The sequence below is a fragment of the Phyllobates terribilis genome, unplaced genomic scaffold (assembly GCF_046119375.1).
Source record: "Phyllobates terribilis strain yellow unplaced genomic scaffold, ASM4611937v1 Scaffold_319__1_contigs__length_2182262, whole genome shotgun sequence".
Taxonomy (NCBI): Eukaryota; Metazoa; Chordata; class Amphibia; order Anura; family Dendrobatidae; genus Phyllobates; species Phyllobates terribilis.
The window spans coordinates 1,588,408-2,165,123 of NW_027363079.1; positions in this window are offsets into that span (position 1 = coordinate 1,588,408).

Consider the following 576,716-nt stretch of genomic DNA (forward strand, 5'->3'; position numbering starts at 1 on the left):
ACTGCAACCTCCACTACTCTTTCAAGGGGCATTTAAACCGTCTTGTTAAGCTACTGTGACCTACACTTCTCTTCTACGCGGCATTGATATTGTCTTTTTATTCCACTGCGACCTCCATCACACTTCCAATGGGCATTAAAACCACATTGTTAAGCTACTGTGTCCTCCACGTCTCTTCCACTGGGCATTGATAATGTCTTTTTATTCCACTGCGACCTCCACCACTGTTCCAAGGGGCATTAAAACCGTCTTGTTAAGCTACTCTGACCGCCACGTCTCTTCCACGGGGACATTCATATTGTCTTTTTATTCCACTGTAACCTCCACCACTCTTCCAAGGGGCATTAAAACCATCTTGTTAAGTTACTGTGACCTCCACGTCTATTCCAAGGGGCATTAAAAAAGAACTGTTAAACCACTCTGAACTCCACAGCTCTTCCAATGGGCATTAAAAAATTATTGCTAAGTTACTGTGACCTCCATGTCTCTTCCACGGGCATTGATATATATTTTTTTTTATTCCACTGCAACCTCCACCACTCTTTCAAGGGGCATTTAAACAGTCTTGTTAAGCTACTGTGACCTCCACGTTTCTTCCACGGGGCATTTATTTTGTCTTTTTATTCCACTGCGACCTCCACCACTCTTCCAAGGGGCATTAAAACCATCTTGTTAAGCTACTGTGACTTCCACGTCTCTTCCACGGGGCATTGATATTGTCTCTTTATTCCACTGCGACCTCCACCACTCTTCCTAGGGGCATTAAAACCGTCTTGTTAAGTTACTATGACCTCAAGGTCTCTTCCACGGGCAATGATAATGTCTTTTTATTCCACTGCAACCTCCACCACTCTTCTAAGGGGCAATAAAACTGTCTTGTTAAGCTACTGTGACCTCCACGTCTCTTCCACGGGGCATTGATATTGTCATTTTATGCCACTACGACCTCCACCGCTCTTCCACGGGGCATTGATATTGTCGATTTATTCCACTGCGACCTCCACCACACTTCCAAGGGGCATTAAAACCATCTTGCTAAGCTACTTTGACCTCCACGTCTCTTCCACGGGGCAATGATATTGTCATTTTATTCCACTGTGACCTCCACCACTCTTCCACGGGGCATTGATATTGTCGTTTTATTCCACAGCGACCTCCACCACACTTCCAAGGGGCATTAAAACCGTCTTTTTAAGCTACTGTGACCTCCATGTCTCTTCCAAAGGGCTTTAAAACCATCTTGTTAAAGCACTCTGAACTCCACAGATCTTTCAAGGGGCATTAAAAACGCATTTTAAGCTACTGTGTCCTCCACATCTCTTCCACGGGGCATTAATATTGTCTTTTTATTCCACAGTGACCTCCACCACTCTTCCAAGGGGCATTAAAACCATCTTGTTAAGCTACTGTGACCTCCACGTCTCTTGCACCGGGCATTGATATTGTCTTTTTATTCCACAGCGACCTCCACCACTCTTCCAATGGGCATTAAAACCGCATTGTTAAGCTACTGTGTCCTCCACGTCTCTTCCACTGGGCATTTATATTTTCTTTTTATTCCACTGCGACCTCCACCACTGTTCCAAGGGGCATTAAAACCATCTTGTTAAGCTACTCTGACCTCCACGTCTCTTCCACGGGCATTGATATTTTCTTTTTATTCCACTGCAACCTCCACCACTCTTCCAAGGGGCATTAAAACTGTATTGTTAAGCTCCTGTGACCTCCACGTCTCTTCCACTGTGCATTGATATTTTCTTTTTATTCCACTATATCCTCCACCACTCTTCCAATGGACATTAAAACCGTCTTGTAAAGATACTGTGACCTCAACGTCTCTTCCACGGGGCAATGAAATTGTCTTTTTATTCCACTGCGACCTCCATCTCTCTTCAAAGGGGCATTAAAACTGTATTGTTAAGCTCCTTTGACCTCCACGTCTCTTCCACGGGGGCATTGATATTGTCATTTTATTCCATTGCGACCTCCACCATTCTTCCAAGTGGCTTTGATATTGTCTTTTTATTTCAATGCGACCTCCATGACTCTTCCAAGGGGCATTGAAACCGTCTTGTTAATCTACTGTGATCTCCAAGTCCCTTCCACGGGGCATTGATATTGTCTTTTTATTCCACTACGACCTCCACCACTCTTCCAGTGGGCATTAAAACCGTCTTGTTAAGCTTCTCTGACCTCCATGTCTCTTCCACGGGGCATTGATATTGTCTTTTTATTCCACTGTGAACTCCACCACATTTCCAAGGGGCATTGATATTGTTTTTTTATTCCACTGCGACCTCCACCACTATTCCAAGGGGCATTTAAATTGTCTTGTTTAGCTAATGTTCTCTCCAAGTCTCTTCCACGGGGCATTGATATTGTCTTTTTATTCCACTGTGACCTCCACCACTATTCCAAGGGGCATTAAAACCATCTTGTTAAGCTACTGTGACCTCTACGTCTTTTCCACGGGGCATTGATATTGTCTTTTATTGCACTGCCACCTTCACCACTCTTCCAAGAGGCATTAAAACAGTCTTATTAAGCTACTGTGACCTCCACGTCTCTCCACGGGGCACTGATAATGTCTTTTTCTTCCAATGTAACCTCCACCACTTTTCCAAGGGGCACAAAAACCGTCTTGTTAAGCTACTGTGACCTCCACATCTCTTCCAAGGGACATTAAAACCATCTTTTTAGACCTCTCTGAACTTCACAGCTCTTCCAAGGGGCATTAAAGTCATCTTGTTAAGCTACTGTGACCTCCACGTCTCTTTCACAGGGCATTGATATTGTCTTTTTATTCCACTGCGACCTCCACCACTCCTCCAAGGGGCATTGATATTTTCTTTTTTTTCCACTTCAACCTCCACCACTCTAACAAGGGGCAATAAAACCGTCTTGTTAAGCTACTGTGACCTCCACGTCTCTTCCACAAGGCATTGATATTGTCTTTATATTCCACTGTAACCTCCACCACTTTTCCAAGGGGCATTAAAACCGTCTTGTTAAGCTACAATGACCTTCACGTCTCTTCCAAGGGGCATTAAATCTGTCTTGTTAAACCACTCTGAACTCCACAGCTCTGCCAAGGGGCATAAAAACCATCTGGTTAACCTAATGTGACCTCCACGTCTATTCCACGGGGCATTGATATTGTCTTTTTATTCCACTGCGTACCTCCACCTCTTTTCCAAGGGGCATTAAAACCGTCTTGTCACGCTAATGTGACCTCCACTTCTCTTACACTGGGCATTGATATTGTCTTTATATTCCACTGTAACCTCCACCACTCTTCCAAGGGGCATTAAAACCATCTTGTTAAGCTACTGTGACCTCCACGTCTCTTCCACTGGGCATTGATATTGTCTTTTTATTCCACAGCGACCTCCACCACTCTTCCAATGGGCATTAAAACCGCATTGTTAAGCTACTGTGTCCTCCACGTCTCTTCCATTGGGCATTTATATTTTCTTTTTATTCCACTGCGACCTCCACCACTGTTCCAAGGGGCATTAAAACCGTCTTGTTAAGCTACTCTGACCTCCACGTCTCTTCCACGGGCATTGATATTTTCTTTTTATTCCACTGCAACCTCCACCACTCTTCCAAGGGGCATTAAAACTGTATTGTTAAGCTCCTGTGACCTCCACGTCTCTTCCACTGGGCATTGATATTTTCTTTTTATTCCACTATATCCTCCATCACTCTTCCAATGGACATTAAAACCGTCTTGTAAAGGTACTGTGACCTCAACATCTCTTCCACCGGGCAATGAAATTGTCTTTTTATTCCACTGCGACCTCCATCGCTCTTCAAAGGGACATTAAAACTGTATTGTTAAGCTCCTGTGACCTCCACGTCTCTTCCACGGGGCATTGATATTTTCTTTTTATTCCACTATATCCTCCACCACTCTTCCAATGGACATTAAAGCCTTCTTGTAAAGGCACTGTGACCTCAACATCTCTTCCACGGGGCAATGAAATTGTCTTTTTATTCCACTGCGACCTCCATCCCTCTTCAAAGGGGCATTAAAACCGTATTGTTAAGCTGCTGTGACCACCACATCTCTTCCACGGGGCATTGATATTGTTTTTTTTCCACTGTGATCTCCACCATTCTTCCACAGGGCATTGATATTGTCTTTTTATTTCACTGCGAACTCCACCACATTTCCAAGGGGCATTGATATTGTTTTTTTATTCCACTGCGACCTCCACCACTATTCCAAGGGGCATTAAAACCATCTTGTTAAGCTACTGTGATCTCCAAGTCTCTTCCACGGGGCATTGATATTGTCTTTTTATTCCACTGCGACCTCCACCACTATTCCAAGGGGCATTAAAACCATCTTGTTAAGCTACTGTGACCTCTACGTTTTTTCCACGGGGCATTGATATTGTCTTTTATTGCACTGCGACCTTCACCACTCTTCCAAAAGGCATTAAAACAGTCTTGTTAAGCTACTGTGACCTCCACGTCTCTCCCACGGGGCACTGATAATGTCTTTGTATTCCAATGTAACCTCCACCTCTTTTCCAAGGGACACAAAAACCGTCTTTTTAAGCTACTGTGACCTCCACATCTCTTCCAAGGGACATTAAAACCATCTTTTTAGACCTCTCTGAACTCCACAGCTCTTCCAAGGGGCATTAAAACCATCTTGTTAAGCTACTGTGACCTCCACGTCTCTTTTACGGGCCATTGATATTGTCTTTTTATTACACTGCGACCTCCACCACTCTTCCAAGGGTCATTAACACCATCTTGTTAAGCTTCTCTGACCTCCACGTCTCTTCCACGGGGCATTGATATTGTCTTTTTATTCCACTGCGAACTCCACCACATTTCCAAGGGGCATTGATATTGTTTTTCTATTCCACTGCGACCTCCACCACTCTTCCAAGTGGCATTAAAATTGTCTTGTTAAGCTACTGTGACCTCTACGTCTCTTCCTCGGGGCATTTATATTGTCTTTTATTGCACTGCGACCTTCACCACTCTTCCAAGAGACATTAAAACTGTCTTGTTAAGCTACTGTGACCTCCACGTCTCTCCCACGGGGCACTGATAATGTCTTTTTACTCCAATGTAACCTCCACCACTTTTCCAAGGGGCACAAAAACCGTCTTGTTAAGCTTCTGTGACCTCCACATCTCTTCTAAGGGACATTAAAACCATCTTTTTAGACCTCTCTGAACTCCACAGCTCTTGCAAGGGGCATTAAAACCATCTTGTTAAGCTACTGTGACCTCCACGTCTCTTTTCCGGGCCACTGATATTGTCTTTTTATTCCACTGCGACCACCACCACTCTTCCAAAGGGCATTAAAACTGTTTGGTTAAGCTACTGTGACCTCCACGTCTCTTCCACGGGGCATTGATATTGTCTTTTTATTCCACTGCGACTTCCACCACTCTTCCAAGGGGCATTAAAACTGTCTTGTTAATCTACTGTGATCTCCACATCTCTTCCACGGGATATTGATATTGTCTTTTTATTCCACTGCAACCTCCACCAGTCTTCCAAGGGACATTGATATTGTCTTTTTATTCCACTACGACCTTCACCACTCTTCCAACGGGCATTAAAACCATCTTGTTAAACCACTCTGTACTCCACAGCTCTTCCAAGGGGCATTAAAACCATCTTGTTAAGATACTGTGCCCTCCACGTCTCTTCCACGGGGCATTTAAACCGTCTTGTTAAACCACTCTGAACTCCACAGCTCTTACAAGGGGCATTAATATCATCTTTTTAAGCTACTGTGATCTCCACGTCTCTTCCACGGGGCATTGATATTGTCTTTTTATTCCACTGTAACCTCCACCACTCTTCCAAGGGGCATTAAAACCATCTTGTTAAGCTACTGTGACTTTCACATTTCTTCCAAGGGGCATTAAAACCGTCTTGTTAAACCACTCCGAACTCCACAGTTCTGCCAAGGGGCATTAAAACCGTCTTGATAATCTACTGTGACCTCCACCTCTCTTCCACGCGGCAATGATATTGTCTTTTTATTTAACTGTGACTTCCACCACTCTTACAAGTGGGCAATAAAACCGTCTTGTTAAGCTACTGTGACCTCCACGTCTCTTCCACGGGGCATTGATATTGTCTTCTTATTCCACTGTAAACTCCACGACTCTTCCAAAGGGCTTTAAAACCGTCTTGTTACGCTACCATGACCTTCACGTCTCTTTCACGGGGCATTGATACTGTGTTTTTATTCCACTGCGACCTCCACTACTCCTCCAAGGGTGATTGCTAGTTTCTTTTTTTTCCATTGCGACCTCCACTACTCTTCCAAGGGGCAAAAAAAACATCTTGCTAAGCTACTGTGACCTCCACGTCTATTCCACAGGGCATTGATATTGTCTTTTTATTCCATTGTATCCTCCACCACTCTTCCAAGGGGCATTAAAACCGTCTTGTTAAGCTACAGTTACCTTCACATCTCTTCCAAGGGGCATTAAAACCGTCTTGTTAAGCCACTCTGAACACCACAGCTCTGCCCTCTGCCAAGGGGCATTAAAATTATCTGGTTAACCTAATGTGACCACCACGCCTCTTCCACTGGGCATTGATATAGTGTTTTTATTCCACTGTAACCTCCACCACTCTTCCAAGGGGCATTAAAATCGTCTTGTAAAGCTAATATGACCTTCACATCTCTTCCAAGGGACATTAAAATCGTCTTGTTAAACCACTCTGAACTCCACAGCTCTGCCAAGGTGCATTAAAACCGTCTTGATAATCTACTGTGACCTGAATGTCTCTTCCACACGGCAATGATATTGTCTTTTTATTCCACTGCGATCACAACCACTCTTCCAAGGTGCAATAAAACTGTCTTGTTAAGCCACTGTGACCTCCACGTCTCTTCCACGGGGCATTGATATTGTCTTTTTATTCCGCTGTAACCTCCACCACTCTTCCAAGGGGAATTAAAACCGTCTTGTTAAGCTACGGTGACCTTCACGTCTCATCCACTGGGCATTGATATTGTCTTTTTATTCCACTGCGACCTCCATCACTCTTCCAAGGGGCATTGATATTGTCATTTTATTATACTGCGAACCACCATCACTCTTCCAAGAGGCATTAAAATCGTCTTGTTACGCTACTGTGACCTCCTCTTCTCTTCCACTGGGCATTAATATTGTCTTTATATTCCACTGTAACCTCCACCACTCTTCCAAGGGGCATTAAACCTTCTTGTTAAGCTACTGTGACCTCCACGTCTCTTCCAAGGGGAATTAAAACCGTCTTGTTAAACCACTCTGAACTCCACAGCTCTTCCAAGGGGCATTAAAACCTTCTTATTAAGCTACTTTGACCTCCACGTCTCTTTTACGGGGAATTGATATTGTCTTTATATTCCACTGTAACATCCACCACTCTTCCAAGGGGCATTAAACCTTCTTGTTAAGCTACTGTGATCTCCACGTCTCTTCCACGGGGTATTGATATTGTCTTTTTATTTCACTGTGACCTCCACCAATCTTCCAAGGGGCATTGATAATGTCTTTTTATTCCACTAAGACCTCCACCACTCTTCCAAGGGGCATTAAAACCATCTTGTTAAGCTACTGTGACCTTCACCTCTTTTCCAAGGGGCATTAAAACCGTCTTGTTAAACCACTCTGAACTCCACAGTTCTGCCAAGGGGCATTAAATCCGTCTTGATAATCTACTGTGACCTCCACGTCTCTTCCACGCGGCAATGATATTGTATTTTTATTCCACTGCTACGTCCACAACTCTTACAAGGTGGAAATAAATCCGTCTTTTTAAGCTCCTGTGACCTCCATGTCTCTTCCATGGGGCACTGATAATGTCTTTTTATTCCAATGTAACCTCCACCACTTTTCCAAGGGGCAGAAAAACCGTCTTGTTAAGCTACTGTGACCTCCATGTCTCTTCCAAGGGACATTAAAACCATCTTTTTAAACCTCTCTGAACACAACAGCTCTTCCAAGGGGCATTAAAACCGTCTTATTATGCTACTGTTACCTTCATGTCTCTTCCACGGGAAATTGATATTGTCTTTTCATTCCACTGCGTCCTCCACCACTCTTCCAAGCGGCATTAAATTTGTCTTGTTAAGTTACTGTGACCTCCACGTCTCTTCCACGGGGCATGGATATTGTCTTTTTATTCCACTGTGACCTCCACAACTCTTCCAAGGGGCATTAAAACCATCATGTTAAGCTACTGTGACCTCCACTTCTCTGCGAAGGGGCATTAAAACTTTCTTGTTAAACCACTCTGTACTCCACCACATTTCCAAGGGGCATTACAACCGTCTTGTTAAGCTACTGTGACCTCCACGTCTTTTCCACGGGGCATTAATATTGTCTTTTTATTCCACTGCAACCTCCACCACTCTCCCAAGGGGCATTAAAACCGTCTTGTTAAGCTATTGTGACCTCCAAGTCTTTTCCACGGGGCATTGATATTGTCTTTTTATTCCACTGCGACCTCCACCACTCTTTCAAAGGGCATTAAAACTGTTTTGTTAAGCTACTGTGACCTCCACGTCTCTTCAACTGAGCATTGATATTGTCTTTTTTTTCCACTGCGACCTCCACCACTCTTCCAAGGGGCATTAAAACCGTCTTGTTAACCTACTGTGACATCCATGTCTCCTCCAAGGGGCATTAACACCGTCTTGTTAAACCACTCTGAATTCCACAGCTCTTCCAACGGGCTGTAAAACCATGTTATTAAGCTACTTTGACCTCGATGTCTCTTCCACGGGGCAATGATAATGTCTTTTTATTCCTCTTCGACCTCCATCACTCTTCAAAGGGGCATTAAAACCGTATTGTTAAGGTGCTGTGACCACCACGTCTCTTCCACGGGGCATTGATATTGTCTTTTTTCCACTGTGATCTCCACCACTCTTCCAAGGGGCATTGATATTATCTTTATATTCCATTTCAATCTCCACCACTCTTCCAAGGGACATTGAAACCGTCTTGTTAAGCTACTGTGATCTCCACGTCTCTTCCACGGGGCATTGATATTGTCTTTTTATTCCACTGTAACCTCCACCACTCTTCCAAGGGGCATTAAAACCATTTTGTAAAGCTACTGTGACCTCCATGTCTCTTCCACGGGGCATTGATATTGTCTTTTTATTCCACTGCTACATCCACCACTCTTCCAAGTGGCATTGATATTTTCTTTTTATTCCACTGCGACCACCACCACTCTTCGAAGGGGCATTAAAACCGTCTTGTTAAGCTACTGTGACCTCCACGTCTCTTCCACGGGGCATTGATATTGTCTTTTTATTCCACTGCGACCTCCACCACTCTTCCAAGGGGCATTAAAACCGCCTTGTTAAGCTACTGTGGCCTCCACGTCTCATCCAAGGGGCATTGATTTTGTCTTTTTATTCCACTGCTACCTCCATCACTTTTCCAATGGGCATTAAAACCATCTTCTTAAGCTACTGTGACCTCTACGTCTCTTCCATGTGCCATTGATATTGACATTTTATTCCACTGCGACCTCCACCACCCTTCCAAGGGGCATTGATATTGTCTTTTTATTCCACTGCGAACACCACCACTCTTCAAAGGGGCATTAAAACGGTCTTGTTAAGCTACTGTGACATCCACGTCTCTTCCACGGGGCATTGATATTGTCTTTTTTCCACTGTGATCTCCACCACTCTTCCAAGGGGCATTGATATTATCTTTATATTCCACTGCGATCTCCACCACTCTTCCAAGGGACATTGAAACCGTCTTGTTAAGCTACTGTGATCTCCACGTCTCTTCCACGGGGCATTGATATTGTCTTTTTATTCCACTGTAACCTCCACCACTCTTCCAAGGGGCATTAAAACCGTCTTGTAAAGCTACTGTGACCTCCACGTCTCTTCCACTTGGCATTGATAATGTCTTTTAATTCCACTGCGACCTCCACCACTCTTCCAAGGGGCATTGATATTGTCTTTTTATTCCACTGCGACCACCACCACTCTTCGAAGGGGCATTAAAACCGTTTTGTTAAGCTACTGTGACCTCCACGTCTCTTCCACGGGGCATTGATATTTTCTTTTTATTCCACTGCGACCTCCACCTCTCTTCCAAGGGTCATTAGAACCATCTTGTTAAGCTACTGTGGCCTCCACGTCTCATCCAAGGGGCATTGATTTTGTCTTTTTATTCCACTGCTACCTCCACCACTTTTCCAATGGGCATTAAAACCATCTTCTTAACTACTGTGACCTCTACGTCTCTTCCACGGGGCATTGATATTGTCTTTTTATCCCACTGCGACCTACACCACTCTTCCAAGGGGAATTGATATTGACTTTTTATTCCACTTCGACCACCACCACTCTTCGAAGGGGCATGAAAATCGTCTTGTTAAGCTACTGTGACCTCTATGTCTCTTCCACGGGGCATTCATATTGTCTTTTTATTCCACTGTAACCTCCACCACTCTTCCAAGGGGCATTAAAACCGTCTTGTTAAGCTACTCTGACCTAAACGTCTCTTCCACAGGGCATTGATTTTGTCTTTTTATTCCACTGCTACCTCCACCACTCTTCCAAGGGGCATGAAAACCATTTTGTTAAGCTTCTGTGACCTCCATGTCTCTTTCACGGGGAATTGATATTGTCTTTTTAGTCCAATACGACCTCCACCACTCTTCCAAGTGGCATTGATATTGTCTTTTTATTCCACTGCAACCTCCACCACTTTTCTAAGGGCCATTAAAACTATCTTGTTAAACTACTGTGACCTCCACGTCTCTTGCACGGGGCATTGATATTGTCTTTTTATTCCACTGCGAACTCCACCACTCTTCCAAAGGGCTTTAAAACCGTCTTGTTACGCTACTATGACCTTCACGTCTCTTCCACGGGGCATTGATATTGTGTTTTTATTCCACTGCGCCCTCCACCACTCCTCCAAGGGCGAATGATGTTTTCTTTTTTTTCCATTGCGACCTCCACTACTCTTCCAAGGGGTCATGAAAATCGTCTTGTTAAGCTACTGTGACCTCTATGTCTCTTCCACGGGGCATTCATATTGTCTTTTTATTCCACTGTAACCTCCACCACTCTTCCAAGGGGCATTAAAACTGTCTTTTTAAGCTACTGTGATCTTCACGTCTCTTCCAAGGGGCATTAAATCCTTCTTGTTAAACCACTCTGAATGACACAGCTCTGCCAAGGGGCATTAAAAAGTGTCTTGTTAAGCTACTGTGGCCTCCATGTCTCTTCCACAGGGCATTGATATTGTCTTTTTTTTTTCACTGTAGCCTCCAACACTCTTCCAAGAGGCATTAAAACTGTCTTGTTAAGCTACTGCTACCTCCACGTCTCTTCCAAGGGGCATTACAACCATCTTGTTAAACCACTCTGTACTCCACAGCTCTTCTAAGGGGCATTAAAACCATCTTGTTAAGATACTGTGAACTCCACTTCTCTTCCACGGGGCATTAATATTGTCTTTTTTTTCCACAGCGACCCCCACTACTCTTCCAATGGGCATTAAAACCGTCTTGTTAAGCTACTCTGACCTAAACGTCTCTTCCACAGGGCATTGATTTTGTCTTTTTATTCCACTGCTACCTCCACCACTCTTCCAAGGGGCATGAAAACCATTTTGTTAAGCTTCTGTGACCGCCATGTCTCTTTCACGGGGAATTGATATTGTCTTTTTAGTCCAATATGACCTCCACCACTCTTCCAAGTGGCATTGATATTGTCTTTTTATTCCACTGCAACGTCCACCACTTTTCTAAGGGCCATTAAAACTATCTTGTTAAGCTACTGTGACCTCCACGTCTCTTGCACGGGGCATTGATATTGTCTTTTTATTCCACTGCGAACTCCACCACTCTTCCAAAGGACTTTAAAACCGTCTTGTTACGCTACTATGACCTTCACGTCTCTTCAACGGGGCATTGATATTGTGTTTTTATTCCACTGCGCCCTCCACCACTCCTCCAAGGGCGATTGATGTTTTCTTTTTTTTCCATTGCGACCTCCACTACTCTTCCAAGGGGCAAAAAAAACATCTTGCTAAGCTACTGTGACCTCCACGTCTATTCCACGGCGCATTGATATTGTCTTTTTATTCCATTGTATCCTCCACCACTCTTCCAAGGGGCATTAAAACCGTCTTGTTAAGCTACAGTTACCTTCACGTCTCTTCCAAGGGGCATTAAACCGTCTTGCTAAGCCACTCTGAACTCCACAGCTCTGCTCTCTGCCAAGGGGCATTAAAATTATCTGGTTAACCTAATGTGACCTCCACGTCTCTTCCACTGGGCATTGATGTAGTGTTTTTATTACACTGCGACCTTCACCACTCTTCCAAGGGGCAATGAAACCATATTGCTAAGCTACTGTGACCTCCACGTCTCTTCCACGGGGCATTGATATTGTCTTTTTTTTCCACTGCAACCTCCACCAGTCTTCCAAGAGGCATTGATATTGTCTTTTTATTCCACTACGACCTCCACCACTCTTCCAAGGGGCATTAAAACCGTCTTGTTAAACGACTCTGTTCTCCACAGCTCTTCCAAGGGGCATTAAAACCGTCTTGTTAAGATACTGTGCCCTCCATGTCTCTTCCACGGGGCATTGATATTGTCTTTTTATTCCACTGAGACCTTCACCACTGTTCCAAGGAGTATTAAAATCATCTTTTTAAGCTACTGTGACATCCACGTCTCTTCCAAGGGGCATCTAAACTGTCTTGTTTAACCACTCTGAACTCCACTGCTCTTACAAGGGGCATTAAAACCATCTTATTAGGCTACAGTGACCTCCACATCTCTTCCAAGGGGCATTAAAACCATCTTGTTACACCACTTTGAACTCCAGAGCTCTTCCAAGGGGCTTTAAAACCGTCTTATTAAGCTACTTTGACCTCCACGTCCCTTCCACGGGGCATTGATATTGTCTTTTTCTTCCACTGCGACTTCCACCACTCTTCCAAGGGGCATTAAAACTGTCTTGTTAATCTACTGTGATCTCCACATCTCTTCCACGGGATATTGATATTGTCTTTTTATTCCACTGCAACCTCCACCAGTCTTCCAAGGGGCATTGATATTGTCTTTTTATTCCACTACGACCTCCACCACACTTCCAAGGGGCATTAAAACCATCTAGTTAAACCACTCTGTACTCCACAGCTCTTCCAAGGGGCATTAAAACCATCTTGTTAAGATACTGTGCCCTCCACGTCTCTTCTACGGGGCATTGATATTGTCTTTTTAATCCACTGAGACCTTCACCACTCTTCCAAGGAGTATTAAAATCATCTTTTTAACTACTGTGACATCCACGTCTCTTCCAAGGGGCATTTAAACCATCTTGTTAAACCACTCTGAACTCCACAGCTCTTACAAGGGGCATTAAAACCGTCTTGTTAAGATACTGTGCCCTCCACGTCTCTTCCACAGGGCATTGATATTGTCTTTTTATTCCACTGAGACCTTCACCACTCTTCCAAGGAGTATTAAAATCATCTTTTTAAGCTACTGTGTTCTCCACGTCTCTTCCACGGGGCATTGATATTGTCTTTTTATTCCACTGTAACCTTCACCACTCTTCCAAGGGGCATTAAAACCATCTTGTTAAGCTACTGTGACTTTCACCTTTCTTCCAAGGGGCATTAAAACCGTCTTGTTAAGATACTGTGCCCTCCACGTCCCTTCCAAGGGACATTTAAACCGTCTTGTTAAACCACTCTAAACTCCACTGCTCTTACAAGGGGCATTAAAGCTGTCTTGTTAGGCTACTGTGACCTCCACGTCTCTTCCAAGGGGCATTAAAACCGTCTTGTTACACCACTCTGAACTCCAAAGCTCTTCCTAGGGGCATTAAAACTGTCTTATTAAGCTACTTTGACCTCCACGTCCCTTCCACGGGGCATTGATATTGTCTTTTTATTCCACTGCGACTTCCACCACTCTTCCAAGGGGCAATAAAACTGTCTTGTTAATCTACTGTGATCTCCACATCTCTTCCACGGGATATTGATATTGTCTTTTTATTCCACTGCAACCTCCACCAGTCTTCCAAGGGACATTGATATTGTCTTTTTATTACACTACGACCTCCACCACTCTTCCAAGGGGCATTAAAACCGTCTTGTTAAACCACTCTGTTCTCCACAGCTCTTCCAAGGGGCATTAAAACCGTCTTGTTAAGATACTGTGCCCTCCATGTCTCTTCCACGGGGCATTGATATTGTCTTTTTATTCCACTGAGACCTTCACCACTGTTCCAAGCAGTATTAAAATCATCTTTTTAAGCTACTGTGACATCCACGTCTCTTCCAAGGGGCATTTAAACTGTCTTATTTAACCACTCTGAACTCCACTGCTCTTACAAGGGGCATTAAAACCGTCTTATTAGGCTACAGTGACCACCACGTCTCTTCCAAGGGGCATTAAAACCATCTTGTTACACCACTTTGAACTCCAGAGCTCTTCCAAGGGGCTTTAAAACCGTCTTATTAAGCTACTTTGACCTCCACGTCCCTTCCACGGGGCATTGATATTGTCTTTTTATTCCACTGCGACTTCCACCACTCTTCCAAGGGGCAATAAAACTGTCTTGTTAATCTACTGTGATCTCCACATCTCTTCCACGGGATATTGATATTGTCTTTTTATTCCACTGCAACCTCCACCAGTCTTCCAAGGGACATTGATATTGTCTTTTTATTACACTACGACCTCCACCACTCTTCCAAGGGGCATTAAAACCATATTGTTAAACCACTCTGTACTCCACAGCTCTTCCAAGGGGCATTAAAACCATCTTGTTAAGATACTGTGCCCTCCACGTCTCTTCTACGGGGCATTGATATTGTCTTTTTAATCCACTGAGACCTTCACCACTCTTCCAAGGAGTATTAAAATCATCTTTTTAACTACTGTGACATCCACGTGTCTTCCAAGGGGCATTTAAACCATCTTGTTAAACCACTCTAAACTCCACAGCTCTTACAAGGGGCATTAATATCATCTTTTTAAGCTACTGTGATCTCCACGTCTCTTCCACGGGGCATTGATATTGTCTTTTTATTCCACTGTAACCTCCACCACTCTTCCAAGGGGCATTAAAACCATCTTGTTAAGCTACTGTGAATTTCACATTTCTTCCAAGGGGCATTAAAACCGTCTTGTTAAACCACTCCGAACTCCACAGTTCTGCCAAGGGGCATTAAAACCGTCTTGATAATCTACTGTGACCTCCACCTCTCTTCCACGCGGCAATGATATTGTCTTTTTATTTAACTGTGACTTCCACCACTCTTACAAGTGGGCAATAAAACCGTCTTGTTAAGCTACTGTGACCTCAACCTCTCTTCCACGGGGCATTGATATTGTCTTCTTATTCCACTGTAAACTCCACGACTCTTCCAAAGGGCTTTAAAACCGTCTTGTTACGCTACCATGACCTTCACGTCTCTTCCACGGGGCACTGATATTGTGTTTTTATTCCACTGCGACCTCCACCACTCCTCCAAGGGTGATTGATAGTTTCTTTTTTTTTCCATTGCGACCTCCACTACTCTTCCAAGGGGCAAAAAAAACATCTTGCTAAGCTACTGTGACCTCCACGTCTATTCCACGGGTCATTGATATTGTCTTTTTATTCCATTGTATCCTCCACCACTCTTCCAAGGGGCATTAAAACCGTCTTGTTAAGCTACAGTTACCTTCACGTCTCTTCCAAGGGGCATTAAAACCGTCTTGTTAAGCCACTCTGAACACCACAGCTCTGCCCTCTGCCAAGGGGCATTAAAATTATCTGGTTAACCTAATGTGACCTCCACGCCTCTTCCACTGGGCATTGATATAGTGTTTTTATTCAACTGTAACCTCCACCACTCTTCCAAGGGGCATTAAAATCGTCTTGTAAAGCTACTATGACCTTCACATCTCTTCTAAGGGACATTAAAATCATCTTGTTAAACCACTCTGAACTCCACAGCTCTGCCAAGGTGCATTAAAACCGTCTTGATAATCTACTGTGACCTGAATGTCTCTTCCACACGGCAATGATATTGTCTTTTTATTCCACTGCGATCACAACCACTCTTCCAAGGTGCAATAAAACTGTCTTGTTAAGCCACTGTGACCTCCACGTCTCTTCCACGGGGCATTGATATTGTCTTTTTATTCCGCTGTAACCTCCACCCCTCTTCCAAGGGGAATTAAAACCGTCTTGTTAAGCTACTGTGACCTTCACGTCTCATCCACTGGGCATTGATATTGTCTTTTTATTCCACTGCGACCTCCATCACTCTTCCAAGCGGCATTGATATTGTCATTTTATTATACTGCGAACCACCACCACTCTTCCAAAAGGCATTAAAATCGTCTTGTTACGCTACTGTGACCTCCTCTTCTCTTCCACTGGGCATTAATATTGTCTTTATATTCCACTGTAACCTCCACCACTCTTCCAAGGGGCATTAAACCTTCTTGTTAAACTACTGTGCCCTCCAAGTCTCTTCCAGGGGGAATTAAAACCGTCTTGCTAAACCACTCTGAACTCCACAGCTCTTCCAAGGGGCATTAAAACCTTCTTATTAAGCTACTTTGACCTCCACGTCTCTTTTACGGGGAATTGATATTGTCTTTATATTCCACTGTAACCTCCACCACTCTTCCAAGGGGCATTAAAACCATCTTGTTAAATCACTCTGTACTCCACAGCTCTTCCAAGGGGCATTAAAACCATCTTGTTAAGCTACTGTGATCTCCACGTCTCTTCCACAGGGTATTGATATTGTCTTTTTATTCCACTGTGACCTCCACCAATCTTCCAAGGGGCATTGATAATGTCTTTTTCTTCCACTAAGACCTCCACCACTCTTCCAAGGGGCATTAAAACCATCTTGTTAAGCTACTGTGACCTTCACCTATTTTCCAAGGGGCATTAAAACCGTCTTGTTAAACCACTCTGAACTCCACAGTTCTGCCAAGGGGCATTAAATCCGTCTTGATAATCTTCTGTGACCTCCACGTCTCTTCCACGCGGCAATGATATTGTATTTTTATTCCACTGCTACGTCCACCACTCTTACAAGTTGGAAATAAAACCGTCTTTTTAAGCTCCTGTGACCTCCATGTCTCTTCCATGGGGCACTGATAATGTCTTTTTATTCCAATGTAACCTCCACCACTTTTCCAAGGGGCAGAAAAACCATCTTGTTAAGCTACTGTGACCTCCATGTCTCTTCCAAGGGACATTAAAACCATCTTTTTAAACCTCTCTGAACACAACAGCTCTTCCAAGGGGCATTAAAACCGTCTTATTATGCTACTGTTACCTTCATGTCTCTTCCACGGGAAATTAATATTGTCTTTTCATTCCACTGCGTCCTCCACCACTCTTCCAAGCGGCATTAAATTTGTCTTGTTAAGTTACTGTGACCTCCACGTCTCTTCCACGGGGCATGGATATTGTCCTTTTATTCCACTGCGACCTCCACAACTCTTCCAAGGGGCATTAAAACCATCATGTTAAGCTACTGTGACCTCAACTTCTCTGCGAAGGGGCATTAAAACTTTCTTGTTAAACCACTCTGTACTCCACCACATTTCCAAGGGGTATTACAACCGTCTTGTTAAGCTACTGTGACCTCCACGTCTTTTCCACGGGGCATTAATATTGTCTTTTTATTCCACTGCAACCTCCACCTCTCTTCCAAGGTGCATTAAAACCGTCTTGTTAAGCTATTGTGACCTCCAAGTCTTTTCCACGGGGCATTGATATTGTCTTTTTATTCCACTGCGACCTCCACCACTCTTTCAAAGGGCATTAAAACTGTTTTGTTAAGCTACTGTGACCTCCACGTCTCTTCAACTGGGCATTGATATTGTCTTTTTTTTCCACTGCGACCTCCACCACTCTTCCAAGGGGCATTAAAACCGTCTTGTTAACCTACTGTGACATCCATGTCTCCTCCAAGGGGCATTAACACCGTCTTGTTAAACCACTCTGAATTCCACAGCTCTTCCAAGGGGCTGTAAAACCATGGTATTAAGCTACTTTGACCTCGACGTCTCTTCCACGGGGCAATGATAATGTCTTTTTATTCCTCTTCGACCTCCATCACTCTTCAAAGGGGCATGAAAACCATATTGTTAAGGTGCTGTGACCACCACGTCTCTTCCACGGGGCATTGATATTGTCTTTTTTCCACTGTGATCTCCACCACTCTTCCAAGGGGCATTGATATTATCTTTATATTCCATTGCGATCTCCACCACTCTTCCAAGGGACATTGAAACCGTCTTGTTAAGCTACTGTGATCTCCACGTATCTTCCACGGGGCATTGATATTGTCTTTTTATTCCACTGTAACCTCCACCACTCTTCCAAGGGGCATTAAAACCATTTTGTAAAGCTACTGTGACCTCCATGTCTCTTCCACGGGGCATTGATATTGTCTTTTTATTCCACTGCTACATCCACCACTCTTCCAAGTGGCAGTGATATTTTATTTTTATTCCACTGCGACCACCACCACTCTTCGAAGGGGCATTAAAACCGTCTTGTTAAGCTACTGTGACCTCCACGTCTCTTCCACGGGGCATTGATATTGTCTTTTTATTCCACTGCGACCTCCACCACTCTTCCAAGGGGCATTAAAACCGCCTTGTTAAGCTACTGTGGCCTCCACGTCTCATCCAAGTGGCATTGATTTTGTCTCTTTATTCCACTGCTACCTCCACCACTTTTCCAATGGGCATTGACATTGTCTTTTTATTCCACTGCTACATCCACCACTCTTCCAAGGGGCATTAAAACCGCCTTGTTAAGCTACTGTGACCTCTACGTCTCTTTCATGGGCCATTGATATTGACATTTTATTCCACTGCGACCTCAACCACTCTTCCAAGGGGCATTGATATTGTCTTTTTATTCCACTGCGACCACCACCACTCTTCGAAGGGGCATTAAAACGGTCTTGTTAAGCTACTGTGACATCCACGTCTCTTCCACGGGGCATTGATATTGTCTTTTTATTCCACTGCGACCTCCATCACTCTTCAAAGGGGTATTAAAACCGTATTGTTAAGCTGCTGTGACCACCACATCTCTTCCACGGGGCATTGATATTGTCTTTTTTCCACTGTGATCTCCACCACTCTTCCAAGGGGCATTGATATTATCTTTATATTCCACTGCGATCTCCACCACTCTTCCAAGGGACATTGAAACCGTCTTGTTAAGCTACTGTGATCTCCACGTCTCTTCCACGGGGCATTGATATTGTCTTTTTATTCCACTGTAACCTCCACCACTCTTCCAAGGGGCATTAAAACCGTCTTGTAAAGCTACTGTGACCTCCACGTCTCTTCCACTTGGCATTGATATTGTCTTTTAATTCCACTGCGACCTCCACCACTCCTCCAAGGGTGATTGATATTTTCTTTTTTTTCCATTGCGACCTCCACTACTCTTCCAAGGGGCAAAAAAAACATCTTGCTAAGCTTCTGTGACCTCCACGTCTATTCCACGGGGCATTGATATTGTCTTTTTATTCCATTGTAACCTCCACCACTTTTCCAAGGGGCATTAAAACCGTCTTGTTAAGCTACAGTTACCTTCACGTCTCTTCCAGGGGGCATTAAAACCGTCTTGTTAAGCCACTCTGAACTCCACAGCTCTGTCCTCTGCCAAGGGGCATTAAAATTATCTGGTTAACCTAATGTGACCTCCACGTCTCTTCCACTACGCATTGATGTAGTGTTTTTATTCCACTGTAACCTCCACCACTCTTCCAAGGGGCATTAAAATCATCTTGTAAAGCTACTGTGACCTTCACATCTCTTCCAAGGGACATTAAAATCGTCGTGTTAAACCACTCTGAACTCCACAGCTCTGCCAAGGTGCATTAAAACCGTCTTGATAATCTACTGTGACCTCCATGTCTCTTCTACGTGGCAATGATATTTTCTTTTTATTCCACTGAGATCACAACCACTCTTCAAAGGGGCAATAAAACTGTCTTGTTAAGCCACTGTGACCTCCGCGTCTCTTCCTCGGGGCATTGATATTGTCTTTTTATTCCGCTGTAACCTCCACCACTCTTCCAAGGGGCATTAAAACCGTCTTGTTAAGTTAATGTGACCTTCACGTCTCTTCCACTGGGCATTGATATTGTCTTTTTATTCCACTGCGACCTTCACCACTTTTCCAAGGGGCATTGATATTGTCTTTTTATTCCACTGTGACCACCACCACTCATCGAAGGGGCATTAAAACCGTCTTGTTAAGCTACTGTGACATCCACGTCTCTTCCACGGGGCATTGACATTGTCTTTTTATTCCACTGTGACCTCCATCACTCTTCAAAGGGGTATTAAAACCGTATTGTTAAGCTGCTGTGACCACCACATTTCTTCCACGGGGCATTGATATTGTCTTTTTTCCATTGTGATCTCCACCACTCTTCCAAGGGGCATTCATATTATCTTTATATTCCACTGCGATCTCCACCACTCTTCCAAGGTACATTAAAACAGTCTTGTTAAGCTACTGTGACCTCCACGTCTCTTCCATGGGGCATTGATATTGTCTTTTTATTCCACTGTAACCTCCACGACTCTTCCAAAGGGCTTTAAAACCGTCTTGCTACGCTACTATGACCTTCACGTCTCTTCAACGGGACATTGATATTGTGTTTTTATTCCACTGCGACCTCCACCACTCCTCAAAGGGTGATTGATATTTTCTTTTTTTTCCATTGCGACCTCCACTACTCTTCCAAGCGGCAAAAAAAACATCTTGCTAAGCTACTGTGACCTCCACGTCTATTCCACGGGGCATTGATATTGTCTTTTTATTCCATTGTAACCTCCACCACTCTTCCAAGGGGCATTAAAACCGTCTTGTTAAGCTACAGTTACCTTCATGTCTCTTCCAAGGGGCATTAAAATCGTCTTGTTAAGCCACTCTGAACTCCACAGCTCTGCCCTCTGCCAAGGGGCATTAAAATTATCTGGTTAACCTATTGTGACCTCCACGTCTCTTCTACTGGGCATTGATGTAGTGTTTTTATTCCACTGTAACCTCCACCACTCTTCCAAGGGGCATTAAAATCGTCTTGTAAAGCTACTGTGACCTTAACATCTCTTCCAAGGGACATTAAAATCGTCTTGTTAAACCACTCTGAACTCCACAGCTCTGCCAAGGTGCATTAAAACCGTCTTGATAATCTACTGTGACCTCCATGTGTCTTCCACGCGGCAATGATATTGTCTTTATATTCCACTGCAATCACAACCACTCTTCCAAGGGGCAATAAAACTGTCTTGTTAAGCCACTGTGACCTCCTTGTCTCTTCCACGGGGCATTGATATTGTCTTTTTATTCCGCTGTAACCTCCACCACTCTTCCAAGGGGCATTAAAATCGTCTTGTTAAGCTACTGTGACCTTCACGTCTCTTCCACTGGGCATTGATATTGTCTTTTTATTCCACTACGACCTCCACCACTCTTCCAAGGGGCATTGATATTGTCATTTTATTTTACTGCGAACCACCACCACTCTTCCAAGAGGCATTAAAATCGTCTTGTTACGCTACTGTGACCTCCTCTTCTCTTCCACTGGGCATTAATATTGTCTTTATATTCCACTGTAACCTCCACCACTCTTCCAAGGGGCATTAAACCTTTCCTCTTAAGCTACTGTGACCTCCACGTCTCTTCCAAGGGGAATTAAAACCGTCTTGTTAAACCACTCTGAACTCCACAGCTCTTCCAAGGGGCATTAAATCCGTCTTATTAAGCTACTTTGACTTCCACGTCTCTTTTACGGGGAATTGATATTGTCTTTATATTCCACTGTAACCTCCACCACTCTCCCAAGGGGCATTAAACCTTCTTGTTAAGCTACTGTGATCTCCACGTCTCTTCCAAGGGGTATTGATATTGTCTTTTTATTCCACTGTGACCTCCACCAATCTTCCAAGGGGCATTGATAATGTCTTTTTATTCCACTAAGACCTCCACCACTCTTCCAAGGGGCATTAAAACCGTCTTGTTAAGCTACTGTGACCTTCACCTCTTTTCCAAGGGGCATTAAAACCGTCTTGTTAAACCACTCTGAACTCCACAGTTCTGCCAAGGGGCATTAAATCCGTCTTGATAATCTACTGTGACCTCCACGTCTCTTCCACGCGGCAATGATATTGTATTTTTATTCCACTGCGACGTCCACCACTCTTACAAGTTGGAAATAAAACCGTCTTGTTAAGCTACTGTGACCTCCATGTCTCTTCCATGGGGCACTGGTAATGTCTTTTTATTCCAATGTAACCTCCACCACTTTTCCAAGGGGCACGAAAACTGTCTTGTTAAGCTACTGTGACCTCCATGTCTCTTCCAAGGGACATTAAAGCCATCTTTTTAAACCTCTCTGAACTCCACAGCTCTTCCAAGGGGCATTAAAACCGTCTTTTTATGCTACTGTTACCTCCATGTCTCTTAAACGGGATATTGATATTGTCTTTTCATTCCACTGCGTCCTCCACCACTCTTCCAAGGGGCATTAAATTTGTCTGGTTAAGCTACTGTGACCTCCACGTCTCTTCCACGGGGCATTGATATTGTCTTTTTATTCCACTGCGACCTCCACCACTCTTCCAAGGGGCATTAAAACCATCTTGTTTAGCTGCTGCGACCTCCACTTCTCTGCCAAGGGGCATTAAAACTTTCTTTTTAAACCACTCTGTACTCCACCACATTTCCAAGGGGCATTAAAACCGTCTTGTTAAGCTACTGTGACCTCCATGTCTCTTCCACGGGGCATTAATATTGTCTTTTTATTCCACTGCAACCTCCACCACTCTTCCAAGGGGCATTAAAACCGTCTTGTTAAGCTGCTGTGACCCTCCAAGTCTTTTCCACGGGGCATTGATATTGTCTTTTTATTCCACTGCGACCTCCACCACTCTTTCAAAGGGCATTAAAACTGTTTTGTTAAGCTACTGTGACCTCCACGTCTCTTCAACTGGGCATTGATATTGTCTTTTTTTTCCACTGCGACTTACACCACTCATCCAAGGGACATTAAAACCGTCTTGTTAAGCTACTGTGACCTCCATGTCTCTTCCAAGGGGCATTACCACCATCTTGTTAAACCACTCTGAATTCCACACCTCTTCCAATGGGCAGTAAAGCCATGTTATTAAGCTACTTTGACCTCGACGTCTCTTCCACGGGGCAATGATAATGTCTTTTTATACCACTTCGACCTCCATCACTCTTCAAAGGGGCATTAAAACAGTATTGTTAAGTTGCTGTGACCACCACGTCTCTTCCACGGGGCATTGATATTGTCTTTTTTCCACTGTGATCTCCACCAGTCTTCCAAGGGGCATTGATATTATCTTTATATTCCACTGCGATCTCCACCACTCTTCCAAGGGACATTGAAATCATTTTGTTAAGCTACTGTGATCTACACTTCTCTTCCACGGGGACTTGATATTGTCTTTTTATTCCACTGTAACCTCCACCACTCTTCCAAGGGGCATTAAAACTGTTTTGTAAAGCTACTGTGACCTCCATGTCTCTTCCACGGGGCATAGATATTGTCTTTTTATTCCACTGCTACCTCCACCACTCTTCCAAGGGGTATTGATATTGTCTTTTTATTCCACTGCTACCACCACCACTCTTCGAAGGGGCATTAAAACCGTCTTGTTAAGCTACTGTGACCTCCACGTCTCTTCCACGGGGAATTGATATTGTATTTTTATTCCACTGCGACCTCCACCACTCTTCCAAGGGGCATTAGAACCGCCTTGTTAAGCTACTGTGGCCCCCACGTCTCATCCAAGGGGCATTGATTTTGTCTTTTTATTCCACTGCTACCTCCACCACTTTTCCAATGGGCATTAAAACCATCTTCTTAAGCTACTGTGACCTCTACGTCTCTTCCACGGGGCATTGATATTGTCATTTTATTCCACTGCGACCTCCACCACTCTTCCAAGGTGCATTGATATTGTCTTTTTATTCCACTGCGACCACCATAACTCTTCGAAGGGGCATTAAAACCGTCTTGTTAAGCTACTGTGACATCCAGGTCTCTTCCACGGGGCATTGATATTGTCTTTTTATTCCACTGCGACCTCCATCACTCTTCAAAGGGGTATTAAAACTGTATTGTTAAGCTGCTGTGACCACGACATCTCTTCCACGGGGCATTGATATTGTCTTTTTTCCACTGTGATCTCCACCACTCTTCCAAGGGGCATTCATATTATCTTTATATTCCACTGCGATCTCCACCACTCTTCCAAGGGGCATTGAAACCGTCTTGTTAAGCTACTGTGATCTCCACGTCTCTTCCACGGGGCATTGATATTGTCTTTTTATTACACTGTAACCTCCACCACTCTTCCAAGGGGCATTAAAACCATCTTGTAAAGCTACTGTGACCTCCACGTCTCTTCCAAGGGGCAATGATATTGTCTTTTTATTCCACTGCGACCACCACTACTCTTCGAAGGGGCATTAAAACCATTTTGTTAAGCTACTGTGATCTACACTTCTCTTCCACAGGGAATTGATATTGTCTTTTTATTCCACTGTAACCTCCACCACTCTTCCAAGGGGCATTAAAACTGTTTTGTAAAGCTACTGTGACCTCCATGTCTCTTCCACGGGGCATAGATATTGTCTTTTTATTCCACTGCTACCTCCACCACTCTTCCAAGGGGCATTGATATTGTCTTTTTATTCCACTGCGATCACCACCACTCTTCGAAGGGGCATTAAAACCGTCTTGTTAAGCTACTGTGACCTCCACGTCTCTTCCACGGGGCATTGATATTGTATTTTTATTCCACTGCGACCTCCACCACTCTTCCAAGGGGCATTAGAACCGCCTTGTTAAGCTACTGTGGCCCCCACGTCTCATCCAAGGGGCATTGATTTTGTCTTTTTATTCCACTGCTACCTCCACCACTTTTCCAATGGGCATTAAAACCATCTTCTTAAGCTACTGTGACCTCTACGTCTCTTCCACAGGGCATTGATATTGTCATTTTATTCCACTGCGACCTCCACCACTCTTCCAAGGGGCATTGATATTGTCTTTTTATTCCACTGCGACCACCATAACTCTTCGAAGGGGCATTAAAACCGTCTTGTTAAGCTACTGTGACATCCAGGTCTCTTCCACGGGGCATTGATATTGTCTTTTTATTCCACTGCGACCTCCATCACTCTTCAAAAGGGTATTAAAACTGTATTGTTAAGCTGCTGTGACCACGACATCTCTTCCACGGGGCATTGATATTGTCTTTTTTCCACTGTGATCTCCACCACTCTTCCAAGGGGCATTGATATTATCTTTATATTCCACTGCGATCTCCACCACTCTTCCAAGGGGCATTGAAACCGTTTTGTTAAGCTACTGTGATCTCCACGTCTCTTCCACGGGGCATTGATATTGTCTTTTTATTACACTGTAACCTCCACCACTCTTCCAAGGGGCATAAAAACCATCTTGTAAAGCTACTGTGACCTCCACGTCTCTTCCAAGGGGCATTGATATTGTCTTTTTATTCCACTGCGACCACCACTACTCTTCGAAGGGACATTAAAACCATTTTGTTAAGCTACTGTGACCTCCACGTCTCTTCCACGGGGCGTTGATATTGTCTTTTTATTCCACTGCGACCTCCACCACTCTTCCAAGGGGCATTGATATTGTCTTTTTATTCCACTGCGACCACCACCACTCTTCGAAGGTGCATTAAAACCGACTTGTTAAGCTACTGTGACCTCCACGTCTCTTCCACGGGGCATTGATATTGTCTTTTTATTCCACTGCGACCTCCACCACTCTTCCAAGGGGCATTAAAACCGTCTTGTTAAGCTACTGTGACCTCCACGTCTCTTCTACGGGGCACTGATATTGTCTTTTTATTCCCTGCGACCTACACCACTCTTCCAAGGGGCAATAAAATTTTCTTTTTAAGCAACTGTGACCTCCACGTTTCTTCCACGGGGCAGAGATATTTTCTTTTTATTCCACTGCGACATCCACCACTCTTCCAAGGTGCATTGATATTGTCTTTTTATTCCACTGCAACCTCCAACACTCTTCCAAGGGGCATTAAAACTGTCTTGATAAGCTACTGTGACCGCCACATCTCTTCCACGGGGCGTTGATATTATCTTTTTATTCCAATGTAACCTTCACCACCTTTCCAACGTGCATTAGAACTGCCTTGTTAAGCTACTGTGGCCTCCCCGTCTCATCCAAGGGGAATTAAAACCGTCTTGTTAAACCAATCTGAACTCCACAGCTCTTCCAAGGGGCATTAAAACCGTCTTGTTAAGCTACTGTGACCTCCACGTATATTCCACGGGGCATTTATATTGACTTTTTAATCCAATGCGATCTCCACCACTCTTCCAAGGGGCATTAAAACTGTGTTGTTAAGCTACTGTGACCTCGACATCTCTTCCACGGGGCATTGAAATTGTCTTTTTCTTCCACTGTAACCTCCACCACTTTTCCAATGGGCATTAAAACTCTCTTTTTAAGCTACTGTGACCGCCACGTCTCATCCAAGGATCATTAATACCGTCTTTATAAACCACTCTGAACTTCACAGCTCTTCCAAGGTATATTAAAACCATCTTGTTAAGCTACTTTGACCTCCACGTCTCTTCCACGGGGCATTAATATTGGCTTTTTATTCCACTGCGACCTCCACCACTCTTCCAAGGGGCATTAAAACCATCTTGTTAAGCTACTTCTACGTTCACGTCTCTTGCACGGGGCATTGATATTCTCTTTTTACTCCACTGCAACCTCCACCACTCTTCTAAGGGGCACTAAACCTGTATTGTTAAGCTACTGTGACCACAATGTCTCTTCCACAGGGCATTGATATTGTCTTTTTATTCCACTGCGACCTCCACCAATCTTCCAAGTGGCATTAAAACAGTCTTGTTAAGCTACTATTACCTCCACGTCTCTTCCACGGGGCATTGATATTGTCTTTTTATTCCACTGCGACCAACATCACTCTTCCAAGGAACATTGATATTGTCTTTTTATTCCACTGCGACCCCCACAGCTCTTCCAACGGGCATTAAAACCGTCTTGTTAAGCTACTGTGACTTCCACGTCTCTTCCAAGGGGCATTAAAACCGTCTTGTTAAACCTCTCTCAACTCCACAGCTCTTCCAAGGGGCATTAAAACAGTCTTATAAAGCTACTGTGACCTCCACGTTTCTTCCACTGGGCATTGATATTGTCTTTTTATTCCAATGTAACCTACACCACGATTCCAATTGGCACTAAAACCGTCTTGTTAAGCTACTGTGACCTCCATGCCTCTTCCAAGGGGCATTAAAACTGTCTTGTTAAACCTCTCTGAACTACACAGTTCTTCCAAGGGGCATTAAAACAGTCTTGTTATGCTACTGTGACCTTCATGTCTGTTCCACTGGGTATTGATATTGTCTTCTTATACCACTGCGACCTCCACCACTCTTCCAAGGGGCTTTAAAATAGCCTTGTTAAGATACTGTGACCTCCACGTCCCTTCTACGGGGCATTGATATTGTCTTTTTATTCCACTGTATCCTCCACCACTCTTCCAAAGGGCATTAAAACTGTCTTGTTAAGCTACTGTCATCTTCACGTCTCTTCCAAGGGGCATTAAATCCTTCTTGTTAAACCACTCTGAATGCCACAGCTCTGCCAAGGGGCATTAAAAAGTGTCTTGTTAAGCTACTGTGGCCTCCATGTCTTTTCCACAGGGCATTGATATTGTCTTTTTTTTTCACTGTAACCTCCACCACTCTTCCAAGAGGCATTAAAACTGTCTTGTTAAGCTACTGCTACCTCCACGTCTCTTCCAAGGGGCATTAAAACCATCTTGTTAAACCACTCTGTGCTCCACAGCTTTTCCAAGGGGCATTAAAACCATCTTGTTAAGCTACTGTGACCTCCACGTCTCTTCCACGGGGCATTGATATTGTCTTTTTATTCCACAGCGACCCCCACTACTCTTCCAATGGGCATTAAAACCGTCTTGTTAAGCGACTCTGACCTCCACGTCTCTTCCACGGGGCATTGATTTTGTCTTTTTATTCCACTGCTACCTCCACCACTCTTCCACGGGGCATGAAAACCATTTTGTTAAATTTCTGTGACCTCCATGTCTCTTCTACGGGGAATTGATATTGTCTTTTTAGTCCAATACGATCTCCACCACTCTTCCAAGGGGCATTGATATTGTCTTTTTATTCCACTGCAACCGCCACAACTTTTCTAAGGGCCATTAAAACCATCTTGTTAAGCTACTGTGACCTCCACGTCTCTTACACGGGGCATTGATATTGTTTTTTTATTCCACTGCGACATCCACCACTCTTCCAAGGGGCATTAAAACCGCTTTGTTAAACTACTGTGACCTCCACGTCTCTTCCACGGGGCATTGATATTGTATTTTTATTCCACAGCGACCTCCACGACTCTTCCAAGGGGCATTAAAACCGTCTTGTTAAGCTACTGTGACCTCCACGTCTTTTCCAAGGGGCATTGATATTGTCTTCTTATTCCACTGCGACCTCCACCCATCTTCCAAGCGGCCTTAAAACTGTCTTGTTAAGCTACTATTACCCCCACGTCTCTTCCACGGGGCATTGATATTGTCTTTTTATTCCACTGCAACCAACATCACTCTTCCAAGTAACATTGATATTGTCTTTTTATTCCACTGCGACCCCCACAACTCTTCCAACGGGCATTAAAACCATCTTGTTAAGCTACTGTGACTTCCACGTCTCTTCCAAGGGGCATTAAAACCGCCTTGTTAAACCTCTCTGAACTCCACAGCTCTTCCAAGGGGCATTAAAACTGTCTTGTTATGCTACTGTGACCTCCACATTTCTTCCAATGGGCATTGATATTGTCTTTTTATTCCAATGTAACCTACACCACGATTCCAATTGGCACTAAAACCGTCTTGTTAAGCTACTGTGACCTCCACGTCTCTTCCAAGTGGCATTAAAACTGTCTTGTTAAACCTCTCTGAACTCCACAGTTCTTCCAAGGGGCATTAAAACAGTCTTGTTATGCTACTGAGACCTTCATGGCTGTTCCACTGGGTATTGATATTGTCTTCTTATACCACTGCTACCTCCACCACTCTTCCAAGGGGCATTAAAATAGTCTTGTTACGCTACTGTGACCTCCACGTCCCTTCTACGGGGCATTGATATTGTCTTTTTATTCCACTGCAACCTCCACCACTCTTCCAAGGGGCATTGTTATTGTTTTTTTATTCCACTGCGACCTCCACTACTCTTCCAAGGGACTTTGATATTGTCTTTTTATTACTCTGCGACCTCCACCAAGGGGCAATAAAGCCATCTTTTTAAGCTACTGTGACCTCCAAGTCTCTTCCACGGGGCATTCATATTGTCTTTTTATTCCACTGTAACCTCCACCACTCTTCCAAGGGGCATTAAAACTGTCTTGTTAAGCTACTGTCATCTTCACGTCTCTTCAAAGGGGCATTAAATCCTTCTTGTTAAACCACTCTGAATGCCACAGCTCTGCCAAGGGGCATTAAAAAGTGTCTTGTTAAGCTACTGTGGCCTCCACGTCTTTTCCACAGGGCATTGATATTGTCTTTTTTTTTCACTGTAACCTCCACCACTCTTACAAGAGGCATGAAAACTGTCTTGTTAAGCTACTGCTACCTCCACGTCTCTTCCAAAGGGCTTTAAAACCATCTTGTTAAACCGCTCTGTACTCCACAGCTCTTCCAAGGTGCATTAAAACCATCTTGTTAAGCTACTGTAACCTCCACGTCTCTTCTACGGGGCATTGATTTTGTCTTTTTATTCCACTGCTACCTCCACCACTCTTCCACGGGGCATGAAAACCATTTTGTTAAGTTTCTGTGACCTCCATGTCTCTTCTACGGGGAATTGATATTGTCTTTTTAGTCCAATACGACCTCCACCACTCATCCAAGGGGCATTATTATTGTCTTTTTATTCCACTGCAACCGCCACAACTTTTCTAAGGGCCATTAAAACCATCTTGTTAAGCTACTGTGACCTCCACGTCTCTTACACGGGACATTGATATTGTTTTTTTATTCCACTGTGACCTCCACCACTCTTCCAAGGGGCATTAAAACCGCTTTGTTAAACTACTGTGACCTACACGTCTTTTCCACGGGGCATTGATATTGTATTTTTATTCCACAGCGACCTCCACTACTCTTCCAAGGGGCATTAAAACCGTCTTGTTAAGCTACTGTGACCTCCACGTCTTTTCCAAGGGGCATTGATTTTGTCTTTTTATTCGAATGCGACCTCCACCACTCTTCCAAGGAACATTGATATTGTCTTTTTATTCCACTGCGACCTCCACCCCTTTTCTAAGGGCCATTAAAACCAACTTGTTAAGCTACTGTGACCTCCACGTCTCTTGCACCGGGCATTGATATTGTATTTTTATTCCACTGCAAACTCCACCACTCTTTTAAGGGGCATTACAACTGTCTTTTTAAGCTATTTAGATCTCCACGTCTCTTCCCCGGGGCATTGATATTGTCTTTTTATTCCACTGTAACCTCCACCACTCTTCTAAGGTGCAGTAAAACCATCTTGTAATGCTAATGTGACCACCACGTCTCTTCCAAAAGGCATTAAAACCATCTTGTAAAATCAATCTGAACTCCACAGCTCTTCCAAGGGGCATTAAAACTGTACTGTTAAGGTAGTGTGACCTCCACGTCTCTTCCAAGGGGCATTGAAATTGTCTTTTTATTCCACAGCGACCTCCACCACTCTTCCAAGTAGTATTAAAATCGTCCTGTTAAGCTGCTGTGAAATCCACGTCTCTTCCACGGGGCATTGATTTTGTCTTTTTATTCCACTGTAACCTCCATCACTTTTCCAAGGGGCATTAAAACCATCTTGTAAAGCTAATGTGGCCTCCACGTCTCTTCCAAGGGTCAATAAAACCATCTTGTAAAACCACTCTGAACTCCACCACTTTTCCAAGAGACATTTAAACCGTCTTGTTAAGCTACTGTGATCTCCACGTCTCTTCGAAGGGGCATTGATATTGTCTTTTTATTCCACTGCGACCTCCAGCAATCTTCCAAGGGGTATTGATATTGTCTTTTTATTCCACTGCAACCTCTAGCACTCTTCCAAGGGGCCTTGATATTGTTGTTTTATTAAACTGCGAACTCCACCACTCCTCCAACGGGCATTAAAACCGTCTTGTTAAGTTACTGTGACCTCAACGTCTCTTCCACGGGGCATTGATATTGTCTTTTTATTTCACTGTAACCTCCACCACTCTTCCAAGGGGCATTAATACCGTTTTTTTAAGCTACTGTAACCTCCACGTCTCTTCCAAGGGGCTTTCAAACCGTCTTGTTAAACCACTCTGAACTCCACAGCTCTTCCAAGGGGGAGTAAATCTGACTTGTTAAGCTACTGTGACCTCCACGTTTCTTCTACGGGGCATTAATATTGTCTTTTTATTCCACTTCGAACTCCAACACTCTTCCAAAGGGCATTTAAACCGTCTTGTTTAGCTACTGTGACCTCCACGTCTCATCCAAGGTGCATTCATTTATTTTTTTTTATTCCACTGCGACCTCCACAACACTTCCAATGGACATTGATATTGTCATTTTATTCCATTGCGACCTCCACCACTCTTCCAAGGGGCCGTGATATTGTCTTTTCATTCCACTTCGAAATCCACCATTCTTCCAAGGGGCATTGATATTGTCTTTTCATTCCACTGCGAAATCCACCACTCTTTTAAGCGGCATTACAATTGTCTTTTTAAGCTATTTAGATCTCCACGTCTCTTCCCCGGGGCATTGATTTTGTCTTTTTATTCCACTGTAACCTCCATCACTCTTCCAGGGGGCTTTAAAACCATCTTGTAAAGCTAATGTAACCTCCACGTCTTTTCCAAGGGTCAATAAAACCATCTTGTAAAACCACTCTGAACTCCACCACTTTTCCAAGGAGCATTTAAACCATCTTGTTAAGCTACTGTGACCTCCACGTCTCTTCCAAGGGGCATTGATATTGTCTTTTTATTCCACTGCGACCTCTACCACTCTTCCAAGGGGCATTAAAACCGTCATTTTAAGATACTGTGACCTCCACGTCTCTTCCAAGGGGCATTCAAACCGTCTTGGTAAACCACTGTGAACTCCACCACTCTTCCAAGGGGAATTTAAACTGTCTTGTTAAGCTACTGTGACCTCCACGTCTCTTGCAAGGGGCATTGATATCGTCATTTTATTCCACTGTGAGCTCCACCACTCTACCAAGGGGCATTTATATTGTCTTTTTTTTCCACTGCGACCTCCACCACTCTTCCAAAGGGCCTTGATAATGTGTTTTTATTCCACTGCAAACTCCACAACTCTTCCAAAAGGCATTAAAACCATCTTGTTATGCTACTGTGACCTCCATGTCTCTTCCACGCGGCATTAATATTGTCTTTAAATTCCATTGTAACCTTTACCACTCTTCCAAAGGGCAATATAACCATATTGTTAAGCTACTTTGAGCTCCACGTCTCTTCCAAGGGGCATTGATATTGTCGTTTTATTCCCTGCGACCTCCACCACTCTTCCAAGGGGCAATAAAACCGTCTTTTTAAGGTATTGTGACCTCCACGTTTGTTCCTCGGGGCATTGATATTGTCTTTATATTCCACTGCGACATCCACCACTCTTCCAAGGGGCATTAAAACTGTCTTGTTAAGCTACTGTGACCTCCACGTCTCTTCCACGGGGCATTGATATTGTCTTTCTATTCCACTTTAACCTTCACCACCTTTCCAAGGGGCATTAGAACCACCTTGTTAAGCTACTGTGGCCTCCATGTCTCATCCAAGGGGCATAAAAACCATCTTGTTAAACCACTCTGAACTCCACAGCTCATCCAAGGGGCATTAAAAACGTCTTGTTAAGGTACTGTGACCTCCACGTCTATTCCATGGGGCATTGATATTGTCTTTTTATTCCACTGCGACCTCCACCACTCTTCCAAGGGGCATTGATATTGTCTTTTTATTCAAGTGCGATATCTACCACTCTTCCAAGGGGCATTAAAACTGTCTAATTAAGCTACTGTGTCCTCCACGTCTCTTCCAAGAGCCATTGATATCGTCTTTTTATTCCACTGCGACCTCCAACACTCTTCCAAGGGGCATTAAAACCGTCTTGTTAAGCTACTGTGACCTCCACGTCTCTTCCAAGGGGCATTGATATTGTCTTTTTATTCCACTGCGACCTCCAGCAATCTTCCACGGGGTATTGATATTGTCTTTTTATTCCACTGCAACCTCCACCACTCCTCCAAGGGGCCTTGATATTGTCGTTTTATTAAACTGCGAACTCCACCACTCCTTCAAAGGGCATTAAAACCGTCTTGTTAAGTTACTGTGACCTCCACGTCTCTTCCACGGGGCATTGATATCGTCTTTTTATTCCACTGCAACCTCCACCACTCTCCAAAGGGCATTGATATTTTCTTTTTATTCCACTGCAACCTCCAGCACTCTTCCAAGGGGCAAAAAAAACATTTTGTTAAGCTACTGTGACCTCCACTTCTCTTCGACGGGGCATTGATATTGTCTTTTTATTTCACTGTAACCTCCACCACTCTTCCAAGGGGCATTAATACCGTTTTTTTAAGCTACTGTGACCTCCACGTCTCTTCCAAGGGGCTTTCAAACCGTCTTGTTAAACCACTCTGAACTCCTCAGCTCTTCCAAGGGGGAGTAAAACTGACTTATTAAGCTACTGTCACCTCCACGTTTCTTCTACGGGGCATTAATATTGTCTTTTTATTCCACTTCGAACTCCAACACTCTTCCAAGGGGCATTTAAACCGTCTTGTTTCAAACTCCAACACTCTTCCAAGGGGTATTTAAACTGTCTTGTTAAGCTACTGTGACCTCCACGTCTCATCCAAGGGGCATTCATTTATTTTTTTTTATTCCATTGCGACCTCCACCACTCTTCCAAGGGGCCGTGATATTGTCTTTTTATTACACTGCGAACTCCACCATTCTTCCAAGGGGCATTAAAACCATCTTGTAAAGCTAAAATGACCTCCACGTCTCTTCCACGGGGAATTGATGTCTTTTTAATCCACTGCGACTTCCACCACTCTTACAAGGGGCATTAAAACCATCTTGTTATGCTTCTTTGACCTCCACGTCTCTTCCCCGAGGCATTGATATTGTCTTTTATTCCACTGCGACCTCCACCATTCTTCCAAGCGGCATTGATATTGTCTTTTTATTCCACTGCGACCTCTACCACTCTTCCAAGGGGCATTAAAACCGTCATTTTAAGATACTGTGACCTCCACGTCTCTTCCAAGGGGCATTCAAACCGTCTTGGTAAACCACTGTGAACTCCACCACTCTTCCAAGGGGAATTTAAACTGTCTTGTTAAGCTACTGTGACCTCCACGTCTCTTGCAAGGGGCATTGATATCGTCATTTTATTCCACTGTGAGCTCCACCACTCTACCAAGGGGCATTTATATTGTCTTTTTTTTCCACTGCGACCTCCACCACTCTTCCAAAGGGCCTTGATAATGTGTTTTTATTCCACTGCAAACTCCACAACTCTTCCAAAAGGCATTAAAACCATCTTGTTATGCTACTGTGACCTCCATGTCTCTTCCACGCGGCATTAATATTGTCTTTAAATTCCATTGTAACCTTTACCACTCTTCCAAAGGGCAATATAACCATATTGTTAAGCTACTTTGAGCTCCACGTCTCTTCCAAGGGGCATTGATATTGTCGTTTTATTCCCTGCGACCTCCACCACTCTTCCAAGGGGCAATAAAACCGTCTTTTTAAGGTATTGTGACCTCCACGTTTGTTCCTCGGGGCATTGATATTGTCTTTATATTCCACTGCGACATCCACCACTCTTCCAAGGGGCATTAAAACTGTCTTGTTAAGCTACTGTGACCTCCACGTGTCTTCCACGGGGCATTGATATTGTCTTTCTATTCCACTTTAACCTTCACCACCTTTCCAAGGGGCATTAGAACCACCTTGTTAAGCTACTGTGGCCTCCATGTCTCATCCAAGGGGCATAAAAACCATCTTGTTAAACCACTCTGAACTCCACAGCTCATCCAAGGGGCATTAAAAACGTCTTGTTAAGGTACTGTGACCTCCACGTCTATTCCATGGGGCATTGATATTGTCTTTTTATTCCACTGCGACCTCCACCACTCTTCCAAGGGGCATTGATATTGTCTTTTTATTCAAGTGCGATATCTACCACTCTTCCAAGGGGCATTAAAACTGTCTAATTAAGCTACTGTGTCCTCCACGTCTCTTCCAAGAGCCATTGATATCGTCTTTTTATTCCACTGCGACCTCCAACACTCTTCCAAGGGGCATTAAAACCGTCTTGTTAAGCTACAGTGACCTCCACGTCTCTTCCACAGGGCATTGATATTGTCTTTTTATTCCACTTTAACCTTCATCACCTTTCCAAGGGGCATGAGAACCTCGTTGTTAAGCTACTGTGGTCTCCACGTCTCATCCAAGGGGCATTAAAACCATCTTGTTAAACCACTCTCAACTCCACAGTTCTTCCAAGGGGCATTAAAACCGTCTTGTTAAGCTACTGTGACATCCACGTCTATTCCACGGAGCATTGATATTGTATTTTTATTCCACTGCGACCTCCACCACTCTTCCAAGGGGGATTGATATTGTCTTTTTATTCCACTGCGATCTCCACCACTCTTTCAAGGGGCATTAAAACTATCTTGTTAAGCTACTGTGTCCTCCACGTCTCTTCCAAGAACCATTGATATCATCTTTTTATTCCACTGCGACCTCCACCACTCTTCCAAGGGGCATTAAAACTGTCTTGTTAAGCTACTGTGACCTCCACGTCTCTCCACGGATCATTGATAGTGTCTATTTTTTCCACTGTAACCTCCACCACTCTTCCAAGGGGCAATAGAACCGTATTGTTAAGCTAATTTGACCTCCACGTCTCTTCCATGGGGCATTGATTTTGTCTATTTCTTCCCTGCGACCCCCAACACTCTTCCAAGGGCTATTGATATTGTCTTTTTATTCCACTGCAACCTTCACCACTCTTCCAAGAGGCTTTAAAACCATTTTGTTAAGCTACTGTGACCTCCACGTCTCTTCCACGGGGCAATGATATTGTCTTTTTATTTCACTGTAATCTCGCCCACTCCTCCAAGTGGCATTAATACCGTGTTTTTCAGCTACTGTGACCTCCATGTCTCTTCAAAGGGGCATTCAAACCTTCTTGTTAAATCACTCTGAACTCCACAGCTCTTCGAAGGGGCATTAAAACTTTCTTGTTAAGCTACTGTGACTTCCACGTCTCTTCTACAGGGCATTAACATTGTCTTTTTATTCCACTGCAAAATCCACCACTCTTACAAGGGGCATTTAAACCATCTTGTTAAGCTAATGTGACCTCCACGTCTCTTCCAAGTGGCATTGATATCGTCTTTTTATTCCACTGCGACCTCCACCACTCCTCCAAGGGGCATTGATATTGTCTTTTTATTCCACTGCGACCTCCACGACTCTTCCAAGGGGCATTGATGTTGTATTTTTATTCCACTCCAAACTCCACCACTCTAGCAAGCGGCATTAAAACCATCTTGTTAAGCTACTGTGATCTCCACATCTCTACCACGGGGCATTGATATTGTCTTTAATTTCCACTGTAACCTCCACCACTCTTCCAAGGGGAAATAAAACCGTATTGTTAAGCTACTTTGACCTCCACGGTTCATCCAAGGGGCATTGATATTGTCTTTTTATTGCCTGCGACCTCCAGCACTCTTCCAAGGGGCAATAAAACCATCTTTTTAAGCTAATGTGACTACCACGTTTCTTCCACATGGCAATGATATTGTCTTTTTATTCCACTGCGACATCCACCACTCTTCCAAAAGGCATTGATATTGTCTTTTTATTCCACTTTAACCTCCAACACTCTTCCAAGGGGCATTAAACTGTCTTGCTAAGCTACTGTGACCTCCACGTCTCTTCCACGGGGCATTGATATTGTCTTTTTATTCCAATGTAACCTTCACCACCTTTCCAAAGGGCATTAGAACTAAATTGTTAAGCTACTGTGGCCTCCAAGTCTCATCCAAGGGGCATTAAATCCGTCTTGTTAAACCACTGTGATCTCCACAGCTCTTCCAAGGGGCATTAGAACCGTCTTGTTAAGCTACTGTGACCTCCACGTCTATTCAATGGGGCATTGATACTGTCTTTTTATTCCAATGCGACCTCCTCCACTCTTCCAAGGGGCATTAAAACCGTCTTGTAAAGCTAATGTGACCACCGTGTCTCTTCCAAGGGGCATTAAAACCATCTTGAAAAACCACTCTGAACTCCACAGCTCTTCCAAGGGGCATTAATACCGTATTGTTAAGCTACTGTCACCTCCACGTCTCTTCCACGGGGCATTGATATTGTCTTTTTATTCCACAGTGATCTCCACCACTCTTCCATGTAGCATTAAAACCGTCTTGATAAGCTACTGTGACCTCAACGTCTCTTCCACGGGGCAGTGATTTTGTCTTTTTATTCCTCTGTAACCTCCAGCACTCTTCCAAGGGGCATTAAAACAGTCTTGTAAAGCTAATGTGACCTCCATGTCTCTTCCACGGGGCATTGATGTTGTCTTTTTATTCCACAGCGACCTCCACCACTCTTCCTAGTAGCATTAAAACTGTCTTGTTTTGCTATTGTGACCTCCACGTCTATTCCACAGGGGGAACTGATATTGTCTTTTTATTCCACTACGACCTCCACCACTCTTCCAAAGGGCATTGATATTGTCTTTTTATTCCACTGTAACCTCCTCCACTGTTCCAAGGAGCATTAAAACCATCTTGTTAAGCTACTGAGACCTCCACATCTCTATCAAGGGGCATTAAAACTGTCTTGTTAAACCACTCTGAACTCCACAGCTCTTCCAATGGGCATTTAAACCGTCTTGTTAAGCTACTGTGACCTCCATGTCTCTTACAGGGCATTGTTATTGTCTTTTTATTCCACTTAGACCTCCACCACTCTTCCAAGGGGCATTAAAACCATCTTGTTAAGCTACTGTGTCCTCCACGTCTCTTTCACGGGGCATTGACATTGTCTTTTTATTCCACTGCGACCTCCACCACTCTTCCAAGGGGCATTGATATTGTCTTTTTATTCCACTGTAACCTCCTCCACTGTTCCAAGGGGCATTAAAACCATCTTGTTAAGCTACTGAGACCTTCACATCTCTATCAAGGGGCATTAAAACCATCTTGTTAAACCACTCTGAACTCCACAGCCCTTCCAAGGGGCATTAAAACCGTCTTGTTAACCTACTGTAACCTCCACGTCTCTTTTACGGGGCATTGATATTGTCTTTTTATTCCACTGCGACCTCCACCACTCTCCCAAGGGGCATTAAAAGCGTCTTGATAAGCTACTGTGACCTCCACGTCCCTTCCACGGGGCATTAATATTGTCTTTTTATTCCACTGCGACCTCCACCACTCTACCAAGGGGCATTGATATTGTCTTTTTATTCCACTGCGAACTCCACCACTCTTCCAAGGGACATTGATATTGTCTTTTTATTCCACTGCGACCTTCACCTTTCTTTGTCACGCTGTCTCTGTGTACTGGAGGTAGGGGGCCTAAGCTGACCCTAAGCTGGGGCCCTGACTAATCCCTCTACCTGGAGGTACTGTTAAAGGTACAGAGGTCCAGGCCGCCAGCGTAACCCCTACCTCCTGAGGATCCCTGCACCTAAGTAATCTAGTCCTGAGAAGGACCCCTGATCACAACAAAAGGGGACAGGTAATAATATGCCCACACTCAGTACTTAGACGAACGAGACAGTACAACGGTAAAACCAAAACCACCTTGCATACAAAAACTACACAACTACAACAGAGGGAACACCAACGGGAAAGGAGATAAATGTTAAAGTGAGGAAGGGAAAAAAACACTCCAAATACACTTAGCTCTGAAACTCCAAATACCACGATCCGCTCTGTTAGTCTGCATGAAATGCTTTCACCGACACTTCCCTAACAGACCGGCAGGCATTTGAAGGAGTCCCACTACAGCAGCATTGATTGCAGCTGGGCGAGGCTGGACCTTGTCTAGCACAGAGAGAGAGTTAACTCCCTCACTGCCGAAAAACACAAAGCACCAAAAACTCAGCTGCGAGAAGTCAGGCTGTGTAATCGTGAGGATCTTCGTGGCGACACACCCGTGACAGTACCCCTCCTTCTACTAGGGGCCTCCGGACCCTCAGGGCCAGGTTTATCCGGGTGAGTCGTGTGGAAGGCCCGAACTAATCGGTCTGCGTTAATATCCGACGCAGGAACCCACATCCTCTCCTCAGGACCATACCCCTTCCAATGAACCAGGTACTGAAGGGACCGGCGATTAAAGCGTGAATCGATGACCCTCGATACCTGGAACTCCAAGTTACCATTGACCACCACTGGAGGGGGAGGTAAAGGTGACGGTACCACCGGCGCCACATACCTCTTAAGCAATGATCTGTGGAACACGTTGTGAATTTTAAACGTAGGGGGGAGGTCAAGACGGAATGCCACCGGATTAATTATAGAACTGATCCTGTACGGCCCGATGAACCTGGGACCCAGTTTCCAGGAGGGAACCTTAAGTTTTATATTCCTGGTAGACAACCATACCCGATCGTTCACACTTAGGTCCGGACCAGACACTCTCCTCCTATCAGCCATACGTTTGTATCGGTTCCCCATAGTATTCAGATTCTTCAGCACCCCTCTCCATACTGAAGCGAGTGATGAAGAAAATCGTTCCTCCTCAGGAACCCCCGAAGAGACCCCCTACTGAAAGTACAAAACTGGGGGTGAAAACCATATGCCCCAAAAAACGGGGACTTACCAGTGGACTCGCTCCGCCTATTATTAAGAGCAAACTCTGCCAGAGGTAAGAAAGAAGCCCAGTCCTCCTGGTTCTCTGACACAAAACACCGGAGATATGTCTCCAAGCTCTGGTTCATACGTTCTGTCTGACCATTGGTCTGAGGATGAAAAGCCGATGAGAACGATAAATGCATCCCCCGCCATGTACAAAACGCCTTCCAGAATTTGGACACAAACTGAGACCCCCGATCTGACACCACCTCGGAGGGTACCCCGTGAAGCCTCACAATCTCCCCAATGAACACCTGCGCAAGAGTTTTAGCATTAGGAAGAGCAGGAAGAGCGATAAAATGTGCCATCTTGCTGAACCTGTCCACTACAGCGAGTATGACCGTTTTACCTGAAGACGGAGGGAGGTCCGTAATAAAGTCCATAGACAGATGAGTCCAAGGACGCTCCGGGATCTTCAAAGGTAAGAGGGCCCCAGACGGACGGGTATGTGAGGTCTTAGAGCGCGCACAAACCCCACAGGACGCGACAAAAGTTACCACCTCCTTATGTAAGTTAGGCCACCAAAACCGACGCGAGAGGAGATCCACAGTTGCTTTACTCCCTGGGTGTCCTGCTAAAGCTGAGTTATGGTGTGCCTCGATCACCTTTTGTCGCAACTGATCTGGAACAAACAGTCTCCCCGGAGGTCCAACAGGGGCGTCCCCCTGAGCCTCCAATACCTCCTCCTCAAGCTCAGAGCATACTGCCGAAACCACCACCCCCTCCTGAAGGATAGGAATCGGGTCGTCCGTATTCCCGGCCCCAGGGAAACTACGAGATAAGGCATCCGCCTTTACATTTTTTGACCCAGGACGATATGTAACGACAAAATTAAACCTGGTAAAAAACAATGACCACCTAGCTTGTCTGGGATTCAGACGTTTCGCGGACTCCAGATAAAGCAGGTTCTTGTGATCGGTGATGACGGTGACCGGATGGACTGCCCCCTCTAAAAAATGGCGCCACTCCTCAAAAGCTAACTTAATGGCCAAGAGTTCCCTATTGCCGACATCGTAATTCCTCTCAGCGGACGACAATTTTTTAGAGAAAAAGGCGCACGGATGCCACTTACCAGGGGACGAACCTTGTGACAATACTGCTCCCACCCCTACCTCGGAAGCGTCTACCTCTACAATGAATGGCTGTGACGCATCAGGTTGAATGAGTATGGGTGCTGAGGAAAAACATTTTTTCAAGGAGGAGAATGCTTGACAAGCCTTGTCAGACCACCTAGAAAAATCCGTCCCCTTTTTAGTCATGTCTGTGAGAGGCTAAACCATGGACGAGAAATTACGCATGAACTTCCGGTAATAATTAGCAAACCCCAGGAAACGTTGTAGTGCCTTAAGATTCTCTGGCCGATCCCACTCAAGAACTGCCCGCACTTTCCCAGGGTCCATACGAAAACCGGACGCTGAAACCAGGAAGCCTAAAAACTGGAGTTCCTGTACGGCGAACACACACTTTTCCCATTTGGCATACAGTTTATTATCCCGCAAGATCTGTAACACCTGCCTAACGTGCTCCTGATGAGACACCAGATCCGGCGAGTAAATTAAGATATCATCCAGATATATGACAACAAACTGTCCCACCAGGCGGCGAAAAATGTCATTAACAAAGTGTTGGAACACCGCCGGGGCATTAGTCAGACCGAATGGCATGACAAGGTTCTCATAATGCCCCTCCGGAGTGTTAAACGCCGTCTTCCACTCATCCCCCTCCTTCATCCTAAGCAGATTGTACGCCCCCCTGAGATCCAACTTAGAGAACCATTTGGCGCCCACGATCTGATTAAAGAGATCGGGAATAAGTGGGAGCGGATACGGATCTCGGACCATAATCCGATTAAGTTCACGGAAATCCAGGCAAGGGCGTAGGCCTCCATCTTTCTTCTTAACAAAGAAGAACCCCGCGGCCACCGGTGAAGATGAAGGTCTAATATGCCCCTTAGCCAGACTTTCTGAAATATAATCCTTCATGGCCTGCCTCTCAGGACCAGAAAGGTTATACAACCTAGCTTTAGGTAACTTGGCCTCAGGGAGCAGTTTTACAGAACAGTCATACTCGCGATGAGGAGGTAGTTCCTGACACCCTTTCTCCGAGAATACATCCTCAAAGTCCGCCAGAAATGGAGGTAAGACCCTAGGAGTAACCGCACCGATGACCGTATTCATGCAGTTTTTATTACAGAATTTACTCCATTGGCTTATCTCTCCGGATTGCCAATTAATAACCGAGTTATGCTTAGTTAACCAAGGAAGGCCCAACACTATAGGAGTGGGAAGACCCTCCAACACGTAGCAAGACAACAGTTCTTTATGTATCGCCCCCACTTGAAGTTTTACGTTATGCACAGCTTGCAAAAAACTTCCCTAACCGAGAGGCCTGGCATCGATCGAGAATATGGGGATGGGTTTAGCCAACTCACTCAATCGCATACCTTGAACCCGGGCAAACCGAGCGTCCACCAGATTAGCCCCGGCCCCACTATCCAGAAGAACAGATATCCTCTCAGTTCTCGTACCCACCACCACCTCCGCCGGAACGAGAAACTGAGACGAACCTAGGGACGAAATACCTACTCCCAGATTGCCGTCCACCACACAACCTGGGATCAACAGTTTTCTGACGACTCTTCACTCTGCAAGGGACGGGATGGACACCCCCCAATAAAATGTCCCTTTCTCCCGCAGAAGAAACACCTTCCTGTCTTATGGCACACCACCAGTCCCCTCCCCCGAAATGATGTCCCTCCTAATTGCATAGGCTCCTCTGGACTGACCAGGGGAACCACCATATGAGGGGACCTTGTAGGAGGTGGAGTCATCACAGGGGGTGGAGTTATCCCGCACCTCTCCCGAAGCCATCTGTCAATGCGAATAGCAAGGGCCATAGCGGCTTCCAGTGACGCGGGAGAGTCATACTGTGCCAACACATCCTGTAATTTGTCGGATAAACCTTGACAAAACTGGCTCCTAAGAGCCGGGTCATTCCATTGGGTGTCAGTGGCCCACCTACGGAACTCCGAACAGAATTCCTCCGCCGGACGATCTTCCAGCTGGATCCTACGTAACTTAGATTCAGCAAGGGAGATCCGATCCGGGTCATCATATACAAGACCCAGAGCAGCAAAAAACCTATCCACTGACTGGAGAGCCGGGGAGCCCGGGGGAAGAGAGAACGCCCAAGATTGTGGGTCCCCTTGTAGGAGCGAGATGACAATTCCCACCCTTTGTTCTTCACTCCCCGATGACCGAGGCCGCAGCCGAAAGTACAACTTGCATGCCTCCCGGAAAACAAAAAACTTGTCCCGCCCCCCAGTGAACCTGTCAGGGAGAGCTACTTTAGGTTCTGGACCGGCTTGCTCCTGAGGATACAAAACCTTGGACCTAACGTCCGCCAGCTCCATGGACAAACTCTGCAACTGCCGAGCTAGACCGGCTACTGGATCCATGGTAGCTGGAGAAAATCTAAGTGGTCGGTGAAAATGTCACGCTGTCTCTGTGTACTGGAGGTAGGGGGCCTAAGCTGACCCTAAGCTGGGGCCCTGACTAATCCCTCTACCTGGAGGTACTGTTAAAGGTACAGAGGTCCAGGCCGCCAGCGTAACCCCTACCTCCTGAGGATCCCTGCACCTAAGTAATCTAGTCCTGAGAAGGACCCCTGATCACAACAAAAGGGGACAGGTATTAATATGCCCACACTCAGTACTTAGACGAACGAGACAGTACAAGGGTAAAACCAAAACCACCTTGCATACAAAAACTACACAACTACAACAGAGGGAACACCAACGGGAAAGGAGATAAATGATAAAGTGAGGAAGGGAAAAAAACACTCCAAATACACTTAGCTCTGAAACTCCAAATACCACGATCCGCTCTGTTAGTCTGCATGAAATGCTTTCACCGACACTTCCCTAACAGACCGGCAGGCATTTGAAGGAGTCCCACTACAGCAGCATTGATTGCAGCTGGGCGAGGCTGGACCTCGTCTAGCACAGAGAGAGAGAGAGTTAACTCCCTCACTGCCGAAAAACACAAAGCACCAAAAACTCAGCTGCGAGAAGTCAGGCTGTGTAATCGTGACGATCTTTGTGGCGACACACCCGTGACACTCTTCCAAGGGGCAATAAAACCATCTTGTTAAGCTACTGTGACCTCCACGCCATTTCCACGGGGCATTGATATTGTCTTTTTATCCCACAGTAACCTCCACCACTCTTCCAAGGGGCATTAAAACCATCTTCTTAAGCTACTGTGACTTCTACATCTCTTCCACGGGGCATTGATATTGTCTTTTTATTCCACTGCGACCTCCACCACTATTTCAAGGGGCATTGATATTGTATTTTTATTCCACTGCGACCACCACCACTCTTCGAAGGGGCATTAAAACCGACTTGTTAAGCTACTGTGACCTCCACGTCTCTTCCACGAGGCATTGATATTGTCTTTTTATTCAACTGCGACCTCCACCACTCTTCCAAGGGGCATTAAAACCATCTTGTTAAGCTACTGTGACCTCCATGTCTCTTCTACGGGGCATTGATATTGTCTTTTTATTCCCTGCGACCTACACCACTCTTCCAAGGGGCAATAAAATTTTCTTTTTAAGCAACTGTGACCTCCACGTTTCTTCCACGGGGCAGAGATATTTTCTTTTTATTCCACTGCGACATCCACCACTCTTCCAAGGTGCATTGATATTGTCTTTTTATTCCACTGCAACCTCCAACACTCTTCCAAGGGGCAGTAAAACTGTCTTGATAAGCTACTGTGACCTCCACATCTCTTCCACGGGGCGTTGATATTGTCTTTTTATTCCACTGTAACCTTCACCACCTTTCCAACGTGCATTAGAACTGCCTTGTTAAGTTACTGTGGCCTCCCCGTATCATCCAAGGGGAATTAAAACCATCTTGTTAAACCACTCTGAACTCCACAGCTCTTCCAAGGGGCATTAAAACCGTCTTGTTAAGCTACTGTGACCTCCACGTATATTCCACGGGGCATTTATATTGACTTTTTAATCCAATGCGATCTCCACCACTCTTCCAAGGGGCATTAAAACTGTGTTGTTAAGCTACTGTGACCTCGACATCTCTTCCACGGGGCATTGAAATTGTCTTTTTATTCCACTGTAACCTCCACCACTTTTCCAATGGGCATTAAAACTCTCTTTTTAAGCTACTGTGACCGCCACGTCTCATCCAAGGATCATTAATACCGTCTTTATAAACCACTCTGAACTTCACAGCTCTTCCAAGGTGTATTAAAACCGTCTTGTTAAGCTACTTTGACCTCCACGTCTCTTCCACGGGGCATTAATATTGGCTTTTTATTCCACTGCGACCTACACCACTCTTCCAAGGGGCATTAAAACCATTGTGTTAAGCTACTTCTACGTCCACGTCTCTTGCACGGGGCATTGATATTCTCTTTTTACTCCACTGCGACCTCCACCACTCTTCTAAGGAGCACTAAAACTGTATTGTTAAGCTACTGTGACCACAATGTCTCTTCCAAGGGGCATTAAAACTGTCTTGTTAAACCTCTCTGAACTACACAGTTCTTCCAAGGGGCCTTAAAACAGTCTTGTTTTGCTACTGTGACCTTCATGTCTGTTCCACTGGGTATTGATATTGTCTTCTTATACCACTGCGACCTCCACCACTCTTCCAAGGGGCTTTAAAATAGTCTTGTTAAGATACTGTGACCTCCACGTCCCTTCTACGGGGCATTGATATTGTCTTTTTATTCCACTGTATCCTCCACCACTCTTCCAAGGGGCATTAAAACTGTCTTGTTAAGCTACTGTCATCTTCACGTCTCTTCCAAGGGGCATTAAATCCTTCTTGTTAAACCACTCTGAATGCCACAGCTCTGCCAAGGGGCATTAAAAAGTGACTTCTTAAGCTACTGTGGCCTCCACGTCTTTTCCACAGGGCATTGATATTGTCTTTTTTTTTTCATTGTAACCTCCACCACTCTTCCAAGAGGCATTAAAACTGTCTTGTTAAGCTACTGCTACCTCCACGTCTCTTCCAAGGGGCATTAAAACCATCTTGTTAAACCACTCTGTGCTCCACAGCTCTTCCAAGGGGCATTAAAACCATCTTGTTAAGCTACTGTGACCTCCACGTCTCTTCCACGGGGCATTGATATTGTCTTTTTATTCCACAGCGACCCTCACTACTCTTCCAATGGGCATTAAAACCGTCTTGTTAAGCTACTCTGACCTCCACGTCTCTTCCACGGGGCATTGATTTTGTCTTTTTATTCCACTGCTACCTCCACCACTCTTCCACGGGGCATGAAAACCATTTTGTTAAATTTCTGTGACCTCCATGTCTCTTCTACGGGGAATTGATATTGTCTTTTTAGTCCAATACGACCTCCACCACTCTTCCAAGGGGCATTGATATTGTATTTTTATTCCACTGCAACCGCCACAACTTTTCTAAGGGCCATTAAAACCATCTTGTTAAGCTACTGTGACCTCCACGTCTCTTCCACGGGGCATTGATATTGTTTTTTTATTCCACTGCGACCTCCACCACTCTTCCAAGGGGCATTAAAACCGCTTTGTTAAACTACTGTGACCTCCACGTCTCTTCCACAGGGCATTGGTATTGTATTTTTATTCCACAGCGACCTCCACGACTCTTCCAAGGGGCATTAAAACCGTCTTGTTAAGCTACTGTGACTTCCACGTCTTTTCCAAGGGGCATTGATATTGTCTTTTTATTCCACTGCGACCTCCACCAATCTTCCAAGCGGCAATAAAACTGTCTTGTTAAGCTACTATTACCTCCACGTCTCTTCCACGGGGCATTGATATTGTCTTTTTATTCCACTGCGACCAACATCACTCTTCCAAGGAACATTGATATTGTCTTTTTATTCCAATGTAACCTACACCACGATTCCAATTGGCACTAAAACCGTCTTGTTAAGCTACTGTGACCTCCACGTCTCTTCCAAGGGGCATTAAAACTGTCTTGTTAAACCTCTCTGAACTCCACAGTTCTTCCAAGGGGCATTAAGACAGTCTTGTTATGCTACTGTGACCTTCACGTCTGTTCCACTGGGTATTGATATTGTCTTCTTATACCACTGCGACCTCCACCACTCTTCCAAGGGGCATTAAAATAGTCTTGTTACGCTACTGTGACCTCCACGTCCATTCTATGGGGCATTGATATTGTCTTTTTATTCCACTGCAACCTCCACCACTCTTCCAAGGGGCATTGTTATTGTCTTTTTATTCCACTGCGACCTCCACTACTCTTCCAAGGGACTTTGATATTGTCTTTTTATTACTCTGCGACCTCCACCAAGGGGCAATAAAGCCATCTTTTTAAGCTACTGTGACCTCTAAGTCTCTTCCACGGGGCATTCATATTGTCTTTTTATTCCACTGTAACCTCCACCACTCTTCCAATGGGCATTAAAACTGTCTTGTTAAGCTACTGTCATCTTCACGTCTCTTCCAAGGGGCATTAAATCCTTCTTGTTAAACTACTCTGAATGCCACAGCTCTGCCAAGGGGCATTAAAAAGTGTCTTGTTAAGCTACTGTGGCCTCCACGTCTTTTCCACAGGGCATTGATATTGTCTTTTTTTTTCACTGTAACCTCCACCACTCTTCCAAGAGGCATTAAAACTGTCTTGTTAAGCTACTGCTACCTCCACGTCTCTTCCAAGGGGCATTAAAACCATCTTGTTAAACCGCTCTGTACTCCACAGCTCTTCCAAGGGGCATTAAAACCATCTTGTTAAGCTACTGTGACCTCCACGTCTCTTCCACGGGGCATTGATTTTGTCTTTTTATTCCACTGCTACCTCCACCACTCTTCCACGGGGCATGAAAACCATTTTGTTAAGTTTCTGTGACCTCCATGTCTCTTCTACGGGGATACGGGGAATTAATATTGTCTTTTTAGTCCAATACGACCTCCACCACTCTTCCAAGGGGCATTAATATTGTCTTTTTATTCCACTGCAACCGCCACAACTTTTCTAAGGGCCATTAAAACCATCTTGTTAAGCTACTGTGACCTCCACGTCTCTTACACGGGGCATTGACATTGTTTTTTTATTCCACTGCGACCTCCACCATTCTTCCAAGGGGCATTAAAACCGCTTTGTTAAACTACTGTGACCTACACGTCTTTTCCACGGGGCATTGATATTGTATTTTTATTCCACAGCGACCTCCACTACTCTTCCAAGGGGCATTAAAACCGTCTTGTTAAGCTACTGTGACCTCCACGTCTTTTCCAAGGGGCATTGATTTTGTCTTTTTATTCCACCGCTACCTCCACCACTCTTCCACGGGGCATGAAAACCATTTTGTTAAGTTTCTGCGACCTCCATATCTCTTCCACGGGGCATTGATATTGTCTTTTTAGTCCAATGCGACCTCCACCACTCTTCCAAGGAACATTGATATTGTCTTTTTATTCCACTGCGACCTCCACCCCTTTTCTAAGGGCCATTAAAACCAACTTGTTAAGCTACTGTGACCTCCACGTCTCTTGCACCGGGCATTGATATTGTATTTTTATTCCACTGCAAACTCCACCACTCTTTTAAGGGGCATTACAACTGTCTTTTTAAGCTATTTAGATCTCCACGTCTCTTCCCCGGGGCATTGATATTGTCTTTTTATTCCACTATAACCTCCACCACTCCTCTAAGAAGCAGTAAAACCGTCTTGTAATGCTAATGTGACCACCACGTCTCTTCCAAAAGGCATTAAAACCATCTTGTAAAACCAATCTGAACTCCACAGCTCTTCCAAGGGGCATTAAAACTGTATTGTTAAGCTAGTGTGACCTCCACGTCTCTTCCAAGGGGCATTGAAATTGTCTTTTTATTCCACAGCGACCTCCATCACTCTTCCAAGTAGTATTAAAATCGTCCTGTTAAGCTGCTGTGAAATCCATGTCTCTTCCACGGGGCATTGATTTTGTCTTTTTATTCCACTGTAACCTCCATCACTCTTCCAAGGGGCATTAAAACCATCTTGTAAAGCTAATGTTACCTCCACGTCTCTTCCAAGGGTCAATAAAACCATCTTGTAAAACCATTCTGAACTCTACCACTTTTCCAAGAGACATTTAAACCATCTTGTTAAGCTACTGTGACCTCCACGTCTCTTCGAAAGGGCATTGATATTGTCTTTTTATTCCACTGCGACCTCCAGCAATCTTCCAAGGTGTATTGATATTGTCTTTTTATTCCACTGCAACCTCCACCACTCTTCCAAGGGGCCTTGATATTGTTGCTTTATTAAACTGCGAACTCCACCACTCCTCCAACGGGCATTAAAACCGTCTTGTTAAGTTACTGTGACCTCAACGTCTCTTCCACGGGGCATTGATATTGTCTTTTTATTTCACTGTAACCTCCACCACTCTTCCAAGGGCATTAATACCGTTTTTTTAAGCTACTGTAACCTCCACGTCTCTTCCAAGGGGCTTTCAAACCGTCTTGTTAAACCACTCTGAACTCCACAGCTCTTCCAAGGGGGAGTAAAACTGACTTGTTAAGCTACTGTGACCTCCACGTTTCTTCTACTGGGCATTAATATTGTCTTTTTATTCCACTTCGAACTCCAACACTCTTCCAAAGGGCATTTAAACCGTCTTGTTTAGCTACTGTGACCTCCACGTCTCATCCAAGGGGCATTCATTTATTTTTTTTTATTCCACTGCGACCTCCAAAACACTTCCAATGGGCATTGATATTGTCATTTTATTCCATTGCGACCTCCACCACTCTTCCAAGGGGCCGTGATATTGTCTTTTCATTCCACTTCGAAATCCACCATTCTTCCAAGGGGCATTGATATTGTCTTTTCATTCCACTGCGAAATCCACCATTCTTCCAAGGGGCATTAAAACCATGTTGTAAAGCTAAAATGACCTCCACGTCTCTTCCACTGGGAATTGATGTCTTTTTAATCCACTGCGAACTCCACCACTCTTTTAAGCGGCATTACAACTGTCTTTTTAAGCTATTTAGATCTCCACGTCTCTTCCCCGGGGCATTGATTTTGTCTTTTTATTCCACTGTAACCTCCATCACTCTCCAGGGGGCATTAAAACCATCTTGTAAAGCTAATGTGACCTCCACGTCTCTTCCAAGGGTCAATAAAACCATCTTGTAAAACCACTCTGAACTCCACCACTTTTCCAAGGGGCATTTAAGCCGTCTTGTTAAGCTACTGTGACCTCCACGTCTCTTCCAAGGGGCATTGATATTGTCTTTTTATTCCACTGCGACCTCCAGCAATCTTCCAAGGGGTATTGATATTGTCTTTTTATTCCACTGCAACCTCCACCACTCCTCCAAGGGGCCTTGATATTGTCGTTTTATTAAACTGCGAACTCCACCACTCCTTCAACGGGCATTAAAACCGTCTTGTTAAGTTACTGTGACCTCCACGTCTCTTCCACAGGGCATTGATATCGTCTTTTTATTCCACTGCAACCTCCACCACTCTTCCAAAGGGCATTGATATTTTCTTTTTATTCCACTGCAACCTCAAGCACTCTTCCAAGGGGCAAAAAAAACATTTCGTTAAGCTACTGTGACCTCCACTTCTCTTCGACGGGGCATTGATATTGTCTTTTTATTTCACTGTAACCTCCACCACTCTTCCAAGGGGCATTAATACCGTTTTTTTAAGCTACTGTGACCTCCACGTCTCTTCCAAGGGGCTTTCAAACCGTCTTGTTAAACCACTCTGAACTCCTCAGCTCTTACAAGGGGGAGTAAAACTGACTTATTAAGCTACTGTCACCTCCACGTTTCTTCTACGGGGCATTAATTTTGTCTTTTTATTCCACTTCGAACTCCAACACTCTTCCAAGGGGCATTTAAACCGTCTTGTTTCGAACTCCAACACTCTTCCAAGTGGCATTTAAACCGTCTTGTTAAGCTACTGTGACCTCCACGTCTCATCCAAGGGGCATTCATTTATTTTTTTTTATTCCTCTGCGACCTCCACAACTCTTCCAATGGGCATTGATATTGTCATTTTATTCCATTGCGACCTCCACCACTCTTCCAAGGCCCCGTGATATTGTCTTTTTATTACACTGCGAACTCCACCATTCTTCCAAGGGGCATTAAAACCATCTTGTAAAGCTAAAATGACCTCCACGTCTCTTCCACGGGGAATTGATGTCTTTTTAATCCACTGCGACTTCCACCACTCTTGCAAGGGGCATTAAAACCATCTTGTTATGCTTCTTTGACCTCCACGTCTCTTCCCCGAGGCATTGATATTGTCTTTTATTCCACTGCGAACTCCACCATTCTTCCAAGCGGCATTGATATTGTCTTTTTATTCCACTGCGACCTCTACCTCTTCCAAGGGGCATTAAAACCGTAGTTTTAAGATAGTGTGACCTCCACGTCTCTTCCAAGGGGCATTCAAACCGTCTTGGTAAACCACTGTGAACTCCACCACTCTTCCAAGGGGAATTTAATCTGTCTTGTTAAGCTACTGTGACCTCCACGTCTCTTGCAAGGGGCATTGATATCGTCATTTTATTCCACTGTGAGCTCCACCACTCTTCCAAGGGGCATTGATATTGTCTTTTTTTTCCACTGCGACCTCCACCACTCTTCCAAAGGGCCTTGATATTGTGTTTTTATTCCACTGCGAACACCACAACTCTTCCAAAAGGCATTAAAACCATCTTGTTATGCTACTGTGACCTCCATGTCTCTTCCACGCGGCATTAATATTGTCTTTAAATTCCATTGTAACCTTTACCACTCTTCCAAAGGGAAATATAACCATATTGTTAAGCTACTTTGAGCTCCACGTCTCTTCCAAGGGGCATTGATATTGTCGTTTTATTCCCTGCGACCTCCACCACTCTTCCAAGGGGCATTAAAACTGTCTTGTTAAGCTACTGTGACCTCCACGTCTCTTCCACGGGGCATTGATATTGTCTTTCTATTCCACTTTAACCTTCACCACCTTTCCAAGGGGCATTAGAACCACCTTGTTAAGCTACTGTGGCCTCCATGTCTCATCCAAGGGGCATAAAAACCGTCTTGTTAAACCACTCTGAACTCCACAGCTCATCCAAGGGACATTAAAAACGTCTTGTTAAGCTACTGTGACCTCCACGTCTATTCCACGGGGCATTGATATTGTCTTTTTATTCCACTGCGACCTCCACCACTCTTCCAAGGGGCATTGATATTGTCTTTTTATTCAAGTACGATATCTACCACTCTTCCAAGGGGCATTAAAACTGTCTAATTAAGCTACTGTGTCCTCCACGTCTCTTCCAAGAGCCATTGATATCGTCTTTTTATTCCATTGCAACCTCCAACACTCTTCCAAGGGGCATTAAAACCGTCTTGTTAAGCTACTGTGACCTCCACGTCTCTTCCACCGGGCATTGATATTGTCTTTTTATTCCACTTTAACCTTCACCACCTTTACAAGGGGCATTAGAACCTCGTTGTTAAGCTACTGTGGTCTCCACGTCTCATCCAAGGGGCATTAAAACCGTCTTGTTAAACCACTCTCAACTCCACAGTTCTTCCAAGGGGCATTAAAACCGTCTTGTTAAGCTGCTGTGACATCCACGTCTATTCCACGGGGCATTGATATTGTATTTTTATTCCACTGCGACCTCCACCACTCTTCCAAGGGGGATTGATATTGTCTTTTTATTCCACTTCGATCTCCACCACTCTTCCAAGGGGCATTAAAACTATCTTGTTAAGCTACTGTGTCCTCCACGTCTCTTCCAAGAACCATTGATATCGTCTTTTTATTCCACTGCGACCTCCACCACTCTTCCAAGGGGCATTAAAACTGTCTTGTTAAGCTACTGTGACCTCCACGTCTCTCCACGGATCATTGATAGTGTCTATTTTTTCCACTGTAACCTCCACCACTCTTCCAAGGGGCAATAAAACCGTATTGTTAAGCTAATTTGACCTCCACGTCTCTTCCACGGGGCATTGATTTTGTCTATTTCTTCCCTGCGACCCCCAACACTCTTCCAAGGGGCATTGATATTTAGTGTTGAGCCACCCCCTTAGTGTTCGGGTTCGGTTCGGTTCGTCGAACACCGGGATGTTCGAGGAACTGTTCGTCGGACTGCTCGTCGAACACCTTAGAACACCGTCGAACACCGTTAAAACCAATGGCAGGCAAACAAAAACACATAGGAACACATAGAAAACACCTTCAAAGGTGTCCAAAAGCTCACAAACTGCTCAGAAGACGCTTTCTTTAAAAAAGCCGGCCGGCAATTCAGCAGCGGCATACACCGGTACCCGACAATTTAGACATGAAGGAATAGAGCATCACACATAGATTAGATAGATAGAAACATGTCAGTCACATATATATGAAGTACAGTGACAGTGTTGCTTACTGTACATGTCATTTAGTGTAAAGGATTTATTAAAAAATATAATAGTGTTTTCATGCACCGTCTCTTTAAAAAAGCCGGCCGGCAATTCAGCAGCGGTACCCGACAATTTAGAACAGAAAGATAGAGCTTCACACATAGATTAGATACAGGGCCGGCTCCAGGTTTTTCTGGGCCCCGGGCGAAAGAGTCTCAGTGGGCCCCTTTAACACATACCACGATTCATGATGCAGAGATACGGCGGAGAAATATATATATATAGTACAATGCAAAGATTTCACTTCATGAGTGATATCTATTGTAAATTCCACAATAGCTCAGAAACCGGTGAATCGCTCCACACAGAATAGTGGCCCCCATATAAGGCTCCATACGGAATACTGGTCCCCATATAACGCCCATACGGAATACTGGCCCCCATATAACGCTTCATACGGAATACTGGTCCCCATATAAGGCCCCATACGGAATACTTGCCCCCATATAAGGCCCCATACGGAATACTGGCCCCCATATAAGGCCCCATACGGAATACTGGCCCCATATAAGACCCCATACGGAATACTGGCCCCCATATAAGACCCCATACGGAATACTGGCCCCCATATAAGGCCCCATATGGAATACTGGCCCCCATATGGAATACTGGCCCCCATATAAGGCCCCATACGGAATACTGGCCCCCATATGGAATACTGGCCCCCATATAAGACCCCATACGGAATACTGGCCCCCATATAAGACCCCATACGGAATACTGGCCCCCATATAAGACCCCATACGGAATACTGGCCCCCATATAAGACCCCATACGGAATACTGGCCCCCATATAAGGCCCCATACGGAATACTGGCCCCCATATAAGGCCCCATACGGAATACTGGCCCCCATATAAGGCTCCATGCGGAATACTGACCCCCATATAAGGCTCCATGCGGAATACTGACCCCCATATAAGGCTCCATGCGGAATACTGACCCCCATATAAGGCTCCATGCGGAATACTGGCCCCCATATAAGGCTCCATGCGGAATACTGGCCCCCATATAAGGCTCCATGCGGAATACTGGCCCCCATATAAGGCCCCATACGGAATACTGGCCCCCATATAAGGCTCCATACGGAATACTGGCCCCCATATAAGGCTCCATACGGAATACTGGCCCCCATATAAGGCTCCATACGGAATACTGGCCCCCATATAAGGCTCCATACGGAATACTGGCCCCCATATAAGGCTCCATACGGAATACTGGCCCCATATGGAATACTGGCCCTCATATAAGGCTCCATACGGAATACTGGCTTCCATATAAGGCTCCATACGGAATACTGGCCGCCATATAAGGCTCCATACAGAATACTGGCCCCCATATAACGCTCCATACAGGATACTGGCCCCCATATAACGCTCCATACAGGATACCGGTCCCCATATAATGCTGCATGCAGGCTGTTACCCCCCACATAATGCCCCATACAGGCTGTCCCCCCCTTATAATGCTCCATGCAGGCTGTTACCCCCCACATAATGCCCCATACAGGCCCCTCCCTTTTAATGCTCCATGCAGGCTGTTACCCCCCACATAATGCCCCATACAGGCTGCCCCCCCCTTATAATGCTCCATGCAGGCTGTTACCCCCCACATAATGCCCCATACAGGCCCCCCCTTTTAATGCTCCATGCAGGCTGTTACCCCCCACATAATGCCCCATACAGGCTGCCCCCCCCCCCTTATAATGCTCCATGCAGGCTGTTCCCCCCCACATAATGCCCCATACAGGCCCCCCCCCTTTTAATGCTCCATGCAGGCTGTTACCCCCCACATAATGCCCCATGCAGGCTGTCACCCCTCCTCTTTATACTGCCCCATGCAGGCTGTCACCCCTCCTCTTTATAATGCCCCATGCAGGCTGTCACCCCTCCTCTTTATAATGCTCCATGCAGGCTGTCACCCCTCCTCTTTATACTGCCCCATGCAGGCTGTCACCCCTCCTCATTATAATGCCCCAAGCAGGAATCCCCCCCTCTTTATAATGCCCCATGCAGGCTGTTCCCCACCTTATAATGCCCCATGCAGGATGCCCCATGCAGGATGCCCCCCCCCCTCCCCTCTTTATACTGCCTCATGCCTCCATACATTAAAAAAAAAAAAAAATCAAATACTCACCTCCCTTCTCCTCACCTGCTACCTGCTGCCCGCTGCCTGCTGCCTGCTGCCCGCTGCCTGCTGCCCGCTGCCTGGCTCCGAACTCCAGCGTTGTCGGCGTTGTCCCACTCAGCGCTCCCTGTGACGGCTCAGGGGAGGGCGCGGTGTAAAGACGTCACCGCGCCCTCTGACCTGAGACGTCACAGGGAGCGCAGAGCAGGAAGACAGCTGATCTGCGGAGGCACGGGGAGAGGTAAGTATCGGGCTGCCGGGGCCCTGAGCAAGCGGCGGAGAAGGGCGGGCGCAGACACCGCTCTCCTCCGCCCATAGCCCAGCGGGGTGCGCGACCGCCAGTGGGCCCCTCTGCCTGCTCAGGGCCCCGGCATTTGCCCGGGTGCGCCGGGTGCTGACGCCGGCCCTGATTAGATAGATAGAAACATGTCAGTGACATATATAATAAGTACAGTGACAGTGTTGCTTACTGTACTTGTCATTTACTGCAAAGGATTTATTAAAAAAAATAATAGTGTTTTCATGCACCGTCTCTTTAAAAAAGCCGGCCGGCAATTCAGCATCTGTACCCGACAATTTAGAATAGAAGGAATAGAGAATCACACATAGATTAGATAGATAGAAACATGTCAGCCACATATTTATGAAGTACAGTGACAGTGTTGCTTACTGTAATTGTCATTTAGTGTAAAGGATTTATCAAAAAAAATAATAGTGTTTTCATGCACCGTCTCTTTAAAAAAGCCGGCCGGCAATTCAGCATCTGTACCCGACAATTTATAACAGACAGAATAGAGCTTCACACATAGATTAGATAGATAGAAACATGTCAGTCACATATATAATAAGTACAGTGATAGTGTTGGTTACTGTACTTGTCATTTAGTATTAAAATAAAGGATTTATTATTAAAAAAAATTGGCGTGGGGTTCCCCATAATTTTAGTCTCTAGCGGAGGTTAAGCAGACAGCTGGGGCAGATGTTTGAAGCCTGGGAAGGGGGTAATACCCACGGAGCTTCCCAGGCTACTAATATCAGCCCCCAGCTGAATACCTAGCCTTTACTGGCTATTAAAATGGAGGACCCCCCCAAAAAAAATGACGTGGGGTCCCCCCTAATTTAATAGCTAGCAAAGGCTAGGCAGACAGCTGGGGGCTGATATTAATAGCCCAGGAAGGGAGCCATGAATATTGGCCCCCTCCCAGGCTAGAAACACCAGCCGTCAGCCGCCCCAGAAATGGCGCATCCATAGGATGCGCCAATTCTGGCACTTAGCCTCGCTCTTCCACGCTGCCCTGGTGCGGTGGCAGTGGGGTAATAGGGCTGGGGATGATGTCAGCTTATAATGCCAGCTGACATCAAGCCCAGGTTAGTAATGGAGAGGCGTCTATAAGACACCCCCATTACTAACCCCATAGTCAAAGTTAAAAAAAAAACACAAACACCCAGAATAAAGTCCTTTAATTGAAATAAACACACAATTCTTTATTGTTCTAAATTAAACCATACTTACCATCACGCCCATTCCAGCTGAAGCCAACGATCTCCTGCAATAAAAGAAAAATAATAAAGCAACATCATCCTTACCTTTCCATGGTTCCCACGACAGCTTCAGCTCTGCTACATCGAGATGACAGGCTGGACCGCAGCAGAAAGCTGCCATCCAGCCTGTCATCCCGCAGACACTGAGAAGAGTACGCATGCTTGCGCTCCTCAGTGTCTCGCTGTGACGGCATAAAGATGAGACAAGTTCATGTCCAATGAACTCGGCGCACCTCATGCACGTCACTGACAGCGTGGGAGAATTCTCCTGCACTCAGCACTTCAGCGTGAGAATTCTCCCACGCTGTCAGTGACGTACATGAGGTCAGCTGAGTTCATTGGACATGAATGAGCTCACCTCATGCACGTCACTGACAGCGTGGGAGAATTCTCCTGCACTCAGCGCTACAGCGTGAGAATTCTCCCACGCTGTCAGTGACGTGCATGAGGTGAGCTCATTCATGTCCAATGAACTCAGCTGACCTCATGTACGTCACTGACAGCGTGGGAGAATTCTCACGCTGAAGTGCTGAGTGCAGGAGAATTTTCCCACGCTGTCAGTGACTTGCATGAGGGGCGCCGAGTTCATTGGACATGACCTCAGCTCATCTGGATGCCGTCACAGCCAGACACTGCAGAGCGCAAGCATGCCTGCGCTTCTCAGTGTCTGCGGGATGACAGGCTTGATGGCAGCTTTCTGCTGCGGTCCAGCCTGTTATCTCGATGTAGCAGAGCTGAAGCTGTCGTGGGAACCATGGAAAGGTAAGGATTATGTTGCTTTATTATTTTTCTTTTATTGCAGGAGATCGTTGGCTTCAGCTGGAATGGGTGTGATGGTAAGTATGGTTTAATTTAGAACAATAAAGGAATGTGTCTTTATTTCAATTAAAGGACTTTATTCTGGGTGTTTGTGTTTTTTTTTTAACTTTCACTATGGGGTTAGTAATGGGGGTGTCTTATAGACGCCTCTCCATTACTAACCTGGGCTTTATGTCAGCTGGCATTATAAGCTGACATCAACCCCAACCCTATTACCCCACTGCCACCGCTACAGGGCAGTGGGAAGAGCGAGGCTAAGTGCCAGAATTGGCGCATCCTAAGGATGCGCCATTTCTGGGGCGGCTGACGGCTGGTGTTTCTAGCCTGGGAGGGGGCCAATATTCATGGAACCCTTCCTGGGCTATTAATATCAGCCCCCAGCTGTCTGCCTAGCCTTTGCTAGCTATTAAAATAGGGGGGACCCCACGTCATTTTTTGGGGGGGTCCCCATTTTAATAGCTAGTAAAGGCTAGGTATTCCGCTGGGGGCTGATATTAGTAGCCTGGGAAGCTCCGTGGGTATTACCCCCTTCTCAGGCTTCAAACATCTGCCCCAGCCGTCTGCTTAACCTCCGCTAGAGCCTATAATTATGGGGATCCCCACGCCAATTTTTTTTTAAATAAATCCTTTATTTTAACACTAAATGACAAGTACAGTAATCAACACTGTCACTGTACTTCATATATATGTGACTGACATGTTTCTATCTATCTAATCTATGTGTGATTCTCTATTCCTTCTATTCTAAATTGTCGGGTACAGATGCTGAATTGCCGGCCGGCTTTTTTAAAGAGACGGTGCACGAAAACACTAATATTTTTTTAAATAAATCCTTTACACTAAATGACAAGTACAGTAAGCAACACTGTCACTGTACTTCATATATATGTGACTGACATGTTTCTATCTATCTAATCTATGTGTGATTCTCTATTCCTTCTATTCTAAATTGTCGGGTACAGATGCTGAATTGCCGGCCGGCTTTTTTAAAGAGACAGTGCATGAAAACACTATTATTTTTTTTTAATAAATCCTTTACACTAAATGACAAGTACAGTAAGCAACACTGTCACTGTACTTCATATATATGTGACTGACATGTTTCTATCTACCTAATCTATGTGTGATTCTCTATTCCTTCTATTCTAAATTGTTGGGTACAGATGCTGAATTGCCGGCTGGCTTTTTTAAAGAGACGGTGCATGAAAACACTATTATTTTTTTTAATAAATCCTTTACACTAAATGACAAGTACAGTAATCAACACTGTCACTGTACTTCATATATATGTGACTGACATGTTTCTATCTATCTAATCTATGTGTGAAGCTCTATTCTGTCTGTTATAAATTGTCGGGTACAGATGCTGAATTGCCGGCCGGCTTTTTTAAAGAGACAGTGCATGAAAACACTATTATTTTTTTTAATAAATCCTTTACACTAAATGACAAGTACAGTAAGCAACACTGTCACTGTGCTTCTTATATGTGTGACTGACATGTTTCTATCTATCTAATCTATGTGTGAAGCTCTATTCTTTCGGTTCTAAATTGTCGGGTACCGGTGTATGCCGCTGATGAATTGCCGGCTTTTCATGTTTCACTGTGAGCACTGTTCCCATCGATTTGGGCAATCACTGTAATGCCACAACCACCATAGCTGTGGCATTACAGTGAGTGGCAGACAATCCCTGCATGATTGGTGCTCTAAATAGCGCCAGACATGCAGGACACGCTTTTAGTGCACGAACAGTTATCGAACATAACCTCGAACAGCCGAATTTTTTGCAAATCGTTCGGGTTCGTCGAACAACTCGAACACCGCCCAAAACAGCTCGAATTTGAGATTGGCGAACAGTTCTAGTCGAACACCGCTCATCTCTATTGATATTGTCTTTTTATTCCACTGCAACCTTCACCACTCTTCCAAGAGGCTTTAAAACCATTTTGTTAAGCTACTGTGACCTCCACGTCTCTTCCACGGGGCAATGATATTGTCTTTTTATTTCACTGTAATCTCGCCCACTCCTCCAAGTGGCATTAATACCGTCTTTTTCAGCTACTGTGACCTCCATGTTTCTTCAAAGGGGCATTCAAACCTTCTTGTTAAACCACTCTGAACTCCACAGCTCTTCGAAGGGGCATTAAAACTTTCTTGTTAAGCTACTGTGACTTCCACGTCTCTTCTACGGGGCATTAACATTGTCTTTTTATTCCACTGCGAAATCCACCACTCTTCCAAGGGGCATTTAAACCATCTTGTTAAGCTAATGTGACCTCCACGTCTCTTCCAAGTGGCATTGATATCGTCTTTTTATTCCACTGCGACCTCCACCACTCCTCCAAGGGGCATTGATATTGTCTTTTTATTCCACTGCGACCTCCACGACTCTTCCAAGGGGCATTGATGTTGTATTTTTATTCCACTCCAAACTCCACCACTCAACCAAGCGGCATTAAAACCATCTTGTTAAGCTACTGTGATCTCCACGTCTCCACCACGGGGCATTGATATTGTCTTTAATTTCCACTGTAACCTCCACCACTCTTCCAAGGGGAAATAAAACCGTATTGTTAAGCTACTTTGACCTCCACGGTTCATCCAAGGGGCATTGATATTGTCTTTTTATTGCCTGCGACCTCCAGCACTCTTCCAAGGGGCAATAAAACCATCTTTTTAAGCTAATGTGACCTCCACGTTTCTTCCACATGGCAATGATATTGTCTTTTTATTCCACTGCGACATCCACCACTCTTCCAAAAGGCATTGATATTGTCTTTTTATTCCACTGTAACCTCCAACACTCTTCCAAGGGGCATTAAACTGTCTTGTTAAGCTACTGTGACCTCCACGTCTCTTCCACGGGGCATTGATATTGTCTTTTTATTCCAATGTAACCTTCACCACCTTTCCAAGGGGCAATAGAACTGAATTGTTAAGCTACTGTTGCCTCCAAGTCTCATCCAAGGGGCATTAAATCCGTCTTGTTAAACCACTGTGATCTCAACAGCTCTTCCAAGGGGCATTAGAACCGTCTTGTTAAGCTACTGTGACCTCCACGTCTATTCCACTTGGCATTGATACTGTCTTTTTATTCCAATGCGACCTCCACCACTCTTCCAAGGGGCATTAAAACCGTCTTGTAAAGCTAATGTGACCACCACGTCTCTTCCAAGGGGCATTAAAACCATCTTGAAAAACCACTCTGAACGCCACAGTTCTTCCAAGGGGCATTAATATCGTAATGTTAAGCTACTGTCACCTCCACATCTCTTCCACGGGGCATTGATATTGTCTTTTTATTCCACAGTGATCTCCACCACTCTTCCAAGTAGCATTAAAACCGTCTTAATAAGCTACTGTGACGTCATAGTCTCTTCCACGGGGCAGTGATTTTTTCTTTTTATTCCTCTGTAAACTCCAGCAGTCTTCCAAGGGGCATTAAAACCGTCTTGTAAAGCTAATGTGAACTTCACGTCTCTTCCAAGGGGCATTAAAACCATCTTGTAAAACCACTCTAAACTCCACAGTTCTTCCAAGGGGCAATAAAATCGTATTGTTAAGCTAATGTGACCACCATGTCTCTTCCACGGGGCATTGATGTTGTCGTTTTATTCCACAGCGACCTCCACCACTCTTCCTAGTAGCATTAAAACCATCTTGTGAAGCTACTATGACTTCCACGTCTATTCCACGGGGCATTGATATTGTCTTTTTATTCCACTACGACCTCCACCACTCTTCCAAGGGCCATTGATATTGTCTTTTTATTCCACTGTTACCTCCTCCACTGTTCCAAGAAGCATTAAAACCATCTTGTTAAGCTACTGAGACCTCCACATCTCTATCAAGGGGCATTAAAACCGTCTTGATAAACCACTCTGAACTCCACAGCTCATCCAAGGGGCATTTAAACCGTCTTGTTAAGCTACTGTGACCTCCACGTCTCTTACAGGGCATTGTTATTGTCTTTTTATTCCACTGAGACCTCCACCACTCTTCCAAGGGGCTTTAAAACCATCTTGTTAAGCTACTGTGTCCTCTACGTCTCTTGCACGGGGCATTGACATTGTCTTTTTATTCCACTGCGACCTCCACCACTCTTCCAATGGGCATTGATATTATCTTTTTATTCCACTGTAACCTCCTCCACTGTTCCAAGGGGCATTAAAACCGTCTTGTTAAGCTACTGAGACCTCCACATCTCTTTCAAGGGGCATTAAAACTTGTTAAACCACTCTGAACTTCACAGCTCTTCCAAGGGGCATTAAAACCGTCTTGTTAAGCTACTGTGACCTCCAAGTCTCTTTTATGGGGCATTGATATTGTCTTTTTATTCCACTGCGACCTCCACCACTCTTCCAAGGGGCATTGATATTGTTTTTTTATTCCACTTCGACTTCCACCACTCTTCCAAGGGGCTTTAAAACCGTCTTGCTAAGCTACTGTGAATGCCACGTCTCTTTCATGGTTCATTGATATTGTCTATTTACTCCACTGTAACCTCCACCACTCTTCCAAGGGGCATTAAAACCGTCTTGTAAAGCTACTGTGACCTCCATGTCTCTTCTGAGGGGCATTAAAACCATTTTCTTAAACCACTCTGAACTGCACAGCTCTTCCAAGGGGTACAAAAAGCGTCAACTTAAGCTACTGTGTCCTCCACGTCTCATCCACGGGGCATTGATGTTGTTATTTTTTTCCACTGTTCCCTCCACCACTCTTCCAAGCGCCATTAAAACAGTCTCGTTAAGCTACTGTGACCTTCACAGCTCTTCCATGGGGCATTAAAACCGTCTTGTTAAGCTACTGTGACCTCCATGTCTCTTCCATGGGGCATTGATATTGTCTTTTTATGCCACTGCGACCTCCACCACTCTTCCAAGGTGCACTAAATCTGCCTTGTTAAGCTACTGTGACCTCCATGTCTCTACCACGGGGCAATGACATTGTCTTTTTATTCCACTGCAACCTCCACCACTCTTCCAAGGGGCAATAAAACCGTCTTGCAAATCCACTGTGACCTCCACGTCTCATCCAAGGGGCATTAAAACCGTCTTGTTAAACCACTCTGAAAACCACAGCTCTTCCAAGGGGCATTAAAACCGTCTTGTTAAGCTAATGTGACTTCCACGTCTCTTCCACAGGCCATTGATATTGTCTTTTTATTCCACTGAGACCTCCACCACTCTTCCAAGGGCATTAAAACCGTCTTGTTAAGCTACTGTGACCTCCACGTCTCTTCCAAGGGGCATTAAAACCATCTTGTTTAGCTACTGTGACCTCCACGTCTCTTCCACGGGGCATTGATATTTTCTTTTTATTCCACAGCGACCCCCACTACTCTTCCAATGGACATTAAAACCATCTTGTTAAGCTACCCTGACCTAAACGTTTCTTCCACAGGGCATTGATTTTGTCTTTTTATTCCACTGCTACCTCCACCACTCTTCCAAGGGGCATGAAAACCATTTTGTTAAGCTTCTGTGACCTCCATGTCTCTTCCACGGGGAATTGATATTGTATTTTTAGTCCAATACGACCTCCACCACTCTTCCAAGGGGCATTAATATTGTCTTTTTATTCCACTGCAACCTCCACCACTTTTCTAAGGGCCATTAAAACCATCTTGTTAAGCTACTGTGACCTCCACATCTCTTGCACGGGGCATTGATATTGTCATTTTATTCCACTGCGACTTCCACCACTCTTCCAAAGGGCATTAAAACCACTTTGTTAAGCTACTGTGACCTCCACGTCTCTTCCATGGGGCATTGATATTGTCTTTTTATGTCACTGTAACCTCCAGCACTCTTCCAAGGGGCATTAAAACCGTCTTTTTAAGCTACAATGACTTCCACGTCTCTTCCTAGGGGCACTCAAAATGTCTTGTTAAACCACTCTGAACTCCACAGCTCTTCCAAGGGGCATTAAAACTGTCTTGTTATGCTACTGTGACCTCAACGTCTCGTCTACGGGGCATTAGTATTGTCTTTTTATACCACTAAAAACTCCACCACTCTTCCAAGGGGCATTAAAACTGTCTTGTTAAGCTACTGTGACCTCCACGTCTCTTCCAAGGGGTATTAATACCGTCTTTTTAAGCTACTGTGAGCTCCACGACTCATCCAAGGGGCATTCAAACCATCTTGTTAAACCACTCTGAACTCCACAGCTCTTCCAAGGGGCATTAAAGCTGTCTTGTTAAGCTACTGTGACATCCACGTCTCTTCTGTGGGGCAATAATATTGTCTTTTTATTCCGCTGCGAACTCCACCACTCTTCCAAGGGGCACTAAGAACATCTTGTTAAGCGACTGTGAACACCATGTCTCTTCCAAGGGCATTAAAACCGTCTTGTTAAACCTCTCTGAACTCCACAGCTCTTCCAAGGGGCATTAAAACCGTCTTGTTATGCTACTGTGACCTCCACGTCTGTTCCACGGGGCATTGATATTGTCTTTTTATTCCACTGTAACCCACACCACGTTTCCAAGGGGCACTTAAATGGTCTAGTTAAGCTACTGTGACCTCCACGTCTCTTCCAAGGGGCATTAAAACCGTCTTGTTAAACTTCTCTGAACTCCACAGCTCTTCCAAGGGGCATTATAAAAGTCTTGTTATGGTACTCTAACCTCCACGTCTGGTCCACGGGGCATTGATATTGTCTTTTATTCCACTGCGACCTCCACCACTCTCCCAAGGGGCATTAACAGCGTCTTGATAAGCTACTGTGACCTCCACCACTCTACCGAGGGGCATTGATATTGTCTTTTTATTCCACTGCGAACTCCACCACTCTTCCAAGGGACATTGATATTGTCTTTTTATTCCACTGCGATCTTCACCACTCTTCCAAGGGGCAATAAAACCATCTTGTTAAGCTACTGTAACCTCCATGCCATTTTCATGGGGCATTGATATTGTATTTTTATCCCACAGTAACCTCCATCACTCTTCCAAGAGGCATTAAAACCATCTTCTTAAGCTACTGTGACCTCCACGTCTCTTCTACGGGGCATTGATATTTTCTTTTTATTCCCTGCGACCTACACCACTCTTCCAAGGGGCAATAAAATCTTCTTTTTAAGCAACTGTGACCTCCACGTTTCTTCCACGGGGCAGAGATATTTTCTTTTTATTCCACTGCGACATCCACCACTCTTCCAAGGTGCATTGATATTGACTTTTTATTCCACTGCAACCTCCAACACTCTTCCAAGAGGCATTAAAACTGTCTTGATAAGCTACTGTGACCTCCACATCTCTTCCACGGGGAATTGATATTGTCTTTTTCTTCCACTGTAACCCTCACCACCTTTCCAACGTGCATTACAACGACCTTGTTAAGTTACTGTGGCCTCCCCGTCTCATTCAAGGGGCATTAAAAACGTCTTGTTAAACCACTCTGAACTCCACAGCTCTTCCAAGGGGCATTAAAACCGTCTTGTTAAGCTACTTTGACCTCCACGTCTCTTCCACGGGGCATTGATATTGGCTTTTTATTCCACTGCGACCTCCACCACTCTTCCAAGGGGCATTAAAAGCATCTTGTTAAGCTACTTCTACGTCCACGTCTCTTCCACGGGGCATTGATATTGTCTTTTTACTCCACTGCGACCTCCACCACTCTTCTAAGGGGCACTAAACCTGTATTGTTAATCTACTGTGACCACAACGTCTCTTCCACAGTGCATTGATATTGTCTTTTTATTCCACTGCGACCTCCACCAATCTTCCAAGCGGCATTAAAACTGTCTTGTTAAGCTACTATTACCTCCACGTTTCTTCCACGGGGCATTGATATTCTCTTTTTATTCCACTGCGACCAACATCACTCTTCCAAGGAACATTGATATTGTCTTTTTATTCCACTGCGACCCCCACAACTCTTCCAACGGGCATTAAAACCGTCTTGTTAAGCTACTGTGACTTCCACGTCTCTTCCAAGGGTCATTAAAACCGTCTTGCTAAACCTCTCTGAACTCCACAGCTCTTCCAAGGGGCATTAAAACGTCTTGTTATGCTACTGTGACCTCCACGTTTCTTCCACTGGGCATTGATATTGTCTTTTTATCCCACTGTAACCTACACCACGTTTCCAATTGCCACTAAAACCGTCTTGTTAAGCTACTGTGACCTCCACGTCTCTTCCAAGGGGCATTGAAACTGTCTTGTTAAACCTCTCTGAACTCCACAGTTCTTCCAAGGGCATTTAAACAGTCTTGTTATGCTACTGTGACCTTCACGTCTGTTCCACGGGGTATTGATATTGTCTTTTTATACCACTGCGACCTCCACCACTCTTCCAAGGGGCATTAAAATAGTCTTGTTAAGCTACTGTGACCTCCACGTTCCTTCTACGGGGCATTGATATTGTCTTTTTATTCCACTGCAACCTCCACCACTCTTCCAAGGGGCATTGTTATTGTCTTTTTATTCCACTGCGACCTTCACTACTCTTCCAAGTGACTTTGATATTGTCTTTTTCTTACTCTGCGACTTCCACCAAGGGGCAGTAAAGCCATCTTTTTAAGCTACTGTGACCTCCAAGTCTCTTCCACGGGGCATTCATATTGTATTTTTATTCCACTGTAACCTCCACCACTCTTCCAAGGGGCATTAAAACTGTCTTTTTAAGCTACTGTCATCTTCACGTCTCTTCCAAGGGCATTAAATCCTTCTTGTTAAACCACTCTGAATGCCACAGGTCTGCCAAGGGGCATTAAAAAGTGTCTTGTTAAGCTACTGTGGCCTCCACGTCTCTTCCACAGGGCATTGATATTGTCTTTTTTTTCACTGTAACCTCCACCACTCTTCCAAGAGGCATTAAAACTGTCTTGTTAAGCTACTGCTACCTCCACGTCTCTTCCAAGGGGCATTAAAACCATCTGGTTAAACCACTCTGTACTCCACAGCTCTTCCAAGGGGCATTAAAACCATCTTGTTAAGCTACTGTGACCTCCACGTCTCTTCCACGGGGCATTGATATTGTCTTTTTATTCCACAGCGACCCCCACTACTCTTCCAATGGGCATTAAAACCGTCTTGTTAAGCTACTCTGACCTCCACGTCTCTTCCACGGGGCATTGATTTTGTCTTTTTATTCCACTGTAACCTCCATCACTCTTCCAAGGGGCATTAAAACCATCTTGTAAAGGTAATGTGACCTCCACGTCTCTTCCAAGGGTCAATAAAACCATCTTGTAAAACCACTCTGAACTCCACCACTTTTCCAAGGGGCATTTAAACCGTCTTGTTAAGCTACTGTGACCTCCACGCCTCTTCCAAGGGGCATTGATATTGTATTTTTATTCCACTGCGACCTCCAGCAATCTTTCAAGGGGTATTGATATTGTCTTTTTATTCCACTGCAACCTCCACCACTCTTCCAAGGGGCCTTGATATTGTAGTTTTATTAAACTGCGAACTCCACCACTCCTTCAACGGGCATTAAAACCGTCTTGTTAAGTTACTGTGACCTCCACGTCTCTTCCAAAAGGCATTGATATTTTCTTATTATTCCACTGCAACCTCCAGCACTCTTCCAAGAGGCAATAAAACCATTTTGTTAAGCTACTGTGACCTCCACTTCTCTTCGACGGGACATTGATATTGTCTTTTTATTTCACTGTAACCTCCACTACTCTTACAAGGGGCATTAATACCATTTTTTTAAGCTACTGTGACCTCCACGTCTCTTCCAAGGGTCTTTCAAACCGTCTTGATAAAACACTCTGAACTCCTCAGCTCTTCCAAGGGGGAGTAAAACTGACTTGTTAAGCTACTGTGACCTCCACGTTTCTTCTACAGGGCATTAATATTGTCTTTTTATTCCACTTCGAACTCCAAAACTCTTACAAGGGGCATTTAAACCGTCTTGTTAAGCTACTGTGACCTCCACGTCTCATGGAAGGGGCATTCATTTATTTTTTTTTATTCCACTGTGACCTCCACAACTCTTCCAATGGGCATTGATATTGTCATTTTATTCCATTGCGACCTCCACCACTCTTCTAAGGGGCCGTGATATTGTCTTTTTATTACACTGCGAACTCCATCATTCTTCCAAGGGGCATTAAAACCGTCTTGTAAAGCTAAAATGACCTCCACGTCTCTTCCACAGGGAATTGATGTCTTTTTAATCCACTGCGAGCTCCACCACTCTTACAAGGGGCATTAAAACCATCTTGTTATGCTTCTGTGACCTCCACGTCTCTTCCCCGGGGCATTGATATTGTCTTTTATTCCACTGCGACCTCCACCACTCTTCCAAGGGGCATTGATATTGTCTTTTTATTCCACTGCGACCTCTACCACTCTTCCAAGGGGCATTAAAACCTTCGTTTTAAGATACTGTGACCTCCACATCTCTTCCAAGGGGAATTCAAACCGTCTTGGTAAACCACTGTGTACTCCACCACTCTTCCAAGCATTTAAACTGTCTTGTTAAGCTACTGTGGCCTCCACGTCTCTTGCAAGTGGCATTGATATCATCATTTTATTCCATTGTGAGCTCCACCACTGTTCCAAGGGGCATTGATATTGTCTTTTTTTTCCACTGCGACCTCCACCACTCTTCCAAGGGGCCTTGATATTGTCTTTTTATTCCACTGCGAACTCCACAACTCTTCCAAAAGCATTAAAACCGTCTTGTTAAGCTACTGTGACCTCCACGTCTCTTCCACGCGGCATTGATATTGTCTTTAAATTCCACTGTAACCTTTACCACTCTTCCAAAGGGCAATATAACCATATTGTTAAGCTACTTTGATCTCCACGTCTCTTCCAAGGGGCATTGATATTGTTGTTTTATTCCCTGCGACCTCCACCACTCTTCCAAGGGGCAATAAAACCGTCTTTTTAAGGTACTGTGACCTCCACGTTTCTTCCAAGGGGCATTGATATTGTCTTTAAATTCCACTGCGACATCCACCACTCTTCCAAGGGGCATTAAAACTGTCTTGTTAAGCTACTGTGACCTCCATGTCTCTTCCACGTGGCATTGATATTGTCTTTCTATTCCAATTTAACCTTCACCACCTTTCCAAGGGGCATTAGAACCACCTTGTTAAGCTACTGTGGCCTCCATGTCTCATCCAAGGGGCATTAAAACCGTCTTGTTAAACCACTCTTTACTCCACAGCTCATCCAAGGGGCATTAAAAACGTCTTGTTAAGCTACTGTGACCTCCACGTCTATTTCACGGGGTATTGATATTGTCTTTTTTTTCCACTGCGACCTCCACCACTCTTCCAAGGGGCATTGATATTGTCTTTTTATTCCATTGCGATATCCACCACTCTTCCAAGGGGCATTAAAACTGTCTAATTAAGCTACTGTGTCCTCCACATCTCTTCCAAGAGCCATTGATATCGTCTTTTTATTCCACTGCGACCTCCAACACTCTTCCAAAGGGCATTAAAACAGTCTTGTTAAGCTACTGTGACCTCCACGTCTCTTCCACGGAGCATTGAGAGTGTCTTTTTTTTCCACTGTAAGCTCCACCACTCTTCCAAGGGGCAATAAAACCGTATTGTTATGCTAATTTGACCTTCACGTCTCTACCACGGGGCATTGATATTGTCTTTTTATTCCACTGTAACCTCCACCACTCTTCCAAGGGGCAATAAAACCGTATTGTTATGCTAATTTGACTTCCACGTCTCTACCACGGGGCATTGATATTGTCTTTTTATTCCACTTTAACCTTCACCACCTTTCCAAGGGGCATTAGAACCTCGTTGTTAAGATACTGTGTTCGCCACGTCTCATCCAAGGGTCATTAAAACCGTCTTGTTAAACCACTCTCAACTCCACAGTTCTTCCAAGGGGCATTAAAACCGTCTTGTTAAGCTACTGTGACATCCACGTCTATTCCACGGGGCATTGATATTGTCTTTTTATTCCACTGCGACCTCCACCACTCTTCCAAGGGGGATTGATATTGTCTTTTTATTCCACTGCGATCTCCACCACTCTTCCAAGGGGCATTAAAACCGTCTTGTTAAGCTACTGTGTCCTCCACGTCTCTTACAAGAGCCATTGATATCGTCTTCTTATTCCAATGCGACCTCCACCACTCTTCCAAGGGGCATTAAAACCGTCTTGTTAAGCTACTGTGACCTCCACGTCTCTTCCACGGAGCATTGAGGGTGTCTTTTTTTTCCACTGTAACCTCCACCACAACCGTATTGTTAAGCTAATTTGACCTCCACGTCTCTTCGACGGGGCATTGATTTTGTCTATTTCTTCCCTGCGACCTCCAACACTCTTCCAAGGGGCATTAAAACTATCTTGTTAAGCTACTGTGACCTCCAGGTCTCTTCCACGGTGCATTGATATTGGCTTTTTATTCCACTGCGACCTCCACCACTCTACCAAGGGGCATTGATATTGTCTTTTTATTCCACTGTCACCTCCACCACTCTTCCAAGGGGCATTGAAACCATCTTGTTAAGCTACTGTGATCTCCACGTCTCTTTCTTGGGGCATTGAAATTGTCTTTTTATTCCACTGTAACCTCCACCACTCTTCCAAAGGGCATTAAAACCGTCTTGTAAAGCTACTGTGACCTCCAAGTCTCTTCAGCGGGGCATTAATATTGTCTTTTTATTCCACAGCAACCTCCACCACTCTTACAAGGGGCATTAAAACCATCTTGTTATGCTACTGTGACCTCCACGTCTCTTTCACAGGGCATTGATATTGTCTTTTTATTCCACTACGACCTCCACCACTCTTCCAAGAGGCATTGATATTGTCTTTTTATTCCACTGCAACCTTCACCACTCTTCCAAGAGGCTTTAAAACCATTTTGTTAAGCTACTGTGACCTCCACGTCTCTTCCACGGGGCAATGATATTGTCTTTTTATTTCACTGTAATCACGCCCACTCTTCCAAGGGGCATTAATACCGTCTTTTTCAGCTTCTTTGAGATCCACGTCTCTTCCAAGGGGCATTCAAACCGTCTTGTTAAACCACTCTGAAGTCCACAGCTCTTCGAAGAGGCATTAAAACTGTCTTGTTAAGCTACTGTGACCTCCACGTCTCTTCTACGGGGCATTAATATTGTCTTTTTATTCCACTGCGAAATCCACCACTCTTCCAAGGGGCATTTAAACCGTCTTGTTAAGCTACTGTGACCTCCACATTTCTTCCAAGTGGCATTTATATCGTCTTTTTATTCCACTGCGACCTCCACCACACCTCCAAGGGGCATTGATATTGTCTATTTATTCCACTGCGACCTCCACGACTCTTTCAAGGGGCATTGATGTTGTATTTTTATTCCACTCCAAACTCCACCACTCTACCAAGCGGCATTGAAACCATCTTGTTAAGTTACTGTAACCTCCACTTCTCTACCACGGGGCATTGTTATTGTCTTTAAATTCCACTGTAACCTCCACCACTCTTCCAAGGGGAAATAAAACCGTATTGTTAAGCTACTTTGACCTCCACGGTTCATCCAAGGGGCATTGATATTGTCTTTTTATTGCCTGCGACCTCCACCAGTCTTCCAAGGGGCAATGAAACCATCTTTTTAAGCTAATGTGACCTCCACGTTTCTTCCACGTGGCAATGATATTGTCTTTTTATTCCACTGTGACATCCACCACTCTTCCAAAAGGCATTGATATTGTCTTTTTATTTCTCTGTAACCTCCAACACTCTTCCAAGGGGCATTAAACTGTCTTGTTAAGCTACTGTTACCTCCACGTCTCTTCCACAGGGCATTGATATTGTCTTTTTATTCCAATGTAACCTTCATCACCTTTCCAAGGGGCATTAGAACTAAATTGTTAAGCTATTGTGGCCTCTACGTCTCATCCAAGGGGCATTAAATCCGTCTTGTTAAACCACTGTGATCTGCACAGCTCTTCCAAGGGGCATTAGAACCGTCTTGTTAAGCTACTGTGACCTCCACGTCTATTCCACGGGGCATTGATACTGTCTTTTTATTCCAATGCGACCTCCACCACTCCTCCAAAGGGCATTAAAACAGTCTTGTAAAGCTAATGTGACCACCATGTCTCTTCCAAGGGGCATTAAAACCATCTTGAAAAACCATTCTGAACTCCACAGCTCTTCCAAGGGACTTTAATACCGTATTGTTAAGCTACTGTCACCTCCACGTCTCTTCCACGGGGCACTGATATTGTCTTTTTATTCCACAGTGATCTCCACCACTCTTCCAAGTAGCATTAAAACCATCTTGATAAGCTACTGTGACCTCAACGTCTCTTCCACGGGGCAGTGATTTTGTCTTGTTATTCCTCTGTAACCTCCAGCACTCTTCCAAGGGGCATTAAAACCGTCTTGTAAAGCTAATGTGACCTCCACAGCTCTTCCAAGGGGCAATAAAACCGTATTGTTAAGCTAATGTGACCACCATGTCTCTTCCACGGGGCATTGATGTTGTCTTTTTATTCCACAGCGACCTCCACCACTCTTCCTAGTAGCATTAAAACCATCTTGTTTTGCTACTGTGACCTCCACGTCTATTCCACTGGGGCACTGATATTGTCTTTTTATTCCACTACGACCTCCACCACTCTTCCAAGGGGCATTGATATTGTCTTTTTATTCCACTGTAACCTCCTCCACTGTTCCAATGAGCATTAAAACCATCTTGTTAAGCTACTGAGACCTCCATATCTCTATCAAGGGGCATTAAAACCGTCTTTTTAAACCACTCTGAACTCCACAGCTCTTCCAAGGGGCATTAAAACCGTCTTGTTAAGCTACTGTGACCTCCACGTCTCTTTTACGGGGCATTGATATTGTCTTTTTATTCCACTGCAACCTCCACCACTATTCCAAGGGGCATTGATATTGTCTTTTTATTCCACTGTAACCTCCTCCACTGTTCCAAGGGGCATTAAAACCATCTTGTTAAGCTACTGAGACCTCCACATCTCTATCAAGGGGCATTAAAACCGTCTTGTTAAACCACTCTGAACTCCACAGCTCTTCCAAGGGGCATTTAAACCGTCTTGTTAAGCTACTGTGACCTCCACGTCACTTACAGGGCATTGTTATTGTCTTTTTATTCCACTGAGACCTCCACCACTCTTCCAAGGGGCATTGAAACCATCTTTTTAAGCTACTGTGTCCTCCAAGTCTCTTTCACGGGGCATTGACATTGTCTTTTTATTCCACTGCGACCTCCACCACTCTTCCAAGGGGCATTAATATTGTGTTTTTATTCCACTGTAACCTCCTCCACTGTTCCAAGGGGCATTAAAACCATCTTGTTAAGCTACTGAGACCTTCACATCTCTATCAAGAGGCATTAAAAGCGTCTTGTTAAACCACTCTGAACTCCACAGCTCTTCCAAGGGGCATTAAAACCGTCTTGTTAAGCTACTGTGACCTCCACGTCTCTTTTACGGGGCATTGATATTGTCTTCTTATTCCACTGCGACCTCCACCACTCTTCCAAGGGGCATTGATATTGTCTTTTTATTGCCTTCGACCTCCACCACTCTTCTAAGGGGCAATAAAACCATCTTTTTAAGCTAATGTGACCTCCACGTTTCTTCCACGTGGCAATGATATTGTCTTTTTATTCCACTGCGACATCCACCACTCTTCCAAAAGGCATTGATATTGTCTTTTTATTCCACTGTAACCTCCAACACTCTTCCAAGGGGCATTAAACTGTCTTGTTAAGCTACTGTGACCTCCACGTCTCTTCCACGGGGCATTGATATTGTCTTTTTATTCCAATGTAACCTTCACCACCTTTCCAAGGGGCATTAGAACTAAATTGTTAAGCTACTGTGGACTCCAAGTCTCATCCAAGGGGCATTAAATCCGTCTTGTTAAACCACTGTGATCTTCACAGCTCTTCCATGGGGCATTAGAACCGTCTTGTTAAGCTACTGTGACCTCCACGTCTATTCCACGGGGCATTGATACTGTCTTTTTATTCCAATGCGACCTCCACCACTCTTCCAAAGGGCATTAAAACCGTCTTGTAAAGCTAATGTGACCACTATGTCTCTTCCAAGGGACTTTAAAACCAACTTGAAAAACCACTCTGAACTCCACAGCTCTTCCAAAGGGCATTAATACCGTATTGTTAAGCTGCTGTCACCTCCACGTCTCTTCCACGGGGCATTGATATTGTCTTTTCATTGCACAGTGATCTCCACCACTCTTCCAAAGGGCATTAAAACTGTCTTGATAAGCTACTGTGACCTCAACGTATCTTCCACGTAGCAGTGATTTTGTCTTTTTATTCCTCTGTAACCTCCAGCACTCTTCCAAGGGGCATTAAAACAGTCATGTAAAGCTAATGTGACCTCCACGTCTTTTCTAAGGGGCATTAAAACCATCTTGTAAAACCACTCTAAACTTCACAGCTATTCCAAGGGGCAATAAAACCGTATTGTTAAGCTAATATGACCACCATGTCTCTTCCACGGGGCATTGATGTTGTCTTTTTATTACACAGCGACCTCCACCACTCTTACTAGTAGCATTAAAACCGTCTTGTTTTGCTACTGTGACCTCCACGTCTATTCCACTAGGGCACTGATATTGTCTTTTTATTCCACTACGACCTCCACCACTCTTCCAAGGGGCATTGATATTGTCTTTTTATTCCACAGTGATCTCCACCACTCTTCCAAGTAGCATTAAAACCGTCTTAATAAGCTACTGTGACCTCAACGTCTCTTCCACGGGGCAGTGATTTTGTCTTTTTATTCCTCTGTAACCTCCAGCACTCTTCCAAGGGGCATTAAAAAAAGTCTTGTAAAGCTAATGTGACCTCCACGTCTCTTCCAAGGGGCATTAAAACCATCTTGTAAAACCACTCTAAACTCCACAGCTCTTCCAAGGGGCAATAAAATCGTATTGTTAAGCTAATGTGACCACCATGTCTCTTCCACGGGGCATTGATGTTGTCGTTTTATTCCACAGCGACCTCCACCACGCTACCTAGTAGCATTAAAACCGTCATGTTAAGCTACTGTGACCTCCACGTCTATTCCACGGGGCATTGATATTGTCTTTTTATTCCACTACGACCTCCACCACTCTTCCAAGGGGCATTGATATTGTCTTTTTATTCCACTGTAACCTCCTCCACTGTTCCAAGGAGCATTAAAACCATCTTGTTAAGCTACTGAGACCTCCACATCTCTATCAAGGGGCATTAAAACCGTCTTGTTAAACCACTCTGAACTCCACAGCTCTTCCAAGGGGCATTTAAACCATCTTGTTAAGCTACTGTGACCTCCACGTCTCTTACAGGGCATTGTTATTGTCTTTTTATTCCACTGAGACCTCCACCACTCTTCCAAGGGGCATTAAAACCATCTTGTTAAGCTACTGTGTCCTCCACGTCTCTTTCACGGGGCATTGACATTGTCTTTTTATTCCACTGCGACCTCCACCACTCTTCCAAGGGGCATTGATATTGTCTTTTTATTCCACTGTAACCTCCTCCACTGTTCCAAGGATCATTAAAACCATCTTGTTAAGCTACTGAGACCTCCACATCTCTATCAAGGGGCATTAAAACCATCTTGTTAAACCACTCTGAACTCCACGTCTCTTCCACGGGGCATTGATATTGTCTTTTTATACCACTATAACCTCCACCACTCTTCCAATTGGCATTAAAATCGTCTAGTTAGGCTACTGTGACCTCCACGTCCCTTTCACTGTACATTGATATTTTCTTTTTATTCCATTTCGACCTCCACCATTCTTCCAAGGGGCTTTGTTATTGTCTTTTAATTCCACTGAGACCTCCACTACTCTTCCATGGGCATTAAAGTCGTCTTGTTAAGCTACTGTGACCTCCACATCTCTTCCACGGGGCATTGATATTGTCTTTTTATTCCACTGCGACCTCCACCACTTTTCCAAGGGGCATTGATATTGTCTTTCAATTCCACTGTGACCTCCTCCACTCTTCCAATCAGCATTACAACCATCTTGTTAAGCTATTGTGATCTCCACATCTCTTCCCCAGGGCATTGATATTGTCTTTTCATTCCACTGTAACCTCCACCTCTCTTACAAGGGGCATTAAAACTGTCTTGTAAAGCTAATGTGATCTCCACATCTCTTCCCCAGGGCATTGATATTGTCTTTTTATTCCACTGTAACCTCAAACACTCTTCCAAGGGGCAGTAAAATAGTTTTCTTAAGCTAATGTGATCTCCACGTCTCTTCCTAAGGGCATTTAAACCACTCATAACTCTACAGCTCTTCCAAGGGGCATTAAAACCATCTTGTTAAGATACTGTGACCTCCACGTCTCTTTCACGGGGCATTGATATTGTATTTTTATTCCACTGAGACCTCCTCCACTCTTCCAAAGGGCATTAAATTCGTCTTTTTTAAGCTACTGTGACCTTCACGTCTCTTCGACGGTGAATTGATATTGTCTTTTTATTCCACTGTGACCTCCACCACTCTTACAATGGGCATTAAAACCATATTATTTAAGCTACTGTGACCTCCACGTCTCCTCCACGGTGCATTGATATTATTTTTTTATTCAACTACGATCTCCACCACTCTTACAATGCGCATTGGTATTGTCTTTTTATTCCACTGCGACCTCCACCTCTATTTCAAGGGGCTTTAAAACCGTCTTGTTAAGCTATGGTGAACTCCACTTCTTTTCCACGGGGCATTGATATTGTCTTTTTATTCCACTGTAACCTCCACCACTCTTCCAAGGAGCACTAAAGCCGTCTTGTAAAGCTACTGTGACCTCCACTTATCTTTCAAGGGGCATTAAATCCGTCTTGTTAACCCACTCTGAACACTACAGCTCTTCCAAGGGGCATTACAACTGTCTTGTTAAGCTACTGTGACTTCCATGTCTCTTCCACAGGGCAGTGATATTGTTTTTTTATTTCACTGCGACCTCCACCACTCTTCCAAGGGCATTAAAACCGTCTTGTTAAGCTACTGTGACCTCCAAGTCTCTTCCACGGGGCATTGATGTTATCTTTTTATTCCACTGCGACCTCCAACACACTTTTAAGGGGCATTACAACTGTCTTGTTAAGCTACTGTGAACTCCACGTCTCTTCCACGGGGCATTGATATTTTCTTTTTATTCCACTGTAACCTCCACCACTCTTCCAAGGGGCAATAAAACCATCTTGTAAAGATAATATGACCTCCACGTCTCTTCCAAGGGGCATTAAAACCATATTGTAAAATGACTCTGAACTCCACATCTCTTCCAAGATGCATTTAATCTGTATTGCTAAGCTACTGTGACCTCAACATCTCTTCCACGGGGCATTGATATTGTCTTTTTATTCCACAGCGACCTCTACCACTCTTCCAAGCATCATTAAAACCATCTTGGAAAGCTACTGTGACCTCCACTTCTCTTTCAAGGGGCATTAAATCCGTCTTGTTAACCCACTCTGAACACTACAGCTCTTCCAAGGGGCATTATAACTGCCTTGTTAAGCTACTGTGACCTCCATGTCTCTTCCACGGGGCAGTGATATTGATTTTTTATTCCACTGCGACCGCCGCCACTCTTACAAGGGCATTAAAACCTTGTTGTTAAGCTACTGTGACCTCCAAGTCTCTTCCACGGGGCATTGATATTGTCTTTTTATTCCACTGCGAGCTCCACCACTTTTCCAAGGGGCATTGATATTGTCTTTTTATTCCACTGCGACCTCCAACACACTTTTAAGGGGCATTATAACTGCCTTGTTAAGCTACTGTGACCTCCACATCTCTTCCACGGGGCATTGATATTGTCTCTTCATTCCACTGCGACATCCACCACTCTTCCAAGGGGCATTAAACCCGTCTTGTTAAGCTACTGTGACCTCCACGTCTCTTCCACGGGGCATTGATATTGTCTTTTTATTCCACTGTGACCTCCATCACTCTTCCAAGTTGTATTAAAACCGTCTTGTTAAGCTACTGTGACCTCCACGTCTCTTCCACGGGGCATTGATATTGTCTTTTTATTCCACTGCGACCACCACCACTCTTCCAAGGGGCATTAAATCGGTCTTGTTAAGCTACTATGACCTCCACGTCTCCTCCAAGGTTCATTGATATTGCCTTTTTATTCCACTGTGACCTCCACCACTCTTCCAAAGGTCATTGATATTGTGCTTTTATTCCACTGTGACCTCCACCTCTCTTCCAAGGGGCATTAATACCGTCTTTTTAAGCTACTGTGACCTCCCTCTCTCCTTCATGGGGTATTTATATTGTCTATTTATTCCACTGTAACCTCCACCACTCTTCCAAGGAGCATTAAAACCGTCTTGTTAAGGTACTGTGTCCTCCAAGTCTCTTCCAAAGGGCTTTAAAACCATCTTGTTAAACCACTCTGAACTTCACAGCTATTCCAAGGGGCATTAAAACCGTCTTGCTAAGCTACTGTGACCTCCACTTTTCTTCCACGGGGCATTGATATTGTCTTTTTATTCCACTGCGACCTCCATCACTCTTCCAAGGGGCATTAAGACAGTCTTGTAAAGCTACTCTGACCTCCACGTCTCTTCCACGGGGCATTGATATTGTCTATTTATTCCACTGTAACCTCCACCACTCTTCCAAGGGGCATTAAAATCGCCTTATTAAGCTACTGTGACCTCCAGATCTCTTCCAATTGGCATTTAAACCATCTTGTTAAACCACTCTGAACTATACAGCTCTCCCAAGGGGCATTAAAACCTTCTTGTTAAGCTACTGAGACCTCCACTTCTCTTCCACAGGGCATTGATATTGTCTTTTTATTCCATTGTGACCTCCACCACTCTTCCAAGGGGCATTAAATCCGTCTTGATAAGCTACTGTGACCTCAATGTCTCCTCCACGGGTTATTGATCTTGTCTTTTTATTCCTCTGTGACCTCCAAGTCTCTAACAAGGGGCATTAAAACCATCCTGTTAAACCACTCTGAACTCCACAGCTATTCCAAGGGGCATTAAAACAGTCTTGTCAAGCTACTGTGACCTCCACGTCTCTTCCACTGGACATTGATATTGTCTTTTTATTCCTCTGCTACCTCCACCACTTTTCCAAGGGGCATTGATATTGTCTTTTTATTCCACTTTGACCTCGACCACACTTCCAAGGGGCTTTAAAACCGTCTTCTTTAGCTACTGCGACCTCCATGTCTCTGCCACTGGGGCATTGATATTGTCTTTTTATTCCACTGTAACCTCCACCACTCTTCCAAAGGGCATTGGAACCATTTTATAAAGCTACTGTGACCTCCACATCTCTTCCAATGGACATTAAAACCATCTTGTTGTACCTTTCTGAACTCCGCAGCTCCTCCAGGGGGCTCTAAAACCATCTTGTTTAGCTACTGTGACCTTCACGTTTCTTAAAAGGGGCATTGATAATGTATTTTTTTTCCACTGTAACCTCCACCACTCTTCCAAGGGGAATTAAAACCGCCTTGTTAAGCTACTGTGACCTCCATGTCTCTCCAAGGGGCATTAAAACCATCTTGTTAAACCACGATGAACTCCACAGTTCTTCCAAGGGGCATTAAAACCGTCTTGTTAAGCTTACTGTGAACTCCACGTCTCTTCCACGGGGCATTTATATTCTCTTTTTTTTCCACTGCGACCTCCACAACTCTTCCACATAGCACTAAATCTGTCTTGTTAAGCTACTGTGACCTCCACGTCTCTTCCACGGGGAATTGATATTGTCTTTTTATTCCACTGCGACCTCCACCATTCTTCCAAGGGGCATTGATATTGTCTTTTTACTCGGCTGCGACCTCCACCACTCTTCCAAGGGGCATTAAAACCGTCTTGTTAAGCTACTGTGACCTCCACGTCTCTTCCAAGAGGCATTAAAACCTTGTTACTAAACCACTCTGAACTCCACAGCTTTTCCAAGGGCATTAAAACCGTCTTGATAAGCTAATGTGACCTCCACGTCTCTTACACTGGGCATTGATATTGTATTTTTATTAGACTGCGAACTCCACCACTCTTACAAGGGGCATTGATATTGTCTTTTTATTCCACTGCGACCTCCACCACTCTTCCAAAGGGCATTAAAACCGTCTTGTTAAGCTACTGTGACCTCCACGTCTCTTCCACGGGGCATTGATATAGTCTTTTTATTCCACTGTAACCTCCACCACTCTTCCAAGGGGCATTAAAGCCGTCTTGTAAAGCTACTGTGACCTCCAAGTCTCTATAAGGGGCATTTATATTGTCATTTTATTCCACTGCAACCTCCACCACTCTTCCAAGGGGCACTAAATCGGTCTTGAAAAAGCTACTGTGACCTCCAAGTCTCTTCCACGGAGCATTGATATTGTCTTTTTATTCCACTGTGAACTCCACCTCACTTCCAAGGGGCATTAAAACCGTCTTGTTAAGCTGCTGTCACCTCCACGTCTCTTTCACTGGACATTGAAATTGTCTTTTTAATCGACTGCGACCTCCACCACTCTTCCAAGGGGTATTAAAACTGTCTTGTAAAGCTACTGTGACCTCCAAGTTTCTTCCAAGGGGCATTATAACCGTCTTGTTAAACCACTCTAATCACCACAGCTCTTCCACGGGGCATTAAAACCGTCTTGTTAAGCTACTGTCACCTCCACGTCTCTTCCACGGGGAATTGATATTGTCATTTTATTCCGCTGCGAACTCCACCACTCTTCCAAGGGCATTAAAACCGCCTTGCAAAGCTACTGTGACCTCCACGTCTCTTCCAAGGGCCATTAAAGCCATCCTTTTAAACCACTCTAAACACCACAGCTCTTCCAAGGGGCATTAAAACCGTCTTGTTAAGCTACTGTGACCTCCACATCTCTTCCACCGGTCACTGAGATTGTCATTTTGTTCCACTGCGACCTCCACCACTATTCCAAGGGGCATTGATATTGTCTTTTTATTCCACTGCGACCTCCACCTCTCTTCCAACGGGCATTAAAACCATCTTATTAATCTACAATGACCTCTACGTCTCTTCCACGGGTCATTAAAACTGTCTTGTTAAACCACTCTGAACTCCACAGATTTTCCAAGGGGCATTAGAACCGTCTTGTTAAGCTACTGTGATCTCCACGTCTCTTCCACGAGGCATTGATATTGTCTTTTTATTCCATTGCGACCTCCACCACTCTACAAAAGGCATTAAAACCATCTTGACAATATCAATGCCCAGTGGAAGAGACTTGGAGGTCACAGTAGCTTAAAAAGATGGTTTTAATGTACCTTGGAAGAGTGGTGGAGGTCACATTGGAATAAAAAGACAACATTGATGCGCCTTGGAAGAGTGTTGGAGGTCGCTGTGGAAAAAAAAGACAATATCAATGCTAAGTGGAAGAGACGTTGAGGTCACAGTAGCTTAACAAATGATTATAATGCCCCTTGGAAATGATGTGAAGGTTTCAGTGGAATATAAAGACAATATCAATGCAATTTGGAAGATTTTTGGAGGTCACAATGGAATAAAAAGACAATATGAATGCCCCGTAGAAGAGACGTGGAGGTCATAGTAGCTTAACAAGATGGTTTTAATGACCCTTGGAGAAGTGGTGGAGGTCGCCGTGGAATAAAAAGACAATATCAATGCCCCTTGGAATAGATGTGGAGGTCACAGTAGCTTAACAATACAGTTTTAATGCCCCTTGGAAGAGCTGTGGAGTTCAGAGAGGTTTAACAAGATGGTTTTAATGACCCTTGGAAGACATGTGGAGGTCACAGTAGCTTAACAAGACAGTTTTAATGCCCCTTTTAAGAGTGGTGGAGGTTACAGTGGAATAAAAAGACAATATCAATGCCCCTTGGAAGAGATGTGGAGGTCACAGTAGCTTAACAAGATGTTTTTTTTGCCCCTTGGAGGAGTGGTGGAGATCGCTGTGGAATAAAAAGACAATATCAATGCCCCGTGGAAGAGACGTAGAGGTCACAGTAGCTTAACAAGACGGTTTTAATGCCTCTTGGAAGAGCTTTGGAGTTCGAAGTGGTTTAACAAGATGGTTTTAATGCCCCTTGGAAGAGACGTTTGTAGCATCAACGTCTCTGCCTCAATACCATGGCATCTTGCCCCGGACCACGGCTTTCTGCACCTCCTCGTTTCGGAGTTGACCCCGCTCAAACTCGGGGCTTCATAAACCAGTGCACCCTGCGCTTTGAACTCTTGGCTCATCAGTTTATCTCCGACCGGGCCAAAGTGGCATTCATCATGTCCCATCTCAATGGGAAGGCACTGGCATGGCTTAACCCCCTGTGGGAGAGAGGGGACCCCCTGGTTTCCGACCTGTCGTCTTTCCTCACTGATTTCCGGAGAGTCTTCGATGAACCGGGGCGTAAGACCTCATCAGCCTCCTCTCTGCTATGTCTCCGCAAGGGACTCTCACCGTGGGCCAATATGCCATATGGTTCCGCACCCTCGCTTCTGAGCTTGCCTGGGATAACAAAGCCCTGGTGTCCATCTTCTGGGAGGGTCTTTCCGCTCTGATTAAAGATGAGCTCGCCGGTCGGGACATTCCTACCACCCTCGATGACCTGGTGTCGCTGGCTACCCGGATTGACATCCGGTTTCAAGAACGCACCAAGGAGACCACCCGTGAGAGAAGGTTTCCCCGCCTCGCTCCTACTTTCCAGAGACCTGTCTCCTCTTCTGTCACTCCCCGGGTGCACTCACCCGAGCCCATGCAGATCGACCAGACCATGATGGTCAAATCTCGCCAAGAGTCACGCCGAGCCGAGGGGAGCTGCTTCTATTGTGGCAGTAAGGAGCACCTGATCCGTTCCTGCCCGGAGAGGCCGGGAAACTCCAGTGTCTAGGACCACTCGGAGAGGTCGCCCTACACAAAAGTAAGCCCTCTCCATCCCTGACTTAGTCTGTTTCTATCTCCTGGGGAGAGGACAGTCACTTTGAACTCGCCCACCTGGATTCTGGATCCGCTGGAAAACTCATCTCCCAGTCCCTGGTTGAGAAATACCATATTCCCACCAAGTCTCTGGCAGAACCATTGTCAGGCGCCTCCGTGGATGGAAGACTCCTTCCGGTGACCATCCTGCTCGTCACGGAACCCATAACCCTGCAGGTGGGAATGCTGCACTCTGAGGTAATCTCCTTCCATGTGCTACCCGGACTCTCCCACTCCCTATTGCTAGGCCTACCTTGGCTCCAGACACATGAACCCGTGTTGAACGGGCATTCCGGTGAAGTACTCCGGTGGGGGCCGCCCTGCCATAAGAGCTGACTGGTTCCGGTTCGTCCGGTTCGTCCACCACCTACCCCAGCTAATTTACCTGGTCTTCCGGCTCCTTACTGTCCCTATGCTGACATCTTCGGTAAAAAGGAAGCGGAGACATTGCCACCTCATAGGCCATATGATTGCCCGATCGACCTGGTACCTGGCGCCACTCCACCCCATGGGCATATTTATCCGTTGTCTGCAGCTGAAACCCGGGCCATGTCTGAGTACATAGAGGAAAATCTGGCTAGGGGATTCATCCGGAAGTCTACTTCCCCGGTTGGAGCCGGATTCTTCTTTGTCAAAAAAAAGGATGGCTCGCTACGCCCCTGTATTGACTATAGAGGACTCAATCAGATCACGGTTAAAAATAAATACCCCCTAACGCTCATCTCCGAGTTATTTGATCACCTTAAAGGTGCCAGAATCTTTTCCAAGCTAGATCTACGTGGAGCGTATAACCTGGTCCGTATCCGTCAAGGAGAAGAGTGGAAAACGGCATTTAATACCCGGAATGGACACTACGAGTACCATGTGATGCCCTTCGGCCTCTGCAATGCTCTTCCAAGTACTGGTCAATAACATCTTCCGTGATCTTCTTTACTCCTGCGTGGTGGTATACCTGGACGACATCTTGATCTTCTCTCCGGATCTTCCCACACACCGGAGGGATGTTCATCAGGTCCTGCTTAGGCTCAGGCAGAACCACCTCTATGCTAAATACGAGAAGTGCCTTTTTGAGCAGACCTCTCTTCTATTCCTGGGCTATGTTATCTCCCAGACAGGCTTGCGAATGGATCCCGAGAAGCTCTCTGCTGTCCTAAAGTGGCCCCGTCCGGAGGGGTTGAAGGCGATACAGCGATTCCTGGGCTTCGCTAATTACTATCGTCTCTTCATTCCACACTTCTCGTCTCGGACTGCTCCTATATCTGCGCTCACCTGTAAGGGAGCAAATCCCACGGTATGGCCACCCGAAGCTGAGGAGGCCTTCCTTTCCGTGAAGCAAGCCTTCTCCTCTGCCCCTATGCTGCACCGTCCGGACTGCAACAAACAGTTCTACCTGGAGGTTGATGCTTCCTCCTCTGGAGCCGGAGCGGTGCTCACCCAAAAGTCTTCATCCGGGAGAATGGTAACCTGCGGCTTTTTCTCCAAAATCTTCTCCTCCTCTGAGCGCAATTACTCCATAGGAGACCAAGAATTGCTAGCCGTCAAATTGGCACTGGAAGAGTGGCGCTATCTGCTTGAAGGGGCTCTATACCCGGTGATCATCTACACGGATCACAAAACTCTGGCATATCTCCAAAATGCCCAGAGACTTAATCCACGTCAGGCCCGGTGGTCTTTGTTTTTTGCCCGCTTCGATTTCATCCTTCATTTCCTCCCGGTGGACAAGAATGTCAAAGCTGATGCCTTGTCCCGATCCTTCCTGTCCTCCGACCAAGAGGAGGAGCCTATGCAAATTATCGACCCCTCCAAGGTGATGAATGTGGCCCCCTTGGATTTGACTCGTCTTCCACCCGGCAAGACGTTCGTGGCGGTTCCTGACCGTGAGAAGGTTTTTCCCTGGGGTCATTCTTCTAAACTAGCTGGCCATGCCGGCCAAAAGAAGACCTTCCTGCTCATTTCCCGGCATTACAGGTGGTCTACCTGCGTAAGGATGTGGTAGACTTCGTCTCTGCCTGTTCATCTTGTGGCCGCAACAAAGTTCCCAGACACTTACAAGCCGGTCATCTCCTGCCGCTTCCCATAACTGTTGCCCCATGGCAACACATCGCTATGGACTTCATTACCGATCTCCCTGTTTCTGCCGGGTGTACTGTCATTTGGGTGGTCGTGGACCGCTTTTCTAAAATGGCCCACTTCATTCCCCTGCCTGGTCTCCCGTCTGCACCTGAGCTGGCTAAGGACTTTATCCGCCATATCTTCCGTCTCCATGGCCTACCCCTCCACATCGTGTCGGATCGAGGGGTTCAGTTCACCTCACGCTTCTGGAGAGCCACATGTAAACTGCTGGATGTAACCCTGGATTTCTCCTCCGCTTACCACCCTCAGTCCAATGGTCAAGTGAAGCGGATCAATCAGATCCTTACCAGCTACCTCCGGCACTTTGTTAATGCCCATCATTCTGATTGGGTGGACCTACTTCCTTGGGCCGAATTCTCTTATAATAACCACGAGAGCGAATCCTCTTCCAAGTCCCTGTTCTTTTTTGTCTATGGCCAACATCCCCGGATTCCGTTTCCCGTCTCCGCTTCTGTGGACAACCCTGCCGCGGAGTCTCTTGTCAGCGAGTTTTCTACCGTTTGGGAGAGTACTAGGTCCGCACTTCTTCACTCCTTCGAGCGGATGAAGAGATATGCTGATAAGAGACGTCTGGATCCGCCTCAATTCCATCCGGGAGACAAGGTTTGGCTCTCCTCCAAACATGTGCGGCTCAAGATACCCTCCTACAAGTTAGGTCCTCGCTTCATCGGCACTTTCGAAATCCTCAAGCAAATTAATCCAATGGCCTACAAGTTAAAAATCCCGGCCACCTTACGGATTCCCAACTCCTTCCACGTATCTCTCCTCAAACCCGTTGTCTTAAACTCTTTTTCCAACAATCCAGGTACTCCCCCTGCTCCGGTTTTCGCTGAGGACGTCTTTGAGGTAGAGAGTATTCTGTCCACCAAGAGGGTAAGAGGAAAGACCTTTTTTCTGGTGGATTGGAAGGGGTTTGGTCCTGAGGAGAGAACTTGGGAACCCAGGGAGAACATCCACGCCCCGCTTCTCCTTGAAAAATTTCTTACAGGCCAAAAAAAGAGGGGGCCTAAAGGGGGGGGGTACTGTAGCATCGGCATCTCTGCCCCTTGCTAGGCAGAGATGCCATCCCTCTCACCTGCCCGCTCCTGGCGCGGTGTCCTCCAGCGCTTCTCCCCCCGCTGCTGCCGGCACGCGCTCCTTCCCCGGCAATGTGCTTAGGGGGCTCGCACGCGCGCTTCCCCTCTCTTAAAGGGACCACACACGTCGTCTTAAGGAGTCTCCGGCCGATTGCCGGAGGACCTCCCGTATATAAGGCACCTCCTGCAAAATGGAGGTGCCCGAGCAAGTTGTTGCACAGTTACTTATCTCTGCTTCAGCCCTCAGGTCCCGCTGCTAGCCTGACTCCTCGTCCTGTCTGCCAGCCTGTTATCTGCCCGTTACCTGCCGAGCCTGCCAGCCTGCTCACCTGGAGCGCTCACCTGTTACCTGCCTGTTACCTGCGCTGTCTGCCAGTCCGCTCACCTGGGAGCATCTGCCTGTAACCTGCCCTGTCTGCCAGTCCGCTCACCTGGGAGCATCCGTCTATTACCTGCAGAGTCCGTCAGCCCGCTCACCTGGGAGCGCTAACCTGTTACCTGCCTGTTTCCTGCCATGTCGATCTACCCGCTCACCTGGGAGTGCCCGCCTGTTTCCTACCAGCCTGTCTGGAGGCTCTGCCGTCACTTGCTGTGACCACCTTCCTGGTAAAACTAGAGACTACTACCTGCTCTGCCGTCACGTAACGTGACCACCTGTCAGCCACCAGAGATTTCTGCCTGCTTGCCATGTTCATCCGCCATACCGGTCAGTCCCAACCATCTGACCCGTGGGAGCCACCTGCTCTCTTACAAGGTCGTCCCCAGAGTAGCACCTGGTCCCTCAGACCGGATCCTCCCTGGTCACGGTGTCGTTAGCTGCTGTCCGACCAGGGTCGGTTCGGGTTGATACTTAGTCACGCCTCTCTGGGTCCCTCCTTGCACCTCGGCACAGAGGTTTCACCACACGGACCCGTAACAACGTTGAGGTCACAGTAGCTTAACAATACGGATTTAATGCCCCTTGGAAGTGTGGTGGAGGTCGCAGAGGAATAAAAAGACAATATCAATGCCCCGTGGAAGAGACGTGGAGGTCACAGTAGCTTAAAAAGACGGTTTTAATGCTCCTTGGAAGAGTGGTGGAGGTCGCAGTGGAATAAAAAGACAATATCAGTGCGCCGTGGAAGAGACGTGGAGGTCACAGTAGCCTAAAAAGATGGTTTTAATGCCCCTTGGAAGAGTGGTGGAGGTCGCAGTGGAATAAAAAGACAATATCAACGCTCCGTGGAAGAGACGTGGAGGTCACAGTAGCCTAAAAAGATGGTTTTAATGCCCCTTGGAAGAGTGGTGGAGGTCGCAGTGGAATAAAAAGACAATATCAACGCTCCGTGGAAGAGACGTGGAGGTCACAGTAGCTTAAGAAGACGGAATTAGTGCAACTTGAAGAGTGGTGGAGGTCGCTGTGGAATAAAAAGACAATATCAATGCTCCGTGGAAGAGATGTGGAGGTCACCGTAGCTTAACAAGCGGTTTTAATGCCCCTTGGAAGAGCTGTGGAGTTCAGAGTGGTTTAACAAGATGGTTTTAATGCCCCTTGGAAGAGAGGTGTAGGTCACAGAAGCTTTACAAGAAGGTATTAATGCCCCTTGGAAGAGTGGTGGAGGTTACAGTGGAAAAAAAATACAATATCAATGCCCAGTGGAAGAGTGGTGGAGGTCGCAATGGAATATAAAGACAATATTAATGCCCCCTGGAAGAGACATGGAGGTTACATTAGCTTAACAAGAAGTTTTAATGCCCCATGGAAGAGAGGTGGAGGTAGCAGTGGAAAAAAAAGACGATATCAATGTGCCGTGGAAGAGACATGGAGGTCACAGTAGCTTAACAAGACCATTTTAATGCCCCTTGGAAGAGTGGTGGAGGTCGCAGTGGAAAAAAAAGACAATATCAATGCCACTTGGAAGAGACGTGGAGGTCACAGCAGCATAACAAGACGCTTTTTTTTCCCCTTGGAAGAGTGGTGGTGATCGCGTGGAGGTCACAGTAGCTTGACAAGACGGTTTTAATGCCTCTTGGAAGAGCTTTGGAGTTCGAAGTGGTTTAACAAGATAGTTTTAATGCCCCTTGGAAGAAACGTTGAGGTCACAGTAGCTTAACAATGCGGATTTAATGCCCCTTGGAAGAGTGGTGGAGGTCGCAGTGGCATAAAAAAGACAATATCAATGCACAGTGGAAGAGACGTGGAGGTCAAAGTAGCATAACAAGACGTTTTTAATGCCCCTTGGAAGTGTGGTGGAGGTCGCAGTGGAATAAAAAGACAACATCAATGCCCCGTGGAAGAGGCGTGGAGGTCACAGTAGCTTAAAAAGACGGTTTTAATGCACCTTGGAAGAGTGGTGGAGGTCGCAGTGGAATAAAAAGACAATATCAATGCCCCGTGGAAGAGAAGTGGAGGTCACTGTAGCTTAACAAGACGGTTTTAATGCCCCTTGAAAGAGCTGTGGAGTTAAGAGTGGTTTAACAAGATGGTTTTAATGCCCCTTGGAAGAGAGGTGTAGGTCACAGTAGCTTTACAAGAAGGTATTAATGCCCCTTGGAAGAGTTTTGGAGGTTACAGTAGAAAGAAAATACAATATCAATGCCCCGTGGAAGAGTCGTGGAGGTTGCAATGGAATATAAAGACAATATTAATTCCCCCTAGTAGAGACGTGGAGGTCACATTAGCTTAACAAGAAGTTTTAATGCCCCATGGAAGAGAGGTGGAGGTCGCAGTGGAAAAAAAAGACAATATCAGTGTGCCGTGGAAGAGAGGTGGAGATCACAGTAGCTTAACAAGATGGTTTTAATGATCCTTGGAAGAGCTGTGGAGTACAGATTGGTTAAAGAAGATGGTTTTAATGCCCCTTGGTAGAGACGTGAAGGTCACAGTAGCTTAACAAGACGGTTTTAATGCCCCTTGGAAGAGTGGTGGAGGTTACAGTTGAATAAAAAGACAATATCAATGCCCCGTGGAAGAGACTTGGAGGTCACAGTAGCTTAATAAGACAGGTTTAATGCCCCTTGTAACAGTGCTGGAGGTCACAGTGGAATAAAAAGACAATATCAATGACCCCTTGGAAGAGTAGTGGAGGTCGCAGTAGTATAAAAAGACAATATCAATGCCCTATGAAAGAGTGGTGGAGATCGCAGTGGAATAAAAAGACAATATCAATGCCCCGTGGAAGTGACGTGAAGGTCACAGTAGCTTAACAAGTCCGTTTGAATGCCTGTTGGAAGAGTGGTGGAGGTCACAGTGGAATAAAAAGACAATATCAATGCCCCTTGGATGAGTGGTGGAGGTCGCAGTGGAATAAAAAAACAATTTCAATGCCCCGTGGAAGAGACATGGACGTCACAGTTGCCTAACAAGATGGTTTTAATGCCCATTGGAAGAGTGGTGGAGGTCGCAGTGGAATAAAAAGACAATATCAATGCCCCGTGGAAGAGACGTGCAGATCACAGTAACTTAACAAGACAGTTTTAATGCCTCTTGGAAGAGTGGTGGAGGTCGCAGTGGAATAAAAAGACAATATCAATGCCCCATGTAAAAGTGGTGGAGGTCGCAGTGGAATAAAAAGACAATACCAATGCCACTTGGAAGAGTGGTGAAGGTCGCAGTGGAATAAAAAGACAATATCAATGCCCCTTGGAAGAGAGGTGGAGGTCACAGTAGCCCAACAAGACAGTTTTAATACCCCTTGGAAGAGCTGAGGAATTCAGAGTGGGTTAACAACATAATTTTAATGCCCCTTGGAAGATAGGTGTAGGTCACAGTAGCTTAACAAGACGGTATTAATACCCCTTGGAAGAGTGGTGGAGGTAACAGTGGAATAAAAATAAAATATCAATGCCCCGTGGAAGAGACGTTGAGGTCACAGTAGCTTAACAATACGGATTTAATGCCCCTTGGAAGAGTGGAGAAGGTCGCAGTGGCATAAAAAAACAATATCAATGCCCCATGGAAGAGATGTGGAGGTCAAAGTAGCTTAACAAGACGTTTTTAATGCCCCTTGGAAGAGTGGTGGAGGTTGCAGTGGAAAAAAAAGACAATATCAATGCCCCGTGGAAGAGACGTGGAGATCACAGTAGCTTAACAAGATGGTTTTATTGCCCCTTGGAAGAGTGGTGGATGTCGCAGTGGAATAAAAAGACAATATCATTGCCCCTTGGAAGAGTGGTGGAGGTCGCAGTGGAATAAAAAGACAATATTAATGCCCCGTGGAAGAGACGTGGAGGTCACAGTAGCTTAGCAAGACGGTTTTAATGCCCCTTGGAAGAGTGGTGGAGGTTACAGTTGAATAAAAAGACAATATCAATGCCAAGTGGAAGAGACTTGGAGGTCACAGGAGCTTAACAAGATGGTTTTAATGCCCCTTGGAAGAGTGGTGGAGGTCGCAGTGGAATAAAAAGACAATATCAATGATCCCTTGGAAAAGTGATGGAGGAAGCAGTTGAATAAAAAGACAATATCAATGCCGAATGCAAGAGTGGTGGAGGTCGCAGTGTAATAAAAAGACAATATCAATGCCCCGTGGAAGAGACTTGGAGGTCACAGTAGCTTAACAACACCATTTTAATGCCCCTTGGAAGAGTGGTGGAGGTCGCGATGGAATAAAAAGACAGTATCAATGCCCCTTGAAAGAATGGTTGAGATTGCAGTGGAATAAATAGACAATATCAATGCCCTGTGGTAGAGATGTGGAGGTCACAGTAGCCTAACAAGATGGTTTTAATGCCCATTGGAAGAATGGTGGAGGTCGCAGTGGAATAAAAAGGCAATATCAATGCCCCGTGGAAGAGACCTGGAGGTCACAGGAGCTTAACAAGACGGTTTTTATGCCCCTTGGAAGAGTGGTGGAGATCTCTGTGGTATAAATAGACAATATCAATGCCTCTTGGAAGAGTGGTGGAGGTTACAGTGGAATAAAAAGTCAATATCAATGCCCCGTGGAAGAGACGTGGAGATAGTAGCTTAAAAAAACGTTTTTAATGCCCCTTGGAAGAGTGGTGAAGGTTACAGTGGAATAAAAAGACAAAACCAATGCCCCGTGGTATAGACGTGGAGATAGTAGCTTCACAAGACGGTTTTAATGCCCCTTGGAAGAGTGGTGGAGGTCGCATTGGAATAAAAAGACAATATCAATGCCCCTTGGAAGAGACGTGACGGTCACAGTAGCTTAACAAGATGGTTTTAATGGCCCATGGAAGAATGGTGGAGGTCGCAGTAGAAGAAAAGGGCAAAATCAATGCGCAGTGGAAGAGACTTGGGGTCACAATAGCTTAACAAGATGGTTTTAATGCCCCTTGGAACACTGGTGGAGGTCACAGTGGAATAAAAAGACAATATCATTGACCCCTTGGAAGAGAAGTGGAGGTCGCAGTTGAATAAAAAGACAATATCAATGCCCTATGGAAGAGTGGTGGAGAATGCAGTGGAATAAAAAAACAATTTCAATGCCCCGTGGAAGAGACATGGACGTCACAGTAGCCTAACAAGATGGTTTTAATGCCCATTGGAAGAGTGGTGGAGGTCGCAGTGGAATAAAAAGACAATATCAATGCCCCGTGGAAGAGACGTGCAGATCACAGTAACTTAACAAGACAGTTTTAATGCCTCTTGGAAGAGTGGTGGAGGTCGCAGTGGAATAAAAAGACAATATCAATGCCCCATGTAAAAGTGTTGGAGGTCGCAGTGGAATAAAAAGACAATACCAATGCCACTTGGAAGAGTGGTGAAGGTCGCAGTGGAATAAAAAGACAATATCAATGCCCCTTGGAAGAGAGGTGGAGGTCACAGTAGCCCAACAAGACAGTTTTAATGCCCCTTGGAAGAGCTGAGGAGTTCAGAGTGGGTTAACAACATAATTTTAATGCCCCTTGGAAGACAGGTGTAGGTCACAGTAGCTTACCAAGACGGTATTAATGCCCCTTGGAAGAGTGGTGGAGGTAACAGTGGAATAAAAATAAAATATCAATGCCCCGTGGAAGAGACGTTGAGGTCACAGTAGCTTAACAATACGGATTTAATGCCCCTTGGAAGAGTGGAGAAGGTCGCAGTGGCATAAAAAGACAATATCAATGCCCCATGGAAGAGATGTGGAGGTCAAAGTAGCTTAACAAGACGTTTTTAATGCCCCTTGGAAGAGTGGTGGAGGTCGCAGTGGAAAAAAAAGACAATATCAATGCCCCGTGGAAGAGACGTGGAGATCACAGTAGCTTAACAAGATGGTTTTATTGCCCCTTGGAAGAGTGGTGGATGTCGCAGTGGAATAAAAAGACAATATCATTGCCCCTTGGAAGAGAAGTGGAGGTCACCGTAGCTTAACAAGACGGTTTTAATGCCCCTTGAAAGAGCTGTGGAGCTAAGAGTGGTTTAACAAGATGGTTTTAATGCCCCTTGGAAGAGAGGTGTAGGTCACAGTAGCTTTACAAGAAGGTATTAATGCCCCTTGGAAGAGTTTTGGAGGTTACAGTAGAAAGAAAATACAATATCAATGCCCCGTGGAAGAGTCGTGGAGGTTGCAATGGAATATAAAGACAATATTAATTTCCCCTAGTAGAGACGTGGAGGTCACATTAGCTTAACAAGAAGTTTTAATGCCCCATGGAAGAGAGGTGGAGGTCGCAGTGGAAAAAAAAGACAATATCAGTGTGCCGTGGAAGAGAGGTGGAGATCACAGTAGCTTAACAAGATGGTTTTAATGATCCTTGGAAGAGCTGTGGAGTACAGATTGGTTAAAGAAGATGGTTTTAATGCCCCTTGGTAGAGACGTGAAGGTCACAGTAGCTTAACAAGACGGTTTTAATGCCCCTTGGAAGAGTGGTGGAGGTTACAGTTGAATAAAAAGACAATATCAATGCCCCGTGGAAGAGACTTGGAGGTCACAGTAGCTTAATAAGACAGCTTTAATGCCCCTTGTAACAGTGCTGGAGGTCACAGTGGAATAAAAAGACAATATCAATGACCCCTTGGAAGAGTAGTGGAGGTCGCAGTAGTATAAAAAGACAATATCAATGCCCTATGAAAGAGGGGTGGAGATCGCAGTGGAATAAAAAGACAATATCAATGCCCCGTGGAAGTGACGTGAAGGTCACAGTAGCTTAACAAGTCCGTTTGAATGCCTGTTGGAAGAGTGGTGGAGGTCACAGTGGAATAAAAAGACAATATCAATGCCCCTTGGATGAGTGGTGGAGGTCGCAGTGGAATAAAAAAACAATTTCAATGCCCCGTGGAAGAGACATGGACGTCACAGTTGCCTAACAAGATGGTTTTAATGCCCATTGGAAGAGTGGTGGAGGTCGCAGTGGAATAAAAAGACAATATCAATGCCCCGTGGAAGAGACGTGCAGATCACAGTAACTTAACAAGACAGTTTTAATGCCTCTTGGAAGAGTGGTGGAGGTCGCAGTGGAATAAAAAGACAATATCAATGCCCCATGTAAAAGTGGTGGAGGTCGCAGTGGAATAAAAAGACAATACCAATGCCACTTGGAAGAGTGGTGAAGGTCGCAGTGGAATAAAAAGACAATATCAATGCCCCTTGGAAGAGAGGTGGAGGTCACAGTAGCCCAACAAGACAGTTTTAATACCCCTTGGAAGAGCTGAGGAATTCAGAGTGGGTTAACAACATAATTTTAATGCCCCTTGGAAGATAGGTGTAGGTCACAGTAGCTTAACAAGACGGTATTAATGCCCCTTGGAAGAGTGGTGGAGGTAACAGTGGAATAAAAATAAAATATCAATGCCCCGTGGAAGAGACGTTGAGGTCACAGTAGCTTAACAATACGGATTTAATGCCCCTTGGAAGAGTGGAGAATGTCGCAGTGGCATAAAAAGACAATATCAATGCCCCATGGAAGAGATGTGGAGGTCAAAGTAGCTTAACAAGACGTTTTTAATGCCCCTTGGAAGAGTGGTGGAGGTCGCAGTGGAAAAAAAAGACAATATCAATGCCCCGTGGAAGAGACGTGGAGATCACAGTAGCTTAACAAGATGGTTTTATTGCCCCTTGGAAGAGTGGTGGATGTCGCAGTGGAATAAAAAGACAATATCATTGCCCCTTGGAAGAGTGGTGGAGGTCGCAGTGGAATAAAAAGACAATATTAATGCCCCGTGGAAGAGACGTGGAGGTCACAGTAGCTTAGCAAGACGGTTTTAATGCCCCTTGGAAGAGTGGTGGAGGTTACAGTTGAATAAAAAGACAATATCAATGCCAAGTGGAAAAGACTTGGAGGTCACAGGAGCTTAACAAGATGGTTTTAATGCCCCTTGGAAGAGTGGTGGAGGTCGCAGTGGAATAAAAAGACAATATCAATGATCCCTTGGAAAAGTGATGGAGGAAGCAGTTGAATAAAAAGACAATATCAATGCCGAATGCAAGAGTGGTGGAGGTCACAGTGTAATAAAAAGACAATATCAATGCCCCGTGGAAGAGACTTGGAGGTCACAGTAGCTTAACAACACCGTTTTAATGCCCCTTGGAAGAGTGGTGGAGGTCGCGATGGAATAAAAAGACAGTATCAATGCCCCTTGAAAGAGTGGTTGAGGTTGCAGTGGAATAAATAGACAATATCAATGCCCTGTGGTAGAGATGTGGAGGTCACAGTAGCCTAACAAGATGGTTTTAATGCCCATTGGAAGAATGGTGGAGGTCGCAGTGGAATAAAAAGACAATATCAATGCCCCGTGGAAGAGACCTTGAGGTCACAGGAGCTTAACAAGACGGTTTTTATGCCCCTTGGAAGAGTGGTGGAGATCTCTGTGGTATAAAAAGACAATATCAATGCCTCTTGGAAGAGTGGTGGAGGTTACAGTGGAATAAAAAGTCAATATCAATGCCCCGTGGAAGAGACGTGGAGATAGTAGCTTAAAAAAACGTTTTTAATGCCCCTTGGAAGAGTGGTGAAGGTTACAGTGGAATAAAAAGACAAAACCAATGCCCCGTGGTATAGACGTGGAGATAGTAGCTTCACAAGACGGTTTTAATGCCCCTTGGAAGAGTGGTGGAGGTCGCATTGGAATAAAAAGACAATATCAATGCCCCTTGGAAGAGTGGTGGAGGTCGCAATGGAATAAAAAGACAATATCAATGTCCCGTGGAAGAGACGTGACGGTCACAGTAGCTTAACAAGATGGTTTTAATGCCCCATGGAAGAAAGGTGGAGGCCGCAGTGGAATAAAAAGACAATATCAATGCCCCGTGGAAGAGACGTGAAGCTCACAGTAGCTTAACAAGATGGTTTTAATGGCCCATGGAAGAATGGTGGAGGTCGCAGTAGAAGAAAAGGACAAAATCAATGCGCAGTGGAAGAGACTTGGGGTCACAATAGCTTAACAAGATGGTTTTAATGCCCCTTGGAACACTGGTGGAGGTCACAGTGGAATAAAAAGACAATATCATTGACCCCTTGGAAGAGAAGTGGAGGTCGCAGTTGAATAAAAAGACAATATCAATTCCCTATGGAAGAGTGGTGGAGGTTGCAGTGGAAAAAAAAGACAATGTCAATGCCCCGTGGAAGAGATGTAGAGGTCACAGTAGCTTAACAAGACCGTTTTAATGTCCCTTGGAAGAGTAGTGGAGGTCACAGTGGAATAAAAAGACAATATCAATGCCCCTTGGAAGAGTGGTGGAGGTCGCAGTGGAATAAAAAGACAATATCAATGCCCCTTGGAAGAGTGGTGGAGGTCGCAGTGGAATAAAAAGACAAAAAGAGACAATATCAATGCCCCGTGGAAGAGACGTGGAGGTCGCAGTAGCCTAACAAGATGATTTTAATGCCCATTGGAAGAGTGGTGGAGGTCGCAGTGGAAAAAAAAGACAATATCAATGTCCCGTGGAAGAGACCTGGAGGTCACAGGAGCTTAAGAAGATGATTTTAATGGCTCTTGGAAGAATGGTGGAGGGCGCTCTGGAAAAAAAAAGACAATATCAATTCCCCCTGGTAGAGACGTGGAGGTCAGAGTAGCTTAACAAGATGGTTTTAATGCCCCTTGGTAGAGTGGTGGAGTTTACATTAGAATAAAAAGACAATATCAATGCCCCGTGGAAGAGACGTTCAGATCACAGTAGCTTAACAAGACGGTTTTAATGCCCCTTGGAAGAGTGGTTGAGGTCGCTGTGGAATAAAAAGACAATATCAATGCCCCTTGGTAGAGTGGTGGAGGTCGCAAAGGAATAAAAGGACAATATCAATGCCCCGAGGAAGAGACGTGGAGGTCACAGTAGCTTAACAAGTCGATATTAATGCCACTTGGAAGAGTGGTGGAGGTTACAGTGGAATAAAAATACAATATCAATGCCCCGTGGAAGAGACGTGGAGATCACAGTAGCTTAACAAGATGGTTTTAATGCCCCTTGGAAGAGTGGTGGTCTTCGAAGTGGAATAAAAAGACAGTATCAATGCCCCGTGGAAGAGAAGTGGAGATCACATTAGTTTAACAAGACGGTTTTAATGCCCCTTGGAAGAGCTGTGGAGTTCAGATTGGTTTAACAAGATGGTTTTAATGACCCTTGGAAGAGACGTGAAGGTCACAGTAGCATAACAAAACGGTTTTAATGCTCCTTGGTAGAGTGGTGGAGGTTACAGTTGAAAAAAAGAACATATCAATGCCCAGTTGAAGAGACTTGGAGTTTACAGTAGCTTAACAAGATGGTTTTAATGCCCCTCGGGAAAGTGGTGGAGGCCGCAGTGGAATAAAAAGACAATATCAATGACCTCTTGGAAGAGTGGTGGAGGTCGCAATTGAATAAAAAGACAGTATCAATGCCCCGTGGAAAAGACTTGGAGGTCACAGTAGCTTAACGGCACCGTTTTAATGCCCCTTGTAAGAGTGGTGGAGGTGGCAGTCAAATAAAAAGACAATATCAATGCCCCTTGTAAGAGTGGTGGAGGTCACAGTGGAATAAAAAGACAATATCAATGACCTGTGGAAGAGACGTGGAGGTCACAGTAGCCTAACAAGATGGTTTTAATGCCCATTGAAAGAGTGGTGGAGCTCGTAGTGGAATAAAAAGACAATATCAATGCCACGTGGAAGAGACCTAAAGGTCACAGTAGCCTAACAACATGGTTTTAATGACCCTTGGAAGAGTGGTGGAGGTCTCTGTGGAATAAAAAGACAATATCAATGCCCCGTGGAAGAGATGTGGAGGTCACAGTAGCTTAAAAAGATGGTTTTAATGCCCCTTGGAAGAGCTGTGGAGTACAGATTGGTTTAACAAGATGGTTTTAATGCCCCTTGGTAGAGAAGTGGAGGTCACAGTAGCTTAGCAAGACGATTTTAATTCCCCTTGGAAGAGTGGTGGAGGTTACAGATGAATAAAAAGACAATATCAATGCCCAGTGGAAGAGACTTCGAGGTCACAGGAGCTTAACAAGATTCTTTTAATGCCCCTTGGAAGAGTGGTGGAGGTCGCAGTGGAATAAAAAGACAACATCAATGCCCTATGCAAGAGTGGTGGAGGTCACAGTGGAATAAAAAGACAATATCAATGAGACGTGGAAGAGACTTGGAGGTCACAGTAGCTTAACAACACCGTTTTAATGCCCCTTAGAAGAGTGGTGGAGGTCGCGATGGAATAAAAAGACAGTATCAATGCCCCTTGAAAGAGTGGTTGAGGTTGCAGTGGAATAAAAAGACAATATCAATGCCCTGTGGTAGAGATGTGGAGATCACAGTAGCCTAACAAGTTGGTTTTAATGCCCATTAGAAGAGTAGTGGAGGTCGCAGTGGAATAAAAAGACAATATCAATGCCCCGTGGAAGAGACCTGGAGGTCACAGTAGCTTAACAAGACAGTTTTATTGCCCCTTGGAAGAGTGGTGGAGGTTACAGTGGAATAAAAAGTCAATATCAATGCCCCGTGGAAGAGACGTGGAGATAGTAGCTTACAAAAACGTTTTTAATGCCACTTGGAAGAGTGGTGGAGGTTACAGTGGAATAAAAAGACAAAATCAATGCCCCGTGGTAGAGACATGGAGATAGTAGCTTAACAAGACGGTTTTAATGCCCCTTGGAAGAGTGGTGGAGGTCGCAGTGGAATAAAAAACAATATCAATGCGCCGTGGAAGAGACTTGGAGGTCAAGTAGATTAGCAAGATGGTTTTAATGCTCCTTGTAACACTGGTGGAGGTCACAGTGGAAAAAAAGACAATATCAATGACCCATTGGAAGAGTAGTGGAGATAGTAGCTTAAAAAAATGTTTTTAATGCCCCTTGGAAGAGTGGTGGAGGTTACAGTGGAATAAAAAGACAAAATCAATGCCCCGTCATAGAGACGTGGAGATAGCAGCTTAACAAGACTGTTTTAATGCCCCTTGGAAGAGTGGTGGAGGTCGCATTGCAGTAAAAAGATAATATCAATGCCCCTTGGAAGAGACGTGAAGGTCACCGTAGGTTAGCAAGATGGTTTCAATGCCCCTTGTAACACTGGTGGAGGTCACAGTGGAAAAAAAAGACAATATCAATGACCCCTTGGAAGAGCAGTGGAGATAGTAGCTTAACAAGATGGTTTTAATCCCCATTGGAAAAGTGGTGGAGGTTACAGTGGAATAAAAAGACAAAATCAATGCCTCGTGGTAGAGACGTGGAGATAGGAGCTTAACAAGATGGTTTTAATGCCCCTTGGAAGAATGGTGGAGGTCGCATTGGTATAAAAAGACAATATCAATGCCCCTTGGAAGAGTGGTGGAGGTCGCAATGGAATAAAAAGACAATATCAATGTCCCGTGGAAGAGACGTGAAGGTCACAGTAGCTTAACATGATGGTTTTAATGCCCCATGGAAGAAAGGTGGAGGCCGCAGTGGAATAAAAAGACAATATCAATGCCCCGTGGAAGAGACGTGAAGGTCACAGTAGCTTAACAAGATGGTTTTAATGCCCCATGGAAGAATGGTGGAGTTCGCAGTCGAATAAAAAGACAATATCAATGCGCTGTGGAAGAGACTTGTAGGTCACAATAGCTTAACAAGATGGTTTTAATGCCCCTTGGAACACTGCTGGAGGTCACAGTGGAATAAAAAGACAATATCATTGACCCCTTGGAAGAGTGGTGGAGGTCGCAGTGGAAAAAAAAGACAATGTCAATGCCCCGTGGAAGAGATGTAGAGGTTACAGTAGCTTAACAAAACCGTTTTAATGCCCCTTGGAAGAGTGGTGGAGGTCGCTCTGGAAAAAAAAGACAATATCAATTCCCCGTGGTAGAGACGTGGAGGTCACAGTAGCTTAACAAGATGCTTTTAATGCCCCTTGGTAGAGTGGTGGAGGTCGCAGTGGAAAAAAAAGACAATGTCAATGCCCCGTGGAAGAGATGTAGAGGTCACAGTAGCTTAACAAAACCGTTTTAATGCCCCTTGGAAGAGTGGTGGAGGTCGCTCTGGAAAAAAAAGACAATATCAATTCCCCGTGGTAGAGACGTGGAGGTCACAGTAGCTTAACAAGATGCTTTTAATGCCCCTTGGAAGAGTGGTTGAGGTCGCAGTGGAATAAAAAGACAATATCAATGCCCCGTGGTAGAGTGGTGGAGGTCGCAAAGGAATAAAAGGACAATATCAATGCCCCGAGGAAGAGACGTAGAGGTCACAGTAGCTTAACAAGTCGATATTACTGCCACTTGGAAGAGTGGTGGAGGTTACAGTGGAATAAAAATACAATATCAATGCCCCGTGGAAGAGACGTGGAGATCACAGAAGCTTACCAAGATGGTTTTAATGCCCCTTGGAAGAGTGGTGGTCTTCGCAGTGGAATAAAAAGACAATATCAATGCTCCGTGGAAGAGAAGTGGAGATCACAGTTGTTTAACAAGACGGTTTTAATGCCCCTTGGAAGAGCTGTGGAATTCAGATTGGTTTAACAAGATGGTTTTAATGCCACTTGGAAGAGACGTGAAGGTCACAGTAGCATAACAAGACGGTTTTAATGCCCCTTGGAAGAGTGGTGGAGGTTACAGTTGAATAAAAGAACATATCAATGATCAGTTGAAGAGACTTGGAGTTCACAGTAGCTTAACAAGATGGTTTTAATGCCCCTTGGGAGAGTGGTGGAGACCGCAGTGGAATAAAAAGAAAATATCAATGACCTCTTGGAAGAGTGGTGAAAGTCGCAATTGAATAAAAAGACAGTATCAGTGCCCTATGGAAGAGTGGTGGAGTTCGCAGTGGATTAAAAAGACAATATCAATGCCCCGTGGAAGAGACTTGGAGGTCACAGTAGCTTAACGGCACCATTTTAATGCCCCTTGTAAGAGTGGTGGAGGTGGCAGACGAATAAAAAGACAATATCAATGCCCATTGTAAGAGTGGTTGAGGTCACAGTGGAATAAAAAGACAATATCAATGCCCTGTGGAAGAGACGTGGAGGTCACAGTAGCCTAACAAGATGCTTTTAATGCCCATTGAAAGAGTGGTGGAGCTCATAGTGGAATAAAACACAATATCAATGCCACGTGGAAGAGACGTGGAGATAGTAGCTTAACAAGACAATTTTAATGCCCTTGAAAGAGTGGTGGAGATCGCAGTGGAATCAAAATACAATATCAGTGCCCCTTGGAAGAGTTGTGGAGGTCGCAATGGAATAAAAAGACAATACCAATGCCCCATGGAAGAGACGTGAAGGTCACAGTAGCTTAACAAGATGGTTTTAATGCCCCATGGAAGAGTGGTGGAGGTCGCAGTGGAATAAAAAGACAATATCAATGCGCCGTGGAAGAGATGTGGAGGTCACAGTAGCTTAACAAGATGGTTTTAATGCCCCTTGGAACAGGGGTGGAGGTCGCAGTGGAAAAAAAAGACAATATCAATGCCCCTTGGAAGAGTAGTGGAGGTCGGAGTTGAATAAAAAGACAATATTAATGCCCTATGGAAGAGTGGTGGAGGTCACAGTGGAATAAAAAGACAATATCAATGCCCCATGGAAGAGTGGTGGAGGTCGCAGTGAAATAAAAAGACAATATCAATGCCCCTTGGAAGAGACGTGGAGGTCACAGTAGCCTAACAAGATGGTTTTAATGCCCATTGGAAGAGTGGAGGAGGTCGCAGCGGAATAAAAATACAAAATCAATGCCCCATGGAAGAGACCTGGAGGTCACAGTAGCTTAACAAGACGGTTTTAATGCCCCTTGGAAGAGTGGTGGAGGTCGCTGTGGAATAAAAAGACAATATCAATGCCCCTTGGAAGAGTGTTGGAGGTTGCTGTGGAAAAAAAGGACTAAATCAATGCACCATGGTAGAGACGTGAAGGTCACAGTAGCTAAACAAAACGGTTTTAATGCCCCTTGGAAGAGTGGTTTTGGTTACATTGGAATAAAAAGACAATATCAATGCCCCGTGGAAGAGACGGGCAGATCAAAGTGGCTTAACAAGACGGTTTTAATGCCCCTTAGAAGAGTGGTGGAGGTCGCAGTGGAATAAAAAGACAATATTAATGCCCCTTGGTAGAGCGGTGGAGGTCGCAATGGAATTAAAAAGACAATATCAATGCCCCGTGGAAGAGTGGTGGAGGTCGCAGTGAAATAAAAAGACAATATCAATGCCCCGTGGAAGAGACGTGGAGGTCACAGAAGCCTAACAAAATGGTTTTAATGCCCATTGGAAGAGTGGTGGAGGTCGCAGTGGAATAAAAAGACAATATCAATTCCCCTTGGAAGAGTGGTGGAGGTCGCAGTGAAATAAAGGACAATATCAATGCCCAGTGGAAGAGAAGTGGAGGCCACAGTAGCTTAACAAGATGGTTTTAATGCCCATTGGAAGAGTGGTGGAAGGATGCAGTGAAATAAAAAGACAATATCTATACCCTGTGGAAGAGACGTGGAGGTCACAGTAGCCTAACAAGATGGAAGAGTGGTGGAGGTCGCAGTAGAATAAAAAGACAAAATCAATGCCCCATGGAAGAGACCTTGAGGTCACGGTAGCTTAAAAAGATGGTTTTCATGCCCCTTGGAAGAGTGGTGGAGGTCGCTGTGGAATAAAAAGACAATATCAATGCCCCTTGGAAGAGTGGTGGAGGTCGCTGTGAAAAAAAACGACAAAATCAATGCCCCGTGGTAGAGACGTGAAGGTCACAGTAGCTAAACAAGAAGATTTTAATGCCCCTTGGAAGAGTGGTGGAGGTTACATTGGAATAAAAACACAATATCAATGCCCCGTGGAAGAGACGTGCAGATCACAGCAGCTTAACAAGACAGTTTTAATACCCCCTGGAAGAGTGGTGGAGGTCGCAGTGGAATAAAAAGACAATATCAATGCGCCGTGATAGAGATGTGGAGGTCACAGTAGCTAAACAAAACGGTTTTAATGCCCCTTGGAAGAGTGGTGGAGGTTACATTGGAATAAAAAGACAATATCAATGCCCCGTTGAAGAGACGGGCAGATCAAAGTGGCTTAACAAGACGGTTTTAATGCCCCTTAGAAGAGTGGTGGAGGTCGCAGTGGAATAAAAAGACAATATTAATGCCCCTTGGTAGAGCGGTGGAGGTCGCAATGGAATTAAAAAGACAATATCAATGGCCCGTGGCAGAGTGGTGGAGGTTGCAGTGAAATAAAAAGACAATATCAATGCCCCGTGGAAGAGACGTGGAGGTCGGAGTTGAATAAAAAGACAATATCAATGCCCATTGGTAGAGTGGTGGAGGTCGCAATGGAATTAAAAAGACAATATCAATGCCCCGTGGAAGAGTGGTGGAGGTCGCAGTGAAATAAAAAGACAATATCAATGCCCCGTGGAAGAGACGTGGAGGTCACAGTAGCCTAACAAGATGGTTTCAATGCCCATTCGAAGAGTGGTGGAGGTCGCAGTGGAATAAAAATACAATATTAATGCCCCTTGGTAGAGTGGTGGAGGTTGCAATGTAATTAAAAAGACAATATCAGTGCCCCGTGCAAAAGACATGGAGGTCACAGTAGCTTAACAACACAGTTTTACTGCCCCTTGGAAGAGCTGTGGAGTTCAGAGTCGTTTAACAAGATGGTTTTAATGCCCCGTGGTAGTGACTTGGAGGTCACAGTAGCTTAACAAGACAGTTTTAATGCCCCTTGTAAGAGTCGTGGAGGTCGCAGTGGAATAAAAAGACAATATCAATGTCCCTTGGAAGAGTGGTGGAGGTCGCAGTGGAATAAAAAAAAAAAATCAATGCCCCTTGGAAGAGTGGTGGAGGTGGCAGTGGATTAAAAAGACAATATCAATGTCTCGTGGAAGAGACATGGAGGTCACAGTAGCCTAACAAGATGGTTTTAATGCCCCTTGAAAGAGTGGTGGAGGGCGCAGTGGAATAAAAAGACAATATCAATGCCCAGTGGAAGAGACGTGGAGGTCACAGTAGCTTAACAAGACGTTTTTAATGCCCCTTGGAAGAGTGGTGGAGGTTGCTGTGGAATAAAAAGACAATATCAATGCCCCGTGGAAGAGATTTGGAGGTCACAGTAGCTTAACAAGACGGTTTTAATGCCCCTTGGAAGAGCTGTGGAGTTCAGCGTGGTTTAGCAAGATGGTTTTAATGCCTCTTGGAAGAGTGGTGGAGGTTACATTGGAATAAAAAGACAATATCAATGCCCCGAGGAAGAGACGTGCCGATCACAGTAGCTTAATAAGACGGTTTTAATGCCCCTTGGAAGAGTGGTGGAGGTCGCAGTGGAATAAAAAGACAATATTAATGCCCCTTGGTAGAGTGGTGGAGTTCGCAATGGAATTAGAAAGACAATATCCATGCCGCGTGGAAGAGTGGTGGAAGTCGCAGTGAAATAAAAAGACAATATCAATGCCCCATGGAAGAGACGTGCAGATCACAGTAGCCTAACAAGATAGTTTTAATGCCCATTGGAAGAGTGGTGGAGGTCGCAGTAGAATAAAAAGACAATATCAATACCCCTTTGAAGAGTGGTGGAGGATGCAGTGAAATAAAAAGATAATATCAATACCCCGTGGAAGAGAAGTGGAGGTCACAGTAGCCTAACAAGATGGAAGAGTGGTGGAGGTCGCAGTGGAAAAAAAAGACAAGAACCAATGCCCCATGGAAGAGACCTGGAGGTCACAGTAGCTTAAAAAGACGGTTTTAATGCCACTTGGAAGAGTGGTGGAGGTCGCTGTGGAATAAAAAGACAATATCAATGCCCCTTGGAAGAGTGGTGGAGGTCGCTTTGAAAAAAAAGGATAAAATCAATGCCCCGTGGTAGAGACGTGAAAGTCACAGTAGCTAAACAAGTCGGTTTTAATGCCCCTTGGAAGAGTGGTGGAGGTTACATAGGAATAAAAACACAAAATCAATGCCCCGTGGAAGAGACATGCAGATCACAGCAGCTTAACAAGACAGTTTTAATACCCCTTGGAAGAGTGGTGGAGGTCGCAGTGGAATAAAAAACAATATCAATGCGCCGTGATAGAGATGTGGAGGTCTCAGTAGCTTAACAAGATGGTTTTAATGCCCCTTGGAACAGTGGTGGAGGTCGCAGTGGAATAAAAAGACAATATCAATGCCCCTTGGAAGAGTAGTGGAGGTCGGAGTTGAATAAAAAGACAATATCAATGCCCTATGGAAGAGTGGTGGAGGTCGCAGTGGAATAAAAAGACAATATCAATGCCCCTTGGAAGAGTGGTGGAGGTCGCAGTGAAATAAAAAGACAATATCATTGCCCCGTGGAAAAGACGTGGTGGTCACAGTAGCCTAACATCATGGTTTTAATGCCCATTGAAAGAGTGGTGGAGGTCGCAGCGGAATAAAAAGACAAACTCAATGCCTCATGGAAGAGACCTGGAGGTCACAGTAGCTTAACAAGATGGTTTTAATGCCCCTTGGAAGGCTGGTGGAGGTCGCTGTGGAATAAAAAGACAATATCAATGCCCCTTGGAAGAGTGGTGGTGGTCGCTGTGGAAAATAAGGACAAAATCAATGCCCCGTGGTAGAGACGTTAATGTCACAGTAGCTAAACAACACGGTTTTAATGCCCCTTGGAAGAGTGGTGGAGGTGACATTGGAATAAAAAGACAATATCAATGCCCCGTGGAAGAGACATGCAGATCACAGTAGCTTAACAAGACGGATATAAAGCCCCTTGGAAGAATGGTGGAGGTCGCAGTGAAATAAAAAGACAATATCAGTGCCCCGTGGAAGAGACGTGGAGGTCACAGTGGCCTAACAAGTTGGTTTTAATGTCCATTGGAAGAGTGGTGGAGGTCGCAGCGGAATAAAAAGACAAAATCAATGCCCCATGGAAGAGACCTGGAGGTCAGAGTAGCTTCCCAAGATGGTTTTAATGCCCCTTGAAAGAGTGGTGGAGGTAGCTGTGGAAAAAAAGGACAAAATCAATGCCCCGTGGAAGAGAAGTGGAGGTCACGGTAGCCTAACAAGATGGAAGAGTGGTGGAGGTCGCAGTGGAAAAAAAACACAAAATCAATGCCCCATGGAAGAGACCTGGAGGTCACAGTAGCTTAAAAAGACGGTTTTAATGCCACTTGGAAGAGTGGTGGAGGTCGCTGTGGAATAAAAAGACAATATCAATGCCCCTTGGAAGAGTGGTGGAGATCACTTTGAAAAAAAAGGACAAAATCAATGCCCCGTGGTAGAGACGTGAAAGTCACATTAGCTAAACAAGTCGGTTTTAATGCCCCTTGGAAGAGTGGTGGAGGTTACATTGGAATAAAAACACAAAATCAATGCCCCGTGGAAGAGACATGCAGATCACAGCAGCTTAACAAGACAGTTTTAATACCCCTTGGAAGAGTGGTGGAGGTCGCACTGGAATAAAAAGACAATATTAATGCCCCTTGGTAGAGTGGTGGAGGTCGCAATAGAATTAAAAAGACAATATCAATGCCCCGTGGAAGAGTGGTAGAGTTCGCAGTGAAATAAAAAGGCAATATCAATGCCCCGTGAAGAGACGTGGAGGTCACAGTAGCCTAACAAGATGGTTTTAATGCCCATTCGAAGAGTGGTGGAGGTCGCAGTGGAATAAAAAGACAATATCAATGCCCCTTGGAAGAGTGGTGGAGGATGCAGTGAAATTAAAAGACAATATCAATACCCCGTGGAAGAGACGTGGAGGTCACAGTAGCCTAACAAGATGGTTTTAATGCCCATTGGAAGAGTGGTGGAGGTCGCTGTGGAATAAAAAGGCAATATCAATGCCCCTTGGAAGAGTGGTGGAGATCGCTTTGAAAAAAAAGGACAAAATCAATGCCCCGTGGTAGAGACGTGAAAGTCACATTAGCAAAACAAGTCGGTTTTAATGCCCCTTGGAAGAGTGGTGGAGGTTACATTGGAATAAAAACACAAAATCAATGCCCCGTGGAAGAGACATGCAGATCACAGCAGCTTAACAAGACAGTTTTAATAACCCTTGGAAGAGTGGTAGAGGTCGCAGTGGAATAAAAAACAATATCAATGCGCCGTGATAGAGATGTGGAGGTCTCAGTAGCTTAACAAGATGGTTTTAATGCCCCTTGGAACAGTGGTGGAGGTCGCTGTGGAATAAAAAGACAATATCAATGCCCCTTGGAAGAGTGGTGGTGGTCGCTGTGGAAAAAAAGGACAAAATCAATTCCCCGTGGTAGAGACGTGAATGTCACAGTAGCTAAACAAGACGGTTTTAATGCCCCTTGGAAGAGTGGTGGAGTTGACATTGGAATAAAAAGACAATATAAATGCCCCGTGGAAGAGACGTGCAGATCACAGTAGCTTAACAAGATGGATATAAAGCCCCGTGGAAGAGTGGTAGAGGTCGCAGTGAAATAAAAAGGCAATATCAATGCCCCGTGAAGAGACGTGGAGGTCACAGTAGCCTAACAAGATGGTTTTAATGCCCATTCGAAGAGTGGTGGAGGTCGCAGTGGAATAAAAAGACAATATCAATGCCCCTTGGAAGAGTGGTGGAGGATGCAGTGAAATAAAAAGACAATATCAATATCCCGAGGAAAAGACGTGGAGGTCACAGTAGCCTAACAAGATGGTTTTAATGCCCATAGGAAGAGTGGTGGAGGTCGCAGTGGAATAAAAGGACAAACGCAATGCCCCTTGGAAGAGTGGTGGAGGTCTCTGTGAAAAAAAAAGGACAAAATCAATGCCCCGTGTTAGAGACGTAAAGGTCACAGTAGCTAAACAAGACGGTTTTAATGCCCCTTGGAAGAGTGGTGGAGGTTACATTGGAATAAAAAGACAATATCAATGCCCCGTGGAAAAGACGTGCAGATCACAGTAGCTTAACAAGACAGTTTTAATGCCCCTTGGAAGAGTGGTGGAGGTCGCAGTGGAATAAAAAGACAATATAAATGCCCCTTGGTAGAGTGGTGGAGGTCGCAATGGAATTAGAAAGACACTATCATTGCCCCGTGGAAGAGACGTGGAGGTCACAGTAGATTAAGAAGACAGTTTTAATACCCTTTGGAAGAGTGGTGGAAGTCGCTGTGGAATAAAAAGACAATATCAATGTCCCGTGGAAGAGACATCGAAGTCATAGCAGCTTAACAACACAATTTTAATGCCCCTTGGAAGAGCTGTGGAGTTCAGAGTGGTTTAACAAGATGGTTTTAATGCCCCGTGGAAGAGACGTGGAGGTCACAGTAGCTTAACAAGACAGTTTTAATGCCCCTTGGTAGAGTTTTGGATGTCGCAATGGAATTAAAAAGACAATATCAATGCCCCGTGGAAGAGTGGTGGAGGTCGCAGTGAAATAAAAAGACAATATCAATGCCCCGTGGAAGAGACGTGGAGGTCACAGTAGCCTAACAAGATGGTTTTAATGCCCATACGAAGAGTGGTGGAGATCGCAGTGGAATAAAAAGACAATATCAATGCCCCTTGGAAGAGTGGTGGAGGATGCAGTGAAATAAAAAGACAATATCAATACCCCGTGGAAGAGACGTGGAGGTCACAGAAGCATAACAAGATGGTTTTAATGCCCATTGGAAGAGTGGTGGAGGTCGCAGTGGAATAAAAAGACAAAATCAATGCCCCAAGGAAGAGACCTGGAGGTCCCAGTAGCTTAAAAAGACGGTTTTAATGCCCTTTGGAAGAGTGGTGGAGGTCGCTTTGAATAAAAAAGGACAAAATCAATGCCCCGTGGTTGAGACGTAAAGGTCACAGTAGCTAAACAAGACGGTTTTAATGCCCCTTGGAAGAGTGGTGGAGGTTACATTGGAATAAAAACACAATATCAATGCCCTGTGGAAGAGACGTGCAGATCACAGTAGCTTAACAAGACAGTTTTAGCGCCCCTTGGAAGAGTGGTGGTAGTCCCTGTGGAATAAAAAGACAATATCAATGCCCCGTGGAAGAGACATGGAGGTCACAGTAGCTTAACAACACAGTTTTAATGCCCCTTGGAAGAGCTGTGGAGTTCAGAGTGGTTTAACAAGATGGTTTTAATGCCCCGTGGAAGAGACGTGGAGGTCACAGTAGCTTAACGAGATGGTTTTAATGCCCCTTGGAAGAGTGGTGGAGGTCGTAGTGGAATAAAAAGACAATATCAATGCCCCTTGGAAGAATGGTGGAGGTCGCAGTGGAATAAAAAAACAATATCAATGCCCCTTGGAAGAGTGGTGGAGGTGACAGTGGATTAAAAAAGACAATATCAATGCCTCGTGTTAGAGAAATGGAGGTCACAGTAGCCTAACAAGATGGTTTTAATGCCCCTTGAAAGAGTGGTGGAGGGCGCAGTGTGTGGGTCTGGGAGGCGGAACCTCTGAGCAACTATACAAGGGGGCGGTCCTTGTAAGGAAGCGGGTGGCGACCAGGGAAGATGGGCAGGTAGTCACAGCAGGTGACCGGGACAGTCTCTGGGTAAACGGGCAGGAGGTCACGGCAAGTGACCGGGACAGTCTCTGGGTGAACGGGCAGGGGGTCACAGCAAGTGACCGGGGCAGTCTCTGGGTGAACGGGCAGGAGGTCACGGCAAGTGACCGGGACAGTCTCTGGGTAAAGGGTAGGTACGACCTGTGACGGCTGAGCCTCCAGGTAGGCTAGCAGGCAGATGGCAGATGTGTGCTCCCAGGTGAGCAGGCGAGAGTCTCTGGATAAGCAGGTGGTAACAGCATGTGACGGCGGAGCCTCCAGGTAGGCTAACAGGCAGGTAGCAGATGAGCGCTCCCAGGTGAGCGGGCAAGAGTCTCTGGACTGGCAGGTGGTCACAGCACATGACGGCGGAGCCTCCAGGTAGGCCAACAGACAGGTAGCAGGTGAGCGCTCCCAGGTGAGCGGGCAAGAGTCTCTGGACAGGCAGGTGGTCACAGCACGTGACGGCGGAGCCTCCAGGTAGGCTAGCAGGCAGGTAGCAGGTGAGCGCTCCCAGGTAAGCGGGCAAGAGTCTCTGGACAGGCAGGTGGTCACAGCACGTGACGGCGGAGCCTCCAGGTAGGCTAGCAGGCAGGTAGCAGATGTGCGCTCCCAGGTGAGCGGGCAAGCTGGTCCATAGACAGACTGACAGGTGTCAGAAGGCAGACCGTCGGACCTCAGGCTAGCAAGCAGGTAAGCGGATTATCAGGCAGGAATCAGACAGCAAACTGGCAGGAAACTGGCAGGTAACTGGCAGGTAACTGGAGACGGGACCTGAGGGCTGAAGCAGAGTAGTGAACAGTGCAACAACATTGCTCGGGCACCTCCATTTTGGAGGAGGTGCCTTATATATGGTGAAGTCCTCCGGCCATTGGCCGGGGACTCCTTAGGACGGCGCGCGCGGCCCCTTTATGAGGGGGGGGGAGTGCGCACGCTCTAAGCACCGTGGCCGGGAAGGAGCGCGCGCTGCCAGCAGAGCGGGAGGAGGACGCCGGGCTCGGAGCGGAGAGGTGAGGGGAACAGCGTCCCTGCCTAGCAGAGGGCAGGGACGCCAACGCTACAGTACCCCCCCCTTTAGGCCCCCCTTTTTTAGGCCAGACAGAAATTTAGCAAGGATGAGAGGGGCATGGATGTTCTCCCGGGGCTCCCACGTTCTCTCTTCAGGACCAAACCCCTTCCAATCTACTAGAAAAAAGGTCTTTCCTCTTACCATTTTGGTGTCCAGAATGTTCTCTACCTCAAACTCGTTTTCAGCGGAAACCGGAGCAGGAGGCGTACCTGTAGACTTGGAAAAAGAGTTAAGTACCACGGGTTTGAGGAGAGATACATGGAAGGAGTTAGGGTTCCGCAAGTTGGCCGGGAGTTTCAATTTATAGGCCACCGGGTTGATCTGACTGATGACCTCCAGAGGACCGATGAACCGAGGCCCTAACTTATAGGAAGGAATCTTGAGCCGGACATACTTGGACGAGAGCCAGACCTTATCCCCTGGACAGAATTGAGGAGGATCCAGACGTTTTTTGTCAGCATGTCTTTTCATACGCTCGGACGACTGAAGGAGTGCGGACTGGGTACTCTCCCATATGGAGGAAAATTTGTTAACAAGAGATTCCGCAGCCGGATTATCCACTGAGGTGGAGACGGGAAATGGGATCCGAGGATGCTGACCGAAGACTACAAAAAACGGGGATTTGGAGGAAGATTCGCTCTCGTGATTGTTGTAAGAGAATTCGGCCCATGGCAGGAGATCCACCCAGTCAGAATGGTGGGCATTAACGAAGTGCCGGAGGTAACTGGTCAGGATCTGATTGATCCGCTCCACTTGACCATTAGACTGTGGGTGGTAAGCGGAGGAGAAGTCCAGGGTGACGTCTAGCAACTTACAAGTGGCTCTCCAGAAACGTGAGGTGAACTGTACCCCACGATCCGACACGATGTGGAGGGGCAGGCCATGAAGACGGAAGATGTGGCGGATAAAGTCTTTAGCCAGCTCGGGTGCAGACGGGAGGCCTGGCAGGGGAATGAAGTGAGCCATCTTGGAAAAGCGGTCAGCGACCACCCAAATGACCGTACAACCGGCAGAGACGGGGAGATCAGTTATGAAGTCCATAGCTATATGCTGCCAGGGGACAGCAGGTACAGGAAGCGGAAGGAGGCGACCGGCTGGCAGGTGTCTCGGAACTTTGTTGCGGGCGCAGGACACACAGGCAGAAACAAAGTCTATTACGTCCTTGTGCAGGGTAGGCCACCAGTAGTGCCGGGTAATAAGCTGGAGGGTCTTTTTCTGACCGGCGTGGCCAGCTAGTTTAGACGAATGACCCCAGTGTAGGATCTTCTCCCGATCAGGTACCGATACGAAAGTCTTACCGGGAGGGAAACGATTTAGACTCACGGGAGCCACCTGCATTACTCTGGCGTGATAGATGATATGTTTAGGTTCTTCCTCGAGATCAGACACCAGAAAGGATCGGGACAAGGCGTCCGCTTTGATGTTTTTGTCAGCCGGGCGAAAATGAAGAACAAAATCAAAGCGAGCAAAAAACAAGGACTACCGGGCTTGGCGCGGGTTAAGTCTCTGGGCATGCTGGAGGTAAGCCAAGTTCTTGTGGTCAGTGTAAATTATTACCGGGTGAAGAGCCCCCTCGAGTAGGTAACGCCACTCCTCCAATGCCAGCTTGATGGCCAATAACTCTCGGTCTCCTATGGAATAGTTGCGCTCAGAAGAGGAGAAGAGTTTGGAGAAGAAGCCGCAAGTTACCATTCTCCCGGAAGACGATTTTTGGGTAAGTACCGCTCCGGCTCCAGAGGAGGAGGCGTCAACTTCCAGGAAGAACTGCTTGTTGCCGTCCGGGCGATGCAGCACCGGGGCGGAAGAGAAGGCCTGTTTTAAGGAAAGAAAGGCCTCCTCTGCTTCGGGCGGCCACTTTCTGGGATTAGTGCCCTTACGGGTGAGCGTGGAAATTGGGGCAGTCCGGGAAGAGAAGTGCGGTATGAAGAGGCGGTAGTAGTTGGCGAAGCCCAGGAACCGCTGAATAACCTTCAACCACTCCGGTCGAGGCCATTTCTCGATGGCAGACAGTTTCTCTGGATCCATTCGTAGGCCGGTCTGAGAAATAATGTAGCCCAAAAACGGAAGCGAGGTCTGCTCAAAGAGGCACTTCTCATATTTAGCGAAGAAGTGATTCTGCCTGAGCCTGAGCAGGACCTGACGAACATCCCTCCGGTGAGTCTGGAGTTCCGGAGAGAAGACCAAGATGTCGTCCAGGTACACCACTACGCAGGAGTAGAGAAGGTCCCGGAAGATGTCATTGACCAACTCTTGAAAGACGGCAGGAGCGTTACAGAGACCAAAGGGCATTACCAGATATTCATAGTGGCCGTCCCGGGTGTTAAATGCAGTCTTCCATTCATCCCCCTGACGGATACGGACCAGGTTGTACGCCCCACGGAGGTCCAGTTTGGTGAAGATTCTAGCCCCCCTCAGACGATCAAATAATTCTGGAATGAGCGGAAGGGGGTACTTATTCTTCACCGTGATCTGGTTAAGGCCTCTATAGTCTATACAGGGACGGAGAGAGCCGTCCTTCTTTTTAACAAAAAAGAAGCCTGCTCCCGCCGGGGAGGTAGATTTCCAGATGAATCCCCGGGCCAGATTCTCCTCAATATATTCGGACATCGACCGGGTCTCAGCAGCGGACAATGGGTAAATACGCCCACGGGGAGGCGTAGTACCGGGTAACAGGTCGATAGGACAGTCGTATGGTCTATGAGGGGGTAATGTCTCTGCCTCCTTTTTATTAAAGACATCAGCAAATGACCAATAAGGAATCGGAAGTCCAGGTAGATTAGTTGGGGTAGGAGAAGGACGGACGGGATGAACGGGAACCGAACAAGTCTTATGGCAGTCCTGTCCCCAGCGAAGGACTTCTCCGGTCTGCCAGTCAAGCACGGGTGCATGTTTCTGGAGCCAAGGTAGGCCTAGTAAGAGGGCGTGAGAGAGTCCAGGCAGAACATGAAAAGAGATGCTCTCAGAATGCAGCATTCCCACCTGCAGAGTAATGGATTCGGTGATGAGTTGGATGGGACGTGGTAAGAGGCCCCCATCCACGGCAGCGACAGACAAGGGTACAGCCAGAGGTTTGGTGGGAATGCGGTATTTTTCTACCAGGGACTGTGAAATAAGATTCCCGGCTGCTCCAGAGTCAAGTTGGGCTAGTTCGAAATAACGGTTCTCCCCGCAGATAATTGAGACTGACAGCAGCAGAGATGGAGAGGATTTATTCTTGTCTAGGTCGACCTCTCTGAGCGAACCTAGACACAGGCGTTTCCCGACCTCTCCGGGCAGGTACGGATCCGGTGCTCCTTACTGCCACAGTAGAAGCAGCTCCCCTCGGCACGGCGTAAGTCCTGACGGGTTTTGACCATCTTGGTCTGGTCGACCTGCATAGGCTCAGGAGAGTGTACCTGGGGAGAAACGGAGGGAGTGACGGGTTTCTGGAAGGTAGGAGCTAGACGTGGAAACCTCCTCTCACGGGTGACCTCTTTGGCACGCTCCTGGAACCGTAGGTCAATCCGGGTGGCAAGAGTTATTAAGTCGTCGAGAGTGGTAGGAATGTCCCGACCGGCGAGTTCATCTTTAATACGGCCGGACAGACCCTCCCAGAAGACAGATACCAGAGCGTCGTTATCCCAGGCCAGCTCCGAGGCAAGGGTACGGAACCGTATGGCATATTGGCCCACGGTGAGACTTCCCTGACGGAGGCGTAGCAGAGACGATGCGGATGAGGTCTTCCGTCCGGGTTCGTCGAAGACTTTCCGGAAAGCCATGAGAAAGGCAGGCAAGTCAGACACCAGGGGGTCTCCTCTCTCCCATAGAGGATTTAGCCAAGCCAGAGCCTCCCCCGTGAGATGGGACATGATGAAGGCTACTTTGGCCCGGTCGGAGTTAAACTGGTGGGACAGGAGTTCAAAGTGCAGGGTGCACTGGTTTATGAAGCCCCGAGCCTGAGCGGAGTCGCCTCCGAAGCGAGGAGGTGCAGAAAGCCGGGGTCCGGAGCAGGATACCATGGTATTGGTGGGCAGCGGAGCTGCCGGGTTGCGAGTCATGACACTAGCAGTGGTTGCTGGTGGAGCAGTCAGAGTGTCCAGGCGAGAATTGACATTCCGCAGGTGACTCAGGATGGACTCCTGTTGGGACCTCTGACGGGACAGTTTATGACAAAGGTCCGAGAGCGAGGGAGCTTGGGTGCCACCGGGTTCCATGGCCCGAGCAAACTGTAATGGGTCTGGGAGGCGGAACCTCTGAGCAACTATACAAGGGGGCGGTCCTTGTAAGGAAGCGGGTGGCGACCAGGGAAGACGGGCAGGTGACCGGGACAGTCTCTGGGTAAACGGGCAGGAGGTCACGGCAAGTGACCGGGACAGTCTCTGGGTGAACGGGCAGGGGGTCACAGCAAGTGACCGGGGCAGTCTCTGGGTGAACGGGCAGGAGGTCACGGCAAGTGACCGGGACAGTCTCTGGGTAAAGGGTAGGTACGACCTGTGACGGCTGAGCCTCCAGGTAGGCTAGCAGGCAGATGGCAGATGTGTGCTCCCAGGTGAGCAGGCGAGAGTCTCTGGATAAGCAGGTGGTCACAGCATGTGACGGCGGAGCCTCCAGGTAGGCTAACAGGCAGGTAGCAGATGAGCGCTCCCAGGTGAGCGGGCAAGAGTCTCTGGACTGGCAGGTGGTCACAGCACGTGACGGCGGAGCCTCCAGGTAGGCCAACAGACAGGTAGCAGGTGAGCGCTCCCAGGTGAGCGGGCAAGAGTCTCTGGACAGGCAGGTGGTCACAGCACGTGACGGCGGAGCCTCCAGGTAGGCTAGCAGGCAGGTAGCAGGTGAGCGCTCCCAGGTGAGCGGGCAAGAGTCTCTGGACAGGCAGGTGGTCACAGCACGTGACGGCGGAGCCTCAAGGTAGGCTAGCAGGCAGGTAGCAGATGTGCGCTCCCAGGTGAGCGGGCAAGCTGATCCATAGACAGACTGACAGGTGTCGGAAGGCAGACCGTCGGACCTCAGGCTAGCAAGCAGGTAAGCGGATTATCAGGTAGGAATCAGACAGCAAACTGGCAGGAAACTGGCAGGTAACTGGCAGGTAACTGGAGACGGGACCTGAGGGCTGAAGCAGAGTAGTGAACAGTGCAACAACATTGCTCGGGCACCTCCATTTTCGAGGAGGTGCCTTATATATGGTGAACTCCTCCGGCCATTGGCCGAGGACTCCTTAGGACGGCGCGCGCGGCCCCTTTAAGAGGGGGGGAGCGCGCACGCGCGCGCCCTAAACACCGTGGCCAGGAAGGAGCACGCGCTGCCAGCAGAGCGGAAGGAGGAGGCCGGGCTCGGAGCGGAGAGGTGAGGGGAACAGCGTCCCTGCCTAGCAGAGGGCAGGGACGTCGACGCTACACAGTGGAATAAAAAGACAATATCAATGCCCCGTGGAAGAGACGTGGACATCACAGTAGCTTAACAAGACGTTTTTAATGACCCTTGGAAGAGTGGTGGAGGTCGCTGTGGAATAAAAGACAATATCAATGCCCCGTGGAAGAGATGTGGAGGTCACAGTATCTTAACAAGACGGTTTTAATGCCTCTTGGAAGAGCTGTGGAGTTCAGCGTGGTTTAACAAGATGGTTTTGATGCCTCTTGGAAAAGACATGGAGGTCACAGAAGCTTAACAAGATGGTTTTACTGCACCTTGGAAGAGTGGTGGAGGTCGCAGTGGAATAAAAAGACAATATCAATGCCCTGTGGAAGAAAAGTGGAGGTCACAGTCGCTATACAAGACGAATTTAATGCCCCTTGAAAGAGCTGTGGAGTTCAGAGTGATTTAACAAGACAGGTTTAATGCCCCTAAGAAGAGACGTGGAGGTCACAGTAACTTAACAAGACGGTTTTAATGCCCCTTGGAAGAGTGGTGGAGGTTGCAGTGGAATAAAAAGACAATATCAATGCCCCTTAGAAGAGTGGTGGAGGTCGCTGTGGAATAAAAAGACAATATCAGTGGCCCTTGGAAGAGTGGTGGAGGTAGGAGTTGAATAAAAAGACAATATCAATGTCCTATGGGAGAGTGGTGGAGGTCGCAGTGGAATAAACAAACAATATCAATGCCCCTTGGAAGAATGGTGGAGGTCGCAGTGAAATAAAAAGACAATATCAATGCCCCGTGGAAGAGACGTGGAGGTCACAGAAGCCTAACAAGATGGTTTTAATGCCCATTGGAAGAGTGGTGGAGGTCGCAGCGGAATAAAAAGACAAAATCAATGCCCCATGGAAGAGACCTGGAGGTCACAGTAGCTTAACAAGACGGTTTTAATGCCCCTTGGAAGAGTCGTGGATGTCGCTGTGGAATAAAAAGACAATATCAATGCCCCTTGCAAGAGTGGTGGAGGTCACTGTGGAAAAAAGGGACAAAATCAATGCCCCGTGGTAGAGACGTGAAGATCACAGTAGCTAAACAAGACGGTTTTAATGCCTCTTGGAAGAGTGGTGGAGGTTACATTGGAGTAAAAAGACAATATCAATGCCCCTTGGTAGAGTGGTGGAGGTCGCAATGCAATTAGAAAGTCAATATCAATGCCACGTGGAAGAGATGTGGAGTTCACTGTAGCTTAACAAGACGGTTTTAATGCCCCTTGGAAGAGCTGTGCAGTTCAGCGTGGTTTAACAAGATGGTTTTAATGCCTCTTTTTAAAGATATGGAGGTCACAGAAGCTTAACAAGATGGTTTTAATGCCCCTTGGAAGAGTGGTGGAGGTCGCAGTGGAATAAAAAGACAATATCAATGCCCTGTGGAAGAGTCGTGGATTTGACAGTAGCTATACAAGACGAATTTAATGCCCCTTGGAAGAGCTGTGGAGTTCAGAGTGATTTAACAAGACAGGTTTAATGCCCCTAAGAAGAGACGTGGAGGTCACAGTAACTTAATAAGACGGTTTTAATGCCCCTTGGAAGAGTGGTGGAGGTTAGAGTGGAATAAAAAGACAATATCAATGCCCCGTGGAAGAGATGTGGAGGTCACTGTAGCTTAACAAGACGGTTTTAATGCCCCTTGGAAGATCTATGGAGTTCAGCGTGGTTTAAAAAGATGGTTTTAATGCCTCTTGGTAAAGATATGGAGGTCACAGAAGCTTAACAAGATGGTTTTAATGCCACTTGGAAGAGTGGTGGAGGTCGCAGTGGAATAAAAAGACAATATCAATGCCCTGTGGAAGAGACATGGAGGTCACAGTAGCTATACAAGACGAATTTAATGCCCCTTGGAAGAGGTGTGGAGTTCAGAGTGATTTAACAAGACAGGTTTAATGACCCTAAGAAGAGACGTGGAGGTCACAGTAACTTAACAAGATGGTTTTAATGCCCCTTGGGGGAGTGGTGGAGGTCGCAGTGGAATAAAAAAACAATATCAGTGCCCCATGGAAAAGTGGTGGAGGTCGCAGTGGAATAAAAAGACAATATCAATGCCCCGTGGAAGAGAAGTGGAGGTCACCGTAGCTTAACAAGACAGATTTAATGTTCCTTGGAAGAGCTGTGGAGTTCAGAGTGGTTTAAGAAGACAGTATTAGTGCTCCTTGGAAGAGTGGTAGAGTTTACAGTGGAATAAAAATACAATAACAGTGCCCCATGGAAAAGACGTGGAGATCATAGTAGCTTAACAAGATGGTTTTAATGCCCCTTGGAAGAGTGGTGGAGGTCGCAGTGGAATAAAAAGACAATATCAATGCCCTTTGGAAAAGTGGTGGAGATCGCAATAAAATATAAAGACAATATTAATGCCCAGTGGAAGAGACGTGGAGGTCACAGTAGCTTAACAAGATGTTTTTAATGCCCCTTGGAAGGATGGTGAAGGTCGCAGTGGAATAAAAAGGCAATATCAAGGCCCCGTGGAAGAGAAGCGGAGGTCACAGTAGCTTAACAAGACGGTTTTAATGCCCCTTGGAAGAGCTGTGGAGTACAAATTGGTTTAACTAGATGGTTTTAATGCTCCTTGGAAGAGACGTGGAGGTCACAGTAGCTTAACAAGACGGTTTTAATGCCACTTGGAATAGTGCTGGAGGTTACAATTGATTAAAAAGACAATATCAAAGCCCCGTGGAAGAGACTTGGAGGTCAGAGTAGCTTCAGAAAATGGTTTTAATGCCCTTTGGAAGAGTGGTGGAGGTCGCAGTGGAATAAAAAGAGAATATCAATGCCCTGTGGAAGAGAATTGGACGTCTCAGTAGCTTAACGTCACTGTTTTAATGCCCCTTGGAAGAGTGGTGGAGGTCGCAGTGTAATAAAAAGACAATATCAATGCCCCGTGGAAGAGACGTGGAGGTCACAGTAGCCTAACAAGATGGTTTTAATGTCCATTGGAAGAGTGGTGGAGGTCACAGTGGAATATAAAGACAATATCATTGCCACGTGGAAGAGACCTGGAGGTCACAGTAGCTTAACAAGATGGTTTTACTGCCCATTGGAAAACTGGTGGAGGTCTCTGTGGAATAAAAAGACAATATCAATGCCCGTTTAAAGAGTGGTTGAGGTAGCTGTGGAAAAAAAAGGCAATATCAATGCCCCGTGGAAGAGATGTGGAGGTCACAGTAGCTTCACAAGATGGTTTTAATGCCCCATGGAAGAGTGGTGGAGGTCGCAGTGGAATAAAAAGGCAATATCAATGCCCCGTGGAAGAGACGTGAAGGTCACAGTTGCTTAACAAGATCGTTTTAATGCCCCTTGGTACAGTGGTGGAGGTCGCAGTGAAATAAAAAGACAATATCAATGCCCCTTGGAAAAGTAGTGGAGGTCGCAGTTGAATAAAAAGACAATATCAATGCCCCGTGGCAGAGACGTGCAGGTCACAGAAGCTTAACAAGATCGTTTTAATGCCCCTTGGAAGAGTGGTGGAGGTCGCAGTGGAATAAAAAGACAAAATCAATGACCAGTGGTAGAGACCTGGAGGTCACAGTACCTTAACGAGACGGTGCAATGCCCCTTGGAAGAGTGGTGGAGGTCGCTGTGGAATAAAAAGACAATATCAATGACCCTTGGAAGAGTGGTGGAGGTCGCTGTGGAATAAAAAGACAAAATCAATGCCCAGTGGTAGAGACGTGCAGATCACAGTAGCTTAACAAGACGGTTTTAATGCCCCTTGGAAGTGTGGTAGAGGTCGCAGTGGAATAAAAAAACAATATTAATGCCCCTTGGTAGAGTGGTGGAGGTCGCAATGGAATTAAAAAGACAATATCAATGCCCCGTGGAAGAGACGTGGAGGTCTCAGTAGCTTAACAGGGCAGTTTTAATGCCCCTTGGAAGAGTGGTGGAAGCTGCTGTGGAATAAAAAGACAATATCATTGCCTCGTGGAAGAGACATGGAGGTCACAGTAGCTTAACAAGACAGTTTTAAGGCCCCTTGGAAGAGCTGTGGAGTTCAGAGTGGTTTAACAAGATGGTTTCAATGCCCCGTGGAAGAGACGTGAAGGTCACAGTAGCTTAACAAGACGGTTTTAATGCCCCTTGGAAGAGTGGTGAAGGTCGCAGTGGAATAAAAAGACTTTATCAATGCCCCTTGGAAGAGTGGTGGAGGTCGCAGTGGAATTAAAAAAGAATATCGATGCCCCTTGTTAGAGTGGTGGAGGTAGCAGTGTATTAAAAATACAATATCAATGCCTCGTCGAAGAGACATGGAGGTGACAGTAGCCTAACAAGACGGTTTTAATACTCTTTGGAAGAGTGGTGGAGGTCGCTGTGGAATAAAAAGACAATAACAATGCCCCGTGGAAGAGACGTGGAGGTCACAGTAGCTTAACAAGACGGTTTTAATGCCCCTTGGAAAAGCTGTGGAGTTCAGCGTGGTTTAACAAGATGGTTTTTTTGCCCCTTGGTAAAGACGTGGAGGTCACAGAAGCTTAACAAGATGGTTTTAATGCCCTTTGGAAGAGTGGTGGAGGTCGCAGTGGAAAAAAAAGACAATATGAATGCCCTGTTGAAGAGACATGGAGGTTACAGTAGCTTAACAAGACGGTTTTAATGTCCCTTGGAAGAGTAGTGGAGGTCGCAGTGGAATAAAAAGACAATATCAATGCCCTGTGGAAGAGACGTGGAGGTCACAGGAGCTATACAAGACGAATTTAATGCCCCTTGGAAGAGCTGTGGAGTTCAGAGTGATTTAGCATGACAGGTTTAATGCCCATAAGAAGAGACGTGGAGGTCACAGAAGCTTAACAACACGGTTCTAATGCCCCTTGGGAGAGTGGTGGAGGTCACAGTGGAATAAAAAGACAATATCAATGACCCATGGAAAAGTGGTGGAGGTTGCAGTGGAATAAAAAGACAATATCAATGCCCCTTGGAAGAGTGGTGGAGGTCGCAATGGAATAAAAAGACAATATCAATGCCCCTTGGAAGAGACATGGAGGTCACCGTAGCTTAACAAGACAGTTTTAATGCCCCTTGGAAGCGCTGTGGAGTTCAGAGTGGTTTATCAACATAATTTTAATGCCCCTTGGAAGAGACGTGTAGGTCACAGTAGCTTAACTAGATGGTTTTAATGCCCCTTGGAATAGTGGTGGAGGTTACAGTGGAATAAAAATACCATATCAATGCCACGTGGAAGAGAGGGGGAGATCACAGTAGCTTAACAAGATGGTTTTAATGCCCCTTGGAAGAGTGGTGGATGTCGCAGTGGAATAAATTGCCAATATCAATGCCCCTTGGAAGAGTGATGGAGGTCGCAAAAAAATATAAAGACAATATTAATGCCCGGTGGAAGAGACGTGGAGGTCAAAGTAGCTTAACAAGATGTTTTTAATGCCCCTTGGAAGGGTGGTGAAGGTCGCAGTGGAATAAAAAGACAATATCAATGCCCCGTGGAAGAGAAGCGGAGGTCCCAGTAGCTTAACAAAATGGTTTTAATGCCGCTTGGAAGAGTGGTGGAAGTTGCAGTGGAATAAAAAGACAATATCAATGACCCCTTGGAAGAGTGGTGGAGGTCGCAGTCGCATAAAAAGATAATATCAATGCCCTATGGAAGAGTGGTGGAGGTCGCAGTGGAATAAAAAGACTATATCAATGCCCCGTAGAAGAGAATTGGAGGTCTCAGTAGCTTAATAACATCGTTTTAATGCCCCTTGGAAGAGTGGTGGACGTCGCAGTTGAATAAAAAGACAATATCAATGCCCCTTGAAAGAGTGATGGAGGTCACAGTGGAATAAAAAGACAATATCAATGCCCCGTGGAAGAGACTTGGAGGTCACAGTAGCTTAACAAGACGATTTTAATGCCCCTTGGAAGAACTGTGGAGGTCAGAGTGGTTTAATAAGATGGTTTTAATGCCTCTTGGAAGAGACGTGGAGGTCACAGTAGCTTAACAAGACTCTTTTAATTCCCCTTAGTAGTGTGGTGGAGGTCGCAGTGAAATAAAAAGACAATATCAATGCCCTGTGAAAGAGTTGTGGTGGTCACAGTAGCTTAACAAGACGATTTTAATGCCCCTTGGAAGAGGTGTGGAATTCAAATTGGTTTAAGAAGATGGTTTTAATGCCTCTTGGATGAGACGTGGAGGTCACAGTAGCTTAACAAGACGTTTTTAATGTCCCTTGGAAGAGTAGTGGAGGACGCTGTGGTATAAAAAGACAAAATCAATGCCCTGTGGAAGAGATGTGGAGGTCACAGTAGCTTAACAGAGACGAATTTAATGCCCCTTGGAAGAGCTGTGTTCAGAGAGGTTTAACAAGACAGGTTTAATGCCCCTTAGAAGAGACGTGGAGATCACAGTAACTTAAAAAGACGCTTTTAATGCCCCTTGAAGGAGTGGTGGAGTTCGCAGTGAAATAAAAAGACAATATCAATGCCTCATGGAAAAGTGGTGGAGGTCAAAGTGGAATAAAAAGACAATATCAATGCCCCGTGGAAGAGACGTGAAGGTCACAGTAGCTTAACAAGTTCGTTTTAATGCCCCTTTGTACAGTGGTGGAGGTCGCAGTGGAATAAAAAGACAATATCAATGCCCCGTGGAAGAGACGTGGAGGTCACAGAAGCCTAACAAGATGGTTTTAATGCCCATTGGAAGAGTGGTGGAGGTCGCAGTGGAATAAAAAGACAATATCAATGCCCTGTGGAAGAAAAGTGGAGGTCACAGTAGCTATACAAGACGAATTTAATGCCCCTTGAAAGAGCTGTGGAGTTCAGAGTGATTTAACAAGACAGGTATAATGCCCCTAAGAAGAGACGTGGAGGTCACAGTAACTTAAAAAGACGGTTTTAATGCCCCTTGGAAGAGTGGTGGAGGTTGCAGTGGAATAAAAAGACAATATCAATGCCCCTTAGAAGAGTGGTGGAGGTCGCTGTGGAATAAAAAGACAATATCAGTGGCCCTTGGAAGAGTGGTGGAGGTCGCAATGGAATAAAAAGACAATATCAATGCGCCGTGGAAGAGATGTGGAGGTCACAGTAGCTTCACAAGATGGTTTTAATGCCCCTTGGAACAGTGGTGGAGGTCGCAGTGGAATAAAAAGACAATATCAATGCCCCTTGGAAGAGTAGTGGAGGTATTAGTTGAATAAAAAGACAATATCAATGTCCTATGGGAGAGTGGTGGAGGTCGCAGTGGAATAAACAAACAATATCAATGCCCCTTGGAAGAATGGTGGAGGTCGCAGTGAAATAAAAAGACAATATCAATGCCCCATGGAAGAGACGTGGAGGTCACAGAAGCCTAACAAGATGGTTTTAATGCCCATTGGAAGAGTGGTGGAGGTCGCAGCGGAATAAAAAGACAAAATCAATGCCCCATGGAAGAGACCTGGAGGTCACAGTAGATTAACAAGACGGTTTTAATGCCCCTTGGAAGAGTCGTGGATGTCGCTGTGGAATAAAAAGACAATATCAATGCCCCTTGGAAGAGTGGTGGAGGTCACTGTGGAAAAAAAAGACAAAATCAATGCCCCGTGGTAGAGACGTGAAGATCACAGTAGCTAAACAAGACGGTTTTAATGCCTCTTGGAAGAGTGGTGGAGGATACATTGGAATAAAAAGACAATATCAATGCCCCTTGGTAGAGTGGTGGAGGTCGCAATGCAATTAGAAAGTCAATATCAATGCCACGTGGAAGAGATGTGGAGTTCACTGTAGCTTAACAAGACGGTTTAAATGCCCCTTGGAAGAGCTGTGGAGTTCAGCGTGGTTTAACAAGATGGTTTTAATGCCTCTTTTTAAAGATATGGAGGTCACAGAAGCTTAACAAGATGGTTTTAATGCCCCTTGGAAGAGTGGTGGAGGTCGCAGTGGAATAAAAAGACAATATCAATGCCCTGTGGAAGAGACGTGGATTTGACAGTAGCTATACAAGACGAATTTAATGCCCCTTGGAAGAGCTGTGGAGTTCAGAGTGATTTAACAAGACAGGTTTAATGCCCCTAAGAAGAGACGTGGAGGTCACAGTAACTTAATAAGACGGTTTTAATGCCCCTTGGAAGAGTGGTGGTGGTTAGAGTGGAATAAAAAGACAATATCAATGCCCCGTGGAAGAGACGTGGAGGTCACAGTAGCTTAACAAGACATTTTTAATGCCCCTTGGAAGAGTGGTGGAGGTCGCTGTGGAATAAAAAGTCAATATCAATGCCACGTGGAAGAGATGTGGAGGTCACTGTAGCTTAACAAGACGGTTTTAATGCCCCTTGGAAGATCTATGGAGTTCAGCGTGGTTTAAAAAGATGGTTTTAATGCCTCTTGGTAAAGATAAGGAGGTCACAGAAGCTTAACAAGATGGTTTTAATGCCACTTGGAAGAGTGGTGGAGGTCGCAGTGGAATAAAATGACAATATCAATGCCCTGTGGAAGAGACATGGAGGTCACAGTAGCTATACAAGACGAATTTAATGCCCCTTGGAAGAGGTGTGGAGTTCAGAGTGATTTAACAAGACAGGTTTAATGATCCTAAGAAGAGACGTGGAGGTCACAGTAACTTAACAAGATGGTTTTAATGCCCCTTGGGGGAGTGGTGGAGGTCGCAGTGGAATAAAAAAACAATATCAGTGCCCCATGGAAAAGTGGTGGAGGTCGCAGTGGAATAAAAAGACAATATCAATGCCCCGTGGAAGAGAAGTGGAGGTCACCGTAGCTTAATAAGACAGATTTAATGTTCCTTGGAAGAGCTGTGGAGTTCAGAGTGGTTTAAGAAGACAGTATTAGTGCTCCTTGGAAGAGTGGTAGAGTTTACAGTGGAATAAAAATACAATATCAGTGCCCCATGGAAAAGATGTGGAGATCATAGTAGCTTAACAAGATGGTTTTAATGCCCCTTGGAAGAGTGGTGGAGGTCGCAGTGGAATAAAAAGACAATATCAATGCCCTTTGGAAAAGTGGTGGAGATCGCAATAAAATATAAAGACAATATTAATGCCCAGTGGAAGGGACGTGGAGGTCACAGTAGCTTAACAAGATGTTTTTAATGCCCCTTGGAAGGATGGTGAAGGTCGCAGTGAAATAAAAAGGCAATATCAAGGCCCCGTGGAAGAGAAGCGGAGGTCACAGTAGCTTAACAAGACGGTTTTAATGCCCCTTGGAAGAGCTGTGGAGTACAAATTGGTTTAACTAGATGGTTTTAATGCTCCTTGGAAGAGACGTGGAGGTCACAGTAGCTTAACAAGACGGTTTTAATGCCACTTGGAATAGTGCTGGAGGTTACAATTGATTAAAAAGACAATATCAAAGCCCCGTGGAAGAGACTTGGAGGTCAGAGTAGCTTCAGAAAATGGTTTTAATGCCCTTTGGAAGAGTGGTGGAGGCCGCATTGGAATAAAAAGACAATATCAATGCCCCCTTGGAAGAGTGGTGGAGGTCGCAGTTGAAAAAAAAGAGAATATCAATGCCCTGTGGAAGAGAATTGGACGTCTCAGTAGCTTAACGACACTGTTTTAATGCCCCTTGGAAGAGTGGTGGAGGTCGCAGTGTAATAAAAAGACAATATCAATGCCCCGTGGAAGAGACGTGGAGGTCACAGTAGCCTAACAAGATGGTTTTAATGTCCATTGGAAGAGTGGTGGAGGTCACAGTGGAATATAAAGACAATATCAATGCCACGTGGAAGAGACCTGGAGGTCACAGTAGCTTAACAATATGGTTTTACTGCCCATTGGAAAACTGGTGGAGGTCTCTGTGGAATAAAAAGACAATATCAATGCCCGTTTAAAGAGTGGTTGAGGTAGCTGTGGAAAAAAAAGGCAATATCAATGCCCCGTGGAAGAGATGTGGAGGTCACAGTAGCTTCACAAGATGGTTTTAATGCCCCATGGAAGAGTGGTGGAGGTCGCAGTGGAATAAAAAGGCAATATCAATGCCCCGTGGAAGAGACGTGAAGGTCACAGTTGCTTAACAAGATCGTTTTAATGCCCCTTGGTACAGTGGTGGAGGTCGCAGTGGAATAAAAAGACAATATCAATGCCCCTTGGAAAAGTAGTGGAGGTCGGAGTTGAATAAAAAGACAATATCAATGCCCCATGGAAGAGTGGTGGAGGTCGCAGTTTAATAAAAATACAATATCAATGCCCCGTGGCAGAGACGTGCAGGTCACAGAAGCTTAACAAGATCATTTTAATGCCCCTTGGAAGAGTGGTGGAGGTCGCAGTGGAATAAAAAGACAAAATCAATGACCAGTGATAGAGACCTGGAGGTCACAGTACCTTAACGAGACGGTGCAATGCCCCTTGGAAGAGTGGTGGAGGTCGCTGTGGAATAAAAAGACAATATCAATGACCCTTGGAAGAGTGGTGGAGGTCGCTGTGGAATAAAAAGACAAAATCAATGCCCAGTGGTAGAGATGTGCAGATCACAGTAGCTTAACAAGACGGTTTTAATGCCCCTTGGAAGTGTGGTAGAGGTCGCAGTGGAATAAAAAAACAATATTAATGCCCCTTGGTAGAGTGGTGGAGGTCGCAATGGAATTAAAAAGACAATATCAATGCCCCGTGGAAGAGACGTGGAGGTCTCAGTAGCTTAACAGGGCAGTTTTAATGCCCCTTGGAAGAGTGGTGGAAGCTGCTGTGGAATAAAAAGACAATATCATTGCCTCGTGGAAGAGACATGGAGGTCACAGTAGCTTAACAAGACAGTTTTAAGGCCCCTTGGAAGAGCTGTGGAGTTCAGAGTGGTTTAACAAGATGGTTTCAATGCCCCATGGAAGAGACGTGAAGGTCACAGTAGCTTAACAAGACGGTTTTAATGCCCCTTGGAAGAGTGGTGAAGGTCGCAGTGGAATAAAAAGACTTTATCAATGCCCCTTGGAAGAGTGGTGGAGGTCGCAGTGGAATTAAAAAAGAATATCGATGCCCCTTGTTAGAGTGGTGGAGGTAGCAGTGTATTAAAAATACAATATCAATGCCTCGTCGAAGAGACATGGAGGTGACAGTAGCCTAACAAGACGGTTTTAATACTCCTTGGAAGAGTGGTGGAGGTCGCTGTGGAATAAAAAGACAATAACAATGCCCCGTGGAAGAGACGTGGAGGTCACAGTAGCTTAACAAGATGGTTTTAATGCCCCTTGGAAAAGCTGTGGAGTTCAGCGTGGTTTAACAAGATGGTTTTTTTGCCCCTTGGTAAAGACGTGGAGGTCACAGAAGCTTAACAAGATGGTTTTAATGCCCTTTGGAAGAGTGGTGGAGGTCGCAGTGGAAAAAAAAGACAATATGAATGCCCTGTTGAAGAGACATGGAGGTTACAGTAGCTTAACAAGACGAATTTAATGCCCCTTGGAAGAGCTGTGGAGTTCAGAGTGATTTAACAAGACAGGTTTAATGCCCCTAAGAAGAGACGTGGAGGTCACAGTAACTTAATAAGACGGTTTTAATGCCCCTTGGAAGAGTGGTGGAGGTTAGAGTGGAATAAAAAGACAATATCAATGCCCCGTGGAAGAGACGTGGAGGTCACAGTAGCTTAACAAGACATTTTTAATGCCCCTTGGAAGAGTGGTGGAGGTCGCTGTGGAATAAAAAGTCAATATCAATGCCACGTGGAAGAGATGTGGAGGTCACTGTAGCTTAACAAGACGGTTTTCATGCCCCTTGGAAGATCTATGGAGTTCAGCGTGGTTTAAAAAGATGGTTTTAATGCCTCTTGGTAAAGATATGGAGGTCACAGAAGCTTAACAAGATGGTTTTAATGCCACTTGGAAGAGTGGTGGAGGTCGCAATGGAATAAAAAGACAATATCAATGCGCCGTGGAAGAGATGTGGAGGTCACAGTAGCTTCACAAGATGGTTTTAATGCCCCTTGGAACAGTGGTGGAGGTCGCAGTGGAATAAAAAGACAATATCAATGCCCCTTGGAAGAGTAGTGGAGGTAGGAGTTGAATAAAAAGACAATATCAATGTCCTATGGGAGAGTGGTGGAGGTCGCAGTGGAATAAACAAACAATATCAATGCCCCTTGGAAGAATGGTGGAGGTCGCAGTGAAATAAAAAGACAATATCAATGCCCCATGGAAGAGACGTGGAGGTCACAGAAGCCTAACAAGATGGTTTTAATGCCCATTGGAAGAGTGGTGGAGGTCGCAGCGGAATAAAAAGACAAAATCAATGCCCCATGGAAGAGACCTGGAGGTCACAGTAGATTAACAAGACGGTTTTAATGCCCCTTGGAAGAGTCGTGGATGTCGCTGTGGAATAAAAAGACAATATCAATGCCCCTTGGAAGAGTGGTGGAGGTCACTGTGGAAAAAAAAGACAAAATCAATGCCCCGTGGTAGAGACGTGAAGATCACAGTAGCTAAACAAGACGGTTTTAATGCCTCTTGGAAGAGTGGTGGAGGATACATTGGAATAAAAAGACAATATCAATGCCCCTTGGTAGAGTGGTGGAGGTCGCAATGCAATTAGAAAGTCAATATCAATGCCACGTGGAAGAGATGTGGAGTTCACTGTAGCTTAACAAGACGGTTTAAATGCCCCTTGGAAGAGCTGTGGAGTTCAGCGTGGTTTAACAAGATGGTTTTAATGCCTCTTTTTAAAGATATGGAGGTCACAGAAGCTTAACAAGATGGTTTTAATGCCCCTTGGAAGAGTGGTGGAGGTCGCAGTGGAATAAAAAGACAATATCAATGCCCTGTGGAAGAGACGTGGATTTGACAGTAGCTATACAAGACGAATTTAATGCCCCTTGGAAGAGCTGTGGAGTTCAGAGTGATTTAACAAGACAGGTTTAATGCCCCTAAGAAGAGACGTGGAGGTCACAGTAACTTAATAAGACGGTTTTAATGCCCCTTGGAAGAGTGGTGGTGGTTAGAGTGGAATAAAAAGACAATATCAATGCCCCGTGGAAGAGACGTGGAGGTCACAGTAGCTTAACAAGACATTTTTAATGCCCCTTGGAAGAGTGGTGGAGGTCGCTGTGGAATAAAAAGTCAATATCAATGCCACGTGGAAGAGATGTGGAGGTCACTGTAGCTTAACAAGACGGTTTTAATGCCCCTTGGAAGATCTATGGAGTTCAGCGTGGTTTAAAAAGATGGTTTTAATGCCTCTTGGTAAAGATAAGGAGGTCACAGAAGCTTAACAAGATGGTTTTAATGCCACTTGGAAGAGTGGTGGAGGTCGCAGTGGAATAAAATGACAATATCAATGCCCTGTGGAAGAGACATGGAGGTCACAGTAGCTATACAAGACGAATTTAATGCCCCTTGGAAGAGGTGTGGAGTTCAGAGTGATTTAACAAGACAGGTTTAATGATCCTAAGAAGAGACGTGGAGGTCACAGTAACTTAACAAGATGGTTTTAATGCCCCTTGGGGGAGTGGTGGAGGTCGCAGTGGAATAAAAAAACAATATCAGTGCCCCATGGAAAAGTGGTGGAGGTCGCAGTGGAATAAAAAGACAATATCAATGCCCCGTGGAAGAGAAGTGGAGGTCACCGTAGCTTAATAAGACAGATTTAATGTTCCTTGGAAGAGCTGTGGAGTTCAGAGTGGTTTAAGAAGACAGTATTAGTGCTCCTTGGAAGAGTGGTAGAGTTTACAGTGGAATAAAAATACAATATCAGTGCCCCATGGAAAAGATGTGGAGATCATAGTAGCTTAACAAGATGGTTTTAATGCCCCTTGGAAGAGTGGTGGAGGTCGCAGTGGAATAAAAAGACAATATCAATGCCCTTTGGAAAAGTGGTGGAGATCGCAATAAAATATAAAGACAATATTAATGCCCAGTGGAAGGGACGTGGAGGTCACAGTAGCTTAACAAGATGTTTTTAATGCCCCTTGGAAGGATGGCGAAGGTCGCAGTGAAATAAAAAGGCAATATCAAGGCCCCGTGGAAGAGAAGCGGAGGTCACAGTAGCTTAACAAGACGGTTTTAATGCCCCTTGGAAGAGCTGTGGAGTACAAATTGGTTTAACTAGATGGTTTTAATGCTCCTTGGAAGAGACGTGGAGGTCACAGTAGCTTAACAAGACGGTTTTAATGCCACTTGGAATAGTGCTGGAGGTTACAATTGATTAAAAAGACAATATCAAAGCCCCGTGGAAGAGACTTGGAGGTCAGAGTAGCTTCAGAAAATGGTTTTAATGCCCTTTGGAAGAGTGGTGGAGGCCGCATTGGAATAAAAAGACAATATCAATGCCCCCTTGGAAGAGTGGTGGAGGTCGCAGTTGAAAAAAAAGAGAATATCAATGCCCTGTGGAAGAGAATTGGACGTCTCAGTAGCTTAACGACACTGTTTTAATGCCCCTTGGAAGAGTGGTGGAGGTCGCAGTGTAATAAAAAGACAATATCAATGCCCCGTGGAAGAGACGTGGAGGTCACAGTAGCCTAACAAGATGGTTTTAATGTCCATTGGAAGAGTGGTGGAGGTCACAGTGGAATATAAAGACAATATCAATGCCACGTGGAAGAGACCTGGAGGTCACAGTAGCTTAACAATATGGTTTTACTGCCCATTGGAAAACTGGTGGAGGTCTCTGTGGAATAAAAAGACAATATCAATGCCCGTTTAAAGAGTGGTTGAGGTAGCTGTGGAAAAAAAAGGCAATATCAATGCCCCGTGGAAGAGATGTGGAGGTCACAGTAGCTTCACAAGATGGTTTTAATGCCCCATGGAAGAGTGGTGGAGGTCGCAGTGGAATAAAAAGGCAATATCAATGCCCCGTGGAAGAGACGTGAAGGTCACAGTTGCTTAACAAGATCGTTTTAATGCCCCTTGGTACAGTGGTGGAGGTCGCAGTGGAATAAAAAGACAATATCAATGCCCCTTGGAAAAGTAGTGGAGGTCGGAGTTGAATAAAAAGACAATATCAATGCCCCATGGAAGAGTGGTGGAGGTCGCAGTTTAATAAAAATACAATATCAATGCCCCGTGGCAGAGACGTGCAGGTCACAGAAGCTTAACAAGATCATTTTAATGCCCCTTGGAAGAGTGGTGGAGGTCGCAGTGGAATAAAAAGACAAAATCAATGACCAGTGATAGAGACCTGGAGGTCACAGTACCTTAACGAGACGGTGCAATGCCCCTTGGAAGAGTGGTGGAGGTCGCTGTGGAATAAAAAGACAATATCAATGACCCTTGGAAGAGTGGTGGAGGTCGCTGTGGAATAAAAAGACAAAATCAATGCCCAGTGGTAGAGATGTGCAGATCACAGTAGCTTAACAAGACGGTTTTAATGCCCCTTGGAAGTGTGGTAGAGGTCGCAGTGGAATAAAAAAACAATATTAATGCCCCTTGGTAGAGTGGTGGAGGTCGCAATGGAATTAAAAAGACAATATCAATGCCCCGTGGAAGAGACGTGGAGGTCTCAGTAGCTTAACAGGGCAGTTTTAATGCCCCTTGGAAGAGTGGTGGAAGCTGCTGTGGAATAAAAAGACAATATCATTGCCTCGTGGAAGAGACATGGAGGTCACAGTAGCTTAACAAGACAGTTTTAAGGCCCCTTGGAAGAGCTGTGGAGTTCAGAGTGGTTTAACAAGATGGTTTCAATGCCCCGTGGAAGAGACGTGAAGGTCACAGTAGCTTAACAAGACGGTTTTAATGCCCCTTGGAAGAGTGGTGAAGGTCGCAGTGGAATAAAAAGACTTTATCAATGCCCCTTGGAAGAGTGGTGGAGGTCGCAGTGGAATTAAAAAAGAATATCGATGCCCCTTGTTAGAGTGGTGGAGGTAGCAGTGTATTAAAAATACAATATCAATGCCTCGTCGAAGAGACATGGAGGTGACAGTAGCCTAACAAGACGGTTTTAATACTCCTTGGAAGAGTGGTGGAGGTCGCTGTGGAATAAAAAGACAATAACAATGCCCCGTGGAAGAGACGTGGAGGTCACAGTAGCTTAACAAGATGGTTTTAATGCCCCTTGGAAAAGCTGTGGAGTTCAGCGTGGTTTAACAAGATGGTTTTTTTGCCCCTTGGTAAAGACGTGGAGGTCACAGAAGCTTAACAAGATGGTTTTAATGCCCTTTGGAAGAGTGGTGGAGGTCGCAGTGGAAAAAAAAGACAATATGAATGCCCTGTTGAAGAGACATGGAGGTTACAGTAGCTTAACAAGACGAATTTAATGCCCCTTGGAAGAGCTGTGGAGTTCAGAGTGATTTAACAAGACAGGTTTAATGCCCCTAAGAAGAGACGTGGAGGTCACAGTAACTTAATAAGACGGTTTTAATGCCCCTTGGAAGAGTGGTGGAGGTTAGAGTGGAATAAAAAGACAATATCAATGCCCCGTGGAAGAGACGTGGAGGTCACAGTAGCTTAACAAGACATTTTTAATGCCCCTTGGAAGAGTGGTGGAGGTCGCTGTGGAATAAAAAGTCAATATCAATGCCACGTGGAAGAGATGTGGAGGTCACTGTAGCTTAACAAGACGGTTTTCATGCCCCTTGGAAGATCTATGGAGTTCAGCGTGGTTTAAAAAGATGGTTTTAATGCCTCTTGGTAAAGATATGGAGGTCACAGAAGCTTAACAAGATGGTTTTAATGCCACTTGGAAGAGTGGTGGAGGTCGCAGTGGAATAAAAAGACAATATCAATGCCCTGTGGAAGAGACCTGGAGGTCACAGTACCTTAACGAGACGGTGCAATGCCCCTTGGAAGAGTGGTGGAGGTCGCTGTGGAATAAAAAGACAATATCAATGACCCTTGGAAGAGTGGTGGAGGTCGCTGTGGAATAAAAAGACAAAATCAATGCCCAGTGGTAGAGATGTGCAGATCACAGTAGCTTAACAAGACGGTTTTAATGCCCCTTGGAAGTGTGGTAGAGGTCGCAGTGGAATAAAAAAACAATATTAATGCCCCTTGGTAGAGTGGTGGAGGTCGCAATGGAATTAAAAAGACAATATCAATGCCCCGTGGAAGAGACGTGGAGGTCTCAGTAGCTTAACAGGGCAGTTTTAATGCCCCTTGGAAGAGTGGTGGAAGCTGCTGTGGAATAAAAAGACAATATCATTGCCTCGTGGAAGAGACATGGAGGTCACAGTAGCTTAACAAGACAGTTTTAAGGCCCCTTGGAAGAGCTGTGGAGTTCAGAGTGGTTTAACAAGATGGTTTCAATGCCCCGTGGAAGAGACGTGAAGGTCACAGTAGCTTAACAAGACGGTTTTAATGCCCCTTGGAAGAGTGGTGAAGGTCGCAGTGGAATAAAAAGACTTTATCAATGCCCCTTGGAAGAGTGGTGGAGGTCGCAGTGGAATTAAAAAAGAATATCGATGCCCCTTGTTAGAGTGGTGGAGGTAGCAGTGTATTAAAAATACAATATCAATGCCTCGTCGAAGAGACATGGAGGTGACAGTAGCCTAACAAGACGGTTTTAATACTCCTTGGAAGAGTGGTGGAGGTCGCTGTGGAATAAAAAGACAATAACAATGCCCCGTGGAAGAGACGTGGAGGTCACAGTAGCTTAACAAGATGGTTTTAATGCCCCTTGGAAAAGCTGTGGAGTTCAGCGTGGTTTAACAAGATGGTTTTTTTGCCCCTTGGTAAAGACGTGGAGGTCACAGAAGCTTAACAAGATGGTTTTAATGCCCTTTGGAAGAGTGGTGGAGGTCGCAGTGGAAAAAAAAGACAATATGAATGCCCTGTTGAAGAGACATGGAGGTTACAGTAGCTTAACAAGACGAATTTAATGCCCCTTGGAAGAGCTGTGGAGTTCAGAGTGATTTAACAAGACAGGTTTAATGCCCCTAAGAAGAGACGTGGAGGTCACAGTAACTTAATAAGACGGTTTTAATGCCCCTTGGAAGAGTGGTGGAGGTTAGAGTGGAATAAAAAGACAATATCAATGCCCCGTGGAAGAGACGTGGAGGTCACAGTAGCTTAACAAGACATTTTTAATGCCCCTTGGAAGAGTGGTGGAGGTCGCTGTGGAATAAAAAGTCAATATCAATGCCACGTGGAAGAGATGTGGAGGTCACTGTAGCTTAACAAGACGGTTTTCATGCCCCTTGGAAGATCTATGGAGTTCAGCGTGGTTTAAAAAGATGGTTTTAATGCCTCTTGGTAAAGATATGGAGGTCACAGAAGCTTAACAAGATGGTTTTAATGCCACTTGGAAGAGTGGTGGAGGTCGCAGTGGAATAAAAAGACAATATCAATGCCCTGTGGAAGAGACATGGAGGTCACAGTAGCTATACAAGACGAATTTAATGCCCCTTGGAAGAGGTGTGGAGTTCAGAGTGATTTAACAAGACAGGTTTAATGACCCTAAGAAGAGACGTGGAGGTCACAGTAACTTAACAAGATGGTTTTAATGCCCCTTGGGGGAGTGGTGGAGGTCGCAGTGGAATAAAAAAACAATATCAATGCCCCATGGAAAAGTGGTGGAGGTCGCAGTGGAATAAAAAGACAATATCAATGCCCCGTGGAAGAGAAGTGGAGGTCACCGTAGCTTAACAAGACAGATTTAATGTTCCTTGGAAGAGCTGTGGAGTTCAGAGTGGTTTAAGAAGACAGTATTAGTGCTCCTTGGAAGAGTGGTAGAGTTTACAGTGGAATAAAAATACAATATCAGTGCCCCATGTAAAAGACGTGGAGATCATAGTAGCTTAACAAGATGGTTTTAATGCCCCTTGGAAGAGTGGTGGAGGTCGCAGTGGAATAAAAAGACAATATCAATGCCCTTTGGAAAAGTGGTGGAGATCGCAATAAAATATAAAGACAATATTAATGCCCAGTGGAAGAGACGTGGAGGTCACAGTAGCTTAACAAGATGTTTTTAATGCCCCTTGGAAGGATGGTGAAAGTCGCAGTGGAATAAAAAGGCAATATCAAGGCCCCGTGGAAGAGAAGCGGAGGTCACAGTAGCTTAACAAGACAGTTTTAATGCCCCTTGGAAGAGCTGTGGAGTACAAATTGGTTTAACTAGATGGTTTTAATGCTCCTTGGAAGAGACGTGGAGGTCACAGTAGCTTAACAAGACGGTTTTAATGCCACTTCTAATAGTGCTGGAGGTTACAATTGATTAAAAAGACAATATCAAAGCCCCGTGGAAGAGACTTGGAGGTCAGAGTAGCTTCAGAAAATGGTTTTAATGCCCTTTGGAAGAGTGGTGGAGGTCGCAGTGGAATAAAAAGACAATATCAATGCCCCCTTGGAAGAGTGGTGGAGGTCGCAGTTGAATAAAAAGAGAATATCAATGCCCTGTGGAAGAGAATTGGACGTCTCAGTAGCTTAACGACACTGTTTTAATGCCCCTTGGAAGAGTGGTGGAGGTCGCAGTGTAATAAAAAGACAATATCAATGCCCCGTGGAAGAGACGTGGAGGTCACAGCAGCCTAACAAGATGGTTTTAATGTCCATTGGAAGAGTGGTGGAGGTCACAGTGGAATATAAAGACAATATCAATGCCACGTGGAAGAGACCTGGAGGTCACAGTAGCTTAACAAGATGGTTTTACTGCCCATTGGAAAACTGGTGGAGGTCTCTGTGGAATAAAAAGACAATATCAATGCCCGTTTAAAGAGTGGTTGAGGTAGCTGTGGAAAAAAAAGGCAATATCAATGCCCCGTGGAAGAGATGTGGAGGTCACAGTAGCTTCACAAGATGGTTTTAATGCCCCATGGAAGAGTGGTGGAGGTCGCAGTGGAATAAAAAGGCAATATCAATGCCCCGTGGAAGAGACGTGAAGGTCACAGTTGCTTAACAAGATCGTTTTAATGCCCCTTGGTACAGTGGTGGAGGTCGCAGTGGAATAAAAAGACAATATCAATGCCCCTTGGAAAAGTAGTGGAGGTCGGAGTTGAATAAAAAGACAATATCAATGCCCCATGGAAGAGTGGTGGAGGTCGCAGTTGAATAAAAAGACAATATCAATGCCCCGTGGCAGAGACGTGCAGGTCACAGAAGCTTAACAAGATCGTTTTAATGCCCCTTGGAAGAGTGGTGGAGGTCGCAGTGGAATAAAAAGACAAAATCAATGACCAGTGGTAGAGACCTGGAGGTCACAGTACCTTAACGAGACGGTGCAATGCCCCTTGGAAGAGTGGTGGAGGTCGCTGTGGAATAAAAAGACAATATCAATGACCCTTGGAAGAGTGGTGGAGGTCGCTGTGGAATAAAAAGACAAAATCAATGCCCAGTGGTAGAGACGTGCAGATCACAGTAGCTTAACAAGACGGTTTTAATGCCCCTTGGAAGTGTGGTAGAGGTCGCAGTGGAATAAAAAGACAATATTAATGCCCCTTGTTAGAGTGATGGAGGTCGCAATGGAATTAAAAAGACAATATCAATGCCCCGTGGAAGAGACGTGGAGGTCTCAGTAGCTTAACAAGACAGTTTTAATGCCCCTTGGAAGAGTGGTGGAAGCTGCTGTGGAATAAAAAGACAATATCATTGCCCCGTGTAAGAGACACGGAGGTCACAGTAGCTTAACAAGACAGTTTTAAGGCCCCTTGGAAGAGCTGTGGAATTCAGAGTGGTTTAACAAGATGGTTTCAATGCCCCGTGGAAGAGACGTGAAGGTCACAGTAGCTTAACAACACGGTTTTAATGTCCCTTGGAAGAGTGGTGGAGGTCGCAGTGGAATAAAAAGACTTTATCAATGCCCCTTGGAAGAGTGGTGGAGGTCGCAGTGAATAAAAAAAGAATATCGATGCCCCTTGGAAGAGTGGTGGAGGTAGCAGTGTATTTAAAATACAATATCAATGCCTCGTGGAAGAGACATGGAGGTGACAGTAGCCTAGCAAGACGGTTTAAATACTCCTTGGAAGAGTGGTGGAGGTCGCTGTGGAATAAAAAGACAATAACAATGCCCCGTGGAAGAGATGTGGAGGTCACAGTAGCTTAACAAGACGGTTTTAATGCCCCTTGGAAAAGCTGTGGAGTTCAGCGTGGTTTAACAAGATGGTTTTTTTGCCCCTTGGTAAAGACGTGGAGGTCACAGAAGCTTAACAAGATGGTTTTAATGCCCTTTGGAAGAGTGGTGGAGGTCGGAGTGGAAAAAAAAGACAATATGAATGCCCTGTTGAAGAGATATGGAGGTTACAGTAGCTTAACAAGACGGTTTTATTGTCCCTTGGAAGAGTAGTGGAGGTCGCAGTGGAATAAAAAGACAATATCAATGCCCTGTGGAAGAGACGTGGAGGTCACAGGAGCTATACAAGATGAATTTAATGCCCCTTGGAAGAGCTGTGTAGTTCAGAGTGATTTAGCATGACAGGTTTAATGCCCATAAGAAAAGACGTGGAGGTCACAGAAGCTTAACAACACGGTTCTAATGCCCCTTGGGAGAGTGGTGGAGGTCGCAGTGGAATAAAAAGACAATATCAATGACCCATGGAAAAGTGGTGGAGGTTGCAGTGGAATTAAAAGACAATATTAATGCCCCTTGGAAGAGTGGTGGAGGTCGCAGTGGAATAAAAAGACAATATCAATGCCCCTTGGAAGAGACATGGAGGTCACCGTAGTTTAACAAGACAGTTTTAATGCCCCTTGGAAGCGCTGTGGAGTTCAGAGTGGTTTATCAACATAATTTTAATGCCCCTTGGAAGAGACGTGTAGGTCACAGTAGCTTAACAAGATGGTTTTAGTGCCCCTTGGAATAGTGGTGGAGGTTACAGTGGAATAAAAATACCATATCAATGCCCCTTGGAAGAGGTGGAGATCACAGTAGCTTAACAAGATGGTTTTAATGCCCCTTGGAAGAGTGGTGGATGTCGCAGTGGAATAAAAAGCCAATATCAATGCCCCTTGGAAGAGTGATGGAGGTCGCAAAAAAATATAAAGACAATATTAATGCCCAGCGGAAGAGACGTGGAGGTCACAGTAGCTTAACAAGATGTTTTTAATGCCCCTTGGAAGGGTGGTGAAGGTCGCAGTGGAATAAAAAGACAATATCAATGCCCCGTGGAAGAGAAGCGGAGGTCCCAGTAGCTTAAGAAAATGGTTTCAATGCCCCTTGGAAGAGTGGTGAAGGTCGCAGTCGCATAAAAAGATAATATCAATGCCCTATGGAAGAGTGGTGGAGGTCGCAGTGGAATAAAAAGACAATATCGATGTCCTGTAGAAGAGAATTGGAGGTCTCAGTGGCTTAATAACACCGTTTTAATGCCCCTTGGAAGAGTTTGTGGAGGTCGCAGTTGAATAAAAAGACACTATCAATGCCCCTTGAAAGAGTGATGGAGGTCACAGTGGAATAAAAAGACAATATTAATGCCCCGTGGAAGAGAAGTGGAGATCACAGTAGCCTAACAAGATGGTTTTAATGCCCCTTGGAAGAGTGGTTGAGGTTGCAGTGCAATAAAAAGACAATATCAATGCCCTGTGGAAAATAAGTGGAGGTCACAGTAGCTTAAGAAGACGGCTTTAATGCCCCTTGGAAGTGACTTGGAGGTCACAGTAGCTTAACACGATGGTTTTAATGCCCCTTGTAAGAGTGGTGGAGGTCGCAGTGCAATAAAAAGGCAATATCAATGACCCCTTGGAAGAATGGTGGCGGTCGCAGTGGAATAAAAATACAATATCAATGCCCTATGGAAGAGTGTTGGAAGTCACAGTGGAATAAAAATACAATAATAATGCCCCTTGGAAGAGACTTGGAGTTCACAGTAGATTAGCAAGACCGTTTTAATGCCCCTTGGAAGAGTGGTGGAGGTCGCAGACAAATAAGAAGACAATATCAATGCCCCGTGGAAGAGACGTGGAGGTCACAGTTGCCTAACAAGATGGTTTTAGTGCCCATTGGAAGAGTGGTGGAGGTCTCTGTGGAATAAAAAGAGAATATCAATGCCCCTTGGAAGAGTGGTGAAGGTCGCTGTGGAAAAAAAAGACAATATCAATGCCCCGTGGAAGAGACGTGAAAGTCACAGTAGCTTAACAAGCCGGTTTTAATGCCCCTTGGAAGAGTGGTGGATGTTACAGTAGAAAAAAAAGACAATGTCATTGCCCCGTGGAAGAGACGTGGAGATAGTAGCTTAACAAGGCGGTTATAATGCCCCTTGGAAGAGTGGTGGAGGTTGCAGTGGATTAAAAAGAAAATATCAATGCCCCGTGGAAGAGATGTGGAGACAGTAGCTTAACAAGACGGTTTTAATGCCCCTTGGAGAAGTGGTGGAGGTCTCAGAGGAATAAAAAGACAATATCAATAGAGATGACCGGTGTTCGACTAGAAATGTTCGCCAATCTCAAATTCGAGCTGTTTTGGGCGGTGTTCGAGTCGTTCGACGAACGCGAACGATTTGCAAAAAATTCGCCTGTTCGAGGTTATGTTCGATAACTGTTTGTGCACCGAAAGCGTGTCCTGAATGTATGGCGCTATTTAGAGCACCAATCATGCAGGGATTGTCTGCCACTCACTGTAATGCCACAGCCATGGTGGTTGTGGCATTACAGTGGTTGCCCAAATCGATGGGAACAGTGATCACAGTGAAACACGAAAAGCCGGCAATTCAGCAGCGGCATACACCGGTACCAGACAATTTAGAACCGAAAGAATAGAGTATCACACATAGATTAGATAGATAGAAACATATCAGTCAAATATATAAGAAGTACAGTGACAGTGTTGGTTACTGTACTTGTCATTTAGTGTAAAGGATTTATTAAAAAAAATATTAGTGTTTTCATGCACCGTCTCTTTAAAAAAGCCGGCCGGCAATTCAGCTTTGGTACCCGACAATTTATAACAGAAAGAATAGAGCATTACACATAGATTAGATAGATAGAAACATGTCAGTCACATATATAAGAAGTACAGTGATAGTGTTGATTACTGTACTTGTCATTTAGTGTTAAAATAAAGGATTTATTAAGATTTATTAAAAAAAAAATTGGCGTGGGGTTCCGCGTAATTTTAGTCTCTAGCGGAGGTTAAGCAGACGGCTGGGGCAGATGTTTGAAGCCTGGGAAGGGGGTAATACCCGGCTCATCTGGATGCCGTCACAGCCAGACACTGCAGAGCGCAAGCATGCCTGCACTTCTCAGTGTATGCCGCATGGCAAGCTGGATGGCAGCATTCTGCTGCGGTCCAGCCTGTCATGTGAATGTAGCAGAGCTGAAGCTGTCGTGGGAACCATGGAAAGGTAAGGATGATGTTGCTTTATTATTTTACTTTTATTGCAGGAGATGTTTGGCTTCAGCTGGAATGGGCGTAATGGTAAGTATGGTTTAATTTAGAACAATAAAGAATTGTGTGTTTATTTCGATTAAAGGACTTTATTCTGGGTGTTTGTGTTTTTTTGTATCTTTGACTATGGGGTTAGTAATGGGGGTGTCTTATAGACGCCTCTCCATTACTAACCTGGGCTTGATGTCAGCTGGCATTATAAGCTGACATCAACCCCAACCCTATTACCCCACTGCCACCGCTACAGGGCAGTGGGAAGAGCGAGGCTAAGTGCCAGAATTGGCGCATTCTATGGATGCGCCATTTCTGGGGCGGCTGACGGCTGGTGTTTCTAGACTGGGAGGGGGCCAATATTCATGGCACCCTTCCTGGGCTATTAATATCATCCCCAGCAGTCTGCCTAGTCTTTGCTAGCTATTAAAATAGGGGGGACCCCACATAATTTTTTTTGGGGTCCCCCATTTTAATAGCTAGTAAAGGCTAGGTATTCAGCTGGGGGCTGATATTAGTAGCCTGGGAAGCTCCATGGGTATTACCCCCTTCCCAGGCTTCAAACATCTGCCCCAGCCGTCTGCTTAACCTCCGCTAGAGACTAAAATTACGGGGAACCCCACGCCAATTTTTTTTTTAATAAGTCCTTTATTTTAACACTAAATGACAAGTACAGTAATCAACACTATCACTGTACTTCTTATATATGTGACTGACATGTTTCTATCTATCTAATCTATGTGTGATGCTCTATTCTTTCTGTTATAAATTGTCGGGTACCGATGCTAAATTGCCGGCCGGCTTTTTTAAAGAGACGGTGCATGAAAACACTAATATTTTTTTTAATAAATCTTTTAACACTAAATGACAAGTACAGTAACCAACACTGTCACTGTACTTCTTATATATGTGACTGACATGTTTCTATCTATCTAATCTATGTGTGATGCTCTATTCCTTCTTGTTTAAATTGTCTGGTACCAGTGTATGCCACTGCTGAATTGCCGGCCGGCTTTTTTAAAGAGAGTTTCTTCTGAGCAGTTTGTAAGCTTTTGGACACCTTTGAAGGTGTTTTGTATGTGTTTCTATGTGTTTTTGTTTGCCTGCCATTAGTTTTAACGGTGTTCGACGGTATTCGACGAACAGTTCCTCGAACATCCCGGTGTTCGACGAACCGAACCGAACCCGAACACTACGGGAGTGGCTCAACAGTAAATATCAATTCCCTTTGGGAGAGTGGTGGACGTCGCAATGGAATAAAAAGACAATATCAATGCCCCGTGGAAGAGACGTGGAGGTCACAGTAGCTTAACGAGACGGTTTTCATGCCTCTTGGAAAAGTGGTGGAGGTCGCTGTGGAATAAAAAGACAATAACAATTACCCGTGGAAGAGACGTGGAGGTCATAGTAGCTTAACAAGACGGTTTTAATGCCCTTTGGAAGAGCTGTGGAGTAAAGATTGGTTTAAAAAGATGGTTTTAATGCCCCTTGGTAGAGACGTGGAGGTCACAGTAGCTTAACAAGACGGTTTTAATGCCCCTTGGAAGAGTGATGGAGGATACAGTTGAATAAAAAGACAATATCAATGCCCCGTGGAAGAGACTTGGAGGTCACAGTAGTTTGTCAAAATGGTTTTAATGCCCCTTGGAAGAGTGGTGGAGGTCGCAGTGGAATAAAAAGACAATATCAATGCCCTGTGGAAGAGAGGTGGAGGTCGCAGTGGAATAAAAAGACAATATCAATGCCCCGTAGAAGAGAATTGGAGGTCTCAGTAGCTTAACAACATTGTTTTAATGCCCATTGGAAAATGGTGGAGGTCTCTGTGGAATAAAAAGACAATATCAATGCCCCTTGGAAGAGTGGTTGAGGTCGCTGTGGAAAAAAAAGACAATATCAATGCCCCGTGGAAGAGACGTGGAGTTCACAGTAGCTTAAAAAGCCGGTTTTAATGCCCCTTGGAAGAATGGTGGAGGTTACAGTGGAATAAAAAGACAATAACAATGCCCCGTGGATAAGACGTGGAGATAGTAGCTTAACAAGATGGTTTTAATGCCCTTGGAGGAGTGGTGGAGGTCGATGTGGAATAAAAAGACAATATCAATGCCCCATGGAAGAGACGTGGAGGTCACAATAGCTTAACAAGACAGTTTTACTGCCCTTTGGAAGAGGTGTGGAGTTAAGAGTGGTTTAACAAGATGGTTTTAATGTCCCGTGGAAGAGAAGTGGAGGTCACAATAGCTTAACAAGTTGGTTTTAATGCCTCTTGGAAGAGTGGTGGAGGTTACAGTGGAATAAAAATACAATAACAATGCCCCGTGGAAGAGACGTGGTGGTCACAGTAACTTAACAAGACGGTTTTGATGCCCCTTTGAAGGGTGGTGGAGGTCACAGTGGAATAAAAAGACAATATCAATGCCCCTTGGAAGAGACGTGGAGGTCAAAGTTGCTTAACAAGACGGTTTAATGCCCCTTGGAAGAGTGGAGAATGTCGCTGTGGAATAAATTGACAATATCAATGCCCCGGGGAAGAGACGTGGAGTTTACAGTAGCTTAAAAAGATGGTTTTAATGCCACTTGGAAGAATGGTTGAGGTCGCATTGGTATAAATAGACAATATCAATGCCCCGTGAAAGAGACATGGATGTCACAGTAGCTTAAAAACACGGTGTTAATGCCCCTTGGAAGAGGGGTGGATGTCTTTGTGGAATAAATAGACAATATCATTGCCCCGTGGAAAAGACGTGGAGGTCACAGTGGCTTAACAAGACGGTTTTAATGCCCCTTGGAAGAGCTGTGGAGTTCACAGTGGTTTAACAAGATGGTTTTAATGCCCCTTAGAAGAGACGTGAAGGTCACAGTAGCTTAAAAAGACGATTTTAATGCCCCTTGGTAGAGTGGTGGAGGTCGCAGTGGAATAAAAAGACAATATCAATGCCCTGTGGAAGAGACGTGGTGGTCACAGTAGCTTAACAAGATGGTTTTTAATGCCCCTTCATAGAGTACTGGAGGTAGCTGTGGTATAAAAAGACAATATCAATGCCCTGTGGAAGAGACGTGGTGGTCACAGTAGCTTAACAAGACGGTTTTAATGCCCCTTGACGGAGTGGTGGAGTTCACAGTGAAATGAAGAGACAATATCAATGCCCGTTGGAAAAGAGGTGGAGGTCAAAGTGTAATAAAAAGACAATATCACTGCCGCTAGGAAGAGTGGTGGAGGACACAGTGGAATAAAAAGACAATATCAATGCCCCTTGGAAGAGTGGTGGAGGTCGCAGTGGAATTAAAAGACAATATCAATGCCCCGTGGAAGAGACGTGGCGTTCACAGTAGCGTAACAAGACGGTTTTAATGCCCCTTGAAGAGTGGCGGAAGTCGCTGTGGAATAAAAAGACAATATCAATGCACCATGGAAGATACGTGGAGGTCACCGTAGCTTAACAAGACGGTTTTAATGCCCCTTGGAAGAGCGGTGGAGTTCAGAGTGGTTTAACAAGACGGTTTTAATGCCCCTTGGGAGAGTGGTGGAGGTTACAGTGGAATAAAAAGACAAAATCAATGCCCCTTGGAAGAGTGGTGGAGGTCGCAATGGAATATAAAGAGAATATTAATGCCCCGTGGAAGAGACAAGAAGATCACAGTAACTTAACATTGTGGTTTTAATGCCCCTTGGAAGAGTGGTGGAGGTCGCAGTGGAATAAAAAGACAATATCAATGCCCCGTGGAAGAGACGTGGAGGTCACAGTAGCTTAACAAAACGGTTTTACTGCCCCTTGGAAGAGTGATGGAGGTCGCTGTGGAATAAAAAGACAATATCAATGCCCCGTGGAATAAACGTGGAGGTCACAGTAGCTTATCTAGAAAAATGTTATGCCCCTTGGAAGAGTTGTGGAGTTCAGAGTATTTTAACAAGACGGTTTTAATGCCGCTTGGAAGAGTGGTGGAGGTAGCAGTGGAATAAAGAGACAATATCAATGCCCCTTGGTAGAGTGGTGGAGGTCAAAGGGGAATAAAAAGATAATATCAATGCCGCTTGGAAGAGTGGTGGAGATCCCAGTGGAATAAAAAGACAATATCAATGCCCCGTGGAAGAGACGTGGAGGTCACAGTACCTTAACAAGACATTTTTAATGCCCCTTGGAAAAGTGGCGGAGGTTACAGTGAAATAAAAAGACAATATCAATGCCCCAAGGAAGAGATGAGGAGGTCAAAATAGCTTAACAAGGTGGTTTTAATGCCCATTGGAAGAGTGGTGGAGGTCGCAGTGGAATGAAAAGACAATATCAATGCCCCTTGGAAGAGATTTGGAGGTCACAGTAGCTTAGCAAGATGGTTTTAATGCCCCTTGGAAGTGTGGTGGAGGTCACTGTGGAATAAAAAGACAATATCATTGCCCCGGGGAAGAGACGTGGAGGTCACAGTAGCTTAACAAGATGGCTTTAATGCCCCTTTGAAGTGCTGTGGAGTTCAGAGTGGTCTAACAAGATGGTTTTAATGTCCCATGGAAGAGACGTGGAGCTCACAGGACCTTAACAAGACGGTTTTAATGCCCTTTGGAAGAGTGGTGGAGGTCACAGTGGAATAAAAAGACAATATGAATGCCACTTGGAAGAGTGTTGGAAGTTGCAGTGGAATAAAAAGACAATATCAATGCCCCGTGGTACAGACGTGGAGGTCACAGTAGCTTAACAAGATGGTTTTAATGTCCCTTGGAAGAGTGGGGGAGGTCACAGTGGTATAAAAAGACAATATCAATGCCCCGTGGAAGAGACGTGGAGGTCACAGTAGTTTAACAAGATGGTTTTAATGCCCCTTGGAAGAGTGGTGGAGATCGCTATGGAATAAAAAGACAATATCAATGCCCCGTGGAAGAGAAGTGGAGGTCACAGTAGTTTAACAAGACAGTTTAAATGCAACTTGAATAGTGATGGAGGTATGTTAAATAAAAATAAAATACCAATGCCCCGTGGAAGAGACGGGGAGGTCGCCATAGCTTACCAAGACGCTTTTAATGCACCTTGGAAAAGCTGTGGAGTTCAGAGTAGTTTAACAAGATGGTTTTAATGCCCCTTGGAAGAGACATGTAGGTCACAGTAGCTTAACAAGACGGTATTAATGCCACTTGGAAGAGTGGTGGAGGTTATAGTGGAATAAAAATACAATATCAATGCCCCGTGGAAGAGACGTGGAGATCACAGTAGCTTAAAAAGATGGTTTTAATGCCTGTTGGAAGAGTGGTGGAAGTCGCAGTGGAATAAAAAGACAATATCAATGCCCCTTGGAAGAGTGGTGGAGGTCTCAATGGAATATTAGGACAATATTAATGCCCCTTGGAAGAGACGTGGAGGTCACAATAGCTAAACAATATGGTTTTAATGCCCCTTGGAAGAGTGGTGGAAGTCTCAGTGGAATGAAAAGACAATATCAATGCCCTGTGGAAGCGACGTAGAGGTCACAGCAGCTTAACAAGACAGTTTTAATGCCCTTTGGGAGAATACTAGAGGTCGCTGTGGAATAAAAAGACAATATCAATACCCCGCGGAAGAGACGTGGAGGTAATAGTAGCTTAACAAGGCGGTTTTAATGCCCCTTGGAAGAGCTGTGGAGCTCAGAGTGGTTTAACAAGATGGTTTTAATGCACCTTAGTACAGACGTGGAGGTCACAGTAGCTTAACAAGATGGTTTTAATGCCCCTTGTTAGAGTGGTGGAGGTCGCAGTGGAATAAAAAGACAATATCAATGCCCCGTGGAATAGACGTGGAGGTCACAGTAGCTTAACTAGACAAATTTAATGCCCCGTGGAAGAGTTGTGGAGTTCAGAGTATTTTAACAAGACGGGTTTAATGCCCCTTGAAAGAGACGTGGAGGTCACAGTAACTTATTAAAACGGTTTTAATTCCCCTTGGAAGAGTGGTGGAGGTCGCAGTGGAATAAAGATACAATATCAATGCCCCTTGGTAGAGTGGTGGAGGTCAAAGGGGAATAAAAAGACAATATCAATGCCGCTTGGAAAAGTGGTGTAGATCCCAGTGGAATAAAAAGACAATATCAATGCCCCGTGGAAGAGACGTGGAGGTCACTGTACCTTAACAAGACGTTTTTAATGCCCCTTGGAAAAGTGGTGGAGGTTACAGTGGAATAAAAAGACAATATCAATGCCCCGTGGAAGAGACGAGGAGGTCAAAATAGCTTAACAAGGTGGTTTTAATGCCCATTTCGAAGAGTGGTGGAGGGCGCAGTGAAATAAAAAGACAATATCAATGCCCCATAGAAGAGACGTGGAGATCACAGTAGCTTAACATGTGTTATGATCTGCTACAGGAACTAAGGAAAGACAGGAGATCTGTCCCTACAATATAACTAAACTAGATCCCTACGATGTAACGGGGAACCTGATCCTGCGATCAGACCCGCTAAAGTCCTCGGCTAGTCTGTACGAAGACCTATAGATGTGAGGGAGGGATCCCTACAAGAACTAGGGACTGGGATAAGTTGGACACCTCCTAGCAGAAATAGTAGCAGTCAAAGACAAACACACAACAAAAAGCATAGAGGTCAGAAGACCTAGCAAAACTAACAGAGAACGGTAACAGAGCACCAAGCTAGCTCAAAAGTAGTAAATACAATGAAGTCCAGCAAGGTCAGGAGGGTGGAGCCGGATTAAATAGGCAAAAATGGTCATGTGCCTAGCAAACTAAAAAAAAACTAACAGGAGAGTTCTAACAGTACCCCCTCTTCTAAGAGGATCCTCCGGATCCCCTAGGCCCAGGCTTATCAGGAAACCTCCTGTGAAACGCTCTGAGAAGTCTGGAAGCAGAAACATCATCCGCCCTCACCCATGAGTTATCCTCAGGTCCGAAACCCTTCCAAGCGACGAGATACTGCAAACTCCCTCTATACCGTCTAGAATTTAGGATGCGGGAAATTTCATATTCCCCGTCCTCCACCACCGGAGGAACAGTGGCAGAGGCGTCATCATCCGACACGTCAGCTCTTTTCAACAGAGAAACATGAAACACCGGGTTAATCTTCCAGGAGGTAGGAACCTCCAGCCTAACAGCAGATTGGTTAACTATCTGAAGCACCTTAAAGGGCCCTACGAACTTGGGACCCAATTTTTTAGAAGGAATCCTCAATCGCAGATTCTTAGAGGACAACCAAACCATGTCACCAACAGCAAACAAAACCTCTTGCCGTTTCCTATCAAAGTACCTCTTAGATTTTTTGTTAGCCTCCTGAAGATTACCACGTACATCCGTCCAAACTCTCTCCAAATCACCGGAAAAACTCTCCTCCTCAGGCACAGCCGATACCAATTTGGAGAATGACCCAAAAGACGGATGTCTCCCAGAACAACAAAAAAAAGGCGAACACCCAGCAGAAGAGGATGTATGGTTGTTAAGAGCAAATTCAGCAAGTGGCAGAAACTCAGACCACCCCTCTTGATTGTCTGCCACAAAACAACGCAAGAACTGCTCAACATCCTGGTTCTTCCTTTCTGTCTGGCCATTAGACTCAGGATGATATCCGGATGAAAACGACAAATGAACTCCCAACCAGTCACAAAAGGCACGCCAAAAACGAGCCACGAACTGAGGTCCCCTATCAGAAACAATGTCAGTAGGAACACCATGTAGTCTGACAATTTCCTTGACAAAGGCCTTAGCGAGTGTCTTAGCGCAAGGCAGTTTGATGAAGGGAACCAAGTGACACATCTTGCTAAAACGGTCCACGACCACCCAGATGACCGTGAAACCTTCAGAGGGGGGAAGGTCAGTAATAAAGTCCATAGCCAGATGTGTCCAAGGTACACTAGGAACCTCCAGAGGGCAAAGCAACCCCGCAGCAGGAGCATGCGAAGACTTGGATCTAGCACACACAGTACATTGACGCACCCACTTAATGACTTCCTTCTGCCATCCAGGCCACCAAAAACTGCGACCCACAAGTCTCTTGGTCTCAGAAATTCCTGGATGACCTGCCAACCGAGACTCATGACACTCAACAAACAAATCTCTCCTAAAGGTCCTAGGCACAAACAACCTCCCATGGGGAGTGTTAGATGGGGCATTCTCCTGAGCTTTAAGAATCTCATCCTCCAAAACGGAGTCCAAAGCAGCAATCACAACACCTTCTTGTAAAATGCTCTCCTCTTCCTCCTCAGCACCGACCATGGGAGAAAAGCTGCGAGACAAAGCATCCGCTTTAACATTCTTGGTACCCGGGATGTAAGTAATGGAAAAATTAAACCGCGAGAAAAAAAGTGCCCACCTAGCCTGACGGGCATTCAAGCGCTTGGCAGCATCAAGATAGATCAGATTTTTATGATCAGTGAAAATTTGAATGGGAAATTCAGCACCTTCCAAGAGGTGACGCCAGTGTTCAAATGCGAGTTTAATAGCCAGCAATTCCTGATTACCAATATCGTAATTAAGTTCAGTCTCAGAAAATTTTTTTGAAAAAAAGGCACAGGGATGTATTTCATCCTTATTTTCCTGAGACAACACCGCACCGACCCCCACAGAGGAAGCATCAACCTCAACCAAAAACGGCTTAGTCACATCAGGCTGAATAAGGATGGGAGCAGAGGTGAACCTCTCCTTAAGAAGCACAAAAGCCTCAATGGCCTCAGAAGTCCACTGAACCGCATTAGCACCTTTCCTGGTGAGATCGGTCAGCGGTTTGACAATAATAGAATTTTTTTTATGAATTTTCTGTAATAATTGGCGAAACCCAAAAACCTCTGTATTGATTTCAAACCAATAGGCCTAGGCCATTCCTGCACAGCTTGAACTTTAACCGGATCCATCTCAAAACCTTCACTGGAGATAATGTAACCCAAAAAACTAATTCTCTGTACAGCGAACTCACATTTCTCTAGCTTAGCAAAAAGCGAATTGTCCATTAATAACTGTAAAACCTCACGTACGCTCTGCCAATGAGACTCCAGATCAGGCGAATAAATCAGAATGTCATCCAAATACACAACCACATTTTTGCCGATTAAAGGTCTAAGGATGTCATTAATAAGATTCTGAAAAAATGCTGGAGCATTGGTAAGACCAAAAGGCATAACCAGATTCTCAAAATGACCCACAGAAGTGTTAAAAGCAGTCTTCCATTCATCACCCTCCTTCATGCGCAACAAATTGTATGCCCCCCGGAGATCAATTTTAGAGAACCACTTGGCCCCCACTAACTGGTTAAATAAATCAGGAATCAATGGCAGTGGGTAAGGATTGCGTACAGTAATTTTATTAATCTCACGAAAGTCCAGACAAGGACGTAACCCGCCATCTTTTTTTTTAACAAAAAAAAATCCAACAGCCACAGGAGACTTGGAAGGCCTAATGTGACCGGCGGCCAAGCTTGTCTGTATGTATTCCTCCAAAGCCTTTCTCTCAGGAATAGTAAGATTAAATAAACAACTTTTAGGAAGAGTCGCTCCAGGGACAAATTCAATGGTACAATCATAGTCTCTATGGGGAGGTAAAATTTGTGACTCCTCCTCAGAAAAAACTCTCCAAAAATCCTGAATAGGTACAGGTAATTCCCCTTTATCCACAGCAGCAATGCGCCCGTTACAACACTTGTCATAACACTTAGGGCTTCAGGACTTAATTTCATTGGTAGACCAATCCAGTACAGGATTGTGCAATTTTAACCAGGGCAACCCCAATATTACTGGAGAAGGCAAATTATTTAATACTACCAAATCCAAATTCTCTTGATGAATACCATTAATAGTGAGGGGAAATTCACAGACCTTATGAGTAACACTCTTCAAGGGAGAGCCATCAACAGAAACCACAGTAATAGGGGATGACAAAGTTTTAGGTTTTAATTTAAGTTTTTCTAAGAATCCCCCAGCAATCACATTCAGAGTAGAACCGCAATCCACAAAAACCCGAAATTCAATTAATTCATCCTGAGCAGCAGTAGTAGCAGATAGGAATACTCCCTTAGAATTTAAACAGGCTATTCGTGCATGACTGACCATTTTTTTTTCTTTCTTCATACGAAGCACACAGTTCTTAATAAAATGACCAGAATTTCCGCAATAGAAGCACAAACCTTCAGAAAGCCTGCGGTCTTTTTCCTGAGAGCGGGCTGCCATCGCCCCAATCTCCATCGGCTCTCCTTTGTCAGCACAGACCCTCTCAGGACTCGGAGCTGACATAGCAGAGGATTTGCTCTCATTAACCCTTGCACGCAGTCTCCTGTCCACCCGTATAGCTAATTGCATTGCCTCCTGCAAGTTTCCAGGTGTGGGATAAGCAATCAGTAAATCATTAACCCTTTCACCAAGCCCTGCAAGAAACAAGCTTTTCAAAGCTGAATCGTTCCACCCCACCTGGGAAGACCACCGACGGAAGTGAGAACAATATTTTTCCACATTACCTGATCCCTGCCTCAGATGTCTCAATTCAGACTCAGCAGATGAGACACGATCAGGATCATCGTACAACAAACCCAAAGCAGAAAAAAAACTATCCACTGATCTAAAGCACAGATCACTAGGTTGGAGAGAGAAGGCCCATCCCTGAGGATCTTTGCGCAAAAGTGACATTATGAACCCTATGCGCTGTGATTCATCACCAGAGGATCCGGGTCTCAAACGAAAATACAATAAACAAGCATTTTTAAAAGAAAAAAAATCTTGTTGTTCGCCAAAAATTAGATCAGGCAGACGTACCTTTGGTTCCACAAAATGTGCTCCAGAACAGCTACTCACGTGTTGTTGGAGCTTGTCCACCTCCAGAGAGAGTCCCTGCAAGCGTTGAGCCAAATCTTGAACCGAGACCATGATAGAAAACTGGAGGTCTTTCCTTAGAAAAAATTATTTTTTTTTTTTAGGCTGGACTTACTGTTATGATCTGCTACAGGAACTAAGGAAAGACAGGAGATCTGTCCCTACAATATAACTAAACTAGATCCCTACGATGTAAGGGGAACCTGATCCTGCGATCAGACCCGCTAAAGTCCTCGGCTAGTCTGTACGAAGACCTATAGATGTGAGGGAGGGATCCCTACAAGAACTAGGGACTGGGATAAGTTGGACACCTCCTAGCAGAAATAGTAGCAGTCAAAGACAAACACACAACAAAAAGCATAGAGGTCAGAAGACCTAGCAAAACTAACAGAGAACGGTAACAGAGCACCAAGCTAGATCAAGAGTAGTAAATACAATGAAGTCCAGCAAGGCCAGGAGGGCGGAGCCGGATTAAATAGGCAAAAATGGTCATGTGACCAGCAAACTAAAAAAAAACTAACAGGAGAGTTCTAACAACATGGTGGTTTTAATGCCCCTTGGAAGAGTGGTGGAGGTTGCAGTGGAATAAAAAGACAATGTCAATGCCCCGTGGAAAAGATGTGGAGGTCACAGTGGCTTAACAAGACGGTTTTAATGCCCCTTGGAAGAGCTGTGGAGTTCAGAGTGGTTTAACAAGATGGTTTTAATGCCCCTTGGAAGAGACATGAAGGTCACAGTAGCTTGACAAGACGATTTTAATGTCCCTTGGTAGAGTGGTGGAGGTCGCAGTGGAATAAAAATACAATATCAATGCCCTGTGGAAGAGACGTAGTAGTCACAGTAGCTTAACAAGACGGTTTTTAATGCCCCTTGGAAGAGTACTGGAGGTCGCTGTGGTATAAAAAGACAATATCAATGCCCTGTGGAAAAGACGTGGAGGTCACAGTAGCTTAACAAGATGGTTTTAATGCCCCTTGATGGAGTGGTGGAGTTCACAGTGGAATAAAAAGACAATATCAATGACCCCTTGGAAGAGTGGTGGAGGTCGCAGTGTAATAAAAATACAATATTAATGCCCCTTGGAAGAGACGTGGAGGTCACAGTAGCTTAGCAAGACCGTTTTAATGCCCCTTGGGAGAGTGGTGGAGGTCGCATTCGAATAAAAAGACAATATCAATGCCCCTTGAAAGAGTGCAAACCTACAAAAGACAAAAAATATATCTCATACCCTACCATCATTATATATAAATGTAAAACAAAGTTGCATATGAAATATAGGGTACTTAGTGAACTATTTTTGATCAAAAATAGTATACAAGCTGTCCCACCAGCGACAAGGTGACCCTAAATTGGGACGGTCTTACACTGTCTATATTAAAAACCTTACTGTATATCAAAGTTGAAGTAATGCATATAAAAGGGTAGACAAATAGAACCAGGTCCCAATATCAGACCACCTAAGCCTGTGGTAAGCTGCATATATACTAACCAGCTCAACAAGGGGGATGCCACACCCCTAATTTGCACAGAATGCAAACAAGACAAAAAACCAAGCAATGTGAACTGAGGTCTAAGATGGTACACATGCAAGAAATAGGAGCATGTTCACACTAGCAAAAAGATGCAAAACCTACAAAAGACAAAAATTATATCTCATACCCTACCATCATTATATATAAATGTAAAGCAAAGTTCCATATGAAATATAGGGCACTTAGTGAACTATTTTTGATCAAAAAAAGTATACAAGCCGTCCCACCAGCGACAAGGTGACCCTAAATTGGGACGGTCCTACACTATCTATATTAAAAACCTTACTGTATATCAAAGTTGAAGTATGCATATAAAAGGGTAGACAAATAGAACCAGGTCCCAATATCAGCCCACCTAAGCCCGTGGTAAGCTACATATATACTAACCAGCTCAACCAGCTCAATAGTTCACTAAGTACCCTATATTTCAAATGCAACTTTGCTTTACATTTATATATAATGATGGTAGGGTATGAGATATATTTTTTGTCTTTTGTAGGTTTTGCATCTTTTTGCTAGTGTGAACATGCTCCTATTTCTTGCATGTGTACCATCTTAGACCTCAGTCCACATTGCTTGGTTTTTTGTCTTGTTTGCATTCTGTGCAAATTAAGGGTGTGGCATCCCCCTTGTTGAGCTGGTTAGTATATATGTAGCTTACCACGGGCTTAGGTGGTCTGATATTGGGACCTGGTTCTATTTGTCTACCCTTTTATATGCATTACTTCAACTTTGATATACAGTAAGGTTTTTAATATAGACAGTGTAGGACCATCCCAATTTAGGGTCACCTTGTCGCTGGTGGGATGGCTTGTATACTTTTTTTGATCAAAAATAGTTCACTAAGTACCCTATGTAATGCACACGCCCGGGCTGAGCGGCGTGTGCGTGTGATTCCACTGGACCGTGCCGGAGAGTGAATGCCTGGAGGGGCGTAACTAGGTATTCACCCGATCCGACCAGGGTCACACGACGGCATACAACGCCAGTGCACCAAGGAGGAACCGAGCAGAGGGACCAGGTGCTACTCCAGGATAGACCCCGGACATGGCTGTTGACCCACACAGGGGAATACAGGAACAGACTGGTTAGGCTGGCACACAGACTGGTGGGAATAGGCAGGCACGACTGGTATGCAGGCAGGCGGGTATGCAGGCAGGGGGGTACAGGCAAGCACGGCTAGAGTGCAGACAGGAAGGCACTAGCAGGTAGGAACACAGGCGGGATAGGACCCAGTACACACTGGGACTTTGGAACAGAACCACAGATGTGGCGGACAAACACAGCAGAGTGAGGCCGCCCAGAGAGGTGAGCGAGAGCAGGGCAGGATGAGACCGCCCAGAGCGGTGAGCAAGAGCAGGGCAGGACGAGACCGCCTGGAGCGGTGAGCAAGAGCAGAGCAGGACGAGACCGCCTGGAGCAAGAGCAGAGCAGGACGAGACCACCTGGAGCGGTGAGCAAGAGCAGAGCAGGACGAGACCGCCTGGAGCGGTGAGCAAGAGCAGAGCAGGACGAGACCGCCTGGAGCGGTGAGCAAGAGCAGAGCAGGACGAGACCGCCTGGAGCAGTGAGCAAGAGCAGAGCAGGACGAGACCGCCTGGAGCGGTGAGCAAGAGCAGAGCAGGACGAGACCGCCTGGAGCGGTGAGCAAGAGCAGAGCAGGACGAGACCGCCTGGAGCGGTGAGCAAGAGCAGAGCAGGACGAGACCGCCTGGAGCGGTGAGCAAGAGCAGAGCAGGACGAGACCGCCTGGAGCGGTGAGCAAGAGCAGAGCAGGACGAGACCGCCTGGAGCGGTGAGCAAGAGCAGAGCAGGACGAGACCGCCTGGAGCGGTGAGCAAGAGCAGAGCAGGACGAGACCGCCTGGAGCGGTGAGCAAGAGCAGAGCAGGACGAGACCGCCTGGAGCGGTGAGCAAGAGCAGAGCAGGACGAGACCGCCTGGAGCGGTGAGCAAGGGCAGAGCAGGACGAGACCACCTGGAGCGGTGAGCAAGAGTAGAGCAGGACGAGGCCGCCTGGAGCGGTGAGCAAAAGTAGAGCAGGACGAGGCCGCCTGGAGCGGTGAGCAAGAGTAGAGCAGGACTAGGCCGCCTGGAGCGGTGAGCAAGAGTAGAGCGAGACTGCCGGAGCAGTGAGCAAAAGGGTCAGAGCGGAGCAAGGCTGCCGGAGCAGCGAGCAAATGGGTCAGAGCGGAGCAAGGCTGCCGGAGCAGCGAGCAAAAGGGTCAGAGCGGAGCAAGGCTGCCGGAGCAGTGAGCAAGGCAGAGCAGGCTAGAACCGCCGGAGCAGTGAGCAAGGCAGAGCAGGGGGGACAGGGCTCTGTTCACACGGAACAGACAGGAAGGGAAAGGCAGAGCCAGATACCCACAGGGTACTTGCAGTGAAGTAGCGAGTGGACCACAAACTCACAAACGGGTGTACAGAGACAACAAGCAGGAGTTAGGTACGAGTTCAGACTCTGCAGAAAAAGGAAAGGAACGGACATAGAGAAAAAACAGGTAAAAGATAGGAGAGAGTTCAGACTGGAACTGAGTGTACGGAGGAGACCGACACTGCAGCGGAATACAGGAGCGTGTCTGGGAATACGGCCTCCAGAGAGGCGGGACGAACAGGCAAGGAGCGTGTTCAGACAGGACAGACAAGATACAGGAGCGGGTCTAGGTAATCGGCCCCTAGAAGGCGGGAGGAACAGACTAGGAGCGTGTTCAGACAGGCCTGGAAATACAGCCTCCAGGATAGGCAGACAAGAGAACACAGAACGGGACCTGGCACCTTCAGAGTGAAAGCACACACTGAATGAAACACAATGCTCAGGCATGGGTTAATTGGAGCAGCTGGTTTAAATACCAGGTGACAGACAGCAATAGGCTGAGGACGCACAAGGGGTGTGCCCACAGCAGGTACAAGAAGCAGGAAGTGATCGGGCGCCGCCCTTAAGCAGCAGCACACAGAAGCAAACAGACAGCATGGAGGGAAGCCAGAGAGACATTCTGGATTGGAGATCAAGTGCGCGCTCTTGCACAGTGGGAGATGGACCACTATGCAAGGACGCCGCCAGGTATGTTACACCCTATATTTCATATGCAACTTTGCTTTACATTTATATATAATGATGGTAGGGTATGAGATATATTTTTTGTTGGTTTTGCATCTTTTTGCTAGTGTGAACATGCTCCTATTTCTTGCATGTGTACCATCTTAGACATCAGTTCACATTGCTTGGTTTTTTGTCTTGTTTGCATTCTGTGCAAATTAGGGGTGTGGCATCCCCCTTGTTGAGCTGGTTAGTATATATGTAGCTTACCACGGGCTTAGGTGGTCTGATATTGGGACCTGGTACTATTTGTCTACCCTTTTATATGCATTACTTCAACTTTGATATACAGTAAGGTTTTTAATATAGACAGTGTAGGACCGTCCCAATTTAGGGTCACCTTGTCACTGGTGGGGCGGCTTTTATACTTTTTTTTTTTATCAAAAATAGTTCACTAAGTACCCTATATTTCATCTGCAACTTTACTTTACATTTATATATAATGATGGTAGGGTATGAGATAGATTTTTGTCTTTTGTAGGTTTTGCATCTTTTTGCTAGTGTGAACATGCTCCTATTTCTTGCATGTGTACCATCTTAGACCTCAGTTCACATTGCTTGGTTTTTAGTCTTGTTTGCATTCTGTGCAAATTAGGGGTGTGGCATCCCCCTTGTTGAGCTGGTTAGTATATATGTAGCTTACCACGTGCTTATGTGGTCTGATATTGGGACCTGGTTCTATTTGTCTACCCTTTTATATGCATTACTTCAACTTTGATATACAGTAAGATTTTTAATATAGACAGTGTAGGACCGTCCCAATTTAGGGTCACCTTGTCGCTGTTGGGACGGCTTGTATACTTTTTTTGATCAAAAATAGTTCACTAAGTACCCTATATTTCATATGCAACTTTGTTTTACCTTTATATATAATGATGGTAGGGTATGAGATATATTTTTTGTCTTTTGTAGGTTTTGCATCTTTTTGCTAGTGTGAACATGCTCCTATTTCTTGCATGTGTACCATCTTAGACCTCAGTTCACATTGCTTGGTTTTTTGTCTTGTTTGCATTCTGTGCAAATTAGGGGTGTGGCATCCCCCTTGTTGAGCTGTTTCCGTACCCACTGTAAATGTAGACATGGATGTCTGAATGTAGCATAAAGTGTATGAGCAGCTTAAGGCTTTCTTCAAATTATATGGAAACACGTAAGGTCTCAATGTATGCAACTATATGCCATAGAATTGCATACGTAGCTCACTGATGAAAGCAAATAGTTTACCACACAAAAACTGTATTTTACTTTCCAATACAATGACAAATGGTAAAGAATACCACAAACGTTAAAAAAAAAATCAAACCCATTACAGGCGATGGATACATTTGGTAAATACTGTGAACATAATCTTAGAGCACATTTACACTGGCCGATTGTTTTGGCCATTCGTTCAGTGATTGGCAGCTTGTTTAAGCAGGTTAATTATCTGCAAGGGTGGTTCCTAGAACGCTTGTTTTAGCATAATTAGCCTGTCTCAACAGGCTGCCAGTCGCCCAGTGAATAACCAAAACGCTCATTTGTAAGGTGAAATGATTTTGCGGCTTACTTAAAAAAAACCATCATTCTTGGCAACACATTGTCCTAAGTAAATAGAACATGTGCGGCCAACAACAATGGTATTATATGCTCACAGAATAACATATTAATGATTGTTCTGTGAGCTAGGGAAGCGTGGTCGGCCTGTCGAAACAGACTATTAAACAACAGCGATGGGCCAGTGTTAAAGAACCAGATCATTTTGAAGAAACTTACTCTCTAGATACATGTTTTTATTGCACAAGCTAAGAAGTAATATAACAATAACAATATATAACAATATAACAATCTCAGTTCACATTGCTTGGTCCCTTGAAAGAGTGGTGGAGGTCACAGTGGAATAAAAAGACAATATCAATGCCCTGTGGAAGAGACGTGGAGGTCACAGTAGCCTAACAAGATGGTTTTAATGGCCATTGGAAGAGTGCTGGAGGTCGCAGTGGAATAAAAAGACAATATCAATGCCCCGTGAAAGACAACTGGAGGTCACCGTAGCTTAACAAGATGGTTTTAATGCCCCTTGGAAGAGTGGTGGAGGTCTCTGTGGAATAAAAAGACAATATCAATGCCCCTTGGAAGAGTGGTGGAGGTCGCTGTGGAAAAAAAGGACAATATCAGTGCCCCGTGGAAGAGACGTGGAGGTCACAGTAGCTTAACAAGCTGGTTTCAATGCGCCTTGGAAGAGTGGTGGAGGTTACAGTGGAATAAAAAGACAATATCAATGCCACGTGGAAGAGACATAGAGATAGTAGCTTAAAAAGAGGGTTTTAATGCCCCTTGGAGGAGTGGTGGAGGTTACAGTGGAATAAAGACAATATCAATGATTCTTGGAAGAGACGTGGAGATAGAAGTTTAAAAAGACGGTTTTAATGCCCCTTGGAAGAGTGGTGGAGGTCGCAGAGGAATAAAAAGACAATTTCAATTCCCCTTGGGAGAGTGGTGGAGGTCGCAATGGAATAAAAAGACAATATCAATGACCCGTGGAAGAGACGTGGAGGTAACAGTAGCTTAACAAGACGGTTTTAATGCCACTTGGAAGAGTGGTGGAGGTCGATGTGGAATAAAAAGACAATATCATTGCCCCATGAAAGAGACGTGGAGGTCACAGTAGCTTAACAAGACAGTTTTAATTCCCCTTTGAAGAGCTGTGGAGTTCAGAGTGGTTTAACAAGATGGTTTTAATGCCCCGTGGAAGAGACGTGGAGGTCACAGTAGCTTAACAAGTTGGTTTTAATTCCCCTTCGAAGAGTGGTGGAGGTCGTAGTGGAATAAAAAGACAATATCAATGCCTCGTGTAAGAGACGTAAAGGTCACAGTTGCTTAACAAGACGGTTTTAATGCCCCTTGGAAGAGTGGTGGTTGTCGTTGTGGAATAAATAGACAATATCAATGCCCCATGGAAGATACGTGGAGGTCACAGTAGCTTAACAAGACGGTTTTAATGCCACTTGGAAGAATGGTTGGGGTCGCATTGGTATAAAAAGACAATATCAATGCCCCATGTAAGAGACATGGAGGTCACAGTTGCTTAACAAGATGGTTTTAATGCCCCTTGGAGGAGTGGTGGATGTCGCTGTGGAATATATTGACAATATCAATGCCCCGGGGAAGAGACGTGGAGGTCACAGTAGCTTAACAAGGCGGTTTTAATGCCACTTGGAAGAAAGGTTGGGGTCGCATTGGAATAAAAAGTCTATATCAATGCCCCGTGGAAGAGACATGGATGTCACAAAAGCTTAACAAGATGGTTTTAATGCCCCTTGGAAGAGTAGTGGATGTTGATGTGGAATAAAAAGACAATATCAATGCCACGTGGAAGAGACGTGGAGGTCACAGAAGCTTAACAAGACGGTTTTAATGCCCATTGGAAGAGCTGAGGAGTTCAGAGTGGTTTAACAAGATGGTTTTAATACCCCTTGGAAGTGTGTTGGAGGTCGCAGTTGAATAAAAAGACAATATCAATGCCCCGTTGAAGAGACGTGGAGGTCAGTGTAGCTTAACAAGACGGTTTTAATGCCCATTGGAAGAGTGGCGGAGGACGCAGTGGAAAAAATAGACAATATCACTGACCCGTGGAAGAGACGTGGAGGTCACAGTAGCTTAACAAGACGGTTTTAATTCCCCATGGAAGAGTGTTGGAGGTCGCAGTGGAATAAAAAGAAAATATCACTGCCCCGTGGAAGAGACGTGGAGGTCACAGTAGATTAACAAGACGGTTTTAATGCCCCTTGGAAGAGTGGTGGAGATCTTAGTGGAATAAAAAGACAATATCATTGCCCCGTGGAAAAGACGTGGAGGTCACTGTAGCTTAACACGACGGTTTTAATGCCCCGTGGAAGAGACGTGGAGGTCAGAGTAGCTTAATAAGACGGTTTAATGCTACTTGGAAGAGTGGTGGAGGTTACATTGGAATAAAAAAGAAAATATCAATGCCCCGTGGAAGAGACGTTGAGGTCACAGTAGTTTTAACAAGACGGTTTTAATGCCCCTTGGAAGAGTGGTGGAGGTCACAGTGGATTAAAAAGACAATATCAATGCCCCTTGGATGAGTTGTGGATGTCGCAGTGAAATAAAAAGACAATATTAATACCCCGTGGAAGAGAAGTGGAGGTCACAGTAGCTTATCAAGATGGTTTTAATGCCCCTTGGAAGAGTAGTGGAGGTCGCAGTGGAATAAAAAGACAATATTAATGCCCCGTGGAAGAGTTGTGGAGGTCACAGTAGCTTAACAAGATGGCTTTAATGCCCCTTGGAAGAGCTGTGGAGTTCAGAGTGGTTTAACAAGACGGTTTTTATGCCCCTTGGTAGAGATGTGGAGGTCACAGTAGCTTTATAAGACGGTTTTAATGCCCCTGGGAAGAGCTGTGGAGTGCAGAGTGGTTTAACAAGATGGTTTTAATGCCCCTTTGAATAGACGTGGAGGTCACAGTAGCTTAACAAGATGATTTCAATGCCTCTTGGAAGAGTGATGGAGATTACAGTGGAATTAAGAGACAATATCAATGCCCTGTGAAAGAGACGTGGAGTTCACAGTAGCTTAACAAGACGGTTTTAATGCCCCTTGGTAGAGTGGTGGAGGTTGCGCTGGAATAAAAAGACAATATCAATGCCCCTTGGAAGAGTGGTGGAGTTCGCAGTGGAATATAAAGACAATATCAATGCCCCGTGGAAGAGACGTGGAGGTCACAGTAGCTTAACAAGACGTTTTAATGCCACTTGGAAAAATGGTGGAGGATACAGTGGAATAAAAAGACAATATCAATGCCCCCGTGGAAGAGACGTGGAGTTCACAGTAGCTTAACAAGACAGTTTTAATGCTCTTGGAAGAGTGGTGGAGGTCGCAGTGGAATAAAAAGACAATATCAATGACTCTTGGAAGAGTGATGGAGGTCGCAGTGGAATAACAAGACAATATCAATGACCCGTTTAAGAGACATGGAGGTCACAGTATCTTCACATTTCGGTTTTAGTGCCCCGTGGAAGTGTGGTGGAGGTCGCAGTGGTATAAAATGACAATATCAATGCCCCGTGGAAGAGACGTGGAGGTCACAGTAGCTTAACAAGATGTTTTTTTTGCCCCTTGGAATAGTGGTGGTAGGGGCAGTGGAATAAAAAAACAATATCAATGCCCCGTGGAAGAGATGTGGAGGTCACAGCAGCTTAACAAGACTGTTTTAATGCCCGTTGGATGAGACGTGGAGGTCACATTAGCTTACATGACGTATTTAATGCCCCTTGGAAAAGTGGTGGATGTTACAATGGAATAAAAAGACTATATGAATGCCCCGTGGATGAGACGTGGAGGTCACAGTGTCTTATCGATATGGTTTTAATTCCCCTTCGAAGAGGGGTGGAGGACGCAGTGGAATAAAAAGACAATATCAATGCCCCGTGGAAGAGTTATGGAGGTCACAGTAGCTTAACAAGACGGTTTTAATGCCCCTTGGAAGAGCTGTGGAGTTCAGAGTGGTTTAACAAGATGGTTTTTATGCCCCTTGGAAGAGACGTGGAGGTCACAGTAGCTTAACAAGATGGTTTTAATGCCCCTTGGAAGAGTGGTGGAGCTTACAGTGGAAAAAAAAGACAATATCCATGCTCCGAGGAAGAGATGTGGAGGTAAGTGTAGCTTAACAAGACGTTTTAACGCCCCTTGGAAAAGCTGTGGAGTTTAGAGTTGTTTAACAAGACGGTTTTAATGCCCCTTTTAAGAGATGTGGAAGTCACAGTAGATTAACAAGATGGTTTTAATGCCCCTGGAAGAGACGTGGAGGTCACAGTAGCTTAACTATATGGTTTTAATTAATCTTAGAAGAGTGGTGGAGGTAACAGTTGAACAAAAAGAGAATATCAATGCCCAATGGAAGAGACGTGGAGGTTACAGTAGCTTAACAAGATGGTTTTAATGCCCTTGGCAGAGTAGTGGAAGTCGCAGTGGAATAAAAAGACAATATCAATGCCCCTTGGAATAGTGGTGGAGGTTGCAGTGGAGTAAAAAGACAATATCAATGCCCCTTGGAAGGGTAGTGGAGGTCGTAGTGGAATAAAAAGACAATATCAATGCCCCATGGAAGAGACGTGGAGGTCACAGTAGTTTTATCAAGACAGTTTTAATGCCCCTTAGAAGAGTGATGGAGGTCGCAGTAGAATAAAAAGACAATATCAATGCTCCTTTGAATAGTGGTGGAGGTTGCAGTGGAAAAAAAAGACAATATCAATGCCCCGAGTAAGATACGTGGAGGTCACTGAAGCTTTATAAGACGGTTTTAATGCCCTTTGGAATAGCTGTGGTGTACAGAGTGGTTTAACAAGACGGTTTTAATGCCCCTCGAAGAGTGGTGGAGGTCGGAGTGGAAATAAAAGACAATATCAATGCTCCGTGGAAGAGACGTGTAGGTCACAGGAGCTTAACAAGACAGTTTTAATGCAACTTGAAGAGTGGTGGAGGTCTGTTGAATAAAAATACAATACCAATGCCCCGTGGAAGAGACGGGGAGGTCACCATAGCTTACCAAGACGCTTGTAATGCCCCTTGGAAGAGCTGTGGATTTCAAAGTAGTTTAACAAGATGGTTTTAATGCCCCTTGGAAGAGACATGTAGGTCACAGTAGCTTAACAAGACGGTATTAATGCCAATTGGAAGAGTGGTGGAGGTTACAGTGGAATAAAAGTACAATATCAATGCCCCGTGGAAGAGACGTGGAGATCACAGTAGCTTAACAATGTGGTTTTAATGCCCCTTGGAAGATTGGTGAAGGTCGCAATGGAATAAAAAGACAATATCATTGACCCTTGGAAGAGTGATAGAGGTCGCAGTGGAATAACAAGACAATATCAATGCCCCGTTTAAGAGACGTGGAGGTCACAGTATCTTCACATTTCGGTTTTAGTGCCCCGTGGAAGTGTGGTGGAGGTCGCAGTGGAATAAAATGACAATATCAATGCCCCGTGGAAGAGACGTGGAGGTCACAGTAGGTTAACAAGACGGTTTTTTTACCCCTTGGAAGAGTGGTGGTAGGGGCAGTGGAATAAAAAAACAATATCAATGCCCCATGTAAGAGATATGGAGGTCACAGTAGCTTAACAAGACTGTTTAAGTGCCCCTTGGAAGAGTGGTGGAGGTGGCAGTGGAGTAAAAAGACAATATCAATGCCCTGTGGAAGAGATGTGGAGGTCACAGCAGCTTAACAAGACTGTTTTAATGCCCTTTGGATGAGACGTGGAGGTCACATTAGCTTACATGATGTATTTAATGCCCCTTGGAAAAGTGGTGGATGTTACAGTGGAATAAAAAGACTATATGAATGCCCCGTGGATGAGACGTGGAGGTCACAGTGTCTTATCAAGACAGTTTTAATGCCCCTTGGAAGAGTGATGGAGGTCGCTGTAGAATAAAAAGACAATATCAATGCCCCTTTGAATAGTGGTGGAGGTTGCAGTGGAAAAAAAAGACAATATCAATGCCCCGAGTAAGAGACGTGGAGGTCACAGAAGCTTTATAAGACGGTTTTAATGCCCCTTGGAATAGCTGTGGTGTACAGAGTGGTTTAACGAGACGGTTTTAATGCCCCTCGAAGAGTGGTGGAGGTCGGAGTGGAAATAAAAGACAATATCAATGGTCCGTGTAAGAGACGTGGAGGTCACAGTAGCTTAACAAGACAGTTTTAATGCAACTTGAAGAGTGGTGGAGGTCTGTTGAATAAAAATACAATACCAATGCCCCGTGGAAGAGACGGGGAGTTCACCATAGCTTTCCAATACGCTTTAATGCCCGTTGGAAGAGCTGTGGATTTCAAAGTAGTTTAACAAGATGGTTTTAATGCCCCATGGAAGAGATATGTAGGTCACAGTAGCTTAACAAGTGAAAAGAAAAGAAAGGGCGCATGTGTAGACTCACAGGGCTATTTATATAATTTAAAAAGTGCCACTGCACTCACCTGTAATGGTTGTGTACGTCTACACAACCAAGATTAAGCGTGTGATTAATGAGGCTCCGGGTCACCTCTATTTGTAGTACCACCCTGTCGGTGTTTGCCTCGCAACTCCGTGCTCCTCAAGTGGTCACACGATCCTGCTGGACCAGATACCACATCACCGCAGGTCCTCAGTAGTTTAACCCGGTGGCTGGATAACCGCAGGTCCTCAAACATCCAAATATGCCCGGCTGCTCCTGCCGCTTTAGCTCCGTATGGAGATATTTAACAAGTAAACAATGGTGCAGCGGTCTCAGGGAGCGCCAAATGAATACTGGACAATTTAATAGATGGCAACCAACTTTTATTCTTCCTCCAATACCACTGCCACAACGTGTTTCAACGGTCTAAGCCATCTCCACGTGATGAAGATGGCTTAGACCGTTGAAACGCGTTGTGGCAGTGGCATTGGAGGAAGAATAAAAGTCGGTTGCCATCTCTTAAATTGTCCAGTATTCCTTTGGCGCTCCCTGAGACCGCTGCACCATTGTTTACAGTAGCTTAACAAGACGGTATTAATGCCAATTGGAAGAGTGATGGAGGCTACAGTGGAATAAAAATACAATATCAATGCCCCGTGGAAGAGACGTGGAGATCACAGTAGCTTAACAAGATGGTTTTAATGCCCCTTCGAAGATTAGTGAAGGTCGCAATGGAATAAAAAGACAATATCAATGACCCTTGGAAGAGTGGTGGAGGTCGCAATGGAATATAAGGACAATATTAATGCCCATTGGAAGAGACGTGGAGGTCACAGTAGCTTAACAATCCGGTTTTAATGCCCCTTGGAAGAGTGGTGGAGGTTACAGTGGAATAAAAAGACAATATCTATGGCCCTTGGAAGAGACGTGGAGATCGAAGCTTAAAAAGACGGTTTTAATGCCCCTTGTAAGAATAATGGAGGTCGCAGAGGAATAAAAAGACAATATCAATACCCCTTGGGAGAGTGGTGGAGGTCGCAATGGAATAAAAAGACAATATCAATGCACCGTGGAAGAGACGTGGAGGTAACAGTAGCTTAACAAGACAGTTTTAATGCCCCTTGGAAGAGTGGTGGAGGTTACAGTGAAATAAAAAAACAATAACAATGCCCCGAGGAAGAGACGTGGAGGTCACAGTAGTCTAACAAGGTGGTTTTAATGCCTCTTCGAAGAGTGGTGGATGTCGCTGTGGAATAAATAGACAATATCAATGCCCCGTGGAAGATACGTGGAGGTCACAGTAGCTTAACAAGACGGTTTTAATGCCACTTGGAAGAATGGTTGGGGTCGCATTGGAATAAAAAGACAATATCAATGCCCCATGAAAGAGACGTGGTGGTCACAGTTGCTTAACAAGACAGTTTTAATGCCCCTTGGAGTAGTGGTGGATGTCGCTGTGGAATATATTGACAATATCAATGCCCCGGGGAAGAGACGTGTAGGTCACAGTAGCTTGACAAGTCAGTTTTAATGCCACTTGCAAGAATGGTTGGTTTCGCATTGGAATAAAATGACAATATCAATGCCCTGTGGAAGAGACATGGATGTCACAGAAGCTTAACAAGATGGTTTTAATGCCCCTTGGAAGAGTGGTGGATGTCGCTGTGGAATAAAAAGACAATATCAATGCCACGTGGAAGAGACGTGGAGGTCACTGCAGCTTAACAAGACGGTTTTAAAGCCCCTTGGAAGAGCTGAGGAGCTCAGAGTGGTTTAACAAGATGGTTTTAATGCCTCTTGGAAGTGTGTTGGAGGTCGCAGTGAAATAAAAAGACAATATCAATGCCCCGTTGAAGAGACGTGGAGGTAAGTGTAGCTTAACAAGACGTTTTTAATGCCCCTTGGAAGAGTGGTGGAGGTCGCAGTGGAATAAATAGACAATATCACTGCCCCGTGGAAGAGTCATGGAGGTCAGTGTAGCTTAACAAGACGGTTTTAATTCCCCATGGAAGAGTGTTGGAGGTCGCAGTGGAATAAAAAGAAAATATCACTGCCCCTTGGAAGAGACGTGGAGATCACAGTAGATTAACAAGACGGTTTTAATGCCCCTTGGAAGAGTGGTGAAGGTCTTATTGGAATAAAAAGACAATATCATTGCCCTGTGGAAAAGACGAGGAGGTCACTGTAGCTTAACAAGACGGTTTTAATGCCCCGTGGAAGAGACGTGGAGGTCAGAGTAGCTTAACAAGACGGTTTAATGCCCCTTGGAAGAGTGGTGGAGGTTACAGTGGAATAAAAAAAAAATATCAATGCCCCTTGGAAGAGTGGTGGTGTTCTCATTGGATTAAAAAGACAATATCAATGCTCCTTGGATGAGTTGTGGAGGTCGCAGTGAAATAAAAAGACAATATCAATACCCCGTGGAAGAGAAGTGGAGTTCACAGTAGCTTATCAAGATGGTTTTAATGCCCCTTGGAAGAGTAATGGAGGTAGCACTGGAATAAAAAGACAATATCAATGCCCCGTGGAAGAGAAGTTGAGGTCACAGTAGCTTTATAAGAAGAGCTGTGGAGTTCAGAGTGGGTAAACAAGATGTTTTAATGCCCCTTTGAATAGACGTGGAGGTCACAGTAGCTTAACAAGATGATTTCAATGCCTCTTGGAAGAGTGATGGAGATTACAGTGGAATTAAGAGACAATATCAATGCACCGTGAAAGAGACGTGGAGTTCACAGAAGCTTAACAAGACGGTTTTAATGCCCCTTGGTAGGGTGGTGAAGGTTGTGGTGGAATAAAAAGACAATATCAATGCCCCTTGGAAAAGTGGTGGATGTCGCAGTGGAATATAAAGACAATATCAATGCCCCGTGGAAGAGATGTGGAGGTCACAGTAGCTTAACAAGACGTTTTAATGCCACTTGGAAAAGTGGTGGAGGATACAGTGGAATAAAAAGACAATATCAATGCCCCGTGGAAGAGACGTGAAGGTCACAGTAGCTTAACAAGACATTTTAATGCCACTTGGAAAAGTGGTGGAGGATACAGTGGATTAAAAAGACAATATCAATGCCCCCGTGGAAGAGACTTGGAGGTCACAGTAGCTTAACAAGACAGTTTTATTGCCTCTTGGTAGAGTGGTGGAGTTCTGTGTGAAATAAAAAGACAATATGAATGCCCCGTGGAATAGACGGGGAGGTCACAGTAGTTTTATCAAGACAGTTTTAATGCCCCTTGGAAGAGTTGTGGAGGTCACAGTAGCTTAACAAGATGGTTTTTATGCCCCTTGGAAGAGCTGTGGAGTTCAGAGTGGTTTAACAAGATGGTTTTTATGCCCCTTGGAAGAGACGTGGAGGTCACAGTAGCTTAACAAGACGGTTTTAATGCCCCTTGGAAGATTGGTGGAGGTTAGAGTGGAATAAAAAGACAATATCCATGCTCTATGGAAGAGATGTGAAGGTTAGTGTAGCTTAACAATACGTTTTAATGCACCTTGGAAGAGCTGTGGAGTTCAGAGTTGTTTAGCAAGACGGTATTAATGCCCCTTTTAAGAAATGTGGAATTCACAGTAGATTAACAAGACGGTTTTAATGCCCCTTGGAAGAGACGTGGAGGTCACAGTAGCTTAACTAGATGGTTTTAATGCCCATTGGAAGAGTGGTGGAGGTAACAGTTGAACAAAAAGAGAATATCAATGCCCCATAGAAGAGACGTGGAGGTTACAGTAGCTTAACAAGATGGTTTTAATGCCCCGTGGCAGAGTAGTGGAAGTCGCAGTGGAATAAAAAGACAATATCAATGCCCCATGGAAGTGACATGGAGGTCACAGTAGTTTTATCAAGACAGTTTTAATGCCCCTTGGAAGAGTGGTGGAGGTCGCAGTGGAATAAAAAGACAATATCAATGCCCCTTGGAATAGTGGTGGAGGTTGCAGTGGAAATAAAAGACAATATCAATGCCCGGTGGAAGAGACGTGGAGGTCACAGTAGCTTAACAAGACGGTTTTAATGCCCCTTGGAAGAGCTGTGGAGTTCAGAGTGGTTTAATAAGATGATTTTAATGCCCCTTGGATGAGACGTAGAGGTCACAGTAGCTTAACAAGACGGATTCAATGCCCCTTCGAAAAGTGGTGGAGGTTACAGTCGAATAAAAAGACAATATGAATGCCCTGAGTAAGAGACGTGGAGGTCACAGTAGCTTAACAAGACGGTTTTAATGCCCCTTCGAAGAATGGTCGAGGTCGCAGAGTAATAATAAGATAATAAGAATGCAAAGTGCAAAAGACGTGATGGTCACAGTAGCTTAACAAGACAGTTTTATTGGCCCTTGGAAGAGTGGTGTAGGCCGCAGTGGAATAAAAAGACAATATCAATGCCCCATGGAAGAGATGTGGAGGTCACAGTAGCTTAACAAGATGGTTTTAATGCCCCTTGGAAGAGTGGTGGAGGTTACAGTGGAATAAAAAGACAATGTCAATGCCCCGTGGAAGAGACGTGGAGGTCACAGTATCTTAACAAGATGTTTTAATGCCCCTTGGAAGAGTGGTGGAGGTTACTGTGGAATAAATAGAAAATATCATTGCCCCGTGGAAGAGATGTGGAAATCAGAGTAGATTTACAAGACGGTTTTTATTCCCCTTGGAAGAGTGGTGGAGGTCGCAGTGAAATAAAAATCAATATAAATGCCCCTTGGTAGAGTGGTGGACGTCGCAGTGGAATAAAAATACCATATCACTGCCCCGTGGAAGAGACGTGGAGGACACAGTAGCTTAACAAGATGGTTTTATTGCCCCTTGGAAGGGTGTTGGAGGTTGCAGTGGAATTAAAAGACAATCTACATGCCCCTTGGAAGAGATGTGGAGGTCACAGTAGCTTAACAAGATTGTTTTAATGCCCCTTGGAAGAGTGGTGGAGGTTACAGTGGAATAAAAAGACAAAATCAATGCCCCATGTAAGAGACTTGGAGGTCACAATAGCTTAACAAGACAGTTTTAATGCCCCTTGGAAGAGTGCTGGAGGTCGCAGTGGAATAAAAAGACAATATCATGCCCCTTGAAAGAGTGGTGGAGGTTGCAGTGGAATAAAAAGACAATATCAATGACCATTGGAAGAGAAGTGGAGCTTAAAAAGACGGTTTTAATGATGATTAGAAAAGTGCTGGAGTTCAGAGTGGTTTAACAAGACTGTTTTAATGCCCCATGGAAGTAACGTGGAGGTCACAGTAGCTTAACAAGAGAGTTTTAATGCACTTGCAAGAGTGGTGGAGGTGGCAGTGGAATAAAAAGACAGTATCAATGCCCCAAGGAAGGGACGTGGAGGTCACAGAAGCTTAACAAGATGGTTTTAATTCCCCTTGGAAGAGTGGTGGAGGTCGCAGTGGAATAAAAAGTCAATTTCAATGGACCGTGGAAGAGACGTGGAGGTCACAGTAGCTTAACAAGACGGATTTAGTACCCCTTGGAAAAGTGGTGGAGGTTACAGTGGAATAAAAGGACTATATGAATGCCCTGTGGAAGAGATGTGGAGGTCACAGTAGCTTAACAAGATGGTTTTAATGCCCCTTCGAAGAGTGGTGGAGGTCGCAGTGTAATAAAAAGACAATATCAATGCACTGTGCAAGAGACGTGATGGTCACAGTAGCTTATCAAGACAGTTTTATGGCCCTTCGGAATAGTGGTGGAGGTCGCAGTGGAATAAAAAGACAATATCAATGCCCCATGGAAGAGATGTGGAGGTCACTGTAGCTTAACAAGATGGTTTTAATGCCCCTTGTAAGAGACATGGAGGTCACAGTAGCTTCATGACACTAGGAAGAGTGGTGGAGGTCGTAGTGGAATAAAAAGGCAATATCAATGCCCCGTGGAAGAGACGTGGAGGTCACAGAAGCTTAACAAGACAGTTTTAATGCCCCTCGGAAGAGTGGTGGAGGTCGCAGTGGAATAAAAAGACAATATCAATGCCCCGAAGAAGGGACGTGGAGGTCACAGTAGCTTAACAAGATGGTTTTAATGCCCCTTGGAAGAGTGGTGGAGGTCGCAGTGGAATAAAAAGACAATATCAATGACGAATGGAAGAGAAGTGGAGGTCACAGGAGCTTAACAAGACGGTTTTAACGCCCCTTGTAAGAGTGGTGGAGGTTGAAGTGGAATAAAAAGACAATATCAATGTCCCGAGGAAGAGACGTTGGGGTCACATTACCTTAAAAAGATGGTTTTAATTCCCCTTGGAAGAGTGGTGGAGATCGCAGTGGAATAAAAAGACAATATAAATGGAACAAGAAGAGACCTGGAGGTCATAGTAGTTAAGCAAGATGGTTTTAATGCACCTTGGAAGAGTGGTCTAGGTCGCAGTGGAATAAAAACACTATATCAATGCCCCGTGGAAGAGATGTGGAGGTCACAGTAGCTTAACAAGACGGTTTAAATGCCCTTTGGAAGAGCTGTGGAGTTCAGAGTGGTCTAACAAGACCGTTTCAATGCCACTTGGATGAGACGTGGAGGTCACAATAGCTTAACAAGACGGATTTAATGCCCTTTGGAAAAGTGGTGAAGGTTACAGTGGAATAAAAGACTATATGAATGCCCCGTGCAAGAGATGTGGACGTCACAGTAGCTTAACAAGAAGGTTTTATTGCCAATTGGAAGAGTGGTGGAGGTCGCAGTGGAATAAAAAGACAATATCAATGCCCCGTGGAAGAGACGTGGAGGTCACAGTGGCTTAACAAGACGCTTTAATGCCCCTTGGACGAGTGGTGGAGGCTACAGTGGAATAAAAAGAAAATATCAATGCACAGTGGAAGAGACGTGGAGATCACTGTAGAATAACAAGATGGTTTTTATGCCCCTTGGAAGAGTGGTGGAGGTCTCAGTGGAATAAAAAGAAAATATCAATGCACCGTGGAAGAGACGTAGAGGTCACAGTAGCTTAACGAAGATGGTTTTAATGCCCCTTTTAATGCCCCTTTGAAGAAACGTGGAGGTCACAGTAGCTTAACAAAACGTTTTTTTTGTCCCTTGGAAAAGTCATGGAGGTCGCAGGGAATAAAAAGGCAATATCAATGCCCCGTGGAAGAGATGTGGAGGTCACAGTAGCTTAACAAGAAGGTTTTATTGCCCCTTGGACGAATGGTGGAGTACAGAGTGGTTTAACGAGATGGTTTTAATGCCCCTTGGAAGAGTGGTGGAGGTTACAATGGATTAAAAAGACAATATCAATGCCCCATGGAAGAGACGTGGAGGTCACTGTATCTTAACAAGACTGATTTAATGCCCCTTGGTAGGGTGGTGAAGGTCGCAGTAGAATAAAAAAATATATCAATGCCCCGTGGAAGAGATGTGGAGGTCACAGTAGCTTAACAATACGGTTTTAATGCCCCTTGGAAGAGATTTGGAGTTCAGAGTGGTTTAACAAAACGGTTTTAATGCCCCTTGTTAAAGACATAGAGGTCACAGTAGCTTAACAAAATGGTTTTAATGCCCCTTGGAAGAGTGGTGGAGGTTACAGTGGAATAAAAAGAAAATATCAATGTCCCGTGGAAGAGACGTGGAGATCACAGTATATTAACAAGACAGTTTTATTTCCCCTTGGAAGAGATGTGGAGGTCACAGTGGAATAAAAAGACAATATCAATGCCCCTTGGAAGAGTGGTGGAGGTCGCAGTGTATTAAAAAGACAAAATCAATGCCCTGTGGAAGAGACGTGGAGATCACAGAAGTCTTAGCAAGACGGTTTTAATGCCCCATGGAAGAGACGTGGAGGTCAAAGTAGCTTAACAGGACTGTTTTAATGCCCCTTGGAAAAGTGGTGGAGGTTACAGTAGGTTAAGAAGATGGATTTAATGTCCCTTGGAAGAGCTGTCGAGTTCAGAGTGATATAACAAAACGGTTTTAATACCCCTTGGAAGAGACGTGGAGGTCACAGTAGCTTAACAAGATGGTTTTAATGCCCCTTGGAAGAGACGTGGAGGTCACAGTAGCTTAATTAGATGGTTTTAATGCCCCTTGGAATAGTGGTGGAGGTCGCAGTGGAATAAAAAGGCAATATCAATGCCCCAAGTAAGAGTGTTGTAGTTCGCAGTGGAATAAAAAGACAATATCAATGCCCCGTGGAAGAGACGTGGAGGTCACAGAAGCTTAACAAGACAGTTTTAATGTCCCTTGGAAGAGTGGTGGAGGTCGTAGAGGAATAAAAAGACAATATCAATGACCAATGGAGGATATGTTAAGGTCACAGGATCTTAACAAGACGGTTTTATTGCCCCTAGGAAGAGTGATGGAGGTCGCAGTGGAATAAAAAGGCAATATCAAGGCCCCGAGAAAGAGACATGGAGGTCACAGTAGCTTTATAAGACGGTTTTAATGCCCCTTGGAAGAGCTGTGGAGTTCAGAGTGGTTTAACAAGATGGTTTAAATGCCCCTTGGAAGAGACGTGGAGGTCACAGTAGATTAACAAGACGGTTTTAATGCCCCTTCGAAAAGTGGTGGAATTTACAGTGGAATAAAAAGACAATATTAATGCCCGGTGGAAGAGACGTGGAGGTCACAGTAGCTTAACAAGATGGTTTTTATGCCCCTTGGAAGAGTGGTAGAGGTCGGAGTGGAATAAAAAGACAATATCAATGCCCCTTGGAAGAGTGGGGGAGGTCGCAGTGGATTAAAAAGACAATATCATTGCCCCGTGGAACAGATGTGGAGGTCACAGTAGTCTTAACAAGATGGTTTTAATGACCCTTGGTAGAGTGGTGGAGTTCTCATTTTAATAAAAAGACAATTTCAATGCCCGTTTGAAGAGTGGCGGAGGTCGCAGTGAAAGAAAAACACAATATCAATACCCCGTGGAAGAGATGTGTAGGTCACAGTAACTTAACAAGACGGTTTTAATGCCTCTTGAAAGAGTGGTGGAGGTCGCAGTGGAATTAAAAGAAAATATCAATGCCCCGTGGAAGAGATGTGTACGTCACAATAGCTTTATAAGACGGTTTTATTGCCTCTTGCAAGAGCTGTAGATTTCAGAGTGGTTTAACAAGACGGTTTTAATGCCCCTTGGAAGAGATGTGGAGGTCACAGTAGATTAACAAGACGGTTTTAATGCCCCTTGGAAGAGTGTTGGAGGTTACAGTGGAATAAAAAGACAATATCAATGCCCCGTGGAAGAGATGTTGAAGTCACAGTAGCTTAACAATACAGTTTTAATGCCCCTTGAAAGAGGGGTGGAGATAGCGGTGGAAAAAAAAGACAATATCACTGCCAATTGGAAGAGTGGTGGAGGTCGCAGTGGAGTAAAAAGACAATATCAATGACCAATGGAAGTGACATGGAGGTCACATGAGCTTAAAGATATGGTTTTAATGCCCCTTGGAAGAGTGATGGAGTTCAGTTTGGTTTAACAACACTGTTTTAATGCCCCTTGGAAGAGACGTGGAGGTCATTGTAGCTTAACAAGACTGTTTTAATGTCCCTTGGAAGAGTGGTGGAGGTCGCACTGAAATAAAAAAACACTATCAATGCCCCGTGGAAGAGACGTGGAGGTCACAGTAGCTTAACAAGACGGGTTTCATGCCCCTTGGAAGAGTGGTGGAGGTCGCAGTGGAATAAAAAGACATTATCAATGCCCCGAGGTAGAGTCTTGGAGGTTACAGTAGCTTAACAAGATGATTTTAATTCCCCTTGTAAGAGTGGTGGAGGTCGCAGTGGAATAAAAAGACAATATCAATGGACCGTGGAAGAGACGTGGAGGTCATTGTAGCTTAACAGGACGGTTTTAATGCCCCTTGGAAAAGCTGTGGAGTTCAGAGTGGTTTAAAAATATGGTTTTAATGCCCCTTGGAAGAGACGTGGAGGTCACAGTAGCTTAACAAGATGGCTTTATTTCTCCTTGGAAAAGACGTGAAGGTCACAGTAGCTTACGTAGATGGATTTAATGCCACTTGGGAAAGTGGTGGAGGTAACAGTGGAATAAAAAGAAAATATCAATGCCCCGTGGAAGAGACGTGGAGATCACCGTAGATTAACAAGACACTTTTATTTCCCCTTGGAAGAGTTGTGGAGGTTGCAGTGGAATAAAAAGACAATTTCAAAGCCCCTTGGAATAGTGGTGGAGGTCACAGTGGATTAAAAAGACTATATGAATGCCCCGTGGAAGAGACGTGGAGTTCACAGTAGCTTAACTAGACGGTTTTCATGCCCATTCGTAGAGTGGTGGAAGTCGCAGTGGAATAAAAAGACAATATCAATTCACCGTGGAAGAGACGTGGAGGTCACAGTAGCTTAACAAGACGGTTTTATTGCCACTTGGAAGAGTGGTGGTGAACAGAGTGGTTTAACAAGAGGGTTTTAATGCCCCTTGGAAGAGTTGTGGAGGTTACAGTGGAATAAAAAGAAAATATCAATGCCCCGTGGAAGAGACGTGGAAATCACTGTAGATTAACAAGATGGTTTTTATGCCCCTTGGAAGAGTGGTGGAGGTTGCAGTGGAATAAAAAGACAATATCAATGCCCCGTGGAAGAGACGTGGAGGTTACAGTAGATTTATAGGACGGTTTTAATGCCCATTGGAAGAGCTGTGGAGTTCAGAGTGGTTTAACAAGATGGTTTTAATGCCCCTTTGAAGAGACGTGGATGTCACAGTAGATTATCAAGATGGTTTTAATGCCCCTTAGAAAAGTTGTGGAGTTTACAGTGGAATAAAAAGACAATATCAATGCCCGGTGGAAGAGACATGGAGGTCACAGTAGCTTAACAAGAAGGTTTTAATGCCCCATGGAAGAGTGGTGGAGGTCGCAGTGGTATAAAAAGACAATATCAATGCCCCGTGGAAGAGATGTGGAAGTCACAGTAGCTTAACAAGAAGGTTTTAATACCCCTTGGACGAACGGTGGAGTACAGAGTGGTTTAACGAGATGGTTTTTATGCCCCTTGAAAGAGACGTTGAGGTCACAGTAGCTTAACAAGATGGTTTTAATGTCCCTTGGAAGAGTGATGGAGGTAATAGTGGAATAAAAAGACAATATCAATGCCCCGTGGAAGAGACGTGGAGGTCACAGCAGCTTAACAAGACGGTTTAATGCCCGTTGGAAGAGTGGTGGAGGTTACAGTGGAATAAAAAGAAAATATAAATGCCCCGTGGAAGAGACGTTGAGATCACAGTAGATTAACAAAACGGTTTTTATGCCCCTTGGAAGAGTGGTGGAGGTCGCAGTGGAATAAAAAAACAATATCAATACCCCGTGGAAGAGAAGTGGAGGTCACAGTAGCTAAACAAAATGGTTTTAATGCCCCATGGAAGAGTGGTGGAGGTCGCAGTAGAATTTAAAGACAATATCACTGCCCAGTGGAAGAGACGTGGAGGTTACAGTAGCTTAACAGGACGGATTTTTTGCCCCTTGAAAAAGTCTTGGAGGTCGCTGTTGAATAAAAAGCCAATACCAATGCCCCTTGGAAGAGACGTGGAGGTCACAATAGATTAACAAGAAAGTTTTAATGCCCCTTGGAAGAGTGGTGGAGGTCGCAGTGGAATAAAAAGACAATATCAATGCCCCTTGGAAGAGTGGTAAAGGTGACAGTGGAATAAAAAGACAATATCAATGCCCCGTGAAAGAGACGTGAAGGTCACAGTAGCTTAAAAAGACGGTTTATTAACCCTTGGAAAAGTGGTGGAGGTCGCTGCAGAATAAAAAGACAATATCAATGCCCCTTGGAAGAGTGGGGGAGGTCGCAGTGGATAAAAAAGACAATATAAATGCCCCATGGAACAGACGTGGAGGTCACAGTAGTCTTAACAAGACAGTTTTAATGACGCTTGGTAGAGTGGTGGAGGTCTCATTTTAATAAAAAGATAATTTCAATGCCCCTTTAAAGAGTGGTGGAGGTCGCAGTGGAATAAAAAGGCAATGTCAATGCCCCGTGGTAGAGACGTGGAGGTCACAGTAGGTTTATAAGACGGTTTTAATGCCCCTTGCAAGAGCTGTAGAGTTCAGAGTGGTTTAACAAGACGGTTTTAATGCCCCTTGGAAGAGATGTGGAGGTCACAGTAGATTAACAAGACGGTTTTAATGTCACTTGGAAGCGTGGTGGAGGTTACAGTGGAATAAAAAGACAATATCAATGACCCGTGGAAGAGACTTTGAAGGCACAGTAGCTTAACAAGACAGTTTTAATGCCCATTGGAAGAGTGGTGGATATAGCAGTGGACTAAAAAGACAATATCATTGCCCCTTGGAAGAGTGGTGGAGGTCGCAGTGGAAAAAAAAGACAATATCAATGTCCCGTGGAAGAGACGAGCAGGTCACAGTAGCTTAAAAACATGGTTTTAATGCCCCTTGGAAGAGTGGTGGAGGTCGCAGTACAATAAAAATTCAATATCAATGCCCATTGAAAGAGTGGTGAAGGTCGCAGTGGAATAAAAAGACTATATCAATGCGCCGTGGAAGAGTCATGGAGGTCATAGTAGCTTAAAAAGACGGCTTAATGCCTCTTCGAAGAGTGGTGGAGGTTGCAGTGGAAAAAAAAGAAAATATCAATGCCCCGTGGAAGAGATGTGGAGATCACAGTAGATTAACAAGATGGTTTTTATGCCGCTTGGAAGAGTGGTGGAGGTCGCAGTGGAATAAAAAGACAATATCAATGCCCCTTGGAAAAGTGGTGGAGGTTGCAGTGAAATAAAGACACAATATCACCACCACGTGGAAGAGACGTGGAGGTCACAGTATCTTAACAAGACGGTTTTAATGCTCCTTGGAAGAGTGCTGGAGGTCGCAGTGGAATAAAAAGGTAATATAAAAGCCCCGTGGAAGAGACGTGGAGGTCACAGTAGCTTTATAAGACGGTTTTTATTCCCCATGGAAGAGCTGTGAAGTTCTGAGTGGTTTAACAAGATGGTTTTAATGCCCCTTAGAAGAGATGTGGAGGTTACAGAAGCTTAACAAGATGTTTTTATTGCCCCTTGGAAGACTCTGGAAGGTCACAGTGGAATAATGAGACAATATCAATGCCCCTTGGAAGAGACGTGGAGGTCACAGTAGCTTAACAAGATGGTTTTAATGCCCCATGGAAGAGTGGTGGAGGTCACAGTAGAATTTAATGACAATATCACTGCCCCGTGGAAGAGACGTGGAGGTTATAGTTGCTTAAAAGGACGGTTTTATTGCCCCTTGGAAAAGTCTTAGAGGTCGCAGTAGAATAAAAAGACAATATCAATGCCCCGTGGAAGAGACGTGGAGGTAACAGTAGCTTAACAAGAAGGTTTTATTGCCCCTTGGAAGAGTGGTGGAGGTCGCAGTGGAATAAAAAGACAGTATCAGTGCCCCGTGAAAGAGACGTGAAGGTCACAGTAGCTTAAAAAGACGGTTTATTAACCCTTGGAAGAGTGGTGGAGGTCGCTGTAGAATAAAAAGGCAATATCAATGCCCCGTGTAACAGACGTGGAGGTCACAGTAGTCTTAACAAGACGGTTTTAATGACCCTTGGTAGAGTGGTGGAGGTCTCATTTTAATAAAAAGATAACTTCAATGCTCCTTGGAAGAGTGTTGGAGGTCGCAGTGAAATAAAAACACAATATCAATACCCCGTGGAAGAGATTTGGAGGTCACAGTAGCTTAACAAGACGGTTTTAATGCAGCTTGAAAGAGCTGTAGAGTTCAGAGTAGTTTTTACAAGACGGTTTTAATGCCCCTTGGAAGAGATGTGGAGGTCACAGTAGATTAACAAGACGGTTTTAATGCCCCTTGGAAGAGTGGTGGAGGTTACAATGGAAAAAAAAGTCAATATCAATGCCCCGTGGAAGAGACGTGGAGGTCACAGTAGCTTTATAAAACAGTTTTAATGCCCGTTGCAAGAGCTGTAGATTTCAGAGTATTTTTTACAAGACGATTTTAATGCACCTTGGAAGAGATGTTGAAGTCACAGTAGCTTAACAAGACAGTTTTAATGCCCGTTGGAAGAGTGGTGGAGAAGGCAGTGGAGTAAAAAGACAATATCATTGCCCCTTGGAAGAGTGGTGGAGGTCGCAGTGGAATAAAAAGACAATATCAATGCCCCGTGGAAGAGACGAGGAGGTCACAGTTGCTTAAAAATATGGCTTTAATGCCCCTTGGAAGAGTGGTGGAGGTCGCAGTACAATAAAAATTCAATATCAATGCCCATTGAAACAGTGGAGAAGGTCGCAGTGGAATAAAAAGACAATATCAATGCCCCGTGGAAGAGTCGTGGAGGTCATAGTGGCTCAAAAAGACGGTTTAATGCCACTTTGAAGAGTGGTGGAGGTTTTAGTGGAAAAAAAAGAAAATATCAATGCCCCGTGGAAGAGATGTGGAGATCACAGTAGATTAAGAAGATGTGTTTTATGCCCCTTGGAAGAGTGGTGGAGGTCGCAGTGGAATAAAAAGACAATATCAATGCCCCTTGGAAAAGTGGTGGAGGTTGTAGTGAAATAAACACACAATATCAACACCACGTGGAAGAGACGTGGAGGTCACAGTAGCTTAACAAGACGGTTTTAATGCTCATTAGAAGAGTGCTGGAGGTCGCAGTGGAATAAAAAGGCAATATCAATGCCCCATGGAAGAGACGTGGAGGTCACAGTAGCTTTATAAGACGGTTTTAATGCCCCATGGAAGAGCTGTGAAGTTCTGAGTGCTTTAACAAGATGGTTTTAATGCCCCTTAGAAGAGATGTGGAGTTTACAGTAGCTTAAAAAGATGGTTTTATTGTCCATTGGAAGACTCGGGAAGGTCACAGTGGAATAATGAGACAATATCAATGCCCCTTGGAAGAGACGTGGAGGTCACAGTAGATTAACAAGAAAGTTTTAATGCCCCTTGGAAGAGTGGTGGAGGTCGCAGTGGAATAAAAAGACAATATCAATGCCCCTTGGAAGAGTGGGGGAGGTCGCAGTGGATGAAAAAGACAATATCAATGCCCCGTAGAACAGACGTGGAGGTCACAGTAGTCTTAACAAGACGGTTTTATTGACGCTTGGTAGAGTGGTGGTCTCATTTTAATAAATTGATCATTTCAATGCCCCTTGGAAGAGTGGTGGAGGTCGCAGTGAAATAAAAACACAATATCAATACCCCGTGGAAGAGATGTGGAGGTCACAGTAGCTTAACAAGACGGTTTTAATGCCCCTTGAAAGAGTGGTGGAGGTCGCAGTGGAATAAAAAGGCAATTTCAATGCCCCGTGGAAGAGACGTGGAGGTCACAGTAGCTTTATGAGATGGTTTTAATGCCTCTTGCAAGAGCTGTAGAGTTCAGAGTGGTTTAGCAAGACAGTTTTAATGCCTCTTGGAAGAGATGTGGAGGTCACAGTAGTTTAAAAAGACGGTTTTAATGCCACTTGTAAGACTGGTGGAGGTTACAGTGCAATAAAAAGACAATATCAATGACCCGTGGTAGAGACGTTGAAGGCACAGTAGCTTAACAAGACAGTTTTAATGCCCATTGGAAGAGTGGTGGATATAGCAGTGGAGTAAAAAGACAATATCATTGCCCCTTGGAAGAGTGGTGGAGGTCGCAGTTGAAAAAAAAGACAATATCAATGTCCCGTGGAAGAGACGAGGAGGTCACAGTAGCTTAAAAATATGGTTTTAATGCCCCTTGGAAGAGTGGTGGAGGTCGCAGTACAATAAAAATTCAGTATCAATGCCTATTGAAAGAGTGGTGAAGGTCGCAGTGCAATAAAAAGACTATATCATTGCCCCGTGGAAGAGTCGTGGAGGTCATAGTAGCTTAAAAAGACAGTTTAATGCCTCTTCGAAGAGTGGTGGAGGTTGCAGTGAAAAAAAAAGAAAATATCAATGCCCCGTGGAAGAGATGTGGAGATCACAGTAGATTAACAAGATGGTTTTTATGCCCCTTGGAAGAGTGGTGGAGGTCGCAGTGGAATAAAAAGACAATATAATTTCCCCTTGGAAGAGTGGTGGAGGTCGCAGTGGAATAAAAAGACAATATCAATGCCCCGTGGAAGAGACGAGGAGGTCACAGTAGCTTAAAAATATGGTTTTATTGCCCCTTGGAAGAGTGGTGGAGGTCGCAGTACAATAAAAATTCAATATCAATGCCCATTGAAATAGTGGAGAAGGTCGCAGTGGAATAAAAAGACAATATCAATGCCCCGTGGAAGAGTCATGGAGGTCATATTAGCTTAAAAAGACGGTTTAATGCCACTTTGAAGAGTGTTGGAGGTTGCAGTGGAAAAAAAAGAAAATATCAATGCCCCGTGGAAGAGATGTGGAGATCACAGTAGATTAACAAGATGGTTTTTATGCCCCTTGGAAGAGTGGTGGAGGTCGCAGTGGAATAAAAAGACATTATCAATGCCCCTTGGAAAAGTGGTGGAGGTTGCAGTGAAATAAAGACACAATATCAATACCACGTGGAAGAGACGTGGAGGTCACAGTAGCTTAACAAGAAGGTTTTAATGCTCCTTGGAAGAGTGCTAGAGGTCGCAGTGGAATAAAAAGGCAATATCAATGTTCCTTGGAAGAGACGTGGAGGTCACAGTAGCTTTATAAGACGGTTTTAATGCCCCAAGGAAGAGCTGTGAAGTTCTGAGTGGTTTAACAAGATGGTTTTAATGCCCCTTTGAAGAGACGTGGATGTCACAGCAGATTATCAAGACGGTTTTAATGCCCCTTAGAAAAGTTGTGGAGTTTACAGTGGAATAAAAAGACAATATCAATGCCCCGTGGAAGAGATGTGGAAGTCACAGTAGCTTAACAAGAAGGTTTTAATACCCCTTGGACGAAGGGTGGAGTACAGAGTGGTTTAACGAGATGGTTTTTATGCCCCTTGAAAGAGACGTTGAGGTCACAGTAGCTTAACAAGATGGTTTTAATGCCCCTTGGAAGAGTGTTGGAGGTAATAGTGGAATAAAAAGACAATATGAATGCCCCGTGGAAGAGACGTGGAGGTCACAGCAGCTTAACAAGAGGGTTTAATGCCCGTTGGAAGAGTGGTGGAGGTTACAGTGGAATAAAAAGAAAATATAAATGCCCCGTGGAAGAGACGTTGAGATCACAGTAGATTAACAAAACGGTTTTTATGCCCCTTGGAAGAGTGGTGGAGGTCGCAGTGGAATAAAAAAACAATATCAGTACCCCTTGGAAGAGAAGTGGAGGTCACAGTAGCTTAACAAGATGGTTTTAATGCCCCATGAAAGAGTGGTGGAGGTCGCAGTAGAATTTTAAGACAATATCACTGCCCTGTGGAAGAGACGTGGAGGTTACAGTAGCTTAACAGGACGTTTTTTTTGCCCCTTGAAAAAGTCTTGGAGGTCGCTGTAGAATAAAAAGCCAATATCAATGCCCTTGGAAGAGACGTGGAGGTCACAGTAGCTTAACAAGATGGTTTTTATGCCCCTTGGAAGAGTGGTAGAGGTCGGAGTGGAATAAAAAGACAATATCAATGCCCCTTGGAAGAGTGGGGGAGGTCGCAGTGGATTAAAAAGACAATATCATTGCCCCGTGGAACAGATGTGGAGGTCACAGTAGTCTTAACAAGATGGTTTTAATGACCCTTGGTAGAGTGGTGGAGTTCTCATTTTAATAAAAAGACAATTTCAATGCCCGTTTGAAGAGTGGCGGAGGTCGCAGTGAAAGAAAAACACAATATCAATACCCCGTGGAAGAGATGTGTTGGTCACAGTAGCTTAACAAGACGGTTTGAATGCCTCTTGAAAGAGTGGTGGAGGTCGCAGTGGAATTAAAAGAAAATATCAATGCCCCGTGGAAGAGATGTGTACGTCACAATAGCTTTATAAGACGGTTTTATTGCTTCTTGCAAGAGCTGTAGATTTCAGAGTGGTTTAACAAGACGGTTTTAATGCCCCTTGGAAGAGATGTGGAGGTCACAGTAGATTAACAAGACGGTTTTAATGCCCCTTGGAAGAGTGTTGGAGGTTACAGTGGAATAAAAAGACAATATCAATGCCCCGTGGAAGAGATGTTGAAGTCACAGTAGCTTAACAATACAGTTTTAATGCCCCTTGAAAGAGGGGTGGAGATAGCAGTGGAAAAAAAAGACAATATCACTGCCAATTGGAAGAGTGGTGGAGGTCGCAGTGGAGTAAAAAGACAATATCAATGACCAATGGAAGTGACATGGAGGTCACATGAGCTTAAAGATATGGTTTTAATGCCCCTTGGAAGAGTGATGGAGTTCAGTTTGGTTTAATAACACTGTTTTAATGCCCCTTGGAAGAGACGTGGAGGTCATTGTAGCTTAACAAGACTGTTTTAATGTCCCTTGGAAGAGTGGTGGAGGTCGCACTGAAATAAAAAAACACTATCAATGCCCCGTGGAAGAGACGTGGAGGTCACAGTAGCTTAACAAGACGGGTTTCATGCCCCTTGGAAGAGTGGTGGAGGTCGCAGTGGAATAAAAAGACATTATCAATGCCCCGAGGTAGAGTCTTGGAGGTTACAGTAGCTTAACAAGATGATTTTAATTCCCCTTGTAAGAGTGGTGGAGGTCGCAGTGGAATAAAAAGACAATATCAATGGACCGTGGAAGAGACGTGGAGGTCATTGTAGCTTAACAGGACGGTTTTAATGCCCCTTGGAAAAGCTGTGGAGTTCAGAGTGGTTTAAAAATATGGTTTTAATGCCCCTTGGAAGAGACGTGGAGGTCACAGTAGCTTAACAAGATGGCTTTATTTCTCCTTGGAAAAGACGTGAAGGTCACAGTAGCTTACGTAGATGGATTTAATGCCACTTGGGAAAGTGGTGGAGGTAACAGTGGAATAAAAAGAAAATATCAATGCCCCGTGGAAGAGACGTGGAGATCACCGTAGATTAACAAGACACTTTTATTTCCCCTTGGAAGAGTTGTGGAGGTTGCAGTGGAATAAAAAGACAATTTCAAAGCCCCTTGGAATAGTGGTGGAGGTCACAGTGGATTAAAAAGACTATATGAATGCCCCGTGGAAGAGACGTGGAGTTCACAGTAGCTTAACTAGACGGTTTTCATGCCCATTCGTAGAGTGGTGGAAGTCGCAGTGGAATAAAAAGACAATATCAATGCACCGTGGAAGAGACGTGGAGGTCACAGTAGCTTAACAAGACGGTTTTATTGCCACTTGGAAGAGTGGTGGTGAACAGAGTGGTTTAACAAGAGGGTTTTAATGCCCCTTGGAAGAGTTGTGGAGGTTACAGTGGAATAAAAAGAAAATATCAATGCCCCGTGGAAGAGACGTGGAAATCACTGTAGATTAACAAGATGGTTTTTATGCCCCTTGGAAGAGTGGTGGAGGTTGCAGTGGAATAAAAAGACAATATCAATGCCCCGTGGAAGAGACGTGGAGGTTACAGTAGATTTATAGGACGGTTTTAATGCCCATTGGAAGAGCTGTGGAGTTCAGAGTGGTTTAACAAGATGGTTTTAATGCCCCTTTGAAGAGACGTGGATGTCACAGTAGATTATCAAGATGGTTTTAATGCCCCTTAGAAAAGTTGTGGAGTTTACAGTGGAATAAAAAGACAATATCAATGCCCGGTGGAAGAGACATGGAGGTCACAGTAGCTTAACAAGAAGGTTTTAATGCCCCATGGAAGAGTGGTGGAGGTCGCAGTGGTATAAAAAGACAATATCAATGCCCCGTGGAAGAGATGTGGAAGTCACAGTAGCTTAACAAGAAGGTTTTAATATCCCTTGGACGAACGGTGGAGTACAGAGTGGTTTAACGAGATGGTTTTTATGCCCCTTGAAAGAGACGTTGAGGTCACAGTAGCTTAACAAGATGGTTTTAATGTCCCTTGGAAGAGTGATGGAGGTAATAGTGGAATAAAAAGACAATATCAATGCCCCGTGGAAGAGACGTGGAGGTCACAGCAGCTTAACAAGACGGTTTAATGCCCGTTGGAAGAGTGGTGGAGGTTACAGTGGAATAAAAAGAAAATATAAATGCCCCGTGGAAGAGACGTTGAGATCACAGTAGATTAACAAAACGGTTTTTATGCCCTTTGGAAGAGTGGTGGAGGTCGCAGTGGAATAAAAAAACAATATCAATACCCCGTGGAAGAGAAGTGGAGGTCACAGTAGCTTAACAAAATGGTTTTAATGCCCCATGGAAGAGTGGTGGAGGTCGCAGTAGAATTTAAAGACAATATCACTGCCCAGTGGAAGAGACGTGGAGGTTACAGTAGCTTAACAGGACGGATTTTTTGCCCCTTGAAAAAGTCTTGGAGGTCGCTGTTGAATAAAAAGCCAATACCAATGCCCCTTGGAAGAGACGTGGAGGTCACAATAGATTAACAAGAAAGTTTTAATGCCCCTTGGAAGAGTGGTGGAGGTCGCAGTGGAATAAAAAGACAATATCAATGCCCCTTGGAAGAGTGGTAAAGGTGACATTGGAATAAAAAGACAATATCAATGCCCCGTGAAAGAGACGTGAAGGTCACAGTAGCTTAAAAAGACGGTTTATTAACCCTTGGAAAAGTGGTGGAGGTCGCTGCAGAATAAAAAGACAATATCAATGCCCCTTGGAAGAGTGGGGGAGGTCGCAGTGGATAAAAAAGACAATATCAATGCCCCATGGAACAGACGTGGAGGTCACAGTAGTCTTAACAAGACAGTTTTAATGACGCTTGGTAGAGTGGTGGAGGTCTCATTTTAATAAAAAGATAATTTCAATGCCCCTTTAAAGAGTGGTGGAGGTCGCAGTGGAATAAAAAGGCAATGTCAATGCCCCGTGGTAGAGACGTGGAGGTCACAGTAGGTTTATAAGACGGTTTTAATGCCCCTTGCAAGAGCTGTAGAGTTCAGAGTGGTTTAACAAGACGGTTTTAATGCCCCTTGGAAGAGATGTGGAGGTCACAGTAGATTAACAAGACGGTTTTAATGCCACTTGGAAGAGTGGTGGAGGTTACAGTGGAATAAAAAGACAATATCAATGACCCGTGGAAGAGACTTTGAAGGCACAGTAGCTTAACAAGACAGTTTTAATGCCCATTGGAAGAGTGGTGGATATAGCAGTGGACTAAAAAGACAATATCATTGCCCCTTGGAAGAGTGGTGGAGGTCGCAGTGGAAAAAAAAGACAATATCAATGTCCCGTGGAAGAGACGAGCAGGTCACAGTAGCTTAAAAACATGGTTTTAATGCCCCTTGGAAGAGTGGTGGAGGTCGCAGTACAATAAAAATTCAATATCAATGCCCATTGAAAGAGTGGTGAAGGTCGCAGTGGAATAAAAAGACTATATCAATGCGCCGTGGAAGAGTCATGGAGGTCATAGTAGCTTAAAAAGACAGCTTAATGCCTCTTCGAAGAGTGGTGGAGGTTGCAGTGGAAAAAAAAGAAAATATCAATGCCCCGTGGAAGAGATGTGGAGATCATAGTAGATTAACAAGATGGTTTTTATGCCGCTTGGAAGAGTGGTGGAGGTCGCATTGGAATAAAAAGACAATATCAATGCCCCTTGGAAAAGTGGTGGAGGTTGCAGTGAAATAAAGACACAATATCACCACCACGTGGAAGAGACGTGGAGGTCACAGTATCTTAACAAGACGGTTTTAATGCTCCTTGGAAGAGTGCTGGAGGTCGCAGTGGAATAAAAAGGTAATATAAAAGCCCCGTGGAAGAGACGTGGAGGTCACAGTAGCTTTATAAGACGGTTTTTATTCCCCATGGAAGAGCTGTGAAGTTCTGAGTGGTTTAACAAGATGGTTTTAATGCCCCTTAGAAGAGATGTGGAGGTTACAGAAGCTTAACAAGATGTTTTTATTGCCCCTTGGAAGACTCTGGAAGGTCACAGTGGAATAATGAGACAATATCAATGCCCCTTGGAAGAGACGTGGAGGTCACAGTAGCTTAACAAGATGGTTTTAATGCCCCATGGAAGAGTGGTGGAGGTCACAGTAGAATTTAATGACAATATCACTGCTCCGTGGAAGAGACGTGGAGGTTATAGTTGCTTAAAAGGACGGTTTTATTGCCCCTTGGAAAAGTCTTAGAGGTCGCAGTAGAATAAAAAGACAATATCAATGCCCCGTGGAAGAGACGTGGAGGTAACAGTAGCTTAACAAGAAGGTTTTATTGCCCCTTGGAAGAGTGGTGGAGGTCGCAGTGGAATAAAAAGACAGTATCAGTGCCCCGTGAAAGAGACGTGAAGGTCACAGTAGCTTAAAAAGACGGTTTATTAACCCTTGGAAGAGTGGTGGAGGTCGCTGTAGAATAAAAAGGCAATATCAATGCCCCGTGTAACAGACGTGGAGGTCACAGTAGTCTTAACAAGACGGTTTTAATGACCCTTGGTAGAGTGGTGGAGGTCTCATTTTAATAAAAAGATAACTTCAATGCTCCTTGGAAGAGTGTTGGAGGTCGCAGTGAAATAAAAACACAATATCAATACCCCGTGGAAGAGATTTGGAGGTCACAGTAGCTTAACAAGACGGTTTTAATGCAGCTTGAAAGAGCTGTAGAGTTCAGAGTAGTTTTTACAAGACGGTTTTAATGCCCCTTGGAAGAGATGTGGAGGTCACAGTAGATTAACAAGACGGTTTTAATGCCCCTTGGAAGAGTGGTGGAGGTTACAATGGAAAAAAAAGTCAATATCAATGCCCCGTGGAAGAGACGTGGAGGTCACAGTAGCTTTATAAAACAGTTTTAATGCCCGTTGCAAGAGCTGTAGATTTCAGAGTATTTTTTACAAGACGATTTTAATGCACCTTGGAAGAGATGTTGAAGTCACAGTAGCTTAACAAGACAGTTTTAATGCCCGTTGGAAGAGTGGTGGAGAAGGCAGTGGAGTAAAAAGACAATATCATTGCCCCTTGGAAGAGTGGTGGAGGTCGCAGTGGAATAAAAAGACAATATCAATGCCCCGTGGAAGAGACGAGGAGGTCACAGTTGCTTAAAAATATGGCTTTAATGCCCCTTGGAAGAGTGGTGGAGGTCGCAGTACAATAAAAATTCAATATCAATGCCCATTGAAACAGTGGAGAAGGTCGCAGTGGAATAAAAAGACAATATCAATGCCCCGTGGAAGAGTCGTGGAGGTCATAGTGGCTCAAAAAGACGGTTTAATGCCACTTTGAAGAGTGGTGGAGGTTTTAGTGGAAAAAAAAGAAAATATCAATGCCCCGTGGAAGAGATGTGGAGATCACAGTAGATTAAGAAGATGTGTTTTATGCCCCTTGGAAGAGTGGTGGAGGTCGCAGTGGAATAAAAAGACAATATCAATGCCCCTTGGAAAAGTGGTGGAGGTTGTAGTGAAATAAACACACAATATCAACACCACGTGGAAGAGACGTGGAGGTCACAGTAGCTTAACAAGACGGTTTTAATGCTCATTAGAAGAGTGCTGGAGGTCGCAGTGGAATAAAAAGGCAATATCAATGCCCCATGGAAGAGACGTGGAGGTCACAGTAGCTTTATAAGACGGTTTTAATGCCCCATGGAAGAGCTGTGAAGTTCTGAGTGCTTTAACAAGATGGTTTTAATGCCCCTTAGAAGAGATGTGGAGTTTACAGTAGCTTAAAAAGATGGTTTTATTGTCCATTGGAAGACTCGGGAAGGTCACAGTGGAATAATGAGACAATATCAATGCCCCTTGGAAGAGACGTGGAGGTCACAGTAGATTAACAAGAAAGTTTTAATGCCCCTTGGAAGAGTGGTGGAGGTCGCAGTGGAATAAAAAGACAATATCAATGCCCCTTGGAAGAGTGGGGGAGGTCGCAGTGGATGAAAAAGACAATATCAATGCCCCGTAGAACAGACGTGGAGGTCACAGTAGTCTTAACAAGACGGTTTTATTGACGCTTGGTAGAGTGGTGGTCTCATTTTAATAAATTGATCATTTCAATGCCCCTTGGAAGAGTGGTGGAGGTCGCAGTGAAATAAAAACACAATATCAATACCCCGTGGAAGAGATGTGGAGGTCACAGTAGCTTAACAAGACGGTTTTAATGCCCCTTGAAAGAGTGGTGGAGGTCGCAGTGGAATAAAAAGGCAATTTCAATGCCCCGTGGAAGAGACGTGGAGGTCACAGTAGCTTTATGAGATGGTTTTAATGCCTCTTGCAAGAGCTGTAGAGTTCAGAGTGGTTAAGCAAGACAGTTTTAATGCCTCTTGGAAGAGATGTGGAGGTCACAGTAGATTAAAAAGACGGTTTTAATGCCACTTGTAAGACTGGTGGAGGTTACAGTGCAATAAAAAGACAATATCAATGACCCGTGGTAGAGACGTTGAAGGCACAGTAGCTTAACAAGACAGTTTTAATGCCCATTGGAAGAGTGGTGGATATAGCAGTGGAGTAAAAAGACAATATCATTGCCCCTTGGAAGAGTGGTGGAGGTCGCAGTTGAAAAAAAAGACAATATCAATGTCCCGTGGAAGAGACGAGGAGGTCACAGTAGCTTAAAAATATGGTTTTAATGCCCCTTGGAAGAGTGGTGGAGGTCGCAGTACAATAAAAATTCAGTATCAATGCCTATTGAAAGAGTGGTGAAGGTCGCAGTGCAATAAAAAGACTATATCATTGCCCCGTGGAAGAGTCGTGGAGGTCATAGTAGCTTAAAAAGACAGTTTAATGCCTCTTCGAAGAGTGGTGGAGGTTGCAGTGAAAAAAAAAGAAAATATCAATGCCCCGTGGAAGAGATGTGGAGATCACAGTAGATTAACAAGATGGTTTTTATGCCCCTTGGAAGAGTGGTGGAGGTCGCAGTGGAATAAAAAGACAATATAATTTCCCCTTGGAAGAGTGGTGGAGGTCGCAGTGGAATAAAAAGACAATATCAATGCCCCGTGGAAGAGACGAGGAGGTCACAGTAGCTTAAAAATATGGTTTTATTGCCCCTTGGAAGAGTGGTGGAGGTCGCAGTACAATAAAAATTCAATATCAATGCCCATTGAAATAGTGGAGAAGGTCGCAGTGGAATAAAAAGACAATATCAATGCCCCGTGGAAGAGTCGTGGAGGTCATATTAGCTTAAAAAGACGGTTTAATGCCACTTTGAAGAGTGTTGGAGGTTGCAGTGGAAAAAAAAGAAAATATCAATGCCCCGTGGAAGAGATGTGGAGATCACAGTAGATTAACAAGATGGTTTTTATGCCCCTTGGAAGAGTGGTGGAGGTCGCAGTGGAATAAAAAGACATTATCAATGCCCCTTGGAAAAGTGGTGGAGGTTGCAGTGAAATAAAGACACAATATCAATACCACGTGGAAGAGACGTGGAGGTCACAGTAGCTTAACAAGAAGGTTTTAATGCTCCTTGGAAGAGTGCTAGAGGTCGCAGTGGAATAAAAAGGCAATATCAATGTTCCTTGGAAGAGACGTGGAGGTCACAGTAGCTTTATAAGACGGTTTTAATGCCCCAAGGAAGAGCTGTGAAGTTCTGAGTGGTTTAACAAGATGGTTTTAATGCCCCTTTGAAGAGACGTGGATGTCACAGCAGATTATCAAGACGGTTTTAATGCCCCTTAGAAAAGTTGTGGAGTTTACAGTGGAATAAAAAGTCAATATCAATGCCCCGTGGAAGAGATGTGGAAGTCACAGTAGCTTAACAAGAAGGTTTTAATACCCCTTGGACGAAGGGTGGAGTACAGAGTGGTTTAACGAGATGGTTTTTATGCCCCTTGAAAGAGACGTTGAGGTCACAGTAGCTTAACAAGATGGTTTTAATGCCCCTTGGAAGAGTGTTGGAGGTAATAGTGGAATAAAAAGACAATATGAATGCCCCGTGGAAGAGACGTGGAGGTTACAGCAGCTTAACAAGAGGGTTTAATGCCCGTTGGAAGAGTGGTGGAGGTTACAGTGGAATAAAAAGAAAATATAAATGCCCCGTGGAAGAGACGTTGAGATCACAGTAGATTAACAAAACGGTTTTTATGCCCCTTGGAAGAGTGGTGGAGGTCGCAGTGGAATAAAAAAACAATATCAGTACCCCTTGGAAGAGAAGTGGAGGTCACAGTAGCTTAACAAGATGGTTTTAATGCCCCATGAAAGAGTGGTGGAGGTCGCAGTAGAATTTTAAGACAATATCACTGCCCTGTGGAAGAGACGTGGAGGTTACAGTAGCTTAACAGGACGTTTTTTTTGCCCCTTGAAAAAGTCTTGGAGGTCGCTGTAGAATAAAAAGCCAATATCAATGCCCTTGGAAGAGACGTGGAGGTCACAGTAGATTAACAAGAAAGTTTTAATGCCCCTTGGAAGAGTGGTGGAGGTCGCAGTGGAATAAAAATACAATATCAATGCCCCTTGGAAGAGTGGTGGAGGTGACAGTGGAATAAAAAGACAATATCAATGCCCCGTGAATGAGACGTGAAGGTCACAGTAGCTTAAAAAGACGGTTTATTAACCCTTGGAAAAGTGGTGGAGGTCGCTGCAGAATAAAAAGACAACATCAATGCCCCTTGGAAGAGTGGGGGAGGTCGCAGTGGATAAAAAAGACAATATCAATGCCCCATGGAACAGACGTGGAGGTCACAGTAGTCTTAACAAGACGGTTTTAATGACGCTTCGTAGAGTGGTGGAGGTCTTATTTTAATAAAAGGATAATTTCAATGCCCCTTGGAAAAGTGGTGGAGGTCGCAGTGAAATAAAAACACAATATCAATACCCCGTGGAAGAGATGTGGAGGTCACAGTAGCTTAACAAGACGGTTTTAATGCCCCTTTAAAGAGTGGTGGAGGTCGCAGTGGAATAAAAAGGCAATGTCAATGCCCCGTGGTAGAGACGTGGAGGTCATAGTAGCTTTATAAGACTGTTTTAATGCCCCTTGCAAGAGCTGAAGAGTTCAGAGTGGTTTAACAAGACGGTTTTAATGCCCCTTGGAAGAGATGTGGAGGTCACAGTAGAATAACAAGACGGTTTTAATGCCACTTGGAAGAGTGGTGGAGGTTACAGTGGAATAAAAAGACAATATCAATGACCCGTGGAAGAGACTTTGAAGGCACAGTAGCTTAACAAGACAGTTTTAATGCCCATTGGAAGAGTGGTGGATATAGCAGTGGAGTAAAAAGACAATATCATTGCCCCTTGGAAGAGTGGTGGAGGTCGCAGTGGAAAAAAAAGACAATATCAATGTCCCGTGGAAGAGACGAGGAGGTCACAGTAGCTTAAAAATATGGTTTTAATGCCCCTTGGAAGAGTGGTGGAGGTCGCAGTACAATAAAAATTCAATATCAATGCCCATTGAAAGAGTGGTGAAGGTCGCAGTGGAATAAAAAGACTATATCAATGCCCCGTGGAAGAGTCGTGGAGGTTATAGTAGCTTAAAAAGACGGTTTAATGCCTCTTCGAAGAGTGGTGGAGGTTGCAGTGGTAAAAAAAGAGAATATCAATGCCCCGTGGAAGAGATGTGGAGATCACAGTAGATTAACAAGATGGTTTTTATGCCGCTTGGAAGAGTGGTGGAGGTCGCAGTGGAATAAAAAGACAATATCAATGCCTCTTGGAAAAGTGGTGGAGGTTGCAGTGAAATAAAGACACAATATCAACAACACGTGGAAGAGACGTGGAGGTCACAGTAGCTTAACAAGACGGTTTTAATGCTCCTTGGAAAAGTGCTGGAGGTCGCAGTGGAATAAAAAGGCAATATAAATGCCCTGTGGAAGAGACGTGGAGGTCACAGTAGCTTTATAAGACGGTTTTTATGCCCCATGGAAGAGCTGTGAAATTCTGAGTGGTTTAACAAGATGGTTTTAATGCCCCTTAGAAGAGATGTGGAGGTTACAGAAGCTTAACAAGATGATTTTATTGCCCCTTGGAAGAGTGGCGGAGGTCACAGTAGAATTTAATGACAATATCACTGCCCCGTGGAAGAGACGTGGAGGTTATAGTTGCTTAAAAGGACGCTTTTATTGCCCCTTGGAAAAGTCTTAGAGGTCGCAGTAGAATAAAAAGACAATATTAATGCCCCGTGGAAGAGACGTGGAGGTAACAGTAGCTTAACAAGAAGGTTTTATTGCCCCTTGGAAGAGTGGTGGAGGTCGCAGTGGAATAAAAAGACAATATCAATGCCCCGTGTAACAGACGTGGAGGTCACAGTAGTCTTAACAAGACGGTTTTAATGACCCTTGGTAGAGTGGTGGAGGTCTCATTTTAATAAAAAGATAACTTCAATGCTCCTTGGAAGAGTGTTGGAGGTCGCAGTGAAATAAAAACACAATATCAATACCCCGTGAAAGAGATTTGGAGGTCACAGTAGCTTAACAAGACGGTTGTAATGCAGCTTGAAAGAGCTGTAGAGTTCAGAGTAGTTTTTACAAGACGGTTTTAATGCCCCTTGGAACAGATGTGGAGGTCACAGTAGATTAACGAGAAGGATTTAATGCCCCTTGGAAGAGTGGTGGAGGTTACAGTGGAATAAAAAGACAATATCAATGCAGCGTGGAAGAGTCGTGGAGGTCATATTAGCTTAAAAAGACGGTTTAATGCCACTTCGAAGAGTGTTGGAGGTTGCAGTGGAAAAAAAAGAAAATATCAATGCCCGGTGGAAGAGATGTGGAGATCACAGTAGATTAACAAGATGTTTTTTATGCCCCTTGGAAGAGTGGTGGAGGTCGCAGTGGAATAAAAAGACAATATCAATGCCCCTTGGAAAAGTGGTGGAGGTTGTAGTGAAATAAACACACAATATCAACACCACGTGGAAGAGACGTGGAGGTCACAGTAGCTTAACAAGATGGTTTTAATGCTCATTGGAAGAGTGCTGGAGGTCGCAGTGGAATAAAAAGGCAATATCAATGTTCCTTGGAAGAGACGTGGAGGTCACAGTAGCTTTATAAGACGGTTTTAATGCCCCATGGAAGAGCTGTGAAGTTCTGAGTGCTTTAACAAGATGGTTTTAATGCCCCTTAGAAGAGATGTGGAGTTTACAGTAGCTTAACAAGATGGTTAAATTGCCCATTGGAAGACTCGGGAAGGTCACAGTGGAATAATAAGACAATATCAATGCCCCTTGGAAGAGACGTGGAGGTCACAGTAGATTAACAAGAAAGTTTTAATGCCCCTTGGAAGAGTGGTGGAGGTCGCAGTGGATGAAAAAGACAATATCAATGCCCCGTAGAACAGACGTGGAGGTCAAAGTAGTCTTAACAAGACGGTTTTATTGACGCTTGGTAGAGTGGTGGTCTCATTTTAATAAATTGATCATTTCAATGCCCCTTGGAAGAGTGGTGGAGGTCGCAGTGAAATAAAAACACAATATCAATACCCCGTGGAAGAGATGTGGAGGTCACAGTAGCTTAACAAGACGGTTTTAATGCCCCTTGAAAGAGTGGTGGAGGTCGTAGTGAAATAAAAAGGCAATGTCAATGCCCGGGGAAGAGACGTGGAGGTCACAGTAGCTTTATGAGATGGTTTTAATGCCCCTTGCAAGAGCTGTAGAGTTCAGAGTGGTTTAACAAGACTGTTTTAATGCCCCTTGGAAGAGATGTGGAGGTCACAGTAGATTAAAAAGACGGTTTTAATGCCACTTGTAAGAGTGGTGGAGGTTTCAGTGCAATAAAAAGACAATATCAATGACCCGTGGAAGAGACGTTGAAGGCACAATAGCTTAACAAGACAGTTTTAATGCCCATTGGAAGAGTGGTGGATATAGCAGTGGAGTAAAAAGACAATATCACTGCCCCTTGGAAGAGTGGTGGAGGTCGCAGTTGAAAAAAAAGACAATATCAATGTCCCGTGGAAGAGACGAGGAGGTCACAGTAGCTTAAAAATATGGTTTTAATGCCCCTTGGAAGAGTGGTGGAGGTCGCAGTACAATAAAAATTCAGTATCAATGCCTATTGAAAGAGTGGTGAAGGTCGCAGTGCAATAAAAAGACTATATCATTGCCCCGTGGAAGAGTCGTGGAGGTCATAGTAGCTTAAAAAGACAGTTTAATGCCTCTTCGAAGAGTGGTGGAGGTTGCAGTGAAAAAAAAAGAAAATATCAATGCCCCGTGGAAGAGATGTGGAGATCACAGTAGATTAACAAGATGGTTTTTATGCCCCTTGGAAGAGTGGTGGAGGTCGCAGTGGAATAAAAAGACAATATCATTGCCCCTTGGAAGAGTGATGGAGGTCGCAGTGGAATAAAAGGACAATAACAATGCCCCGTGGAAGAGACGAGGAGGTCATAGTAGCTTAAAAAGACGGTTTAATGCCACTTCGAAGAGTGGTGGAGGTTGCAGTGGAAAAAAAAGAAAATATCAATGCCCCGTGGAAGAGATGTGGAGATCACAGTAGATTAACAAGATGGTTTTTATGCCCCTTGGAAGAGTGGTGGAGGTCGCAGTGGAATAAAAAGACAATATTAATGCCCCTTGGAAAAGTGGTGGAGGTTGCAGTGAAATAAAGACACAATATCAATACCACGTGGAAGAGACGTGGAGGTCACAGTAGCTTATCAAGACGGTTTTAATGCTCATTGGAAGAGTGCTGGAGGTCGCAGTGGAATAAAAAGGTAATATCAATGCCCCGTGGAAGAGACGTGGGGGTCACAGTTGCTTTATAAGACGGATTTAATGCCCCATGGAAGAGCTGTGAAGTTCTGAGTGGTTTAACAAGATGGTTTTAATGCCCCTTAGAAGAGATGTGGAGGTTACAGTAGCTTAACAAGATGGTTTTATTGCCCCTTGGAAGACTCTGGAAGGTCACAGTGGAATAATGAGACAATATCAATGCCCCGTGGAAGAGACGTGGAAGTAACAGTAGCTTAACAAGATGGTTTTAATGCCCCATGGAAGAGTGGTGGAGGTCGCAGTAGAATTTAAAGACAATATCACTGCCCCGTGGAAGAGACTTGGAGGTTACAGTAGCTTAACAGGACGGTTTTATTGCCCCTTGAAAAAGTCTTGGAGGTCGCAGTATAATAAAAAGCCAATATCAATGCCCCGTGTAAGAGACGTGGAGGTCACAGTGGCTTAACAAGAAGGTTTTATGGCCCCTTGGAAGAGTGGTGGAGGTCGCAGTGGAATAAAAAGACAATATCGATGCCCCGTAGAAGAGATGTGGACGTCAGTGTAGCTTAGCAAGATGGTATTAATGCCCCTTGGAAGAGCTGTGGAATTCAGAGTGGTTTAACAAGATGGTTTTTATGCCCCTTGGAAGAGATGTGGAGGTCACAGTAGCTTAACAAGATATTTTTAATGCCCCTTGGAAGAGTGTTGGAGGTCGCAGTGGAATAAAAAGACAATATCAATGCCCCTTGGAAGAGTGGTGGAGGTCGCAGTGGAATAAAAGACAATATCAATGCCCCATGGAAGAGACGTGAAGGTCACAGTAGCTTAAAAAGACGGTTTATTAACCCTTGGAAGAGTGGTGGAAGTCGCTGCAGAATAAAAAAACAATATCAATGCCCCTTGGAAGAGTGGGGAAGGTCACAGTGGATGAAAAAGTCAATATCAATGCCCCGTGGAACAGACGTTGAGGTCACAGTAGTCTGAACAAGACGGTTTTAATGACCCTTGGTAGAGTGGTGGAGGTCTCATTTTAATAAAAAGATAATTTCAATGCCCCTTGGAAGCGTGGTAGAGGTCGAAGTGAAATTAAAACACAATATCAATACCCCGTTGAAGAGATGTGGAGGTCACAGTAGCTTAACAAGATGGTTTTAATGCCCCTTGAAAGAGTGCTGGAGGTCGGAGTGGAATAAAAAGGCAATATCAATGCCCCGTGGAAGAGACGTGGAGGTCACAGTAGCTTTATAAGACTGTTTTAATGCCCCTTGCAAGAGCTGTAGAGTTCAGAGTGGTTTAACAAGACTGTTTTAATGCCCCTTGGAAGAGATGTGCAGGTCACAGTAGATTAACAAGACGGTTTTAATGGCCCTTGGAAGAGTGGTGGAGGTTAAAGTAGAATAAAAAGACAATATCAGTGACCCGTGGAAGAGAGGTTGAAGTCACAGTAGCTTAACAAGACAGTTTTAATGCCCGTTGGAAGATTGGTGGAGATAGCAGTGGAGTAAAAAGACAATATCATTTCCCCTTGGAAGAGACGAGGAGGTCACAGTAGCTTAAAAATATGGTTTGAATGCCCCTTGGAAGAGTGGTGGAGGTCGCAGTACAATAAAAATTCAATATCAATGCCCATTGAAAGAGTGGTGAAGGTCTCAGTGGAATAAAAAGACAATATCAATGCCCCGTGGAAGAGTCGTGGAGGTCATAGTAGCTTAAAAAGACGGCTTAATGCCTCTTTGAAGAGTGGTGGAGGTTGCAGTGGAAAAAAATGAAAATATCAATGCCCCGTGGAAGAGATGTGGAGATCACAGTAAATTAACAAGATGGTTTTTATGCCCCTTGGAAGAGTGGTGGAGGATGCAGTGGAATAAAAAGACAACATCAATGCCCCTTGGAAAAGTGGTGGAGGTTGCAGTGAAATAAAGACACAATATCAACACCACGTGGAAGAGACATGGAGGTCACAGTAGCTTAACAAGTTTTTAATGCTCCTTGGAAGAGTGCTAGAGGTCGCAGTGGAATAAAAAGGAAATATCAATGTTCCTTGGAAGAGACGTGGAGGTCACAGTAGCTTTATAAGGTGGTTTTAATGCCCCAAGGAAGAGCTGTGAAGTTCTGAGTGGTTTAACAAGATGGTTTTAATGCCCCTTAGAAGAGATGTGGAGGTTACAGTAGCTTAACAAGATGGTTTTATTGCCCCTTGGAAGACTCTGAAAGTTCACAGTGGAATAATGAGACAATATCAATGCCCCGTGGAAGAGACGTGGAGGTCACAGTAGCTTAACAAGAAGGTTTTATTGCCCCTTGGAAGAGTGGTGGAGGTCGCAGTGGAATAAAAAGACAATATCGATGCCCCGTGGAATAGACGTGGACGTCAGTGTAGCTTAACAAGACGGTTTTAATGCCCCTTGGAAGAGACGTGGAGGTCACAGTAGCTTAACAAGATAGCTTTAATGCCCCTTGGAAGAGTGGTGGAGGTCGCAGTGGAATAAAAAGACAATATCAATGCCCCGTGGAAGAGACGTGAAGGTCACAGTAGCTTAAAAAGACAGATTATTAACTCTTGGAAGAGTGGTGGAGGTCGCTGCAGAATAAAAAGACAATATCAGTGACCAATGTTAGAGACGTGGAGGTCACAGGAGCTTAAAAAGATGGTTTTAATGTCCCTTGGAAGAGTGGTGGAGGTCGCAGTGGAATAAAAACACTATATCAATGCCCCGTGGAAGAGACGTGGAGGTCACAGTAGCTTAGCAAGACGGTTTTAATGCCCCTTGGAAGAGCTGTGGAGTTCAGAGTGGTTTAACAAGACGGTTTTAATGTCTGTTGGATGAGACGTGGAGGTCACAGTAGCTTAACAAGATGGATTTAATGCCCCTTGGAAAAGTGGTGGAGGTTACAGTGGAATAAACAGACTATTTGAATGCCACATGGAAGAGACGTGGATGTCACAGTAGCTTAACAAAACGGTTTTAATGTCCCTTGGAAGAGCTGTGGAGTTCAGAGTGGTTTAACAAGGAGGTTTTAATGCCTCTTGGATGAAACATGGAGGTCACAGTAGCTTAGCAAGATGGATTTAATGCCCCTTGGAAAAGTGGTGGAGGTTACAGTGGAATAAACAGACTATATGAATGCCCCGTGGAAGAGACGTGGAGGTCACAGTAGCTTAACAAGACGGCTTTAATGCCCCTACGAAGAGTGGTGGAAGTCGCAGAGGAATAAAAAGACAATATTAATGCACTGTGGAAGAGACGTGAAGGTAACAGTGGCTTAACAATACCGTTTTAATGCCCCTTGGTAGAGTGGTGTGGGTCGCAGTGGAATAAAAAGACAATATCAATGCCCCATGAAAGAGATGTGGAGGTCACAGTAGATTAACAAGATGGTTTTATTGCCCGTTGGAAGAGTGGTGGAGTACAGAGTGGTTTAACGAGATGGCATTTATGCCCCATGAAAGAGATGTTGAGGTCACAGTAGCTTAACAAGACGGTTTTAATTCCCCTTGGAAGAGTGGTGGAGGATACAGTGGAATAAAAAGACAATATCAATTCCCCCATGGAAGAGACGTGGAGGTCACAGTAGCTTAATAAGATGGTTTTAATGCCCTTGGAAGAGTGGTGGAGGTCGCAGTGTAATAAAAAGACAATATCAATGCACCTTGGAAGAGTGGTGGATGTCGCAGTGGAATAAAAAGACTATATCAATGCCCCGAGGAAGAGATGTGGAGGTCACAGCAGCTTAACAAGACGGTTTTAATGCCCCTTGGATGAGACGTGGAGGTCACAGTAGCTTAACAAGACGGATTTAATATGCCTTGGAAAAGCTGTGGAGGTTACAGTGGAATAAAAAGACTATATGAATACCCTGTGGAAGAAAGATGGAGGTCACAGTATCTTAACAAGACGGTTTCAATGCCTCTTCGAAGAGTGGTGGAGGTCGGAGTGGAAAAAAAAACCAATATCATTGCACCGTGAAAGACACATGGAGGTCACAGTAGCTTAACAGGACGGTATTATTGCCCCTTGGAAGAGTGGTGGAGGTTGCAGTGGAATAAAAAAACAATATCATTGCCCGTAGAAGAGACGTGGAGGTCACAGTAGCTTAACTAGACAGTTTTAATGCCCCTTCAAAGAGTGGGGGAGGTCGCAATGGAATGAAAAGACAATATCAATGTGCCATGGAAGAGACGTGATGGTTACAGTAGTTTAACAAGATGGTTTTATTATCCCTTGGAAAAGTGGTGGAGGTCGCAGTGGAATAAAAAGACAATATCAATGCCCCGTGGAAGAGACGTGGAGGTGAGAGTAACTTAACAAGACGGTTTTAATGCCTCTTGGTAGGGTGGTGAAGGTCGCAGTGGAATAAAAAGACAATGCCCAGTGGCAAGACAGTTTTAATGCCCTTTGTAAGAGCTTTGGAGTTCAGAGTGGTTTAACAAGACGGTTGTTATAACCTTTGGAAGAGACATGGAGGTGACAGTAGCTAAACAAGATGGTTTTAATGCCCCTTGGGAGAGTGGAGTAGTTTACAGTGGAATTAAAAGAAAATATCAATGCACCGTAGATTAACAAGATGGTTTTTATACCCCTTGGAAGAGTGGTGGAGGTCGTAGTGGAATAAAGAGAAAATATCAATGCCCCTTGGAAGAGTGGTGGAGGTCGGAGTGGATTAAAAAGACAATATCAATGCCCCGTGGAAGAGACTTGGAGGTCACAGTAGTCTTAACAAGATGGTTTTAATACGCCATGGAAGAGACGTGGAGGTCACAGTAGCTTATCAAGATGGTTTTAATGCCTCTTCGAAATGTGGTGGAGATCACAGTGGAATAAAAAGACAATATCAATGCACCGTGGAAGAAAAGTGGAGTTCACAGTAGCTTAACAAGATGGTTTTATTGTCCTAGGAAGAGTGGTGGAGGTCGCAGTTTAATAAAAAGACAATATCAATGCCCCGTGGAAGAGACGTGGAGGTCACAGTAGCTTAACAAGACAGTTTTAATGCCCCTTGGTAGAGTGGTGAAGGTCGCAGTGGAATAAAAAGACAATATCAATGCACCTTGGAAGAGTGGGGTGGTCGCAGTGGATTAAAAAGACAATATCAATGCCCCGTGGAAGAGACGTCAAGGTCACAGTAGTCTAACCAAGACGCTTTTAATGACCAATGGAAGAGTGGTGGAGGTCACAGTGGAATAAAAAGACAATTTCAATACCCTTTGGATCAGACGTGGAGGTCACAGTAGCTTAACAAGATGGTTTAATGCCCCTTGGAAGAGTGGTGGAGGTCGCAGTGGAATAAAAAGACAATATCAATTGTAACGGGTCTGGGAGGTGGAACCTCTGAGCTACTATACAAAGGGGCAAGTCTTGTAAGGAAGCGGGTGGCTCCCAGGGAAAGTGGGCAGGCAGTCACGTCAAGTGACAGGGACAGTCTCTGGGTAGAAGGGCAGGAGGTCACGGAGAGTGACGAGAACAGTCTCTTGACAGGCGGGTGGTCACGGCAAGTGACAGCAGGATAAGAGTCTCTAGGCAGGCAGGGGGTCACGGCAAGTGACGGCAGAGCCTCCAGGAAGGCGAGCAGGCAGGTAGCAGGTGAGCGCTCCCAGGTGAGCGGACAAGAGTCTCTGGACAGGCAGGTGGTCAGAGCAAGTGACGGCAAAGCCTCCAGGTAGGCTAGCAGGCAGGTAGCAGGTGAGCGCTCCCAGGTGAGCGGGCAAGAGTCTCTGGATAGGCAGGTGGTCACATCAAGTGACGGCTAAGCCTCCAGGTAGGCTAGCATGCGGGTAGCAGGTGAGCGCTTCCAGGTAAGCGGGTAAGAGTCTCACGGCTGGCTGGCAGGTGGTCACGGCAAGTGACGGCATAGCCTCCAGGTAGGCTAGCAGGCAGGCAGCAGGTGAGCGCTCCCAGGTGAGCGGGTAAGAGTCTCACGGCTGGCTGGCAGGTGGTCACGGCAAGTGACGGCAGAGCCTCCAGGTAGGCTAGCAGGCAGGTAGCAGGAGAGCGCTCCCAGGTGAGCAGGCAGACTGATCCATAGACAGACTGGCAGGTGCTGATAGGCAGACTGTCAGACCACAGGAATGCAAGCAGATAGACAGGTATCAGGCAGGTGTCAAGCAGGAATCTGGCAGGTAACTGGCAGGTATCTGGTAACGGGACCTGAGGGCTGAAGCAGAGTTGACAGGCTTTGCAACAACACTGCTCGGGCACCTCCATTTTGGAGGAGGCGCCTTATATATGGTGAGGTCCTCCGGCCGTTGGTCGGGGACTCCTTAGGACGGCGCGCGCGGCCCCTTTAAGAGGAGGGGAGCGCACGCGCTCCCTAAGCGCAGTAGCCGGGAAGCAGCGGGCGCTGCCAGCAGAGTGGGAGGAAGACGCTGGGCACAGAGCGGAGAGGTGAGGGGAACGGCGTCCCTGCCTAGCAGGAGGCAGGGACGCCGACGCTACATCAATGCCCCGTGGAGGAGACATGGAGGTCACAGTAGCTTAACAAGACGAACTTTATGCCCCTTGGAAAAGTGATGGAGGTCGCAGTGGAATAAAAAGACAACATCAATGCATCGTGGAAGAGATGTGGAGGTCACAGTAGGTTAACAAGATGGTTTTAATGCCCGTTGGAAGAGCTATGGAGTTCAGAATGGTTTAACAAGACGGCTTTAGTACCCATTGCAAGAGACGTGGAGGTCACAGTAGCATAGCAAGATGGTTTTAATACCCATTGGTAGAGTGCTGGAAGTTACAGTAGAATAAATAGACAATATCAATGCCCCTTGGAAGAGTGCTGGAGGTCGCAGTGGAATAAAAAGTCAATATCAATGCCCCGTGGAGGAGACGTGAAGGTAACTGTAGTTAACAAGACAGTTTTATTGCCCCTTGGAAGAGTGGTGGAGGTCGCAGTGGAATAAAAAGACAATATCAATGCCCCGTAGAAAAGACGTGGTAGTCACAGTAGCTTAACAAGATGGTTTTAATGCCACTTGGAAAAGCTGTGGAGTTCAGAGAGGTTTTGCAAGACGCTTTTAATGCCAGTTGGAAGAGACGTGGACAACACTGTAGCTTTACCAGACGGTATTATTATTGCCCCTTGGAAAAGTGGTGGAGGTTACAGTGGAATAAAAAGACAATATAAATACCCCGTGGAAGAGATGTGGAGGTCACAGTAGCTCAACAATAAGGTTTTAATGCCCCTTGGAAAAGTGGTGGAGGTCGCAGTGGAATAAAAGGACAATTTCAATTCCCCTTGGAACAGTGGTGGAGGTCGCAGTGGAATAAAAAGACAATTTCAATACCCCGTGGAACAGACGTTGAGGTCACAGTAGTTTAACAAGACGGTTTTAAAGCCCCTTGGAAGAGTGATGGAGGTCGCAGTGGACTAAAAAGACAATATCAATGCCCCGTGGAAGAGACGTGGAGGTCACAGTAGATTAACAAGACGATTTTAATGACCCTTGTAAGAGTGGTGATGGTCCCAGTGGAATAAAAAGACAATATCAATGCCCCATGGAAGAGACGTGGAGGTCACAGTAGCTTAACAAGACGGTTTTAATGCCCCTTGGAAGAGCTGGGGAGTTCAGAGGGGTTTAACAAAACGGTTTTAATGCCCCTTGGAATAGACCTGGAGGTCACAGTAGCATAACAAGATGGTTTTAATACCCATTGGAAGAGTGGTGGAAGTTACAATGGAATAAAAAGACAATATCAATATCCTGTGGCAGTTACTGTTAGATGTCAGTCTGGTGCTGGGTTCGGAATGGGTCCAGGACCTTCTTTGGTCTCCCATTTCAGTCCAGCTGGGGCTGATGCTGCTCAGCATCACCATCAGCCCCAACGCCTAGCTGGCCCGCGAGCACTGTTTGTGTTCCAGGTAGTTGTGCCTTGCAATGTTAACCCTGGGTTGCAGAGGGAGACAGGGCTTGTGGAATCTAAGTCCAGGATTTGCCGCACTGAGCATGTCCGTGATCTGGCGGATCATGATTGGTGGGTTGGCACCCACCTGACCCGGTGACCTGGCACCGCCTGATTGGTCACGTGTGTCGTCACCAATGGTGCGACAGTGGGGCAGGGCTTAATCTTTAAAAGGCCCGCCCACAAACATGGCGGCGCGCTCAGATCATTTGAGCTAGCTGTGTGTGGTGTGCACGCTGACTCCGGGCTCAAAGAGCCATAGTTTCCGCTAGGCAGGTTTAGCTCCATAGAGGCAGGTTAGCTTCAAAGAGGCAGGTAGCTTCGCTTCGCTGACTGGCTCTAACCAGGGGGTTCGCCCTTACACCCCGAGCCGCCTGTGAATTAAATAGAGCGGGTCTGCTCAGTCCGGTGGCATGCCGGCTGAGTGCTCGAGTACCCGGCGGGAATCACCCGCACGCTAGCGCCGTCTCCCTGCGGTTCTTGGAGATTGTGCGTACCGTCTTACCCTTCCGTGTGCGTTAACACGAAGGGCTAAGATATTTGTTAGGTGCGTCGCCGCTATACCCTGTCCGGTGTGTAGTTAACACGGAGGGGTTATCTTTAAGTTGGTTACTTTACTTTCCACCCAGAAAGTGCTCGGCAGCAGTCCTCTTGGCTGCATCGCGGACCCCGGGGTCAGTTGCGTTCCATTTAATAAAGTTGTCTGCAACAGCTCCCCCTAATAGTATCTGAGTGCCAGGGTCTTGCCGAACATGGCCGACAACCAGCAGCTGCAGCGTTATATACAGCAACTGGAGACCAGACTCAGGTCTCTGGAACTGGCGGTCCCGGTTGCTGATACCACTGCAGTAGCTACCCAGGCGACTTCTCTAGCAGCCAACATGATAAACTCGGCTGCCACCACTGCAAGTGCCCCATTACCCCGGTTTGCTCTCCCGGAAAAATTTTCTGGGGATAGTAAACTCTGTAGGGGTTTTATAAATGTATGCTCCGTTCACTTGGAGATGATGGAGACACGGTTCCCCTCCGAAAGAGCCAAAGTGTGATATATCATCTCATTGCTGTCTCACAGGGCTCTGGAGTGGGCTACTCCTCTATGGGAGCGTAATGACCCAGTGGTAGTAAATACGGGTCTCTTCCTTAAGACCCTAAAAATTGTTTTCCTGGGCCCTCAGGTCATTCATGATACGGCTCTTAAGCTCCTTGCTTTGGTCCAGGGTTCGGCCACCGCCAGTCACTATGCTGTCCAGTTCAGAACCTTGGCGGCTGAACTGGATTGGTCTGAGCGGTCGCTTATCCCAGTGTTCTGGAAGGGTCTGGCTGGGCATATTAAAGATGCTTAATCTACCAGAGAGATTCCAACCTCCCTGGAGGAGTTAATATCTCTCGCTGACCGTATAGACTTACGTCATGCAGAACACAGGTTAGAGCTAGAGGTTGGCAGTCCCCAGTACCTGTTGGCACCAGGCGTCTTTAGACCCAAACCCAAGACACCCGACCCGGAGCCTAAGGTTACGGGTGTACCCCGGTCTAAGTCTAGTTCCTCTCGTTCCCATTCTGCACCTCTCTCAGAGCACCCCGTAAATAAGGGCTCCAAGCAGCCGGTAAAACGAGTAGGGCTTACCACCACTGGTGGGGGTACATTAAATTCTCGGTTCTCTTCCTCCAAGCTATCATATAAGGTGATCTTGTCCTTCGGTAGATCTGCAGTTGCTGCCAATGCGTGGGTGGACTCTGGTGCTGAGGGCAATTTTTTATCATCTACATTTGCCCAGAGACATGTCATCTCTACTGAGCCAATGGGTCACTCCTGGATATGCAAATCACTCATCGGTCGATCCCTCTCACCATGTCATTCCCTAAGGGCCACCGGGAGTTTCCGCTAGGCAGGTTTAGCTCCATAGAGGCAGGTTAGCTTCATAGAGGCAGGAAGCTTCGCTTCACTGACTGGCTCTAACCAGGGGGTTCGCCTTTACACCCCGGGCCGCCTGTGAATTAAATAGAGCGGGTTTGCTCAGTCCGGTGGCACGCCGGCTGAGTGCTCGAGTACCCGGCGGGAATCACCCGCACGCTAGCGCCGTATCCTATAGCATAGCACCTGTACCGAAGACAGGGCTACTGCTCATAGTCCGGTCACACGTCTCCCTGCGGTTCTTGGAGATTGTGTGAACCGCTTTAGCGCCAATCCCCATAGCGTAGCGCCTGTATCAAAGACAGGGATACTGCTGTTCCCACAGACGCACGTCTCCCTGCGGTTCTTGGAGATTGTGCGTACCGTCTTACCTTTCCGTGTGCGTTAACACGAAGAGCTAAGATATTTGTTAGGTGCGTTGCCGGTCACTCTCTCCTCCGTGCATTAAACGGAGATAGAGCATACCGCTATACCCTGTCCGGTGTGTAGTTAACACGGAGGGGTTATCTTTAAGTTTGTTACTTTACTTTCCACCCGGAAAGTGTTCGGCAGCAGTCCTCTTGGCTGCATCGCGGATCCCGGAGTCGGTTGCGTTCCATTTAATAAAGTTGTCTGCAACCGCCCTCCTAACAGGTTACAGTAGCTTAACAAGACGGTTTTAATGCCCCTTGGAAGAATGGTGGAGGTCGCAGTGGAATAAAAATACAATATCAATGCCCCTTGGAAGAGTGGTGGAGGTCGCAGTGGAATGAAAATACAATATCATTACCCCGTGGAAAAGACGTGGAGGTCACAGTAGCTTTTCAATACCCTTTTAATGCCCCTTGGAAGAGTGGTGGCGGTTGCAGTGGAATAAAAAGACAATATAAATGCCCCGTGGTAGAGACGCAGAGGTCACAGTAGCTTTACAAGACAATTTTAAGGCCCCTTGGAAGATCTGTGGAGTTCAGAGCGGTTTAACAAGACGGTTTTAAAGCCCCTTGGTAGAGAGATGGAGGTCACAATTGCTTAACAAGACGGGTTTAATGCCCCTTGGAAGAGTGGTGGAGGTCACAGTGGATTAAAAAGACAATATCAATGCCCCGTGAAGGAGACATGGAGGTCACAGTAGCTCAACTAGACAGTTTTAATGCCCCTTGGAAGAGTGGTGGAGGTCACAGTGGAATAAAAAGACAATACCAATGCCCCTTGGAAAAGACGTGGAGGTCACAGTAGCTTAACAAGACGGTTTTAATGCCCATTGGAAGACCTGTGGAGTTAAGAGTGGTTTAACAAGACGGTTGTAATGCCCCTTGGAAGAGACGTGGAAATCACAGTTGCTAAACAAGACGGTTTTAATGCCCCTTGGAGTAGTGGTGGAGGTCGCAGTGGAATAAAAAGACAAAATCAATGCCCCTTGGAAGAGTGGTGGAGGTTGCAGTGGAATAAATATCAATGCACCGTGGAATAGACATGGAGGTCACAGTAGCTTAACAAGATGGTTTTAATGCACCTTGGAAAAGTGGTGTAGGTTGAAGTGGAATAAAAAGACAATATCATTGCCCCATGGAAGAGACGTGTAGGTGACAGTAGCTTAACAAACGGTTTTAATGACACTTGGAAGAGTGGTGGAGGTCGCAGTGGAATAAAAAGACAATATCAATGCCCCTTGGAAGAGTGGTGGAGGTCGCAGTGGAATAAAAAGACATTATCACTACCCCGTGGAAGAGACGAGGAGGTCAGAGTAGCTTAACAAGACAGTTTTAATGCCTCTTCTAAGAGTTGTGGAGGTCGCAGTGGTATAAAAAGACAATATCAATGCCCCTTGGAAGAGTGGTGGAGGTCGCAGAGGAATAAAAAGACAATATCAATGCCCCGTGGAAGAGACGTGGAGGTCACAGTAGCTTAACAAGACGGTTTTAATGCCCCTTGGAAGAGTGGTGGAGGTTACAGTGGAATAGAAAGACAATATCAATGCCCCGTGGAAGAGACGTGGAGATCATAGTAGCTTAACAAGACGGTTTTAATGTCCCTTGGAAGAGTGGTGGCAGTCGCAGTGGAATATAAAGACAATATAAATGCCCCGTGTAAGAGACGCGGAGGTCACAGTAGCTTTACAAGACAATTTTAATGCCAATTGGAAGATCTATGAAGGTCAGAGCGGTTTATCTTGACGGTTTTAAAGCCCCTTGATATACAGGTGGAGGTCACAGTAGCTTAACAAGACGGGTTTAATGCCCTTAGAAGAGTGGTGGAGGTTACAGTGGAATAAAAAGACAATATCAATGCCCCGTGAAGGAGACGTGGAAATCACAGTAGCTTAATTAGAACGTTTTAATGCCCCTTGGAAGAGTGGTGGAGGTCGTAGTGGAATAAAAAGACAATATCAATGCCCTGTGGAAGAGACTTGGAGGTCACAGTAGCTTAACAAGATGGTTTTATTGCCCCTTCTAAGAGTTGTGGAGGTTGCAGTGGTATAAAAAGACAATATCAATGCCCCTTGGAAGAGTGGTGGAGGTCGCAGTGGAATAAAATGACAATATCAATGCCCCTTGGAAGAGTGGTGGAGGTTACAGTGGAATAAAAAGTCAATATCAATGCCCCGTGGAAGAGGCGTGGAGATCACAGTAGCTTAACAAGACGGTTTTAATGATGCTTGGAAGTGTGGTGGAGTTCGCAGTGGAATAAAAAGACAATATCAATGCCTTTTCTAAGAGTGGTGTAGGTCGCAGTGGATTAAAAAGACAATATCAATGCCCCGTGGAGGTCACAGTAGCTTAACATGACGGTTTCAATGCACCTTGGAGAAGATGTGGAGATCCCAGTAGCTAAACAAAACAGTTTTAATGCCCCTTGGAAGAGTGGTGGAGGTCGCAGTGTAATAAAAAGACATTATGAATACCCCTTGGAAGAGAGATGGAGGTTGCAGTGGAATAAAAAGACAATATCAATGCCCCTTGGAAGAGTGGTGGAGGTCGCAGTGGAATAAAAAGACAATATCAATGGGCCATGGAAAAGACTTGGAAGTCTCAGTAGCTTAACAAGACGGCTTTAACGCCCCTTGGAAAAGTGGTGTAGGTCACAGTGGAATAAAAAGATAATATCAATGCCACGTGGAAGAGACGTGGAGGTCACAGTAGCTTAAATAGATGGTTTTAATGCCCATTAGAAGAGCTGTGGAGTTCAGACTGGTTTAAAAAGACAGTTTTAATGCCCCTTGGAAGAGACGTGGAGGTCACAGTAGCTTAACAAAGCTGTTTTAATGCCCCTTGGAAGAGTGGTGGAGGTTACAGTGGAATAAAAAGACAATATCAATGCCCCGTGGAAGAGATGTGGAGGTCACAGTAGCTTAACAAGACGGTTTTAATGCCCCTTGTAAGTATGATCGTGGTCGCAGTGGTATAAAAATACAATGTCAATGCCCCTTGGAAGAGTGGTGGAGTTCGCAGTGGAATAAAAAGACAATATTAATTCCCCGTGGAAGAGACGTGGAGGTCAAAGTAGCATAACAAGAAGGTTTTAATGCCCCTTGGAAGAGTGGTGGAGGTCGCAGTGGAAGAAAAACGCAATATCAATGCCCCGTGGAAGAGATGTGGAGGTCACAGTAGCTTAACAAGATGGTTTTATTGCCCCTTGGAAGAATGGTGGAGTTCACAGTGGAATAAAAAACAATATCAATGGCACGAGGAACAGACGTGGAGGTCACAGTAGGTTAACAAGATGATTTTAATGCCCCTTGGAAGAGTGGTGGAGGTTACAGTGGAATAAAAAGACAATATCAAGGTCACGTGGAAAAGACGTGGAGATCACAGTAGCTTAACAAGATGGTTTTAATGCCCCTTGGAAGAGTGGTGAAATAAAAAGACAACATCAGTGCCCCGTGGAAGAGATGTGGAGGTCACAGTAGCTTAACAAGATGGTTTTAATGCCCCTTGTAAGTATGATCGTGGTCGCAGTGGTATAAAAAGACAATGTTAATGCCCCTTGGAAGAGTAGTGCAGGTCGCAGTGGAATAAAAAGACAATATCTATGCCCCGTGCAAGAGACGTGGAGGTCACAGTAGCTTATCAAGAAGGTTTTAATGCCCCTTGGAAGAGTGGTGGAGGTCGCAGTGGAAGAAAAAGACAATATCAATGCCCCGTGGAAGAGATGTAGAGGTCACAGTAGCTTAACAAGACGGTTTTATTGCCCCTTGGAAGAATGGTGGAGTTCGCAGTGGAATAAACAAACAATATCAATTGCCCATGGAACAGACGTGGAGGTCACAGTATCTTAACAAGATGGTTTTAATGCCCCTTGGAAGAGCTGTGGAGTTCAGAGTGGTTTAACAAGACAGTGTTAATGCCCCTTGGAGAAGACGTGGTGTTCCCAGTAGCTAAACAAGATGGTTTTAATTTCCCTTGGAAGAGTGGTGGAGGTCACAATGGAATAAAAAGACAATATCAATGCCCCTTGCAAGAGTGGTGGAGGTTACAGTGGAATAAAAATACAATATCAATGCCCCGTGGAAGAGACGTGGAGATCAAAGTAGATTAATAATACGGTTTTAATGCTCCTTGGAAGAGTGGTGGAGTTCGCAGAGGAATAAAAAGACAATATCAATGCCTTTTGGAAGAGTAGTGGAGGTCGCAGTGGAATAAAAAGACAATATCAATGCCCCGTGTAGGCCACAGTAGCTTAACAAGACGGTTTTAATGCCCCTGGGTAGAGTGGTGGAGGTCTCAGTGGAATAAAAAGACAATAAAATTGCCCCTTGGAAGAGACGTGGAGGTCACAGTAGCTTAACAAGATGGTTTTAATGACCATTGGAAGACCTGTGGAGTTAAGAGTGGTTTAACAAGACGGTTTTAATTCCCCTTGGAAGAGACGTGGAAATCACAGTAGCTAAACAAGACGGTTTTAATGCTCCTTGAAGTAGTGGTGGAGGTCGCAGTGGAATAAAAAGACAAAATCAATGCCCCTTGGAAGAGTGTTGGAGGTTGCAGTGGAATAAAAAGACAATATGAATGCCCCTTGGAAGAGTGATGGAGGTTGCAGTGGAATAAAAAGACAATATCATTGCCCCGTGGAAGAGTCGTGGAGGTGACAGTAGCTTAACAAGACGGTTTTAATGACCCTTGGAAGATTGGTGGAGGTCGCAGTAATATAAAAAGACAATATCAATGCCCCTTGGAAGAGTGGTGGAGGTCGCAGTGGAATAAAAATACAATATCATTACCCCGTGGAAGAGACGAGGAAGTCAGAGAAGCTTAACAAGCCACTTTTAATGTCCCTTGGAAGAGTAGTGGCGGTCGCAGTGGAATAAAAAGACAATATAAATGCCCTGTGAAAGAGACGCGGAGGTCACAGTAGCTTTACAAGACGATATTAATGCCACTTGGAAGATCTGTGGAGGTCAGAGCGGTTTAACTAGACGTTTTTAATGCCCCTTGATATAGAGGTGGAGGTCACAGTAGTTTAACAAGATGGTTTTAATGCCCCTTGGAAGAGCTGTGGAGTTCAGAGTGGTTTAACAAGACGGTTGTAATGCCCCTTGGAAGAGACGTGGAGGTCACAGAAGCTTAACAAGACGGTTTTAATGTCCCTTGGAAAAGTGGTGGAGGTCACAGTGGAATAAAAAGGCAATATCAATGCCCCTTGGAAGAGTGGTGGAGGTCGCAGTGGAATAAAAAGACAATATCAATGCCCCGTGGAAGAGACGTGGAGGTCACAGTAGCTTAACAAGACGGTTTTAATGCCCCTTGGAAGAGTGGTGGAGGTTACAGTGGAATAGAAAGACAATATCAATGCCCCGTGGAAGAGACGTGGAAATCATAGTAGCTTAACAAGACGGTTTTAATGCCCCTTGGAAGAGCTGTGGAGTTCAGAGTGGTTTAACAAGACAGTTTTAATGACCCTTGGAGTAGACGTGGAGATACCAGAAGCTAAACAAGACGGTTTTAATGCCCCTTGGTAGAGACATGGAGGTCACAGTAACATACATAGTTTTTAAGGTTGAAGGAAGACTAAGTACATCTAGTTCAACCCAGTAGTTTAACAAGATGGTTTTAATGCCCCTTGGAAGAGCTGTGGAGTTCAGAGTGGTTTAACAAGACGGCTTTAATGCCCCTTGGAAAAGTGGTGGAGGTCGCAGTGGAATAAAAAGACAATATCAATGCCCCTTGGAAGAGTGGTGGAGGTTACATTGGAATAAAAAGACAATATCAATGCCCTGTGGTAGAGGCGTGGAGATCACAGTAGCTTAACAAGACGGATTTAATGCTCCTTGGAAGTGTGGTGGAGTTCGCAGTAGAATAAAAAGACAATATCAATGCCTTTTGTAAGAGTGATGGAAGTCGCAGTGGATTAAAAAGACAATATCAATGCCCCGTGGAGGTCACAGCAGCTTAACATGACGATTTCAATGCCCCTTGGAGAAGACGTGGAGATCCCAGTAGCTAAACAAAACGGTTTTAATGCCCCTTGGAAGAGTGGTGGAGGTTGCAGTGGAATAAAAAGACAATATGAATGCCCCTTGAAAGAGTGATGGAGGTTGCAGTGGAATAAAAAGACAATATCTATGCCCCTTGGAAGAGTGGTGGAGGTCGCAGTGGAATAAAAAGACAATATCAATGCCCCGTGGAAAAGATGTGGAGGTCACAGTAGCTTAACAAGACGGTTTTAACGCCCCTTGGAAAAGTGGTGTAGGTCACAGTGGAAAAAAAAGACAGTATCAATGCCCCGTGGAAGAGACGTGGAGGTCACAGTAGCTTAACAAGAAGGTTTTAATGCCTCTTGGAAGAATGGTGGAGGTCGCAGTGGAATAAAAAAACAATATCAATTGCCCGTGGAACAGACGTGGAGGTCAAAGTATTTTAACAAGATGGTTTTAATGCTCCTTGGAAGAGTGGTGGAGGTTACAGTGGAATAAAAAGACAATATCAATGTAACGTGGAAGAGACGTGGAGATCACAGTAGCTTAACAAGATGGTTTTAATGCTCCTTGGAAGAGCTGTGGAGTTCAGAGTGGTTTAACAAGACAGTTTTAATGCCCCTTGGAGAAGATGTGGTGTTTCCAGTAGCCAAACAAGATGGTTTTAATTTCCCTTGGAAGAGTGGTGGAGTTCGCAGTGGAATTAAAAGACAATATCAATGCCCCCTGGAAGAGTGGTGGAGGTTACAGTGGAATAAAATTACAATATTAATGCCCCGTGGAAGAGACGTGGAGATCAAAGTAGCTTAACAATACGGTTTTAATGCTCCTTGGAAGAGTGGTGGAGTTCGCAGAGGAATAAAAAGACAATATCAATGCCTTTTGGAAGAGTGGTGGAGGTCGCAGTGGAATAAAAAGACAATATCAATGCCCCGTGTAGGTCACATTAGTTTAACAAGACGGTTTTAACGCCCCTTGTCAGAGTGGTGGAGGTCGCAGTGAATAAAAAGACAATAGCAATGCCCCATGGAAGAGACGTTGAGGTCACAGTAGCTTAAGAAGACGGTTTTAATGCCCCTTGGAAGAGCTATGGAGTTCAGAGTGGTTTAACAAGACGGTTTTAATGCCACTTTGAGAAGACGTGGAGATCCCAGTAGCTAAGCAAAACGGTTTAAATGCCCCTTGGAAGAGTGGTGGAGTTCGCAGTGGAATAAAAAGACAATACCAATGCCCCTTGGAAGAGTGGTGGAGGTCACAGTGGAATAAAAATATAATATCAATGCCCTTTGGAAGGGTCTTGGAGGTCGCAGTGGAATAAAAAGACGATATCAATGCCCCGTGGAAGAGACGTGGAGATCCCAGTAGCTAAACAAAACGTTTTTAACGCCCCTTGGAAGAGTGGAGGAGTTAGCAGAGGAATAAAAAGACAATATCAATGCCCCTTGGAAGGGTCTTGAAGGTCGCAGTGGAATAAAAAGACGATATCAATGCCCCGTGGAAGAGACGTGGAGGTCACAGTAGCTTAACAAGAAGGTTTTAATGCCCCTTGGAAGAGTGGTGGAGGTCGCAGTGGAATAAAAAGACAATATCAATGCCCCGTGGAAGAGATGTGGAGGTCACAGTAGCTTAACAAGATGGTTTTATTGCCCCTTGGAAGAGTGGTGGAGGTCGCAGTGGAATAAAAAGACAATATCAATGCCACATGCAAGAGACGTGGATATCACAGTACTTAACAAGACGGTTTTAATGCCCCTTGGAAGAGCTGTGGAGTTCAGAGTGGTTTAACAAGACAGGTTTAATGCCCCATGGAGAAGACGTGGAGATCCCATTAGCTAAACAAGACGGTTTTAATGCCCATTGGAAGAGTGGTGGAGGACGCTGTGGAATAAAAAGACAATATCAATGCCCCCTGGAAGAGTGGTGGAGGTTACAGTGGAATAAAAAGATAATATCAATGCCTTTTGGAAGAGTGGTGCAGGTCGCAGTGGAATAAAAAGACAATATCAATTCCCCTTGTAGGTCACAGTAGCTTAACACTACGGTTTTAACGCCCCTTGGAAGAGTGGTGGAGGTCGCAGTGGAATAAAAAGACAATAGTAATGCCCCGGGGAAGAGACCTTGAGGTCACAGTAGCTTAACAAGACGGTTTAATGCCCCTCGGAAGAGCTGTGGAGTTCAGAGTGGTTTAACAAGACGGTTTTAATGCCCCTTGGAGAAGACGTGGAGATCCCAGTAGCTAAACAAAATGATTTTAATGCCCCTTGGAACAGTGGTGGAGGTCGCAGTGGAATAAAAAGACAATATCAATGCCCCGTGGAAGAGACGTGGAGGTCTCAGTAGCTTAACAAAACGGTTTTAACTCCCCTTGGAAGCGTGGTGGAGGTCTCAGTGAAATAAAAAGACAATATCAATGCCCCGTGGAAGAGACATGGAGGTCACAGTAGTTTAACAAGACCGTTTTAATGCCCCTTGGAAAAGCTGTGGAGTTCAGAGTGGTTTAAGAAGACTGTTTTAATGCCCCTTGGAAGAGACGTGGAGGTCACAGTAGTTTAACAAGAGGGTATAATGCCTCTTGGAAAAGTGGTGGTTGTTACAGTGGAATAAAAAGACAATATCAATGCCCAATGTAAGAGACATAGAGGTCACAGTAGCTTAACAAGATGGTTTTAATGCCCCTTGGAAGAGTGGTGGAGTACGCAGTGGAATAAAAAGACAATATCAATGCCTTTTGGTAGAGTGGTGGAGGTCGCAGTGGAATAAAAAGACAATATCAATGCCCCGTGGAGGTCACAGTAGCTTAACAAGACTGTTTTAACTCCCCTTGGAAGAGTGGTGGAGGTCGCAGTGGAATAAAAAGACAATAGCAATGCCCCGTGGAAGAGATGTTGAGGTCAAAGTAGCTTAACAAGACAGTTTTAATGCCCCTTGGAAGAGCTGTGGAGTTCAGAGTGGTTAAACAAGACGTAGCTTAACAAGACAGTTTTAATGCCCCTTGGAAGAGCTGTGGAGTTTAGAGTGGTTAAACAAGACGGTTTTAATGCCCCTTGTAGAAGACGTGCAGATCCCAGTAGCTAAGCAAAATGGTTTTAATGCCCCTTGGAAGAGTGGTGGAGGTCGCAGTGGAATAAAAAGACAATATCAATGCCCCTTGGAAGAGTGGTGGAGGTCGCAGTGGAATAAAAAGACAATATCAATGCCCCGTGGAAGATACGTGGAGGTCACAGTAGCTTAACAAGACGGTTTTAATGCCCATTGGAAGAGCTGTGGAGTTCAGAGTGGTTTAACAAGACAGTTTTAATGTCCCTTGGAAGAGACGTGGAGGTCACAGTAGCTTAACAAGACGGTTTTAATGCCCTTTGGAAAAGTGGTGGAGGTTACAGTGGAATAAAAAGACAATATCAATGCACCATGGAAGAGACGTGGAGGTCACAGTAGCTTAACAAAACGGTTTTAACGCCCCTTGGAAGAGTGGTGAAGGTCGCAGTGGAATAAAAAAACAATATCAATGCCCCGTGGAAGATACGTGGATGTCACAGTAGTTTAGCAAGGCGGTTTTAATGCCCCTTGGGAGAGCTGTTGAGTTCAGAGTGGTTTAACAAGACAGTTTTAATGCCCCTTGGAAGAGACGTGGAGGTCACAGTAACTTAACAAGACGGTTTTAATGCCCTTTGCAAATGTGGTGGAGGTTACAGTGGAGTAAGAAGACAATATTAATGCCCCATGGAAGAGATGTGGAGGTCACAGTAGCTTAGCAAGATGGTTTTAATGCCCCTTGGAAGAGTGGTGGAGCTAACAAGAGCCCTACAGTACAGCATCTTAAAAATATTATTTCCATTATTGGGGAATGGGTCTCCCACAGTCTTTGCTTATGCCTTAAAAGCAAAAGCTGACAAAAATAAGGATGGAAGAACTTTCAATAATGGCAACACAGACCATGGTCACCCTGGTGGTATAGTGGTATAGGCTGAGGATAAGGAGAAGAACATAAAACTGCCGAAATGAAGAAGCGTATACCCATGTGTGGGTGTGAAGCGGTGCATGTGAATACACCTCCCGAAATAACACAGTAGATTTGACTTTGTTACTCTGCTGTCATTTGGTGGTGATGAGAAGTCTGGCCTAATCCAGCCCTTGTTCATTTTTATAAGGGTCAGCTTGTCAGCATTGTCAGTTGACAAGCGAGTGCGCTTATCAGTTATAATTTCCCAGCAGCACTAAAAACATGCTCTGATAACATGCTAGCGGCAGGGCAGGCCATGACCTCCAAGGCGTACAGAGCGAGTACACTCCAAGTGTCCAGCTTGGATACCCAATAATTAAAAGGCACAGAGGAATCACGGAGGACGCTGGACGGTCGGCAAGGTACTCCCTCACCATCTTTTGAAACTTTCCACTCCTTGTGAGAGTACCCCGCGCCTCAGGGTCTGTCCGAAGGGAGGATCTGAGAAAACTGTCCCAGAACGTTGACAGTGTTCCCCTGCCTCTGCTGGATTGGAGTTTCATCTCTCTCGCACGTACGCCTTGGTTGGGCAACGAACTGTGACCTCTGCTGCTAGCGTGTTCAGATGGGAATTTTTTTTAACAGTTCTGCAGCAAGGGCCTTCTGGTACTGCCCCATTTTTGTAGGCCTCTCCACCTCAGGAATAAGAGAGTGAAAGTTCTCCATGTAGCGGGGGTCTAAAAGTGTCACCAACCAGTAATGACTGTCACCCAACATTTTGACAACGCAAGGGTCACAGTTAAGGCAGCGTAACATAAAGTCAGCCATGCGTGCTAGACTGGTAATGGGCAAGACTTACGTGTCCTCACCAAGATGACGACTGACCATGCTCTCCTCCTCCCCCTCCTCCTCCTCCTCCCTGTCCTCAGGCCACCCACGCTGAGCCGACGGTATGACAGTTGTACAGATACTACCGTCTACAGCGCATAATACAAGCTCCTGTTCTTCCTCCTCCTCATCCTCCTCTTCTCCCTCATTGTCCCCCAATGCACGTTGGGATGAGATGAGGCTGGGCTGTGTGTAAACGACCGCTACGGCTTCTTGATCCATCTCATCATACTCTGGCTTCAATGCCTCCTCTTTAATTCTCTGCAGAGAGCATTGCAAAAGACAGACAAGTGAAATGCTGACAGTAATGATGGCATCATTGCCACTCACCATCTTGGTGGACTCCTCAAAGTTTGTCAAGATGGTACATATGTCAGACATCCAGGTCCACTCCTGAGTCTTATGTGTGGAGTCTGACCTGATTATCGACGGCCTTGTTGCAGCTGGTACTCCACAACTGCTCACAAATCCTTTGCAACATGTGGAGGAGGAGAGGTCCAATGTGTGGGGACAACATACACCAGTCGGTGTGACGGAAGCTGCAAACACTGCTGCAACACAGCAAGGGCGGGGGAGGCTGTAGCTAACTTGCGAAAATGAGCTGACAGGCGGCTTACTTTGACTAGCAGATCTGGCAACTCGGGGAATGATTTAAGAAACCGCTGAACCACGAGGTTAAGCACATGAGCCAGGCATGGTACTTGTGTGATCTTGCCTCGCCTCAGAGCCGCCACCAGGTTATGGCCATTGTCACACACGACCATGCCTGGATGTAGGTTCAGCAGTCTCAGCCACAGATCTGCTTGCTCGTTCACAGATGTCCACAACTCACAAGCAGTGTGAGGTTTCTCACTTAAGCTTATGAGTAGTGTTGAGCCACCCCCTTAGTGTTCGGGTTCGGTTCGGTTCGTCGAACACCAGGATGTTCGAGGAACTGTTCGTCGAACTGTTCGTCGAACACCTTAGAACACCGTTAAAACCAATGGCAGGCAAACAAAAACACATAGGAACACATAGAAAACACCTTCAAAGGTGTCCAAAAGCTCACAAACTGCTCAGAAGACACTTTCTTTAAAAAAGCCGGCCGGCAATTCAGCAGCGACATACACCGGTACCCGACAATTTAGACATGAAGGAATAGAGCATCACACATAGATTAGATAGATAGAAACATGTCAGTCACATATATATGAAGTACAGTGACAGTGTTGCTTACTGTACTTGTCATTTAGTGTAAAGGATTTATTAAAAAATATAATAGTGTTTTCATGCACCGTCTCTTTAAAAAAGCCGGCCGGCAATTCAGCAGCGGTACCCGACAATTTAGAACATAAAGATAGAGCTTCACACATAGATTAGATAGATAGAAACATGTCAGTGGCATATATAATAAGTACAGTGACAGTGTTGCTTACTGTACTTGTCATTTACTGCAAAGGATTTATTAAAAAAAATAATAGTGTTTTCATGCACCGTCTCTTTAAAAAAGCCGGCCGGCAATTCAGCATCTGTACCCGACAATTTAGAATAGAAGGAATAGAGAATCACACATAGATTAGATAGATAGAAACATGTCAGCCACATATATATGAAGTACAGTGACAGTGTTGCTTACTGTAATTGTCATTTAGTGTAAAGGATTTATCAAAAAACATAATAGTGTTTTCATGCACCGTCTCTTTAAAAAAGCCGGCCGGCAATTCAGCATCTGCACCCGACAATTTATAACAGACAGAATAGAGCTTCAAACATAGATTAGATAGATAGAAACATGTCAGTCACATATATAATATACAGTGATAGTGTTGGTTACTGTACTTGTCATTTAGTATTAAAATAAAGGATTTATTATTAAAAAAAATTGGCGTGGGGTTCCCCATAATTTTAGTCTCTAGCGGAGGTTAAGCAGACAGCTGGGGCAGATGTTTGAAGCCTGGGAAGGGGGTAATACCCACAGAGCTTCCCAGGCTACTAATATCAGCCCCCAGCTGAATACCTAGCCTTTACTGGCTATTAAAATGGAGGACCCCCCCAAAAAAAATGACGTGGGGTCCCCCCTAATTTAATAGCTAGCAAAGGCTAGGCAGACAGCTGGGGGCTGATATTAATAGCTCAGGAAGGGTGCCATGAATATTGGCCCCCTCCCAGGCTAGAAACACCAGCCGTCAGCCGCCCCAGAAATGGCGCATCCATAGGATGCGCCAATTCTGGAACTTAGCCTCGCTCTTCCACGCTGCCCTGGTGCGGTGACAGGGGGTAATAGGGTTGGGGTTGATGTCAGCTTATAATGCCAGCTGACATCAAGCCCAGGTTAGTAATGGAGAGGCGTCTATAAGACACCCCCATTACTAACCCCATAGTCAAAGTTAAAAAAAAAACACAAACACCCAGAATAAAGTCCTTTAATTGAAATAAAGACACAATTCTTTATTGTTCTAAATTAAACCATACTTACCATCACGCCCATTCCAGCTGAAGCCAACGATCTCCTGCAATAAAAGAAAAATAATAAAGCAACCTCATCCTTACCTTTCCATGGTTCCCAGGACAGCTTCAGCTCTGCTACATCGAGATGACAGGCTGGACCTGCAGAACGCTGCCATCCAGCCTGTCATCCCGCAGACACTGAGAAGCGCAGGCATGCTTGCGCTCCTCAGTGTCTGACTGTGACGGCATCCAGATGAGCCGACAATGAACTCGGCTCACCTCATGTACGTCACTGACAGCGTGGGAAAATTCTCCTGCACTCAGCGCTTCAGCGTGAGAATTTTCCCACGCTGTCAGTGACGTGCATGAAGTGCGCCGAGTTCATTGGACATGACCTCGGCTCATCTGGATGCCGTCACAGCCAGACACTGAGTAGCGCAAGCAAGCCTGCGCTTCTCAGTGTCTGCGGGATGACAGGCTGGATGGCAGCGTTCTGCTGCGGTCCAGCCTGTCATCTCGATGTAGCAGAGCTGAAGCTGTCGTGGGAGCCATGGAAAGGTAAGGATGATGTTGCTTTATTATTTTACTTTTATTGCAGGAGATCATTGGCTTCAGCTGGAATGGGCGTGATGGTAAGTATGGTTTAATTTAGAACAATAAAGAATTGTGTGTTTATTTCAATTAAAGGACTTTTTTCTGGGTGTTGTGTTTTTTTTAAATACTTTACTAGAAATTCATGGTGGTCATGTCTAATATTGGCGTGACCCCATGAATTTCGGGCTTAGGGCCAGCTGATAATGCCAAGCTGGCCTTAACCCCTTTATTACCCAGTGAGCCACCGCACCAGGGCCCTGGATGAGTTGGGTACAGCGCCAGAAGATGGCGCTTCTATGAACGCGCCATTTTCCGGGGCGGCTGCGGACTGCAATTTGCAGCGGGTGGGGCCCAGAAAGCTTGGGCCTCCCTGCGCTGCAGATTCCAGCCCCCAGCTGCCTAGTTGTACCTGGCTGGACACAAAAATAGGGCGAAGCTCCACGTATTTTTTTTTTTAATTCATGAAATTCATGGAATAATTAAGAAAAAAAGGGCTTCCCTATATTGTTGTGTCCGGCTAGGTACAAATAGGCAGCTGGTGGTTGGGAGCAGCCCGTCCCTGCCTGCTGTACCTGGCTGGACACAAATATAAGGCGAAGCCCCACATCAATTTTTTTTTCATTATTTCATGAATTTCCTGAAATAATTTAAAAAAAATTGACGTGGGGCTTCGCCCTATATTTGTGTCCAGTCAGGTACAGCAGGCAGGAACGGGCTGCCCCCAACCACCAGCTGCCTATTTGTACCTGGCCAGACACAACAATATAGGGAAGCCCTTTTTTAAAAAAATTATTTCATGAAATAATTTAAAAAAAATTGACGTGGGGCTTCGCACTATATTTGTGTCCAGCCAGGTACAGCAGGCAGGGACGGGCTGCCCCCAACCACCAGCTGCCTATTTGTACCTGGTTGGACACAACAATATAGGGAAGCCCTTTTTTTCTTAATTATTCCATGAATTTCATGAAATAATTAAAAAAAAAAATGCGTGGGGCTTCGCCCTATTTTTGTGCCCAGCCAGGTACAACTAGGCAGCTGGGAGCTGGAATCCGCAGCGCAGGGAGGCCCAAGCTTTCTGGGCCCCACCCGCTGCAAATTGCAGTCCGCAGCCGCCCCAGAAAATGGCGCGTTCATAGAAGCGCCATCTTCTGGCGCTGTACCCAACTCATCCAGGGCCCTGGTGCGGTGGCTCACTGGGTAATAAAGGGGTTAAGGCCAGCTTGGCATTATCAGCTGGCCCTAAGCCTGAAATTCATGGGGTCACGCCAATATTAGACATGACCACCATGAATTTCTAGTAAAGAATTTAAAAAAACACAACACCCAGAATAAAGTCCTTTAATTGAAATAAAGACACAATTCTTTATTGTTCTAAATTAAACCATACTTACCATCACGCCCATTCCAGCTGAAGCCAACGATCTCCTGCAATAAAAGAAAAATAATAAAGCAACATCATCCTTACCTTTCCATGGTTCCCACGACAGCTTCAGCTCTGCTACATCGAGATGACAGGCTGGACCGCAGCAGAAAGCTGCCATCCAGCCTGTCATCCCGCAGACACTGAGAAGAGTACGCATGCTTGCGCTCCTCAGTGTCTCGCTGTGACGGCATAAAGATGAGACAAGTTCATGTCCAATGAACTCGGCGCACCTCATGCACGTCACTGACAGCGTGGGAGAATTCTCCTGCACTCAGCGCTACAGCGTGAGAATTCTCCCACGCTGTCAGTGACGTGCATGAGGTGAGCTCATTCATGTCCAATGAACTCAGCTGACCTCATGTACGTCACTGACAGCGTGGGAGAATTCTCACGCTGAAGTGCTGAGTGCAGGAGAATTTTCCCACGCTGTCAGTGACTTGCATGAGGGGCGCCGAGTTCATTGGACATGACCTCGGCTCATCTGGATGCCGTCACAGCCAGACACTGCAGAGCGCAAGCATGCCTGCGCTTCTCAGTGTCTGCGGGATGACAGGCTTGATGGCAGCTTTCTGCTGCGGTCCAGCCTGTTATCTCGATGTAGCAGAGCTGAAGCTGTCGTGGGAACCATGGAAAGGTAAGGATTATGTTGCTTTATTATTTTTCTTTTATTGCAGGAGATCGTTGGCTTCAGCTGGAATGGGTGTGATGGTAAGTAGGGTTTAATTTAGAACAATAAAGGAATGTGTCTTTATTTCAATTAAAGGACTTTATTCTGGGTGTTTGTGGGTTTTTTTTAACTTTCACTATGGGGTTAGTAATGGGGGTGTCTTATAGACGCCTCTCCATTACTAACCTGGGCTTTATGTCAGCTGGCATTATAAGCTGACATCAACCCCAACCCTATTACCCCACTGCCACCGCTACAGGGCAGTGGGAAGAGCGAGGCTAAGTGCCAGAATTGGCGCATCCTAAGGATGCGCCATTTCTGGGGCGGCTGACGGCTGGTGTTTCTAGCCTGGGAGGGGGCCAATATTCATGGAACCCTTCCTGGGCTATTAATATCAGCCCCCAGCTGTCTGCCTAGCCTTTGCTAGCTATTAAAATAGGGGGGACCCCACGTCATTTTTTTGGGGGGTCCCCATTTTAATAGCTAGTAAAGGCTAGGTATTCCGCTGGGGGCTGATATTAGTAGCCTGGGAAGCTGCCCCCAACCACCAGCAGCCTATTTGTACCTGGTTGGACACAACAATATAGGGAAGCCCTTTTTTTCTTAATTATTCCATGAATTTCATGAAATAATTTAAAAAAAAAATGCGTGGGGCTTCGCCCTATTTTTGTGCCCAGCCAGGTACAACTAGGCAGCTGGGAGCTGGAATCCGCAGCGCAGGGAGCTTTCTGGGCCCCACCCGCTGCAAATTGCAGTCCGCAGCCGCCCCAGAAAATGGCGCGTTCATAGAAGCGCCATCTTCTGGCGCTGTACCCAACTCATCCAGGGCCCTGGTGCGGTGGCTCACTGGGTAATAAAGGGGTTAAGGCCAGCTTGGCATTATCAGCTGGCCCTAAGCCCGAAATTCATGGGGTCACGCCAATATTAGACATGACCACCATGAATTTCTAGTAAAGTATTTAGAAAAACACAACACCCAGAATAAAGTCCTTTAATTGAAATAAACACACAATTCTTTATTGTTCTAAATTAAACCATACTTACCATCACGCCCATTCCAGCTGAAGCCAATGTCTTCTGCAATAAAAGTAAAATAACTAAGCAACCTCATCCTTACCTTTCCATGGTTCCCACGACAGCTTCAGCTCTGCTACATCGAGATGACAGGCTGGACCGCAGCAGAAAGCTGCCATCCAGCCTGTCATCCCGCGGACACTGAGAAGCGCAGGCATGCTTGCGCTCCTCAGTGTCTGGCTGTGACGGCATAAAGATGAGACGAGTTCATGTCCAATGAACTCGGCGCACCTCATGCACGTCACTGACAGCGTGGGAGAATTCTCACGCTGTAGCGCTGAGTGCAGGAGAATTTTCCCACGCTGTCAGTGACGTGCATGAGGTGAGCTCATGTCCAATGAACTCAGCTCACCTCATGCACGTCACTGACACTGACAAATTCTCCTGCACTCAGCGCTACAGCGTGAGAATTCTCCCACGCTGTCAGTGACGTGCATGAGGTGCGCCGAGTTCATTGGACATGAACTCGTCTCATCTTTATGCCGTCACAGCCAGACACTGAGGAGCGCAAGCATGCCTGCGCTTCTCAGTGTCTGCGGGATGACAGGCTGGATGGCAGCGTTCTGCTGCGGTCCAGCCTGTTATCTCGATGTAGCAGAGCTGAAGCTGTCGTGGGAACCATGGAAAGGTAAGGATGAGGTTGCTTTATTATTTTTCTTTTATTGCAGGAGATCGTTGGCTTCAGCTGGAATGGGCGTGATGGTAAGTATGGTTTAATTTAGAACAATAAAGGAATGTGTCTTTATTTCAATTAAAGGACTTTATTCTGGGTGTTTGTGTTTTCTTTTAACTTTGACTATGGGGTTAGTAATGGGGGTGTCTTATAGACACCTCTCCATTACTAACCTGGGCTTGATGTCAGCTGGCATTATAAGCTGACATCAACCCCAGCCCTATTACCCCACTGCCACCGCTACAGGGCAGTGGGAAGAGCGAGGCTAAGTGCCAGAATTGGCGCATTCTAAGGATGCGCCATTTCTGGGGCGGCTGACGGCTGGTGTTTCTAGCCTGGGAGGGGGCCAATATTCATGGAACCCTTCCTGGGCTATTAATATCAGCCCCCAGCTGTCTGCCTAGCCTTTGCTAGCTATTAAAATAGGGTGGACCCCACGTCATTTTTTTGGGGGGTCCCCCATTTTAATAGCTAGTAAAGGCTAGGTATTCCGCTGGGGGCTGATATTAGTAGCCTGGGAAGCTCCATGGGTATTACCCCCTTCCCAGGCTTCAAACATCTGCCCCAGCCGTCTGCTTAACCTCCGCTAGAGACTAAAATTACAGGGAACCCCACGCCAATTTTTTTTTAAATAAATCCTTTATTTTAACACTAAATGACAAGTACAGTAATCAACACTGTCACTGTACTTCATATATATGTGACTGACATGTTTCTATCTATCTAATCTATGTGTGATTCTCTATTCCTTCTATTCTAAATTGTCGGGTACCGATGCTGAATTGCCGGCCGGCTTTTTTAAAGAGACAGTGCATGAAAACACTATTATTTTTTTTAATAAATCCTTTACACTAAATGACAAGTACAGTAATCAACACTGTCACTGTACTTCATATATATGTGACTGACATGTTTCTATCTATCTAATCTATGTGTGAAGCTCTATTCTGTCTGTTATAAATTGTCAGGTACCGCTGCTGAATTGCCGGCCGGCTTTTTTAAAGAGACGGTGCATGAAAACACTATTATTTTTTTTGATAAATCCTTTACACTAAATGACAAGTACAGTAAGCAACACTGTCACTGTGCTTCTTATATGTGTGACTGACATGTTTCTATCTATCTAATCTATGTGTGAAGCTCTATTCTGTCTGTTATAAATTGTCGGGTACCGCTGCTGAATTGCCGGCTGGCTTTTTTAAAGAGACGGTGCATGAAAACACTATTATTTTTTTTGATAAATCCTTTACACTAAATGACAAGTACAGTAAGCAACACTGTCACTGTGCTTCTTATATGTGTGACTGATATGTTTCTATCTATCTAATCTATGTGTGAAGCTCTATTCTTTCGGTTCTAAATTGTCGGGTATCGGTGTATGCCGCTGATGAATTGCCGGCTTTTCATGTTTCACTGTTGGCACTGTTCCCATCGATTTGGGCAATCACTGTAATGCCACAACCACCATGGCTGTGGCATTACAGTGAGTGGCAGACAATCTCTGCATGATTGGTGCTCTAAATAGCGCCAGACATGCAGGACACGCTTTTGGTGCACGAACAGTTATCGAACATAACCTCGAACAGCCGAATTTTTTGCAAATCATTCGGGTTCGTCGAACAACTCGAACACCGCCCAAAACAGCTCGAATTTGAGATTGGCGAACAGTTCTAGTCGAACAACGCTCATCTCTACTTATGAGTTACAGCACACCCTGTTGCCGCTTGGCGGAGGCAGTACTGCAGTGATTCCAGCTTGTAACTGATGTGGTGATATCTGAGAAGGAGGCTGAACATGAGGAGGAGGAGGAGGAGGATGATGCGCAAGAGCTGTACACTGTGGGGGCAACTCTGACTGACATTGGGCCAGCAATCCTCAGTGTGGGGCGGATGTGTTCCGTCCCAAGGTCCGACTGGGTCCCAGTTTCCACTATGTTTACCCAGTGTGCCGTCAGGGAGATGTACCGTCCCAGGCCACAAGCACTTGTCCACGTGTCCGTTGTCAGGTGGACTCTCCCAGTAACTGCATTGTTGAGGGCACGGCAGATGTTTTGGGACACGTGCTTGTGTAGTGCGGGGATGGCACACCGGGCAAAATAGTGTCGGCTGGGGACCGAGTACCGAGGGCCGGCCACCGCTATAAGGTTGCGGAAGGATTCCGTCTCCACCAGCCTAAAAGGCAGCATTTCCAACGGAAGCAGTCGTGAAATATGCGAATTTAGGACTGTGGCCTGTGGGGCGTTAGCTGCGAATTTCCGCTTTCGTTCAAAGGTCTGGGATATGGACAATTGAATGCTGCGGTGGGACGTGGACGTGGACGTTGATGCTGTTTCTTTAGAAACTGCCATAACAAGTGAAGACTGAGAGGAGGGGGCATCTTTGCATGCAGTATGGACAGGGGATTGCCTTGCACACACAACAGGGGGTTCTATTGCATGCACAACACCTGTAGAAGCAGTGGTGACACCTGCTGACACTGGTCTTGGAACCTGGGGTTCACCCCACAAAGTCGGGTGCTTTGCTGCCATGTGCCTGATCATGCTGGTGGTGGTCAGGCTGGTAGTTTTGTCACCCCTGCTGATTCTGGCATGGCAGGTGGTACAAATGGCCTCTTGGGGGTTATCAGCAGAGTCTTTAAAAAACTTCCAGACTCCGGAAGACCTACAGGTTGTACTTGCAACGTCCCTCGTGTTGGTGTTACGGGGAACTGTTGCCTGCCTTCTGTGTGCGGCCATCACACTGCTTCTTCCTGCCTGTTGGGGTACTCTGCCTCCCTCACCCTGTGTGCCACTGGCCTCGCTCTGCATGTCCTCCTGCCACGTTGGGTCAGTTACTAGATCATCCACCACCTCCTCCTCTTCCACTTGCACACCATGATCCTCCTCCTCACTTCCTGGCAATGGTGTCTCACCATTATCCCCCTCTTGTGACAAATTGCCAGCGTCGACTTCCTGTGGCTGTGGCAGTTCAAATATTTGGGCATCGCTACATGGGATCTCCTCTTCCACCACTTCAAGCGGAGCAGGCGAGGGGCACAAATCTGGAAATGGACCAGTGAACAGCTCTTCAGAGTGTCCAAGTGTGGGATCAGTTGCTGTCTGACGACACTCGGCATGGTGGGAGGAAGGAGCATCAGGGTGAGGAGGAGTATGCGGTGGAAACTCAAGGCTACTAAGATTTGACCGTGTGGAAGACAGACCGGAGGTGGTGGTGCCCAGATAACTGGAAGTATTATCTGCTATCCAATTAATAACCTGTTCACACTGATCAGTTCACAATACTGGTGTTGTTCTGTGCTTCCCTGGTAAATCGGTCAAGAAGTGGGAGTGAGAAGATGTGGCTGTTGGTTGTGGCACATTTTCACCTTGGCCACGGCCCCGTCCTCTGCACTCACAATCACCAGAACGTCCGGTTCCACGTCCCTTACCATGCGCCTTGCCCATTGTAAAGGAAATAAAATATCTTACACTCGCAATATCAATGGAAAAAGGGTAATAAAAAGTAGATTAGATCCGTGGAAGAGGAAAACCACAGTTCTATTTCTCTGGCCTACACCCGACTAATTTAAACAATCTAAACAATCAGGGAGAAACTATTACTGTTTTTCTTTATAAAAAAAAATACCAAAAGCTGAATAATACAGATTTTTTACCGTGGAATGGCAAAACCACAGTTATTGTTTACTGGGGTATAACAGACAATTTTAAATAGATGTATTTGCGGCTGAACAGTGAGAGCGACACACTCAAACTGTTTTTTTTAAGGCAAAAATGGCCCAAAGGTGGATAATACAGAGGATTGAACTGTGGAACTGCCAAACCACACTTCTATTTATCTGGCCTTCACCAGACTAATTTAAACAGATATATTTGTGTCTGAACAATCAGGAGCCACTATTACTGTTTTTCTTTACGGAAAAAATACCAAAAGCTGGATAATAGAGATTTTTTACTGTGGGAGGCAAAAACACAGTTATAATTTACTGGTGTATACCAGACTCTTTTAAACAGATATATTGGTGTCTGAACAATCAGGAGACACTATTACTGTTTTTCTTTACGGAAAAAATACCAAAAGCTGGATAATAGAGATTTTTTAATGTGGAACGGCAAAACCACAGTTATAATTTACTGGTGTATACCAGACTCTTTTAAACAGATATATTGGTGTCTGAACAATCAGGAGACAATATTACTGTTTTTCTTTATGGAAAAAATACTAAAAGCTGGATAATAGAGATTTTTTAATGTGGAACGGCAAAACTACAGTTTTAATTTACTAGTGTATACCATACTCTTTCAAACAGATATATTGGTGTCTGAACAATCAGGAGACACTATTACTGTTTTTCTTTACGGCAAAAAATGCCAAAAGCAGGATAATACAGAGATTTGACTGGTGGAACTGCAAAACCACACTTCTATATCTCTGGCCTGCACCAGACTATTTTCAACAGATATATTTGTGTCTGAACAATCAGGAGACACTATTACGGCTTTTCTGTACAGCAAAAAATGGCAAAAGCAGCACAATACAGAGATTTGACCCGTGGAACTGCAAAACCACACTTCTATTTCTTGGGCCTACACCAGACTATTTTCAATACATATATTTGTGTTTGAACAATAAGGGAGACACTATTACTGATTTTCTTTATGGCAAAAAATGGTAAAAGCAGGATAATACTGAGATTTGACCCGTGGAACTGCAAAACCACACTTCTATTTCTCGGGCCTACACCAGACTATTTTCAACAGATATCTTGGTGTCTGAACAATCAGGAGACACTATTACTGTTTTTCTTTATGGAAAAAATATCAAAAGCTGGATAATAGAGAGTTTTACCGTGGGAAGGCAAAACCACAGTTATAATGTACTGGTGTATACCAGACTCTTTTAAACAGATATATTAGTGTCTGAACAATCAGCAGACACTATTACTGTTTTTCTTTACGGCAAAAAATACCAAAAGCAGGATAATACAGAGATTTGACTCGTGGAACTGCAAAACCACACTTCTATATCTCGGGCCTACACCAGACTATTTTCAACAGATATATTTGTGTCTGAACAATCAGGAGACACTATTATGGTTTTTCTTTACGGCAAAAAATGGCAAAAGCAGAACAATACAGAAATTTGAGCCGTGGAACTACAAAACCACACTTCTATTTCTTGGACCTACACCAGACTATTTTCAACAGATATATTTGTGTCTGAACAATCAGGGAGACACTATTACAGTTTTTTTTACGGCAAAAAATGACAAAAGCAGGATAATAGAGATTTTTTACAGTGGCATGGCAAAACCACAATTTTAATTTACTGGTGTATACCAGACTCTTTTAAACAGATATTTTGGTGTCTGAACAATCAGGAGACACTATTACTGTTTTTCTTTATGGAAAAAATATCAAAAGCTGGACAATAGAGAGTTTTACCGTGGGAAGGCAAAACCACAGTTATAATGTACTGGTGTATACCAGACTCTTTTAAACAGATATATTAGTGTCTGAACAATCAGCAGACACTATTACTGTTTTACTTTACGGCAAAAAATACCAAAAGCAGGATAATACAGAGATTTGACTCGTGGAACTGCAAAATCACACTTCTATATCTCGGGCCTACACCAGACTAATTTCAACAGATATATTTGTGTCTGAACAATCAGGAGACACTATTACTGTTTTCATTTACGGCAAAAAATGGCAAAAGCAGGACAATACAGAGATTTGACCCGTGGAACTGCAACTGCAAAACAACACTTCTATTTCTCTGGCCTACACCAGACTATTTTCAACAGATATATTTGTGTCTGAACAATCAGGGAGACACGATTACAGGTTTTTTTTACAGCAAAAAATGACAAAAGCAGGATAATAGAGATTTTTTACCGTGGAAGGCAGAACCACAGTTATAATGTACTGGTGTATACCAGACTCTTTTAAACAGATATATTGGTGTCTGAACAATCAGGAGACACTATTACTGTTTTTCTTTACGGCAAAAAATGCCAAAAGCAGGATAATACAGAGATTTGACCCGTGGAACTGCAAAACCACACTTCTATTTCTCGGGCCTACAACAGACTATGTTCAACAGATTTATTTCTGTCTGAACAATCAGGAGAAACTATTACTGTTTTTCTTTATGGCAAAAAATGGCAAAAGCAGGATAATACAGAGATTTGACCCGTGGTACTGCAGAACCACACTTTTATTTCATGGGCCTACACCAGACTATTTTCAACAGATATATTTGTGTCTGAACAATAAGGGAGACACTATTACAGTTTTTTTTTACGGCAAAAAATGACAAAAGCAGGATAATAGAGATTTTTTACTGTGGAACTGCAAAACCACAGTTCTATTTCTCGGGCCTACACCAGACTATTTTCGACAGATATATTGGTGTCTGAACAATCAGGAGACACTATTACTGTTTTTCTTTATGGAAAAAATATCAAAAGCTGGATAATAGAGAGTTTTACCGTGGGAAGGCAAAACAACAGTTATAATGTACTGGTGTATACCAGACTCTTTTAAACAGATATATTAGTGTCTGAACAATCAGCAGACACTATTACTGATTTTCTTTATGGCAAAAAATACCAAAAGCAGGATAATACAGAGATTTGACTCATGGAACTGCAAAACCACACTTCTATATCTCGGGCCTACAAAAGACTATTTTCAACAGATATATTTGTATCTGAACAATCAGGACACACTATTACTGTTTTTCTTTATGGCAAAAAATGGCAAAAGCAGGATAATACAGAGATTTGACCCGTGGTACTGCAGAACAACACTTCTATTTCTCGGGCATACAATAGGCAATTTTGAACAGATATATTTGTGTCTGAACAATCAGGGACACACTATTACAGTTTTATTTTTACGGCAAAAAATGACAAAAGCAGGATAATAGAGATTTTTTACAGTGGAATGGCAAAACCACAGTTAAAATTTACTGGTGTATACCAGACTCTTTTAAACAGATATATTGGTGTCTGAACAATCAGGAGACACTATTACTGTTTTTCTTTACGGAAAAAATACCTAAAGCTAGATAATAGAGATTTTTTACTGTGGATGGCAAAACCACATTTATAATTTACTGGTGTATACCAGACTCTTTTAAACAGATATATTGGTGTCTGAACAATCAGGTGACACTATTACTGTATTTCTTTATGTCAAAAAATGCCAAAAGCAGAATAATACAGAGATTTGACCCATGGAACTGCAAAACCACAGTTCTATTTCTCGGGCCTGCACCAGACTTTTTTCAACAGATATATTTGTGTCTGAACAATCAGGGAGACACTATTACTGATTTTCTTTAAGGCAAAAAATGGCAAAAGCAGGATAATACTGAGATTTGACCCGTGGAACTGCAAAACCACACTTCTATTTCTCGGGCCTACACCAGATTATTTTAAAGAGATATATTGGTGTCTGAACAATCAGGAGACACCATTACTGTTTTTCTTTATGGAAAAAATATCAAAAGCTGGATAATAGAGAGTTTTACCGTGGGAAGGCAAAACCACAGTTATAATGTACTGGTGTATACCAGACTCTTTTAAACAGATATATTAGTGTCTGAACAATCAGTAGACACTATTACTGTTTTTCTTTACGGCAAAAAATACCAAAAGCAGGATAATACAGAGATTTGACTGGTGGAACTGCAAAACCACACTTCTATATCTCTGGCCTGCACCAGACTATTTTAAACAGATATATTTGTGTCTGAACAATCAGGAGACACTATTACGACTTTTCTTTACAGCAAAAAATGGCAAAAGCAGCACAATAGAGAGATTTGACCCGTGGTACTGCAAAACCACACTTCTATTTCTTGGGCCTACACCAGACTATTTTCAATACATATATTTGTGTCTGAACAATAAGGGAGACACTATTACTGATTTTCTTTATGGCAAAAAATGGCAAAAGCAGGATAATACTGAGATTTGACCCGTGGAACTGCAAAACCACACTTCTATTTCTCGGGCCTACACCAGACTATTTTCAACAGATATCGTGGTGTCTGAACAATCAGGAGACACTATTACTGTTTTTCTTTATGGAAAAAATATCAAAAGCTGGATAATAGAGAGTTTTACCGTGGGAAGGCAAAACCACAGTTATAATGTACTGGTGTATACCAGACTCTTTTAAACAGATATATTAGTGTCTGAACAATCAGCAGACACTATTACTGTTTTTCTTTACGGCAAAAAATACCAAAAGCAGGATAATACAGAGATTTGACTCGTGGAACTGCAAAACCACACTTCTATATCTCGGGCCTACACCAGACTATTTTCAACAGATATATTTGTGTCTGAACAATCAGGAGACACTATTACTGTTTTTATTTATGGCAAAAAATGGCAAAAGCAGGATAATACTGAGATTTGACCCCTGGAACTGCAAAACCACACTTCTATTTCTCGGGCCTACACCAGACTATTTTCAAGAGATATATTGGTGTCTGAACAATCAGGAGACACTATTACTGTTTTTCTTCATGGAAAAAATATCAAAAGCAGGATAATAGAGATTTTTTACCGTGGAACGGCAAAACCACAGTTACAATTTACTGGTGTATACCAGACTCTTTTAAACAGATATATTGGTGTCTGAACAATCAGGAGACACTATTACTGTTATTCTTTACGGCAAAAATGCCAAAAGCAGGATAATACAGAGATTTGACCCGTGGAACTGCAAAACCACACTTCTATTTCTCGGGCCTACACCAGACTATTTTCAACAGATATATTTGTATATGAACAATCAGGAGACATTACTACTGTTTTTCTCTACAGGAAAATATGGCAAAATTAGGATAATACAGAGATTTTTTACTGTGGACAGCAAAAACCACAGTTATAATTTACTGGTGTATACCAGACCTTTTTAAATGTATATATTTGCGGCTGAACAGTGAGCGACACACTCACACTGTTTTTTAGGTACAAATGGCCCAAAAGTGGATAATACAGAGGTTTGAAACGTGGAATTGCAAAATCGCACTTCTGTTTCTCTGGCCTACACAAGACTCATTTAAACAGATATATTTGTGTCTGAACAATCAGGGAGAGACTATTACTGTTTTTCTTTACGGAAAAAATACCAAAAGCTGGATAATAGAGATTTTTTAAGGTGGGACAGCAAAACCACAGTTATAATTTACTGGTGTATACCAGACTCTTTTAAACAGATATATTGTATGAACAATCAGGAGACACTATTACTGTTTTTCTTTACTGCAAAAAATACCAAAAGCAGGATAATACAGAAATTTGACCAGTGGAACTGCAAAACCACAGTTCTATTTCTCGATCATACACCAGACTATTTCAACAGATATATTTGTGTCTCAACAATCAGGGACACACTATTACAGTTTTTTTTTACGGCAAAAAATGACAAAACCAGGATAATAGAGATTTTTTACAGTGGAACGGCAAAACCACAGCTATAAATTACTAGTGTATACCAGACTCTTTTAAACAGATATATTGGTGTCTGAACAATCAGGAGACACTATTACTGTTTTTCTTTACGGAAAAAATACCAAAAGCTGGATAATAGAGATTTTTTACTGTGGGATGGCAAAACCACAGTTATAATTTACTGGTGTATACCAGACTCTTTCAAGCAGATATATTGGTGTCTGAACAATGAGGAGACACTTTTACTGTTTTTCTTTACGGCTAAAAATGGCAAAAGCAAGATAATACAGAGATTTTTTACGGTGGAACAACAAAACCACAGTTATAATTTACTGGTGTACCAGACTTTTTTAAACATATACATTTGCCGCTGAACAGTGAGCAACACACTCAAACTGGGTTTTTTTAGGTACAAATGGCCCAAAAGTGGATAATACAGAGGTTTGAACCGTGGAACTGCAAAACCACACTTCTGTTTCTCTGACCTACACCAGACTATTTTAAACAGATATATTTGTGTCTGAACAATCAGGAGACACTATTCCAGTTCTTTTTTTACGGCAAAAAATGCCAAAAGCAGGATAATAGAGATTTTTTACCGTGGAACAGCACAACCACAGTTATAATTTACTGGTGTATACCAGACTTTTTTCAATATATATATTTGCGGCTGAACAGTGAGCGACACACTCAAACTGTTTTTTTTTTAGGTATAAATTGCCCAAAAGTGGATAATACAGAGGTTTGGCCCGTGGAACTGTAAAACCACACTTCTCTTTCTCTGTCCTACACAAGACTATTTTAAACAGATATATGTGTGTCTGAACAATCAGGAGACACTATTACTGCTTTTCTTTACGACAAAAAATGGCAAAAGCAGGATAACAGAGGTTTGAATAGTGGAACTGCAAAACCACACTTCTGTTTCTCTGGCCTACACCAGACTATTTTAAACAGAAATATTTGTGTCTGAACAATCAGGTAGACACTATTACTGTTTTTCTTTACGGAAAAAATACCAAAAGCTGGATAGTAAAGATTTTTTACCTTGGGATGGGAAAACCACAGTTATAAATTACTAGTGTATACCAGACTCTTTTAAACAGATATATTGGTGTCTGAACAATCAGGAGACACTATTACTGTTTTTCTTTACGCAAAAAATACCAAAAGCTGGATAATAGAGATTTTTTACTGTGGGATGGCAAAACCACAGTTATAATTTACTGGTGTATACCAGACTCTTTCAACCAGATATATTGGTGTCTGAACAATGAGGAGACACTTTTACTGTTTTTCTTTACGGCTAAAAATGGCAAAAGCAAGATAATACAGAGATTTTTTACGGTGGAACAACAAAACCACAGTTATAATTTATTGGTGTATACCAGACTTTTTTAAACATATATATTTGCGGCTGAACAGTGAGCAACACACTCAAACTGTTTTTTTTTTAGGTACAAATGGCCCAAAAGTGGATAATACAGAGATTTGAACCGTGGAACTGCAAAACCACACTTCTGTTTCTCTGGCCTACACCAGACTATTTTAAACAGATATATTTGTGTCTGAACAATCAGGAGGCACTATTACTGCTTTTCTTTATGACAAAAAATGGCAAAAGCAGGATAACAGAGGTTTGAACAGTGGAACTCCAAAACAACACTTCTCTTTCTCTGGCCTACACCAGACTATTTTAAACAGAAATATTTGTGTCTGAACAATCAGGGAGACACTATTACTGTTTTTCTTTACAGAAAAAATGCCAAAAGCTGGATAGTAAAGATTTTTTACCATGGGACGGCAAAACCACAGTTATAATTTACTGGTGTATATCAGATTCTTTTAAACAGATATATTGGTGTCTGAACAATCAGGAGACACTATTACTGTTTTTCTTTATGGCTACGAATGGCAAAAGCAGGATAATACAGAGATTTGACCCGTGGAACAGCAAAACCACAGTTCTATTTCTCGGGCCTACACCAGACTATTTTCAACAGATATATTTGTGTCTGAACAATCAGGAGACATTATTACTGTTTTTCTTTACGGAAAAATATGGCAAAAGCAGGATAATACTAAGATTTTTTACTGTGGAACTGCAAAACCACAGTTATAATTTACTGGTGTATAGCAGACTTTTTTTAAGATATATATTTGCGGCTGAACAGTGAGCGACACACTCAAACTGGGTTTTTTTTAGGTATAAATGGCCCAAAAGTGGATAATACAGAGGTTTGAACCATGGAACTGCAAAACCACACTTCTGTTTCTCTGGCCTACACCAGACTATTTTAAACAGATATATTTGTGTCTGAACAATCAGGAGACACTATTCCAGTTCTTTTTTTACGGCAAAAAATGCCAAAAGCAGGATAATAGAGATTTTTTACCGTGGAACAGCACAACCATAGTTATAATTTACTGGTGTATACCAGACTTTTTTCAATATATATATTTGCGGCTGAACAGTGAGCGACACACTCAAACTGTTTTTTTTTTAGGTATAAATTGCCCAAAAGTGGAAAATACAGAGGTTTGGCCCGTGGAACTGTAAAACCACACTTCTCTTTCTCTGTCCTACACAAGACTAATTTAAACAGATATATGTGTGTCTGAACAATCAGGAGACACTATTACTGCTTTTCTTTACGACAAAAAATGGCCAAGCAGGATAACAGAGGTTTGAATAGTGGAACTGCAAAACCACACTTCTGTTTCTCTGGCCTACACCAGACTATTTTAAACAGAAATATTTGTGTCTGAACAATCAGGGAGACACTATTACTGTTTTTCTTTACGGAAAAAATACCAAAAGCTGGATAGTAAAGATTTTTTACCTTGGGATGGCAAAACCACAGTTATAATTTACTGGTGTATATCAGACTATTTTAAACAGATATATTGGTGTCTGAACAATCAGGAGATACTATTACTTTTTTTCTTTACGGAAAAAATACCAAAAGCTGGATAGTAAAGATTTTTTACATTGGGATGGCAAAACCACAGTTATAATTTACTGGTGTATACCAGACTCTTTTAAACAGATATATTGGTGTCTGAACAATCAGGAGACACTATTACTGTTTTTCTTTATGGCTACAAACGGCAAAAGCAGGATAATACAGAGATTTTTTACCGTGGAAAAGCACAACCACAGTTATAATTTACTGGTGTATACCAGACTTTTTTCAATATATATATTTGCGGATGAACAGTGAGCGAGACACTCAAACTTTTTTTTTTTAGGTATAAATGGCTCAAAAGTGGATAATACAGAGGTTTGAACCGTGGAACTGCAAAACCACACATCTCTTACTCTGTCCTACACAAGACTATTTTAAACAGATATATGTGTGTCTGAATAATCAGGAGACACTATTACTGTTTTTCTTTATGACAAAAAATGGCAAAAGCAGGATAAAAGAGGTTTGAACAGTGGAACTGCAAAACCCCACTTCTGTTTCTCTGGCCTACACCAGACTACTTTAAATAGAAATATTTGCGTCTGAACAATCAGGGAGACACTATTACTGTTTTTTGTATGGAAAAAATACCAAAAGCTGGATAGTAAAGATTTTTTACCGTGGATATGCAAAACCACACTTCTCTTTCTCTATCCTACACAAGACTATTTTAAACAGATATATTTGTGTCTGAACAATCAGGAGACACTATTACTGTTTTTCTTTATGGCAAAATATGGCAAAAGCAGGATAAAACAGAGATTTGACCCGTGGAACTGCTAAACCACACTTCTATTTCTCTGGCCTACACCAGACTATTTTAAACAGATATATTTGTGTCTGAACAATCAGTGAGACACTACTACTGTTTTTCTTTACGGAAAAAATACCAAAAGCTGGATAGTAAAGATTTTTTACCGTGGGACGGCAAAACCACAGTTATAATTTACTGGTGTATATCAGACTCTTTTAAACAGATGTATTAGTGTCTGAACAATCAGGAGATACTATTAGTTTTTTTCCTTTACGGAAAAAATAACAAAAGCTGGATAATAGAGATTTTTTACCGTGGAACGGCAAAACCACAGTTATAATTTACTGGTGTATACCAGACTCTTTAAACAGATATATTGGTGTCTGAACAATCAGGAGACACTATTACAGTTTTTCTTTACGACAAAAAATGGCAAAAGCAGGATAACAGAGGTTTGAACAGTGGAACTGCAAAACCACACTTCTGTTTCTCTGGCCTACACCAGACTATTTTAAACAGAAATATTTGTGTCTGAACAATCAGGGAGACACTATTACTGTTTTTCTTTACGGAAAAAATACCAAAAGCTGGATAGTAAAGATTTTTTACCGTGGAACTGCAAAACCCCACTTCTCTTTCTCTGTCCTATACAAGACTATTTTAAACAGATATATTTGTGTCTGAACAATCAGGAGACACTATTACTGTTTTTATTTATGGCAAAAAATGGCAAAAGCAGGATAATACTGAGATTTGACCCCTGGAACTGCAAAACCACACTTCTATTTCTCGGGCCTACACCAGACTATTTTCAAGAGATATATTGGTGTCTGAACAATCAGGAGACACTATTACTGTTTTTCTTCATGGAAAAAATATCAAAAGCAGGATAATAGAGATTTTTTACCGTGGAACGGCAAAACCACAGTTATAATTTACTGGTGTATACCAGACTCTTTTAAACAGATATATTGGTGTCTGAACAATCAGGAGACACTATTACTGTTATTCTTTACGGCAAAAATGCCAAAAGCAGGATAATACAGAGATTTGACCCGTGGAACTGCAAAACCACACTTCTATTTCTCGGGCCTACACCAGACTATTTTCAACAGATATATTTGTATATGAACAATCAGGAGACATTACTACTGTTTTTCTCTACAGGAAAATATGGCAAAATTAGGATAATACAGAGATTTTTTACTGTGGACAGCAAAAACCACAGTTATAATTTACTGGTGTATACCAGACCTTTTTAAATGTATATATTTGCGGCTGAACAGTGAGCGACACACTCACACTGTTTTTTAGGTACAAATGGCCCAAAAGTGGATAATACAGAGGTTTGAAACGTGGAATTGCAAAATCGCACTTCTGTTTCTCTGGCCTACACAAGACTCATTTAAACAGATATATTTGTGTCTGAACAATCAGGGAGAGACTATTACTGTTTTTCTTTACGGAAAAAATACCAAAAGCTGGATAATAGAGATTTTTTAAGGTGGGACAGCAAAACCACAGTTATAATTTACTGGTGTATACCAGACTCTTTTAAACAGATATATTGTATGAACAATCAGGAGACACTATTACTGTTTTTCTTTACTGCAAAAAATACCAAAAGCAGGATAATACAGAAATTTGACCAGTGGAACTGCAAAACCACAGTTCTATTTCTCGATCATACACCAGACTATTTCAACAGATATATTTGTGTCTCAACAATCAGGGACACACTATTACAGTTTTTTTTTACGGCAAAAAATGACAAAACCAGGATAATAGAGATTTTTTACAGTGGAACGGCAAAACCACAGCTATAAATTACTAGTGTATACCAGACTCTTTTAAACAGATATATTGGTGTCTGAACAATCAGGAGACACTATTACTGTTTTTCTTTACGGAAAAAATACCAAAAGCTGGATAATAGAGATTTTTTACTGTGGGATGGCAAAACCACAGTTATAATTTACTGGTGTATACCAGACTCTTTCAAGCAGATATATTGGTGTCTGAACAATGAGGAGACACTTTTACTGTTTTTCTTTACGGCTAAAAATGGCAAAAGCAAGATAATACAGAGATTTTTTACGGTGGAACAACAAAACCACAGTTATAATTTACTGGTGTACCAGACTTTTTTAAACATATACATTTGCCGCTGAACAGTGAGCAACACACTCAAACTGGGTTTTTTTAGGTACAAATGGCCCAAAAGTGGATAATACAGAGGTTTGAACCGTGGAACTGCAAAACCACACTTCTGTTTCTCTGACCTACACCAGACTATTTTAAACAGATATATTTGTGTCTGAACAATCAGGAGACACTATTCCAGTTCTTTTTTTACGGCAAAAAATGCCAAAAGCAGGATAATAGAGATTTTTTACCGTGGAACAGCACAACCACAGTTATAATTTACTGGTGTATACCAGACTTTTTTCAATATATATATTTGCGGCTGAACAGTGAGCGACACACTCAAACTGTTTTTTTTTTAGGTATAAATTGCCCAAAAGTGGATAATACAGAGGTTTGGCCCGTGGAACTGTAAAACCACACTTCTCTTTCTCTGTCCTACACAAGACTATTTTAAACAGATATATGTGTGTCTGAACAATCAGGAGACACTATTACTGCTTTTCTTTACGACAAAAAATGGCAAAAGCAGGATAACAGAGGTTTGAATAGTGGAACTGCAAAACCACACTTCTGTTTCTCTGGCCTACACCAGACTATTTTAAACAGAAATATTTGTGTCTGAACAATCAGGTAGACACTATTACTGTTTTTCTTTACGGAAAAAATACCAAAAGCTGGATAGTAAAGATTTTTTACCTTGGGATGGGAAAACCACAGTTATAAATTACTAGTGTATACCAGACTCTTTTAAACAGATATATTGGTGTCTGAACAATCAGGAGACACTATTACTGTTTTTCTTTACGCAAAAAATACCAAAAGCTGGATAATAGAGATTTTTTACTGTGGGATGGCAAAACCACAGTTATAATTTACTGGTGTATACCAGACTCTTTCAACCAGATATATTGGTGTCTGAACAATGAGGAGACACTTTTACTGTTTTTCTTTACGGCTAAAAATGGCAAAAGCAAGATAATACAGAGATTTTTTACGGTGGAACAACAAAACCACAGTTATAATTTATTGGTGTATACCAGACTTTTTTAAACATATATATTTGCGGCTGAACAGTGAGCAACACACTCAAACTGTTTTTTTTTTAGGTACAAATGGCCCAAAAGTGGATAATACAGAGATTTGAACCGTGGAACTGCAAAACCACACTTCTGTTTCTCTGGCCTACACCAGACTATTTTAAACAGATATATTTGTGTCTGAACAATCAGGAGGCACTATTACTGCTTTTCTTTATGACAAAAAATGGCAAAAGCAGGATAACAGAGGTTTGAACAGTGGAACTCCAAAACAACACTTCTCTTTCTCTGGCCTACACCAGACTATTTTAAACAGAAATATTTGTGTCTGAACAATCAGGGAGACACTATTACTGTTTTTCTTTACAGAAAAAATGCCAAAAGCTGGATAGTAAAGATTTTTTACCATGGGACGGCAAAACCACAGTTATAATTTACTGGTGTATATCAGATTCTTTTAAACAGATATATTGGTGTCTGAACAATCAGGAGACACTATTACTGTTTTTCTTTATGGCTCCGAATGGCAAAAGCAGGATAATACAGAGATTTGACCCGTGGAACAGCAAAACCACAGTTCTATTTCTCGGGCCTACACCAGACTATTTTCAACAGATATATTTGTGTCTGAACAATCAGGAGACATTATTACTGTTTTTCTTTACGGAAAAATATGGCAAAAGCAGGATAATACTAAGATTTTTTACTGTGGAACTGCAAAACCACAGTTATAATTTACTGGTGTATAGCAGACTTTTTTTAAGATATATATTTGCGGCTGAACAGTGAGCGACACACTCAAACTGGGTTTTTTTTAGGTATAAATGGCCCAAAAGTGGATAATACAGAGGTTTGAACCATGGAACTGCAAAACCACACTTCTGTTTCTCTGGCCTACACCAGACTATTTTAAACAGATATATTTGTGTCTGAACAATCAGGAGACACTATTCCAGTTCTTTTTTTACGGCAAAAAATGCCAAAAGCAGGATAATAGAGATTTTTTACCGTGGAACAGCACAACCATAGTTATAATTTACTGGTGTATACCAGACTTTTTTCAATATATATATTTGCGGCTGAACAGTGAGCGACACACTCAAACTGTTTTTTTTTTAGGTATAAATTGCCCAAAAGTGGAAAATACAGAGGTTTGGCCCGTGGAACTGTAAAACCACACTTCTCTTTCTCTGTCCTACACAAGACTAATTTAAACAGATATATGTGTGTCTGAACAATCAGGAGACACTATTACTGCTTTTCTTTACGACAAAAAATGGCCAAGCAGGATAACAGAGGTTTGAATAGTGGAACTGCAAAACCACACTTCTGTTTCTCTGGCCTACACCAGACTATTTTAAACAGAAATATTTGTGTTTGAACAATCAGGGAGACACTATTACTGTTTTTCTTTACGGAAAAAATACCAAAAGCTGGATAGTAAAGATTTTTTACCTTGGGATGGCAAAACCACAGTTATAATTTACTGGTGTATATCAGACTATTTTAAACAGATATATTGGTGTCTGAACAATCAGGAGACACTATTACTGTTTTTCTTTATGGCTACAAACGGCAAAAGCAGGATAATACAGAGATTTTTTACCGTGGAACAGCACAACCACAGTTATAATTTACTGGTGTATACCAGACTTTTTTCAATATATATATTTGCGGATGAACAGTGAGCGAGACACTCAAACTTTTTTTTTTTAGGTATAAATGGCTCAAAAGTGGATAATACAGAGGTTTGAACCGTGGAACTGCAAAACCACACATCTCTTACTCTGTCCTACACAAGACTATTTTAAACAGATATATGTGTGTCTGAATAATCAGGAGACACTATTACTGTTTTTCTTTATGACAAAAAATGGCAAAAGCAGGATAAAAGAGGTTTGAACAGTGGAACTGCAAAACCCCACTTCTGTTTCTCTGGCCTACACCAGACTACTTTAAATAGAAATATTTGTGTCTGAACAATCAGGGAGACACTATTACTGTTTTTTGTATGGAAAAAATACCAAAAGCTGGATAGTAAAGATTTTTTACCGTGGATCTGCAAAACCACACTTCTCTTTCTCTATCCTACACAAGACTATTTTAAACAGATATATTTGTGTCTGAACAATCAGGAGACACTATTACTGTTTTTCTTTATGGCAAAATATGGCAAAAGCAGGATAAAACAGAGATTTGACCCGTGGAACTGCTAAACCACACTTCTATTTCTCTGGCCTACACCAGACTATTTTAAACAGATATATTTGTGTCTGAACAATCAGTGAGACACTACTACTGTTTTTCTTTACGGAAAAAATACCAAAAGCTGGATAGTAAAGATTTTTTACCGTGGGACGGCAAAACCACAGTTATAATTTACTGGTGTATATCAGACTCTTTTAAACAGATGAATTAGTGTCTGAACAATCAGGAGATACTATTAGTTTTTTTCCTTTACGGAAAAAATAACAAAAGCTGGATAATAGAGATTTTTTACCGTGGAACGGCAAAACCACAGTTATAATTTACTGGTGTATACCAGACTCTTTAAACAGATATATTGGTGTCTGAACAATCAGGAGACACTATTACAGTTTTTCTTTACGACAAAAAATGGCAAAAGCAGGATAACAGAGGTTTGAACAGTGGAACTGCAAAACCACACTTCTGTTTCTCTGGCCTACACCAGACTATTTTAAACAGAAATATTTGTGTCTGAACAATCAGGGAGACACTATTACTGTTTTTCTTTACGGAAAAAATACCAAAAGCTGGATAGTAAAGATTTTTTACCGTGGAACTGCAAAACCCCACTTCTCTTTCTCTGTCCTATACAAGACTATTTTAAACAGATATATTTGTGTCTGAACAATCAGGAGACACTATTACTGTTTTTCTTTATGGCAAAATATGGCAAAAGCAGGATAATACAGAGATTTGACCCGTGGAACTGCTAAACCACACTTCTATTTCTCTGGCCTACACCAGACTATTTTAAACAGATATCTTTGTGTCTGAACAATCAGGAGACCCTATTACTGTTTTTCTTTACGGAAAAAATACCAAAAGCTGGATAATAAAGATTTTTTACCGTGGGACGGCAAAACCACAGTTATAATTTACTGGTGTATACCAGACTCTTTTAAACAGATATATTGGTGTCTGAACAAGCAGGAGACACTATTACTGTTTTTCTTTACGGCTAAAAATGGTAAAAGCAAGATAATACAGAGATTTTTTACGGTGGAACAACAAAACCACAGTTATAATTTACTGGTGTATACCAGACTTTTTTAAACATATATATTTGCGGCTGAACAGTGAGCAACACACTCAAACTGTTTTTTTTTTAGGTACAAATGGCCCAAAAGTGGATAATTCAGAGGTTTGGCCCGTGGAACTGCAAAACCACACTTCTGTTTCTCTGGCCTACACCAGACTATTTTAAACAGATATATTTGTGTCTGAACAATCAGGAGGCACTATTACTGCTTTTCCTTATGACAAAAAATGGCAAAAGCAGGATAACAGAGGTTTGAACAGTGGAACTCCAAAACAACACTTCTCTTTCTCTGGCCTACACCAGACTATTTTAAACAGAAATATTTGTGTCTGAACAATCAGGGAGACACTATTACTGTTTTTCTTTACAGAAAAAATGCCAAAAGCTGGATAGTAAAGATTTTTTACCATGGGACGGCAAAACCACAGTTATAATTTACTGGTGTATATCAGATTCTTTTAAACAGATATATTGGTGTCTGAACAATCAGGAGACACTATTACTGTTTTTCTTTATGGCTACGAATGGCAAAAGCAGGATAATACAGAGATTTGACCCGTGGAACAGCAAAACCACAGTTCTATTTCTCGGGCCTACACCAGACTATTTTCAACAGATATATTTGTGTCTGAACAATCAGGAGACATTATTACTGTTTTTCTTTACGGAAAAAAATGGCAAAAGCAGGATAATACTAAGATTTTTTACTGTGGAACTGCAAAACCACAGTTATAATTTACTGGTGTATACCAGACTTTTTTTAAGATATATATTTGCGGCTGAACAGTAAGCGACACACTGAAACAGTTTTTTTTTTAGGTATAAATGGCCCAAAAGTGGATAATACAGTGGTTTGAACCATGGAACTGCAAAACCACACTTCTGTTTCTCTGGCCTACACCAGACTATTTTAAACAGATATATTTGTGTCTGAACAATCAGGAGACACTTTTCCAGTTCTTTTTTTACGGTAAAAAATGCCAAAAGCAGGATAATAGAGATTTTTTACCGTGGAACAGCACAACCATAGTTATAATTTACTGGTGTATACCAGACTTTTTTCAATATATATATTTGCGGCTGAACAGTGAGCGACACACTCAAACTGTTTTTTTTTTAGGTATAAATTGCCCAAAAGTGGATAATACAGAGGTTTGGCCCGTGGAACTGTAAAACCACACTTCTCTTTCTCTGTCCTACACAAGACTAATTTAAACAGATATATGTGTGTCTGAACAATCAGGAGACACTATTACTGCTTTTCTTTACGACAAAAAATGGCAAAAGCAGGATAACAGAGGTTTGAATAGTGGAACTGCAAAACCACACTTCTGTTTCTCTGGCCTACACCAGACTATTTTAAACAGAAATATTTGTGTCTGAACAATCAGGGAGACCCTATTACTGTTTTTCTTTACGGAAAAAATACCAAAAGCTGGATAATAAAGATTTTTTACCGTGGGACGGCAAAACCACAGTTAAAATTTACTGGTGTATACCAGAATCTTTTAAACAGATATATTGGTGTCAGAACAATCAGGAGACACTATTAATGTTTTTCTTTATGGAAAAAATACCAAAAGCTGGATAATAGAGATTTTTTACCATGAAACAGCAAAGCCATGGTTATAATTTACTGGTGTATACCAGACTCTTTTAAACAGATACAGTTATATGAAAAAGTTTGGGCACCCCTATTAATCTTAAGCTTAATGTTTTATAAAAATTGGTGTTTTTGCAACAGCTATTTCAGTTTGATATATGTAATAACTGTTGGGCACAGTAATGTTTCTGCCTTGAAATGAGGTTTATTGTACTAACAGAAAATGTGCAATCTGCATTCAAACAAAATTTGACAGGTGCATAAGTATGGGCACCTCACCAGAAAAGTGACATTAATATTTAGTAGATCCTCCTTTTGCAAAAATAACAGCCTCTAGTCGCTTCCTGTAGCTTTTAATGAGTTCCTAGATCCTGGATGAAGGTATGTTTGACCATTCCTCTTTACAAAACAATTCCAGTTCAGTTAAGTTTGATGGTCGCCGAGCATGGACAGCCCTCTTCAAATGATCCCACAGATGTTCAATGATATTCAGGTCTGGGGACTGGGATGGCCATTCCATAACATTGTAATCGCTCCTCTGCATGAATGCCTGAGTAGATTTGGAGCGGTGTTTTGGATCATTGTCTTGCTGAAAGATCCATCCCCTGCTTAACTTCAACTTAATCACTGATTCTTGAACATTATTGTCAAGAATCTGCTGATACTGAGTGGAATCCATGCGCCCCTCAACTTTAACAAGATTCCCGGTGCCGGCATTGGCCACACAGCCCCAAAGCATGATGGAACCTCCACCAAATTTTACTGTGGGTAGCAAGTGTTTTTCTTGGAATGCTGTGTTTTTTTGCCGCCATGCATAACGCCTTTTTGTATGACCAAACAACTCAATCTTGGTTTCATCAGTCCACAGGACCTTCTTCCAAAAAGAAATTGGCTTCTCCAAATGTGCTTTTGCATACCTCAGCCGACTCTGTTTGTGGCGTGCTTGCAGAAACGGCTTCTTTCGCATCACTCTCCCATACAGCTTCTCCTTGTGCAAAGTGCGTTGTATAGTTGACCGATGCACAGTGACACCATCTGCAGCAAGTTGATGCTGCAGCTCTCTGGAGGTGGTCTGAGGATTGTGCTTGACTGATCTCACCATTCTACTTCTCTGCCTTTCTGATGTTTTTCTTGGCCTGCCACTTCTGGCCTTAGCAAGAACTGTCCCTGTGTTCTTCCATTTCCTTACTATGTTCCTCACAGTGGAAACTGACAGGTTAAATCTCTGAGACAGCTTTTTGTATCCTTCCCCTGAACAACTATGTTGAATAATCTTTGTTTTCAGATCATTTGACAGTTGTTTTGAGGAGCCCATGATGCCACTCTTCAGAGGAGATTCAAACAGGAGAACAACTTGCAAGTGGCCACTTTAAGTAGCTTTTTTCATGATTGCATACACCTGGCAATGAAGTTCAAAGCTCAATGAGGTTACAAAAACAAAAAGAGTGCTTTAGTAAGTCAGTAAAAAATAGGTAGGAGTATTTAAAACAAGAAAATGATAAGGGTGCCCATACTTATGCACCTGTCAAATTTTGTTTGAATGCAGATTGCACATTTTCTGTTAGTACAATAAACCTCATTTCAAGGCAGAAACATTACTGTGTGCAACAGTTATTACATATATCAAACTGAAATAGCTGTTGCAAAAACACCAAATTTTATAAAATACTAAGCTTAAGATTAATAGGGGTGCCCAAACTTTTTCATATAACTGTATATTGGTGTCTGAACAAGCAGGAGACACTATTACTGTTTTTCTTTACGGCTAAAAATGGCAAAAGCAGGATAATACAGAGATTTTTTACTCTGGAACAGCAAAACCACAGTTAAAATTTACTGGTGTATACAAGACTTTTTTAAATATATATATTTGCGACTGAACAGTGAGCGAGACACTCAAACTGCTTTTTTTAAGGTAAAAATGGCCCAAAATTGGATAATACAAAGGTTTGAACCGTGGAACTGCAAAACCACACTTCTGTTTCTCTGGCCTACACCAGACTATTTTAAACAGATATATTTGTGTCTGAACAATCAGGGAGACACTATTACAGTTTTTTTTACGGCAAAAAATGCCAAAAGCAGGATAATAGAGAATTTTTACAGTGGAACAGCACAACCACAGTTATAATTTACTGGTGTATAACAAACTTTTTTCAATATATATATTTGCGGCTGAACTGTGAGCGACACACTCAAACTGTTTTTTTTTTTAGGTACAAATAACCCAAAAGAGGATAATACAGAGGTTTGAACCGTGGAACTGCAAAACCACACTTCTGTTTCTCTGGCCTACACCAGACTATTTTAAACAGATATATTTGTGGCTGAACAATCAGGGAGACACTATTGCTGTTTTTCTTTAAGGAAAAAATACCAAAAGCTGGGTAATAGAGATTTTTAAACGTGGAATGGCAAAACCACAGTTATCATTTACTGTTGTATACCAGACTATTTTAAACAGATATATTTGTGTCTGAACAATCAGGAGACACTATTACTGTTTTTCTTTACGGCAAACAATGCCAAAAGCAGGATAATACAGAGATTTGACCCGTGGAACGGCAAAACCACAGTTCTATTTCTCGGGCCTACACCAGACTATTTTCAACAGATATATTTGTGTCTGAACAATCAGGAGACACTATTACTGTTTTTCTTTACGGCAAAAGATGGCAAAAGCAGGATAATAGTAAGATTTTTTACTGTGGAACAGCAAAACCACAGTTATAATTTCCTGGTGTATATCAGACTCTTTTAAACAGATATATTGGTGTCTGAACAATCAGGAGATACTATTACTTTTTGTCTTTATGGAAAAAATAACAAAAGCTGGATAATAGAGATCTTTTACCGTGGAACGGCAAAACCACAGTTATAATTTACTGGTGTATACCAGACTTTTTTAAATATATATATTTGCGGCTGAACAGTGAGGGACACACTCAAACTGGTTTTTTTTAGGTAGAAATGGCCCAAAAGTGGATAATACAGAGGTTTGGACCATGGAACTGTAAAACCACACTTCTGTATCTCTGGCCTACACCAGACTATTTTAAACAGATATATTTGTGTCTGAACAATCAGGAGACACTATTACTGTTTTTCTTTATGGCAAAATATGGCAAAAGCAGGATAATATAGAGATTTGACCCGTGGAACTGCAAAACCACACTTCTATTTCTCGGGCCTACATCAGACTATTTTAAACAGATATATTTGTGTCTGAACAATCAGGAGACACTATTACTGTTTTTCTTTACGGAAAAAATACCAAAAGCTGGATAATAAAGATTTTTTACCGTGGGACGGCAAAACCACAGTTATCATTTACTGGTGTATATCAGATTCTTTTAAACAGATATATTGGTGTCTGAACAATCAGGAGACACTATTACTGTTTTTCTTTACGGCTAAAAATGGCAAAAGCAGGATAATACAGAGATTTTTTACTCTGGAACAGCAAAGCCACCGTTAAAATTTACTAGTGTATACCAGACTTTTTTAAATATATATATTTGCGGCTGAACAGTGAGCAAGACACTCAAACTGCTTTTTTTTAAGGTAAAAATGGCCCAAAAGTGGATAACACAGAGGTTTGAACCGTAGAACTGCAAAACCACACTTCTATTTCTCTGGCCTACACCAGACTATTTTAAACAGATATATTTTTGTCTCAACAATCAGGGAGACACTATTACAGTTTTTTTTTACGGCAAAAAATGCCAAAAGCAGGATAATAGAGATTTTTTACCGTGGAACAGCACAACCACAGTAATAATTTACTGGTGTATAACAAACTTTTTTCAATATATATATTTGCGGCTTAACAGTGAGCGACACACTCAAACTGGTTTTTTTTTTAGGTACAAATAACCCAAAAGAGGATAATACAGAGGTTTGAACCGTGGAACTGTAAAACCACACTTCTATTTCTCGGGCCTACACCAGACTATTTTAAACAGATATATTGGTGTCTGAACAATCAGGAGAAACTATTACTGTTTTTCTTTACGGAAAAAATACCAAAAGCTGGATAATAAAGATTTTTTACCGTGGGACGGCAAAACCACAGTTATAATTTACTGGTGTATATCAGATTCTTTTAAACAGATATATTGGTGTCTGAACAATCAGGAGACACTATTACTGTTTTTCTTTACGGAAAAAATACCAAAAGCTGGATAATACAGAGATTTTTACGGTGGAACAGCAGAACCACAGTTATAATTTACTGGTGCATACCAGACTTTTTTAAACATATACAGTACAGACCAAAAGTTTGGACACAGCTTCTCATTTAAAGATTTTTCTGTATTTTCATGTCTATGAAAATTGTACATTCACACTGAAGGCATCAAAACTATGAATTAGCACATGTGGAATTATATACTTAACAAAAAATTGTGAAACAATTGAAAATATGTCTTATATTCTAGGTTCTTCAAAGTAGCCACCTTTTGCTTTGATGACTGCTTTGCACACTCTTGGCATTCTCTTGATGAGCTTCAAGAGGTAGTCACTGGAAATGGTCTTCCAACAATCTGGAAGGAGTTCCCAGAGATGCTTAGCACTTGTTGGCCCTTTTACCTTCATTCTGCGGTCCAGCTCACCCCAAACCATCTCGATTGGGTTCAGGTCTGGTGACTGTGGAGGCCAGGTCATGTGGCGTAGCACCCCATCACTCTCCTTCTTGGTCAAATAGCTCTTACACAGCTTGAAGGTGTGTTTGGGGTCATTGTCCTGATGAAAAATAAATGATGATCCAACTAAACGCAAACCGGATGGAATAGCATACCGCTGCAAGATGCTGTGGTAGCCATGCTGGTTCAGTATGACTTCAATTTTGAATAAATCCCCAACAGTGTCACCAGCAAAGCACCCCCACACCATCACACCATCACACCATCACACCTCCTCCTCCATGCTTTACGGTGGGAACCAGGCATGTAGAGTCCATCCGTTCACCTTTTCTGCATCGCACAAAGACACGGTGGTTGGAACCAAAGATCTCAAATTTGGACTCATCAGACCAAAGCACAGATTTCCACTGGTCTAATGTCCATTCCTTGTGTTCTTTAGCCCAAACAAATCTCTTCTGCTTGTTGAGTGTCCTTAGCAGTGGTTTCCTAGCAGCTATTTTACCATGAAGGCCTGCTGCACAAAGTCTCCTCTTAACAGTTGTTGTAGAGATGTGTCTGCTGCTAGAACTCTGTGTGGCATTGACCTGGTCTCTAATCTGAGCTGCTGTTAACCTGCCATTTCTGAGGCTGGTGACTCGGATAAACTTATACTCAGAAGCAGAGGTGACTCTTGGTCTTCCTTTCCTGGGGCGGTCGCCATGTGAGCCAGTTTCTTTGTAGCGCTTGATGGTTTTTGCAACTGCACTTGGGGACACTTTCAAAGTTTTCCCAATTTTTCGGACTGACTGACTTAATTTCTTAAAGTAATGATGGCCACTCGTTTTTCTTTACTTAGCTGCTTTTTTCTTGCCATAATACAAATTCTAACAGTCTATTCAGTAGGACTATCAGCTGTGTGTCCACCTGACGTCTACACAACACAACTGATGGTCCCAACCCCATTTATAAGGCAAGAAATCCCACTTATTAAACCTGACAGGGCACACCTGTGAAGTGAAGACCATTTCCGGTGACTAACTCTTGAAGCTCATCAAGAGAATGCCAAGAGTGTGCAAAGCAGTCATCAAAGCAAAAGGTGGCTACTTTGAAGAACCTAGAATATAAGACATATTTTCAATTGTTTCACACTTTTTTCTTAAGTATATAATTCCACATGTGTTAACTCATAGTTTTGATGCCTTCAGTGTGAATGTACAATTTTCATAGTCATGAAAATACAGAAAAATCTTTAAATGAGAAGGTGTGTCCAAACTTTTGTTCTGTACTGTATATTTGTGGCTGAACATTGAGCGACACACTCAAACTGTTTTTTTTTTAGGTACAAATGGCCCAAAAGTGGATAATACAGAGGTTTTAATTTTGGAACTGCAAAACCACACTTCTGTTTCTCTGGCCTACACCAGACTAATTTAAACAGATATATTTGTGTCTGAACAATCAGGGAGACACTATTACAGTTTTTTTTTACCCCAAAAAAATGCCAAAAGCAGGATGATAGAGATTTTTTACCGTGGAACAGCACAACCACAGTTATCATTTACTGGTGTATACCAGACTCTTTTAAACAGATATATTGGTGTCTGAACAATCAGGAGACTCTATTACTGATTTTCTTTACAGCAAAAAATGCCAAAAGCAGGATAATACAGAGATTTGACCCGTGGAACGGCAAAACCACAGTTCTACTTCTCGGGCCTACACCAGACTATTTTCAACACATATATTTGTGTCTGAAAAATCAGGAGACACTATTACTGTTTTTCTTTATGGCAAAATACAGCAAAAGCAGGATAATAGAGATTTTTTACTGTGGAATAGCAAAACCACAGTTATAATTTACTGGTGTATACCAAACTTTTTTTTAAAAAAAAAGGCTGCACAGTGAGCAACACACTCAAACTGATTTTTTTTAGGTTCAAATGGCCCAAAAGTGGATAATACAGAGGTTTGAACCGAAGAACTGCAAAACCACACTTCTCTTACTCTGTCCTACACAAGACTATTTAAAACAGATATATTTGTGTCTGAACAATTAGGGAGACACTATTACTGTTTTTTTTTACGGCAAAAAATGCCAAAAGCACAATCATAGAGATTTTTTAGCATGGAATAGCACAACCACAGTTATAAATTACTGGTGTATACCAGACTTTTTTCAATATATATATTTGCGGCTTAACAATGAGCGACATACTCAAACTGTTTTTTTTTAGGTACAAATGGCCCAAAAGTGGATAATACACAGGTTTGAACCGTGGAACTGCAAAATCACACTTCTATTTCTCGGGCCTACACCAGACTATTTTAAACAGATATATTTGTGTCTGAACAATCAGGGAGACACTATTACTGTTTTTCTTTAAGGAAAAAATACCAAAAGCTGAATAATAGAGATTTTTTAACGTGGAATGGCAAAACCACAGTTATAATTTACTTTTGTATATCAGACTCTTTTAAACAGATATATTGGTGTCTGAACAATGAGGAGATACTATTACTTTTTTTCTTTATGGAAAAAATACCAAAAGCTGGATAATAGAGATTTTTTAACGTGGAACGTGAAAACCACAGTTATAATTTACTGGTGTATACCAGACTCTTTTAAACAGATATATTGGTGTCTGAACAATCAGGAGACACTATTACTGTTTTTCTTTACGGCTACAAATGGCAAAAGCAGGATAATACAGAGATTTTTTTACCGTGGAACAGCACAACCAAAGTTATAATTTACTGGCATATACCAGACTTTTTTCAATATATATATTTGCGGCTGAACAGTGAGCGACACACTCAAACTGTTTTTTTTAGGTAAAAATGGCCCAAAAGTGGATAATATAGAGGTTTGAACCATGGACCTGCAAAACCACACTTTTGTTTCTCTGTCCTACACCAGACTATTTTAAACAGATATATTTGTGTCTGAACTGTCACAGACACACTTTTTTTTTTTTATTTTGAAGGAGGGGGACACTAAAAGGTTAATAAGACGGGTATTTGTACGGTGTGAAGGAGGGAAAAAAAAAAGAGGATTTAGATGAGAAAAAAAGGATTTTTCCTGGCCGCTAGGAACTGGAGCTGAGTCCAGAAATTTCAGCAACAGGAGCACACAGGACTGTAATGCAATGTTTTCTGCTTTAACCTTTGCGTCTCCTATACAGCCTGCCTGCCTGCCTGCCTGACATTTGGGATGGATATTAGTCCTGAGAAGGACTGTTTGTTTGATTTGGCAGCCTTTACAGACCCTAAACTAACTATTTCGCAGTATAAATCTCTCCCTAGCTCAGCAGTGCTTTCCCTACACTGGCTAATCCAGAGCGACTGTGTCCAAGATGGCGGAGCCCGGTTTTAAATACTCGAGGTGACGCTGTGCAGCCAGCCAATCAATGTAATGCCCGCAACCAACATGGCTGCGGCATTACAGTGACTGGCTGGCAATCCCTGCATGATCATTGGCTCTGTAAAGGTGCCAAACATGCAGGGCGGAGACCCAAGCTCCCGCCCGAGTAACCTGGAAATGCTCGGTGCTCGCCGAACATCCCGAGGGGTGTGTTGCTCGGGCGAGTACCGAGCAGTGTCGAGCATATTCGCTCAACACTACTACTGTGACCTCCACGTCTCTTCCACGGGGCATTTATATTGTCTTTTTATTCCAGTGCGACCTCCACCACTCTTCCAAGGGGCAAGAAAACCGTCTTGTTAAGCTACTGTGACCTACACGTCTCTTCCACGCAGCATTGATACTGTCTTTTTATTCCACTGCGACCTCCTCCACTCTTGCAAGGGGCATTGATATTGTCTTTTTATTCCACTGGAACCTCCACCACTCTTCCAAGGGGCATTAAAACCATCTTGTTAAGCTACTGTGGACTCCACGTCTCTTCCACGGGGCATTGATATTGTCTTTTTATACCACTGTAACCTCCACCACTTTTCCAAGGGGCATTAAAACCATTTTGTTAAGCTACTGTGACCTCACTTCTCTTCTAAGGGGCATTAAAACCATCTTGTTAAGCGATTCTGAAATCCACAGCTCTTCCAGATTGCATTGAAACCGTCTTCTCAAGCTACTGTGACCTCCACGTCTCTTCCACGGGGCATTGATATTGTCCATTTTATCCACTGCAACTTCAACCACTCTTCCAAGGGGCAATAAAACCATCTTGTTAAGCTACTGTGACCTCCACATCTCTTCCACGGAGCATTGATATTGTATTTTAATTCCACTGCGACCTCCTCCACTCTTCCAGGGGGCATTGATATTGTCTTTTGATTCCACTGCGATCTCCACCACTCTTCCAAGGGGCATTAAAACCATCTTGTTAAACCACTTTGAACTACACAGCTCTTCCAAGGGGCATTAAAAGCGTCTTGTTAAGCTACTGTGACCTCCACGTCTCTTCCACGGGGCAGTGATATTGTCTTTTTATTCCACTGCAACCTCCATCACTCTTCCAAGGGGCATTAAAACTGTCTTGATAAGCTACTGTAACCTCCACGTCTCTTCCACGGGACATTGATATTGTCTTTTTATTCCATTGCGACCTTCACCACTTTTCCAAGGGACATTGATATTATCTTTTTATTCCACTGCGACCTCCACCACTCTTCCAAAGGGCACTGATATTGTCTTTTTATTCCACTGCAACCTCCACCATTCTTTCAAGGGGCACTAAAACCATATTATTAAGCTACTGTGACCTCGACGTCTCTTCCACAGGGCATTGATATTGTCTTTTTATTTCACTGTAACCACCACATCTCTTCCACTGGGCATTAAAACCGTCTTGTTAAGCTAATTTGACCTACACGTCTCTTCCAAGGGGCATTAAAACCATCTTGTTAAACCACTCTGAACTCCACAGCTCTCCCTCAGGGCAATAAAACCGTCTTGTTAAGCTACTGTGATCTCCACATCTTTTCCATGGGGCATTGATATTGTCTTTTTATTCTACTGTAACCTCCACCGCTCTTCCAAGGGGCATTAAAAGCCACTTGTTAAGCTACTTTGACCTCCATATCTCTTCCAAGGGGCATTAAAACCATCTTGTTAAAACACTCTGAACTCCACAGCTCTTCCAAGGGGCATTAAAACCGCCTTGTTAAGCTACTGTTATCTCCACGTCTCTTCCACGGGGTATTGATATTGTTTTTTATTCCACTGCAACCTCCACCACTCTTCCAAGGGGCATTGATATTGTCTTTTTTTTTCCACTGCGACCTCAACCACTCTTCCATGGGGCATTGATATTGTCTTTTTATTCCACTGCGACCTCCACCACTCTTCCAATGGGCATTAAAACAATCTTGTTTAGCTACTGTGACCTCCACGTCTCTTCCACAGGGCATTGATATTGTCTTTTTATTCCACTCTAACCTCCAACACTGTTCCAAGGTGCATTAAAACCATCTTCTTAAACAACTCTGAACTCCACTGCTCTTCCAAGGGCATTGAAACCGTCTTGTTAACCTATTGGGACCTCCTCGTCTTTTCTACTGGGCATTGATATTGTCTTATTATTCCACTGCGACCTCCACCACTATTCCAAGGGGCATTAAAGCCTTCTTGCTAAGCTACTGTGACCTCCATGTCTCTTCCAAGGGGCATTGATATTTTCTTTTTATTCCACTGCGACCTCCAACACTCTTACAAGGGGCATTAATATTGTCTTTTTATTCCACTGCGACCTCCACCACTCTTCCAAGGGGCATCAAAACCGTCTGGTTTAGCTACTGTGTCCTCCATGTCTCTTTCACGGGGCATTGATATTGTCTGTTTGTTCAACTGTAACCTACACCACTCTTCCAAGGGGCATTAAAACCATCTTGTAAAGCTACTGTGACCTCCTCGTCTCTTCCAAGAGGCATTAAAACTGTCTTGTTAAACCACTCTGAACTCCACAGCTCTTCAAAGGGGCATTAAATCCATCTTGTTAAGCTACTGTGACCTCCACGTCTCTTTCGCGGGGCATTGAAATTGTCTTTTTGTTTCACTGCAACCTCCACTATTCTTACAAGGGGCATTAAAACTGTCTTCTTAAGCTTCTGGGACCTGCACGTCTCTTCAGCGGGGCATTGATATTGTCTTTTTATTTCACTGCGACCTCCACCTCTCTTCCAAGGACATTGATATTGTCTATTTATTCCACTGCGGCCTCCACCACTCTTTCAAGGGGAATTAAAACCATCTTGTAAAGCTACAGTGACCTCCACGTCTCTTCCACGGGGCATTGATATTGTCTCTTTAATCCTCTGTAGACTCCACCACTATTCCAAGGGGCATTAAAACCATTTGGATAAGCTACAGTGACCTCCATGTTTCTTCTAAGGGGCATTAAAACCGTCTTGTTAAGCTACTGTGACCTCCATGTCTCTTCCACGGGGCATTGATATAGTTTTTTTATTCCACTGCGACTTCCACCACTCTTCCAAGGGGCATTAAACCATATTGTTAAGTAACTGTGGCCTCCTCGTCTCTTCCACGGGGCATTGATATTGTTCTTTGATTCCACTTCGACCTCCACCACTCTTCCAAGGGGCAATAAAGCCGTCTTTTTAAGCTACTGTGACCTTCACGTCTCTTCCACGGGTCATTGATATTGTCCTGTTATTCCACGGGAAACTCCACCACTCTTTCAAAGGGCATTAAAACTGTCTTGTTAAGCTACTGTGAGCTCCACGTCTCTTCCAAGGGGCATTAAAACCATCCTGTTAAGCTACTGTGATCTCCAAGTCTCTTCCACGGGGCATTGATATTGTCTTTTTGTTCCACTGCGACCTGCACTACTCTTCCAAAGTGCAATAAAACGTCTTGTTAGGCTACTGTGACCTCCACGTCTCTTCGATGGGGAAATTGATATTGTATTTTTATTCCACTACGACCTCCACCACTCTACCACGGGGCATTAAAACAGTCTTGTTAAGCTACTGTGACCTCCACATCTCTTCAAGGGGCATTGTTATTGTCCTTTTATTCCACTGCGACCTCCACCACTATGCCAAGGGGCATATATATTGTTTTTTTATTCCACTGCGACCTCCACCACTCTTCCAAGTGGCAATAAGACCGTCTTGTTAAGCTACTGTGACCTCCACATCTCTTTCACGGGCCATTGATATTGTTTTTTTATTCCACTGCGACCTCCACCACTATTCCAAGGGGTATTAAAACCGTGTTGTTAAGCTACTGTGACCTCCAAGTCTCTTCCAGGGGCATTGTTATTGTATTTTTATTCCACTGCGACGTCCCCCACTATGCCAAGCGGCACAGATATTGTTTTTTGATTCCACTGCGACCTCCACCACTCTTCCAAGTGGCATTACGACCGTCTTGTTAAGCTGCTGTGACCTCCACATCTCTTTCACGGGCCATTGATATTGTTTTTTTATTCCACTGCGACCTCCACCACTAATCCAAGGGGCATAAAAACTGTCTTGTTAACCTACTGTGACCTCCACGTCTTATCCACAGGGCATTGATGTTGTCTTTTTATTGCACTGCGACTTCCACCACTCTTCCAAGGGGCATTGATATTGTAATTTTATTCCACTGCAACCTCCACCACTCTTCCAAGGGGCATTGATATTGTCTTTTTATTCCATTGCAAGCTGAACCACTCCTCCAAGGGGCACTAAAACCATCTTGTTAAGCTACTGTGACCTCCACGTCACTTCCACGGGGCATTAATATTGTCTTTTTATTCCACTGTAACCTCCACCACTCTTCGAAGGAGCATTAAAACCGTCTTACTAAGCTACCGTCACCTCCACGTCTCTTCTAAGGATCATTAAAACCATCTTGTTAAACCACTCTGAACTCCACAGCTCTTCCAATATGGCATTGATATTGTCTTTTTATTCCACAGCGACCTCCACCATTCTTCCAAGGGGCATTAAAACTATATTGTTAAGCTACTGTGACCTCCATGTCTCTTCCACGGGGCATTGATAGTCTTTTTATTCCACTGCGACCTCCACCACTCTTCCAAGGGGCATTAAAACAATATTGTTAAGCTACTGTGACCTCCACATCTATTCCACAGGTCATTGATATTGTCTTTTTATTCCTCTGTAACCTCCAACAGTCTTCCAAGTGGCATTAAAACCATATTGTTAAGCTACTGTGACCTCCACGTCTCTTCCAAGGGGCATTAAAACTGTCTTGTTAAGCTACTGTGACCTCCAATTGTCTTCCACGGGGCATTGATATGGTTCTTTTATTCCACTGCGACTTCCACCACTCTTCCAAGGGACATTAAACCGTTTTGTTAAGCTACTATGGCCTCCAGGTCTCTTCCACAGGGCATTGATATTGTCTTTTTATTCCACAGCGACCTTCACCTCTCTTCCAGGGGCAATAAAAACGTCTTGTTAAGCTAATGTGACCTCCAAGTGTCTTCCACAGGGCAATGATATTGTCTATTTATTCCACTGCGACCTTCACCACTCTTCCAAGGGGCATTGATATTGTCTTTTTATTCCACTGCGACCTCCAGCACTCTTCCAAATAGCAATAAAACCCTCTTGTTAAGCTACTGTAATTTCCATTTCTGTTCCACGGGGCATTGATATTGTCTTTTTATTCCACTGCAACCTCCATCACTCTTCCAAGGGGCATTAAAACTGTCTTGATAAGCTAATGTGACCTCCACGTCTCTTCCATGGGACATTGATATTGTCTTTTTATTCCACTGCGACCTCCACCACTTTTCCAAGGGACATTGATATTATCTTTTTATTCCACTGCGACCTCCACCACTCTTCCAAAGGGCACTGATATTGTCTTTTTATTCCACTGCAACCTCCACCATTCATTCAAGGGGCAGTAAAACCATATTATTAAGCTACTGTGACCTCGACGTCTCTTCCACAGGGCATTGATATTGTCTTTTTATTCCACTTTAACCACCACCTCTCTTCCACTGGGCATTAAAACAGTCTTGTTAAGCTAATGTGACCTACACGTCTCTTCCAAGGGGCATTAAAACCATCTTGTTAAACCACTCTGAACTCCACAGCTCTCCCATGGGGCAATAAAACCGTCTTGTTAAACTACTGTTACCTCCACGTCTCTACCACGGGGCATTGATATTGTCTTTTTTTTCCACTGCGACCTCCATCACTCTTACAAGGGCCATTAAAAACGTCTTGGTAAGCTACTGTGACCTCCAAATCTCTTCCACGGGGCATTGATATTGTCTTTTTATTCCACTGCGACCTCCACCACTCTTTCATGGGGCATTGATATTGTCTTTTTATTCCTCTGCGACCTCCACCACTCTTCCAAGGGGCATTAAAAATATGTTGTTAAGCTACTGTGATCTCCACATCTTTTCCATGGGGCATTGATATTGTCTTTTTATTCCACTGTAACCTCCACCACTCTTCCAAGGGGCATTAAAACCATCTTGTTAAGCTACTTTGACCTCCATGTCTCTTCCAAGGGTTATTAAAACCATCTTGTTAAAACACTCTGAACTCCACAGCTCTTACAAGGGGCAATAAAACCCTCTTGTTAAGCTACAGTGATCTCCACGTCTCTTCCACGGGGTATTGATATTGTTTTTTAACCCACTGCAACCTCCACCACTCTTCCAAGGGGCATTGATATTGGCTTTTTTTTTCCACTGCGACCTCAACCACTCTTCCATGGGGCATTGATATTGTCTTTTTATTCCACTGCAACCTCCACCACTGTTCCAAGGGGCATTAAAACCATTTTCTTAAACAACTCTAAACTCGACAGCTCTTCCAAGGGTATTGAAACCTTCTTGTTAACCTACCGGGACCTCCTAGTCTCTTCTACTGGGCATTGATATTGTCTTATTATTCCACTGCGACCTCCACCACTATTCCAAGGGGCATTAAAGCCTTCTTGCTAAGCTACTGTGACCTCCACGTCTCTTCCAAGCGGCATTGATATTTTCTTTTTATTCCACTGCGACCTCCACCACTCTTCCAAGGGGCATTGATATTGTCTTTTTATTCCACTGCGACCTCCACCACTCTTCCAAGGGGCATCAAAACAGTCTGGTTTAGCTCCTGTGTCCTCCATGTCTCTTTCACGGGGCATTGATATAGTCTGTTTATTCCACTGTAACATACACCTCTCTTCCAAGGGGCATTAAAACCATCTTGTTAAGTACTGTGTCCTCCACTTCTCTTCCAAGGGGCATTAAAACTGTCTTGTTAAACCACTCTGAATTCCACAGCTCTTCCAAGGGGCATTAAAACCATCTTGCAAAGCTACTGTGACCTCCACGTCTCTTCCTAGAGGCATGAAAACCGTCTTGTTAAACCACTCTGAACTCCACAGCTCTTCCAAGGGGCATTAAACCGTCTTGTTAAGCTACTGTGACCTCTAAGTCTTTAAAACGGGTCACTGATATTGTCTTTTTATTCCACTGCGACCTCCACCACTCTTCCAAGGGGCATTAAATCCATCTTGCTAAGCTACTGTGACCTCAATGTCTCTTTCGCGGGGCATTGGTATTATCTTTTTGTGTCACTGCAACCTCCACTACTCTTACAAGGGGCATTAAAACTGTCTTGTTAAGCTTCTGGGACCTGCACGTCTCTTCTTTGGGGCATTGATATTGTCTTTTTATTCCACTGCGACCTCCACCTCTCTTCCAAGGGCATTGATATTGTCTTTTTATTCCACTGCAACCTCCACCACTCTTTCAAGGGGCATTAAAACCGTTTGGATAAGCTACAGTGACCTCCATGTTTCTTCTAAGGGGCATTAAAACCGTCTTGTTAAGCTACTGTGACCTCCATGTCTCTTCTTCCACGGGGCATTGATATAGTTTTTTTTTTCCACTGTGACTTCCACCACTCTTCCAAGGGGCATTAAACCATCTTGTTAAGTTACTGTGGCCTCCTCGTCTCTTCCATGGGGCATTGATATTGTTCTTTTATTCCACTGCGACCTCCACCACTCTTCCACGGGGCAATAAAGCCGTCTTTTAAAGCCACCTTCACATTTCTTCCACGGGTTATTGATATTGTCCTGTTATTCCAAGGGAAACTCCACCCCTTTTCCAAAGGGCATTAAAACTGTCTTGTTAAGCTACTGTGACCTCCACGTCTCTTCCAAGGGTCATGAAAACCGTCTCGTTAAACCACTCTGAACTCCACAGCTTTTCTAAGGGGCATTTAAACCATCTTGTTAAGCTACTGTGATCTCCAAGTCTCTTCCACGGGGCATTAATATTGTCTTTTTATTCCACTGCGAGCTGCACTACTCTTCCAAAGTGCAATAAAACATCTTGTTAGGCTACTGTGACCTACACGTCTCTTCGACAGGGGAAATTTATATTGTCTTTTTATTCCACTACGACCTCCACCACTCTACCAAGGGGCATTAAAACCGTCTTGTTAAGCTACTGTGACCTCCACGTCTCTTCAAGGGGCATTGTTATTGTCCTTTTATTCCACTGCGAGCTCCACCACTATGCCAAGGGGCATATATATTGTTTTTTTATTCCACTGCGACCTCCACCACTCTTCCAAGTGTCATTAAGACCGTCTTGTTAAGCTACTGTGACCTCCACATCTCTTTCATGGGCCATTGATATTGTCTTTTTATTCCACTGCGACCTCCACCACTATTCCAAGGGGCATTAAAACCATCTTGTTAAGCTACTGTGACCTCCAAGTCTCTTCCAGGGGCATTGTTATTGTCTTTTTATTCCACTGCGACCTCCACCACTATGCCAAGGGGCAAAGATATTGTTTTTTGATTCCACTGCGACCTCCACCACTCTTCCAAGTGGCATTAAGACCGTCTTATTAAGCTACTGTGACCTCCACATCTCTTTCACGGGCCATTGATATTGTTTTTTTATTCCACTGCGACCTCCACCACTATTCCAAGGGGCATAAAAACTGTCTTGTTAAGCTACTCTGAACTCCACGTCTTATCCACAGGACATTGATATTGTCTTTTTATTGCACTGTGACCTACACCACTCTTCCAAGGGGCATTGATATTGTAATTTTATTCCACTGCGACCTCCACCACTCTTCCAAGGGGCATTGATATTGTCTTTTTATTCCACTGTGACCTGAACCACTCTTCCAAGGGGCACTAAAACCATCTTGTTAAGCTACTGTGATCTCCACGTCACTTCCACGGGGCATTAATATTGTCTTTTTATTCCACTCTAACCTCCACCACTCTTCGAAGGAGCATTAAAACCGTCTTATTAAGCTACCGTGACCTCCACATCTCTTCCAAGGGTCATTAAAACCATCTTGTTAAACCACTCTGAACTCCACAGCTCTTCCAATGGGCATTGATATTGTCTTTTTATTCCACTGCGACCTCCACCAGTCTTCCAAGTGGCATTAAAACCATATTGTTAAGCTACTGTGACCTCCACGTCACTTCCAAGGGGCATTAAAACTGTCTTGCTAAGCTACTGTGACCAATTGTCTTCCACGGCGCATTGATATGGCTTTTTTATTCCACTGTGACTTCCACCACTCTTCCAAGGGACATTAAACCATCTTGTTAAGCTACTGTGGCATCCAGGTCTCTTCCACAGGGCATTGATATTGTCTTTTTATTCCACAGCGACCTCCACCTCTCTTCCAGGGGCAATAAAAATGTCTTGTTAAGCTACTTTGACCTCCAAGTGTCTTCGAAGGGGCATTCATATTGTCGTTTTATTCCACTGCGACCTCCATCATTCTTCCAAGGCGCATTGATATAGTCTTTTTATTCCACTGTCATCTCCACCACTCTTCCAAGGGGCATTGATATTGTCTTTTTATTCCACTGCGACCTCCAGCACTCTTCCAAGGGGCATTAAAACCGTCTTGTTAAGATACTGTGATTTCCATTTCTGTTCCACGGAGCATTGATATTGTCTTTTTATTCCACAGCGACCTCCACCACACTTGCAAGGGACATTGACATTGTCTTTTTATTCCACTGCGACCTCCACCAATCTTCCAAGGGGCATTAAAACCATCTTCTTAAGCTACTGTGACCTCCACGTTTCTTCCTCGGGACATTGATATTGTCTTTTTATACCGCTGTAACCTCCAGCACTCTTCCAAGGGGCACTAAAACCGTCTTGTTAAGCTACTGTGACCTCCACGTCTCTTCAACGGGGCATTGATATTGTCTTTTTATTCCACTGTAACCTACACCACTCTTCCACGGGGCATTAAAACCGTCTTGTTAAGCTGCTGTGACCTCCACGTTTCTTCCAAGGAGCATTAAAGCCATCTTGTTAAAACACTCTGAACTCCACAGCTCTTCCAAGGGGCATTAAAGCCGTCTTTTTATGCTACTGTTACCTCCAAGTCTCTTTCACGGGGCATTGATATTGTCTTTTTATTCTACTGCGACCTCCACTACTCTTCCAAGGGCATTGATACTGTCTTTTTAATCCACTGTGACCTGCACCACTCTTCCAAGGGGCAGTAAACTGTCTAGTTGAGCTACTATGACCTCCACGTCTCTTCCAAGGGGCATTAAAACCGTCTTGTTAAACCACTCTGAACTCCACAGCTCTTCCAATAGGCATTAAAACCATCTTGTTAAGCTGCTGTTACCTCCAAGTCTCTTCCACGGAGCATTGATATTGTCTTTTTATTCTACTGCGACCTCCACCACTCTTCCAAGGGGCATTAAAAACGTCTTGTTAAGCTACTGTGACTTCCACATCTCTTCCACGGGGCATTGATATTGTCTTTTTATTCCACTGTGACCTCCACCACTCTTCTAAGGGGCATTATAACCATCTTGTCAAGCTACTGTGACCTTCACGTCTTTTCCAAGTGACAATTAAACCGTAATGTTAAACCACTGTGAACTGCAAAGCTCTTCCAAGGGGCATTAAAACCGTCTTGTTAAGCTACTTTGTCCTCTATATCTCATCGAAAGGACATTAAAACCGTCTTGTTAAACCACTCTGAACTCCACAGCTCTTCCAAGGGGCATTAAAACCGTCTTTTTAAGCTACTGTTACCTCCAAGTCTCTTTCACGGGGCATTGATATTGTCTTTTTATTCTACTGTGACCTCCACCACTCTTCCAAGGGCATTAATACTGTCTTTTTAATCCACTGTGACCTGCACCACTATTCCAAGGGGCAGTAAACTGTCTAGTTGAGCTACTATGACCTCCACGTCTCTTCCAAGGAGCATTAAAACCGTCTTGTTAAACCACTATGAACTCCAAAGTTCTTCCAAGGAGCATTAAAACTGTCTTGTAAAGCTACAGTGACCTCCACCTCTCTTCCAAGGGGCATTGATATTGTATTTTTATTCCACTGCAACCTCCACCACTCTTCCAAGGGCCATTAAAAACGTCTTGTTAAGCTGCAGTGAACTCCATGTCTCATCCAAGGGGAATTAAAACCGTCTTGTTAAACCACTCTGCACTCCACAGCTCTATCAAGGGGCATTAAAACAGTCTAGTTAAGCTACTGTGACCTCCACTTCTCTTTCAAGGGGCATTGATATTGTCTTTTTATTCCACTGCGACCTTCACCACTCTTCCAAAGGGCATTAAAACCGTCTTTTTAAGCTACTGTGAACTCCACGTCTCTTCCATGGGGCATTGATATTTTCTTCTTATTCCACTGTAACCTACACCATTCTTCCAAGGGGCATTAAAAACGTCTTGTTAAGCTACTGTGACCTACACTTCTCTTCCAAGGGGCATTAAAACCATCTTGATAAACTACTCTGAACTCCATAGCTCTTCCAAGGGGCATTAAAACCATCTTGTTAAGCTACTGTGACCTCCACGTCTCTTCCACTGGTCATTGATATTGTCTTTTTATTCCACTGCGAACTCCTCTCTTCCAAGGGGCATTAAAACCGTCTTGTTAAGCTACTGTGACCTCCACGTATTTTCCATGGGGGATTGATAATGTTTTATTCCACTGCGACCTCCACCACTCTTCCAAGGGGCAATAAAACAAACTTGTTAAGCTACTGTGACCTCCACGTCTCTTCCACCTGCTATTGATATTGTCTGTTTTTTCCAAAGCGACCTCCACCACTCTCCCAAGGGTCACTAAAACCGTTTTGTTAAGCTACTGTGACCCCCACGTCTATTCCACCGGGCATTGAAATTGCCTTTTTATTCCACTGCGACCTCCACCAGTCTATCAAGGGGCATTGATATTGTCTTTTTATTCCACTGCGACCTCCACCACTCTTCGAAGGGGCATTAAAACCGTCTTGTTAAGCTACTGTAATCTCCAAGCCTCTTCCATGGGGCATTGATATTGTATTTTTATTCCACTGTAACCTCCACCAATCTTCCAAGGGGCATTAAAACCGTTTTTTTAAGCCACTGTGACCTTAACGCCTCTTCCAAGGGGCATTAATCCCGTCTTGTTAAACCACTCTGAACTCCACAGCTCTTCCAAGGGGCATTAAAACCGTCTTCTTAAGCAACTGTGACCTCCACGTCTATTCCACGGGGAATTGGTATCGTCTTTTTATTTCATTGTGATCTCCACCACTCTCCCAAGGGGCATTAAAACCGTCTAGTAAAGCTGCTGTGACCTCCACGTCTCTTCCACGGGGCATTGATATTGTCTTTTTATTCCACTGCGACCTCCACCACTCTTCCAAGGGACATTGATGTAGTCTATTTATTCCACTGCAACCTCCACCACTCTTCTAAGGGGCATGAAAACCGTCTTGTTAAGCAACTGCGACCTCCACCACTCTTCCAAGGGGCATTGATATTTTCTTTTTATTCCACTGTAACCTACACCACTCTTCTAAGGGGCATGAAAAGCGGCTTCATAAGCTACTGTGACCTCCACATCTCTTCCACGAGGCATTAAAACCATCTTGTTAAACCACTCTGAACTCCACAGCTCTTCCAAGGGGCATTAAAACTGTCTTGTTAACCTACTGTGACCTCCACCTCTCTTTCAAGGGGCATTAAAACCGTCTTGTTAAGCAACTGCGACCTCCACCACTCTACCACGGGGCATTGATATTGTTTTTTTATTCCACTGCGACCTCCAGCACTCTTCCAAGGGGCATTAAAACCATCATGTTAAGCTACTGTGACCTCCACGTATATTCCACGGAGCATTGATATTGTCTATTTTTTCCACTGCGACCTCCACCACTCTTCCAAGGGGCACTAAAACCGTCTTGTTAAGCTACTGTGATCCCCACGTCACTTCCACAGGGCATTGATATTGTCTTTTTATTCCACTGTAACCTCCACCACTCTTCCAAAGGGGATTAAAACTGTCTTTTTGAGCTACTGTGACCACCACGTCTCTTCCACGGGACATTGATGTTGCCTTTTTATTCCACTGCGACCTCCACCAGTCTTCCAAGGGGCATTGATATTGTCTTTTTATTCCACTGCGACCTCCACCACTCTTCCAAGGGGCATTAAAACCGTCTTGTTTAGCTACTGTGACCTCCACGTCTCTTCCACGGGGCACTGATATTGTCTTTTTACTCCACTGTAATCTCCACCAATCTTCCAAGGGTCATTAAAGCCGTTTTGTTAAGCCAATGTGACCTTCACGCCTCTTCCAAGGGGCATTAATCCCGTCTTGTTAAACCACTCTGAACTCCTCAGCTTTTCCAAGGGGCATTAAAACCGTCTTGTGCAGCTACTATGACCTCCATTCCTTTTCCACGGGGCATTTTTATTGTCTTTTTATTCCACTGCGACCTCCACCAGTCTTCCAAGTGGCATTGATATTGTCTTTTTATTCCACTGCGACCTCCACCACTCTTCCAAGGGGCATTAAAACTGTCTTGTTAAGCTAATTTGACCTCCATGTCTCTTCCACGTGCATTTGAACCGTCTTGTTAAACCACTCTGTACTCCACAGCTCTTCCAAAGGGCATTAAAACAGTCTTGTTAAGCTACTGTGACCCCCACGTCTCTTCCAAGGGGCAATAAAACCGTTTTATTAAACCACTCTTCATTCCACAGCTCTTCCAAGGGGCATTAAAATTATCTTGTTAAGCTCCTGAAACCTCCACATCTCTTCCACGGGGCATTGATAATGTCTTATTATGCCACTGCGACCTCAATCACTCTTCCAAGGGGAAATAAGAGTCTTGTTAAGCTATTGTGACCACCACGTCTCTTCCACGGGTCATTGATATTGTCTTTTTATTCCACTGCAAACTCCACTATTCTTCCAAGGGGCATTGATATTGTCATTTTATTCCTCTGCGACCTCCACCACTTTTTCAAGGTTCATTAAAACTGTCTTGTTAAGCTACTGTGACCTCCACTTCTCATCCAGGGGGCATTAAGACCGTCTTGTTAAACCACTTTGCACTCCACACCTCTTCCAAGGGGCATTGAAGCAGTCTTGTTAAGCTACTGTGACCTTCACATATCATCCAAGGGCCATCAAAACAGACTTGTTAGACTACTCTGAACTTCACATCTCTTCCAAGGGGCATTAAATCCCTCTTGTTAAGCTTCTGTGAACTCCACGTTTCTTCCAAGGGGCATTAATATTGTCTTTTTATTGCACTGCGACCTCCACCACTCTTCCAAGGGGCATTAAAACCATCTTATTAAGCTACTGTGACCTCCACGTCTCTATCACGGGGCATTGATATTGTCTTTTTATTCCCTTGTAACCTCCACCACTCAACCAAGGGGCATTAAAACCGTCTTGTTAAGCTACTGTGACCTCGACGTCTCTCCCAAGGGGCATTGATAATGTCTTTTTATTCCACTGCGACCTCCACCACTCATCCATAGGGCATTAGAAGTGTCTTGTTAAGCTACTGTGACCTCCAGGTCTCTTCCACGGGGCATTGATATTGTCTTTTTTATATCACAGCAACCTCCACCACTCTTCCAAGGGTCATTAAAACCGTCTTGTAAAGCTACTGTGACCTTCACGTCTTCTCCCCGGGGCATTGATATTGTCTTTTTATTCCACTGCGTCCTCCACCACTCTTCCATGGGGCATTGATATTGTCTTTATATTCCACTGCGACCTCCACCACTCTTCCACGGGGCATTGGTATTGTCTTTTTATTCCACAGCTACCTCCAACACTCTTCCAAGGGGCATTAAAACCGACTTGTTAAGCTACTTTGACCTCCACGTATCTTCAACGGGGAAATTATATCATCTCTTTATTCCACTGCGACCTCCACCACTCTTCCAATGTTCATTGATATTGTCTTTTTATTCCACTCCGACCTTTACCACTCTTTCAATGGGCATTAAAACCGTCTTGTTAAGCTACTGTGACCTCCACTTCTCTCCCACGGGGCATTGATACGGTCCTTTTCTTCCACTGCAACCTTCATCACTCTTCCAAGGGGCATTAATATTGTCTTTTTATTCCACTGCGACCTCCACCACTCTTCCAAGGGGCACTAAAACCGTCTTGTTAAGCTACTGTGATCCCCACATCACTTGCAAAGGATATTGATATTGTCTTTTTATTCCACTGTAACCTCCACCACTCTTCCAAAGGGGATTAAAACTGTCTTGTAGAGCTACTGTGACCAACACGTCTCTTCCACGGGACATTGATGTAGCCTTTTTTTTCCACTGCGACCTCCACCAGTCTTCCAAGGGGCATTGATATTGTCTTTTTATTCCACTGCGACCTCCACCACTCTTCCAAGGGGCATTAAAACAGTCTTGTTTAGCTACTGTGACCTCCACGTCTCTTCCACGGGGCATTGATATTTTCTTTTTATTCCACTGTAACCTACACCACTCTTCTAAGGGGCATGAAAACCGGCTTCATAAGCTACTGTGACCTCCACATCTCTTCCACGAGGCATTAAAACCATCTTGTTAAACCACTCTGAACTCCACAGCTCTTCCAAGGGGCATTAACACCGTCTTGTTAACCTACTGTGACCTCCACCTCTCTTTCAAGGGGCATTAAAACCGTCTTGTTAAGCAACTGCGACCTCCACCACTCTACCACGGGGCATTGATATTGTTTTTTTATTCCACTGCGACCTCCAGCACTCTTCCAAGGGGCATTAAAACCATCTTGTTAAGCTACTGTGACCTCCACGTATATTCCACGGAGCATTGATATTGTCTATTTTTTCCACTGCGACCTCCACCACTCTTCCAAGGGGCACTAAAACCATCTTGTTAAGCTACTGTGATCCCCACGTCACTTCCACAGGGCATTGATATTGTCTTTTTATTCCACTGTAACCTCCACCACTCTTCTAAAGGGGATTAAAACTGTCTTTTTGAGCTACTGTGACCACCACGTCTCTTCCACGGGACATTGATGTTGCCTTTTTATTCCACTGCGACCTCCACCAGTCTTCCAAGGGGCATTGATATTGTCTTTTTATTCCACTGCGACCTCCACCACTCTTCCAAGGGGCATTAAAACCGTCTTGTTTAGCTACTGTGACCTCCACGTCTCTTCCACGGGGCACTGATATTGTCTTTTTATTCCACTGTAACCTCCACCAATCTTCCAAGGGTCATTAAAGCCGTTTTGTTAAGCCAATGTGACCTTCACGCCTCTTCCAAGGGGCATTAATCCCGTCTTGTTAAACCACTCTGAACTCCACAGCTTTTCCAAGGGGCATTAAAACCGTCTTGTGCAGCTACTATGACCTCCATTCCTTTTCCACGGGGCATTTTTATTGTCTTTTTATTCCACTGCGACCTCCACCAGTCTTCCAAGTGGCATTGATATTGTCTTTTTATTCCACTGCGACCTCCACCACTCTTCCAAGGGGCATTAAAACTGTCTTGTTAATCTAATTTGACCTCCACGTCTTTTCCACGTGCATTTGAACCGTCTTGTTAAACCACTCTGTACTCCACAGCTCTTCCAAAGGGCATTAAAACAGTCTTGTTAAGCTACTGTGACCCATACGTCTCTTCCAAGGGGCAATAAAACCGTTTTATTAAACCACTCTTCATTCCACAGCTCTTCCAAGGGGCATTAAAACCATCTTGTTAAGCTACTGTGACCTCCACGTATATTCCACGGAGCATTGATATTGTCTATTTTTTCCACTGCGACCTCCACCACTCTTCCAAGGGGCACTAAAACCATCTTGTTAAGCTACTGTGATCCCCACGTCACTTCCACAGGGCATTGATATTGTCTTTTTATTCCACTGTAACCTCCACCACTCTTCTAAAGGGGATTAAAACTGTCTTTTTGAGCTACTGTGACCACCACGTCTCTTCCACGGGACATTGATGTTGCCTTTTTATTCCACTGCGACCTCCACCAGTCTTCCAAGGGGCATTGATATTGTCTTTTTATTCCACTGCGACCTCCACCACTCTTCCAAGGGGCATTAAAACCGTCTTGTTTAGCTACTGTGACCTCCACGTCTCTTCCACGGGGCACTGATATTGTCTTTTTATTCCACTGTAACCTCCACCAATCTTCCAAGGGTCATTAAAGCCGTTTTGTTAAGCCAATGTGACCTTCACGCTTCTTCCAAGGGGCATTAATCCCGTCTTGTTAAACCACTCTGAACTCCACAGCTTTTCCAAGGGGCATTAAAACCGTCTTGTGCAGCTACTATGACCTCCATTCCTTTTCCACGGGGCATTTTTATTGTCTTTTTATTCCACTGCGACCTCCACCAGTCTTCCAAGTGGCATTGATATTGTCTTTTTATTCCACTGCGACCTCCACCACTCTTCCAAGGGGCATTAAAACTGTCTTGTTAAGCTAATTTGACTTCCACGTCTCTTCCACGTGCATTTGAACCGTCTTGTTAAACCACTCTGTACTCCACAGCTCTTCCAAAGGGCATTAAAACAGTCTTGTTAAGCTACTGTGACCCCCACGTCTCTTCCAAGGGGCAATAAAACCGTTTTATTAAACCACTCTTCATTCCACAGCTCTTCCAAGGGGCATTAAAACCGTCTTGTTAAGCTCCTGAGACCTCCACATCTCTTCCACGGGGCATTGATAATGTCTTATTATGCCACTGCGACCTCAACCACTCTTACAAGGGGAAATAAGAGTCTTGTTAAGCTATTGTGACCACCACGTCTCTTCCACGGGTCATTGATATTGTCTTTTTATTCCACTGCGAACTTCACTATTCTTCCAAGGGGCATTGATATTGTCATTTTATTCCTCTGCGACCTCCACCACTCTTCCAAGGGGCATTAAAAACGTCTTGTTTAGCTAATGTGAATTCCAAGTCTCTACCACGGGGCATTGATATTGTCTTTTTATTCCACTGTAACCTCCACCACTTTTTCAAGGTTCATTAAAACTGTCTTGTTAAGCTACTGTGACCTCCACTTCTCATCCAGGGGGCATTAAGACCGTCTTGTTAAACCACTTTGCACTCCACACCTCTTCCAAGGGGCATTGAAGCAGTCTTGTTAAGCTACTGTGACCTTCACATATCATCCAAGGGCCATCAAAACAGACTTGTTAGACTACTCTGAACTCCACACCTCTTCCAAGGGGCATTAAATCCCTCTTGTTAAGCTTCTGTGAACTCCACGTTTCTTCCAAGGGGCATTAATATTGTCTTTTTATTGCACTGCGACCTCCACCACTCTTCCAAGGGGCATTAAAACCATCTTATTAAGCTACTGTGACCTCCACGTCTCTATCACGGGGCATTGATATTGTCTTTTTATTCCCTTGTAACCTCCACCACTCAACCAAGGGGCATTAAAACCATCTTGTTAAGCTACTGTGACCTCGACGTCTCTCCCAAGGGGCATTGATAATGTCTTTTTATTCCACTGCGACCTCCACCACTCATCCATGGGGCATTAGAAGTGTCTTGTTAAGCTACTGTGACCTCCACGTCTCTTCCACGGGGCATTGATATTGTCTTTTTTATATCACAGCAACCTCCACCACTCTTCCAAGGGTCATTAAAACCGTCTTGTAAAGCTACTGTGACCTTCACGTCTTCTCCCCGGGGCATTGATATTGTCTTTTTATTCCACTGCGTCCTCCACCACTCTTCCATGGGGCATTGATATTGTCTTTATATTCCACTGCGACCTCCACCACTCTTCCACGGGACATTGGTATTGTCTTTTTATTCCACAGCTACCTCCAACACTCTTCCAAGGGGCATTAAAACCGACTTGTTAAGCTACTTTGACCTCCACGTATCTTCAACGGGGAAATTATATCATCTCTTTATTCCACTGCGACCTCCACCACTCTTCCAATGTTCATTGATATTGTCTTTTTATTCCACTCCGACCTCCACCACTCTTTCAATGGGCATTAAAACAGTCTTGTTAAGCTACTGTGACCTCCACTTCTCTCCCACGGGGCATTGATACGGTCCTTTTCTTCCACTGCGACCTTCATCACTCTTCCAAGGGGCATTATTTTGTCTTTTTATTCCACTGCGACCTCCACCACTCTTCCAAGGGGCACTAAAACCGTCTTGTTAAGCTACTGTGATCCCCACATCACTTGCAAAGGGTATTGATATTGTCTTTTTATTCCACTGTAACCTCCACCACTCTTCCAAAGGGGGTTAAAACTGTCTTGTTGAGCTACTGTGACCAACACGTCTCTTCCACGGGACATTGATGTTGCCTTTTTTTTCCACTGCGACCTCCACCAGTCTTCCAAGGGGCATTGATATTGTCTTTTTATTCCACTGCGACCTCCACCACTCTTCCAAGGGGCATTAAAACCGTCTTGTTTAGCTACTGTGACCTCCACGTCTCTTCCATGGGGCACTGATATTGTCTTTTTATTCCACTGTAACCTCCACCAATCTTGTCTAATAATGTCTTATTATGCCACTGCGACCTCCACCACTCTTCCAAGGGGAAATAAAAGAGTCTTGTTAAGCTACTGTGACCACCACGTCTCTTCCACGGGTCATTGATATTGTCTTTTTATTCCACTGCGAACTCCACTATTCTTCCAAGGGGCATTGATATTGTCTTTTTATTCCTCTGCGACCTCCACCACTCTTCCAAGGGGCATTAAAAACGTCTTGTTAAGCTAATGTGAATTCCAAGTCTCTACCATGGGGCATTGATATTGTCTTTTTATTCCACTGTAACCTCCACCACTTTTTCAAGGTTCATTAAAACCGTCTTGTTAAGCTACTGTGACCTCCACTTCTCATCCAGGGGGCATTAAAACCGTCTTGTTAAACCACTTTTCACTCCACACCTCTTCCAAGGGGCATTGAAGCAGTCTTGTTAAGCTACAGTGACCTTCACATCTCATTCAAGGGCCATCAAAACAGACTTGTTAGACTATTCTGAACTCCACACCTCTTCCAAGGGGCATTAAATCCCTCTTGTTAAGCTTCTGTGAACTCCATGTTTCTTCCAAGGGGCATTGATACTGTCCTTTTATTCCACTGCGACCTCTATCACTCTTCCAAGGAGCATTAATATTGTCTTTTTATTGCACTGCGACCTCCACCACTCAACCAAGGGGCATTAAAACCGTCTTGTTAAGCTACTGTGACCTCGACGTCTCTTCCAAGGGGCATTAAAATCATCTTATTAAACCACTCTGAACTCCATCACTCTTCCAAGGTTCATTAAAACCATTCTGTAAAGCTACTATGACCTCCATGTCTCTTCCAGGGGGCATTGATATTGTTTTTTTATTCCACTGCGACCTCCATCACTCTTCCAAGGGGCATTGATATTGTATTGTTATTGCACTGCGACCTCCACCACTTTTCCAAGGAGCATTAAAACCATCTTATTAAGCTACTGTTACCTCCAAGTCTCTTCCAAGGGACATTGATATTGTCTTTTTATTCCACTGCGACCTCCAACACTCTTCCAAGGGGCACTGATATTGCCTTTTTATTCCACTGCGTCCTCTACCACGCTTCCAAGAGGCATTAAAACCGGCTTGTTAACCTACTTTGACCTCCATGTCTCTTCCACTGTGCATTGATATTGTCTTTTTATTCCACTGTAACATCCACCACTCTTCCAAGGGGCATTAAATCCGTCTTGTTAAGCTACTGTGAACTCGTCTCTTCCAAGGGGCATTAAAACCATCTTGTTAAACCACTCTGAACTCCACAGCTCTTCCAAGGGGCATTAAAACCATCTTGTGCAGCTACTATGACCTCCACGCCTTTTCCACGGGGCATTTATATTGTCTTTTTATTCCACTGAGACCTCCACCACTCTTCCAAGGGGCATTGATATTGTCTTCTTATTCCACTGCGACGTCCACCACTCTTCCAAGGGGCAGTAAAACCGTCTTGTTGAGCTGCAGTGACAACCACGTCTCTACGATGGGGCATTGATATTGTCTTTTAATTCCACTGTGACATCCACCACTCTTCCAAGGGGAATTAAAACCATCTTCTTAAGCAGCTGTGACCTACAAGTTTCTTCCAAGAGGCAATGATATTTTCTTTTTATTCCACTGCGACCTCCAGCACTCTTCTAAGGGGCAATAAAACCGTCTTGTTAAGCTACGGTGACCTACACTTCTCTTCCAAGGCACATTAAAACCATCTTGATAATGCACTCTGAACTCCACAGATCTTCCAAGGGGCATTAAAACCATCAATTTAAGATACTGTGACCTCCACGTCTCTTCCACGGGGCATTGATATTGTCTTTTTATTCCACTGCGACCTCCAACCCTCTTCCATGGGGCATTAAAATCGTCTTTTTAAGATACTGTGACCTCCACGTCTCTTCCACGGGGCATTGATATTGTTTTTTTATTCCACTGCGACCTCCACCACTCTTCCAAGTCGCATTAAAACCATCTTGTTAAGCTACTGTCACCTACAAGTCTCTTCCAAGGGCATTAAAACCATCTTAATAAACCACTCTGAAATCCACAGCTCTTCCAAGGGGCATTAAAAGCATCTTGTTAATCTACTGTGACCTCCACTTCTCTCCCACAGGGCATTGATACTGTCCTTTTCTTCCACTGCGACCTCCACCACTCATCCATGGGGCATTAGAAGTGTCTTGTTAAGCTACTGTGACCTCCACGTCTCTTCCACGGGGCATTGATATTGTCTTTTTTATATCACAGCAACCTCCACCACTCTTCCAAGGGTCATTAAAACCGTCTTGTAAAGCTACTGTGACCTTCACGTCTTCTCCCCGGGGCATTGATATTGTCTTTTTATTCCACTGCGTCCTCCACCACTCTTCCATGGGGCATTGATATTGTCTTTATATTCCACTGCGACCTCCACCACTCTTCCACGGGACATTGGTATTGTCTTTTTATTCCACAGCTACCTCCAACACTCTTCCAAGGGGCATTAAAACCGACTTGTTAAGCTACTTTGACCTCCACGTATCTTCAACGGGGAAATTATATCATCTCTTTATTCCACTGCGACCTCCACCACTCTTCCAATGTTCATTGATATTGTCTTTTTATTCCACTCCGACCTCCACCACTCTTTCAATGGGCATTAAAACAGTCTTGTTAAGCTACTGTGACCTCCACTTCTCTCCCACGGGGCATTGATACGGTCCTTTTCTTCCACTGCGACCTTCATCACTCTTCCAAGGGGCATTATTTTGTCTTTTTATTCCACTGCGACCTCCACCACTCTTCCAAGGGGCACTAAAACCGTCTTGTTAAGCTACTGTGATCCCCACATCACTTGCAAAGGGTATTGATATTGTCTTTTTATTCCACTGTAACCTCCACCACTCTTCCAAAGGGGGTTAAAACTGTCTTGTTGAGCTACTGTGACCAACACGTCTCTTCCACGGGACATTGATGTTGCCTTTTTTTTCCACTGCGACCTCCACCAGTCTTCCAAGGGGCATTGATATTGTCTTTTTATTCCACTGCGACCTCCACCACTCTTCCAAGGGGCATTAAAACCGTCTTGTTTAGCTACTGTGACCTCCACGTCTCTTCCATGGGGCACTGATATTGTCTTTTTATTCCACTGTAACCTCCACCAATCTTGTCTAATAATGTCTTATTATGCCACTGCGACCTCCACCACTCTTCCAAGGGGAAATAAAAGAGTCTTGTTAAGCTACTGTGACCACCACGTCTCTTCCACGGGTCATTGATATTGTCTTTTTATTCCACTGCGAACTCCACTATTCTTCCAAGGGGCATTGATATTGTCTTTTTATTCCTCTGCGACCTCCACCACTCTTCCAAGGGGCATTAAAAACGTCTTGTTAAGCTAATGTGAATTCCAAGTCTCTACCATGGGGCATTGATATTGTCTTTTTATTCCACTGTAACCTCCACCACTTTTTCAAGGTTCATTAAAACCGTCTTGTTAAGCTACTGTGACCTCCACTTCTCATCCAGGGGGCATTAAAACCGTCTTGTTAAACCACTTTTCACTCCACACCTCTTCCAAGGGGCATTGAAGCAGTCTTGTTAAGCTACAGTGACCTTCACATCTCATTCAAGGGCCATCAAAACAGACTTGTTAGACTATTCTGAACTCCACACCTCTTCCAAGGGGCATTAAATCCCTCTTGTTAAGCTTCTGTGAACTCCATGTTTCTTCCAAGGGGCATTGATACTGTCCTTTTATTCCACTGCGACCTCTATCACTCTTCCAAGGAGCATTAATATTGTCTTTTTATTGCACTGCGACCTCCACCACTCAACCAAGGGGCATTAAAACCGTCTTGTTAAGCTACTGTGACCTCGACGTCTCTTCCAAGGGGCATTAAAATCATCTTATTAAACCACTCTGAACTCCATCACTCTTCCAAGGTTCATTAAAACCATTCTGTAAAGCTACTATGACCTCCATGTCTCTTCCAGGGGGCATTGATATTGTTTTTTTATTCCACTGCGACCTCCATCACTCTTCCAAGGGGCATTGATATTGTATTGTTATTGCACTGCGACCTCCACCACTTTTCCAAGGAGCATTAAAACCATCTTATTAAGCTACTGTTACCTCCAAGTCTCTTCCAAGGGACATTGATATTGTCTTTTTATTCCACTGCGACCTCCAACACTCTTCCAAGGGGCACTGATATTGCCTTTTTATTCCACTGCGTCCTCTACCACGCTTCCAAGAGGCATTAAAACCGGCTTGTTAACCTACTTTGACCTCCATGTCTCTTCCACTGTGCATTGATATTGTCTTTTTATTCCACTGTAACATCCACCACTCTTCCAAGGGGCATTAAATCCGTCTTGTTAAGCTACTGTGAACTCGTCTCTTCCAAGGGGCATTAAAACCATCTTGTTAAACCACTCTGAACTCCACAGCTCTTCCAAGGGGCATTAAAACCATCTTGTGCAGCTACTATGACCTCCACGCCTTTTCCACGGGGCATTTATATTGTCTTTTTATTCCACTGAGACCTCCACCACTCTTCCAAGGGGCATTGATATTGTCTTCTTATTCCACTGCGACGTCCACCACTCTTCCAAGGGGCAGTAAAACCGTCTTGTTGAGCTGCAGTGACAACCACGTCTCTACGATGGGGCATTGATATTGTCTTTTAATTCCACTGTGACATCCACCACTCTTCCAAGGGGAATTAAAACCATCTTCTTAAGCAGCTGTGACCTACAAGTTTCTTCCAAGAGGCAATGATATTTTCTTTTTATTCCACTGCGACCTCCAGCACTCTTCTAAGGGGCAATAAAACCGTCTTGTTAAGCTACGGTGACCTACACTTCTCTTCCAAGGCACATTAAAACCATCTTGATAATGCACTCTGAACTCCACAGATCTTCCAAGGGGCATTAAAACCATCAATTTAAGATACTGTGACCTCCACGTCTCTTCCACGGGGCATTGATATTGTCTTTTTATTCCACTGCGACCTCCAACCCTCTTCCATGGGGCATTAAAATCGTCTTTTTAAGATACTGTGACCTCCACGTCTCTTCCACGGGGCATTGATATTGTTTTTTTATTCCACTGCGACCTCCACCACTCTTCCAAGTCGCATTAAAACCATCTTGTTAAGCTACTGTCACCTACAAGTCTCTTCCAAGGGCATTAAAACCATCTTAATAAACCACTCTGAAATCCACAGCTCTTCCAAGGGGCATTAAAAGCATCTTGTTAATCTACTGTGACCTCCACTTCTCTCCCACAGGGCATTGATACTGTCCTTTTCTTCCACTGCGACCTTCATCACTCTTCCAAGGGGCATTAATATTGTCTTTTTATTCCACTGCGACCTCCACCATTCTTCCAAGGGGCATTAAAGCCATCTTCTTAAGCTACTGTGACCACCATGTCTCTTCCACGGGGCATTGATATTGTCTTTTTATTCCACTGTAACCTCCACCACTCTTCCAAGGGACATTAAAACCGTCTTGTAAGCTACTGTGACCTCGACGTCTCTTCAAAGGGGCATTGATATTGTATTTTTATTCCACATAACCTCCACCACTCATCCAAGGGGCATTAAAACCGTCTTGTTAAGCTACTGTGACCTCCACGTCTCTTCCAAGGTGCATAAATACCATCTTGTTAAACCACTCTGAACTCCACAGCTATTTCAAAGGGCATTAAAACCGTCTATTTAAACTACTGTGACCTCCACGTCTCTTCCATGGGGCATTGATACTGTCCTTTTATTCCACACCTACCTCCAACACTCTTCCAAAGGGCATTAAAACCGACTTGTTAAGCTATTGTGACCTCCACGTCTCTTCCACGGGGTATTGATATTGTCAGTTTATGCCACTGCGACCTCCACCACTCTTCCAAGGGGCATTAAAACCATCTTGTTAAGCTACTGTGACCTCCACGTCTCTTCAACGGGGAATTGATATCATCTTTTTATTCCACTGCGACCTCCACCGCTCTTCCAATGTTCATTGATATTGTCTTTTTATTCCACTCTGACCTCCACCACTCATCCAACGGGCATTAAAACCGTCTTGTTAAGCTACTGTGACCTCCACGTATCTTCCAACGGGCATTAAAACCGTCTTGCTAAGCTACTGTGATCTCCACGTCTCTCCCACGGGGCATTGATACTGTCCTTTTCTTCCACTGCGACCTTCATCACTCTTCCAAGGGGCACCAATATTGTCTTTTTATTCCACTGCGACCTCCACCACTCTTCCTAGGGGCATTAAAGCCATCTTGTTAAGCTACTGTGACGTCCATGTCTCTTCCACGGGGCATTGATATTGTCTTTTTATTCCACTGTAACCTCCACCACTCTTCCAAGGGACATTAAAACCGTCTTGTAAGCTACTGTGACCTCGACGTCTCTTCAAAGGGGCATTGATATTGTATTTTTATTCCACAAAACCTCCACCACTCATCCAAGGGGCATTAAAATCATCTTTTTAAGCTACTGTGACCTCCACGTCTCTTCCAAGGTGCATAAAAACCATCTTGTTAAACCACTCTGAACTCCACAGCTATTCCAATGGGCATTAAAACCGTCTATTTAAGTTACTGTGACCTCCACATCTCTTCCACGGGGCTTTGATAGTCTTTTTATTCCACAGCGACCTCCACCACCCTTCAAAGGGGCATCAAAACCATCTTGTTAAGCTGCTGTGACCTCCACATCTCTTCCACGGGGCTTTGATAGTCTTTTTATTCCACTGTAACCTCCACCACTCATCCAAGGGGCAATAAAACCGTCTTCTTCAGCTACTGTGAGCTCGACGTCTCTTCCAAGGGGCATAAAAACCGTCTTTTTAAACCACTCTGAACTCCACCACTCTTCCAAGGTGCATTAAAACCATCTTGTTTACCTACTATGACCTCCATATCTCTTCCACGGGGCATTAATATTGAGTTTTTATTCCACTGTATCCACCACCCCTCTTCCAAGGGGCATTGATATCATCTTTTTATTCCACTGCGACCTCCACCACTCTGCCTAGGGGCATTAAAACCATCTTGTTAAGCTACTATGACCTCCACGTCTCTTCCTCGGGACATTGATATTGTCTATTTATTCCACTGCGACCTCCACAACTCTTCCAAGCAGTGTTGATATTGTCTTTTTATTCCAATGCGACCTCCACCACTCTTCCAAGAGGCATTAAAACCATCTTGTTAAGCTACTGTGACCTCCACGTCTCTTCCAAGGGGCATTAAAACCATCTTGTTATACCAATAGGAACTCCACAGCTCTTCCAAGCCGCAATAAAACCAATTATTTAAGCTGCTGTGACCTCCCCGTCTCTTCCACGGAGCTTCAATATTGTCTTTTTATTCCACAGCGACCACCACCGCTATTCCAAGGGGCATTAAAACCGTCTTGTTAAGCTACTGTGACCTCCACGAGTCTTCCACGGGGCATTGATATTGTCTTTTTATTGCACTGTAACCACCACCCCTCTTCCACGGGGCATTGATATTGTCTTTTTATTCCACTGCGACCTCCACCACTCATCCAAGGGGCATTAAAACCGTATTGTTAAGCTGCTGAGAACTCCACGTCTCTTCCAAGGGGCATTAAAACCATCTTGTTTAACCACTCTGAACTCCACAGCTATTCCAAGGGGCATTAAAACCGTCTATTTAAGCTACTGTGACCTCAACGTCTCTTCCTCGGGGCATTGATAATGTCTTTTTATTCCACAGCGACCTCCACCAATTTTCCAAGGGGCATTAAAACCATCTTGTTAAGCTACAGTGACCTCCACTTCTCTTCCACAGGGCATTGATACTGTCCGTATATTACACTGTGACCTCCACGTTTCATGCGCGGGACATTGATATTGTCTTTTTATTCCACTGCGACCTCCACCACTTTTCCAAGGGGCATTGATATTGTCTTTTTATTCCACTGCGACCTCCACCACTTTTCCAAGGGGCATTGATATTGTCTTTTTATTCCACTGAGACCTCCACCACTCTTCCAAAGGGCATTAAAACTGCCTTGTTAAACTACTGTGACCTCCACGTCTCTTCCAAGGGTCATTGATATTGTCTATTTATTCCACTGTAGCCTCCACCACTCTTTCAAGGGGTATTAAAACCTCCTTGTTAATCTACTGGGTCCTCGACGTCTCTTCCAAGGGGCATTGATATTGTCTTTTTATTCCACTATAATCTCCACCACTCATCCAAGGGGCATTAAAACCGTCTTGTTACGCTGCTGTGACCTCCATGTCTCTTCCAAGGGGCATTAAAACAATCTTGTTAAACCAATCTGAAATCCACAGCTATTCCAAGGGGCATTAAAACCGTCTATTTAAACTACTGTGACCTCCACGTCTCTTCCACGGGGCTTTGATTTTCTCTTTTTATTCCACTAAAACCTCCACTACTCATCCAAGGGGCATTAAAACCGTCTTGTTAAGCTACTGTTAACTCCATGTCTCTTCCACGGGGCATTAATACTGTCCTTTTATTCAACTGCAACCTCCATCACTCTTCCAAGGGGCATTAATATTGTCCTTTTATTCCACTGCGACCTCCACCACTCTTCCAATGGGAATTGATATTGTCTTTTTATTCCACTGTGACCTCCACCACTCTTCCAAAGGGCATTAAAACCGTCTTGGTAAGGTACAGTTGCGTCAACGTCTCTTCCATGGGGCATTGATAATGTCTTTATATTCACTGTAACCTCCACCACTCTTCCAAGGGGCATTAAAACCATCTTGTTAAGCTACTGTGACTTCCACGTCTCTTCCAAGAGGCATTAAAACCATCTTGTTAAGCCACTATGAAATCCACATCTCTTCCAAGGAACAATAAAACCATTTATTTAAGCTACTGTGACCTCCATGTCTCTTCCACGGGGTTTTGTTATTATCTTTTTATTCCACAGCGACCTCCACCACTCTTCCAAGGGTCATTAAAACCATCTTGTCAAGCTACTGTGACCTCCACGTCTCTTCCACGGGACATTGATATTGTATTTTTATTCCACTGCGACCTCCACCACTCATCCAAGGGGCATTAAAACTGTCTTGTTAAGCTACTGTGACCTCCATGTCTCTTCCACGGGGCATTGATATTGTCTTTTTATTACACTGTAACCTCCACCACTCTTCCAAGGGACATTAAAACCGTCTTATAAGCTACTTTGACCTCGATGTCTCTTCGTAGGGGCATTGATATTGTCTTTTTATTCCACTGTAACCTCCACCACTCATCCAAGGGGCATTAAAACCGTCTTATTAAGCTACTGTGACCTCCAATTCTCTTCCAAGGTGCATAAAAACCATCTTGTTAAACCTCTCTGAGCTCCACAGCTATTCAAAGGGGCATTCAAACCGTCTATTTAAGCTACTGTGACCTCCACGTCTTTCCCACGGTGCTTTGAAATTGTCTTTTTATTCCACAGCGACCTCCACCACTCTTCCAAGGGGCATTAAAACCATCTTGTTAAGCTACTGTGACCTCCACGTTTCTTCCACGGGGCTTTGATACTGCCCTTTTATTCAACTGCGACCTCTATCACTCTTCCAAGGGGCATTCATATTGTGTTTTTATTCCACTGCGACCTCCACCACTCTTCCAAGGGGCATTAAAACCATCTTGTTAAGCTACTGTGACCTGCACATCTCTTACATGGGACATTGATATTGTCTTTTTATTCCACTGCGACCTCCACCACTCTTACAAGGGGTCATTGATATTGCTTTTTATTCCACTGCGACCTCCAATACTCTTCCAAGGGGCATTGATATTGTTTTTTCATTCCACTGCGACCTCCACCACTCTGCCTAGGGGCATTAAAACCATCTTTTAAAGCTACTGTGACCTCCACGTCTCTTCCAAGGAGCATTGATATTGTCTTTATTCCATTGCGACCGCCATCACTCTTCCAAGGGGCATTAATATTGTCTTTTTATTCCACTGCGACCTCAACCACTCTTCCAAGGGGCATTAAAACCATCTTGTTAAGCTACTGTGACCTGCACATCTCTTACATGGGACATTGATATTGTCTTTTTATTCCATTGCGACCTCCACCCTCTTACAAGGGGCATTGATATGGTCCTTTTATTCCACTGCGACCTCCAACACTCATCCAATGGGCATTAAAACTGTCTTGTTCAGCTACTATGACCTCCACGTCTCTTCCACGGGGCATTGATATTGTCTTTTTATTCCATTGTAACCACCACCCCTCTTCCAAGGGGCATTGACATTGTCTTTTTATTCCACTGCGACATCCACCACTCATCCAAGGGGCATTAAAACTGTCTTGTTAAGCTACTATGACTTCCACTTCTCTTCCAAGGTGCATAAAAACCATCTTGTTAAACTACTCTGATCTCCACAGCTATTCCAAGGGGCATTAAAACATAGTTACATAGTTACATAGTTACATAGTTTATAAGGCCGAAAAAAGACAAGCGTCCATCCAGTTCAGCCTATTTCTTGTGCACTGCAGCTATTCCGCAGCGTTGATCCAGGGGAACGCAAAAAAACACAAAACAAAACAAAAAAAAACATGCGGTATAGGCCAATTGACATCATTGAGGAAAAAATTCACTTCCCGACACCAATCTGGATTAATTAACTATCACTAAGCATAAGATGTAATTTTATTGTTCTCAAGAAAGGCGTCCAGGCCTCTCTTGAACTCATTAAGTGAGTTGGACATCACCACTTCCTCTCCCAGAGAGTTCCAGAGTCTCACGGCTCTGACCGTAAAGAATCCCCTTCTATGCTGGTGCAGGAACCTCCTTTCCTCCAGACGCATAGTGTGCCCCCTCGTCTTTGTCACCATCCTTGGTATAAACAGGTCATGGGAGAGATCTCTGTACTGCCCCCTGATGTATTTATACATGTTTATGAGGTCTCCCCTAAGCCTTCTCTTTTCCAACGTAAATAGGCCTAATTTTGACAACCTCTCTGGGTATTCTAGTCCCTCCATTCCCTTTATTACCTTAGTCGCCCTCCTTTGTACCCTCTCTAGCTCCAATATGTCTTTCCTGAGCCCCGGAGCCCAGAACTGTGCACAATATTCTAAGTGCGGCCTTACCAGCGCTTTATACAGAGGAAGAACAATGTTCTCATCATATGCCCCTATTCCTCTTCTGATGCATGCCATGACTCTATTTGCCTTCGCAGCTGCTGCCTGACACTGGGCACTCCAATTTAATTTGCTATTAACCAAGACGCCCAGGTCCTTCTCCATGTCAGATTTCCCCAACGGTTTCCCATTTAATATGTATGGGTGACTGCTGTTTTTCTTTCCCATGTGCATGACTTTACATTTATCGGCATTGAACCCCATTTGCCATTTTTTGGCCCAACTCCCCAATTTATCTAAATCCTCCTGTAGCTGTGCCCTATCCTCATCTGTGTTAACTACTTTACAAAGTTTAGTATCATCTGCAAATATTGCTATTTTACTATGCAACCCTTCCACTAGATCATTAATAAATATATTAAATAATATAGGGCCCAAGACAGACCCTTGAGGCACCCCGCTAGTAACCCTGACACACCCTGAGCTTACTCCATTGATAACCACCCTCTGCTTTCTATTACTCAGCCAGCTATTTACCCACTTACACACATTATCCCCCAGACCAAGCATTCTCATTTTATATACCAACCTTTTGTGTGGCACGGTATCAAACGCTTTGGAGAAGTCAAGGTATACAACATCCACTGACTCTCCCCGGTCCAGCTGTGAGCTCACCTCCTCGTAGAAGGCAATCAGGTTTGTTTGGCAGGAGCGATCTCTCATGAATCCATGTTGATATGGAGTTAGACAGTTATTATCATTAAGATATTCTACAATAGCATCTCTAAGAAATCCTTCAAACAATTTACCCACAACAGACGTTAAGCTGACTGGTCTATAGTTCCCAGGGTCACTTTTAGACCCCTTTTTGAATATTGGTACCACATTTGCTTGGCGCCAGTCTAGTGGGGCAGTCCCTGTCCATAAAGAGTGCTTGAATATAAGATACAGCGGTCTGTCTATCACATTACTTAATTCTTTTAGTACCCGGGGGTGTATGCCATCTGGGCCTGGTGACTTGTCTATTTTGATATTATTTAGGCGTTTCTGAACTTCCTCCTGGGTTAGGTGGGTGATATTTAGCGGAGGGTTTACTTTATTACTTTGCATTTCCTCCGATAAATTGTTTTCTTTTGTGAAAACAGTGGAGAAGAAGCTATTGAGTAGGTTTGCTTTACCCTCATCGCCCTCTATGATTTTACCCAGGTTATTTTTCAATGGGCCAACTCCATCAGTTTTAATCCTTTTACTGTTTATATAGTTAAAGAACAGTTTGGGATTCGTTTTACTTTCTTTGGCAATTAGTCTCTCTGTCTCCTCTTTTGCTATTCTTATTTGTTTCTTACAGATTTTGTTTTTTTCCCTATAAGTTATTAGCGCTTCCTCGCTGCCTTCTTGTTTAAGTTTACCGAAAGCCCTTTTTTTGTTTTTCATTGCCCTCTTGACTTCCTTATTTAGCCACATTGGCTTCCTCCTAAAAACCATCTATTTAAGCTACTGTGACCTCCACGTCTCTTACTCGGAGCTTTGATATTGTCTTTTTATTCCACAGTGACCTCCACCAATCATCCAAGGGGCATTAAACCGTCTTGTTAAGCTACTGTGGCCTCCACGTCTCTTCCTTTGGGCATTGATACTGTCCTTTTATTCCACAGCTACCTCCAACACTCTTCCAAGGGGCATTAAAACCGACTTGTTAAGCTACTGTGACCTCCACGTCTCTTCCACGGGGTATTGATATTGTCAGTTTATGCCACTGCGACCTCCACCTCTCTTCCAAGGGGCATTAAAACCATCTTGTTAAGCTACTGTTACCTATAAGTCTATTCAACGGGGAATTGATATCGTCTTTTTATTCCACTGCGACCTCCACCACTCTTCCAATGTTCATTGATATTGTCTTTTTATTCCACTCTGACCTCCACCACTCTTCCAACGGGCATTAAAACCGTCTTGTTAAGCTACTGTGACCTCCACGTATCTTCCAACGGGCATTAAAACCGTCTTGTTAAGCTACTGTGACCTCCACGTCTCTCCCACGAGGCATTGATACTGTCCTTTATTTCCACTACGACCTTCACCACTCTTACAAGGGGGATTAATATTGTCTTTTTATTCCACTGCAACCTCAACCACTTTTCCAAGGGGCATTAAAGCCATCTTGTTAAGCTACTGTGACCTCCATGTCTCTTCCACGGGGCATTGATATTGTCTTTTTATTCCACTGTAACCTCCACCACTCTTCCAAGGGACAGTAAAACCGTCTTGTAAGCTACTGTGACCTCGACGTCTCTTCAAAGGGGCATTGATAATGTATTTTTATTCCACATAACCTCCACCACTCATCCAAGGGACATTAAAACCATCTTGTTAAGCTACTGTGACCTCCACGTCTCTTCGAAGGTGCATAAAAACCATCTTGTTAAACCACTCTGAACTCCACAGCTATTCCAAAGGGCATTAAAACCATCTATTTAAGCTACTGTGACCTCAACGTCTCTTCCACGGGGCTTTGATAGTCTTTTTATTCTACAGTGACCTCCACCACTCTTCCAAGAGGCATTAAAACCATCTTGTTAAGCTGCTGTGACCTTCACGTCTCTTCCACGGGGCATTGATATCATCTTTTTATTCCACTGCGACCTCCACCACTCTTCCAAGGGGTCATTGATATTGTCTTTTTATTCCACTGTGAACTCCACCACTCTTCCAAGGGGCATTAATATTGTCTTTTTATTCCACTGCGACCTCCACCACTCTGCCTAGGGGCATTAAAACCATATTGTTAAGCTACTATGACCTCCACGTCTCTTCTTTGGGACATTGATATTGTCTTTTTATTCCACTGCGACCTCCACAACTCTTCCAAGCGGTGTTGATATTGTCTTTTTATTCCAATGCGACCTCCATCACTCTTCCAAGGGGCATTAAAACCATCTTGTTAAGCTACTGTGACCTCCACGTCTCCTCCAAGGGACATTAAAACCATCTTGTTAGGCTGCTGTGACCTTCACGTCTCTTCCACGGGGCATTGATACTGTTCTATTATTCAACCAAGGGGCATTAATATTGTGTTTTTATTCCACTATGACCTCCACCACTCCTCCAAGTGGTATTAAAACCGTCTTATTAAGCTACTGTGACCTCCACGTCACTTCCACGGGACATTGATATTATCTTTTTATTCCACTGCGACCTCCAACACTCTTCCAAGGGACATTAAAACGGTCTTGTTAAGCTATTGTGACCTCCATATCTCTTCCACGGGGAATTGATATTGTCTTTTTATTCCACTGTAACCTCCACCACTCATCCAAGGGGCAATAAAACCGTCTTCTTCAGCTACTGTGAGCTCGACGTCTCTTCCAAGGGGCATAAAAACCGTCTTATTAAACCACTCTGAACTCCACCACTCTTCCAAGGTGCATTAAAACCATCTTGTTCACCTACTATGACCTCCATGTCTCTTCCACGGGGCATTGATATTGAGTTTTTATTAAACTGAATCCACCACCCCTCTTCCAAGGGGCATTGATATCATCTTTTTATTCCACTGCGACCTCCACCACTCTTCCAAGGGGTCATTGATATTGTCTTTTTATTAAACTGTGACCTCCACCACTCTTCCAAGGGGCAGTGACATTGTCTTTTTATTCCGCTGCGACCTCCACCACTCTGCCTAGGGGCATTAAAACCATCTTGTTAAGATACTATGACCTCCACATCTCTTCCTTGGGCCATTGATATTGTCTTTTTATTCCACTGCGACCTCCACAACTCTTCCAACCGGTGTTGATATTGTCTTTTTATTCCAATGCGACCTCCACCACTCTTCCAAGGGGCATTAAAATCATCTTGTTAAGCTACTGTGACCTCCATGTCTCTTCCAAGGGGCATTAAAACCATCTTGTTAAGCTGCTGTGACCTACACGTCTCTTCCACGGGGCATTGATACTATCCTATTATTCAACTGCGATCTCTCTCACTCTTCCAAGGGGCATTAGTATTGTGTTTTTCTACCACTTTGAACTCCACCACTCTTCCAAGGTGCATTAAAACCATCTTGTTCACCTACTATGACCTCCATGTCTCTTCCACGGGGCATTGATTTTGAGTTTTTATTAAACTGTATCCACCACCCCTCTTCCAAGGGGCATTGATATCATCTTTTTATTCCACTGTGACCTCCACCACTCTTCCAAGGGGCATTGATATTGTCTTTTTATTCCACAGCGACCTCCACCGCTATTACAAGGGGCATTAAAACCATCTTGTTAAGCTACTGTGACCTCCACGAGTCTTCCACGGGGCATTGATATTGTCTTTTTATTGCACTGCGACCTCCACAACTCTTCCACGGGGCATTGATATTGTCTTTTTATTCCACTGCGACCTCCACCACTCATCCAAGGGGCATTAAAACAGTCTTGTTCGGCTGCTGAGAACTCCACGTCTCTTCCAAGGGGCATTAAAACCATCTTGTTAAACCACTCTGAACTCCACAGCTATTACAAGGGGCATTAAAACCGTCTATTTAATCTACTCTGACCTCAACGTCTCTTCCTCGGGGCATTGATTGTCTTTTTATTCCACAGCGACCTCCACCAATTTTCCAAGGGGCATTAAAACCACCTTGTTAAGCTACAGCGACCTCCACTTCTCTCCACGGGGCATTGATACTGTCCGTATATTACACTGTGACCTCCACGTTTCATGCACGAGACATTGATATTGTCTTTTTATTCCACTGTGACCTCCACCACTCTTCCAAGGGGCATTGATATTGTCGTTTTATTCCACTGAGACCTCCACCACTCTTCCAAGGGACATTAAAACTGCCTTGTTAAGCTACTGTGACCTCCACGTCTCTTCCAAGGGGCATTAAAACCTTCTAATTAATCTACTGGGACCTCGACGTCTCTTCCAAGGGGCATTGATATTGTATTTTTATTCCACTATAACCTCCACCACTCATCCAAGGGGCATTAAAACCGTCTTGTTATGCTGCTGTGACCTCCACCTCTCTTAAAAGGGGCATTAAAACAATCTTGTTAAACCACTCTGAAATCCACAGCTATTCCAAGGGGCTTTAAAACCGTCTATTTAAACTACTGTGACATCCACGTCTCTTCCACGGGGCATTGATATTGTCTTTTTATTCCACAGCGACCTCCACCACTCTTCCAAGGGGCATTAAAACCATCTTGTTAAGCTAATGTGACCTCCATGTCTCTTCCACGGGGCACTAATACTGTCCTTTTATTCAACTGCGACCTCCATCACTCTTCCAAGGGGCATTAATATTGTCCTTTTATTCCACTGCGACCTCCACCACTCTTCCAATGGGAATTGATATTGTCTTTTTATTTCACTGCGACCTGCACCACTCTTCCAAGGGGCATTAAAACCGTCTTGTTAAGCTACTGTGACCTACATGTCTCCTCCAAGGGGCATTAAAACCGTCTTATTAAAACACTCTGCACTCCACATCTCTTCCAAGGGAAATTTATATTGTCTTTTTATTCCACTGTGACCTCCACCACTCTTCCAAAGGGCATTAAAACCGTCTTGGTAAGCTACAGTTACGTCAACGTCTCTTCCACGGGGCATTGACATTGTCTTTTTATTCCACTGTAACCTCCACCACTCTTCCAAGGGGCATTAAAACCATCTTGTTAAGCTACTGTGACTTCCACGTCTCTTCCAAGAGGCATTAAAACCATCTTGTTAAAACACTATGAAATCCACATCTCTTCCAAGGAGCAATAAAACCATTTATTTAAGCTACTGTGACCTCCACGTCTCTTCCACGGGGTTTTGTTATTATCTTTTTATTCCACAGCGACCTCCACCACTCTTCCAAGGGTCATTAAAACCATCTTGTTAAGCTACTGTGACCTCCACGTCTCTTACACGGGACATTGATATTGTATTTTTATTCCACTGCTACCTCCACCACTCATCCAAGGGGAATTAAAACTGTTTTGTTAAGCTACTGTGACCTCCATGTCTCTTCCACGGGGCATTGATATTGTCTTTTTATACCACTGTAACCTCCACCACTCTTCCAAGGGACATTAAAACCGTCTTGTAAGCTACTTTTACCTCGATGTCTCTTCGTAGGGGCATTGATATTGTCTTTCTATTCCACTGTAACCTCCACCACTCATCCAAGGGGCATTAAAACCGTCTTGTTAAGCTACTGTAACCTCCAATTCTCTTCCAAGGTGCATAAAAACCATCTTGTTAAACCACTCTGAACTCCACAGCTATTCCAAGGGGCATTCAAATCGTCTATTTAAGCTACTGTGACCTCCACGTCTTTCCCACGGTGCTTTGATACTGCCCTTTTATTCAACTGCGACCTCTATCACTCTTCCAAGGCGCATTCATATTGTCTTTTTATTTCACTGCGACCTCCACCACTCTTCCAAGGGGCATTAAAACTGTCTTGTTCTGCTACTGTGACCTCGACGTCTCTTCCAAGCGGCATTAAAACCATCTTATTAAACCACTCTGAACTCCACCACTCTTCTAAGCGGCATTAAAACCATTTTGTTCAGCTACTATGACCTCCATGTCTCTTCCACGTGGCATTGATATTGAGTTTATATTTCACTGTAACCACCACCCCTCTTCCAAGGGACATTGATATCGTCTTTTTATTCCACTCCGACCTCCACCACTCTTCCAAGGGGTCTTTGATATTGCTTTTTATTCCACTTTGACCTCCAATACTCTTCCAAGGGGCATTGATATTGTCTTTTCATTCCACTGCGACCTCCACCACTCTGCCTAGGGGCAATAAAACCATCTTTTAAAGCTACTGTGACCTCCACGTCTTTTCCACGGGGCATTGATATTGTATTTTTATTCCACTGTAACGTCCACCACTCTTCCGAGTGGCATTAAAACCATCTTGTTAAGCTACTTTGAACTCTACGTCTCTTCCAAGGGGCATTGATATTGTCTTTTTATTCCACTGCGACCTCCGCCACTCTTACGAGGTGCATTCATATTGTCTTTTTATTACACTGCGACCTCCACCATTCTTCCAAGGTGCATTAAAAACGTCTTGTTAAGCTACTGTGACCTCCACGTCTCTTCCAAGGGGTATTGATATTCTCTTTATTCCATTGCGACCTCCATCACTCTTCCAAGGGGCATTAATATTGTCTTTTTATTCCACTGCGACCTCAACCACTCTTCCAAGGGGCATTAAAACCATCTTGTTAAGCTACTGTGACCTCCACATCTCTTACATGGGACATTGATATTGTCTTTTTATTCCACTGCGACCTCCACCAATCTTACAAGGGGCATTGATATGGTCTTTTTATTCCACTGCGTCCTCCACCACTCTTCCAAGGGGCATTAAAACCATCTTGTTAAGCTACTGTGACCTCCATGTTTCTTCCACAGTGCATTCATATTGTCTTTTTATTCCACTGTAAACTCCACCACTCATCCAAGGGGCATTAAAACCCTCTTGTTAAGCTACTGTGACCTCCACGTCTCTTCCAAGGGGCATTAAAACCATCTTGTTAAACCACTCTGAAATCCACAGCTATTCCAAGGGGCATTAAAACCGTCTTATTAAGCTACTGTGACCTCCACATCTCTTCCACGGGACATTGATATTGTATTTTTATTCCACTGCGACCTCCACCACTCTTCCAATGGGCATTGAAATTGTCTTTTTATTCCACTGCGATCTCCACCACTCTTCCAAGGGGCATTAAAACCATGTTGTTTAGTTACAGTGACCTCCACGTCTCTTCCAAGGTGCATTAAAACCACCTTGTTAAACCACTCTGAACTCCACCACTCTTCCAAGGGGCATCAAAACCGTCTTGTTCAGCTACTATGACCTCCCCGTCTCTTCCACGGGGCATTGATATTGTCTTTTTCTTCCACTGTTACCACCACCCCTCTTCCAAGGTGCATTGATATTGTCTTTTTATTAAACTGCGACATCCACCACTCATCCAAGGGGCATTAAAACTGTCTTGTTAAGCTACTGTGACCTCCACTTCTCTTCCAAGGTGCATAAAAACCATCTTGTTAAACTACTCTGAACTCAACAGCTATTCCAAGGTGCATTAAAACCATCTATTTAAGCTACTGTGACCTCCACGTCTCTTCCTCGGAGCTTTGATATTGTCTTTTTATTCCACAGTGACCTCCACCAATCATCCAAGGGGCATTAAACCGTCTTGTTAGGCTACTGTGACCTCCATGTCTCTTCCACGGGGCATTGATATTGTCTTTTTATTCCACTGTAACCACCACCCCTCTTCCAAGGGGCATTGATATTGTCTTTTTATTCCACTGCGACATCCACCACTCATCCAAGGGACATTAAAACCGTCTTGTTCAGCTACTATGACCTCCACGTATCTTCCACGGGGCATTGATATTGTCTTTTTATTCCACTGTAACCACCACCCCTCTTCCAAGGGGCATTGATATTGTCTTTTTATTCCACTGCGACATCCACCAGTCATCCAAGGGGCATTAAAACTGTCTTGTTAAGCTACTTTGACCTCCATGTCTCTTCCATGGGGCATTGATATTGTCTTTTTATTCCACTGTAACCTCCACCACTCTTCCAAGGGACATTAAAACCGTCTTGTAAGCTACTGTGACCTCGACGTCTCTTCGTAGGGGCATTGATATAGTCTTTTTATTCCACTGTAACCTCCACCACTCATCCAAGGGGCATTAAAACTGTCTTGTTAAGCTACTGTGACCTCCAATTCTCTTCCAAGGTGCATAAAAACCATCTTGTTAAACCACTCTGAACTCCACAGCTATTCCAAGGGGCATTCAAACTGTATATTTAAGCTACTGTGACCTCCACGTCTTTTCCACGGTGCCTTGATATTGTCTTTTTATTCCACAGCGACCTCCACCACTCTTCCAAGGGGCATTAAAACCATCTTTTTAAGCTACTGTGACCTCAAAGTCTCTTCCATGGGGCTTTGATATTGTCTTTTTATTACACTGTAACCTCCACCACTCTTCTAAGGGGCATTAAAACTGTCTTGTTCTGCTACTGTGACCTCGACGTCTCTACCAAGCGGCTTTAAAACCGTCTTATTAAACCACTCTGTACTCCACCACTCTTCCAAGGGGCATTAAAACCATTTTGTTCAGCTACTATGACCTCCATGTCTCTTCCACGGGGCATTGATATTGAGTTTTTATTCCACTGTAACTACCACCCCTCTTCCACGGGGCTTTGATATTGTCTTTTTATTCCACTGCGATCTCCACCACTCTTCCAAGGGGTCATTGATATTGTCTTTTTATTCCACTGCAACATCCAACACTCTTCCAAGGGGCATTGATATTGTCTTTTTATTACACTGCGACCTCCACCACTCTGCCTAGGGGCATTAAAACCATCTTTTAACCCCTTAAGCCCAGGAGCATTTTCCGTTTTTGCATTTTCGTTTTTGCTCCCCTTGTTCCCAGAGCAATAGCGTTTTTATTTTTTGGTCAATATGGCCATGTGAGGGCTTATTTTTTGCGAGACGAGTTGTACTTTTCAACGCCATTACTAGTTTTACCATATCCTGTACTGGAAAACGGTAAAAAAATTCCAAGTGCGGTAAAATTGCAAAAAAAGTGCAATACCACAGTTGTTTTTTTTTTTTTTTTTTTTACCACGTTCACTGAATGCTAAAACTGACCTGCCCTTCTTATTCTACAGGTCATTACGAGTTCATAGACACCAAACATGCATAGGTTCTTTTATATTTAAGTGGTGAAAAAAAATTCCAAAATTTGGTAAAAAAATAAATAAAAAAATAGCGCCATTTTCTAAGACCTGTAGCGTCTCCATTTTTCGTGATCTGGGGCTGGTTTATGGCTTATTTTTTGCGAACCGGGCTGTCGTTTTTATTGATAACATTTGGGGTAGATCCGATGTTTTGATCGCCCGTTATTGCATTTTATTTCAATTTTGCGGCGACCAAAAAAAGTAATTCTGGCGTTTAGAATTTTTTTCTCGTTACGCCGTTTACCGATCGGATTAATTTTTTTTTTATATTGATAGATCGGACGATTCTGAACGCGGCGATACCAAATATGTGTATGTGGGTTTTTTTTTTTTATTTTGAATGGGGCGAAAGGGGGGTGATTTAAACTTTTATATTTTTTTATTTTTTTTATATTTTTAAAAACTTTTTTTTTTTATTTTTTGCATGCTTCTATAGTCTCCATAGGAGACTAGAAGCAGCAACTATCCGATCGCCTCTGCTACATACAGAGGACGAGCAGATCCCCTGCATGCAGCAGAAATGGTCCTGTGTTATGAGCGCCGACCACTAGGTGGCGCTCATAGCGATAAGATCATGACAACCACAGGCGTCTGCTGCAGACCCTGGGTTGTCATGCACGCCCATCGGCGACCCGCGATCACGTGACGGGGTCGCCGGTGGGCGTGGCTTATGACGTGCCACCCGGAAGCGACCGTTAAATGCTTGACAGCAGAGATTGACAGCAGCATTTAACATGTTAACAGCCACGGGTGGATCGCGATTCCACCCGCGGCTGTTGCGGGCACATGTAAGAATCAGCTGACATGTGCTCCGTTCAGTGAGGGCTCAGCGCAGCAGCCCTCACTGAACGGGCAGTACGCAAATATGCTTACTAATACGTCCTCGGTAGTTAAGGGGTTAAAGCTAGTGTGACCTCCACGTCTTTTCCACGGGGCATTGATATTGTCTTTTTATTCCACTGTAACCTCCACCACTCTTCCGAGGGGCATTAAAAACGTCTTGTAAGCTACTATGAACTCTACTACTCTTCAAGGGGCATTGATATTGTCTTTTTATTCCACTGCGACCTTCACCACTCTTCCGAGGTGCATTCATATTGTCTTTTTATTCCACTGCGACCTCCACCACTCTTCCAAGGGGCATTAGAACCATCTTGTTAAGCTACTGTGACCTACACGTCTCTTCCACGGGGCATTGATATTGTCTTTATTCCACTGCGACCTCCACCACATTTCCAAGGGGCATTTAAACCGTCTTGATAAGCTACTGTGACCTCCATGTCTCTTCCTGAGGGCATTGATATTGTCTTTTTATTTCCCTGTAACCTCCACCACTCTTCCAAGAGACATAAAAACCGTCTTGTTCAGCTACTGTGACCTCCACCACTCTACCAAGGGGCATTAAAACCGTCTTGTTAAGCTACTATGAACTCCACGTCTCTTCCACGAGGCATTGATATTGTCTTTTTATTCCACTGTAACCTCCACCACTCTTCCAATGGGCATTAAAACCATCTTGTTAAGCTAATGTGACCTACACGTATCTTCCAAGGGGCATTAAAACCATCTCAATAAACCTCTCTGAACTCAACGTCTCTTCCAAGGAGCATTAAAAGCGTCTTGTTAAGCTACTTTGACCTCCACGTTTCTTCCACGGGGCATTGATATTGTCTTTTTATACCACACCAACCTCCACCACTCTTCCAAGGGGCAATAAAACCATCTTGTTAAGCTACTGTGAGCACGACGTCTCTTCGAAGGGGCATTGGTATTGTCTTTTTATTCCACTGCGACCTCTACCACGTTTCCAAGGTACATTAATACTGTCTTGGTAAGCTGCTTTGACCTCCACGTCTCTTCCTCGGTCATTGATATTGTCATTTTATACCACAGCAACCACCAGCACTCTTACAAGGAGCAATAAAACCATCTTGCTAAGCTACTGTGACATCCACGTCTCTTCCCCGGGGCATTGATATTGTCTTTTTATTCCACTGCGACCACCACTACTCTTCCAAGGGACATTAAAATCGTCTTTTTAAGCTACTGTGACCTCTACGTCTCTTCCAAGTAGCAATGATACTGTCCTTTTATTCCAATGCGACCTCCATCACTCTTCCAAGGGGCATTAATATTGTCTTTTTATTCCACTGCGACTTACACCACTCATCCAAGGGGGATTAAAACAGTCTTGATAAGCTACTGTGACCTCCACGTCTCTTCCAAGTGGCATTGATATTGTCTTTTTATTCCACTGCCACCTCCACCACTCTTCCAAGGGGCATTAACAGCTTCTTGTTAAGCTACTGTGACCTACATGTCTCTTCCAAGGGGCAATAAAACCATCTTGATAAACCACTCTGAACTCCACAGCTCTACCAAGGGGCATTAAAGCCATCTTGTTAAGCTACTGTGACTTCCACGTCTCTTCCACGGGCCATTGATATTGTCTTTTTATTCCACTGCGACCTCCACCACTCTTCCATTGGCCATTGATATTGTCTTTTTATTCCACTGCCACCTCCACCACTCTTCCAAGGGGCATTAAAACTGTCCTTTAAAGCTACTGTGACCTCCACGTCTCTTCCAAGGGACATTGATATTGTCTTTTTATTCCATTACGACCTCCACCACTCATCCAATGGGCATTAAGAAAGTTTTGTTAAGCTACTGTGACCTACACGTGTCTTCCAAGGGGAATTAAAGCCATCTTGTTAAACCACTCTGAACTCCACAGCTATTCCAAGGGGCATTAAAACCGTCTATTTAAGCTACTGTGACCTCCACGTCTCTTCCACGGGGCATTAATATTGTCTTTTTATTCTACTGCGACCTCCATCACTCTTCCAAGGGGCATTAAAACCATCTTGTTAAGCTACTGTGACCTCCATGTCTCTTCCTTGGGACATTGATATTGTCTTTTTATTCCAGCGTAACCTCCACCACTTTTCCAAGGGGCATTAAAACCGTCTTGTTAAGCTACTGTCACCTCCACGTCTCTTCCAAGGGGCATTAAAACCATCTTGATAAACCACTCTGAACTCCACAGCTCTTCCAAGGGGCATTAAAACCATCTTGTTAAGCTCCTGGGACCTCCACGTCTCTTCCACGGGGCATTGATATTGTCTTTTTATTCCACTGCGACCTCCACAACTCTTCCAATGGGCATTGATATTGTCTTTTTATTCCACTGCGACCTCCACCACTCTTGCAAGGGACATTAAAACCGTCTTTTTAAGCTACTGTGACCTCCACGTCTCTTCCAAGGGGCATTAATATTGTCTTTTTATTCCACTGCGATGTCCACCACTCACTCAAGGGGCATTAAAACAGTCTTGCTAAGCTACTGTGAACTCCACATATCTTCCAAGGGGCATTAAAACAATCTTGTTAAACCACTCTGAACTCCACAGCTATTCCAAGGGGCATTAAAAACATCGATTTAAGCTACTGTGTCCTCCACGTCTCTTCCACGGGGCTTTTAAACCATCTTGTTAAGCTACTGTGACCTCCACGTCTCTTCCACGGGCCATTGATATTGTATTCTTACTCCACTGTCACCTCCACCACTCTTCCAAGAGACATTAAAACGGTCTTGTTAAGCTACTGTGACCTACATATCTCTTCAAAGGGGCATTAAAACCGTCTTGTTAAACCACTCTGAACTCCACAGCTCTTCCAAGGGGCATTAAATCTATCTTGTTAAGCTACTGTGACCTCCACGTCTCTTCCACGGGGAATTGATTTTGTCTTTTTATACCACAGCGACCTACACCTCTCTTCCAAGGGGCATAAAACCTTCTTATTAAACTACTGTGACCTCCACGTCTCTTCCCCGTGGCATTGATATTGTCTCTTTATTCCACTGTGACCTCCACCACTCTTCCAAGGGGCATTGATATTGTCTTTTTATTCCACTGCGACCTCTACCACTCTTCCAAGGGGTATTAAGAACGTCTTGTTAAGCTACTGTGACCTCCACGTCTCTTTCTCGGGGCATTGATATTGTCTTTTTATTCCACTGCGACCTTCAACACTCTTCCAAGGGGCATTAAAACCATCTTTTTAAGCTACTGTGAACTCCACATCTTTTCCATGGGCATTGATATTGTCTTTTTATTCCACTGTAACCTTCACTACTCTTCCAAGGAGCATTAAAACCATCTTGATAAACCACTCTGAACTCCACAGCTCTTCCAAGAAGCATTAAAACCATCTTGTTAAGCTACTGTGACCTTAACGTCTCTTCCACGGCGCATTGATATTGTCTTTTTATTCCACTGCGACCTCCACCACTCTTCCAATGGACATTGATATTGTCTTTTTATTCCTCTGCGACCTCCACCACTCTTCCAAGGGCATTAAAACTGTTTTAAAGCTACTCTGACCTCTACCTCTTTTCCACGGGGCATTGATATTGTCTTTTTATTCCACTGTAACCACCACCACTCTTCCAAGAGACATTAAAACCATCTTGTTAAGCTACTGTGACCTCCACGTCTCTTCCAAGGGGCATTTATATTGTCTTTTTATTCCACTGCGACCTCCACCACTGATCCAAGGGGAATTAAAACCATCTTGTTAAGCTACTGTGACCTCCACGTCTCTTCCACGGAGCATTGATATTGTCTTTTTATTCCACGGTAACCTCCACCCCTCTTCCAAGGTGCATTGATATTGTCTTTTTATTCCACTGTGACCTCCACCACTCTTCCAAGGGGTCATTGATATTGTCTTTTTATTCAACTGCGACCTCCACCACTCTTCCAAGGGGTCATTGATATTGTATTTTTATTCCTCTGTGACCTCCACCACTCTGCCTAGGGGCATTAAAACCGTCTTGTTAAGCTACTGTGACCTCCACGTCTCTTCCACCGGGCATTGATATTTTCTCTTTATTCCACTGTAACCCCCACCACTCTTCCAAAGGGAATTAAAACCGTCTTTTGTTAAGCTACTGTGACCTCCATGTCTCTTGCAAGGGGCATTAAAACCGTCTTATTAAACCACACTGAACTTCACCACTCTTCCATGGGTCATTAAAACTATCTTCTTCAGCTACTATGACCTCCACGTCTCTACCACGGGGCATTGATATTGTCTTTTTATTCCACCTTTACCTGCACCCCTCTTCCAAGGGGCACTGATATTGTCTTTTTATACTACTGTAACCTCCACCACTCTTCCAAGGGGTCAATGATATTGTCTTTTTATTCAACTGTGACCTCCACCATTCTTCCAAGGGGCATTGATATTGTATTTTTATTCCACTGCGACCTCCACCACTCTGCCTAGGGGCATTAAAACCATCTTGTTAAGCTACTGTGACCTCCACGTCTCTTCCATAGGGCATTGATATTGTCTTTTTATTCCACTATAACCCCCACAACTCTTCCAAGGGGAATTAAAACCGTCTTTTGTTAAGCTACTGTGACCTCCCCGTCTCTTCCATGGGGCATTAAAACCGTCTTATTGAACCACACTGAACTCCACCACTCTTCAAAGGGGTATTAAAACCATATTGTTAAGCTACTGTGACCTCAACGTCTCATCCACGGGTCATTGATATTGTCTTTTTATTCCATTGCGATCTCCACCACTCTTCCAAGGGGCCATAAAACCATCTTCTTAAGCTACTGTGACCTCGACGTCTATTCCCCGTGGCATTGATATTGTCTTTTTATTCCACTGCCACCTCCACCACTCTTCCAAGGGGCATTAAGAGCTTCTTCTTAAGCTACTGTGACCTACATGTCTCTTTCAAGGGGCAATAAAACCATCTTGATAAACCACTCTGAACTCCACAGCCCTACCAAGGGGCATTAAAGCCATCTTGTTAAGCTACTGTGACTTCCACGTCTCTTCCACGGGCCATTGATATTGTCTTTTTATTCCACTGCGACCTCCACCACTCTTCCATTGGCCATTGATATTGTCTTTTTATTCCACTGCCACCTCCACTACTCTTCCAAGGGGCATTAAAACTGTCTTTTAAAGCTACTGTGACCTCCACGTCTCTTCCAAGGGGCATTGATATTGTCTTTTTATTCCATTACGACCTCCACCACTCATCCAATGGGCATTAAGAAAGTTTTGTTAAGCTACTGTGACCTACACGTGTCTTCCAAGGGGAATTAAAGCCATCTTGTTAAACCACTCTGAACTCCATAGCTATTCCAAGGGGCATTAAAACCGTCTATTTAAGCTACTGTGACCTCCACGTCTCTTCCATGGGGCATTAATATTGTCTTTTTATTCTACTGCGACCTCCATCACTCTTCCAAGGGGCATTAAAACCATCTTGTTAAGCTACTGTGACCTCCATGTCTCTTCCTTGGGGCATTGATATTGTCTTTTTATTCCACCGTAACCTCCACCACTTTTCCAAGGGGCATTAAAACCGTCTTGTTAAGCTACTGTGACCTCCACGTCTCTTCCAAGGGGCATTAAAACCATCTTGATAAACCACTCTGAACTCCACAGCTCTTCCAAGGGGCATTAAAACCATCTTGTTGAGCTCCTGGTACCTCCACGTCTCTTCCACGGGGCATTGATATTATCTTTTTATTCCACTGCGACCTCCACAACTCTTCCATGGGCATTGATATTGTCTTTTTATTCCACTGCGACCTCCACCACTCTTGAGAGGGACATTAAAACCGTCTTTTTAAGCTACTGTGACCTCCACGTCTCTTCCAAGGGGCATTAATATTGTCTTTTTATTCCACTGCGATGTCCACCACTCACGCAAGGGGCATTAAAACCGTCTTGTTAAGCTACTGTGAACTCCACGTATCTTCCAAGGGGCATTAAAACAATCTTGTTAAACCACTCTGAACTCCACAGCTATTCCAAGGGGCATTAAAACCATCGATTTAAGCTACTGTGTCCTCCACGTCTCTTCCACGGGGCTTTTATATTGTCTTTTATTTCCACAGCGACCTCCACCACTCTTCCAATGGGCATTAAAAACATCTTGTTAAGCTACTGTGACGTCCACGTCTCTTCCAAGGGGCATTGATATTGTCTTTTTATTCCACTGTAACCTTCACAACTCTTCCAAGGGGCATTAAAACCATCGTGATAAACCACTCTGAAATCCACCACTCTTCCAAGGGGCATTAAAACCATCTTGTTCAGCTACTGTGACCTCCACGTCTCTTCCCCGTGGCATTGATACTGTCTCTTTATTCCACTGTGACCTCCACCACTCTTCCAAGGGGCATTGATATTATCTTTTTATTCCACTGCGACCTCCACCACTCTTGCAAGGGACATTAAAACCATCATTTTAAGCTACTGTGACCTCCACGTCTATTCCAAGGGGCATTAATATTGTCTTTTTATTCCACTGCGATGTCCACCACTCATTCAAGGGGCATTAAAACCGTCTTGTTAAGCTACTGTGAACTCCACGTATCTTCCAAGGGACATTAAAACAATCTTGTTAAACCACTCTGAACTCCACAGCTATTCCAAGGGGCATTAAAACCATTGATTTAAGCTACTGTGTCCTCCACGTCTCTTCCACGGGGCTTTTATATTGTCTATTATTTCCACAGCGACCTTCACCACTCTTCCAATGGGCATTAAAAACATCTTGTTAAGCTACTGTGACGTCCACGTCTCTTCCAAGGGGCATTGATATTGTCTTTTTATACCACAGCGACCTCTACCACTCTTCCAACGGGCATTAAAACATCTTGTTAAGCTAATGTGACGTCCACGTCTCTTCCACGAGGCATTGCTATTGTCTTTTTATTCCACTGCGACCTCCACCAATCTTCCAATGGGTATTGATATTGTCTTTTTATTCCTTTGTGACCTCCATCACTCTTCCAAGTGGCATTTAAACCATCTTGTTAAGCTACTGTGACCTCCACGTCTCTTCCACGGGGCATTGATATTGTATTCTTACTCCACTGTCACCTCCACCACTCTTCCAAGAGACATTAAAACGGTCTTGTTAAGCTACTGTGACCTCTTCCACGGGGAATTGATATTGTCTTTTTATACCACAGCGACCTACACCTCTCTTCCAAGGGGCATAAAACCATCTTATTAAGCTACTGTGACCTCCAAGTTTCTTCCCCGTGGCATTGATATTGTCTTTTTATTCCACTGTGACCTCCACCACTCTTCCAAGGGGCATTGATATTGTCTTTTTATTCCACTGCGACCTCTACCACTCTTCCAAGGGGTATTAAGAACGTCTTGTTAAGCTACTGTGACCTCCACGTCTCTTTCTCGGGGCATTGATATTGTCTTTTTATTCCACTGTAACCTTCACCACTCTACCAAGGGGCATTAAAACCATCGTGATAAACCACTCTGAACTCCACAGCTCTTCCAAGAAGCATTAAAACCATCTTGTTAAGCTTCTATGACCTCCACGTCTCTTCCACGGGGCATTGATATTGTCTTTTTATTCCACTGCGACCTCCACCACTCTTCCAATGGACATTGATATTGTCTTATTATTCCTCTGCGACCTCCACCACTGTTCCAATGGCATTAAAACTGTGTTTTAAAGCTACTCTGACCTCCACGTCTTTTCCACGGGGCATTTATATTGTCTTTTTATTCCACTGCGACCTCCACCATTCATCCAAGGGGAATTAAAACCGTCTTGTTAAGCTACTGTGACCTCCACGTCTCTTCCACGGGGCACTGATATTGTCTTTTTATTCCACGGTAACCTCCACCCCTCTTCCAAGGTGCATTGATATTGTCTTTTTATACTACTGCGACCTCCACCACTCTTCCAAGGGGTCACTGATATTGTCTTTTTATTCAACTGCGACCTCCACGATTCTTCCAAGGGGCATTGATATTGGATTTTTATTCCACTGCGACCTCCACCACTCTGCCTAGGGGCATTAAAACCGTCTTGTTAAGCTACTGTGACCTCCACGTCTCTTCCATAGGGCATTGATTTTGTCTTTATATTCCACTGTAACCCCCACCACTCTTCCAATTGGTATCAAAACCGTCTTTTGTTAAGCTACTGTGACCTTCCCGTCTCTTCCTAGGGGCATTAAAACCGTCTTATTGAACCACACTGAACTCCACCATTCTTCCATGGGGCATTAAAACCATCTTGTTCAGCTACTATGACCTCGACGTCTCTTCCACGGGGCATTGATATTGTCTTTTTATTCCACTTTAACCTTCACCCCTCTTCCAAGGGGCATTGATATTGTCTTTTTATACCACTGCGACCTCCACCACTCTTCCAAGGGGTCACTGATATTGCCTATTTGTTCAACTGCGACCTCCTCCACTCTTCCAAGGTGCATTGATAATGTATTTTTATTCCACTGCGACCTCCACCACTCTGCCTAGGGGCATTAAAACAGTCTTGTTAAGCTAAAGTGACCTCCACTTCTCTTCCACGGGGCATTGATATTGTCTTTTTATTCCACTGTAATCTCCACCAATCTTCCAAGAGGCATTAAAACCGTCTTTTGCTAAGCTACTGTGACCTGCCTGACTCTTCCAAGGGGCATTAAAACCGTTTATCTAAGCTACTATGACCTCCACGTCTCTTTAACAGGGCATTGATATTGTCTTTTTATTCCACTGCGACCTCCAGCACTTTTCCAATGGGCATTGATATTGTCTTTTTGTTCCACTGCGACTTCAACCACTCTTCCAAGGGGCATTAAAACTGTCTTTTTAAGCTACTCTGACCTCCACGTCTCTTCCACAGAGTATTAAATCCATCTTGTTAAACCACTCTGAACTTCACAGCTCTTTCAAGGGGCATTAATAAGGTCTATTTAAGCTACTGTGACCTCCATGTCTCTTCCACGGGGCTTTGATATTGTCTTTCTATTCCACAGCGAGCTCCACCACTCTTCCAAGGGGCATTAAAACCGTCTTGTTAACCTACTGTGACCTACACGTCTCTTCCAATGGGCATTAGAACCATCTTGTCAAAGCACTCTGAACTCCACAGCTCTTCCAAGGAGCATTAAAACCACCTTGTTAAGCTACTGTGACCTCCACGTCTCTTCCACGGGGCATTGATATTGTCTTTTTATACCACAGCGACCTCCACCACTCTTCCAAGGGGCAATAAAACCATCTTATTAAGCTACTGTGACCTCCACGTGTCTTCCCCGTGGCATTGATATTGTCTTTTTATTCCACTGCGACCTCCACCACTCTTCCAAGGGGCATTGATATTGTCTTTTTATTCCACTGCAACCTCCACCACTCTTCCAAGGGGCATTAAAACCGTTTTTTAAATCTAATTTGAACTCCACGTTTTTTCCACGGGGCATTGATATTGTCTTTTTATTCCACTGTAACCTCCACTACTCTTCCAAGGGGCATTAAAACTGCCTTGTTAAGCTACTGTGACCTACACGTCTCTTCCAAGGTGCATTAAAACCATCTTGATAAACCACTCTGAACTCCAAAGCTCTTCCAAGGGGCATTAAAACCATCTTTTTAAGCTACTTTGACCTCCACGTCTCTTCCAAGTGGCATTGATATTGTCTTTTTATTCCAATGCGACTTCCACCACTCTTCCAAGGGGCAATAAAACCATCTTATTAAGCTACTGTGACCTCCACATCTCTTCCACAGGGCATTGGTATTGTTTTTTTATTCCACTGCGACCTCCACTACTCTTCCAAGGGGCATTAATATTGTCTTTTTATTCTACTGTGACCTCCACCACTCTTCCAAGGGGCATTAAAACCAACTTGTTAAGCTACTGTGATCTCCACGTCTCTTCCATGGGGCATTGATATTGTTTTTTTATTCTACTGTAACCTCCACCGCTCCTCCAATACGCATTAAAACCGTCTTGCTAAGCTACTCTGACCTACACGTCTCTTCTAAGGGGCATTAAAACCATCTTGATAAACCCCTTAGAACTTCACAGTTCTTCCAAGTGTCATTAAAACCGTCTTGTTAAGCTACAGTGACCTCCACGTCTCTTCCACAGGGCATTGGTATTGTTTTTTTATTCCACTGCGACCTCCACTACTCTTCCAAGGGGCATTAAAACCGTTTTTTTAATCTAATTTGAACTCCACGTTTTTTCCACGGGGCATTGATATTGTCTTTTTATTCCACTGTAACCTCCACCACTCTTCCAAGGGGCATTAAAACTGCCTTGTTAAGCTACTGTGACCTACACGTCTCTTCCAAGGTGCATTAAAACCATCTTGATAAACCACTCTGAACTCCAAAGCTCTTCCAAGGGGCATTAAAACCATCTTTTTAAGCTACTTTGACCTCCACGTCTCTTCCAAGTGGCATTGATATTGTCTTTTTATTCCAATGCGACTTCCACCACTCTTCCAAGGGGCAATAAAACCATCTTATTAAGCTACTGTGACCTCCACATCTCTTCCACAGGGCATTGGTATTGTTTTTTTATTCCACTGCGATCTCCACTACTCTTCCAAGAGGCATTAATATTGTCTTTTTATTCTACTGTGACCTCCACCACTCTTCCAAGGGGCATTAAAACCAACTTGTTAAGCTACTGTGATCTCCACGTCTCTTCCATGGGGCATCGATATTGTTTTTTTATTCTACTGTAACCTCCACCACTCTTCCAAGGGGCATTAAAACCGTCTTTTTAAGCTACTGTATACTCCACGTCTCTTCCACGGGGCATTGATATTGTCTTTTTATTCCACTGTAACCTCCACCACTCTTCCAAGGGGCATTAAAACTATTTTGCTAAGCTACAGTGACTTCCACGTCTCTTCCACAGGGCAATAAATCCATCTTGTTAAACCACTCTGACCTCCACAGCTATTCCAAGGGGAATTAAAACCGTCTATTTAAGCTACTATGACCTCCACGTCTCTTCCACGGGGAATTGATATTGTCTTTTTATTCCACTGCGACCTCCACCACTCATCCAAGGGGCATTAAAACCGTGTTATTAAGCTACTGTGACCTCCACGTCTCTTCCACGGGACATTGATATTGTCTTTTTATTCCACTGCGACCTCCACCACTCTTCCAAGGGGCATTGATATCGTCTTTTTATTCCACTGCGACCTCAACAACTCTTCCAAGGGGCATTAATACCATCTTGTTAAGCTGCTGTGACCTCCATGTCTCTTCCACGGGGCATTGATATTGTCTTTTTATTCCACTGTAACCTCCACCACTCTTCCAAGTGGCATTAAAACCATCTTTTGTTGAGCTACTGGGACCTTGACGTCTCTTCCAAGGGGCATTAAAACCATCTTATTAAGCCACTCTGAAATCCACCACTCTTCCAAGGGGCATTAAAACCATCTTGTTCAGCTACTGTGACCTCCATGTCTCTTCCACGTGGCAGTGATATTGTCTTTTCATTTCACTGTAACCTCCACCACTCTTCCAAGGGACATTAAAACCGTCTTGTCAAGCTACTCTGACCCCCACTTCTCTTCCAAGGGTCATTAAAACCATCTTGATAACCACTCTGAACTCTACAGCTCTTTCAAGGGGCATTAAAACCGTATATTTAAGCTACTGTGACCTCCACGTCTCTCTCACAGGGCTTTGATATTGTTTTTTTTTCCACAGCGGCCTCCACCACTCTTCCAACGTGCTTTAAAACCATCTTGTTAAGCTACTGTGACCTGCACCTCTCTTCCAAGGGGCATTGATATTGTCTTTTTATTCCAATGCGATCTCCACCACTCTTCCAATGGGCATTAAAACCATGTTGTTAGGCTACTGTGTTCTCCAAGTCTCTTCCACGGGGCATTGATATCGTCTTTTTAATTTCACTGTAACCTCTATCACTCTTCCAAGGGGCATTAAAATTGTCTTGTTAAGCTACTGTGTTCTCCACGCCTCTTCCATGGGGCATTGATATAGTCTTTTTATTCCACTGCGACATGCACCACTCTTCCAAGGGGAATTGATATTGTCTTTTTATTCCACTGTAACCTCCACCACTCTTTCAAATAGCATTAAAACCGTCTTGTTAAGCTACTGTGTTCTCCAAGTCTCTTCCACAGGACATTGATATCGTGTTTTTATTCCACTGTGACATCCAGCACTCTTCCAAGGGGCATGAAAACCTTCTTGTTAAGCTACTGTGACCTCCACCTCTCTTCCACGGGGAATTGAAATTGTCTTTTTATTCCACTGTAACCTCCCCCACTCTTTCAAGGGACATTAAAACCATCTTGTTAAGCTACTGTGACCTCCACGTCTCTTCCAAGGGGCATTAAAACCATCTTGTTAGAACACTCTGAACTCCATGTCTCTTCCAAGGGGCATTAAAACCGTCTTGTTAAACCACTCTGAACTCAACGTCTCTTCCAAGGGGCATTAAAATCGACTTGTTAAACCACACTTAACTCCACGTCTCTTCTAAACGGCACTAAAACCGTCTTTTTAGGTTACTGTGACCTCCAAGTCTCTTCCAAGGGGCATTAAAACCTTCTTGTTAAACCACTCTGAACTCAACGTCTCTTCCAAGGGGCATTAAAATCGACTTGTTAAACCACACTTAACTCCACGTCTCTTCTAAACGGCACTAAAACCGTCTTTTTAGGCTACTGTGACCTCCAAGTCTCTTCCAAGGGGCATTAAAACCGTCTTGTTGAACCACTCTGAACTCCATGTCTCTTCCAATGCGCATTAAAACAGTCTTGTTAAGCTACTATGTCCTCCACGTTTCTTCCAAGGGGAATTAAAAGCGTCTTGCTAAACCACTTTGAACTCCACGTCTCTTCCAAGGGGCATTGATATTTTCTCCTTATTCTACTGTGACCTCCACGTCTCTTCCAAGGGGCATTAAAACCGTCTTGTTAAACCACTCTGAACTCCATGTCTCTTCAAAGTGGCATTAAAATTGTCTTGTTAAGCTACTATGACCTCCACGTCTCTTCCAAGGGGCATTAAAACCATCTTGTTAAACCATTCTGAACTCCACGTCTCTTACAAGGGGCATTAAAACCGTCTTGTTAAACCACTCTGAACACCAAGTCTCTTCCAAGAGGCATTAAAACCATCTTGTTAAGCTACTGTGACCTCCACGTCTCTTCCAAGGGGCATTAAAAACGTCTTGTTAAACCACTCTGAACTCCACGTCTCTTCCAAGGGGCATTAAAACCGTCTTGTTAAGCTACTGTGACCTCCACGTCTCTTCCAAGTGGCATTAAAAACGTCTTGTTAAACCACTCTGAACTCCACGTCTCTTCCAAGGGGCATTAAAACCGTCTTGTTAAGCTACTGAGACCTCCACGTCTCTTCCATGGGGCATTAAAAACGTCTTGTTAAACCACTCTGGACTCCACGTCTCTTTCAAAGTGCATTAAAATTGTCTTTTTAAGCTACAGTGACCTCCATGTCTCTTCCAAGGGGCTTTAAAACCGTCTTGTTAAGCTACTATGACCTCCACGTCTCTTCCAAGGGCCATTAAAACCGTTTTGCTAAACCACTCTGAACTCAACCTCTCTTCCAAGGGGCATTGATATTGTATCTTTATTCCACTGTAACCTTCACCACTCTTCCAAGGGGCATTGATATTGTCTCTTTATTCCACTGTGACCTCCACGTCTCTTCCAAGGGCCGTTAAAACCATCTTGTTAAACCACTCTGAACTCCACGTCTCTTCCAAGTGGCATTAAAACCGTCTTTTTAAGCTACTGTGACCTCCACGTCTCTTCCAAGGGGCTTTAAAACTGTCTTGTTAAACCAATCTGGACTCCACGTTTCTCACAAGGGGTAATAAAACCGTCTTGTTAAACCACTTTGAACCCCAAGTCTCTTCCAAGAGGCATTAAAACCGTCTTGTTAAGCTACTGTGACCTCCACGTCTCTTCCAAGGGGCATTAAAACCGTCTTATTAAACTACTCTGAACTCCACCACTCTTCCAAGGGGCATTAAAACCGTCTTGTTCAGCTACTATGACCTCCCCGTCTCTTTCACTGGGCATTGATATTGTCTTTTTATTTCACTGCGACCTCCACCACTCTACCAAGGGGCATTGATATTGTCTTTTTATTCCACTTCGACCTCCACCACTCATCCAAGGGGCATTAAAACCGTCTTGTTAAAAAACTCTGAGCTCCACAGCTCTTCCAAGGGGCATTGATATTGTCTTTTTGTTCCACTGCGACTTCCACCACTCTTCCAAGGGGCATTAAAACTGTCTTGTCTAGCTATTCTGACCTCCACGTCTCTTCCACAGGGTCTTAAAACCATCTTGTTAGACCACTCTGAACTCCATGTCTCTTCCAAGGGGCATTAAAACCGTCTTGCTAAGCTACTGTGACCTCCACGTCTCTTCCAAGGGGCATTAAAACCTTCTTGTTAAACCACTCTGAACTCAACGTCTCTTCCAAGGGGCATTAAAATCGACTTGTTAAACCACTCTTAACTCCACGTCCCTTCTAAACGGCACTAAAACCGTCTTTTTAGGCTACTGTGACCTCCACGTCTCTTCCAAGGGGCATTAAAACCGTCTTGTTAAGCTATTGTGACCTCCACGTATTTTCCAAGGGGCATTAAAACTGTCTTGTTGAACCACTCTGAACTCCACGTCTCTTCCAAGGGGCATTAAAACCATCTTGTTAAGCTACTATGTCCTCCACGTCTCTTCCAAGGGGCATTAAAACCGTCTTGCTAAACCACTCTGAACTCCACGTCTCTTCCAAGGGGCATTGATATTGTATCTTTATTCCACTGTAACCTCCACCACTCTTCCAAGGGGCATTGATATTGTCTCTTTATTCTACTGTGACCTCCACGTCTTTTCCAAGGGGCATTAAAACCGTCTTGTTAAACCACTCTGAACTCCAATTCTCTTCCAAGAGGCATTAAAACCATCTTGTTAAGCTACTGTGACCTCCACGCCTCTTACAAGGGACATTAAAAACGTTTTGTTAAACCACTCTGAACTCCACGTCTCTTCCAAGGGGCATTAAAACCGTCTTGTTAAGCTACTGTGACCTCCACATCTCTTCCAAGGGGCATTAAAAACGTCTTGTTAAACCACTCTGAACTCCACGTCTCTTCCAAGGGGCATTAAAACCGTCTTGTTAAGCTACTGTGACCTCCACGTCTCCTCCAAGGGGCATTAAAAACGTCTTGTTAAACCACTCTGAACTCCACGTCTCTTTCAAAGCGCATTAAAATCATCTTTTTAAGCTACAGTGACCTCCATGTCTCTTCCAAGGGGCTTTAAAACCGTCTTGTTAAGCTACTATGACCTCCACGTCTCTTCCAAGGGGCACTAAAACCGTGTTGCTAAACCACTCTGAACTCAACCTCTCTTCCAAGGGGCATTGATATTGTATCTTTATTCCACTGTAACCTCCACCACTCTTCCAAGGGGCATTGATATTGTCTCTTTACTCCACTGTGACCTCCACGTCTCTTCTAAGGGGCATTAAAACCGTCTTGTTAAACCACTCTGAAATCCACGTCTCTTCCAAGGGCCGTTAAAATCATCTTGTTAAACCACTCTGAACTCCACGTCTCTTCCAAGGGGCATTAAACTTGTCTTGTTAAACCAATCTGGACTCCATGTTTCTTACAAGGAGTAATAAAACCGTCTTGTTAAACCACTCTGAACTCCAAGTCTCTTCCAAGAGGCATCAAAACTGTCTTGTTAAGCTACTGTGACCTCCACGTCTCTTCCAAGGGTCATTAAAAACGTCTTTTTAAACCACTCTGAACTCCACGTCTCTTCCAAGGGGCATTAAAACCATCTTGTTAAGCTACTGTGACCTCCACGTCTCTTCCAAGGGGCATTAAAAACGTCTTGTTAAACCACTCTGAACTCCACGTCTCTTCCAAAGTGCATTAAAATCGTCTTGTTAAGCTACAGTGACCTCCATGTCTCTTCCAAGGGGCATTGATATTGTCTTTTTATTCCACTGCGACCTCCACCACACTTTTAGTCAGCTTTTGCTTTTCAATGCATAAGTGAACACTAAGGGAGACCCACTCCCCAATAATGGGTAGAAGGTTTTTAGTATGCTGTAATCCACGTCTGTTTCAAGGGGCATTGCAGTTCCTCATAATTTTTGGAAAGCTTTCCATTCACTGCTTAGGCCAACAGTGTACAGTAGACCCAGTTGCTATAAATGGAAAAAAAGGTTTAGTTAAGGCCCTCTGACCTCCATGTCACTTCTAAGGGGCATTGGAGTGCCTCAAAATTTTTGGTAGGCATTGCACTCACTGTATGCCCTATAACTGTGTAGCCAAACCTCTCCTTTTGGTACAGAAACATATCCTACAAGACATGTGTGGTTGACTGACCTGACATTGGTGTGAATGGTTCCTGTTCCTCCTGCTCTTTCTCCTTTGCCACCACCTCATCCATCATTCATCACATCAAGCTTTTTTTAAACGGGAGTCATAGAACAGGGATAGTAGCAGGAAAACATCCAGCAATCCTCGTAGGAGGTAGGATATGCGTCAAAACGCTGACCACCTCAGGCCTAGCTGCTACTACATACATGCGCTTGCATTCCAAGGAACAGAAAACTAAGGAGATGGATGGCCTCATGATCATGAATAATTTACTCGTTGTGTAGGAGGCCGACCACTGCTGCTGTCTACCTTCGGAACTTTGTCAGTCAACATAACTGACCAATAGAGTCATGCAGAAATTTAGTAGGAGGGACCCAAACGTGACGCTGTTCAACGTCAACTAGTAAGTATATCAAATAGAAAAAAGACGTAAACTGAATATTATCCAAAAAATACAAAGAATTCTTTATTAGTAATATTTAAAATCAGACAAAAACACAATGTTTAAAAAAAGGCAGTAAGTATTAATAATTAACCAAAAAAAAAAAAGAAAAGAGCACCATAATAGATACCCACATGAGCATGAATTACAGTAGTACAGGTCAAACAATGAAAAATAGAAAAAATCTTTATAAAACTTGTTCAAGCCAAGTCACTAAGCAAATCATCAATCTAGATCATATGAGGATCTGTACCTCACCTCACCTCACCTCATATGATCTAGATTGATGATTTGCTTAGTGCGCATGTGGGAGACCTCGTTTCTGAAACTCTATGACGTGTACCATTGCTATCACTGTTCCAAAAAGCCCATTTTTGATGTCTTTCAAATGGCTGCTGAGTTTCAGTGAAAATACGCGTGCGACTTTCAGTGAAAATACAGCAGATAGTCCTACTGAAAGACTGTTAGAATTTGTATTATGGCAAGAAAAAAGCAGCTAAGTAAAGAAAAATGAGTGGCCATCATTACTTTAAGAAATGAAGGTCAGTCTGTCCGCAAAATTGGGCAAACTTTGAAAGTGCAGTTGCAAAAACCATCAAGCGCTACAAAGAAACTGGCTCACATGAGGACCTCCCCAGGAAAGGAAGACCAAGAGTCACCTCTGCTTTTGAGGATAAGTTTATCCGAGTCACCAGCCTCAGAAATCACAGGTTAACAGCAGCTCAGATTAGAGACCAGGTCAATGCCACACAGAGTTCTAGCAGCAGACACATCTCTTCAACAACTGTGAAGAGGAGACTTTGTGCAGCAGGCCTTCATGGTAAAATAGCTGCTAGGAAACCACTGCTAAGGACAGGCAACAAGCAGAAGAGACTTGTTTGGGCTAAAGAACACAAGGAATGGACATCAGAACAGTGGAAATCTGTGCTTTGGTCTGATGAGTCCAAATTGAGATTTTTGGTTCCAACCACCGTGTCTTTGTGAGACGCAGAAAAGGTGAACGGATGGACTCTCAATGCCGGGTTCCCACCGTGAAGCATGGAGAAGGAAGTGTGATGGTGTGGGGGTGCTTTACTGGTGACACTGTTGGGGATTTATTCAAAATTGAAGGCATACTGAACCAGCATGGCTACCACAGCATCTTGCAGCGGCATGCTATTCCATCTGGTTTGCGTTTAGTTGGACCATCATTTATTTTTCAACAGGACAATGACACCAAACATACCCCCAGGCTGTGTAAGGGCTATTTGACAAGAAGGAGAGTGATGGGGTGAAACGCCAGATGACCTGGCCTCCACAGTCACCAGACCTGAACCCAATTGAGATGGTTTGGGGTGAGCTGGACTGAGTGAAGGTAAAAGGGCCAAAAAGTGCTAAGCATCTCTGGGAACTCCTTCAAGATTGTTGGAAGACCATTTCCGATGACTACCTCTTGAAGCTCATCAAGAGAATGCCAAGAGTGTGCAAAGCAGTCATCAAAGCAAAAGGTGGCTATTTTGAAGAACCTAGAATATAGGACATATTTTCAGTTGTTTCACACTTTTTTGTTAAGTATATAATTCCACATGTGTTAATTCATAGTTTTGATGCCTTCAGTGTGAATGTACAATTTTCATAGTCATGAAAATACAGAAAAATCTTTAAATGAGAAGGTGTGTCCAAACTTTTGGTCTGTACTGTATATATTCTGTTTTGTATATTATAGTGACTGTCGGGGGCGCTCTTTTACACCTCTCCCCGTGGAGCTCCGCACACTCTTCACTATGTCGGGGCTGTGGACAAATGGGAAAAGTCACATTCTGGCAAAACTGAATAATCAGTGCTGAGTGTAATTTTTTATATTGCAAAAAGTGACAATGCAAGTTTTATTAATCTGGAAAAAAAAGAATTTTGCCCAAACACAAAGTATAAGAGTGTAAAAATAGAAAAAATATATAACAGTGCATAAAAAAATCCTGTTTGACCTGTGATGTTTGCTCCATTAAAAACATGAGCAATTCCATAAAAAAGCATTAAAACTACAATAAAAAGCCAGAAGAGGCATCTAGATTGCAGAGTGTATGAGAAGCTCCTGGAATCAACTACGATCTAGTGGTGTCAGTGCTGAACTGTCTACATTGGAGTTGTTCTCTTGAGGCCCTCACTCCAGCAACTCCGATCTAGTCACCTCAACACTGAAGCATCTAGAGTGGAACTGTTAAAACGGTTAACACAAAAGATAAACTCCAATCTAGACACCTCAGCACTGAAAGCACTAGATCGAAGAGGAGAATGTGAGAACCTCAAAAGATAAACTCCGATCTAGACGCCTCAGCACTGAAAGCACTAGATCGAAGAGGAGCATGTGAGAACCTCAAAAGATCAACTCCGATCTAGAAAGTTCAGCAGTGAGGCATCTAGAATGGAGTGGCTAAAGTGAGGACCACAAAAAATCAACTGTGATCTAGACGCAACCGTGTAATGAGACAAGGATCTGACAATTGGCCACTTCCTGTTTCATAAGTTGCAATGGAATCTGAGCAAAAGGACCTGCATGACTCACTTCTGGTCATGTGATCAGGTCACATGATCGCAAACACGGAAGTAACAAGCACAAATGTGTATGTCGCCACCCGGTGTCATGTTATTGGATCTGCAATAACCCAGATCCAAATAGAAAAGAAAAAAATAGGTAAAGGCAGTTAAAATGAATGGGGAATATATATATAATAGAATCACAGGTGTTCATAAAGCGTAGACCTCTGGCTACCAATGGTATTAGTAAGAAAAATATAGTAATACATGTTTAAGGGATAAACTAGACCAAGGGGAAAAAAATATAAGGAAAAATAATTTAGGGAAATATACTGATCACTACCCAATGTAGTATTAGATTGAAATAAAAGAAAAGAAAGGAAGAGAAGAAAATAGAGAGGAGTAGGTGATATCTAGCATTAATCAACAGACAACATCATCACCCACAGGAGTGAATAAAGTTCTATGAGAAGAAATGTGATTTCATGCAGTTCCAGAGAAAGGAATCAAGTAGTACGTGTCTGAAACAGAAAAACAATAATTAATACATTTACAGAAAGCTAGATAACTCATACTCTCTATTTAAATCCCGAGGTTACAACGTATCCAACGTATGGATCTAAAAAGCTTCACGACGTTTTAATGCCTGAATCCTATTATCCCCACATATTAATGGTGGTACATGTTCCAGAACCTGAAAATTGACTTGTTCTACGGAGTGCTTCTTTAAATTAAAATGGTAAGATAAGGGGAGATAAGTCTTCCCACATCTTATACTCGACTTGTTTTGAGATATGCGGTCTCGTATAGGTTAGGTTGTCTCACCAACATATATGAGACCATCAAGGACATTTGATCGCATACACTACAAAAGAAGAATCACAAGTAAAAAAACCTTGAATTCTAATCCCGGTATGGGGGTGGAAAAAAGTATCACCCCGCTGTATATTGCTACATTGCGGGCAGCGTAGGCATGGGTATGTACCTTTTTTCTGAGTTCATAGAAAGGTTTGTATTGGCGTCTTTCTCAAGGAATGCCAATACAAACAAGTTGAAAGAGTACTTGTTTAAAATTTGCTCGAATCTTTTACAAAAATTGTCATTATCTTTAAACATTGTTGGTTGAAAGTTTACCCTCAAGCCATGTGGTATTCTTTGTGCCAAATCACTGGGAATTCAGACATTGGAAATAATTTCAGCTACTTCATTTGTAGTATAAGAAAAGGTTTCACTAGACATACAGTTAGGTCCATATATATTTGGACAGAGACAACATTTTTCTAATTTTGGTTCTAGACATTACCACAATGAATTTTAAACAAAACAATTCAGATGCAGTTGAAGTTCAGACTTTCAGCTTTCATTTGAAGGGTATCTGTGTCACCCTGACCTGGATGCCACAAGTGTAATTAAAGCTGTGTCTGAGAGCAAGGGGGAGGTTCTCTAGTCAGGGGAACATTAGCATGCAATGCCTCCTGTCTCAGGCCAGTAGGGGGAGCTGGCTGCCCCTATAAAAGCTGGTACTGAGGGCAGGGTTAGAGAGAACTGGATTGCCTGTCTCAGCACTGAGACGTGTCCCAGAGTGGAGCAGGGACAGAAAGTTGATTGCACCTAAGAGGAAGTGTGGCAGTAGGAGAGCCACAAGTCAGAGACAAGAGGCGAAGAGAGCCTGTCTTGGCAGAGAAAAGACTTAACTTTACCAGACTTTGGTGTCTGAGGCTGGAAGGATTCCACATCCCCCAGCAGAGAACCAGTCCGCAAGGGACTGTACATTCCTTGGCCTAAGAAGCCTGGAGGCCCTGCCACAACCGAAGGGACCAGTAAAGCCGTACAAGGCTGGGAGCAGAAAGGAACCCACGTCGCAGGCCATACAGGCGAGAATACACGGAGAGCTCGGAAACGTGGGCTGTTATCCTATCAGGAGGAGATAGCCAGAAGGAGCGCAGAAAGCACGGTAGGCCTACACCCTCACCCTGACCAGGGCCAATTTCCCCGTTGCTCTCAGACATCCAGGTCCCCTCCTAGCCGGGACTGTTTGTGGGTCAATTTACCTGTTTTAGTAAAGACCCTGGACTGCAACCTGTTGTCTGTGTGCTCCTTGCTCCTCCAGCACTACCAGCACTGGGACTCTCAATACCATCACTCCCACCATCCACTATACTGCCCTGGGGCCGCACTCTTCCCGTGGGGAGTCACACTACCCTAGCTGCACACCTCATCAGCCCCAGCGGTCTGCATGCAGCGGCGGTTCCTAATAACCGCAATCCACGGGTGGCGTAGTCGGACATAAACATCAGTACATAACGGACTACCACTGGCCTGACCACCCTGAGCCACGGAACCGGGTTGCCACTACTACTCCCACCGTTTCCCTATTGCCCGGATCCGAGTGCCCCACGGCCCAGGGGGCGAGTCAGCTTTGGCGTAGTCGGCAGGATTTCGTGCCCGCAACCACCGGGTACTGCGTGCCTGAAAAAGACTTTTGTAACTTACCTGTGGAGTCGTTTCCCGCCATCCGGAGCCGATTCCCGCCATTAGACGCCATCTTGGACCGTTTCCCGCCGTCCGGAGTCGTTTCCCGCCATCCGGAGCCGATTCCCGCCATCAGACGCCATCTTGGACCGTTTCCCACCGTCTTCGGCCGTCTTCCCGCCATCCGCGGCTGCTTCCCGCCATCGGACGCCATCTTCAGGACGCCGCGCGGGAAGAAGAGGGGCGTGGACGTCAAAACCGCGCGAGATCCGAAGCTCCGCCCCACGCACCGACGCTGCGCAAGGTCCTGGAAGGGAGAGAGAGCGACGCTGACGTCATCAGGACGCGACGCCAGGTCCTCGTCCATAGCAGCAGCAGCGGAGCCGCGGCCTACAGAAGAGGATCGTCGGAAGGTAGGCCACGCTTAACTAGGGGGGAGGAAGATGTCGGACACAGAGGCGCCCACTACCACCAACGCAGCTGCAGCAGCGGTGATGCCCTTTGCCCTGCCCTACATCCCTGGAGCGGCCTGGCTGCCCAAATACTCAGGGGAGCCCCATGCCCTAACTGACTTCAAGGAAAGGCTATACAGTTTGTTCCAGGTTTACCCCCTGACAGAGGAGCAGAAGGTCAGCATATTAACAGGGCAGTTAACTGGCGCAGCCCAAAGGGAGGTAAAATCATGGCCCACTGAGGAGAAAAGGACTGTGAAGGGTATTCTGGCCCGGCTGCGGGGTACCTTTGATACACGTACCTCCGCTGAGATTAAAATGAGGTTCTATGGATGTAAGCAGCGGGCACAGGACAGCATCAGAGACTATGCCCTAAATCTGCAGGAAGCCTTGAGGGCTATTCAACAAACTGACCCTGGCAGTGTGCAGGAAACCGATAAGCTGCTAACAGAACAATTCATAGAAGGTCTGCTGTCTAGCGCCCACAGGGCCCAACTGCGCCTCATGTTCTTTCAGAACCCCGACCTGACCTTTGCCCAATTTAAGGACAGGGCCATAAGGGTGCTCCGTGAATCTGCAACCAGTGGCGCTATAAAACCCCCGGCGCCCTGCTATCACCTACCACCAGGAGGCGGCGCCCTCCTCTATGGACTCCGTGGAGGCTGATGCACAGGCCCTGAACCAAGCCCCGTCGAAAGGCCTGCACCACCAAGTCCAGGAGCTGACCAGGAGCGTCGCGGCGTTGACCAGGACCGTCCAGGCGTTGCAAGTGGACCCGTCAAGACCCATCGAGCTGGCTTCAAGTCCGGAGGATGTCCCGTGGTGTCGACAGAGGAGGATCCCGTCGTTCCGAGGGAGGCCCACAGACCGCTACGCAGAGGATGGACAGCCCATTTGCCGTCGATGCAACCAGACCGGACACATTTCCAGGTACTGTAATTTAAACGGGTCCTACCTGGGGCAGAGGGCCGACCCCCAGGCATAAGATCACCAGGCCCTTATAATTGGCGTGATAAGTACATTGGGGGGCGCCCGGTTTTACCCGTGGTGCTGGACGGTATCCCCATGAGCGCCTTGCTGGATACTGGGTCGCAAGTAACCACAATCCCTTATGTACTTTTTAAGCAGTATTGGACTGATGCTGATATCACACGGTATCCAGACAGTAACTTGAGCATCATCGCCAGTAATGGCTTACCCGTGCCGCAGATGGGGTTCAAGGAGATGACCATTAAAATTGGTAAAGTTGAACTGCCGGCACAGGGAGTGATTATTGTGGACATTGACCGTCATGAAAGTCACCCTAAAATAACTGTGGGTACTAACATAATTGAAAATTGTCTTTCAGAGGTAATTGTAATTCAACAACAGGTGGCGGTGAATGCTAGTTCCAGCCAACAGAGGGTCCTCAACAAGGAGATAAAAGCCCTGATGAGACGGCAGCAGGTAGAACTGTCTGGTGGTGAGATCGGTAGCGTAAGACTCAGTGATCCATTCCCCATTTCCATGCCTCCCAAAAGTGAAATGATGATCTGGTGTCGGACTGCAATCGGGTTGAGAGGTAGAGACTACCAAGCCATGGTAGAACCCGTGTACTCAGACAGCAGGCCCACCATTTTGACAGCCCGGGGGGTGGTTGATGTCCGTCATGGGAGGGTGCCCGTCCGCATCCTCAACATTGGGGAGCGGGAAGTACACTTACCCAGGTACGCTACACTCGCCAAACTGTTTGTTGTCGAACACCAAGCTATCAGGGCCGTGGAACCCTTGCCTCCATCTCCTCAGGCGGAGGGTAATGGCTCCCAGAAACAAAAAGAGGACTGGTGCCAGAAACTCCACGTGGGTGCTGACTCCACTCCCCTGCACCAAAAACAAGGAGTCTACCGGGTGGTACAGGAGTACGAGAGAGTCTTTAGTAAGCACCCGCTAGACTTCGGCAGAGTAAAAGGGATAGAACACCACATCCCCACAGGGAGCCACCCACCAATAAAAGAGAGGCACAGACCTGTACCCCCTGCACATTATCAGAACGCCAAGGGTATGCTGCGGGAAATGAAAGAAGCTGGGGTCATTAGAGATAGCTGTAGCCCCTGGGCAGCCCCCTTGGTTCTGGTGAAAAAGAAAGACGGCACCATGAGAATGTGCGTGGACTATAGACAAATCAACCGTATCACCCACAAAGACGCATATCCGCTGCCTAGAATAGAAGAGTCTTTAGCCGCACTAAAATCTGCTAACTTCTTTTCTACTTTGGACCTTACTAGCGGGTACTGGCAGGTTCCTGTGGCAGAGGCTGACAAGGAGAAGACCGCCTTCACCACCCCGATGGGACTGAGCGAATTCAACTGTATGCCTTTCGGGCTCTGCAACGCACCAGGGACCTTCCAGCGGCTGATGGAATGCTGTCTAGGGCACCGAAACTTCGAGACGGTCCTCCTTTACCTGGACGACGTGATCGTCTATTCGAAGACCTACGAGGACCATCTCAAGCACCTGGCCGAGGTGTTCGAAGCCCTGGCAGGCTATGGCCTGAAGGTGAAACCATCGAAGTGTCACCTGCTGAAACCAAAAGTCCAGTACCTAGGGCACGTGGTAAGTGCGGAAGGAGTAGCCCCCGACCCTGACAAGGTCACGGCAATCAAGAGCTGGCCAAGCCCCTCGAACATCAAAGAGGTGAGACAGTTTCTCGGGTTGGTAGGCTACTACCGAAGGTTCATCCCCGGGTTCACTAAGATGGCAGCTCCTATGCAGGACCTCCTGATCGGACAGTCCAAGTCCAGGAGTCAAAAGCCACCCTTCAAGTGGGATAAACCGGAAGAGGAGTCCTTCCGCCAGCTAAATATGGCCCTCACGGGGGATGAGATCCTGGCCTACCCTGATTACGGCCAGCCTTTCATTCTCCACACAGATGCCAGTAATGTGGGACTGGGAGCCGTACTGTCCCAAAACTAACAGGGCACAGAACGGGTGATCGCATACGCCAGCCGGAAGCTGAGGCCCACCGAGAGGAACCCGGAGAATTACAGCTCCTTCAAGCTAGAATTCTTGGCGGTGGTGTGGGCCGTGACGGAACGCTTCAAGCATTACCTGGCCTCCGCGAAGTTCACCGTGTACACGGACAACAACCCGTTGACACACCTGGACAATGCAAGACTGGGTGCCCTGGAACAGCGGTGGATGGCCCGTCTCTCCAACTATGACTTCTTGATCAAGTACCGGGCAGGCAAAACCAACGCCAACGCGGACGCCCTATCAAGAATGCCTCACTTACCTGAAGGTGACGAAGACCCAGAAGAGCTGGAGGAGGTAGAACTCCCCGCGTTTCACCGGTATGGAGCCTCTCAACACTCTCACCGCGTGAAGGAGGAGGATCTAACAACTGTGATGATGAATCCCCTACCTCACCACAGCTGGGCCGAGACCCAAGATAGTGACCCTGCAGTCCGCCTGGTGAAAGATCTGCTGACCCGGGAAGACGCCCGCCTAGATCCAGATGCCCCAGAGGAAGCCAAGCAGCTATGAAAGGAGAAGAGCAAGCTGTTCCTCTACGAAGGCAAGTTGTGCAGAAGGATTGTCAACCACCGGACGCACGAGCTGACCTGGCAAGTCCTGGTCCCAAGGCGGGATGCAGCTATGGTCCTGGGGGCTTACCATGACAGAGTGGGACACTTCGGTTGGAAGAAACTGGAGTTCCTACTAAGAGGAAGGTTCTTTTGGGTCGGCATGAGAGGAGCAGTAGAAAAGTGGTGCAGAGACTGTGTCCCTTGTCACCTGAGGAGGAAGGACCGCACCAGCCAGAAGACATCCTTGAGGCCCATCGTCACCACGCAGCCTCTTGAGCTGGTAGCTCTGGACCACGTCAAGTTGGCTCCAAGCCGGTCCGGATACATCTACGCACTGACAATCGTGGACCACTATTCCCGTTTTCTAGTGGTGGTCCCGGTAAAGGACTTGACAGCCCAAACAGCGACCAGAGCCTTCCAGCAGTACTTCTGCCGTCCACACGGGTATCCGGAACAGGTCCTGACAGACCAGGGTCCAGCGTTCGAGGCTGAAATCTTCCAGGAGTTCTGCAACCTCTATGGCTGTAAGAAAATTCGTACAACGCCTTACCACCCACAAACCAACGGGATGTGTGAGAAGATGAACAATATAGTCATTGATCTCCTGAAGACGTTGCCCCTGGAGGAACGCAGCCAGTGGCCAGAAAAACTGCCGGACCTGATAGACCTATACAACAATATCCCGGTGAATGCTACAAACTGCACCCCGGCTTATCTGATGCGAGCTAGACCAGGTAAGCTGCCTGTAGACCTGGAGATGGGAGTCCTAATACCTGAGGACACCTCCCCGGATGCAGACTGGGATACGGAAAGGCAACTGCAGTACAAGAAGGTACAGGAGAGTGTGGAGAAGAGCCTGGCCCAGGTGAGAGAGAGGCAAGAAAAACTCTTCAACCAACACACCCCTGCTGGTCCCCTAGACCCTGGTGAGCAAGTCCTAAAGCGGAAGAGAAGGCTACATAAGTTGGACGACCAGTGGGAAAGGGAACCCTACACCGTACTGCAGTCTGACCACGACAACCCAAAGGTGTGCGTAATCACCAAGGACGGAGGAGAAACCACTAGTGTCGTCTCCAGAGACGACCTCAAAAGGTGCCCCGAGCAACTCCGTAGTGCAGAAGAAGATCAGAGTGACCTTGAACCCGCAGAGGACAAGGAAGAAATGATCAGCACCGTTCTCGGAGAGATCCCTCAGTCCTGGACTCGCATAAATGATGCTATAGTGGTACCCGTCCTGCATTTCCTGCAACCGGCCCAGCAACAACCAACACCAGAGCCGGAAGGTGAAGAGGAGCAAGCGGTTCCAGAGGCAGAAGAGCCTGTTCCAGCAGCCCAGGAGAGTCAACCCTCTGCTGACAGTGAGCCTGCCATACCTGCGGTAAGCCAAAGGACCCGCAGACAGCTGCCTGCCCTACCTGTACACCCAGCTGGTAGCTGTACCCCTAACGCTATTGAGGAGAGCCAAGTTGGTCCACCACCAGACAGTGGGCTACGTAGGTCAACCAGGAGCACAGAGGGGCAGATACCCGCTCGCTGGAGAATATAGAGTGTGCTAAATTGTAAATAACCCTGTTGCCAAATGTTGAAATGTTTGCCAAGTTACCTGCATGTTTATTAATAGTGTGTTTCAGTTTCTTGCAGCTACCGTAAGGACTCACAGGTTATGGACTTTTTATAACCGGGACCTTGTATGGACTGCATTCTGAGCCTAACCCAGGAATGAACTAAGACTGTGAAGGACTTGGGGTAGGACAGACCCCCACCTGGTTAAGGCTCCCGTTGTTTTGGTGATATGGACACCTGGTCACAGACCACACTGTGACCTTAAGAACTCAATTTGTGCGTCGTCTGTCTATTAATGTTTTATTGTTATGTATATTATCTTTGTTTACTGCTTAGTCCCGGAGTACTAAATTTCACTAGGGGGGAATGTGTCACCCTGACCTGGATGCCACAAGTGTAATTAAAGCTGTGTCTGAGAGCAAGGGGGAGGTTCTCTAGTCAGGGGAACATTAGCATGCAATGCCTCCTGTCTCAGGCCAGTAGGGGGAGCTGGCTGCCCCTATAAAAGCTGGTACTGAGGGCAGGGTTAGAGAGAACTGGATTGCCTGTCTCAGCACTGAGACGTGTCCCAGAGTGGAGCAGGGACAGAAAGTTGATTGCACCTAAGAGGAAGTGTGGCAGTAGGAGAGCCACAAGTCAGAGACATGAGGCGAAGAGAGCCTGTCTTGGCAGAGAAAAGACTTAACTTTACCAGACTTTGGTGTCTGAGGCTGGAAGGATTCCACATCCCCCAGCAGAGAACCAGTCCGTAAGGGACTGTACATTCCTTGGCCTAAGAAGCCTGAAGGCCCTGCCACAACCGAAGGGACCAGTAAAGCCATACAAGGCTGGGAGCAGAAAGGAACCCACGTCGCAGGCCATACAGGCGAGAATACACGGAGAGCTCGGAAACGTGGGCTGTTATCCTATCAGGAGGAGATAGCCAGAAGGAGCGCAGAAAGCACGGTAGACCTACACCCTCACCCTGACCAGGGCCAATTTCCCCGTTGCTCTCAGACATCCAGGTCCCCTCCTAGCCGGGACTGTTTGTGGGTCAATTTACCTGTTTTAGTAAAGACCCTGGACTGCAACCTGTTGTCTGTGTGCTCCTTGCTCCTCCAGCACTACCAGCACTGGGACTCTCACTACCATCACTCCCACCATCCACTATACTGCCCTGGGGCCGCACTCTTCCAGTCACACTACCCTAGCTGCACACCTCATCAGCCCCAGCGGTCTGCATGCAGCGGCGGTTCCTAATAACCGCAATCCACGGGTGGCGTAGTCGGACATAAACATCAGTACATAACGGACTACCACTGGCCTGACCATCCTGAGCCACGGAACCGGGTTGCCACTACTACTCCCACCGTTTCCCTATTGCCCGGATCCGAGTGCCCCACGGCCCAGGGGGCGAGTCATATCCACATTAAAATTGGATGAAGGGTTTAGGAGATGCTCGGCGCTCGGTGAGTACTTCCTGGATGCTCGGGCGGGAGCTCAAGTTCCCGCATCCGCATGTTTGGCGCTGTTTAGACAGCAAATAAACATGCGGGGATTGCCTGCCAGTCACTGAAATGCCGCGGCCATGTTGGTTGTGGCGTAACAGTGATTGGCTGGCCGCATAGCGTCATCTGGTCTATAAAAGACTCGATGACCTATGCTCATAACAGTCTACAGTTCAGACAGGCAGAGCTGCAGCTGAGTGAGGGAGAGAATTGGTGGTTTATTTAGTGAGGTATTCCACAACAATAAACATCTAAACTAACAGTCCTCCTAAGGACTAACCCATATGCATATCAATCCTGGTGATAGCAGGAGTTAGGCAGGCATAGTTTGTGGAGAGTGTATAGAACAGAATAGGGTGCATTGCACATTCTGTCTGCTGCTGTTACTGATATCCATAGCCCTATATATCAGGGCTAATATTCTTTTTGGTCTTAATCCTGATTATTTGCTTGAAAAGCAATATAATACATAATTGTTACAGCTCCATTTGCTTGTTAGCAGCATACAGCCAGGTTTGTTTGATTTTAATAGCATTGCTGTATTGTAGAAGCAGAGAAACTTGTCCGTCATCTCAAGTAATCTGATATTACTGTGGTAATAATCCATTTTTGGGAACGTGACAAATATTATACTCCATTGAAAGTCTGCCAGTTGTGTGTTGTTCAAACCTATTCACACTTGGTCCCTTACCAACATAATACTACTAGGTCACTGCCTAAAACCGTGGTCATCAGACGTGATCCGATATTATAGTAATAATGCTGTCATTTTTGGGAGCGTGCCTAATATTACACTCCTTTTAAAGTCTGCCAGTTGTGTGTGGATCAAACCTATTTACACTTGGTCGCTGACCAATACAATACTATTAAGCCAGTGCCCAAAACCGTGGTCATCAGACGTGATCCGATATTATTGTAATAATGCTGACATTTTTGGGAGCGTGCCAAATATTACACTCCATTTAAAGTCTGCCAGTTGTGTAATGTTCAAACCTATTCACACTTGGTCACTGATCAATACAATACTATTAAGCCAGTGCCTAAAACCATGGTCATCAGACGTGATCCGATATTATTGTAATAATGCTGACATTTTTGGGAGCGTTCCAAATATTATACTCCATTTAAAGTCTGCAAGTTGTCTTTTGTTCAAACCTATTCACACTTGGTCGCTGAGCAATACCATACTATAAGGCCGCTGCCTAAAACCGTGGTAACCAAACATGATCCGATATTAGAGCAGTTATAATGCTGACATTTTTGGGACTGTGACAAACATTATACTCCATTTAAAATGGGCAAAGCGCATAGCAAAGGACTGGGAAGTGGACGTGATGGTGATGGTGCACGCAGAGGCTGAAGCCGTGGGCAAGCTGAAATTGTGCCTGCTGAGGGAGCACAATAAGCACCCACATCATGTCACTCTACCTTCCTGTTCATTTTTGTAAGTGGCCGTAGAACACCACTATTGAAGCCAGAGCAGAGTGAAAAGTTGTTGGTTGGATAGCAGATAATGCTTCCAGTAAGTTTGCCACCAAAACTACCTTGTCTTCCACATGGTTTAGTCTCTGTAGCCTTAAGTCTGAACCACATATTCCTCACCCTGATCATTAATCCCACCATGCCGAGTGCCTGGAGACAACTGATCCCACACTTGGACACGCCAAAGAGCTGTTCACTTTTCCATTTATAGATTCGGGCCTCTTGCCCGGTCCGCTTCAAGCTGGGCAAGAGGAGATCACATGTAGCGATGCCCAAGTATTTGAGCAGCCATGGTCACACGAAGACAATGGTGGGAAAGTGCAATTACTGTGGCAAGAGGTGGGTGATGATGATGAGACACAACTGCCAGCAAGTCAGGAGGAGGCTTAGGGTGTGTATGTGGATGACGAGGTGGTGGACGATGAAGTCACTGAGCCAACCTGGCAAGCAAGGAGGGCAGCACAGAGGAGGAGGGAGGTGTAGCACCACAACAGGCAGGAATAAGCAGTGGGGTGGTCACAGACACAAGGCGGGCAGTTGTTCCCCAGAACATCAATATGAGGGAAGTTGCCAGTCCAACTGTTAAGTCTTCCAAAGACTGTCAAGTTAACCACAAAAAGGCCATTTGCAACATGTGCCATGCCAGAATCAGCAGGGGCAGCAAAACTACCAGCCTGACCACAACCAGCATGCTCAGGCACATGACAGCAAAGCACCTGTCACGGGTGTGTCGCCACGAAGATCGTCACGAGTACACAGCCTGACTTCTCGCAGCTGACTTGTTGGTGCTTTGTGTTTTTCGGCAGTGAGGGAGTTAATTCTCTCTCTCTCTGTGCTAGATGAGGTCCAGCCTCGCCCAGCTGCAATCAATATTTCTGTAGTGAGACTCCTTCAAATGCCTGCTGGTCTGTTTGGGAAGTGTCGGTGAAAGCATTTCATTCAGACTTACAGAGCGGATCGTGGTGTTTGGAGTTTCTGAGATAAGTGTATTTGGAAGTGTTTTTTCCCTTTCCTCGCTTTATCATTTATCTCCTTTCCCGTTGGTGTTCCCTCTGTTGTAGTTGTGTAGTTGTTGTATGCAAGGTGGTTTTGGTTTTTCCCTTGTACTGTCTCGTTCGTCTAAGTACTGTGTGTGGGCATATTATTTCTTGTTCCCTTTTGTTGTGATCGGGGTCCTTCTCAGGACTAGATTACTTAGGTGCAGGGATCCTCAGGAGGTAGGGGTTACGCTGGCGGCCTGGACATCTGTACCTTTAACAGTACCTCCAGGTTGAGGGATTAGTCAGGGCCCCAGCTTAGGGTCAGCTTAGGCCCCCTACCTCCAGTATACTGAGACAGCGTGACATTTTCACCGACCCACTTAGCTTTTTTCCAGCTACCATGGATCCAGTAGCCGGTCTAGCTCGGCAGTTGCAGAGTTTGTCCATGGAGCTGGCGGACGTTAGGTCCAAGGTTTTGCATCCTCAGGAGCAAGCCGGACCAGAACCTAAAGTAGCTCTCCCTGACATGTTCACTGGGGGGCGGGACAAGTTTTTTGTTTTCCGGGAGGCATGCAAATTGTACTTTCGGCTGCGGCCTCGGTCATCGGGGAGTGAAGAACAAAGGGTGGGAATTGTCATCTCGCTCCTACAAGGGGACCCACAATCTTGGGCGTTCTCTCTTCCCCCGGGCTCCCCGGCTCTCCAGTCAGTGGATAGGTTTTTCGCTGCTCTGGGACTCGTATATGATGACCCAGATCGGATCTCCCTTGCTGAGTCTAAGTTACGTAGGATCCAGCAGGGAGATCGTCCGGCGGAGGAATTCTGTTCGGAGTTCCGTAGGTGGGCCACGGACACCCAGTGGAATGACCCGGCTCTTAGGAGCCAGTTTTGTCATGGTTTATCCGACAAATTACAGGATGTGTTGGCACAGTATGACTCTCCCGCGTCACTGGAAGCCGCTATGGCCCTTGCTATTCGCGTTGACAGACGGCTTCAGGAGAGGTGCGGGATAACTCTACCCCCTGTGATGACTCCACCTCCTACAAGGTCCCCTCATATGGTGGTTCCCCTGGTCAGTCCAGAGGAGCCTATGCAATTAGGAGGGACATCATTTCGGGGGAGGGGACCGGTGGTGCGCCATAAGACAGGAAGGTGTTTCTTCTGCGGGAGAAAGGGACATTTTATTGGGGGGTGTCCATCCCGTTCCTTGCAGAGTGAAGAGTCGTCGGAAAACTGTTGATCCCAGGTTGTGTGGTGGACGGCAATCTGGGAGTAGGTATTTCGTCCCTAGGTTTGTCTCAGTTTCTCGTACCGGCGGAGGTGGTGGTGGGTACGAGAACTGAGAGGATATCTGTTCTTCTGGATAGTGGGGCCGGGGCTAATCTGGTTGATGCTCGGTTTGCCCGGGTTCAAGGTATGCGATTGAGTGAGTTGGCTAAACCCATCCCCATATTCTCGATCGATGCCAGGCCTCTCGGTCAGGGAAGTTTTTTGCAAGCTGTGCATGACGTAAAACTTCAAGTGGGGGCAATACATAAAGAACTGTTGTCTTGCTACGTGTTGGAGGGTCTTCCCACTCCTATAGTGTTGGGCCTTCCTTGGTTAGCTAAGCATAACCCGGTTATTAATTGGCAAACCAGAGAGATAAGCCAATGGAGTAAATTCTGTAATAAAAACTGCATGAACACGGTCATCGGTGCGGTTTCTCCTTGGGTCTTACCTCCATTTCTGGCGGACTTTGAGGATGTATTCTCGGAGAAAGGGTGTCAGGAACTACCTCCTCATCGCGAGTATGACTGTTCTGTAAAACTGCTCCCTGAGGCCAAGTTACCTAAAGCTAGGTTGTATAACCTTTCTGGTCCTGAGAGGCAGGCCATGAAGGATTATATTTCAGAAAGTCTGGCTAAGGGGCATATTAGACCTTCATCTTCACCGGTGGCTGCGGGGTTCTTCTTTGTTAAGAAGAAAGATGGAGGCCTACGCCCTTGCCTGGATTTCCGTGAACTTAATCGGATTACGGTCCGAGATCCGTATCCGCTCCCACTTATTCCCGATCTCTTTAATCAGATCGTGGGCGCCAAATGGTTCTCTAAGTTGGATCTCAGGGGGGCGTACAATCTGATTAGGATGAAGGAGGGGGATGAGTGGAAGACGGCGTTTAACACTCCGGAGGGGCATTATGAGAACCTTGTAATGCCATTCGGTCTGACTAATGCCCCGGCGGTGTTTCAACACTTTGTTAATGACATTTTTCGCCGCCTGGTGGGACAGTTTGTTGTCATATATCTGGATGATATCTTAATTTACTCGCCGGATCTGGTGTCTCATCAGGAGCACGTTAGGCAGGTGTTACAGATCTTGCGGGATAATAAACTGTATGCCAAGTGGGAAAAGTGTGTGTTCGCCGTACAGGAACTCCAGTTTTTAGGCTTCCTGGTTTCAGCGTCCGGTTTTCGTATGGACCCTGGGAAAGTGCGGGCAGTTCTTGAGTGGGATCGGCCAGAGAATCTTAAGGCACTACAACGTTTCCTGGGGTTTGCTAATTATTACCGGAAGTTCATTCGTAATTTCTCGTCCATGGTTAAGCCTCTCACTGACATGACTAAAAAGGGGACGGATTTTTCTAGGTGGTCTGACAAGGCTTGTCAAGCATTCTCCTCCTTGAAAAAATGTTTTGCCTCGGCACCCATACTCATTCAACCTGATGCGTCACAGCCATTCATTGTAGAGGTAGACGCTTCCGAGGTAGGGGTGGGAGCAGTATTGTCACAGGGTTCGTCCCCTGGTAAGTGGCATCCGTGCGCCTTTTTCTCTAAAAAATTGTCGTCCGCTGAGAGGAATTACGATGTCGGCAATAGGGAACTCTTGGCCATTAAATTAGCTTTTGAGGAGTGGCGCCATTTTTTGGAGGGGGCAGTTCATTCGGTCACCGTCATCACCGATCACAAGAACCTGCTATATCTGGAGTCCGCGAAACGTCTGAATCCCAGACAAGCTAGGTGGTCATTGTTTTTTACCAGGTTTAATTTTGTCGTTACATATCGTCCTGGGTCAAAAAATGTAAAGGCGGATGCCTTATCTCGTAGTTTCCCTGGGGCCGGGAATACGGACGACCCGATTCCTATCCTTCAGGAGGGGGTGGTGGTTTCGGCAGTATGCTCTGAGCTGGAGGAGGAGGTATTGGAGGCTCAGGGGGACGCCCCTGCTGGACCTCCGGGGAGACTGTTTGTTCCAGATCAGTTGCGACAAAAGGTTATCGAGGCACACCATAACTCAGTTTTTGCAGGACACCCGGGGAGTAAAGCAACTGTGGATCTCCTCTCGCGTCGGTTTTGGTGGCCTAACTTACATAAGGAGGTGGTAACTTTTGTCGCGTCCTGTGGGGTTTGTGCGCGCTCTAAGACCTCACATACCCGTCCGTCTGGGGCCCTCTTACCTTTGAAGATCCCGGAGCGTCCTTGGACTCATCTGTCTATGGACTTTATTACGGACCTCCCTCCGTCTTCGGGTAAAACGGTCATACTCGTTGTAGTGGACAGGTTCAGCAAGATGGCACATTTTATCGCTCTTCCGGCTCTCCCTAATGCTAAAACTCTTGCGCAGGTGTTCATTGGGGAGATTGTGAGGCTTCACGGGGTACCCTCCGAGGTGGTGTCTGATCGGGGGTCTCAGTTTGTGTCCAAGTTCTGGAAGGCGTTTTGTGCACGGCGGGGGATGCATTTGTCATTCTCATCGGCTTTTCATCCTCAGACCAATGGTCAGACGGAACGTATGAACCAGAGCTTGGAGACATATCTCCGGTGTTTTGTGTCAGAGAACCAGGAGGACTGGGCTTCTTTCTTACCTCTGGCAGAGTTTGCTCTTAATAATAGGCGGAGCGAGTCCACTGGTAAGTCCCCGTTTTTTGGGGCATATGGTTTTCACCCCCAGTTTTGTACTTTCAGTAGGGGGGGCTCTTCGGGGGTTCCTGAGGAGGAACGATTTTCCTCATCACTCGCTTCAGTATGGAGAGGGGTGCTGAAGAATCTGAATACTATGGGAAACCGATACAAACGTATGGCTGATAGGAGGAGAGTGTCTGGTCCGGACCTAAGTGTGAACGATCGGGTATGGTTGTCTACCAGGAATATTAAACTTAAGGTTCCCTCCTGGAAACTGGGTCCCAGGTTCATCGGGCCGTACAGAATCAGTTCTATTATTAATCCGGTGGCATTCCGTCTTGACCTCCCCCCTACGTTTAAAATTCACAACGTGTTTCACAGATCATTGCTTAAGAGGTATGTGGCGCCGGTGGTACCGTCACCTTTACCTCCCCCTCCAGTGGTGGTCAATGGTAACTTGGAGTTCCAGGTATCGAGGGTCATCGATTCACGCTTTAATCGCCGGTCCCTTCAGTACCTGGTTCATTGGAAGGGGTATGGTCCTGAGGAGAGGATGTGGGTTCCTGCGTCGGATATTAACGCAGACCGATTAGTTCGGGCCTTCCACACGACTCACCCGGATAAACCTGGCCCTGAGGGTCCGGAGGCCCCTCGTAGAAGGGGGGGTACTGTTACGGGTGTGTCGCCACGAAGATCGTCACGAGTACACAGCCTGACTTCTCGCAGCTGACTTGTTGGTGCTTTGTGTTTTTTCGGCAGTGAGGGAGTTAATTCTCTCTCTCTCTGTGCTAGATGAGGTCCAGCCTCGCCCAGCTGCAATCAATATTTCTGTAGTGAGACTCCTTCAAATGCCTGCTGGTCTGTTTGGGAAGTGTCGGTGAAAGCATTTCATTCAGAATTACAGAGCAGATCGTGGTGTTTGGAGTTTCTGAGATAAGTGTATTTGGAAGTGTTTTTTCCCTTTCCTCGCTTTATCATTTATCTCCTTTCCCGTTGGTGTTCCCTCTGTTGTAGTTGTGTAGTTGTTGTATGCAAGGTGGTTTTGGTTTTTCCCTTGTACTGTCTCGTTCGTCTAAGTACTGTGTGTGGGCATATTATTTCTTGTTCCCTTTTGTTGTGATCGGGGTCCTTCTCAGGACTAGATTACTTAGGTGCAGGGATCCTCAGGAGGTAGGGGTTACGCTGGCGGCCTGGACCTCTGTACCTTTAACAGTACCTCCAGGTTGAGGGATTAGTCAGGGCCCCAGCTTAGGGTCAGCTTAGGCCCCCTACCTCCAGTATACTGAGACAGCGTGACAGCACCTGTCTAGTTGGGCCGAATGCCAGGGTCCAGAAACAGTGTCTAAGGGAGACACCACTGCCAGTTCTGCTGTTGAGCATGCACGCCAATCCCCTGTCCATGGTGCAGGCGAAGATGCCTCCTGCCATGCACCTGTCATTGCACATTTATAACCACCATCATCAGCAACCAAGTCCACAATCTTGTCCCAGGGCAGCGCCTCTAAAAATTTTCCCCACGGGCATCATAAACACCCTTAAAAAATTATGTGGCTGTTGCATCTCGGTCACCATAGTGATATGGTGGTGGAGGATGAGGAGAAGGACAAGAAGGACAACATAAAATAGGTATACGCTTCAGGATTTTGTCTGTCTTGGTGTGAAGAGGTTAATGGGAATAGACCCCCACAAAACCCCCACTGGATTTGACTTCATGTTCCGCTGCTATCATCCAGTGGTGTTGAGAAGTTTGGCCCAATCCAGCCTGTGAGGCAGTGACCGGGATCGTATACGAGGGACATTATATATCCCCCAGAATGTGTACAGAGACCTATTAAGTCCATTGGAGTGCATTGCAGTTGTAGCACCCCGAGGGTTCGGTTGCTACAGAGGTATTGCATCTCACCCAGATGTGCGATATCTCACTTCCAGGTAAGGATGGAGTGTGGCTCAGGACCCTAACACCCACATGCACTACACCACATTTCCGGGGGACAGCTCGACGGTGCTCCCATTAGTTATGCAGGCACGAGTGAGCATGTCCCTGGCTGGAGTGGGGGGAGGGAACACCTAGAGAAGGGAACCCGGTAGTGTGTGCGTGGGGGAAGTAGATCCTGGGTGCACTCTGTACAGGAGTATAAGAGGGGGGCACCATTTTGGAAAAGGAGTGAGTTCAGAGAGGAGAAGCCAGAGAGCAGAGCTGCTTTATGGGCTCTGCTCCACAGGCAAGGAGAAGCCAGGGAGCAGAGCTGCTTTATGGGCTCTGCTCCACAGGCAGGCCCTGTCAGGAGGAGAAGCCAGGGAGCAGAGCTGCTTTATGGGCTCTGCTCCACAGGCAGGCCCTGTCAGGAGGCCTGAGCCTGGAGGAGGGAAGAAGGAGGAAGAGGAGCAGACTGGGCTCCAAGAAGGACAGAGGGGACCCCAGGGGTGTGGACTGGCTGGTAGCCACCACACGCCCGCCGCTACCCGAGTAGGGGGGTCAGGTCAAGAAGAAGGGAACCGGATCCCAAATTAGTGGAGGAGAGAAACTACCCTCAACTAAGAACCGGAGGCTGCGACATTACATGTGGAGCAGCCCCTCACCAAACCCGCTAGAAAGGCACCACATAGGACCTGGGAAACGCAGGCCAACGTTTGCCCACCAAGAAGGTCCGAGGCAGCTGGACATAAGCGTGGTCACTAGTGGGGTTGAAGACCAGAAACAGGAGACATAAAGGGGGTCCTGCAAAGCACTCCAGAAAGACCTGGGGGTTAATCGAGCCCCTCACCTGGTGAGCACAGCGCGACACAGGCGGCCACCTCTGCAGCGGTGGCCTGGAGCAGTTACCGAGTAACCGTGAGTAAAGACCCTGAACTGCACCATCAAGACTCCGAGTTATCTTTGTTGCGCTCATGTACCACCATCACCCCCATCATCCGCACAAGCTGCCCTGAGGCCATACCTCTCCCGTTGGGGGTTATACCACCATTGCTGCACACATACCACCGGACTCAGCGGACTGTTCTGCAGCGGCGGCTTCAAAGCCGCACTCAACGGGTGGCGTAGTCGACATTCATCCAACATCTACTGCTAGTACTCTGCCACTTAGTCTGACTCCCTGGGCACGGACCGGGTCACCGCCACGAGACTACAACCCTCAACAGATCCGGCTCCGGGTAAGCTCCCGCGTGCGCAACGCAGTGCGACACAGGCCCAGGGGCGCGTCAACTTTTGGCGTAGTCGGCAGGATAACGTGCCCGCAATCACCGGGTACTGCGTGCCTGAAGAAAAGTTCACATTTACTTCAAAAAGAAGTCTCCCGCCGATTCCAGAGGGTCCCCGCCATCGGACGCCATCACGGATCGTTTCCCGCCGGTTGCCCGCCATCTGCAGCTTTTTCCCGCCATCCACGGAGTTTCCCGCCGCTGGGAGACGATTCCCGCCATTTCAGAAGATTTCCCGCCCTGGCAGAGCGGACGCCATTATGGGCGTGCCAGAGGGTGGCAAGAGGCCACCTCCCATCGTGGGCCAGGTCCAAGAATGGCGCCAAAAGCGGAAACCGCCCCCACTAACAGAGACTGTGATGATAGAAGTGTCCATCAGCGTGAGGGAACTGCCCCTGGAACTGACAATCACCAAGTTGCCCCGGGACCATCCCCAAAGGGGGCAGATACAGAACAAAAGAGCGAAGATGGGTGCCGCCTGGAGGAGTCTGGAGAGAGCGCACCCGGAGATGAGGAGTCTGGAGAGGAGTCCGGAGAAGTCGCACCCGGAGATGGAGGGAGAGTCAGGCAGCACCGACCCTGTGGTCAGGAGCCTGCTGCAAGCGACAACCCCACTAGGCATGGTGGAGATCCTGGCACAGCTCCCCCGAGACCGGGAGTGTGCACAGACCGCGCTGGAGGGCCTCGCACGGAGGATGGCCCAGGTGCAGCGAGAAACGCTGACGGAATGGAGCAGGGAGATGGCCCAGCAGGCTGGAACCTGCCAGCGGAGCACACCACCCGCAACGAGGAGCACGCCTGCCCCTGAAGAGGATGCAGAAGGGACGGAGGCAAGTAAAGGGGACGTCACTACCCCAAGCCCAGCCACCGTAAGCCTATCCCCGCTCCCCGTCGCAGAGCCCGAAATCCCACCGCTCGTGCCCGTTGCCGCACCGCTACCGCTCCAGACTAGGCCTCAAGCAGAAGCCGCGACCACGCCCCCTGGGACGTCACGCGCCTCAACCCTGAGCGCGGCCAAGCAGGAGACGCCACCAGCCTGGTCGCAAGGCCGAGTGCCCCCGGGCGCCGCAGTGCCAACAGCGCCCTCTACTTCCACTGAGCCATCGGCCTGGTCGCTGGGCCAAGTAACCCCGGGCGCCGCCGTCCTAACGGTGCCCTTTACCTTTAGGATGCCCCAAGCCTGGTCGCAAGGCCTGGTCAACCCGGGCGCCGCTACCACCACCGCGCCCTCAACATCTAGAGTGCCGCACCTGGGTGAAGACTTGTTTGCTCAGCACACTTGCCCGGATGGGCAGCCCTTTATATGGCCACCGGAGTACTACCAACTACAACTCCAAAAGGAAAGGCCCCTGTGCGAGCCCCTGATTCCGGCTCCGAAGCCCGTCAAGAGGACCCCGCTCTCGTTGGAGGAGGCACAGTTTGAGTGGGATCCCACTGAAGGAGACCTCATGGGGTTCACCCAAGAAACTCGGGCGGCCGCAGCTGAGCGTGCGGAGTGCTGCCGCCAGCAGTTGGAGGTATTTGAGCAAGAGCGGAGAGAGAGGCGGGTCCGTGAGCAGCGGCTGCAAATACAAAGTGCAGAACAGAAGAGTCGGACCCGGAGGAACCCCCGTGCAGCTCATGGTCCCCGTGCCACCGGGACTGTGATTAAATTCCAACTGCAGCACGGTTGGGGTTTCATCAGGGATCACCGCACCCCCGGCGACGTCTTCGTGACCAGGAGAGATGTCGAGTCCCACCTACCGGAGGGACACAGAGGACGTGACCTATACGTAGGGGATGAGGTCACATTCACCCGGCACAAATGTGCCAAAGGACCCTATGCCCTTCATGTACACCGTTTGACGGAGGAAGAGCTGAAGTGTCAGGAGGAGCAAGAGGACCCGGACGGGTCTGAAGCTTACCCGCGAGAAGGAGCAGGAGGACGCCGTTACTAGAGTACGGTAAAGAGAACTGTAAAATAGTTACCCGTCAGGGTACAGAGAACTGTTAATAGTTAAAATATGTTCCCGTTGGGACAAGTGTGAACTGAAACCCGTGTGTCCCTATTCCCACTGACCGAGGACTGAGAGCGGTCATCCTTTCCTAATACCTGGCCGAGGACTGAGAGCGGCCATACCTCCCCTTGTATATAGTTGCGCTTTCTAAGGCGCCCCCTATTGGTTTTATAAGGAACTGTGTTTTTTTCAGAAGAGACTGTTGCACTTTACCCGGTCACAAGTTGCACCGTGGCCGGAGGCACAAGAATGTTGATAATGAACAGTTTATAATGAAAAAGTTTTTATGCTGCTGATAATATATATATAATGTTTTCTATGTTTATGATGTTATGAAAAAAAATTGTATGTTTTTGTATGTTTTTGCTCTTTTACAGCCCGAGGACGTGCTGTGATTTACCAGGGGGGAATGTAGCACCCTGAGGATTCGGCTGCTACAGGGGTATTACACCTCAAGCCAGAGGTGTGGTATTCCACTCCCGGGTAAGGATGGAGTGTGGAACTGAGCTAGTAGGCTGCATGCACTACATACATCCCATTTCCGGGGGACAGACCGACGGTACTCCCACCAGTATATGTGCAGGTACGACAGCGTCTGTCCCTGGCTGGAGTGGGAGGGGGGTGGAACATCCCAGTAGTGTAGGGGCAGATAGGGGGAGTAGTCTGGGTAAGGCTAGGAGCTCATTGGGTGCTGGTCACCTGAGCTCACACATAGAGGGAGTATATAAGGTGGGCACCATCTTAGGACAAGGAGTGAGTTCAGAGAGGAGAAGCCAGGGAGCAGAGCTGCTTTATGGGCTCTGCTCCACAGGCAGGCCCTGTCAGGAGGAGAAGCCAGGGAGCAGAGCTGCTTTATGGGCTCTGCTCCACAGGCAGGCCCTGTCAGGAGGCCTGAGCCTGGAGGAGGGAAGAAGGAGGAAGAGGAGCAGACTGGGCTCCAAGAAGGACAGAGGGGACCCCAGGGGTGTGGACTGGCTGGTAGCCACCACACGCCCGCCGCTACCCGAGTAGGGGGGTCAGGTCAAGAAGAAGGGAACCGGATCCCAAATTAGTGGAGGAGAGAAACTACCCTCAACTAAGAACCGGAGGCTGCGACATTACATGTGGAGCAGCCCCTCACCAAACCCGCTAGAAAGGCACCACATAGGACCTGGGAAACGCAGGCCAACGTTTGCCCACCAAGAAGGTCCGAGGCAGCTGGACATAAGCGTGGTCACTAGTGGGGTTGAAGAACAGAGACAGGAGACATAAAGGGGGTCCTGCAAAGCACTCCAGAAAGACCTGGGGGTTAACCGAGCCCCTCACCTGGTGAGTAACCGAGTAACCGTGAGTAAAGACCCTGAACTGCACCATCAAGACTCCGAGTTATCTTTGTTGCGCTCATGTACCACCATCACCCCCATCATCCGCACAAGCTGCCCTGAGGCCATACCTCTCCCATTGGGGGTTATACCACCATTGCTGCACACATACCACCGGCCTCAGCGGACTGTTCTGCAGCGGCGGCTTCAAAGCCGCACTCAACGGGTCGCGTAGTCGACATTCATCCAACATCTACTGCTAGTACTCTGCCACTTAGTCTGACTCCCTGGGCACGGACCGGGTCACCGCCACGAGACTACAACCCTCAACAGATCCGGTTCCGGGTAAGCTCCCGCGTGCGCAACGCAGCGCGACACAGGCCCAGGGGCGCGTCACAGTCACAAACTCACCTGCGGCTGCAATGCAGGAATGAAGGTGAGCATTGATCTGGTCAGGCTATCTGGCTAAGGCAGATTAAGTAAAACCTGGCAGGGCCTTCATTTCTTGGGGGAGGCTACAGGAAGGCAGTGGGACGGCCTCCTCCCTCCAACCGGGGTTTTCCAGTAGCTCTTGCCACAGGTCCTTTAAAAACCCTGCACTAAGGATTAGTGTTGTTCTGTATTGGAACCTGCTAGGAGCTTAGCAGGAAAGCTCAGCAGGATTGAGTGTGGCTGAACCCACGCCTGGGAAGGCTCTGCACATGTCAGGCTCTGAGCGGCCCGGCATGGCCGTTGCCCACGGCAACCGTTGTTTAAGGAATCGTGTTAACCCGGCTGCAAACCGGAGGACTTTTCTGTTTCCCCGTGAGTTGCTGAATAAAGCTTGCTTGGATTTGCTTGGGTCACCGTCTCAGTTACATAACGGTGTGAACACTGCCGCCTTACAGCTTGGTGGAGAATGCGGGCATAGTGACTGAGGCATACCCCACCGGCAGCTGCATGACCACAATCCGGCCGGCCATCTTTCCGCCCCACCCCGTTGACAAAATGGAGCAGCTGGTACTTACCCAGCAGCAGCAGCTGCAGTGTCAGTGGCAACAGCAGGAGCAGCACCAGAATCTCCAACAGCAACAGCAGGAGCGGGAACAGCAGCATAAGCAGCAGCAGCTACTGTACCAGCAGCAGCAAAAAACAAATGAACTGTTGCTGCAACAGATTGCTGCCCTGCGGGAGACGCCAACAGCACCAGCCTCAGAACGTAGTGAGGCCCGGGACAAGGTTCGCTCAGCGAAGATGGGACCGGAGGACGATGTGGAAGCCTTCCTGACCAGCCAGTCAGTGGGCAGAAGTGGTGGCTCCGTTTCTGGTCGGCGATTCCCAAAAGGCCTACTTCGACCTCAGTCGGGAGGACGCCCAGGACTAACAGAGGCTCAAAGGTGAGATCCTTGTCCGACTGGGGGTCAATATATATGTGAGGGCTCAGCGTGTATTTACATGGGCCTATGTGGAGACCCGACCCGCCCGTTCTCAGGCTTATGACCTACTGCAGCTGGTAGAGGTGGCTCCAGCCTGAGACTTTGTCTCCAGCCCAGATGGTGGAGAGGGTGGTGGTTGACCAGCTGCTGAGGACTCTGCCAGCCGCTATCCAACGTTGAGTGGGGCAAGGGGACCCCGGCACACTCGACCAAGTGGTCAGCCTGATCGAGCGCTACTCGGCCACTCAGGACTTTATCTGGGACTCTGCCCCCTCACGGCTGTCACGCCGATCCCTGTCAACCCAGGAACCGGGAAAGGGGTCGCGTCCCTCTGCTGAGGACAGTCAGCACCGTACCCGTGCTGAAGGGGTATCCCGGAATGAGAGTGGTAGGAGACCGGTTCCCTCCCAAACAGTCATAAGACCTAACAGTACCTCCACCATTAGGTGCTGGCGGTGTCAGGGGCCGGGACATGTGATTGCTAACTGTCCCCTGACTACGGAACCCATGGACTGCGGGTTTATCCGCCAGGTCTCAATGTACGCCCAGACTGTCTGCACTGCGAGTGCCGACCCCCCGGACAGTGAACCCCAACTGTGCCAGGTACTGGTTAATGGGTACCACACGGAGGCCCTCTTAGATTCGGGAAGCCTAGTGACTTTGGTACATGGGTCGCTGGTGGCAGGAGACAACCCCAGTGGATGGACAGTCGGGGTTGTGTGTATCCATGGGGACCTCTGAGAGTACCCAACCGTGGAGGTAGTTTTGTCCACGCCTTGTGGAGACATAAAACATGTGGTGGGGGTGGTAAAAACTCTTCCCTATGGGACTGTGTTGAGAAGAGACTTGACCCTGTTCTGGACTCTATGGAAAAACAAAATCCACTCTCCCCCGGTAAAATGTGTTACAGGCGCTGTACCCGATGAACCCGAGTCACGGGTACCTGCCGTAGGGGTGTCCAACCTAGGGACAGAGTGTGACCCCGATAGGTTTCCCCTAGAGGTGCTGGCAGGAGAGGTCGAGGAGACCCCATCGATCCTGGAGCTGGAAGTGTCCCGGGGCACGTTTGGGACAGCTCAGCTACAGGATCCTACTCTGACTCGGAGCTGTGGGAAAGGGTGTTAAAGGTAAATGGCGTAGCTCAACAGCCCGGTGCAGATACTGTATTTCCACGCATGGTAGTCAACGGTGAGTTGCTCTATAGGGTAGACAAAATCAGGGACGAGGTTGTGGAACAGTTAGTGGTACCTCAGTCGTACCGTTCTGGAGTTGGCACACACACACCTTCTGGGTAGACACTTAGGGGTTAAAAAGACGCAAGAGCGTATCTTGCAGCGGTTCTTTTGGCCGAGGATTTACGCGGCGGTCCAAAAGTACTGCGAATCCTGCCCCGAATGTCAGTTGACCACACCCACCGCAAGTTTCCGTAGCCCATTGGTACCTCAGCCAGTAATAGAGGTACCTTTTGAACGAATTGCAATGGACTTGGTAGGGCCCATTGTAAAATCCGCTCGTGGCCACCAACATATACTGGTGGTCGTCGACTATGCCACCCAGTACCCGGAGGCTATACCGCTACACTGCTACGCCACACTTCGACAAATCTGATTGCACGGGAGCTGTTTGCCATGTTCTGTTGCCTTGGACTACCTAAGGAGATACTGACGGATCAGGGGACCCCTTTTATGTCCAAAGTGACAAGGGAACTGTGCAAACTGCTAAACATTAAACAATTGCGCACCTCGGTGTACCATCCTCAAACCGACGGGCTAGTAGAACGGTTCAATAAAACCCTCAAGTCCATGTTAAAAAAGGTGGTTTCTAAGGACGGAAGGGATTGGGACATGTTGCTACCCTATTTGATGTTCGCCGTCCGTGAGGTACCCCAGACTTCCACAGGGTTCTCTCCCTTTGAGTTATTGTACGGCAGACACCCTAGGGGTCTGTTGGACATAGCCAAAGAGATGTGGGAACAAGAGCCGACTCCACATAGGAGTATAATTGAACATGTGGCTAGTATGCAGGACCGGATCGCGGCGGTCATGCCCATCATGAAAGAACATCTGTTAGATGCCCAGGCAGCCCAGAGACACACATATAATAAAAGAGCCAGAGTCAGGTCTTTTAATAAGGGCGATCGGGTGTTAGTACTGGTACCCATAGCTGAGAGTAAGCTCATGGACAAGAGGCAAGGGCCATATGAGGTTTGAGAAAAGGTGGGGGAGGTAAATTACCGGGTGTATAAACCCGGAAGGAGGAAACCTGAGCAGCTTTATCATGTAATCCTGCTAAAACCTTGGAAAGATCGAGAGTGTTTAGTTACAGACGTCACTCTAGGCATATCGCCAGAGAGTTCTCTACCTTCAGCCAGGGATGCGTCCGGGGGAGAGGTGAGGATAAGTGATGCTCTCACTAAACAGCAGCGACGGGAGGCTCGCTCACTGGTGCAGCAGAATACCGATATGTTCTCAGAGCTACCGGGTAGGACTACAGTTCTCCAACATGACATTGTCACCGAACCTGGGGTAAAGGTGCGAATGAGACCGTACCGGGTACCCGAAGCCCGGAGGCAATCCATCAAGGCTGAGGTAAAACAAATGCTCCAGTTAGGCGTCATCGAGGAATCACTGAGTGAGTGGGCTAGCCCCAACGTACTGATTTCGAAACCAGACGGATCGTTACGCTTCTGTAACAATTTCCGAAAACTAAATGAAGTGTTGAAGTTTGACCTTTATCCAATGCCCAGGGTGGATGAGCGGATTGAGAGACTGGGGCAGGCCCAGTACTTTACCACGCTCGATCTCACCAAGGGTTACTGGCAGGTGCCTCTCACGAAATCGGCGAAGGATTTGAACGCCTTCATAACTACGGAGGGTCTATATCACTATGTGGTTTTACCTTTTGGGCTACATGGGGCCCCGGCTACATTCCAGTGGTTGATGGACATAGTGCTCAAGTCTCATCAGGTGTACGCGTCCGCGTATCTAGATGATATTATCATCTTTAGCACCGACTGGCATACGCATCTATCCCAGGCACAAGCAGTGCTGGATTCTCTCAGAGCCGCTCGATTAACGTCAACCCCAAAAAAATGTGTGATAGGGCTAGAGAAAGCCCGATATTTGGGGTATGTGATTGGCCGAGGAATTATCAAGTCCCAAATCAATAAAGTTGAGGCCATAAAAAATTGTCCTAAACCGTCAAGTACAAAGCAGGTGAGGGCGCTCCTTGGCATTCTTGGGTATTACCGCCGGTTTATACCTAATTTTGCTGGGAGAATGGTGGCCCTGACCGATCTCTTGAAAGGAAAAAAATCAAGTAATGGTTCGGTGGAACCCTCAGGCAGAAAAAGCCTTTCAGTAAATGAAGTTGGCCCTGTGTGGACAGCCGGTCCTCATCAGCCCCAACTTCAAGGAAACCTTCATTGTACAGACAGATGCCTCGGAGGTAGGCCTAGGGGCGGTATTGTCACAAAAAGTGAATGGTGAAGAGCACCCGGTCACCTACTTGAGTAGAAAACTTGTCCCGGCAGAGAAAAACTATAGCGTGGTAAAGAAAAAGTGTTTGGCTATTAAGAGGGCCTTGGAATCGCTACGTTATTATTTACTCAGGCGTCAGTTCCACTTGGTGACGGACCACTCACCCTTGGTATGGATGAAAAATGCCAAGGAGAGGAATGCGCGAGTCACCGGCTGGTTCGTGTCACTGCAAAATTTCAGGTTCTCTGTAGAACATCGCCCTGGAAAGTCGCAGGCAAACGCGGATGCCCTGTCCCGGGCACTCTGTATGATGTCAAATGTTCAACCCCACAAGTTTGAACAGAGGGGGGGATATGTGAGGCAGTGACCGGGATCGTATACGAGGGACGTTATATATCCCCCAGAATGTGTACAGAGACCTATTAAATCCATTGGAGTGCATTGCAGTCACAAACTCACCTGCGGCTGTCATCTGGGAAGGCTCTGCACCTGTCAGGCTCTGAGTGGCCTGGCGTGGCCGTTGCCCACGGCAACCGTTGTTTAAGGACTCGTGTTAACTCGGCTGCAAACCGGAGGACTTTTCTGTTTACCCGTGAGTTGCTGAATAAAGCTGTTTGTGCTGGACTTGCTTGGGTCACTGCCTCAGTTACTGCATGGTGTGAACACCGCCGCCTTACAAGCCCTTGTTCATTTTTATAAGATGCGCCTATCAGTTATAATGCCCCCGGCAGCACTAAAAACACGCTCTGACAAAACACTAGCTGCAGGGCTGGGCCTCTAACTCCAAGGCATAGAGTGCCACGTGTCCAGCTCGGATACCCTATAGTTATAAGGCACAGAGGAATCACGGAGGACGTTGGTACGGTCATCAAGGTACTCTTTCAGCATCTTCCAAAACTTTTCCATCCTTGTCAGAGTACCCCGCGCATCAGGGCCTGGGCACTGGGAGGGGCTGAGAAAGCTGTCCCAGACCTTTGACAGTGTTCCCCTGCCTCTGCTTCATCGTATTTGTGTCTCCCTCTCCTGTACTCCTTGGTTGTCCAACAAACTGTGACATCTGCCACCAGCGTTTTGAGATGGGAATTTTAAGAATTCTTCAACAAGAGCCTTCTGGTACTGCAACATTTTATTAGATCTCTCCGACACGGGAAGAAGAGATAAAAAGTTCTTCTTGTAGCATGGGTCTAGAAGTGTGACCAACCAGTAACTAGTGTTGACCAAAATGCATACAATGCGAGGGTCACGGGAAAGACAACGGAACATAAAGTCAGCCATGTGTGCCAGATTGCCAACAGCCAAGACTTCCCTGTCCTGACCAAGAGGGCGACTGTCCATGCTCTCCTCCTCATCCTTTTCCTGGTCCTCCTCCTCCCTCTCCTCAGGCAATTCACGCTGAACAGACGGTATGACTGTTGTGTGGATAGTACCGTCTGTAGTGCAGGAAAACAGCTCCTGTTCCTCCTCCTCATTATCACCCAATTCGCGTTGAGATGAGGCTGGGTTGTGTGGCATCACCCTGTATAGTTCCTTGCTCTATCTCATCGTGCTTTGCCTTTAATGCCTCCTCTTTAATTGTGAGCAGCGAGCGTTTCAGTAGGCAGAGAAGATGGATGGTGACGCTAATTATCGCATCATCACCGCACACCATCTTGGTGGAGTCCTCAAAGTTTTGTAGTGCAGCACAGATGTCAGACATCCATGCCCACTCATCAGCTCTTATGTGCGGAGGCTGACCTGAATACCGACGGGCGTGTTGAAGCTGGTACTCAACAACTGCCCTCTGCTGCTCACTAGTCCTTACCAACATCTGAAACGTTGAGTTCCATCGCGTGGTGACATTGCACACCAGTGGATGAGCTGGAAGGTGCTGAAGCACGGCAAGGTTAAGAGAAGCTGTAGGTGACTTTCTGAAATGTGCACACACGCGGCATACTGTCACAAACTGCTCAGTCAGATCCAGGTAGGTTTTGAGAAACAGCTGAACCACTAAGTTGAGCAGATGGGTCAGGCAAGGTACCTGTGCAAGGTTGCCAAGCCTCAGAGCTGCCATCAGTTTCCGGCCATTGTCACACACGACAATGCCTGGCTGTGGGTTCAGCGGTGACAGCCACAGATGTGTCTGCTCTGTTACAGCTATCTATAACTGTGCAGCGTTGTGCAGTTTGTTACCTAAGCACATTAGCTTCTGCACAGCCTGTTTCCGCTTGGCTGAGGCAGTGCTGCAGTGCTTCCAGCTTCTGACTGATGTGGTCATTTTGTAGATGGAGGCTGAAGAGGAGGAGGAGGTGCAGGAGCTATAGAATATGGAGGCAACTCGGATTGACCCAGGGCCCGCAATCCTTGGCATCGGGAGGTCTTGTTCCGTCCCAGGGTCCGACTGTGTCTCAGCTTCCACAATATAAACCCAGTGTGCCATCAGTGAGATGTACCGTCCCTGGGACTTGTCCACATGTCCGTGGTTAGGTGAACTTTCCCAGTAACTGCGTTGGTGAGGGTATGGCTAATGCTCTTTGACACGTGCGTGTGTAAGGTGGGGACGGCATACCAGGAGAAATAGTGGTGGCTGGGAACCGAGTACCAAGGGACGGCTGCCACCATGAGGTTGCAGAAAGATTCCATCTCCATGAGCCTAAAAGGCAACATTTCAAGTGCAAGCATTTGAGAAATGTGGCAGTTTATTTGCACTTGCGTTCAAATGACTGGGGTAGGGACAATTGAATGCTGCGCTGGAACAAGGACGTGGACGCTGATGGAGGTGGTTGCAAGTGTGCAATGACATGTCACGCATGTCACCTTGTCAGGTTGGGTTAGTGACTTCATCTTCCACCACGTCGTCTTGCACGAATGCACCCTGGGCCTCCTCTTGGCTTGCTGGCAATTGTGTCTCATCATCATCACCCACCTCTTGTGACAGTAACTGCACTTTCCCATCGTCGCCTATGTGTGACTGTGGCTACTATATGCAATCTCATCTTTCATGGCTTGAAGAGGGCCAGGTGAGAGGCCCTAATCTGTAAATGGAAAAGTGAACAGCACTTCAGACTGCCCAAGTTTGGAATCACTTGTCACTGGGCACTCGGCATGGTGGGAGGAACGAGGATCAGGGTGAGAAATATGTGGTCCAGACTCACGACTACTGAGACTGGACTGTGTGGAAGACAGGGTGGTGGTGGTGGCAAAGAAACTGGAAGCATTATCTGCTATTCAACCAGCAACCTTTTCACACTGCTCTGGCTTCAATAGTGGTGTCCGCGGCCTCCTACAAAGTGGGACAGGAAGATAGAGCGACATGATGTGGGTGCTTGTTGTGCTCCCTCAGCAGGCACAATTTCAGCTTGCCCAAGGCCTCGGCCTCTGCGTGCACCATCACCATCACGTCCACTTTCCAGGCCCTTGCCACACGCCTTGCCCATTTTAAATGGAGTATAATATTTGGCATGCTCCCAAAAATGTCAGGATTATTACCGCAGTAATATCGGATTACGTCTGATTACCACGGTTTTAGGTAGTGGCCTTATTGGCATGGTATTGGTCAGCAACCAAGTGTGAATAGGTTTGAACAACACACAGCAGGCAGACTTTAAATGGAGTATAATACTTGTCACATTTACCAAAAAAGTCAGGATTATTACTGCATTATTATCGGATCACCTGAGATGATGGACAAGTTTCTCTGCTTCCACAATACAGCAATGCTACTAATATCAAACAAATCTGGCTGAATGCTGCTAACAAGCAAATGGAACAGTAAAAATGGTGCATTATATTTCTTTTCAAGCAAATAATTATGATTAAGAGCAAAAAGAATGTTAGCCCTGATATCTAGAGCTATGGATATCAGTAATAGCAGCAGACAGAACGTGCAATGGACCATATTCTATTCTATACGCTGTCCACAAACTATGCCTGCCTTACTCCTGCTATGACCAGGATTGATATGCATCTGGATTAGTTATTAGAAGGTCTGTCAGTTTAGATACATATTTCTGTGGAATACTTCACTAAATAAACCACCAATTCTCTCCATCACTCAGCTGCAGCTCTCCCTACTCTGCCTGTCTAAATGGTACACTGTGACGAGCATAGGGTCAGAGGTTCTTATATAGACCTGATGATGCTATCACTGTCATGCCACAACCAACATGGCTGCTGCATTTCAGTGACTGGCAGGCAATCCCCATATGTTTACTTGCTGTTTAAATAGTGTCAAACATCCAGGGCGGGGACTCGAGCTCCCGCCCGAGCATCCAGAAAGTACTCGCCAAGCATTTCAAACAGTGAGATGTCCAGGCGAGTACCGAGCAGTTGTGAGCACGCTCACTCATCACTACTGTAGATGCATCCGCAGTTGGTCCTTCAGGGTTCTGGACTGATTAGCACTAGACCTCTTTAAAAGGTGCTGGCTGACTGCTTACAGAGGCTCTTATTGAAGCTTGATCCATTCCCGGCCGACAACGTAGAGGTTTTTGGCTTTCAGTGGGTGACTGGGACTGCCGTTGTGGAATCCACCTATCTCCTGTGTGGATTGCTGTGGCAAAAAATAAATGCACCTGAAAGATAAGCAAAGCCTGTTTCTTTTGACTTTGGACAAGTTAATAACATTCACAATGAGGCTGAAGAAATCAGAAATCAGTGCATAAAGATTCTACATTAAGTATTTTTATACAGGTTTTTGGATTCCTCAAAACAGACAGAAAGTTCACTAGCTCATCCCTATGAGCACATGAAAGCTCAGCTTCCCTCCAAACTGTTAGAAGAGTTACATGGACTGAATTTGTATATAGCAGGCCTCAGTGATCTCCCAAACCATATTCTTGAAGCTTTTTCCACTCAACAACATGACAAGGTCCTGTCAGCTTCTTGGCATCTGCTCCACCGGCACCTGGATACACATTGGTCTACTTTAGAAATTCTGCGGTTTTTGGGAGAAAAGTTGAAAGATCAAATTGTTTATGCCCATCAATATATTATTATTATTATTTATTATTATAGTGCCATTTATTCCATGGCGCTTTACATGTGATAGGGATATACATAGCAAAAACATTTACATAATCTTAACAAAATGAGTCAGCGACTGGTACAGGAGGAGCGAGGACCCTGCCCGCGAGGGCTAACATTCTACAAGGGATGGGTGAGGATACAGTAGGTGGGGGTAGAGGAGGCCATGCAGTAATGTGGTGGAGTGGTGGTTACTGCAGGTTGTAGGCTTGTCGGAAGAGGTAGGTCTTCAGGTTTCTTTTGAAGGCTTCCATGGTAGGCGAGAGTCTGATGTGTTGGGGTAGAGAGTTCCAGAGTAGGGGGGATGCACGGGAGAAATCTTGTATACGATTGTGGGAAGAGGAGTTAAGAGGGGAGTAGAGAAGGAGATCTTGTGAGGATCGGAGGTTGCGTGCAGGTAAGTACCAGGAGACTAGGTCACAGATGTATGGAGGAGACAGGTTGTGGATGGCTTTGTATGCCATGGTTAGGGTTTTGAAGTAGGATTCTCTGGGCAATGGAGAGCCAGTGAAGGGATTGACAGAGGGGGGAGGTCGGGGAATAGCGGGGGGACAGGTGGATTAGTCGAGCAGCAGAGTTTAGGATAGATTGGAGGGGCGCAAGAGTGTTGGAAGGGAGGCCACAGAGCAGGAGGTTGCAGTAGTCAAGGCGGGAGATGATGAGGGCATGCACTAGTGTTTTTTGCAGAGTCTTTGCTGAGGAATGCACGGATCCGGGAAATATTTTTGAGTTGGAGTTGGCAGGAAGTGGAAAGGGCTTGGATATGTGGTTTGAACGAGAGATCAGAGTCCAGGGTTACCCCAAGGCAGCGAGCTTGTGGGACTGGGGACAGTGAACAGCCATTGATGTTGATGGATAGGTCAGATGGGGGATATGAATGAGAGGGTGGAAAGATGATGCACTCTGTTTTATCCATGTTGAGTTTTAGAAATCTGGCAGAGAAGAAGGATGAGATGGCGGACAGACATTGTTGGATTTTGGTTAGTAGGGAGGAGATATCGGGTCCAGAGAGGTAGATCTGTGTGTTATCAGCATAGAGGTGATACTGAAAGCCGTGAAAGTGTTAAATAGCTGTTTAGAGTTGTGAGTAGTGTTGAGCCACCCCCGTAGTATTCGGGTTCGGTTCGGTTCGTCGAACACCGGGATGTTCGAGGAACTGTTCGTCGAACACCTTAGAACACCGTCGAACACCATTAAAACCAATGGCAGGCAAACAAAAACACATAGAAACACATATAAAACACCTTCAAAGGTGTCCAAAAGCTGACAAACTGCTCAGAAGACGCTCTCTTTAAAAAAGCCGGCCGGCAATTCAGCAGCGGCATACACCGGTACCCGACAATTTAGACAAGAAGGAATAGAGCATCACACATAGATTAGATAGATAGAAACATGTCAGTCACATATATAAGAAGTACAGTGTCAGTGTTGGTTACTGTACTTGTCATTTAGTGTAAAGGATTTATTAAAAAAAATATTAGTGTTTTCGTGCACCGTCTCTTTAAAAAAGCCGGCCGGCAATTCAGCAGCGGTACCCGTCAATTTAGAACAGAAAGAATAGAGCTTCACACATAGATTAGATAGATATAAACATGTCAATCACATATATAATAAGTACAGTGACAGTGTTGGTTACTGTACTTGTCATTTAGTGTTAAAATAAAGGATTTATTAAAAAAAAAATTGGCGTGGGGTTCCCCATAATTTTAGTCTCTAGCGGAGGTTAAGCAGACGGCTGGGGCAGATGTTTGAAGCCTGGGAAGGGGGTAATACCCACGGAGCTTCCCAGGCTACTAATTTCAGCCCCCAGCTGAATACCTAGCCTTTCCTAGCTATTAAAATGGGGGACCCCCCCCAAAAAAATGACGTGGGGTCCCCCCTATTTTAATAGCTAGTAAAGGCTAGGCAGACAGCTGGGGGCTGATATTAATAGCCCAGGAAGGGTGCCATGAATATTGGCCCCCTCCCAGGCTAGAAACACCAGCCGTCAGCCATCCCAGAAATGGCGCATCCATAGGATGCGCCAATTCTGGCACTTAGCCTCACTCTTCCCACTGCCCTGTAGCGGTGGCAGTGGGGTAATAGGGCTGGGGTTGATGTCAGCTTATAATGCCAGCTGACATCAAGCCCAGGTTAGTAATGGAGAGGCGTCTATAAGACACCCCCATTACTAACCCCATAGTCAAAGTTAAAAAAAACACAAACACCCAGAATAAAGTCCTTTAATTGAAATAAACACACAATTCTTTATTGTTCTAAATTAAACCATACTTACCATCACGCCCATTCCAGCTGAAGCCAACGATCTCCTGCAATAAAAGTAAAATAATAAAGCAACATCATCCTTACCTTTCCATGGTTCCCACGACAGCTCCAGCTCTGCTACATCGAGATGACAGGCTGGACCGCAGCAGAAAGCTGCCATCCAGCCTGTCATCCCGCAGACACTGAGAAGCGCAGGCATGCTTGCGCTCCTCAGTGTCTGGCTGTGACGGCATCCAGATGAGCCGACAATGAACTCAGCTCACCTCATGCACGTCACTGACAGCGTGGGAAAATTCTCCTGCAGTCAGCGCTTCAGCGTGAGAATTTTCCCACGCTGTCAGTGACGTGCATGAGGTGAGCTCATATCCAATGAACTCAGCTCACCTCATGTACGTCACTGACAGCGTGGGAGAATTCTCACGCTGAAGCGCTGAGTGCAGGAGAATTTTCCCACGCTGTCAGTGACGTGCATGAGGTGAGCCGAGTTCATTGGACATGAACTCGTCTCATCTGGATGCCGTCACAGCGAGACGCTGAGGAGTGCAAGTATGCCTGCGCTTCTCAGTGTCTGGGGGATGACAGGCTGGATGGCAGCGTTCTGCTGCGGTCCAGCCTGTCATCTCGATGTAGCAGAGCTGAAGCTGTCCTGGGAACCATGGAAAGGTAAGGATGATGTTGCTTTATTATTTTACTTTTATTGCAGGAGATCGTTGGCTTCAGATGGAATGGGCGTGATGGTAAGTATGGTTTCATTTAGAACAATAAAGAATTGTGTGTTTATTTCAATTAAAGGACTTTATTCTGGGTGTTGTGTTTTTTTTTAATACTTTACTAGAAATTCATGGTGGTCATGTCTAATATTGGCGTGACCCCATGAATTTCGGGCTTAGGGCCAGCTGATAATACCAAGCTGGCCCTAACCCCTTTATTACCCAGTGAGCCACCGCACCAGGGCCCTGGATGAGTTGGGTACATCGCCAGAAGATGGCGCTTCTATGAACGCGCCATTTTCCGGGGTGGCTGCGGACTGCAATTTGCAGTGGGTGGGGCCCAGAAAGCTTGGGCCTCCCAGTGCTGCGGATTCCAGCCCCCAGCTGCCTAGTTGTACCTGGCTGGACACAAAAATAGGGCGAAGCCCCACGTATTTTTTTTTTTATTATTTCATGAAATTCATGAAATAATTAAGAAAAAAAGGGCTTCCCTATATTGTTGTGTCCGGCCAGGTACAAATAGGCAGCTGGTGGTTTGGGGCAGCCCGTTCCTGCCTGCTGTACCTGACTGGACACAAATATAGTGCGAAGCCCCACGTCAATTTTTTTAAATTATTTCAGGAAATTCATGAAATAATTTAAAAAAAATTGACGTGGGGCTTCGCACTATATTTGTGTCCAGCCAGGTACAGCAGGCAGGAACGGGCAGCCCCCAACCACCAGCTGCCTATTTGTACATGGCCGGACACAACAATATAGAGAAGCCCTTTTTTTTTAAATTATCTACTATATAATTGTCTTATCCCGTCTGTCTGTCTGTCTGTCTGTTTGTCCAGGAAATCCCACGTCGCTCATTGGTCCGGCAGCGGCCAATCAGCGCCGCGGAATTTCTGAAAAAAGATGGCGGCCGTTAGCGGCTCATCTGCGGGAAGGAGCTCAGCAGCAATGCAGCCAGGAGATGAGCGGCGCGAGACGCTCATCTCCCGGCTGGTAACAGCAGAAGGACCCCGACCGCCGGACCCATCTGCGGGACGGAGATGCAGCCGGGAGATGAGCGGCGCGAGGCGCTCATCTCCCGGCCGGTAGCAGCGGAAGGACCGCCGGCGTCGCTGACCTCCATGCAGAAGGGAGGACCGGGGAGCGGCGCTGCGGGTCGAGATACTTCTGCTGCGAGCGCCCGCTCATGTCTCGGGTTCTCGCAGCGGAAGTAGCCGCACAGGCAGCGCCGCTCCCCGGTCCTCACCAAGACGATTCGATGATTTTTCGCGGTCTTCGGACCCGACCAATCACTGATCTTACCGCAAAAGTTAAACACCGCTGTGCTGATTGGTCGCGTACGCTGCCCGCGACCAATCACCGATTTGGTCGCCACATTTAAATATCGGCCGCGACCAATCAGCACAGCGGTGTTTAAATGTGGAGCCAAGATCGGTGATTGGTCGCGGCCGATATTTAAATTTGGCGCACAAATCGGTGATTGGTCGCGGGCAGCGTCCGCGACCAATCAGCACAGTAGTGTTTAACTTTGGCTGCAAGATCAGTGATTGGTCGCGGGTCAAGACCGCGACCAATCACCGATTTGTGCGGCACATTTAAATAGCGGCTGCGACCAATTGGATGTCAGCGCCGCTCCCCTGTCCTCCCTTCACACCCTAGCCGCATGGATGTCAGCGGCGCTGCCTGTGCGGATACTTCCACTGCGAGAACCAGGGACATGAGCGGGGGCTCACAGCAGAAGTATCCCGACCCGCAGCGCTGCTCCCCGGTCCTCCCTTCACACCCTAGCTGCTGATGTCCCCACAGTATCCGCATGGTGTTACAAAGGTCCAGACATTTGTGTTAAAAATCGCTGATTGGTCGCTGGCGCTGCCCGCGACCAATCACCGATTTGGGCGCCAAATTTAAATATCGGCCGCGACCAATCACCCATCTTGGCTCCACATTTAAACACCGCTGTACTGATTTTTTCGCGGACGCTATTTAAATGTGGCGCAAAAATCGGTGATTGGTCGCGCCCAGCGTCGGCAACCAATCAGCACAGCGGTGTTTAAATGTGGAGCCAAGATCGGTGATTGGTCGCGGCCGATATTTAAATTTGGCGCCCAAATCGGTGATTGGTCGCGGACAGCGCCAGCGACCAATCAGCGATTTTTAACAGAAATGTCCGGATCTTTATAACATCATGCGGATACTGTGGGGACATCAACGGCTAGGGTGTCAAGGGAGGACCGGGGAACGGCGCTGCGGGTCGGGATACTTCTGCTGCGAGCAGTCGCTCATCTCCCGGCTTCTCGCAGCGGAAGTATCCGCACAGGCAGCGGCGCTCCCCGGTCCTCACCAATACGATTCGCTGATTGGTCGCGCTCTCTGCACGCGACCAATCAGTGATCTTGGCGCTAAAGTTAAACACCGCTCTGCTGATTGGTCGCGGACTCCAGCCACGACCAATCAGCGAGATTGGCACCAAATTTAAACCCCGCTCTGCTAATTGGTCGCGGATGCCAGCCGTGACTAATCAGCATTATTGGCGCCAAATTTAAACACCGCTCTGCTGATTGATCGCGGTCGCTGGCCCGAGATCAATCAGCAATATTGCCGCAAAATTTAAACACCGCTCTGCTGATTAGTCGCGATCGCCGTCCGCGACCAATCAGCAGTATTGGCGCCAAATTTAAACCCTGCTCGGCTGACTGGACGCGGTTGCAGGCCACGACCAATCAGCAGTATTGGCGTCAAAATTAAACCCGGCTCTGCTGATTGGTCGCGGCCGCCGGCCAGACACGTCACTGACAGCGTGGGAAAATTCTCCTGCACTCAGCGCTTCAGCATGAGAATTCTCCCACGCTGTCAGTGACGTGCATGAGGTGAGCCGAGTTCATTGGACATGAACTCGTCTCATTTTTATGCCGTCACAGCGAGACACTGAGGAGCGCAAGCATGCCTGCGCTTCTCAGTGTGTGCGGCATGGCAAGCTAAATGGCAGCGTTCTGCTGCGGTCCAGCCCGTTATCTCGATGTAGCAGAGCTGAAGCTGTCGTGGGAACCATGGAAAGGTAAGGATGATGTTGCTTTATTATTTTACTTTTATTGCAGGAGATCGTTGGCTTCAGCTGGAATGGGCGTGATGGTAAGTATGGTTTAATTTAGAACAATAAAGTATTGTGTCTTTATTTCAATTAAAGGACTTTATTCTGGGTGTTTGTGTTTTCTTTTAACTTTGACTATGGGGTTAGTAATGGGGGTGTCTTGTAGACGCCTCTCCATTACTAACCTGGGCTTGATGTCAGCTGGCATTATAAGCTGACATCAACCCCAGCCCTATTACCCCACTGCCACCGCTACAGGGCAGTGGGAAGAGCGAGGCTAAGTGCCAGAATTGGCGCATCCTATGGATGCGCCATTTCTGGGACGGCTGATGGCCGATGTTTCTAGCCTGGGAGGGGGCCAATATTCATGGCACCCTTCCTGGGCTATTAAGCTGTCTGCCTAGCCTTTGCTAGCTATTAAAATAGGGGGAACCCCACGTCATTTTTTTGGGGGGGTCCCCCATTTTAATAGCTAGTAAAGGCTAGGTATTCAGCTGGGGGCTGATATTAGTAGCCTGGGAAGCTCCGTGGGTATTACCCCCTTCCCAGGCTTCAAACATCTGCCCCAGCCATCTGCTTAACATCCGCTAGAGCCTAAAATTATGGGGAACCAAACGCCAATTTTTTTTTAAATAAATCCTTTATTTTAACACTACATGACAGGTACAGTAATCAACACTGTCACTGTACTTCATATATATGTGACTGACATGTTTCTATCTATCTAATCTATGTGTGATTCTCTATTCCTTCTATTCTAAATTGTCGGGTACTGCTGCTGAATTGCCGGCCGGCTTATTTAAAGAGATGGTGCATGAAAACACTATTATTTTTTTTAATAAATCCTTTACACTAAATGACAAGTACAGTAAGCAACACTGTCACTGTACTTCATATACTGTATATGTGACTGACATGTTTCTATCTATCTAATCTATTTGTGATTCTCTATTCCTTCTATTCTAAATTGTCAGGTATCGCTGCTGAAATGCCGGCCGGCTTTTTTAAAGAGACGGTGCATGAAAACACTATTATTTTTTTTAATAAATCCTTTACACTAAATGACAAGTACAGTAAGCAACACTGTCACTGTACTTCATATATATGTGACTGACATGTTTCTATCTATCTAATCTATGTGTGATTCTCTATTCTTTCTGTTCTAAATTGTCGGGTACCGGTGTATGCCGCTGCTGAATTGCCGGCTTTTCATGTTTCACTGTGGGCACTGTTCCCATCGATTTGGGCAATCACTGTAATGCCACAACAACCATGGCTGTGGCATTACAGTGAGTGGCAGACAATCCCTGCATGATTGGTGCTCAAAAATAGCGCCAGACATGCAGGACACGCTTTTGGTGCACGAACAGTTATCGAACATAACCTCGAACAGCCGAATTTTTTGCAAATCGTTCGAGCTCGTCCAATACCGCCCAAAACAGCTCAAATTTGAGATTGGCGAACAGTTCTAGTCGAACACCGCTCATCTCTAGTTGTGAGATAGGGAGGATATGAGAGATGAGAAGTAGGATTGTTTCGCTGTAGTGAGTGCGGACTTGAAAATAGTGAGGGATTGTTTGAATGCGATGAAGTGCTCGATGGAGTGAGACCTTTTCCATCTCTGCTCCGCAACCCTGGAGGCCCGTCGCAGTTCTTTAGTAAGTTTGGTGTGCCAGGGTTGCCTGTTGATTGTGCGAGATTTGGTATGTGTGAGAGGGGCGGGGATAGCTGCAGCTATTGTGGTGTTATGTAGTGTTATATGAAGCTGCAGCAACATCTGCATTGTGTAAGGAATTTATGTCTGCAAGAGGGAGGAGGGATTCAGAGAGTGAGTGTAGGTCAAGGTGTTTGAGATTTCTGCGAGCGTGTGTAAGTTTGTGGAGTGGGGATTGTGCACCTGGACAGGAGAGGGTAGAGAATGTGAGGAGGTTATGGTCAGAGAGAGGGAGGGGTGAGTTAGAGAGGTTAGATAGGGAAAAGAGGCGGGTGAAGATGAGGTCCAGTGTGTGGCCATCTTTATGAGTAGCTGCCGAAGACCATTGAGCAAGGCCGAAGGAGGAAGTGAGGAATAGGAGCTTAGAGACAGATGAGTGGGAAGTGTCAATGGGGATGTTGAAGTCACCCATTATGATAGTGGGGATGTCAGTGGAAAGGAAGTGAAGCAGCCAGGTGGTGAAGTGGTCTAAGAAAGTGGTGGCTAGCCCTGGGGGTCGGTAAATGACGGCCAGTTAGAGGTCAGAGGGGGAATAGATGCGCACACAGTGCACCTCAAAAGAGGGGAGTATAACAGAGGGTGGCAGTGATATTTGGGTGAAAACGCAGGTATCTGACAGGAGAAAACCTACGCCTCCGCCATGTTTGCCATTGGGGCGGGGGGTGTGGGTGTGTTAGAGGGGGTGAGCCAGGTTTCGGTGATGGCGAGGAACGAAAGTTTGTTAGTAATGAAAAGGTCGTGGATGTAGGAAAGTTTGTTGCAGACGGAGCGAGCGTTCCATAGAGCTCCTGTTAGAGCAACTAAGGAAGTGGGGATTAGTTGGATGGGTATGAGGTTAGAAGGGTTGCGACAGTTTGTGGAAGGTCGTGGATAGGAGGTAGAAGTAACTGTGGGGATATGGCGAGGAGGACCAGGATTTGGAGAGATATCTCCAGCAGTGAGGAGGAGCAGAGAAGGTGTTAGCAGGTGGGAGCAAGAGAGAGCATGAGGTGGCTGTCTGTGTTTGGAGATCCAGGATTGAATTTTGAGGAATAATTCGGAGGAGGAGGTGAGATGAATGGGGAGGATGGAGGGAGAGATGAAGAGTTTCTTACTAGGTGTAGGGATTTGAGGGGTTACTAGAAAGTGGAGGACTATAGAGGAAAAAGTGAGAGCTAACAGAAACATAGTTAAAAGAGAGTAAGTGGTCAAAGTGTTGGTTACCTGACTCCTGCCCTGACTAACTGCCTCTGAAATAACTGCCACTTATCTCCGAAGCCACTTTGCACAAGAAGACGGTGCACAACCCAGCACGTGTGCACCCCTTAAAGATCTTCTAAATATAGAGGGCACACTAAACCATCAGGTGAGGGGCATTGTGGGAGCTGCTTGTGGCTAAATTAGCAGCTGGTCATCTCACCAGGAGATGGCTGGGTGATCAAACACAGAGCTAGGACTCTGTAGGCTCTGCAGTTTGGCACCTCTAAACATCAGATAAAATCTACAGTGGGGATAGGACAGACATATGTGAGTATTGAGTGGAATGGGACAGATAAAGTAGAAATATCAAGCAGAGAATTCTACCAGTGAGTTGAATCAGGAGAGCAGAGCATTAGATGGCGGCATATACAGCAGGCAGAGGAATTGTGCAGGAGAAGAGCATGTACCTGTGTGAAAAGAGAAGAAGACGGGTGTTAGTCCATGGCCTCTGAAATAACTGCCACTTATCTCCGAAGCCACTTTGCACAAGAAGACGCGTGCACAACCCAATATATCAATCTGATTCGAGAAAACGTAATAAACGTGAGCTTATTAGAGGAGTAAATATTCAAAGGGTTCGTCTCTCTGAAGCATGGAGTAGTCACATGTACAGTTTCTGTCAGTGGCGTACCGCCAATGGCGGCAGACTACGCCACTGCTATGGGGCGCGTGGCTGGAGGGGGCCCGTGAGGGCCCCAAGCAGCGTGGGAGCGAGGAGGATAGGTAAGTAGGAGGTTGCAGCGGCAGAGGAGCGGGTTGCGGCAGTGGAGGAGCGGAGCACACACAGTAGCCGCTGCTGCAGCTACCACGTGTGCCCGCTGCTAAAGGTACATGAATATTCCCTCTTCTCCACTCCCATGGGCGTGGAGAAGATGGAATATTCATTCTCTTTAGTAGCGGGCACGGAGGAGCGCTGAGCCCCGGCTCCTGCTGTCAGTGCCTGCCCGCCGCTAAAGAGAAAGCATATTCAAGCTTCTCCACGCCCATAGTCTCGGCGTGGAGAGGAGTGAATGTGCCAGCAGCAGCAGCAGCTCACCTCAGCTTCTGAGAGCGCGTGCAGCTCAGATGCCGACATGAGCTGCTGGAGCAGAGGTGAGGAAGGAAGGTGAGTATAAGTGTTTATTGTTTTATGTGTGCAGTGATTGAGGGGTTGAGGAGGCCACACATACCAGGATACATGGATTGAGGAGGCCACACATACCAGGATTTGGGGATTGAGGAGGCCACACATACCAGGATTTGGGGATTGAGGAGGCCACACATACCAGGATTTGGGGATTGAGGAGGCCACACATACCAGGATTTGGGGATTGAGGAGGCCACACATACCAGGATTTGGGGATTGAGGAGGCCACACGTACCAGGATTTGGGGATTGAGGAGGCCACACGTACCAGGATTTGGAGATTGAGGAGGCCACATTTACCAGGATTGGGGGATTGAGGAGGCGACACATACCAGGGATTGTGGGATTGAGGGGGCCACACATACCAGGGATTGTGGGATTGAGGGGGCCACACATACCAGGGATTGTGGGATTGAGGGGGTCACACATACCAGGGATTGTGGGATTGAGGGGGTCACACATACCAGGGATTGTGGGATTGAGGGGGCCACACATACCAGGGATTGGGGGATTGTGGAGGCTACACATACCAGGGATTGTGGGGGCCACACATACCAGGGATTGTGGGATTGAGGGGGCCACACATACGAGGATGGGGAAATGTACCAGTAGCTGCTGCATTTCTCACTCTTCAGTCTTGCACGCAAGCAGAGGGAAGGAGACCGGGGGCCGTCGGAAGGTGAATATATCTTATTTTTTATTTTATTCTTGTTTTTACAGCTTTTTAATGGTACCTGGGTGTGGAGGAGAGTCTCCTCTCCTCCACACCCGGGTACCATCCGCACATTAGAATGCGCCAATAACGCAAGTACAAATGCAGTCTTGCGGTATTGGCGCGTTCTAATGCAAGTCAATGGCGGCAAAAACGCCGCGTTTCCGAAAAATTAATGGACATGCTGCGGATTTTTGAGCGCAGCATAAACGCTGCAGAAAAATCCGCAGCATGGGTACAGCACATGCGGATTATCATTGGGAACATTGCTGCCCTTCTACCATGCGTTTTTAATGTGTTTCCGCAGCGTTTCCGCAGCTGCAAAAACGCTGCGGAAACGCATTAAAAACGCATTGTGTGCACACAGCCTAAAGGCTGGAAAGTTATGAGAGCTGCTCTTCTGTGACATAGACAAATATTTATTTTTTGTAGGGGGGGGGGCCCAATTAGAGCTTCTGCTATGGGGCCCCATGACTTCTATGTACGCCCCTGCTTTCCGTGTATAAAGGAGACGTGGACTTTATTTATTCTACTTTTTGATCATAGAAGCAAAGGATATTATTCAGAGTTTCTGCACATTAATGAGTACGATATTGCAGCATTACCAATGGAACTCTGTCAATCAAGAAAAGGGACTGACTTTAATTTTTAAATGGTAGGGTGTAATGATCTAAGAAGACATAATTAGCCAAGCCAAGGGTGCACATAAGAGCCCTCATTTGCATCTAAAACATGAAATAATAAATTATAACCTGGGCTATGTCTCCAATAGAAATGTGTAAGCAAATTAATTGGCATTTTGGGAGTGAACCACTCCGTTTAAATGTCCTTTGTACACATGTACTGCTGAGAAGAGTGCTTTTCTTTGTGCACAGGATGATCATGTTAATATTCGTTCTGTGCACATGAAAGCAAAATGACATCCTGTCTAAACAGGTTATTATGGGACTGCCGATTGGCTTCATATAGCAGATCAGCGATCATTTAAAGGCTGAAACTGACCAATGTAAATGCACATTAGATATAAGTACCTGACTCCATGATGATTTTTCCAGAAATAGTACCATTAAAAATGACATTGTCATTATAATGCCACCTGAATACTACCCCTGCTACCCCATTTTCCATACAGAACTCCCTCATGCTATCCCAGTCTCCATACCGAGGCCCCATGCTACCCCATTTTCCATACCGAGCCCCCTCATGCAACTCTATACTCCTTACCGAGCCCCCTCATGCTACCCCATTCTTCATGCCAAGCCTCCCCATGCTACCACATTCTCCATGACAAACCCCACTATGATATACCTTCTCCATATCAAGCTTTCTCATCTCATACTACCTCTTCTCCATACCAAGCCCCCATGCTACCCTATTCTCCTTACCAAGCCCCTCATGCTACATTATTCTCCACATTGAGGCCCCCACACTACCCCATTCTTCATGCTGAGCCTGCCCATGCTATCCCATTTTCTTTTATGAGCCTCCCATGTTACCCCTTCTCCATACTGAGCCCCCTCATGCTACCCCTTCTCCATAGCGAACACCCTCATGCTACCCTTTCTCTATTATCGAGCCCTCCTCCCTATTCTCATACTAAGCCCCTCACCCCATTCTCCATACTAAGGACCATCACATTCACCATACCAAGGCCCCCACCCCATTCTCCATACCAAGGCACCCCCGAGTATATTTGTCTCTATGAGTCATTACCTGCTGCAAGATTTGGCTTTTCCTTCTTCATGGTGCTCTGCAATGACATCAGTAGGGTGATGAGTTGACCTCATCGCGCTGCAGTGACATCAGCAGCATGAGTACATCTCTGTACATTGGATCAGGGAGCTGATTGGAGCTCAACTAACCCAGTGTCACGCAAGGTGTGGGAAAGACTTAGTGCAAAACAGAGGGAAGAGGGAAAGGGAGCCAAGACACTAGGGAAAGGGGGGAGTGGAGACCTCCTAGTCTGGTCTAGTGTCACCCAGCCTCAACTATCGACCCTGTATTGGCTCTTAACCAATTGCCGCACGCGTTCCTCGCCCTGTCTTTCCCTGGCGTTAGACTCAGGCTAGGGAAGGGAGGAGATGAGCACTAGCCGATCTCCACTGAACTCAAAAGACTAAAAGGAGGGACAAACAGGGCAAATTGCTTAGCTTTTAGATGACTCCAAACAAATATGCACATGTCCTCAAACACCAGAGAAGAGGAAGTACTGCTGTTGCTGAAGTCTTCACTAGGAGTAATGAATATCGCCGGCAACTCCCTCTGAAACACAGAAGGTATTTATACACCCAGGCCAGGTAGCCGCTGGGTCCTAGAGAAAACCTCAAGAAAATGTGTATAATGCCAAATGTGGAGATCTCCTGCGAACAACTGTAGGGCGACTGTCTGTCACCTCTGACACACCCGTGACAGTACCCCTTCCTCTACGAGTGGCCTCCGGACACTCAGGACCGGGTTTCTCAGGATAAGAGGTGTGGAATGATCGAACCAACCTGGGAGCGTTCACCTCTGACGCTGAAACCCACATACTCTCCTCTGGACCATAGCCTTTCCAGTGCACCAAGTATTGTAGAGAACGACGTTGGAGACAAGAATGTACAATCCTTGAAATTTGAAACTCCAGATTGTTGGTATATGCAACAGTTGTGGACTTCTTTGTTTGTGTGAAGGAGGACTTTATGCTGATCTGACAGTAGATGGCGATGTTGTGTAAAGTTTCCTTGTTTACTGTATTGTAAAAAGAAAAAAAATCTCTCTTGTATTTTCTGTTTTGTTCTTACTTCCTGGTGCAGTACTGTGTGACTGTGCGTTTTTTCCTTTACCTCATGTTCTGAGAAGTAATACCTTGTTATCCCAAGTACTCTGCTCTGTGAAGTTTCTACTGCAACTGTGGGTATCCAGAAGCTGTGCAACACAGATTACCATCAACTATTACTGGGGGCGGTGGTAGAGGTGAGGGCTCAAGAGGTTCCATATACTTTTTGAGTAAGGGCCTGTAGAACACATTGTGGACCTTAAGGGCCTGAGGAACTTCAAGACGAAACGCTGCTGGGTTAATGATGGCGGTTTATTTTATAGGGACCAATAAACCTAAGTCCCAGTTTCCAAGAAGGAACTTTCAATCTTATATTCCTGGTAGACAACCACGCAAGGTTATTTACATTCAGGTCCAGACCTGGCAAGCATTTTCTGTTAGCCATACGTTTATACCTGTCTCCCATGATCTTTAAATTACTCAGAACACCCTGCCATACCGAGGAAAGCGACAAAGCATACCATTCCACCTCAGGAACTCCTGAAGCTCCTCCCCCACTAAAGGTACCAAACTGTGGGTGATAAACGTATGCACCGAAGAACGGTGACCTGCCAGCGGATTCTTGACGATGATTATTAATGGCAAATTCTGCCAGCGGTAAGTAAGATGCCCAATCCTCCTGATTTTCGGAGATGAAACACCTGAAGTAGGTCTCCAAATTCTGATTGACACGCTCGCTCTGACCATTCGACTGAGGGTGAAAGGCAGAAGAAAAGGACAGCTGCACCCCCAGTCGAGAACAGAATGCCTTTCAGAACTTGGAAACAAACTGGGTCCCCCAATCTGACACCACATCGGAGGGAACCCCGTGAAGCTTCACAATCTCATTTATGAACATCTGTCTTGGCATTTGGAAGTGCAGGCAATGTGACAAAGGGAACCATTTTACTGAACCTATCTATTACCTCCAAAACCACCGTTTTGACTGCAGAAACTGGTAGGTCAGTAATAAAATCCATGGACAAGTGTGTCCATGACCTACTAGGGATAGGTAGCGGAAGAAGAGTACCAGATGGACGGGTATGCGAAACCTTAGAACGCGCGGAAATACTACAAGCAGCTACGTGTTCAATCACATCCTGATGTAACCCCGGCCACCAATAACGATGAGAGAGGAGGTCCGCGGTTGCCTTACCACCTGGATGCCCAGAAAGCACAGAGTTATAATGCTCTTTAATTACTTTGTGGTGCAGATTTAATGGTACAAATAACCTTCCTGAAGCGCAGGAGGCAAGAGTGTCCCCCTGAGCCTCCAACACCTCACCCTCCAGTTCAGAATACAGTGCCAAAATGACTACCCCTTTCTCTAATGTTGGGACAGGGTTCTCATGTTCACCACCACCAGGAAAGCTCCGGGACAAAGCATCACTCTTGACATTTTTGACCCGTGGATGAAAAGTGACATCAAAATTGAACCTAATTAAAAAACAGGGACCATCTGACTTGCCTAGGTTTGAGATGTTTAGCTGACTGGAGATATGACAGGGTCTTATGGTCAGTAATAACAGTAACAGGATGGACAGCCCCTTCCAACCAATGTCGCCATTCTTCGAACGCCAATTTGATCGCCAAAAGTTCCCTATTACCCACGTCATAATTTCTCTAAGCCGAAGACAATTTTTTTAGAAAAGAAGGCACATGGACGCCATTTACCAGGGGACGGACCCTGAGACAACACAGCCCCAATCCCGAAATCCGACGCACCAACATCCACATAAAGGGTTGGGAAACATCGGGTTGACTGAGTATAGGTACAGTTCTTTAAAGAAGAAAAAACCTGGACTGAGGCATCCGACCATTTGGAAAAATCAAACTCCTTCTTAGTCATGTCAGTAAGGGGTTTCACAATTACAGAGTAATTTTGGATGAATTTCCAGTAAAAATTAGTAAAGCCCTCAGGTTCTCGGGACGTTCCCAATCAAGGACTGCACGGATCTTCTCCGGATCCATCTGAAAACCTGAAGACGACAACAAGTACCCCAAAAACTGCACCACCTGAACAGCAAAAACACATTTTTCCAGTTTGGCATAAAGTTTGTTGTCCCTTAATATCTGAAGAACCTGCTTAACATGCCCCCGATGAGTTTCAAAATCTGGTGAGTAAACCAAAATATCGTCCAGATAGACCACCACAAACCGCCCCACCAAACAATTAAAAATATCATTTATGAAATGCTGGAATACCGCAGGTGCATTAGTCAAACCAAAAGACATAACCAAACTCCATTCGTCCCCTTCTCTGACTCTAACCAGATTGTAGGCTCCCCTTAGATCCAACTTGGAGAATACCTAAGCTCCCACAACCTGGCTGAACAAATCAGGAATCAGAGGATTCCTGTCCCTTCTTCAGACTCTCCACAATGAAATCCTTCATGACTTATCTCTCAGGGCCAGAAAGATTATACAGTCTGGATTTCGGTAGTTTAGCACCGGGGGTCAGGTAATAGGACAGTTTTAAACACGATGAGGAGGAAAATCCTGACTCCCCCTCTCAGAAAAAACATCCTCAAAACCAGACAGAAAAGCAGGTAATATTTCTGTAGAGACAGTAGCAAGGGAAATATCTAAACAATTTGCATGGCAGTAATCTCCCTATTCAATAATTTCCCCGCTTGCCAGTCCATCAATGGCTTATGTTTAACAAGCCACGGAATACCCAAAACAATCGGTGTAGGAAGATTGTCCAGGACATAGCAAGGAATAATTTCACGATGAACTGACCCCACCCTCAGTTTTACATTATGTACAATCTGAGTAAATGCTTTCTGTGCAAGTGGCGCTGAGTCGATGGCAAAAATGGAAATAGGTTTATCTAAAGTACAGCAAGCAAGACCATGAGTCTTCACAAACTCAGCATCAAGCATGCTGACTCCGGCTCCGCTGTCAACAAACACAGAAATTTTTGTCGGTTTAGCACCACCTCTGCTGTCAGGACAAAGCGGGAACTGCAGTTTGGCCTCAAATGCACCACTTGTTTATCTAACTCCAGACTACCAAGAGTTAATCGAGTCTCCTTTTGTTTAGGAATTGAAGGACAGGTCCCATCAAAATGGCCTTTTTTCCCACAACAAAAACATACACCTTTTATCTTGCGAATCTCCAGGGAGATGTATAATGCAGAGACACCCCCTAACTGCATGGGTTCCTACACCTCCCCCAGTACTGGTTCACCCCAGACTGCTCCCCCCGACAGAGGTACACAACCCCGACAAGAAGGCCACGGAGAAGGTGGTCTCACCTGTCTATCCTGAAGTCGTCTATCAAGATGTATGGCCAACGACATGGCAGCCTCCAAGGACTGAGGGGTTTCATATAATGCCAAGGCATCTTTCAACCTTTCAGTAAGCCCCTCACAAAATTGACTTCTAAGGGCTGAGTCATTCCATTTGGAATCCGTTGCCCATCTATGGAATTCCGAACTGTACGTTTCTACTGACCGATTCCCCTGCAGAAGGCTATATAGCCTAAACTCAGCCAAGGAGACTCGGTAAGGGTCATCATAGATGAGGGCCAAGACCGAGTCCTGCGGTAAAGAAAACCCCCACGTCTGAGGATCTCTCTAAAGTACAGCGATCACAATTCAAACCTGTTGCTCCTCATTTCCGGAGAAGTAAGGATGAAGTTTGAAATACAGTTTGCATGCCTCCTTGAATACAAACAAATTGTCCCTACCTCCTGAAAACCTGTCTAGGAGGGAAACTTTGGGTTTAGGCTGGACAGGCCTACCTGCAGAGACCCCCACATTGGCGACCTGTAACCGCTGATGCTGCTGCTGTACCTCACCGCGGACATCATTCACCTCCAGCGACAGCATGTGCAGCCGCTCTGCGAGCTCTGCAACTGAACCCATACCAAGGGAGAAAGAGAAAAAAAAAGGTCCATGCCCAAAAACACACAGAGAAAAAAAAAAACAAAGTGTCAGTTTTCTACTTTTTTTTTCTCCTTTCAAAATGTGCTCGGCCGGTGATAATGTCACGCAAGGTGTGGGAAAGACTTAGTGCAACACAGAGGGAAGAGGGAAAGGGAGCCCAGACACTAGGGAAAGGGGGGAGTGGAGACCTCCTAGTTTGGTCTAGTGTCACCCTGCCTCAAATATCGACCCTATATTGGCTCTTAACCAATAGTGTTCCTGGCCCTGTTTTTCCCTGGCGTTAAAAACAAAGAGCCCAGCCAGAACAGTAAACAGATTTTTTTAAAAATTCCAAAATCAAATTAGAAAACAGGAAAAGGCAGTGGTAGTTACCAGCCATGATGTCAAGGAAAATGCAGAACAGGACGCAGCAGGCCCCCTTTTGTTAGAAGGAGGTAACACAGGTGCAGAATGCTAATGAACAATCACTCTCATCCTCTCATCCTGATTGCCTAGCACTAAAACTGCACACAGATGAAACTTGGAATAGGGTGCAGGTCACATACATGTGGCATCGTGCCTAGCCAGCATCCTATTAGACGCCCCTACTATTCGATTAGGTTGGATGCCCGGCACCCTATCCGTGTATCACAGAGGTGCCAGCCCCTAATTCACAAGGTCACCATTAATGGGCCTGGCTGTGTCCTGTCAGATAAAAAAGTGCAAAAATATCATATGAGGTATTAGTTAATATTTTGGCCAAAATACGTAAGGTCGCAATCCCCGTCAAGGGTCCCCACGATTTTGCGAGTCCCTACTTTATCGTTATCTTCATTCTGCACCTGTGTTACCTCCTTCTAACAAAAAGGGGCCCGCTGCGTCCTGTTGTGCATGTTCCTTGACATCCTGGCTGGTAACTACCATTGCCTTTTTGCTGTTTCCCCCTTTCCCTGGCGTTAGACTAAGGGTAGGGAAGGGAGGAGAGGAGCACTAGTCAATCTCCACTGAACTCTACAGACAAAAAGGAATGACAAACAGGGGAAATTTCTTAGCTTTTAGACGACTCCAGAAAAATGTGCACATGTCCTCAAACACCAGAAAGGAGGAGTTACTGCTCTTACTGAAGACTTCACTAGGAGTAATGAATATCGCCGGCAACTCCCTCTGAAACACAGCATTGGTCCTAGAGACAGTCTCAAGAAGATAGTAACAACTAGTGTGGGATATATAAATCCAAACCACCACAAAGAGTAACTAAGGTTTAAAATATATTATATTTATTGGTATTCTTTAAAATTAAAGATATAAAAAAAACAGTGGATAACCCATACCACAGATGTAGGGTGTTAAACCATGAATCATTACAAGAGATGTATATACATGCTACTACTTGGCAATATATTTGGGAGGTAAATGATACTGAATTGGGCCCTAATATGCATAGAGAGATATATATTTAACAGGTGAACAGATCAATCCACATCAAAAGATATACACATGCATAATAAATAAGAGCCCAGATTACCTTAAGCCAATGTTTGTATGAATGAAAGCATGGTAAACACCCACCGCTCTGACGATCGTTTCGACACCTTTTTCAAGGAGCGCTGCATATGGGGTGTGCATGTGTTCATTTATATAGGAGCGATGAGAATGAGTTAATCCCCCACAGCTGTGTGAAAGGAACTGCAGAGCCATGTGGCGCGCATGCCTGATGACTTAGCAGTAGTGTATGCTTATTAATATTATTCACACACACACTAATTTCATTTACATTCTTGTATTTGTTCTATGCACTTTCCTTTTGTAACTGTTTTACATTTCGCACTCCCAACACACACAATTTTTTATTGTTAATCCATATTTACATAATGGGTCTAATAGGTTTTGGCACATTCAATGGATAATTGTAATTTATTTATTTATTTATTTATTTTATTTTTTTATTTTTTAATTTACTTTGCATGTATATTGTAGGTTTGAGATACAATAGTTAGGGCATGTTGCAGATTAATTGTGTGAGGTTGAGGTATGTACTCTATGTGTGTCCAAAGAATATATCTTTAAGAATGTTTATTAATATTTGTAAATTAACCCGTTTATTTAGGCTATGCTTGGCGCATAGGATAATTATATATGGTATTTGTTTTGGGTCTTGATGGCCTGTGTGATATAACAATCTTGGATTTATATATACGCACATATAGTATATACATGCATTTGTACACTCATACATATTGTATGCAGCAGTCATTGTTATATATAAATTTTTCCTTCTCATATACATCTCAGTCCCTAGTGGTATAATATACATGTGCACCCGTACACTTATATATATATCACGCATTGGTACTGTTATATATAAAATACTCTCATTTTCTCATATACATATTTATCTTACTCTCCAGCGATAATATTCATTCAGTCTCTTCACTCATTCACCCCAATGTAGTTATAATACTTACCGATGCTTTAGCAGACAGGTCGCGCATGCAGGAAGTCTTTGACTTCCGGCACTTCCCCACACGGATCATGTGACCACTGGCACGCACGTTGCATAGCAACCGAGTGCTTGCTGGTCACCGTCCGTGGAAGGAAGTTGCCTGATAGGAAGCAGTCATCAGGCATGCGCGCCACATGGCTCTGCAGTTCCTTTCACACAGCTGTGGGGGATTAACTCATTCTCATCGCTCCTATATAAATGAACACATGCACACCCCATATGCAGCGCTCCTTGAAAAAGGTGTTGAAACGATCGTCGGAGCGGTGGGTGTTTACCATGCTTTCATTCATACAAACATTGGCTTAAGGTAATCTGGGCTCTTATTTATTATGCATGTGTATATCTTTTGATGTGGATTGATCTGTTCACCTGTTAAATATATATCTCTCTATGCATATTAGGGCCCAATTCAGTATCATTTACCTCCCAAATATATTGCCAAGTAGTAGCATGTATATACATCTCTTGTAATGATTCATGGTTTAACACCCTACATCTGTGGTATGGGTTATCCACTGTTTTTTTATATCTTTAATTTTAAAGAATACCAATAAATATAATATATTTTAAACCTTAGTTACTCTTTGTGGTGGTTTGGATTTATATATCCCACACTAGTTGTTACTATATTGATTGAGTTTGGTGGTGGAGGTTAATTTCCTCCGTTCGGATACTATCCGGTACCTGTTTAGATTGTTAATATTGATGTTCTGTTTTGCAACAGATATAGTTCCGGAACATGTACCTAAAAGCCAGGATGTTGTCCTGGCAAGATAAAGCATCTGAATTGTTTAAACCCGGTACCGCAGGTATTTTTAATAGTACACATGTTGATCACAAAGAACTTTTTAAAAAATATAAAAATCTGCTCCAGAAAAAAACAAGAATTTGGTGGACCAAAGCCTCCTTGGACAATTATCATAAACAAAAAATTGTTCCAAGGGGGCTACGCATTCAACTGTTTCCCACATTTGGTTTGGAGGATGCAGAGCTAAACAAAAAATGGGAGGCAGCCGCTTCGTCCTGTTCACTGACTTTCATTGAAATTATTAATGAGAGAAATCTTAATGTCCTGGGAGAGATTGATCATGAGCTGGACCAAGTACATAAACAAATGCTGAAAGATATTCCAGCTGAAATGCTGGAAGAATTCCTTGCTGATATGGACAAGAAGATGGAAAAATGGGAGGAAAATATCAGCAAATCTAAATCTAAAAAATACCAGCGGGATATTAGTGATTACGAAAATAAAAGAGTTTTTCGCTGGCAATATAGGAAAGCTGATGATAAGAATATTTTGCTGAGAAATTCCTCCACGTCATCCATCTCATCCGTAGCCAGTAGCACCGTCTCAGGGCTTGAGCATGAAACACAGAATGGCCGACCCTCTCGTACAAGATTTGGTGGTAAAAATACGTTTCGAGATTATGATGGACCAAACCACAATCAAAAGCGTTGCAATCAACCAAAGGTAATCAATTTATCCACTCATATACTCACACCTCAGCAGGAACACGTGTTAGAAATGGGTCTTACGTTCTCTCCTCCTCAGTCTCTTGATATTTTCACTGCGGTAAAAGATGTGCATTTGTTTGCACGAAAACTCATTTTAAAAAGATTTTATGAAAAATCTAATCTGGGATTTATATTTGATACTGAAGAGGAGAGAGCGGCTGTGGCAATTCTTGAGTCACTGGCTGATCAGGAAGCTGAACCAACGAACAATTTCCCTGTTTCTCTCATGAACAAGTCCAGTAAATTTCCCAACCTCAATACATGTTCAGCGGTGGACACTTTTGTCAAATTGGTAACCCATGATATCGAAAAATTGAAATTTGGGGGTCCTCGATATCATGACAGCAGGCAATTGAGGGAGGTTATCCAAGAAATTGGAAAATGGGATGATTGTGTGTTGAAAGCCGCGGACAAAAGTGGAAATCTGGTCATTTGGCCCAACCTTCTTTATGAGAAACAGGCCTACAAATTGCTATCTGATCACCATTGCTACAAGAAACTCTCCCATAACCCATCTGACAGGTTTCAATTGGAATTGATTAAAATTTTGGAGCAAGCATATGAAAATGGCATTGTTACAAAAAAATTCTTTGATTATATACAAAAATTAAAACCTCGGATGCCTACTTTATATCTCATCCCTAAGATACATAAGGACATTCATGACCCGCCTGGCAGACCAATTGTCTCGGGCAATGGGAGTCTTTGCGAAATGGTTTGTCGGGTAATTGATTTTTATCTTAAACCTATTGTAGCCACGCTTCCTTCGTATATACAGGACACAACTGCAGCTTTGAGACGATTAGACCAACTTCATTTAGAAGATCAAATGTTACTTGTAACAGCTGATGTAGAGGCACTATATACCTCCATCATGCATACACACGGTCTCAAGACTGCATCTTGGTTCCTGTATAATAGCAATCTGGACACTGAATTAAGTGACCTGATCATGGTACTACTTGAGTTCATCCTTACACATAACATCTTTATGTTTAGGGATGAAATCTTCCTACAGGCACAAGGGACAGAAATGGGGGCGGCTTGTGCCCCCTCATATGCTAATTTGTTCCTTAGAGCCTGGGAGCGTGAGATTTTTCAGAGCTCTCCCATACCTGGCTGTGAAAACATCCTCAGCTGGATTAGGTATATCGATGATGTACTGTTCGTATGGGATGGCAGCTCTGATGACCTACAAAAATTGATGTGTCAACTTAACAATAATGATCTTAATATTAAATTGACATATGCCTACAGGCATAGGGTCAGTTTTTTGGATATTGACATCACAGTGTCCCCTGAAGGCGTGGTACAAACAAACATATTTTGCAAACCTACTGCCACCAACTCAATTCTTAGGGCGGATTCTTCACATTTGCCCTCCACCATTCGTGGTATCCCTGTGGGACAATTTTTGAGGGCAAGAAGAATCTGCTCATCAGACGAGACTTTTGAGCAACAAGCCTCTGATCTCTACACAAGATTCAGAGAACGTGGGTACGGCCATAGGCAAATCCGTCGGGGATATCGACGGGCGAAAGACAGCAACCGTAACCAGCTTCTTTATTCTACCAAACCTTTGAAAATTCGCTCGGACCAAGTCAGATTGATTACTCCTTATAATGATCAATGGAAAAACTTTTCCAACATTATCCAGAAACATTGGCACGTTCTGCAAACGGACCCAGTATTGAACAAAATTATATCTGACAGGCCATGTATCATTGCCAAAAGGTCAAGAAACTTGAGGGATTTGTTGGTACGTAGTGAGTACAAGCCAGCAAGAAAAAATGTATCACTCTTTAGTGAACAAATCCAAGGATTCTGTCCTTGTGGGCAATGTAAAGCCTGTCTCAATACTGAAAGGTCCAAGGAATTTTTTAATTCCTCTAAGACTCGAAAATTCACCATCAGACAGTTTTTAACGTGCTCGACAAAAGGAGTAATCTATGTGGCTGAATATCCATGCCACAAGATTTATGTGGGTATGACTACTCGCGAATTTAGAATCCGGGTAAGGGAACACATACGTGACATTGAAAAAGCAAAGGACGCTGAGAGCAATGATTATTTGAAGACCCTCCCTAGACATTTTAAATGCTTCCATAATTCTGATCCATCATTCTTGCGGGTGAAAGCCATTGACAAGGTATCTTTGGGGGCTAGAGGAGTTCTGGGTTTGCCTCTTTCTTATAGATTCACAGTGTACTTTTTACTTTCTTTGATTTTAATTGGTTTTAATTATTTATTCTTCTATCCAGTGACGTTGTTATACTCACCCTGTGCTGTTTCTGCTGTGATGACATGGTCTCCATCGGTATAGTTGTCTGAAATATTTGCTGCAAGAGCCCGCACCTGAGATGAATGGAATGAAGAATAAAAGAGAGGAAAAGAGAAACGGAGAGAATCATGATACTATTTTTTGTGGATTATTATTTATCATATACAATTGTATGTTTGTTATTTTCTGCAATATCCAATTTCCCATATGTCAATATTTATTAGGGTTTTTTTGTTTTTTGTTTTTTTTCTTTCCATGTCATTATCATCAGGGTTTTTATATTGCTAATTGTTCACTTAATTAACTTATAATATATTTACAATGCATAACGCATCATTATTTATGATTTTCACATACACTATTCACTTACACAAGTAACTTAACAAGCTTATATGCATAACTGCACAATTTTTTGACTTAGCAGTAGTGTATGCTTATTAATGTTATTCACACACACTAATTTCATTTACATTCTTGTATTTGTTCTATGCACTTTCCTTTTGTAACTGTTTTACACTTCGCACTCCCAACACACACAATTTTTATTGTTAATCCATATTCACATAATGGGTCTAATAGGTTTTGGCACATTCAATGGATAATTTTAATTTTTTTTTTATACAGTACAGACCAAAAGTTTGGACACACCTTCTCATTTAAAGATTTTTCTGTATTTTCATGACTATGAAAATTCTACATTCACATTGAAGGCATCAAAACTATGAATTAACACATGTGGAATTATATACTTAACAAAAAAGTGTGAAATAACGGAAAATAAGTCTTATATTCTAGGTTCTTCAAAGTGGCCACCTTTTGCTTTGATGACTGCTTTGCACACTCTTGGCATTCTCTTGATGAGCTTCAAGACGTAGTCACCGGAAATGTTTTTCACTTCACAGGTGTGCCCTGTCAGGTTTAATAAGTGAGATCTCTTGCCTTATAAATGTGGTTGGGACCATCAGTTGTGTTGTGCAGAACTCTGGTGGATACACAGCTGATAGTCCTACTGAATAGGCTGTTAAAATTTGTATTATGACAAGAAAAAAGCAGTTAAGTAAAGAAAAACGAGTGGACATCATTACTTTAAAAAATTAAGGTCAGTCAGTCCGAAAAATTGGGAAAACTTTGAAAGTGTCCCCAAGTGCAGTTGCAAAAACCATCAATCGCTACAAAGAAACTGGCTCACATGAGGACCGCCCCAGGAAAGGAAGACCAAGAGTCACCTTGGCTTCTGAGGATAAGATTATCCGAGTCACCAGCCTCAGAAATCGCAGGTTAACAGCAGCTCAGATTAGAGACCAGGTCAATGCCACACAGAGTTCTAGCAGCAGACACATCTCTTCAACAACTGTTAAGAGGAGACTTTGTGCAGCAGGCCTTCATGGTAAAATAGCTGCTAGGAAACCACTGCTAAGGACAGGCAACACGCAGAAGAGACTTGTTTGGGCTAAAGAACACAAGAAATGGACATTAGACCAGTGGAAATCTGTGCTTTGGTCTGATGAGTCCAAATTTGAGATCTTTGGTTCCAACCACCGTGTCTTTGTGCAACGCAGAAAAGGTGAACGGATGGAAAAAAAAAAAAGACCTACAAATTAACCATGTAATATATGGTCAATAATCCCTAGAAAACTAGAAAAACTGATTAATAGCCTATAGTGGGGGAGAGAAACTTTAAATAAAAGGGGACGCGTCTCCCCTATAAGTTATATCTCAATCCACATATTAGTAGACCCCAAAATGACATGAAAGGGATTTAAATCCAAAATATATCAAATTTTATTAGAAAATATAAAAGTTACATAACAATATATCAAAGAGAAGGAAAAGAGGTGGTAGGACAACTATAGAAACAGGGTCAAACCCTGCAAGGAGACAAACATCCCTGGACCAGCATTAAAGGTAAACCAGGTGTACGTATGAGCTGCCAATCAATAAATAGTTAAAGTAAAGGCAAACATAAATAATATCAATCTGTGTCTTCACTGATAATAATCTTCATGTCAGAATACAAAGTATGAAGTACAACAATTAAGATAGCAATCTCAGTATGTGAACACATAATAACATGACAGAATGTAAGACAACAGAGCATATAGCAGAGACGCATGAATGCACAAATGAATAGATGGCGCTAAACAGGTAGCATAATGCTGATAACACCAGGGTACATGACAGTGATGCACAAATCTTACTAAGTTGGTAGCGCTAAGTAGGTAGCATTACTATTTAATCATGAGCAGCGGCTCCGTAGTATGTTATTTACCTTGTGCCATATAAGGAACGGTAAAGGCAGCGTGTCCTGGAATGCTGGGGGGATGTGCGGCAACGGATGGACTCTACATGCCTGGTTCCCACTGTGAAGCATGGAGGAGGAGGTGTGATGGTGTGGGGGTGCTTTGCTGGTGACACTGTTGGGGATTTATTCAAAATTGAAGGCATACTGAATCAGCATGGCTACCACAGCATCTTGCAGCGGCATGCTATTCCATCCGGTTTGCGTTTAGTTGGACCATCATTTATTTTTCAACAGGACAATGACCCCAAACATACCTCCAGGCTGTGTAAGGGCTATTTGACCAAGAGGAAGAGTGATGGGGTGCTACGCCAGATGACCTGGCCTCCACAGTCACCAGACCTGAACCCAATCGAGATGGTTTGGGGTGAGCTGGACCGCAGAGTGAAGACAAAAGGGCCAACAATTGCTAAGCATCTCTGGGAACTCCTTCAAGATTGTTGGAAGACCATTTCCGGTGATTACCTCTTGAAGCTCATCAAGAGAATGCCAAGAGTGTGCAAAGCAGTCATCAAAGCAAAAGGTGGCTACTTTGAAGAACCTAGAATATAAGACATATTTTCAGTTGCTTCACACTTTTTTGTTAAGTATATAATTCCACATGTGTTAATTCATAGTTTTGATGCCTTCAATGTGAATGTACAATTTCCATAGTCAAGAAAATACAGAAAAATCTTTAAATGAAAGGTGTGTCCAAACTTTTGGTCTGTACTGTATATATATATTTTTTTATTTTTTTTAAATTTACTTTGCATGTAAATTGTAGGTTTGAGATACAATAGTTAGGGCATGTTGCAGATTAATTGTGTGAGGTTGAGGTATGTACTCTATGTGTGTCCAAAGAATATATCTTTAAGAATGTTTATTAATATTTGTAAATTAACCCGTTTATTTAGGCTATGCTTGGCGCATAGGATAATTATATATGGTATTTGTTTTGGGTCTTGATGGCCTGTGTGATATAACAATCTTGGATTTATATATACGCACATATAGTATATACATGCATTTGTACACTCATACATATTGTATGCAGCAGTCATTGTTATATATAAATTTTTCCTTCTCATATACATCTCAGTCCCTAGTGGTATAATATACATGTGCACCCGTACACTTATATATATATCACGCATTGGTACTGTTATATATAAAATACTCTCATTTTCTCATATACATATTTATCTTACTCTCCAGCGATAATATTCATTCAGTCTCTTCACTCATTCACCCCAATGTAGTTATAATACTTACTGATGCTTTAGCAGACAGGTCGCGCATGCAGGAAGTCTTTGACTTCCGGCACTTCCCCACACGGATCATGTGACCACTGGCACGCACGTTGCATAGCAACCGAGTGCTTGCTGGTCACCGTCCGTGGAAGGAAGTTGCCTGATAGGAAGCAGTCATCAGGCATGCGAGCCACATGGCTCTGCAGTTCCTTTCACACAGCTGTGGGGGATTAACTCAATCTCATCACTCCTATATAAATGAACACATGCACACACCATATGCAGCGCTCCTTGAAAAAGGTGTTGAAACGATCGTCGGAGCGGTGGGTGTTTATCATGCTTTCATTCATACAAACATTGGCTTAAGGTAATCTGGGCTCTTATTTATTATGCATGTGTATATCTTTTGATGTGGATTGATCTGTTCACCTGTTAAATATATATCTCTCTATGCATATTAGGGCCCAATTCAGTATCATTTACCTCCCAAATATATTGCCAAGTAGTAGCATGTATATACATCTCTTGTAATGATTCATGGTTTAACACCCTACATCTGTGGTATGGATTATCCACTGTTTTTTTATATCTTTAATTTTAAAGAATACCAATAAATATAATATATTTTAAACCTTAGTTACTCTTTGTGGTGGTTTGGATTTATATATCCCACACTAGTTGTTACTATATTGATTGAGTTTGGCGGTGGAGGTTAATTTCCTCCGTTCGGATACCATCTGGAACCTGTTTAGATAGTCTCAAGAAGATGTCTGTAATGCCAAATGTAGAGATCTCCTGCAACTAACTTCAGGGCAACTGTCTGTCACCTCTGACACACCCGTGACACCCAGGAAGTGTCGGCGCGTTCAGAGATTCATTTGTATTTGAGTCATAAAGACGCAAATACAAATGAATGCAACACTCTTCATCCCTCATCCAAAAAAATGTTGGTTCTGTTAACGAGTCTGGAGGAGGGAAATTTAATCCCTAAGTTGCCGAGCCAATTGTAACATTATTGACCAGGCCATAGAATTGAAATCTGACCAGTGTCACTTCATGTGGTAATAACTTCAACGTATCCCAGTGATCCTGAGATTTGTTTTTTTCGTGACACATTTTACTTTGCTTGTTGTAAATTTAGATCGATAGGTTTTGGGTTTATTTGTGAAAATATCATAATTTTGATGAACTTTCAATGTTTATATGCTCAAAGTTGTTAGTCATACTGTACAAATACCATTTCCCATATGTTGCTTTAGCCACAATTTTTTTTCTTTAAAAGGAATAGTACGAGAAAATGGACTCCACAATTTCTTACCTAGTTTCTTCTGAGCACACTGATACCCCATGTGGTCAGAAACCTCTGTTTGGAGAAAGGGCCAGGCCCGGAAGGGAAGGAGCACCATTTGAATTTTGGAACACAAATTTGACTGAAATAGATTGTGGGCATCATGTTGCATTTCCATGGCCCCTAGGGTACCCAAACAGCAGAAAACTCCTAGAAGTGACCCCCATTTTGTAAACTATACCCCTCAAGGATTTTATCCAGGGGTATGGTGAGCATTTTAAATCCACAACTACTACACAGAATTTGATAACATTTGGTCTCCACATTGAAAATGTTCATTTAATTTTTCACGAAAATGTTGCTTTAGCCCCAAATTTTTACTTTTGCAAGAGGTATCATAAAAAAGGTGACAGCGCGATTTGCTGCCTAATTTCTTCTGAGCAAGGCGATACCCCACATGTAGTCAAAAAGTTCTGTTTGACACACGACAGGGTTTGGAAGAAGCGACATTTGGTATTTTGAATGTAAATTTGACTACAATGGATTGCAGAAATCATGTCTCATTTGCAGAGCCCCGGAGGTACCAAAACAACAGAAAGCCCCACAAGTGACACCACTTTGGAAGCTAGACCCATCAAGGAATTCATGTAGGGGTTTGTTGAGCTTGCTAAACCAATGGGTGCTTCACAGAACTTTTTAAAATGTGGATGTGAAAATGAAAATTACTTTTCTATGCTAAAATATGGTTTTATCCCCACCCCAAATTTGAAATTTCCAGAGTGTATAATAGGAGAAAACAGAAACTTAAATTTGTTATGCAATTTCTTCCGAACATAAAGATACTGTCACGCAAGATGGATGAACACTAACAACTAAAGACAACAAAGGAAACAAACATGGGGAAAAGTAACTTAGCTTGAGCCAACTTCAGAGAGATTATTCCTAACGTCCTCCAAGCACAAAAGAGAAAGTAAGCAGACTGCAACAGCTCCAAGCCTTCTCAAGAGAACAAGTGAATATCACCGGCACCTCCCTCTATCAAACAGCAAGTATTTCAACAGCCAGGCCTGGGTGTCAGTTAGCCAGAGGGAGGTAGACGCTGGGTCCTAGAGTGAGACAGATAAGAAGGTGTCTGTAATGTCAAACGAAAAGATATTCTGCAAACAACTCGAGGGCGACTGTCTGTCACATCTCACACACACATGACAGATACCCCATATGTGACGAAAACTGGCACATGGCATGGAAAGAGCGCTATATGATTTTTGAAGCATAAATTTGTCTGGAATAGATTGTTAATGCCAAGTCGCATTTGCAGAGCCCCTGACAGGTCAAACAGCTGAAACCCCCATAAGTGAACCCATTTTGGAAATTAAACCCCTCAAGGAATTGATAAAGGGGTGTATTGATCATTTTTAACCTACAGGTGATTCACAAAACTATAACATTTAGATGTGAAAACAAAAAATTTAATTTATTCCACTAAAATACTGTTTTAGTGCCAAATATATAATTTACATGTGATATAATATGAGAAACTGGACCCCAGTATATGTTATGCAATTTTTACTGAACATGGCAGCACCCCATATGTGGTTGTACACTACTGTTTGAGCACACGGCAGGGATCAGATTGGAAGGAGCTCTACTTGACTTTTAGTACGCTGATTGTTTGAATAGCACGGTGGCTCAGTGGTTAGCACTGCAGCGCTGGGGTCCTTGGTTCAAATCCCACCAAAGACAACATCTGCAAGGAGTTTGTATGTTCTCTCAGTGTTTGTGTGGGTTTCCTCCGGGTTCTCCGGTTTCCTCCCACACTTCAAAGACATACTGATAGGGAATTTAGATTGTGAACCCCAAAGGGGACAGTGATGATAATGTATGTAAAGAGCTGCGGAATATGTTAGTGCTATATAAAATAAAGATTATTATTATTATTATTATAGATTGTGGGTCCTTGAGACAAGCCTCTGAAGTGCCAGATCAGCAGAAACCCCACCAGGTGACCCCATATTGGAAACTTCACTGCCTAAGGGATTCATCTAGGGGTGTAGTGAGTATTTTGAACCGACAGGTGCCTCGCAGAATTTTATAACATTGGGATGTGTAAATATAACATTTTAGTTCTAAAAATGTCATTTTTGTATTTGCTGCAAATTTGTCAGTTACACAAGGGTTAATAGGTAAAAATGGAACCCACAATTTATTGTGCAATTTCTACCGAATGCGGTAATACCCTATATGTTGTCGGAAACTATTATTTCCTTCAACTCGTCCAAGATGTTGGCCCCAAAATATACAGATGCCATCAACAGGCCAGAGATCAAGGATAAGCTCCAACGCTTCCAAAATAACATGTACGAACTTAAAGCAGAAGGCGTACACCTGGCAGTAAGGAACCTTAACAACATACTCTATGCCATGGCAGAAATGTCCGACCCAAAAAGATGTAGCAACAAGAGGTTGAGTAAACAAAATCCCAACAACTGGTTTGACAAGGAATGTAAAGCTATAAGGAAGGTTCTAAGAACGACCTCAAATAAAAAACACAGAGACCCAAACAACTCTACTCTGAGAGAAAATTACCACACCATGCAACAAAATTAGAAATCCATCCTCAAAAGGAAAAAGAAAAAACACATTTCCACAAAACTCCTCCAACTCCAAGATGCCCTTGAAGACAACAGCTTTTGGGAACTATGAAACCACCTAGGATCCAACCAAAAAAGCTACAACCTCCATATCCAGACCAGGAACATATGGCTCCAGTACTTCAAGGACCTTTACAAAGACATCCCAAGTGGGGGCGTGGCCAGGACCTCAATGTGAGAGGAAGTGTGTGTGAGGAGCTCCTGCTGAGCTGAACACAATAGAGGCATAGAAAAGGCAGAGTGCCGGCATTTTCACCTCAATTACAGCACACATGGGGCCACGACATGCTAGGACACCGGCATCCACTCCAGGGCCAGTGATAGCGACCGCACTGGACACCTTTCTTCAGAAGGACTCAGCACCTCATGGTGTCCCGGAGCCATCTTGGCTGGAACAGACCGGGATGCAGCAGCTTCAGACAGAGCACAGAGGTGAGGGGAGTGGGAACCAATCTCAGCTTGCAGCCCCTGCTGATGTGGATTTGCCGGGGCAGATAACAGCAAAAAGCCAAGGCAGAGCTGTGGGAGTCGTCTCCTCTGCAAATAAGACTGTTGCAGCTCACATGAGGTGCACATCAGAGCCCCCCTCCCCCTCCTCCCCTCAGACAATTGCACAAATAACAGCATGTGCTGCTGATCATCCCCAGCCCCCATCAGAAGATGGAGGGACCTTCTCTATGCATTCCCATGGGAAAAGGAGCAGACAGGCAGCCGGGGAGATTGAAGGAGAGCGGAATATTTTCACTGTCCATGATAAAGGGGTGGAGACTTGTCCTCTTCCCCTGGCTGTACTGAGGATGAATGGCGGGTTGGGAGCCTGCAGTTCTGTGCCCCCCCCCACCCCCCATGGCAGAAGTACCTAGAGCATTTACCCTCCAAGACAGACTTCAAAAACCTTATAAAGGAAGTCAAGGATACCTGCAGTTCAGAGATTGCTTATGTGAGACAAGACCTGAGGCACTTGGCAAATCGTATAGAAATACTGGAGGAAGATCATAATACTACTAGAGCTCATGTAACCAAACTACAACAAGTGACCACTCAGCAAGAATCAGTGATGCAGGATATGCATGCCCACATTGAAGATCTTGATAATAGGGAAGATGAAGCAACATACGGGTGAGGGGTCTCCCCGAGTCGGAGGGGGGGGGGGATCTCAGAGCTATACTTCAGGAGATCTTCAACTCTATCCTGGGTGATAACCAGCCTGCCTCGATCAAATTTCATAGAGCTCACAGAGCCTTGAAGCCAAAAGGTATTACAGCATTTCCTGCTTGCATGACTTTGAGCTGAAAGAAAAGATAATGGCCAAGGCAAGGGCCCAGAAAGCCATAAAGTATAGGGGAGGCGGACATCCAGCTCTTCCCGGACCTGTCTAGAATTACCCTGCAGAAGAGAAAGCTGTTAGAACCCTCCTGTTAGTTTTTTTTCTATTTTGTTGGTCACATGACTTTCTGCCTATATAATCCAGCTCCGCCCTTCTGGCCTTACTGGACTTCAGGGTTACATTTACTCTTAAGCTAGCCAGGTGCCTTGTACCTTACTCTGTAGTTTGCTTGGTCTTTTGACCACTAGTACTTTTTGTTTGTCTTTGCTCTGCTACAATTTCTGTTAGGAGGTGTCCAACTATATCCCTGTCCTTAGTTCTTGTAGGGACCCCTCCCTTATATCTATAGGTGTGCGTTCAGACTAGCCGAGGACTTAGGCGGGTCTGTTCACAAGGAACAGGTCCCCCGCTGCATCGTAGGGAATCAGCTTAGTCCTATTGTAGGGACAGTTTTCCTATCTTTCCTTAGTGTTTGTAGCAGTTCGTAACAGTAAGTCCAGCCCAAAAAAAACACTCTAAGGAAAGAAATCCAGATTTCAGCACAGTGTCAGTTCAGGAGTTGGCTCAACGCCTGCACGGACTGTCTTTGGAGGTGGCCGAGCTCCAGCAACACGTGAGTAGCTGTCCTGGAGCTCATTTTGTCGAACCGAAGGTAGGACTGCCAGATTTTTTTATGGTAAACAGCAATATTTTTTTTCCTTTAAAAACGCTTGTTTATTATATTTTCGTTTAAGACCCAGATCCTCGGGGAATGAATCACAGCGCATTGGGTTTATAATGTCACTTTTGCGCAAAGAACCACAGGGATGGGCCTTTTCTCTACAACCTAATGATCCGTGTTTTAGATCTGTGGAAGATTTTTTTTCTGCTATGGGGTTGTTGTATGATGATCCTGATCGAGTCTCATCTGCTGAAACTGAATTAAGACGTTTGAAGCAGGGATCAGGTGATGTGGAAAATTATTGTACATACTTCAGAAGATGGTCAGCTGAAGTGGAATGGAATGACTCAGCATTAAAATGTCTGTTTCTTGCTGGTCTAGGTGAAAGGGTTAAGGATCTGCTGATTGCCTTCCCAAAACCTGGAACCTTGCAGGAGGCAATGCAATTAGCTATACGTGTGCACAGGACACTGCGTGCTAGGATTAATGAAGAGAAATCTACTGCTATGGCAGCTCCTAGTTTGCAGAGGGTCTGCTCGGAAGGTGGAGAACCGATGGAGATTGGGGCCATGTCACCCCACTCTCAGGAAAAAGACCGCAGGTTTGCTAAGGGATTATGCTTTTATTGCGGTAAATCTGACCACTTTATTTAGAACTGTGTGCTTCGTTTGAACAAGGAAAAAAAAAAGGTCAGTTACGCCCGTATAGCTTGTTCAAACTCAAAAGGAGTATTTCTTTCTGGAAGCACCTCATTCCAGGAGGAGTTGTTTGAATTTCAGGTATTTGTGGATTGTGGTTCTACACTCAATGTGATTGATGAGGGATTTTTGGAAAAATTTAAATTAGAATCTAAACTTTTGTCATCCCCTATTTCTGTGGTTGCTGTTGATGGCTCTCCCTTGAAATGTATTACAAGGTTTTTGAATTTCCCCTCACCATTAATGGTATTCACTAAGAGAATTTGGATTTGGCGGTATTAAATAATTTGCCTTCTCCAGTGGTTTTGGGGTTACCTTGGTTAAAATTGCACAATCCTGTACTGGACTGGTCTACCAATGAAATTAAGTCTTGGAGTCCTAAGTGTTATGATAAATGTTGTAACGGTTGCATTGCTGCTGTGAAAGAGGGGAATTACCTGTACCTATTCAGGATTTTGGAAGGTTTTTTCTGAGGAGGAGTCGCAAGTTTTGCCTCCTCATAGGGACTATGATTGTACTATTGAGTTTGTCCCTGGAGCTACTTTTCCCAGGAGTCGCTTATTTAATCTTACTATCCCTGAGAGAAAGGCCTTGGAGGAATACATACAGACAAGCTTGGCCGCCGGTCACATTAGACCTTCTAAGTCACCTGTGGCTGTTGGATTTTTTTTTGTAAAAAAAAAAGGACGGCGGTTTACGTCCATGTCTGGACTTTCGCGAAATTAATAAAATTACAGTACGCAATTCCTACCCACTGCCATTAATTCCTGACTTGTTCAACTAGTTAGTGGGGGCCAAGTGGTTCTCTAAAATTGATCTCCGGGGGACATACAATTTGTTATGTATGAAGGAAGGTGATGAGTGGAAAACTGCTTTTAACACTCCGGTGGGTCATTTTGAGAATCTGGTTATGCCTTTTGGTCTTACCAACGCACCAGCGTTTTTTCAGAACCTTATTAATGACATCCTAAGACCATTGATCGGTAAGAATGTGGTGGTGTATTTGGATGACATTTTGATTTATTTGCCGGATCTGGAGTCTCATTGGCAGAGCGTACGTGAGGTATTGCAGTTGTTAAGTGACAATTCACTTTTTGCTAAGCTGGAGAAATGTGAGTTCGCTGTGCAGAGAATTCGTTTTTTGGGCTACATTATCTCCTGCGAGGGCTTTGAGATGGACCCGGTGAAGGTTCAGGCGGTACAGGAATGGCCTAGGCCTATTGGTTTGAAATCGATACAGAGATTTTTGGGTTTCGCCAATTATTACAGAAAATTCATTAAGAATTTTTCTATAATTGTTAAGCCGCTGACCGATCTCACCAGGAAAGGTGCGAATACGGTCCAGTGGACTACTGAGGCCATTGAAGCTTTTGTGTATCTCAAGGAGAGGTTCAGTGCTGCCCCCATCCTTATGCAAAACCTACAAAAGACAAAAAATATATCTCATACCCTACCATCATTATAAATAAATGTAAAGCTTTACATTTATTTATAATGATGGTAGGGTATGAGATATATTTTTTGTTTTTTGTAGGTTTTGCATCTTATTGCTAGTGTGAACATGCTCCTATTTCTTGCATGTGTACCATCTTAGTCCTCAGTTCACATTGCTTGGTTTTTTGTCTTGTTTGCATTCTGTGCAAATTAGGGGTGTGGCATCCCCCTTGTTGAGCTGGTTAGTATATATGTAGCTTACCACGGGCTTAGGTGGTCTGATATTGGGACCCGGTTCTATTTGTCTACTCTTTTTTATATGCATTACTTCAACTTTGATATACAGTAAGGTTTTTAATATAGACAGTGTAGGACCGTCCCAATTTAGGGTCACCTTGTCGCTGGTGGGACGGCTTGTATACTTTTTTTGATCAAAAATAGTTCACTAAGTACCCTATATTTCATATGCAACTTTGCTTTACATTTATTTATAATGATGGTAGGGTATGAGATATATTTTTTGTCTTTTGTAGGTTTTGCATCTTTTTGCTAGTGTGAACATGCTCCTATTTCTTGCATGTGTACCATCTTAGTCCTCAGTTCACATTGCTTGGTTTTTTGTCTTGTTTGCATTCTGTGCAAATTAGGGGTGTGGCATCCCCCTTGTTGAGCTGGTTAGTATATATGTAGCTTACCACGGGCTTAGGTGGTCTGATATTGGGACCCGGTTCTATTTGTCTACTCTTTTATATGCATTACTTCAACTTTGATATACAGTAAGGTTTTTAATATAAACAGTGTAGGACCGTCCCAATTTAGGGTCACCTTGTCGCTGGTAGGACGGCTTGTATACTTTTTTTGATCAAAAATAGTTCACTAAGTACCCTATATTTCATATGCAACTTTGCTTTACATTTATTTACAATGATGGTAGGATATGAGATATATTTTTTGTCTTTTGTAGGTTTTGCATCTTTTTGCTAGTGTGAACATGCTCCTATTTCTTGCATGTGTACCATCTTAGTCCTCAGTTCACATTGCTTGGTTTTTTGTCTTGTTTGCATTCTGTGCAAATTAGGGGTGTGGCATCCCCCTTGTTGAGCTGGTTAGTATATATGTAGCTTACCACAGGCTTAGGTGGTCTGATATTGGGACCCGGTTCTATTTGTCTACTCTTTTTTATATGCATTACTTCAACTTTGATATACAGTAAGGTTTTTAATATAGACAGTGTAGGACCATAACAATTTAGGGTCACCTTGTCGCTGGTGGGACGGCTTGTATACTTTTTTTGATCAAAAATAGTTCACTAAGTACCCTATATTTCATATGCAACTTTGCTTTACATTTATTTATAATGATGGTAGGGTATGAGATATATTTTTTGTCTTTTGTAGGTTTTGCATCTTTTTGCTAGTGTGAACATGCTCCTATTTCTTGCATGTGTACCATCTTAGTCCTCAGTTCACATTGCTTGGTTTTTTCTATTGTTTGCATTCTGTGCAAATTAGGGGTGTGGCATCCCCCTTGTTGAGCTGGTTAGTATATATGTAGCTTACCACGGGCTTAGGTGGTCTGATATTGGGACCCGGTTCTATTTGTCTACTCTTTTATATGCATTACTTCAACTTTGATATACAGTAAGGTTTTTAATATAAACAGTGTAGGACCGTCCCAATTTAGGGTCACCTTGTCGCTGGTGGGACGGCTTGTATACTTTTTTTGATCAAAAATAGTTCACTAAGTACCCTATATTTCATATGCAACTTTGCTTTACATTTATTTACAATGATGGTAGGATATGAGATACATTTTTTGTCTTTTGTAGGTTTTGCATCTTTTTGCTAGTGTGAACATGCTCCTATTTCTTGCATGTGTACCATCTTAGTCCTCAGTTCACATTGCTTGGTTTTTTGTCTTGTTTGCATTCTGTGCAAATTAGGGGTGTGGCATCCCCCTTGTTGAGCTGGTTAGTATATATGTAGCTTACCACAGGCTTAGGTGGTCTGATATTGGGACCCGGTTCTATTTGTCTACTCTTTTTTATATGCATTACTTCAACTTTGATTTACAGTAAGGTTTTTAATATAGACAGTGTAGGACCGTCCAAATTTAGGGTCACCTTGTCGCTGGTGGGACGGCTTGTATACTTTTTTTGATCAAAAATAGTTCACAAAGTACCCTATATTTCATATGCAACTTTGCTTTACATTTATTTATAATGATGGTAGGGCATGAGATATATTTTTTGTCTTTTGTAGGTTTTGCATCTTTTTGCTAGTGTGAACATGCTCCTATTTCTTGCATGTGTACCATCTTAGTCCTCAGTTCACTATTGCTTGGTTTTTTGTCTTGTTTGCATTCTGTGCAAATTAGGGGTGTGGCATCCCCCTTTTTGAGCTGGTTAGTATATATGTAGCTTACCACATGCTTAGGTGGTCTGATATTGGGATCCGGTTCTATTTGTCTACTCTTTTATATGCATTACTTCAACTTTGATATACAGTAAGGATTTTAATATAGACAGTGTAGGACCATCCCAATTTAGGGTCACCTTGTCGCTGGTGGGACGGCTTGTATACTTTTTTTGATCAAAAATAGTTCACTAAGTACCCTATATTTCATATGCAACTTTGCTTTACATTTATTTATAATGATGGTAGGGTATGAGATATATTTTTTGTCTTTTGTAGGTTTTGCATCTTTTTGCTAGTGTGAACATGCTCCTATTTCTTGCATGTGTACCATCTTAGTCCTCAGTTCACATTGCTTGATTTTTTGTCTTGTTTGCATTCTGTGCAAAGTAGGGGTGTGGCATCCCCCTTGTTGAGCGGGTTAGTATATATGTAGCTTACCACGGGCTAAGGTGGTCTGATATTGGGACCCGGTTCTATTTGTCTACTCTTTTATATGCATTACTTCAACTTTGATATACAGTAAGGTTTTTAATATAGACAGTGTAGGACCGTCCCAATTTAGGGTCACCTTGTCGCTGGTGGGACGGCTTGTATACTTTTTTTGATCAAAAATAGTTCACTAAGTACCCTATATTTCATATGCAACTTTGCTTTACATTTATTTATAATGATGGTAGGGTATGAGATATATTTTTTGTCTTTTGTAGGTTTTGCATCTTTTTGCTAGGTGAACATGCTCCTATTTCTTGCATGTGTACCATCTTAGTCCTCAGTTCACATTGCTTGGTTTTTTGTCTTGTTTGTATTGTGTGCAAATTAGGGGTGTGGCATCCCCCTTGTTGAGCTGGTTAGTATATATGTAGCTTACCACGGGCTTAGGTGGTCTGATATTGGGACCCGGTTCTATTTGTCTACTCTTTTTTATATGCATTACTTCAACTTTGATTTACAGTAAGGTTTTTAATATAGACAGTGTAGGACCGTCCCAATTTAGGGTCACCTTGTCGCTGGTGGGACGGCTTGTATACTTTTTTTGATCAAAAATAGTTCACAAAGTACCCTATATTTCATATGCAACTTTGCTTTACATTTATTTATAATGATGGTAGGGCATGAGATATATTTTCTGTCTTTTGTAGGTTTTGCATCTTTTTGCTAGTGTGAACATGCTCCTATTTCTTGCATGTGTACCATCTTAGTCCTCAGTTCACATTGCTTGGTTTTTTGTCTTGTTTGCATTCTGTGCAAATTAGGGGTGTGGCATCCCCCTTGTTGAGCTGGTTAGTATATATGTAGATTACCACGGACTTAGGTGGTCTGATATTGGGACCCGGTTCTATTTGTCTACTCTTTTTTATATGCATTACTTCAACTTTGATATACAGTAAGGTTTTTAATATAGACAGTGTAGGACCGTCCCAATTTAGGGTCACCTTGTCGCTGGTGGGACGGCTTGTATACATTTTTGATCAAAAATAGTTCACTAAGTACCCTATATTTCATATGCAACTTTGCTTTACATTTATTTATAATGATAGTAGGGTATGAGATATATTTTTTGTCTTTTGTAGGTTTTGCATCTTTTTGCTAGTGTGAACATGCTCCTATTTCTTGCATGTGTACCATCTTAGTCCTCAGTTCACATTGCTTGGTTTTTTGTCTTGTTTGCATTCTTTGCAAATTAGGGGTGTGGCATCCCCCTTGTTGAGCTGGTTAGTATATATGTAGCTTACCACGGGCTTAGGTGGTCTGATATTGGGACCCAGTTCTATTTGTCTACTATTTTTTATATGCATTACTTCAACTTTGATATACAGTAAGGTTTTTAATATAGACAGTGTAGGACCGTCCCAATTTAGGGTCACCTTGTCGCTGGTGGGATGGCTTGTATACTTTTTTTGATCAAAAATAGTTTACTAAGTACCCTATATTTCATATGCAACTTTGCTTTACATTTATTTATAATGATGGTAGGGTATGAGATATATTTTTTGTCTTTTGCAGGTTTTGCATATTTTTGCTAGTGTGAACATGCTCCTATTTCTTGCATGTGTACCATCTTAGTCCTCAGTTCACATTGCTTGGTTTTTTGTCTTGTTTGCATTCTGTGCAAATTAGGGGTGTGGCATCCCCCTTGTTGAGCTGGTTAGCATATATGTAGATTACCACGGGCTTAGGTGGTCTGATATTGGGACCCGGTTCTATTTGTCTACTCTTTTTTATATGCATTACTTCAACTTTGATATACAGTAAGGTTTTTAATATAGACAGTGTAGGACCGTCCCAATTTAGGGTCACCTTGTCGCTGGTGGGACGGCTTGTATACATTTTTGATCAAAAATAGTTCACTAAGTACCCTATATTTCATATGCAACTTTGCTTTACATTTATTTATAATGATGGTAGGGTATGAGATATATTTTTTGTCTTTTGTAGGTTTTGCATCTTTTTGCTAGTGTGAACATGCTCCTATTTCTTGCATGTGTACCATCTTAGTCCTCAGTTCACATTGCTTGGTTTTTTGTCTTGTTTGCATTCTGTGCAAATTAGGGGTGTGGCATCCCCCTTGTTGAGCTGGTTAGTATATATGTAGCTTACCACGGGCTTAGGTGGTCTGATATTGGGACCCGGTTCTATTTGTCTACTATTTTTTATATGCATTACTTCAACTTTGATATACAGTAAGGTTTTTAATATAGACAGTGTAGGACCGTCCCAATTTAGTGTCACCTTGTCGCTGGTGGGACGGCTTGTATACTTTTTTTGATCAAAAATAGTTCACTAAGTACCCTATATTTCATATGCAACTTTGCTTTACATTTATTTATAATGATGGTAGGGTATGAGATATATTTTTTGTCTTTTGTAGGTTTTGCATCTTTTTGCTAGTGTGAACATGCTCCTATTTCTTGCATGTGTACCATCTTAGTCCTCAGTTCACTATTGCTTGGTTTTTTGTCTTGTTTTTATTCTGTGCAAATTAGGGGTGTCGCATCCCCTTTGTTGAGCTAGTTAGTATATATGTAGCTTACCACGGGCTTAGGTGGTCTGATATTGGGACCCGGTTCTCTTTGTCTACTCTTTTATATGCATTACTTCAACTTTGATATACAGTAAGGTTTTTAATATAGACAGTGTAGGACCGTCCCAATTTAGGGTCACCTTGTCGCTGGTGGGACGGCTTGTATACTTTTTTTGATCAAAAATAGTTCACTAAGTACCCTATATTTCATATGCAAGAGATATCACTATAAGCACAAAAAATACAGTTCAGAGAGTAGGAATGTAAGATTATATCTATTATTAAGGATATGGAACTAAGAGGTCTGGAATTTTACTGATATAATCTTACATTCCTACTCTCTGAACTGTATTTTTTGTGCTTATAGTGATATCTCTTGACCACACTGCCTCAATTTTATTGGGGCTTTCTATGTCTTAGGGGTTTTTTGACTTGATTTTATGGGGTGTGTGTATGTCTTGTGATAACATTAATAAAAATTTGAAATAGCAGATTTACTGAAGTACCTTGATCTCTTTATTTAAATTATCAATGTAGAATGAGGAATGAGAAATAATTGGTTAGTATATATGTAGCTTACCACGGGCTTAGGTGGTCTGATATTGGGACCCAGTTCTATTTGTCTACTCTTTTATATGCATTACTTCAACTTTGATATACAGTAAGGTTTTTAATATAGACAGTGTAGGACCGTCCCAATTTAGGGTCACCTTGTCGCTGGTGGGACGGCTTGTATACTTTTTTTGATCAAAAATAGTTCACTAAGTACCCTATATTTCATATGCAACTTTGCTTTACATTTATTTATAATGATGGTAGGGTATGAGATATATTTTTTGTCTTTTGTAGGTTTTGCATCTTTTTGCTAGTGTGAACATGCTCCTATTTCTTGCATGTGTACCATCTTAGTCCTCAGTTCACATTGCTTGGTTTTTTCCCCATCCTTATGCAGCCTGATGAGACCAAGCCTTTTTTGGTCGAGGTTGATGCTTCTTCGGAGGGGGTCGGTGCTGTTTTGTCTTAGGAAAACAAGGATGGAGTACATCCCTGTGCTTTTATTTCAAAAAAATTTTGAGACCGAACTTAATTACGATGTCGGTAATCGGGAATTTCTGGCGATTAAACTCGCATTTGAACATTGGCGTCATCTCATGGAAGGTGCTAAATTTCCTATTCAGGTTTTCACTGATCATAAGGATCTGATCTATCTTGATGCTGCCAAGTGCTTGAATGCCCGTCAGGCTAGGTGGGCACTTTTTTTTTCGTGGTTTAATTTTTCTGTTACTTACATCCTAGGTACCAAGAATGTAAAAACTGATGCTTTATCTCGCAGTTTTTCTCCCATGGTTGGTACCGAGAAGGAGGAGAGCATTTTACAGGAAGGTGTTGTGATAGCAGCATTGGACTCCGTTTTGGAAGATGGGATTCTGAAAGCCCAGGAGGATGCCCCACCTAACACTCCCATTGGGAGGTTGTTTGTACCTAGGAACTTTAGGAGAGATTTGTTTGTGGAGTGTCATGAGTCTCGGTTGGCAGGTCATCCAGGAATTTCGGAGACTAAGAGACTTGTAGGTCGCAGTTTTTGGTGGCCTGGATGGCAGAAGGAAGTCATTAAGTGGGTGCGTCAATGTACTGTGTGTGCTAGATCTAAGTCTTCACATGCTCCTGCTGCGGGGTTGCTTTGCCCTCTGGAAGTTCCTAGTGCACCTTGGACGCATCTTGCTATGGATTTTATTACTGACCTTCCTGCCTCTGAGGGTTTCACTGTCATCTGGGTGGTCGTGGACCGTTTTAGCAAGATGTGTCACTTGGTTCGCTTCATCAAACTGCCCTGCGCTAAGACACTCGCTAAGGCTTTTGTTAAGGAAATTAACTCCACCTGATGAAGGCAGCAGACCGCTGCAGAAACGCGTTGTGGGCATTAATACTTCAATAAAGAGGTTTGTTTTATCCTTTTCCAGCGCCTTATCCAGTTTCTAGCGCCCCACTGACCACTTCAATTTGCACACTTTGTTAAGGAAATTGTCAGGCTCCATGGCGTTCCTACCAACATTGTTTCCGATAGAGACCTCAGTTTGTGGCTCGTTTTTGGCGTGCCTTTTGTGACAGGTTGGGAGTTCATTTGTCATTTTCATCTGGATATCATCCTGAGTCTAATGGACAGACAGAAAGAAAGAACCAAGATGTTGAACAGTTTTTGTGTTGTTTTGTGGCTGACAATCAAGAGGGGTGGTCTGAGTTTTTGCCACTGGCTGAATTTGCTCTTAACAACCATACATCCTCTTCTGCTGGGTGTTCTCCATTTTTTTGTTGTACTGGGAGACATCCGTCGTTTGGGTCATTCTCCAAATTGGTATCGGCTGAGCCGGAGGAGGAGAATTTTTCCGGTGATTTGGAGAGAGTTTGGACTGATGTACGTTGTAACCTTCAAGAGGCTAACAAAAAGTCCAAGAGGTACTTTGACGGGAAACGTCAAGAGTAGTGTTGAGCATTCCGATACTGAAATATCGGGTATCGGCCGATATTCGCAGTATCGGAATTCCGATACTTAATTCCGGTACTTTTACAATATCGTATACCGGAATCGGAAGTTCCCATAATGCAATGAGCCAGTTTCATTTTATTCAGCCAATGAGGATCCTAAGAATTGTGGGCACATCCTGTTAGGCATGTAGGCATCTTAACTAATGGCATGGCTGTGATTGGCTGCTGAAATGATGTCATGATGCACTATAAAAGCCGCCGCCGCCATTTTCAGCTCACTCTGCTGTGAATTCAGTTAGGAATAGGACGCTGTTGTTCTGAGGGACAGTTTTAGCTACCTATTTGGTCTATTCTGCTTTACCCAAGCTACTTTATAAATCGCTGTGCCTTGCAGCGCTAGTGCACAGTTCTCTGTGCTGTTCACCGCTGTCTGCAAGGTCTCTGTGTGTGAGTGCAGCTCACCCTGTAGTGTGTGCTTCAACCACGTCTGGTTGTAGTGCACTCAGTGTGTGTCACTGCCTCATACATTGTCCTTTTTTGCTAATTCATAATTTTTCCTGATATCTCCTATTAGTGTGGTGGTTCCATCCGTATTCAGCTAAATTGGTTCCAAACACACTATATAGGAGTAGATAGAGAATTTTTTTTGTCTTGCAGCGCTAGTGCACAGTGCTCTGCATCTGCACTGTTCACCGCTGTCAGCAAGGTCTGTGTGTGTGAGTGCAGCTCACCCTGTAGTGTGTGCTTCAGCCACGTCTGGTTGTAGTGCACTCAGTGTGTGTCACTGCCTCATACATTGTCCTTTATTGCCAATTCATAATTTTTCCTCATTTCTCCTATTAGTGTGGTGGTTCCATCCGTATTCAGCTAAATTGGTTCCAAACACACTATATAGGAGTAGTTAGAGGAGCCTTTCTGCAGCATTGTGCCCTGCAGCCCCAGCCAGATTAGTATTAGCCTATTTTCTGTAGCCTCATCTATTGCATTGTAGGTTACCTTCCTACATTGTAATAGCTACAAAAAGTTTGTGATACTATCGGTATTACATCTTTGGGCACATCCAGTGTCTTTTTGTGACAAAAAAAAATAAATAAAGTTCACCAAACACTCCACTTTACAGTTGTGTAGGCCACATTAGCTCATATTAAAGTCTAGTCCACACTTTATAAAATGAGTGTTTCTTATACCTGTTAGCAGCTGTTCAGGAATAAGCACACTAAGCCCTTAGTACATTTCTGCCTATCTTTATCAGTCTATCAAGATGAAGAAGGCAGGGAGTAAGGCATGTGGTCGTGGTCGTGGAGTTTCTGCAGGGAGAGGACATGAGGATTCTGTGCCTTCATGGAGAGGACAGGGGGATTCTGTGCCTGCTGCGGGCACCAGTGACTCAGCATCCCCCAGTTTTACCAGGGAACAGTCCTTTATGCGCAGGTTTGTAGGAGCTAGCCGTACCCCACTGCTGCGGGAGGACCAAATTGAAGCCGTTGTCGGATGGATGGCAGCTAACGCATCGACTTCAATTAGTTCCAGATCCTCTCAAGTCCTGAGCACTGAAGAGCACCCATCTGTCTCTTCACCGCCTGCCAAATTGCCCAGACAGTCAGAGAGCCCTGGACAGGAGCCATCTCTGCTTCTGTTCTCTGAATCTCTTGGCTTGGAAAGAGGGGGCCAGCCAAGCAGAATTCAAGAATTTGAAGAAGAGGTAGTATGCAGTGATGCACAACCGTTTTGTCTTTCTGAATCTGAAGAGGCAGGTGGGCCAGTGCCTATGGTCAGCAGCACACCTCAGTACGCATCTGATGATGAGACTCAGGTGCCACTTTCTGGTGCGTACTGTGCTGTCGAGACTACCCAGGAGAAGCAGTTGTTTGAAGAGGGTGGTGTAGATGATGAGGTCTTTGACCCATCATGGCGTGAGGGACAGGAAGGTGGTGGGAGCAGCTCTGAGGAAGAGATTCCCCGAACGGTCCAAAAAGGAGGGAGAGGGAGGGAGCAGACTTGGTTGCCTGTAGCCTCCACTTCGGCACCCATTAGGAGCATGGCTATTCCAAAATCCAAAGCGTGCGCTCCCAAGACTTGCAGTGCCTGGTCCTTTTTTGACACAGTTGAAGATGACATTTGCTTTGTCAAATGCAAGCTGTGTAATCAGACGGTGAAAAGAGGGAAAAGTGTCAGCAACCTCAATACCACAAATATGTGGAAACATGTGCGGACCAAGCACGTGGTGGAGTTACAAAAACACACTGAAGACCTAGGCCAACCTACAGCGCCACCTACCACCTCTTCAGCTCGTGTTGTAGCCTCTTCCTCCAGCTCACACACAGCTGGTTCGGCTTCCTCACAGGATCGCCATGGAAGAATCTCTGGCACTGTTGTACAGAGACACAGTGTAATTCCACCCACAGCACCACTTTCCCTGTCATCCTCACACTCCTAGGCCAGTCTACAGCCATCGTTAGCACAGGCATGGGAGAAAAGGCGCCCATACTCGGCAAACCACCCCCGAGCACAGGCTCTGAATGCTGGCATTGCTAAACTACTGGCCCTTGAAATGCTATCATTCAGGCTGGTGGAGACTGACACCTTCCGTAACTTTATGGCATTGGCAGTCCCACAATACAACGTGCCCAGCCGCTTTTATTTCAGCAGGCAAGCTGTCCCTGCCCTGCAACGTCATGTGGAGGGAAAAATTAAACATGCGCTACAAAACGCCGTCAGTAGCAAGGTCCACCTGACCACCGATGCGTGGACCAGTAAGCATGGACAGGGACGATACCTTTTCCTCACTGCCCATTGGGTAAATGTTGTGGAGCCGGGTACAGATCTTGAGAGTGGCGCTGTACGTGTTCTGCCAACTCCAAGGATTGCAGGAATCCAGTCTGTACACACTGGCTCCTCCTCATACTCCAGTTCCTCTGAATCAGCGCTGCAGTAGCCGTCACGGTCTACCTCCACATCGACCCGTGAACGGTTACCTGCTGTGATGACCGATATGAGCACAGCCGTGGCCAAAGGTCAACAGGCCGTATTAAAATTAATTTCTTTGGGGAATCGAAGCCACACAGCGCAGGAGCTCTGGAATGCCATCAAGCAGCAGAGCGACATGTGGTTTGTGCCAGCGAATCTCCAGCCAGGCATGGTAGTGTGTGACAATGCCCGAAATCTGGTGGCAGCTCTGGGCCTAGGCAACCTCACTCACATCCCATGTCTGGCACATGTGCTCAACTTGGTCGTGTAGAGTTTTTTGAGGGACTATCCGAATCTTGATGCACTGCTTCACAAGGTCCACATAGAGTGCCCTCACTTGCGGCGTTCCAGCATCGCAAGATCGCTCATTGCAGCTCTGCAGCGGCGATTACATCTTCCGGAACATCGCATCATATGTGACCTACCCACCAGGTGGAATTCAACGTTACATATGTTGGAGAGTTGTGTGAGCAGCAGGTAACAGTAATGGAGTACCAGCTGCAGCAGGCGCAAACAAGTCGCAGTGCGCGCCGTTCACACTTCACCACCACTGAGTGGGCCTCTATGAAGGACATTTGCCACGTTTTGTGTGCCTTCGATTATTCCACGTGGATGGCGAGTGCAGATGATGCACTAGTCAGCATGACTATCCCCCATATCTGCCTGCTTGAAAAAACACTGCAAGCACTAAGGGACGAGGTTTTGGAAGAGGTGGAGCATGAGGAGTCACAAATGCCATCTGCTTCTCTACAGTCTGCGCAACGTGGTTCCTCACAAAGGCCTACGCAGGGGACACTTTGTGAGGAGGATGAGGAGGAGTCAATGGAGGAGGAATACATCTGTCCAGAGGAGGGAGGTACACAATGCTCTAGTAGTCAGTATCTAGAGCGAGGGTGGGGTGATGCAGAGCAGGCAGAGATCACGCCTCAAGCAGGGGACAGCGTTTCTTGGCCAGTTGGCAGTCTGCAGCACATGGTTGATTTCATGCTGCAGTGCCTGAGAAACGACCGCCGCATCGCCCACATTCTCAACACGGCTGATTATTGGGTGTCCACCCTCCTAGATCTTCGCTACCGGGACAACTTACAAAGCCTCATAACACCGTTGAACCGGGAGTCTAAAATGCGGGAGTACCAAGACGCACTGGTGCATTCCATCATGTTCTCCATTCCAACCGAGAGCAGTGCTGCTAGTGCTTTACAAAGCAGCTCAGTGCGTCGAGACAGTGGAGGAAGCTCTACACAAAGAGGGAGCAGAAGCAGCGCCTCAGCACAAGGCAAGACCAGTATGGCCCAAATGTGGCAAAGTTTTGTGTCCCCGCCGCCACAAATGTCTACACCATCACAGACGGCTCCAGTCAGCAGGAGGCAACGTTTCCGTCAGATGGTGACAGACTACATGTCTTGCCCTCTCAGTGTACTCCCAGACGGCTCTTCTCCCTTCAAGTTTTGGGTCTGTAAGCTGGATACATGGCCAGAGCTTAGCCAGTATGCATTGGAGGTGCTAGCTTGCCCTGCTGCTAGTGTATTATCGGAACGCGTCTTTAGTGCCGCAGGTGGTGTACTAACAGACCGTCGCATGCGACTATCCTCCGATAACGTTGACCGGCTTACTTTTCTCAAAATGAACAAGGCCTGGATCTTGCATGAATTTGCCAGTCCTCTTCCAGAATAAATAATTGGTTGGCAACAGTATCCAGGTCTCCTGTTGTGTTCATGTTTCTACCACCTGAACTGTAATCCCTGAGCTCCAACACTGCCAGTTGCTGCTCAGAAGTGCTGTCTGCACAGTCAACACTTGCTGCCGTGTTATTGGGGTTCAGTAACGTCGGCTGTTCCCCTGCTGTGCGGACGGCAATTTCTCCTGCTCTGTCCTCATTCACACTACTACAGATTTTAAAGTTGCTCCAATTACACCTCTGGCTCCTCTGTTTTCAGTATTATCCCTGAGCTCCAACACCGCCAGTTGGCGCTCGGAAGTGCTGTCTGCACAGTCAACACTTGCTGCCGTGTTATTGGGGTTCAGTAACGTCAGCTGATCCCCAGCTGTGTGTCTGGCAAATTCTCCTGCCTTGTCCACATCCACTGTACTACTGATTTAAAACTTGCTCCAATTACCTCTGGCTCCTCTGTTTTTAGTATTTACCCTGGGCTCCAATACCGCTAGTTGCTGCTCAGAAGTGCCATCTGCACAGTCAACGCTTGCTGCCGTGTTATTGGGGTTCAGTAACATCATCTGTTTCCCTGCCGTGTGTCCGGCAAATTCTCCTGCTCTGTCCACATTCACACTACTATTGATTTTAAACTTGCTCCAATTAGGCCTCTGGCTCTACTCTGTCTTTAGTATTTACCCTGGGTTCCAGCACCGCCAGCTGTTTCCCAGCGGTGTCTTTGGCACAGGTACTCCCTCCTGCCCAGCCTGGTTCCAGCACGCCAGCTGTTTCCGGGTAGTGTCAACGTCACTTTGCCTCCAATGCGTTGTCCTGTCGTGTTGCGGTCGGGTTAGCCGACTCTGTGGTGCCTGCAGTTTAGGTGACTCCTATGTGGGCTGCAGGATCTGGCAATGAAGGCTGGTTCCATAGTGCCAATAGGACAAGCACCCCCTGTAGGACTGTGGGTTTTGGTACTGCGGCCGGCTCGCGGCCTTGCAACTTTTTTTTACATGGGTACCTTCTGCTACCCATCCGGGTTCCAGTACCGTCAGCTGGTTCTCGGCAGTGCCTTTGACTTAGGTGCCTCCTTCTCGGTATCCAAGTTCCACCAACGTCTGCTGGTCCTTGGTAGTGCTTTCTGGCACAGGTACCTCCTGCTCAGTAACCGAGTTCCAGTACCGTCAGCTGGTCCTCGGTAGTTCCATTGGCTCTTGTACCTTCTGCTACCCATCCAGGTTCCAGTACCATCAGCTGGTTCTCGGCAGTTCCTCAGCCTTCTTGTACCTTCTGCTACATTTCCAAGTTCAAGCTTTTTGAAATGGTTCTTGGTAATCACTCTGGATCTCCCTGACCAGGACCCTGAAGACGAGGACCCTGAAGACCACCCCGAAGAAGACGAGGACCCCGAAGACGAGGACCCTGAAGACGAGGACCCTGAAGACCAACCCGAAGAAGACGAGGACCCCGAAGACGAGGACTCTGAAGACGAGGACCCTGAAGACCAACCCGAAGAAGACGAGGACCCCGAAGATGACGACCCTGAAGACGAGGACCCTGAAGACGACCCCGAAGAAGACGATGACCCCGAAGACGACCCTGAACACGAGGACCCTGAAGACCACCCAGAAGAAGACGAGGACCCCGAAGACGATGACCCTGAAGACGAGGACCCCGAAGACGAGGACCCGGAAGACAACGACCCTGAAGACGACGACCCTGAAGATCACCCCGAAGAAGACCAAGAAGATGACCCTGAAGGAGTTGACCAAGAGGACAAAGAAGAAGAAGACAACCACCAAGATACAGAAGAACAAGAGACAGATAACCAAGAAGCAGAAGTACAAGAAGCTGCAGAACAAAAAGCGGAAGAACATTAAGCATAAGACTAAAAATCAGAGCAAAAGATAATATCTAAATTATAAGCAGAAGATGACTAAGCAGTGTATGGGGGTGAGTCTGTTCCTCCTCGTGGTGCCCCTGGAAAAGACCTGCTGCTGCAGGCCAAACTGAACGCGGACATATCCTGTTGTAAATCTTTTGTGACGGACAGAACGAAAGGTGTAATGTTCAAACTTTTATAGATAACAACTACAGGAATGCCTGTCACAAATAAGAATATGATGAAGAAGAAGAAGATGAAGAAGATGAAGAAGTAAAATATGAAGAATAATAGTTGAATAAGAAGAATATGAAGAATGTAAAAAAAAAAGAATAATAGGAAGAAGGTGAAGAAGAAGAAGAAGAAGAAGAAAAAGATGTAGAAGGTGAAGAAGAAGTTGATGAAAAAGATGCTGATGCTGAGGATGATGAATGGGGAAAGTGTGGGAGAAGTAAAAAAGAAGGTGAAGAGCATGGAAGTAATGAAACATAAATATCTGACAAAATATAAAAAAACTTAACATAGTCAATATTTCCGTAACTCAGAACGTCTTAAAAAATATTAATTCCTGCTATTCCATTTGATTGGGCTAAACCTCTATGCCTTTATTGTCTCCCCCACCTCCCCCAATACATTATACATTATTCTTAGTTGTTTTCCTTCATGTAGAATTAACCTACAAGGAAAGAAAGGGTTTATTTTTATTCCGATATTTCTGTCCCATTGACTTGCATTGGTTTCCGGTATCGGTATCGGAATCGGCGATATCCGATACTTTTTGGGCATCGGTCCGATCCGATATTTCCCGATATCGGAAGGTATCGCTCAACACTAGTCAAGAGGTTTTGTTTACGGTTGGTGACATGGTTTGGTTGTCCTCTAAGAATCTGCGGTTGAGGATTCCTTCTAAGAAATTGGGCCCGAAGTTTGTAAGGCCGTTTAAGGTGCTTCAGGTAGTTAACCAATCTGCTGTTAGGTTGGAGGTTCCTACCTCCTGGAAGATTAATCCGGTGTATCATGTTTCCTTATTGAAAAAAGCTGATGTTTCTGATAGGGACGCCACTGTCTCTGTTCCTCCGGTGGTGAAAGACGGTGAATATGAAATTTCTCGCATTCTTAATTCTAGATGGCATAGAGGGAGATTGCAGTATCTCGTCGCTTGGAAAGGTTTCCGTCCCGAGGATAACTCCTGGGTAAGGGCGGATGATGTCTCTGCTCCTAGACTTGTCGGAGCGTTTCACAGGAGGTTTCCTGATAGACCTGGGCCTGGAGGATCCAGAGGATCCTCATAGAAGAGGGGATACTGTTAGAACCCTCCTGTTAGTTTTTTTCCTATTTTGTTGGTCACATGACTTTCTGCCTATATAATCCAGCTCCGCCCTTCTGGCCTTACTGGACTTCAGTGTTACATTTACTCTTAAGCTAGCCAGGTTCCTTGTACCTTACTCTGTAGTTTGCTTGGTCTTTTGACCACTAGTACTTTTTGTTTGTTTGTCTTTGCTCTGCTACAATTTCTGTTAGGAGGTGTCCAACTATATCCCAGTCCTTAGTTCTTGTAGGGACCCCTCCATTAGATCTATAGATCTGTGTTCAGACTAGCCGAGGACTTAGGCGGGTCTGTTCACAAGGAACAGGTCCCCCGCTGCATCGTAGGGAATCAGCTTAGTCCTATTGTAGGGACAGTTTTCCTATCTTTCCTTAGTGTTTGTAGCAGTTCGTAACAAAAGCATCTTAAACCTCTGCTCAGCATGCTCCTGGATAAGAAGATTCCCTATAGATGGGGCTTCCCCTTTGCTTTAATGGCTCGCAGGGATGGGGTGTCAGCAGCGCTCCGCTCTATGGGGGATTTGGACAAGTTTTGTGGGGACCTCTAACTAACAGCACCGAACATTCCGGAATGGAACAATCTTTGCCCCACGGAGGCTCCACCTCCCGTATGGCAAAAGGTGGGGAGGCGGGGCAAAGAGGGAACGACGCCTCGCAGGCCTGGGGAGCAGGGCCCGTCCTCTGGAGTGCATAAGAATAACTATGGTTGACTGTAAAACCCAGAGCATAAGCGGCTTCGCTAGAGGGTTTACTTTTTGTCTTTATCGCTCTTTTTCACTTACAAGCCGGTACTCAACGTCAAGTTCTGATACTTATGTTTGATTTTTTTCTATGCCTTAAATGAATGAATATTTTAAAGTGTCACTTTGACAACCTGTTTATAAATGCCCAGTGGGGTTCCTTGGGTTTCAGGACAAGGATTTTGGTTATTGTTTCTCATCTCACAGGAAAGTTTTTTTTCCCCTTTTTCTGGACTCCCTCCAATATATTTTTCCAAAGGGTTGTTGGATAGCAAGAACATTGTGATTTCCCTTAACTGCATACTACGTTTTTGAAACTTAGTGGGCTCACCTTGTGCCACAGTAATAACCCTTTTCCAAGAGTTACTCTTGGGAAAATTGTTCTGATCTGTATTGATATTTGTACATGTTTTCTCTTTATGTTGGTTTGTTTCAGTCTGTGTCTCCCCCGCATCCCACTGTCTTTCCCCTCCCTCCTTTTTACCTTTTCTTTTCCTTATCAAGAGAGCAGGGGTTATTCATGGAGCTCCTTGGCAGGTCATTATGGGGCGGGAGGCTGCAACGATTGTCAGTGAGTATGATTATAAGCAGTAGCTCACCTTTTCTCACTAGCAATGGTTAAGTTGATCACTTTGAATGTAAAGGGGCTTAATTCCCCTAGAAAAAGAAGGCTCACACTGCAGGAGTTGAAGGCTCAGAGAGCGGACATTGCCTTTTTACAGGAGACGCATTATAACCGGAGTGGGACGTTTAGATTTGCGGTGCATCATTACCCTTTTGCCTACTCTGCCTATAACAATAATAAAAAGGGTGGAGTGGCCATACTTATATCATCTTTATGTCCAATTCAAATCTCTAAATCTCATAAGGACCCGGCAGGTAGATTCTTGATACAGGAGGGCTTTTTTCAGGGCAAAGCAATAATATTGTGCAACATTTACGCCCCAAATTCGGGCCAAATACCCTTTATTCGCAAGGTTCTAGCTAGCCTTCGACGGCTGCAGCCTGGGGCATTGTTGGTGGGGGGGGACTTTAATATCCCGTTCTCAGAAATAAATGATAGGCTTGCCTTGAGGGGGAACCCTCCATCTGCTGGTTCGTCCTGATTATCATTGGAATTTAGAAAATTGATCCGGGCAAATTTCCTTTTTGATATGTGGAGAATAGATCATCCCAAAGAAAAAGCTTACACTTTTTATTCAAATCCGCATCAGACTCATACCAGAATTGATTACTTTTTTGCTAATATTGTCACACTTAGAATTATAGAGAATGTAGAGGTGGGGTCCATAACATGGTCGAATCATGCGCCGGTAATATTAAATTTTAAGTTGGGTCTCAGTTCATCCAGAGCCTGTCACTGGCGACTGCATGAATTTCTGGTAAAGGATCCCTGTATTCGAAAATCTTTATCAGATCATTTAACCCAGTATTTTGAACTAAATTCGGGATCTGTGCCCTCCCTTCCTATTTTGTGGGAAGCGCATAAGGCGGTAATAAGAGGGTGCTGTATTGCAGAGGGAGCGAGGCTTAAAAAAAATTCAAGGCAATTTTTCTCGAATCTTAATTCTCAGATTCGCCTTCTGGAACCTAGATTTGCCTCTTCTCCGTCAACTGGGACTCTGAGGAAGCTGTTGGCCACTAGGTACAAATTGAAGGATCTCTCCATCTGTAAAGTGGAGAAGATGCTTGTATTTTCAAAACAGAGATATTATGAAAAGGGGAACAAGGCCCATACCTTGTTGGCTAGGCAATTGCAGGATCACTCTGTGGCCGCGGCTCCTCAGGCTCTTAGAGACGATGAGGGAACTACCCACTATGACCCGGGGGAATTGTCAAATATCTTTTATAAATTTTATAAGAAATTATATAATCTTCAGGACCCACTGGCAGGCAATCCAGAATATATGCGATCAAAGATAGACAGCTGTTTTCGGAAAATTAGTCTACCAGTTCTTTTGACGGAGGCACAAGATTCCCTTAACAGATCACTCTTGAGGAATTAACTGACATTTTGAAAGATTTGCCCCTGGGTAAGTCACCAGGCCTGGACGGTTTGACCTATCTATATTATAAAACTTTTGCGGATATACTACTCCCCTATATGGTTGACCTTTTTAACTCCTTTCTGACGGGAACCCCGATTCCTAGCTCGCTGTCTCATTCATATTTGGTGTTAATTCACAAGGCTGGTAGAGATCCCCTTGACTGCGCCAGCTATAGGCCCATAGCCATCTTGAACTCGGACTTAAAAATATTTACCCGTCTCCTTGCAAACAGACTGAATGTCTGGCTTCCGCACATGATTCATAAGGATCAGGTGGGGTTTGTGCCCTTCAGGCAGGGAAGAGACAACACAAGGATGGCTGTGGACCTGGTGGATGTGGTCAATAGGAATAAGTCTCGGGCGCTTCTCCACAGTCTTGATGCGGAAAATGCTTTTGACCGCCTTAATTGGCCCTTGTTAAATGGTTAATTATGGAAATTCATTTGGAATGTTAATCGATAATCATTTTTCTGAGTTCTATGCCTCAGCCATCGTGTCTAGTTGACATGCGCTATTTGTGTGTGTATTTTTGGTTCACTACCATATGTAGAACAGGTGTCCATACGACTGGCTATAAAAGCCCATGGTACAGAAAGGGGGGGGCTCTCTTGCTCTTCCCACCCCACAAGAAGAATCTTCATGCTGAGAAGTATCTGACATGTAGGCCTGGACACGTGCTGGACAAAGACATGATTTACCAGCCAGGATCCAAGGAAAGATGGGTGAATCTCAACAATTAAGCTAATTATGGACAAATGGACAATTACTTTATAACTAATTATTGTATGTACCTGCTGCAATCTGATTCTTTTTAATGGACAATCCAAGAATAAATAGATACATTTTTTTATAAGAATATCGTGATATTGATACTTTGCGAAGTCCTCAGTAGGAAAAAATAATACAGGAAGAGTATTATTTTACAATGGTGAGCCAGCCAGTCCTGTTTTTTCATTTTTTTTTTTAATTAAGTAAGTGAATTTCTTCCGTGAACAAGGGGGGAAGTCCTGACGAGCTGAACAGCTGTTGTTCACGTGTCAGTAAATTCACTAATTTGTCACGAGAAGCAGAAAGGACCTACACACAGGAAAAGAATCAGACGAACTAAAGACAGGACGTGCTGATAAAGAGAAGCTAAGGAATCTTAAGGTAAGCAAAATATGGATATAATTTCTTCTTTTGCTAAACAAAGTAATATTAATTTCAAAGTTAATGTAGGAGATGATATAGAAGTTTTGTGGCTCAGTTTATACAAAGAATGTGAATTGCAGAATTTACAGTTAACTTCTAAATTGGTAAATAGAGACAAACAGAAATTGAGAAATATTCTACATTTGGTAGATTTTTTTCATAGTCTTGTGTTAGAGATTTCTAAGCAGGAAAATAGTGTAGAAGTGTCAGATGGTGATACTGATTCTGACTGTAATGTGGAAAATGAACAAGAAGTAAGACACGTGTCTGTAACTGAAGGTGACCTTGGGTCTGACCAAGAGACGGACATACAGAAACCTGACATGGGAGGAGACATGACTGACATACGAGAAACTGACATATTAGGTGAAGTGGGAGGAGACGTGAGTGACGTAGGAGGAGCGGACGTTCAAGAGCCACTAAAAATATCAGAGAATTCAGGAATTACCCAGGCTCAACTACAAATTAAAATGAGGAAAAATTTGCTGAAATTATACAAAATCATGCCAAAATATGATGTCAAAATCCATGCCTGTAGAAATTCAGAGACATTTGAGAGCTTCTCTGATAAGTTTGATTTATCCAATGAGGAGAGGAATCAATTATTTAAAATATGGATTCCTGTCACATTGTCCAGACGTTTACATTTAATGCCCTGTGAAAATGACTCTCCTAATGGATGGGAAAATGATTCGGACAGATTAAGATATTTGATTTATTGTGTCACAAAAGATTTTCCCAACATAGAAGATCTGCAGAAACTAAGGATTGGTAGGAAGGAATGTACATATACATTCATGTCCATATTTGAACGGTTGTACAAAGCTCTCATCAAAAATGGAAAAGTACAACAAATGATAACAACTTTTGTACAAAAATTCAAATTCCTAGATCCAGTATCTAGAGTTATAGCGTCACAAAAAGAATCCCTATTCAAATGTGCGCAGTTGCTGGATTCTGTTAGAAAACATGAGAATCGTGCAAAGAAAATAAATCAAGTTAATTTTATAAAACCAGGAAAGGTAAAATCTTACCAAAAGCCAATATCAAACTCTCCTAGACTGAGTCATCCTCATAGTGAACTCTATCAAATACGCAGGAGATTTCATATCTGTTATAAGCCATATCAGCCAGTGTAAAGATCCATCTCTCCACAGAATGAGTTAATTCTCAGTCAGGACTGTGATTCTCTAAAAAGGAAAATGGCCGAAATAGACGGACAGAGACAGGTGAGACGACCGGCTCACAGTGACGTCATGGAATGTGGACAGAAGAACAGACAGTTCTCTGAGGTTTTGAAGGATAGAAAAATGTCTTTCCTAAATAGGGCGTTCCTGGAGATATTTGAGAGAGACAGAAGATTTGGTTTAGGGAGTGGCTAAGGAAAAACTGTAATTATGATGTTGTATCAAAATGTTATACAATGTCTCAATATTTATTTATAATCTTATGCAGTAAAATTGTAGTTACATAGTTTCTAGTAGTTCATGTATGTATATATATATATACACTTGTCTAAGTAGAGATTGTGTATAATTGTATTTATATATATGTTTATAAAATATATATATATTAATTAATAAATTAGAACTTCATATATAAATTTAAGTAACAATATTTTGAATTACATTAGAACCAACCAATATATGTATAAGATATTTAAATAATTCTGTTTCTGTATGAATTTGATATTTAATTTTGTTTTCTTATATTTCCTTAGAGTTTTCATTCCAAAGCAGGATTTGATCAAACAACTCTAAAATGGATTTATTTCTTTATTCACACAGGAAGTGGAAAAAATTGCATGATTTTATGTGTGTTACATTTTAAAATAATAACAATATAACTAGTTGGACTATAATATATATGTAATACTTATTAATTCTTTTGTGTTGCTAATATTTTCTGTGCATGAAGTGTTCGTTTTAACCTGTAGCTTTACAGCATGACGTGTGACAGCTGCGGCCTTTGACTTTTGAGCTAATAGTATAGGATCCCATTCATTCTATTTCCAGCTGATGTAACTTAAAACCTGGCAGCCAGTGAGTAAAAAAAAAAAAAAGGAACCTAAGGACATTTCTATTTTTGCAAGACAATAGTTTTTTTAAGTGTCTGAAATTTAAGTGACTTACTCTCATATTATATAATATGTATTTGGGGAATATTCAAAGAAATATTAAGATATTAAATGCGCATTAATAAATTGGGATACAACAATTTTGGGTTAAATATATATATCTAAAACTTCATATGTGGAATGTTTGAGTTGAACAGATCTGTGAATGTCAGAGTGAAGGTGACAGATGAGCAAATCAGCAGCTGCTAAGCGTGATTGATGTGACAGAGGCCTTGTACGTTTGTATGTTTGAAAAAAAATAAATAAATGTTTCTTTATGTGAAGGTACACAAATATATTTAATTCTGAGAAAAATTATAATACATAATTAGGTATTATCTACATATATATATATACTTCTATATTTCTTAATAATTATTATTTCTTGATTTAACTAATAGTGGATAAGAGCAACCACACATCAAAATGGTTTACAAAGCAAATTTATATTTAGAATAATTTTCCACATGATAATATTCTTGAATAACTATGATATTATTTTTAATGGTTACCTAAATAGGTACACACCTCTCTTTAGACAAATCTATGCTACTCATCGATATGAAATTTATGCACAATATTTCTAGAAGAATAACTATTTTTAATTTGGTTCTGATATATACATAAATTTTATAAAATAATATTTTTGGTATTAAGGGGGAAAATGTGTTTTTGATCCTGATTACATAATCACTTTTGATCAATACTTATTTTCCACACATTTTAATAAAGAAGAAACAATAATAAGGTACAATGATATAATTAAGAAGGGTGTTACATGCAAAGTTGCATAGTTTAATAATTTTTTGGTGATACAAGGTTATGACAAATATGAAATCATCCAGATAATGGAGATATAAGGGTATTTTTTATGGAGAATATAATTACTCTGCATTTGTCATTAAAATTTAAAGGCCTTATTTTTATTTTTATTCTTATTTTTACTCTTAATTTTATTTTTCATTTTTCAAATTTTATTCTTACTTATTTTCTTATTTTTCCATTTTTCATTTTTAATTTTCAATTTTGATTTTAATTCAGTTCAATATTTCAATTGAGAAAACACATTAATATTTAATGGGGTAATGTCAAGTACAAAGAATATTGCTTCATTAAATATAATGATGATATGAATTACTATAAGAAAAATGTTTACATTTTCTGAGTAAACACAACAATTCATTCATTCATTTATTCATTCATTCATTCATATATTTATTCATTTTTGATCCATGAGTATACATACATTCTTTGGTATTATTGGTTTAATAAAGATATAAACACTTGTTGTTTCAAAACACACTGACACCTATGGGTTGAAAAAGGTAATTACACCTATGACATAAAAATATTTTATCACATGGAGAACTTGATTGAATTATTATCTATTATTGTTTATTATTCCAAACATAATTTATTTTAATATTTTGATAATAATTAGATGGATATTATTGATTGCTATGGTACGCTGTGATATTATAGGTTAGGAAAATTGCCAGATTTGGTATCAGATTAGGGAATGAAGACTTCAATCAAGACATCGCAATTATGAATTCTATCTTAATAAAGACTTTTAATTTTTATAAATCAAAGAGATTCTCAAAAGTTACAAAAAGAAGCAACTGATATCTGGACATCTCAGAAGGTGTGAATGCTGAGTGATAATAGACTGTGTCAATTACATACAATACAATTCACACCACTGATCACCAGGACGGCAGAGGACGATGATCCTGAATGAACTGTGTTGTGTTCAAGTTTCATCACGTTCCAGTGGTTTCTTATCACCTGCAACGCTTCAATGAAAGCTGGTGAACAGGTAATACCTGGCATATGTGTCCTGTATATAAAGGACTGAGTACTGGTTATGGTGCTATATAAAGCAGCGAAGTGTCAAGTTAACCCTTGCTTTACTGACCAAAGACGTCACATCTGTTCCAAAAGTGACACTAGACCAGTGCGGACATATGGAAGATTCCAGAATATCGCATAGATATTAAAGCTACATTTCATCCATGGACTTTGTTTTCTTATCAGTTGATACACATGATCTTTCTAATAAAGAGTACAGTTTATGGACTGCACAATAATGAACACAATTATGGACTGTACCATATCTACACGCTGTAATTTATTTCAAAGGAGTTTTCATCTAAAGACTGTGTTATAAAAGAACCAAGAAGAAGATGAGACGAAGACCCGATGACATCAGATGATGACAATTGAACCCGCGATTACTTCAATTTAGATATAGGGAAGTATAATTATACATATTAAATGAATATTAGTCACGGCTTACCATAACATGAATTCACATCATTATATAACAATAATCCGATATTGATACTATTATTACTATTATTATTATTATTATGGAAATTTAATGATATTGCCAAGGAAGAAGGAAAGAAAAAAATGATTGATGAATGTATCTTCTTTTGAGAATTTTCAGTTAAAGTCCTTTTATTCTCAAAAAAGGGGGAAATGTTAAATGGTTAATTATGGAAATTCATTTGGAATGTTAATCGATAATCATTTTTCTGAGTTCTATGCCTCAGCCATCATGTCTAGTTGACATGCGCTATTTGTGTGTGTATTTTTGGTTCACTACCATATGTAGAACAGGTGTCCATACGACTGGCTATAAAAGCCCATGGTACAGAAAGGTGGGGCTCTCTTGCTCTTCCCACCCCACAAGAAGAATCTTCATGCTGAGAAGTATCTGACATGTAGGCCTGGACACGTGCTGGACAAAGACATGATTTACCAGCCAGGATCCAAGGAAAGATGGGTGAATCTCAACAATTAAGCTAATTATGGACAAATGGACAATTACTTTATAACTAATTATTGTATGTACCTGCTGCAATCTGATTCTTTTTAATGGACAATCCAAGAATAAATAGATACATTTTTTATAAGAATATCGTGATATTGATACTTTGCGAAGTCCTCGGTAGGAAAAAATAATACAGGAAGAGTATTATTTTACAGCCCTTTATGTTTGAGACAGTGAAGACTTTTGGGATATCAGGTGCTTTTCTAACAGCACTAAAGGCCCTTTATTCTTCTCCCACAGCGTCCATTAAACTTCCCCATTGTGTATCACCCAGTTTCTCTATAGTAAATGGCACAAGGCAAGGCTGTCCTTTATCCCCGCTCTTCATAGAATCATAGAATGGTAGAGTTGGAAGGGACCTCCTGGGTCATCTGGTCCAACCCCCTGCTCAAAGCAGGATTCACTAGATCATCTCAGACAGATGTCTGTCCAGCCTCTGTTTGAAGACGTCCATTGAATGGGAACTCACCACCTCTCGTGGCAGCCTGTTCCACTCATTAATCACCCTAACTGTCACAAAGTTTTTTCTAATATCTAATCTGTGTCTCCTCCCATTTAGTTTCATCCCATTGCTTCTAGTCTTTCCTTGTGCAAATGAGAATAAAGATGATCCTTCTACAATGTGACAGCCCTTGACATATTTGTAGACAGCTATTAAGTCTCCTCTCAGTCTTCTTTTTTGCAAGCTAAACATTCCCAAATCCTGCAACCGTTCCTCATAGGACATGGTTTGCAGACCAGTCACCATTCTGGTCGCTCTTCTCTGAACTTGCTCCAGTTTGTCTATGTCTTTTTTAAAATGTGGTGCCCAAAACTGTACACAGTATTCCAGATGAGGTCTGACCAAAGAGGAGTAAAGATCAATAATGACTTCACGTGATCTAGACTGTATGCTTCTGTTAATACATCCCAGAATTGTATTTGCCTTTTTTGCTGCTGCATCACATTGTTGACTCATGTTCAGTCTATGATCTATTAGTATACCTAAGTCTTTTTCACATGTACTGTTGCTTAGCTCTATTCCTCCCATTCTGTATATGCTTTTTTCATTTTTATTGCCCAGATGTAGTACTTTGCATTTTTCCCTGTTAAAAACCATTCTGTTGGTTGCTGCCCACTGCTCCAGTTTATTTAGGTCTTTTTGAATCCTCTCTCTCTCTTCTCTAGCATTAGCTATCCCTCCTAGCTTTGTGTCATCAGCAAATTTAATCAGTTTACCCTCAATTCCTTCATCTAAATCATTGATAAAGATGTTGAACAATACAGGTCCCAGGACAGAGCCCTGTGGTACCCCACTTGAGACATTCATCCAGCTGGATGTGAAGCCATTTACAACCACCCTTTGAGTCCGATCACTAAGCCAGTTATGAATCCACCTAACAGTAGCCTGGTCCATTGCATACTTGGTCATTTTTTCAATAAGGATGGTGTGAGATACTTTGTCAAATGCTTTGCTGAAGTCAAGATATACTATATCTACAGCATTTCCCTGATCCACCCAGTCAGTGATTCTGTCATAGAAGGAAATTAAGTTAGTCTGACATGACTTGTTAGTTACAAATCCATGCTGACTCTGGTTAATCACTTCATTCTTATCCATGTACTTACATATATGTTGTTTAATAATTTGTTCAAAGATCTTTCCTGGTATAGAAGTCAGACTCACCGGCCTATAGTTCCCTGGGTCCACCTTCTTCCCCTTTTTGAAGATAGGAACAACATTTGCTCTTCTCCAGTCTTCTGGGACTTCTCCTGTTCTCCAAGAATTTTCAAAGATTATGGAGAGTGGTTCTAAAATTTCTTCTACGATCTCCTTCAGTACTCTGGGGTGTAATTCATCTGGACCTGGAGACTTGAACTCATTTATGTTAGCTAAATATTCCCTCACAATCTTTCTGTTTACAGATAACTTGGATTCCTCTATTCCTTTAAAAGGACAGTGAAGATCAGTTGATGTTACATTTTCTTTCTGAGAGAAAACAGATGCAAAATAGGAGTTAAAAAGTTCGGCCTTCTCAACATCCTCTCTTACCATTTCTCCATTTTCATCCTGTAAAAATCCTATAGCATCTTTGACTTTTCTTTTACTTTTGACATACCCCCAAAATCCTTTTTTATTGCTTTTGACATCTCTTGCAAGCCTTAATTCATTGTCAGCTTTAGCTAACCTGATACGTGCCCTACAGGATCTGCAGACTGCATTATAATCTTCTTTAGATATGCCTCCCTCTTTCCATTTAATAAACATTTCTTTCTTTCTTTTTAGCATGTGTTTAAGTTCTGTGTTCATCCATCCTGGTTTCCTTAAATGCTTCCCATTCTTCCTACTTTTCGGGATTGTTAACGATTGTGCTTTGAGAATCTCATTTTTAAAAATTTCCCATCCTTCCTGGACATTTTTGTCCTTAAGGACATCCAGCCATTGGATCCCTCCTATTCTCTTTCTGAGTCTATTAAAATCTGCCTTTCTAAAATCTAACCTTGAAGTTTGAGTCTTCACATGTCTTCCTCCTCTAGTTATCCAAAATTCTATAATAGCATGATCGCTGCCTCCTAGGGTCCCAGCCACCTTTACCTCCTCAACCATTTCCTCCCTGTTTATAAGGATTAGATCCAAAGTAGCAGATCCCCTTGTTTTCTCCCCTACCTTTTGGAAGATAAAGTTGTCAGCAAGAGAGGATAAGAATTTTCTTGACCTGTTAGTTTTACTTGAGAGAGATTCCCAACAAATGTCTGGATAGTTGAAATCTCCCATGACCACTACGTCATATTTTTTGGAGAACTTGGTCATTTGATACATAAAGAGTTCATCCATATCTTCAGCTTGCCCAGGTGGCCTGTAGTAAATGCCTACAATGGTGTCCTTTCTGTTGTTCTCTCCTTGTATTCTTACCCAAACAGTTTCCACAGAACTCCCAGTCTCTGAAGCTTCAATCTCTGGGCAGATATACGCTTTTCTAACATACAATGCGACACCTCCTCCTCGTTTATCAAGTCTGTTTCTTGCAAATAAGTTGTATCCTTTTAGCCTTTTATTCCAATCATGTGTATCGTCCCACCAAGTTTCAGTGATTCCAATGACATCATATTTCTTTTCCTGAATTAGTAGTTCCAATTCTCCTTGTTTGTTGCCCATGCTTTGTGCATTTGTATAAAAACATTTTAGTTTGTGATTGGTTTCTCTTCCTCCCATATTTTTATTATTTAAATTGTTTTGTTTTTGTTCTTCCTTTCCACTTCCAGTAGCAGAGATCTCAATAGTATTTGTCAGCTGTATGGCTTTTTCTGGCCTTTTGCTTCCCTTCCCACATTGTTCTAGTTTAAAGCTCTTCTGATGAGTGTAGCAAGGCGACTTCCAAATACATGTTTTCCAGTCTTCGTAATGTGCACCCCATCTCTAGCAAGTAGTCCATCGTATAGGTAATTCATTCCGTGATCCAGAAATCCAAATCCTTGTTGACGGCACCATCGACGTAGCCAGTTGTTCACCTGTAGAATCTTATTCCACCTCATTGTTCCATGGCCATCCACTGGGAGGATGGATGAGAAGACCACCTGCGCTCCCAATTCTTTCACTTTCTTGCCTAAGTCTTCAAAGTCACTGCTGATGGTTTCCAGGTCCTTTCTTGCGGTGTCATTTGTCCCCACATGTATTAGCAGGAATGGGTAGTGATCTGTAGGTCTGAAGAGTCTTGATATCCTGTCAGACACATCTTTAATTTTTGCTCCTGGAAGACAGCACATTTCTCTTGAGGTTATGTCTGGTCTGCAGATAGCGGCCTCTGTTCCTCTTAACAGGGAATCCCCCATGACCACCACTCTCCGTTTTTTCTTCACAACATTCTTCTTTTTCCATCCAGGAGGATTCTGAGGGCTTACAAGGTTATTCATTGCTGGCAAAGTCTTATTTTGCTGTATTTCTTCATGGTTCTCCTGCGTGAGAGCCTGGTACTGGTTCCTGAGCAGTATGGGTGCTGACTGCCTCTCGATCATCCTGCTTCTGTGGGTCACATGCTTCCATTCCTCTGTTTCATCAGGTGCAGTTTGAATTTCTTCTCTTTCTGAATCATGAAGAGATAATTCTGCTCTGTCTAAGAACTCTTCACCTTCCTTAATGATTTTCAAGGTAGTTAACCTCTCTTCTAGATTTCGCAACTTTTCCTCCAACAGGGACACAAGCTTGCATTTCTGGCATGTGAAGTTTGGCTTTTCCACTGGCAAGTCTGTGAACATGTAGCAGGATATGCAGCTCACCAAATGGCTCCTGGACTCTTCCATGTTCTTACTGTTAATGTTCTGAAAACAGTGAAAAAAGCTTAAAAATGCGCGCACCTACTGGCGCGCGGTTTACCGATGTCCTCTTTTCAGCTCCAACAGCCAAAATCCAGTGTTCTTTGAGCTCGCGGAGACTCTTCACTTACCCCAAAATGCAGTGGGAATATGCAAATTATCTCCTCAGGACTCCTCCCCTGGTTTACCGATGTCCTCTTTTCAGCTCCAACAGCCAAAATCCAGTGTTCTTTGAGCTCGCGGAGACTCTTCACTTACCCCAAAATGCAGTGGGAATATGCAAATTATCTCCTCAGGACACCTCCCCTGGTTTACCGATGTCCTCTTTTCAGCTCCAACAGCCAAAATCCAGTGTTCTTTGAGCTCGCGGAGACTCTTCACTTACCCCAAAATGCAGTGGGAATATGCAAATTATCTCCTCAGGACTCCTCCCCTGGTTTACCGATGTCCTCTTTTCAGCTCCAACAGCCAAAATCCAGTGTTCTTTGAGCTCGCGGAGACTCTTCACTTACCCCAAAATGCAGTGGGAATATGCAAATTATCTCCTCAGGACTCCTCCCCTGGTTTACCGATGTCCTCTTTTCAGCTCCAACAGCCAAAATCCAGTGTTCTTTGAGCTCGCGGAGACTCTTCACTTACCCCAAAATGCAGTGGGAATATGCAAATTATCTCCTCAGGACTCCTCCCCTGGTTTACCGATGTCCTCTTTTCAGCTCCAACAGCCAAAATCCAGTGTTCTTTGAGCTCGCGGAGACTCTTCACTTACCCCAAAATGCAGTGGGAATATGCAAATTATCTCCTCAGGACTCCTCCCCTGGTTTCCTCTTGTTTGCCATGTGTATCGAGCCTCTAGAGGCAGCAATAAGAGTTAATCCTGACATATCGGGGGTGGAGGTAAGGGGTAAAGTATTTAAAATTTCCCTATTTGCAGACGATGTGCTACTGACCCTTACGAATCTGCATATCACCCTCCCTAATCTTAAAGTGATATTTCGGGAATATGGCATGATCTCAGGATATAAGATTAATTCTAAAAAAACAGAGGCACTTCCACTAAACCTTCCCCATTGTAGCATCGGCATCTCTGCCCCCCTGCCAGGCAGAGACGCCATCCCACTCACCTCCTCGCTCCCCGCTCTGCGTTCACCAGCGCTCCTCTTCCTGCTGCTGGCGCGCGCAGCTCCCCGGGCACTGTGCTTAGGACACACGCGCTCCCTCCCTCTTAAAAGGGCCGCGCACGCCGTCCTAAGGAGTCCCCGGCCAATAGCCGTGGGTCCTCCCATATATAAAGCACCTCCTCCAAAAAGGAGGTGCCCGAGCAAAAGTTGTTGCACAGTGTTTCTGACCTCTGCTTCAGCCCTCAGGTCCCGCTGCTAGCCTGACTACCAGTCTTGCCCGCCAGCCTGTTACCTGCCTGTTACCTGTCGTGCCTGCCAGCCCGCTCACCTGGGAGCACTTGCCTGTTACTTGCCTGTTACTTGCCGTGTCTGCCAGCCCGCTCACCTGGGAGCACTTTCCTGTTACCTGCCTGTTACCTGCCGTGCCTGCCAGTCTGCTCACCTGGGAGCACTTGACTGTTGCCTGCCTGTTACCTGCCGTGCCTGCCAGCCCGCTCACCTGGGAGCACTTGCCGTGACCACCTAGAGACTCCTGCAGTCACTTGCCGTGACCACATCGAGACTCCTGCCGTCACTTGCCGTGACCACCTGCCAGCCCACCTAGAGACTCCTGCCGTTATTTGCCGTGTTTTCCTGATAGCCTACCTGGAGGCTTCCGCTCGCCAGCCTGCCTGCTGTTCCGGTCAGTCCCTGCCATCTGTACCGTGGGAGTCACCTGCTCCCTTACAAGGTGGTCCCCAGAGTAGCACCTGGTCCCTCGGCTCGGTCCCTCCCTGGTCACGGAGTTAGCCGCCGTACGACCAGGGTCGGTCCAGCAGGTTGATACTTAGTTACGCCCCTCTGGGTCCCTCCTTGCACCGCAGCACAGAGGTTCCACCCCCCGGACCCGTAACACGCATGAAGAATTAGATCATCTTAAGCTGAATTAAAAATTCCGGTGGAAGTCAGAGAGTATCAAATATCTGGGGATTAACATAACGTCAGACTATGGGACCCTGTTTGCTCATAATTTTCTGCCCCTTTTTAAAGAATTGAAGGGTCTTATGGTCAAGTGGGCCAATCTTCATATCTCATTTTTGGGGTGGATATCGGCGGTGAAAATGTCCCTTATTCCTAAACTCAACTACTATTTTGAAACTCTACCAGTTGGGGTTCCTATGGGGGAGTTGAGGGCTCTCCAATCCTGCATAATGAAGTTTATATGGAATAATGGGAGGCATAGAATCTCCAAGCAGGTACTGATCTCGGGGAGGGAGCAGGGGGGGTTATCGGTCCCGGATGTGGTAAAATACTATTGAGCGGCTCACTTGAGAAGGATTCCTTCGTGGTCATCCCTTTGGGCATATAATTAGTGGACAGAAATTGAAAAATTATGGATAGCCCCAGTTCATCCGAATTCACTGCTGTGGTCTGAGAAATCTGTTAAACTCCAAACCACTTTACTGGGCCCTATGCAATTCACTAGAGACATATGGGACACCTGTAGGAGGAGATTTCCTCTTTCTTCTAAACACTACCCGATGATATCGTTTGTCTTTCAGCCTTTGCTCCCTCAGAGCCTAGAATCATCGATGGTTCACCCCTGGATCAATGCGGGATTATTTAGATTTGCGGATATAGTGGACAGAAACACCTTAGTAATAATCAGTTTGATTATTTAAAAGAAAGTTTTAACATCACTAATCGGGAATTCTATAAGTACATACAGATTCAGTATTTTGCAAGATCCCTGTTTGGCTAATATAAAGTGTCCATCCCCACGGAGTTTGAGAGGCTGTGCAGGAGAGGTCCCTCTACCAAGGGGTTGATCTCGGATATATATAAAACAATCAATTCACCGGTGGGTGGACCCATCTTCCAGCACCCCTATATGTCTAAGTGGGAGGGATTCTTGGGAAGGAGGCTTTCCCCTCAGACATGGCAGACAATATGGTCTAAAGCAGCTAAGACATCAATTTGCACCCTATACAAGGAGAACCAATATAAAATTTTAATGCACTGGAACCATACGCCGGATATCCTGAATAAAATAAACCCGCAGGTCCCGAGTATATGCTGGAGATGTGGATCATCTGTCGGCACTCTGACACATGTTTTCTGGACCTGCAGCAAAATAGTTCCTTTTTGGGAAACAATAAGAAAACTGGTTCAGGAGGTGCTATTTACAGAGATTTCTCTGGAGCCCTCTGTTTTCCTTCTCAATGTGACCCCTAGGGGAATGGGTAAACATTCTTCCAAATTGCACCTCCACTTGTTGACAGCAGCGAGATGCATGATTGCTCTATGCTGGAAAAGGGACTCACCACCCTCTAGACAAGAGTACTACGCTAGGGTCTGTGATGTGAGGTGGATGGAGTCTTTGAACACAAGTCTTAATGCAAAGATGGACCTGTTCAAGACAGTATGGGCCCCATGGAACTACTATTGGGCGCAGCGTAGTGAATGACCAACTGTTTCATGATCTTTGTCTATATCATTCTTCCTTTCCCTTCTTTCTCTCAGTGTTGTCTTAGTTTTTTTTTTTTTTTTTTTTCTGTGTTTCATGGACTGTTATTTAAAATGGATTTCATATCAGATATTTGAATTTGAAAGCTTTAAAGTGATCTCTAATGGGTCGTCCTGTTGGAGGCCTAAGTGTTTTCTCTGATATGAAAATGTGAATGACTTCTCTGTGTTCTATGTTTCCTAAAAATATGTGAAAAATTTTAATAAAAATTACAGTTATAAAAAAAAGACATCCCAAATGATGACCTGAACGTGGCACACAAAGAGTTTGTGAACAAACTGAAGGATATGGAGAAAAAATTCAAAGACTTCCAAAACCCTCTGAACACACCAATTACATTGGCAGAAATAACAGAAAGGATCACACTGATGAAAGGTAAAAAAAAAAGCCAGCGGCCCAGATTGGATACTCCCAGAAATGATAAAATACAGCCCGCCAGACATCCAGGGTGCGATAGCAAAACTATTCAATATTGTACTGCAGACTGGCTACTTTCCCAAAAACTGAAACTGAGGACTCATAACCCCGATACATAAAAATGGGGATAAGTACGACCCAGCAAACTACAGGGGAATATGTGTCAGCAGCAACCTGGGGAAACTCTTAAACTGCATCCTGAACAAGAGGATCATCATCTTCCTCAACCAATACAATGTCTTCAGCAAAAGCCAAGGAGGTTTTATGCCAAATCTCTGCACCACCGACCACATCTACACCCTGCACAGCCTCATCAAGAACCATTTCCACAATACAAAGCATGAGAGGGTCCATGACTGCTTTATAGACTTCAATTAGGCCTTCAAATCAGTGTGTTACCCAGGGCTAGTCCTAAAACTGCTGGGGAGCAGAATATGATGCAGAACATATGATGTCATCCAAAGCTCCTACACTGAGAACAGCTGCAGCATGAGGGTAAATGCAAGGAGGATGGCCTGTTTCCAACAGAACTGAGGAGTAAGACAGGGCTTCAGCCTCAGTCCAACGCTCTTCAATATTTACATCAACAAGCTGGTGGTGGCTCTGGAGTCCTTCTCAGCACCAGGACTCACCCTGACACAGAGGTGAAATTTCTGCTCTATGCTGATGACCTTGTGCTGTTATCACCAACTAAGAGAGGCCTCCAAGTTAATCTGAAATTCCTAGAGACCTTCAGCACCACAGGGGCACTGCCAATCAACCGGAAGAAAACTAATACCATGGTGTTCCAAAAAAGAAAGCAGATAGCAGCAGGCCGCACCCCCTTCATAATAGACAGCTGTCTACTTACGGAAACCAACAAGTACACCTACCTGGGCCTTGAACTCGGCCAATCAGGGAGCTTTAAGCAAGCCATACAGTTGCTGAAAAACAAGGCGTGCAAAGCCTTCTATACCATCAGAAGACATCTTTACCATCTTAAGGCGCCTGTAACCATCTGGCTAAAAATCTTTGATACCATCATTGCCCCAATCCTTCTGAATGGCAGAGAAGTCTGGGGTCCAGTCTCATACCCGAACTGATCCAAGTGGGAACGTTGGACCAACAGAAATATTCCACCTAGAGATCTACAAACTGCTCCTCCAAGTCCATCGGAGCACATCAAACAGCGCCGGCCAAGCAGAGCTGGTCATATTCCCATTACACCTTGTGACCCAGAAGAAGGCAATATCATTCTCATCTATAAAGTAGTAGTCCCAGCTACTACCATCAACAAAGCCTCGCTACATCAGGAAGCCCCAGGAGAACGAACCCCCCAACACAAATCATCCCAAACCAGCCTGACCAAGCCACCAACCTGCATGGCCTGACAAAAGGTTAAATCCGGAAGATGGTACACAACGGCAAAGAGGAATATATCAGTGTCTGGAGGAACGACATAAACAAATCACAGAAACTGATGATATACCAGAACCTACAGAAGGGATACAAACTGGCCCCATAGCTAAAGAAACTAGCAAACTCCAAAGAGCGACAGATTCTGAGCCAGTACAGACTGAGCGCCCACAGTCTATTCATCGAATCCGGGAGGCACTGACAGAACTACATGCGGGAAGAGCGCAGACTCTGCCAGCAGTGCCCCCAGGAGGTCTTGGAGAATGAGGTCCACTTCTTGCTGAGGTGCCCCAAATACTCAGCAGTGAGGGACACTCACTTCAGGACACTGTCTGATCTCCTCCCAGACTTCACCTCCATTGAAGAGGAAGAGGAAAGTGCAGCGGCCACAGCAGTGCAATATGTCAGTGCCTGCCACAAACTTGGGAACCCCCTATAGTTCCAGTGACAGATGACTAACCTGACTGGAGGTTGGCTTTGAGCAGGATAAGTTAGGGTTTTTATTGGTAACATTTTGGGGTACATAACATTTTTGATTGCTTTCAGTATAAGTTCTACGCTGAGCACTTAAGTTGGGGTTTCCGTGTAAATCCCGCAAAAATGCGATATAAACTAAATCCCCCACGGAACCACTCACTGTAATGAGGCAGATGGAGATACTTTGGACTCTGTTTGCTATCTGTTCCATGGTATCCGTCTTCAGACGTGCACAGAACTGTGGTCGACCACACGTGTGCGCTAAAAAGACACTTAAAATGATAAAACGCTGCCGGAACAGAGACCAGACTGAGTCTAAAGTGACTCCATCTGCCTTATCTGAATCACATTTTTTGGGGGGATTTGTGTGTCACCCCAGGCCTGGATGCCACAAATATTAAAGGCTGTGTCTGAGAGCAGGAGGGAGGTTACCTGGTCAGGGACAATTAGCATACAGCACCTGCTGTCCCAGGCCAGTAGGGGGAGCTGGCTGCCCCTATAAAAACTGGAACTGAGGGCAGGGTTAGGGAGAACTGGATGACCTAGCTCAGGACTGAGACTAGTCCGAGAGAAGTAGGGACAGTTCAGCTGTAGCCGAGGAGTCCGTGATACAGAGGAGAAGCTGCGAGCCAGGGACAGAGGGGACGAGAGCCGGTCCAGGCTGAGAGAACTACACTACCGGACATTGGGGTCCGAGGCTGTCAGGGTTGCAAGCCCAGCAGCAGAGAACCAACCCGCGAGGGATTTCAGGTCCCTTGGCCTAAGAAGCCTGGAGGCTCCGCCACACAGAGGGACCAGTACAGCACGGAGAAGCAAAAGGTGCCTAAGGCCCGAGTCGCAAGCCATACAGGCGAAGTACACGGCCAGCTCAGGGACGTGGGCTATTACAACACGAAAAGGGGGATAGTCAGCAAGGGCAGAGAGAGAACGGTAGGCCTTCACACTCACCCTGACCAGTGGGTCTCGCCCGAATGCTCTCAGACACCCAGGCCCATTCCTACCCGGTACTCCTGTTGGGTCATTAGTAATACCTACAATAAAGACCCTGGACTGTTTGAAGCGGATTCTGAACTCTTATTATTGCGGCCTGCACTATCACCTCCAGCATTCACATACGCTGCCCTGAGGCTACACTCTTCCCGTGGGGAGTTATCCTATCCCTGTGCAGCACACCAACATCAGCCTCAGCGGTCTGCCTTGCAGCGGCTGTCATCCCTGACCGCAATCCACGGGTGGCGTAGTCGGACATTCATAACTCTACAAATAGACTGCCACAGCATTTGGTCTGACCACCCTGAGCCACGGGATCGGGTTGCCACTACTACCCCCATCATCGCACTGAAGCCCGGTTCCGGGTGCCCCACGGCCCAGGGGGCGAGTCAGCTTTTGGCGTAGTCGGCAGGATTGTGACCAACCCGCCACAAACGGGTATTGCGTGCCTGAAAAGACTGCAGAGATTTCCTGCCATCCGGAGCCGTTTCCCGCCATCGGACGCCATCTTCAGGACGCCGCGCGGGAAGAAGAGGGGCATGGACGTCAAAAACGCGTGAGACTTGAAGCTCCGCCCTATGCTGAGACGCTGCGCAAGGTCCTGGAAGGGGAGAGAGCGACGCTGACGTTATCACCCCGCGACGCAAGGTCCTCATCCAGAGCATCGCGAGCGGAGCCGCGGCCTACAGAAGAGGATCGTCGGAAGGTAGGCCACGGTTAACTAGGGGGGAGGAAGATTCGGACACGGAGGGACCCTCTACCACCAGCGTAGCCGCTGCAGCTGTGATGTCGTTTTCCATGCCCTATATCCTGGCTACCACAGTATGCTGGCGAGTCGCATACCTTGGGCGACTTTAAAGAAAGACTGTATGGCTTATTCAAGGTTTATCCCCTGACAGAAGAACAGAAAGTAAGCATACTAATAGGGCAGTTAACTGGTGCGGCCCAACGTGAGGTAAACTCTTGGAAAGCTGAGGAGAAAAGGACTGTAAAGGGGGTTCTGACCCGTCTGCGGGACACCTTTGACACCCGTACCTCAGCAGAAATCAAAGTGCGGTTCTATGGCTGTAAGCAGCGAGCCCAAGATAGTATCAGAGACTATGCCTTGAACCTGCAAGAAGCTCTGGGAACAATCAAGCAAGCTGACCCTGGCAGCGTGCAGGACACTGATAAACTGTTGACTGACCAGTTCATAGAAGGTCTGCTGTCCAGCGCCCACAGAACCCAGCTGCGCCTCATGGCCCTACAGAACCCCGATTTGACTTTTGCGCAGTTCAAAGATAGGGCCATCCGGGTGCTCCGAGAACCCGCACCAGGTGGCGCTGTGGTTTCCCGGCGCCCCGCCATCACTTTCCACCAGGGGGTGGCGCCCTACCCCGCAGACCTTGTGGGGGCTGATGCGCAGGCCCTAGATCCATCCCAGCCTGCAAACCTGCACCATCAGGTCCAAGAACTAACAAAGAGTGTGGCTGCACTGACCAGGACCGTACAGTCGTTGCAGATGGAACCGTCAAGACCAATCAAGTTGGCTTCCAGTCTGGAGGATGTCCCGTGGTGTCGACAGAGAAGGATCCCGTCGTTCAGAGGGAGGCCCACCGACCGTTACACTGAGGATGGACAGCCGATTTGCCGCCGTTGCAGCCAGCCAGGACACATAGCCAGGTACTGTACTTTAAATGGGTCCGACCTGGGGCAGAGGGCCAACCCCCAGGCATAAGGTCATCAGGCCCGTCTAATTGGCGCGATAAGTACGTGGGGGGACGCCCGGTCTTACCCGTAGTGCTGGACGGTATCCTCATGAGTGCACTGCTGGACACCGGGTCTCAAGTGACTACCATCCCCTACGTACTTTTCAAGCGGTACTGGAGTGACACTGATATAACCCGTTATCCAGACGATGACTTAAGTATCATTGCCAGCAATGGCCAACCCGTGCCGCAGGTGAGGTTCAGAGAGGTGACCATCAAGATTGGTAAGGTTGAACTGCCGGCACAGGGAGTGATCATTGTGGACATTGACCGTCGTGAAAGTCACCCTAAAATAACCTTGGGTACTAATGTGATCGAAAACTGTCTTTCAGAAGTAATTGTGATTTTGCAGCAGGTGGCGATGAATGCGAGCTCCAGTCAACAGAGGGTCCTCCAGAAAGAGATAAGAGCCCTGATGAGACGGCAACAGATAGAACTGTCTGGTGGTGAGATCGGTAGCGTGAGGATAAGCGACCCGTTCCCCATTGCCATGCCTCCCAAAAGTGAAGGGAGTGGAACACCACATCCCCACGGGGAGCCACCCACCAATAAAAGAGAGACACAGACTTGTACCCCCTGCACATTATCAGAACGCAAAGGGCATGCTGAGAGAAATGAAAGAAGCTGGGGTCATTAGAGATAGCTGTAGCCCCTGGGCAGCTCCCTTAGTTTTGGTAAAAAAAAAAAGACGGTACCATGAGAATATGCGTGGACTATAGGAAGGTCAACCGTATCACCCATAAAGACGCGTACCCGTTACCTAGGGTAGAGGAGTCTTTAGCAGCCCTAAAATCAGCTAACTTCTTCTTTACTTTGGACCTTACTAGCGGGTACTGGCAGGTTCCTGTGGCAGAGGCTGACAAGGAGAAGACCGCCTTCACCACCCCGATGGGATTAAGTGAATTCAACTGTATGCCATTCAGGCTCTGCAATGCACCAGGGCCTTCCAGAGGCTGATGGAATGCTGACTAAGACCCCACCTGATGAAGACGGCTTAGACCGTTGAAACGCGTTGTGGCAGTGGTATTGGAGGAAGAATAAAAGTCGGTTGCCATCTATTAAATTGTCCAGTATTCCTTTGGCGCTCCCTGAGACCGCTGCACCATTGTTTACTTGTGAAATATCTCCATACGGAGCCAAAGCGGCAGGAGCAGCCTGGTCTATTTGGATGTTTGAGGACCTGCGGTTATCCAGCCACCGGGTTAAACTACTGAGGACCTGCGGTGACGTAGTATCTGGTCCAGCAGGATCGTGTGACCACTTGAGGAGCACGGAGTTGCGAGGCAAACACCGACAGGACGGTACTACAAATAGAGGCGACCCGGAGCCTCATTAATCACACGCTTAATCTTGGTTGTGTAGACGTACACAACCATCACAGGTGAGTGTACTGGCACTTTTTAAATTATTTAAATAGCCCTGTGAGTCTACACATGCGCCCTTTCTTTTCTTTTCACATCTAAAGCACCTGGCCGAGGTGTTCGAAGCCCTGGCAGGCTATGGCCTGAAGGTGAAACCCTCAAAGTGTCACCTGTTAAAACCGAAGGTACAGTACCTAGGGTACGTGGTGAGCGCTGAGGGAGTAGCCCCCGACCCCGACAAGGTCACAGTAATCAAGAGCTGGCCAAGCCCCTCTAACATCAAAGAAGTGAGGCAATTCCTCGGGTTGGTAGGCTACTACCGAAGGTTCATCCCCGGGTTCACTAAGATGGCAGCCCCTATGCAAGACCTCCTGATAGGGCAATCTAAGACCAGAAGCCAAAAGCCACCCTTCAAGTGGGACAAGCCGGAAGAGGAGTCGTTCCGACAGTTGAAGATGGCCCTCACGGGGGATGAGATCCTGGCCTACCCTGATTATGGCCAGCCTTTTATTCTCCACACCGACGCCAGTAATGTGGGGCTGGGAGCCGTACTGTCGCAGAACCAACAGGGCAGAGAAAGGGTGATCGCGTACGCCAGCCGGAAGCTGAGGCTCACTGAAAGAAACCAGGAGAATTACAGCTCCTTCAAGCTAGAATTCTTGGCAGTGGTGTGGGCCGTCACAGAACGGTTTAAGCATTACCTGGCCTCCGCAAAGTTCACTGTGTACACGGACAACAACCCGCTGATACACCTGGACAATGCAAGACTTTGTGCCCTAGAACAGCGGTGGATGGCCCGGCTATCCAATTATGACTTCACAATCAAATACCGGGCCGGCAGAACCAACGCCAACGCGGACGCCCTATCAAGAATGCCCCACCTACCTGAAGGAGAAGACGACTTGGAAGAGCTGGAGGAAGTAGAACATATCACCGAGCAGCTGTAAACACTCGGAGCTCGGCCCGAGCATACTCGGCGAAAGGGTTAATAGAACATACTCGCTCAACACTAACTGTAATGCTTGGGCATGCTTTATAACAGCGATCAAAGTGAAAGTCCACTTGATGGACTAAGTCGAAAGATTTTTTAAAAAGTTAAAAAAATTTGTAAAAATGTAAAAAAAAAAAAATAGTGAAATAATAATTAAAAATTACATTAAACCAATAAATATTTTTATGTAAAAAAAAACCAAAAAAGTAAACATATTTGGTATTGCCGCGACCCGACCTATAAAACTGTCAAACTAGTTAACCCCTTTAGTGAACACAATAAAAATAAATATTTTAAAAAAGAGGCAAAAGCTATGCTTTTTTATCATACTGCCGAACAAAAAGTGGAATAAAACAACAATCAAAAAGACGAATGTAAATAAAAATGGTATAGCTGAAAATGCCATTTTGTCCGGCAAAAAGCAGGTTGCCAAACAGCTTCATCAGGAAAAACATAAAAAAGTTATAGCTCTCAGAATAGAGTAATGCAAAAATAATTATTTTTTCTATAAAATAGTGTTTATTGTTTACAAAATAGAGTCACTGATAGGGGTTTTTCACTGTTTAGGCACATCAGGGGCTTTCCAAATGCGACATGGCGTCCACTCTCGATTCCAGCCATTTTTGAGTCCAAAAAGTCAAACTGAGCTCTTTACCTTCCGAACCCTGCCATGTGCCTATAGAGTAGTCTTCTCCCACATATGGGGTATCAGCAGGGCCAGCATCAGCACTTGGGCAAGCGGGGGTGCTCACTCACCGTTAGGGACCCTGGTGCGCTATGGGGCCAGTGAGTCGGGGGAGCATGGTGCCAGCATTCGCGAGTGAGCCCCCATGCTTTGTTCAGGGCCCTGGCATTTATACTTACCTCATCTCAATGCTCTGCAGCTCCGGTGTCTTCCGTGTCTTCTGACACTGTGATGTGTCAGGGCAGAGGGCGCAATGACATCAGTACACTGCGCCCTCAGCTCTGACAGTGCAGAGAGTCAGAAGACGCTGAGGAGTCCTGACCTGCCACCAGCAATGAAACGTGAGTATTTATTTATTTTTTTTAAATGTATGGAGCATTATATGGAGCCCATTCTCTATGGAGCATTATATGGGGCCCATTCTCTATGGAGCGTTATATGGGACCCATTCTCTATGGAGCATTGTATGGGGCCCATTCTCTATGGAGCATTATATGGGGCCCATTCTCTATGGAGTATTATATGAGGCCCATACTGTTTGGAGTTTTATATGGGGCCCATTCTATATGGAACATTATATGGGGCCCATTCTCTATGGAGCATTATATGGGGCCCATTCTCTATGGAGCATTATATGGGGCCCATTCTCTATGGAGCATTATATGGGGCCCATTCTCTAAGGAGCATTATACGGGGACCATTCTCTATGGAACATTATATGGGACCCATTCTCTATGGAGCATTATATGGGGCCCATTCTCTATGGAGCATGTGCCCAGAGGCATAGCTAAGGGTTGGGTTCAGGGGGGGCAAAACTTCTGAGTGGGCCCCTAACCATGTAACCCTGATTACAAATATGGTGGTGCACCCTAATAGTGGAAGTAGGAGAACTTCAGCAGATGACCGTGCTGTTGCTAAAAGAAATCTTTATACAATGATTAACACTGATATTACTGCCATACTGTGTTGACCATATAGTAGTAGATACCAGTATTGCAGAGCATATAAGAGATTACAGTACAGATATATATAGTACCTTACAGGTGACGTCCTTTCTGCTAGAGTCATTCACTTTTCCCGTCTTTTCCACCTGTCCCAGACCGATATAACGACTTCTCCAGCCACAGCTCATCTGCAGAGATCACAACAAAGACACATATGACTTCTCACATTTCAGGCACCAGCCCCATCTATCCCAACCTGCACAAACCCCTCATCCTGCTGATACCCCAATGCTGAGCCGCTGCTGCTGAATGTGTCCCTATTACTGATCCTCTTAGTATCCCAAATAATAAAGCCCACCACTGTGCCCCCTCATAATAATGCTAACACTGTGCCTCTTACAAAGTAAAATCCCCCCTTTGTGCTCTCTAGATGGTAAAACTACCCCTTTAAAATATTACTGCCCTGTGCAAGTGCCCTAGAAAACAGTGCCCACATTTTGCCCCTAAAAGTAATAATGCGTCAGGTGCACCGTTGACGGCCACAATACCGTAAGTGCCCCTATAACAATAATGATTCTTAAGTGCCCACTTAACATTTAATAATGTCCACTGATTCCCCCATGTACAGTAATAATGACCCATGAGTCCCCAGCATTGTTTATGTGGTCGGTTAGTCATGTGACTACATGTATGTTATTTGCATGTGTTGACTAGACTCTCACAGCTTGTCTCAATTCTCTTGTATTGAGAGAAGCTAGTCGACATATGCAAATAGCATACATGTGGTCACATGCCCGCCCGATCCCACTGTTGAAATTGGGGGCTCATGACAGCAGGCGCACCATACCCTGTCATGATTTGCCCGTCTGCAGTCACATAGAGTGACTGCAGACTTTTATCCCAAGCCCGCACAACCCCTTTAATAACTTTATACAAATAATAAGCTGCTTATTATGAAATTATTATTAAAGGGATTGTCTAGTCTGAAGCTACAAGTCTGCTGTGACTATGTGACTGCAGACTTGTGAATCCTCACATTGCATGCACAGCACACTGTCTAGGCTCTCTGGTTCGGGGAGCGGGTTGTCATGAGACCTCAAGTATGCGATTTGCATACACCTGGCCACATTCCGACTAGACTGTTTCCGGTCTTGCTCAATACACTTGTATTGAATGGGGCCGCGAAGTTGGAATGGGGCCAGGAGCATGTAAATCACATACTTAAAGGGGATTTCCCACGAACAAAAGTACATTTTAATCAATAGTTACTGTAATAATAATCATTTCTACAATTGGATGTATTTATAAAAATGTTCCTGTGCTGAGATAATCTTATAAATGTTCCCCTGCTGTGTACTGTGTAATGGTTGTGTCTGACCGTACAGAAACATGGTCTGATTGTACCACACCTCCTGGGCAGGGGAGGAAGCAAAAGAGCGTACAGACATTACAGCCGGGGAGCACAGCTGATTCTTTCTTTTAAGTAAAACATTGTTTAAAATGGACAGGGAAATGTTTTACCTCACAGAAAGAATCATCTGTGATCCCGTGCTATAATGTCTGTATACTCTTTTGTTTCCCACCCTGTTCAGGAGATGTGGTATGATCAGACCATGTTCCTGTATGGTCAGACAAGGCCATTACACAGGGGAACATTTATAAGATTATCTCAGCACAGGAACGTTTTAAACACATCCAATTGTGGAACTTATTATTATTCCAAGATCTATTGATTAAAATCAACTTTGGTTCATGGGAAAAACCCTTTAGCCCCTTAAGCCTCGGAGCATTTTCCGTTTTTGCATTTTCGTTTTTGCTCCCCTTGTTCCCAGAGCCATAGCGTTTTTATTTTTTGGTCAATATGGCCATGTGAGGGCTTATTTTTTGCGGGACGAGTTGTACTTTTCAACGCCATTACTAGTTTTACCATATCGTGTACGGGAAAACGGGAAAAAAATTCCAAGTGCGGTAAAATTCAAAAAAAGTGCAATACCACAGTTGTTTTTTTTTTTTTACCACGTTCACTGAATCCTAAAACTGACCTGCCCTTCTTATTTTACAGGTCATTACGAGTTCATAGACACCAAACGTGTATAGGTTCTTTTATATTTAAGTGGTGAAAAAAATTCCAAAATTTGGTAAAAAAAAAAAAAAATAGCGCCATTTTCCGACACCCATAGCGTCTCCATTTTTCGTGATCTGGGGCTGGGTGAGGGCTTATTTTTTGTGCGCCGGGCTGACATTTTTATTGATAAAATTGTGGGGTAGATCCGATGTTTTGATCGCCCGTTATTGCATTTTATTGCAATTTTGCGGCGACCAAAAAACGTAATTCTGGCGTTTAGAATTTTTTTCTTGTTACGCCGTTTACCGATCGGATTAATTATTTTTTTATATTGATAGATCGGGCGTTTCTGAATGCGGCGATACCAAATATGTCTATGTAGGTTTTTTTTTTTAATATTTTATTTTGAATGGGGCGAAAGGGGGTGATTTAAACTTTTATATTTTTTTACTTTTTTTTATATTTTTAAAAACTTTTTTTTTTTACTGTTTGCATGCTTCAATAGTCTCCATAGGAGACTAGAAGCAGCAACTGTCCGATCGGCTCTGCTACATACAGGGGACGAGCAGGTCCCCTGCATGCAGCAGAAATGGTCCTGTGCTATGAGCGCCGACCAATAGGTGGCGCTCATAGCGACCAGATCATGACAACCACAGGCGTCTGCTGCAGACCCTGGGTTGTCATGCCCACCCATCGGTGATCCGCGATCACGTGACGGGGTCGCCGATGGGCGGGGCTTATGCTGCGCTACCCGGAAGCGCGCGTTAAATGCCACTGTCGGAGATTGACAGCGGCATTTAACATGTTAACAGCCGCGGGTGGATCGCGATTCCACCCGCGGCTGTTGCGGGCACATGTCAGCTGTAATAATCAGCTGACATGTGCTCCGTTCAGTGCGGGCTCAGCGCCGGAGCCCTCACTGAACGGGGGGTACGCAAATGTGCGTACCAATACGGCAAGCGTTGTTAAGGGGTTAAGGTCACATGACAACCCGCTCCCCGAACCAGAGAGCCCAGACAGTGTGCTGTGTGTGTAATGTGAGGATTCACAAGTCTGCAGCCACATAAAGTAACTACAAAAGACAAAAAATATATCTCATACCCTACCATCATTATACAGTTATATGAAAAAGTTTGGGCACCCCTATTAATCTTAAGCTTAATGTTTTTTAAAAATTGGTGTTTTTGAAACAGCTATTTCAGTTTGATATATGTAATAACTGTTGGACACAGTAATGTTTCTGCCTTGAAATGAGGTTTATTGTACTAACAGAAAATGTGCAATCTGCATTCAAACAAAATTTGACAGGTGCATAAGTATGGGCACCCTTATCATTTTCTTGTTTTAAACACTCCTACCTACTTTTTACTGACTTACTAAAGCACTTTTTTTGGTTTTGTAACCTCATTGAGCTTTGAACTTCATAGCCAGGTGTATGCAATCATGAGAAAAGCTACTTAAAGTGGCCACTTGCAAGTTGTTCTCCTGTTTGAATCTCCTCTGAAGAGTGGCATCATGGGCTCCTCAAAACAACTGTCAAATGATCTGAAAACAAAGATTATTCAACATAGTTATTCAGGGGAAGGATACAAAAAGCTGTCTCAGAGATTTAACCTGTCAGTTTCCACTGTGAGGAACATAGTAAGGAAATGGAAGAACACAGGGACAGTTCTTGTTAAGGCCAGAAGTGGCAGGCCAAGAAAAACATCAGAAAAGCAGAGGAGAAGAATGGTGATATCAGTCAAGGACAATCCTCAGACCACCTCCAGAGAGCTGCAGCATCAAATTGCTGCAGATGGTGTCACTGTGCATCGGTCAACTATACAACGCACTTTGCACAAGGAGAAGCTGTATGGGAGAGTGATGCGAAAGAAGCCGTTTCTACAAGCACGCCACAAACAGAGTCGGCTGAGGTATGCAAAAGCACATTTGGAGAAGCCAATTTCTTTTTGGAAGAAGGTCCTGTGGACTGATGAAACCAAGATTGAGTTGTTTGGTCATACAAAAAGGCGTTATGCATGGCGGCAAAAAACCACAGCATTCCAAGAAAAATACTTGCTACCCACAGTAAAATTTGGTGGAGGTTCCATCATGCTTTGGGGCTGTGTGGCCAATGCCGGCACCGGGAATCTTGTTAAAGTTGAGGGACGCATGGATTCCACTCAGTATCAGCAGATTCTTGACAATAATGTTCAAGAATCAGTGATAAAGTTGAAGTTACGCAGGGGATGGATCTTTCAGCAAGACAATGATCCAAAACACCGCTCCAAATCTACTCAGGCATTCATGCAGAGGAACAATTACAATGTTCTGGAATGGCCATCCCAGTCCCCAGACCTGAATATCATTGAACATCTGTGGGATCATTTGAAGAAGGCTGTCGATGCTCGGCGACCATCAAACTTAACTGAACTGGAATTGTTTTGTAAAGAGGAATGGTCAAAAATACCTTCATCCAGGATCCAGGAACTCATTAAAAGCTACAGGAAGCGACTAGAGGCTGTTATTTTTGCAAAAAGAGGATCTACTAAATATTAATGTCACTTTTCTGGTGAGGTGCCCATACTTATGCACCTGTCAAATTTTGTTTGAATGCAGATTGCACATTTTCTGTTAGTACAATAAACCTCATTTCAAGGCAGAAACATTACTGTGTCCAACAGTTATTACATATATCAAACTGAAATAGCTCTTGCAAAAACACCAATTTTTAAAAAACATTAAGCTTAAGATTAATAGGGGTGCCCAAACTTTTTCATATAACTGTATATAAATGTAAAGCAAAGTTGCATATTAAATATAGGGTACTTAGTGAACTATTTTTGATCAAAAAAAGTATACAAAAATAGTTCACTAAGTACCCTATATTTAATATGCAACTTTGCTTTACATTTATATATAATGATGGTAGGGTATGAGATATATTTTTTGTCTTTTGTAGGTTTTGCTTCTTTTTGCTAGTGTGAACATGCTCCTATTTCTTGCATGTGTACCATCTTAGACCTCAGTTCACATTGCTTGGTTTTTTAGCCACATAAAGTAATTGCAGACTTGTACATTTAGACCAGACAATCCCTTTAAATGTTGTACAGCTCATGCCATGGTTAGTGTATGGGGGTTTGTTATACTATCAGGCAGGGGCTTATAATAAGACCTAAACGGTAAATATAATAAGGCTGGTTTCACATGTCCGTATATTTCCGGTATCGGAAAAACCGGTACTGGAGATATCTGTTTCTTGTATGCCGGTGTGTGTTATACGTGTTGCACCCGTGTGCGGCCCGTGTGCCGCATCAGGATCACACGTACGGGCGGCTGGGAATCAGTGTCCAGGTAGCGCTGCCGAACGCTGCCCTCATCATGGTTCAGTGCCATCACTGCGATCATCACCAGCAGTGGCAATGATGAGGGTAGTAGTAGTGTCTGCTCCTGCAGTGTCCCTTTGTAAAAATAAGAATAAAATAATAAAATCCGTGTGGTATGTTTTGCGGACCGTGCATCTGCAAAAAAACGGACATGTCAGTGTGTGGAGCACACGGACACACGGTCTGTGAAAACACACTGACATGTGATCAGACCCATAGATTTGAATGGGTCTGCGTGTGTCAGTGTCTCTAGTACGTGTGGAAACTGTCACCACTCGTACCGGAGATCCTGACCTGTGAACGAGCCCTAAGTCCCCTACCTCCCTATCTCCACCCTCCCCAGACAGCAACTATGACATGAGATTGCACATAATCTCAGAACACAAGGCCCTCAGCGCCACCCCCACCCCCACTACCCCAATTCAGCTCCCCCTCTTCCCCTCACATTCACCCCACTGTCTCCCACAGTAACATCATATGCTGTCATTTATTTTAAAACTAAAAAAACTGGTTCCAGCAGCACTTACATATGAAGGTGATTGATGACTGGTCCGGGCCAGGCCCTGTCTTGGCACAGGTTGCACAACCTAACTGCAGCAGCTCACTAGGACCCAGGGTCCAGCGTGGACCAATCAGAGCACTGATGGTGTGGAGCTAACCGCAGCGCTGCCAGCCTGTAGAAGAAGATGAGGTTAGCAGCACTTTAGCCCTCACCGTGCACTGCACTGAGACTCTGCAATTGGCTGCTGTGCTGTGCAGCCTGCAGAGTCTCAGCTCAGAAAGAGAACAGCAGCGTCACCTCAGAGAGCCGCGGTCGCCTTCTGCTTAACAGGGTGGGCCCCTCAACGTGACGCCCCCTTTACCCCCCAGTAGGTACGCCACTGATGGGGCCCATTCTCTATGGAGCATTATATGAGGCCCATTCTCCATGGAGCACTATATGGGGCCCATACTGTATGCAGTATTATATGGGGCCCATTATTCTGTATGGAGCATTATATAGGGCCATTATACTGTATGGAGCAATATATGGGGCTCATTATACTGTATGAGGCATTATATGGAAGCCCTTATTCTGTATGGAGCATTATATAGGGCCCATTATTCTGCATGGAGCAATATATAGGGCTCATAATACTGTATGGAGGACTATGTGGTGCCCATAATACTGTAAGGAGGACTATGTGGTGCCCATAATACTGTATGGAGGACTATGTGGTGCCCATAATACTGTATGGATGACTATGTGGTGCCCATAATACTGTATGGAGGACTATGTGGTGCCCATAATACTGTATGGAGGACTATGTGGTGCCCATAATACTGTATGGATGACTATGTGGTGCCCATAATACTGTATGGAGCACTATGTGGTGCCCATAATACTGTATGGATGACTATGTGGTGCCCATAATACTGTATGGAGGAATATGTGGTGCCCAGAATACTGTATGGAAGACTATACTGTTCGGTCTAAAATGAAGACTTTAGAATCCCCCCAGGTCACGCCCTGTGCGCTGCGGGGATTCACCAGTTTCTGAGCTATTTACAATAGATATCACTCATGTAATGTAAGAAATAAGTGAAATCTTGGGCATTGTACTATACCTACAGTATATTTCTCTGCTGTATCTGTGCATCATGTACCATGGTATGTGTAAAAGGGGCCCATGAGACACTTTCGCCCAGGGTCTACGAAAAACTGGAGCCGGCCATGGGTATCGGAGTACTCTGGAAAAATTGCACAACAAATTTTGGGGTGCATTTTATCCTGTTACCCTTGTGAAAATATAAAATTTGGGGCTCAAGCAACATTTTTGTGAAACAAAGTAAAATGCTAATTTTTTTCTTCCACGTTGTTTTAATTCCTGTGAACCAATTGAATGGTTAATAAACTTCTTGAATGTGGTTTTGAGGACTTTCAGGCTATGTGCCCACGATTAGGCTATAGCAGTGCTTTGGGCACAATGTATTTTCGGTGCGTCCAAAAAGCTGGGACCGATCACGCAGGTGTTCATTAAACACATGCGGATTTACTGCATCCAATACATTCTATTGGGGAAATTTCTGTTGCGGAAATGCTGACATGCTGCGGCTCGTAAAAACCGCGCCACGGGTGAGTTTACGCGGCATCAAATAGAAGCACAGTGGGCATGGGATTTCTATAAATCCCACCACTATGCTTCCAATATGGAACAAAGCGTTTTGGACGCAGCACTGCTATTACGGATCGTGGGCACGTACCCTGAAGGGTTCAGTTTTTAGAATGGAGTCACTTTTGGGTATTTTCTGTCATATAGGCCCCCCATAGTCACTTCAAGTGTGATGTGGTCCCTGAAAAATGGTTTTGTAAATTTTGTTGGAAAAATTAGAAATTAATGGTCAACTTTAAACTCTTCTAACTTCCTAAAAAAAAAAAAGTTTAAAAAAATAGTGCAGATGTAAAGTAGACATGTGGGAAATGTTATTGATTAACTATTTTGTGTGACATAACTCTCTGTTATAAGGACATAAAAATTAAAAGTTTGCAATTGCGAAATTTCAGATTTTTTCACAAATAAACGCAAGTCATATTGAACAAATTTTACCACTGGCATGAAGTACAATAAGTTAGCAAAATAAAATTTCAGAATCACCGGGATCCTGTTGAAGCGTTCCAGAGTTATTACCAGATAAACGGACGCTGGTCAGAATTGTAAAATTTGCCTGGTCAGGAAGGTGAAAACAGGCTTTTAGGGTGAAGGGGTTAAAAGGAACCCCCAATGTAAGTGGTCAATGGAGAGCGCAGGATAAACGTGACCTGAGTTTTATTCTGATTTTTGGTAGGTAGAATGAACAAAAAAATAGCAGTACAATAGTCCTTATTTTTATTTTTGTGCGGTTCCTCGTGCGGTATAAGAGATAAGGTGGATTTATTCTTGGGTCGGTACAATTACAGCGAAACCAGCGTTATATATATTTTTTATGTTTTGCTGCCATCACAGTGTAAAATGCTTTTTTATAAAAAATATTTTTTTCATCGCCATATTCTGAGAGCTGTATTTTTTTTATTGTTTGGCGAACAGAGCTGCACGAGGGCTTATTTTTTGCGCGAAGCCCCATTTTGGGGAACATAACATTTTTTTGATCACTTTTTATTCAAATTCTTTAGATGCAGAATGAAGAAAAAACAGCAATTAAATGATTGATTGTTTCAATTTATTTTTGTGTGGTTGATGTTATATAATTTTTATGCTTTGCTACTTTTATACACTAAAAACAATATTTTACAAAAATGGATTTGTTTTTGCTCCGCCATGTTATGAGAGCTATAAGTTTTATTTTTTTCTAGAGTAAGTCATATTAGGGCTTGTTTTTTGCGGGACAATTTTGAGTTTTCTTTTATACCATTTTTCTTTATATATGTATTTTTGATAACTTTTTATTCCATTTTTTGTGTGTTAGTATGATGAAAAAGCGACATTTTTGGTGTTATTTTTTTTTTTTACTGTGTTCACCATACGGATTAAATAATGTGACAATTTTATAGATCTGGTCGTTTCAGACGCGAAAATTCCAATTATGTGTACGAGTTTTTATCTTTGTTATAACGCAAATGCTGCTTTTTGTGATTTGTGTGTGCTTCTTTTTGGATTTTTACAGACATTTTATTTTTTTTTTGTTTTACTTTTTCACTTAGTCTCACTGCGGGACATATATAATTTTTACTTTGATCGTCGTTGGTCTCTAACAAGCCACTGTACCCTGTGGTCATCACATGGGGTCATTTAACCCTTTAGATACAGCTGTTGCAAGTAACAGCGTTATTTAACGGGTTAATCGGACCCCATCGGTTCCAAATCCGTCCGGGCCGATGCCACAGAATGCCAGCTGTCATTTAAGGGGATAATAAATATTTTTAATCTTGATTCAGGCGTCGCTCCCTAAACACTGGACCCCCGTGCCTAGTGGCGAATACGGACCTGTGGACTGTGCATATAGTGTACATGGATGTACACATGTGGGTGACTGTGCTGTGTGTCAGTGCAAGGATTTCCATATGTGTGGCTATATACACATTACTCCAGGATAAAGGCCTGGGAGAATAGCACTGGGGACTCTCTCAGCAGCCTGCTCTGTAGGCAGACTAGAATCCCCTCCATTCCAGCAGCCATGTCACTGATAAACTGTCTACAGCTGGTGCCTGCTGTGATAGCCTCCCCTTCAGAGGCTCCAGTCTGGTCACCTCTATTCAGAATGGAGACCTGTTGGAAGCCATATTCCACACACAGCAAAAGCAGCTTCCCTTCCTGGAGACAACAGCAATGAGAGCCGTGTGACGTGGAGGCTCCGCCCCTCCCGATGACGTCACCGCAGAGTCTAGCATCTCTAGCTAACGCCCGCAGAGGCAGTCGCTGGTATACTGCGTGCAGTACACAACGTATCTGGCGGGAGCGGGTGAGAGAGAGCGACCGTTACTACAGATACAGCGACATCCACTGCGAACAAGAAGACATCTTCTCATCTCCAGGAGACTGTGGCAGCTGGCAGGAGATGGCCATTCTATCAACACCTAAAATGGCGAGGCTGGTAAGTTACAAGATGGAGGCGCTGTGTGCTGATGGGCTGTGAGAAGAGCAGGCAATAGAACTTCCCTGCCTAATCAGCCCTGATGTTACTGAGTGGAAAAAAGCTTTAGAAATCATTTCTACTGTCCCTGTTTCCTGTGCTAATGAGGGCTTTGCCTAGTGGGTGTTAGGTCCCTCCTTCCCATGTTGTCAGGCCCCTGTTGGTGTGATAACATCATTTGCGCGAGCGACATCATCGCCGCTCATGCAAATCTCGCGCATGCGCCGCTCATTCCGGCAGCGTCACTGCATCTCTGAAGCCAGGTGTACAATTCCCCGCATCAGAGGCGCACTGCGCATGTTCGGAGGTTTAGAAGATGGTTTGCGCCTCTGATGCGGGGAAGCGTACACCCGGCCTCGGAGAAGCAGTGACGCTGCCGGAATGAGCGTCGCATGCGCAAGATTAGCATCAGCTGGCGATGACGCCGCTCGTGCAAATTATGTCATCACGCCAACAGGGGCGTGACAACATGGAAAGAGGGCTGACTAGTCTGGGGAACGAACGCCCTATCGACTAGTCAAACCTTCGTTAGCATAGGTAATGGGGAACTTGTGAATGTTTTTTAAACCTTATTTTCACTCAGTAACGTTATACGGGGCTGGTTAGGCAGGGAATTTGCTGATACATAGGTGAATGCTTCTGGGTTGGAGGGCATGGGGGACCTGACAGGTTCCCTTTAAGCATATTCACATAAGGGCAGCACGCTGCATTGTATTTTATTAATGTCATTTTTTTTGTGGTAAAACCTGTAAAAAAACAGAAAAAAATAAATTGCAGAATAAGAAACCTACTTCAGCATCGTGCTTGGGCTTCTGATCTTTTCTGACCTTAAAGCGCACCTGTCAGCAGGATTGTGCTCAGTAATCTACATACACTGTCAGGTGGGCGCCATTACCATGAATAATATGACACCTTGGCTGATGAAATCCATCCAGTGGTTCTTGTTTAACCCCTTCATGACCAGACCAGTTTCCATTTTTGTGTTTTCGTTTTTTGCTCCCCTTCTTCCCAGAGCCATAACTTTCTTATTTTTTGGTCACTATGGCCATGTGATGGCTTATTTTTTGCGGGACAAGTTGTGCTTTTGAACAGCACCACTGGTTTTACTACATCGTGTACTGGAAAACAGGAAAATTCCAAGTGCGGTGAAATTGCAAAAAAGTGCAGTTCCACAGTTGTTTTCTTGGGGTTTTGTTTCACCATGTCTGCTGAATGCTAAAACTGACCTACCATTATTATTCTCCTGGTCATTATGAGTTCGTAGACACCAAACAGGTATAGTTTTTTTACTTAAGTGGTGAAAAAAAATCCAAAGTTTGCTTAAAAAAAAAAAAAAAATGGCTCCATTTTCCGGGACCCATACCATCTCCATTTTTTACGATCTGGAGCTAGATGAGGGCTTATTTTTTGCGCGCCAAGCTGACGTTTTTATTGATACCATTTTGGGGTAGATCCAATGTTTTAATCGCGGTTATTGCAATGTTGCGGCGACCAAAAAAAAGTAATTATAGCATTTTGAATTTTTTTCACGTCACACCGTTTATCGATCGGATTAAATATTTTTTCATATTGATAGATCAAGTGATTCTGAATGTGGATATGTGTATGAGTGATTTTTTTTGTTTTATTGTGAATGGGGCGAAAGGGGGTGATTTAAACTTTAATATAATTTTTTTAATATTTTTAAACTTTTTTTACTTTACACTAGCTTCAATAGTCACAATGGGAGACTAGAAGCTGCAATTCTCTGATCGCCTTTGCTACACACAGGGGATGATCAGATCTCCTGTGTGTAGCAGAAATGCTCACCTGCTATGAGCGCCGACCACAATCTGGCAATGACAATGGCTAGGGTCTCCTGCAGACCTGGGTTGTCATGCCAACCTATCGGCGACCCACGATCATGTAACACGGTCGCCGATGTGCGGAGCCAACGACACGCTTCCGGGAAGCGCGAGTTAAATGCCGCTGTCAGAGATTGAGAGCAGAATTTAACTACACTGTGTTCCAAATTATTATGCAAATAATATTTTCTCAGATTTTCCCAAATTACCTATATGAATTGCAGTCATTGTAATTTTCCAGTCAAATAACTATTAGAGTACAATTGAAAGGTTTTTGTACAAACTGCCTATGATAACAGTATAGTTTTAAAAAATAAAAAACTCAACTGCACTCAAAATGCATGTTCCAAATTATTATGCACAGCAGAGTTTTCAACCTTTTCATTTTAATAAAGAACAAAAAATTGTCATTTTTGAAATTATAAGCATTAGCAGGTTATTACAAACTGAAATCAAACAGTTTTCAACTCAAAACTTTATTCTAGGTGATGTTACATTTGCACATAGGACCGCTTGTTCGAAAGGAGCTTCTGAACTTTTTCATCCATTGAATTTGTCAGGTTTTGGATGGTTTCTGCTTCCAATTGTTTTGCCTGAGGACAGAATACCCTCCCAGAGCTGTTGCTTAGATGTGAACTGCCTCCCGCCATCATAGACACTCCTTTTGATGATGCCCCAGAGGTTCTCAATGGGGTTGAGGTCAGGGGAGCATGGGTGCCACACCATTAGTTTGTCCCCTTTTATGCCCATAGCAGCCAGAGATGCAGATGTGTTATGTGCAGCATGAGACGGGGCATTATCATGCATGAAATGATCTCGATGGTCCAGATGGATGGATTGGAGGATGGCTGGTTGATGGACACCCCATGCAAACACGGCTACGGCGCTAACAAGGAGGAGGTGGAGTAATGTTTTGGGCTGGAATCATGGGGAGAGAGATTGACGGCCCTTTTAGGATCCCTGAAGGGGTAAAGATGAACTCCATAATGTATGTTGAGTTTCTCAAACAGCACTTCCTTCCATGGTTCAAGAAGAAGAACCGTGCATTCCGCAGCAAGATCATTTTCATGCATGATAATGCCCTTTCTCATGCTGCACATAACACATCTGCATCTCTGGCTGATATGGGCATAACAGTGGACAAACTTATGGTGTGGCACCCATGCTCCCCTGACCTCAACCCCATTGAGAACCTCTGGAGCATCATCAAAAGGAGTGTCTATGATGGTGGGAGGCAGTTCACATCTAAGCAACAGCTCTGGGAGTCTATTCTGTCCTCAGGCAAAACAATTGGAAGCAGAAACCATCCAAAACCTGACAAATTCAATGGACGAGAGAGTTCAGAAGCTCCTTTCGAACAAGCGGTCCTATGTGCAAATGTAACATCCCCTAGAATAAAGTTTTGAGTTGAAAACTGTTTCAATTGTACTCTAATAGTTATTTGACTGGAAAATTACAATGACTGCAATTCATATAGGTAATTTGGGAAAATCTGAGAAAATATTATTTGCATAATAATTTGGAACACTGTGTAGTTAACAGCCACGGGGGGGGGGGTGGATCGCTATTCCACCCGCAGCTGTTGCGGGCACATGTCAGCTGTATATATCAGCTGTCGTGTACCTGGAAAGCTGCGGGCTCAGTGCTGGAGCTCGCACCAAACAGGGGGTTCTCACGTTTGTCATACTATTATGGCACACGTCAAAAAGGGGTTAATTTTTACTTATAGTTTGGAGATGATGATATGCTCGTGCTCTGGGACAGCCTGTAGGGTGGGCTCTATCTGGTGCTCTGCTTATACAGTCAGCTATATGCTCTTATGACAGGTCACTGATCGTTCAGTTACCTGCCTCCTATTTTACATGTTATATACATAATGTGGGGTTAGAAAAAACAAACAAATCAAGCAAAATGGCGCCCGCACAGGCACAATAGCATCTATCGCTTGGCCATAGATGCTACTGTGCACGTGCCGTGGCCATTTTGTTGGAGCAAAAGAAAAATTTGTCTCCAGAAAAATGGCCACGTCACGTGCGCAGTGGCATCTATCAGCAATCGAGGCTCTTAATCTGCGCAAGCCCCGCCCACTGGTGGCTGGCTCTTGCGCATATTGAGAGCATCACTTGGCGATAGATACTATTGCAATTGCTCCGCTGTCATTTTGTTGGAGCAAAAAATCTGGCTCCAGCAAAATGGCCACAGCACGTGAGCAGTTGAATCTATCGGCAAGCGATGCTCTTACTTTGCGCAGGCCTTGCCTACTGGTGGGCGCCGCTTGCGCAGAATAAGAGGATCACTTGCCGATAGATGCTACTGCACTTGCGCCGCAGACATTCTGCTGGAGAATAATTTTTTTACTCCAACAAAATGGCCGTGGCATGAGATAGATGCGCCTGCGCGAGCGCCATTTTGATTGATGTCATTTTTTTCCCCCCATAATGTATACACTATGTAAATTAAAAATTGGAGACATGTCAGTGATCGATCAGTGAGCTGTCATAAGAGCATACAGATGTAAGCAGAGCACCAGATAGAGCCCACCTCACAGACTGCCCCGGAGCACGAGCATATCATTATCTCCAAACTGAAAGTAAAAATTACACAAGAACCACGGGACGGATTTCATTAACCAAGGTATCATTTTAATGTGTGTAACAGCGCCAACCTGACAGTGTATGTAGTTTACTTAGCACAATCCTGCTGACAGGTTAATTTTCAAGGAGTTGTCTGCTCTAAATCATTAAGTCTGCAGTCACTCTGTGTGCCTGCAGACTTCTGAATCCCCACAGAGCACAAGGTTTAAAAAACATTTATATGGTCCTCATTTCCTATGCTAATCAGGGATTCGACTAGTGGGTGTTAGTTGCTCCCAGAAGAGTCAGCCTCCTTTCCATGTTATCACGCCCGTGTTGGCGTGATAATTTGCCGCTCATTCTGGCAGCGTCACTGCATCTCTGAAGCCAGGTGTATGCTTCTCCGCATCAGAGGCGCACTGTGCATGTTCGGAAGTTTAGAAGATGACTTCCGTACATGTGCAGTGTGCCTCTGTAGCCAAGAAGCGTACACCCGGCCTCAGAAAAGCAGTGACGGTGCCGGAATGAGCGGCGCATGTGCAAGATTTCCATGAGCGACAATGACGCCGCTCGTGCAAATTATGTAATCATGCCCCATCAACTAGTCAAAGCCCTCATAAGCATAGGCAATGGGGAGCATGTGAATGTTTTGTAAACTTTGTTTTCACTCAGTAATGTTATACGGGGCTGGTTAGGCAGGGAAGTTGCTGATACATAGGTGAATGCTGCTGGGTTGGAGGGTATAGGGGATGTGACAGGTTGCCTTTAAGCTTACTCACATAAGAGCAGCGCACTGTTTTGTATTTTATTAATGTAATTTTCTTTGTCGTAAAACCCGTAAAAAACCCCAGAAAAAATAAATTGCCGAAAAAGAAATCTACTTCAGCATCGTGCTTATGCCTCTGATCTTTTCTGACTTTAAAGCGCACCTGTCAGCAGGATTGTGATTGTGTGCCCACACTGTCAGGTGGGCGCCATTACACTGATTAAAATGATACCTTGTTTGACGCTTGGCGATAGATAATACTGCTCATGGTCTGCGGCCATTTTGTTGGAGCAAAAAAAATTAGTCTTCAGCAAAATTGCTGCATCGTGTGGGCAGTTGCATCTATCAACAAGCGATGCTTTTAATCTGCGCAAGGTGGGCGGCGCTTGCCCAGTTTGAGAGCATCTCTTGGTGATAGATACTACTGCACACGCACCACTGCCAATCTGGCTCCAGCAAAACGGCCACGGCGCATGCTCAGTTGCACATATCAGCAAGCAATGCTCTTAATTTTATCATTTTAATCAGCGTAACGCTGCCAACCTGACAGTGTATGTAGTTTACTTAGTACAATCCTACTGACAGGTGCACTTTAAAGGGGTTGACAACTCTAAATCTATAAGTCTGCAGTCCCTCTATGTAACTGCAGACTTATGAATCCCTCAGAGCACACACTGTGAGCTGCGGGGATTCGCCTGTGTCTGAGCCATATGCGTTATACATACTCCTGGCCAGATTCCGACTAGTGGGTGTGGCTTCGCTTCATGCACTTGCATAAAGTGAGGCTGCGCCCCAACTAGTGACTCGACTGTTCAGTGAGCGTGGCTTATATGTAAAGATGGTCTGAGATCAGTGGCCCAAAGTCATTTAACCCTTGAAAAACACCAGTTACTGGCTATTTGCCCCCTTTGATGGCAGTTCTCATGCCCAGAGCATATTTAAACGGGCTAGAATGACCTGAACTTGATGCGCCCATCACTATGTATGTAATGGTGGTCAGAGATCAGTGACCCAAAGTCATTTAACCCTTGAAAAACACCAATTATTTATTCAAATATGTGAAAATTGGTTATATCTCCACTTTGATGTCAGTTTTGATACCCAAAACTTATTTTGGCCAGGCTGGAGTGACTTGTATTTGATGCGGGCAATCACTATGTAATGGTGGTGTGAGATCAGGGGCCCAAAAACACTTAACCCCACTGCCCACTTTGATGCCCATTTTTGTGCCATTGTTATAACTTTTGTAGCTGCTCTTAATTGTATTCTAATCAGGGCACCTCGCTGCATTGTATTATATTAATGCATTTTTTTTTGTCAAAGCGCACCTGTCAGAAAGATTGTGCTCAGTAAACCACATACACGGTCAGGTGAGCGACATTAAACTGATTAAAATGATGAAATCCATTCTGTGGTTCTTGTGTAATGTTTACTTTCAGTTTGGAGATAATAATATGCTCGTGATCAGGGACGGCCTGAGGAGCCTCCTATTTTACATAATGCATCCATTAGTGCGGGGTAAAATAAGAGTCAGGTCAGTGAAGGCACAGTGACCTGTAATAAGAGCATACAGATGAATATGTAAGCAGAGCACCAGATAGAGCGCCCCCCCCCCACAGGCCGCCCCGAAGCACGAGCATATCATTATCTCCAAACTGAAAGTAAAGACTACACAAGAACCACAGGACGGATTTCATCAACCAAGGTATAATTTTAATCAGTTTAATGTCGCCCACCTGACAGTGTATGTGGTTAAGGCTGTGTGCCCACGATGCCTCCCAGCCTATGGCCCCGATGCTGCGGAGGGGCCGCATGCGGATATTCAAATGAGCGGCACCTTTTTTTTTTACCTACGGACTTTCCCCATAGAGGTTAGGTCTATGGGGAAAGCCTGCAAGCGGACCTGCAACTGAAATTGACATGCTACGGTCTGGAAAGACGCGCCACATGTCAGTTTCCGTGAGTGAGCCACAGACGCATAGTAGACATAGAATTTCTAGAAATGCCATCCACTGTACTGTAACATTTGTCTCCTGCTTATTTGACGCTGCATAAGTCCGCAGCGTCAAACCTGCAGCGGCTCCGGATCGTGGGCACACAGCCTACTGAGGACAGTCCTGTTGACAGGTGCGCTTTAAATCTGTAAAAAACAGAAAAAAATAAATTACCTAATAAGAAACTGCCTAATAAGAAACCAACTGCAGCATCGTGCTTCACACAGCTTCATACTACTACAGTGGTGGCCAAAAGTATTGTCACCCCTAAAATTCTGTCAGATAATACTCAGTTTCTTCCTGAAAATGATTGCAATCACAAATTCTTTGGTATTATTCTCTTCATTTAATTTGCTTGCAAGGAAAAAACACAAAAGAGAACGAAGCAAAAATCAAATCATTGATCATTTCACACAAAACTCCACGGTATGCGTGGCCCCCTCAACCCCCAATCCTAGGATGCGTGGCTCCCTCATCCCCCAATCCTGAGATGAGTGTCCCTGTCATCCCCCAATCCTGGGATGCGTGGCCCCGTCATCCCCCAATCCTGGGATGCGTGGCCCCCTCATCTCCCAATCCTGAGATGAGTGGCCCCCTCATCCCCCAATCCTGGTATACGTGGCCCCCTCATCCCCCAATCCTGGTATGTGTGGTCCCCTCATCCCTTTCACGCTGCACACATACAAAAAAATAAACATTTATACTCACCTTTCTTCTCTGTGCTCCAGCGCTGCGGTGTCCTGTTCTTCTGAGGAGTGCGGCGCCGGAGTACGCACGTGCCCATACTTCGCTGTCCTGTGCCATTTTGCTGAAGACACACTGAAAATGTGTCTTCAGTAAAATGGCACCGGATAGCGCTATACGCATACGCCGACTACGACACCTTCACTCCTGCCCTGGTCTCTGGCGAGAAGAGAGGTGCTGTGGCAACGCTCCTCCCGGTCAGGTAAGTATGTAAGTATGGCGCCGGAGATCGTGGTATGCGTTCAGTGTCTTTTCATACTGCGAACTTTGGCGCCATATACTCCTCTTACCTGTAACAGCTCCATGCATTTATCTGTCTGGAGCCAGACTGCGCAGGCGTGTCTAGCTTGTGCAGTCTATAGAGGCTTCAGACAGAGGGACGCTTGTAGTGTTATATTATAGATACACATGCACAGCTTCACACTATAAGGTATGATAGTAGTGTGACGCTGTGCCTGTGTATATAACATCTAGTGGGGAGTTCACACTATAAACTATAAAGTGTTTACATAGCTCTATACTATATACTATTATATATTATATACCTCGTCGTGTAAAGCTGTGCATGTGTATATAATATATAATGAAGCGTTCACACTACATACCATAAAATGTATACATATCACTATACTATATACAAGAGCATCTCACTAAATTAAAATGTCATCAAAATGTTAATTTCAGTTCTTCAATACAAGAAGTGAAACTTATAGAGTCATTAAAAACAGAGTGATCTATTTCAAGTGTTTATTTCTGTTAATGTTGATGATTATGGCTTACAGCCAATGAAAACACAAAAGTTATTATTTCAGTAAATTAGAATAATTAACAAAAAACAAGCTTTTAAAAATGTCCCTTAGTCTGTTTCAGTAGGCTCCACAATCATGGGGAAGACTGCTGACTTGACAGTTGTCGAAAAGACAGTCATTGACAAACTCCACAAGGAGGGTAAGCCACAAAAGGTCATTGCTAAAGAAGCTGTCTTTTTACACACTGCTGTATCCAAGCATATTAATGAAAAGTTGCGTGGAAGGAAAACGTGTGGTAGATAAAGGTGCACTAGCAACCGGGATAACCGCAGCCTTGAAAGGATTTTTAAGAAAAGGCTATTCAAAAATTTGGGGGAGATTCACAAGGAGTGGACTGCTTCAAGAGCCACCACACACCGACGTATCCAGGACATGGGCTACAAGTGTCGCATTCCTTGTGTCAAGCCACTCATGACCAATAGACAACGCCAAAAGCGTCTTACCTGGGCCAAGGAGAAAAAGACCTGGACTGTTGTCAGTGGTCTAAGGTGTTGATTTCAGATGATAGTAAATTTTGCATTTCATTTGGAAATCAAGGTCTCAGGAGTCTGGAGGAAGAGTGGGGAGGCCACAATCCAAGCTGCTGGAGGTCTAGTGTGAAGTTTCCACAATCAGTGCTGGTTTGGGGAGCAATGTCATCTGCTGGTGCAGGTACACTGTGTTTTATCAAGACCAAAGTCAGCGCAGCCGTCTGCCAGGATATTTTATAGCACTTCATGCTTCCCTCTGCCGACAAGCTTTTAAGAGTTGAAAATTTCTCCAGCAGGACTTGGCACCTGTCCACACTGCCAAAAGTATCAATACCTGGTTTAAAAACAACAGTATGGCTGCGTGCACACGATGCTTTTTTCATGCGTTTATGCTGCGGATTTTCCGCTGCTTAAACGCATCAAAAACGCATGGTAATCCGCACCCCATGGTCCCCAATGGCATTCCGCAATGTCAATGCACATGCTGCGGATTTTTCCGCAGCGTTTCTGCAGCGCAAATAAATCCGCAGCATGTTCATTAATTTTGCGGAAGCGCCGCCATTGACTTGCATTGAGACGCATATAATGCGCGTCTGTACATTTATACAAGCGGATTATATGCGTCTCTATGTGCGGATGGTACCCAGTTCTGGAGGAGAGGAGACTCTCATCCAGACCTGGGTACCATTGTACCTGTAAAAAAAAGAATAAAATAATAAATAAAGTTTATATTCACCTGTCCGGCGGCCCCTGCAGCGCTTCTCCTTCCAGGACCTGAGATGACGTCGCGGTCATGTGACCGCAGGCTGTCTCGCGAGATGCCGGCAACCCGGAAGAAGCCAGGACGAGCGCGACAGCACACGCGGCGGGGGATCGGGGGTGAGTATAGCTTTATTTTTTTATTTTTACGGTCACACTATGTAAATCCATGCCTTTTGCATGGATTTAAATTGTGTGACCTAGTTGTCAAGCACTTTCCAAGTGATGCTATCGCTTGGAAAGTGCTCGTCAGTCCGCATGCAGAAACACATGCGTTAACGCATGTGGGTACGCATGTGAATCCGCATGTATTCTGCAGGAAAAACGCATGCACAATCTGCATGCGTTTTTTCTGCCAGGGAGATGCAGAAATGCTGCAGAAATTTTCTGCTTCATTTCTGCATCGTGGGCACATAGCCTATCACTGTGATTGATTGGCCAGCAAACTCGCCTGACCTTAACCCCATAGGCAATCTATCGGGTATTATCAAGAGGAGGATGAGATACACCAGACCCAACAATGCAGACGAGCTGAAGGCTGCTATCAAAGCAACCTGGGCTTCCATAACACCTCAGCAGTGCCACAGGCTGATCGCCTCCATGCCACATTGCCGCATTGATGCAATAATTGAGCCCCGACCAAGTACTGAGTGCATTCACTGAACATACATTTCAGTAGGCCAGCATTTTGGATTTTAAATTAATTTTTCAAGACGGCGTTATGAAGTATTCTAATTTACTGAGATAATGACTTTTGTATAATGATTGTCTGTAAGCCATAATCATCAACATTAACAGAAATAAACACTTGAAATAGATCACTCTGTTTGTAATGACGCTATATAATATATGAGTTTCACTTTTTGTATTGAAGAACTGAAATAAATTAACTTTTTGATGATATTCTAATTTAGTGAGAAGCACTTGTATACAGTGCTGAGCATAAGTGAGTACACCCCCTGTATTATCAGTACATTATTTTTACAATGCTCAGCATAAGGGCGGTTTCATGCGTCTGGATATTTCCGGGACTGGAAAAACCCATATCGGAGATATACATATCCGGTGTGTCTGTGTGTGTCACACTTGTGGCGCATCAGGATCACCCGTACCGGCGCCTGGGAATCAGTGTACAGTTCCCAAGCCCTGGGTGCTATATTCTGCCCTCATCATTGTTCTTTGCTCGCGCTGTGATCAGCACGAGCAAGAGACAAAGTTGGGTGTAGTAGTGTCTGCTCCTACAGTGTCTCAGTGTAAAATAAGATTAAAATAATAAAATACATTTACTCGCCTGTCACCACACGTACTGGACACACTGACATGTGAAAGAGCCCTAAGTAGGTACTCCCCCTTATTATTGGTACATTATATATACAGCACTCAGCTTAAGTAAGTACACCCCTCTATTATCAGAACATTATATACAAAGTGCTCAGTGTGTGTACACCCGTTTATTATTAGTACTTTATATAGCACTCAGCATAATTGAGTACACCCCCATATTATCAGTGCATTATATATACAGCAATCAGCATAAGTGAGTACAAACCCTGTATTATCAGTATATTATATAGAGTGCTTAGAGTAAGTGAGTGCACCCCCTGTATTTTCACAAAATTATATATAAAGCTCTCAGAATAAGTGAGCACACTCCTGTATTATCAATACATTATACATAAAGTACAGACCAAAAGTTTGGACACACCTTCTCATTTAAAGATTTTTCTGTATTTTCATGACTTTGAAAATTGTACATTCACACTGAAGGCATCAAAACTATGAATTAACACATGTGGAATTATATACTTAACAAAAAAGTGTGAAACAACTGAAAATATATCTTATATTCTAGGTTCTTCAAAGTAGCCACCTTTTGCTTTGATCACTGCTTTGCACACTCTTGGCATTCTCTTGATGAGCTTCAAGAGGTAGTCACCGGAAATGGTTTTCACTTCACAGGTGTGCCCTGTCAGGTTTAATAAGTGGGATTTCTTCTTGCCTTATAAATGGGGTTGGGACCATCAGTTGTGTTGTGCAGAAGTCAGGTGGATACACAGCTGATAGTCCTACTGAATAGACTGTTAGAATTTGTATTATGGCAAGAAAAAAGCAGCTAAGTAAAGAAAAACGAGTGGCCATCATTACTTTAAGAAATGAAGGTCAGTCAGTCCGAAAAATTGGGCAAACTTTGAAAGTGTCCCCAGGTGCAGTTGCAAAAGCCATCAAGCGCTACAAAGAAACTGGCTCACATGAGGACCGCCACAGGAAAGGAAGACCAAGAGTCACCTCTACTTCTGAGGATAAGTTTATCCGAGTCACCAGCCTTAGAAATCGCAGGTTAACAGCAGCTCAGATTAGAGACCAGGTCAATGTCACACAGAGTTCTAGCAGCAGACACATCTTTTCAACAACTGTTAAAAGGAGACTTTGTGCAGCAGGCCTTCATGGTAAAATAGCTGCTAGGAAACCACTGCTAAGGACAGGCAACAAGCAGAAGAGACAAGTTTGGGCTAAAGAACACAAGGAATGGACATTAGACCAGTGGAAATCTGTGCTTTGGTCTGATGAGTCCAAATTTGAGATCTTTGGTTCCAACCACCGTGTCTTTGTGCGACGCAGAAAAGGTGATCGGATGGACTCTACATGCCTGGTTCCCACCGTGAAGCATTGAGGAGGAGGTGTGATGGTGTGGGGGTGCTTTGCTGGTGACACTGTTGGGGATTTATTCAAAATTGAAGGCATACTGAACCAGCATGGCTACCACAGCATCTTGCAGCGGCATGCTATTCCATCCGGTTTGCGTTTAGTTGGACCATCATTTATTTTTCAACAGGACAATGACCCCAAACACACCTCCAGGCTGTGTAAGGGCTATTTGACCAAGAAGGAGAGTGATGGGGTGCTACGCCAGATGACCTGGCCTCCACAGTCACCAGACCTGAACCCAATCGAGATGGTTTGGGGTGAGCTGGACCGCAGAGTGAAGGCAAAAGGGCCAACAAGTGCTAAGCATCTCTGGGAACTCCTTCAAGATTGTTGGAAGACCATTTCCGGTGACTACCTCTTGAAGCTCATCAAGAGAATGCCAAGAGTGTGCAAAGCAGTCATCAAAGCAAAAGGTGGCTACTTTGAAGAACCTAGAATATAAGACATATTTTCAGTTGTTTCACACTTTTTTGTTAAGTATATAATTCCACATCTGTTAATTCATAGTTTTTATGCCTTCAGTGTGAATGTACAATTTTCATAGTCATGAAAATACAGAAAAATCTTTAAGTGAGAAAGTGTGTCCAAACTTTTGGTCTGTACTGTATATACAGTATATATATATATATATATATATATATATATATATATATATACACACACACACATACAGCGCTTAGCATAAGTGAGTACACCCCTGTATTATCAGTACATCCTATATAATGCTGGACTCGTCTTTCTTTCCAAAGCCGGGATGGGCGGAGACTGCTCAGTGTGGCGCCGGAGTCAGCACGTGCGCATACCGCACTACGGCGCCATTTTATTGAAGACACTGTGCTTGCGAATTCGCAGATACAGTGTCTTCAACAAAATGGAGCTGGATATCGCAGGATGCGCACGTGTCTACTCCTGCACCATTTTATTGAAGAATTCTACTACAACATCAGTATAGCAGTGCTCACAAGCCGGCCATCACCATTATCCTTATAGTCAGCTTGTGCGCACTGCTATGTTGACGTTGGAGTACATTACTTCAATAAAATAGGCGCTGTTTTATTGAAGACACTGTGTATGCAAATTTGCAGACCCAGTTTCTTTAAAAAAATGGTGCAGGATAGCGCTGTATGTGCACATGCTGACTCCAGCGCCATTAAAGGGGTTGTCCAGTACTTTATATTACCCCCCCCCCCCCAATGTATCCCCCCGGGTCCCCTAAGGATTTTTGTAATTACCTTATGTTGCAGATACTGCCTGTGAGCAGCACGATCACTGGCCGCTCACAGGCATGACGTGAACCCCGACTACAGCCGGCTCTGACATCCGCTGATGTCACGACAAGTGCTGGCAGCAGCCAGGGGTCTCTGTCTTCTGCGTTCCGCGGTGGATGCCAGGCTGTGAGCGGGGTTACCCTCTACCCGCGTCACACCCAGCATCTACTGTGTGCTCTGCCTCTCCCCATTCATTGGGAAAGCGCGCGGTGGATGCTGGGTGTGACACGGGGTAGCCCCGCCCACAACCCAGCAGCCACCGCGGGGACCGCATCACTGATGTCACTCCTCACTTGTTGTGATGTCAGCGCGGGGTCACGTGATGCCTGTGAGCGGCCAAGGATAGCACCGCTCACAGGTAGAAACAGCAACCTAAGGTATTTACAAAAATCCTTAGGGGCCCCGGGGGGGGGGATCCATTGTGGGGTAATAAAAAGTACTGGACAACTTCTTTAATAAAATTAAAAATGTACCAGTAAAAATGCTTGCCACGTGGGCGTAGAACGTGTTTAATAGCTAGTGCAATATATAGTGAGGCATTCACACTATAAGCTATACAGTTTATACATAGCTCTATACTGTCATATAGTAGATGCCTCGTTGTGTGAAACTGTGCCTGTGTATATAATATATAGTGGGTAGTTCACACTTTATATTGTATACATAGTAATACGCTATACTATCATATAGTATATACCTTGTATATAGTATAGAGCTCCGTAGATCACTACTAGCTTCACGATCACCCAATTAAGATTATTAGCTGCCACCACCAATCAGTTCCGGTCGATTGGATGCCTTATAGGTAGCGTGTGGCTTTGGGGGAGGAACGATTACAGAGCAAAAGAAACAGAACTATTACATTTTATATTTAATCCAAAGGGAGACAGTGTTTATGAAAAAATATACAAAAGATTTTACAAAGGGAGACAAAACAATACAGCATATACAGTTACAGAAATAAAAGGGATTAACAGAAAAGCTTACTATACCGATCGCAGAGACGATTCAGTTTAGATGAAGGAAAGCGCTTCGATTTGACTGTTAAGGAACGTGGCCCTTGCTTACACGAAAATATGTATCTTCCAGCATGAGCGAAGATCAATATTCGGCTTGATCTTTTATGCCTGATTGGGCCCTGCCCACACACTCCCCTGTGATGATGTCACGTGGGCTGGTCTGCGCCCTTCATGTTTTTTTTTAAATCTCTTAATTTCTGTGATATCTCCTCGCTCGATGATCGCAGAAGTTAGCAAGTGAATCCATATTTTTTATTGTGATTTTACTTTTCCTTAGAGATCAAACATGACATGGCTGCTTTCAGTTATCTTTGCCCTGTTGCGTTACAGCTCAACGGCAGGGCTCGCAGATATGGAAAAATATGCATACTGTTCCCCACATAGCCCCGCTGCTAAAAATATAGGTCCCATCACAATCAGAATTATAGAAATTCCCCTATTCCACACTTACTTTCGGTACCTAAAAGTCTGGAGATTAAACGCATTTGCAACTGGAAATGACCCGGCTATTCTCAGGAGTGTGATAGATTCCCTTTGAAGCCTAAGGAGATGTTTCCTATCTCTCTCAGGTGTCATAATGGTTACCTTTACACAACTCATTCAGTCTCTAGTCCAGGGGTCCTCAAACTTTTTAAACACGGGGCCAGTTCACTGTCCCTCAGACTATTGGAGGGCTGGAATATAGTTTTTTTTAAAAAAAACTATGAACAAATTCCTATGCACACTGCACATATCTTATTTTGATGTAAAAAAACAATACAGGAACAAATACAATATTTAAAATGAAGAACAAGTAAAGTTAGATAAACCGGTATTTCAATAGGCAAGTAAATGTCCCCAATAGACACCATAGGCCCCAATAGGCAGGTAAATATCCCCAATAGGCAGCATAGGTCCCCAATAGGCAGGTAAATATCCCCAATAGGCAGCATAGGTCCCCAATAGGCAGGTAAATGTCCCCAATAGGCAGGTAAATGTCCCCAATAGGCAGCATGGGTCCTCAATGGGGAGGTAAAAGTCCCCAATAGGCAGCATAGGTCCTCAATGGGCAGGTAAATGACCCCAATAGGCAGCATAGGTCCTCAATAGGCAGGCTATTTCCCCCTTATAATGCCCCATGCAGGCTGTTCCCCCCTTATAATGCCCCATGCAGGATGTCACCCCCCATATAATGCCCCATGCATGATGTCCCTTTCTCCCACCATATAATGCCCCATGCAAGATATCACTCCCCTGTCTTTATAATGTCCCATGCAGGATGTCACCCCCCCATATAATGCCCCATGCAGGATGTCACTCCCCTGTCGTTATAATGCCCCATTCCGGGTGTCACCCCCATATAATGCCCCATGCAGGATGTCCCTTTCTCCCACCATATAATGCCCCATGCAAGATATCACTCCCCTGTCTTTATAATGCCCCATGCAGGATGTCACCCCCCCCATATAATGCCCCATGCAGGATGTCACTCCCCTGTCGTTATAATGCCCCATGCAGGATGTCACCCCCCCATATAATGCGCCACGCAGGATATCACTCCCCTGTCGTTATAATGCCCCTTTCAGGATGTCACCCCCCATATAATACCCCATGCAGCATGTCACTCCCCCATATAATACCCCATGCAGGATGTCACCCCCCCATATAATGCCCCATGCAGCATGTCACCCCCCCATATAATGCCCCATGCAGGATATCACTCCCTTGTTGTTATAATGCCCCATTCAGGATGTCACCCCCCCCATATAATGCCCCATGCAGGATGTCACTCCCCTGTTGTTATAATGCCCCATTCAGGATATCATCCCCCCATATAATGCCCCATGCAGGATGTCACTCCCCTGTCGTTATAATGCCCCATGCAGGATGTCACCCCCCCCCCATATAATGCCCCATGCAGGATGTCACTCCCCTGTCGTTATAATGCCCCATTCAGGATGTCACCCCCCCATATAATGCGCCACGCAGGATATCACTCCCCTGTCGTTATAATGCCCCTTTCAGGATGTCACCCCCCCCATATAATACCCCATGCAGCATGTCACTCCCCCATATAATGCCCCATGCAGCATGTCACCCCCCCATATAATGCCCCATGCAGCATGTCACTCCCCCATATAATGCCCCATGCAGCATGTCACCCCCCCATATAATGCCCCATGCAGGATATCACTCCCCTGTCGTTATAATGCCCCATTCAGGATGTCACCCCCCCCATATAATGCCTCATGCAGCATGTCACCCCTCCCCCATATAATGCCCCATGCAGGATGTCACCCTTAATATTATGTCCCATGCCTCCATACATTAAAAAAAAAATGCAATTCTCACCTCCCTCCTCCTCACCTGCTGCAGCTGCTCAATTCCGGACTCCAGCGTTGCCGGCCTCATCCTGCTCTGCGCTGCCTGTGATGGCTCAGGGGAGGGCACGGTGTAAAGACGTCACCGCACCCTCTGACCTGACACGTCACAGGGAGCATGCTCCAGGAAGACAGTGGATCTGCGGAGGCACGAGAGGTAAGTATCCGGCTGCCGGGGCCATGAGCAAGCGGGGGGAAGGGCGGGCGCTGGCACCGCTCTCCTCTGCCCCCAGCTCGGCGGGCCGGATAAAAATCCTCCGCGGGCCGTAGTTTGAGGACCCCTGCTCTAGTCCATATGTTTCAAGGTGTCTATTCATCGCATGTGTCTTTTACTAAGGGCTCCATTTCTTATGGTAATTAGCCTGAATAATTAAGTTTGGCACTTCTTGTGTGCACTGCCACTTTACATTGAAGCAGCTTTTTAGATTGTCAGCTTTACTCCTTACTATGGTATAGGGTTTGTGGGGATGAGGGGCTTGGAGAGAGAGATATTTTTTATATTTCCTGACAAATAGTATACAGTATGGAGCTATGTATACAATATGTAGTATATAGTGTGAACTCCCCACTATATATTATATGCACAGGCACAGCTTTACACAATGAGGTATATACTATGTGATAGTATGTGGTATAGCACTTTGTATACAAGATATAGTGTGAATGCCCCACTAAATATGATGTACACATGCAAAGCTTCACTCTGAGCTATATACTATACAATAATATATAGTATAGAGTATGTATACATTAGTATATAGTGTGAACTCCCCACTGCATATTATATACACAGGTACAGTTTTACACTACGAGGTGTCTACTAGATGATGGTATATAGCAATGTTTCCCAAACTCCAGTCCTCATGGCCCCCACAGGTCATGTTTTCAGGATCTTCTTAGTATTGCACAGGTGATGGAATTACTATCAAGGCATCATGAATTCTCTAACCTGTGCAATACTAAGGAGATCCTGAAAACATGACCTGTGGGGGCCATGAGGACTGGAGTTTGGGAAACACTGGTATATAGTATAGTGCTATGTATACATTATATGGTATGTAGTGTGAACTCCCCACAATAGTGATGGTCCGAGTCAAAATCAGGTCACTTTAACTTGTCTCAAGCATTAGAACTGGTATTTTTAGGGGTTAAATTACTTTGGTTCACTGATCTCACACCACTGTTACACATATAGGGATGCCCTTCATCAAACATAAATTCTCTAGCCCAGCTTAAACGGGTTCTGTGCATCAGGACTGACATCAAAGTCGGCAATTAGCTTATTTTTACAGATTTGCATAAGTTACTTTTTTTAATTGGTTAAAGGGGTACTCCGGGGAGATAAAAAAAAAAAAAGTTGTACTGTTCCTGCACTCATACACTATAAAGATGATATGCCCAGCGCGCTATAATAATCTTTATAACTCCTGCTCCCTGCTAGTAGCCCTGTGAATGAGACATTATCAAGGGGCTGCTATTAGAAGCTGTGAGCAGGCGATGCCCTCGACATGTCCCCTCACCTGGGACTGCAGACAGGGAGACATTATGGGGCTGGTGTGACAGGCGCTGCTTTTCACTGCACTGCTCACCCCTCTGTCTGGGACATTACAGCAGTGTGCAGCTCCTCGCTGTTATTACCCAGTCTAATAGTTGTTTCCCTGACGACAACGGGAGTTGCCTCGCCTCCTCTCCTCAGGCTACCTGTTCCCTACATGCGGGAGCAGCACTTAGTGTATGATGTAATGACCCAGGCGGGAGGGGGTAGCAGTGAAAGAGCAGATCCTGTCACGGAATTAAAAGGGTTAAAAAGATTATGTATCTGCACTGGGCATCTCCTCTTTATAATTTGAGTGCAGGAACAGTCCAAAATAAATGTCTATCTCCCTGGGGTACCCCTTTTAAATAACTGTGGGCCAGTGATCTCACATCACTGTTATACAATAGTGATGCCCTGCATGAGATTCAGGTCACTCCAGCATGGCCCAAATGGGTTCTGGGCATGTGAACTGGCATCAAAGTGGGCAAATGGTTGTATGACTTAGTACTACTGGTTTTACTGCACCACCACACAGAAGAAGAAGACCCACATCACAGTTTCCTTCTGGATGGCCAAAGTGGTTATTAATCAGAAAAGCTGGCATCAAGGTGGGCAAATTTCAACTTTGTCGTGGGTTGAATAAGTTACTGATTTAGTTTTTTTTAGAGTTTAAGGGGTTGTCCGGCCTTAGGCTACTGTATGTACCTGCAGACTTGTGAATCCTCACATCGCAAATATTGCTCACTGTAAGATTTCTCCGATGGCGGCACAAGGAGTTGGCGGTCATGTGTAATTTGCATACTTCAGCCATATCCTGACTATATGAGCGTGACCTCCCTCAATGCAAGTGTATTAAGTGAGGCTGGATACAATCTAGTCAGAAAGTGGCTGGAAGTATGCAATTTGCATACTTGTGGTCACATGACTGCCCACTAATGGCGCTGGCACCGGAGGATCCTCACAGTGAGCAGTGTGTGCATTGTGAGGATTCACAAGTCTGCAATCACATGCAGTGACTTCAGACTTGTAACCTAAGGCCGGACAACCCCTCTAACTCTAAAAATAAACCAGTAACTTCTTCAAATCAGTACAAAGTTACAATTTTTGTCCACTTTGATGCCAGCTTTTCAGATCAGTAACCACTTTGACCATCCTGAAGGAAATTGATTATAATATGGGTGTTCCTCTTCTGTGTGCTGGTGATGTAAGACCAATATTCATTCAACCATTTAGCAACACCAGATACTTATTCAAATCTGTGAAAACTGGCTAATTGCCTACTTTGATGCCATTTTTGATACCCAGAACCCATTTGGACTAGGCTGGAATTACCTGAATTTGATGCAGGGCATCACTTTTTCTGTAATTATGGTGTGAGATCAGTGGCTCAGGGTTATATAACCCTTCAAAAACACAAGTTATTCGGCTGTGTGCCCACGATGCTTTTTTGGTGCGTTTTTTGTTGCGTATTTGCAGCGCATAAACGCTCCAGAAACGCATTGCATACCTTTTCCCATGACTTCCTATGACATTCTGCAAGTTCTGTGCACATGGTCAGGATTTTTTCTGCGCAGAAAATTTTCTAATAACTCAATTTGGTGACAGTTCTATTGCCCAGAACCTGTTTGGGCCAGGTTGGAGGAACGTGTTTGATGCGTAGTATCACTCTCTGTGTAAATCCTAAATACTTGACATTTTTTTTTCTTCAGCAGACAAAGCTTAAACAGCACAGAAGAGGGTAAGTCTGATTTCATTCTCTTATGTCCATTACTAGGACAATATCTTTATAAATACTGTGTTTTCCTGGATATAAAACCTACACCTAAAATAAGCCTTTGCATGATTTTACAGAGTTTTTGGCGTATGCTTGAAATATAATCCCCAAAAATAAGCCCTAGTTACAGTTAAGGCCAGCATTAAAGTGGGTGGAGAGCAAACTGGGCAATTGACCAAGACCCCAACTTTCGTCGGTTGTGTGCCCACGATGCGTTTTTTAAGTGTTTCCGCAGCGGCAAAAACGCTGCAGAAATGCTTAAAAAACGCATGGTAGAAGGCCTGCCATGTTCCCCAATGATAATCCGCACGTGCTGTGCACATGCTGCAGAAATTTCCGCTGTGGATTATCATTGCGGAAAAAAACGCAGCACTACCAATTATTTTGCGGAAGTGCTACGTTTTCGCCGCCATTGACTTGCATTAGAACAAATGGATTACGCATCACTGTATACAGTTATATGAAAAAGTTTGGGCACCCCTATTAATCTTAAGCTTAATGTTTTATAAAAATTGGTGTTTTTGCAACAGCTATTTCAGTTTGATATATGTAATAACTGTTGGACACAGTAATGTTTCTGCCTTGAAATGAGGTTTATTGTACTAACAGAAAATGTGCAATCTGCATTCAAACAAAATTTGACAGGTGCATAAGTATGGGCACCCTTATCATTTTCTTGTTTTAAATACTCCTACCTACTTTTTACTGACTTACTAAAGCACTTTTTTTGGTTTTGTAACCTCATTGAGCTTTGAACTTCATAGCCAGGTGTATGCAATCATGAGAAAAGCTACTTAAAGTCGCCACTTGCAAGTTGTTCTCCTGTTTGAATCTCCTCTGAAGAGTGGCATCATGGGCTCCTCAAAACAACTGCCAAATGATCTGAAAACAAAGATTATTCAACATAGTTGTTCAGGGGAAGGATACAAAAAGCTGTCTCAGAGATTTAACCTGTCAGTTTCCACTGTGAGGAACATAGTAAGGAAATGGAAGAACACAGGGACAGTTCTTGTTAAGGCCAGAAGTGGCAGGCCAAGAAAAACATCAGAAAGGCAGAGAAGAAGAATGGTGAGATCAGTCAAGGACAATCCTCAGACCACCTCCAGAGAGCTGCAGCATCAACTTGCTGCAGATGGTGTTACTGTGCATCGGTCAACTATACAACGCACTTTGCACAAGGAGAAGCTGTATGGGAGAGTGATGCGAAAGAAGCCGTTTCTGCAAGCACGCCACAAACAGAGTCGGCTGAGGTATGCAAAAGCACATTTGGAGAAGCCAATTTCTTTTTGGAAGAAGGTCCTGTGGACTGATGAAACCAAGATTGAGTTGTTTGGTCATACAAAAAGGCGTTATGCATGGCGGCAAAAAAACACAGCATTCCAAGAAAAACACTTGCTACCCACAGTAAAATTTGGTGGAGGTTCCATCATGCTTTGGGGCTGTGTGGCCAATGCCATCACCGGGAATCTTGTTAAAGTTGAGGGACGCATGGATTCCACTCAGTATCAGCAGATTCTTGACAATAATGTTCAAGAATCAGTGACAAAGTTGAAGTTACGCAGGGGATGGATCTTTCAGCAAGACAATGATCCAAAACACCGCTCCAAATCTACTCAGGCATTCATGCAGAGGAACAATTACAATGTTCTGGAATGGCCATCCCAGTCCCCAGACCTGAATATCATTGAACATCTGTGGGATCATTTGAAGAGGGCTGTCCATGCTCGGCGACCATCAAACTTAACTGAACTGGAATTGTTTTGTAAAGAGGAATGGTCAAAAATACCTTCATCCAGGATCCAGGAAATCATTAAAAGCTACAGGAAGCGACTAGAGGCTGTTATTTTTGCAAAAGGAGGATTTACTAAATATTAATGTCACTTTTCTGGTGAGGTGCCCATACTTATGCACCTGTCAAATTTTGTTTGAATGCAGATTGCACATTTTCTGTAAGTACAATAAACCTCATTTCAAGGCAGAAACATTACTGTGTCCAACAGTTATTACATATATCAAACTGAAATAGCTGTTGCAAAAACACCAATTTTTATAAAACATTAAGCTTAAGATTAATAGGGGTGCCCAAACTTTTTCATATAACTGTATGTAGATGCACATTCCATGCGTTCTAATGTACGGCTGGTACCCAGGTCTAGAGAAGAGGAGACTCTCCTCCGGACCCGGGTACCATAGAAACTGTGAAAAAAAGAATAAAATAAAAAATAAATATGATACTTACCTTCTGGCGGCCCGCGGCGCGCTCCTCCTTGCTTGGTGGCAGTTCGCGATGGAATGAAGGACCTGCGCTGACGTCACAGTCATGTGACGGGTCACGCGACGCTGACGTCGGCAAGTCCTTCAGTTTACCACTGCCAGCAGTCGGGACGGTGAAGCAAGCCAGCATGGGCCATCGGAGGGTAAGTATATATTTATTTGTTTATTTTTTGACATTCTCTCGGGTCACACTATATGCCGGTTGCATGGATTCATATAGTGTGACCAAGTTGACAAGCACTTTCCAAGTGATGCTAAAATCGCTTGGAAAGCGCTTGACAACCCGCATGTGGAAATGCCAGTGAAGAACACTTCACTTCCGCATGTACCTGGCAGGAAAACCGCATGTACAATCCGCATGTACAATCCGCATGTACAATCTGCATGTACAATCCGCATGTACAATCCGCATGTACAATCCGCATGTACATTCCGCATGTACAATCCGCATGTACAATCCGCATGTACAATCCGCATGTACAATCCGCATGTACATTCCGCATGTACAATCCGCATGTACAATCCGCATGTACAATCCGCATGTACAATCCGCATGTACATTCCGCATGTACAATCCGCATGTACAATCCGCATGTACAATCCGCATGTACAATCCACATGTACAATCCGCATGTGTTTTTTTCTGCCAGGGAGATGCAGAAACGCTCGGGAAAAATCCTGAGCATTTCTGCATCGTGGGCACATAGCCTTAGAGGTCACCAGCGTTTTTATTCCGAGGTTAAGACTTCCTAAGGACGTTTGGTGACATCAAGGTCATTTGACCATGATCTCACCAAATTTTATTTAACCCCTTCACCCCCCAAGCTTGTTTTCATCTTTCTGCCAGCCCAATTTTTACAATTCTGACCACTTTATGAGGTAATTACTCTGGAACGCTTCAACGGATCCCACTGATTCTGAGATTGTTTTTTCATGACGTATTGTACTTCACGTTAGTGGTAAAATTTGTTCAATATGACTTGCGTTTATTTGTGAAAAAAATGGAAATTTGGTGAAAATGTCGCAATTTTCAAACCTTTAATTTTTATACCCTTAACCCCTTTACAACCTTGGACGTATGAGTATGAATCCTGAACAATTTACCTCCCCCACTATTATGCCAAAACCAGAATGAGATTTTTTTTTTCACTGTACTTAATTTACATGCATAAAAGAGACAAAGCATGAACAAGAGATAATTCTGCAAAAAAAAAACTCCAAAAACGCACCAAAACAACATAAATAATGCAGCAAAACCTCTGTTTTTGACCCAGCTGATTTCCTTCCAGAGATCAGTTTTGCTGCAGATTTTTGACATAAAAAAACAACATGTGTGAACAGGGCCTAAAAATTACACGCCTCAAAGTCCTCAAAACCACATTCAAGAAGTTTATCCCTTCGCAGGAATTAATGCATCACAAGAATTAATGTGGAAGGAAAAAAATTAACATTTTATTTTTTTTCTAAAATTTGTAACTTTAGCCCCAAATTTTTTATTTTCACAAATGGACTCCAAAATATTTTGTGCTATTTCTCCTGAGTGCGCCAATAACACATATGTGGGGGAAAGCTACTGTTTTGTCGCACAGCGGCTCGGAAGGGAAGGAGCACTGTTTGACTTTTTGAATGCAAAAAATGGATGGAATCGACTGCGGACGCCATGTCACTTTTGGAGACCCCCTGATGTGATTTAAAAATGGAAACCTCCATAAACTAGACCATTCAAGGCGGGGGCGAACACTGACATCTTGGGGACCCTGTGCAAGAAATGTGCCTAGAACCCCTCCTTTTATGGCATTTTATATATGTAATAAAAGAGGGCACTGTGACTAACAGAAATAACAAGAATACACTTGTTATACAGTACAGACCAAAAGTTTGGACACACCTCATTTATAGATTTTTCTGTATTTTCATGACTATGAAAATTGTACATTCACACTGAAGGCATCAAAACTATGAATTAACACATGTGGAATTATATACTTAGCAAAAAAGTGTGAAACACCTGAAAATATGTCTTATATTCTAGGTTCTTCAAAGTAGCCAGCTTTTGCTTTGATGACTGCTTTACACACTCTTGGCATTCTCTTGATGAGCTTCAAGAGGTAGTCACCGGAAATGGTCTTTCAACAATCTTGAAGGAGTTCCCAGAGATACTTAGCACTTGTTGGCCCTTTTACCTTCACTCTGCGGTCCAGCTCACCCCAAACCATCTTGATTGGGATTAGGTCTGGTGACTGTGGAGGCCAGGTCATCTGGCGTAGCGCCCCATCACTCTCCTTCTTGGTCAAATAGCCCTTACACAGCCTGGAGGTATGTTTGGGGTCATTGTCCTGTTGAAAAATAAATGATGGTCCAGCTAAACGTAAATCGGATGGAATAACTTGCCGCTGCAAGATGCTGTGGTAGCCATGCTGGTTCAGTATGCCTTCAATTTTGAATAAATCCCCAACAGTGTCACCAGCAAAGCACCCCCACACCATCACACCTTCTCCTCCATGCTTCACGGTGGGAACCAGGCATGTAGAGTCCATCCGTTCACCTTTTCTGCGTCGCACAAAGACACGGTGGTTGGAACCAAAGATTTCAAATTTGGACTCATCAGACCAAAGCACAGATTTCCACTGGTCTAATGTCCATTCCTTGTGTTCTTTAGCCCAAACAAGTCTCTTCTGCTCGTTGCCTGTCCTTAGCAGTGGTTTCCTAGCAGCTATTTTACCATGAAGGCCTGCTGCAAAAAGTCTCCTCTTAACAGTTGTTGTAGAGATGTTGCTGCTAGAACTCTGTGTGGCATTGACCTGGTCTCTAATCTGAGCTGCTGTTAACCTGCGATTTTTGAGGCTGGTGACTCGGATAAACTTCTCCTCAGAAGCAGAGGTGACTCTTGGTCTTCCTTTCCTGTGGTGGTCCTCATGTGAGCCATTTTCTTTGTAGCGCTTGATGGTTTTTGCAACTGCACTTGGGGACACTTTCAAAGTTTGCCCAATTTTTCGGACTGACTGACCTTCATTTCTTAAAGTAATGATGGCCACTCCTTTTTCTTTACTTAGCTGCTTTTTTCTTGCCATAATACAAATTCTAACAGTCCATTCAGTAGGACTATCAGCTGTATATCCACCTGACTTCTGCACAACACAACTGATGGTCCCAACCCCATTTATAAGGCAAGAAATCCCACTTATTAAACCTGACAGGGCACATCTGTGAAGTGAAAACCATTTTGGGCGACTACCTCTTGAAGCTCATCAAGAGAATGCCAAGAGTGTGCAAAGCAGCCATCAAAGCAAAAGGTTACTTTGAAGAACCTAGAATATAAGACATATTTTCAGTTGTTTCACACTATTTTGTTAGTATATAATTCCACGTGTGTTAATTCATAGTTTTGATGCCTTCAGTGTGAATATACAATTTTCAAAGTCATGAAAATGTGGAAAAATCTTTAAATGAGAAGGTGTGTCCAAACTTTTGGTCTGTACTGTATATATATATTCAGTCAGTCTGAAAAATTGGGAAAACTTTGAAAGTGTCCTCAAGTACAGTTGAGGCCTCTCCTCACTCCATTCATTGTTCTCTCCCCACCCCCATCATTGACCTCTCTGCACCCCCCCATTATAATCTCCCCCACTCCTCATTGTCCTCTCCCCACTCCATTCATTGTCCTCTACCACAGGCGCGCACTACATGCTGATGTCATCAAGCCGTGCGCGCCTGTATGAGAGAGAAAGCACTGGGCAGGAAGCAGAGGATGGATTCGTGCAGCTCCACAGCCATTATCTTATCTCCTGTTGGCAACGGAGATGCATCAATCGCTCCCTGCCCGCTGCTCATAATGAGGGCAATTGCCCTCATTATTAGCCACCCTGCAAGGGCCCCCCTGCACCTCCGAGCCCACGTGCAGCTGCACCGACGGTATGTCCGCCCCTGTTTCATGGAATGTATATAGATGTGTGTTGAACACGTTGAACTTCCAGATGCTTCACAGAAGTTTATAATGTAGAGCCGTGAAAATAAAAAGTCACATTTTTCCCACAAAAATGTTCATTAAGCCCCAAATGTAGATTTGATGAAAGCCGGCCGGTGGGTGCAGCTCTCTGGCTCCCCCTTACCTCTCAGGTGAGTCAAGGTACTGCACCTAGAGTAAGTGGTGCCAGGAAGCTGCTACCAGGGGGGGAAAGCACGGTGGTGTGTTGTCCCTTACACGTCACCAATCCGTGACGCCACGATACAGGCACAACTCTCTGGCGCCCCCTTGCCTCTCAGGTCAGTCAAGGTACTGCACCTAGAGTGAGTGGTCGCCGGAGAGGCCGTCCTGTAGCCCTCTGGGTATTTGAGGCCCTCTTCAGTGAGGGCGGTATATATATTCCCCTGGCTGCGCCAGTAATATATATCCACACCTCTGACCGTCACTGCTAGCCTTCCTCAAATCCCCCAGATGGTATGCTGCCACCAGTTCTCGTTTGATACAAGCCCGGTCCGTTAATAGACTTGTATCGGGTCAGGAACCAACCCAGTAGCGTTTCAGCCAAGCGTTTCCGGACCAATGGATTCGTATATGCAGAGTAAAGGATACAGCCCACGATTAATTTATGATTTAATCGATTATAAGAATACACTAGATTACAAGGCTATACCATTAACTATACAATGGTATTTTGGCCAGAATAAGAAATATAGCAATTAGAAGTACAAAACACAGGAATAACAACGATAAATCAGTTACCGTTCTTGTGGTGCAAGGGAGGATTGCGATCCCACAGGTTCAAGCTTAGTTGCAGTCGTCCAGGCCTCAGTAGCACATGGCAAAGGTGCTCCTCCCACTCAGATACCTGGACCCGACGGTAGGAGTTGTTCACATCATCTCCTGGGTCAAACTGAGGGGGTTTCTGACTGTCGGCTATACTAAAGTCCTGTCACGCCCACTCTTGGTGATGTCAGTTTACTAAAACCCGCCCCCCAACCAATGCTCATTTTAGCTTCATTTTAGAAAAGTACCCATAACTTTCCCTGGGGTGACCTCATCGTATCACCAGAGGTCTCATCGTGATCCTCCTCTTGTGGGGAAGCCATTGACTCTAAACATGCCTCCCCTGAGACCTTGTATATGGTTCTTCTAAATATCCAGCTTTCCAGGCCACTCAGGGATTTATGAGTCCCATGATTGTGTCCGCGGGCACCTTCCTCACATGATACATTTTATTTGGGTTCCCTAACTTGTATCGTGTGGTTAGAAATTGATACTGTATCTTGTAGCTTTTGGGTGGCCATTTTCCACAAAGAAAGCACATGGTTCCTGGACAATGGAAAGGTTTGCAGGCATGCACAAATGGTTTGCTTTTGGTTTCCAGTGACATCAAGGTGTTAATTACCCCCCTGGGGCCTAGCTGACTCTGTCCTTCTTGGACACAGAAAAAATGGCCCATCTATTTACCATATCAAAAACGTTTCTGGAGACTGATCTCCAGAGGTGGGGGCGAATTGCTCTGTTTACCAGGGGCTGCAGAAATCTGACATGGTAGAAGCTGTGTGACAATAGGGAATATCTTCAGGTATGACGTATCATACCTAAGATGGCGGCTAACTTTCATGACACAGTAGAATTTTCACAAGGGTAAGAAAATGCACAATACAATTTGCTGTGCAGTTTCTTCTGAGTACGCCAATACCCCATATGTGGAGGAAAAGTACTGTTGGTGCGAATATCAGGTCTCGGAACAGACGTGCCATTTGAGTTTTTGAATGCAATATTGGCTGGCATCATTAGCGGATGCCATGTGGTGTTTGGGGAGTTCCTGGTGTGTCTGAATAGTGGAAAGCCACCCCCCACAAGTCAACCCATTTGGGAAACTAAACCCCTGAAGGAATGTATCTAGATGTGTGTCGAGCACCTAGAATTCCCCAATACTTCGCAGAAGTTTATAACATAACTTATGAAAAAAAAAAAATCACATTTTTCCCTACAAAATTTTTAGCCCCAAATTTTGCATTTTCACAAGGGTAACAGGAGGAAGTGCACTTTACAATTTGTTATGCAGTTTTTCCTGAGTACACCGATGACCAATATGTGATGGAAAACTACTGTTTGGGCGCATGGCAGGGTTCGGAAGGGAAATAACTATTTGACTTCTTGAATGCAAAATTTGCTGGGATCACTAGCGGACGCCATATCGCATTTGGAGAGTCCCTGATGTGCTTAAACAATAGAAACTAGACCCCTCAAGGAATGTATCCAGATGTGTGGTGAGCAACTTGAACCCCCGGGTTCTTCATAGAAGTTTATAAAGTTGAGCTGTGAAAATAAAAAAAATCAAATTTTTACAAAAAAAATGTTCTTTTAACCCCAATTTTTTTTTTTTTCACAAGGGCAACAGGAGAAATTGCACCATACAGTTTGATGTGCAATTTCTCCTAAGTTTGCCGATACCCCATATGTTGTGGAAATCTACTGTTCGGGTGCAAGGCTCAAATGGGAAGGAACGCCATTCAACTTTTTGAATGCAAAATTGTCTGGAATCGGTAGCGCATACCATGTTTTTTTTTTCATTATTTTGTGATTCTTTAACCCTTTCCTGACTAGCAGTATATGTACGGCGCCACGGGAGCTGCTATCCCGCAAACCGCCTACATATACTTCCTCGCATCGGGCAGGCTCACAGAGACCGCCACCGCGATCAAGTGCGAGTGTTAGCTCTATATGAGGACTGACACCCTGTAGCAGTGCCCATGATCAGTGCTAGCACTGATCGCGGGCTTTTAACCCCTATGATGCTACTATCAATAGTGACAGCGACATCGAGGAGTTTCACAGAGGGAGGGAGCTCCCTCTCTGCGCCCATCGGTGTTGTGCCGATGGTCTCCATGGTGACCCTGGGCCGAAAGATGGCCGCGGGGTCACCCAGGGGCGATGACCTGTAAGCTCCTGAATTTTATTTAAGAAAAATGTCCCGAAAAGCTAATTTATGAATCATAATAGGACCAGTTAAAACATAAATTTTTATTGACGAGGGTTTTTAAAATGTCAAAAATATGACCACGAACACACAGACACCATAAAGTGTTAGGGTGCATGCACACGGTCAGTGTTTGCTGCGGATTGGACGCAGCACACTTGGTCTGCTTCCAATCTGCAGCGGCCAGATGTTACAGCATAGTGGGTGGGATTTATATAAATCCCATGCCCACTATCCGTCTATCTGCTCCTGCGGCTCACCCGCGGAGAAGGACATGCGACACGTCTTCACAGACCGCAGCATGTCAATTTCTCTTGCTGAAATGCTAGTCTCCGCAAGAGAAATTGACATGCTGCTGTCTGTGAAGACTATACATTACACTAGTAGAATTTCTCTTCCATACTGCAAAAGAAATTCTACTAGTGTAATGTATAGGCTGCGGTGACGCCGCATGTGTTCAATAAACACATGCGGATTTACCTGTGTGCAGCGCTTTGGACGCAGCATCAGTATGCTGCTTTCAAAGCGCTGCCATTCCTGACAGTGTGCACATACCCTTACCCAAAAGAAACTTTTCAAATACCTCAAAATTCTGTATATTGACTATCTAAATGACCCTAATTTAACACCTATCAATTTCCCTGCCTAACAGCGGAGGTTGGCACCCTATCGGGAAAGCGTTACGGCGCCCCCGCTCCACGGCGGCTAGCCCTCAGATGCCCTGGATGACCCGAGTCAAATGTCTATATCCAACAGGAGAATGGAAAAAATCTTCAGGCACCACTGTGTGATATTTATATAGCTGAACACCAGCAGTGATAAAGGACAATAATAGTGGTGCAAAGGCTAAAGGATGGCATCTATGCAACAAGTAGAAAAATGAATAGCAGTACTCACCTTAGTCCTTTGGCTAAAAAGTCCTTTATTTCGATGCAGCGGTCTATCGGAGGTGCAGCGCAGACAGCGGGGAGACGAGAGGACGACGGCCGTTTTGCGTCTTACAAGCGCTTCTACACATAGGAGGAGTTTAGTATACATAATTAAAAGTTAATTGATTAACATAAAAACATTCATTAAAAAAAACATACAGATGCTATACAATATTTTAGAAAGAGACTGCCATATCTAGGTTTTCATTTAGCCCTAGCGGGCCCTGGGCTTCTGCTTTTAATATCCATTTCCCTTCTCTTGCTAACAGGAACTGATTGTGATTTCCCCTTTGTATGGGGTATTTTAACTGTTCAATGCCTGGAAATTGCAGTACACGAGGGTTTGCATTGTGACACTCCCGAATGTGTTGAATCAATCTAGGTGAGCCTTTACCAGAGGAAATGGAATCATAGTGTTCTCTAAATCTGACAAATGGTTTTTCCAATATAATAGAATTTACATGGACAGTATAATATTATAATATAATATTTATTCCTTCTATATGAAAATAATGGTTTGTTCAAAGCTATATCACAGAGATCCGGATCACTTTCAAGTAAATGCCAATTGTTCCTTACTGCATTCTGTATTAGATCTGTGTTGGCACTTTGTTTAAAATTAAAAATACATTTTCTCTTTTGGTTAGAATCTACTTTTGCATTTTTATGTTGTTGTTTGATTAATTCATGTTGTTTTTTCTTGTGTGCTCTATCTTGTGCTTCTCTCGGTAGTGTAATTGGGTATCTATCCTCTCCTAGAGAACCTGTTAGTTCCTCTGCCTGTTTCAAAAAACCTTGATCAGTATTGTTAATTTTTCTTATGCTCAAGTATTGACTATATGGTACAGTTCTTTTAGTATGAGAAAGATGTGCACTGTCATAATGAAGTAGCATATTGGTAGCTGTTACTTTTTTTCATATAAAAGGAATAAAAATTTGGGAGATTTATTGATACATAATAGATTTAGACGCACTACCGAAAAAAAGACATAGTTAGAAGAAAATTCGTTGACTGGAAATTACAGGTGTGGTAATTGTTCTTTTTGCCAGGCACACATTACAGGGAAAAATCTAAAAATAGGAGCTATATGGCACGAAGTAAAATAATTTCTCATGCAGGACCAAACATGTGGTATATACACTGCTCAAAAAAATAAAGGGAACACTCAACACATGATCTGAATGAATGAAATCTTCTCATTGAATACTTTGTTCTGTACAAAGCTGAATGTGCTGACAACAAAATCACACATAAATCACCAATGGAAATCAAATTTATTAACCAATGGAGGCCTGGATTTGGAGTCACCCCCAAAATTAAAGTGGAAAAACACACTACAGGCTGATCCAACTTTGATGTAATGTCCTTAAAACAAGTCAAAATGAGGCTCAGTATTGTGTGTGGCCTGCACGTGCCTATATGACCTCCCTACAACACCTGGACATGCTCCTGATGAGGTTGCGGATGGTCTCCTGTGGGATCTCCTCCCAGACCTGGACTAAAGCATCCGCCAACTCCTGGACAGTCTGTGGTGCAAAGTCACGTTCGTGGATGGAGCGAGACATGATGTCCCAGATGTGCTCAATCAGATTCAAGTCTGGGGAACGGACGGGTCAGTCCATAGCTTAAATGCCTTCATCTTGCAGGAACTGCTGACACACTCCAGCCACATGAGGTCTGGCATTGTCCTGCATTAGGAGGAACCCAGGGCCAACTGCACCAACATATGGTCTCACAAGGGGTCTGAGGATCTCATCTCATTACCTAATGGCAGTCAGGCTACCTCTGGCGAGCACATGGAGGGCTGTGCTGCCCTCCAAAGAAATACCACCCCACACCATTACTGACCCACTGCCAAATCGGTCATGCTGAAGGATGTTGCAGGCAGCAGATCGCTCTCCACGGCTTCTCCAGACTCTGTCACATGTGCTCAATGTGAACCTGCTTACATCTGTGAAGAGCATAGGGTGCCAGTGGTGACTTTGCCAATCCTGGTGTTCTGTGGCAAATGCCAAGTGTCCTGCACGGTGTTGGGCTGTGAGCACAACCCTCATCTGTGGACTTCGGGCCCTCATACCATCCTCATGGAGTCGGTTTCTAACCGTTTGTGCAGACACATGCACATTTGTGACCTGCTGGAGGTCATTTTGCAGGGCTCTGGCAGTTCTCCTCCAGTTCCTCCTTGACCAAAGGCGGAGGTAGCGGTCCTGCTGCTGGGTTGTTGCCCTCCTAAGGCCCCCTCCACGTCTCCTGGTGTACTGGCCTGTCTCCTGGTAGCACCTCCAGACTCTGGACACTACGCTGACAGACACAGCAAACCTTCTTGCCACAGCTCGCATTGATATGTCATCCTGGATGAGCTGCACTACCTGAGCAACTTCTGTGGGTTGTAGAGTCCGTCTCATGCTACCACGAGTGTGAAAGCACAACTAACATTCAAAAGTGACCAAAACATCAGCCAGAAAGCATTGGTACTGAGATGTGGTCTGTGGTCCCCACCTGCAGAACCACTCCTTTATTGAGGGTGTCTTGATAATTGCCAATAATTTCCATCTATTGTCTATTCCATTTGCACAACAGCATGTGAAATTGATTGTTAATCAGTGTTGCTTCCTAAGTGGACAGTTTGATTTCACAGAAGCTTGATTTACTTGGAGTTACATTCTGTTGTTTAAGTGTTCCCTCTATTTTTTTGAGCAGTGTATATTATACTGTCCATGTAAATTCTATTATATCGGAAAAACCATCCGCCCTTTATTTGTCAGATTTAGAGAACACTATGATTCCATTTCCTCTGGTAAAGGCTCACCTAGATTGATTCAACTCATTCGGGAATGTCACAATGCAAACCCTCGTGTACTGCAATTTCCAGGCATTGAACAGTTAAAATACCCCATACAAGGGGGAAATCACAATCATTTCCTGTTAGCAAGAGAAGGGAAATGGATATTAAAAGAAGAAGCCCAGGGCCCGCTAGGGCTAAATGAAAAGCTAGATATGGCAGTCTTTTTATAGAATATTGTATAGCATCTGTATGTTTTTTTAATGAATGTTTTTATGTTAATTAGATTTTAATTATGTATACTAAACTCCTCCTATAAAGGAAGAATCTTTTGCACTTCCTTTAAAGTTTGGACCCGTAGAAGCGTTTGTAAGTCGTGAAACGGCCGTCGTCCTCTCGTCTCCCCGCTGTCTCCGCTGCACCTCCGATAGACCGCTGCATATGATTGTCCAGAATGCTATGACAAAAAGGACTTTTTAGCCAAAGGACTAAGGTGAGTGCTGCTATTCATTTTTCTATTTGTTGCATAAATGTCTATATCTCCTAACAGGAAGCTCTGTTTCTATACATAGATCACTCCTAGTGTGCTAAGGGTAAGTCATAATGCAACAAATGATAATCAATCAAATTATATGAAATTAAAGTAGTGTCATTATCACACACCTCTGTTTGAAATCACTATCTTACTGATAATAATGGAAAGAGAAGTGATTCAAAGTTCATAGTGCTATAACAATCAGGTCCATAGCAGATCAATATTTAGTTGATCAGACCTATACATTTTAAAAGATTATACCATAGTTTAAGTGCACTGTGCATGAGACAAAATTGACCATATAAATGTGATTTAACCAATTGCACCAGCAGCCCATATGGATCACACTTATATCGATTTATGAATACATATAAGGAGACTTTAATAATATCTTCCTTAGCAATGTGAGCAATTATACTTCAAGGATAATAAACCATGATAGAAACAAAGTACTTATCAATGTGTGATAAAGATCCTCTACATCGCCTCTACACGTTTCGCCCTGTTAGCTCTTCAGGAGGCCTGATGGCAGGTAAATGTGGTGGATATTTGCATGTCTGTCTGATTCAACACATGTCCTTTTATACATAAATAGGAGAACTATTGAGTATAATGGCATAAGAAGCTTTATTTCATAAATAATTCATTTAAAATTAGTACATCACATCAAAAATATGAAATATTATAAAGACAGAGACATGCAGACAAATAGTCCCAATTTTTATTGCTGACCTCTACGAAGGGTCCATCCAAGGGGTCATAAAGCATACTAGTGCAGGGATAGAGAGAGAAGCAAGTGATCAAACGGCTTACATGCAATTATACTAAGTTCATGGAGCCCACTCTACCACAAGAGCTAAATTGCACCTCACTCACCGAGTAAAGGAGAGCCCAAGTCTGAGAGGAACGGCACAGGGACTGGTCAATGGCAAAAGAGAGCCTCGACGCGCGTTTCGCCGGTGATTATCCTTGGCTTTCTCAAGAGACGTGTGTGGTTGCGCTTTCAGGACCTTTAAATATGCCCCCAAGAGATCATGTGTATTGTCACGTGACTCTCCAATATGGCCGCCGAACATCAGATGAAAGGCTGCGCATGTGCTGCTGCTACCACCGCCTCCATGTGCGCGCCCCAGCCGTCATGACTTCGGCACGTGACTGGAAGTGCGGGTAAGCGCTATTCCCGGCGACGCGCTGAAGGCTTATTGACAGCTGAGCGCTACCATAGGGCGGGAGAGACCGGGCGCATGAGCACAACATCTGCTCACAGACAGGCATAGGGGGAAATATGTATGTAATGGACAAATCTACTGCCAAGAATCAATGTGGTAGCAAATTAAAGTGCCATCCGATCATAATAATATTCATGCATTGAACCTAATATCACAAAGTATGAGGGATTATAGCACTCAATGATAATCATAAGTATGCTAGCAAACATCAAAATGCAAAGGGGAAACATACATTATACAAAATATATGTGCATATATTCTTCGCCATCTATCCAATCTATTACAGATATCAGGATGAGAGGGGTCCACAGACAAAGTTCGTCTCTACAAATGGTATAGAGTAGACGGTTTCTAAAGCGCAATCACTATATAAAAGAAGTGAGTACAAATAATAAGAACAAATAAAAACATAGAACCATGGTCCCTAAATTAGGGACCATGGTTCTATGTTTTTATTCTTAATTTTTTAAAATTTTATTTGTTCTTATTCTTTGTACTCACTTCTTTTATATAGTGATTGCACTTTAGGAACCGTCTACTCTATACCATCTGTAGAGACGTATTCTGTCTGTGGACCCCTTCCATCCTGACATCTGCAATATATTGGATAGATGGTGAAGAATTTGTGCATATATATTTTCGTATAATTGATGGCGCCTTAAGAACCGTCTATCCCATACCATTTGTAGAGACGAACTTTGTCTGTGGACCCCTCTCATCCTGATATCTGTAATAGATTGGATAGATGGCGAAGAATATATGCACATATATTTTTGTATAATGTATGTTTCCCCTTTGTATTTTGATGTTTGCTAGCATCCTTATGATTATCATTGAGTGCTATAATCCCTCATACTTTATGTGATATTAGGTTCAATGCATGAATATTATTATTTCCCCCTATGCCTGTCTGTGCACAGATGTTGTGCGCATGCGCCCGGTCTCCCCCGCCCTATGGCTGCGCTCAGCTGTCAATAAGCCTTCGGCGCGTCGCCGGGAATATCGCTTACCCGCACTTCCGGTCACGTGCTGACGTCATGACGGCTGGGACGCGCACATGGAGGCGGTGGTAGCCGCAGCACATACGCCGCCTTTCATCTGATGTTCGGCAGCCATATTGGAGAGTCACGTGACTATACACGTGATCTCTTGGGGGCATATTTAAAGGTCCTGAAAGCGCAACCACACATGCCTCTTGTGAAAGCCAAGGTTAATCACTGGCGAAACGTGCGTCGAGGCTCTCTTTTGCCATTGACCAGTCCCTGTGCAGTTCCTCTCAGACTTGGGCTCTCCTTTACTCGGTGAGTGAGGTGCAATTTAGCTCTTGTGGTAGAGTGGGCTCCATGAACTTAGTATAATTGCATGTAAGCCGTTTGATCACTTGCTTCTCTCTCTATCCCTGCACTAGTATGCTTTATGACCCCTTGGATGGACCCTTCGTAGAGGTCAGCAATAAAAATTGGGACTATTTGTCTGTATGTCTCTGTCTTTATAATATTTCATATTTTTGATGTGATGTACTAATTTTAAATGAATTATTTATGAAATAAAGCTTCTTATGCCATTATACTCAATAGTTCTCCTATTTATATATATATGGTTTTGAGTAGGCACTTGTGTGTGAAGATGGGGGTTGGCCCTCCTCTTTAGACCCCCTACCCACACTATCTATTATGTGGGCCGCAGTTTGTTTACATGTCCTTTTATATAGAGCTCCCTCTCAAACAGTCTCCTCCCCAATCATTTTGATAACTTCCTGTGTAACCGCCCCTTTGACCCTCTCTAGATATAACCCCCATTACTCAATAATCGCCGCTCAGTGTGCCCTGATATAAACCACATATGAAGCAGTCAGGCTAAGATCATTTAAAGCTCAGAAAGCGCAACCCATCCACCACCATACATTATCACGGAGTACGCGCCTATCAGCCACCGCAGGAAGTGACGCGTCCCACTGATGCGATGCGTTCCGACTCAGGATGCTCACCTTAATGCTATGGAACACACAGTACTGCACATGACCGGAAACTTTACACCGGAAATAACGTGTGCAGATGAAGCAGTGCGATCCAGCCTCAGACATTCTCCTTGCTACTGTGGAGCGCACGGTACTGTGCATGACCAGAAACTCCGCTGGATAACAGCAACAACCAATTTAGGTGTGCCCAACCCTCTGATTCGCTCCAAACGGGAGCGCAACCACTGACCACCAATATACATAGCCAAAGATAAAACTGTGGATACCATATTTATCACAACTACTCTATTGGTTGATAAACGGGGAAATTGAGAGACAGATAAAATTGCAATTACTCTCTAAACCTCACCTTCAATACTTATACATATGATAGAGTATTTTATAATCACATATATTTACAGAGCGGCAAGGCAAAAAATTATACTAAAAATAAGGGGATGATGAAGACTGATGATACAATAACTTTTTTTAGGGAGGGGTAGAGGACAAGACAAGAAGAGGGGAGAGCAAGGAGGAGCTCCATTGACCATATAGGACAATCAAATGTGTATGTGTGTATATCTGTAAATATATATACACTACAGACCAAAAGTTTGGACACACCTTCTCATTTACATATTTTTCTGTATTTTCATGACTATGAAAATTGTACATTCACACTGAAGGCATCAAAACTATGAATTAACACATGTGGAATTATATACTTACCAAAAAAAGATTGAAACACCTGAAAATATGTCTTATATTCTAGGTTCTTCAAAGTAGCCACCTTTTGCTTTGATGGCTGCTTTGCACACTCTTGACGAGCTTCAAGAGGTAGTCAACGGAAATGGTTTTCACTTCACAGGTGTGCCCTGTCAGGTTTAATAAGTGGGATTTCTTGCCTTATAAATGGGGTTGGGACCATCGTTGTGTTGTGCAGAAGTCAGGTGAATACACAGCTGATAGTCCTACTGAATAGACTGCTAGAATTTGTATTATGGCAAGAAAAAAGCAGCTAAGTAAAGAAAAACGAGTGGCCATCATTACTTTAAGAAATGAAGGTCAGTCAGTGCGAAAAATTGGGAAAACTTTGAAAGTGTCCCCAAGTACAGTTGCAAAAACCATCAAGCGCTACAAAGAAACTGGCTCATATGAGGACCGCCCCAGAAAAGGAAGACCGAGAGTCACCTCTGCTTCTGAGGAGAAGTTTATCCGAGTCATCAGCCTCAGAAATCGCAGGTTAACAGCAGCTCAGATTAGAGACCAGGTCAATGCCACACAGAGTTCTAGCAGCAGACACATCTCTTCAACAACTGTTAAGAGGAGACTTTGTGCAGCAGGCCATCATGGTAAAATAGCTGCTAGGAAACCACTGCTAAAGACAGGCAACAAGCAGAAGAGACTTGTTTGGGCTAAAGAACACAAGGAATGGACATTAGACCAGTAGAAATCTGTGCTTTGGTCTGATGAGTCCAAATTTGAGATCTTTGTGCGACGCAGAAAAGGTGAACAGATAGGGTATGTGCACACGATGCAGAAATGAAGCAGAAAATTTCTGCATCATTTCTGCATCTCCCTGGCAGAAAAAACGCATGCAGATTGTGCATGCGTTTTTCCTGCGGAATACATGCGGATTCACATGCGTTTCCGCATGTGGATTGACAAGCGCTTTCCAGGCGATTTTAGCATCACCTGGAAAGTGCTTGACAACTAGGTCACACTATATAAATCCATGCAAACAGTATGGATTTATATAGTGTGACCCGAGAGAGTGGTAAAAATAAAAAATAAATGTATACTTTACCCTCCGATGGCCCGCGCTGTCCAGCTCACTCCGTTCTCCCTTCCGGCAACACTGAATTTAAAGACCTGCCGACGTCAGCGTCACGTGACCTGTCACATGACTCTGACGTCAGCGCAGGTCCTTCAACTCACTGCAAAGTGCCGGGAACCAAGCAGGAGCGGTACGCGGGCCGACAGTAGGTAAGTATACATTTATTTTTTATTTTATTCTTTTTTTTACAGATTTTTTAATGGTACCTGGGTGTGGATGAGACTCTCCTCTCATCTACACCCGGGTACCATCCGCACATTAGAACGCGTGGATTACGCATCTACATATACAGTGATGTGTAATCCATGCGGTCTAATGCAAGTCAGTGGCGACGAAAACGCCGCATTTCCGCAAAATTAATGGACATGCTGCGGAGTTTTGAGCGCAGCATAAACGCTGCGGAAAAATCCGCAGCATGGGCACAGCATATGCGGATTTCCATTGGGGAACATTGCTGCCCTTCTACCATGCTTTTTTAATGCGTTTCCGCAGCTTTTCCGCAGCTGCGGAAACGCATAAAAAACGTATCGTGTGCACACAGCCATAGACTCTACATGCCTAGTTCCCACCGTGAAGCATGGAGGAGGAGGTGTGATGGTGTGGGGGTGCTTTGCTGGTGACACTGTTGGGGATTTATTCAAAATTGAAGGCATACTGAACCAGCATGGCTACCACAGCATCTTGCAGCGGCATGCTATTCCATCCGGTTTGCGTTTAGCTGGACCATCATTTATTTTTCAACAGGACAATGACCCCAAACACACCTCCAGGCTGTGTAAGGGCTATTTGACCAAGAAGGAGAGTGATGGGGTGCTACGCCAGATGACCTGGCCTCCACAGTCACCAGACCTGAACCCAATCAAGATTTGTTTGGGGTGAGCTGGACCGCAGAGTGAAGGCAAAAGGGCCAACAAGTGCTAAGCATCTCTGGGAACTCCTTCAAGATTGTTGGAAGACCATTTCCGGTGACTACCTCTTGAAGCTCATCAAGGGAATGCCAAGAGTGTGCAAAGCAGTCATCAAAGCAAAAGGTGACTACTTTGAAGAACCTAGAATATAAGACATATTTTCAGTTGTTTCACACTTTTTTGTTAAGTATATAATTCCACATGTGTTAATTCATAGTTTTGATGCCTTCAGTGTGAATGTACAATTTTCATAGTCATGAAAATACAGAAAAATCTATAAATGAGAAGGTGTGTCCAAACTTTTGGTCTGTACTGTATATATATGTGTAAATGTGTAAAAAGAACTGACCAGCACATCCTAAATGTGAACAGGTGCAAGCTGCAGAAACTGAATAAGATATATGAAAAGAAAGCACAGCAGCACTCCATTATGGCCAAAATACATAAAGACAATAAAAACGTTTGATATAAACTGTGATATTACTCAATGGACTTTACTTACAATAAACGGAGGTTCTTAGCGCATAAATTGGCCAATTCATGTGTGCCCATCAACCGCTGCAAGGTGACCTCCCGTCTGATGGGTACTTCTCTGCCTACGTGCCTCTCTTGGGCTACAAGCCTATAACTCTGGACAGAACATGTCACTTCTGGGCTAAAACACCTACAATTCAAATGGGCTGGTAGAATAGAATATACATCACCTGCTGGTTAAATGGGGGGAATGCCAGGTCAGACAGGAGGCAGTTACAACCTCCTATAGTAATATATAATAAGAAAACTGACCAGCACATCCTAAGTGTGAACAGGTGCTAGCTGCAGAAACTATATATAATGATGAAGTCTAATCCAGATAAAAAAATAGACACAAGAATTTGTGCAGCCCACAATGAGGGGACAAAAAACTAGCTTATATGGTCAGCCAAAACAATCCAATCGATTCAAAGGTCCATCATAACGTCTCATGGTTATAAGAAACAGGCCTATGTAATTTGTTTGTTTATCCACTTAGGGGTAAGGGAATCCACTCTAAAGGTCCATTCACATTCATGTTTCAATAGGTCCTTATCCTGATCGCACCCTCTGGGGCTAGATTTCACAACCTCAATAACTGTAAAGAGAATTTCATCTACTTCACCCAGATGTGTTGTTCTCATATGTCTTGACAGTGGGGTATGTCGATCATTCCTGATGTCACCCAGATGTTCACTCACTCTCCTCCTCAGTTCTCTCTTAGTTTTGCCCACATAATTAAGTGGATATGGGCAGGTTGCCATATAGATCACACCTGAGCTCTTACTGTGGAAAAAGCACGGTGGCTCAATAGTTAGCACTGCAGCCTTGCAGCACTGGGGTCCTGGATTCAAATCCCACCAAGGACAACATCTGCAAGGAGTTTGTATGTTCTTCCCGTGTTTGCGTGGGTTTCTTCCGGGTTCTCTGGTTTCCTCCCACACTCCAAAGACATACTGATAGGGAATTTAGATTGTGAGCCCCAGTGGGGACAGCGATGATAATGTATGTAAAGTGCTGTGAAATATGTTAGCGCTATATAAAAATAAAGATTATTAATATTGTTAATATTTTACCCATGCGGAATCAAACACAAAATTTCAAAATGGATTTCCAAAAAATCAATCTAATATTAAATTTGCAAAAAAAATAACATGTACCTCCTATGCTCCTAGCCACATCTGTACCAAAATTCAAGTTGGCATCTCAATGGGATCATACTTAACCCCTTAACCCCCGAGGGTGGTTTGCACGTTAATGACCAGGCCAATTTTTACAATTCTGACCCCTGTCACTTTATGAGGTAATTACTCTGGAACGCTTCAACGGATCCCCCTGATTCTGAGATTGTTTTTTTCGTGACATATTGTACTTCATGATTGTGGTAACATTTCTTCGATATCACTTGCGTTTATTTGTGAAAAAAACGGAAATTTGGTGAAAATGTTGAAAATTTGGCAATTTTCACAATTTGAATTTTCCCACATGTCTACTTTACATCAGCACAATTTTGGAACCAAAATTTTTTTCTGTTAGGGAGCTATAAAGGTTAAAAGTTGACCAGCGATTTCTAATTTTTTCAACAAAATTTACAAAACCATTTTTTTAGGGACCACATCACATTTGAAGTCACTTTGAGAGGTCTTCATGGCAGAAAATACCCAAAAGTGACACCATTCTAAAAACTGCACCCCTCAAGGTGCTCCAAACCACATTCAATAAGTTTATTAACCCTTCAGGTGCTTCACAGGAATTTTTGGAATGTGGAAGAAAAAAATGAACATTTAACTCTTTTCACAAAAATGTTACTTTAGACCCAATTTTTTTTATTTTCACAGGGGTAATAAAAAATGGACCGCAAAATTTGTTGTGCAATTTCCCCTGGGCACGCAGATACCCCATATGTGGGAAAAAACACTGTTTGGGCACACGGCAGGGCTCGGAAGGGAAGGAGCGCCATTTGACTTTTTCATTGTAAAATTTGCTTGAATAATTAGCGGACGCCATGTTGCGTTTGGAGAGCCCCTTTGTGCCCAAACATTGGAGCTCCCCCACAAGTGACCCCATTTTGGAAACTAGACCCCCAAAGGCACCTATCTAGATTCATAGTGAGCACTTGGAACCCCCAGGTGCTTCACAAATTGATTCGTAAAAATGAAAAAGTGAAAAAAAAAACACTTTTTCATTTTTATGAATCAATTTGTGAAGCACCTGGGGGTTCCAAGTGCTCACTATGCATCTAGATAGGTGCCTTGGGGGGTCTAGTTTACAAAATGGGGTCACTTGTGGGGGAGCTCCAATGTTTGGGCACACAGGGGCTCTCCAAACGCAACATGGTGTCCGCTAACAATTTGAGCCGACAATTTGTTAGCGGACACCATGTTGCGTTTGGAGAGTCCTTGTGTGCCCAAACATTGGAGCTCCCCCACAAGTGACCTCATTTTGGAAACTAGACCCTCCAAGGCAGCTATCTAGATGCATAGTGAGCAGTTGGAACCCCCAGGTGCTTCACAAATTGATTTGTAAAAATGAAAAAGTGGAAAAAAAATCCTTTTCCATTTTTACGAATCAATTTGTGAAGCACCTAAGGGTTCCAAGTGCTGACTATGCATCTAGATAGGTGCCTTGGGTGGTCTAGTTTCCAAAATGGGGTCACTTGTGGGGGAGCTCCAAAGTTTAGGCACGCAGGGGATCTCCAAACGCAACATGGCGTCCTCTAACAATTTGAGCCGATTTTCCATTCAATTTGTTAGCGGACACCATGTCGCGTTTGGAGAGCCCCTGATTTGTTAGCGGACACCATGTCGCGTTTGGAGAGCCCCTGATGTGCCTAAACAGTGGAGCTCCCCCACAAGTGACCCCATTTTGGAAACTAAACCCCTCAAGGATTTTATTAAGGTGTATAGTGAACATTTTGAACCCAGAGGTACGACACAGAATTTGATAACATTAGGTCAATATATTGAATAAGTTGTCATTAGTCTTGAGCGCAAGTGCTCGCTACTTGAGTTTGCATCGGGTACTCAGGTATGCACCATGTACTGCGTGTGCTCGAGTGACATGCTTGAGTCCCCGCCCGGATGTTTCACGGTTATTAGACACCCAAAAAAAAACATGCGGGGATCGCTCATGCATGGCAGACAATCCCCGCAAAGTTTTTTGGGCCGTGAAGCTTATGGGGCGGAGACTCGAGCATGTCACTCAAATACCCACGATACTCAATGCATACCAGAGCACCCGATGCAAACTCAAGTAGCGAGCACTTGCGCTCAACACTAGTCGCCTTATTGTCATGTTTTTTTCTTTTGTAAAAAATCACAACCCCATCACAACCCTAACCCCAACCCAGCCCTAACCCTAGCACAACCCTAACCCTAGCACAACCCTAACCTGAGAGTTTATTTTTTACGTCGTTCCTCATGCGGTATAAGTGATTAGACGACCTTATTCTTCGGGTCGGTGAGACTACAGCGATACCAGAATCCTATGGGGTTTTTCTGACTGACAGCTGTCACACACTAAAAGACGCATTTTTTGTAAAATCTAGTTTTTGCATCGCCATATTTTGAGAGCTATAATTTTTCCAGATTTTGGCAGACAGTCATATGACGGCTCGTTTTTTGCGGGATGACTTGACGTTGTTATTGGTGCCATTTTCAGGCACGTGACATTTTTTGATCGCTTTCTATTCCGATTTTTGGGAGGCAGAATAAACAAAAACCAACAATTCAGGAATTGTTTTTTTTGTTTTTTTTATTCTGTTCCGCGTGTGGTAAAATTGATAAGGTAGCTTTATTCCTCGGGTCAGTGCGTTTACAGCGGTACCACATTTATATCGTATTTCTATGTTTTGCACTTTTACATAATGAAAGCAATTTTATAGAAAAAAATATTTTTTAGCATTGCTTTATTCTGAGAGCTATAACTTTTTTATTTTTCGGCTGATGGAGCTGTGTGGCAGCTTGTTTTTTGGGGGACGAGATGACGTTTTCAGCGGTACCATATTTATTTATATTCGTCTTTTTGACGCGTGTTATTCCATTTTTTGTTTGGCGGTATGATGATAAAGCATTGTTTTTTGCTTCGTTTTTTTTCATTTTTTTTACCGTGTTCACTGAAGGGGTTAACTAGTGGGACAGTTTTATAGGTCAGGTTGTTCCGGACGCGGCGATACCAAATATGTGTAATTTTATTGTTTGTTTTTTTTTTTTTTATAATAATATTTATTGATGGGTACATTATATTTTTATTTTTGGTGGATTATTTTTTTAATTTTTTTTTATATATTTTTACAATTCTTTTTTTTTTTTCACTTTCTGATAGTTTTTATACTTTATTACTTTGTCCCACTATGGGACTTTCACTTTTTTTTCTCTGATCGCCTGCATGGCACAGGAATGCAGCACCATCCCTGTGCCATGCAGGCTGTCAGTGCTGGACAGGGAGAAGATAGTTTGGAGATGCACTGAGCATGTCCAAACAATCTTCCTGCTGTCTGGTGACCCGGATGTTGTCATGGCAACATCCTGGAAGCCACGGCAGACAGCGCTGGAAGCCAGAAGAGGAGGTGAGTATCTGCGATCACCTCCCCTTGCCCCCGCAATGCTGCGGTCGACTTCGATCGCAGCATCGCGGGGGTTAATGTGCTGGGAGCGGTGCCTGAGCGCTCCCTGCACATAGTACCGGGTGTCAGCTGTGACAATCAGCTGACACCCGGCGGCGATCACGCCCGCACAGCCTGTGTGCGCTCGTGATCGCCATGATTTACTAATACGGGTCTGGCTCTAAAGTCCCAGGGCACAGACGCGTATTAGTACGTCAGATGTTGTTAAGTGGTTAAAAAACAAACTAAAACAAAACAGTATAAACACTGTCAATTCGAAAATCTTGAATTCAGATCTGTTCAGTCTGTGGTCTAAAAGTATAAGGTCTTTTTTTACAAATAAAAAACTCATGTTTTTATAAATGTCTGCCATCACAAGAAAGAATTTGGAGTGGAAGCTGAATGGCTCTTTTTTCTACAGCTCATGGCAAAGGTGTATGTGATGGTTAAGAAGGCAGCGTGCAACGTCTTGCAGCTCGGGCTAGCCTCCAGAGGCCATATTCAGACCACATCTTAACACACCGCCAACTATTCAGCTGCAGTGAGAAAATATTCCTAACATTCAGTTCATGTACTGTACAAACCAGGACTACAAAGAAGAGGAGATTTTGTTAAAACATTAGTTACAGGAAGTAGAACCCATCACAAGAACTTCACAATACCACACTTTCATTCCACTGAGTGACACAGAAATAAAAACATTCATTCAGCAACGACAGTGAAGTCCATGAAGTGATTGAAGATGGCACAAGATTGGCAATGGTGACATAACTGGTTATGTGACCTGTGAATATGATCAGCACTGGTGGCTGCCGGCTAATGTACTCTGCCAAGATTATGCTAATGAAGAAGTAGAAGGGATTTTTCTGCATCCTTCTGGTCCGTCCCCTTCCTTTGTGTATCCAAGAAAACCAAAGCTATTAAAAGTAACCAAAAATCAGATATTAACTCAGGTGGACTCTAACACCATAACAACCATACATACTGACACAAAAGGAAACGGCCATTGTTATAAGAGATTGTTGACAAGATTAAATCTTGCCCAGTAGAAGGGACAAATTGATGAAACAAAAGGACTTACTATTAATTCAATTGTTCAGACTAGTTAATTTTGTTTTATTTTAAAGCTTGGTGATTTAACTACTATACTCTGTTTAAAAACTTGAAAAAGTACATATCTAGTGTTGTAATATTAATAATAAAAAAATTGAAACACGTGTATTTAAATAACCCTTTCTGACATTGTACGTAATAATACTGTCCTGTGCCCTGGGTCTTATGGACCAGGTACTTATTATTACTTCTCATCTTTAATGAGGCACCGTGACCGGAGTCGTAGTGATCACATTTAAATTCTGGTGCATCTTACCTCAGGGTAGATGGCGTCGTCATCCTAGGAGGATGTCACCGCCCCCCTGCAACTATGACCGCTGTGATTGGCTGTAAGAGCACCGATCACAGGCTGGTGCCTGGCAACGCCAGGCCTCACCTGAGCCCGCTATGATTGGTGTTATCGACGATGACATCGATCACACCAGTCACAGCGCACAGATGCGCTGTGACCTGGCTGTGACTGTCCTGCACTTCCTCATAGTAGCTGAGGACTTGTACAGGGCGGTCACGCTGTCAGATTGTGTGCCGTGCTGGGCCTTGTGGTGCGACAAAAGCCTGTGACCCCACAATTGCTGCTCCTGCTGCTAGCAAATAAAGAAGATAGAAGAAAGAAGATCCCTGCCTGATCTCTCCTCATCCACCTCAATCCCCCTCTTCCTCCTTTCCCCCTCTTTTTATCAAACTCCCCACCTCCCCCTTTCTGCCACCGAGTGATGATCAGTACTTGATTTTTGGCAGATTTTTTTTTTCGTGCGTCCTGCAGCGGCTGAGCATGGATCAATGACGCAAATCACTGATCAACGTCTGTGCTCGCTGTTTTCCAGGACTTTTTTTTGTCTCTGTCCATTCCCCCCCTCCTTTGCACTACCTCTGTGCGCACATCCAGCAGCTGCCGAGCATTACACTTTTTTTCTCCCCTCCCTTTGCACCACCTCCTTGTGCACATCCATCAGCCATCGAGCGTTAGTCAGTGATGCAGATCACTGATTCACACTCGTGTTTGCTGTTTTGCACTCCCCCTCCCTTTGCACCACCTCCGTGCGCACATCCAGCAGCCGCCAAGTGTTGATCAGTGGCGCACATCTCTGATCCGCACTCATGCTTGCTGTTTTCCACTGTTTTGTTTCATAGACTTTTTTTTCTCCCCCCCCCCTTTGCACCACCTCCTGTTATTGCTTTTTTTCTTTAAAAAAAAAAAAGTTTACACCAAGCACTCTCACACACACAACTGAATAAAGTACTGATACAAACACCACATACATGAAAAAAAAAATGTTGTCCCGCTTGTCCCACACACGGTATTCAGTGAAGGAGCCATACACTACTTTCCTTGCCTTCAACACTGACAGTAAGGGAGAGGATCCCACCTTTCTTTATTTTTCCTCATCCTCGTCCCCCTCTTCCTCCTCGGGTGATTCTGAACCGCCAAAAAGACGCCCTAGGACAAAAGCTGAACCAGCGCCAGCCATTATTGACCCCATGTGGACCTAGACCCTCGAAAATTATGAGCCACAGATTCCGCATATTCTGGTGCAATAAGGAATCAAGTTTGACACCACCCGCCTCACAGAAATAGACTTTTTCAAAGTCTTTTTCTCTGAGGATTTTTTAAACCTGATGGTGGGCGAAACTAATTTGTACGCTCAACAATTTTTGTCACAAAACCACTCATCATTTTCTAACTTGAAGTTAGAAGTTTTGGGGCCTGGTCCTTCACATGGGGATACTGAAGAAGCTAGAAGTTCATTGGAGTGTTAACGTTTTGTATAACACTCCATTGTTCCGAATGGTCATGATCCAGACACGTTTTGAGACCATCCACAAATTCTTGCATTAAATGATAATGTACGTTGTTCTCACCGAGATGATCCCAATCATCTTTTCAAAGTTCGGCCGGTCATCGAAGAACTTCAACAACAAGTCTACTGAAATGTACATGCCTCAAAATGACATCTACGTGGATGAGTCCCAAATTCATCTTAAGGGGAGGCTTAAATTCTGGCAGTACCTGCGCACTAAGAGGGCCAGGTACGAAATGAAGCTGTACAAACTGTGTGAGAGTACCTCAGGGTACACCCACAAGTTTAGGGTTTATGAAGGAAAGGACTCCTGCATTGAGCCCACTGAATGCCCCCCTGTCCTGAGAGTGAGTGGTAAAATTGTGTTGGATTTGGTGCGCCCACTGCTGGATCAAGTTTATCACCTCTACGTGGATAACTTTTATACCAACATCCCACTCTTTAAGTCCCTCTTTGTGTGAGGTACCGCAGCCTTGAAATACTGTCCGCAAAAATCAGATGCCTCTCGAAGATGCTAATTGGGCAGCTGCTCAGAAGGGGTGAGAGCAGAGCCCAATGCAGCAACCACATGCTGGTGGTCAAGTACTAGGACAAGAGGGATGTCCTTCTCTTGACCACCATACATGGTGATGGCAGCACTCCCAGCACTGTACGAGGTACCTCTACACAGGTCGTCAAACCAGATTGTGTACTGGGGGGGGGAGTTGATCTCTCTGATCAAGTCCACCAGCCGTACAGTGCTTTGAGAAAGGCCAAGGTGTGGTACAAGAAGGTGGCCGTGCACATCGTACAGATGGCAATGCATAACACTTTTCTTTTATCACGATGTGCAGGCCAGACCGCTACATCGTATTTTCGGTTCCAGGAGGTAGTGATCAAGGCCCTGTTATTTGGCAGTGAGGAAGGAGCAGGCCCCAGTAATTCCGGAACTGAAGGTGCTCGTATAGTACAATGCCAACATTTCCCGGGGGAAGTCCCTCAAAGCAGAAAAAAAGGTAAGTCACAAAAGAGGTGCTGAGTGTGCTACGGAATGCGACACCTGCACTGACAAACCTGTCCTGTGTATGAAAGAATGCTTCAGCCTGTACCACACATCCATGGGCTACTAAATTCATTTCTGACTTACACAACTGATATATGACAACTAGTGTTGAGCGATACCTTCCGATATCGCGAAATATCGGATTGGATCGGACCGATACCCAAAAAATATTGGATATCGCCGATTCCGATACTGGAAACCAATGCAAGTCAATGGGACACAAATATCGAAATGAAAATAAACCCAGATCTTTCCTTGTAGGTTAATTCTACATGAAGGAAAACAACTAAGAATAATGTAGAATGTATTACATGAAAAGCCGGCAATTCAGCAGCGGCATACAACGGTACCTGACAATTTAGAACAGAAAGAATAGAGCATCACACATAGATTAGATAGATAGAAACATGTCAGTCACATATATAAGAAGTACAGTGACAGTGTTGCTTACTGTACTTGTCATTTAGTGTTAAAGGATTTATTAAAAAAAATAATAGTGTTTTCATGCACAGTCTCTTTAAAAAAGTCGGCCGGCAATTCAGCATCGGTACCCGACAATTTAGAATAGAAAGAATAGAGCATCACACATAGATTAGATAGATAGAAACATGTCAGTCACATATATAAGAAGTACAGTGATAGTGTTGGTTACTGTGCTTGTCATTTAGTGTTAAAATAAAGGATTTATTAAAAAAAAAATTGGCGTGGGGTTCCCTGTAATTTTAGTCTTTAGCGGAGGTTAAGCGGATGGCTGGGGCAGATGTTTGAAGCCTGGGAAGGGGGTAATACCCACGGAGCTTCCCAGGCTACTAATATCAGCCCCCAGCTGAATACCTAGCCTTTACTAGCTATTAAAATGGGGGACCCCCAAAAAAATGATGTGGGGAATCCCCTATTTTAATAGCTAGCAAAGGCTAGGCAGACAGCTGGGGGCTGATATTAGTAGCCCAGGAAGGGTGCCATGAATATTGGCCCCCTCCCAGGCTAGAAACACCAGCCGTCAGCCGCCCCAGAAATGGCGCATCCATAGGATGCGCCAATTCTGGCACTTAGCCTCGCTCTTCCCACTGCCCTGTAGCGGTGGCAGTGGGGTAATAGGGCTGGGGTTGATGTCAGCTTATAATGCCAGCTGACATCAAGCCCAGGTTAGTAATGGAAAGGCGTCTGTAAGACACCCCCATTACTAACCCCATAGTCAAAGTTAAAAAAAAAAACACAAACACCCAGAATAAAGTCCTTTAATTGAAATAAACACACAATTCTTTATTGTTCTAAATTAAACCATACTTACCATCACGCCCATTCCAGCTAAAGCCAACGATCTCCTGCAATAAAAGTAAAATAATAAAGCAACTTCATCCTTACCTTTCGATGGTTCCCAGGATGGCTCCAGCTCTGCTACATTCACATGACAGGCTGGATCGCAGCCGAAAGCTGCCATCCAGCTTGCCATGCCGCAGACACTGAGAAGCGCAGGCATGCTTGCGCTCCTCAGTGTCTGGCTGTGACGGCATAAAGATGAGCCGAGGTCATGTCCAATGAACTCAGCTCACCTCATGCACGTCACTGACAGCGTCGGAGAATTCTACTGCGCATGCGGTGAGCGTGAGAGAATTCTCCCAAGGTGTCAGTGACGTGCATGAGGTGAGCTCATGTCCAATGAACTCAGCTCACCTCATGCACGTCATTGACAGCGTGGGAGAATTCTCCTGCACTCAGCGCTTGAGCAGGAGAATTCTCCCATGCTGGGATGGCATTGAGATGACAGGCTGGATCGCTGCTGAGCGCTGCCATCCAGCATGCCATCCTTCATAGACACTGCAGAGCGCAGGCATGCTTGCACTCTGCAGTGTCTCTGAAGGATGAAAAGCTGGATGGCAGCGTTCAGCTGCGATCCAGCCTGTCATCTCAATGCCATCCCAGCGTGGGAGAATTCTCCTGCTCAAGAGCTGAGTGCAGGAGAATTCTCCCACGCTGTCAATGACGTGCATGAGGTGAGCTGAGTTCATTGGACATGAGCTCACCTCATGCACGTCACTGACAGCATGGGAGAATTCTCTCACGCTCACCGCATGCGCAGTAGAATTCTCCCACGCTGTCAGTGACGTGCATGAGGTGAGCTGAGTTCATTGGACATGACCTCGGCTCATCTTTATGCCGTCACAGCCAGACACTTTCTCAGAATCAGTGGGATCCGTTAAAGCGTTCCAGAGTTATTACCTCGTAAAGTGACACTGGTCAGAATTGTAAAAATTAGCCTGGTCATTAACGTGCAAACAGCCTTTAAAGGGGTTAATATTGCTTCTTTTACTTTAGTATTAAACATATAAAAGTATTGTCCCAAGGAGAGATCCCAACTTGAGTCCTTGTACAAATGTAACCAAAAACACAGGTAACACTTATACCTATTTAAAATTTTTTATAACATAGTAGCTATTGAACCTGTTCTACGCCCGGGTGGCGAGCATTTTTATTGGTATATGGTCCCCCATCCTGTTATGTGCTGCCCCTATTCTGCGCCCCCATCCTGTTATGTGCTGTCCCCATCCTGATATTTGTGCTGTCCCCATCCTGGTATTTGTGCAGCCCCCATCCTGGTATTTGTGGCTCCCCATTTTGGTATTTGTGCTACCCAATCCTGTTCCCCCATCCTGTTATGTGCTGCCCCATCTTATCCTGGTATGCATGATACCCCTCATCCCTATCCTGGTATGCATGGTACCCCCTCATCCCTATCCTGGTATGCATGGTACCCCTCATCCCTATCCTGGTATGAATGGCACCCCTCATCCCCAATCCTGGTATGCATGGCAGCCCTTATACCAATCCTGGTATGCATGGCACCCCTCATCCCAATCCTGGTATACATGGCACCCCATCCCTCATCTTGGTATGCATGGCTCCCTCATCCCCAATGCTGGTATGTATGGCCTCCTTAGCCTTATCCTGGCATGCATGGGCCCCTTACCCCCATCCTGGTATGCATGGCACTCCTCATCCCCAATCTTGGTATTCATGGCACACCATCCCTCATCCTGGTGTGCTTGGTACCCCTCATCCCTATCCTGGTATGCATGGTACCCCATCCCTCATCCCTATCTTGGTATGTATGGTACCCCCTCATCCCCATCCTGGTATGCATGGCCCCTCATTCGTATCCTGGTATGCATGGCCCCTCATCCCTATCCTGGTATGCATGGTACCCCTTCATCCCTATCCTGGTATGCATGGCCCCTCATTCGTATCCTGGTATGCATGGCCCCTCATCCCTATCCTGGTATGCATGGTACCCCTTCATCCCTATCCTTGTATGCATGGTATCCCCTCATCCCTATCCTGGTATGCGTGCCACCCCTCATCTTCAATCCTGGTATACTTGGGACCCCTCATCCCCAATCCTGGTATGCATGGCCCCCCTCATCCCCAATCCTGGTATGTATGTTCCCCTCATCCTCAGTCCTGGTAAGCATGGCACCCCTCATCTCCAATCCTGGTATGCTTGGCACCCCTCATATCAATTCTGGTATGCATGGCTCCCTCATCCCCAATCCTTGTATGTATGGCCCCTCAGCCTTATGCTGGTATGCATGGTACCCCTCATCCCCATCCTGGAATGCATGGCATCCCATCCCTCATCCTGGTATGCATGATACCCCTCATTCCCAATCCTGGTATTCATGGCACCCCTCATCACCAATCCTGGTATGTATGGTATCCCTCATCCTCAATCCTGGTATGTATGGTACCCCTCATCCGTATCCTGGTATGTATGGTACCCCTCATCCCCAGTCCTGGTATGCATGGCAAATGTGTCTTCAGTAAAATGGCGCCGGATAGCGCGCTATGTGCATGCGCCGGTTCCGACCCCGCATTCCTGACCCAGTCTCCGGCCAGAACAGAGGCGCCGGGGCAACACACCTCCCGGTTAGGTAAGTATGAAAGTATGGCGCCCTAGATCGCGGTATGCGTTCAGTGCTTACGCTTACCGCGATCTCCGGCGCCATACACTCCTCTTACCTGTAATGGCTCCTTTTTAATTTGACTCCTCAAAAACAAAATATTAGCAAACATAATCTTGTGACATGTCAAATTAAAGCTTGTACCTTTCTAAACAGAACAGTGGGAGATCTCTTTATCTTATTTCTAACCCGAGATATGACATATCAAAAATTTATCATTATGCAAGCCCAAAATTCTAACTTTTTCAAAACTTTAGAAATCTATATAAAATTAACTACCTTATTTTGAAATTCACTAAATTAGCACTGAAAAAAAAACAAAGAAAAAAAAAATCCGAAGACATTAGGTAAAAAAAATATTCAGATTTGGATCACTTGACAGAAAATGACCCATATGGGGTATTTCTACATTCAGCTAAAATTGTGGGACAATTTTTTTTGTGCCATTTTTGCCCAGTGTGAAAGTGTAAAATCTGGGGCTAAAACAAAATTTTGGTGGTAAAAATTTAATTATTTTTCTTCACTGCCCAATGGTATGTGGAGTCGGTAAGCCAAACCTTCGACTCCTCAATTTCCATGACACCGACTCCACCTTCGACTCCACGACTCCGGCTCTGACACCCTCATACATGGCTCATGTTTAAGTGATAAATTTACGGTATAAATTTCCCTTCAGAGCTTTGCACTGTGCCTCAAAAGTAGTTTTGGACCACATATAGGGTATCTGCGTACTCAGGAGAAATTGCACAACACATTTTGGGGTCCATTCTCTCCTGCTATCCTTGTAAAAATGAAAAAACTTGCGGTTAAAGCAATATTTTTGTGAGAAAAATATATATATTTTTTTTAATTTTCACAGATCAGTGTTGAAAAATTCAGTGAAGTACCTGGGGGTTCAAGGTGCTCAACACACATCTAGATAAATTCCTTAAGGGGTCTAGTTAACAAAATGGGGTCTCTTGTGGTGGGTTTCCACTCTGTAGGCACATCAGGGGCTCTCCAAATGTGACATGATGTCCTCCAATGATTTCAGCACATTTTGCATTTCAAAAGTTAAATAGCACTCCTTCCGTTCTGAGCCCTGCTGTGCGCCCACACAGTAGTTTTCCCCCATCTATGTTGTACTCTTGGGAAATTTTACAGTGTTTGGGGTCCATTTTCTCCTGTTACCCTTGTGAAAATAAAAACATTTGGGTCTAAAGTAAATTTTTTGTGAAAATAGTTAAATGTTAATTTTTTCCTTCCACATTCCTTTAGTTCCTGTGAAACAACTGAAGGAAGGGTTAATATACTTGAATGTGGTTTTGAGCACCTTGAGGGGTGCAGTTTTTAGAATGGTGTCACTTTTAGGTATTTTCTGTCATATAGACCTCTCAAAGTCACTTCAAATCTGATGTGGTCCCTAAAAATGAGAAATCGCTGGTCAACTTTTAACTTTTCTAACTTTCAAACAGAAAAAAAATATGTTTTAAAAATGATGCAGATGTAAAGTAGACATGTGGGAAATGTTATTTATTAAATGTTTTGTGTGACATATCGCTCTGATTTAAAGGTATAAAAATTACAATTTTAAAAATTGCAAAATTTTCGCCAGTTTTCAGATTTTTTTCTCTCAAATAAATACAAGTCATATCGAAGAAATTTTAACATTATTATAAAGCAGAATATGTCATGAAAAAAAGAATCTGAGAATCAGTGGGATCCGTTGAAGCGTTCCAAGGTTATTACCTCATAAAGTGACAATGGTCAGAATTGAAAAAAATGGCCTGGTTAGGAAGGTGAAAACAGGTTCTGGGTGAAGGGAATAAAAAATAATTTACAATATTTTTTTAAACCTTTTTACTTAATCTCTCTATGGGACTTTCGCAGCTCTGATCACCATAATAAAGATTCTAAAGCATAGCAATGCACAAGCATTGCAGTGATTTATAAACTGTCAGTGCTAGTTAGATCATGCACTGCTCTTGATCTAATTGGCTTGCTAGCACTCGTGACCCAGATGTCATCATGACAACGTCGAGTCACCATGGCAATGATCGGCCCCTGCCTTGTAAATGCCGCGATCGATATTGATCGCAGTGTGTAGGGGGTTAAACTGCCCTTCAGTGAGAGCTGGGTGTCAGCTGTCAGAATCGCTGAACACCCGGCGGTGTTCGTGCTCCCACAGAGTCTGTGCGTGACAAATCTGGAAGTACTTACCAACCTGGACTTATGGATACATCGAAGGTCGTGAAGGGGTTAAAGTAAAGTCTGTTAAATGGAAGCTGTGACATAAGTGCTCAGCGCAGAGCATGGGATAATTGTGAACTTAGCCTTAAAAGCAAAATGTTATCTACTGCAAAATGGTACCAAGAAAAGCTGCCACTCAACTCACAAAAAACAAGTTTTCACTCAGTTTCATCATCATGCAGTTGAAATATACAGATTTCACTCTGCAACACCAATTGCATTCTGATTTCTGGAGAACACCTGTGCAGTCCAACCGCAACTGAGAGGGTGTAATTTCCAAAATGGCTTCACTTGCAGCAGGTTTCTGCTGTTTTGGCAACCTCGAGGCTTCTCAAATGTTACATGGCAGTCTCAAAGCATTTTTGCCAAAATTCTGCATCAGAAGTCAAGTAGCCCTCCTTTTCTTCCGAGCCCTATGGTTATGGTGTGCCCAAACAGTAGTTTCCGGCCACACATCGGGTGCCGGCATATGCAGGAGAAATTGCACAACAAATTTTGGGCTCCAATTTCTATACTTGAAAGGTTAACAAACTTTTGAATGTGGTTTTTAATACCTTGAAGGGTGCCGTTATTAAAATGTGGTCTTGATTGTGGGGTTTCTGAAATATAGGCCCCTCAGTCACTTCAGAACCGAAGTGATCCATTCTAAAAAAAAAAAAAAAAAAGATTTGGAAATGTTATTGAAAAAATGCTGCTGAACATTTAAACATGTTAAGAAAAGGGATGTCAGAAATGTTGCTGACGTAAAGTAGACATGTAGTAAATGTTAGTAACTATATTTCGCATTTTGCTTGCTGGCAGGTATGAGCTTGTAAGGAGAGTCAGCGAGAGGCTGAAAGGGAAGCCTAAACCCATCTACGTGTTTGAGGAGAAGTACCCCGACTACTATTTTACTGATGGTAAGGTGTATATTTGTGTGTGTTTTGTTGTACACGTTTGTACGTATGTTTTCCTATGAAGTGCTGCATCGGGGAGTAATGTTTAGGGCTCACTCACACTGGCGTAAAACACGGCCTTGAGCTATCCAATATTTTATCGAATAGCACTCAACCCAATATTATACTAAGGGGCAGTACATAGCACCGACTATTTTCTCATGCCAATTCAGTATGAAAAAACAATTGCAGCCTGCACAGGTATGCAGCGATTGGGTTTATGAAAATGTTTTCAAATTCAATGACTGTTTTAATAAATTTAACCATCACATATGGATAATGCACAAAATGCGCATGAAATTACCTACAAGTGAGATGAACAAGGAAAATTTTTACTGTAGGCAAAAATGCAAACAATATTATAATTTAAATTTATTGAACATTCATTCTGCAACTTTATTGCAAATTAATTCTTATTCCTTTTCTTTTTCTCTTCAGTTCTCCTCTCCATGTTAATGTGGAGTGGTGGCAGGAGAACTTTAGTGGAATTAACTAAACATTCCGCAACTATGTTCTTGAATCCCAGATTGCAAAGATGTTCTTATTGACCCACTGTTTTGGCTCCAGTAATGAGTCCTATCCCGGCTGTGCCATTCTCACAAAAGCATTGGTACTTCACGCATCCTTCTTGCTGCTTAAGGAGCAATGAGAGAACTTTCAGATCACCACATATTGACCTTCCTTGATCCTTGTAATTAAAGCGGTTGTCCACTACTTTCACATTGATACCCTATCTTTAGGATAGGGCATGAATGTATGATCGGCTGGGGTCCTGAACGCGGCACCCCCGTCGATCAGCTGATATCGGTGCCTTTCGGAAGTCCTTACCTGCGGTGCTTGGCAGTCAAGTTGTAGTGGCTGGCGCTTGTTACTGCTCATCCACCTCCCATTCAATTGAATGTGCAGTACCCCCCGGCGGCCACTACAGATGGACAGCCAAGCACTGCAGGTAAGGACTTTCGGCTGGGACCGATAACAGCTGGTCGGCGAGGGTTCCCCGGCCGATCATACATGGATGCCCTTTCCTACGGGCATCAATGTGAAAGTAGTGGACAACTTCTTTAAGTTTCTTTAGAATAAAGTCAAAATTCTCATAGCATTTCTTCAAGTGCATAGAATGCTCTACAGGCACTAAAGCATACTTGCTGCCATTGTGCAGTAGCACAGCTTTCATACTTTTTCATGAATCAATAAAGAATCTCCACTTGCTCACATTGTACTCAATGTTACATTTTTCCATCAGCCTAGGAATATCACTGCAATACACTAGAGCACCGTCTTGAGTAAAGTATGGAAGGAATTCCTTTTCTCTGCTTCTGTACCAAGAATTAACAGTTAACAGGAATAGTGGGTTCTTTTCCTTTAGTCTAGAGCCTAAAAGTTGTGCAGAATATTTAGGAAGTCCTTGACTAAATCATTTTATTCAAAGTGTGAAGAAAAAGCTGTGGCTCATTGGGACTAGTATGAAACCTTCGTCAGAATCCTGCTCTTCATGTTCTGAATCAGGTGTATCTGCAAGTGTATCCAGAGATGAAAGGACAGGTATTCCTGGACCGTGAATCACAGGGCAAATCACTATGATTTCACTATGATTTCGCTACGAGTCAATGGGTGTGTGTGAAATATCGGACTGCACTCGGACTTAATCTGAGTGCAGTGTGATGTATGCGCACAGAGACAATGGAGAAGATTGAGAAATTAAGTTCTCCGTCTTCTCCACACCTGTGCTGAGATTCTCTCATGTGAGAGAATGGGATCACACTAACATGACACCCAGATCAAAATGACAGAGTGTGAGCCGAGTGTCCTTAGCATAATCAGCCCGATTCTCTCGCATGAGAGAACTTACAACAGTACAATAAACCTCATTTCAAGGCAGAAACATTACTGTGTCCAACAGTTATTACATATATCAAACTGAAATAGCTGTTGCAAAAACACCAATTTTTATAAAACATTAAGCTTAAGATTAATAGGGGTGCCCAAACTTTTTCATATAACTGTAAGAGGGATTTAGAGCCCCTTTAACTTAATGTGGGTCACTTTTGGAGAAAAACTCCATAAAATGTTTTTAAAAAAGTATGTTGCTGCATCTGTAATGACTTGATAGATAATAATGTCATTATTTATCCCACACAATGAAAACAACAAAAAAGACAGTGTAAATTGAGTGTCTCCGTAATCATATTGAACCAAAATAATAGCATGAACATTATACTGCATGGTGAACACAATAAACATTAAGAACAATTGCACATTTATTCTTTGTTTTGTTCATCCTTGCTAACAAAATTGATTAAAAATGAGAAAATACCCCAAAATACTAGTAAAAAATACATACAGCACACTGGCTCGGTGTTTAGTACTGCAGCCTTGCAGCGCTGGGGTCCTGGGTTCAGATCCCACCAAGGAGTTTGTATGTTCTCCCCGTGTTTGCGTGGGTTTCCTCCGGGTTCTCCAGTTTCCTCCTATGCTCTAAAGACATACTGAAAGGGAATGTAGATTGTGAACCCTGATGGGCACAGTGATGATAATGTATGTAAAACACTGTGGAATATGTTAGCGCTATATAAAAATAAAGATTATTATTATCCTATTCGGCAAATACACTGTGTTCCAAATTATTGTGCAAATAATATTTTCTCAGATTTTCCCAAATTACCTATATGAATTGCAGTCATTGTAATTTTCCAGTCAAATAACTATTAGGGTATGTGCACACGATGCAGAAATGCTCAGGATTTTTTCCTGAGCGTTTCTGCATCTCTCTGGCAGGAAAAAACGCATGCGGATTGTACATGCGGTTTCCTGCCAGGGACATGCGGAAATGAAGCGTTCTTCACATGCATTTCCGCATGCGGGTTGACAAGCGCTTCCCAAGAGATTTTAGCATCACTTGGAAAGTGCTTGTCAACTTCACACTATATAAATCCATGCAACCGGCATGGATTTATATAGTGTGTGAATGTCAAAAAATAAAAAATAAATCTATACTTTACCCTCTGATGGCCCCCGGTGTCCTGCTTCATCGGTCCCGGCTGCCGGCAGTGAAGACTTTAGGACCTTCCGACGTCAGCGTCACGTGAACCGTCACATGACTCTGACGTCAGCGAAGGTCCTTCATTCAACCGCGAAGTGCCCGGGAAGCCAGCAGGACGCAGCGCGGGCCGTCAGAAGGTGAGAATATATATATTTTTTATTTTATTCTTTTTTTTTTAATGGTACCTGGGTCTGGATGAGAGTCCTCTCATCCACACCCGGGTACCATCCGCACATTAGACCGCATGAAAAGCGCATCAACATATACAGTGATGCGGATTCCATGCGGTCTAATGCAAGTCAATGGCGGCAAAAGAGCAGCGTTTCCGCAAAATTAATTGACAGCACATGCGGATTTCCATTGGGGAACATTGCTGCCCTTCTACCATGCGTTTTTCATGCGTTTCCGCGGCGTTTACGCAACTGCAAAAACGCCGCGGAAACGCATGAAAAATGCATCGTGTGAACTCAGCCTTAGAGTACAATTGAAAGGTTTTTGTACAAACTGCCTATGATAACAGTATAGTTTTAAAAAATAAAAAACTCAACTGCACTCAAAATGCATGTTCCAAATTATTATGCACAGCAGAGTTTTCAAACTTTTCATTTTAATAAAGAACAAAAAAATGGTCATTTTTGAAATTATAAGCATTAGCAGGTTATTACAAACTGAAATAAAACAGTTTTCAACTCAAAACTTTATTCTAGGTGATGTTACATTTGCTCATAGGACCCCTTGTTCGCAAGGAGCTTCTGAACTCTCTCGTCCATTGAATTTGTCAGGTTTTGGATGGTTTCTGCTTCCAATTGTTTTGCATGAGGACAGAATACCCTCCCAGAGCTGTTACTTAGATGTGAACTGCCTCCCGCCATCATAGACACTCCTTTTGATGATGCTCCAGAGGCTCTCAATGGGGTTGAGGTCTGGGGAGCATGGGTGCCACACCATAAGTTTGTCCCCTTTTATGCCCATAGCAGCCAGAGATGCAGATGTGTTATGTGCAGCATGAGACGGGGCATTATCATGCATGAAAATGATGTTCCTGCGGAATGCACGGTTCTTCTTCTTGAACCATGGAAGGAAGTGCTGTTTGAGAAACTCAACATACATTATGGAGTTTATCTTTACCCCTTCAGGGATCCTAAAAGGGGCCGACAATCTCTCTCCCCATGATTCCAGCCCAAAACATTACTCCACCTCCTCCTTGTTAGCGCCGTAGCCGTGTTTGCATGGGGTGTCCATCAACCAGCCATCCTCCACTCCATCCATCTGGACCATCGAGATCATTCAATGCATGATAATGCCCCGTCTCATGCTGCACATAACACATCTGCATCTCTGGCTGCTATAAGCTTTGAGTGCAGTTTGAGTTTTTTATTTTTTTAAAACTATACTGTTATCATAGGCAGTTTGTACAAAAACCTTTCAATTGTACTCTAATAGTTATTTGACTGGAAAATTACAATGACTGCAATTCATATAGGTAATTTGGGAAAATCTGAGAAAATATTATTTGCATAATAATTTGGAACACAGTGTATTAAGCCGGTGACCAAATAAAGATAATAAAAAAATGACATTGTCCAGCAGAATAGATATAACATGTCTGCTATACGGAACAATACACAATGGTGTCAATTAAATCTACAGTTCATTATGCTAAAAAATCCCTTAGGCTATGTTCACGCATTTTTGCAGCGTTTTTTATGCTTTTTTTAGTGCAAATTTTCAGCTTTTTTTTTACAGTACCAGCAAAGTCTATGAGATTTCAGAAATCCCATGCACACACCTTGTTTTTTTTCCTGACTGTTTTGTCAAAGAAATGCGTTTTTGCAAAATGTAGCATGTCACTTCTTTCAGCGTTTTTGCCGCGTTTTTTACTTAGTTGAAAGAAATGGGTAGAGCAAAAAACGCAAGTATCAGGTTTTGCTTCGTTTTTTGGTGCCAAAACCTCATGACTTTGAGTCAATTATTTTTTTATGCACTAAACTTTATCAGCATGCAGAAGAAACAAATGTACACTGACAAAAACGCCACAGAAAATGCTGTCAAAAACTCAGCAAAACCTGCTTTTTTTTACTTGCTTCTTTACTGCCAATAGAGCAGGTTTTTCCTGCAGAAAGAAACACATCAAAACGCATCTAGTGAACATAGCCTTGCACAGCTCTGTAGACTAAAATATATATAAGATATGACTCTCAGAATATGAAGGCACAGAAAATATTTTTTTTATCTAATTGTATGTTTCTCTATGTTAGCATTGGGGACACAGGATCATGATTGTACCTCCTTCCACTAGGAGGCTTGACCACAGGTGAAAAAATTAAGTGCGATATCTGCCTGGTGGCGTATACCCTATCTTAGGCATCATTCCCACGTTGGTATCTCCAGTACGTGTGGTGCCAGTTTTCACACGTACTGGAGGTACTTACACATCTAGAACCATTCAAATGAATGGGTCTTTGCACATGTCAGTGTGTTTTCACGGACCATGTGTCCGTGGGCAAAACACACTGACATGTCCGTTTTTTACATGCAGCACGGGCCGCAAAATGTCCCACACCTGTGCACATTGATGACACACTGATGGCATCCTTGTGTCATCAGTGTGACACTTACCCGCGCCTAGGAATCAGTGGTACAGTTCCCGCTGTTCCCAAGCGCTGGGTGTTGAAGGCACGTCTCATCATAGTCCCCTGGTTGGGGAGCGATCAGCGCTAGCAACAGACAATGTTGAGAGTAATATTCTGCTCCCGCTGACTCCAAGTGTAAAAATAAGAATAAAATAAAAAAATCCTTATACTCACCTGTCTGAAGATTAAATAAGTGTGCCACCCTGTAATCCATCTGACTGACATTTCTTCATCAGTGTGATCGGCGCCGTGAGGCGGCCGCACACGCTGAGGAGCTGAGTAGAATGATTCGCTACAGCGAGCGGGCCCCTGAACTGCGCTGAGCTCACTGAGCTGTGTCCTGTCACTCAATGATCTGCATGTATAGCTTCATGTGTAATTGTGAGCAGCGACTGTTTAAGTAGGCACAGAAGCGGGATTGTTGCACTGACTATGGCGTCATCGCTGCTCACCATCTTTGTGGAGTCCTCAAAGTCTTGGAGAACTGCACATCTGTCAGACATCCATGCCTACTCTTCAGTTATTATGTGTGGAGGCTAACCAGAATAACGATGGGAGTGTTGGAGCTGGTACTCAACCACTAGTCTCTGCTGCTCACAAAGCCTTGCCAGCAAGTGCAGTACGGAGTTCCAGCAAGTGGGCACATTGCAAACCAGTCAATGAGCTGGCACTTCCATGCACTGCTGCAGAACTGCCAGAGAGGTGGCAGCTATATATGACTTGCATAAACGGGCGCTGACGCGGTTTACCTTGACCAGAAGCTCTGGCAAATCTGGGTATGTTTTCAGAAACCGCTGAACTACCACGTTGAGCATGTGTGCCAAGCATGGTACATGTGTGAGCTTGCCAAGCTTCACACCTGCCACCAAGTTGTGCACATTATCACATACGACCGTGCCTGTTTGACGGTTCAGCTTCAAAAACCACAGATCTGTCTGGTCTGTTATTCCTTTAAGTAACTCTGCCGCAGTGTGCGGTTTGTTTCCTAGACAAACTAGCTTCAGCAGAGGCTGTTGCTGTTTTGCAGAGGCAGTGCTACAGAGCTTCCTGCTGATATGTGGATGATGTGCTCTGAGATAGCACATCAGAGGTGGAGGATGAGAAGGAGTAGGAGGGGATGCAGGAACTGGTGTAGAAGGTGGAGGAAACCCTGAGAGAAGTAGGGCCAGCAATCCTCGGGATTGGGAGCACATGCGCCGTGCCAAGGTGTGACTTGGCCCCAGCCTTCACAATGTTCACCCAGTAGGCTGTTACGAAAATATAGCATCCCTGGCCACAAGCGCATGTCCACATGTCGGTCATTAAGTGGACAATGTTAGTAAGTACGTTGGTAAGGGCGCAGTTGATGTTCCTGTACACATGCTGATGCAAGGCGGGGACGCCAAATTGAAAGAAAAATTGGCGGCTGGGAACCAAGGAACGACCACCGCCATAAATTGGCGTAAATCCTCCGTGTCTGCCAGCCGAAATGGCAACACTAGAAACTTTCATTTTCGTTCCAAGCACTGAGGTAGGGACAGCTAAACGCTAGGCTGGGAGAAAGATTTGGAAGTGCCTGTTTATTATAAGTCACAAAGTGCAAAGATAGGTCAGTGTTTTGGACAGGGGATTGGGAATCGCCTAGCATAAGGGAAGAGGCAGAGGTGTCACCCAGGTGTCGGCCCACCGAGTCAGGTGCTTAGATGACATGTGCCTGATCATGCTGGTGGTGGTTACATTTTTAGTGGTTAGGCCCCTGCTGATCTTTGCATGTCATAGGTTGCAAATGGCCATTTTGTTTGTCTTAGAACTCTTTAAAAAGAGTCCCAGACTGGGGAACACCTAAGTCTTTGACGGAGAAATTCAGAAGTGTCGGTGTTCTGCGGAACAGTTGCCCGCCTTCTCCCTCTGGTCACCCCACTGCCTCTTCCTGTCTGTTTCAATGTTGCCAATCTCTCTCCCTCAGCGTTGCTGGCCTCGCTGTGCATGCCAGCTTCCTAGGTAAGGATGATGACTTTGTCATCCACCACCTCGACTTCCAGCATTGCACCTTGGTTCTCTTAATATCGTGACTTAACAACAAGACTTAACAGCTACTGTGTCTCATCATCATCTTCCTACTTATCCCAAATCCAGGGTCATTTTTTGTGGCCATGACTGCTGTAAGGTAAGTGCATCACTAAACAGCATGTCCCTCTTGGAACATGCAGGTTGAGAGGCCACAATCAAGAAATCATGTTGTAAAGAGCTTCTCAGTGTGTCTGTGCAATGGTGTCAGTGTGCCGGGCACCGCCTGTCCTTTTATAATGCCTAATGGTGTTAGATGGCTAGCCAATCACAGTAATGCCACAACCAAGATCGCTACAGCATTACAGTGACTCACAGGCAATCCCCGCATGCTTATTGGCTGTGCAACAGGCGGAGGTAACGGTCCTGCTGCTGGGTTGTTGCCCTCCTATGGCTCCCTCCACATCTCCTGGTATCTGCTCCATGCTCTGGACACTGTGCTGACACACACAGCTACCCTTCTTGCCACAGCTCACACTGATGTGCCATCCTGGATGAACTTCACTACCTGAGCAACTTCTGTGGGTTGTACTGTAGACACCACCTAATGCTACTGTACATCTAGGGGTGAGAAAAATGAAAAAAGTGACCAAAACAACAGCCAAAAAGGATGAGAACAGAGAAATGGTCTGTGGTCACCACCTGCAGAACCACTCCTTTATAGGGGGTATCTTGCTAATTGCTTATCATTTCCACCAGTTGTCTGCTCCATTTGCACAACAGCAGGAAAAATTGATTCACAATCGGTGTGGCTTCATAACTGGACAGGTAGATTTCACAGAAGTGTTATTGACTTGGAGTTACATTGTGTTGTTTAAGTGTTCCCTTTATTTTTTTGAGCAGTGTATATAGGAGGCTATGTGGGGGCTCATACTGTATATAGGAGGCTATGTGGGGGCTCATACTGTATATAGGAGGCTATGCAGGGCTCATGCTGTATATAGGGGACTATGTAGGGATCATACTAAATATAGAGGGTTGTGTGGGTGCTTATGTGGTATATAGAGGGGCTATGTAGATGCTTATACTTTATATAGTGGGGCTATGTGGGGGTTCATATTGTTTATGAGGCTGTGTGGGGCTCATACTGAATAAAGTGGGTTATGTTTGTGCTTGTACTGTATATAAAGGGGCTATGTGAGTGCTCATACTGTATACAGAGGGGCTATATGGGGGCTCATACTGTATTCAAGAGGCCGTGTGGAGGCTCATGTGGGATGTAGGGGGTTTTCCGCATACTTAATTCTGCTCAATATTAAGGGAGAATATTAATATAATTATAATTAATATGTTAATATTAATATTGAGCATAATTAATTCCAGCCTATTGGTTTGGCCATCAAGATCAGTCACAGTCTCTCATGTGGACCCTCAGGAAAATTAAATGCCCACCCCTGATATATGCCATCACATCTTATCCTGTATATGCCGTCTGATGTCGGTAGCCACAGTATATGATATACCAGTGACATATTGTTCCATATACTGGACGTGCACAGACATCCTGTTATATAGAGGATAAAATGTGGCTGGTGTAATATATGATGTCTGTAATCATAGGATAATATGTGACTATTGTATATTATACCGTGTGATGGCTGTAGCCACATTATGACATATACCAGTCACATATTATTCTCCTGTATGTAATATATTATGTGTAGCTAAATGGAGAATGAGCCTGCACCACCTTCTAAGCGCATAATGACCGCACCTGAATCTTAACGGCAAATTCACATCGCATAAACCTGCGGTGCCAGCTTTAAAATGCAGAAACAATAGTCCAATAGAGAGAAGATGATGAAAAGCTACACTCACCGTTTATGTAAAAATAAGAGTCCTTTATTTCATATTCAAATAAAATGAATGGAAAGCAGGGAGTGCGGGGAGGAGGTGGAGGACAGCTGTTTCACGCTCTGACTAGCGCTTCTGCGGGTCCATGTGACACAGCTGTCCTCCACCTCCTCCCCGCACTCCCTGCTTTCCATTCATTTTATCGGAATATGAAATAAAGGACTCTTATTTTTACATAAACGGCGAGTGCAGCTTTTCATCATCTTCTCTCTATTGGAATATATTATGTGTACTGACATCAGGTTGCATATACTAAATAAGATGTGGCTGGTATAATATCTGATGTTCTGTACTCTTAGTATAATATATACCATCAGATACTATACTCTATCACATCTGATATTTGTATATCATCATATTAGTACACCATCATATTATATCATATACCAGTCACATATTATCCTGTGCACTGTATGTGGTATATTGTGGCTGGTGCATGATATACGGACTACAGAGGTTATATTCAGGATAAAATGCAGCTGGTAGAATATCTCATATTCTATGCCTTTATATACAATCACATATTATCCTGTATGTGACATGGGGTGTCAGTATATCATACACCAGACACATATTCTCCTGTATACTGGATGAGCATCAGATGTTACATACAGCATAAGGGTTCATGCAGACGTCTGTGGATATCAGTCCGATCACGGACCACAATGCACGGACTGGCCACGGGTCTACCAACCAGAACAGAAATATATGAAGCTGGAACTTTGACCAGTCCGTGCATTGTGGTTCGTGATCCACATTTGTCTGCATGAGCCCTAATATGTGATATTTCACTCTATGACCATTTTTCATGTTCTAGAGTTCAGGCGTGCATTGATATCTTGTCCAAGTGAGTAAGTTTGAAAAAAACACAAAAAGCTATTCAGAGTTACCGCTTTGCAGAATCATGGATTACAATGGTCAGGTGTAACACTACTATACTTATGACCACCTTTAGGGCTCATGCACACAACTGTTTAAATGAAACGAGCGCTGTCTGTGGTTTTGAAGGCTAGCACTCATTCCCATGTTGGCAGCACGCATGATTTGCCACAGAAAATCGGATGGCGGTTGACCATTCTAGTCTATGCGTCTGTGAAAAAAATGGGACCGGACTCAGATTATCCAGACTAACATACTGGTGAAGGTGTAGAAACTTTAGTTTTCTCTCCACCTCTGAGAAAATCAGATCCCACTCTGATTAGCAAAATTGGAGCATTTTTCTCCCCAGCCTCACACTGAGTACATGCTGATGTTTAACAGCTAAGATAACTAGTTATATTGATCCTTTATCACTGACCTCTGTTCACCTACATGATTGCACTGGTACAGACAGCAACATTTATCTGTAATTGCATAGCTGAATCCCAATAACCTTGTTACCTCTAATTTATGAAGAAGTCATGTAAATATGATACCGATGGGCTGCGACTCATGGGCCACTGTTGTGTGCTGGTTGTGTTGTATGCTTTACATTGTGAAAATCGATAGCACAATTTTACCAGAGATGCCTACATATTTACATAGAACTGTAATTCAAGTGACACACAATAGAAGTTCAACCGAACAAAATGTGGGATGAAGTAGATGTCTATGATGTCTATAATACATGAGTAATATTATGTGGCATACAGTGTGCAAAGTACAAAGCTGTCTTACCTATAAGCAGGTTACATTGTCGGTGATGAACACACTACTCCATAGCTGAGCCGTGCAGACAGATACAGTGATAACCGAGGTACGGGAGTACCCCGGTATGGAGGAAGGACCTGCTGAAGAATATACTAAACAATCCTCTCACTGAGAAGAGACAAACATAAGTGACATGAGCACCAATGGGAAATCTGGAACTGTGTGCTTCACTTGTGGTACCTATAAGGCTATGTTCACACATGGCATTTTTTAAGAGTTTTTTTATGCTGTATTTTACAGTACCAGCAAAGTCTGTAAGATTCCAGAAATCTCGTGCACACACCTTGTTTTTTGTTTGATCAGTATATTGTGCTTTGCATGTTTTTTTTTTTGAGAACAGAGCATGTCACTACTTTCAGCGTTTTTTCAGCATTTTTCATCCATTGGAACTAATGGGTGCTGAAAAAACACCTAGTGTGAACATAGCTATCAGGTTTTTCTGCGTTTTTAGTGAAAAAAGCAAGTAGAGCAGTATGTGAAACTCATTTATTTTTGTGGTTTTACCATCTTGTCTTGGTCACCTGAGATGGCAGTTTGGATTGTACAGTTTAATTAAATTAGTGATGCGTAAACATTGGCTCAGCTAGGTGTAAGATTGAACTATTCCTGTGGCCCATGTAAATTTTCACAGTATACGTGTGAAATTGAATAATGCCTGAGCAATTCATTGACAGATCATAATGTGAAAATAAATAGTATCATACAAACTCAATGCACTGCCAGTGTTTTAGTTAAACTATTCTTAAACAATTCACCTCCCCCACTTTTACATTTGAAATTATGGTTAACCCCTTAAGGACCAAGCCACTTTGTAGGTTAATGACCAGGCCTTATTTTTTTAAATCTGACCACTGTCACTTTATGAGTTAATGACTCTAGAACTCTTCAACGGATCCCACTTATTCTGAGATTGTTTTTTCGTGACATATTGTACTTCATGATAGTTGTAAAATTTATTAGATATGACTTGCGTTCATTTGTGAAAAAATGGAAATTTTCAAATTTAGAATTGTTATACCGTTAAATCAGAGCGATATGTCACACAAAATAGTTAATAAATAACATTTCCCACATGTCTACTTTACATCAGCACAATTTTGGAACCAAAATTTTTTTCGTTATAAAGTTATAAGGGTTAAAAGTTGACCAGCGATTTCTCATTTTTCCAACAAAATTTATAAAACCAATTTTTAGGGACCACATCACATTTGAAGTGACTTTGAGGGGCGTTTATGACAGAAAATACCCAAAAGTGACACCATTCTAAAAACTGCACCCCTCATGGAGCTCAAAACCACAATCAAGAAGTTTATTAACCCTTCAGGTGCTTCACAGGAACTAAAGCAATGAGGAAGAAAAAAATTAACACTTAACTTTTTCTCACAAAAAATTGAATTTAGACCCAATTTTTTTTATTTTCACAAGGGTAACAGATAAAAATGGACCCCAAAATGTATTGTGTCATTTCTCCTGAGCACACTGATACCCCATATGTGAGGGAAAACCTCTGTTTGGGCACACGGCAGGGCTTGGAGGGGACGAAGTGCCATTTGACTTTTTGAATTCAAAATTTGCTGGAATAATTAGTCGACACCATGTCGCATTTGGAGAGGTCCTGATGTGCCAAAACCGTGGAAAACCCCCACATGTGACCCCATTTTGGAAACTAGACCCCTCAATAAACTTATCTAGATGTGTGGTGAGCACTTTGAACTCCCAGGTGCTTCACAGAAGTTTGTAACGTAAAGCCGTGAAAATAAAAAATCTAATTTTTTCCATCAACAAAAATGTTTAGCCCCAAATTTTTTATTTTCACAAGGGTAACAGAAGAAAATGGACCTCTCATTTTGTTGTGCAATTTCTTCTGAGTTTGCCAATACCCTACATGTAATTAGGTCCAATATTTTTATTTTCACAAGCATACCAGGAGAAAATTGACTGAAAAAGTTGTGCAATTTCTCCCGAGTACGCTGATACCCCATATGTGGGGGAAAATCACTGTTTGGGCACACCACAAGGCTCGGAATGGAAGGAGCACCGTTTGACTTTTTGATCGCAAAATTGGCTGGAATTGAGAGCAGACCCCATGTCACATTTTGGAGAGCCCCTAATGCGCCTAAACAGTGGAAACCCCCCACAAGTGACCCCATTTTGGAGACTACACCGCTCAAGGAACTTATCTAAATGTGTGGTGAGCACTTTGAACCCCCAGGTGCTTCACAGAACTTTATGACATAGAGCCATGAAAATGAAAAGATCATTTTTTTTCCACCAACAAAAATGTTTAGCCCCAAATTTTTTATTTTCACAAGGGTAACAGAAGAAAATGGACCTCTCATTTTGTTGTGCAATTTCTTCTGAGTTTGCCAATACCCTACATGTAATTAGGAACTAATTTTGAGGCATAGTGCAAAGGTCAGAATGGAAGGAGCATTATATTGTAGTGCAGATTTTACTGTTATGGTTTGCAGGTGCCATCACCCACTGGGAGATTCCTTGAGGTGCCATAACAGCAGAATTACCCGTAAGTGACCCCATTTTACAAACTATGATCATATTGACACCACAGATGTCACAGAATTTTATACCATTGGGCAGTGATCAAAAAATAATTACATTTTTATCGCAAAAGTTTTGCTTTAGCCCCAGATTTTACATTTTAATGGATAAAACTGGCACCAAAGTGTGTACCACAATTTCTTCTGAACTTGGCAATACCCCCCCATATGTGGCTGTACAGTACTGCTTAGCCACACGGCGACACTCGGGAGGGACGGAACGCTATCTGCCTGCTGGAGTGTAGATTTTCCTAGAATAGTTTGCGGACTCAATATACAGAGCCCCTAAATGCTAGAAGAGCAGAATCCCCCCCTCAGGTGACCCTATTTTGGAAATTATACCCCTGCCAAACATGTGGATGCTAACTGTGGTTTAGGCACACACTGGAGCTCAGAAGTGGGGGGGGGGATTAGAATTTCAGAGTGCAGAATTTGCTGAATTTCTTTTGGGGGCAATTTCACTTTTCCAGATCCTTTGTGCTACCAGTGACGTGGAAGCCCCCTGTGTTTCCATTTATAGATGGATTTTTTGTGGATTGAGTTGAAGCTTTTATTGGGAACATTTTACATAACATTTGGGATCACATTTATCCTGCGCTCTATGCTGGGCAATTGCTTTGGGGCTTCCATCCTAATCTCTGAGTGACGTGATTCAAATAACACCCCTGCAGGGATCCATTCACTCTAACGAGGTAGCAGAGTTACTCTGGACTCTGTCTGGCCTCTGTTCAGCGTTGTCCTTCTTTTCAGAGGTGCCCAAAACTGTGGCCGACCGCGTTTTCATGCACGCATAAAGACAGACGCCGCCGGATCACAGGTCAGACGGAGTACACAGTGCCTCCATCTGCCTCATTATAGGGAATCTTCCTTGGGGACAGTCGTGTGAAGGCTTGTTTTTTGCGGAATGAGTTGATGTTTTTATTTGTACCATTTTCGGGCACATGACATTTTTTGATCGCTTCCTATTCCAAATTTTAAGGAGAGAGAATGAACAAAAACCGGCAATTCAGGAATTGTTTTTTTTTTATGCTGTTCTGCGTGTGGTAAAATTGATCAGGCAGCTTCATTTTTCAGGTTGGTGCGATTACATGGGTACCACATTTATAGCTTTTTTTATGTTTTGGCGCTTTTACACAATAAAACCTTTTATAAAAAATTTTTTTTTTTTTGCATCGCTTTATTCTGAGAGCTATAACTTTTTCATTTTTCAGATGATGGAGCTGTATGGCAGCTTGTTATTTGCGGGACAAGATGACATTTTCACCAACATTGTATTATATTCGTTTTTTTATCTCGTTTTATTCCACTTTTTTTCCAATGGTATGATGATAAAGCATTGTTTGCCTCTTTGTTTTTTTTTTTTTTTTTTTTCGGCGTTCACTGAAGGGGTTAACTAGTGTGACACTTTTATAGGTTGGGTCGTTCTGGAAGTGGCGATACCAAATATTTGTATTTCATTTATTTATTTATTTTTTACTTAAAAATGTGTATTTATTAGTGTAATATTTTTATTATTATTATTTTGTAATATTTTTTTTACTTTTTTACTTTGTATCTTTATGGGACTTTCACTTTTTTTCCTTTGATCACAGGTACAATGTATTGCAGTGCACTAGATTGTAATGCATTATACCTATAGTGAAAGCTACTGACACCATACTGTGGGCATGGTCTCAGCAGCTTTCTGTAGCAAAATCCTGAACAAACCTTCCTGACAAGAGATCAGGCTTTGCTGCAGAAAAAAAAACGCACTGTGTGAGCATAGCCTAATGTTGATGTCTTCTTATATGGTAGGAGGGCCTGACAGCAACTTCTAACTTTGCAAACCCCCCTCTCTCCCCCCAAAAGCTACACCAACTACGGGTTATCCCTCCAATAGCTATGAGGACCCTCATTGAATTCTAATCCAATCAGCCAAGCTAGAAACAGAGATTTCACTTTTTTTGGCCTTTTTTTAGTACAAAAATGTCAAAGTGTTATTGCTTAATAAACTAGATATATTGGGTCAGCCTTATATTGGGAACACAGGTATTCTTGTTGTACCATCAGCTGTAATATCTCCTTACAGAAAATGTAGTAACAGTTTTTGGCCTGAACCTCTATGTGTGGTGAAGGGATGTTACCCACTTGGGAGCGTCGAAGGCAAACAGGAAGCGTTTTCATTTAAATGTCCATAGCGGTTTATTTACTTCATAAACCGGTCAAAAGCAAAATGCAAACAAAAAGCCTTTAGTGTAGGCAAAAACAAAGAAAACAGTACTTTAAGAAAAGTCTCTAGTAAACCGGTCCTGTGGTCACACAGGCTGGATAGCATCCAGTACACAGCTCAGTCGGGAAACAACCACACACAGGAGGCCTTCTCCCTCCAGATACACAGACAATGTGCCAAACAACAGCCTCCATTATATAGGCTGTTGACCACACCTAGAGGTGAGGTATGTCGGTAGCTAGACCCGTCCAACTCTCATAGCTACCAATAACCCGGTCCCAGGTGCACCAAATAATCTTCTTAGTGCTTACGTGCACTAGAGAAACACTCCGGGCTGCATCACGTAGGGCAGCCATCTCTATGACACATACCTCCCATCGACTATGCGACCATTAGCCACCTTTCAGTGGATAGTAAATTTTGTCCAGTGTAACAACATCATGAAAAGTGACAAAATGTGCCATCCACACACACGGGAGGGCATCCCAATAAAAGAATGCTTCACATGTGAATCATCCTTTTTGTTATATGCCATAAAATATCTATGTGGACTGATTTATAAATGATAACAGATTTATTAAGTACCTAACACATAAGGGACTGCATATCCTGCAAAAGTTGCAAAAAAAAAGAATAGATGCAATTTTCATATAGTCCGTCGCCAGCACGTTTTCCCATACTGTGCTGCCTATAGACTCCCGGTAAAAAGGTCTTTCAGCTCTATGCCATTTCCATCAAGCTAATTACACCATTGCTCAATTTAGATTTCAGGTATTGGAACACATTCACAACACAACGCTTAGACGAGTTGGTAATTATCAACAGGATTTAAAGCGAAAGGAAGCATTATAGATCCATCGGTTACAAACTCTTCACCCTAAGGGTCTTATGGGGAGTATCACATTTCCAGTTTTATACACAAATTTTTTCCCATCGCTTATAAATTGATTACTATATGGGTTTACTCACATCCCTCTTTCTACAGAATGGCTAGGACACAGATCATCCATATTATTGGTATATTCCTTTCCTTATAACAGTTTCTATTCCTCATTATCTTTTTTCCTTATTTCCCCTTTCTTTACAATATGGGCCTTTTTATCTTTCAACTTATAATCTTTCTCCTCTATCCTCTCTTTTTTTATTTCTCTGTTTAATGCATCCATATATTCCTCTCCCTTCCTCTTCTACCTCTAAAAGTCATATTCTCGATACGAACACCACTTTCCAATCTGTGACATACTCCTTATGCATGCACCACCCAAATACTTGGCAGAGGAATACTATCTATATGTAAGACACCTTAGGACTCCCATACACCCTGTACCCATGTGTATTTTACAAATAATCTCAGTATACATAATGCACATGTGCAGTTACTACCTCTCGTCATCCAAAACACGTCCCTTTATATCCGCCCAATATCACACGCTGATGTTAATCACATCCTATACAGGTGTATACAAATAGACCACAGAGGACATAGTAGAACTCCATAAATAGTAACTATGGCCACCTTTATCCAGCATTAACTTCACAATTTCTTGCCTGTGTTCTACTGTAAAAAGAAAGCCATTTTTGAAAGCAAACCATAAGAAATCCCATTTACAGTTTGCAAAAAGTCATGTAGGTGCCACAGCTAGCATATGTAAGAAGGTGCTCTGGGCAGATGAGATCAAAGTAGAAAATGTTGGGCTAAATTCAAATCACTGCGAGGTGGAAAACTAACACTACACATCACCCTGTAAACACCATCCCCACTATCAAACATGATGGTGGCAGCATTATGATGTGGAGTGGAAAGAGGCTTTTTTTCAGCAGGGAGAGAAGATGGATGGAGTTAAATACAGAACAATCCTGGAGGAAAACCTGTTTCAAGGTGAAAAACACTTGATACTGAGGCGTAGGTTCACTTTCCAGCAGGACAACGATCCTAAACATACTGCCAGACTTACAATGGTATGGTTTAGATCTAAGCATATTCTTGTGTGTGAATGGCCCAGTCAAAGTCCAGACCTACATCCCATTGAGAATCTAAGGCAAGATGTGAAAATTTCTGTTCACAAACACTCTCCATCCAATCTCACTGAGCTAGAGCTAGTAAGGAAGGAAAGAGGGGGAAGAGCTCACCACTCTGTGTAGTCACTATATCCCGGTTGTAGACTGTGTGGAGGGTGCCTGATACTGCTAGTAGAGCACAGCCAATGGCAGGAGAATTGAAAGAGTGCGGCACTTCCAACTAACGATTTAGTAAAATGGAAATTTTATTGAAATAACATTAAAACTTTGGAATCCAAATCACATGTTAAATTCCTGATGCGTTTCCAGACTACGGCCACTGTGCACCAGAAACGCATCGGACTTTTAACATGTGATTTGGGTTGCAAAGTTTTTCAATAAAGTTCCCATTTTAGTAAATCGCTGGATGGAAGTGCCGCACTCCTTTTTGTTCTCCTTCCATGAGCTAGAGCTAGTTTGCAAAGAATGGGCAAACATAGTCTCTAAATGTTCAATGCTGGTAGAGAACTACCCCAAACGACTTGTAACAGTAATTGCATCCTACAAAGTATTGACTCAGGGGGGCTGAATACAAATGTCATTTCTGGGGCAGCTGCGAGCTGCTATTTTTAACCTAGGAAGGCAAACATGTTCAGCCACTATCCCCATGATTAGCAACCAGCAGCACTTTGGATGCAGCATATTTTTGCTGCATCCAAAAAGCTGTGTTATTATGCTGCATATTGTTTTGTCAATACATGCGGATCCACCGCATGTAATGACATTTCAATCAGTCATAATCTGCAGTGGAGAGTAACGTCTCCGCTACAGAAATTGATCTGCTGTGAGTGAGTTTGGGTATGTGCCCATGATCAGGAAATGCTGCAAGTTTGAAGATGCAGCATCAGTTCTGCAGCGGCCAGATGTTACAACATAGTGGATGGAATTTCTGTAAATTCCATGTCCACTATGCATGCATCTGAGGCTGCGGAGCACCCGTGGAAACTGACGTGCTCGTGTCTCTCAGGACCACAGCATGTAAAATTTACTTGCAGAGTCGCTAATCTCTGCAACAGAAATTTAGCAACTTTAATGTATTGAATGCTGTAAATCTGCATCCGTGAACACATGCAGATTTATCTGTGTTCACTAGAACGCAGCATTTTGGACACAAAAAAATATGCTGCGTCCAAAGCGCTGCCATGTCTGGATCGTGGGCACATAGCCTAAAATTAAAAGAAATGACTTGTGCTCCCACATTTTCATAGCCAGTAGAGGGAAAGCCGACTGCTGGGAGCTGATATTAGTAGCCGGGAAAGGGGCCATTAGCCAAAAATGTTCCCTGGCTATTAATAACAGCCCACAGCTATTTGCTTAGCCTTTCAGCAGCAGAAGGGAAGAAAGGGAGACACAGATCCATTACTAGTGGGTAGGCGGAGCCCCACAGGATAGTTCCCCTCAGATTAGAAAAAGTGACGACCGGCCCCTCCAGCTTAGGCTCCTCCTACTCCCATGTTCTTCAGTCTAAAATTTGAGGTCGCAGAGGATAGTCGCTGCCTTTGCAGCTCCTCAGAAGAATTTTTTATTTTACTCCGGAGACCTGGACTCCCCGTGGTCTAGAGGTCTCAGGGGGTCTCGGTGCTGCTGGGACCCCTGACCCTCCCCTGGCAGATCTGTGTACCCCCTAAGGAGGTCCCCGCAGAAGCCTGCCGGCCCCGGGGGATACAGGGCGCTCCCTGGCGGAGACGCACACCGCTTCTGTGGGGTCCCTGCGCGCTCCGCCGTGGGGGGGAGCAAAGGGCCACGGATCCACACATCCCTGGGGGTCCCTGTGGCGCTCAGCTGGGTAAGTGCTCTCTGTGGTCTGAGGGCTTCAGCGGCTGCTGCGGCAGCCGCTGTTACTGTTTCATGTGGTGACTGCTTTTTTTGTCCCTGCAGGAGGATATCTCCGCTGCAGGCGTTTGTGTTATCGGCAGGGGAGCGGGGACAGAGGAGCGCGGGCTCCGTTAGTAGCGGCAGCAGGGGGCGTGGCTTCGCGCCTCTCTGCTGCCTGTCATCATAGCCTCAGACAGGAAGTGCCAGGAAAGCGCGCGCTGGAGCTGACCCAGCTGTGGTAGCAGAATCACACATCCTCGGTTCCTGTACCCATTGTAAGGGGTTATTACCGCCTTATCCGCGACGCTCGCAACTGTGTGGCGGCATGTCGGATCAGGGGGCGCGGACCTCTCTCCCGGCCCGCTTCAGGATCGGTCACGCGTAACTGATACGCCGGGGTCTTCGGCGTCAGGTTCGACACTGGTCGGGGGTCTCAGTGATGTTAAAGTGGAGGCGCTCACTCGCTCCATTGACAGTCTGACCTCCTGGGTCATTGGGTATCAGCTAAGTCCCAACCGACGTCACGAGGCAAGAAGCGCCACAGGCCTGTGGTGGCGCTGTCTCCTCCGCGCAGTGCGTCGGAGGCTACGGAATCACTGACAGACTTTGCTGGTGAGATCTCCGATTCTGATGAAGAGGATCGGCAGGGTCGCTCTGCTTCGCTTTCGGGCCGCGTGGACGCCTTTATTGGAGCTATGCGGGAAGCGTTACAGCTGTCTGAAGAGGCGCCCTGGCAAGTCGGCCCGGCTGTATCAGGAGTCGTGTCGGGCTCGCTCGATGCTGCCAGCGCACGACGAACTTAACGAGGTGGTGGAGAAGGAACGCCTGTGTCCGGATAAACGCTTCCAGGGGATGCGGTGTTTTGATGCCGTGTATCCCTGCTCCACGGAGACGATCGCTAATTGGGTCCCCTCTCCGGAAGTGGACGTGCCATTGTCTCAGCTGAGCAAATCCTCTTTGCTTCCTGTTAAAGGGAAGGCGAGTCTACAGGAACCGCTGGACAGAAGGACGGAGTTAGCGGCGAAGTCCATCTACGAGGCCGCGGGTCATGGATTTCGAGCGGCCTTGGGGGCCATGTGGGCTAGTGAGGCTTCTCTGCGGTGGTTGGCTCAGCTGCGGACGGCGTGGCAAGATGGGACTCCGCTGTCTGAGGTGGAAAGGCTTTTCCAGCTGTTGGAAGAGGCGGCCTGATATGGCAGGGACGCAGTGCTGGATACTACTTCGGTTCTGTCCAGGACTCAATCCTCGGCCGTCACAGTCAGGAGAGCACTGTGGCTTAAACAGTGGACTGGAGATGCAGTATCCAAACAAGGTCTGCTGAGTCTGGCGTACAAGGGCGGTCAGCTTTTTGGTTCGGACCTCATGGAGCTGATTGCTAAGGCCAAGGCCAAGGATTCGGCTTTGCCGCAGCGGAAAGCAGCGGTTTCTACGTCTGGCAAGTCAAGTTCCGGTAGTGGTCATTGGTCCTTTCGGCCCAGGGGACGGTTCGGTCAGCCCTCTTGGAGATCGGGTCGTCCCTCGTCTTCCGGGAAAAAGACCACCCAGAAATCCCGTACTCCCTGGAAACAACATTTCCGTCAGGACAAACGGGAGGTTGACAAAAAGCCCGCTAAGGCGGACTGACGCCAGGAACCCTCTCGAAGGCTCTCGGGTGGGAGGTCGTCTGCTACAATTCGGGTCGATTTGGGCGTCCCACGTATCGGACGCCTGGGTGACGCGGGTTATGTTGGCAGGCTATTTCATAGAGTTTCATTCTCGACCCCCGGACAGGTTTCGTCAGTCATGTATCCCGTCCGAGCCCAAGCTAGCTGCCGCACTGCTGCGGGAGGTCGACTCTCTTCTGCAGCAGGGTGTGGTGGTTCCGGTTCCACCGGAGGACCAGGGAAGGGGGTTTTACTCCAACCTTTTTGTGGTTCCCAAAAAGGAGTACAAGTTTCGCCCCATTCTGGACCTAAAAGAATTGAATGTTCATGTATGGACCCGGAAATTCCGTATGGAGTCTCTTCGCTCTGTTCGTGGCGGCCCTGTCACAGTACGATTTCTTGGTGTCGATCGACATCCTCGACGCCTATTTGCATGTCCCTATCGGCAGGGCTCACCAGCGCTTCCTACGTTTCGCCATAGTTCAGGCCCATTACCAATTTGTGGCCCTACCATTCGGGTTGGCCTCGGTTCCCAGGGTTTTTACAAAGATTCTGGCGCCGCTCATGGCGCTCCTTCGAAGGCAAGGAGTTACGATTCTCCCCTACCTGGACGACCTGTTAATTGTGTCGCCCACAGCGGAGGAGGCGGTGACAGCTCGCGATCTCTCCCTTCAGCACCTGGAGGACTTCGGGTGGCTGGTCAATTGGAAGAAGTCGTCATTGGAGCCGTCGCAGTCAATCCTGTTCTTGGGGATGCATTTCGACACTTTAGGGGCAGTGGTGTCCCTGCCTCCGGACAAACAAGCGAACCTGCGTCACCATGTCCAGGCTATGAGGTCGGCGATGGCGATGTCCCTTCGGAAGTGTATGCGCCTTCTGGGTCTGATGGTGGCGGCAATGAAAGCGGTACCGTTTGCACAATTTCATTCCCGGGGTCTCCAAGATCTTATTCTGACCCGTTGGGATTGATCGCTGGATCGCTGTATCGGTATCTCCCGCAGGGTGCGAGAATCTCTTGGATGGTGTTTACGTCCGGAGGCTTTATCCCTGGGGAAATCCTTCCTCCTCCCACGGATGTCGGTCATTACCACCGATGCCAGCCTGACTGGCTGGGGGGGGTTTGGAACGATCTCTGGGTTCAGGGGGTCTGGTCGTCAGAGGAGTCTTCTCTGCCGATCAACATCCTGGAGTTGAAAGCGATATTTCTCTGCCTCCGACATTGGACGGTCCCTTTGAGCGGTCTGCCGGTCCGGATTCAGACAGACAATGCGACAGCTGTCGCGTATATCAACCATCAGGGCGGGACGAGGAGTTCCAGACTCATGATGGAGGTCTCTCGGATCCTGGTTTGGGCTGAGTCCAGGGTTCCAGCCATTTCCGCGATTCAAATCCCAGGAGTGCTGAATACCATGACGGACTTCCTCAGTCGCGAGCAGGTGGATCCCGGAAAATGGAGTCTTCATCCGGATGTTTTTGCACTGCTGTGCTCCCGTTGGGGGACTTGATGGCATCCAGGCTGAACGCCAGGATTCCGACGTTCATGTCCAGGTACAGGGACCCGGAGGCTGTGGCGGTAGATGCTCTAGTGGCCCCGTGGGACCAGTTCGAACTGATTCCGCCGGTATCCTTACTTCCTCTGGTCATCCGGCGGATCAAACTCGAACGAATTCCGTCAATTTTGGTGGCGCCGGATTGTCCACGGAGGGCGTGGTATTCAACGCTGGTGTCTCTCCTGGCGGCGCCTCTGTTTCCACTGCCTCTTCGCCCGGACCTGTTAACCCAAGGGCCCATTTGTCATCCGGACCTGAAGTCGCTTTGTTTGACGGCGTGGCACTTGAGACCGAGATCTTGACCCGTCGTGGGTTTTTGGCCGAGGTCATTGCCACCTTGCGGGCAGCCAGAGGTCCAGCTACGACTAGGATTTATCACAGAACTTGGGAGGCCTTCTATTCATGGTGTTCTGGATTGTCAAGGAACCCGAGGGTTTTTTCCATTCCCAACTTCTTGGCTTTTCTGCAATGCGGTTTGGCCAAGGGTCTGGCGGTTGGTACCTTGCTTTTTCGGAAGGCGATTGCCTCGCGCAGGGATGTGCGCTCTTTTTTTCGTGGGGTAGCACGTCAGTTTCCGCCTCGGAGGGCGTTTGTGGCTCCTTGGCAGCTCAATCTAGTCTTGGAGGCTCTTCAGCATGGGCTGTTTGAGCCTATGGATTCAACTACGCTTTACTTGCTTTCTTGGAAGGTGGCCTTCCTGATGGCGGTCACCTCTTTTCAGAAGGGTTTCTGAGTTGGCGGCACTGTCTTGCTCGCCCCCTTTTCTCGAGTTCCACTCGGATTGCGTGGTGCTTCGTACCCGTGGCGATTTTCTGCCTAAAGTGGTGTCGCGTTTCCACGTCAATCAGGACATCGTGTTGCCCTCCCTCTGTCCGAATCCGAAAAGTCCAAAGGAGCGAGCCTTGCACTCGTTGGATTTGGTGCGGGCTTTGAAGTTCTATCTTTCAATCACACAACGGTTTCGGAAGTCGGACTCTCTTTTTGTGATTTCTGCTGGTCGTCGGCGTGGTCAGCGGGCCTCCAAGGACACTATAGCTTAGTGGATACATTCGGCTATCCTGGAAGCGTACCGGCTCAAGGGCAAGCCTTGTCCGGTTAAGGTTCGAGCTCATTCCACGAGAGCTGTTGGTTCGTCGTGGGCTTTTCATCAGGGGGCCTCGGCAGCGCAGCTCTGCCGGGCGGCTACCTGGCGCTCCATTCACACCTTTACTAAATTTTATAAAGTGGACGTGAGTGCTTCCGCCGATGCGGCCTTGGGACGCAGGGTCCTGCGGGCGGCGGTGGTTTAGGTTATCTCTTTATCTAGTTTTGGCGCTTGTTGCTCGCTTTACTAAGTTGTTGGGGTGTTGGCGATTCTGCCACTGTTTCCCACCCTTGAGTTCTGGACTGCTTTGGGACGTCCCACTAGTAATGAATCTGTGTCTCCCTTCCTTCCCTTCTGCTGCTGAAAGACGGATTTTGGTAAGACCTTACCTGTAAAATCCTTTTCAGCGAAGGAAGGAAGGGAGACACAGCACCCTCCCATGGCAGAAGTGCATTATTGTTTTCCAGATGCGGCGCGACTCCTCTCTGATGGCGGTCATCTGGGCTGGGGTCGGCGCGCTAGGGCTCTGTTCCAGTATTGCCAGCTCATCGCAGTTGTCAGGTCCAGTGAGTAGTGCCTGGGACTGTGTGTTTTTTTTCTGTTATATGCATAACCTGTTCTCTTGCATTTCTGAATTTTCGGAAGGGGTGGTGTTGTTCCGCTGGTGTTGTCTGCTCTTCCTTAGCTTGTGTACGGACTGAAGAACATGGGAGTAGGAGGAGCCTAAGCTGGAGGGGCCGGTCGTCACTTTTTATAAATCTGAGGTGAACTATCCTGTGGGGCTCCGCCTATCCACTAGTAATGGATCTGTGTCTCCCTTCCTTCCTTCGCTGAAAAGGATTTTACAGGTAAGGTCTTACCAAAATCCGTCTTTACTGGCTAGATTACAGAGGACCCCAGAATAAAATTGACATAGGGTACCCCTATAGAATCTAACCAGCAGACAGCTGTGAGCTGATTTTAATAGCGAGAGAAGGGGCCATGTATACTAGTCCCCGCTGAGGCTAATAATATCAGCTCTCAGCAGCCCCACTACTGACACGTCCATGAGATGCACCAAATCTGGCGCTTAGTCTATGCTCGCCAACTTGCCCTGGTGCGGTGGCAAGTGTAGTAATATGGTTGAGGTTCATGTAGGCCGTGTATTGGCAGCTGACATGAAGCCCAGGTTAATAATGGATGGTGTCTATAAGACACCCCCTTAATAACCCCGTAGTACAGTTTTTGACATTTTTTAAATAGACACGGCCAGAATGAAGTCTTTTATTTTAAATAAAATTCCACACGGTTTTTAATCTTTTATTTAAAAATAAAAAAACACTGTATACTCACTTAACTCCTAATTGCTGATGCCCTCATCTCCTGTAAGAAAGCAAAAATAAAAAAACACCCTAACCCGCCATGATGATGTAATCAACAGTGTCCCACAATGATCCGGGTCACTTCTACAGCAGCCACATGAGCAATCACCAATGTGGCTGTTGTAGAAGACAGCGCTGCAATACACTGACAGGAGTGTATTCACAGTGTACATTGCTGTGCTGCAGGATAGAGGTCGCTGGAGTTCAATCAGCCGATGATTAGCTGAGAGCTCCAGTGACCTCACTTACTGCATCAGTGTTGCGTGACAAAATTCACACGCAGCATCGGTGCCACAAGTGAGGTCTCCGGAGCTCGTCAGCTGGTTTTCAGCTGATGAACTCCGGTGAACTCAGTTCCAGCAGCGCTGTACACTGCCGGGAGCGATCACGCTCCCGTCAGTGTATCGCCGGATGATCAGATTGCCGTAGTACACCCTGGGTATAGCAGACAGGTGTTTTTATTTTAATATTGATTTATTTTATTTTTTTACACAGACTACTCATCCCCTCAGCCGCACCTGATCACGCTATTGTCAACGGGAGCGGCCGTCGGATCATGGGAGGAGTAGCCTCCCCCAGGCAATTCTTTGTGCTTTTATGCCACAGTTTTGACTCATTGACTTAAATTGAGTCAGTCAAATATGAAGCAAACCTCCGCAGCAAATCCACAAATATTTTTATACCTGCATTTTTGCTGCGGACTTGACTGACTCAATTCAAGTCTATGGGTGAACAATGCCGCAAAAACGCACAAAGAATTGACAAGCTGCCAATCTATACGCAGTGATAATTCTGACAGGATTGTCGTTGCATTAGCTGGCACACCGATTACCTAGCACTTTTGGTGCATTTCCGCATGGAAAAAACGCTGCAAAAACACATAAAAAATGTACAGTGTGCACATAGCCTAAGAGTGAACGCAGACAAGGAAAGAAGTCAGGACACCCTCTGGTCAAGGTGATCTGCAGCGGTGAGTGTATGTGTGGAAGAGGAAAACAGAGAAGCAGACAGACAGAGAAGGAAAGCGACTAAGAAGAGCTTGAGTGGTGACTGTGGAATACTCCTTGTAGGCGAGTTGGGGAAGTGAACTCTGATTCAGCAACTTAGGAGAGATCCTATGGGACTCCGTGAATGCTAAGGGTCAGCCAAAGCTTGAGAGCTGTGGGTCTAAGAAGAGACTAGTTAGCGAGATTGGGGGCACATACAGTTAAGAAGTTAGCCACAGACTCTTTCTTTACGTGGTTCTTGAATGTGGCTTAAGCTTGAGAAAGTAGGAAGAAGCAGCCAAAGAGGCTGTCTAGGAAGCTTGAAAGCTACTAATTCCAATAGTTTGTCTCTGTACTGCAACCTAAAGAAAGATGTCTCCTGCTGTACTTTGTGTAAAGTTTAAAATGTTCCTGTACACTGTGGTGGTCTCCCATTTGTGGGGTCGCGGGAAATCACAGCCACGCTAAGGCAGACCAGAGTGGGCAAGAAGTGTCCACAGCCACAACAGCAACAGACACACTGGAAACAGACCACTGTTTTCAGTAGCATGCCGGAGTGTCAAAGTCATGACACGTGCCTACAACTACCACCTGGTGCAATGTTACACAGTCAAGAGTAGGAGATTAAATGGAGAGAGCAGTATTTGGAGGTCTGAGGGCACGAGGAACACGGGTTGTTTAGCAGCAAGAGAACGTCAGCCATAAATTTAGAGCGGACATTCCTGGAACATCCGGGGGCCTGCAATCGAACTGAGGCACTGAGAAGTGTGTCTGAATATCTTCCTATGAGAGGCAGTCGTAGGGGTAAATGCCTAGGGGACTTGGGACTGGACTCATGAAAGATGCAGAACCGGTCAGAGATTCCCAGAGGTCAGAGATGCCAGACAGGAAAGGGTTAGCTCAGGGCAAGCGAACAGTGGACATCAGAACGTGCTGTGCTATGGACTTTGAAAACAGAAAAGTTTGTGCCCAATACTGTTTCAATATGATGAAAATGGAGAGTTAAGGAAACTTCTTTATTATAATATGAATTTGATGTCCCCTAATGTGTGTGCGAAGGTTTCTGAAGTTGAAGAACCGGAGACAGCAGAGGCCTGTGACCAAAATGTGAGTGTTACGCACCACACGCATAGCACAGGTGAATCAGGACACTGTTTATTTGTAGGGTGCCAGGGTGTGTGAACACAGCAGCCCCTCACCCATGACTACTGCCCTGTGCACCATACACCAATGGTACGAGGAACAGTTCACGGTTAGAGGGAAAAATGGATTCAATGAAATTTCAACAAATTCATGATGCAAACATAACACCATTTGTAATAAAGCTAAAGTTGAAAAGAGGATTTCTTCTACAAATGGATAATGATTCTAAACACAGGGTAAAATCCATAATAGACTACCTCAAAAGGCGCAAGCTGAAGGTATCACAATCCCCTGATCTGAACATCATTGAAAATATGTGGTTAGACCTTAAAATAGCAGTGCAGGCAAGACAACCCAGGAATCTCACAGAACTGGAAGAATTTTCCAAGGAAGAATTGATGAAAATCCCTCAAACAAGAATTGAAAGACTCTTAACTGGCTACAAAAAGCGTTTTCAAGCTGTGATACTTGCAAAAGGGGGTGCTACTAGGTACTAACCATTCAGAGTGCCCTAACTTTTACATTGGACCATTTACCTTTTTGTAATTTTTAAAATGTAAAATATGATAATATATATTTTGCCTAAAAAACAAAGGAAATCCATCATCTTTAACTTTAGGCATTTTAGAGATCATTTCATCTTCAACTTGCTTAACTGTTCACAAAAACAGTAATTTTGACCAGTGGTGCCCAAACTTTTACATGCCACCGTATTTGTGACTTGCAGAGATCGGGGCAGATTTAAATCTGCAGCATGTCAATTCTTTCAGCTTTTTGCTGCAGATTTCACTCATTCTACTGAGTTTGGAAAAAATCTGCACCAAAAAATTCATGTAAAAAACACCGCAAAAAAGCAAGTCTTTGATGACGTGTCTTTCCTGCCAAGAGGTGCAGAAATTTCTGCTCCAAATACTTAACGTGTGCACATTCCCTTGCACTTCACAAATACTTTCTACTTTGTGTTGGTATAGCATATAAAATGCAAATAAAATATATTTAATTTTGTGGGGGAGATGTGAAAAAAATGTGGAAAAGTTCACGGGATATGAATCTTGTTTCCCGACCTTCCTGTCCCAATTACTAGGGTACTGCAGCACTCCACTATTGAACCCAGAGCAGTGTCAAAAGGTTGTTGGTTGGATAGCAGATAATGCTTTCAGTGACTTTGCCACCACCACCATCCTCTCTTCCACATGGTCAAGTCTCAGTAGTGAGACCGCAAATTCCTCACCCTGATCCTCCTTCCTCCCACCATGCCGAGTGACCGAAGACAAATGATCTCACACTTGGACACTCTGAAGAGCTGTTCACTTTTCCATTTATAGATTCGGGCCTCTCTTCCGGCCAGCTTCAAGCGGGCAAGAGGAGATCGCATGTAGCGATGCCCACATATTTAAGCAGCCACGGTCACACGAAGGCGACGGTGGGAGAGTGCAATTACTGTCACAAGAGGAGGATGATGATGAGACACAATTGCCAGAAAGTCAGCAGGAGGACCAGAGTGCGGAAATCGAAGACGAGGTGGTGGATGATGAAGAACCCTTGTGAGACCATATGCTGGTGAGGTTGGCCCTGGGTTCCTCCTAATGCAGGACAATGCCAGACCTCATGTGGCTGGAGTGTGTCAGCAGTTCCTGCAAGATGAAGGTATTGAAGCTATGGACTGGCCCGCCTGTTCCCCAGACCTGAATCCGATTGAGTACATCTGGTACATAATGTCTCGCTCCATGCACCAATGTCACGTTGCACCACAGACTGTCCAGGAGTTGGCGGATGCTTTAGTCCAGGTCTGGGGGGAGATCCCACAGGAGACCAACCGCAACCTCATCAGGAGCATGCCCAGGTGTTGTAGGGAGGTCACACAGGCAAGTGGAGGCCACACACAATACTGAGCCTCATTTTGACTTGTTTTAAGGACATTACATCAAAGTCGGATAAGCCTATAGTGTGTTTTTCCACTTTAATTTTGGGGGTGACTCGAAATCCATGCCGCCATTGGTTAATAAATTTGATTTCCATTGGTGATTTTTGTGTGATTTTGTTGTTAGCACATTCAACTTTGTACAGAACAAAGTATTCAATGAGAATATTTCATTCATTCGGATCTAGGATGTGTTATTTGAGTGTTCCCTTTATTTTTTTGAGCAGTGTATTTTACTTTATATACAAGTCATTATAATGGAAAGGATGATCTTTAACATTTTTCCCATGAAAATCCACTTTGGTTTAGTTTTTGTATGTTTTATTGTGACCCTGTAAAAGTGGCAAAATACTCTGACAACATTGTTCACAGCAGTAACCTGGGAGTCAGAGATGCTTCCAGGGGTCTTCCCCATGCTGTTCCCATAGATTTGGGGAATTTTTAGGCTCCCTGCAGACCTCTGGAAAAATGCTTCAGTTTCCCATAGACATACATTGGACCCATTGCCCGGGTCAAGCTCCTGAGCATTACAATTTGCTGAACCCGAGCAATGAGCATTTTAGTGCTCGCTCATCCCTACTGGTGACAGATTCCCTTTAACCCCTTAAGGACCGGGGCCTGCTCACTGGAGCGAGTCATTTACCTTGACTCCTTGGCATGAGCGGACACATGAATTACAGTGGGGGACATCTCTGTGAGTATAAGGATTTTTTATTTTATTTTTTACACCAGGACACAGAGGGAACAGAATACTACACTCATCATTGTCCCCTGCTGGCGTATCTCGCAGCACAAGCAGGGAACTATGATGAGGACAGCATTCAGCATCCGGTGCTTGAGAATAGCACTAACTGTACACTGATTCCCAGGCGCCAGTACTGATGTCATCCTTATCAGTGTGGGACGTTTTGTGGTCTGTGCAGCGCGAAAAAAAACGGACATGTCAATGTGTTTTGACCACGGTCACGGTCTGTGGAAACACTGACATGTGCGCAGACCCATTCATTTGGTCATCTGCTTGTGTATGTGTCTCCGATGCGTGTGAAAGCTGTCACTACACACACTGGAGACACTGACGTGTGAAAGAGCCCTTGTGTCATGCAAAATAGTTAATAAATAGCATTTCCCATATGTCTACTTTACATCAGCACAATTTTTGAAATAGAATTTTTTTTTTGTTAGGAAGTTATAAGGGTTAAAAGTTGATGAGCGATTTCTAATTTTTCCAACAAAATTTATAAAACTATTTTTTTAGGGACCGCATCTCATTTAAAGTGAGTTTGAGAGGTTTGTATGACAGAAATACCCAAAAGTGACAGCATTCTAAAAACTGCACCCCTCAAGGTGCTCAAAACCACATTCAAGAAGTTTATTAACCCTTCAGGTGCTTCACAGGAACTGAAGCAATGTGGAAGGAAAAAATTAACTTTTTACTCTTTCACAAAAAAAATACATTAGACCCAATCTTTTTATTTTAACATTGTAACAAGAGATAATGTACCCCAAAAATTGTTGTGCAATTTTTCCTGAGTACGCTGCAGGGATCGGAAAGGAAGGAGCAACATTTGACTTTTTGAATGCAAAATTTGCTGGAATTGAGAGTGGACGCCATGGTGCACTTGGATTGCCCCTTATGTGCTTAAACAGTGCATAGCCCCCACAGTTGACCCCATTTTGGAAACTAAACCCCACAAGGAACTTATGAAGATGTGTGGTGAGCACCTTGAACCCCCAGATGCTTCACAGAAGTTTATGACGTAGAACAGAGAAAATAAATAAAATCAAATTTTTTCCACAAAAATTATCTTTTAGCCCCAATTTTTTTATTCACAAGGGTAGCAGGAGAAAATGGACCCTAAATTTGCTGTGCAATTTCTCATGCATTTGCCAATACCCCATGTGCGGGGCAAAACTACTTTTGAGGCAAGGTGCAAAGCTCAGAAGGGAAGGAGCGCCATATTGGCACATGCATGAGAAATTGCACAACAGATTTTGCTGGAATAGTTTGAGGGTGCCATGTCACATTGGCAGAGCCCCTGAGGTGTCAGAACAGTAGAACAACCCTATAAGTGATGTCATTTTACATGCTACACTTTTCAATTATTTCATCTAGGGGTGCACTGATCATATTGACGCCATATGAGCCTCACAAAAATTTATACCGTTCGGTGGTGAAGAAAGAATAATAACATTTTTAACACAAAAATTTTGTTTCAACCCCAGATTTTACATTTTAAAAAGAGGAAATGGGTAAAATTGGCACCAAAATTTGTCACACTATTTCTGCTGAATGTGGCAATACCCCAGATGTGGCTGTACAGTACTGCATAGCCACACGGTGAGAATCGGAAGAGAAGGAGCGCTATTTGCCTCTTCGAGCGCTGATATTCTTTGAATTGTTTGCTTACTTCATGTACAAAGCCCCTAAGTATTAGAAGAGAAGAATTCCAACTCCAGTGACCCAATTTTGTAAATTATACCCCTGCCAAAAACATGGATGCTATATGTGGTTTAGTCACACTGTGGGGCTCAGAAGGGATTGGGTCATTTGGATTTGAGAGCACATAATTTGCTGTATCTTTTTGGGGTTACAATAACAATGAGCTGGACAGTATGCTTAGTTGACAAGCACACACCTCTGCAGAGTTGTTGAAAGCTGTAACAGCAGGATGATCTGTGGTTCTCACCACTGAACCTACAGCCAGGCATGGTCGTGTGTAACAATGGCCGGAACCTGGTGGCTGCTCTGAGGCTTGGCAACCTCGCACACATACCATGCCTGGCCCATATGCTCAACATAGTAGTTCAGCAGTTTTGCAAAACCTACCTGGATCTGCCTGAGCTGCTTGTGAAAGTACGCACATGTGTGCCCATTTCAGAAAGTCAGCAACAGTTTCCGCAGCCCTTGCCGTACTTAAGCAGCGTTTGCAGCTTCCAGCTCACCAACTGGTAAGTGATGTCACCACACATTGGTTGCATATGTTGGGAATGATTTGTGGGCAGCAGAGGGCAGTTGTTGAGTACCAGCTTCAACACGCCCATTGATATTCAGGTCAGCCTCCACTCATAAGACCTGATGAGTGAGCATGTGTTATGTTCTGCTACCAGAGCTAAGGAAAGAGAGGAGATCTGTCCCTACGATAGAACTCAGCTTAATCCCTACGATGTAACAGGGGACCTGATCCTGCGATCAGACCTGCTAAAGTCCTAAGCTAGTCTGTACGGAGACCTATAGATGTGGGGAAGGAATCCCTACAAGTACTAAGGACTGGGAGGAATATGGGACACCTCCTAACAGAAATAGTAGCAGACAGACGAACAAACAAAATATATAGAACATAGAGGTCAGTAGACCAAGCAAACTAACAGAGCAAGACACAGAGCACAGGCTAGCTAGAAAGTAGATATACAATGAAGTCCAGCAAAGCCAGAAGGGCGGAGCAGGCTTAAATAGGCCAACAAGGTCATGTGACCAGCAAAGGAAAAAAAAACTAAGAGCAAGGTTCTAACAGTACCCCCCCTTCTAAGAGGATCCTCCGGATCCCCTAGGACCAGGCTTATCAGGAAATCTCCTGTGAAACGCTCTGATAAGTCTGGACGCGGAAACATCATCCGACCTCACCCAAGAGTTATCCTCGGGTCCGAAACCTTTCCAGGCCACTAGATACTGCAAACTACCTCTATACAGTCTAGAGTTAAGGATGCGAGAAATTTCATATTCCCCGTCCTCCACCACCGGAGGAACAGAGGCAGAGGCGTCACAATCCGAAACAACAGCTTTTTTCAACAGAGAGACATGAAATACCGGATTAATTCTCCAGGAGGTAGGAACCTCCAACCTAACAGTAGATTGGTTGACAACCTGAAGCACCTTAAAGGGCCCTACAAACTTGGGACCCAATTTCTTAGAAGGAATCCTCAACCGCAGATTCCTAGAGGACAACCAAACCATGTCACCAACAGCGAACAAAACCTCCTGTCGTTTCCTATCAAAGTAGTCCTTCGATTTTCTGTTGGCCTCCTGAAGATTACCACGCACATCCGTCCAAACTCTCTCCAAATCACCGGAAAAATTCTCCTCCTCAGGCACGGCAGATCCCAACTTGGAGAACGACCCAAACGACGGATGTCTCCCAGAACAACAAAAAAAAGGCGAACAACCAGCAGAAGAAGATGTATGATTGTTCAGAGCAAATTCAGCAAGTGGCAGAAACTCAGACCACCCCTCTTGATTGTCTGTCACAAAACAACGCAAGAACTGCTCAACATCCTGGTTTTTCCTTTCTGTCTGGCCATTAGATTCAGGATGATATCCGGACGAGAACGATAAATGAACTCCCAACCTGTCACAAAAGGCACGCCAAAAACGAGCCACGAACTGAGGACCCCTATCAGAAACAATGTCAGTAGGAACGCCATGAAGTCTGACAATTTCCTTGACAAAGGCCTTAGCGAGAGTTTTAGCGCAGGGCAGTTTGACAAAGGGAACCAAGTGACACATCTTGCTAAAACGGTCCACGACCACCCAGATGACAGTAAAACCCTCAGAGGGGGGAAGGTCAGTTATAAAGTCCATAGCCAAATGTGTCCAAGGAGCACTGGGAACCTCCAAAGGACAAAGCAACCCCGCAGCAGGAGTATGTGAGGACTTAGATCTAGCACATATAGTACATTGACGCACCCACTTAATGACTTCCTTCTGCCATCCAGGCCACCAAAAACTGCGACCCACAAGTCTCTTGGTCTCAGAGATTCCGGGATGACCTGCCAACCGAGATTCGTGACACTCAACAAACAAATCTCTCCTAAAGGTCCCAGGCACAAACAACCTCCCATGAGGAGTGTTAGAAGGGGCATTCTCCTGTGCTTTAAGAATCTCATTTTCCAAAACGGAGTCCAAAGCAGCTATCACAACACCTTCTTGTAAAATGTTCTCCTCTTTCTCAGCACCGACTATGGGAGAAAAACTGCGAGACAAGGCATCCGCCTTAACATTCTTAGTACCAGGGATGTACAGTTATATGAAAAAGTTTGGGCACCCCTATTAATCTTAAGCTTAATGTTTTTTAAAAATTGGTGTTTTTGCAAGAGCTATTTCAGTTTGATATATGTAATAACTGTTGGACACAGTAATGTTTCTGCCTTGAAATGAGGTTTATTGTACTAACAGAAAATGTGCAATCTGCATTCAAACAAAATTTGACAGGTGCATAAGTATGGGCACCTCACCAGAAAAGTGACATTAATATTTAGTAGATCCTCTTTTTGCAAAAATAACAGCCTCTAGTCGCTTCCTGTAGCTTTTAATGAGTTCCTGGATCCTGGATGAAGGTATTTTTGACCATTCCTCTTTACAAAACAATTCCAGTTCAGTTAAGTTTGATGGTCGCCGAGCATCGACAGCCTTCTTCAAATGATCCCACAGATGTTCAATGATATTCAGGTCTGGGGACTGGGATGGCCATTCCAGAACATTGTAATTGTTCCTCTGCATGAATGCCTGAGTAGATTTGGAGCGGTGTTTTGGATCATTGTCTTGCTGAAAGATCCATCCCCTGCGTAACTTCAACTTTATCACTGATTCTTGAACATTATTGTCAAGAATCTGCTGATACTGAGTGGAATCCATGCGTCCCTCAACTTTAACAAGATTCCCGGTGCCGGCATTGGCCACACAGCCCCAAAGCATGATGGAACCTCCACCAAATTTTACTGTGGGTAGCAAGTATTTTTCTTGGAATGCTGTGGTTTTTTGCCGCCATGCATAACGCCTTTTTGTATGACCAAACAACTCAATCTTGGTTTCATCAGTCCACAGGACCTTCTTCCAAAAAGAAATTGGCTTCTCCAAATGTGCTTTTGCATACCTCAGCCGACTCTGTTTGTGGCGTGCTTGTAGAAACGGCTTCTTTCGCATCACTCTCCCATACAGCTTCTCCTTGTGCAAAGTGCGTTGTATAGTTGACCGATGCACAGTGACACCATCTGCAGCAATTTGATGCTGCAGCTCTCTGGAGGTGGTCTGAGGATTGTCCTTGACTGATATCACCATTCTTCTCCTCTGCTTTTCTGATGTTTTTCTTGGCCTGCCACTTCTGGCCTTAACAAGAACTGTCCCTGTGTTCTTCCATTTCCTTACTATGTTCCTCACAGTGGAAACTGACAGGTTAAATCTCTGAGACAGCTTTTTGTATCCTTCCCCTGAATAACTATGTTGAATAATCTTTGTTTTCAGATCATTTGACAGTTGTTTTGAGGAGCCCATGATGCCACTCTTCAGAGGAGATTCAAACAGGAGAACAACTTGCAAGTGGCCACTTTAAGTAGCTTTTCTCATGATTGCATACACCTGGCTATGAAGTTCAAAGCTCAATGAGGTTACAAAACCAAAAAAAGTGCTTTAGTAAGTCAGTAAAAAGTAGGTAGGAGTGTTTAAAACAAGAAAATGATAAGGGTGCCCATACTTATGCACCTGTCAAATTTTGTTTGAATGCAGATTGCACATTTTCTGTTAGTACAATAAACCTCATTTCAAGGCAGAAACATTACTGTGTCCAACAGTTATTACATATATCAAACTGAAATAGCTGTTTCAAAAACACCAATTTTTAAAAAACATTAAGCTTAAGATTAATAGGGGTGCCCAAACTTTTTCATATAACTGTAAGTAACGGAGAAATTAAACCGCGAGAAAAACAGTGCCCACCTAGCCTGACGGGCATTCAGGCGCTTGGCAGCATCAAGATATATCAGATTTTTATGATCCGTAAGAACCTGAACGGGAAATTCCGCACCTTCCAAGAAGTGGCGCCAGTGTTCAAATGCGAGTTTAATAGCCAATAATTCCCGATTACCAATATCGTAATTCAGTTCAGTATCCGAAAATTTTTTTGAAAAAAAGGCACAGGGATGTAATCCATCCCCGTTATCCTGAGACAATACTGCGCCAACCCCCACAGAGGAAGCATCAACCTCAACCAAAAACGGCCTAGTAACATCAGGCTGCATAAGGATGGGAGCAGAGGTGAACCTCTCCTTGAGATACACAAAAGCTTCAATGGCCTCAGAAGACCACTGAACAGCATCAGCACCTTTCCTGGTGAGATCAGTCAGAGGTTTGACAATACTAGAAAAATTTTTTATGAATTTTCTGTAGTAATTGGCGAAACCCAAAAACCTCTGTATCGATTTCAAACCAATAGGCCTAGGCCATTCCTGCACAGCCTGAACCTTAACCGGATCCATCTCAAAACCTTTGCTGGAGATAATGTAGCCCAAAAAACTAATTCTCTGTACAGCGAACTCACATTTCTCCAGCTTAGCAAAAAGCGAATTGTCCATTAATAACTGTAATACCTCACGCACGCTCCGCCAATGAGACTCCAGATCCGGCGAATAAAGCAAAATGTCATCCAAATACACAACCACATTTTTGCCGATCAAAGGTCTAAGGATGTCATTAATCAGATTCTGAAAAAATGCAGGAGCATTAGTAAGACCAAAAGGCATAACCAGATTCTCAAAATGACCCACAGGAGTGTTAAAAGCAGTCTTCCATTCGTCACCCTCCTTCATGCGCAACAGATTGTATGCCCCCTTAAGGTCAATTTTAGAGAACCACTTGGCCCCCATTAACTGGTTAAACAGATCAGGAATCAATGGCAGTGGGTAAGGATTGCGTACAGTAATTTTGTTAATCTCACGAAAATCCAGACAAGGACGTAAACCGCCGTCCTTTTTTTTCACAAAAAAAAATCCAACCGCCACAGGAGACTTAGAGGGCCTAATGTGACCGGCGGCCAAACTTGTCTGTATGTATTCCTCCAAAGCCTTCCTCTCAGGAATAGTAAGGTTAAATAAACGACTTTTAGGAAGAGTCGCTCCAGGGACAAATTCAATAGAACAATCATAGTCTCTATGGGGAGGCAAAACCTGCGATTCCTTCTCAGAAAAAACTCTCCAAAAATCCTGAATAGGAACAGGCAATTCTCCCCTATCCAAAGCTGCAATACGCCTGTTACAACACTTGTCATAACATTTATGGCTCCAGGATTTAATTTCACTGGTAGACCAATCCAGTACAGGATTGTGAAATTTTAACCAGGGCAATCCCAATATTACTGGAGAAGGCAAGTTATTCAAAACTACCAAATCCAATTTCTCATGGTGAACACCATTAATAGTGAGAGGAAATTCACAGACCTTGAGAGTAATATTCTTCAAAGGGGAACCATCCACAGAAACCACAGCAATGGGGGATGATAAAGGTTCAGGTTTTAAATTGAGTCTTTCCACGAATCCCCCATCAATTACATTCAGAGTAGACCCGCAATCAACAAATACCCGAAATTCCATTAATTTTTTCTGAGCAATCGTGGAAGCAGCTAAAAATATACCCTTGGAATTTAAACAGGCAATACGGGCGTGACTGACCATTTTTTTTTCTTTCTTCATACGAAGCTCACAGCCTTTAATCAAATGACCAGATTTTCCGCAATAGAAACACAAGCCTTCAGAAAATCGACGGTCTTTTTCTTGAGAGCGAGGTGTCACCGATCCAATCTCCATCGGTTCACCACTGTTAGTACACACATTCTCATAACCAGAAACTGACATAGCAGAGGATTTGCTCTCATTAACCCTTGCACGCAGTCTTCTATCCACCCGTATAGCTAATTGCATAGCCTGTTGCAAATCTTCAGGTGTAGGATAAGCAATTAGCAGGTCTTTAACCCTTTCACTGAGCCCAGCAAGAAAAAGACTTTTCAGAGCAGAATCGTTCCACCCTGTTTGAGTAGACCAACGACGGAAATAAGTACAATATTTTTCCACATTACCTGATCCTTGTTTTAAACGTCTCAACTCAGTCTCAGCTGATGCGACACGGTCAGGATCATCATATAATAGTCCCAAAGCAGAAAAAAAACTATCCACTGATCTGAAGCATGTATCACTAGGTTGCAAAGAAAAGGCCCACTCCTGAGGCTTTTTGCGCAAAAGTGACATTATGAACCCTACGCGCTGGGATTCATCCCCAGAGGACTTAGGTCTCAAACGAAAATACAATAAGCAAGCATTTTTAAATGAAAAAAAATTCTCGGTGTTCACCAAAAAATAAATCCGGCAAACATACCTTAGGCTCCAAGAAATGTGCTCCAGGACAGTTACTCACGTGCTGACGGAGCTCGGCCACCTCCAGAGAGAGTCCCTGCAGGCGATGAACCAAATCCTGAACCGACACCATGATGGAACAGAAAAATCTTTCCTTAGAGAATTTGCAGGCTGGACTTACTGTTATGTTCTGCTACCACAGCTAAGGAAAGAGAGGAGATCTGTCCCTACGATAGAACTCAGCTTAATCCCTACGATGTAACAGGGGACCTGATCTTGCGATCAGACCTGCTAAAGTCCTAAGCTAGTCTGTACGGAGACCTATAGATGTGGGGAAGGAATCCCTACAAGTACTAAGGACTGGGAGGAATATGGGACACCTCCTAACAGAAATAGTAGCAGACAGACGAACAAACAAAATATATAGAACATAGAGGTCAGTAGACCAAGCAAACTAACAGAGCAAGACACAGAGCACAGGCTAGCTAGAAAGTAGATATACAATGAAGTCCAGCAAAGCCAGAAGGGCGGAGCAGGCTTAAATAGGCCAACAAGGTCATGTGACCAGCAAAGGAAAAAAAAACTAAGAGCAAGGTTCTAACAGCATGGATGTCTGACATCTGTGCCATCCTCCAAAACTTTGAGGAATCCACCAAGATGGTGAGTGGCGATAACGCCATAATTAGCGCCACCATCCTGCTTCTCTGTCTACTGTAATGCCCGCTGCTCACAATTAAAGTGGTGTCATTACAGGCAGAGCACAGTGAGATGGAGCAAGGCACTATACTGAGTGATCCAACACACCTCAGCCTCATCTCATCTCAATGCGGATTGGGTGTAACAGCAGCTGGTTTCCTGCGCTACAGATGGTACTACCCACACCACATTCATACCGTCTGTTCAGCGTGGATGGCCTGAGGAGGAGGGTGAGGAGGAGAGCATGGACCGTCATCCTCTTGGTCGTGATAGAAAAGTCTTGGCTTTTGGCAGTCTGGCAAACATGGCTGACTCTATGTTCCGCTGCCTTTACCGTGATTCTCGCGTTGTACGCATTTTGGGCAACAATAATTACTAGCTGGTCACACTTAATAAAAATTTTTTTTATTTATATAGTGCCAACATATTCCACAGCACTTTACAAGTAGGGACATGTACAGACAATGAAAACAATATAATGTATCACAATTCAACAGTTATAGGAGGAGTGAGGGGCCCTGCTCGCAAGCTTACAATCTATATGGAAATAGGGGGACACAAAAGGTAGAACATGGTCATCAGCCAGTATCTATCTAAGTGCAGTTACTGTGTGCTATTGGGTACCGAGTATGTGGAGTTGCGGTGATAGGCTTGTCAGATGTGTTTTTAAAGCATCTTTAAAAACATGGGGACTAGATATTAGTCACATCGTTTGGGGTAGTGCAGCAAACTGGTGCGGCACGAGTGAAGTCTTGGAGACGGAGGTGTGAGGTTCAGATTAAGGAGTATATTAGTCTTAGATCAGTTGCAGAACGGAGGGCACAGGAAGGGTGATAGACAGAAATGAGGGATGAGATATAGGGCAGTGCAGAACTGTGTAGAGCTTTGTGGGTGAGAGAGATGAATTTGTTTTGTATTCTCTAGTGAATGGGTAAGGAGTACAAAGACTGGCACAGGGTAGAGGCATCGGTGAAGCGGCCTGATAGAAATACAACCCTATCAGCTGGATTCCGAATGGATTGGAGAGGAGAAAGTTTGTTTAGAGGGAGACCGATTAGAAGAGAGTTGCAGTAGTCCAAACGAGAGTGAATAAGAGCGACAGTATGTGTTTTTGTAGTATCAAAGGTGAGAAAAGGTCGGATTCTGGAGATGTTTTTAAGGTGAAGGTGACATGAGCGAGTGGGTGATTGTATATGGGGAATAAAGGAAAGTTGTGTGTCAAATATGACTCCAAGACAGCGGGCGTGCTGCTTGGGAGTTATGTTGGCACCACCTCAGGAAATTGCAAAGTCAGGTATTGGTAGGTTAGTAGAGGGAGGAAACACAAGGAGTTCAGTTTTGGAGAGATACAGATTCACATAGAGAGAGGACATGATGTTAGAGACAGCAGAAAGACAAGCACTGGTATTTTGTATTAGAGAGAGGGTGATGTCAGGTGAAGAGGTGTATAATTGGGTGTCATCAGCAGAGATGAAGAGATGATGCTGGAAACCAAATCTGCTGATGGTTTGTCCAATAGGGGCATTATACAAAGAGAAGAGGAGGGGGCATAGGACTGAGCCTTGATGAATCCAGATGGTAAGGGGAAGGTTAGAAGAAGAGCCGGCAAAAGATACTGTAAAGGAGCAGTCAGAGATAGAAGGAGAACCAAGAAAGAGCTGTTTCCTTGAGGCCTATAGAGCGGGACATAGTGAGGAGATGCTGGTGATCCACAGTGTCAAATGCGGCAGAGAGATCCAGGAGAAACAGCAGGGAGTAGTGACCATTGGATTTTGTTGTTAGTAGATCATTAGAGATTTTAGTAAGGGCAGTTTCAGTAGTGTGAAGAGCGGAAACTAGATTGTAAAGCGTCGAGAAGATTGCTATCTGAGAGATAGCAGATGAAATGGGAGTGAACCAAGCGTTCCAGGAGTTTAGAGATGAAAGGAAGATTAGAGACCAGTCTGTAATTAGCAGCGCAGTTCAAGTCCAGGGATGGCTCTTTAAGTAAAGGGATTATGATTGCATGTTTGAATGAAGAGGGAAAGATACCCAAAGAAAGAGCGAGGTTAAATATTTTAGGTGGGTATTGACAACTGGGGAAAGGGACTGAAGGAGATATGAGGGAATAGGGTCACTGTTGCAGGTTGTAGGACGAGAAGAAGAGAGGAGTCTGGTCACTTTTTTTTCTGTGACAGGCTCGAAGATAGAAAGTGAACTTGAGGTGCGAGAGAGAAAGAAATCCCGATTCTGAGGGCATTGTGCAAAATTGTCTTGACGGATATGATTGATTTTTTTGTAGGAAATAAGTAGCCAGACTGTCAGCACTTAGGTTGGTGACCGGGGCCTGTACTTTAGAGCTCAGGAGGGAGTAGAAGGTTTCAAAAAGTCGTTTAGGATTGTTGGCTAGAGATATGATGAAGATGGTAAAGTAAACATGTTTAGCTAGATGGAGAGCAGAGTTGTAAGTTTTGAGCATGAACTTATAGTGGATGAAGTCTTCTGCTGAAAATGATATTCTCCACAGACTCTCAGCGCACCTTGAGCAGCGCTGGAGAAAACATGTTTGCATATTGTGCCAGGGCTGCCTTCTATGCCGGGTCATTCTGCATGTAGCAGGTGCTGCTTCATCCAGGGGACTCTGCAATGTGTTGTTATAGTGTGACAATGCTGAGTCTGGACAGGAGAGGGAGAGGATGGGAGAAAAGATGACGGTAGATTGTTCATAAGCTGCTGGGTATTGATGGCACATAGATTTCTGTGTGTATGGATCTAGACCCACACAACAAGGAGAACTTCTAGACCCACACTTTCTATCTCTCCTTCCCTTGGTGGAGAGGTCTAATAAAATGTTGCAGTACAAAAAGGATTTAGAATATTCCCATCTGATAACGCTGGCGGCAGAGGTCACAGTTCATTGGACAACCAAGGAGTATAGGTGACGGAGACACAAACCAGATGCGGGGAACAAAGGTCTGGGACAGTGCCCAGGCCCTGATACGCGGGTTACTCTGACAAGGAGGGAAAAGTTTTGGAATATGCTCAAGGGCTACCTTAGTGACCACATCAGCATCCTTTGTGACTCCTCTTTGCCTTACAACTATTGGGTGTCCAAGCTGGACTCGTGTCAAGAACTGACTCTCTATACCTTGGAGGTCCTGGCCAGCCCTGCCGCTAGCGTTTTGTCAGAGAGGGTTTTTAGTGCCGCCGGGGGCAGTATATTGAAAATGCTGACCGGCTGAGTCTTATCAAAATTAGCAAGGGCTGGATTGTGCCAGACTTCTCAACACCAACGGATAATAGCAGTGGAACATAAAGTTAAATCCAGTGTTTATTTTTTGGGGGTCTATTCCAATGCAACCCTTCACACCCAAACATGGGTATACGCTTCAGGATTTCTTCTATTTTAGGTCGCTCGCTTCCTTCTCCTCATCTTCCACCACCATATCACCAGGGTGACCATTATGCCACACCCGCATCATTTTTTTAAGGGTGTTTATGATGCCTGTGGGAACTATTTTTAGAGGCATACCTCTAACTTTACATATTGTATATGTGCACCCCCCAGGGGTCAATGTTTTTCAGACCATGCACTTAGTGCATGGCCATTACCAGTCTGGGAGACCCACTCCTTAATAATAGAAATTACATTTTTAACTGAGACCCTCCACTATGTCTCTTCAAATTGGTATTGGAGTGCGTCCTACTTTTTGGCTGCTCTTGAACTTTCTGCATATGGAATAACAGGATAGGAGACGCACTCCTTAATAATACAAAATACATGTAAACTGAGGCCCTCCGCTACGTCTCTTCAAATTGGTATTGGAGTGCGTCATAATTTTTGGCAGCCCTTAAACTTGCTGCATATGCAATAACAGTAAAGGAGACCCAATCCTATGTTTTATGTTGTAGTACCAGATTGACCTTGTTGAAGAATTATTATAAAAATTCCCATCTGACAACGCTGGTGGCAGAGGTCACAGCTTCTTGGACAACCAAGGAGTACAGGCGAAGGATGAAAGAAAGATGCAGCAGGGGCAGGGGAATGCTGTCAAAGGTCTGGGACAGTTTTCTCAAACCCTTAGAGTGCCCAGGCCCTGACGCTCAAGTTACTCTGTCAAGGAGGGAAAAGTTTTGGAAGATGCTGAAGGACTACCCTTGCCACCGTACCAGCGTCCTCTGTGATTCCTCTGTGCCTTTACAACTATTGTGGTATGCACGCTGGACACGTGGCATGAACTGTCTCTACACCATGGAGGTCCTGGCTGCTGGCGTTTTGTCATTGAAGGCCGCTGGGGGTAATATAACATATATGCAATAGCAGTATAGGAGACCTACTCCTAAACCCCTTAAGCCCCGAGGGTGGTTTGCACGTTAATGACCAGGCCAATTTTTACAATTCTGACCACTGTCACTTTATGAGGTAATTACTCTGGAACGCTTCAACGGATCCCCCTGATTCTGAGATTATTTTTTCGTGACATATTGTACTTCATGATTGTGGAAAAATTTCTTCGATATCACTTGCGTTTATTTGTGAAAAAAACGGAAATTTGGCGAAAATTTTGAAAATTTTGCAATTTTCAAAATTTGAATTTTTAAGCCCTGAAATCAGAGAGATATGTCACACAAAAGAGTTAATAAATAACATTTCCCACATGCCTACTTTACATCAGCACAATTTTGGAACCAAAATTTTTTTTTGTTAGGGAGCTATAAGGGTTAAAAGTTGAGCAGCGATTTCTCATTTTTCCAACAAAATTTACAAAACCATTTTTTTAGGGACCACGTCACATTTGAAGTCACTTTGAGAGGTCTTTATGACAGAAAATACCCAAAAGTGACACCATTCTAAAAACTGCACCCCTCAAGGTGCTCAAAACCACATTCAAGAACTTTATTAACCCTTCAGGTGCTTCACAGGAATTTTTTGAATGTGGAAGAAAAAAATGAACATTTCACTTATTTCACAAAAATGTTACTTTAGACCCAATTTTTTTTATTTTCACAAGGGATAACAAGAAAAAATTGACCCCAAAATTTGTTGTGCAATTTCCCCTGGGCACACAGATACCCAATATGTGGGGAAAAAACACTGTTTGGGCGCACGGCAGGGCTCGGAAGGGAAGGAGCGCCATTTGACTTTTTGATTGTAAAATTTGCTTGAATAATTAGCGGACACCATGTTGTGTTTGGACAGCCCTTGTGTGCCCAAACTTTGGAGCTCCCCCACAAGTGACCCCATTTTAGAAACTAGACCCCCAAGGCACCTATCTAGATGCATAGTGAGCACTTGGAACCCCCAGGTGCTTCACAAATTGATTTGTAAAAATGAAAAAAAAAAACACTTTTTCATTTTTATGAATCAATTTGTGAAGCGCCTGGGGGTTCCAAGTGCTCACTGTGCATCTAGCTAGGTGCCTTGGGGGGTCTAGTTTCCAAAATGGGGTCACTTGTGGGGGAGCTCCAATGTTTGGGCACACAGGGACTCTCCAAATGCAACATGGTATCCGCTAACAAATTGAATGGAAAATAGGCTCAAATTGTTAGCGGACACCATGTTGCGTTTGGAGAGCCCCTCTGTGCCCAAACTTTGGAGCTCCCCCACAAGTGACCCCATTTTGGAAACTAGACCCCCCAAGGCACCTTTCTAGATGCATAGTGAGCACTTGGAACCCCCAGGTGCTTTACAAATTGATTCGTAAAAATGAAAAAGTGAAAAAAAAAACACTTTTTCATTTTTATGAATCAACTTGTGAAGCACCTGGGGGTTCCAAGTGCTCACTATGCATCTAGATAGGTGCATTGGGGCGGTCTAGTTTCCAAAATGGGGTCACTTGTGGGGGAGCTCCAATGTTTGGGCACACAGGGGCTCTCCAAACGCAACATGGCGTGCGCTAACAATTTGAGCCGATTTTCCATTCAATTTGTTAGTGGACACCATGTCGCGTTTGGCGAACCCGTGATGTGCCTAAACAGTGGAGCTCCCCCACAAGTGACCCCATTTTGGAAACTATACCCCTCAAGGATTTTATTAAGGTGTATAGTGAACATTTTGAACCCAGAGGTACGACACAGAATTTGTTTACATTAGGTCATCATATTGAATAAGTTGTCATTAGTCTTGAGCGCAAGTGCTCGCTACTTGAGTTTGCATCGGGTGCTCAGGTATGCACCATGTACAGCGTGTGCTCGAGTGACATGCTCGAGTCCCTGCTCCGCATGTTTCACGGTTATTAGACACCCAAAAAAAAACATGCGGGGATCGCTCGTGCATGGCAGGCAATCCCCGTAAAGTTTTTTTGGCTGCGAAGCATATAGGGCAGAGACTCGAGCATGTCACTCAAATACCCACAATACTCAATGCATACCAGAGCACCCGATGCAAACTCAAGTAGCGAGCACTTGCGCTCAACACTAGTCGCCATATCGTCATCTTTTTTTCTTACTTTTGAAAAAAATCACAACCCCATCACAACCCTAACCCCAACCCCAACCCTAACCCCAACCCCAGCCCTAACCCCAGCACAACCCTAGCCCCAGCACAACCCTAGCCCCAGCACAACCCTAGCCCCAGCACAACCCTAGCCCCAAACCCAGCCCTAACCCTAGCCCAATCCTAACCCAAGAGTTTATTTTTGACGCCGTTCCTTGTGCGGTATAAGTGATTAGACGACTTTATTCTTCGGGTCGGTGTGATTACAGCAATGCCAGAATCATATGGGGTTTTTATGACTGACAGCTGTCACACACTAAAAGACGCATTTTTTGTAAAATCTAGTTTTTGCATCGCCATATTTTGAGAGCTATAATTTTCCAGATTTTGGCAGACAGTCATGTGACGGCTCGTTTTTTGCGGGATGACTTGACGTTGTTATTGGTGCCATTTTCAGGCACGTGACATTTTTTGATCGCTTTCTATTCCGATTTTTGGGAGGCAGAATAAACAAAAACCAACAATTCAGGAATTGTTTTTTTTTTTTTTTTTTTTTTATTCTGTTCCGCGTGTAGTAAAATTAATGAGGTAGCTTTATTCTTCGGGTCAGTACGTTTACAGCGGTACCACATTTGTATCATTTTTCTATGTTTTGGCGCTTATACACAATAAAAGCTATTTTATAGAAAAAAATATTTTTTTGTATCGCTTTATTCTGAGAGCTATAACTTTTTTATTTTTCGGCTGATGGAGCTGTATGGCGGCTTGTTTTTTGCGGGACGAGATGACGTTTTCAGCGGTATCATTTTTATTTATATGCGTCTTTTTGATCGCGTGTTATTCCACTTTTTGTTTGGCGGTATGGTGATAAAGCATTGTTTTTTGCTTCGTTTTTTTTTTTTTTTTTTTTACCGTGTTCACTGAAGGGGTTAACTAGTGGGACAGTTTTATAGGTCAGGTTGTTCCGGACGCGGTGATACCAAATATGTGTACTTTTATTGTTTTTTTTTTATTTTTTTTATAATAATATTTATTGATGGGTACATTATATTTTTATTTTTGGTGTATTATTTTTTTTATTTTTTTATAATATTTTTGCACATTTTTTTTTTTTTTTTTCCACTTTCACACAGTTTATACACTTTATTACTTTGTCCCACTCTGGGACTTTCACTTTTTTTTTTCTGATCGCCTGCATGGCACAGGAATGGAGCACCATCCCTATGCCATGAAGGCTGTCAGAAGTGCACAGTGTGAAGATTGCTTGGAGATGCACTGCGCATGTCCAAGCAATCTTCCTGCTCTCTGGTGACCCGGATGTTGTCATGACGACATCGGGTCGTCATGGCAACACCCGGGAAGCCTTTGCAGACTGAGCTGGAAGCCGGAAGAGGAGGTGAGTATCGCCGATCACCTCCCCTTGCCCCCGCAATGCCGCGATCGACTTCGATCGCAGCATCGCGGGGGTTAATGTGCTGGGAACGGTGCAGGACCGCTCCCTGCACATAGTACCGGGTGTCAGCTGTGACAATCAGCTGACACCCGGCGGCGATCGCGCCCGCACAGCCTGTGTGCGCGCGCGATCGCGATGACGTACTAATACGGGTCTGGCTCTTAAGTCCCAGGGCACAGACGCGTATTAGTACGTCAGATGTTATTAAGGGGTTAAAAGGACTGTTAGTGTAGATTTGTAATGCTGTGAAATACCTCACACAGAAACAAGCACCAATTCTCTTTGTCGCTAAGCAGCACCTCTCCCTACTCTGCCTGTGTCCAGAGTAGACTGTGGTGAGCATACGGCCTTTTTTTTAAATGTTTTTATCATGTCTTGTTCAATAAACTTTTTTTCATACTTTTCTATACTGGAGGTGTGCTCGTCTACTATGTAGTGTCTTTTCCTCCCATAAACTACTGTGGTGAGCATACGGTCTCAGATCTTAAATCGACCCGATGACGCTGTGCGGCTAGCCAATCACTGCAATGCCACAATCAACATGGCTACTGCATTACAGTGACTGGCAAGCAATCCATGCAAGTTAATTGGCTGTCTAAACAGCGCCAAAAGTGCGGGACGGGGATCTGCGCTCCCGCCCGAGGATTCCAAAAATACTCGTCGAGCACCGAACTTCTCGAGCACTGTGAGGCTTAGGTGAGTACCAAATAGTGGCGAGCATGCTCGCTCAGCACTTATAGTCACATGACAACTAGCTTCTCTTCCTGCTTCTCTAAGTTTTTACCTGAACATTGAGAGAATTAGGGAGAGCAGCTTGTTGGCACGAGACTAAGTTTGCAAATCAAATATGTGCTTGGTGGGAGGCATCAAACTGAATTTTTGCCCCTGGTGCCAGAAAACCTAACTACACATCTGGATCAGACAGTGTTCCTGTAAGATCAGACAAAGCCATTACTCAGAACACAGCAGGTGCATATTTATAATCTCAGCACAGGAACATTTTTTTTTTTTTTAAAACATCCAGTTGTGGAAATTATTAATTAAATTAATTATTGATTAAAATGAACTATTATTTGTGGGATATCCCCTTTAACTTGGCTTTGTTAGAACTCTCCTGTTAGGTTTTTTTTAGTTTGCTGGTCACATGACCATTTTTGCCTATTTAATCCGGCTCCGCCCTCCTGGCCTTGCTGGACTTCATTGTATTTACTACTCTTGAGCTAGCTTAGTGCTCTGTTGCCATTCTCTGTTAGTTTTGCTAGGTCTTCTGACCTCTATGCTTTTTGTTGTGTGTTTGTCTTTGACTGCTACTATTTCTGCTAGGAGGTGTCCAACTTATCCCAGTCCCTAGTTCTTGTAGGGATCCCTCCCTCACATCTATAGGTCTTCGTACAGACTAGCCGAGGACTTTAGCGGGTCTGATCGCAGGATCAGGTTCCCCTTACATCGTAGGGGTCTAGTTTAGTTCTGTTGTAGGGACAGATCTCCTGTCTTTCCTTAGTCCCTGTAGCAGATCATAACAGTAAGTCCAGCCCTAAAAGAAAAAAAAAAAAAATTTCTCTAAGGAAAGACCTCCAGTTTTCCATCATGGTCTCGGTTCAAGATTTGGCTCAATGCTTGCAGGGACTCTCTCTGGAGGTGGCCAAGCTCCAACAACACGTGAGTAGCTGTTCTGGAGCACATTTTGTGGAACCAAAGGTATGTCTGCCTGATTTATTTTTTGGCGAACAACAAGATTTTTTTTCTTTTAAAAATGCTTGTTTATTGTATTTTCGTTTGAGACCCGGATCCTCTGGTGATGAATCACAGCGCATAGGGTTCATAATGTCACTTTTGCGCAAAGATCCTCAGGGATGGGCCTTCTCTCTCCAACCTAGTGATCCGTGCTTTAGATCAGTGGATAGCTTTTTTTCTGCTTTGGGTTTGTTGTACGATGATCCTGATCGTGTCTCATCTGCTGAGTCTGAATTGAGACGTTTGAGGCAGGGATCAGGTAATGTGGAAAAATATTGTTCTCACTTCCGTCGGTGGTCTGTCCAGGTGGGGTGGAACGATTCAGCTTTGAAAAGCTTGTTTCTTGCATGGCTAGGTGAAAGGGTTAAGGATTTACTGATTGCTTATCCCACACCTGAAAACTTGCAGGAGGCAATGCAATTAGCTATACGGGTGGACAGGAGACTGCATGCAAGGGTTAATGAGAGCAAATCCTCTGCTATGTCAGCTCCGAGTCCTGAGAGGGTCTGTGCTGACAATGGAGAGCCGATGGAGATTGGGGCGATGGCACCCCGCTCTCAGGAAAAAGACCGCAGGCTTTCTGAAGGCTTGTGCTTCTATTGCGGAAATTCTGGTCATTTTATTAAGAACTGTGTGCTTCGTATGAAGAAAGAAAAAAAAAATGGTCAGTCATGCACGTATTGCCTGTTTAAATTCTAAGGGAGTATTCCTATCTGCCACTACTGCTGCTCAGGATGAATTAATTGAATTTCGGGTATTTGTGGATTGTGGTTCTACTCTGAATGTGATTGATGGGGGATTCTTGGAAAAACTTAGATTAGAACCTAAAACTTTGTCATCCCCTATTGCTGTCGTTTCTGTCGATGGCTCTCCCTTGAAGAGTGTTACTCATTAGGTCTGTGATTTTCCCCTCACTATTAATGGTATTCATCAAGAGAATTTGGATTTGGTGGTATTGGATAATTTGCCTTCTCCAGTAATATTGGGGTTACCCTGGTTAAAATTGCACAATCCTGTACTGGATTGGTCTACCAATGAAATTAAGTCTTGGAGCCCTAAGTGTTATGACAAGTGTTGTAACGGACGTATTGCTGCGGTGGAAAAAGGGGAATTACCTGTACCTATTCAGGATTTTTGGAGAGTTTTTTCTGAGGAGGAGTCACAAATTTTGCCTCCCCATAGAGACTATGATTGTACCATTGAATTTGTCCCTGGAGCGACTCTTCCTAAAAGTCGTTTATTTAATCTTACTATTCCTGAGAGAAAGGCTTTGGAGGAATACATACAGACAAGCTTGGCCGCCGGTCACATTAGGCCTTCCAAGTCTCCTGTGGCTGTTGGATTTTTTTTTGTAAAAAAAAAAGATGGCGGTTTACGTCCTTGTCTGGACTTTCGTGAGATTAATAAAATTACTGTACACAATCCTTACCCACTGCCATTGATTCCTGATTTATTTAACCAGTTAGTGGGGGCCAAATGGTTCTCTAAAAGTGATCTCCGGGGGGCATACAATTTGTTGCGCATGAAGGAGGGTGATGAATGGAAGACTGCTTTTAACACTCCTGTGGGTCATTTTGAGAATCTGGTGATGCCTTTTGGTCTTACCAATGCTCCAGCATTTTTTCAGAATCTTATTAATGACATCCTTAGACCTTTAATCGGCAAAAATGTGGTTGTGTATTTGGATGACATTCTGATTTATTCGCCTGATCTGGAGTCTCATTGGCGGAGCGTACGTGAGGTATTACAGTTATTAATGGACAATTTGCTTTTTGCTAAGCTGGAGAAATGTGAGTTCGCTGTACAGAGAATTAGTTTTTTGAGCTACATTATCTCCAGTGAAGGTTTTGAGATGGACCCGGTTAAAGTTCAAGCTGTGCAGGAATGGCCTAGGCCTATTGGTTTGAAATCGATACAGAGGTTTTTGGGTTTCGCCAATTATTACAGAAAATTCATAAAAGTTTTTTCTATTATTGTCAAACCGCTGACTGATCTCACCAGGAAAGTTGCTAATGCGGTTCAGTGGACTTCTGAGGCCATTGAAGCTTTTGTGTTTCTAAAGGAGAGGTTCACCTCTGCTCCCATCCTTATGCAGCCTGATGTGACTAAGCCGTTTTTGGTTGAGGTTGATGCTTCTTCGGTGGGGGTCGGTGCGGTGTTGTCTCAGGAAAACAAGGATGGAGTACATCCCTGTGCCTTTTTTTCAAAAAAATTTTCTGAGACTGAACTTAATTACGATATTGGTAATCGGGAATTGCTGGCGATTAAACTCGCATTTGAACACTGGCGTCACCTCTTGGAAGGTGCTGAATTTCCCATTCAGGTTTTCACTGATCATAAAAATCTGATCTATCTTGATGCTGCCAAGCGCTTGAATGCCCGTCAGGCTAGGTGGGCACTTTTTTTCTCGCGGTTTAATTTTTCCGTTACTTACATCCCGGGTACCAAGAATGTTAAAGCGGATGCTTTGTCTCGCAGCTTTTCTCCCATGGTCGGTGTTGAGGAGGAAGAGGAGAGCATTTTACAAGAAGGTGTTGTGATTGGTGCTTTGGACTCCGTTTTGGAGGATGAGATTCTTAAAGCTCAGGAGAATGCCCCATCTAACACTCCCCATGGGAGGTTGTTTGTGCCTAGGACCTTTAGGAGAGATTTGTTTGTTGAGTGTCATGAGTCTCGGTTGACAGGTCATCCAGGAATTTCTGAGACCAAGAGACTTGTGGGTCGCAGTTTTTGGTGGCCTGGATGGCAGAAAGAAGTCATTAAGTGGGTGCGCCAATGTACTGTGTGTGCTAGATCCAAGTCTTCGCATGCTCCTGCTGCGGGGTTGCTTTGCCCTCTGGAGGTTCCTAGTGCACCTTGGACACATCTGGCTATGGACTTTATTACTGACCTTCCCCCCTCTGAAGGTTTCACGGTCATCTGGGTGGTCGTGGACCGTTTTAGCAAGATGTGTCACTTGGTTCCCTTCATCAAACTGCCTTGCGCTAAGACACTCGCTAAGGCCTTTGTCAAGGAAATTGTCAGACTACATGGTGTTCCTACTGACATTGTTTCTGATAGGGGACCTCAGTTCGTGGCTCATTTTTGGCGTGCCTTTTGTGACAGGTTGGGAGTTCATTTGTCGTTTTCATCCGGATATCATCCTGAGTCTAATGGCCAGACAGAAAGGAAGAACCAGGATGTTGAGCAGTTCTTGCGTTGTTTTGTGGCAGACAATCAAGAGGGGTGGTCTGAGTTTCTGCCACTTGCTGAATTTGCTCTTAACAACCATACATCCTCTTCTGCTGGGTGTTCGCCTTTTTTTTGTTGTTCTGGGAGACATCCGTGTTTTGGGTCATTCTCCAAATTGGTTTCGGCTGTGCCTGAGGAGGAGAGTTTTTCTGGTGATTTGGAGAGAGTTTGGACGGATATGCGTGGTAATCTTCAGGAGGCTAACAAAAAATCTAAGAGGTACTTTGATAGGAAACGGCAAGAGGTTTTGTTTGCTGTTGGTGACATGGTTTGGTTGTCCTCTAAGAATCTGCGATTGAGGATTCCTTCTAAAAAATTGGGTCCCAAGTTCGTAGGGCCCTTTAATGTACTTCAGATAGTTAACCAATCTGCTGTTAGGTTGGAGGTTCCTACGTCCTGGAATATTAACCCGGTGTTTCATGTTTCTCTGTTGAAAAAATCTGATGTGTCGGATGGTGACGCCTCTGCCACTGTTCCTCCGGTGGTGGAGGACGGGGAATATGAAATTTCCCGCATCCTAAATTCTAGACGGTATAGAGGGAGTTTGCACTATCTCGTCGCTTGGAAGGGTTTCGGACCTGAGGATTACTCATGGGTGAGGGCAGATGATGTTTCTGCTTCCAGACTTGTCAGAGCGTTTCACAGGAGGTTTCCTGGTAAGCCTGGGCCTAGGGGATCCGGAGGATCCTCTTAGAAGAGGGGGTACTGTTAGAACTCTCCTGTTAGTTTTTTTTTAGTTTGCTGGTCACATGACCATTTTTGCCTATTTAATCCGGCTCCGCCCTCCTGGCCTTGCTGGACTTCATTGTATTTACTACTCTTGAGCTAGCTTGGTGCTCTGTTGCCGTTCTCTGTTAGTTTTGCTAGGTCTTCTGACCTCTATGCTTTTTGTTGTGTGTTTGTCTTTGACTGCTACTATTTCTGCTAGGAGGTGTCCAACTTATCCCAGTCCCTACTTCTTGTAGGGATCCCTCCCTCACATCTATAGGTCTTCGTACAGACTAGCCGAGGACTTTAGCGGGTCTGATCGCAGGATCAGGTTCCCCTTTACATTGTAGGGATCTAGTTTAGTTCTATTGTAGGGACAGATCTCCTTTCTTTCCTTAGTCCCTGTAGCAGATCATAACAGGCTTTTCAGAATTTACCATAGGTTTTTTGATTGGGTTCAGATTAATTCTTGCACACTGAATCTCTTTCACCCTGTTCTTCTTCAGAAAGGCAACATGTGTGTTTTGGATCATTGTCATGTTGGAAACTTGTATGTCTACCATGGGCACAGAGTTTTGGTTGCATCTTTTCTTTCAATATAGGGCAGTACATCTTTGAACTCATGATAGCTTCAATGAAATGTAGCTCCCCAACACCAGCAGTACTCATACAGCTCCACTTAAGGACACTGCTGCCACCATGTTTACTGTAGTCATTATGGATTAGGAAATATGAATTTAGAAAAATGCATGATGCCTACAGTGAAACATGTTGGTGGCTGCAGTGTCCTTATGTGGGGCTGCATGGGTGCAGTTAATGTCGGGGAGCTTCATTTCATTGTAGGCATCATGACTTCATATTGTACTGGTCTATATTGAAAAAGTAGATGCTACCACAAGTTCTTACTAGACATACATTTTTCCAACATGGCTATGATCCAAAACACACATATGTTCATATGTTGCACTTTTGAAGAACAGAGTGAAAATGATTCAGTGACCAAGTATGTCTTCTAGTATATATGATATGCCAGGTTCCACAAGACTGTGTATAGTGATACTCTAATATTTGCATTTATAGTGGGAAATAATTACTACTGTGTAGGTATGTCCATATCTCTAGACTCTGTTATTTTTTAATACATATGATACTATTCTTGCTGTTCAGGATTTGCTAATATATATGAAATTATTCTAATTGTTCATTATTTGAGTCTTCTCTCTACAGCATTTCAAAACCTTTTTATATTTTGTTTTGACTACTTGTTGGGTACATCTAATGGAGCATTGGAGCTACATTGCGTTACCTTGAGATTGAATCTATATCCTTGATTATTATAGGGGCAAGATTCTTCTGTGTATATATGTTTGTTTTTTTAAATGCTTTTAAGCGTATAGTATGTCTTTATATTTCTTGGAATAAAGATTTTGTATATTTATCATATGATTAGGAGGTGTGCTGGTCATTCGATGTGGTTCTTTCTCTCCACTTGTGTGCAAATATGTCTTCTAATCTGAACCCAAATGAAACACCTATGGGGAATTCTGAAGAGATAAGTTGAGCATCACGCTGCATGCAGCATCCAGGCTCTAAAAAGGTCATTTTTTTTGTCGCTAAGTTGTTTATTCAACTCCTAGATGACTTTCTGTCTTTAGAAATCATGAAAGTCAGGCAAAATACTAGATGTAGTGTTTTTTTATGTGGGGTGTATTCATGTTTGCATCAACTAATTTGAGTACAACTGAAGATTTTGTCATGAAAGTTATAATATTAACCTTACTTTTTTGTTTTGGGTATAAAAAAAATGTTCGTATTTTACAAGAAATTAGACTCTGTAAACTTAAAAAATACCTTTTAATGATTCAGGATTAAAAATTCCAAATGACATACTGTATATAACACATGGACAAATAAAGTGCTATTAAAAAAGTGACTCAGCGCCAGCTCCACATTACAGATAGATTCACATACCAATGTGAACAAAGTATCCCTACAAAAATGTTCTGTGACGCTTAGTCTTGTCAAAATGTTTGAAATTGTGACTTTTCAAATGGTGTCTACTCATTTATGGTGAGCATGAAATATATATGTATATACACTATATATATATATATATATATATATATATATATATATATATATATATATATATATATATATATAATATGCATACATAGTATATATACCTTATTTTTCGGACTATAAGGCTGTGTGCCCACTATGCGTTTTTTAAGCTTTTCTGCAGCAGCAATTCCGCCGCGGAAACCCTTAAAAAACGCTTGGTAGAAGGTCTGCAATGGTCCCCAATGATAATCCGCATGTGCTGTGCACATGCTGCGGAAATTTCCGCTGCGGCTTATTATTGCGGAAAAATCCACAGCACATCCATTAATTTTGCGGAAACGTGGCGTAATTGCCGCCATTGACTTGCATTGAATCGCATAATATCCGCATGACTACATGTACACATGCGGATATTGAGCGATTCAATGCGCGGATGGTACCCAGGTCTGGAGAAGAGGAGACTCTCCTTCAGACCCGGGTACCATAGCACCTGTAGTTAAAAAAGAATTAAAATAAAAAAGAACATTATACTCACCTTCTGATGGCCCCCGGTCTCCTTTACGGTGTCCGGTGTCTTCGGCGGCTTGCGGTGGTGTAAAAGGACCTTCCATGACGTCATTTACTCATGTGACAGGTCATGCGACCGCTGACGACACCACCACGAGCCGTCGAAGACACCGGAGAAAGAGATCGGGGGCCATCGGAAGGTGAGTGTACCATTTTATTCTTTTTTTTTACTATTGATGTTGCATTTGGAGCATCGTAACTTGGTCACACTATATAAATCCATGCCGGTTGCATGGATTTATATAGTGTGATCAAGTTTTCAAGCACTTTTCCAAGTGATGCTAAAATCTCTTGGTAAAGCGCTTTACGACCCGCATGTGGAAACGCATGCAAAAACGCTTCACAAACGCTTCTACCTGGCAGGAAAAACGCATGTAAAATCCACATGCGTTTTTCCTGGCAAGGAGATGCAGATAAAATCCGGAGCATTTCTGCATCGTGGGCACTTAGCCTAAGACGCATCGGAACATAAGACTCACCTAGGTTTTAGAGGAGGAAAAATAGAAAAAAAATTTAAGCAAAAAATGTGGTCATGATGCACTGTTAAGGGGGAGGGGTTCTGCTGTCGGCACTATTATAGGGGTAATGTTCCCCAATTCTGTTAATATCCCCCACCCTGGTATACATGGCCCTCTCCTTCCTGTTATACATGGCCCACATCCCCATCCTGATATGCATGTCATCCCTCACCCCCATCCTGATATGCATGGCATACCTCACCCCCATCCTGATATACATGGCACCCCTCATCCCCATCCTGGTATGCATTGCACCCCAATCCCCCATCCCGGTATGCATGGCACCCCAATCACCCATCCTGGTATGCATGGAACCCCTTGATCCCCATTCTGGTATGATAGGCACCCCTCATCCTGATATGCATGGCACCCTTCATCCAAGTATGCATGCACCCCTCATCCTGGTATGCATGGCACCCCTCATCCTGGTATGCATGGCCCCCCTCATCTTAGTATGCAAGGCACCCTTCATCCCTCTTTCTGGTTACATGGCATCCCTCATCCTGGTATGTATGGCACCCTTCATCCCTTTTCCTGGTATGTATGACACCCCTTATCCCTCTTCCTGGTATGCATGCCACCCCTGATCACCATCTTGGTATGCATGGCACCCATGATCCCCATTCTGGTATGTATGGCACCCCCTCATCCCCATCCTGTTATGCATGGCACCCCCTGATCCCCATCCTGGTATGAAAAGCACTCCCTGATCCCCATCCTGGTATGCTTGGCACCACTCCATCCTGGTATGCTTGGCACCCCCTGATCCCCATCACGCTGCACACACAAAAATAAACAATCACACTCACCTCCTCTTTCCTTCAGTGCTTCATCTCGCTCTTCTTCCGACACTCACTGTGTGAGCCGCACATGGCGTCTCTTCCATGTGCCCTCAAACAGTGATATGCTGTGCCAGAATAGTCACTGCTCCCCGCGCTGGGATTCTGTGCGTGGGGAGCAGTGACCATTCACTCTCCTTAATAGCGCACACACTGTACCTGCAGCGCGGCTCCTGTTGCGGCTGGCTTTCAGTGTGCCGCTATTAAAGACCATGAATATTCACTACAACCCATGGGAGTGGATTGTAGTGAATATTCATGGACTTTAATATCGGGCACACAGACCGAGCACAGCAGGAGCCGGTAGAGTGTATGCGCTATTAAGGAAATTGAATATTCATTTTCTGTAGCAGCGGGCACAGTGGAGGCTGCAGCAGGCAGCTGCTGCCTCCTGTGCCCTGCTGCCTTTGCCCCCACATCCCCCACCACCCACAGCCATAGTTATATAGTATGGGACACAGTTTGGACTATAAGACGCACCCGCCACTTTTCTCCAAAATTTTGGAGGAAAAAAGTGTGTCTCATAATCCGAAAAATACGGTATATTTTTTTTTCACCCTGACTAATAAGTGTTTCATTACTTTACAGAGGAAGAGGAAGAGGACCCTTCACCAATAGGTATGTACTGTACATTATCATTCCATGTTTCTTAACCCTGTCTTGTAATCAGCATTAACCTTCCTGACAGCCCCATTTTTCAAGTCTGATATGTCACTTTCTGTGGTAATAACTTTAAAATGCTTCTGTCAGTGATTCTGAGATTGTGATTTTGTTTTTGTAAAACATTGTACCTGTTCGTACTGGATCAGTTGTTTAGTCGTTATTTATTAAAGTATTCCAAATTTTCTGAAAATTTAGAAAAATGTGCAATTTTTAAACTTAATTGTATACCCTTAATGAGATGTAAATATATGCTCTATATGGGGTAATGCTGCGTTCAGGAGAAATTGCATAGTACATTGTGCAGGCTAAAATTTGGGTCTGAAGTAACATTCTATCTGAATGGAATTTGACTTAATGGAATTTTTCATTTTTTGATTCCATTTTGCATTAATTAATGTAAAGCACCTTAAGGATTAGCAAATTTGAATACTTTGAAGCCTCCATTCATTGAACTGGGGTAACTTTTAGGATGTTACAATAAAGAGGCCCTTCAAAGTCACTTCAAAGGCCCTAAAATGCAGTATATTTTAAATTTCCTTGAAAATATGAAAGACTATGTACTTTGACGTAAGGCTATGTTCACACGTTACAGTTTTGCTGGATGTTTTTTTTTGCTGTGCTTTCCAGAATCCCAAAGTTCACCTTTGCTTCTATCACAGAAGCATGAACAATGGAAGGTGTTACGTCAGCAATGCAATACATATGTGAAATCATAAAACCATTTTTGGAAAAAAGGTTAATTTGCTGAAACTATTTGGGATAAAAAAAGATTTTTATGTCTGAAAAAAAAAGTGACTACTCTGAACAAAAAAGTTCATATGAGTTACTGAAAAATACACAATTGCAAATGTAACCGCCTGGAAAGTTGTATTGGTCAGGTATAGTTTATCTAAGACATTAGCTGTCACGGGTGTGTCAGAGTGACAGACAGTCGCCCTGCAGTTGGTTGCAGGAGATCTCTACGTTTGGCATTACAGACATCTTCTTAGAGGCTGTCTCTAGGACCCAGCGGCTACCTCCGTCTAATTAACACCCTGCCTGTCTGTATAAATACCTGCTGTGCTTCAGAGGGAGTTGCCGATGATATTCATTACTACTTGTGAAGGTTTAGCAAGAGTAGTACTTAGTCCTCTCTGTAGCTTGAGGACGCATGCGCATTTGTCTGGAGTCGTCTAAAGCTAAGCAATTTCCCCCTGTTTGTGTACCCTTATTGTATATAGTGTTTAGTGGAGACCGACTAGTGCTCATCTCCTTCCTTCCCTAGCCATAGCCATACGCCAGGGAAAGACAGGGCGAGGCACGCGTACGGCGATTGGTGCAGAGCCAATACAGGGACATTAAGGGAGACAGGGTGACACTAGATAGATATGATGCTGCAGATAGGAGGTCTCCACTTCCCCCCTTTACCTAGAGTCTGGGCTCCCTTTCCCTCTTCCCTTTGTGTTGCACTATGTCTTTCCCACACTTGGTGTGACATTATCACCAGCCAAGCACATTTTGAAAGGAAAAAAAAAGAAAACTGACACTTTGTTGTTTTTAGGCATGTACTTTTTTTCCCTTTCTCCCTTGGTATGAGTTCAGTTGCAGAGCTTACCGTGCGGCTGCACAAGTTGTCCCTGGAGGTGAATGACCTCCACGGTGAGGTACAGCAGCAGCACCAGCGGCTACAGGTCGCCGATGTGGGGGTCTCTTTAGGTAGGCCTGTCCAAACTGAACCCAAAGTTGCCCTCCCGGACAGGTTTTCTGGAGGTAGGAACAAGTTTTTTGTATTCAAGGAGGCATGCAAACTGTATTTTAAACTTCGTCCTTACTCCTCCATAAATGAGGAGCAACGAGTTGGAATTGTGATCTCTCTACTGCTGGAAGATCCTCAGTCGTAGGTGTTTTCTTTACTGCAGGACTCGGTTTGCCTCCAGTCTGTGGAGGGTTTTTTCGGGGCTCATCTATAATGACCCTGACCGAGTCGCCTTGGCTGAGTCTAAGCTACATCGCCTTGAGCAGGGGAATTGGTCAGTGGAAACGTACAGTTCGGAATTCCGTAGATGGGCAATGGATTCCAAATGGAATGACTCAGCCCTTAGAAGTCAATTTTGTGAGGGGCTTACTGAAAGGTTGAAAGATGCCTTGGCAGTATATGAAACCTCTCAGTCGTTGGAGGCAAACATGTCATTGGCCATACGTCTTGATACACGCCTTTGGGATAGACGGGTGAGACCGGCCTTCTCTGGGGCCTTCTTGTCGGAGTTGTGTACCTCTGCCGGGGGAGCGGTCTGGAGGTGAACTAGTACTGGGGGAGGTGGAGGAACCATGCAGTTAGGGGGTGTCTCTGCATCATACATCTCTCTGGAGATTCACAAGAAAAAAGGTGTCTTTTTTTTGTGGGAAAAAAGGACATTTTGTTGGGACCTCTCCTTCAATTTCTAAACAAAAGGAGACTCTATTAACTCTTGCTAGTCTGGAGTTGGATAAACAAGGGGTGCATTTGTGACCAAACTGCAGTTTCCAGTTTGTCCTGACAGCAGAGGTGGTACTAGAGAGCAAAACCGAGAAAATGTCTCTGCTTCTTGACAGTGGAGCTGGAGTCAGCATGGCTGATGCTGAGTTTGTGAAGATTCATGGTCTTGCTTGCTGTATTTTAGATAAACCTATTTCCAGTTTTGACATCGACTCAGCGCCACTTGCACAGAAAGCATTTACTCAGATTATATATAATGTAAAACTGAGGGTGGGGTCAGTTCATTGTGAAATAATTCCTTGCTATGTCCTGGACAATCTTCCCACACGGATTGTTTTGGGTATACCTTGGGTTGTTAAACATAATCTATTGGTGGATTGACAAACCGGCGAGATTATTGAATGGGGAGATTACTGCCATGAAAACTGTTTAGATATCTCCCTTGCTACTGTCTCTACGGAAATATCACCTGCTTTTTGGTCTGTTTTTGAAGATGTTTTTTCTGTGAGCTGGTGTCAGGTTTTGCCTCCTCATCGAGCTTATGACTGTCCTCTATTAACCTGACCCCCGGAGCTAAACTACCGAAGTCCAGACTGTATAACCTTTGTGCCCCTGAGAGACAAGCCATGAAGTATTTCATTGCGGAAAGTCTGGAGAAGGGACATATCAGACCCTCATCTTCGCCCATGGCGGCAGGGTCTTCTTTGTGAAAAAAAAAAAAGATGATGGCCAACATCCCTGTTTAGATTTCTGGGAATTAAATCAAATTACTATCCGCGATCCATACTGTCTTCCTCTGATTCCTGATTTGTTCAGCCAGGTTGAGGTAGCTAAGGTTTTCTCCAAGTTGGATTTAATGGGAGCCTATAATCTGGCAAAAGTATTGTCTGATCTCATCAGACAGTACTTACAAGGTGGATACCACCAAAATTACAAGTAGCAATAGGGAAAGGGAAAAGGGGGGAAAAGGGTGTGAGTAAAATTAATAAATCTTTATTTAATAGTGTTAAAAACCTAATAATCCGTACATTGAGGATGTATATTGAATCACGGTTAATATGAATTATAATCCTATAAACTATGATCCACTAGATTTCTGATAGGGTCAGACAGTGAATCAAATTATAAATTGAATAAATCCCTAGCCAATGTCACTTATAATTAACCCCTTCCCCACATACGTCGTACATGTACTGCTCTGCGGGAGCGCCGCCGCGATCACATGCGGGTGTCAGCCGATCGCGGGCATTTAACCCCTGTGATGCCATTGTCAGTAGTTACAACGACATCGCAGGGCATCGCAGAGGGAGTGGGCTCCCTCTGTGATCCCATCAACACAACGCGATGTGATCGCGTTATGTTGATGGTCTCTTTGGTGACCCCCGGTCCCAAGATGGCCGCGGGGTCTTTCAGGGTCCTGCAGGAAGGTGGCCTGTCAGCACCTGCTCAGAGAGCAGGAGCTGAGACGCCTCTTTCCTTCCTGTCAGACGCTGCTCTGATGCTCTGCAGTGCAGATGCATTGCAGAGCATCAGATCAGCGATCTGACAGTTTGAAGTTGATGTCCCACCCTGGGACAATGTAAAAAAAGTAATAAAACATTTAATAAAAATTCTAAAAATATTTTTTTTAAAAATCACAAAATAAAGAAAGAAAAGAAAAAATATTAATCCAATAAATATATTTATCTGTGTAAAAAAAACAATAAACGTACACATATTTGGTATCGCGTCCGTAACGACCCGACCTATAAAACTTTCCCACTAGTTAACCCCTTCAATGAACACCATAAAAAAAGGTATAAAACACGGCAAAAAATTGTTCTTTTTCATCATACTTCCGAACAAAAAGTGGAATAAAACGTGATCAAAAAGACGCCTGTAAAAAAATATTGTACCGCTGAAAACATCATCTTATCCTGCAAAATACAAGCCGCCATATAGCTCCATCAGTAGAAAATAAAAAAGTTACAGCTCTCAGATTAAAGCGATGCCAAAATAATAATTTTTTTCTATAAAATAGTTTTAATTGTTTAAAAGCGCCAAAACATAAAAAGAGATATAAATGTGGTATCGCTGTAATCGTACTGACCCGAAGAATAAATCTGCCTTATCAATTTTACCACACGCGGAACGGCATAAAAAATCCCCAAAAAAACAATTCCTGAATTGCTGGATTTTGTTCATGCAGCCTCCAAAAAAATGGAATAGAAAGCGATCAAAAAATGTCACGTGCTCGAAATTGTACCAATGAATACGTCAACTCATCCCACAAAAAACAAGCCCTTACATGACTCTGTTGGCCAAAATATAGAAAAATTATAGCTCGCTAAATATGGCGATGCAAAAACTTGTTTTTACAATAAAAAGCGTCTTTTAGTGTGTGACAGCTGTCAATCATAAAAACCTCATATAAATCTGTTATCCCTGTAATCGCACCAACCCGAAGAATAAAGTCGTCTAATCACTTATACCGCACGAGGAAAGGCATAAAAATTATATAAAACCTATTCTTCACATGCTGTTGATTTATTCATTCTGCCTCCCAAAGATTGCTCAGCATACATTTATCCGGTGGACTGTGCTGAGCGTTTACACCGGGGTTTCTGTGTAAATCTCTGAAATATGTGATTGAGACGGAACCCCCGGCGGAAGATTCCCTGTAATGAGACAGATGGAGGCACTGTGGACGCCATAGGACCTGTGATCCCACGGTGTCCGTCTTTTTATTAGGCATGCATAAAAGTGCCGTCAGCCAGAGTTCTATACACTTCTGAAAAGAAAGACGACGCTGAACAGAGGCCAGACGGAGTCCAGACGAACTCTGCTGCCTCATTATAGTGGAGCGCACGAAAAACGTGATCCAAAATGTTATGTAAAATGTTCCCAATAAAAGCTTCAGTTCCATTTACAAAAAAGCTCCCACTCAGGTCCGTCATCTGTTAACAATAATATAGGGGCTTCCACAATATTGGTAGCACAAAGGCTCTGGAAAAACAAAATGGCTCCTCGCCCTCCAAAAGAAATCCAGCGCTCTCAAATCCAAATGTCCCCCTCCTTCTGAGCTCCAGGATGTGTCTAAACCGCAGTTAGCGTCCACATGTTTGGCATTCCTGTAGCAATGAGAGACTGCCTAATTAATGGGTGCATGTCTTCAGAAGAACGAGCTGGGCATAATGTACTGGTCACTACAACGTACTGTTCACTACAGTGTACTGGTCACTACAACAGCAGTTTGCAATCTTCACTTAGCAACATCCACTATGCTTGTTTCTGGAAAACACACATGGAGTCAAAATCGTCACTACAACTGTAGATAAATTCACAAAGGGGTATAATTTCCAAAATGGGGTCACTTGAGGGGGATTCTGCTCTTATAGGGTCTCTGTATATGGAATCCGCAAACTATTCTAGGAAAATCTGCTCCCAGGAGGCAAAATGTGATCCGTCCCTCCCGAGTCTTACCGTATGGCCGTATGGCTAAGCAGTACTGTACAGCCATATATGGGGTATTTCTACATTCTGCAGAAATTGTGGGACAAATTTTGGTGTCATTTTTACCCATTTTCCAGTGTGAAAATGTAAAATCTGGGGCTAAAACAAAATTTTAGTGGTAAAACTGTAATTATTTTTTCTTCACTGCCCGGTGGTATAAAATTATGTGACACACCTGTGGTGTCAATATGATCACTACACCCCTAGATGAATTCATTGAGAGGTGTAGTTTGTAAAATTAGGTCACTTATGGGGGGGCTCAGCTGATCTGGCACGTTAGGGGCTCTACCAATGTGACATGGCACCCACAAACTAGTCCAACAAAATCTGAACTGTAATATGGTGCTTCTTCCCTTCTGAGCTTTGCACCAGGGCCGGCGTCAGCACCCGGCGTACCCGGGCAAGTGCCGGGGCCCTGGAAAATTAGAGGGGCCCAGCCGCCCACTCACTGTCGGGGCCCGGGCCCACACACCCACCCGCCCACTCACTGTCGGGGCCGGGCCCACACACCCACCCGCCCACTCACTGTCGGGGCCGGGCCCACTCACCCACCCGCCCACTCACTGTCGGGGCCGGGCCCACACACCCACCCGCCCACTCACTGTCGGGGCCGGGCCCACACACCCACCCGCCCACTCACTGTCGGGGCCGGGCCCACACACCCACCCGCCCACTCACTGTCGGGGCCGGGCCCACACACCCACTCACTGTCGGGGCCCTGGCCGCTTCCTCGGCACCTGTTCAGTGACGCAGGCGCTGCTTGATTGCCGGCACTCCCCCCAGACATGGCCGCGCGCTGTCCGGCTGTGTCTGCTAGTAATGACGCGGCAGGGTCGACGGCACTGCACCTTTAATTGTGCTTGTGTGTCGCCCCTGCCGCGTCATTACTAGCAGACACAACCGCACAGCGCGCGGCCATGTCTAGGGGAGTGCCGGCAATCAAACACCGTCGGAGGTCCTGCACAGATGGGCGGGAGGGGCCCGGACCCGAGAGCAAGTGGGCCCCTCTGATGTTCCAGGGCCATGAAGTGTGTGACACGCCGGGGGCCCTGCACTGCCCCATACCTGAGGAGCTGCTGGACAGGACACTGGACCGGGGACAGGTGAGTGAGGCTTCCCCAATCCCCATATTAAAAATATTAGTAATGGGTCTGTGTGAGTGCATGTATGTGAATGTCAGTGTATATGACTGTGTATATATATTTGTCTGTTTTATCTATGTGTATGTCTGTATGTGTACATATGTCTGCGTACCGTGTGTGCGCGCGCATATGTCTGCGTACCGTGTGTGCGCGCGCATATGTCTGCGTACCGTGTGTGCGTGCGCGTGTCTGTGTACCGTGTGTGCGCGCGCATATGTCTGCGTACTGTGTGTGCGTGCGCGTGTCTGCGTACCGTGTGTGCGCGCGCATATGTCTGCGTACTGTGTGTGCGTGCGTGTCTGCGTACCGTGTGTGCGCTCGCATATGTCTGCGTACTGTGTGTGCGTGCGCGTGTCTGCGTACCGTGTGTGCGCGCGCATATGTCTGCGTACTGTGTGTGCATGCGTGTCTGCGTACCGTGTGTGCGCGCGCATATGTCTGCGTACTGTGTGTGCGTGCGCGTGTCTGCGTACCGTGTGTGCGCGCGCATATGTCTGCGTACTGTGTGTGCGTGCGTGTCTGCGTACCGTGTGTGCGCGCGCATATGTCTGCGTACTGTGTGTGCGTGCGCGTGTCTGCGTACCGTGTGTGCGCGCGCATATGTCTGCGTACTGTGTGTGCGTGCGTGTCTGCGTACCGTGTGTGCGCTCGCATATGTCTGCGTACTGTGTGTGCGCGCGCATATGTCTGCGTACTGTGTACACATCTCTCTGATTTAAGTACATAAAGATTAAAATTTTGAAATTTGCAAAATTTTCACCAAATTTCCGATTTTTTCACAAATAAATGTAAGTCATATCAAATAAATTCTAACACCATCATGAAGTACAATATGTCATGAAAAAACAATCTCAGAATCAGGGGGATCCATTGAAGCGTTCCAGAGTAATTACCTCATAAAGTGACAGTGGTCAGAATTAAAAAAAATGGCCCGGTCAGGAAGGTGAAAACAGGCTTCTGGGTGAAGGGGATAATGGCTGGGTTTATATTTTCAAAGTAAATGCCGTAAATTATATCAAAGTGCACTAGATTATTCTAGTATCTTCATCCAGGAGAAGGTTTTTGTCAAATTGAAGGCTCATATAGCCAATATATAATTAATAATAAACACATTATCCTAACCCAAGGAATACACTCCCCATATTATATGCAGGAAGTGTAAGACTATGTGCACACGGTGCAAATTTTGCTGCGGTTTTGACGCTGTGTGTTTATTCAGTGTCAAAATCGCAGCGGCCAGATGTTACAGCATAGTGGATGAGATTTCAAGAAATCCCATGCCCACTATGCATTTTTGTGCACCTGCGGAAGCTGACATGAGGTGCGTTTTTCAGATCCGCAGCATGTCTATTTCTCTTGCGGAAATGCATGCGGATTTTCCCCATAGACTTGCATTAGATGAGGAAAATCCGCATGCTTAAAAACCACATGTGTGTTTTATGTGCGTTTTATGTGCGTTTCCACAGCGGAAACGCACACAGAAACGCTACATGATGATCAATAAAGTTTGTTTAAAAAAAACCTATTCTCTAATTTCAACATGAAGACATGAAAAACGCATGCGGCAAAACCGCATCAAAAAATGCATGCAGCAAAACGCATGTAAAAACCGCAAGTAACCTAATTTGCATATTAGGTGCAGAAATGGTGCAGAAATTCTGCAGCGTCAAAACCGCAACAAATCCGCACTGTGTGCACGTACCCTAACAGGTCTAATCGATGTGATTATAATGAGCCTTTATACAATGATTTATTTGTCAGGACACACTATTACACCTAACTGTGTCTGTGTGGTTGATCTTAAATTATGCCTGAAGCTCCTTTATTGCGGTACGCAGTAAAGATAAGGAGGCATTAACACAGGCTTAGCCGGCTTAGATACAGTTATATGAAAAAGTTTCGGCACCCCTATTAATCTTAAGCTTAATGTTTTATAAAAATTGGTGTTTTTGCAACAGCTATTTCAGTTTGATATCTGTAATAACTGTTGGACACAGTAATGTTTCTGCCTTGAAATGAGGTTTATTGTACTAACAGAAAATGTGCAATCTGCATTCAAACAAAATTTGTCAGGTGCATTAGTATGGGCACCTCACCAGAAAAGTGACATTAATATTTAGTAGATCCTCCTTTTGCAAAAATAACAGCCTCTAGTCGCTTCCTGTAGCTTTTAATGATTTCCTGGATCCTGGATGAAGGTATTTTTGACCATTCCTCTTTACAAAACAATTCCAGTTCAGTTAAGTTTGATGGTCGCCGAGCATGGGCAGCCCTATTCAAATGATCCCACAGATGTTCAATGATATTCAGGTCTGGGGACTGGGATGGCCATTCCAGAACATTGTAATTGTTCCTCTGCATGAATGCCTGAGTAGATTTGGAGCGGTGTTTTGGATCATTGTCTTGCTGAAAGATCCATCCCCGGCGTAACTTCAACTTTGTCACTGATTCTTGAACATTATTGTCAAGAATCTGCTGATACTAAGTGGAATCCATGTGTCCTTCAACTTTAACAAGATTCCCGGTGCCGGCATTGGCCACACAGCCCCAAAGCATGATGGAACCTCCACCAAATTTTACTGTGGGTAGCAAGTGTTTTTCTTGGACTGCTGTGTTTTTTTGCCGCCATGCATAATGCCTTTTTGTATGACCAAACAACTCAATCTTGGTTTCATCAGTCCACAGGACCTTCTTCCAAAAAGAAATTGGCTTCTCCATATGTGCTTTTGCATACCTCAGCCGACTCTGTTTGTGACGTGCTTGCAGAAACGGCTTCTTTCGCATCACTCTCCCATACAGCTTCTCCTTGTGCAAAGTGCGTTGTATAGTTGACCGATGCACAGTGACACCATCTGCAGCAAGTTGATGCTGCAGCTCTCTGGAGGTGGTCTGAGGATTGTCCTTGACTGATCTCACCATTCTTCTTCTCTGCCTTTCTGATATTTTTCTTGGCCTGCCACTTCTGGCCTTAACAAGAACTGTCCCTGTGTTCTTCCATTTCCTTACTATGTTCCTCACAGTGGAAACAGACAGGTTAAATCTCTGAGACAGCTTTTTGTATCCTTCCCCTGAACAACTATGTTGAATAATCTTTGTTTTCAGATCATTTGACAGTTTTTTTTGAGGAGCCCATGATGCCACTCTTCAGAGGAGATTCAAACAGGAGAACAACTTGCAAGTGGCCACTTTAATTAGCTTTTCTCATGATTGCATACACCTGGCTATGAAGTTCAAAGCTCAATGAGGTTACAAAACCCAAAAAAGTGCTTTAGTACGTCAGTGAAAAGTAGGTAGGAGTATTTAAAACAAGAAAATGATAAGGGTGCCCATACTTATGCACCTGTCAAATTTTGTTTGAATGCAGATTGCACATTTTCTGTTAGTACAATAAACCTCATTTCAAGGCAGAAACATTACTGTGTCCAACAGTTATTACATATATCAAACTGAAATAGCTGTTGCAAAAACACCAATTTTTATAAAACATTAAGCTTAAGATTAATAGGGGTGCCCAAACCTTTTCATATAACTGTATACGTGCGGCTCAGCTATGCCGCAGGCAGCCTCTCACGCTGTTCGCACACAAATTACCGGTCAGCAGGGGAGGCAGATAATATATATGGATCATGATCCCCTGGTTGTACAGGGGATCCAACAAACAATCTGCCTACTTTGATCTCAGATTCGACTCACATGTGCAGCTGTCGGATTCTCCCACACTGTCAACAAATGTGTAAGTGCGATCAGCGGGAGAGGCAATTTCGAAGTTCAACTATGTCTGCGATCTTTCAGGTCTAGATAAAGCTGACAACTAAAATGGGGTAGATATGTATCGTGCAACGTTGTAACACTGCACTCTGCAGCATACGGTCAATTATTAGGCATAATAATTATAATGGACATTGGCTAGGGATTTATTCTATTTGTAATTCGATTCACTGTCTGAACCTATCAGGAATCTAGTGTATCATGGTTTTATAGGATTATAATTCATATTAACCGTGATTCAATATACATCATCTATGGGATGTACGGATTATTAGGTTTTTAACATTATTAAATAAAGATTTATTAATTTTACTCATACCGTTTTCTCCCCTTTCCCAATTTGCTACGAGCCTATAATCTGGTTTGAATCACAGAAGGGGATGAATGGAAAACAGGAGATTTTGAGAGTTTGGTTATGCCTTTTGGTTTGACCAATGCACCTACGGTATTCCAGCATTTCATAAATTATATTTTTCATCATTTGGTGGGGAGGTTTGTGGTGGTCTATCTGGACTATATTTTGGTTTACTCACCTGATTTTGAGACACATCGGTGGCATGTTAAGCAGGTACTCCAGATATTAAGGGATAACAAACTTTATGCTAAACTGGAAAAATGTGTTTTTGCTGTTCAGGAGGTGCAGTTTTTGGGGTACTTGTTGTCTTCAGGTTTCCGGATGGAACCGGTGAAGATCCGTGCAGTCCTTGATTACTTGTGAAGGCTTAGCAAGAGCAGTAGTTCGTCCTTTCTGGAGCTTGAGGACGTATGTGCATTTATCTGGAGTTGTCTAAAGCTAACCAATTTCCCCGTTTGTGTACCCTTGTTGTCTATAGTGTTTAGTGGATCTAGTAGGGCTCATATTCCTTCCCTAGCCATACGCCAGGGAAAGACAGGGCGAGGTACGGGTGCGGCGATTGTTGCAGAATCAATACAGGGACGTTAGGGGAGACAGGGTGAAGCTAGCTCAACCTAAGAGGTCTCCACTTTCCCCCTTTCCCTAGAGTCTGGGATCCCTTTCCCTCTTCCCTTTGTGTTGTACTAAGTCTTTCCCACACCTGGCGTGACATTAGCAGAGCATTGAGTTTTTAGCACACTGTTTAATTTCATGCATTGGTCGGCCCTCCAGTTGGTCAGGTAATGTTCAATTTCACATCTTGGTCAGTGTTACGCTCGCGCCCGGACTGACTGGCATGAGCGTGATTAGTGATCCCACTGTATAATGAACCGAGAAGTGCCTGGAGGGGCGTAACTAAGTATCTACCTGATCCGACCAAGGTCGCATGGCGGCTAACGACTCCATGAACCAAGGAGGAACCGAGCAGAGGGACCAGGTGCTACTCCAGGTCAGATCCCGGTCACAGCTCTTGACCCACACCAGGGAATGCAGGAACAGGCAGGTTAGGCTGTCATACAGACAGGTGGGTATTGGCAGGCATGGCTGGTATGCTGACAGGGGGTTACTGGTAAGCACGGCTGGTATGCAGACAGGTGGGTACTGGCAAGCACGGCTGGAGTGCAGACAGGGAAATACTGGCAAACATGGCTGGAGTGTAGACAGGTGGGTACTAGCAGGTTGGAGCGCAGGCTGGATAGAGTTCAGTACAGACTGGGAGACAGGAACAGAGCCGCAGATGCGGTAGACAAGCAGAGTAAAGCGAAACCGCCGGAGCGGAGGACAAGGCAGAGCAGAGTGGTACCGCAGGTGCGATGAACATGGCAGAGCAGAGAGGAACCGCCAGAGCGGTAGGCTAGGCAGAGCAGAGAGGAACCGCCGGAGCGGTGGGCTAGGCAGAGCAGAGGGGAACCGCCGGAGCGGTGAGCAAGCAGAGCACAACTAAACCGCAGGAGCGGTGAACATGGCAGAGCAGAAAGGAACCGCCGGAGCGGTGGGCTAGGCAGAGCAGAGGGGAACCGCCGGAGCGGTGAGCAAGGCAGAGCAGAGGGGAGCCGCCCGAGCGCTGAGCAAGGCAGAGCAGACAGAAACTGCTGGTGCAGTGAGCAAGGCAGAGCAGAGAAAATGGGCAAGTCAGAGCAGGGAGAAGCCGCCGGAGCGGTGGGGAAGGCTGAGCAAAGGGAAGCCGCTGGAGCGGTGGGCAAGTCAGAACAGAGAGAAACCCCAGGTGCGGTGAGCAAGGCAGAGCAGAGAGAAGCCGCCGGAGCGGTGGGCAAGTTAGAGCAGAGAGAAACCTCTGGTGCGGTGAGCAAGGCAGAGCAGAGAGAAGCCGCCGGAGCGGTGGGCAAGTTAGAGCAGAGAGAAACCTCTGGTGCGGTGAGCAAGGCAGAGCAGAGAGAAGCCGCCGGAGCGGTGAGCAATTCAGAGCAGAGAGAAGCCGCCGGAGCGGTGGGTAAGGCAGAGCAGAGGGAAGCCGCCTGAGCGGTGGGCAAGTCGAGCGGAGCGAAACCGCAGGTGCGGTGGACAAGGAAAATACGGGAAGATATGAAGGAAGGGAAAAGGGACTAGCAGAACCAGATACACACAAGGTACTTCCTATGAAGTAGCGAGTGGACACAAAACTCACAAACAGAAGTACAGAGACAACGAGTTGGAGTTAGGTGCAGGTTCAGACACTGCAGGAAAAGGGAGGGTACGGACATAGAGACAAAACAGGTAACAGGCTAAGAAACAGTTCAGACTGGAACTGATACTGCAACGAGATACAGGAACGAGCCTGGGTATACGGCCCCCAGAGTGGCGGAAACATACTAGAAGTCACAGATAACAGGTCTGGGAATGCAGCCCCCATAGTGGCGGAAACAGACAAGAAGCAGAACTGGACCTGGCAACTTCAGAGTCAAGGAGCACACTGAATGTTAGTGTTGCTCAGGCACCTCCTTCTGGGTGGAGGGGGTTTAAATATCCAGTGACTCACAGCAATAGGCTGGAGACGCATTAGGAGTGTGCCCACAGCAGCTATAAGAATCAGGAAGTAACCGGGCCGCCGCCCTAAGCAGTCAGTCAAAAGATATGCACACAGCATGAACTGGATGAAGCAAGGTTTGTAGGCTGGACTGACAGGTAAGATTGCAGTCTTGCATAGTGGGAGGTGGTGCACTATGCAAGCACGCCGCCAGGGATGTTACAGTCAGGCAATGTTTACTTTACACACATCAGTAATTTAATTAAACTTTAGTAATCCTAACTGCCATTCTGAGGTGAGGCGACTAAGACATTATGGTTTAAACTTGGGAAAATCTCAAAAATGATAGCAGCTTCACATCTCCTGAACAAACTATTAAAGCAAGTAAAAAAAAAAAAAAAAGTTTAAAAAAAGATCATATAAAAGTACAAATCACCCCCCTTTTTGTCCCATTCAAAACAAAACAATAAAAAATACACATATTTGGTATTGCCACGTTCTGAAACGCCCGATCTATCAAGTAGAGAATTAATCTGATCAGTAAACGGCGAAATGAGAAAAAAATTAAAATGCAATAACAGGCGATCAAAACATTGTATCTAACCCAAAATAGTATCAGTAGAAACGTCAGCTTGGCACGCAAGCAATGAGCCCTCACCCGGGTCCAGATCCCGAATAATGGAGACACTACAGGTCTCGGAAAAAATTTTTAAATTGTTTTTTTCACCACTTAAATAAATAAGAATGCACACATGTTTGGTATCTTCAAGCTCGTAATGACCCGGATAATCTTAATGTCAGGTTAGTTTTACCATTCAGTGAACATGGTAGAGAAAAAAGCCCAAAACATTTGTGGAATTGCACTTTTTTGCAGTTTCACTATACTTGGAAGTTTTTCCCTGTTTTCCAGTACATTATATGGTTAGTGATGGGTGAACCTGTCAGTGTTAAGAGTTCGGCTAATATAGTCAAACACCGAACAGTTTTTTTAAAGTTCGGGTACCAGAACAGTACCCAGACCCCAAACACGGACCCCATTCATGTGAATGGGGGATCCGAATTTACCTGGTATCCAGCACTGTCATTTGCGTGGCAGCACAGGAGACACAGGCTCTGATCGGCGGTAATTGCAGAGCGCTGTGGCAGTGACCCGGCGGTAAAAAGCTTACCGCGGGTCATAGGTGCCAGCTGATGGTACTACCACCATTAGCTGGCACCTCCTGCCATAGGAAGCAGCAGATACAGACGCCGCTGGATGGGAGCAGTAGTCTCCAATCCACTGGCGCCTGTGCTCTGCTGTAAGTAAAAAAAAAATTAAATTATTAAAAAAATATTATAATAAAAATAAAACACATTATACTTACCTACACCTTTATTCCCGTTCAACTCATTGCACGCGTGGGAAAATACTCACTGCGCATGTGGTGACCTGTTTTGCCGGGAATACACTGAGTCAGTGTATTGCCGGCAAATGAACAGAGCAGTCACATACTATGTGGCTGCTCTGTTCATGGAATCTTCGTGGGACACTTGTTGTTTGGACTGCGTCGGAAATGTAAGGATGAGGTTGGTTTATTTTATTTTGTTACAGGGGACGTTGGCTTCAGCTGGAATGGCCAAGATGGTAAGTATGGTTTAATTTAGAATATTACAGGAATCCTGTCTTTATTTCAAATAAAATATTTTATTCTGGTTGTGAGTGTTTTTATTTTACATTTTACCTTCACTATGGGGTTAGTAATGGGGGGGCCTCTGCAATACTAACCTGGGTTTGATGTCAGCTGGCATTATAAGCTGATATCAACCCCAACCCTATAACCCCACCGCCACCGCTACAGGGCAGTGGGTAGAGCGAGGCTAAGTGCCAGAATTCTGGGACGGCTGAGGGCTTCTCTTTCTAGCCTCGGAGGGGGCCAATATTCATGGTCCCTTCCTAGGCTTTTAATATCAGTCCACAGATGTCTGCATAGCCTTTGCTAGCTGTTAAAATAGGGGGACCCCGTGTCATTATCTATCTGTATATCTATCTATTATATATTATCAACACACATAGTCAAAATTGTTGGTACCTCTCGTTTAATGAAAGAGAAACCCACAATGGTCACAGAAATAACTTGAATCTGACAAAAGTAATAATAAATTAAAAATCTATGAAAATGAAAAAATGAAAGTCAAACATTGCTTTTCAACTCTGCTTCCACGGAATTTTTTTAAAACTTAAACTCATGAAATAGGCCTAGACAGAAATGATGGTACCCCTGAAAATAATGTGACAAAAGGGATATGTTAAATGAAGTTGTGTCCACTAATTAGCATCACAGGTGCCTACAATCTTGTAATCAGTCAGTGGGCCTGTATTTAGGCCTACTCACTGTGCTGTTTGGTGACATGGTGTGTACCACACTCAACATGGACCAGAGGAAACAAATGATAGAGTTGTCTCAGGAGATTAGAAAAAAAATTATAGACAAGCATGTTAAAGGTAAAGGTTATAAGACCATCTCCAAACAGCTTGATGTTCCTATGACTATAGTTGCACATATTATTCACAAATTTAAGATCCATGGGACTGTAGCCAACCTCCCAGGACGTGGCCGCAGGAGGAAAATTGATGACAAATCAAAGAGACGGATGATACGAATGGTAACAAAAGAGCCCAGGAAAACTTCTAAAGAGATTAAAGGTGAACTTCAAGCTCAAGGAACATCAGTGTCAGTTCGCACCATCCTTCGTTGTTTGACCCAAAGTGGACTTCATGGGAGACGACCAAGGCGAACACCATTGTTGAAAAAAAATCAAAAAAGCCAGACTGGAATTTGCCAAACTACATGTTGACAAGCCACAAAGCTTCTGGGAGAATGTCCTATGGACAGATGAGACAAAAATGGAAGTTTTTGGCAAGGCACATCAGCTCTATGTTCACAGATGGAAAAATGAAGCATATTAAGAAAAGAACACTGTCCCTACTGTGAAACATGGAGGAGGCTCTGTTATGTTCTGGGGCTGCTTTGTTGCATTTGGCACAGGGTATCTTGAATCTGTTTAGGCTACAATGAAATCTCAAGACTATAAAGGGATTCTAGAGAGAAATGTGCTGCCCAGTGTCAGAAAGATTTGTCTCAGTTGCAGGTCATGGGTCTTGCAACAGGATAATGACCCAAAACACACAGCTAAAAACACGCAAAAATGGCTAAGAGTAAAACATTGGACTGTTCTGAAGTGGCCTTCTATGAGCCCTGATCTAAATCCCATTGAGCATCTTTGGAAAGAGCTGAAACATGACGTCTGGAAAAATCAACCTTCAAACACGAAACAACTGGAGCAGTTTGCTCATGAGGAGTGGGCCAAAATACCTGTTGAGAGGGGCAGAAGTCTCATTGACCGTTACAGGAATCGTTTGATTGCAGTGATTCCCTCAAAAGGTTGTTCAACAAAATATTAAGTTAAGGGTACCATCATTTCTGTCCAGGCCTATTTCAGGAGTTTAATTTTTTTAAAACTTCTGTGTAAACAGGGTTGAGAAGCAATTTCTGACTTTCATTTGTTCATTTTCATAGATTTTTAATTTATTATTACTTTTGTCAGATTCAAGTTATTTCTGTGACTATTGTGGGTTTTTCTTTCATTAAACGAGGGGTACCAACAATTTTGACCATGTGTGTATATATCTAGCTATCCATATATCTATGGATCTATTATCTATTTATTTATCTATCCATATATGTATTTATTATCTGTTGACCTATCTAATTATCTAAGATAGATAATAGATAGATATATGGATATATAGATATACTGATATCTAGATAGATAATAGATCGATAAATAGATATGTAGATAAATAGATTTATAGATAGATAATAGTTAGATATATGGATATATTGCTAGATAATAGATATATGGATAGATACACAAATAGATTAATAGATATACGGATAGATAGATATATGGATAGATACATAGGTAAATAATAGATATATGGATAGATATAAAGATAGATAAATAGATTCATAGATAGATAGAGAAATATTTAGATTTGAGAGTCCTCAGTGGTTGATACCTTTTAACCCCTTTCCGACGAGGTCAGTAATAGTACGTAGCTGCGCCCTGGGACTTATGGACCAGATACATACTATTACGCATGCGCCGATTGCACCCGCACCGCTCCCTGCATATTAAGCCCCGCAATGCTGCTATCGAAATTGATCCCAGCATTGCAGGGGCAAGGGGGGAGGTGATCGCTATACTCATCTCCTGCCGGCATCCACCGATGTCTGCGGCAGCTTCTGGATGTTGTCATGACGACCCGATGCAGTTATGACAACATCGGGGTCACCCGGAGGCAGGACGTTACCTTGGTCATGCGCAGTGCATGAGCCCTGTGTGCAGCGCTGACAGGCTGCATGGCATAGGGAGCTGCTGCTCTCTATAGTCCCATAGTGGGACAATGTGTAAAAGTAAAAAAAAGTGCAAGAAAGTGAAAAAAAAAAAAATATAAAAAATATTTAAAAAAATGAAAAAAAAATCCCCAAAAAATAAAAATATATTGAACCCATAATATTTATTTATTATGAAGAAAAAAACAACCAATAAAAGTACACATATTTGGAATCGCCACGTCCGGAACGACCTGACCTATAAAACTGTGCCACTAGTTAACCCCTTTAGTAAACACAGTAAAAAATAAAAATAAAAAATGAAGCAAAAAACAATGCTTTATCATCATACCGCCAAACAAAAAATGGAATAACTTGCGATCAAAAAGACCAATGTAAATAAAAATGGTACCGCTGAAAATGTCATCTTGTCCCACAAAAAACAAGCCACTGTACAGCTCCATCATCCATAAAATAAAAAAGTTATAGCTCTCAGAATAAAGCGATACAAACATTTTTTTTTTTCTAGAAAATAGTTTTTATTGTGTAAAAGTGCCAAAACATTAAAAAAATTATATAAATTTGGTACCACTGACCTGAAGAATGAAGCTGCCTTATCAATTTTACCACACACGGAGATGCATAAAAAAAAAACCCATAAAAACAATTCCTGAATTTTGTTTATTCTGCCTCCCAAAAATCGGAATAGAAAGCGATCAAAAAATGTCACATGCCCGAAAATGGTGCCAATAAAAATGTCAACTTCTCCCGCAATAAACAAGCTGTCACATGACTCTATCGGCCAAAGTATGGAAAATTTATAGCTCTCAAAATATGGTGATGCAAATACTAGTCTTCGCAAAAAAAAAAAAAAGGGCTTTTTAGTATGTGACAGACGTCAATCATAAAAACCTGATATGAATCTGTTATCGCTGTAATCGCAACGACCTGAAGAATGAAGTAGTCTAATCACTTATACCACACGAGGAACGGTGTAAAAAAATAAACTTTAGGGTTAGGGTTGTGCTAGGGTTAGGGTTGTATTAGGGTTGGGGTTAGGGTTGTGCTAGGGTTAGGGTTGGGCTAGTGTTAGGGTTGAGCTAGGGTTAGGGTTGGGCTAGGGTTAGGGTTGAGCTAGGGTTAGGGTTGGGCTAGGGTTGGGGTTATGGTTGGGCTAGGGTTGGGGTTGTATTTTGGTTGGGGTTAAATTTTGGATTTTTTCAAAAGTAAAGAAAAAAAAAATTATGTCGATATGGCGACCAGTGTTGAGCGCAAGTGCTCGCTACTTGAGTTTGCATCGGGTGCTCGGGTATGCACTGAGTATCGCAGGTGTTTGAGTGACATGCTCGAGTCTCTGCCCCATATGCTTTGCGGCCAAAAAAAACATTGCTGGGATCCCCTGCCATGCATGAGCGATCCCCGAATGTTTTTTCTTGGGTGTCTAACAACCGTGAAACATGCAGGTACTCGAGCATGTCACTCGAGCACCCGTGATACATGGTGCATACCCGAGTACCCGATGCAAACTCAAGTAGCGAGCACTTACGCTCAAGACTAATGACTTATTCAATATGATGACCTAATGTTATCAAATTCTGTCTTACCTCTGGGTTCAAAATGTACACTATACCCCTTGATAAAATCCTTGACGGGTCTAGTTTCCAAAATGGAGTCAGTTGTGGGGGGGGGGGGGTTTCCACTATTTAGGCACATCAGAGACTCCTGAAATGCAACATGGCGTCCACTCTTGATTCCAGCCAATTTTGCGTTCAAAAAGTCACACAGTGCTCCTTTCCCTTTTGAACCCTGATGTGCGCCCAAACAGTGTATTTTCCCCACATATGGAGTATTGGCGTACTCAGGAGAAATTGCACAACAGTTTTTAGGTCCTATTTTCTCCTCTTACCCTTGTGAAAATAAAAAATTTGGGGCTAAAAGATCATTTTTGTGGAAAAAGTTAGATTTTTTTATTTTCACGGCTCCATGTGATAAACTTCTGTGAAGCACCTGGTGGTTAAGGGTGCTCGCCACACATCTAGATAAGTTCCCTGAGGGGTCTAGTTTCCAAAATCGTATGACTTGTGGGGGTTATCCACTGTTTAGGCACATCAGGGGCACATCCGCTAATTATTCAAGCAAATTTTACATTCAAAAAGTTAAATGGCGCTCCTTTCCTTCCGAACCCTGCCGTACGCCAAAGCAGTGGTTTTCCCCCACTTATGGGGTATTGACTTACTCAAGAGAGATTGCACAACAAATTGAATGGTGCCATTTCTCCTGTTACCCTTATGAAAATGCGAAACTGGGAGCTGAAAAACATTTTTGTGGGAAAAATGTGAAAATTTTATTTTCATGGCTCCATGTTATAAACTTCTGTGAAGCACCTGGGGGTTCAATGTGCTCACCACACATCTAGATAAATTCCCTGAGGGGTCTAGTTTCCAAAATGGTGTCACTTATGTGGTGTTTCCACTGTTTAGGCACATCAGGGGCTCTCCAAACGCAACATGACGTCCGCTAATTATTCAGCAAATTTTACTTTCAAAAAGTCAAATGGCGCTCCTTCCCTTCCGAACCCTGCTGTACGCCAAAGCAGTAGTTTTCCCTCACATATGGGGTATCGGCTTACTCAGGAGAGATTGCACAACAAGTTGCATGGTGCAATTTCTCCTGTTACCCTTATGAAAATGCAAAACTGGGGGCTGAAAAACATTTTTGTGGGAAAAATGTGGACATTTTATTTTCACGGCTCCATGTTATAAGCTTCTGTGAAGCACCTGGGGGTTCAAGGTGCTCACCACACATCTAGATAAGTTTCCTCATGGGTCTAGTTTCCAAAATGGTATCACTTATTGGGGTTTTTCACTGTTTAGGCACATCAGGGGCTCTCTAAACGCATCATGGCGTCCGCTAATTATTCAAGCAAATTTTACATTCAAAAAGTCAAATGGCTCCTTCCCTTCTGAGCCCCGCTGTGCGCCCAAACAGTGTTTTTTCCCCACGTAACGGGTATCTGCGTGCTCAGGGGAATTTTGACATAAAATTTTGGGGTCCATTTTTTCTGTTACCCCTGCAAAAATAAAAACATTTGGGTCTAAAGTAACATTTTTGTGAAAAAAGTTAAATCTTCATTTTTTTCTTCCACATTCCAAAAATTCCTGTGAAGCACCTGAAGAGTTAATAAACTACTTAAATGTGGTTTTGAGCACCTTCAGAGGTGCAGTTTTTAGAATGGTGTCACTTTTGGGTATTTTCTGTCATAAAGGCCCCTCAAAGTCACTTCAAATGTGATGTGGTCCCTAAAAAAATGGTTTTGCAAACTTTGTTGTAAGAATGAGAAATCGCTGGTCAACTTTTAATACTTTTAACTCCCTAACTGCTGATGTAAAGTAGACATGTGGGAAATGTTATTTATCAACTATTTTGTGTGATATATTTCTCTGATTTAAAGCCATAAAAATTCAAATTTTGAAAATTGTGAAATTTTCAAAATTTTCGGCAAATTTCAGATTTTTTCACCAATAAATGCAAGTGATATAAAAGAAATTTTACCACTATCATGAAGTACAGTATGTCACGAAAAAACAGTCTCAGAATCAGCAGGATCCATTGAAGGGTTCCAGAGGTATTGCCTCATAAAGTGACAGTGGTCAGATTTGTAAAAATTGGCCCGGTCATTAACGTGCAAACCACCCTCGGGGGTAAAGGGGTTATTGGCTAACTGAAAAGATGGTAACAAGTTGCAAGCTTTTGAGACTACTCAGTTCTCTTCATCAGGCTAGTATACCCCAAAATATGAAGTCAAATATTTATACACAATAGGACACAGAAATAATGCAGTAGATGAGAAAGGTGATGAAAAGCAGAGCTATTACTAACAGTTCTGCGTGTAAATATTTTAGCAGTTCATAGATGAGGAGTGTGAAGGTTTTATTGTCCTGTGACTGGGTCTAGTGTTGTGATGACCCCACAAGTCTAATGGGCACATTCCTTAGTTGATGTAGAATGACATAAATCCATACAACACATTCATTCCTGCTCTGAAGGTGTCAAAGGTCACCATTAGTTTATATTCCCAGACTCTTCTGTCTCTCTGAGATTTGAAATTACCTTTTAATACCAGTAATTTCATGTCCTTGATGCTGTGATCAGGGAGACAAAAATGCTTGGACACAGGCAGATCTATTCTTTTTTCTTTTATTGTGTGGCGATGATTTATCCTTGTGCTAAGTTTTTGCCCTGTCTCGCCTACATACAGACCCCAGTTGGTACATATAATTAAGTACACTACATTAGATGTGATACAGCTGAAAGTACCTGGGATATTGCAGTTCTGATGTGAATTGGGGATTTTATCTTGTCTATGGTCATTATAAACGGACAGATTTTACATTTTTTATGGTTGCAGGGAAAGGTACCTGTAGCTGGTGGAGATACAGGGAGCTTCTGACAATGATGCTTCTTTGATTTGGGGGCTGCCTGAAACACAAAAGTGGGGGGTCTGGAAATATGGATTGTAATCGGGCATCTTTTTGTAATAAGGGTTGTAGTTTCCATGCATATCTCCTTAGTGCCTCCAGATTGGGATTGTAGGTGACTACTAGAGGAACCTGGTTGCTTTTTTGTTTAGTTTTGTAATGTAGGAGGTGATTCCTTGATATTCTGGTGGCTCTTGTAATCTGGTTCTCAATTTTTTTGGATGGTAGCCCTGATTCAAAAAAGTCTTTGAGGCCACCAAGGTGTTTGTCTCTATCCATAGGGTTGGAACATACCCGATTGCATCTGATGGCTTGGCTGTAGACATTAGATTTATAATTTTTTTATGTGTTTTGGATGGAAACTGTCCCATTTAAAGTATGTTGGACGGTCCCCTTTAATAAAAATAAAATAATAAACCAACCTCATCTTTACCTTGCCAACCCAGTCCAAATAACGAAGGTCCCACAAAGATTGTATAAACAGAGCAGCCACATAGTATGTGACTGCCCTTATCATTTGCCGGCAATACAATCACTCAGTGTATTCCCTGCAAAACAGGTCACCGCATGCACAGTGAGTATTTTCACACGCATACAATTAATTGAACTGAGTTCACCTCATTGCAAGCGTGGGAGAATACTCATTGCGCGTGCACTGACCTCATTTGCCGGGAATACACTGAGTCAGTGTATTGCCGGCAAATGATCAGGGCAGTCACATACTATGTGGATGCTGTGTTCATGCAATCTTTGTGGGACCTTTGTTATTTGGACTGCGTCAGCAAGGTAAGGATGAGGTTGGTTTATTATTTTATTTTTATTACAGGTATGCAATTACCGCCTATTAGAGCCTGTGTTTCCTGCGCTGTCATGCCTGAACCCGAACAGTAACACAGACTTCCATAGGAAGTCTGTGTTCGGAGTCCGGGACCGAACAGTAGATGTTTGGTACGGACACCGAACTTTACTGTTCGGGGTTGCCCAACACTGTATATGGTAAAATCAATGGTGTTGTTCAAAAGTACAACTCGCCCGGCAAAAAACAAGCCCTTACACATCCATATTGACAGAAAAATAAAAAAAATTATGGCTCTGGAAGAAGGGGAACAAAACAACGGAAGTGCAAAAGCAGAAAATGGCCAGTGGGTGAAGGTTAATTTCCATAAAAAACACTAATCAAAAACGCAATGTGTGAACATAGCTTAATACTGACAGGTATAATGCATTGCAGTGTTGGTGCATTTAAATGCATTGTACCAGTAATCAGAGTAATAAAAGTTAAAGTCCCATAGAAGGACTAAGTAAAAAAGTGGAAAAAAAAGTAAATTGTTAAAATATTAAAAAAAAATTAGAATGATAAAAATAAAAAAAAATACAAATAAATAGGTATATTTATATATAAACAAAAATAAAAGAAGTACACATATTTGTTATCGTCTCATTCGAAATAAACTGATTTATAAAATTGAAGTTAATGCCTTCAGTGAACAACATAAAAAAATAAATTAAAAACTTTGCAAAAATATGGAAAAGTAAAATTCAGTGAGCTGTTCCCTTTTACACAGAAGGCCACAGCAAAGAAACGTATACTGTACAGTATAGGTTTTCCTTACAGTGCGCCCCTATAGCGGACAGATGCCTTGACACCCATCCTGACTGTGGCCAATTATTATTTATTTATATAGCACCATTGATTCCATGGTACTGTACATAAGAAGGGGTTACATACCAAATACAAACATCACTTACAGTAACAAACAATGATATACTGGTACAGAGGGAAGAGGACCCTGCCCTTGCGGGCTTACATTCTACAGGAATGGGGAAGGCGACAGTAGTTTTGGGGGGTTGCGGTAGCTCCAGTGTTGAGGTGGCAGCAAGCAAGGTCATGGCGGACTGTAAGCTTGTTTGAAGAGGTAGGTTTTCAGGTTCAGTCTCAAGGATCCAAATGTGGAGGCTAATCTGATGTGTTGAGGCACAGAATTCCATAGCATGGGAGATATTCGGGAGAAATCTTGGAGGCGGTTGGGTGAGGAACGAAGAAGTGTGGAGAATAGAAAGAGGTCTTGGGAGGACCGGAGATTACGTAAGGCAATATATTAGAAGATTAGTTCAGAGATGTACGAAGGAGAAAGGATATGGATGGCTTTGTAGGTCAGTGTTAGTACTTTGAACTGGATATGCAGGGCAAATGGGAGCCAGTGAAGGTATTTGCAAAGGTGGGTAAGCAGAGGAGTAGTGAGGCGAGAGGTGAACTAGTCGCGCAGCAGAGTTAAGGATGGACTGGAGGGGTGCGAGAGTCTTAGCAGGTAGGCCACAGAGGAGAGTGTTGCAGTAGTTGAGGCAGGAGATGATGAGGGCATACACAAGCAGTTTAGTAGATTGAGGGTTGATGAAAGGACGGATTCTGGAAATATTTTTGAGCTGTAGGCGACAGAAGGTGGCGAGAGCTTGGATGTGGGGCTTGAAGGACAGGGCAGAGTCAAGGGTTACTCCGAAGCAGCAGATTGCCGGTACAGGGGAAAGTGTGATGTCATTTATTGTGATAGATAGATCAGGTGGGGAAGATATGTGTGATGAGGGAAAGATGATGAATTCACCTTTGTCCACATTGAGCTTGGGAAATTGACATCGTGGACAAGGAGGATGTGACTGATAGACATTCTGGGATTAAGGACCGCAGAGAGGTGACATCTGGGCCAGAGATGTAGATATGGGTGTCATCAGCGTACAGATGGTACTGGAAGCCATGGGATTTTATGAGCTGTCCCAGCCTAAGGGTATAGATTGAAAAGAGTAGGGGTCCTAGGACAGAGCCTTGAGGGACTAAAACTGAGAGGGGGCGGAATGAGGAGGTAGTGTGGGAGAGGGTGACGCTAAGTGCGGTTAGAAAGGTATGAGGATATCCAAGATAGGGCAAGGTCTTTGACCCAAAGAAAGAGAGGATCTGTAGTAGGAGGCAGTGATCAACTGTGTCGAAGGCAGAGGACAGGTCAAGAAGAAGGAGTACAGGGAATTGTCTATTTGCTCTGGCTGTAAGTAAGTCATTAGTAATTTTGGTTAATAATTTTGGTAAGTGCAGATTTGGTGGAATGGTGGGGGCGGAAGCCAGATTGTCAGTTGTCGAAGAGAGAGATGAGAGGTGAGAGGAAAGTTCAGCGTGAACTGAATTGAAAAGGGATGGCCCCCCTCATCCCTCTTCCTGGTATGCATGGCACCCCTCATCCCCTTTCTTGGTATGCATGGCACCCTTCATCCCTCATCCTGGTATGCATGGCCCCCCTCATCCCTCTTCCTGGTTTGTATGTCATCCTTCATCCCTCATCCTGTTATGTATGGCACCCTTCATCCCTCATCCTGGCATGTATGGCACCCCTCATCCTGGTATGAATCTTATCCTTCATCCTGGTATGCATGTCACCCCTCATCCCTCATCCTGGTATGCATGACCCCCCTCATCCTGGTATGCATGGCCCCCCTCATCCTGGTATGCATGGCCCCCCTCATCCCGGTATGTATGCTCTCCCTAATCTTGGTATGCATGGCACCCTTCATCCTGGTATGCATGACACCCTTCATCCCTTCATCCCTCATCCTGGTATGCATGGCCCCCCTCATTCCTCTTTTTCTCCCCTTGTGTGCAAGTATGTCTTCTAATCTAAACCCAAATGAAACACCTATGGGGAATTCTGAAGAGATAAGTTGAGCATCACGCTGCATCCAGCATCCAGGCTCTATAAAGGTCGGTTTATGTCGCCAAGTTGTTTATTCCACTCCTAGATGACTTTCTGTCTTTAGAAACCATGAAAGTCAGGCAAAATACTAGATGTAGTGTTTTTTTATGTGGGGTGTATTCATGTTTGCATCAACTAATTTGAGTGCAACTGAAGATTTTTTATAATATTAATCTTACTTGCTTGTTTTGGGTTACAAAAATGTTCTGTGTAACTTAGTCTTGTCAAAATGTTTGAAATTGTTGTGTCCAATGACTTTTCAAATGGTGTCTACTCATTTATGGTGAGCATGGAATATATATGTATATACAGTATGTATATATCATATACATATACAGGTGCATCTCACTAAATTAGAATATCATCAAAAAGTTAATTTATTTCAGTTTTTCAATACAAAAAGTGAAACTCATATTATATAGAGTCATTACAAACAGCGTGATCTATTTCAAGTGTTTATTTCTGTTAATGTTGTTGATTATGGCTTACAGCCAATGAAAACACAGAAGTCATTATCTCAGTAAATTAGAATACTTTATAACAACAGCTTGAAAAATGTTTGTAAAATCCAAAATGTTGGCCTACTGAAATGTATGTTCAGTAAATGCACTCAATACTTGGTCGGGGCTCTTTTTGCATCAATTACTGCTCAGTGCGGCAATGTGGCATGGAGGCGATCAGCCTGTGGCACTGCTGAGGTGTTATGGAAGCCCAGATTGCTTTAATAGCAGCCTTTAGCTCGTCTGTATTGCTGGGTCTGGAGTCTCTCATCTTCCTCCTGACAATATCTCATAGATTCTCTATGAGGTTAAGGTCAGGTGAGTTTGCTGGCCAATCAAGCACAGTGATACTGTTGTTTTTAAACCAGGTATTGGTACTTTTGGCAGTGTGGACAGGTGCCAAGTCCTGCTGGAGAATGAAATTTCCATCTCCAAAAAGCTTGTCGGCAGAGGGAAGCATGAAGTGCTATAAAATTACCTGGTAGATGGCTGTGCTGACTTTGGTCTTGATAAAACACAGTGGACCTAAACCAGCAGATGACATGGCTCCCCAAACCATCACTGATTGTGGAAACTTCACACTAGACCTCAAACAGCATTGGATTGTGGCCTCTCCACTCTTCCTTCAGACTCTGGGACCTTGATTTCCAAATGAAAATTGAAACTCTGGGACCTTGTGAATTGTGTTAATGACTGCCTTCTGGACATCTGTCAAGTCAGCAGTCTTCCCCATGATTGTGGAGCCTACTGAAACAGACTAAGGGACCTTTTTAAACGCTTAGGAAGCCTTTGCTGGTGTTTTTTGTTAATTATTTTAATTTACTGAGATAATGACTTTTGTATTTTCCTTGGCTGTAATGCATAATCAACATTAACAGAAATAAACACTTGAAATAGATCACTCTGTTTGTAATGACTCTATATAATATATGAGTTTCACTTTTTGTATTGGAGAACTGAAATAAATTAACTTTTTGATGATATTCTAATTTAGTGAGATGCACCTGTTAACTTTTTGATGATATTCTAATTTAGTGAGATGCACCTGTATATATATATATATATATATATATATATATATATATTTTATCACCCTGACTAATAAGTGTTTCATTACTTTACAGAGGAAGAGGAAGAGGACCCTTCACCAATTGGTATGTACTGCACATTATCATTCCATGTTTCTTAACCCTGTCTTGTAATCAGCATTAACCTGACAGCCACATTTTTAAGCATGACATGTCATTTTATGTGGTAATAACTTTAAGGCTAAGTTCACACGATGCGTTTTTCATGCGTTTCCGCGGCGTTTTTGCAGTTGCGTAAACGCCGCGGAAACGCATGAAAAACGCATGGTAGAAGGGCAGCAATGTTCCCCAATGGAAATCCGCATGTGCTGTGCCCATGATGCGGATTTTTCCGCAGCGTAAACGCTGCGGTCAAAAATCCGCAGCATGTCAATTAATTTTACGGAAACGCTGCTCTTTTGCCGCCATTGACTTGCATTAGACCGCATGGAATCCACATCACTGTATATGTTGATGCGCTTTTAATGCGGTCTAATGTGCGGATGGTACCCGGGTGTGGATGAGAGGACTCTCATCCAGACCCAGGTACCATTAAAAAAAAAAGAATAAAATAAAAAATATATATATTCTCACCTTCTGACGGCCCGCGCTGCGTCCTGCTGGCTTCCCGGGCACTTCGCGGTTGAATGAAGGACCTTCGCTGACGTCAGAGTCATGTGACGGGTCACGTGACGCTGACGTCGGAAGGTCCTAAAGTCTTCACTGCCGGCAGCCGGGACCGAGCGAAGCAGGACACCGGGGGCCATCAGAGGGTAAAGTATAGATTTATTTTTTATTTTTTGACATTCACACACTATATAAATCCATGCCGGTTGCATGGATTTATATAGTGTGAAGTTGACAAGCACTTTCCAAGTGATGCTAAAATCTCTTGGGAAGCGCTTGTCAACCCGCATGCGGAAATGCATGTGAAGAACGCTTCATTTCCGCATGTCCCTGGCAGGAAACCGCATGTACAATCCGCATGCGTTTTTTCCTGCCAGAGAGATGCAGAAACGCTCAGGAAAAAATCCTGAGCATTTCTGCATCGTGTGCACATACCCTTAAATGCTTCTTCTTCTGCCAGTGATTCTGAGATTGTAATTTTGTTTTTGTAAAACATTGCACCTGTTCGTACTGGATCAGTTGTTTAGTCGTTATTTATGAAAGTATTCCAAATTTTCTGAAAATTTAGAAAAAATTTGCAATTTTTAAACTTAATTGTATACCCTTAATGAGATGTATATAGCTATAAAATATAAGTGTCTGCTCTATATGGGGTGATCCTGCGTTCAGGAGAAATTGCATAATACATTGTGCAGGCTAAAATTTGAGTCTGAAGTAACATTTTAGCTTAACCGCTTTAGGTTGTGTGCCCACGATGCGTTTTTTAAGCATTTCCGCAGCGGCAAAAACGCTGCAGAAACACTTAAAAAACGCATGGTAGAAGGCCTGCCATGTTCCCCAATGATAATCCGCATGTGCTGTGTACATGCTGCGGAAATTGCCGCTGCGGATTATCATTGCAGAAAAAAACGCAGCACTACCAATTATTTTACGGAAGTGCTGCGTTTTCGCCGCCATGGATTTGCATTAGAACGAATGGATTACGCTTCAATAGATAAGCACATGCGGAATATATGCGTTCAATGTGCGGATGGTACCCGGGTGTGGAGGAGAGGAGACTCTCCTCTGGACCTGGGTACCATAGAAAATTGTAAAAAAAACAATAAAATAAAAAATAAATATGATACTTACCTTCTGGTGGCCCCCGGTGCGCTCGTCCTCTCATGCCGGCAGATCGCGATGGACTGGAGGACCTGCGCTGATGTCATAGTCATGTGACTGGTCACGTGACGCTGACGTCGGCAGGTCCTTCAGTGTACCGCGATCTGCTGGCATGAGAGGACGGAGTGAAGCAAGACTGCGGGGGCCATCGGAAGGTAAGTATAGATTTATTTTTAAACATTCTTTCGGTCACACTATATAAAGTTGACAAGCACTTTCTAAGTGATGCTAAAATCGCTTGGAAAGCGCTTGTCAACCCGCATGCAGAAATGCATGTGAAGAACGCTTCACATCCGCATGTACCTGGCAAGAAAAACGCATGTACAATCCGCATGCGTTTTTTTCTGCCAGGGAGATGCAGAAACGCTCAGGAAAAATTCGGAGCATTTCTGCATCGTGGGCACATAGCCTTACTCCCCCCCCCCCAGGGTGGTTTGCACGTTAATGACCAACCAATTTTTACAATTCTGACCACTGTCACTTTATGAGGTAATTACTCTGAAACGCTTCAACGGATCCCCCTGATTCAGAGATTGTTTTTTCGTGACATATTGTACTTCATGACAGTGGTAAAATTTATTCGATATCACTTGCATTTATTCGTGAAAAAATTGGAAATTTGGTGAAAATGTTGAAAATTTCACAATTTTCAAAATTTAAATTTTTATTTCGTTAAATCAGAGAGATATGTTACACAAAATAGTTAATAAATAACATTTCCCACATGTCTACTTTACATCAGCACAATTTTGGAATCCAACATTTTTTTCATTAGTGCGCTATAAGGGTTAAAAGTTGATCAGCGATTTCTCATTTTTCAAACACAATTTACAAAACCATTTTTTTAGGGACCACATCACATTTGAAGTGACTTTGAGGAGCCTTTATTACAGAAAATACCCCAAATTGACACCATTCTAAAAACTGCACCCCTCAAGGTGCTGAAAACCACAATCAAGAAATTTGTTAACCCTTCAGATGCTTCACAGGAATTTTTGGAATGGGGACGAAAAAAGTGAACATTTAACTTTTTTCACAAAAATTTTACTTTAGACCCCATTTTTTTTATTTTTGCAGGGGTAACAGGAAAAAATGGACCCCAAAATTTGTTGTGCAATTACCCCTGAGCACGCAGATACCTCATACGTGATTAAAAAACACTGTTTGGGCGCACAGCAGGGCTCAGAAGGGAAAAGGCGCCATTTGACTTTTTGAATGTAAAATTTGCTTGAATAATTAGCGGATGCCATGTTGCGTTTAGAGAGCCTCTGATGTTCCTAACCAGTGGAAACCCCCCATAAGTGATACCATTTTTGAAACTAGACCCCTCAGGGAACTTATCTAGATGTGTGGTGAGCACCTTGAACCCCCCACAGAAGCTTATAACATGTAGCCGTGAAAATAAAATTTTCACATTTTTCCCACAAAAATGTTTTTCAGCCCCCAGTTTTGCATTTTCATAAGGGTAGCAGGAGAAATTGCACCATGCAACTTGTTGTGCAATCTCTCCTGAGTAAGTCAATACCCCATTTGTGGGGAAAACCACTGCTTGGGCGTACAGCAGGGTTCGGAAGGGAAGGAGCGCCATTTGACTTTTTGAATGTAAAATTTGCTTGAATAATTAGCGGACGCCATGTTGCATTTGGAGAGCCCCTGATGTGTCTAAACAGTGTAAAACCCCCACAAGTGACACCATTTTGGAAACTAGACCCCTGAGGGAACTTATCTTGATGTGTGGTGAGAACCTTTAACCCCAGGTGCTTCACAGAAGTTTAAAACATGAAGCCGTGAAAATAAAAAAATCTAACTTTTTCCACAAAAATGATCTTTTAGCCCCAAATTTTTTACTTTCACAAGGGTAAGAGGAGAAATTGGAACCTAAAAACTGTTTTGCAATTTCTCCTGAGTACGCCAATACCCCATATGTGGGCAAAATACACTGTTTGGGCGCATGTCGGGGTTCAGAAGGGAAGGAGCACTGTGTGACTTTTTGAACGCAAAATTGTCTGGAATCAAGAGCGGATGCCATGTCGCAATTCGGGAGCGGCTGATGTGCCTAAATAGTGGAAACCCCCCACAATTGACTCCATTTTGGAAACTAGACCCCTCAAGGATTTTATCAAGGGGTATAGTGTATATTTTGAACCCAGAGGTATGACAGAATTTGATAACATTAGGTCATCATATTGAATAAATTGTCATTAGTCTTGAGCGCAAGTGCTCGCTACTTGAGTTTGCATTGTGTACTCGGGTATGCACCATATATCACGGGTGCTCGAGTAACATGCTTGAGTCCCTGCCCTGCATGTTTCACGGTTGTTAGACACCCAAAAAAAAACATGCGGGGATCGCTCCTGCATGGCAGGCGATCCCAGCAATGTTTTTTTTGGCTGCGAAGCATATGGTGCAGAGACTCGAGCATGTCACTCGAACACCTGCGATACTCAGTGCATACCCGAGCACCCGATGCAAACTCAAGTAGCGAGCACTTGCGCTCAACACGGGTCGCCATATTGTCATCATTTTTTTTTTCTTTACTTTTGATAAAATCCCAAATCTAACCCCAACCCTAACCCTAGCCCAACCCTAACCGTAGCCCAACCCTAACCCTAACCCTAGCCCCAACCCTAACCCTACCCCAACCCTAACCACAAACCTAACCCTAGCCCAACCCTAACCCTAGCACAACCCTAACCCTAGAGTTTATTTTTTTACACCATTCCTCGTGTGGTATAAGTGATTAGACGACTTTATTCTTCAGGTCGGTTCGATTACAGCAGTTCAAGATTCATATTGGGTTTTTATGATTGATAGCTGTCACACACTAAAAGATGCTTTTTTGCAAAGACTAGTTTTTGCATCTCCATATTTTGAGAGCTATAATTTTTCCATATTTTGGCCAACAGAGTCATGTGATGGCTTGTTTTTTGCAGGACAAGTTGAAGTTTTTATTGCTACCATTTTCGGGCATGTGACTTTTTTTTATCGCTTTCTATTCCGATTTTTGGGAGGCAGAATAAACAAAAACCAGCAATTCAGGAATTTTTTTTTTTTGCCGTTCCACGTTTGGTAAATTTGATAAGACAGCTTTATTCTTCAGGTCAGTACCTGTACAGCGGTTCCGTATTTATGTTGTTTTTTATATTTTGGCGCTTTTACACAATAAAAACTTTTCTAGAAAAAATAATTTTTTTGTATCGCTTTATTTTGAGATGGAGCTGAATGGCGGCTTGTTTTTTGTGGGACAAGATGACCATTTCAGCGGTACCATTTTTATTTACATTCGTCTTTTTGA